Genomic DNA, 576,716 nt, shown 5'->3' on the forward strand with positions numbered 1-576,716 from the left:
GTATATACACCATGTGCATGTCTTATGCCTAGAAAGGTCAGAAGAGGGCATTGGATCCCCTGGAGTTGTGAGTCACTACACAAGTCCTGGCAACCAAACCCAGGTCTCCTGCAAGACAAGAGCTCTTAACTACAGAGCCATTTCTCCTGTTAGAATTTTGACTAGTTTTATTGTGAACTGTGATTTGATATTATCTGCAACCTGTATTCTACAACCTCTTCCACAAGACTAATGGGATGACAGAGGAATGGCCTGTGAAGGCAGTTTGGCCTCCCTCCCCAATCCTAGAACACACTATTTACTAGGAATACTTTCAGTACCTGGAGATGCAGGCCTCCAGTTTTACAAATAGTTCTTCACTTAGTTACATATGATAATAAAATTTTCATTAAGCATTTAAAAGTAGTAGTTACCAATTACAGTGCAGCTGTTTGGAACATGGTAATCTCCTGTAAGACATGCCCAACATAATGATACCTTGTGGTTAAGTTGAGGACTGAGAAGTGATCTTTCTCTTAAAGACAATCAGGTGGTTCAGGGTTCCACTCCCACACATTTCCTATACTCTGCTCTGCTTCCTTGCAGTGGGGTTACCTTGCAAGAGAAGCCGGGCCTCTTAGCCTTTGTCAAGTGTTATTCCTTTTGGTGGTTTGAAACGTTTTGCCATTGGAGGTGGTGTTGTGATCCTAGCACTACTGAGAAGAATGCAGAGAGAACATTGACTACAACAAGACTTGGTTACAAAACAACTAAAAAGTTCTCCAGAATAGTTGTAAATTGTGTAGGATTAAATGCTAATGATGGTTTTGTTTTCAAAATAGTTTTATGTCTAGATGACTTTGTTATCATTTTTGAGGGATGGTTTTCACAGTGATAATCTCCTGAACTCAAGTTTTCCTTCTACCTAAAGTTCCTCAGGTTGGGATTGCAGACACACCCCTGTTCCTTGCTTGCATTAGTTTAAAAAAAAAATGGCTTATTTAAAGGTTACAAATGCAATGACTTTTAGTATAGTTAGTTTTGTCACAATCACTATAATTTAATTTAGAAAAATGTCATTATCTATGGCTATACTTTTAGTAAATGTAAATGAAATATGAATCATGCCTGTGTCTGTGCTATATCATCTGTGGCAGGTTGGGGTGACCCCAGTCTTTCTGTGGACAGTCTGGAACAGAGTTTTGATCAGTAAGATCTGCAACATTATTTGTGATAATGGGCTATTCATTTGTAGATTCCATGCACTTTTTAAACAATAAAATAAACCTATTCAAATAAATCACTTGTTAGAGTTCAAAAGTATTATTTTATTGACACTGTAGGTGTGGAAAACTAGAATACAAAACAAAATAAGGATTAATATTAGAGTGTAAGCATGTTAATCACTGGTTAATGTATATAATTCTAATACCTTTTTTGCTAAATAATATGTAATTAAAACAGAACAGGTAACTAGAGGTCACTGTAGGTGCTTTATGGATGTGCAGACTCATCTGTTCTAAGTTGTTCTTCTAGAGTTGTGTATATTATGTGTGGAGGTGCATGCCTGTAACCTAGCTCTGGGAAGGTGGAGAATCAGGAATAAAATGTTGTCTTCAACCACATAACAAGTTTGAGGTCAGCCTGGGCTACATGAAACTGTCTCTAAAAACTCCAACCGAACCCCAAACACATCAGAATTTTCTCAATTATAGTTTACGTTTTCTAACAATTTATGAATTTTGCTAGGCCTACCTAATGCCCCGAGTACTGCATTAAGCAGGCAGAAGCATGGCAGTATTGCAGGCCAGGCCTTCTGCAGCACTGCACAGGCATCCAGTCCCTAATTCCTCTGTCACTAGCAGGTCCTCTCCAGACTTTGCCCTTTCTCTTACCCAGTGACTCTCACATGTCTGTTTTCCAGTTCCAGTTGGATGGAGACCCAACTCGTTAGCAGCTCTGTTTATCAGGCTGTTCTTTTCTACAGAACCACACTGTGATTTTTAGAGAGGTTCCATATTATATATAATTACAGGCCAGAAACCACTGCCAGTCATGCACCTGGGATGCCATGTCCACAGAACTACAGTGTATTAGCCCCAGCCAGGATGGAGCTGCTTCAGCTTTGTCATACTGGGACTTGCTGTCAAGGATGGCCATCGCCCAGGATGACAAAGGGCAGTACAAACAGAGGCATCCCTGTGCTGTGCTGATGTTGTTTTCCTAGGAGAAAATGTACTTGTCTGGATCTTTTAGAAGTGTGGCAGCTTGAGTGTTAATGGAACAGCAGAAAGGAAGAGGGTGAGAGGCTTACAAACCAGTTTGGAAGTATTTTGGTTGGGTTTTCTAATACAAGAAACATATTCAATGTTGTCTATAAATACTGTCTACTTGCCATTCCCAATGCAGTCCTTTTCCCTCTAATACTTAAAAGGAATTTTCAAACAGCAAAGTTGAAAGAACTCTATAGACCTGAGACCCATATTCTCCTGTGATCTTTTTCTTTTACTGTGCTATTACTTGTATTTGATTACATATTAGCTCTTAAATAGCCTTTGCCTATCACTCATTAAGACTCCTCTTGATACCAGATGGTCTTGAACTCTTCACCCTCCCACTCCAGCCTCCTGAATAGCCAGGACTATATATGTGCATCAGCAAACTCAGTCTCCGTCATTTTTAATGCAGTACCAGATATATTTTAAAGCTAGGTCTATCACAGTTCTAGCTTCAATTTCAGTTGCAGCTCTCAGAACTTATGACTGTGGTGGCCTCCTCTCCTTTCTTGCTTTTTTTCTTTCTTTCTTCTCCCCACCCCCCAGACAGGGTTTCTCTTTGTAGCCCTGGCTGTCCTGGAACCCATTCTGTAGACCAGGCTGGCCTCAAACGCAGAAATCTGCATGCCTCTGCCTCCCAAGTGCTGGGATTAAAGGCGTGCTCCACCACCGCCTGGCTCCTCTCCTTTTCTTGACGGTGCTCCCTCTCTCAGCCTTGAAGCTTTGAACATTAGACTCTGTATTAGGGTCTTCTTTTCCACCTGAATACTTACAAATGAGTCTGCTAAGAACTCTATTCTATTCTATTCTATTCTATTCTATTCTCAGTCACCAACAGAACAAAGTTGGAATAGTGATATAAAAATTAATCAATAAAGGGTATGTGTGTTTCTGTGTATATAAGTGCATGTACAAGTGTGCACATCATGCATGTATATGTGCACATGAGTGTAGGCCTGAGGACAATTTGGGCTGTTGTTCTTTAGATGCCATCCATCTTTTGGTTAGGTACAAGGTTTCTCATTGGCACAGAACTTGCCAAGCATGCAAGGTTGCTGGCCAGTGAGAACTCGGGTTCCACTCATCTCCATCGTCCCTGTGCTAGTGTTACAAGCAGGGGCTGTTGTATCCAACTTAAGATTTAAGTTCTAGGGATTGAACTCAGGACCTCCTATATCCACTGAACTATCTCCCCAGGCCCAGTGAAATTAGTTTTAAGTAAAAATAGTTCAGTCACCAACTAGTCACTAAGATTTTAACTCTTCTAGTTGAGGTACAAAGATATGAAACTGGGGGGAAAGAGGAAGGGAGAAAGAAAGGCAATCTAGTCACAGATACCCCAGTATGAATCAAACTATCCATTCCCCTCTTGTTCAGGCTCATATTTAGGTTTCTGTAACCGACACAAACTTACATAGAATCTGCTGAAATAGATCTCTGGAAACCTCCTGGATGTCAAACAGGAGAATTGTTTCCAAATAGCACGTTTCTGCTTCTCTTTTCACATTTCTTTAGCACAGGTGTTTCTGTGTGCTGGACAGGCTACTAAGCTGCTGGGGAAGGGCTGCCTGGCATTGTTCCATGACTCCTGCATCACAATGTGCTGACAGAGCTCTGAAGTAGGAAGGGCATTGGGCAGGAGCAGCTGGAAGACCAAACAGCTCCTGCGATGGCTGCTGCCAGCATTCCTGAGAAGCCCAGACAGGGCAGCTGGGGCTTCTGAGCCTCTATGAAGTAATGGAGCTGCTGCCGCTTCTTCTTCTTCTTCTTCTTCTTCTTCTTCTTCTTCTTCTTCTTCTTCTTCTTCTTCTTCTTCTTCTTCTTCTTCTTCTTCTTCTTCTTCTTCTTCTTCTTCTTCTTCTTCTTCTTCTTCTTCTTCTTCTTCTTCTTCTTCTTCTTCTTCTTCTTCTTCTTCTTCTTCTTCTTCTTCTTCTTCTTCTTCTTCTTCTTCTTCTTCTTCCTTCTTCTTCTTCTTCCTTCTTCTTCTTCTTCTTCCTTCTTCTTCTTCTTCTTCTTCTTCCTTCTTCTTCTTCCTTCTTCTTCTTCTTCTTCTTCTTCTTCTTCTTCTTCTTCTTCTTCTTCTTCTTCTTCTTCTTCCTCCTCCTCCTCCTCCTCCTCCTCCTCCTCCTCCTCCTCCTCCTCCTCCTCCTCCTTCTTCTTCTTCTTCTTCTTCTTCCTTCTTCTTCTTCTTCTTCTTCTTCTTCTTCTTCTTCTTCTTCTTCTTCTTCTTCTTCTTCTTCTTCTTCTTCTTCTTCTTCTTCTTCTTCTTCTTCTTCTTCTTCGTGAAAAGCTATTCTCATGATGGTGTGGCTGAAAGATATAATAAAAATTGAAAATACATTTATCATTAAGTTGTTAATGTATCATTCAGCTGCCCTATAACCTGGTTTTTAGAGACTTCCAAAGCATTTTGAGCCATTTGAAGAAAAAACTTCAAGTTGTACATGGTGGCATTACATCTGTAATTCCAGTACTTATGAGGCAGAGGCAGGAGGATTTCAATGAGTTTGAAACAAGCCTAGGATACACAGTAAGTTTGAGGTCAGCTTGTAAGATCCTATGTAAAAACAAAAACAAAACAAAACAAAACAAAACAAAACAAAACAAAAGCAAACAACTGCTTCCCATCCCCACCAAAGCAAAACCAGGAAACAAAACAAAAAACTCTAAAGCTTCGAACAAAGGTAACATTCCTACAGGCCAACAGTATTTAGAAACAGGATCAGGTGTCTGGCCTGATTCTTTTACCTTTGTATCTTCATCTGCTGTATTCAGGACACATGGTAAGTGGGCATTCAGTAAGCTGCTTAATGATTGAATAACAAACATATGCCATCCCCGTCTGTGCCCTCTGTGTTTCAGAGACTCTGTGCATCCATCATATGTTAGCGGTTTGCTCATGTGCTGGAGATACACCCCCGTGTCAGTACTTTCTTGCTGCAAGTGGGATTAAAGACACAAAGGGATGCTGGCTGAACATATGGGCTAAAAGGGGCTGCTACCTTGGTGAATTCACTTAACTCAGGTCCCTAAGTTCTAGATTTAAGAGCTTGGTTTGGCCAGGGTCCAAAGAGTATTTCAGCTCCTCAGAATAAGTACTAAGTGTCTGATCCTATGATGAAAACCTGTAACTGGTTTTGGAGTCCAGGCGTGGATGTGTTGGCAATACATAGGAAAGGCAGGATACCTATACAGAAGCAGAGCTTGGGGGTCATACTTAGCTAGAATGTGTGCCCAGGCTCTGGGAGCAGGGATTACATGTAACTGGCAGTTTTCAGGAAAAAAAGAGACTTTGTATAGGCCCAAGCGTGTGCCTTGGATGCTCTGTTGCATTGTTTTGAGTGCCATTTTCATATGGATAGATTTATCTTTTTAATAGGATCTTGCTATGGACTTTAGGTTGGCCTTAAACTTTCAGCAATGTGTTGCTTTGGCCTCCAGAGTGCTGGGATTACAGGAATGACTACCATGACTGGCTCTGATGGACACTTTCTCATCTATTCATAGCTCTAGCATGCTATCCATCCCTCACACAGCATGTTTATTTCATATCACTACTTACCCATGATCCTGTTTGGGAAACATTTTTGTATAAATCTGATTTCCTCATTGTTGATGGCATTAATTCTGAAGCAGCTGGGTAAAATCCCTTGGTATTACTTTCATATTTTTGACATTACTGATATACAGTTAAAATATATCAAGAGAGAAATATAAATTAACGACATAATTTGAATATTTACCTTTAGATTTGCCACTAACATGCACAAAACATATTTTATGACTTGTTTTAAGCTTGGATTTGAAGTACCTGGTCAAAGATGCATGACCTGTTGGTTCTCTGCTTTTGCCTTAATATGACAGGCTTCTGCAGAAGTCCTCTCAACTGTTGTAAACTTGGAGCAGTAAAATTTCTTCCTGTGTTGACCCTGCCTTCTTGGGGAAGCTGTTTACAAAGTCAGTTCTGTTGGTCAGTTTGGCGTTGAGCACCTGCTGCTGAAAGCCCAAACCAGACTAGGCTAACAAGCTGAGCAGAATCTGTCCGAAGAGAACTTGTCATCAAAAGCGGCCTGTGAACAGACTGACTCAATGTGACACAGCCGTCAGAGGGCGTGGGAAGGACTCTGGGAACATTGTTGAGGGCCACTTTGTCCTATGTGAGGCTTTCGGGATGTTCCCTTGGAAGATGTAATGCCCAAGCTAAAAGCTTGCTTGTTTCAGTTTGCTTTCTCTGTTCTGTCTCTCTCTCATGTTGTAGGAGAGCAGACCCAGGGTCTTGTGTATGGCGGACAACTGCTCTACCACTGAGCCACACTTTTAAATCCCTCTGAGAAATATTGAAGATCAATTACAGGATCTGAGGGAGCAACTGCTTGCTTGGGGGAAGTGTTGTGGAGAGCTGCAAAGGCTCTAACTTGATTCTGGGATCATCAGCTGTAGAGGTTTTCCAGATTTACAATCTGGTTTGGTCCCTCCAATAGCAATGAGAAGGAAAGATTTGAGGAGAGCAGTTCTGCAGGCTGAGACCAATGAAGGGGTGGAGGGAAAGAAAAGGAGGGGGTTAATTTGGGAACTTTGAGTAGAGTCAGAATTTGGTGACTCAATGCGTGGGAGCTGAGAAAGATGCAAGATGACAAAAGTTTTGGCTCTGCATACTGGGTTCATGTTGGTGCCCTTAACCAGGGAACAAAATATGAGTAGAGGAACAGGTGTGCTCGAGAGAGCACACTGTTTACAGGAACCTTTTTTTAGTATGACGCCTTGCATTCAGTTGGTGTTTACTGACTTCTTTCTTAAACCGTCAGGATCTTCAGGTGCTCTTGGTAATCCATGCTGTAGGCTGGAGATGAACTGAGTACTAAACCCAGAAGTCTTCACACTGGTGGCAGTCAGCTCCAGGTGGTGTTGGTCCATATTTCAGAATACATCCTCATCCCTCTTGCACTGAGGGCTTCCTTCCTGAAGTTCCAGTCCCTTTGACCTTTCTGGTCTGAAATCCCTCCCTTTTCACTTCTCACTTCGGGATTATTTTGATTTTTCAGAAATCAGCTCAAATGTCACCTGTTCTAGGTGAATGAGGTGCTGTCTCTCCAAATCTTCCATGGTGACTGCCCTGCGGTGTGCTGGAGCTCTCTGAGAAGTGCATTGCTTTCTCCATCCTGCAGGCTTTGTTGGACCCCACAATAGGTTGCATTAGACTAGAGGGAACTTGGCAATGAGTAGGAGAGAGAAGGACTTGTGTTCCTTCTGTTGCCTTGTTTCTGTCAGTGTCACCTTGACAACGACAACAGCCTGCACTCTTTTTTATATTTCGTTTTATTCTAACTCCTTGCACTGTCCAAACCTGCAGCTTTGCTGGATTCTCTCCCTGGATATTGAGCCCCGTTCCAAAGAGTCTGAGTTGCTAGATCAGATCACTCTAAATTTCTCTTGAGCTCTCCCCAGTCCTAGTGTTGTACTTGTTTCCTCTCATTGTGACTTCTGGTATCTTCTCTTTTGTGCTTTCACCGACATCTTGCTTTTCTCTCTATTACTGTCTCCCTGTGGGATTACCAACTGTGATTTCTGCCTCTCATAAAATCTTTGTGTCTTGACTGTACTTGAGAACCTGACTTATTCATTCTTTTAATGAACCACGCATTGACTATAATATACATGCATATATACATATACATACTTATATGCATACATATATACATACATATATTCCCTTTCTCATACTTTGTCACTTGTTACAAGGAAGGCCTTATTAATTCTCATATCCTTGGTGCCTACTGTGGAGCCTAGCATCTTGTATGAAGTTAGTTAATGTTTCTTAATGAACTGGATTATTGTAAAAGACTAAATACATGAGATAGGTATTGTGTATACACTTGTGATACAGTCATCAGAGGGTGTGTGAAGGACTCTGGGAACATTGTTGCAATCTGAGCCTAGTGCTCAGAAGCAGAATCAGGAGAATTACTGCAAACCTGGGGTTAGCCTGGTTTAATATCAAGTTCCCACCCAGCCAAGGCTACATAGAAAAATTGGTTTTTTTAAATAGACAAAACAAAGACAAAGGAAAACAAAGAAAAAAAGGCCAGAATTGAGCAAGTTTTCCATCTTTAACTTTCATGCTAATTTATGGGTGGACTCTGTAGAATGTAATTCTCTCAAGAGTGTCAAGCACAATACTTACTGATAAGCAAGTCAGAATACAATATACTATTTAGTTCTAGAACAATCATAAGTAGAATACCAGGGCACAGCCTGCTTTGATTCTGTATAGTCATGCACTACTTTCTATAACTGAGGGGGAGATGCTTACCTTGGTAGAGTTTCTTGAAGATCACAACTGGTAATAGTTAGAGCTGCAAAGCTTTGTTTGTTAGCCAAGAATTTTAAGAATGTAAGTCATCCAAAGCATCTACTCCCAACATCACTTAATGACATTCGCTTGGAAATGCCCTGTTTATGTTCTATGTCCCACTGTGTGATATGGTTCACAATACAACAGCATAGAGCTCTGGTTAACTTCTGTACAGCAATACAAATCTGAAAGTAGGATTAAGCCTTTTATTTAAATTTACATTACTAAGACCAAAAAGTTGAATATAGTATGTATGCTTAATTTTTAGTTTTGGTGATTTAATTTGAGTAGATTAAATGGCACTGATCAATAGATTAAAAAGATTACAGTAGAACTATTTCACCAATTCATAACTTTTAAAGTTCCCTGTAGCCATTTCGTACCTACCCCATTTTCTGTTTCTGAAAGAAAAATGTCTTTCCTTTTCCAGGTTTATTGGGCTCCTGGGGTCATTCTTTCAGACCTTCTTTCATTGTCTTCCTCATATAGAAATCTGTTAACTTTTTGTGCCCACAGCTGCTGTTTCTCCTTACTCAACACCTGCTTCCACACCATCAGTTTGAAGTAGCATGTTTTCTCACACACAGCTTCACACCAAAGCATTTATATTCCATTTGTAATTTTTAATGAGTTTCATTGTCACTACTGAAATTCTACTCTTATAGTTCATAAATGACTGCCTAATTAACATTCTTTTTTTATTTCATTCATATTCTTGGGACTTCATTCTTATTTCTTTTGTGTCTGGCAGTTGGTTCCCTTTCCTTGATACTGAGCTCCTGTCCCTGTCTTCTACAAGTATTTTTCATTCCAGTCTTCCTCCAATACCCTGAGGCCCTGTCTGCTTGGCTTATTGTTAATTCACCCTCTTGGGTGAATTATATGAATGAGCTCCTGAGTAGTCCATCTCCAGCCAGGACCTTTGTGAACTTCTAACCAGAACTTTTAAATACTCCTCTACAAAATGAAACTTTTCTGATTTTTCTCATTAGTTGTCTAACATTTTTCTGACTAAAGACTTGGGTTCATTTCTTAGCTCTCCAGAGCTTGTATTATTTATGAATTCTTCCTATTGTTCTCTCCAGCAGTGAGCTCGCCTGGCCCTCTTCCTAATCAGCCACTCTAGCCAGCACAACCTCATTTTTCTCCCAACTGGTGCCTTCTACCTCATTCTAGTTTAACTGAATCTTCTTGATGCTTCCAAATATTGGTCCTAAATGTGCAGTTCTGCTCATACATCCTCGATCAAGAATCTCTTAACAGTTTTTGTCTCTAGAATAAATTCAGATGTTTTCACTTGCTATTCAAGAACTTTATAGTCTGAGTCTTAAAGATGTTATCCCCACCCCCACCCCTGTGAGGTCTCATACCAACCTGCTTCCATAATTCAGTGGACTCTGGGGCCATGGCTGCAAGTTTGAACCTTGTAGTTTTTTTGTGCTAGCTATGTGACTATGAACACATTTCTACCCTGGTTTATTTATCTGTAGTAGGAACCACAGGGGTGTTGTGAGAGTAAATAGTAAGTGCTTATGGGCTGTTTCACTATACATATTTACTAATGCTATATATGTGGACCTCCATATGCCATAAATTCTACTGACTGCAGGCTATGAGTAAGCTCTGGGACTCTTTAACTCTTTAGGTATGATGGCATTTGACACAGCAGACTCTCTCATGCATTATGAAATATACAGATACACTCAGTTGCGTGGAGGAGACAGCCAGCACAACCTGCATCCAGAGATGATCGGGGCCATAGAGCTACATACCCAAATACAACTTCAAGAGAGTGGGTCTTGGCCACCATCTTTGCTCCTGTGACTGTGTAACAGATTGGTAGGCAGGGATCACCAGAGTAGAGGATTGATTGGGACACACTCCACTAGGACTCTACCTGCACCCAGGATCTCAGCAGCACCACAGCAATTTGTGCCAGGGGAAAGCAGATCACCCAGGGTTGCTGAGATAGGCAACTGCTGTGTGCTGCAGGCACACAGAAGGGGCAAGCACCAGCCAGTGTCAGCAGGACCAACTAACACCAGAGATAAACAGATGGCAAATTGTAGGAATGTTGCTAACAGTAATTAAAGCAATATGGCACCATCTGAAATTCTCCCACAACAGCAAGTCCTGGATACCCCAACACACCAGGAAAGCAAGATTTGGATTTAAAATCACAGGTCATGTTGCTGATGAGGGCTTCATGGAGGGCTTCAAAAAGGACATAACTCCTTTAAAGAAATACAGGAGAACACAAGTAAACAGGGAGAAGCCCTTGAAGAACTAAGGGGAAACACAACAAAACAGGTGAAGGAATTAAACAAAGCCATCCAGGATCTAAAGAAGGAGGTAGAAACAATAATGAGATCACAAAGAAAAACAACTTGACATAGAAAACCTAGGAAAAAAGTTAGGAGTCATGGATCCAAGCATCAACAACAGAATACGAGAGATAGAAGAGAGAATCTCAGATGCAGAAGATACCATAGAAAGCATTGATACAACAGTCAAAGAAAATGCAAAATGCAAAAAGCTCCTGACCCAAAACATCCAAGAAATCCAGGACAAAATGAGAAGACCAAACCTAAGGATTATAGGTATAGAAGAGAGTCAAGATTTCCAACTTAAAGGGCCAGTAAATAAATGTCTTCAACAAAATTATAGAAGAAAACTTCCCTAACCTAAAGAGATGCCTGTGAACATACAAGAAGCCTACAGAACTCCTAATAGATTTGACCAGAAAAGAAATTCCTCCAGTCATATAATAATTAAAACACCAAATGTACTAAACAAAGTAAGAATACTAAAAGCAGTAAAGGAAAAAGGTCAAGTAACATATAAAGGTAGACCTATCAGAATTACACCAGACCTCTCACCAGAAACTATGAAAGCCAGAAAAGCCTGGGCTGATGTCATGCAGACCCTAAGGGAACACAAATGTCAACCCAGACTGCTATATCCAGCAAATCTCTCAATTACCATAGATGGAGAAACCAAGGTACTTCATGACAAAAACAAATTTGCACAGTATCTTTCCACAAATCCAGCCCTTCAAAGGATAATGAATGGAAAACATCAACAAAAGGAGGGAAACTACACCCTAGAAAAAGCAAGAAATTCATCTTCTTTCAACAAACCCAAAAGAAGATAACCACACAAACATAAAAATTACATAAAAAATAGCAAGAAGCAACAATCACTATTCCTTAATATCTCTTACCATCAATGGACTCAATTCCCCCAATAAAAAAGACATAGACTAACAGATTGGATATGTAGACAAGACCCAACATTTTGCTGCATACAGGAAACACATCTCAGTGTCAGAGACAAACACTACCTCAGAGTAAAAGGCTGGAAAACAGTTTTCCAAGCAAATGGTCTTAGGAAACAAGCTGCAGTAGCCATTCTAATATCCAATAAAATAGACTTTCACCCAAAAGTCATCAAAAAAGACACAGAAGGACACTTTATTCTCATCAAAGAAAAAATCTACCAGGAAGAACTCTCAATTTTGAACATCTATGCCCCAAATACAAGGGAACCCTCATTCGTAAAGGAAACTTTACTAAAGCTTAAAGCACATATCACACCCCACACAATAACTGTGGGTGACTTTAACATCCCACTCTCCTCAATAGACAGATCAGGGAAACACAAACTAAACAGAGACACAGTGAAACTAACAGAAGTTTTGGTCCAAATGGATTTAATAGATATCTATAGAACAATACATCCTAAATCAAAAGAATATACCTTCTTCTCAGCACCCCATGGTACCTTCTCCAAAATTGACCATATAATTGGCCACAAAACAGACCGTAACAGATATAAGAAGATTGAACTAATTCCATGCCTCCTATCAGATCACTATGGAGTAAGGGTGGACTTCAATAGCAACAAAAATAACAGAAAGCCCACATACACATGGAGGCTGAACAATACTCTACTCAATGACACCTTGGTCAAGGAAGAAATAAGGAAAGAAATCAAAACCTTTTTCGAATTTAATGAAAATGAAGGCACAACATACCCAAATTTATGGGACATGATGAAAGCAGTGCTAAGAGGAAAACTCATAGCTCTGAGTGCCTACAAAAAGAAGCTGGAGACAGCATACACTAGCAGCTTAACAGCACACCTGAAAGCTTTAGAACAGAAAGAAGTTAATATACCCAAGAGGAATAGAAGGCAGGAAACCATCAGACTCAGGGCAGAAATCAACCAAGTTGAAACAAAAAGAACTATACAAAGAATCAACAAAACCAGGAGCTGGTTCTTTGAGAAAATCAACAAGATAGATAAACCTTTAGCCAGACTAACCAGAGGGCACAAAGACAGTATCCAAATTAACAAAATCAGATATGAAAAGGGAGAAATAACAACAGAAACTGAGGAAATAAAAAAAAAAAATCATATCCTACTACAAAAGCCTATACTCAACACAACTGGAAAATATGGACAATTTCCTAGACAGATACTGACTACCAAAATTTAATCAAGATCAGATAGACCATCTAAATGGTCCCATAATTCCTAAAGAAATAGAAGATCCAACAAAAAACGAGAACCTTATACCAATTTCTCTTATGAATATCAATACAAATATACTAAATAAAATTCTTGCCAACCGAATCCAAGAACACATCAAAACTATCATTCACCAGGGATGCAGGGATAATTCAATATACGGAAATCCGTCGAAGTAATCCACTACATAAACAAACTCAAAGAAAAAACCAAATGGTCATTTCAATAGATGCTGAAAAAGCATTTGACAAAATTCTGCATCTTTTCATGTTAAGGATCTTGGAAAGAACAGCAATTCAAGGCCCATACCTAAACATAATAAAAGCTATATACAGCAAACCAGCAGCCAACATCAAACTAAATAGAGAGAAACTTGGAGCAATCCCACTAAAATCAGGGACTAGACAAGGTTGCCCCCCTCTCCATGTCTTTTCAATATAGTTCTTGAAGCCTTAGCTAGAGCAATTAGACAATATAAGGAGGTCAAAGGGATACATATTGGAAAGGAAGAAGTCAAATTATCACTATTTGCAGATGATATGATAGTATATTTAAGCAACCCAAAAAACTCCACCAGAGAACTCCTACAGCTGATAAACAACTTCAGCAAAGTGGCTGGATATAAAATTAATTCAAGAAAATCAGTAGCCTTCTTATACTCAAAGGATAAACAGGCTGAGAAAGAAATTAGGGAAATGACACCCTTCACAATAGCCACAAACAATATAAAGTATTTTGGTGTGACTCTAACCAAACAAGTGAAAGATCTATATGACAGGAACTTCAAGTCTTTGAAGAAAGAAATTCAAGAAGACCTCAGAAGATGTAAAAATCTTCCATGCTCTTGGACTGGGATGATTAATATAGTTAAAACGGCCATCTTGCCAAAAGCAATATACAGATTCAATGCAATCCCCATCAAAATCCCAACTCAAATTGGGAAAAGATCTTCATCAATCCTACATCAGATAGAGGGCTAATATCCAATATATATAAAGAACTCAAGAAGTTAGACTCCAGAAAACCAAACAACCCTATTAAAAAATGGGGTACAGAGTTAAACAAAGAATTCTCACCTGAAGAACTTCGGATGGCAGAGAAACACCTTAAAAAATGCTCAACTTCATTAGACATTAGGGAAATGCAAATCAAAACAACCCTGAGATTTCACCTTACACCAGTCAGAATGGCTAAGATTAAAAATTCAAGAGACAGCAGGTGTTGGCGAGGATGTGGAGAAAGAGGAACACTCCTCCACTGCTGGTGGGGTTGCAAATTGGTACAACCACTCTGGAAAGCAGTCTGGCAGTTCCTCTGAAAACTGGGCACCTCACTTCCAGAAGATCCTGCTATACCACTCCTGGGCATATACCCAAAAGATTCCCCAGCATGTAATAAGGATACATGTTCCACTATGTTCATAGCAGCCCTATTTATAATTGCCAGAAGTTGGAAAGAACCCAGGTATCCCTCAACAGAAGAGTGGATGCAAAAAATGTGGTATATATACACAATGGAGTGCTATTCAGCCATTAGAAACAATGAATTCATGAAATTCTTAGGCAAATGGATGGAGCTGGAGAATATCATACTAAGTGAGGTAACCCAGACTCAAAAGATGAATCATGGTATGCACTCACTAATAAGTGGATATTAACCTAGAAAACTAGAATACCCAAAACATAATCCACACATCAAATGAGGTACAAGAAGAACGGAGGAGTGGCCCCTTGTTCTGAAAAGACTCAGTGAAGCAGTATAGAGCAAAATCAGAACAGGGAAGTGGGAAGGGTTGGGTGGGAAAACAAGGGGAGGGAAGGGGACTGATGGGACTTTCGGGGAGTGGGGGTCCAGAAAAGGGGAAATCATTTGAAATGTAAATAAATATATCAATAAATTAAAAAAAAATCCCAACTCAATTCTTCATAGAGTTAGAAAGAGCAATTCTCAAATTCATCTGGAATAACAAAAAACCCAGGATAGCTAAAACTATTCTCAACAGTAAAAGAACGTCCAGGGGAATCAGTATCCCGAACCTCAAGCAGTACTACAGAGTAGTAGTGTTAAAAACTGCAGTGACAGGCAGGTAGATCAATGGAATAGAATTGAAGATCTAGAAATGAACCCACACACCTATGGTCACTTGATCTTTGACAAAGGAGCTACAACCTTCAAGTGGAAAAAAGATAGCCTTCTCAACAAATGGTGCTGGGTCAACTGGAGGTCAGCATACAGAAGAATGCAAATTGGTCCATTCTTATCTCCTTGTATTAAGCTCAAGTCCAAGTGGATCAAGGTCCTCCACATAAAACCAGACACACTGAAACTAATAGAAAAGAAACTTGGGAAGACCCTTGAGGACCTGGGCACAGAGGAAAATTTCCTGAACAAAACACCAATAGCTTATGCTCTAAGATCAAGAATTGACAAATGGGACCTCATAAAATTAGCGAGTTTCTGTAAGGCAAAGGACATTGTCTTAAGAATAAAACTGCAGCCAACAAATTGGGAAAAGATCTTTACCAACCCTACATCTGTCAGAGGGCTTATATCCAAGATATACAAAGAACTCAAGAAGGCCAACTCCAGAGAGCCAAATAACCCCATATAAAATGGGGTACAGAACTAAACAAAGAAATTTCACCTGAGGAATATTGAATGGCTGAGAAGCACCTAAAGAAATATTCAACATCCTTAGTCATCAAGGAACTAACTGCAAATCAAAACAACCCTGATATTTCACCTCACACTAGTCAGAATGGCTAAGATCAAAAAGTCAAGAGAAAACAAGTGCTGGCAAGGATGTGGAGAAAGAGGTACACTCCTCCACTGTTGGTGAGGTTGCAAGCTGGTATAACCACTCTGGAAATCAGTCTGGTGGTTCCTCAGAAAATTGGGCAAGATACTACCGGAGGACCCTGCTATACCACTCCTGGGCATATACTCAGGGGATTCCCAGCATGTAATAAGGATATATGCTCCACTATGTTCATCACAGACCTATTTATAATAGCCAGAAGCTGGAAAGAACCCATATGTCCCTCAGTGGAGGAATGGATACAGAAAATGTGGTATATATACAGAATGGAGTACTATTCAGCCATTAAAAAATAAATTCATGAAATTCTTAGACAAATGGATGGAACTGGAGAATATCATCCTAAGTGAGGTAACCCAATCACAAAAGAACACTCATGGTATGCACTCATTGATAAGTGGATATTAGCCTAGAAGCTTGGAATACCCACGACACAATTCACATATCAAATAAAGCCAAAGAAGAAGGAAGGAGGGGCCCCTGGTCCTGGAAAGGCTCAGTGCAGCAGTGTAGGGGAATACCAGGGCAGGGAAGTGGGAAGGGTTTGATTGGGGAATAGGGGGAGGGAAGAGGGCTTATGGGACTTTTGGGGAGGGGGAGATCCAGGAAAGGGGAAATCATTTGAAATGTAAATAAAGAATATATCGAATTAAAAAAAAAAGAAATATACAAATATAGTTCCTCGCACAGTTTTTGTTTTATCCTTGATGGAGTACAGCTACAGCTGCTTCATTTTGTTTCTGCGAGTAGTGGTAGTATGGCATATTTTGTACCCACACACATGGTAGGTGCTTATTTCTTAAGTGACCATAAAGAACTATGTGTTTTCATCAGATCTATTAACTATCTTTTCTTCACCTGTAACTACAGAATAACAATAGAACATTTAACTTTAACTCTGAAAATAGCAAATATCATTAAAAGCACAAGGCTTTCCTTGCCTTTGATACTGTGATGCGTTCCTTGTTTTTTAGTCTGATTTACTAAGCACACTCTACAGAACACAATGTCTTTCTATTAACATTATTTGAAAATTATCTCTAAGTTTTTATTAAAAAGAGATATCTCAAAGTGTACTTTCAAAGGGCAGTACAAAACCTCCACATTTCTATTTTTTTTCAAACAGTATTTAATAAAGTCCTAATGCCAGCTGTGGTGGCCCACGTATTCAATCTCATCATGTGGGTGTTAGAGGCAGGTAAATCCTGTTCCAGGGCAACCAGGGAGAATCTGCCTGATGAAACCAAGCCAAACCAAATCCCTAAAATTCCAGGCACTCATCTGACATTTTCTGATTCATAACTTATTTTTCCCTTTACTTCAAAGAACTATACATATCCAAAGTTGATACCTAAGAGAATATTTTTCTTAAACAATAAATCATCTTTCCTCTAGTTATGCTTACTGTTTATCCAGCCTCACCAGTAAAATGAGAAGATGGGCAGTTCTCTTACTAACAGACTCCAGTACTATTTTTTTTCTAAACACCTACGATACAATGTTGTATCAGACCATAATTTCAATCTCTCTTACTGTGAAACCTTGTTAGGGTATTCTCTTATCTAGGCAGAGTTCTGTCAGAATGGAGCAACAATCTTCTCTTTCTAAATAACAAGGCCGCACAATACATTTTTAAATAATGATCAAGGATTTTTTTTATTCATTAAGTTTCATTATCATTACAGAAAATGTTATGGTACAGAGTTGTTTAACATTTTGTTTTTGCTCTTGATTTCCACATGAATGCTGGTAACACTAATATCTGTACAAGATCAGTCTTTGATTTTATTTTTGTTCTGTACAATTTTAAATGTGTTGGTTAAAAAGGCTGTCAGCACTTAAGGAAGCATTTTCCCCAGTTTGTTTGTTCAAATAAAAGGTATCCAGTTACTGCCTGCAAATACTGTGCCATGAGACTGCTAGGCTGAGACCTTCCCTGGGTGCTCAGCAGGGAAGGTTCTTGCGGCAGGATGGGGCCTCCGCGCAGTCTCCTCTTTTGGCATGGTGCACATAAACACGAGATACATGATAAAGAACAAGCAAAAGCTGTCTGTAAAGCAGTTATGAAGCATACTAAGAAGGGAAATCCAAGTGTTGCCTACACTAGTATAAAGAAGCAGACAGCCTTGATTAAGAGCATAAGTAGTTGTATTTAAAGATGAGAAAAACACAAGTTCTGCAGGCACCTACCGCTGTCTACTAAAAGCTATCGCTATCAGACCTAGCATTGAACACACAAAGCAATTTGCAAGAAAGGAAATTTTTGCTTTGATATAATCAGAATAGAGTTGTCTGTTGAGATTTATTCTTAGGTGTTTTTTTTTTCTTTAAAAGGTATTTAAATTCATTTGAAATATAGTTCAAGATGTTGACTATACAGATCAACTTTTATCCAGATCAGAAAAACTAGCTGTGCCGTTGCATATTACAGGATACAGTCAATGTATGTGGACATGCATCAAAACTTTCTCCTGCTGGTCACCATCATAGCCGTCCAATGACCATGACATCTACCACCTCGCCTTTGTGCAGTTCCACGTACTGCTCTGTCTTTGGAGGTAGCATCAGTAATCCATTGGCACTGCGCATGCTCATCAGACGGCTGCTCATCTGATTACCTGGAATGAAAGACTCTCATTACTGCAGCACAGGCATCAGGAAGCAGACATGAGAGGCCAGCAAATGGAAGTGCAGAGCTCCAAGATGGAGGGAGAGAGATGATCAGTCTTTTCAGTACCTTTCCAGGTGAAATTCATGTCCTACATCCTTCACCTTCTCATCAAAACCCTAAAAACAAATGCTATATATTTTAAAAGAATAAGGTTTTATGGCATCATAAAATGCCATAGAAATTCTCACTTCAGGGGGGAATTTACATTTATATAAAAATAAAACCTTTTTATAAACTTAAGGATAGCAATTATATCAGCTACCATTTAGGTGCCGGACAAAGTACAATCACTTTATAAACTCTCTTATTTAACTTTTACTGGATGCAAAAGGTCTGAGGCCCGCTGGCCAGCTTGCATGCAGAACTCTGGGATGGCAAGGCTCATGTCACTGTTGGTTGATGTTTGTAGTTTATACAGAAGCTTCTATCAAAAGGTAACAGTTTTTGTGGAGTTGAATCAAAATGAGCAAATAGGACTAGAAAAGTTGGGGACAATGGTTTAATATGCTCTTTTTCAGAGCTAGAACTCTGAAATATCAACACAGGTTTCTGTGTCCTTAAGATCTACCAGCACCTCGTAGAGTCCAAAAAGATTATATTATAAATTCTGCTTTCTCTTCACATTTCAGGACAATGCATACTGTGCCCTCCTTTCCTACCCACCATCATGTTCAAAGGGCTGCTTGAATGAATAGATCAAAATCTAATTTTATTTTTATATTTCAAATGTTTATCTAGAAAATATGGTTCAGTAAAATAAGTCAACATTGTTTAAGAATAATTTATTTCACCAAATCCTTTAAAAAGAGAAATAATAATTCATTTTGTTATCACCAAGGAAAAGACATGACTGCCATAGCTGGAACTGTGGTTCATTTTTGAGAACGGGTGCATGGGGATCCTGGTGGGTGTGCAGGTGTGCATGACTGACCTGTACTCTGGGCCCAGGGCAATGGTTCTTGGTGATGCCAAGTCAGTATACACCGGTGGTATTCTGGGCGAGGGTCCAGTTTTACATCACACGATAACTACAGCATGAAGAGGGAAAGAGATTTGAATTGGTCCCCTGATCATTTCTCAGAAGTACAGAAAACAGAGTGAGCATAGATAATGTCCTTGTCATTCTACTATCTCTGTCATTTCCATCTTTTTTCCCATCTTATTTTTAATACAGGAAGTTCAGGTACTGGTTGCTATGGTAAAAAAAGAAAGAATGTTAAGAAGCCAGTGTTTATAATGGAGGAAAAGACAGATGAAAAAAGTCTCTTGTTATGTCTTGTAAGGACCCTGACCTATGAAACAGGAAATTGAAGCAATATCTTAACACTGAAAGGAGGTAGCTCTAACAAGCACATTCAATGTCCATCCACGCAGCAATATTCATTGCAGATTTAATGTGTACTGGGCATTATTCACCTCTCCATCTACAGAACTACTTTCAATAGTCTTTTTTATATTGTTTATATTTTCTTTGCTGGAAGCATAGCTTCCAAGTGCTCCTAAATTATTTCGTACTTCTCTCTTAATTTCTTTGTGTGTGTGTGTATGTGTGTGTATGTTCTCCAGTACTAAATTTCAGTAGCCACATACATGGCTGTTATATAGCCAGTTTTAAGGAGGAGATGGTGGATGTTAAAATGAGAAATAAACATAAGGATTCCACAGAGGTCTGCAGTGTTGGATAAGTCATGGGGCTCTTTGAACATGGTGGATTTCCCCCCTGCTTCCTCAGTTTAGCAAGTGTGACTATAATGAATTCTCCATTACTGGGTTGGTTGTATAAATCTAACTGTTCGAACTTTGACTTTTTATCAGATCATAATTTTCATTCATGGCTGGCCTTCCTCCCCTCCCTCTTACTTCATCTCAGTTTCTTATTTTGGTAAACATTCCAGGTAATATCTCTTTGTGATTACTCAAAAAAAGGTCTTTCTGAGGGAGGGGTGATTGACACAGGACACTATGTCCAGTTAGTTGAATTTAAGTGATATTTAGGGAAACAAGATGGTCTTATCTTCTTTCATCCACAAATGTCCAGTAATAAAAGTATCAATGTTATTTACTGTTGATGGCCCAGATTTTCAAAAACATTTTTAATTTCTGTGTATGTGTTCATTTGCACATGCATGTGCCACAGCATACATGTATGTGTGTGTGTGTGTGTGGGGGGGGTGGTCAAATGACAACTTTCAGGAAGTCATGTGGGTCCCAGGGATTGAACTCAGGTTGTCAGGCTTAGCAGCAAGGGCCTTTACCTCCAAGCTATCTTTCCAGCTGTCTTACATATTTTTATACTATGTATCCTGAGTAATATTTTATTATTTTTTCTTCTGTGTTTTATATTCCCTTTGTTCAGCTAATCATAGAATTGTGTCACTTTAAAAGTTACCTTAAAGTTATTGAGAATTAATACCTTGGTTCTGTAGTATATGATGTCAATAAATTCACTCACAAGTACTACAGACCATGTATAATTATCTGGGTAGAAGTTAGACATGCAGTGCTGGTAGAGGAAGGTTCTCTAACCTCCAAGAGTCTCCCTGCAGTCCTTTGCTCCTGTTGACCAGTACTGTTTGAGTATGTCTCCATTTTCCTCTTGAAGTGCCAGATTTCTTTTTAGTCCTTTGACTACCCTTTCTGAATTTTTTGAACAGCAATTGCATAAAAGCAGGCAGACCAACTTCTGTCCTCTATGAACTTCCCTGGGGGAAATGATCTTTCACCTCTTACTCCGCACAGGTCTAATGAGTGGAGCCAGCTAATTTCTGTTCACTGGTTTGTTCCCACTAGAAGTTTGAAGCTTTGCTCTCTGGATTCATTTAAGTATTTTTTTTTTTTTTTTTTTTGGTTTTTCAAGACAGGGTCTCTGTGTAGCCCTGGCTATCCTGGAACTCACTGTGTAGACCCCAGGCTGGCCTTGAACTCAGAAATCTGCCTGCCTCTGCTTCCCAAGTGCTATGATTAAAGGCATGTGCCACCACTGCCCAGCTCTTTTAAGTACTTTTAAACTTTAAAACATTTTATTTATTTTTATGTTTATGTGTGTTTTGCCTGTGTATGTCAGTATGCCATGTGTATACCCTGCCTGAGGATAAGGTCAGAAGAGGGTATCAGACTCCTTGGGACAGAGTTATAGACAGTTGTGAGCTGCTGTGTAGGTGCTGGGAATCAAACCTAGGTCCTCTGGAAGAACAACCAGTACTTTTGACTTCTGAGATATTGGAGGAAAATAAAAGTGAATTTCCCTGTCTATTTTCCACCACAAAGGAGAGAATATTAATACATTTATGATAAAAAAACAACTCTAAAATCCTAGGCATTTATTTTTGGCAGTTAGAAATTGTTTTCAGGCTTCAGTTTTGGTTCGTGGTCATTAGGAAACATTACCCTGGCTTTGATGATAGTTGGCCGAGGATCCAAGATACCCTGCATCTTTCTCAGTGCAGGTACAACAAAGAGGTTGCAGGTGACCACAGCTGATACGGGATTTCCTGAAAGTCAACCAAGTAGTTATTTATATTACACCACATAAAAATTTGTCAGATGATTATATCTGCCAATACATTCAGGCATGACAGAAGTGACTGACCGTTAAGTCTACTTCTTCTGAGTCACTCTGAGTCCAACAGAATGACAGAGAAGACTAGCTGGATGGTACACACCTTGAATCCCAAAACTCAGAGGCAGAGGCAGGGAATCTCTTGAACTCAAGGCCAGCCTGGTCTACATGGTGACACCCTGTCTCAAAAACCAAACCACAACAAACAAGACAGACTAGAGATCTAGTTAACCAAATCACATGCTACAGAGGAGATGAACTGAACCTCTTGGTCATCCATGGAAATACAGAAAGATCTATACTCAGCTTTTAATACCATTTCTGCTTTCCTGAGTGCCTAGAAGCATTGTACTAGAAGCCATTGCCAACCTTGTGTGTGTGTGTGTGTGTGTGTGTGTGTGTGTGTGTGTGTGTCTATAAAGGGAGTGTGTGTCTATAAAGGGAGGGAGAGATGCTAGGCACTAAGACAATGTCTCGCTGTGTAACCCAGGCTAGTCTCATATCATCATCTCCCTGCCTCAGCCACCTGAGTGCTAGAATTACAGAGAGGCACTGGCACACCTTATAATATGTGATCTGGTATTTGAATGCATGACAGTTCTTCTTGTTGTGAGATTCATTAGATTTCCCACTTAAATTTAATTATCATCTGACGGTAAGGACTGCCCTGGAAGAATATTCTGGTTAACTAGTATCAGTCCATCTTACAGGTGAAGAACTAGCCTCAGAGAAGCTAAGTGATTTGCCAATTAGTGAGGCCATTCAGATTATAAGTCAAGTGGTGCTGATTAGAGGCTGGCTATCTGAGAACCCCAAATTTGGGGGGTTATTTTTCTAGAAAAAGGAGAAAGTAATTTTGATGATTCTTACCTGGTAGTGCAAAAATAATTTTTCTTACACCATCAATATCCAAAGTTGCAAATGTTGTTGGCAAGCTAGAAATAAAAAAGAGTGTTCTTATTTGTGATTGCTAAGTAACAGAGGAGGTGACTTGAGGACTCTAGATTTCTTGTTGAGTGATTCACTTACCATATAAAATGCTCTTCTGTAGACTTGTCTTTAAACCTCCTTACTTGTAAATCAACCGCTTTAGTAACATCTGCTTTCAAGTATCCAAACTTCCTAATTTTCTGTATCTTATTTTTTTTTTGTCAGTGCCACAGGCACTGACATAATTCCAATGTTTCCAAAAGTCCCCTATCCCTTTACTCAGTGTTATTTATAGTATTTTGTTGGAGATTTAAAACTCTCCTCTTACTATCAGAATACTACCTGATAAGTCATTTAGAAATGTCTTTGTTCAAGATAGATATCTCTGATCTTAATTATTTTAAAAAAGATTTATTTTTATTTTATGTGTATGAGTATTTTACTGCATGTATGCACCACGTACATACATGCAGTGACTGAGGAGGTCAGAAGCATGCATTAGATCCTCTGGAATTTAAGTTATGGATGGCTGTGAGGGACTGTGTGGGTACTAGCAACTGAACCGAAGTCCCCTGCAAGAACAGCCAGTGCTTTTATTTACAGAAGCATCTCTCCAGCCCCTTATCTTTTAAAATCAACACTCAGCATTATCCATAAAAAACCTCTTCCACTTATCAAAGATGTTTCTGAACTAGATAAATAAAATTCTATGCCTAGAACAAAGTTAAAGCAACCTTTCTCAAGATTCTGACATGAACTTCCATGCGAAATTTGAGAGGGCTGTGTGGTATGGGTAGGTAGTTGAGAACAGTCATTGTTTTCCTATTGTTACATAGAATTTGGCTGTAAAATTTATATATGAATCAAACCTTCATGATGCACACTTCTCAGGGAACAATAAAGCTTCCCAAGAGGCAAAAATTAATTATTTTATGCACTAAATTATGATTTTATTTTGAAGGGCCATTTTTGCATGTTGACGTTAAATTTTTTTTTTTTTACTTATTTACTGTGGGAGTGTGTGTGTTACAACTCATGTATGGAAGTCAGAGAACCACTTGTGGGAGTCTATTCTCCCATATGGGGGGTCAAACCTAGGTTATTAGTCTTGACAGAAAGTACCTTTCCCTGCTGACCCATATAACTGCTTCATGGGTTGATTTTTAAAAACAGATCTTTCAGCCCGGCAGTTGGTGGCGGCACATGCTTTTACTCCCAGCAGTCTGGAGGCATAGGCAGGCCTACCTCTGAGTTTAAGGCAAACAAAGCAAGTTCCAGGACAGCCAAGGCTTCACAGAGAAAAGCCTGTCTTAAAAGACCAAAACTAAACAACCAACAAAACCAGACCATTTACTCATTACTGATAAAGCAACAGTAGCATTTTGGATGACTTTTAGCTACATTATTCTGTTCAGTGATACAGGTTCTAATCATAAAGTCCCTGGGTTGCTTTATAAAGTGTAACTTCAAGTTGCTATCTATATCTATATAGCTGTGCTTCTGTTCTTCCATATGTGCAGTAATATCATCAATAATGATAGTATTAATTATTATTATTTAAGAGTAACATTCATGTATTGCAATCATTATTTCATTTAAATTTCACAGCAGTAGCAAAAGATGAAATTTGCCATAGTATATTGTAGATGAGAAAACTGAAACTCAGAGATATGAAAAAGTTAGTTCAATCTCACTTAGCTACTAAGATTTTGTAAAAATAAAGATTTTTCAACCAAAGTCATTTTAACTTTAAGGTTCGTGTTAGGTAAAGTCAGCATAGTATAGTCTATAATAGAGTTAGAAATTGGACCTTTTATTTTAAGTCCCTGATGCTTTGCTGTGTAGTAGAACAAGATTAGATTATGTGTAGGCAATTTAGCAATGATTATTACTGTTTGACAAAAAATAATATCCCAGATTAATTCTTGAGAACAGCTACATTGCTATGGCAGATCTGTATAATGCTTTGCTAAGTATCTTTTCCTTATATTTTTAAGATCTCTCTCTCTCTCTCTCTCTCTCTCTCTCTCCCTTCCTCCCTCCCTCCCTCCTTCCTTCCCTCTTCCCTCTTTTCTGTTTCTGCTTCCTACCCATGTTTGACATGGTACTGGGACCCCAATTCAGAGTGCCATGCTTTTACTGCAAGCACTTTACTGACTGAGTCATCTCCATTTGCTTGAGTATCTTTTTCTTCAAAAATCAAAGACAATTATATTTCCACAATTGTATGTAGGAAGGGCAAAGCTAACTTATTTGATTTTCTGTTTCTTTTTGTTCCACCAGTGAGTAGAACAAATAACCTACAAGCTCTTATGTTTAGTTAAGTATGATATTCCAGCCAGTTAAGGGAAGACCACTTCTAAGCTACTCTGGTGTGGCAAATTAGTTCATGGATAATTGTATTTAAAGTCAATATCAAGTATAAGGGCACTTTAAATTCTCTTTTAAACACGAAAGAGGTAATTACTCCAAAGGTATTCACTCAAAAAAGATCTATTTACAACAGAACATTTTATACTCAGGCATTACTATTGTAAATATCTTGTTGCTAGAAGTGTGTTAGGTCTGGAAAGCCATTTTCTTAGAATTCAACACGTACTGCTTATTCTGAAATCAGAATTAACAGCATTTATACATCGATTATGGTCCCAAAGTGAAAGGATTTTAGGGGAGAAAAAGAAACATGTGTAACTGAAGAAACATCTGTAACTCCCTAAGCTGAGCATTGGAAACTAGGAGCTGAGGATGCAAGTGTCCCCACCACAAGCTGTGCTTAATTCTCCACAGCTGAAAACAAGCAACCTCTGCTTCCTTCCTCACAACCAAATCTCCCTTCGAGAGGAGTGAGAAATACAGTGACATGCTTTGGGGATGTCTTCTGTGCTCTGATCAAATCGCCTCTGTTCAAAAGCACTGGGGAAATGCTCAGTATACAATATTAGCATATGAGAGGCCATTAGTTATTTTGTGTTGTGATGTGGAAGTCAGAGGACTCTGAAGTACTCAGGGTCTTTCTCTTCCCTTCCACCTTATGGGTTCTGGAGGCTGAACTCTGGTCATCAGGCTTGTTTACTTCCAAAGCCATCTCAATGCCCCAAAAGGTTTTTCTTTCTTTTCATTTTAATTTTTAATATACTTTTTGGATTTTCATAACAGGGTTTCTCTGTGTAGTACTGGCTGTCTTGGAAATCTGTCAGTATACCAGGCTGACCTAGAATTTGGAAATCCATCTGCTTCTGCCACCTATGTGTTGGGAGCAAAGGTGTGTGCCATCATCACCTGACCCAAAGTGTTATTGTTAATAGAATGACCCAGATCCCATAGTTTCAAAAACAAAAGTTTTCCTGTGATAGACATATTGGGGGACATTCATAACCATGTACAGATATATACTGCCAAGGATCTTATGAAATTGAGAATAGGGTTAATTGTGTTTTTTAAAGATTTATTTTATTTTATATATGAGTGTTTTGCTTGCATACATGTCTGTGCACCATGTGCATGCCTTGTGTTTGCAGAGGCCAGAAGAGTGTTGGATTCTCCTGGAAACAGAGTTGCAGATCATTGTGAACACCATGTAGGTAGTGGAAACTGAGTGCAGGTCCTCTGCAAGAGCAGCTTGTGCTGTTAATGGCTGAGCCATTCTTCTAGGTCCTTTATGGATAATGTTAGCTTTGTACTAAATAAGGCTAAATTATGATAAAGCCTAATCCTTGACCTAGAACTGAAGCCCAGTGCTAACAAACCTTGATGACTTTAGGAGTACAGGCTGGTATTTGTCTTACAACAATGCTAAGCTCCCATGCCACTCTTTCTCACAGTTCATATGAGCCCCTATCAGAGCATAACCCTAAAGCAGGGTTACTGTTTTCTGTGTCATGTGCTAAAACACTCTCCTACACAATGAGGTATGACTAGGTGCCCAATGAATGCCAGGATCTAAGATGGTACCTTTACTGCCTGAAGACCATGTGTGTTTTATTAATACTGCTATTGGGAATTTTTGAGGATTTACCATCATAGGACCTTCTCCCACCAGTTCTTTCTAGTTTTAGGAAATGTGAAAATCTTCCTGTATGGTTATTTCACTTTCTCATTGGATAGAATGGGAAGCAATGTTAAACACCATTATTAAGTATTTATGTGAAGAAAAAAAGTAATTGAGTGTGAATATCAGTTTTTACAGGTAACAACAGAGAAACAAGTTCAATACATCCCAAAGAAAAAATCATTCTATCTACTAGACATGTCACAGTGATCTATTTTCTCCAACAAGTCAATGACAAAAATAAACAAAACAAAACAAAACAACACACAAAGATAACCACCACCACTACCACTTCAGGACCCCAAATCTAATAACAAAAGGTTCAGGGAGAAATAAACATTTAATAGAGATTGAATTACTAAGAACAACAAATGGACTTTACTTTAATCACAAATTAGAATAATTATAAAACAAAAAGCATTCTTTCTCTTGACATTTTGGGTATTAGATAACACAAAACATTTTTTATTTTCTTAGAAAAGACAATATTATTGTATTTATGAAAGACAATGTTCTTGTTCTTATGACCTTTCAAAATGACACGATGTCTAAAAGTAGCTTTAAAACATTCTAGCCACCTTTCCCCAAAAATGAGGTTGGGAATTGATGAAGCAAATATAAACATATGCTGGTTGTTACTGGCTTCAGTAATGGACAAGTGGTTGGGCTCAGTGTTTTCTACTTCCCTATATATTTGAGAATTTTCATGCTAAACTATTTTAAGAAAGAATGAAGGGATGGGGAGAAAGAGAGGGAAGGCACTAAACATGGTAATTATAAAGGAAACAATGTTCGAAAATTTCTTTGCTTTGTTTCTACCAAAGTCATTGATTCATAAGATGAAATCTTATTTCAAACTGGAACTGCACACATGAAAAGGATTCTAGTACTAAAATATTTTCTTTATTAAAATAAGAAACCCATAATAAAAAGTGTAAAACAAAGAATTGAAGACTTGATTAGTTAAAGCAATCCAAATAACCTAATATAGTAGATAAAAGTATTTTCATACCCTGGCTTCATAAAAACTCTGCCAAAATGGATCTGAGCATGAAGATCAATGTCCAGCACCTGCTTGAGATAGTCCTGCAAATATTAAAACAGTCTTTAGAATTTTAAACATATTAGTATCAGACTTTTAACTTACTGATGACAATAAAATCGATTTATGATCAAAAAGAACATCTTTGCTATTTTAATGAAGTTGACGTGCTAATCTCAGCTATTTGCCCCTCACTCTCTTACTCATTTACTAATTATTTTGGGGTGCTTTGTGTATGTGGAGTATCAGTGGAGGATCAAGGGGATCTAACCCAAAAAAAGAGCTTTTCTAGAAAGCACTTTGAGTGTCAGAAGCAGTGCCATAATACCTGTAATCCCAGCACTTAAGAGGAGGACAGGAGAACCACAAGTTCTAGATAGTAACACTTTTTCTCTTTTCTTTCTTTCTTTTTTTAAACACGTTTTCTTAATAAAATATAAAGAAAATTTTAGTCTAGTAAAGGAAGCCCAGATAATAACTAGAATAACAATAGCAATGTTTTCATTTGATGAGTTTTTGTCTCTGAGATAAAATTTTATGACCAAGAAAGGCCATTAATAAAGAAGTCTTTAAATGTTATGGTTGGCGTGGTACAGTTACAAAAGTGGTACAAATGTTCCAGGGTAACAAATCGCTCTCTGATTGAAAAGATTTAAGCCATTTCTTACATGAGGAAACACATTCCTGCTACTGTAAATCTGGCCAACAACCCCATTGTTGGGGGCCTTATAGGCCCCAGGATGAACCTATTATTACCATTCTGTTAAATGAACACTATATTAAACTATCCTCTAACTTCATATTCCCTATAGAATAGTGCCATATCAGGCCTCATTAAAGGAATCTCTTTGTTCAGTGAACAGCGGTTAACACAGAAACTAAAAACTGGTCCAAGTGCAGAGAAGATGTGTAAATGGAATGCTCACCAACAAATGGACTATCCGTATACACCCCTTTCCTCAGGCTCAGGGACCATTGCAGAAGTAGCAGTACAAAGGCTTTAAGAGCCAGAGTCAGGAAGGACAGAAGTGATGTTGTGCCTTCTGCCCATGTCAAGACAGACACACTCATGAATTCAGTCAACATTTTATTACAGAATGGATTGGATTTATGAGCCTGCCCCTAACTGAAGAACTATGGACAACTGATGGTTTCTGGGGGAGGTTGTGTCAGCCTCTTGTAGGTTGACCACACTCCAGCAATGCCCTCATCCCCGCAGGAGTGCAGTCCTTTATTTCCTCCTTTCTTTTTTCCTTAAGGGTGTGGCAGTTTTGTTTTGTTTTGTTTTTTTAAAGCTAGAGTTTCTCTGTGTAGCCCTAGCTATCCTAGATTTTGTTGTATAGACCAGGCTGGCCTCGTATTCAGATATCTGCCTGCCTGCTTATAGAGTGCTGGGATAAAAGGCATGTGTGACCAGACCACCCAGCTACAATTCATTTTCTAATACTTGAGCATACTTTGATTTTTAGAACAAAGCTTAATTTTTATTAAATGTCATATCCAAGAGTCCTGTACTAGTAATCTCCTACAATCCTTTGTCTCTGCAGTCAGTCTTTATACCCGCGTGGTAAACATGTGACTACACTAGGCTTCTCTCTCCTTTACCTTCAGTTTTCAAAGGATATAGATATAAGTTTCTAGATATAAGTTCCATATTGACAGTAAAGTTTTTGAACTTTGAAAGTGCTATTTTATTGTTTTTCTGGGTTCTCTCATTTAAGTTTAAATGATTTCTGTTAGGTTTGTCTTTTCTTTTGAAGTGGAGAGCTTTGGTGAGATTGGTCATTGTTATGGATTTTCAGTACTGTGGCCAGGATTACCCAGGTATGGTTTCTTTGTAGCTCCTGGAAATCTCTGGCTTGTTGTCTTTTACTAGTTTTGAAAATTCTTTTTCCGGGCAGTGGTGGCACATGCCTTTAATCCCAGTACTTGGGAGGCAGAGGCAGGTGGATCTCTGAGTTCGAAGCCAGCCTGGTCTACAGAGTGAGTTCCAGGACAGCCAGGGCTACACAGAGAAACCCTGTCTCAAAAAAAAAAAAAAAAAAAAAAAGAAAAAGAAAAAAAATTCTTTGTCAGTGCTTTTTTTTTTTTTTTTAATTTTTTTTATTTTTGTTTTTCTGCTAGTTAACTTTCTAGTTAATTTAGTGTTTAATTAACTTAATTTTTATGTAAGATATAACACTAAACCTTAACTATAGGTATATTTTATTTTATTAGATATTTGCTTTATTTACATTTCAAATGGTATCCCCTTTCATCGTTACCCCTCCGAAAACCCCCATCCCATCCCCCCCTTGCCCTGCTTACCAATCCCCCACCCCCATTCCTAACTTGGCATTCCCCTACACTGAGGCATTGAACCTTCACAGGACCAATGGCCTCTCCTTTCATTGATGTCTGAAAAGGCCATCCTCTGCTGCATATGTGTCTGGAGCCATGGGTCCCTCCATGTATACTCTTTGGTTGGTGGTTTAGTCCCTGGGAGCTCTGGGGGTACTGGTTGGTACATGTTAGTGTTCCTTCTATGGTGCTGCAAACCTCTTCACCAACTTGGTCCTTTCTCTAGCTCCTCTATTGGGGACCCTATGCTCAGCCTATTGGTTGGCTGTGAGCCATGGGTATTTTGATCCACTTTCCAATAATAATCAAAGTATCCACACTTTGGTCTTCCTTCTTCTTGAGCTTCACTTGGTTTGTGAGTTATATCTTGGGTATTCTGAGCATTTGAGGTAATCAGCACTCACTTATCAGTGAGTACATATTATTTGTGTTCTTTTGGGATTGGGTTACCTTACTCAGGATAATATTTTCTAGTTCCATCCATTTGCCTAAGAATTTTGTGAATTCATTACCTTTAATAGCTCAGTAGTACTCCATTGTGTAAATGCACCACATTTTTTTGTATACATTCCTCTGTTGAAGGACACCTGGGTTCTTTTCAGCTTGCGGCCTATTATACATAAGGCTGCTATGAACATAGTGGAACATGTTCCCCTTATTACATGTTGGAGCACCTTCTCTTTGATATGTGTCCAGAAGTGGTATAGCTGGGTCCTCAGGTAGTACTATGTCTAATTTTCTGAGGAATCGCCAAACTGATTTTCAGAGTAGTATTACCAGCTTGCAATCCCACCAGCAATGGCGGAGTGTGTTCCTCTTTCTTTACATCCTCTCTAGCATCTGCTGTCCCCTGAGTTTTTTTATCTTAGCCATTCAGACTGGTGTGAGGTAGAATCTCAGGGTTGTTTTGATTTGCATTTCCCTGATGATTAAGGATGTTGAACATTTCTTTCGGTGCTTCTCAGCCATTCGATATTTCTCAGGTGAAAATTCTTTGTTTAGCTCTGTACCCCATTTTTAATAGGGTTATTTGGTTCTCTGGAGTCTAAGTTCTTGAGTTCTTTGTATATATTGGATATGAGCCCTCTATCTGATGTAGGATTGGTAAAGATCTTTTCCAATTGGTTGCCGTTTTTTCCTATTGACAGTGTCATTTGCCTTATAGCTTTACAATTTTATGGGGTGAATTATTGATCTTAGAGCATAAGCTATTGGTGTTCTGTTCAGGAAATTTTCACCTGTGCCCATGTGCTCAAGGCTCTTCCCCCACTTTCTCTTCTATTAGATTCACTGTATCTGGTTTTATGTGGAGGTCCTTGATCTACTTGGACTTTAGCTTTGTACAGGGAGATAAGAATGGATCAATTTACATCCTTCTACATGTTGACTGCCAGTTGAACCAGCACTATTTGTTGAAAATGATGTCTTTTTTCCACTGGGTGGTTTTAGCTCCTTTGTCAAAGGAGCTAAAGTGACCATAGGTGTGTGGGTTCGTTTCTGGGTCTTCAATTCTATTTTGCTGATCTACCTGCCTGTCATTGTACCAATACCATGCAGTTTTTATCACAATTGCTCTGTAGTATAGCTTGAGGTCAGGGTTGGCATTTGTGTTCTCTTAGGGTCTGTATGATATCTGCCCAGGATCTTCTGACTTTCATAGTCTCTGGTGAAAAGTCTTGTGTAATTCTGAGAGGTATGCCTTTATAGGTTACTTGACCTTTTCCCCTTTCTGTTTTTAATATTCTTTTTTTGTTTAGTGCATTTGGTGTTTTGATTATTATGTGACAGGAGGAATTTCTTTTCTGGTCCAATCTATTTGGAGTTCTGTAGGCTTCTTGTATGTTCACGGGCATCTTCTTTCTTTAGGTTAGGGAAGTTTTCTTCTATAATTTTGTTGAAGACATTTACTGGCTCTTTAGGCTGGAAATCTTCCCTCTCTTCTATATCTATAATCCTTAGGTTTGATCTTCTCATTGTGTCCAGCATTTCCTGGATGTTTTTGTTAGGAGCTTTTGGCATTTTGCATTTTATTTGACTGTTGTGTCAATGTTTTCTATGGTATCTTCTGTACCTCCCTCTTCTATCTCTTGTATTCTGTTGTTAATGCTTGCATCTGTGACTCCTGTCTTCTTTCCTAGGTTTTCTATCTCCAGAGTTGTTTCCCTTTGTGATTTCTTTATTGTTTCTACTTCCCTTTTTAGATCCTGGATGTTTTTGTTGAATTCCTTCACCTGTTTGTTTGTGCTTTCCTGTACTTCTTTAAGGGAGTTATGTCCTTCTTAAAGTCCTCTATCAGCATTATGAGCTGTGATTTTAAATCCAAATCTTGCTTTTCTGGTGTGTTGGGGTATCCAGGACTTGCTGTTGTGGGAGAACTGGGTTCAGATGGTGCCATGTCGCCTTGCTTTCTGTTAGTAACATTCTTGCATTTACTTTTTGCCATGAGTTTATCTCTGGTGTTAGCTGGTCCTGCTGTCTCTGGCTGTAGCTTGTCTGTCATGTGGCACGCAACCCTGTCTCAGCACCACTAGGAGAGCAGCTCTCCCCTGGCACAGTGGGCTGTGGCTCAGCCCAACTCCTAGGTGCATATGGAACCTAGAAGGATCCTGTCCCAGCTGCTCTACCACTCCTGTGTTCCTTGCGCTGCTGTCCGTACCGACCTTGCAGTCTCTGGAGAGAAAATAGTGGTCTCACCTCCAAACCTGGGATTTGAAGCACTCCCTGGAGACCAGTTCTCCTCTGGCAGAAATGGTGCACAGATGGAGATGGAGCAGCCCAGCTCCTGGGTACAAATGGAGCCCAGTAGGACACTGTCCCAGCTGCTCTGCCACTCCTGTATTTCCTGCGCTCCTGGTCATACCCGCCTTGCATAGTCACCAGAGAGAAAATGCTCCTAACTATAGTTTTGAGTGAACAAATTTTTAATAATGTAATTTGTTTACTTTTATATGCTATGGAGAGCTCAAAATTTGAGAAGTGACTTTCATTTGCCTTTTTTTTTTTTCATAAAAACCATGCCTAAACAAAGCCTTAAGAAAATTTCAGTTAACTCAATCTTAATGAACTTACTTGTGGATTGTGTGAGTGTGTGTGTGTGTGTGTGTGTGTGTGTGTGTGTAGTGGGCATAGGTATGGATACTAGAGGGTGTCTTTAGATATCTGCCTCAATTGCTCTCTACCATTTAAGGGAGTTATAGAGGGGAAGAGGAGAGGAGAGGAGGAGAGGGGAGGGGAAAAGGGAGGGAAGGGGAGAGGAGGGGAAGGGGAGCGGAGTGGAGGGAGAAGAGAGGGTAGAAAGCACATGGGTATGAGTGTGTGATCATGCTAAGGAGCACGTGTATAGGTTAGAAGACAACTTGTGGGAATTGATTCTATCCTTCCACTGAGTGTGTTCTGAGACCCACACTGGGTCAGTAGGCTTCAAAGCAAGCATTTTCACATGTGGCACCACTTCACTGATGCATTTCCACCTCAGTTTTTAAGTGAGGTTATCACTGAACCTAGAGCTCACTGATGTGGGAGCCTATCTTCCTGTCTCCACGTCTATAGTTACAATGCATGCTGCTGCACTTGTATTTGAGTTTCAGAGATCTGAATTCAGGTCCTTATGCCTGTGTTACAAGTACTTTATTGGCTGAGCCCCTCCCCATCCACTGCATCTTTGATATTAATTAATGTTTTCCTACAACATCAAAATTATTTTCACATAATTTTCCAGTTGGATTCTGGATTAAAGAAGCCTGACAAAGAACAAAGATCCCTTACTTAGGACTGAGTGAAACCTGTCCCAAACTTGTTATTTATAAGCATTGTGAAAAAAGACTTATTTATATTTATTTATACTTTATGTGTATCAGTGTCTTCCCTGCATGCATACTTGTGCCTGTGAAGGCCAGAAGAGGGCATGAGAGCCTTAACTACAGTTAGGGATGTTGGTTACCACGTAGGAGCTATGAGCCAAACCTGGGTCCTCTAGAAGAATAGCCAGTACTCTAACACACAGAGATTCCACTCTAGCCCTTGCGTTCATTTTCAGTTTTTGCTGTTGTTGTTGTTGGTGGTGGTGGTGGTTTGAAAAATTAGGGACATTTTAGCCTTTTAAAATTCAGGCTTAAATTTAAGAGAAAGAAAATGTTAGAATTCTTTTACATTTAAAATGATCTCCAAAGTTCTAGAGGGCCTCTAGAAGACCATAGGTTGGTTTTTGCATTTTATAAGAAGAGACAGTGGAAACAGTTAGACTTGTCCATATGCTACTCTTTTAAAAGTTTCATGGGAAGAGCTGCCACGCCCAAGAAGAGACGCTCACTCGGCCCTAGACTAGAGTCCTACAATTAACTGGTATTAATACACATATCAGAACCTGTGACTGTTAAGCCTTACATCAATTTGATTGGTCTGGTGAATGCCTAGATTAGTCAAGCACACCTCTGAAAGGATTCACTAAGTGAGAAAATCATGCTTTGACATTGAATACTATCAGGAAAGAATAAATGGGAAAAGGGTGAAGACTCTATCACATCTAGGCCCCTCTCTGCTTCCTGGCCACCCTGATGTGAGAGCTGTTCTGTTCCATAAGGACCTTTGCTATGATGGACTGAAACCTCTGAAAACAATAGCTATAATAAAGCCTTACTCTCTTACATCGTTTATATCACATATTTTATGATAAAAAGTGATTAACACTGTTTGATTTACATGAACTCTCTATCTAGAGACTTGATATATAAAACTTTTGTAATTTTACTACCAGAGGAAACATTCACCAAGACTTTGCAGTCTAGTCTCAGGGTCACAGATTTCCTGCTTCACCTTAACAAACCTAGGATCAGAAGTGTATGCCATCATTCCTGGCTGGTCAAACTTATGAAGTCATCTCCCCAAAAGAAATTTCACACAGTTCTGACAACTTGCCAGACCACCTGGCAGGAGAGCTTAGAACTAAATTAATAATGGGCCAGTGATGGGTGGGGCCATACCTTGACCAGGACTGTTTAGTTATACATATATCTTGAATTGTGTTTAAACTTGAACTTCGTGTTAGGATCCTGAAGATAGACTTGCATTTAGGAGGTCACTGAACCTATTTACTATTCCCAGTATGACCAAGTTTTATGTAAATTTCCTTTTTCTGCTTTTTATCATTGCTTGTTTAAACTAGCCTACTGAAGAAAGTGACTGAACCTTGATTGTAACGGGTTGCCAGAGCCCAGGTTCTGACCCTAGTAATTCCAGTAAATCTTTAGGAGATAAGGACATTGATCAAGTCCTGAGGTCCTGGGAATAGTTTGAGATATCCTTATCTTAAAATATCTTGCGTGGCGAATTAAAGTTCTAGTGTAAGAATATTGAAACAGAAATAGTAGAATAAAGAAAATCGGTATGCTTAATTATATTGGCTTTGTTTTCTTCTAAATAAAACTCTAAGATAGATGATATCTTTGTTAGCACTAGTAGATTAGATTCAGAAATATTCATCTTTGCTGACAACATTTTCATCATAACTGCCATGCTTGTGTGCCCATAGGTTTTGCCTCTGTAGAGGTGTAAGGAAGGCAAACATTGGGTTTTCTCAGCAGCATTATACCACAATTGGCTCCTTAGAAACTAAGATAAATTCTGTATAAAACAACCCCTGAAAATACATTTAAACAGTCCTGAATTTAGGGTATGCTCTTGTGATATTAAGAGCAACTTGATAATGAAAACATGTTGCAAATCATTTCTTATTGCGTTCCCACAGTATAGATCCCAAATGTAGTTTTTGGATTTCATGAGATGTCTGTGTTATATGCTTTATCTGGTGATAAAGGCTTGTGAGAGACTTCGAGGAAAGACTTACACAGCTAATTATGTGTAGCAAGAATGCCTATCCACACTATTAACACTTTCCTTTAAGCTATAATTTGAAATAATATTCTTAGGCTGAGATTCTTTTCTTTTATGGGTTTTAGTAGCTAAAATTCTGTTCTCAAAAAGGAGTCTGAAATCAAAGTTGTGAATGAAAATGCAGTTTATTTTCTGTTCAGGTTATTGAATTTGTTCTCTGGACCGGGGTCAGGTTGTAAGTTTAGACCATTTTATAACTATAGGGAGCAGGCTCAAAGATTATATATACAATTATATATTATACATAGCTCCTAGAAAATATTAATTTGAAAACCAAACATGGTAGCACATCTGTATCTCACTCTAGAGCTGGAAGCAGAAGGACCAGAAGTTCAAGATTATTAGCTTTATAGCAAGCACAAGGGTAGCCTGGGCTACAGGAAACCTTGACTCAAAAAATAGAAGAAAATATGAATTTATTAAAACTGTTATGATAATATCTTAATCTTAAATTTTAAGTCATTATTATGAGATATGAGAAAATTTAGAAATAGGTAAAACATTTCTAAAATATTTTTGAGACAAACCATAAATTTTATTATAGCAAGAAATATTTTACTTTAATAATATTTTCAATGGGTATAATAATCAAAAGCTAACATTTCATTAAGACATACAAACTTAGTGATACTACAATGGTTAAGCTGAGATTTATATAAGATTAAGATATACTATATAAAATAGTCATATAAAGTCATACATATGTATATTTTTTATTGCAATTATCCATCATTATGAATATTGCTTAAAGAAGGCCAAAGAAACCTCTTCCTGGTTCTTCTTGTTGGGAGCATAGGCTGAAGAATATGGTGAGTGAGATGACCTCTGTGAGGTCATGTTCAAATGGATGAAAGGTAGATCTTTATCTTGGGCATAAATATAATATATAAAGTCACAATGTAAAAGTAAGTGAAAAACATGTCTCCAGGTATGTAGTAAGCCACCCTTTGTTCATCTCTATTACAAGATGGCGTTGGCCACATGCAGCTCCCTGGTAGTAAATCACTTGAGTACATGCACAGTGTGCTGTATTCCTTATCACACTTACATGCTAATGAAGAACTCACTTAGTTCACCAATGAGGAAACGACTGGCTATCTCCCTTGGTAGACAGGGCTGAGTAGGCTATATAAGGTCAGGCTGGCAGAGAGCCCGGGGCCGCCAAAAGAAGAAATAAGCTTAATTCAAGGTTTCCCAAATAAACCACAGAAGGAAGAAACTCCCTGGTGTTGCGTCCTCTTTGCTGGCGAGGGTGGACGTGACACAGGTATGAGCAAAGGCACTCTATAGTTTGTGAGATTTTCCCAGATGCTCCTGATATAAACCTCTTGATTAATTCCATGGCATCTTTTTTTTTTTTTTTTTTTTTTTTTTTTTTTTTTTTTTTAGAAAGATAAGCCTTCATGCCTTTAGCTTTGTGGGATTCTGATAATGAATATGAGATGCCTACCTAGTATTATTGTTAATGGTCAGTGTTAACGGTCAACTTGACACAGCCTAGAATTACCTGAAAAGGCAGTCTCAATAACTTATCTTTCTCAGGTTGGTCTGTGGGTAGGTATTTCTGTGAGGGACGGTCTTAATTATTAAATGACTAGGAGAGCCCAACCAAAAGGCGGCACTATTCTCTTGATAGGTGGTCCTGGGCTAGACAAGGAAGCTAGCTCAGCACGAACCTGCAATCTAGCCAGCAAGCAGCATTCCTTAATATTTCTGCTTCAAGTTCTTGCTTGAGTTTCTGTAAACAGTTTCCATATCTGTGTTGCTTTGGGTCAGAGTGTTTTATTGTAGAAGCAGAAATCAAATCAAAACACTACCAAACCACAATAGGCGATCAAAGATAAAATCATAAAGTGACTAAGTTCCATGAGCCTATTTTTCCATACCTTTTCCCCCATGGATACTCCTCCTGACGTGATGATGACATCAGCACGGCTGATACCCTCATTCAAGGCATTGAGTAAGTCATCTGGGCTGGAATAATAAAGACAAATATGATAACATAGAAAGAAATGGTACTAACTGAAAACTACTTTATAAATTTATTCGTTTATATTACTGTGAGCATAATAATGTATTCTGTGTGAAGTGGGAACCAAATGGGCTTCTACAATTAGAGTGTAAGTATTAACATGGAAAAAGAACTTATTTTCAATTTTTTAAGTAGTAGCTACGGGTACTTTCACAGGGCTTTTTGTTCAAACAGTGCAGTAGAGGAGACAGTGGGGTACTGTAGGATGTCTGAAGTATTTTGGTTTGCCCACAAATATCCTATGTACTCAAAGTCACACGTCCTGGAATTCCTGGGCATACAAGTATAGTTAGTCACCCTATGCATTGACAGGATCACATAAGACTTTTTAGATAAGGTCAGGTGTGATGGTTCATGCCCATTATATCGGCGGTCATGAAACCAAAGCAGGATGTTCATTGTTAAGTTTGAAGCCAGATTGGGCTGCATAGTGAAATACTGTCTCAAAAAACAAACCCAAACAACAAATGAACAAAGAATCTTTAAAGCAAGTGACTTGGAGCCTTGAAAAATAGACTAGACTTTGATGGAAAGGAGTGGGAAAGGTCTTTATAAACAAAAGGAATTGTACTGGCGAGAGCCTGGAAGAGCAACTAAGTTTATGGTGTTACCAGATCAGATTGGACTATGGCCTGGCTAGAGTGAAGGGCCCAGCAGAAATGGTTAGGTAGGATAAGAAGATTTTGGAGGTTCCCTCAAGCTTGAAAACATGGAGTCTATTAAAGAGGAAGTAGAAGGGGGAAACCCCAGTGACTATGAAGAGCCAACAGGAGCTTATTGGGAAAAGAAGGAAGGTTGTATGAGTTATTGTGTAAGAGTAAAGGGACAAGATGAATACTGGGGATTGAGGATAAGCATATTCCTTTTAGCAAAGAAGGCAAGTAAGTGCACCAGGTCCCTCCATGGTGTGCATCTGAAGTCTGGGGAGAAGAGGTACTTTACATCCATCTCACACTGCATAGTTCCCCTTTTCTGAGAAACATCTTGTTTGGAAGTAGTGTTGACTTTCTGTTTGTCCTTCATGGACATCTAACACAGACATTTGAGAAGAGGGCAAGCCTGGCTTCTCATTTTCTAGTTTTGGCTTAGTCCCTCTATAGCATAGATCCTGTTCTTTCTCTTGAGTTCGATGAGGTAACCCTATAACCTCCCCAGAATTCCTCCTGTGCTTAAGGTCACTTGAGTAAAAAGTTTTTGACTATAAACATATCTTTTATAGTGACTGAATGTGTTTCCCAAATCTCCCATGTCCATGAAGCTGGATATCCAGTCATTTTACTTAACTACTTGATAAGGGAGTTGGAGGGAACACTATTGAGGCCAGATCGACTAATACTGCCTGAGCTTAAATCCTGGTGCTGCTACTTGCTCAATGTTAAACCTTAGACAAGTTCCTAAACCTCTTTTGCCTCAGTTTTTCATCTGTAAAGTAAGGATAATAGAATTGTTACCACATTGAATGATACAATGTATAAAACAATAGGAATAGTAACCACAACATCTGTGTTTCCCAGAAGGTTAGCTGTCATTTATCCAATAGTCTGGCAAAGTACAGTTTTCTTTAAAGTTCGGAGATGGTCTGAGGTTGAGATTTAAATAAATTTATAGAGTATATATGAAAAGTCCAAATAGCAAGGCAGGTCATTTTCCTGCTTGCATTTCTGGGGTTGTTTGGATCTCAGAAGCAATCTCTCAAGGAGAATCTATGAAAATAAAACGTTGGAAAGTACTTTGTGGGAGGTTCTGCCTACCAATATAGGAATATTTGTAGGTCTTCAGTTAGATGTGCTCGTATGTTCACTGAAGGAATAACCCATAGTAAAAACCAAACCAAACCAAAAGTGAATTTTAAAGTTAAACTGGTTAGGTAAATATGGAAGAAAGGTTGTACTGAACTAAGTATTTTAAACAGAACTTAATCAGTCATTTTCATTTTGATTTAAGGAAAGGTACAGCAAATTATTTTGTTAAGTGTTAGAAATAACACCCCAATGTAGGTTGTAGTTCAAATGAATATTGACAAAACAATTTTGTGCTCATACAAGGAAACAGTTAATTTACCAATATTATGCCATTTATACATGCTGGATGCACAGGATTTTGAAAAGTGTTTTGAAACAAAGCATCAATGACACACATATGATCATGGGGCCAATATATTTACAGGTGTACAATCTTGGATAACTGATTACAAAAGAGTATACTTGCCAGTGGTTTTTCCTTATTCCTTTCATATTATTCAGGAAATATTTTTTCTATTTTTTTTAAAAAAATAAAACCAGACAAATGAACAAAACAATACAAATAACAATAAAAGAAAAAGGAAAAAAAAACCTGTATGATCACTTAATCACCAATGGGCCAATGAAAAATTAGTTTGCAGAAGTAAATTACAAGAAATTTTGTTCTAAATTCTTTCTGTAATTCATCTTGTTTTAAAGAAAATGCTCCTCCACCTTGTGGCTAATAGATTAGTAAAGTGATTGCTTCTCAATTTGAAAACGTCATCTTGTCTAGTATCATAGCTAGGCCCACCATATGGGTCCTGTCCTTCTCCACCTTTCTGTTTCCCATCTCTTAATACTTGTGTAGTACACTTCTGGTGACCTAAGATGATGGTGACAACTAGAGGACTCACAATTTCATTTATGTTTCATGTTAGGCTGGATGGATATTATGCCAGTTTTATAGGAAAAGAAAGAGATATTCAGGGAGTGAGGTAGTGTTAAAGTAAGACAGAAGAGGAAGTGGCAGCATTGTCTTGAAGTACAGTTTCTACAAACTCATAAAGTGTTTGTTCCACCCCAGCCCAAGGAGAAATAGTTGTATGGGTTTTACTTAGATGAACATAAAAGGAAGATTCTTATGAGATTGGATTCTCATGTAAAAGCATAAAAGACAGAGTATGGAGTAGACATAGGTAAAGGTTTGCCTGGAATGACTATCACTTTCATGGATAGATATTTTAGTATAGCAATGGGAAATGAACCAATATGACTCTGAATCGTAAAATCTGATAGAAAGTAATATTTTGATAAGACATAACTATGGACTTGTTTAAAAGTCATGAATTTACTTTCCTTTTAGGATTAATTTTAAATAATAAAACATTTTTAAATTAAAATTTAATATTTACCTTCAAAGTTCTTTCACCAGACTACTTAACAATTTGTTTTGTGATGGTGATGTGATGGCCAGAGGTTCTTATATTGCTGAGAACAGTTTTCACAATCCTGGGTTTTTTGTTATTCCAGATAAATTTGGAAATTGTTCTTTCTAACTCTATGAAGAATTGAGTGGGAAATTTGATGGGGATTGCAAAAAAAATAAATAAAAAAAAATTGAATCTGTAGATTGCTTTAGGCAAGATGGCCATTTTTACTATATTAACCCTGCCAATCCATGAGCATGGAAAATCTTTCTATTTTCTGAGATCTTCAATTTCTTTCTTCAGAGACTTGAAGTTCTTGTCATACAGATCTTTCACTTGCTTGGTTAGAGTCACACCAAGGTATTTAATATTATTTGTACTATTGTGAAGGGTGTCGTTTCCCTAATTTCTTTCTCAGCCTCTTTATACTTTGAGTATAGGAAGGCTAATGATTTGTTTTGAGTTAATTTTATATCCAACCACTTTGTTGAAGTTGTTTATCAGGTTCAGGAGTTCTCTGGTGGAGTTTTTGGGGTCATGTAAGTATACTATTATATCTTCTGCAAATAGTGAAATTTTGACTTCTTCCTTTCCAATTTGTATCCCTTTGACCTCCTTTTATTGGCTAATTGCTCTTGCTAGGACTTCAAGTACTATATTGAACAGGTAGAGAGAAGAGTAGACAGCCTTGTCTAGTTCCTGATTTCAGTGGGATTGCTTCAAATTTCTCTCCATTTAGTTTGATGTTGGCTACTGGTTGCTGTATATTGCTTTTACTATGTTTAGGTACAGACCTTGAATTCCTATCTTTCCAAGATTTTTATCATGAAGGGGTGTTAGATTTTGTCAAATGCTTTCTCAGCATCTAATGAAATGATCATGTGGTTCTTTTCTTTGAGTTTGTTTATGTAGTGGATAGCATTGATGGATTTCCATTTATTGAACCATCCCTGCATCCCTTGGATGAAGCCTACTTGATCATGGTGGATGACTGTTTGATGTGTTCTTGGATTCGGTTGGTGAGAATGAAGGAAACTGGTCTTAAGTTCTCTTTTTTTGTTGGATCTTTGTGTTCATTCTGTTTATATTTTGTGGAATAGTTTGAAAAGTATTGGTATTAGGTCTTCTTTGAGGGTCTGATAGAATTCTGCACTAATCCCATCTTGTCCTCGGCTTTTTTTTTCTTTTTCTTTTTTTAGAGACTGTTAATGACTGCTTCTATTTCTTTAGGGGTTATGGGATTGTTTAGATCATTTATCTGATTCTGATTTAACTTTGGTATTTGGTATCTGTCTAGAAAATTGTCCATTTCATTCAGATTTCCAGTTTTGTTGAGTATAGGCTTTTCTAGTAGGATCTGATAATTTTTTGAATTTTCTAAGTTTCTGTTGTTATATCTCCCTTATCATTTCTGATTTTGTTAATTTGGATACTGTCCCTGTGCCCTCTGGTTAGTTTGGCTAAGGGTTTATCTATCCTGTTGATTTTTCTCAAAGAACCATTTCTTGGTTTTGTTGATTCTTTGTATAGTTCTTTCTGTTTCTACCTGGTTGACTTCAAGCTATACTACAGAGTAATTGTGATAAAAACTGCATGGTATTGGTACAGTGACAGGAAGGTCAGTGAAGATCAATGAAATAGAATTGAAGACCCAGAAATGAACCCACACAGCTATGGTCACTTCATCTTTGACAAAGCAGCTAAAACCATCCAGTGGAAAAAAAGATATCAATTTCAACAAATGGTGCTGGTTCAACTGGCATTTAACATGTAGAAGGATGCAAATTGATCCATTCTTCTCCCTGTACAAAGCTGAAGTCCAAGTAGATCAAGGACCTCCACATAAAACCAGATACACTGAATCTAATAGAAGAGAAGGTGGGGAAAAGTCTCAAACACATGGGCACAGGGGAAAAGTTCCTGAACAGAATACCAATGGCTTATGCTCTAAGATCAAGAATCAACAAATGGGACCTCATAAATTTGCAAAGCAAAGGACACCCTCAGTAGGAAAAAATGGCAGCCAACAGATTGGGGAAAGATCTTTATCAATCCTACATCTTGTAGGTATTCTGTCTAAGCTTCACCCCACACTTACCTGGCAACAGTCCCATAGACCTGGCCCATTATAAAAGGGGCTACTTTCCCCTCCCCCCCCTCTCTCTCTCTCTCTCTCTCTCTCTCTCTCTCTCTCTTTCTTATCACACTCTCACCTCTCTGCCCCTTGGGCTCTCCTCCCCTTCCCCCTCTCTCCACATCATGGCCAGCCTCCACTTCTCTACTCTCTTCTCTCTTCCTGCCCCACCCCCCTCTGCCTCTCTAACTCCCATCATCTGCCGTGAATAAACTCTATTCTATACCATGTCTGTGTGAGTGTGGTCCCTCAGGGGAAAGAGGTGCCTGGGCATGGGTCCACCTAAGCACTCCCTTCCCCCACACTGCCATGCCACACTCCCTAAACCCCCATTCTCTCTTTTTAAGCCCCCTTCACATCTGATAGAGGGCTAATATCCAATATATACAAAGAACTCAAGAAGTTAGACTCCAGAGAACCAAATAACCTTATTTAAAAATGGGGAACAGAGCTAAACAGAGAATTCTTAACTGAGGAATACGGAATGGTGTTCCCTCCCCCAGCATTTGAGGTGGGTTTTTGAATCTCAACCCAAAGTTCCTGGCCCTTTGTTCTTATTAGAACAATACAGCTTCCTGTTTTTACCTGGGCACCAAGGCCAGCCAGCACCTGGAGAGCTGAAATCTGCTGAGCTGCCAGACTTGCAATTTCCTTGCAGCAGGCAGTTTCTTGCCAGACTTGCAGCAGGCCACCTGCTGACGGTGGAGTCAACACCTGCTGAGCCAATGTCAAGAGATTCTCCCCATAGCCCATATATAGTGTCAAACTGTCATATAAAGATCACATCTCGGGGTTGGAGAGATGGCTCAGCAGTTAAGAGCACTGAGTGTTCTTCCGAAGGTCCTGAGTTCAAATCCCAACAACCACATGGTGGCTCACAAACATCTGTACTGCTATAGTGTACTCATATATATATAATAAATAAATAAAGCTTTAAAAAAAAGTTGTGTAAAAGATCACATCTCCAACAGCTATAATGTCCTGATATCACTTCTTTTTTGCCTCCTTCCCAATTGATGATGGGATTGCTAGCTGGTACAATCACTCTGGAAATCAGTCTGGGGGTTCCTCAGAAAACTGAACATAGCACTACCTGAAGTCCCAGCTATGCCACTTCTCAGCATATACCCAGAAGATGCTCCAACATGCAGTAAGGACACATGCTCCACTATGTTCATAGCAGCCTTATTTATAATAGCCAAAAGCTAGAAACAACCCAGGTGTCCCTCGACAGAGGAATGGATACAGAAAATGTGGTACATTTACACAATGGAGTACTACTTAGCCATTAAAAGCAATGACTTCATGAAATTCAAAGGCAAAGGATGGAACATGAGAATATCATCCTGAGTGAGGTGACTTAGTCACAAAGGAACAAACACACTATGTACTCACTGATAAGTGGCTATTAGCCCAAAAGTTCAGAATACCCAAGATTCAATTCATGGACCATATGAGGCCTAAGAAGAAGGAAGACCAAAATGAGGATGCTTCAGTGCTTTTTAGGAGGGTGAACAAAATACTCACAGGAAGAAATATGGAGACAACGTGTGGAGTAGACACTAAAGGAAAGGCCATCCAGACACTGCCCCAGCTGACAGTCACCAAACCCAGAAGTTATTTTGGATGCCGGGAAGTGCTTGCTGATAAAAGCCTGATATGGCTGTCTCCTGAGATGCTCTGCCACATCCTGACAAATACAGAGGACAAAGCTTGCAGCCAACCATTGGACTGAGCACAGGGTCCAGGATGGAGGAGATGGAGAAAGGATTGAAGGAACTGAGGGGGTTTGCAGCCCCATGGAAGGAGCAACAGTGTCAATAGGCCAGACCCTCTGGAGCTCCTGGGGACTGGACCACCAACCATGGAGTACACATGGAGCTACCCATGGCTCTGGCCATATATGTGGCAGAAGATGACCTTGTTGGACATCAGTGGGAGGAGAGACCCTTGGGCCTGAGGGTGTTCAATGCCCCAGTGTAGGGGAATGACAGGGCAGGAGGATAGGAGTGGGTGGGAGGAGGAGCACCCCAATAGAGACAGGGGTAGGTTGGATGGGATAGGAGGTTTCTGAAGGGGAGACCTGGGAAGGAGAAAACATTTAAAATGTAAATAAAGAAAATATCCAATAAAAAAATTTGGGTTTGATTATGTATACCTAACTGGTCTGGTCATTATATAGCTTGGACTGCCCTTGAACACCCAACCACCAGTGTTGAAATTACAGGTATTAACTATGGTATTAACTACCATAATCAACTGATTTAAAAAAAAGCCAACTTATTTATGTATGTATGTATGTATGTATGTATGTATGTATGTTCATGTCTTGTTGGCAGATAATCTTACCTGCTATGCCATCTCACTGCTCCCTGACTTTTTAACTTTACACAAATAAAGTCAGTTTGCTTTTGAAGATCAAGATATTGACTTGAGTAATAAGAGGTAAACAGAATTAAATAATAAACTATAGTAGAAAGAAGACCTCCCGATTTTCTCAGTTTATTAAACAAAAATGAGAGTATATTAACTTTTCAAGAACCAGATAGTAAAACTGAAAAAAATAATTTCTCCTGATATTTCAGACAGAATTCCCTATATATGTCAACTCACAGTTGAGAAATAAAATTAATGACAATAATACGCATGTTTTAAAAGAACAATATATTTCAATTCCTATGAGTTAATTTCAGAATGCTGTTATATAGTCAGGATAGGAGAAGATACTGAGGCTGGCAGACATAGGGAGATATTCAAGGTAATACTGTTTTCATTTTTAAACACTATTTTTCTAAGTGACCATAATATTCATACTGTGAAAGATACATCATTTTTTATAGTTTACCTTCAGGCAAAAGCTGTCAATATGTAGAAATCTTATTTGAATATGACGTGTGATAGGTCTCCTCTTTATATAATGGTAAATAAAAGTATATTAGTAAAAATGAAATAGTGAATTATTTGACTATGAGAACCAGTATCTGCAAGGAAAACAACAAAGGGTACTAGATGGTATAATTTCCAAAATATTAAAGAATAAAGAGAGTGAATAGGATCTGTCTGAAGCCAAGCAACAATAGAGCCCGGAAAAAGCTGTATAAATCGTAATAAAAGTTAAGATGGAAGCAAGAAAAATTCTGTTAATCATTTATGCAAGATTTCTATTAAAGCAAAAGGAATAATAACATTTCAAGCATAGGGCTTTTAATTTAAGTTCAAGTTCTATTTTATTGTTAATTATAAGGAAAATGCCTCAAGAGATCAGAGACTGAAAATAACTGTCACATGTAAATAAGAAAAACTGCAGGCATGGCAACACTAGCATCAAAGTTAGAACAGCGAGAAAGGAGCAGGAGAGACCACAGTTACAGTAAAAGCTGATATAAAGCTGACATCATCTGTAACTAACAAACTTATCTGCCTTATCGAACGTTCTTGTTTTATCCAGGCTCAGGAACTGCCATACTAAATCCTTTCACAAGGCAGGCACTCGGTAAATATGCCAGATTAATCTTGGTTTTAAATCAATCTCTCTAATAGTAGCTTTGGGAATAAACAATTATAATAATATTACAGCAAATAAAGTTTCTGAAAATGGAAGAGAACATACAATTTAATTTTTTTATAATGATAAATGGCACTTTCTTTGAGAGGGAATTAAGTAATGTGAAATAGGATTGTGCATTCACATATCTGAAAGGCCATTATATAGAAGATGGAGGCAGCTTTTAGAAGAAACAGAGATTTAGCTTAGTATTATGGGAATACATCCTGACTGTAATAATAACATAAGAAAAAATGTGCTGTCTCATAAAAAAGATTTTTCTTACTAAAATAATCAAAAGAAAATCATGATGACTACAAAAGATTTTCCTTAACATTCTCCATGAGTGTAAAGCTGGTCTACGTAACATTAGGGTGTGGCAGGGTACACCTTTAATCCCAGCACTTGGGAGGCAGAGGCAGGTGAATCTCTAGAGGACAGCTTGGTCTACAAAGATAGTTCCAGGACAGTCAGGGCTATACAAAGAAAGTCCGTCTCAAAACAAACAAATAACTCCCCCCAAAGCCAGTCCCCCAAAATATGCTGAGCATCTGAGAATATTGAAAATTATACAATGACTATTTTCTCTTGTAATATGAAGCATAGAGGGAGAAGGTGATTTGAATTCTGCAATAAGAAACTATGTTATGGGTCATATTGTTCTTCCTCTCAATTTTTTTGAGAGATACACACATACATTAACACATATTCATTCATTCATTCATTCATTCATTCATTCATTCATTCACACACACACACACACATGAAGACATATGATATAATAAAGAAAATGGATGATTTTCAATTAACCAATGCGTTCTTATCAAATTTTGATAAAATTTAAAATAAGAAATTTTTACTCGTATTTTGAATATACTTGTATGGTTCCTGCTATATGATAAGGTTGAAATGTGTTACTGTAACATATACATATATGTGTGTGTCTTTTTACACTGTATAAAGATGTGTCTCTGTCCTTTCTCCTTTGCCTAAGGCACCTTTCTTGTAGTAGCTTATTGTCACCTACTCTGTGCTCCAGACAGGTCACGTGTGTGCATCCGCCCAAGAGCTATCTGGATTTACGAATTAAACACACACACACATACACATACACATACACACACACACACACACACACACACGCACGCACATGCGCGCATACACGAATACACGCACCAGTTAATTTTAATATGCCTTGACTAGCCTAAAGATTGGGCACTTCTAATCCTTTCCACGGATAGCAAACACTCCTTTCCAATATTCCGGAGTTAACATCTTTAAAATCTCTATTTCATCTCTGCTACCCCAAACCCAATTGGGGAAGTGGCCACTAGGGCCACTTACCAGAATTCTTACATTCTGACATGGCTGGTCCATTCTACACCCCTTTCTTTCTTCTTTTCCTTCTCCTTCTCCTCCTCCTCCTCCTCTTCCTCTTCTCCTTCTCTCTCCTTCTCCTCCTTCTTTCTCCTTCTCCTTCTTTCTCCTTCTCCTTCTTTCTCCTTCTCCTTCTTTCTCCTTCTCCTTCTTTCTCCTTCTCCTCCCTCTCCCTCTCCTCCTCCTTCTTCTTCTTGCTCCTCCTCTTCTTTCTCCCAAGCTCAGGAATCCTAAAATTCTGCCTCTGCCTTTCCTGCTCAGCCATTAGCTGTTGGCATCTTTACTTACCAATTAGAGCCAATTGGGGACAAGATTACTCAGTGTCTTACTCATGTAAGCAGTTTTGGGGACCAAAATTAGCATTATAACATAAGCGGCATTAGGCCAAACCCACTTCACCTTTCTGATTGATTTATTGGCCGCCAAATGGACAATAGCTAGTAGGAGATTCTGGGAAAGAATCGGGATCAAAGGATTTGCTGCGTGCCAGAACTGAGGAGATGTGGCAACACACACGGCAGAACATAGATTAGTACAGACAGCTTAATTTTAAGAGCTAGTTGGGAACAAGCCTAAGTTAAGGTCTGAAGCATTCATAATTAATAAAATGTCTCCATATCATTACTTGGGTAGCTGGCAGGTCAAGACAGTCTGGTGATGTGTGGTGTGTGTGTATGTATGTGTGTGTGTGCACGCATGTTGAGTGTGGAGACCTTAAGTTGATGCACAGTGTCTCCCTCCATCACTCTCACTCTTTTTTTTTTTTTTTTTGGTTTTTGGATTTGGTTTTTTCGAGACAGAGTTTCTCTGTGTAGCCCTGCTGTCCTGGAACTCACTCTGTAGACCAGGCTGGCCTCGAACTCAGAGATCCGCCTGCCTCTGCCTCCCAGAGTGCTGGGATTACAGGCGTGTGCCACCACCGCCCGGCACTCTCACTCTTTATATGGAGGCAGGGTCTCTCAGTTAAACCCAGACTTCACGGATTGCCTAGTCCAGGTAGTTAACTTGCCCTGCAAATAGCCTGTTGGGATTACAAGTGGTCCGTCCCATGCCTTTTTAGCTGGTTTCTGGAGCTAGGACTTCCAGTCCTTATATTTGTTTGGTAAGTACTTCAACCCTTGAGACATTGCCTCTGCTTTCTTTCACTTTCTGAACATTAGAATAATTCATATATTTGACTTAAATAGACAGAAAAAAGGAAGTTTTTTCCTTTAACCTATAGCCATGACATTCATTTTCAGTTTCAGAGATGATATCAATACTGTTCTTTTAAAGTTCTAAATGTTTTGCTTAAAAAAAAAAAAGCACAAAAATCCATCTTTCCTTGACTTAGTTCCATCTTTAAGATAAGTGCTAATTATGATCATAATTTTCCTTTCTCACCCTACATTATTTGCTATAATATCAGTGTAATCATTTAATCCCAAAGTTATGATGGGCATAGGTGGGAAAAGGTGCAAGAGAACTATATCTCAAAATACATCTACCAGAGAATGTGACTTTCTGAAAACTAGTCATTTTCTTGTGAAGGGAGAATATATGGTTGAGAGTATATGCCCTGGTTTTTTTTTTTTTTTTCCTGGCTAACCAACAGAGAGTACATGATTCATTAAAATGCCTTTGCTTCTGAAAAGTCATCTTTGCTACAAATGATTATAATTCTAGTAGCAAAAAAATTATTTTTGCTTCATTATGAAGTCTGCTGAAAAATTCAAGACCAAGACAAAATCTTTAGCCAAGTTTATAGTTTATAAAATTCAAAGTGCTCAGATTGAGAAAGGGGTTCCCCTGGGGGAGAGGAAGGGAGGTTAATATAGAACAAAGTGGGATGAGTAAAGGTGACTAACAGTATACAAGAGATCTAATAGGGGAAATGGGGAAAATGGAAGGAAGAGTAAAATAAAAATAAGGATGTCTGAAAAAGCCATAAGGAACCATACTATTAACTATTTACTAAAAAACACATAATAATAATAATAACAATAATAATAATAATAAGTGCAATTGTATATAAATATACATATACAGATTTTTTTTTTTTTTTGATTTAGGTTTTTTTCGAGACAGGGTTTCTGTTTAGCCCTGGCTGTCCTGGAACTCACTTTGTAGACCAGGCTGGCCTCAAACTCAGAAATCTGCCTGCCTCTGCCTCCCAGAGTGCTGGGATTACAGGCGTGTGCCACCACCGCCCGGCTACATATATAGCTTTAATGAGTTTTTTCTCACCTGGGCTGATGATGTTTTCTCCAAGAGACACAGACCATCTATTAAAAATGCTAATACCAGACATGACAAGCTCTCTTTTGAGTTGTTGGTCGGGGTTGTCTAAAAGACTTACAAAACATATAGCCTATTGCTATTACCTTTTGCTCCCTCAAGAGGTGGAAGCAACTCTCCAGACTTATTTCTGAAGAGACCAGGCACTTTAGAAACAGGGCTCAGAGACCCCTGATGGGAACTGATTTCAATGTTCCTTTTCTGATGACTAACTTTCCTGGTATCCGAGACGTTATGTAATGTTACAAAGGACGGAGGTAGCCAACAGTCCTAACTAGCTATGATGCCTATGAACCACATCAATGACCAGCATGGCATGGTAATCCTAAGGGTGTAGTAGTGGCACACATACCTTGACTGTAACCAAAAGCTCTCTAATTGGACTTAAAACCTAGTCAACAAGAGGCAAACTATCCCGAGTATTAGAAACCTAGCTGATCCCAAAGAGCTTAGGTTCCAGCCCTGAGGCCTCTGGCAGGAGCCTTCATATCTCTGCTTCGGGATCCAGAACACCTGGGCTAAAACACCATATTTCCAGGCCCTATAAGGGGCCAGAGGGACACTTGGGAGGCTGGCTGGGAGGAGTCAGTGTGTTCTGGTGAGTCCAGCAGGCCCTGGCGACGGGAGCCTCCAGGTGTCTGCTTCGGGATATGAACAGCCTGGGCCACAGTACTAGGTCTCCAGGAAGTGCAAGAGGCCTGGTGTGCACCCAGAGGCAGACTTGGAGGACACAGCTTGCTCCAGTGGGTCTGGCCCCACAGAGCTTAGGTTCCAGCCCTGAGGCCTCTGGCGGGAGCCTTCAGATCTCTGCTTCAGGATCCAGAACAGCCTGGGCTACAACACCACATCTCCAGGTCTTGCAAGAGGCCAGAGGGGTACCTGGGAGGCCAGCTGGGAGGACTCAGTGTGCTCTGGTGAGTTCAACAGGCCCCGGGCGGGAGCCTTTAGGTGTCTGCTTTGGGATATGAACAGCCTGGGCCACAGCACTCGGTCTCCAGGAAGTGCAAGAGGCCTGGTGTGTACCTGGAGGCAGACTGGGAGGACACAGCTTGCTCCAGTGGGTCAGGCCCCACAGAGCTTAGGTTCTAGTCCTGAGGCCTCTGGTGGGAGCCTTCAGATCTCCACTTCGGGATCCAGAACAACCTGGGCTACAACACCACATCTCCAGGCCCTGCAAGAGGTCAGAGGGGCACCCGGGAGACCGGCTGGGAGGAGTCAGTGTGCTCTGGTGAGTCCAGCAGGCCCCGGGCAGGAGCCTTCAGGTGTCTGCTTCGGGATCTGAACAGCCTGGGCCACAGAACCCGGTCTCCAGGCAGTGCAGGAGGACAGCTGCGCACCAGAGGCCAGCTGGGAAGAGGCAGCTTGCACTGGTGAGTCCAGCATTGACAACAAGACCAACTAACACCAGTGAGAACTAGATGGCAAAAGGCAAACGCAGGAACGTCACTAACAGAAATCAAGGCAATATGGCAGCATCTGAACCCAATTCTCCTTTAACAGCATGTCCTGGATACCCTATCACACCAGAAAAACAAGATTTGGATTTAAAATCACTGGTCATGATGATGGTACAGGAACACATGAAGGACATACTTAAAGAAATTCAGGAGAAAATGGATCAAAAGTTAGAAGCCTTTACAAGGGAAACACAAAAATCATTGAAAGAAATTCAGGAGAATACAAAAGCCAATAAGGAGGAAATGCAAAAATCACTTAAAGAAATACAGGAGAACTTTGGTCACCAGGCTGAGGTCATGAAAGAGGAAACACAAAAATCTCTTAAAGAATTACAGGAAAACACAAACAAGCAAGTGAAGGAGCTAAGCAAAACCATCCAGGATCTAAAATCAGAAGTAGAAACAACTAAGAAAACTCAAAGGCAGACAAACCTTGGGAAGAAATCAGGGGACACAGATGCAAATATCAACAACAGAATACAAGAGATAGAAGAAAGAATCTCAGATGCTGAAGATACCATAGAAACCATGGACTCAACAGTTAAAGAAAATGCAAAATGCAAAAAGCTTGTAACCCAAAACATCCAGGAAATCTAGGACACAATGAGAAGACCAAACCTAAGGATTATAGGCATAGATGAGAGTGAAGATTTACAACTTAAAGGGCCAGCAAATATCTTCAATAAAATTATGGAAGAAAACTTCCCTAACCTAAAGAGAGAGATGCCCATGAATATACAAGAAGCCTACAGAATTCCAAACAGACTGGGCCAGAACAGAAATACTTCCCATCACATAATAATCAAAACCCCAAATGTACTAAACAAAGAAAGAATATTAAAGGCAGTAAGAGAAAAAGGGCAAGTAACATATAAAGGAAGACTTATCAGAATCATAGCAGACTTCTCACCTGAGACTATGAAAGCTAGGAGATCCTGGTCAGATCTCATGCAGACTCTAAGAGAACACAAATGCCAGCCAAAACTACTATACCCAGCAAAACTCTCAATCACCATAGATGGAGAAACTGAGATATTCCATGACAAAACCAAGTTTACCCAATATCTATCCACAAACCTAGCCCTACAAAGGATAATAGGAAAACACCAATACAAGGAGGGAAACTTCACTCTGGAAAAAGCAAGATAGTAACCTTCTTTCATCAAACCCAAAAGAAGATAACCAATCAAATTTAAAAAATAACATCAAAAATGACAGGAAGTAATAATGACTATTCATTAATATCTCTTAACATCAATGGACTCAATGCCCCCAATAAAAAGACATAGACTAACCGACTGGATATGTAAACAGAACCCTACATTTTGCTGCATACAGGAAAAACACCTCAGGGTCAAAGACAAACACTACCTTAGAGTAAAAGGCTGGAAGACAATTTTACAAGCAAATGGTCTCAGGAAACAAGCTGGAGTAGCCATTCTAATATCAGATAAAATTGACTTTCAACCCAAAGTCATCAAAAGAGACTCTGAGGGACACTTCTTGCTGATCAAAGGAAAAATACAACAAGAAGAACTCTCAATCCTGAACATCTATGCTCCAAATGCAAGGGCACCCTCATTCGTAAAAGAAACTTTATTAAAACTCAAAGCACACATTGCACCTAACACAATAATTGTGGGTGACTTCAACACTGCACTTTCCTCAATGGACCGATCAGGAAAACAGAAACTAAACAGGGACACAATGAAACTAATTGAAGCTTTGGACCAATTAGATTTAACAGATATATATAGAACATTCTATCCTAAAACAAAAGAATATACCTTTTTCTCAGCACCTCATGGCACCTTCTCCAAAATCGACCATATAATTGGTCACAAGACAGACCTCAACAAATATAAGAAGATCGACTAATCCCATGCCTCCTATCAGATCACTATGGAGTAAAAGTGGTCTTCAATAACAACAAAAACAACAGAAAACTCACATATATGTGGCAATATTCTATTCAATGATACCTTGGTCAAGGAAGAAATAAAGAAAGAAATTAAAGACTTTTTAGAACTTAATGAAAATGAAGACACAACATACCCACATCTATGGGACACAATGAAAGCTGTGTTAAGAGGAAAACTCATAGCCCTGAGTGCCTTCAAAAAGAAAATGGAGAGAGCATACACTAACAGCTTAATGACATACCTGAAAGCCCTGGAACAAAAAGAAGCTATTTCACCCAGGAGGAATAGAAGACAGGAAATCATCAAACTCAGGGCCGAAATCATTCAAGTAGAAACAAAGAGAACCATACAAAAAAATCAACAAAACCAGGAGCTGGTTCTTTGAGAAAATCAACAAGATAGATAAACCCTTAGCCAGACTAACCAAAGGGCACAGAGACAGTATCCAGATAACAAACTTAGAAATGAAAAGGGAGATATAACAACAGAAACTGAAGAAATTCAAAAAATCATTAGATCCTACTATAAAAGCCTATACTCAACACAACTGGAGAATCTGGAGGAAATGGATAGTTTCCTAGACAGATATCTGACACCAAAACTAAATCAGGATCAAATAGATCATCTAAACAGTCCCATAAGACCTGAAGAAATGAAAAGGGTCATAGAAAGTCTCCCAACCAAAAAAAGTACGGGACCAGATGGCTTCAGTGCAGAATTCTATCAGACCTCCATAGAAGACCTAACACCAATACTCTTCAAACTATTCCCCAAAATAGAAACAGAAGGAACTCTATCCAACTCGTTCTATGAAGCCACAATTATGCTGATACCAAAACCACACAAAGATCCCACAAAGAAAGAGAACTTCAGGCCAATTTCCCTTATGAATATTGATGCAAAAATACTTAATAAAGTTCTTGCCAACCAAATCCAAGAACACATCAAAACGATCATCCACCATGATCAAGTAGGCTTCATCCCAGGGATGCAGGAATGGTTCAATATAAGGAAATCCATCAATGCTATCCACTACATAAACAAACTGAAAGGAAAAAAACTATATGATCATCTCATTAGATGCAGAAAAAGCATTTGACAAAATTCAGCATCCTTTCATGCTAAAAGTCTTGGAAAGAACAGGAATTCAAGGCCCATACCTAAACATCGTTAAAGCAATATACAGCAAACCGGTAGCCAACATCAATCTAAACGGAGAGAAACTTGAAGCAATCCCACTAAAATCGGGGACTAGACAAGGCTGTCCTCTCTCTCCATATCTTTTCAATATAGTACTTGAAGTTCTAGCTAGAGCAATTAGACAACATAAGGAGGTCAAGGGGATACAAATTGGAAAGGAAGAAGTCAAATTATCACTATTTGCAGATGACATGATAGTCTACTTAAGTGACCGAAAAACCTCCACCAGAGAACTCCTACAGCTGATAAACAACTTCAGCAAAGTGGCTGGTTATAAAATCAACTCAAGCAAATCAGTTGCCTTCCTATACTCAAAGGATAAGCAGGCTGAGAAAGATGTTAGGGAAATTACACCCTTCACAATAGCCACAAACAATATAAAGTATCTTGTGATTCTAACCAAACAAGTGAAAGATCTATATGACAAGAACTTCAGGTCTCTGAAGAAGGAAATCAAAGAAGACCTCAGAAAATGTAAAAATCTGCCATGCTCGTGGATCAGCAGGATTAATATAGTTAAAATGGTCATCTTGCCAAAAGCAATCTACAGATTCAATGCAATCCCCATCAAAATCCCAACTCAGTTCTTCACAGAGTTAGGAAAAGCAATTCTCAAATTCATCTGGAATAACAAAAAACCCAGGATAGCTAAAACTATTCTCAACAACAAAAGAAATTCTAGGGGAATCAGTATCCCTGACTTCAAGCAATACTACAGAGCAATAGTGTTAAAAACTGCATGGTATTGGCACAGTGACAGACAAGTGGACCAATGGAATAGAATTCAAGATCCAGAAATGAACCTACACACCTATGGTCACTTGATCTTCGACAAAGGAGCCAAAAACATCCAGTGGAAAAAAGATAGCCTTTTCAACAAATGTTGCTGGTTCAATTGGAGGTCAGCATGCAGAAGAATGCAAATTGATCCATTCTTATCTCCTTGTACTAAGGTCAACTCCAAGTGGGTCAAAGACCTCCATGTAAAACCAGACCCACTGAAACTAATAGAAAAGAAACTGGGGAAGACCCTAGAGGACATGGGCACGGGGGGAAAAGTTCCTGAACAGATCACCAATAGCTTATGCTCTAAGATCAAGAATTGACAAATGGGACCTCATAAAATTACAAAGTTTCTGTAAGGCAAAGGACACTGTTAAAAGGACAAAATGGCAACCAACAAATTGGGAAAGGATATTCACCAACCCTACATCTGATAGAGGGCTAATATCCAATATATACAAAGAACTCAAGAAGTTAGACCCCAGGGAACCAAATAACCCTATTAAAATGGGGTACAGATCTAAACAAAGAATTTTCACCTGAAGAAATTCAGATGGCCGAGAAGCACCTTAAGAAGTGCTCAACATCATTAGTCATTAGGGAAATGCAAATTAAAACAACCCTGAGATTTCACCTTACACCAGTCAGAATGGCTAAGGTCAAAAACTCAGGATACAGCAGGTGTTGGCGAGGATGTGGAGAAAGAGGAATACTCCACCACTGCTGGTGGGGCTGTCAGATGGTACAACCACTTTCGAAATCAGTCTGGCGGTTCCTCAGAAAACTGGACATGATACTTCCGGAGGACCCTGCTATACCTCTCCTGGGCATATACCCAAAGGATTCCCTGGCATGCAATAAAGACACATGCTCCATTATGTTCATAGCAGCCTTATTTATAATAGCCAGAAGCTGGAAAGAACCCAGATGTCCCTCAAAGGAGGAATGGATACAGAAAATGTGGTATATTTACACAATGGAATACTACTCAGCAATTAGAAGCAAAGAATTCACAAAATTTTTAGGCAAATGGTTTGATCTGGAAAATATCATTCTGAGTGACTCAACCCAGTCACAAAAGAATACACATGGAATGCAATCTCTGATAAGTGGATATTAATTAGCCCAGAAGCTCTGAATACCCAAGGCACAAATAGCATAACAAATGACTCCCATGAAGAAGTATGGAGAGGGTCCTGATCCTGGAAAGGATTGATCTAGCATTGGAGGGGAATATAAGGACAGAGAAAAAAAGGAGGGAGGTGATTGGAGAATGGATGGAGAGAAGAAGGTTTATGGGACATATGGGGGGATCTGGGAAAGGGGAAATCACTTGGAATGTAAACAAAGAATATAGGAAATAAAAATAGTAAAAAAAGAAAATAAAGAAAATATTCAAAAAAAAAAAAAGAAACCTAGCTGATTAGAACCTATTGTTTTGCTTTTTCCCAGTGCAGGGTTTCTCTGTGCAGCCTTGGCTGTCCTGGAACTCACTCTGTAGACCAGACTGGCCTCAAACTCAGAAATCTGCCTGCCACTGCCTCCCAAGTGCTGGGATTAAAGGCGTGTGCCACCTCTGCCTGGCTTTAAAATTGTTAATTTACTAAACCATCATAATCCCTAAAAACAATTTACAAATACTTGTCCTTCTACCTACAAATAAATCTAGTCTTTCTTTACCCCTCATCAAGGAAACTTCTCTTTGCAGCAGAGACCATTACAGAAAACCAAAACCAATCAAAAGGCAAGAGTTGTGTAGCCCAGTCCCAAAGGATACATCTACATAATAATCTCACATTTAAGGCTCAAGGGACTTTATGGAAGGGGATGGGCAAGGCGGTAAGAGCCAGAACATAAGGGAGTCTGCTGTGAGACTGTGTCTCAGAGTAATATTAGAAGCTGTACCCATCAAGTCTCTTAGCAACGTGACTGCTCAGACTTGAGCTGAATTAGGATGACAGCCAAGAACACGCCAAAGCGAATGGGGAGAAGTTCACAAGGCCTAGGCCCTACACCAGGAACTGTAGGCAACTGCGTAAAGCTGGGAGTGGAGAGGCACCCTTCTCTATGCACCTAGCAGTGAGCCTTGAGGACATACAGACAAGTAACATTATACACACCGAGCAGGTTATAGTTAGCAATATGTATTTACATTTATGCATGCAATAACAGTTAATGAAAAAAGGCCATGAATTTGAAGGAGAACAGAGCAGAGATAGATTGGAGGGTTTGGAGGGTAATTGTAATCTCAGCTTTCTCCTCTGAAATGTCAAAGTGCTCAGAAAGCAAATACATTTTATTTAAAGTACTTAATATAAAAACAGATGAACAACATTTTTGTTTTGTTTTGTTTTATGATGAATGAAAATGGAAGATTGTGGGATTAAAGAATAAATGCAGTAAATAAATACCCAAACAACAAAAGCAGCTTGGGGGCATTTACTAATTTCTTCAAAGAGCAAGGATAACTAAAAGCATTTTCTGGACACTAGTTCATATACAGCATAACACATGTGCTATACATGGCTGTTATTTCCTCCTACTTCAGTTCCATGAGGTATTTTGGCACTACGCAATTTTTAACAAAAGAGGAAAACAAGGCCAAGTTATGAAGCCAATAAGCTAGTGCAGAAAACATTTGAAAAAATTAAGAAAATACTAGGTGTGGTGGTGCATGCCTGTAATCTCAGCAGTTTGGAGATAGCTGGGTGATCACTGTGAGTTTGAGGCTAGCCTAGTCAACATAGGGAGATGCAGCCCAGCCACAGCTACATAGTAAGACCTTGTCAAAAGAAAATTAAGAAAAATGAATAAAACAGTGATATTATTGACTGAAGTTAAAATATATTGATTAAAATGAGTATATGTATATACACATGTATGTATATGAAATATATGAGTGCAACATAATAACTGGAACTGGGTTGAGGGTCTTTAGTAAAGTTTGTGAGGTTAGTATAGTGTCAGGTCCAAAAGAAGAGGACCAATGGCTTCCTGTGGTGCCTATTAGCATACCAAAGCTCATGCTGGCCTCCAGGGCCTCAGCTTCTCACACACCAGGGTTCCTGCTGCCTCCTGGCTCTTCTTACCCTGCTACTAACCTAAACATCTCCACCATCAGCATCCTGTCTGCCAGCTTCTCATTCCCACATAACTCTGCCATTTCAGCCATTTGTTCTTTGCTGTTTGTCTGTCTTCTTTTGTTCCTCCTCTTGCTCTCCATCTCCTTCTCTTCTCTCGGCCTTGTCCTATCTGCTGGCCATGTTTAATTTACTACTTTCCCTTCCTCATCTGGACCCTTCTTCCAGATGCTCCTGGCCGTACTTGCCCTCATATCTGCAATAAAAACCTTCCTGTCAACCAGACCTTGGAGCTGTCATGTTCTCACTTTATACAGATAGGAAATTTCTACCAGAATAGTATTATTTACAGATAACTCCTCGAAGAAACAAAATATCAAGGCTTAAGGATTCAAAAAGGTGACTTTAATAGCCACTAAAGAAGTCTCCCCCCCCCCCCAAAAAAAAAGAATGAGAGGACTAGCTGGTGGTGGTGGTGCACACCTTTAATCCCAGCACTTGGGAGGCAGAGGCAGGTGCCAGCCTGGTCTACAGAGTGAGTTCCAGGACAGCCAGGACTACACAGAGAACCCTGTCTCGAAAAACCAAAAAAAAAAAAAAAAAAAAAAAAAAAAAAAAAAAAAAAACCCAAAAAAAGAATAAAAAAATGAGAAGACTATCTTTTAATTAAATGCATGTTCATTAAAGTATGAAGAATTATTTGTTAATGAAAAAATAGTTTTTCAATAAATGATAAACATTCTGTTGATCAAAATTTAAAACTATACTTTTAGCAGAAAAGAGTTCACTTCATAAGAAGTAGGCAGTTTATAAATAACCAATTAAGTGAAATCTAAACTCCTAGTTGATTAAAAAACATCCCACTTTAAGAACATTAGGGAAGCTCTAAGAAGTTAAATCTGTTTAGATCACAAATTGGAAGCTGTAAGGCACTGGGCTTTGCCCAAGCAATCAATGTCCTATTAAATGTATCTTGATAATTTTTGCGAAATGTGCCAGTTTTATAAGAACCCAATTTGCTATCTCAGTACTTGTTAATCTTCCACTTCGTGCTTTAATGTGAAGAGGCAGCTTTACAAATTGGCAGCTGTAAGGCTGAAATCCAAATACAGTCCAAGACAAAGCCAAGTAACTCAGCAGGATTTGAGTGGGGCTGGCTTCTAAGAAACCTTCTTTTCTAGAAGGGGGAACATTTTACTTAATTATAGGAAGGAATTCAAATCTTGAAATGTTACAGGGTCCAAGTCAGTACTTGAGAAGCTATGCTACTGAGTTGTGTCTTAAGCTGAGGTACAAACAGTATAATAGTTAAAAAACAGTTTTTGGAATGAAATAAAGTTCAATTAATACTGAATTTTCTTTTTAAAATTAAAAGTGATTTTATTTTATGTATCTGAGTGTTTTGCTTGTGTGTATGTATGTGCACTGTGTGCACACATGGAGCCTGAGAATGTCAGGAGAGAGCTTTGGGCTCCCTGGGATTGGAGTTATAATCATACAGAAACCACACTTAGGGCTTTTCAGATGACAAGAATATATGGATCACTCTCTACCCTTATCTGTCAGAGCTTAGTATGGTTCTGTGCTTGAAAACATTCTTGAGCTGTTTCTCATTGAGTTTCTCCCATGACTACTTGTTTCCTTGCAGAGTTTCTCACAGAGGCTTCTGTCTAACAATATTTGCTTTCATTAGAAAAGGGAATACATAGCAAAAAGAATGAACAGGCAACCTACACAGAATATCAATAGCTGTACAGTGATGTACCTTGTTTCCCTTGCTAAATTCCCAGTACAGATTTTCATTAGAAAAGCAGTAAATTCTTTCCTCCTACATTCCACCTCTTAAGTTCTAAACCATTCATCTGAGCTTCTTTTATATAGCACTCTAAGACTGAAAAAGTCTATATTAACACCACGCAAACAACCCTGCTCTCAGTTTTATATAAGGTATTGCTACCAAATAAAAGGACATATACTAGAAAGTGGCACATTTTTCTGAATTGCCTAATATACTGCTTTTATAGTTTGCTGTTCATTATACTTTCAAAGTATGGCTTTGAGGTTAAATTTAAAATCAATATTATAACATCATCAGGAAATGTCTATCACAAAGTAATTAAGAACTTTACATCAGTGTTAGATCATAGACCCCTCTACCCACCCCAGTCTCCCCTACTCCCTCAGCTCTCTCTGGGGCAGAGAGTTGATAAAGTATGTTGTGCGCTCTTGCAGTCTCCCACCTTGCAGCTGGAAATACCCTTGAATTATAACTTTACTTTCAGCACCTTGTGACTTCTGGCATGTAGGCTAGGTTACCATGAGGTGGAACTGTATCCTCCCACCCTGAAAATTCCCTTCATTCCTGAATCTGGAAGGAATGAAAGGTCTGTGTCCTTCGAGGGCCTTGATGTTATCTCTTCTAATTGCTCTCTAGTTTTAGGGCCTCATCACTCAAGAGTTTGTAAGTCTCTTAACAAAGGACAATTCAATTCAGTCCTTTTCCACAACCCCCCCTTTTTTTTTCAATTGAATAGATTCTTCATTTACATTTCAAATGTTATACCCTTTCTTGGTTTCTCCCCTCCAGGAATAGCCCCAACCCATCCTCTCACCTCCTGCCTCCAAGAATAGGCTCCTCCACCCAACCCACTCATGACCCCCACTCAATTTCCCCACACTGGGGCCTCTATCAAGCCTTCACAGGACCAAGGACGTCTCCTCCCACTGATGCCCGACAAGGCATTCTTCTGCCACTCTTTTGGCTGGAACCATGTGTACCCCTTGGTTGATGGCTTAGTCCCTGGGAGCCCTGGGGCTTCTGGTTGACCGACATCTTTTTTCTTCCCATGGGGCTGCAAACCCCACAGCTTCTCTAGTCTGCCTTCCAACTCCTCCATTGTGAACCCCACGCTCAGTCCAATGGTTGGCTGCTAGTATTTGTCTCTGTATCTGTAAGGCTCTGGCAGGGCCCCTCCAAAAGACAATCATAACAGGTTCCTTTTGGTATGCACTTCTTGTCATCCACAGTAGTTTTGGGGTTTGGTGACTGTTTATAGGATGATTCCCCGGGTAATACGACTGTGGCCTTTCCTTCAGTTTCTGCTCCGTACTTTGTCTTCATAGTTGTTCCGGTGAATATTTTGTTCCCTTTCTCTGAGGAACCAAAGTACCCCCACGTTGGTCTTCCTTCTCATTGAGCTTCCTATGGTCTGTGATTTGTAACATGTTTATTTTTGAGCTTTTGGGCTAATATCCACTTATCAGTGAGTGCATACCATTTGTGTTCTTTTGTGATTGGGTTACCTCACTCAAGATGACACTTTCTAGTTCCATCCATTTGCCTAAGAATTTCATGAATTCATTGTTTTTAATAGCCGAATAGTACTCCATTGCATATATATACCACAATTTCTGTATCCATTACTCAGTTGAAGGACATCTGGGTTATTTTCAGCCTCTGTCTATTATAAATAAGGCTGCTATGAACATAGTAGAACATGTGTCCTTATTAAATGCTGGAGTATCTTCTGGGTATATGCCCAGGAGTGGTATAGGTGTATCCTCAGGTAGTACTATGTCCAATTTTCTGAGGAACAGCCAAATTGACTTCCAGAGTGGTTTTACCAGCTTGCAATCCCACCAGCAATGGAGGAGTGTTCCTTTCTCCACATCCTCTCCAGCATCTGCTATCCCCTGAGTTTTTTATCTTAGCCAATCTGACTGGTGTGAGGTGGAATCTCAGGGTTATTTTGATTTACATTTCCCTGATAACTAAGGATGCTGAACATTTCTTTAGGTGCTTCAGAGCCATTCAAATTTCCTCAGTTGAAAATTCCCTGTTTAGGTCTGTACCCCATTTTTTAATAGGGTTATTTGACACTCTGGAGTCTAACCTCTTAAGTTCTTTGTATACATTGGATATTAGCCCTCCATTAGATGTAGGATTGGTAAAGATCTTTTCCCAATCTGGTTGCCGTTTTTCCCTATTTACAGTGTCCTTTGCTTTACAGAAGCTTTGCAATTTTGTGAGGTCTCATTTGTCAATTCTTGTTCTTAGAGCATAAGCCACTGGTGTTCTATTCAGGAAAATATTCCCTGTGCCCATGTGTTCAAGATTCTTCCTCACTTTCTCCTCTATAAGCTTCAGTGTATTTTATGTGGAGGTTCTTGATCTATTTGGACTTGAGCTTTGTACAAGGAGATAAGAATAGGTCATTTGCATTTTTCTGCATGCTGACCTCCAGTTGATCCAGCACCATTTGTTAAAAATGCTGTCTTTTTTTCCACTCGATGTTTTCAGTTCCTTTGTCAAATATCAGGTGACAGTAGGAATGTGGGTTGATATCTGGGTCTTCAATTCTATTCCATTGATCTTCCTGCCTGTCACTGTACCAATACCATACAGTTTTTATCACTATTGCTCTGTAGTAGAGCTTGAGGTCAGGGATGGTGATTCCCCCAGTAGATCTTTTTTTTTTGGAGAATAGTTTTCCCTATCCTGGGTTTTTTGTTATTCCAAATGAGTTTGCAGATTGCTCTTTCTACCTCTATGAAGAATTGATTTGGAATTTTGATGGAGATTGCACTGCATCTGTAGATTGCTTTTGGCAATATGGCCATTTTTACTACATTAATCCTTCCAATCTATGAGCATTACAGATCCTTCTGAGATCCTCTATTTCTTTCTTTCTTCAGAGGCTTGAAGTTCTTGTCATACAGTTCTTTCACTTGTTTGATTAGAGTCACACCAAAGTATGTAATATTATTTGTGACTATTGTGAAGGGTGTCATTTCCCTAATTTCTTTCTCAGCTTGTTTATCCTTTGAGTAGAGGAAGGCTACTGATTTGTTTGAGTTAATTTTTTTATCCAGCCACTTTGTTGAAGTTGTTTATCAGCTGTAGGAGTTCTCTGGTAGACTTCTTGGGGTCAGTTAAGTATACGAGCATATCATCTGCAAACAGTGATACTTTGACTTCTTCCCTTCCAATTTGCATACCTTTGACATCCTTTTGTTGTCAAAAAATATATTCACTATATCTATATTGAATAGATAGGGAGAGAGTGGGCAGCCTTGTATGGTTCCCAATTTTAGTGGGATTGCTTCAAGTTTCTCTCCATTTAGTTTGATGTTAGCTACCACTTTACAGTATATTGCTTTCACTATGTTTAGGTATGGGCCTTGAATTCCTGATCTTTCCAAGACTTTTAACATGAAAGGATGTTGAATTATGTCAAATGCCTTTTCAGCATCTAATGAAATGACCATGTGGTTTTTTTTTTCCTTTGAGTTAGTTTATGTGGTGGATTACACTGATAGAATTCTGTATATTGAACCATTCCTGCATCTCTGGGATGAAGCCTACTTGATCATGGTGAATATTGTTTTGCTGCATTCTAGGATTTGTTTGGCCAGAATTTTATTGAGAATTTTTGCATCAATGTTCATAAAGGAAATTGGTCTGAAGTTCTTTTTCCTTGTTTGGTCTTTGGTTTACTTATGTGCATTATTGTGACTTCATAGAATGAATTGGGTAGTTTCCCTTGAGTTTCTGTTTTGTGGAATAGTTTGAAGAGCATCAGTATTAGCTCTTCTTTGAAGATCTGATAGAATTCCCCACTAAACCCATGGGCTTTTTTTATTTTTTATTTTTTATTTATTTATTTATTTATTTTTGGGGAGACTATTAACAACTGCTTCTATTTCCTCAGGACTTATGGAACTATTTAGATAGTTAATCTGGTCCTGTTTTAAAGTTGGCACCTGGTATGTATATAGAATTTATCCATTTCGTCCAGATTTTCCAATTTTGTTGAGTATAAGCTCTTATAGTATGATCTGATGATTTTTTTGCATTTCCACAGTTTCTTTTGTTATGTCTCCCTATTCATTTCTGATTTTATTAATTTGGGTAGTACCTCTGAGCCCTCTGGTTAGTCTGGCTAAGGGTTTCTCTATCTTGTTGATTTTCTCCAAGTACCAGCTCCTGGCTTTGTTGATTCTTTGTATGGTTCTTTTTGTTTCTATTTGGTTGATTTTGGCCCTGAGTTTGATTTTTTCCGGCCATCTACTCCTCTTGGGTTTATTTGCTTCCTTTTGTTCTAGAGCTTTCAGGTGTGTTGTCAAACTGCTAGTGTAAGTTCTCTCAAATTTCTTTTTGGAGGCACATAGAGGTATGAGTTTTCCTCTTAGCACTACTTTCATTGTGTCCCATAAGTTTTGGTATGATGTGTCCTCATTTTCATTAAATTCTAAAAAGTCTTTAATTTCTTTCTTTATTTCTTCCTTGACCAAGATATCATTGAGTAGAACATTGTTCAATGTCCATGCGGATGTGTGTTTTCTGTTGTTTTTGTTTGAACTCAAGACCATCCTTAGGCCATGGTGATCTGATAGGGTGCATGGAATTATTTCAAAATTCCTGTATCAGTTGAGGCCTGTTTTGTGCCCAATTATATGGCCAGTTTTGGAGAAGGTACCATGAGGTGCTGAGAAGAAGGTATATTTTTTTGCTTGATGATGGAATGTTTTATAAATATCTGTTAGATCCATTTGGTCCATAACTTTAATTTCACTGTGTCTCTGCTTAGTTTCTCTTTCCATGATTTGTCCATTGTTGAGAGTGGGGTATTGAAGTCTCCCGATATAACTGTGTGGGGTTCAATGTGTGCTTTGAGCTTTAGTAAAGTTTCTTTTATGAATGTGGGTGACCTTGCATTTGGAGCATAGATGTTCAGAATTGAGAGTTCATCTTGGTAGATTTTTCCTTTGATAAGTATTAAGTGTCCTGCCTTATCTTTTTTTGACAACTTTTGGTTGAAAGTTAATATTATCCAATATAAGTATGGCCACTCCGGCTAGTTTCTTGGGATCATTTGCTTGGAAAATTGTTTTCCAACCTTTGACTCTGAGGTAATGAGTGTCTTTGTCACTGAGGTAGGTTTCTTCTATGCAGCAAAATGTTGGGTTCTGTTTACATTTTCAGTTTGTTACTCTATGTCTTTTTATTGGGGAATTGAGACCATATATGTTAAGAGATATTAAGGAAAGGTGATTGTTGCTTCCTATTATTTTCATTGTTAAAGGTGGAATTTTGTTTGTGTGGCTATCTTCTATTGGGCTAGTTGAAAGAAGATTACTTTATTGTTTTTTCTAGGGTGTAGTTTCCCATCTCATGTTGGTGTTTTCCACCAATTATCCTTTGAAGTGCTGGGCACAAACCCACTTTTTAAAGTTAATCTATTCATAAACCAACACAAGAGTACTTTAAAGGTGCTTTGGTGGTTATAGTAAGATAATGTCAATAATATAGTTTACCAAGTACCTAAGTACCTTAAAAAAAAAAAAGGAAAGATTCTTCTCAAACTAAACCAAACAAAACCAAAAACAAAACAAACAAACAAAAAAACCAAACCAAACCTGGCTGCCATGGCCAAGGCCCTTGAAAATTATTAGTTTACCTGTGCTATATAACATGCATGTACACACATTGCATACCCCATGAAAAATCAAAACAAACCAACATGGAAAGTACAGAATGGAAGTAAGAATACATAGAGTTATGGGTCAGAACAGTGCAATTTAGGGCTAGGATATATAACAATATGAATAATAAGTAAAAAGCTCCCTTACTTTTACATGTTGTGAAGGGTTCATAAATGCACTTGAAGGCAGGGCCAACACCATGGTTTGGTGGGAACTAAGATTTTTTCTGCTGAGTTCGTTTCTTGCTTATTTTATCCTGTGATTTTAAAACTCTTAAATCCATCCTATCTCTTTTCAGAAGTTTGTATATGTATGTTCTTTAAAGTTGTATCTATGCCAATATTGATTTTAGGTACTTAAAATTTATATTAAAAGACAGATTACTGATTAGGTCCAAATTCAAAGAACTGGATTATGTTTCCCCTGCTGTGAAGCTCTTCCCACTTTCTTTCTAGGAGATAGGTCTCTGATACTAGGTAACTTGGATAGTGGTCATCAGCCATGGGCTTCTTTAAACAGCCAGGTGAACATAAGAGTAAAAATTTTTTAAAAGGAATGAAGTTTAAAGACACATCAAGCAATCTCAGGAAATAAGAACTTTAAAATGTTCTGAGGTCAGAGCTTCTTCAAAAGCACTCATCTTAAAGTCAATGCATAATGAGCTTTCTCTGGTGGCAAGGAAGATGAGGGAGATACAGGTGACAGATGCATGGCATCCATTCCTCCAGCGGATCTTGTTTTATCTTTACTAGGAGGATGTTTAGTTATTACTACAAGCAGTGACACTTGTAGAGAACAGAGATCTGCCCCTAATGGAAAGGGCTAAGTAGCAGTGTTGCTGAGCAGTGGGATGCTCAGAAAACAGACTTTTTTTTTTAATGATGAGATATACCATTAGAAACTGAGAGAAACATTTGGAGAATTTACTAAAGATCTAAACTGACTCGGTAGTTAGGGAGCAATGTGCTCTTAAATATGAACACATATAGTTAATGCACCTCTTTTGCACTTAAATAGGTGAAGCTGGAAGAAATTTGGGTTGTGCAAAGAATTCAAAATAAAGCCCATGGAAAACAACTGTGCTTAAATGTCAAAGAACCAGGTAATACTAGTTTTGATAGCTTTTCTTAGGCTTCTTTCCTGTTTTTCCATTGTCTTTCTTGAAATAGAAGTGTGAGCGGCAATGGCATCATCACCCTTATTCACCAGCATAAACTCAATTTCATTGACTTATAAAAAATCCTCAATTTAACACACCACAGCAAAGTGAAATATTTCTCACTTTGTAATACCAATTTTAAGAAGTATTTATTACTAATATTATCTATGCACCTCTATAATCCTTAGGCTTCTGAAGAATGTGACCAATGAAAACCACGTTTTTCAGTCTGTCTCTTTAGCACCAACTCCACCTACTCTAGTAATCTAAACATTCATATTTCAGAATAATGACTTTTTATTTATTTTTTTAAAGATTTATTTATTTATTATATGTAAGTACACTGTAGCTGTCTTAAGACACTGCAGAAGAGGGAGTCAGATCTTATTTCAGATGGTTGTGAGCCACCATGTGGTTGCTGGGATTTGAACTCAGGATCTTCAGACGAGCAGTTAGTGCTCTTACCCGCTGAGCCATCTCACCAGCCCGAATAATGACTTTTTAAAACAAAATGCTATACTTACTTGTCTCCTACAATTCCCAGGTTGATTGTTGGGTAACCATGCTCCTGAATTGTTGCTAGAAGTGTTGATCGATTGCTGTCCCGAATCTTTCCTGGTAAGAGGTCATCTTCAGGATTTAGCAGCTACAATGTGAAAAAAACAAAGAAACCACTAATTATTTTCTTAGGTAATGTTGCTTTTCTATTATAATAGAAGAAATTAGATGTGAATTAGTTTAGTATCTGGTTATCTATGGCAGCATCTGGCATGTAGAGTTATGCTCAAAGGTTCTTTGAATAAATATTGTAAGTAAAGGAGAAGAGTAGCTGAACAGTGGGCCAGATTTCACACTAGCTTTGGCTATAATTTAGCAACAGTGTCAAGGAGAAACTGGGCTTTCCTAGAAAGAAATGATTATAAAACTCTATTTGGTCTGGAATACTATCTTAAAATACTGTTTATGCATGTGAGTATTCTGCCTGTAGGAATGCCTGTGCTTGTGTTCCTGGTGCCCACAGAAGCCAGAGGATAGCACGGAACTCCCTGGATCCGGACTTAACAGATGTTTGTGAGCTGCTGTGTGGGTTCTGGGAGTCAAACCTTGGTCCACAGAAAGGGCAGCCAGCACTCTTTACTGAGCCATTTCTCTAGCTCTCTTTTAATTTATCTGACAATGAGAATATCTGATATTTTCAAGTTTGAAGAGAAAAAACATTTGCTTTTTTTCTTTCAAGCTTTCTTGTCTGTTTTCTGAAGAAGAGTTAATAGTATTAAAGGAAAACTTCTTTGAAAGAAACATATTTTGTGTTTGAGACACAAACTTAAACAATGGATACAGACATATTCTATTGTCTGTCTGTCTCCATCCCCATCCACAATTCTATTTCGCCGAGTTAATATTTACCAGTGGTGTAAAAAAACAGAAGAGAACTTTGTTAGGATGTGTTAATAGTATAGTTTCAGTATAGTAGGAACAACTTTGGATTCAGACTACATACAAATTACCTAAACTCTTAGCCTTAATGTTTGCATTTCTAAAATGACTTTACAGCTACCCTGTAAAGTACTTGTCAGAATTTAAGTAACAGTTTATGTAAATAAACATGACATATTACTGATTATATATCATTAATATCAATATATTTCCAATATTATTATACTATACATTACTACATAGTTTTATTAATAATACTAATGTTATACATGTTATTAATGATTCAACAAATGTGATTATCTTTTCTCATGATCAGAGAATCTAATTTCCCTTTGGTTTTCATATTGTCATTCATAGGGGCTAGTTTGCACCATACTTGTTTTTTTTTTTTTTTAATTTATTTATTTATTATATGTGAGTACACTGTAGCTGTCTTCAGACACCCCAGAAGATGGAGTCAGATCTCATTATGGATGGTTGTGACCCACCATGTGGTTGCTAGGATTTGAACTCAGGACCTTCGGAGGAGCAGTTGGCACTCTTAACCGCTGAGCCATCTTTCCAGCCCCCTACACCATACTTGTTTAAAGTGCGAGCATAGACTTTTTTAAAAAATATTTCTAAGTCACAGTGTTTCTTTAATTTTATTTTTTTTAAAGATTTATTTATTATTATATGTAAGTACACTGTAGCTGTATTCAGACACCCAATAAAAGGGCATCAGATCTCATTATAGATGGTTGTAAGCCACCATGTGGTTGCTGGGATTTGAACTCAGGGCCTTCAGAAGAGCAGTCATTTCTCTTACCACTGAGCCATCTCTCCAGTCCGAGCATAGACTCTTATGACTGCAAAATACTTAACCCACTACACACACACTTAAGAATAAGTTATATTTTGAGGGCCAGTAAGATGGCTGTCAGCAGGCTGAAGAGAAATTTTAATCCAGTAACATGGATGCTCTGGTAAGGGATCACATCCAAAGCTATAATCCAGCCAGAGTACAGACACACCATGGATTATAGAATGATCTGGCTGGAATGCAGACAAGCCATTAGTACACACCTATAATTACTAATAAGAAAGGTAAGGTTAGTTTGTAGAAGGAAACAGCAATGTTTAAAAGTGACATCTAATTGAGGGGCAGACATAATGACGAATCAGAGAGGATCTGACAGAATGAATAAGAAGTAAGACATGACCAACTTACATGAGAACTGCAGAGAAAGCGAGGGTACTTAAACGCAGTAAGAGAGATAAGATTGTAGTGGTGGTGTGTGTGTATGGCAGTTTTACCAGGACAGTTTTACAGACAGATTAAACATAGGTGAAGACAAAACTAACCAGAGAATGAGAAGGAACCAGAAGATTAGAACATATTGCCAAAGTTAGAATGAGATCAGGCAGAGCAATTCTGTTGGAATCCAAGAAAAGCCAGACTGAATCAGTCTGATTGGAAGATTAGATTGTATGGAGGCTAGAAGATTCCATGCTTAGGCCTAGGGATAGTCAGAGCAGAGAAAGAAATGCTTTGGGCTCACTCAGCCTAAGCCATGTATTCACACAGCTTGGGTGTGGCTCTCTTCTCATCATTTCATCTGAGGAAATAAACGCAACATTTACAGAGGGGAAAGGTACTTGTCCAAAGTCTGACAGCCTGAGCTTGGTCCGTGAAACTCATGTATGGGCAGAGGAAGAGAAATGATTACACAAATTACAAAAGTACACAAAGGTGTACTTTTACCTTCACAAATACACATACATAGCATGAATGAACCTCAACCTCTCTGATAATAATAAAGTGAGAGAAAGAGAGAGACAGAGAGAAAGAGAGAGATAGACCCAGAGAGAGACAGACCCAGAGAGAAAATAAAGTAAAATATATATATATAAATTAAAAATATATATATATTTAAGTTTCAGAAATATTTTATTTTTAAGGTGTTAAGAATCAAACTCAGGGCCCCATGTACTATAGTACTGAACTTTGACCTCAGACCCAAAATACTACTTAGAAGTAGACTGAGAAGGAGGCAGAAGGCAAGCCTACTGTCTTAGAAACTTTGTTAATACATGGAATACCCAGGGCAATAACCACAGCCTCCCCTTTAATCTTCTTTCTGATTCATTATAGATGTTATGTATCCAGAGTTTTGGCTTCATGTTAAGAAGTAGTGGCTTTGAAACTATTTCCTTATAAGGAGATTAGAAAACAACTCTCTGCTATGTTGTGTCACCTGGAAGTTTTCCCTTAAACACCAATTTACCTTTATCATAGCTATAGGATACTGTAACCCACTTTTACACTTAGTCACTCGTGGTGACTGGAAAATTGCTATTGTGGTGCTGATATAACTTTTCTGATTTAACTAGCAAAAGTATTGGACTCATAATTCTATAAAGGCGATGGACTGCCTTTATAGAAAGAAAATTGTGTGTTTATATTATTATTCTTATTATTGGTATTATAGGGTTTATTTTATTTTTGCCTCTCTGTTATGTTTTTGTAAATAGTTACAGAAATAGGAGAATAGTTAGAAATAATTGGAAAACCAGTACATTGTAAAACTGAAATAATAGCTGGTTAAAAAAAGGGGGGTGGATATGTAGCAGAGGATGGCATTGTCAGGCATCAGTGAGAGGACAGGCCCTTGGTCCTGTGAAAGTTCGATGCCCCAGTGTAGGGGAATGCCAGGGCATGGAGGCAGGAGTGGGTGCGTGGGTGGGGGAACACCCTCATAGAAGCAGGGGGAGGGGTATGGGATAAGACGTTTGTGGAGGAGAAACAGGGAAAGGGGATAACATTTGAAATGTAAAGAAATAAAATATTCAATTAAAAAAAACCCCAAACAACAGAAAAGAAAGTTAGGTGATTCCCATTACCATTTAGTGTTCTAGTCTTTTTCTCTTCCCCATTTACATTTACAAATAGATGAAATGAAGAAGACAGAATGAGGGAAAAGAGGGGTGGATTTAAAATTCGTTATTTTCAAAGAAGCATACAGAATTAAATGGAAGGCTAAATATATGAGAATAAACCCACAATTTTCCTCTTTAAAACTTAATTCTATTTTCTGTTATATTTCTAGCTATATCAGGAATGGTGCTTAAAATGCATTACAATTAAAATAGAAAGGAAGGAAAAAATACAACCAACCATACATAAATACATATGAGAGAATCCCCACGGCCATATTCTCTGCCGGCTGGGGCAGAAGAGCTTCACTAGATAGCTTCACTATCACCATGAATCTTAGATCTCTGGGGGGGGGGGTGTGCAAACCACCAGGGGTCTGCCTGCGCTCAGGAACTGAGCTCATAGGCGGTTGGTCTGCCAGACCTCCAGGCGTGGGGCCTGTGTCCTGCCTGGAGACCAGCACAGGGAGAGAATCCCCACGGCCATATTCACTGCCTGCTGGAGCAGAAGAGCTTCACTAGGTACTGTATCACCCTGAGTTTTAGATCTCTGGGGGTGCAAACCGCCAGGGATCTGCCTGCACTCAGGAACTGAGCACATAGGTGGTTCATCTGCCAGACCTCCGGGCATGGGGACTGTGTCCTTCCTGGAGACCAGCAGAGGGAGAGAATTCCTGCAGCCATATTCTGTAAGGCAAAGGACACTGTCAAAAGGACAAAACGGCAACCAACGAATTGAGAAAAGGTCTTCACCAACCCTAAATCTGACAGAGGGCTAATATCTAATATATACAGAGAACTCAAGAAGGTAGAACCTAGAGAACCAAATAACCCCATTAAAAAGTGGGGTACGAACTAAACAAAGATTTTTCACATGAAGAACTTCGGAGGGCTGAGAAACACCTTAAGAAATGTTCGACATCATTAATCATTAGGGAATGCAAATCAAAACAACCCTGAAGGGCTGGTGAAATGGCTCAGCCGGTAAGAGTACTGACTGCTCTTCCAAAGGTCCTGAGTTCAAATCCCAGCAACCACTGGGATTTGGGTTATGGTGGCTCATAACCATCTGTAATGAGATCTGATGCCCTCTTCTGGTGTGTCTGAAGATAGCTACAGTGTACTTATATACAATAAATAAATCTTTAAAAAAAAAAAAAACAACCCTGAGATTTCACCTCACACCAGTCAGAATGGCTAAGGTCAAAAACTCAGGAGACAGCAGGTGCTGGCAAGGATGTGGAGAAAGAGGAACACTTCTCCACTGCTGGTGGGATTGTAAGATGGTGCAACCACTTTGGAAATCAGTCTGGTGGCTCCTCAGAAAACTGGGCATGGCACTTCCTGAGGACCCTGCTATACCACTCCTGGGCATATACCTAGAGGATTCCCCCCATGTAATAAGGACACATGCTCTACTATGTTCATAGCAGCCCTATTTGTAGTAGCCAGAAGCTGGAAACAACCCAGGTGTCCCTCAACAGAGGAATGGATACAAAAAAATGTGGTATATTTACACAATGGAGTACTATTCAGCCATTAGAAACAATGAATTCATGAAATTCATAGACAAATGGATGGAGCTGGAGAACATCATACTAAGTGAGGTAACCCAGTCTCAAAAGATCAGTCATGGTATGCACTCACTGATAAGTGGATAATAACCTAGAAGCTTGGGATACCCAAGAAATAATCCACATATTAAATGATGCCCAAAAAGAACAGAGGAGTGGCCCCTGGTTCTGGAAAGACTCAATGCAACAGTATAGGGGAATACCAGAACAGGGAAGTGGGAAGGAGTTGATGGAGGAACAGGGGGAGGGAAGAGGGCTTATGGGACTTGCGGGGTGTGGGGACCCAGAAAATGGGAAATCATTTGAAATGTAAATAAAGAATACATAGAATAAACAAACAAACAAACAAACAAACAAAAAATACATATATATATATCTCACTACCTCCAAAGTTTGTTGCTTTCCTATCTACCATTTAAATTCATTTTTCTTTTCTTTCTTTCTTTTTTGGTATTGTCAATGGTACTAACTTCTTAGCTTTTCAATATTCAAGTTTTGGACATTAATTTTTCCTTAGTGATCTATTCTTTTTCTAAGGCCTCAATGATTAACCCCCTCCTTCCCTCCCCCCCCTCCTCCTCCTCCTCCTCCTCCTCCTCCTCCTCCTCCTCCTCCTCCTCCTCCTCCTCCTCCTCCTCCTCCTCTTCCTCCTCCTCCTTCTTCTTCTTCTTCTTCTTCTTCTTCTTTCTCTCTCTCTCTCTCTCTCTCTCCCTCCCTCCCTCCCTCCCCCCTCCTTCTCATTCTCTCTCTCTGAGGCAGGATCTCACTGTATAGCCTATCTGGGAACTCAGTAAATGGATCAGGCTGTTCTCAAATTATGGAGACCCCTCTGTCTCTCAAGTGCCCAAATTAAAGATGTGTATCACCACCCCTGGCTCTATTCTACTTTATTTCTGCATTTTCTTTTACTCTGTTACCAACATCTCCACAGCAACATCCCAAGTCTCCAGTTCTAGGCATTCAGTGTGTTATATCTGAGTTCTGTAAAGTCTTACAAGTTGGTTCCCTGCCAAACAACTTCTTTCCTTCTGAGGAATAAAGTAGAAATATGAACTCGCAATACCAAACTACGTGTAACTCTATATAAAACTACTATACCAAACTACATGTGTAACTCAAACTATCAGAAGCAATATTGATTTGCAATAGAAACTTATTTAGATCTCTGTATTATGACACAGATCATGAACAAATTTATTTAATTGTAGCTCCAAGTAGACAACAAAGGTGCTAATGATTGTTCCAGAAAGTCACCTGCTTGATAAAGTTTCACCAGTCTCTTTTTGGACTGTCCTCACTAAATCTCCTTGAGAATCACCCAATAACAAACTCCAGTCCTCAAAATTAGGTATACACACTGTTGTAGCTCACTCCCTTTAAGGTACTACTGAGATTTTGTAATCTGGTAGAGAAATATGTCATCTCAGAATATGCCCTTTGGTATAAAGATGATTGTTGATATTAAGGTAGCAGAGAAGCCTAAGAGCTTCTCAACAAGAGCAAGTCTAAGAGCTCTGAGGCCAGGTATGGTGTGCAGACCTGTGTTCCAGTGCTTGTGAGCAGGAGGCAGGACAATTAGGAGCTCAAGGTCATCTTTAGTCACTTAGAAGTCAGCTACAGGAGACATTTTTTCTTTCTTTTTTTTTTTAAAGTTTCTTTTTTTCTATATTATTTGTTTACATTCCAAAAGCTTTCCCCTTTCCCAGCCCCCCCCCCCATATGACCCATAAGTCCTCTTCTCTCCATCCATTCTCCTATCTTTCCCCCTCCCTTTTCTCTGTGCTGGTACTCCTCTACAATGCTGGATCAAGCCTTTCCAGGATTAGGGCCCTCTTCTTCCTTCTTCATGGGAATCATTTGATATGCTAATTGTATGTTCAGTATTCAGAGCTTCAGGGCTAATTAGTATCCACTTATCAATGATTGCATTTCATGTGTATTCTTTTGTGATTGCGTTACCTCGCTTAGGATGATATTTTCCAGTTCTATCCATTTGCCTAAAAAAATTCATGAATTCATTGTTTTTAATTGCTGAATAGTATTCCATTGTGTATATATATATACCACATTTTCTGTATCTATTCCTCCTGGGGACATCTGGGTTCTTTCCAGCTTCTGGCTATTATAAATAAGGCTGATATGAACATAGTAGAGCATGTGTCCTTATTGCATGCTGGGGAATCCTCAGGGTATATGCCCAGGAGAGGTATAGCAGGGTCCTCCAGAAGTGTCATGTCCAGTTTTCTTAGGGACTGCCAGACTGATTTCCATAGTGGTTGTACTATCTTACAATCCCACCAGCAGTGAAGGAGTGTTCCTCTTTCTCCACATCTTTGGCAACACCTGCTGTCTCCTGAGTTTTTAACCTTAGCCATTCTGACTGGTGTGAGGTGAAATCTCAGGGTTGTTTTGATTTGCATTTCCCTAATGACTAATGATGTTGAACACTTCTTAAGGTGCCTCTCGGCCATCTGAATTTCTTCAGGTGAAAATTCTTTGTTTAGATCGGTACCCCATTTTTAATAGGGTTATTTGGTTCCCTGGGGTCTAACTTCTTGAGTTCTTTGTATATATTGGATATTAGCTGTCTATCGGATGTAGGGTTGGTGAAGATCTTTTCCCAATTTGTTGGTTGCCGTTTTGTCCTTTTGACAGTGTCCTTTGCCTTACAGAAACTTTGTAATTTTATGAGATCCCATTTGTCAATTCTTTTTTTTTTCTTAAGAATATATTTTGTACTTAAGAACTGAGAAGCACCACTAAAGATTTCATTTGAAGACTCATACAATTAATATAGCATCATTAAAAAGACAAGAAACATTTCTTTTTTTAGCTCATGGTTCATACAAAATCTGTTGGGCTGTATTTGGATCGCAGACTTCATTCTTCAGGTTCCTTATGTGGCAAACAAAGATAACCATAGCATTAATTTGGTAGCACTGCTGGGAAAATCACACACAAAGATAAAAAGCACAGACCAGCTCATGGAATCTCTCAAAGATGATGGCATGGGTTGCCCATTATTTATGCTTAACTTTTTGATACAGGGTGAAACTCTAGACACTCTAGTACATTGTAATATTTTGCTCAAATGTGGACTGGCAGAACCAATGCAAACATATGACATTAGATGGCTTTAAAAAACATAAACAACAGAAAACAAGATATTAATGAGGTTGGTCCAAGAGAGGCTCCCCATTGCTTTGAGAAATCTATACCCCAAGACCAACAATACATTGAGTGGTTAGTGAGGAGTTGGATGGGAAAGATATTTCAGGATAAAATGCTTTCCTCTGTCACCTCTCTTAGCTACAGTATACCAGGGCTTTGAGTCCTCTGTGGCAGATCAGGGGGATGTGCAGCATAATGTTAATTTCAAAGATCTTCTGGTATTTTAATGTGAATATTCTTATTTTTTGTGACTCTCCATAGTTCAAAGGGCTAATTAATTAGTGATAATTATTTAATCACATAATACTCATGAAAGAACAGAGACACAAAAAGACTAAGATCACATAGCCAGTGAGTGTCAAATGTGTGATTCAACTCTATGCTGGGCTAACTTCAATAATCCAAACCCAGGCTTTTCCATGAGCATCAAGGAGTGTGGGGAGAAGTGTGCTCTAAGCAACAGTCATCTCTGGATGTTTGACATATAGCCTGTAACTACAGTTCTTTAATCAGAGAGGGGCAGAATAGACCTGCAGTAGATCATACAGAAGTTCTTGGGAATCTCTCTACATGGAAGGTAGTATCATGGGTAATATCAGAGCAGTCATTCTCAAGCTTCCTGATGTTGTGACCCTTTAATGTAGTTCCTATGTTGTGGTAGCTCCCAACCATAAATATTTTAGTTGTGACTTCATAACTGTAATTTTGCTATTGTCATGACGCATAATGTAAATGTCTAATATGAGGGATATCTGCATTTGTCAATTCTTGATCTTAGAGCATAAGCTATTGGTGTTCTGTTCAGGAACTTTTCCCCTGTGCCCATGTCCTCAAGGGTTTTCCCCAGTTTCTTTTCTATTAGTTTCAGTGTGTCTGGTTTATGTGGAGGTCCTTGATCCACTTGGAGTTGAGCTTAGTACAAGGAGATAAGAATGGATCAATTCACATTCTTCTGCATGCTGACCTCCAGTTGAACCAGCACCATTTGTTGAAAAGGCTATCTTTTTTCCACTGGATGTTTTTGGCTCCTTTGTCGAAGATCAAGTGACCATAGGTGTGTGCATTCATTTCTGGGTCTTCAATTCTATTCCATTGGTCCACTTGCCTGTCCCTGTGCCAATACCATGCAGTTTTTAACACTATTGCTCTGTAGTATTGCTTGAGGTCTGGGATACTAATTCCCCCAGAAGTTCTTTTACTGTTGAGAATAGTTTTAGCTATCTTGGGTTTTTTGTTATTCCAGATAAATTTGAGAATTGCTTTTTCTAACTTTGTGAAGAACTGATTTGGGATTTTGATGGGTATTGCACTGAATCTGTATATTGCTTTTGTATATTAATCCTGCCAATCCATGTTTCAACACCTCACAAAACCATATAAATCAATAAATGCAATAAGTTAAAGGAAAGGATTTAGGCAAGAAGTATTGTCACTAAGGTTCTCTTTTTAGTTATACTGCACTTCACTGAATTTTGCCTTTTTGTTCAGGGGATATAGTGGTCTGAATGCTAAATGTCCCCTTGTAGCCTCATATACATTTGGACACAGTTGGTAGAGTTGTTTGGGACACTACGCAGCCTTTTTAGAGGTTTAGCATGCTGGAGGAAGTAAACCACGTGGGCCAGCTTGGAGGTTTTTTAGCCATACTTCACTTCCTATTTTCTTTCTCTGTTTCCTGGGTGTTGATGATTATGTGATGAATCAGCTTCTTGTTCCTAGGGATTGTTGCCAAGCTTTTCCTGTCATTATACACTCTAGCCCTCTAGAAATGTATGCTAAAACAAATCCTCAAATTGCATTTGCTAATGGTATTTTATCACAGCAAAAGAAAAGTAACTAATACAGATTTCTCTGTTAACAAGTTCACTCATTTTGATTATGATATTTTTGGTCGAACTCCCCAAATTAGTTATTTTTGTCATAAAATAAGGACCTTAGGACATGTTGTTTATTGGATTGGATATGTGCTGTTTTTTCCCTTGGTGAAGAGCTGCTAGAGTTTCCGTTTTATGCTAATAAGCATCTGATATACCAACTGACCACATTTATATTATTCTAAGATATTTTTATTAGTCTATAGACCATTTATTTTATTTGAGAAACTGACTGGAGAGAATTCTTTACTCATTCTAGGTTGTTAAATTTTAGGGTTCAATGTTGAGAGTTCAATTTTTATGTTTAGTTAATGAATTTATGTATTTATCATATAATCAACTACAATTGCTGTTAACTCTAGCTTGTTTGGTCATGTATTTATTTCTAAAAGACATTCTTTCATCAAGGACAAGTGCAGTACTTGAAGTACTTTTAACATGACTATAACATTCACTCAAAAATACTTTTAGAACAAAAGGGTAATATAATTTTAGATATTCAATGATTAGCTTTTTATTATTATGCAAGACTTCAAAAGGAAGTCTGCAGAGAAAAGTAAAAGTTCTTTTGCTAAATCCTTATGAAGAGAATCGGTCTTAATTTTTCTAAATGGAAAATCCACTTAGTTATCATAAGAGACCTCCCACTACTTCTGTTCTTCAGAGTCTTAATGAGTTCATCACATACCCAAGACTTGCTTTCTTGTACATTGAAATGGCATTGCCTGCATCTAAGACTTTTGTGTAAAGCTAAGTTCATAACTTTTTGTAGTGGTAACTATTTTCATCTCCCTTGTATGCAGCAGCTCTTTTATATACCTTAACTTTTCTTTCTCTGTTTTCTAGAAAATTTAATAGTTGCACAAACTAATTTGATAATATATGTACACCCTATAATACCCACACCAACTAGATTAACACACACACACACACACACACACACACACACACACACACATATACAGAGTCAGATTATAAGGTGAATGTTTTTCTTCAAATATCTTTTACTTATTGATCTGGGAAAAATATAAGGTTATTCTAACTCCCTTGGCTACTTGGTTATAAAGTAAGACAAGAGGAACATTTACCACTTTTAAGCATAAAACATTGGTTTAGGGCCTGGGGAATAGTTAGAAGGTTAAATGCTGGAGTTTGGATCCCTAGAACCCATGTCAAACAACAAATGAGAAGAAGAGGAGGAAGAGGAAAAGGAGGAGGAGGAGAAGGAGGAGGAAGAAGAAACAAGTGTGGTTCCCCAGCAAAAGCTTGTAATCCCAGTGGTGGTTGAACTCTAGTTTTAATAAGAGACCCTATCTCTTTGGTTTTTTGTTTGTTTGTTGTTTTTTGTTTTTTGTTTTTTTTTTGAGACAGGGTCTTTCTACATAGCTCTGGCTGTCCTGGAACTCACTCTGTAGACCAGGCTGGCATTGAACTCAGATCTGCCTGCCTCTGCCTCCAAAGTGCTGGGATTAAAGGTGTGCGCCACCACTGCTCGGCCTTCCTGTAATTCTTTAAGAGATTTTTGTGTTTCCTCTTTCATGACTTCTGCCTGTTGATCCAAGTTCTCTTGTATTTATTTAAGTGATTTTTGCATTTCCTCTTTATTGGCTTCTATCTGTTGACCCATATTCTCCTGAATTTCTTAAATGATTTTTGTGTTTCCTTTGCGAGGGCTTCTACCTTTGGATTCATTTTCTCCTGCATTTCTTTAAGAGATTCATTTATGTCCTTCTACTATTCCTCTAACAGCATCATGACTAGTGATTTTTAAATCCAAATGTTATTTTTCTGGTGTGTTGGGATATCCAGGACTTGCTGTTGTTGTAGAATTGTGTTTGGATGCTGCCATATTGCCTTGATTTCTGTTAGTAACATTCCTACGTTTACCTTTTGCCATCTGGTTATCTCTGGTGTTAGTTAGTTGGTCCTGTTGTCACTGTCTGGTGCTTGAACCTCCTGTAAACCTGTAAGGCTATTTCTGCTCCTCTGGATGACTGGGTTTCCCCTGGCACAGATTGCTGATAGGCTGGCCTACTCTTGGGTGCCATTGGAGCTCTGGTGTGCCTTGCCCCAAGCAACATTATACGCAGGGTTGTCTCTATGTACCTGGTGTTGCCTGTCCTATTTGGGAGCAAAGATGGAGACAGGGAGCCTCTCCAAGTGCTGATTACTCTGCAGGGCAAACAACCCATGACAGGGCTGACACAAAGATGACTCGCAGAGCCGTCCAAGACTTGGGCACAGGCAGAAGCACAGCGGGCTGTGTCCCAAGTGATGTTAAACTTGGGATATCTCTGTGTACCTGGTGTTGTCTGTCCTGTCTGTCTGGACATATTTTATATTTTATAAAAGACTTATTTACTTTATGTATGTGGGTCCACTGTCAGTATCTTCAGACACACCAGAAGAGGGCATCAGATCCCATTACAGATGGTTATGAACCTCCATGTGGTTTCAGGGAATTGAACTTAGGACCTCTGGTGGATCAGTCAGTGCTTGTAACTGCTGTGCCATCTCTCTAGCCCCCAATTTCATTTTTCAAAAGTCTTTAATAAATTAAAATTAATGCTAATGAATGGTTATTTTCAGGGTAAAGGATTTTTTTTAAAAATAAAAACAAGTCTGGTTTGCCTTTAATAGTATAGTCTGAAAAAGTTGCTAAAAATCTTGGTAGGATTTGATTGTGTAACTGAGCTTGTAAAATATTCATCTGTTTACATTCCCAACATGATCATGGAGCTCCATATTGTAACAACCTAGGCAAGATGGCAGCTAGGAAGGTGCAGGAGTGCTCAGAAAACCCTGATTATCACCCTTTCCATCTAGGCATGACCTGGCATGTAGATCCACTGTGAATAGCATACTACTACCACTAGAGATGCTTCAATTGAGACCCAAACAAACCCTCAAACCAAACTAAATAAAAAAATGAACATCAAACCCCTCCAATGATGAAAATGCTCATAGATTAAACAAGAAGACAGGCTAGCCATAATACCATTTTGGTCACTGATTTCCTGTGATGGATGGGCCCTCATTTCAGCAACAATAAACATAAGTCATATTTCAATGGACTAGGTGCTGTGCTTACAGGTTGTTACCTAGAGCATGCAGCTAACATTCTTTATGTGTATTAAGAGTATAGAAAGGACACTGGCTGTAATATTTCATCATATAAATGAAAAGGAACTATTTCTTAACCTGTAGTTTCTAGTTTTACCCCATCTTCTGTACCTGAATTATGCTGAGGCCAACTTATTATTTCTTTGTTACAGAAATGTGGTCCCATTGTTAAGAACCATAATCTAGCTGGGCAGTGGTGGTGGACACCTCCCAGCACTTGGGAGGCAGAGGCAGGTGGATTTCTGATTTCTGAGTTCAAGGCCAGCCTGGGCTACACAGAGAATTCCAGGACAGCCAAGTCTACACAGAGAAGCCCTGTCTGGACCCTCCCCACACTCAAAAAAAAACCAAAACAACAACAACAACAAAAAAAAAACACCACCACCAACAAAAAAAAAAAAAACCCAACCAACCAACCAAAAACAACCCTCCCCCCAAAAAACCTCAAAAACCCCATAATCTACAATGTCCCATTCATGACACATAAGAGATGTCAGGGTTTTATTTTATAAGGTCTCTTTTTTATTATATTTGTCTATTGATTTACCTCATTCCCTGTTGACATAACGGCAACCACTGGAAACTTATTAACTTCAACTTCGGTGACACCTACAGTTGCAAGGAGACCAATCTCTGAAGGGCCCATATGGGTTCCTTTGGCCAAAACGCACTCCCCTCTTTTAATGTCATGGCCGATGGGTCTGAAAGTCAAGGCAGGATCATTAGCATTATGGCTAAGATTAACATTTTTTTCTATCAGAGGGAAATTTTTATATCAGAGAGAGGAGACAATTTGGGGAAAAAGGTTGGTTCAGAAACAGGTGAGGAGTCAAATAATGAGTTATATCACAACTACAGAAGACAAAATAGAAAAATCTATGATTGCTAAACAGCAATGTTATGTTTGAGGCTACTTTATATTTTTCTTTGTATTGTGTTTTAGGTAAAAGTACTAATTTCAAACTTTCTCTGATACAAGGCAAATATTTATATGAAAATATCGAGCAGCACTAACAGAGGTCCATAGCTGGTTAGCTCTGTGATCAGGAGAATGTTAACAAGATTAGAGTTCATTTCCATGTAGACACCTTAGGTCGATCCAGGTCTGAGGCTCCTCTCTCCTTGGTATATGTACCTTGGCCTGCTGCCATAAAGCTGGGAGAAGTACAGCTTTGTTACAAAGGGAAATTAGTATTGCGCAAATTAGTATTGATGGAATCTGTGTAAACACTTTGTAGTGCAACAAAAATAATTCAAACTATGCATTATATTTATTGTAGAAAAGAAACTCATCTTTATATGTAAGGAACAACAAATTATTACATTATTAAGGTTAGTTTAGAAGGGTATATTATCAGCTACTTGTATAGAGACATAATAATTTCTATTCCAATTTCTCGATAATCTAGGGTTTTGGAACTCAATTTTGGATTGGCTAGAAGAAGAATTAACTTTGAGTATATGTACTTATAATTCTACCTTTTTCTCAAGTTGACTTTGATAATTTTATACATCTTTACTATTTTCATTTTGAAGGCAGGATAGACATGGGACATAAAATCTAGAAACTTCATTTTGATTCTTGTTAAGCTTGAGAAAAGTAGCTAGTTGACATAGCTGTGGGTTTACATTATCCTGAGTTCATGAGCAGGTAGAAACATAAGCGGGCTATACATTCTGAATTTCTGAACTTACCGGATATCTTGGCCTGGCCGGGCTTGCACCAGAATTCGTACTTCAAGTTCTTCAGTACCCTATAATTAGAGCAGGTAATATAATTTCAAATAATATAGTATAATATAATTTCTGATCAATAAGAATGAGCTTCTCTGATACTTTATCATCAGACAGGCCCATATACAAATATATACAAATATAGAGGAGCAGAAAACAATTTGCTAACTGTTTGAAAGAAATAGTGTGAACTTTTAAAGAGAGCTCTTGAAAACTTAGGTTTGGTGCCAATAAATAGTACTTTCTCTAATTTTCATGGTTTAAAAACATATCAATTAAACCATTGAATTGTACCTTGTATACAGAATTCTCAAGGATTATTATATACATGATGTACATATGTACACACACATGTGATAAATAAAGTTCCCTACCAACAGCCTCTTTCAGTTGCGAGGGAGTTCAATATTGTGTCAAAGTTCCCAAATAGCTATAGAAATGTATAGCATGGCTGTAACCTCATAGTAACCATCAATTTTACATTCATAGACTGTGAATAATATTGCAACATTGGAATTGTGCCTTGTTATCTCCTAGTTTGAGGATGTATATGTTCTGGATTTCAATGCTTTATAGGCTTCCCCAATGCTAATAAATCTCTGCTTGGATAGTTTCGAGAGCAGGTAAACTGATCTGCATGCCAGAGGTTGAATTTTATATATATGAGGATGATGATTAAAAAGGAAAATCTTTTTCTGCTCCAAAAAGAAAAATGAAAAGAGGAAAATCTCCAGAACAAGGAAGGAGATTATCTCTTAGAATGGTTGTATTTTACTGTTTATTTAATCAATAAGAATATATGTTATTTTTAACCTGTCCTTCAGAATATGAGATTCCTCAAACTTTACAAACAGTATAAACATTAGTCTATAAAACTGTTGAAAATTGTAGATTTACTAGTTTTATTCCTAATAGTATGCTTTTAAAAAGGAGATTCATTTTATGTATAGGAAAGCTTTGCCTGCATGTATGTATCACATGTGGGCCTGGTGTCCATGAAGCTGAGAAGAAGCTGTTGGATGTCCTGGAAATGGAGTTACAACCTGTGTGCTGGGAATCAAACTTTATGATTGATGCAGGGGGGCCCCAGCTTACTTTGGGCAGTGCCATCCCTGGGCATGTGCAGCAAGCAGGCTAGCAAGCCATGGGAAAGAAGCCAATAAACAGTGTTCCTCTGTGTCTCTGCCTCAGTTCCAGCTTTCAGGATCCTGCCTTGAGTGCCTAAGCTGACACAGAAGGACTGTGACCTCTAAGCTGAAAAACATTTCCTCTGCATGTTGTTTCTACATAGATTTTATCATAGCAATAGAAACATAACCAGGGGAAATCACAGTAGTCTGGTTTTAAAATTTGATATTAGTTTTCTTGACAAAATGGCCTATTTAGATCCCATAATTATCTTTTATTTGAGACAATGAGGAGGGAATTGACACAAATTCAACATTGCCAGGCTTCTATTTGATGGCAGAGCTTTTTCCTGAACTGAAAACCAGTGGTGAAAGGGTCATTTGGTTCAAGAACTTGCCCAAATGTTCTCTGTTAAAGTCCTTTATATTAAACTCTGATTCTAAGAACACCTTCATCACCTTTATCTCAATAGCCTCAATAGCAAGGTAGTCTCAATAGCAAGAAGATATATCAACTGTTAATATCATTGTTTTTATTGTAAAATAATTTCTTTGCCTGTGAAAATTCTCATGTTAAGCATGGTTCAAATTCTACTGTAACAACAGCATAAAAGTTCCTTCAATGTCAAAATAATATTTACGACGTTATTTACTGGAGACCTACATTTTACATTAGCATCTCCCCTAATCCAAGTTAATCTTATAAACATTGTAGAAACTGATTATGACTTCTAATACTGCCACAGGAACCCGGTAGTGACATACATCATCTGATTCCCTGATGAGTTCAGTATCTTCAACTTGCACTACTGCATCAGCACCACAGGGGATTGGAGCACCTGTTGTAACCCGCATCACTTGTCCTGGCATTACTGTCTGAGTTGGCTGGAAGTACAAACATAAAAAACAGCCAGTTACTTAGTTGCTTCAAAGAAAAACCTTCAGGGGATATATCATTTTTAGGAAACAAATAATGAAAAAAATCTTATAGTTTACTCACTTAGAGCCAGTGTAGTAGAAGCTACCCATAAATAACTTCATTCACACTAAAGAGTCTGCAATTTGATTTAAGCTGATTTAATTTGTACTTTAAAGTACTTTCTTGGAGCTTTGTCTTGAAGAACTGCCACTTACATTTGACACTATTGCTTCTCATTCAAATAATATGAATTGTGTTAATATAAAGTGATTTGAAAATCTGTGAGAAAAATTCCAAGTCATAGGAGGTTATGCATGACAAATATGAAAACCCATCATTTTGATAGCTTGCTGCATTTCTGATGTTTGACAAATGTAGTACCTCATTAAGTATTGTTTTTGGTCCAGAAAAGCCATACAAATTATTTATCTTGAAAAATTTCCTAAAACATGGTATTTCACTTACCAGTTAATAAAGGTCTAAAATGTAGACTTAAACTATTTAAAAAGCACCCCAGTATGGATTAAAAAAAAAAAGCATGTATATATAAGATCCATCTGACAGGTCTGAACAGGCCCTCAAGACAATCATCTTTCAGAGGTTATGATTTAGGACAGAATAGAAGCAAGGATGTTTCAAATTACTCCTAAAAGAAAATTTTGAGACAATAGTAAAAAAATGTTTAAAGTATTTTAGCTTCCTTCACTTTATGTATATGAGTATGTATGTATGTATGTATGTATGTATGTATGTATGTATATGGTCTGTCCTGTTGCTACCAAAGGTTAGAAGAGGGCATTTGATGCTCTGGAACTAGAATTATAATTGGTTGCAAGCCTCCCTGTGGTGCAGAAAACTGACTAGCAAGTACTCTTAATTGATGAACCATCTCTCTAGTCCCATGTTATATGCTTCTTAACACACACACACACACACACACACACACACACACACACACACACACACAAGCGCACACATGCACACACACACACACAGACACACACACACGCACACGCGCGCGCACATATGACACATGCATTTATAAACCTTAGACAATGATTAAGGAAAACTATCCCACTACCAGAAGTATAAAGTCCTTTATAGTAAGATCAATAAGTTAGTCAGAATATTCTTTAGCCCAGAAGCCCTGAATACCCAAGGCACAAATTGCGTAACAAATGACTCCCATGAAGAAGTATGGAGAGGGTCCTGATCCTGGAAAGGATTGATCTAGCATTGAAAGGGAATATAAGGACAGAGAAAAAGGAGGTTGGTGATTGGAGAAGGGATGGAGAGAAGAAGGTTTATGGGATATATGGGGAGGGGGGATCCGGGAAGGGGAAATCATTTGGAATGTAAACAAAGAATATAGAAAATAAAAATATTAAAAAAAAAGAAAATCCTTGAAAACTTTTTTTATATTGTTAACACAAAAATACTACAAAGTAGCTAATATTTTTTGAAACCTCTCAATCTACTCTGGGTTAAATATTAAATTAATTACATATTCTAGAATGTAAATTCTACAAAAGCTCAAAATTTGCTCACTTTTGGTTTGCCTCTGCGGATCACATTAATGTTTTGTAACCTCTGCTCTGGCCCAGAAGGCTGAGCTCTATTTTAAGCAGGTTGCCATCACTTGGGCCTCTGGATAAGGTTTAGTCAGTGGAACCAGTCAACAGAAAAGTAGAACTGTCTTTTTGTTCTTGTTACAGTCTGATGGTGGTTAGGGCATCTTCACTAACTGAAGGCTTTTGGAGCTGTCTCACAGCTATGAATCTCTCCAGGTTGAGGTGCATTGTCTCTCTTTTTTTCTTTAGACCTAGAGGTAGTAATGGAATGTCACTTTAGCTAGTTCTTACGTGTTTCACATTCTTTTGTAGTTCCTTTTAACTCCAACCAAACTTTGGAAACAATGCCACATTAATGTTTACCTCTCCTTTTCCATATATATTCTCTATAACCCCAAAGGCTATAAAGTGCCAAAGCATACACTTGGCAGCAACAAATATTTCTAGAACAGACAAATGCATATGCATTATCTCATTATTACAAGAATTTCAGAAAGTATGTATTGCATATTGGTCTATACTTCCAGTGTTCTTCCTATATTTCTCTTACAGCCATTGGAGATAGACAAGTGAGATAGATAAGATCTAGTACAAGTTACATATTCCAGTGATTGACTGACACCATTAGCTTAATAACTAATATACTGTATAATATCTAGTTATTTATGCTGCTTCCTCTGACTCTTTAAGAGAAGAATGGTATCTTAATGTAAGTTATAGACTGGAAGCCGGGCAGTGGTGGCACACGCCTTTAATCCCAGCACTTGGGAGGCAGAGGCAGGCGGATTTCTGAGTTCAAAGCCAGCCTGGTCTACAGAGTGAGATCCAGGACAGCCAGGGCTACACAGAGAAACCCTGTCTCAAAAAAATAAAATAAAATTTAAAAAAAGGTTATAGACCAGAATGTAGTATTTCCCAATCATACAGTATGTTGGACACAGAATGCTGAGTACATTCAACTGAAGTTCAGACAAGTATTTGTTTTGTGGCTTCACTATAAAGATGGATGTTCAGATCTGTCAGAAATATGTGCTAAGTGATCAAATACAGTAAAAAAGAATCAAAGGGAGATTGGGTAAAGTGCTTAATTACAAGTGTGACCTGAGTTTGAATTTCCAGAACTCATGTAAAAGCAAGCACAGTGACATGTGCCTGTCACTCCAGTGCTGTATGTTGGGATGGGAAGTGAACACCAGAGAATTAAGGATCTTGAAGGCTAGCTGTCCTTGCACATATAGCAGTAAGTAACAAAGAGACTCTGTCTCAAAAAAGGTAGATGGTGAGGACTGACATCTGATGTTGTCTTCTGATTTGAATATGTGCCATGGCATCATCTGTGTACCTACATTCAGACACACACATGCACACATGTACACACACAGACACAAAAACACAAATGCACCAAGCCTACCTGTTTCCCCCCTAAATAGTATGTGAAAATAAAATAGTAATAAATATTTTTTTAAAAAGTGTCAATTTTGGTAAACTTTATCTCCATGTCTTCTTTTCTTCTTCAGCTTATCATGCACTTTTATAGCTACTTAAAATAAACAGGGTTACTGTTATCTGTAGAAGGTTGGTTACAACAGTAGTGACTCTAGCTTCCTTATTTAAGCATCTAAGCATTGAGGTGCATATAGTTCTATCCAGAAAGTCAAAATTTATAGGAAGGATCACTCAGTCATAGGGCTGGAAAAAAGACTATGAGGCATGCCTGTGGGTATATAACAATTATTCATTACATATTGATAGGCGAAGGTTTGTTAAGTAATATTTCCCCACTGTTGTTCATAAGGAGACTTTTCTTTTATCCTTTTGATAGTATTCTAACTAATCCTTCTCTATGACTTCCACAATGTGGATACTGGAAACTTATAATTGGACGCCCAAAGTCTGTGAAGCAGAAATCTTCAGTGTCTTTCAGGCTTATGAAGCTCACCTGTTCACCAGCTTGGGATTCCCCAATGATAAAACGATCTCCTGGGCCATCAGCAGCTGTGAGAAGGAATGGAGCCAAGAATAAATCAGCATGGACTTAAAGCAAGAAACAAGAACCTAGTATTGAGACTCTAAGATTTCATTAAAATTATTTTCAGGAAAGTGGAGTGTATTCTGATTTCATAGAGTATACAATGGCTGTTCTATGACTGGCTTGATCTTTGGTATGCAACAGATTCTAAGCATCAGCATTAGTGGATTGATTTGTGCCCTTTCTTGACATCAATGGAAATGGCTTTCATGTAATGCAACGTGCTTTTCTAACATGATGTTTGTTTAGCTTATCCTTTCAAATGACATGACCATATATATAAAAATAATGAATATTATATTCATATATATATTTATGGACATATGAATATCACTCTGCAAACCTAACGTTCTCCAATATTTTTGTAACAGTTTTATTAGCTTATCATTCTCTTATCTATTTAAAGGGAAATTGGAAAATCCATGGACATGAAATAATCCTATTTATGAACTGGAACAGACAAGCTTTATTATATTTTCCACTTAGTATTTTTACAGTGCTGGACCTAGGGCTTGCCATGCCAGGTAAGTGCTCTAATACTGAGTTACACTCAAGTTTCTGGCTACTTACCTTTATTTTTAGGAGTGAAAAGTATTTATTAAAAGTTATTTTTGTCCTAGCATTTCACCGTAGGCCCTGGTGGGGCTGAAACATGCTATGCAGACCAGGCTGGCTTGAATTTGAGACAGCTCTATATCTGTCTTTCACTTAATGGGAGTATAGACATGTCCCACCGTGCAAGGTAAAATGACTCTGAAAAGCTTTTGAGCATTTACGCACATTCCTGTGTGCACATGCAAGCACTTGTGTGGGACAGGGCACATGTGGACGTCAGTGAACAACTGCCTACTCCCTTACTTCAGACAGGGCCTTTGACATTTTCTGGCTGTAGATGGTGGGCTAGCTGGTCCATGAGCTTCTGATTTTCTTCCCATCTCCCTATAGAACCTTTGGGTTAGAGACACCCATGCTTCGTACTTGAGAATTTGAGCTCAGGTCCTCAATATCACTTGGAAAGTACTTTTATCTACTGAGCTTTCTCCCCAGCTCTAAAAGCCACTCATTTTTTAAACTGAAAAAAAAAATCCAGAACTGGGATTAAAAAAACAACCAACCAACCAAACCTTCCTTATTCAGTCCCATCCATTCCTTCTTCAATAACGCAGTAATGACTTGGGGAAAAAAGAAACAAGAATTTCTACAGAATATCATGTTTTTCTTAAATATATTATTTGGGTTTATGATCAATAGTACTGGCAACACAAGGCCAGTTTTATGATCACTACTGTAATTTTCATGTCATTTGAGATAGCAAGGGATTTGAGGCCTATATATGGAGGTGATTACATCTTACATATGAATATTATATTTGCTGGAATAATGACGAACAACTTTTTCCATTTTGAAGAAGATATAGTAAGTAACTTTATATTTTCCTTTCTTCTCCTCTTTTTGTCAGTTTGTTGATGGGGCACCACTTTGAAGTACAAGCTGGTCTTGTAGTTCATCACACAGCCCACATTTCTTGGATTTCCACTGAGTGCTAGGATTACAGACATGCATTATCATGCGTAGTTGTTTTTGTAAGTATAAGGCAGTATTTTTTTTCTAAAGGTTTAAGTGAAATATTGTTTGAGTCACCTTTTTCACAGTTGACTTTTGTTACTTTGATGTAGAAAGGAATAAAATTATCATAGAATCCCTTTTATTACTACATGGTATATCTTAACCTTTATAAATATTATCTGAGTGAATAAATTACTAGAGTTTTGTAATTTTTTTTGAAACCAGAAGTTTTACTGAAATGTTATTTATTTATTTTTCTGGTTTTCTGAGACAGAGTTTCTTTGTGTAGCCCTGGCTGTCCTGGAACTCACTCTGTAGACCAGGTTGGCCTTGAACTCAGAAATCTTCTTGCCTCTGTCTCTCAAAGGCTGGGATTATAGGTGTGAGCTACCACTGCCCTGCTGAAATGCTATTTTTACAATGTCACTTTTACAGGTTCATTAAAAAGCCTTTTAGACAATTTAAAATATAGACAAAAATAATTACTTCACAAATATCAACATTTTACAAATGTTTAAATATAGGATTTAAATATAGAATACATTATTTTTGCAGTATTCTAAAGCAAATTACTTTTTATTGAAAATTAATGAATCAATGATATTTTATAATTCCATACTGAAAAACTGATACCCAAGGACAAAAGGAAAAATCAGTTTTCTCTAATGAAGTCTCACTGGGTAAACCAACTACTGCATGGCAGGCCCTATGCCCAGAGTAGCTGACCAACACATAATAGTCAGTGGCTTATTTTGTGCCCTTTTGTTTCATTTAGTTGGTTTGACATTTTGTGTCTTATTGGTCTTTTGCTTGTTTGTTTTTTGCATTATTTTTTTCTGAAAAAGAGAGAAAAAGAACATAAAGTTGGTTGGATAGAGAGGTGGGTATGACCTAGTAGGAGTTGGAGGAAGGGAAACATGACCAAATATATTGTATGGAAAAATTTAAATTAAAAGAAAGGAACTGTATTTTTAAATAACCCTGAAAGGGTAAGAAATATTTTTAGATTTTTTTATTTGAGTTAATAACCAATAACACAAAAATAATATATTGGATTTTGAAAATTGCTAAGAACATTGATTTTGAATATTCTCATCACAAAAAATAATTATGTGAGACAATAAATATGCTAATTAGATTGATGGAATCATATCATAGTATATCCCTATTTTAAAATATATTGTACATAGAAAAACAAAGGAAAAATTCAAATAGGAGTTAAAAAAACAAGTTAGCTGAAGTCTTATCCTGGGTAATCAGATCAGACTTTAGGCAAGCAACTGTTATTCTTTGCTTTAAGCTTTATACAATTTTTGGCAACTCTGAGGGTAATGAACTCTGAGGGTACTAAGTAGCATCTGGAGTTCCAGAACTCTGATACATAGTTTCTTCCAGAGAAAATTAAAGGTTTCATGCCTGTGTTTCATCAAATCCTTTACTGATATTTAAGTTTAAACCAAGAGAACTGACTAGTACATTTAACCTGAGTAATAGAAATCTGCTCCTTTTTTCCTGGGACCTATAGATGTTTTCAACTAGAAAACATGTGGAAGACGTCCAGATCGAGGCTCTCTGCTTTCTGATATGTGAAAGTGCTAAAAGCATAAGCTACAGTAACAGTAGCTCTTGTTTTGTTGTGCCAGAGAACTCAGGGTCTTGTACATGCTAGGTAGTTTCTCTGAGCCACATTAATAGACAAGAAATGATGTTTTAAATTTGATCTATATGTATATATTTATACTAAGGAATTTTCATAAGACTATATAATACTTTCCTTGCAGAATATTAATCAAGATTGTATTAAAAATACATAAGAACAGATTAGCAGGTTTATCAATGAGTGAAGTAATTTTGACAATTAATTGGAAATGGATATAACAGTATTCAGGAATGTGGATAGAGAAAAAAACGTAGAAAAATAAGAGTATGAGTCTAATGACCCTTAAAAAAACCTGGGCTGGAGAGATGGCTCAGCAGTTAAGAACACTGACTGTTCTTCTGAAGGTCCTGAGTTTAAATCTCAGCAACCACATGGTGGCTCACAACCATCTGTAATGCGAGCTGATGCCCTCTTCTGGTGTGTCTGAAGACAGCTACAGTGTACTTACATATAATAAATGAATAAATTAATTAAAAAACAACATATTTACCCCGAACAGCATAGCCATCTTTTACTGATGCTGGGAATGGGGGTAGGTTGTCTTTTGCATATACATCTTGAGCAAGGACTCGCCCCATTCCATCTGAAAGAAAAGAAAGAACTATGAGTAACAGAGGCAATGGATAAGCAATCATTCATAAATAAGATGGCCCAGTGTCTGTGTCACATATTGTAAATGGACTCAGGTAGACCTTCAGATTTCCATCTGAAGGAATAGTAGACAGAAAGAAGAGAAGCATCCTGGTGTCTAGATCACATATGGTCAATTTTCAGTAATGCTTTACAGCAATTATACAAATATGAATTGCTATACAGTAAGAAAAGATAAGCTTACAAGATATGTCATGAACCCTTTGAGAACAAGTATTATATTCTTCAAAAGAAAAAACAAATCTAATCATTTTCATATTCATTGACCTAGAAATTTCCCATCTATTATTGTATCTTAATATTTTATCTTCATGGAAATCTTTATTTCAGAGTTGTTTGTATTACTAAATATAGAGGGAAACCAAAAAACCAATAATATATTGAAGTAAACAGTGACATCGATCTTATGATGAATATGGGACCAAAGTAACATTCATGGACAGGTGAAAAATTCTTAAAAAGATGTATTTTAAAATATGTAAATGTATTTACACTACCAAGCAAAGGAGAAAGGAGGAAACAGTATAAGGTCTGTGAGTATAAGGTCTGTGAGTCCAATATAATACTTTGTTATCTACATCAGTCAGGTGTAGAACAAAACAGGATAACACTGAGTCAAGTTCTCTAATGCATATAGATGCAAAAAAAAAAAAAAAAAACCTCAATACAAACAATACTTGTAACTGACTCAAGTGCTCTCCTGACCCAAGCTCTCTCCTGTTGGCTAGTAGCAACCTCCTTAATTATCATCCTTCAACTTGCCCTGTGTTCAACAGGGGAAGATTCTCCATGATATTTTGTAACTATGTAGTACAGTGCTTTAAAATAATCCCCAACTTCTACAACATTGATTCATTCACTTTAGAAATAAGGCAAAGACATAGTAATTAATTTTTTTACACTTATTTATTTAGTTTGTGTTACTATGGATATGCATTATAGTGCATGAATGTTTTTGAAAGTCAATGAAACTAGCATTAGTTGGTCCTCTCCTTCTAAGAACCATGTGGGTTCTGAGGATCAAACACAGGTCTTCAGTCTTGGTAGCAAGACCTCTTATCATCTTAGTTGGCTCACTGACCCCCAAAAGATAAGGGATTATGGTACTGTTCCTTCTTAAATATTTTTATTGTCATTTCAACTGTAGTATATTTCTACTGTTTATTTTTTTAATATTTTTATTTTCTATATTCTTTGTTTACATTCCAAATGATTTCCCCTTTCCCGGATCCCCCCTCCCCATATGTCCCATAAACCTTCTTCTCTCCATCCCTTCTCCAATCACCTCCCTCCTTTTTCTCTGTCCTTATATTCCCTTCCCATGCTAGATCAATCCTTTCCAGGATCAGGATCCTCTCCATACTTCTTCATGGGAGTCATTTGTTATGCTAATTGTGTCTTGGGTATTCAGAGCTTCTGGGCTAATTAATATCCACTTATCAGAGATTGCATTCCATGTGTATTCTTTTGTGATTGGGTTACCTCACTTAGGATGATATTTTCCAGATCAAACCATTTGCCTAAAAATTTTGTGAATTCATTGTTTCTAATTGCTGAGTAGTATTCCATTGTGTAAATATACCACATTTTCTGTATCCATTCCTCTTTTGAGGGGCATCTGGGTTCTTTCCAGCTTCTGGCTATTATAAATAAGGCTGCTATGAACATAATGGAGCATGTGTCTTTATTGCATGCCGGGGAATCCTTTGGGTATATGCCCAGGAGAGGTCAGTTGCCTTCCTATACTCAAAGGATAAGCAGGCTGAGAAAGAAGTTAGGGAAACGACACCCTTCAAAATAGCCACAAACAATATAAAGTATCTTGGTGTGACTCTAACCAAACAAGTGAAAGATCTATATGACAAGAACTTCAGGTCTCTGAAGAAGGAAATCAAAGAAGACCTCAGAAAATGGAAAAATCTGCCATGCTCGTGGATTGGCAGGATTAATATAGTTAAAATGGCCATCTTGCCAAAAGCGATCTACAGATTCAATGCAATCCCCATCAAAATCCCAACTCAGTTCTTCACAGAGTAGAAAAAGCAATTCTCAAATTCATCTGGAATAACAAGAAACCCAGGATAGCTAAAACTATTCTCAACAACAAAAGAAATTCTGGGGGAATCAGTATCCCTGACTTCAAGCAATACTACAGAGCAATAGTGTTAAAAACTGCATGGTATTGGCACAGTGACAGACAAGTGGACCAATGGAATAGAATTGAAGATCCAGAAATGAATCCACACACCTATGGTCACTTGATCTTCGACAAAGGAGCCAAAAACATCCAGTGGAAAAAAGATAGCCTTTTCAACAAATGGTACTGGATCAATTGGAGGTCAGCATGCAGAAGAATGCGCATTGATCCATTCTTATCTCCTTATACTAAGCTCAACTCCAAGTGGATCAAGGACCTCCATGTAAAACCAGACCCACTGAAACTAATAGAAAAGAAACTGGAGAAGACCCTTGAGGACATGGGCATAGGGGAAAAGTTCCTGAACAGATCACCAATAGCTTATGCTTTAAGATCAAGAATTGACAAATGGGACCTCATAAAATTTCTGTAAGGCAAAGGACACTGTTAAAAGGACAAAACGGCAACTATCAAATTGGGAAAGGATATTCACCAACCCCACATTTGATAGAGGGCTAATATCCAATATATACAAAGAACTCAAGAAGTTAGACCCCAGGGAACCAAATAACCCTATTAAAAATGGGGTACAGATCTTAACAAAGAATTTTCACCTGAAGAAATTCGGATGGCCGAGAGGCACCTTAAGAAGTGCTCAACATCATTAGTTATTAGGGAAATGCAGATCAAAACAACCCTGAGATTTCACCTTACACCGGTCAGAATGGCTAAGGTAAAAAACTCAGGAGACAGCAGGTGTTGGCGAGGATGTGGAGAAAGAGGAACACTCCTCCACTGCTGGTGGGGCTGTAAGATAGTACAACCACTGTGGAAATCAGTCTGGAGCTTCCTCAGAAAACTGGACATTTCTACTGTTTATATTCTGGAGTTTAACAGTATTAACTTAGATAATTTAACCTTAAGATAGCGAACAAAAAGACTGCTAAATAATCTATAACAAATAAGCCACGCATATTGAAAACTGAATAAAGTACCTAAACAGAATGGAAAAGCTAGTAATATTTAAATGTAGAACTTTTAAAATTATAAATATACTTGATAAAACTTGGGTGTATTAATTAAAATCTTACTAACTTCATTTATACCTTTTTTCTTCTGAGATAAGGTGTTCCTCTGCTGCCAAGGTAGTCACGACTTGAAGTCACAACTCCTTGCCTTAGCCTCCTAAGTGTGGGATTTCAGCATCATATCTAGCAACACTTGTTTTTTTTTTTTTAAAATTAATAATGTATTTTATCAGAATTGCTTAAATGAGATTTATAATATATTTTACTTATATGTGTATATGTGTGTATATGTGAATATTATAGCAAAATTACAGTTGTGAGATAAAGATATCTGTAAACACATATGGAGAGCTGCCTGGTGATATGCAAATTTTTTTTGAAAAGAAGGCTCTTTTATTGAAAAAGGAAGTAAAAATATTTTATGATAAAACTGTGGGACTTTCGGGGAATGGGGGGTCTAGAAAAGGGGAAATCATTTGAAATGTAAATAAAAAATTTATCGAATAAAAAAAGGAAAAAAGGGGAAAAAACAAAAAAATCAAATCAGAACTCAAAGTAAACAATAAAGTAAGTCACTTGAAAAAAAATTGAAGGCTTACGTGGAAAATATTTCTGATAAAATAGAAGAGATATATAGAAAAATGACAATTTTCATGGACAATTAAAGAGTAAAGTGATAAACTAAATTAATTGCTAAATTAATTGAAAATGAAATAGAAACATTTTATGATTGAATTGAGGATTTATGTGGAAAATATTTCTGATAAAATTGTAGAAAAATGTAGAAAAACATGTTAAAATTGAAGATTATCATGGAAATTATATAGATAAAATAGTATGCATAAAAATAATTCTAAGTTGATTTAAAATGGAATTATAAACATTTTCAGGCAAAATTTAAGATTTATATGGAAAATATTTCTGATATATTTCAAGAAATATATAGACAAACACGTTAACATTGACTATTTCATGGAAAATTATACAGATAAAATGGTATATATAAAAAACCTTTCTGAATTAATTGAAGGTGGAATTAAAAACATCTTGTCATAAAATCAGAGATTTACATGGAAAACATTTCTGATCAAAGAAATATGTAGAAAAACTTGTTAAAATTGAAGATTATCATGAAAACTAATGCAGATAAAATGGTAGACATAAAAAATTACTAAATTAATTGAAAGAGGATTTACAAACATTTTTTTTTAATGTCGAGGAAAGGATTTATTTCACCTTATGACTCTATCCTAGAGGGAAGCCAATGCAGGAACCTGGAGACAGAAACTGAAGCAGAGACCACATACAAACATTTCCTGATAACATTGAAGATTTACATGAAAAATATTTCTGTTAGTTTGTCTTTTTATTGTGGAATTGAGTCCATTGATATTAAGACATATTAAGGAATAGTGATTGTTGTTTCCTATTATTTTTTTTTATTTTATTTTTATGTTTGTGTGGGCATCTTCTTTAGGGTTTGTTGGAAGAAGATTACTTTCTTGCTTTTTCTAGGGTGTAGTTTCCCTCCTTGTGTTGGTGTTTTCCATCTATTATCCTTTGTAGGGCAGGATTTATAGATAGATATTGCGTAAATTTGGTTTTATTATAGAATATCTTAGTTTCTCCATCTATGGTGATTAAGAGTTTTCCTGGGTATAGTAGCCTGGGATGGCATTTGTTCTCTTAGGGTCTATATGAGATCTGGCTAGGATCTTCTAGCTTTCATTGTCTTTGGTGAGAAGTCCGGTGTAATTCTCATAGGTCTGCCTCTATAAGTTACTTGCCCTTTTTCCCTTACTGCTTTTAATATTCTTTCTTTGTTTAGTGTATTTGGTGTTTTGATTATTTATGTGCCAGGAGGACTTTCTGGTCTGGTCCAGTCCGTTTGGAGTTCTGAAGGCTTCTTGTATGTTCATGGGCATCCCTTTCTTTAGGTTAGGGAAGTTTTCTTCTATAATTTTATTGAAGATATTTTCTGGCCCTTTAAGTTGGGAATCTTCACTCTCTTCTATACCTATACTCCTTGGTTTGATCTTCTCATTGTGTCCTGGATTTCATTTTGCATTTTCTATGACTGTTGAGTCCATGGTTTCTATGGTATCTTCAGCATCTTAGATTCTTTCTTCTATCTCTTGTAGTCTGTTGTTAATGCTTGCATCTATGACTCCTGAATTCTTTCCAAGGTTTTCTATCTCCTGAGATGTCTCACTTTGTGATTTCTTTATGGTTTCTACTTTCACTTTTAGATCCTGGATGGTTTTGTTCAGTTCCTTCACTTGATTGTTTGTGTTTTCCTGTAATTCTTTAAGGGATTTTTGTGTTGCCTCTTTAAGGGCTTCTGCCTATTGACCCATGTTCTCCTGTATTTCTTTAAGGGATTTTTGTGTTTCCTCTTTAAGGGCTTTTACCTGTTGACTGATGTTCTCCTGTATTTCTTTAAGGGAGTTAAGTCCTTCTTGAAGCCCTCTATCAGCATCATGAGATACGATTTTAAATCCACCTCTTGATTTCCTGGTGTGTTGGGGTATCTGGGACTTGTTGTGGTGGGAGAACTGGGTTCTTATGTTGCCAAGTAGACCTGGTTTCTGTTGGTAGGGTTCTTGTGTTTGCCTTTCGACATCTGGTTATCTCTGGTACTAGTTGGGCTTGCTGTCTGGCTGGAGCTTGTCCCTCTTGTGGACCTCTTGTGTCTGTACTCTTGGGAGACCAACTCTCTTCTGCCCCAGTCTGTGCACAGAAGACTGTGGAGTGTCCTGGCTCCCTGGTGCAAATGGTGGCAGGAAGACTTCTGTCCCAGCTGCTCCACTGATTGTATGCCCTGTGGTTGCACTCCTAGCTGTTCCCCTCCAGAGAGAAGGTAGAGTTCTCACATCTGCACTCAGAAGTGAAAGCGCTGGTAGGAGATCACTCTCTCCTGGTGGGCTGTGCACAGAAGGCTGTGGAGTTGCCTGGTTCCCTGGTACAAATGGCGGTGGGAAGACTGTGATAAGCATTTTTGGGAGGTTAAGAACATCACAGTTATTTTCAGGTAAGATTATATACATTTACAGATCACAGACATACAGACAGTAGCACCTTTTGTATTCAGTTTTATCTTTTATAGTGAGTTGTTCACCACTGACAGTTACTTAAAACATTAAATGAAAATTCCAGAAATGACTCAAAAGCTTAAAAACTGTATGCAGTTCTGAGTCCATTGATGACATTTTATATAGACTCACTCTGTCTTGCCTATGACATGAACTAGTTTTTTTCTTCTCAATATTCACAGTGCTATGTTCCTAATAGAGGAATGGAGAAAGAAGACTAAAGATAATGATGTATTAGGATAAAGAAACTGCAGAACACAGTAAGCTATAGACATTTTAGAGTTGTAATGTGGTTATCGGTAAGAGTGTAAGTATACCTATGGGGAATGGTTTCAGTTGGCCATATGTGTAGAAAAAAAAAAGAAAAAGTTACAGAAAAGACCAGAAAAACCACTATACAAGGAGTTATTTGTAAGTAAACAGCATTGTTCTAAGTAAAAACAACATACTGGAAAGAGACTTATATATATATATATATTTCTGCTCCAGTGTGCAGGGTGCTTTGGGAGAAGGAAGCTTCAGTTATCATCTTTAGGGTCAATGTAGCCTTGGAGTTCTGACTTCTGAGATTATAATTGTCAGTTCAGAATCTAGTTATACTTCTGTGGTCCAAGGGGTTACCAGACCTGTGCTTCTGACCTGATCTGATGTTTGTTATCCTGTTCCAACCAGGTTCATAGAATTGAAGGGATGACTGAGGCTTGTACTTCATTTGGTTGCCTTGGTGCTTAGAGTATAGCTCTAGCCTTGGTCTTGATAGTACATAGCCAAGATGAGATTACTCCAGTGATTCTGCTTGACTATCAACACCAACTTTTACTAATCCTCACTGCTGAGAGTCATGCAGATATACATCTAAAGAATAAAATATCCCAACAGGACAGAAAAGGAAGTGAAAATGAAAAGACAAATACACTCCAATGGATGTGTAAAACAATAAACACAAAGAATATGACACAGCCACCACTCATGGCCCATCCCCAGCGAACCAGTTCTCTCTTAAGAGTACCCAAAAGTACCCATGTAGCTACAAAGCCTGGGACAGGATTCAAAGTTTTACTTTTTAAAAGAATTAATGGTCATACAGAAGATTCAAACAAGGTAAGGCATGGATTAAGGAAATCTATCCAAAACCTTGACAAAACACTATCCAAAGTGAATGTATAGGTAAAATTCAGCAACCCCTCAAAACTCATATGGAAAAGGACTACAAACAAATAGAAAACACAAACAAGCAAGTTTAGCTACACCTATAGTGATAAAGTAGACTTTAAACCAAAACTAACTAGAAGAGATAAAAAAGGAGCCCCTAATTTCATAAAACAGACATTGCATGGTAAAAAACAAATAAAACAAAATAAATAAAAAACCCACCCACATAGGTTCTAACCCAATAATAGCTGGGGTTTTGAACTCTCTAGTCTGATGTTTAGAAAGGTCTTCCAAACTACCACAATGAGACTTTAGAGCTAAATGATATTATGAATCATCTAGACTTGAAATAACAAAATATTCCAATCATCAGACAAAGAATACACGGTTTTCTCAAAAGCACTGGGAATCTTCTCTAAAATCAGTCATATAATAGAGGACAAATCAAGTTTCAACATCATCATTATCATATGGGATAAAATTTGAAATCAATAATAATAGAAACTATAGAAAATACAAACATTCTTGGAGACTAATAAATATCTGAACGAGGTCATCCAAGATATTAAACAGGAAAATCCTGGAGAAACATGATAATGAAATCAAGACCTGTCAGATTTGTAAAGAAGGCAAAATGGCCAGGGTATGAGGAAAATAACCAAAATGCATCTTATACACAAGTGAAATTGAAAAAACAAAATTAATTGATAAGGTCCCTGTTTGAAAATAGGAATTCGATGTAGGGAGTTTTAAAAACACAATTTCTACTTGAACAGATGACTCTCATGAAAATGGAATTGGAATTGGAGTGGAGGTGGTATGAAACTGCAAGGAACTTCGAACCCAAAAAGTTAATAATGACCCAAATAAAAAAAAGTGGCAGTGGGGGTGAAGATCAGGAATGCATTCAAGAGGCTGTAGAAGAAAGAGTATTGCTAAAAAGGTAGGAAAATTAAGTTCATATCTGTTATGAAAATGTATTAGAAGGAAATATGTAATGAATATAGTGTTAGAATTTGTAGTTTAATTAAGGTTTAGGCACTGACAAGATAACAAACATCACTTACTGATGGCACTTGAACTAGTAACCTACATAAAGTCATAGGAAATGAATATACAAACTATGAAAAAGGGGCCAATAATGCTCATAAATGAACTGACAAAAGACAAGGTTACAAAAGAGGCAGGCATCTAAGAAGAGTAACTCTTCTGACCTCACTCTGTTTGCCCTATATAATAAGGCTGTTCTATTTCTAGACATCTTTCTTGACACATGACTTACTTAGTACCAGTCGTAGTAGATGTTTAGTCAATTTTGTTGAAAAACCTGAATTAGACCTTCATATAGGTTATAAACATCTAACTAAAATGTCTAGGTCTAATTATATGCTTTGGGGTATTAAAAATGACTGTGTTGGATCCAGCTCAAAGGCTGAATGTTAACTTGGTTATTATTTTTCATCATCATTTCTGGAAATACTTGACAAAAGCTAACCACTCATGCAGAGTTTATTAATTGGGATTGATCTGCTCTGAGGAAGAGAGGAGAACAAATCAGGGAAGGCAGTTTTCTCCTGGTAGAAAATAAAACAGTTATTTTTAAAATATTTCTTGAAATTTCTGTGTGAATGTGACTTGGAACGCAGAATTTGATTTCTCTAAGAAACCAATGGTAAGTGAAAGGCCATTGAAATTACAGGGACCACTCTTCCTTTCTTCTTGTTCCTCATTTGATGTGTAGATTATGTTCTGGAAAGACTCAGTGAAGCAGTATTCGGCAAAACCAGAACGGGGAAGTGGGAAGGGGTGGATGGGAGGACAGGGGGAGAGAAGGGGGCTTACGGGACTTTCGGGGAGTGGGGGGCTAGAAAAGGGGAAATCATTTGAAATATAAATAAAAAATATATCGAATAAAAAAAAGAAAAAAAAAGAAATTACAGGGAACTAGGACTGGTTAGTTAATTTTTGTTATGAATGTATTAAAATTTTTAACAACCTGTTAAAATTTGTATTTCCAATACAATTTTTATTTCCCAAATATATCTTGGTTTGCATTACTATCAATAAGTAACTGAATGGTCTATATTTAATAGTAAATATTTTCAATATTGTCTTCTGAAATAATTTTTGACAATTTCCTTATTCTATTGAGTTTCCTAACTTTTATTTCATTTAGCAGAGAGTAAAATAAAAACAACAGAAAATGTTAAAACTAAAAGAATGTGAGTCAAAGATGTAGGATAAGTGGAAGCTGTTTAAAACTATTATTGTCGAAGCAGGGCCCGGACAAAGGAGTTTTAGAATATGGCACCTACTATTTCACTAATTTCAGGTCTTTTAACATCATTTGTTATGCCAGCTACCATTATTAAAAATATTTTAATGTTGGACCAGGAGAACCATTATGTAACAAAAAGAATGTAAGTCTTGATACCTTACTTTTATTCCTTTTCTGCTTTTGAGCCTGAGTTTACTTGTAGAAAAATTAGTGTTGTATACCTATTTTCTAATGTTCCTTGCAGTATAAACACACAAGTTTTAAGATTCTATAAATAAAACTCTTTACTCAAACATGTATTTCTTTGTGTGTGAATATATGTGTCTGGAATATATGTGTGTGAATGTGCATGTTATCTGGAAGCAAGAGGATAGCCTTGGGTGGTATTCCTCAGAAGTTATTCACCTTGTTTTTTTGAGACAGGATCATTCATGAGGCCCTGAAGTTCACCAAAAAGGGTAATCTGGATGGCCACTGAGTCTCAGGGATCTGAGCCTCTCCATCTTCCCAAAACTGGGTTCACAAGCTTGTTCAACACACCTAGCTTTTTATGTGAACGTTGAGAATTACATTCATATCCTCATGCTTGCACAGTCATCATTTTACTGATGGAACTATTACCCCAAACCTAAAATTATTACTTTGTGATGTTCTTGTCTTTATCAAAATCACTAAGAACCATATTTCATCTGGAATTATCAAGTAGAGAGAATATCGGAGAAGTGTATGGATGTATCTCCTGTCAATTAAAAAAAAAAAAACCATGGCTTTTAGGAATCTCCAGCATGTAACAAGGACACAGTCTCCACTATGTTCATAGAAGCCTTATTTATAATAGCCAGAAGCTGGAAAGAACCCAGATGTCCCTCAATGGAGGAATGGATACAGAAAATGTGGTATATATACACAATGGACTCAGCTATTAAAAACAATGAATTCATGAAATTCTTAGACAAATGGATGGAATTTGAAAATACCATCCTGAGTGAGGTAACCCAATCACAAAAGAACACAAATGGTATGCACTCACAGATAAGTGGATATTAGCCCAGAAGCTTGGAATACCTAAGACACAATTTATCATATCAAATGATGCCCAAGAAGAAGGAAGAACAAATTATGGATACTCTGGTCCTTCTTAGAGGGGGGAACAAAATTCCCACAGAAGGAGATACAAGGACAAAGTGTGGAGCAGAGTCTGAGGGAAGGACCATCCAGAGACTGCCCCACCTGGGGATCCAACCCAGATGTTATTATTGATGCCCACAAGTACTTGCTGACTGGAGCCAGATATAGCTGTCACCTGGGAGGCTCTGCTAGTACATAACAAATACATAGGCGGGGGGTGGGGGGGCACACATAGCCAGTCATTGAACTAAGCACAGGGTCCCCAATGGGGGAGCTAGAGAAAGGATCCAAGGAGCTGAAGGGGTTTGCAGTGCCATAGGAGGAGCAACTATATGAGCCACCCAGTACTCTCAGAGCTCCCAGGGACAAAACCAATCAACCAAAGAGTACACATGGAGTTGCCCATGGCTCCAGACACATATGCAGCAGAGGATGGCCTTGATGGACATCAAAGAGAGGAAAAGGCTCAATGCAGCAGTGTGGGGGGATGCTGGGACTGGGAAGGGTAGTGGGAGAGGGTTGATTGGGGAACAGGGGGAGGGGAGATGGGTTATGAGACTTTCAGGGGTAGGGAACCAGGAAAGAAGACAGCATTTGAAATGTAAATGAAGAATATATCTAATAAAAAACGTTTTAAAAAAAAAGGAAAGGGTAAAATAGAAGGTGGGCTATCTGGAAGGCAGAAAGAATTCTGCGATAGAGCCAGGCATAGGATTTACCCAGGCAGATGTGACAAGAAGGATGCATGGTATCTGTGCACAGATAACCAGCCATATGACAGAATGTAGGTTAAAATAAAAGGGTTATTTTAAGTTATGATCTAGTAATAAGAAGAGCCTATCTATATGGCCAAGGTATTTGTACATATATTTTATATCTGAGTGTTATTTCTGGGACCATGGATGGGGCTGGGAGGAAGAACCAGAACCAAATTTCTACAAAGTACAAATTTTTGGGAGGTGGGGTTTGATCACAAGTGAAGTGCTCAGAAGCTTAGTCTGCTGGAAAACAATGTCAAAATATAATTTTTCAGGCTATTAGAAATGGAAATTGATTAAACACTTACTACAGTGTTAATGTTTAACACTCCCCAAAGGCCCAAGTGGCACTGTGAGAAGTAGTGGACTTTCTAGAGAGATTTTGCAGGATACTTCTGGCATTGTGGAGGGCATGCCCATAAGGGAATTGGGCAACTTTGGTCTCTTCCTTTTCTTCTTACATTTTGTTTCCTGGCTTAAGAGGTAAGTTGTTTGTTCTGTCAGTGACTCTTGCCATGATGTGATACCTCATTAGAGACTCAAAGTTCCAGGATCATGAATTAGAATTTCTTAAGGATAACTGGCATAATGATGCATGCCTTTTAACCCAACATTCAGGAGGCAGAGGCAGGTGGATCTCCATGAGTTTAAGTTCAGCATGGATTACAAAGTTCAGCCAGGGATACACAATGAGACACTATTTCAAAAAAACAAAAACAAAAACAAAAAACAAACAAACAAACAAACCACCATTACCACCTCTCCCAAACCCCCACCAATAACAACGATAACAAAAAACAAAAACAAAAAAGGCCAAACAGGCATTTTTTTTCTAAATTAATTATGTCAGGTATTTTTTGTTACATTGACTGAAAGTTGATTAAGGCAATAACATTTCCACTATCTTTTCATAAACTATTCTGAATGCCCTACCCTACTGGACTAGGAGTAAAAAACCAGGATGGTATGTAAAACAGAAAATAGATCAGAGTAATTACTAAATGATCCAAGAATAAAGTACGTTATTTTTAGCTATAGATGCTTCTTAGCAAATGCTATATCCCAATAAATCACTGTTAAGTTGAAAATATTAATTAAAAATGCATTTAAATGGACTATGGTGGCATATGCCTGTAATCTTAGTACCTGGGAGACTATTGCAGGAGAATTGCATATTGAAAGCCAGCCTAGGCTACACAGCAATATCTTACCAAAAAGGCGAGAAACATTTGATATCTAATCTATTCTATATCATAGCTCAATTATTTGATACATGATTACCCTGGGTATGTGACAAAAGCAAACTGCAAGCTTGCTTTTGAACCCAGGATTATAAGACAATATCACATCACACATTACTAGTCCCAAATCATAAAAACAGACAATGTCCACAAAAAACATAATTTTCTAGACACGTGCTACTTTTAGACCTTTAAACAGCTGAAGTTAATCAGAAACTGAATGCATTTCCTAAAAAACCATTTGTAACAATGGTTACAAGACATGGTTACAAGTTATTTTTAACTCCTAACACAGAAGTTATCCAATGGACTCAGAATTACCTTACTTTTCTTATTTAGTGCTTACAGCACCATCTTTATGGTATAGACCTGGTATTTTGGATAAAAAGCACAGACGGCCCTTCCATATTTTATGAAGTGAAAAAAATTTAGTATTTTATACTGATTATTAAGTAAATCCTAGTTTAATAGAATATAGAAAGACGAAAGAAGATTCTGATGTTGATAATGGAGAGTCAGCACTGCCCTTTAGGAACTGGGGCATTCATGCTGCCCGAGTCACTCAGAAGACAAAGACCAAGACAAATATGAAAGTACCTCGGTAATTGATGATTTCTGTACCAAGCACCGGAGTCATCTCCAGAACTGTAATGAAGGCTTTGTCCATAGACGTCAGAGGAAAAGGAGACATGCGATGTCTTCTAGCCACCTTGGTGATATCTACAGCACTGTGACCTAAACAGAAGACAGTTAACTGAGAATAAGGCACTCAAACACCAATTAATAAGGAAGAATGACTTTAAATACCTAAACTTTCAATTTCTGGGTCCTGACGAGCCACTATTTCTCCTGTAGCTGACACATGCTTGTAGAGGATTAAATAAAATTAGAAATGTTATATATAGCATGTACCAAAATTATAAAATTTAATGATACTGGTAGATCATTGAGTGTTTACTATGAGTCAAGTAATCTTATAGTAAGGTGCTAATACCATTTTTTGCAGGTGAAGAAAGAAGCTTAGATGGGATTTATATTTTTGCCTAAGTCATACAGCTAGTGACAGAAGAGCCAGGATATAAACCTAAGTAGTTTTGGCTTTAGGTTAATATTTTCAGACATTAATGAACTAGTTGGTAAAATGAATTCATTTAAGATTTACTGGAATCATTCTTTTTCCTGTAAAAAGTCATGGAAGATTATATGTGCTATCTACTTTGGCATTAATGTTACACATACAGAAAACTATTTATAACTCTGATATCAACTTCTACCCTCCACTTTATATTTGTGTGTTATCTAAGAGCTAGTAGATTACATATTTTTCCAGGCTAGTAATCATCTAATACTTACTTGAATATGTAACAGACAAGTCAAACCTAAAATTTTCAAAACTAAGCTCTTAAAATTTCTAACCTCCTTTATCACCCACTGGATGTTTCATTATCTTCAAAGTTTCAATTGAATGAAAATTCTTTTTTTTTAAACCAGTTTTATACCTGGGCAAAACATTCTTGAGACATTCTTGAGTCTTCTCTTTCTGTTAAAACTATACCCAAACTAACTTTAAAATATAGCTAGAGTATAATCATTACTTCCATGGTGACTATAACAGCTGGAACATCATTTGGGTTTTGGTACCTGGTTTCATTCTACCCTTGTTCCATTGTTGTTTGTTTACCACATGGTTATGTAATCCTCCCCCCCCCCCCCCCCCCCCCCGCCGCCGAGACAGGGTTTCTCTGTGCAGCTCTGGCTGTCATGGAACTCACTCTGTAGACCAGGTTGGCCTCGAACTCAGAAATCCACCTGCCTCTGCCTCCCAAGTGCTGGGATTAGAGGCGTGTGCCACCACTGCCTGGCTTATGTAATCCTTTCTAAGATGCGACATATGCTTATAACTTTCAAAGACTTGGAATTTCACATTATAATATTGGCTAGTGCCTATGAAGCCAATAAACCATCACTCTCATTCTTTATATTTCTTTTTTTCTTAAAGATTTATTTATTTTATGTATATGAGTATACGATTGCTCTCTTCAGACACACCAGAAGAGGGCTTCAGATCCCATTACAGATGGTTGTAAGCCACTATGTGGTTGCTGGGATTTGAACTCAGGACCTCTGAAAGAGTAGTCAGTGCTCTTAACCACTGAGCCATCTCTCCAGTCCACTCCCATTATTCTTGTCTTCTAACATTTTTGTGTTCACTGTGCTCCAGCCATACTAGTTTCTTTCTTTTCATGAATTGTGTCAAGCGTCCCTCACCTTAGGGCTTGTGTGTTTGCTGTTTTTCCTTGAACCATTTTCCTTCAAATATTATACTGCTACCTAGCCCATATTTCTTTTAGTGTTTTGCTTGCATCACCTCATCAGAAGGTTTTATGAATACTCTCTGTATAATAATACATGTTATCATTTTATTCCATTTCCCTACTTTACTACACATATAATACATTGACATTTGTAGCCATATATCTATAGTACATAAAAGTAAATATTTGTTGATGTAAAAAATTGAATCATTTGATAATGGAAGCATTTCTTTCTGTGTGTGCAAGTTTATTCAGGTAGATGAATGTGCATGCTTTTATGTATGGAGAATCTTAGGTGTTATTCCTTAGGATGCATCTACCTGGTATTTTTTGTTTTGTTTTGTATTATTTTTTCTTTTGAGGAAGTCTTTCATTAGCCTGAGAATCACTGAGTAAGCCAGAGCTGGCTGATTAGCAAGCTCCAGGGATTGGCCTGTCCCCATTTCTCCAGCACTGGGATTACAAAGGCACTACTGGGACCAGCTTTTTTTTTTTTTATACATGGGTTCCTGGCATGAAACTTGTCTTTACATTTGCAAGAAGTAAATTTATGAAGTAAACCATCTCCCTAGTCCCAAAGGCAGATTACTTGATTGTTACATCTTCATGTATGAATAACTTAGCTTTACCATTGGAACCCCCAAATCTTTGTGGAATGAAGAATAATGAGAAAAGAGAAATTACAAGCACTACTGGTCTTCTAATTGGACACACATTCCCCTTTTTTTCTTAGCCAGTTTTTGGCTGGGAGAGGTCTTTGATGTAATGCTGACAGCAAGATGGAAGAAATCTCTGGGAGAAGATATTTTATTACAACTACTAAGATTAAAAGAAATCTTTCCAAAAGAAGCTTTTATCCTGTCTTCTATCTGGAACATATTAGGTTACGTGGAGGTATTGTGTTCATTTTTTAACCATGAGGATGTAAAGAGTGAGACCCTTTTGACATCCTCAAATATTTAAAGTGGTTGAATAAACAAGACTGGAATAATGGCAATATCAGTGGGCATATTAACCTGGAAGTGGAATTTGATAGGAGTTATACTCCTAGACAGAAACCCAGGCAACTAATGACTGATGGAAGAATAACTAACCTCTGCCAAGGATAAGTTCCCTTAGTGGTTACTCCATACAAAGGGTTCTACCTTGCAACCAAAACCAAATATGAACTCAGCAGGCTGTATTTATATATCTATGCACTTATACTTTCACTTTTAACTAGGGAATTTACTTACAACTGGCATGATGGGTCAGGTTTATGCTCATCTGTTTGTACTATAGGAATAGAAACATGGGCCTAGTGAATGGTACCACCCACACTGGGCTGAGTTCTCAAATGTCAATTAATAAGCAAGAAAATCTCTTAAAGACATACCCACAGGCCAATACAATTCTCAATTTAGGCTCTATTATCATATGTTTTCTATGTTGTATCAAGTTGACAGAGTCAACTAAGAAATAGAAAACACAATTTTCTATAAGCAAACTGTATTTTATGGTTCCAAATGAATTCTGATAGCTATCTTACAAATGAATATTAATGGTCTGAAAAAAATTCCGGAGAAGCTATGTTGAATTAACTCAAACTACAAAACAAGTCAGACATAAACATATTTGAATATTGATGTAAAAATACTCAATACAATTCTTGCTAACTGAATCCAAGAATATATTAAAAATGATCATTCACCACAATTAAGTACATATCAAATTGGAGAGGAAGAAGTCAATTATCACTATTTGCAGATGATCTGATAGTATACTTCAGCAACCCAAAAAACTCCACCAGAGAACTCCTACAGCTGATAAACAACTTTAGCAAAGTGGCTGGATATAAAATTAACTCAAGCAAATCAGTAGCCTTCCTATACTCAAAAGATAAACATGCTGAGAAAGAAATTAAGGAAATGACACCCTTCACAATAGCCACAAACAATATAAAGTATCTTGGTGTGACTCTAACCAAACAAGTAAAAGATCTATATGACAGGAACTTCAAGTCTTTGAAGAAAGAAATCCAAGAAGACATCAGAAGATGTAAAAATCTTCCATGCTCTTGGACTGGGAGGATCAAAATAGTAAAAATGGCCATCTTGAGCTAGGATTGGCGGTGGTGGCGGCAGCAGCAACAGCAGCAGTGGCTGGTCCAGAGGAAGGGCCATCAGCAGTGGAACCAAGCTGACAGGGTCCAGGCAGATCCTGTGCCCACGACTACTGGCCATCACTGGCCAGCCAGGCTGCAAGCAGCGGCCGATTTACAGCACCTTTCACCACGCAGAAGCCACATCAGAACTCTGCCTCCTGCCAGTCAGTTACAAGAGACTGGCCTCCATCTTGGTTCTCCGACGCCAGAGAGATCAGACAGACTGAGGTACGCAAATACAACCCGAGACCAACATCGACCGGGTCTAAGCCCGACGGGCGTTGGCCTGCACCCAGGCCCTGGGCTGCCACCAGTGTGCAAACCCAGCCAGGAGGTTGTTTGCATGCTTGCGCATGTGTGTGTGTGTGCGTGCTTGCGCGCGCGCAGCCGCCATTTTGCCTACGGGAAGCCAGAGAGTCCTAGCAGGCAAAACTGGAACAGGCTAGCCCGAGGCGGACATAGCAGGGGTCTCAGACAGTCAGGCCCGGGACTGCCCCCAGGCCCTGGGCTGCTCAGTGGGCCATCTGTGTGCCGACCAGGCCAGGAGGTTGTTAGCCCAGCAGACTCTCCCAGCACTCTCAGGGAGCGCGCGCACGCTGCCATCCTGGCCACCTGACAGACCCAATTAACACTCACAGCTGAGGGGAACTTTGCTTGGACATTGGCCTGCCAGGTTTTTGCCTAGACTCAGGGCCTGAGCAGCGAGGCTAGGCTTGTGCGCACCAACCCGGTTGGGAGTTCCGCTGGCCATCAGAGTGATCAGCACCCAGAAAAGGTCCCTGCAGCATACACCCCTCAGCACTCCCTGAAGGAGCAAACAGGCACCATCTGGTTCACAGACACAATCTGGGGCAAAACACACTAGGGCTGCAATGGTACCCAAGAGGAGGACAGCAAATCAGCAATCTGCAACAGGGGAAACCCTGCCATCCAGTGTTGCAGAAATAGCCCTAGAGCCTCTCAGGAGGCTGAAACACCAGCCAGAGACAAGACCAACTAGCTCCAGAGAACGAGATGGCAAAGGGCAAACGCAGGAACGCTACTAGCAGAAATCTAGGCAATATGGCAGCATCTGAACCAAACTCTCCAACATCAGCAAGTCCTGGTTATGCCAACACACCAAAGAAACAAGATATGGATTTAAAATCACTGTTCATGATGCTGCTAGAAGAACACAAAAAGGACATAAATGAATCTCTTAAAGAAATGCAGGGGAACATGAATAAGCTAGAAACCCGTATAATGGAAACACAAAAATCTCTTAAAGAAATGTAGGAGAATAAGGCCCAAGAGATAGAAGCCAATAAAGAAGAAAGGCAAAAAAAAAAAAACCTTAAAGAAATGCAGGAGAACTTGCATCAACAGGCAGAAGTCATGAAAGAGGAAACACAAAAATCTCTTAAAGAATTACAGGAAAACACAAACAAAGAAATGATGGAACTGAGCAAAACCATCCTGGATCTAAAAACAGAAGTAGAAACAACTAAGAAATCACAAAGGGAGACAACCTTGGAGATAGAAAACCTTGAGAAGAAATCAGGGGCCATAGATGCAAATATAAACAACAGAATACAAGAGATGGAAGAAAGAATCTCAGATGCTGAAGATACCATAGAAACCATTGACTCAACTGTCAAAGAAAATGCAAAATGCAAAAAGCTTGTATCCCAGAACATCCAGGAAATCCAGGATACAATGAGAAGACCAAACCTAAGGATTATAGGTATAGATGAGAGTGAAGATTTACAACTGAAAGTGCCAGCAAATTATCTTCAACAAAATTATGGAAGAAAACTTCCCCAACTTAAAGAGAGAGATGCCTATGAATATACAAGAAGCCAACAGAACTCCAAACAGACTGGATCTGAGCAGAACTACCTCCCGTCACATAATAATCAAAACCCCAAATGCACTAAACAAAGAAAGAATATTAAAGGCAGTAAGAGAAAATGGCCAAGTAACATATAAAGGAAAACCTATCAGAATCACACCAGACTTCTCACCAGAGACCATGAAAGCTAGAAGATATCATGCAGACTCTAAGAGAACACAAATGTCAGCCAAGACTACTATACCCAGAAAAACTCTCATTCACCATAGATGGAGAAACCAAGATATTCCATGACAAAACCAAATTTACACAGTATCTTTCCACAAACCCAGCTCTGCAAAGAATAATAGGAGAAAAACTCCAATACAAGGAGGGAAAATACACCCAGGAAAAAGCAAGATAGTTACCTTCCTTCATAAAACCCAAAAGAAGATAACCACTCAAATATAAAAAGAACATCAAAAATGACAGGAAGTAATAATCACTATTCCTTAATATCTCTTAACATCAATGGACTCAATTCCCCAATAAAAAGACATAGACTAACAGACTGGATAAGGAAACAGGACCCTACAATTTGCTGCATATAGGAGACGCATCTCAGTGTCAAAGATAAAAACTACCTTAGAGTAAAAGGCTGGAAGACAATCTTACAAGCCAATGGTCACAGAACTTTAAATTCTGAACATCTATGTGCCAAATGCAAGGGCACCCTCATTCGTAAAAGAAACTTTACTAAAGCTCAAAGCATACACTGCACCTAACACAATAATTGTGGGGGACTTCAACACTCCACTCTCCTCAATGGACCGATCAGGAAAACAGAAACTAAACAGGGACACAGTAGAACTAATTGAAACTTTGGACCAATTGGATTTGACTGATATTTATAGAACATTTCACCCTAAAGCAAAAGAATATATCTTTTTCTCAGCACCTCATGGTACCTTCTCCAAAATCAACCATATAATTGGACACAAGGCAGACCTCAACAAATATAAGAAGATGAAACTAATCCCATGCCTCCTATCAGATCACTATGGTGTAAGAGTGGTTTTCAATAGCAACAAAAACAACAGAAAGCCCACATACACTTGGAGGCTGAATAATACTCTACTCAATGACACCTTGGCCAAAGAAGAAATAAAGAAAGAAATCAGAGACTTTTTAGAATTTAATGAAAATGAAGGCACAACATACCCAAATCTTTGAGTTTTGAGAGGAAAACTCATAGCCCTGAGTGCCTCCAAAAAGAAAATGGAGAGAGCATACACTAGCAGCTTAACGACACACCTGAAAGTCCTGGAACAAAAAGAAGCCAATTCACCCAGGAGGAGTAGAAGACAGGAAATCATCAAACTCAGGGCTGAAATCAATCAATTGGAAACAAAGAATCAACGAATCCAGGAGCTGGTTCTTTGAGAAAATCAACAAGATAGATAAAGGGGGTTATAACAACAGAAACTGAGGAAATCCAAAAAATCATCAGATCCTACTACAAGAGCCTATACTCAACACAACTGCAGAATCTGGAGGAAATGGACAATTTCCTTGACAGATACCAAATACCAAAATTAAATCAGGACCAAATAGATCATCTAAACAGTCCCATAACCCCTAAAGAAATAGAAGGAGTCATAGAAAGTCTTCCAACAAAAAAAAAAAAAGCACAGGACCAGATGGCTTCAGTGCAGAATTCTATCAGACCTTCAAAGAAGACCTAACACCAATACTCTTCAAACTATTCCACAAAATAGAAACAGAAGGAACACTACCCAATTCCTTCTATGAAGCCACAATTACACTGATACCAAAACCACACAAAGATCCAACAAAGAAAGAGAATTTCAGACCAATTTCCCTTATGAACACCAATGCAAAAATACTCAATAAAATTCTTGCCAACCGAATCCAAGAACACATCAAAACGATCATCCACCATGATCAAGTAGGCTTTATCCCAGGGATGCAGGGTTGGTTCAATATACGGAAATCCATCAATGCAATCCACTACATAAACAAACTCAAAGAAGAAAACCACATGGTCATTTCATTGGATGCTGAAAAAGCATTTGACAAAATTCAGCATCCTTTCATGCTTAAAGTCTTGGAAAGAACAGGAATTCAAGGCCCATACCTAAACATAGTAAAAGCAATATACAGCAAACCGGTGGCCAGAATCAAACTAAATGGAGAGAAACTTGAAGCAATCTCATTAAAATCAGGGACTAGGCAGGGCTGCCCCCTTTCTCCTTATCTTTTCAATATTGTACTTGAGGTACTAGCTCGGGCAATTCGACGACAACATAAGGAGATCAAAGGGATACAAATTGGAAAGGAAGAAGTCAAACTATCATTATTTGCAGATGACATGATAGTCTACCTAAGTGACCCAAAAAACTCCACTAGAGAACTCCTACAGCGATAAACAACTTCAGCAAAGTGGCAGGTTATAAAATCAACTCAAGCAAATCAGTGGCCTTCCTATACTCAAAGGATAAGCAGGCTGAGAAAGAAATTAGGGAAATGACCCCCTTCACAATAGCCACAAACAGTATAAAGTACCTTGGGGTGACTCTTACCAAACATGTGAAAGATCTGTATGACAAGAACTTCAAGACTCTGAAGAAGGAAATTGAAGAAGACCTCAAAAAATGGGAAAACCTCCCATGCTCATGGATCGGCAGGATCAATATAGTTAAAATGGCCATTCTGCCAAAAGCAATATACAGATTCAATGCAATACCCATCAAAATCCCAACTCAATTCTTCACAGAGTTAGAAAGAGCAATTCTCAAATTCATCTGGAATAACAAAAAACCCAGGATAGCTAAAACTATTCTCAATAGTAAAAGAACTTCCAGGGGGATCAGTATCCCAGACCTCAAGCAGTACTACAGATTAGTAGTGTTAAAAACTGCCTGGTATTGGTACAGTGATAGGCAGGTAGATCAATGGAATACAATTGAAGACCCAGAAATGAACCCACACAATTATGGTCACTTGATCTTTGACAAAGGAGCTAAACCATCCAGTGGAAAAAGGATAGCCTTTTCAACAAATGGTGGTAGTTCAAGTGGAGGTCAGCATGCAGAAGAATGCAAATTGATCCATTCTTATCTTCTTGTACTAAGTTCAAGTCCAAGTGGATCAAGGACCTCCACATAAAACCAGACACACTGAAACTAATAGCAACGAAATTGGGGAAGACCCTTGAGCACATGGGCACAGGGGAAAATTTCCTGAACAGAACACCAATAGTTTATGTTCTAAGATCAAGAATTGACAGATGGGACCTCATAAAATTACAAAGTTTCTGTAAGGCAAAGGATACTGTCAAAAGGACAAAATGTCAACCAACAAATTGGGAAAAGATTTTTACCAACCCTACATCCTACAACCCTACAATCCTACAGCCCAAGACCTTCAAGGGCTAATATCCAATATATACAAAGAACTCAAGAAGGTAGACTCCAGAGAGCCAGATAATCCTTTTAAAAATGGGGTATAGAGATAAAGAATTTTCACCTGAGGAATATTGAATGGCTGAGAAGTACCTAAAGAAACGTTCAAAATCCTTAATCAGGGAACTAACTGCAAATCAAAACAACCATGACATTTCACCTCACACCAGTCAGCATGGCTAAGATCAAAAACTCAGGAGAAAACAGGTGCTGACGAGGATGTGGAGAAAGAGGAACACTCTTCCACCGCTCGTAGGGTTGCAAGTTGGTACAACCACTTGCAACTGGAAATAAGTCAGGCGATTCCAGAAAAGTGGGTATGATACTACCGGAGGACCCCATTATACCACTCCTGGGCACAAACCCAGAGGATTTCCCAGAATGTAATAAGGACACATGTTCCATTATGTTCATAGCAGCCCTATTTATAATAGCCAGAAGATGGAAAGAACCCAGATGTCCCTCAATGGAGGAATGGATACAGAAAGTATGCTATATTTACACTATGGAATACTACTCAGCTATTAAAAACAATGAATTCATGAAATTCTTAGGCACGTGGGTTCAACTGGAGAATGTCATCCTGAGTGAAGTAACCCAATCGCAAAAAACCACGCATGGTATGCATTCACTGATAAGTGGTTATTAGCCTAGAAGCTCGGAATACCCAAGAAACAATTCACATATCAAATGTTGCCCAAGAAGAAGGAAGGAATGGCCCCTGGTCCAGGAAAGGCTCAGTGCAACAGTGTAGGGGAATACCAGGACAGGGAAGCAGGAAGGGGTTGATTGGGGAACAGGGGGAGGGAAGAAAGCTTATGGGACTTTCAGGTAGGGGGGATCCAAGAAACGAGAAATCATTTGAAATGTAAATAAAGAACATATCAAATAAAATAAAATACATTTTATTTAATATGAAGAGCTACTTGAAACAATCCCTCTAAAATCAGGGACAAGACAAGGATGCCCATTCTCCCCATATCTATTCAATATAATATTCAAAGATCTAGCTACAGCAATAAGACAACAAAAGGAGATCATGGGGATACAAACTGGCAAAGTCAAGGAATCACTATTTGCAGATGATATAATAGTATAGAGAAGCAACTGCAAAAATTCTACCAGAGAATTCCTATAGCTTCAGCAAAGTGGCTGGATATAAAATTAACTCAAACAAATCAGTAGCCTTCTTTTATACAAATGATAAACAGGTCGAGAAAGAAATTAGGGAAACAATTCCCTTCACAATAGTCACAAATAATATAAATACTTTTGTGTAACTCTAACCAAACAAATGAAAGGCCTGTATGACAAGACCTTCAAGTCTCCTAAGACAGAATTGAATAATACCTCAGAAATTGGAGAGATTGCCCAAGCTCATGGATTTGTAGGATTATTAACATAGTAAAAATGGCCATTCTACCAAAAGCAATCTACAGATTCAATGTAATTCCCATCAAAATTCCAACACAATTCCTCACTGACAAGGAAAGAGCAATCCTCAATTTCATATGGAAAAACAATAAACTCAGGATAGTGAAAACAAGTCTTAACAATAAAAGAATTTCTGGAGGAATCACCATTCCTCATCTCATGTTGTACTACAGAGAAACAGTGCTCAAAAGTTCATGGTATCGATACAGAGACACAGGTCAATAGAACTGAAGACCTAGAAATAAACCTATACACTTATGGACAGTTGAATCTTTGACAAAGAAGCCAAAAACTATACACTAGAGAAAAGAAAGCATCTTCACTAAATGGTGCTGGTCTAACTGGCAGTCTGTATGTAGAAAAATGAAAATAGCTCCATATTTGTTATCTTAGACAAAGCTCAAGTCCAAGTGGATTAAAGATCTCAACATAAAATCAGATACACTGAATCTAATAGAAAAGAAATTGGGAAAGAGCCTCAAACTCACTGGCAAGGGGGACAGATTTCGTAAACAGAATGCCAAAAGCTCAACCTCTAAGATCAAGAATTGACAAACTGCACCTCATGAAGCTAAAAGGCTTCTTTAAGGGAAAGCACATAGTAGGACAAATCATCAACCTATAGACTGGGAAAAAAAATTCACTAACCACACATCCAATAGAGCACTAATTTCCAAAACCAAGAAGCTAAACTCTAAAATACCAAACAACCCAATAAAAAATGGTAGGTATAGTGCTAAACCTAAAATTCACAACAGAAGAAATTTACATGGCTGAGACACACATAAATGTTATAAGTCTTTAGTGATCAAGAAAATGCAAGTCAAGACGATCATGATATTCTATTACACATTAATCAGAATGGCTAAGATCAAAAAACTCAGGTGACAGTGTATGTGGTCGAGGATGTGGAGAAAGAGGAACACCCCTCCATTGCTGGTGGGATTACAAACTGGTACAACCACTCTAGAAATCAATCTGGAAGTTCCTCAGCAAATTGGAAATAGATCTGCCTGAAGACCCAGCAATACCATTCTTTGGCACATACCCAAAAGATGGCCCACCATACCACATACCACAGACACATATTCTACAGTGTTCATAGTAACCTTATTTGTATTAGCCAGAAGGTAGAAACAACACAGATGTCTCACAACAGAAGAATAGATACAGAAAATATGGTTCATTTACACAATGGAATACTATTCAACTATAAGAAAGAGGACATCATGAGTTTTGCAGGTACATGAATGGAACTCAAAAAATATCATTCTCAGTGAGGTAACTCAGACCCAAAGACATGCATGGTATGTACTCACCAATAAATGGATAGTAGACAAAAACGTATAGAATACCTAGCATACAATTCACTGAAGTCAAGAAGGTTAACAAGTAGAAGGGCCCAAGTGAGGATGCTTAAATCCCACTAGGGAGGGAGAAGAAAATAATCAAGTGAGGCAGAGCAAGGGTGGGACTTGGGTAGGAGAGGGGGAGAGAGGGTGGGGAAAAGGGAAAATGCTTAGGTATGGGAGTGGCTGGGGGTCCAGCAGAATGAATAGAAATATGTAACCTCAGGGTTTGGGAGGTGGGATGAACCCTCTAGAAAGCACCAGAGACTTGAGAGGTAAGAGACTCTCAGAACTCAAAGGGAGGAACCTTAGAAGAAATGCCCAACAGTGGTGAGAAGGAACTCAGAGTCCACCTCCAGTAGCAAGACAGGGTATGAAGTGGAGGAATAGGGTTGCCATCCCACAGTCAAAAACTCTGACCCAGAATTGTTCCTGTCTAAAATAACTGCAGGGACAAAAATAGAGAAGAGACTGAGGAAAAGGTGGTCCAGTGACGGCCCAACTTGGGATCCATCTCAAGGGGAGGATCCTAGGCCTTACACTAATACTGATGCTACGGTGTGTGCTTACAGACAGGAACCTAGCATGGCTGTCCTCTAAGAGGGCCAACAAGCAGCTGACAGACAGATGGAGATACTTATACCCAACCAATGGACTGAATTAAGGTAAGGCTGGAAGAAGCTGAGGAGAAGGGTAACCCCATAGGAAGACCAGGAGTCTCAACTAATCTGGACCCATGAGGTTTCTCAGACACTGAGCCACCAACCAGGCAGCATAAATGATCTGAAATGAGGCCCCAACACATATACAGCAGAGGACTGCCTGGTCTGGCCTCAGTAGGAGAAAATGCGTGCCCTGGAGAGTGGGGAGTGGCAGTGGGCATCCTTTTAGAGATAGGGTGGTGGAACCATGTGAGGGGATATTGGGAGGGGAGACAGGGCTGGACTGTAAAAAAGTAAATGTAATAATAAAAACATTACAAATAAATGAAGAAAGGCAGCTTTCAAATTATAGAACTTACTATAGTAGCAACAAATGTCCAGATTCTTCTTGATTAAATTAAAACCTCAAAAGGAAGTTCTATTATTCATAACAATTAATAGGAGTTTCCTAAACTACTTACAGTACAAATCAGTACTTTTAGGTATACTGACACTCTCAAGGAGGAGTCTTGGTCTGTCCTTGTTTATACCCCAGCTTTTAGCATTGCATAGTGTTTGTATTTCTCTTTACAGGCTCTTTTTGAATAGCAGATAGATAGATAACCTAGAACAAGTTTTCTAGGAAATGTAATGAACACAGATTATAGTAACATGCACATTCAATTTAAGCTGTTACAGTGTTGAGTATGTTGAATGTCCTTCTCTGAAGTGGTTCAGAGGTGGCAAGCATTTAATCTTCCAAACAAACCTTTCTAACCAAGGGAAGTTAGTTCCAAATTCCTAGGGAAACACAATGGCAGAATTCATACACTTAGTATTACAAGTCGGTTTTTAAAAACTGTACTTATAATTTCTTATGTTGTCTTAATATTCATGGTTTTACAGGTTTTTTCCTTGTATATTCAAGGTCATGTATCTCACAGCATTTCTAACATAACTTGGAAGGCTCAGATGAAAAGACTGCTTACTGTCTAGGGTTGAATAACAAAAACAAAAACAAAAAGCAAAACAAAACACTGCTGTGAGGTCTGTGCCAGCTTTGCAACTTACACCATAATTCATCATCACTCATAGGATACAATTTCATAGTATATAAAATTCTTCCCTTCTTCCTTTTCAGCATCCTTCTCATTGCTGATAAAATTGGCAATACTGTGGATATGTAAACACATAGTATCCTTTCATATTTTCTTGTTTAGTATGTAATGTTCTTTCTGCCCAGAATAATTTTTCTCTTATTTTTTTTTGTTTCCCTGGGAAATTACTATTCTTCCTTCATAATTTTTTTATTTTTCAATAAAAAATTTAAATAGTGATGAGAACATAGAAAAAGATTCTTAGAGCAAGCCTGAAAGGCTATTTTTGGCTAAATGTGGTATAGCTTTATAGCAAAAAAGACTTATTTAATAAAAAGAAATTAAGAATTAATAAACAGATAGTAATATAAATAATGATTTTTAACATTCTTCCTTATAACATAATTTCAACTTATTAAAAATATAATTAGAAAAGTCTACAATGGCAGTCTTCATGCTAATAACTGATTCAGGCAAAAATCGTCAATGGATACTAAAAGCAGAAGGGAAAAGCTTCAAGCAAGACAAGATACTTATAAAGGATAAAATATATTACCATCAGGTACTTATTAAATACAAAGATAAAAAGTTATTTCTTAGTGAAAAACCTATTTCTGAGTGAAAAACATACTGTCTACCATTTCTGCAGAGTGATCCACAGTAGTATCACTAAAAATGGGACAAATTTACACCATGGCATCACTGACACAATATATTGAAAAGGTCACAACATCATATTTCTGACAAATTGCATAGCAATTAAATCACTGTAAAATATCAGAATACTTAAATTTATATAATTTAGTGATTATATAAAATGAGCCATTATATAAAATTACTGACCTATGCTCTTCATAAATATTGAGACCATGAAAGCAAAGAAAAACATGAGTAATTATTCTAGATTAAAAGAGTCTAAGGGGATATTATTGTTAAACATAATGTATGAATCTGGGTTGAATCAAAGATCAGAACAAAAGAATTATTCTTTTACACATTTGCTACAAAGGACATTATTAGAAGAACTGGAAAAATTTAATAGGAATCAGATTACATAATAGTATTATGGTACTGTTAATTTCTTGATTTTCATAACTGTACTGATGTTATGCAAGAGAATGTCTTATTTCTTCCCATCAACCTCATTTTACACCTACTTTAAATCTACTGAAGCAGGGATAAAGAGGTATCATGTCTGTATTTTCTTTTTTCTTTTTTTTTTTGTTGGACATATTTTTTTTATTCGATATATTTTTTATTTACATTTCAAATGATTTCCCCTTTTCTAGCCCCCCACTCCCCGAAAGTCCCATAAGCCCCCTTCTCTCCCCCTGTCCTCCCACCCACCCCTTCCCACTTCCCCGTTCTGGTCTTGCCCTATACTTCTTCACTGAGTCTTTCTATAACAAGGGGCCACTCCTCCTTTCTTCTTGTACCTCATTTGATGTATGGATTATGTTTGGGGTATTCCAGTTTTCTAGGTTAATATCCACTTATTAGTGAGTGCATACCATGAGTCACCTTTTGAGTCTGGGTTACCTCACTTGGTATGATGTTTTCTAGCTCCATCCATTTGCCTAAGAATTTCATGAATTCATTGTTTCTAATGGCTGAATAGTACTCCATTGTGTATATATACCACATTTTTTGCATCCACTCTTCTGTTGAGGGATACCTGGGTTCTTTCCAGCATCTGGCAATTATAAATAGGGCTGCTATGAACATAGTAGAGCATGTATCCTTATTACATGGTGGGGAATCCTCTGGGTATATGCCCAGGAGTGGTATAGCAGGATCTTCTGGAAGTGAGGTGCCCAGTTTTCGGAGGAACCGCCAATGTCTGTATTTACTTTCCAAGCAATTTAGTAAAGTATGTGCACATTAATATGCAGATAAATATGGCAACATTTAATTGTGGCAAAATATTAGTATCTGGGAAATCTGGATAAAAAGCATCCAGAAATTCTTCATGATATTCTTGTAACATTTTCTTGAGTACTGCATCTGTTATAAAGCTAAACATGTTTACACATTTTCCCTGCACTTAGGTATTAAATAACATTTTCATAGGATTTTCTTTGCATATTGCATTAAGTACATCTACATTTTATATGTCTCTTTTCCTAACTATATTTTAGGTTTCCAAGGGAGAAAGTATCTTAAAATCAAGGACCAAAGATGTTCTGAACATATCATGGTCTAGAATATATCAAATGACAAAAAAGAAAAAAAATGGCTATAGAACATTGTAGGGGAGTACCAGGACAGAGAAAAGTGAGGGGGGTGATTGGAGAATGGGTGGAGAGAAGAGGGCTTATGAGACATACGGGGAGGGGGGAACCAAGAAAGGGGAAAGCATTTGGAATGTAAACAAAGAATATAGAAAAAAAATGGCTATAGAAGCTGAAAAGATGGCTCAGTGGTTAAGAGCACTGACTGCTTTTCCAGAGGTCCTGAGTTCAATTCCCAGCAACCACCTGGTGGCTCACAACCATCAGTAATGGGATCTGATGCCCTCTTTTGGTGTGACTGAAAAGAGTGACTGTGTACTCACATACATAAAATAAGTAAATAAATCTTTTTAAAACAGTTGGCTATATAAGTAAAGAGTATATATAACTTCAAACATTATTGTGGTCAATAAATTTAGTGTTCTTTTTATTTGAATTATAAAAATTTTGATTTTTAAAAGCCAGTTGCACTGGGTGTGATGTTATAGATATGATTCTAGGCCAGCCTGGGCAACACACTGTAACTGTCTTAAAAACAAACAAACAACAACAAAACAAAACACCAAAAAACTGACACACATTTGTCAGTAGGCTCAAAAGTAGGTTTCTCCTATTTTTATATCTTCTTACCTCAACTATTATACTATATATGACATTTTAATGTATTGCTTATTGATACATATATTTTAATAGTTTTATATTATGCATTTATGTTTAGATTTTTATCAAAGTAAACATACTTAAAAAACTTTTTGTGTATGAGTGTTTTGCCAGCTTCCATGTCTGTCTGTGTACCATGTGTGTACTTTGTACCTGAAGTAGCCAGAAGAGGATATCAGATCTTTTAGAACTAGAGTTAGATGGTTTTGAGCTGCTATATGTGTGCTGAGAATTGATTCTGGGTCCTCTGGAAAAGCAGCTAGTGCTCTTAACCATGCAGCCATCTCTACAGTTCCCAAATTAAAAGTGCTTTTTAACTCTATCATTAAAATATCACACTATTTGATATTAGCCAATATATTGACCAGTACCCAGTCAGATTTCTATTTTGTATGCATTCATGCTGCAGGCTAGTGTCATGCCATTTCAGCATCAAGTACTTTACTTAGTCTTCCTTATAAGTAAGATCTAGTGTTGTGACTTCCTTCAGCTTGGCTTGTGATTATCTTAGAAAATTCTCATTTCTCTTTCATGTTTGAAGGATAGTTTTACTGGATGTAATAATGTAGTATTCTTTGCTGAAAGAGTTTTTTTTTTTTAAATCACTTTGGAAATAATAGCTGAACAAATTCTGGTCTATAAAGATCTCCTAATATAACTAATGAGATTCTTATTGGAGCTCCTTTGAATGTGATAATCATTTTTTATTGTTTCTTTTGGGGTTTTGTGTAGCTGGTGACAGTTTGAAAGTAGCATGTCCTGATATGTACCCCTTTGAATTTATCCTAGCTGTAGCTTGGAGTTTAATGTTTTTTTTAAAAAAGATCTATTTATTTATTTTATACAAGGGTGCACGTAATCACTTTCTTCAGACGCACTGGAAGAGGGAACCAGATACCACTGCAGATGGTTGTGAGCTACGATGTGGTTGCTGGGAATTGACCTCAGGACCTCTGGAAAAGTAATGAGTGCTCTTAACTGCTGAACCAACTTTTCAGCCTGAGTTTAATGTATATGAATGTACATTTCTTTCTTATGCTTGGGATGTTTTTATTAATATTTTTTCAAACTAATTTCAGCTTTCTTTTCCCTCCTTTTCTTTGGCATATTTGTTTCTATATTTTCCTTTCTTCTTTTTCCTCCTCTCTTTTTTCCACACCTACATATTTTGATTGATAATATACTATAAAGTTCTTTGAACTTTTTCACTTTTTAACTCCAGAATTTCAAATAGCCTATATTTTTTGTGTTTATGAATTCATTTGCTTGATCAAATCTGCTGCTGAGTCTCCAGAAGAAAATTCAGTTCAGTTACTATATTCTTTTGTTCTAAAACTTGCTTTTATACAGTTCAAATCTCTATTGATATTCTAATTTTTGTTCAAAATTTGTTTTGTTCTAAATTTTGTTTTACAATTTCAAATCATTATCTTTCTCTTTGAGATCACCAAGATTTCAAAACATAATTATTTTGGACTCTCTGTCTCATAATCAAATTCGTAGTTGGTTTCTGATTTATTTTGTTCTTGACATGTTTCCATATTGTTTGTTACTCCTTTGACCGTCCTTTCCTCCCCTATCTTGAGTTATAAGCCTTTGAGAAAAAAAAGTCACTGTTTAGTCTGGTTATGTATGGGAGAACTATCCTTTTCCAATCAACCTGGCCAGGGATTCTGAGGAGGTAGGCTTCTAAAACCATTTTTGGGGGCATGTGACTTTTCTAGGCCATTGCATGTAATTTTCCAATTAAGTAGGTTTTTTTAAATTTATAATTTATTGCTTTCTCTGATGTTTACCTACAACCCTGCGAGTTGTTTGATGCTGCAATGAGGTGCAGGTTCTCTCTAGTGTCCTTCAGGCACCCAAAGCTCTCCAGCTGTCAGTAGGGCAGTCAGGTAACACAGAAAGCATGCTCAATTTTTCTGTTCTGAGAAAGAAGCCAAGATTTATGAAGAGATCTTCCTGATTGTCATAAGAGGTGATGGATGTTGTGTATGGCACACTATGCTTTACAGTGCCACGCTGATCTTCCTCCAATTGCTCGTTTACCATACTCCCAGCTACCAAAGTCATGCTGGTTTTAGTGCAATGAGACAGAAAGCAGTTCTTTGGGCATCTGTCTGAAATGGGGAACACTGAACGCATGTTCAATTCTTCTCAGTAAGGAGAAGCCATGAGTCTGGTATTCTCTTCGGAACATGCTGAGCTGTAATGGCTTGAGAGGAAAGCACGACAAGCCAAATGGACCAACTCTTATTCGTTTCAATGTGGCTGTGTTCATCTTTGTTTTTTTTCTTCATCTTTGTATTTAAATGGGGTAATACATTTTCTTAACCTGTTTTCAGGAGTTTTCATAAAGATATTATAGTTTGCATAATGCTGTTTAGATGGTGAGGCAGCATATATGACCTGGTCTGAGGCCCCTGACACATATATAGCAGAGGACTGCTGGATCTGGCCTCAAGTCTCCCCAGGGAGTGGGGAGGTCTGGTGTGGGGGACATCGTCTTGGAGACAAGGGGGAGGAGGAAGGGGATGAGGAACTGTGGGAGGAGGGACTGGAAGTGGGGCAACGGTGGACTGTAAAAAAAAATTAAAAAAAAGATGGTGTTTCTGCTGGAAGGATGAGGATGGGATTTCCTATTCTACAACTTAGTAACAATGTCTTTTTTTCTGTAACAGCTACAACGCTGAAAATAAAGAGAGTAAAAAGACAGACTTAAAGCAATGAGAGATTCTTTTTTTTCATAAAAATAAAAATGGTAATTAAGAAAACAAGAAGTATGATCAAATTTAAATTAAAGACAACTATTGCTTAGAGTGCTAATGTTTGGTTTCACAAATAAGTAAAATACATTTGTGAACTTGGTAAATAAAGTATATAAGGCTATATTTAAACATTCACTAAATAAAGTTGATTTATTTTGGAGATGAGCTGAGAAAGTTTAGGGCAATTCTTGAACAGTGCCTCAATAAATGCCAGGGAATGGTTGTTCACTGAGCATTTGGTGGGCAGAGGTAGGCTTAACTCTGAGTTTGAAGCCAGCCTGGGGGAAGGGGAGAGAGAGAGAGAGAGAGAGAGAGAGAGAGAGAGAGAGGATAAAAAGTAAATAAAAGTAAAAGCTATAGCTGTCTCTAGAGAAGCTCTGCTGGAGCATGACAAATACAGATGTGGATGCTGGTAGCAAACCATTGGACTGAGCACATGGTCTCCAATGGAGGAGTTAGGGAAAGGACTGAAGGAGCCAAAAGGGTTGCATGGTTCCAGCTGCAAATGTAGCAGAGAATGGCTTATCTGGCATCAACTGGAGGAGAGGTAAAGACTCAATGCCCCAGTGTAGGGGAATGCCAGGGCAGGAAGGTGGGAATGGGTGGAAAATCAAAAGTTTTGTATGTCTGGTGACCAAATCAAGATGGAGTGCTAGAGGTAAAGATAACTAGAAGCCTGTTTATGAATAATTTCAAGTTTAGTTTTTCCTGCAAAATAGTAAAGTCACTAAGGGAGGACAGCAGGTATCTGTACTATAAAAAATGGTGTCTGTGCAAAGAGGAATTAAAAAAACATAAAGATTTTTTGTTTGGACAATTAGGTCGATAAACATAATAGGGGCTTGCTTAGGCCTAGCCTAGACCTTGTTATGTACCACAGGATAGCCTTGAACTCACAAGTTTCCTTTTTTAACTATCTCAAGTGCTGAAATTACAAGTGTCCACCACTATGATCAGCCCTGGATATTCTTGCAATATTCTCTAAGCAATATAGTATAGCATCTATTTACATAGACTTTGTGTAGCATTATGGATATGGAATCTAGAGATGATAAAGTATGTAGAAGGATGTGTAAAATTTACACAAAATACTATTTTATATATGTTACTTGAGCATCCACAAATTTAGTATCTGTAGAGTTCTTGAACCACTTCCCTGTATATTGAGGGGATGACTACTCTAAAAGAGTGGTTCTCACCCTGTGGGTCTTAATGCTTTTGAGGGTTGAATGACCCCTTTGTACTTGCATATCAGAGATCTGGCATATCAGGTATTTATATGATGATATATAACAGTAGCAAAATTACAGTTATAAGAAGCAATGAAAATCATTTTAGGGTTAGGGGGTGGCCACCACAACCTGAAGAACTGCATTGAAAGGTCACAGCATTAGAAAGGTTGAGAACTACTGCCCTAAAACTATTCTTTTCATAATTCTAGGAAAATTTTTACTTTTTAAAATTTATATTTAATATGTATGAGTTCTTTGCCTCCATATAAGTTTATTTACCATGTACTTGTCTAGTGCCTGCAGAGGTCAGAAGACAGAATCTGAAGACCTCTTAGCCACAATATGAATGCTGGAATTTAACCCAGATTCTCTCTGTAAAAGCACAAATGCTCTGAGCTAATTCTCTAGGTCTCTAGTAATTTTTTTCATGAATATTTATCTCAACTATATCCCACTGAATTCAGTTTTATTATCTAATGTACATTTCTAATAAAATAGTAATGTCTTTACATAAACATTTCCCTAACTTAAAATTATTTAAAAATTAAAAGCATATTATGGTTTGGTGGCAAAATCCTTGAATCCTGGCAATTATGGGCCAAGGCCAGATTGGGCTACACAGTGAGATCCTCTTAAAACAATCATATTATAAAGGAGAGACATGTTTATCTTGATAGCTGGCAGTGCAATTTGGCAAAACAATAGACCCTTTAGGAGGAAGTGAATGGTGAGTTCTACAGTTCCTTATGTGATTCTAAGCTCTCCCAAGTGAAGCAGTAATCTGAGTTCACTAAAAAGAGAGTCAGTTAGGAGTTTACCTAGCTAAAAAACTCAAAGCTTGTACTTATTTTGTTGACACTTTTACATTTGTTTTACTTTACATTTTGTTTAAGAATCACAAACAGGAATTTTCATCAATTAGCACAGAACTTTGTATCTAGTTGAATGAAGGATGATGCCTTTTCATTGAATTTGGTGGAAGATAAATTACAGTCTAAGGATATTTTAGCTTCAGTAATTCATATTGGCATTTCAATAACTTTGTTATTACAGAAAATTCTTAAGAAGATAAAAGTTGTAAATGATTTTATTATTTCATAAACTTTGTGGAAGAGTCATTAAAGAAAAATACCAGTAATGTCTTCAACTTCCCACAACAGAGCACTCAGCTCGTCACTTATGAACATAAATTGTTCTAGGAAGACCCAATGGTTCATTTAATAACCCACAGCCAAACAGTCGAGCAAGAAGGAAAATATAGAAAGGAAAATACAGAAAGGATTACTGTGGTAGTTTGCATAGCTGAGACATCCTAGAGGACTAGTAACAAAGACAAGTGATAGTTATGGGTATCAGTCACACAGTGGGTGTGATGTTTTCCAGTGACTTGCTCTGTAGACGATCCTGGCAAGTTTCGTCAACAATCACTGCTGCTATGGTGAACCAGAGAGAAGAGCTGCTTCTTCAAGGAGATGTTTGTTGTGCTAACTCAGGTGTGTAAAATCCCTCCTTTCCAATCCCATGCATACTCTGCTCTGAAGGTTTTTCTTGAGCACCAGTGCCTAGGGCAGTAGAACCACTGCTGCAGAATAAATACAGATGTTCAAGAACTCTATAGATCTGTGTGTGCCTATGTTGTATTCCACAACTCCTGGGCGGCCCCCAAGGCACTGGTATTCCCTAGAACATTACCAATATTTCTACTGTGAGCACATATACACTGGGCACTGGTGCTTGCTCTAGCCTGTACTCAAAAACTCAGGTCTTTCTACACGCTCCAGAGCTGGGCTTTAAAGTTACTTCGTGGCCACTGTGGATCAGACATTGTGGCTCTACTACTAGGAACATTCTCATGACCCTGTCGTGGCAATAAGAAGGAATACCCCCAGTCCATCTTCTATGTGCCATCCTCTATGGGAGAAAATAGGTCAGGATGGTTCAGTAGTCTTTATCATCAATCAATTACTCCAAAAACTTTCCCCATTGCTGTAGACATCCACAGCTTGGCTGGGAGCACTCATGGAATCTTTGCTGATGCTGACCTCAGCTGATGATGCAAAAGGTCTTACTGGAGTTGAAGTTGCCATTCTTCATGCAGCTTGCAACCTCTTACCCACCACAGATGGGGGTCTTTTCTTTCTAAAGCCAGTCTGTAAAGTCTAAAACATGGCTATTCTTTATGTCCATGATAAAATAAACAAAAATCAAAGAAAAATTACTACTAAATAACACATTAATATTCTAGTAATCAATTTCCAAAATTGGAAACATGTGAGTAACACAGAGACAATGAAATCAGAAAAACAATGCATAAGCAAAATGACAAGCACAATAAAAAAATGAAAATCACAGGGAAAAAAAACTAAGCTTGCCTGGTACACTCTTGTGATCACAGCACTTGGACGGTTGAGGAGGGTGAGGGTGGATCTCTTAAGATTGAGACCAACGTGGTGTATAGAGTGAACTAGTTTGTCACAAAGATACAAAATCAAGCAGATTTCTGAGTTCAAGGTCAGCTTGAGACGGAGCCTATTTATACGATCTCAAGAGCCGTATCCCAACCAGCTAGCTTATTGTCTATGTTTGCAAAGACAGGCCAATCTCTGAATTCATTTGCTATGTTAAAAAATGTTCTTGCATCTATTCTAATAAGCAAGGTGCTAAGGTAATAAAATACTGATTTCTGGGATAATCAAAAGGGAACCTGGGGTAATGAATGAATTGAATGAACCTGAGGTTTGGAGTGCAAGAGCTGAGCTTTCAAGACTTCTGTCTGGAGAGTCATCTTGGGCACAACACAGAGCTGTCTGCTTGTATTCTAACACTGACTTTGAGTCATTTTTTTCTGCTGCTCCCAAACATCCCTTCCTCAGGAACCCTTTCCAACCTGAGGTTGTTTCTTGGCACTGATGTTCTTTTGAGAACATCATGCTTGTCATTACCATATTCCTCATTTATCTGGTTTGGTATGAGTAGATAACGGGAGACCCTCACAGCCTACAGCCTGGTGTGATTAGTTCCTGGATGATAGCTCACTTTGTTGGGCAAGTCTCCTGCAAATCATCATGAATAATAACATTCTTGAGATAATGCTGCTTAGATGAACTGTTGATTTTAAGTAGTTTTAGGAAGTTAGTAATTTTGGGAAGTTAAGATAGTTGATAGAAAGTTTAAAGTTAAATTCAAGAATAGAGTGTGTCCTTTCTTCATAGAATAGTAAAAGCTGTAAAAGATAGAGAAAGGAATACAGTAAGCACTCATGCATTTCATGAACTGAATTGTAGTAGCAAGAAAAGTAGGCTTGGGACAAGTTAATGACCAAAGAAAATATTCATTCTAGCTTGGGACTGGATTCCTCGATCTTGTGATCTAGGGATATGATAATGGGCTTTTGGTATGCACCATGAAAAGAAAAGTCATGAATAAAGAGTAAATAATTCTATTATGACTATAAGAGCAGAAAATAGATGATTAGCCAGTTTAACTGATCAAGACTACAAAAAAAGATATAAAATAGATGATGATGTTTCTTGGTAAATACAAACTGTCATCAGCTAAATATAGGAGAAACTTGCTACTGTAGACTGGCTTGCTTAAACTGTTAATCAATGAAAAAAGAATTATTAATTTGTACCTTGAACTTGTGGAAAGAAAGATAGATGGAAAATGTTTAGTTAGGTATTAGTTTCAAAAGAGGAATACATACTTAATAATCTTGTAGTTTCCTTTTGTGTAACAATTTTAACCTGTTTTTGAAAAATGTTTTGTGGTGATTTTTTTTTAAGAATATGTAATTTGTGGCTATAAGGTAATATTATTCTTACATGGAAAACTGTAAGGATAAGGTAGTACAAAGAGGATAAGAAAAAAAATAGAGTTGTTTGGAGCCTGCTTTGCTTCAACCACTGTGTGTGTGTGTGTGTGTGTGTGTGTGTGTGTGTGTGTGATATTTTTCCCCTTTCTTTTTTCTTATCAGTGGTTGCCATAGGCAGCAGCCCTGGTCAGTTGTTAAGGTAATCGATCCCCACCAGCCCTACTAGTACTGACCCCTGATGGCTGTTATTAGCACCGACCTCAATCACCTACTCCACACTCTCCCTTCTTTTACCCTGTGGTGTCCAAGCTGTCCTTTGACACTGCATATCTATTATACATTAAATAAAAACATGTCAATGAAAATAAGATGTAGTTTTTAATCACTTTTTATGTCTTGGTAGTGGTGCTGGGCTCAAACCAGGACTGAATACTTTGCTACAGAGCTACATCTTCAACACTCAAAAATAATCTCTGAACTTTAAAGCAGGTCATTAGAAAATATTAAATTTTCTACCTTAACACACTTAAGCTGTTATTTCCAAATCCATGTTAGTGTAGGAAAAGTAATGAGTCAGAACTCCATCTCAGAGAGAAAAATACACCCTGATACCCTGTTGTTCTCTATGTGATGACCTCCTGTTGGACCCTAACTAAGGGAATTAAGTAGAGAAACTGTTGGAGCGAATTCCTTAAATTTGAGGAGAAAATCATACTCGATCATGTAACATAGGTTTGGTGTTTTTTCTCCCAAGGAAAGAATGTTAAGCATGTTTGTGTGATCAAAAGCGAATGACTCAGGATTAAGAAATGAGATTTTAGCCGGGCCGGTGGTGGCACACACCTTTAATCCCAGCACTTGGGATGCAGAGGCAGGCAGATTTCTGAGTTTGAGGCCAGCCTGGTCTACAGAGTGAGTTCCAGGACAGCCAGGGCTACACAGAGAAACCCTGTCTCAAAACAAAACAAAACAAAACAAAACAAAACAAACAAACAAACAAAAACAACAAAAGAACCCCCCCCCCAAAAAAAGAAATGAAACTTTATTTGCCACCTATGTGCTCTGGCCTGCTATAAATCATGAAATGTAAAAATGCCTGAGCTGTATAGTGAAACTTATGTTAAGATCAAACAGAAGATAGAGTAGATTTAATTTTGTTCAGATGGCATAATTACCCATAGCAATAGGTGAATTTATACCTCCACTGTTAAAACTCCTCAGCTTTTACTCTTCACTAGTAATGAAATAATACTCAAATTCACATGGGAATGGCAAGGGCCTCAATAGGCAATATGTATTTAATGTATTAAAATACTTATTAAATGTGTTTATGTTTACATTATAATATATTTTAGGTAATATATCATAATTTAAACAAATACATTTATATTACAACACATTTATATAACAAATGTGTTTTAAAAAACTATAGATAAGTAATTCAGTTGGTAAAGCACTTGTGCTAAAATATGAGCTAAATTTGATTATTCAGAATCTATAGAAAAAGTTAGGCCTGGTGATTCCTGGAGGAATACCAGAGACTCCTATTTTTGGTCTCCTCATTAGCATACATATATTTAAACTGGCTCCCACAAGCATATATGTACCTGCACATCCATCAACATTCAAGTGCCTATATACATCAACAAATTTAAAGACTCCCACTTTTTAATTCTGTAACATATTACAAAGTAACAGAATATAACTAGTGTAGTATTAGTATAAGGATAGGTATGCCAGTTACTGGTTACATGCTAAAAATAAATATCATTTACACATCATCATTATTTTAAAATAGCCCTAAATTGGAAACATTAAATGTCTATCAGTTGTCCAATAGTAAAGTAAAATATTATAACACTGAATATATGTGCATTTATGTAATTAGCTATACTACTGATGAATGTTAAATGAAAATAAGTAAAATCTTAAGGTAGAAGGAAAAAAAAACCCCATGTTTTCATCCTAGCACCAAATTTTTATATATGTGTATTATTGTCTGAGCATGAGTGTGTAGAACACAGGAAAGCAGGGAAAGGCCCATGACAGAATAAGTCTTTTGGAGGTTAGTACAGTAGAACACACAGTTGATATAAAAGTGAACTGGAGAATACTATGGAAGGAAATGCTTAAGTGGGGATTGGGGCATGGAGATGGGGGGAGAGGAGTAGGTGTAGGGAGGGTCAGCCATAACTAATAATGTACAATAACACTATGAAGAGATCTGGTATTTTGTAAGCTAACTAAAGAACAATAATAACAAAAAACAAAACAATAAAACCAACCCTCCAAACAACCAACAAAAATGAGTTAAAAAAAAAAAAGTATTCTATGTGGGTGTCTACTGCTCACAAAAGCCATAGGTTACTAAATCAAAATCCCAGTGAGAGGCTTGGACTATTAACAGTCTTAATGAGTTGTTGGTCAAGGAAGACTTCAAGGCCTACAAAACAACGTAGGCTATTGCCACTGTTCTTGATTGCTCTCTAGAACTGGATGGTAAGTATCAATTGTTGAAGACACAAGATTTAGTTATAGGACATGGAGAAATCAGGCTAGAATTGAGCTGCAAGTTTTGTCTCTGCTTACTGTCTTTCATAGTGCCTGAAAGACAGGCTACCTGGTAGAGAAAAGTGATCAACGGTCTTACTCAGTAGTTCATACTACTATTATGTGTGTTAATGTGGAAGGCAAAACATAGCCACTTGTGCTACAGTGGAATGTCTGTTAAGAAGGCAGTCAAAGTTACTGATTAGAGATGAAGCCTGCTCCATAGGTGAAGATGCATGCCTCGTACTGTAAACCTGGTTAAAAGCCTATGCCTTTGAGGTCATAGGTTTTAGGGAGTAAACAACTACTTTTGTGAAGTGGGTATGTTGTGTCTATAAAATTGCCTTCTAAACATTCAGGTTTTCCCCCAAAGATTAGTGTTGCTGTCAGCTTTAATCAGAGAGGCTTCCTTTCATAGAAGGTGGCAGTTACTGCAGAGATACGAGCTGGTCAAAGTGTCAAGACTGTTGAATGCTCAGACCTAAATGGAATGCTCTCAAAAGTTGAAGAAAACATTTGGAATACATGCTGTAAAGATTATAAAAACTGGAAGAATGTGTAGAGTACAGTAGTACACTATCTTCAGGGCATGATATAGCAATTGTACTCATGAACCCACAACAGTTATGATTATTTATACAAGAATTGTATAAGATTGGCCTTGTCAACATGTGGCAATGGAGGGCTTACAAAACTCTATGCTACTAAGAAGATCTATGAGCAGTAATGGTTGCTCAGGAGGAAGAGTCACTTAGTAGTAGTGTCACTTTAGTAGTGTAGCCACTGCTAAGTTGCCCATACTTCTGTAAATAACCTCTAATCCATACACTTATTAAAAACTAATTAATTTAATGGCTAATGCACCCCACAAAAGACATAAACATAGAAGTGAGATTAGTTGGAAGAGGAAAGGGATCAGTAGGAGTGAGAGAGGACAAGAGAGGGTAATGGGGGTGAATATAACTAAGATATATATACAAGTGAAGTTATTATAATGAAATATATTATTACAGACAATATATGACAATAAAACAAGAATCCAGACAGAAAACACCATGAACATAATTTCAAATATATAAAATATTCAGAACGGAGATTGAAATTCCTACAGATATGGTGGCTTCTTGGAGCTGATGACAGAACAATAAAAAGAAACTGCTTAAAGAATATTAGTTATCCTTTTGGGTAATGAAATCATTTTTAAGTTAGAAAGCAATGTCTGTTGAATAATTTTGTAAGTTCATAAAATATTGCCGAGGTATTTAAGAAAATAATTTTATAGTATGTGAATTTTATACTGAAAATAAAAGATCTGATTTTACTGCCTTTTTTAGAGTCAGCTTTTACTAATCAGGTTATGATCGCACATACTTGTAATCTAAGCATTTGGGAGGCTGAGGCACAAGGATCACCTAGGCTAGACGGATTACTTGGTGAGTGACATCTTGTCTCAAAAAAAAAAAATAAATAAAAGGAAAGGACATGGTTACTGGCTGTGTGTAAATTTGCACAGCCAAAAGAGATTCATTTGAAACAGTATTAAGAACCTGTTTCTTGGAATAGGATAGGACATTTTAATTTTGACCTCAGACAAATTTAGATGTAGAAAAAGAGACAGAGACAGACAGACAGACAGGCAGGCAGGCAGGCAGAGGGAGAGGGAGAGGGAGAGAGAAAGGGGCGGAGGGAGGGAGGGAGAGGGGTAGGTCAACAGATAAAGAGAATAAGAATGAATTAACTTTTACATTTTAGACTTCGATTAAGTTTATCCTCATTGTGTTGGTTTGGCTTTTGTTACCATAAGCCTTAATTACTTCATGGCTACTCAAGCTGAGTGATAATTAAAGACAGTATCAAAAGAAGCTAATACACTGAAAACAAACCAGAACCATACCTACAACTTTCCCCCTATTCCCCATAAGCAAAAACCAAATTAATTTGGTTTAATATGTTTAAACCAAATCTTAAACACACTGTCTTTATTCCTGGAGATTCCTGTATGATTTTCCAGAAAACCAGCTCTTCGATCAATCTGACTTGTGTTCAGGTTTTTAATTTTGCTTACATGAAAACCTTATTCTATAGAGAAGAATGACATAACTCAAAAAAGGAAGAAAACCCACTTTTATATGAACAGTATTTGCCTTGTTATGTTCATAATACTAAAGCCATGAAATCATCATCTCAAGTATTTCTTAAGACTGGCTCCGGAAACCAAGGTTTTTCAGTCAGGTTTCTTCTTAGACTGGTGTTCTTTGAAAAAACTTTGCCCTATATTATTTTTCAACCTACGATTCTTCCCCCAGACAAGATTTTACAATAAGGTTCAAGATGGTCTCAAACTTAAGGTCTTCCTTCCTTAGCCATTTGAAAACTTGAATTAGAGACAGATGCCACAATATACTATTTTAACTTCTTGTTATTATTTTGTATGGTTACTGAAAGAAAGGCAACATGAAAAAGCTCTTCAAATACTACCACACTAAAGGAGCAGCAGTCTGATGGCCCAGCATTAGACTAGCTGATGACTTATGTCCATAAGTAACACTGGATATACTGCTGGAAAGAAAAGACTTTTTTTTTTTTTAAATACACATGCTGCAACTGAAATCTGTATATCTTGCAATTCAAATAGCAAAGTTTTACCAAGAAAAATTGAGAATTACATTGCTCATATATGAAAGTTTTTGATATGAATAAATTTGCTTAAGAGATTCCTTAGAACAAAAAGAAAATGAAATTCCAAAAATCTAATTTGTTGGTAGTTTTCTTTTTTAATTACTCTGAAGAATTATCTCAAATAAATTTATATTACTGAATGTTACACTCTAGTTGTTTACTGTGATAAACAGTACTTATATTCCTTACCCGCCCTTGATCAGGATCTGAAGGATTCAATGTTTCCTAGTGATTCAACTCTACCTCCATATGTGGATAACTTTTTGTTGTGGGTTAAAGATAGGATAACTCTAAGACTCAGTCTCTATATTTATTGTTTTTCTTCTCTTTTTTACTTTAGTGTTTGTATGGTTTGTGCATGATGCACATACATTCATTTATATATACACACACACATGTAATACCATAAGAGAACTTTAGGTATCTTTTCTTCTATTGTTCCTTGAACTATTCTTTTTTTTTATTGATATATTTTTTATTTACATTTCAAATGATTTCCCCTTTTCTGGGTCCCCACTCCCTGCAAGTCCCATAAGCCCTCTTCCCTCCCCCTGTTCCTCCATCTACCCCTTCCCGCTTTCCTGTTCTGGAATTCCCCTATACTCTTGCACTGAGTCTTTCCAGAACCAGGGGCCACTCCTCCATTCTTTTTGGACATCATTTAATATGTGGATTATGTCTTGGGTACTCAAAGTTTCTAGGCTAATATCCACTCATCAGTGAGTGCATACCATGATTGATCTTTTGAGACTGGGTTACCTCACTTAGTATGATGTCCTTGAACTATTCTTTTAAGACAGGGCCTATTCACCAAACTAGAAGCTCCTTGTTTTGTCTAGGGTGACTAGCCAGCTACCACCTTGGATCTACTTGTCTCTGCCCAGCCCCATTTTTTTTTAAAGTGTGCTGAACAGTCAAACTCAGGTTCTCATGCATGTGCAGCAAGTATCTCTATAAACTAACTCACTGTCTCGAAGATCTCTACTGTATTCATAGTTTCTGTAAAATTGTTATAAAATGTCTAACAGAAGCAACCTGAAGGAAACAAAGATACATGCTAGTTCACAGTTTAAGAGACTCTAGAACTCAGAGGAAGGGCCCTTAGATGAAATGCCCAATAGTAGGGAGAGGAAACTCAAGAGTCCACCTCTAGTAGAAAGACAGAGCATCAAGTAGAGGTCTAAGGTTCCCATCCCACAATAAAAAACCTCTGACCCAGACTTGTTCCAGTCTTAAAGAACTGCAGGGAGAAACATGGAGAAGAGACTGAGGGAAAGGAGGTCCAGTGACCGGCCCACTTTGGGATCTATCTCAAGGAGAGGCTCTAAGGCCTTGATACTATTACTGATACTTTGGTGTGCTAACAGACAGGAGCCTAATATGACTGTCCTCTAAGAGGGCCAACAAGTAGCTGACAGACAGAGATACTTACACCCAAAGATTGGTCTGAAGTCATGGACCCCCTGTGGTTGAATTAGACTGGAAGAAGCTGAGGAGGGAGACCCCACAGGAAGATCAGCAGTCTCAACTAATCTGGACCCCTGAGATCTCTCAGACAATGAGCAACCAAGCAGGCAGCATACAGGAGCTGGTGTGAGGCCCCTGACACATATACAGCAAAGGACTGCCTAGTCTGGCCTCAGTGGGAGGATGTGCCTAACCCTTGAGAGACTTGAGGCCCAAGGGAGTGGGAAAGCCTGGCCAGGGTGGAAGGCAACCTCTTGGAGATGGGGGTGGGGGAGGAGGACCTATGGGAGAGTGGACCAGAAGGGGGGCAAAGACTGGACTGTAAAAATATAAAACAACAACAAAAAAGAAACTATAGTCTATCCTGGTAGAAAAGGCATGGTAGCTGGGGAGCCATCACAGCAATGGGAACTTGCAGCATAATTTGGTATATCATGGTGGATCAGGAGACAGAGTGAGTTAGGGACAGAAGCAGGCTTAGCTATAACCCACAGTGATCAACTTCTTCAGCTAGGTTCTATTTCTTAAACATTTCACAGTCTGTCCAAGTCAAACTATCAGTTGAGAACTAAGTATTCAAATTTATCAGTCAATTGGGGCGAGATTTCAGACTCTAACTAAAATAGTTTCCAAAAAGAAGTTATGATTTTGTTGTAAGTAAAATCTATTACCTATTATGATTATTTATTATTCATTTATATATTTATTTATTATCTTCTCTCATACAATACATCCAGACTGCAGTTTTCCCTCCCTCTACTCCTATCAGCCTCATCTCCCAGATCCTCTCATCCTGTTTTCCTTCAGAAAATAGCAGGAAAGGAAATCTTGAACTACTAACAGATCTTAAAAAGTTTTAAAGCTTTTTTCATGGTAAGAACTAAGAGATAATTAGGATGAGTAGTTATTGCAGGCAGTAGGGCCAGAGATTTTGAAATAGCTGTATTCCTACATAACCTAGACAGTTCTTGGATGAGAGAGTAAGACAGTGCAACAGTTCCTCAATCTTGTTTTCTTGTTGAGTCCATTTCAGGTTTAATTAGAATTTGAATACCTTTATAGAGAATCTTTTTTTTTTGGGGGGGGATTTTTTTTCTTCAAGACAGGGTTTCTCTGCATAGCCCTGGCTGTCCTGGAACTCACTCTGTAGACCAGACTGGTCTCAAACTCAGAAATCCGACTACCTCTGCCTCCCAGAGTGCTGGGATTACAGGCGTGCGCCACCACTGCCCGGCTCTTTATAGAGAATCTTATGAAAAATTATCTAACTCTGTTCTAGGAACCTAAGGACAAGATGTCTTAGCTAACTTATCTTACCTTTTGTTCAACTGTCTGTCTGTATGGAACTCCCTCCAGCTAACTAACCTTAGCTTCTGTTAAAAATGCTAACTTCAAACTGCTTACTTCTGTAAATCCCCCCTTTGCAGCTACTTAGGGAGATGCCAGGAGAATGTTTTTGCCTTTAAAAACCTCATCTTCTGGACACTTGGACACACACTTACTTCTCTAAACACTTGGGTGTGGTTCCAGATGGCTGAAATAAAGACTTAATTGACTATAAACTATGTCTGAGTGATAGTAAACTAACTCTGGTGGCTGTAACATCTGTAAATTAAATCTCTTTCCTAATTACCAAACACAACTTGTGTGCTATCTGTAACATTTGTAAGTTAAATCTTTTTTTCTGTTTACCAAACATAACCATAGCTATGAATTAAAATTAACTCTTCAATAACTTTCTACTCTGAGTCCATTTAAGTATCACAAATTATACCCCTAAAATATGATGCTATGTCAGAGGCAAAATGTATCCAGATTGCAAAAGTTACTGAGTGCACTATATTTCATCAGTTAGATCAGCCATTTAATTAAATAAATGTATTGACATTACACTTTGGGATTAGTTCATGATCTTGGAATGCTTTAGAAATAAGGTTTTGAATTTTATATATATGCAAAAACCATCATCCAATTAAGAGCAATTTAATGCTCTGCTGCTCCTAAATGAAGTGGACATTATTACAAAAGGTACCAAACAGAAGATGGTATTAAGGAGGCTATAGTAAACACCAGATAGGTAGCACTCACTAAAATTACAATATCCAAATAGATTCAATATTAGGTTTAAGAACAGTTCAAACCAGTTGTCACAGAATGCTACTGATTTACTAGAAATGGAAAAGATATACCAGGAGAACCGTGGATATGATTTGTATTGTTGGCTATTTAGTTGCACTGAACAACATCAAATGAATGTTGCAAAACTTGTGGATGCCAACAAGTGCTTGCTAATAGGAGCCTGATATCGCTGTCTCCTGGGAGGTACCTGACAAATACAGAGGTGGGTGTTCTCAGCCAACCATTGGACTGAGCACAAGGTCCACAATGGTGGAGCTAGAGAAAGGACCTAAGGAGCTGAAGGAGCATGCAGCCCCAAAGGAAGAATATGAACCAATCAGTACCCCAGAGTTCCCAGGGACTAAACTACCAACCTAAGAGTACACATGGAGGGACCCATGGCTCCAACTGCATATGTATCAGAGGATGACCTTGTTGGACATCAAAGGGAGGAGAGGCTCTTGGTCCTGAGAAGGCTTGATGCCCAAGCAGAGGGGAATATTAGGACAGGAAAGTGGGAGTGGGTAGGTTGGTGAGCAGGGGGATGGGGGAATGGGATAGGGTGTTTTTGGAGGGGAAACCAGGAAAGGGGACATTTGAAATGTAAATAAAGAAAATACCCAAATAAAAAAAAAACTTTTGCTAAGATTTATTCATCACTATTGCTTTGATTTGAATGTCTGTGTATCTTCTACAATCCACATTAAAATTTAAGTACCAATGTAACAGTAATAACAAGGTGGGTATTTTGGAAGGTAAATAGGCCACTGGGTGATCAAACTCAATATATACGGAATTAGTGCTAAGTGTGTGAAGTGAGTTCTGCTACATGAGGTTACAGTGAAAGCAGTGTTCATAATGACATAAGGGAAGAGACTAGGTACCCAATAGACAACAAATCTGCTCGCAACTTGATCTTGGAATTTTCCATTTCCAAAAATGCAATAAGTAAATTATCCCTTTTTGTAATTTATACAGTGTATGGTTGTTGGATTTTTAGGAAGAGAGGTGGAAGGAGGTCACTTTAGAGAGAGGGTCTGAGGCATATTCTCTATCAAGAGTTTTATTGACACTTATGACAGATAAGACAGCATAAGTGGGATGGGATTCCCACGTAAGAGAGGCTTCAGTCTTGTCAGACAGAGTTGAATGTCTATTTTTAGTGATTTCTAGGGACGAGAGGAGGTCCCATACTATGAGACAGCAGGCTTAAGTAGTCTGTTTATGTGCTTCTACTTATGTTATATGTGAGTGGGGTAGAGGGTGACCAGAGGAGGGGGATTTAGTCCTTTGTGACAGGAGGGTCACACCAGGTAGCTTGTTAGCCCACTCAGTAATACATGGAACAGAGAGTGAGACTATAATGTATGTCTGTGTTCTAATAGGTATGTGACTAGAGCAGAACAAATGGATTAAGAATGCTGCTGTGTCAGCTTTTGTTAAGCTTCACATAAGCTAGAGTCATCTGAGGAAATTGAAAAATGCCATCAAATTGGGTTGTAAGCAAATCTATGGAAGAATTTTCTTGATTTACAATTGATGAAGGGTATACAAGAAGGATTAGTTATCCTACTAAGGGAAACTCAGAGGTGCCATAGAATCCTAATAAAAGGTAGATGTTTTATACACAATGGCAGGTTATATATACAAGGAAAAAGAAGTAAAAGGAATAGAGGTCGTGTTTAGTATTGAATGAGTAACTATTAATAGTTTCTATATGTCTATAATATGACACTACATGGAAAATAAGATTAGGGAGATAAGTACTGTCTAAATAAGGAATGGGAATATTGTAGTTAACTTCAGAGAAACAGGCAACCATGATGGCTCATGGGTAAAGGCCTGATCCTTGGTCTGACATAATAGAACTTCTGTGAATTGTCTTTTGGCATTCATACCTGTGCCATGGGCATTTATGTTGATATACAGACATGAATTTCTCTCTCTCTCTCTCTCTCTCTCTCTCTCACACACACACCATAATGAAAAAAATGAGCCTAGAGAAAGAAGAGGTGAGGTCATGGGTATTGCTAGGAGTTAATTAGAATGGTATTAAGATAAAAGAACATAAACTTACAGAAATCACAAATTGATAAAGTTATGATGTTGGTTGGGCTCCATATGGACCTAAAGATCCCCAAAGCCCATCCATAAAATTATTCCATTCAAAGGAAGAGTGGCCCCTTGTTCTGGAAAGACTCAGTGAAGCAGTATTCGGCAAAACCAGAACGGGGAAGTGGGAAGGGGTGGGTGGGGGGACAGGGGGAGAGAAGGGGGCTTATGGGACTTTCGGGGAGTGGGGGGCTAGAAAAGGGGAAATCATTTGAAATGTATATAAAAAATATATCGAATAAAAAAATTATTTGACAAATACTAAATAAAAAAAAATTCCATTCAAAGATCACTAAAGAATACTTGGGATACTATGTCTATCCAAACTGATTATCAAGTGACACAAAAGTCTATGGTAAATAATGAAATAAAGTTCAAGGGAATTTGTCCTCAAAAAGTGACTTTTTTGTTTCTAATCATAATTATTACCAGTGACCTAAAATTTCAGAACTAAAAATCTGTAGAAATTATGCACTTTTCATTGTAAAATGTAATTTATCTATCTTGCTTTATTTTAGTGAACAGTTAATTATTATGCCTGACCCATAGGTTTTTCAAAGTTAGGTCTTAGGGTAAACAGATTAATAATGGAGAGATAGAAAATGTTTACACACACACACACACACACACACACACACCCTAATTTATTTGAAGTTCTCAAATATGTTCCACTCACCCCACCTTTTCAAATTTTATATCCTAGGTTGATTTTTAACTTTTAAATTTTCTACTTCAGTTTTTGTAGTACTATCATTAACAGTGAGCAATTATGGCTTTGTGTATGTGAAGTGGTCTATGTATGTGTGGTAGTGTGTACATCCACTGTATACAAAGAGGCCAGTGATAGTTTGGGGTGTTTTGCTTTAACACTCTCACTACTACTTTTCTTGAGACAAATTCTCTCTGCGAACCTAGTGCATGTCATCACTCCCTGACCCCTCTTGGCTAGCCTGGCTCACTCTTCTCTTTTCATTAACATGGCTGTTGAATATCTGAACTCAGTCTTCAGGATCACACAGCAAGTCCTCTTACCCACTGAGGTGTCTTTTTAGCCCCCAAGTACACTTGGATTGCTAACTAATACTATTACATTCTACTGGAATAGAAACCATCTCATTTGCTGTGACTCCCATTGGCGTGGGTGTCTAGTAGACCTGTTTCCTTCTGCTCTCCCTGGACATCTACTGAAAACCATTAAGAAGACTGGATGATATCATTAAATTATTAAGAGACAAAAAAGAAAATACAAGTACCATCCATTCAGCATTGTTTTCAGGATGACCCCAAAGCTTTAATGGTGAATCTTTCAGTAGAATTTCACTTTAAGCATAGTAAAAACAAAACCCATTAGTTTCTTTCTTTTCTTTTTCTTTGATTTGTTTTTCTTTGGTTTTTCTCTGTGTTGCCTTGACTGTCCTGGAACTCACTCTTTAGACAAGGCTGGTCTGGAGCTCTCACAGAAATCCACCTAATTCTGCCTCCTGAGTGTTGGGATTAAAGATGACTGCTACCCACCACCTGGTCTCATAGTTTTATTTTTATAAAACAAAACTGAATATATAATTCTACCTTTGTTGTAATCCAACCAAAAGAAAGTAGTAAAGATTTTTCATTTCTGGACCAGGGAACAATGTTCTGTAACATTTTGTATGTGAAGATAAAAATCTTTTAAATTCATATTTACAAAAGTATTTTTTTATTCAATGTATTTTTTATTTACATTTCAAAATGATTTCTGCCCCCCCCCCCCACTTCTCGAAAGTCACATAAGCCCCCTTCCCTCCCCCTGTTCTCCCATCCACCCCTTCCCACTTCCTTGTTCTGGTTTTGCCCTATACTGCTACACTGAGTCTTTCCAGAACCAGGGGCCACTCCTCGTTCTTCTTGTACCTCATTTGATGTGTGGATTATGTTTTGGGTATTCCAGTTTTCTAGGCTAATATCCACTTATTAGTGAGTGCATACCATGATTCATCTTTTGAGACTGGGTTACCTCACTTAGTATGATGTTCTCCAGCTCCATCTGTTTGCCTAAGAATTTTATGAATTCATTGTTTCTAATGGCTGAATAGTACTCCATTGTGTATGTACTCCATTGTGTGAGGGATACCTGGGTTCTTTCCAGGTTCTGGCTATTATAAATAGGGCTGCTATGAACATAGTGGAGCACGTATCCTTATTACATGCTGGGGAATCCTCTGGGTATATGCCCAGGAGTGGTATAGCCGGATCTTCCGGAAGTGACGTGCCCAGTTTTCTGAGGAACCACCAGACTGATTTCCAGAGTGGTTGTACCAATTTGCAACCCCACCAACAGTGGAGGAGTGTTCCTCTTTCTCCACATCCTCACCAACACCTGCTGTCTCCTGAATTTTTAATCTTAGCCATTCTGACTGGTGTAAGGTGAAATCTCAAGGTTTTGATTTGCATTTCCCTAATGACTAATGACGTTGAGCATTTTTAAGATGTTTCTCAGCCATTTGAAGTTCTTCTGGTGAAAATTCTTTGTTTAGCTCTGTTCAAGCCTTTTTGAGACTTGGTCTTATGATATAGCACAGACTGGCAAAAAACTTAGGTTAGCAAAAAACTCAAGTGCTTTATTCTCAGTTGCTAGGACTACAACCATGCATGTTCAGTTTGCTTTTTTGTTTCTTAGTCTCTGTCTTCTGCTTTCATGGATTTATATTAGAATTATTTTCATGTAGTCTGCTTTTCAGTTATTTTTGTAAATAAGACTATAAAAAGGGGCAGGCTCCTCACCTTAGTGTCACAGAGGCACTCATATCTATCTTAATGTGAATGCATCAAATTTCATTCAGCTTTCAAAAAATTAGATTCAGGGAAACATTTATATTGTTATTAAGAAAAAATCAGATGGGGAACATTATAAAATACATATTCTTTATATAAAATTTCATCATTGCTTATCTTCATATTTTCATTAAAATGCCACTCTTTAGCTCTATATTCAGTTGAGCCACAATTTATAAATTTTGGAAGCCTACCTGAAATCATGACTACTTACTGGCTCTTAAAATGTTCTCCTTGCTGCTGCACCTGGACTGGACCTGCAGAAAGAGCACAAACTCAGTAATTTAGGGCTTATAACACGGACAGCCAGATAAGTACGCTTAATGGGCAAGCTCCTGAGGTCTAGGAGAAAAGGTTTTTATTTATCTTGGCTATCACAACATGTTAGTAAAAGTCCATTACAGTTTCCAGATATATTTTATTCATTTTTATTTATAAAAGATTGAGTTCCAGAAAAATATTTCAGGTACAATATTATAAACTGGACAAAGATAAGACCCAAACCAATTTATGTGAATTTGAGATCAGCCCAGGTGGCCCTCCATATCTGTGGGTTTCATAGCTGCAGATTCAACACACTGTAGATTAGAAAAGAAAAAAGGAGAAGGAGGAAGAGAGGAAGAAAACCAATAACACAAAACATCAGTACTACTGTCTGTATCTGTTCTATACATGTGATCTATTTCCCTTGTCCTTTTTCCTTATGGAATACAATATAACAATCATTTACACAGCATTCATATTGCATTAAATTATAAAGTAGAGATAAGGGTTGCAGATGTGGCTCAACGGTAGAGCACTTGCATACTAAACTAGAGACTATGATATAAAGTATATGAGTGGATGTACTGAGTTTGTAAGTAATAGATGACACTTTATTTACATGAGATTTGAATATTTGGGATTTGGATACCTAAGCAGGACTTGAAATGAAATGAAGTTGGTATGGATACTGAAGGATGACTATAAAATGGAATAAATTCAATACTACATATTCAGTTATGAATATCTATATTCACACGGTACTCTGCATATGTCTTGACTAGAATAACAACAAAATCTAAGTAAAGTTAAAATCAAATACTCTTTTGTAGTGATTTTTATTAAATATATATTAACAAGGGATATAGAAAAAATGTTATTTGTAACATTTACCTTTGATGGTCACTAACTTTCATAGTAAATGTTCTTATAAATGTTCTTATAAATTAACAATATTGGTTATGAAAGGTGTTTCTATTGGAAATGAGTTAAATTTAACTCATTAACCATTTTTAGGTGTATATATATATATATAGTTTGCCAATTAGGGTCCCTTTATGCTCTGATTGAAAAATTTAAAGTGGAACATTTTTGAAGTTCACCAAATAGCTGTATCCAATGGCCATGCTGAATGGTAACTTATAATTTTAGATATAACCTTATTCAGGGTCCACACCTCTTCCTCCCACTCCACAGCAGCTTGCCCCAGATGGATATATAGACAACAAAGAACTTTCTATAGCTTAACACAGTTTAATAATATATGAAAAAGGGCATGAAATCAATGTTGTAACTTAGGGCAGGTTATGGCTGTCCTTCCCGAAAACACTAAACAATTAATGAATGCTTAAAGAAAGGATAATAAAAATGCCATGAGCAAACACGGGAAAACAAAAGCCAAAGCAAATAAATCTAAACACACACGCATACTACACACACACACACACACACACACGTGCACACACACAGCAAAACAAGCAATTAGTTACAAAGATTAGCTGTTCTCTTTTGGCCCACATTGCTTTAGTAGTTTTAGGTCTATAGTAAAAACCCATCCAGAATAAAAATTGTTATATTGTTTTACTTATAAGACTTAATGGAGAACAATTGTGGACCTAATGAGAAAGAAATTAGTGACTTAAAGAGAATAAGACACAGAAGAAAACATGATAAAAGAAAGAAAAATCAGAGAGAGAGACTGAAGAAGTAAATATGGAGGTTAAAAAAAAAGAAAGCATGGGCTTACTGAAGGGGACAGTGTATTCATGAGAACGTTCTACTATTTTGACTTGAAAATTCATATCAAACAGGTAAGTGTAACCAATGAACTTTCTGCAAAATAAATGAGCAATTTGCATACCATGAAATGAAAACAAGTGTATCTCTACCTCTACAGTCTTAACGGGGAAAGAAACACACAACAACAGAGAAATTAATAGACAAGCTTAAACTACATTTGAAAAAGTGAATCAAAGAACATAAGAGAACGCTAAAAGCATGGGAAGAAAATCTGGGAGAAAGAGGGAAAAGAAAGAGGAAAATGTTGAAAGACAAAAAACAGCCCATAGAAGTCAAATGGAAGTCAAAAAAGTCTTCAACAAGATGTGAAACAAGATGTGAAGGAGCCAAGCCCATCGCGCAAAGCAATGTTTGCGAGTGGAAAGTAGCTCCTTTGGTCAGTAATAGTTACTCTTAAGTCGTAGCCTCTATTCCTCCAGAGTTCATCTTTAAGCCCTTCCAATCTAGAGTGGAGCTAGTGTATGGATAGAAACAAGAAATTTACAATGAACAGTGCAGTTCAGATGAGTACTTCAAATTGTCTCAAAATATTCTAACAAATTTACCTAATATCTATTATATACATTTAGTAATGCATATAATGGAAATGTTAGTAAAGAACTCCCTGGTATTTTGTAAACAAGACCAAGCAAATGAAAACATCCCTTCTGCTTTCCTAAAAGGCTTAAAGATTAATACCTCCCCACAACTGTTTATAATACAGATAAAGAAACCCACATTTTTTTTTAATACCTCAGTTTGGAATCACATATTTCAAACAGCTTTAGAGGAGAGATTTGGAGAATTAAAAAATTCAGTTTTCTGAAATAGGAGCCTTTATCAAAGTGTACAGATTGCCAAAAGTATTGCAAATACTGTTTCCCATTTATGTTACATTGGCTGTTGAACCAGATTTGAGAGAAATTATTTTTAAAACTAGTGATTATAAGACTTTCTTTACTTAGTGCTTTTAAATATATCTAAAAAAGTCAAGATTAAGTAATTTTCAAAACTTTATTGATAATGTATGTACTGAATTATTCTGTGCTACATAATGTCATATTTATAGTGTTCATTCATTTATTTTTATAAAATCTCAATATAAAGGTTTTAACATAACATAATATCATGGAATTTACTTTTAAAGGATAAGTTAAAAGTATTAAGTTTTATTTCATTTTATTTTGTTACTTGTTTTAAGCAGTGAGAAAAAGGGGAACATGAAAAATTAAATAATCTGAGATTATTAGATTACATTAAATTTTTAATGGAAGAAAATGAGAAGTTCAATTAAGGGTATACTATTAGAATCCCCATTACACTATTCTGTTGGGCATATTATTTGTTGCAGTTAATAACTGACTGATTTTATAGCACAGATGATTCTACTCCCACAGGAATCAGAATGAAAACAGTGCAATAACAGTGCACTCTACTGGAGTCAATGGAGAAAATAAAAAAGAAAGGAGACCACTGAAAACACAGATATTCACTTACTAATTAAGATTACTCGAGACATCAAATAATTTACTTAGACACGTGTTTTCAATAAAATAGGATTTTTGCTTAAGATCACACAGCTTATTAAGAAATCTTAAGACACAGAAACAAAGGAAGGACAACACATAATAAATGGTAAGGAACAAAAATAAAAATGTCTTAAAAAACTGAGAAAATTTTTACAAGCAGCCACAATCTTTAGAGACAGATAAATTACTTACCTTATGCTTAGGTCATAATAAGAATAGCACAGTGTTTAAAGTCATCTCTTCATTATAGGAGGTACAATTGAAAGCCATAGGTTATAATAACTGTGAATTGCTACACAGAAATGAAGATTCTTCCAGCCCAACATGAAAAGCTAACTCATTTGGGAGAAAATTTTAACTTATGTTTAATGTAACATGAACAACTGAAGGTGTAAATGTTAAAACATATAATAACATACAAATCTCACACCAAAAAGGAAGAAACAGAGAGCTCAATCACTACGGACACAGAGGTTAAGAATGATTATAATTTGTGATACATAAGGGAAGGCACATCACTCTAATGGTGAAAGATGCATGCATAATGTATAACCATTCATTTATGTCCCCAGCCCCCAGCCCACTCATACATACATACAAAAAAAAAAAAAAAAGGTCCACTAACAATACAGGGAAAGAATGTAGTGCCAAGCTGTCATGAGAAAAGCAGGACACACGGAAGCACAGCAGTGGTCATGTGATTGGAGAGGTGTTCTTCCCTTAAACCATCCCATCACCATGCTCATTTTAAAGAAGCCAGGAAAAGATTCCCTTTCAATGCTGCAATAGCTACGAGCCCCCAGCTTGAAGCTAGAGTGTGGAATTTTGATCACCGTTCCCTGTGATGTCAGGGGCTCTCCAATGGAAGCCAGATGTATACAACTAGCTAGTATAAATAAATGCAAATAACAAACATTTCTTTCCTTTTGCATTTTGCAGAAGGGGGACTCAAACAAATTAAACCAAGCCCATGCCAAGGATAGGCTCATAACAATATCAGGATACATAATAAGGATCATATTTAATGGTAGGTCAGAACCCATCTAATCTTACAAAAAAACTACTTCTATTCTGCTGCTTGCTGGGCTCATTCATGTTTTTTCTCCTAGAAATGCTAGAATACATGGTTCAGATGGAAAAAATTCTGAGCGATTCATCAGGTGGGGTCAAAATGAAGAAGAAAATAAATTATTTCCTCTGATGAAATCAAGAAAATCATTTAAAATTTTAGTATGATTTGCTTAATTATATAATCTGAGAAGTTATCTGGTTTGGGAAGATACAATTTAATTTTTTAAATATTCTTTAAAAACAAAAAAGCTTATCTATTTAGAAGCTAAATTTCCTATAAATTTAACTCTCAATAAATATTACTTAAAAATTGGCTGTTCTTGTTAGTAGTAGGGTCAGATCAATTTATAAGAAAAAGAAAACAATCCCTCTTTGCTTTTCTATTATTAATGTCATTACTCAACTTCATCTGGTTTCTTCCTTTTGTATGACATGAATTTTGATTCATGATGACATCTGAATTTAGTTGGCAGTTTTGTGACTATTCAGAGATCATATTGCTATAACATTTTTTTATTTAATTCTTAACAGGCCAGAATAGCTTGACTTTTCCTGCTTTAGCATTTTAGGTGGTGGGTTCTCCCATAACCTTAGTTTTCTTATAGGAAATATAAAGGTTTTGGTAGGGCCTAAGGAAATAAAGAATATTTCACTAATTTGAAGTTTTAAAGAGGGAAATGACTATGAATAGTTATAATGGTAGTAGATTCACTGGCAGTGTGACATACTCTATAACTATACACCCTTTGCCATTAGTTTCCTCACTAGCTCAGAATGGAAGCAAGTTTTTACTTTTGACCCCTTCTTTCAAAGGGGAAAACAAAGCAAAACAAGTAAAACTTCCAACAAACAATACTGTTTTAATATTTTCCATAGCGTTGGCCAGAAGGTTTTAGAAGGACCATGTCCACACTTAAGGTTGGAGGCCATCTATTCAGACCATTAACAACCAGAACTAGTTCTAGGTTTTTTTTTTTTTTTTTTTTTTTTTTTTTTTTTTTGACTTCTAGGCTTTTTCACTTTGATCAAGCTTCTGGTCCAAACTCTTTATCCTTTAAGATCCAGATTAGACTATATCAGATAGGAAAAACAATTTCTAAATTCTTTAATCACAGATAATATTTTCTTCCTTTAAATTGTTAATAATGCTAAGATATAATTTATCTACCAGCAATTACCAAATTCAGCAATTTAAAATACAGTTGATGATTTTTCCATTTTTATTAGATATATTCTTTATTTACATTTCAAATGTTGTCCCCTTTCCTGGTTCCCCTCCACCCCCGCAAACCCTCCAGCCCATCCTCCTACCCTCTGCTCACCAATCCACCCACTCTCGCTTTCCTGTCCTGGCATTCCCCTACATTTATATGACTGTACTGTCATTACCATAATCTAGACTTAGGTTTTCCTAAAATCTTGAAGTATCTTCTGAATCTTTTCCATAGGACTTAACATAGTTCTTCATATTGAATTTATTGATAGTATAGTTAAAGAGACTAAACTATTGAAGGGGCATGATCATGACTAATTTTAAAAAATATTTTCCACAATGTTAAATACAGTGCTTTATATACAAAGGAAAAAGTTGCAAAATTTGAATGTTTCGTTCACAGCAATTATTGTTCTTTTTAAACTCAGCAGACCAGAATTTTATTTTTGCTAGCATAAGATAATCATTGTCATATCTGAAGTAGGTAAAACTATTTTACCTGTTTATAAGACACTTTTGCTTTTTTTTTGCCCAGACAGAATAGCTCTGATATGCAAAAAAAAAAAAAATAGATTCTGGGTATGCTGCAAAATGGTCTCAAGAATTTAGAAAACTCATTACTATTGAGGTTAATCAAATAATGACATGTATCAGCAGAACAATAAAAGTTCTCTATATTGGGATGTCAGTCAGATTAAAGTAGATTTCTTAGTTTCTAGGAGAGTAGGATGCTCTATTATATCAAATGGTCAGGCCACTAGAAGAACAGAAATGTTAATTCTGACATGTTATGGTTGTTTTACATTCTGATTATTAAACTCTTGAGTAATGTCTCTCTCAACATATGAACTTCTTTGAGGAGCATTTATTCATAAATATAACCTTTACGAATATATGGAAATAAGTCTCATTTGTAAAGTGACTTAGATTGTGTGCTTTTTTAGCTTATCCAAAAACAAAAGGAAAGTTTTGGTTGAAACAGCATCAAGCTAACAATTTTATTGTAGAGTCCTAAGTCCTATTTCCCTTCTTAGTTACATAAACATGAAGTATTGATTAAAAATGTGTTTTTCTCCATGGTTGTATTCACTTATTACTTTATTGGAATAAATCAGGGCACAAGGTTTTGGGTTAATGGAGCCTAATGATTATTTGCGTTTAACTAGATTTATGGAACTATAACATATACTCAACTAAAGAACACTAAGAGTTTTGGTTTACTCAGGACATGGGAGGCAGCAGAATAAAGGAAAAAATTATTTAAAGTTTAGTGATGTCCTTTTCCTGGCTCTTTGACACTGGATGAGACATTTATCATATGGAGAGTTTAATTTCCTCATACACAAAATGAGGAAAATTAACAAGAGTCATGTATCTAAATATAAAAAGAAAATTTAAAAGAGCAGTACAAATCAGTAACTATGCTGATACAGATTCATAGTTTCTAGGTTGTATGTAGACAGAATCTGAAGCATCGGAATAAAAAAATTTCTAATAAATCATGTCAGGGCCCAAGCGACAACAGACTATATGATTTTTTTAAAAATTAAAGATCATAAAAAGGTTGAAAGTTTCAGATTAGTTGTGCAACCTAGTTTTGTATTAGACATCTTTAGTAAGCTTATCTCTTCTCTATGGGACTTAATTATTTATAAAATTAAGATGCTTCTGTGGGTTTTTAGTGAAGTCAATGTAATTCTTAAAGAACTCTAAAATATCTTAAAAGCCAGTAACCAAAGAGTTACTGTTTCCTTCCATTCTGAGCTTAGGCAACAAACCACAAAATATCAGTATAAAACCTTACTTCATGTTGTGGTATCTTAAAATATCATTTATGGTCAACATAATTTCATGTGATGGCAGTTACTAAACCTGGTTGTACAATTTTTTTATTTAATGATTTTTAAAAGGCATTATTATATTACACTTGCTTTAGATTTCCATTTGTTGGGTCTTCTTTGCTATTTTAAATACATTTTTCTGCAACTATCTCTGTATACTTTAACAAAAGTACCAAGAGAGATCATATCAGAAGGAAAGCAAAAAGCCTGTGCTAGAATAAATAATTTTTAAACTTATTTGTAGGATTTTATGGTTCTAAGAAATTTTTCCTATCTTCATTGTCTTTAAAGATTCTTGGGAAAATATTCATGTGGATATGTATGTTTATAGATATGTACAATGTGTGATGAGCGCCTTAGAGTGCAGTTACAGTTGGTTGTGAGCCATCAGAAGTAGGGGCTGCACACCAAATTTAGGTCCTCTCGATGATGAGCACCAGTGCTCTTAACCTCTGAGCTAACTTTCCAGTCCCCATTCTTTGTCTTTGTCAGATACCATATAAAGAGTACTTAAAAATTAGATGTACACACATACACATACACACACGCACACGCGTGCGCGCGCGCGCGCGCACACACACACACACACACACACACACACACACAATTAGTAATTGAACTATCCAGTTGCCCTTTTAACATTTCTAACAAGAAAATAAAAAGAAAATGGTTAACTTAAGAAGTTATCAAAAAACCCTCAAAACTAAAAAATATCTATGTATTTTTATTCCTAGTTAAATTGATGAATTAAATAGTACATTCATTTAACACTATCATATTTAAATTATTTACTCATAGGTGAACTTACACACAAACGCAAATGCACAAATTCACATGGATCCAAACTATGTTTTTGAAGTCTAAATCATTTGTTTATTACAGATGAAGAGTAACAATACTATCTATCAGCAATGTGCAACCTAAGTTGCTGTTGGACCAAGGATAATTTTTATATGTAAAATGTTTATAAATATTTTCAAGGGACCATCTGTAAGTTTCCCAATATAGTAAGAATTTTTTATGGTCTTAAATCCCATTGAATATGCTTACGTCCTGGGTTTGAATGAATTGTTTTTCAGTATCAACTTCTCAATGAAGTTGGACATGCTGCAGGCCACACAGATGGTGAAGTGAATTATAATTATTATTGAAAGCAGAAACTTACTTGTTTCCTTATAAATAATCGATGAATTTTTTATTTCTTATTAAAAAGAATACTCTAGTATTATAGCACAGATAGAACACCCTTAAAAAGAAAAGCTGAATAAGAGAATGTACGCAACTTAAGGAAATATGGACTTGATTAATGGTGAATACTTCCTTAAGTCATGTACTTTTTCTCATTTAATTGTCTTTCCTAGACACAGCTATATTCTAAGCTCAGTCATCTCAGTGACTTACAGAAATTTTAAATCTCAGATGGGTCTCTCTTGCTATCAACATTTTGATTAAGTATTCTGAAAATTTACTACATTTGAATCTTGCTGTATTTGCACACATTTGCCATAGTGTATATACAGAGGTCAGCAAAAAACCTCAGGGGTTGGTCTCTGTCTTCCATCTTGTTTGAGTCATAGTCTCTTGTTGTTTGCTGCTCTATGTGCCAGGCTAGTTAACTTGTTTGCACCTGGAGATTTTTCTATCACTGCATTCCATCTTGCTGTAAGAGTTCTGAAATTAGATACTTGTGCTACACTGTCTGGCTTTATACAGTTTCTGGGGATATTTTTTTCAGCTTCTCATGGTTATCCTGCAAGCATTTATCTATCTCTTTATCTCCTGAGATTTACACTTACAGTTTTAAGTTTGATCATAGGATGGAAAAAAATACTACCTAATTATCTCATGTATTATGGCACCAAATGGAAAATTTTGACTAGTAAGGATTTCTGAGTATTTATGGCATTGTACACTCTTATCAGGTTGATAAGTATTTTGTAAAGTAACTTGTTTTCATTCTAGTGATTAAAAGGAGGTATTACTCTTTGTCTGAGGTTACATGATAAACATAGTAAAAGAACTCAACCCTCTTGACTTCAAATCTCAATTATCTGTATACTAGTAATTGATCATTTCTTCAAATTATTAAAGGGAATCATTGCATTTCTAATCAGACCATCTTGGAATTCCTTAAAATATTTATTTTTAATTTACTTATTTATTGTATGTGTGTGTGTGCATGTGTGTGTGTGCTATGCACATGCTTATGGAGGTCAAAGTTCTCCTTTTCCGTCATGTAGGTTGTGAGGATTAAACTCAAGTCAGAAAGTACTTTAAGTCTTTAAGCTAATGAGCTCTCTTGTAGTCCTTTTTGGTTTTGGATATTTATCTTAGCAACGAGAACTACAGAAAACAGGACTTTGTTATAGAGGAATAAAAAACCCCCCACTATAAATCAGTTTAAGGAATAGTACTATCAGGCCAAACTGGTTGGATTTAAATTTTGGCTTTATCAATTATACAATTAACACTGGATAAGTCACAATTTCTAGGTTCTTCATATATAAAATGATTATAGTAATAGTAATATATATTCATACTCATAGTATTCTTATGAAAATGAATCAATATATATAAAACTCTTACTTAGAAAAGTTTTTTCAGAGTGAATACTAAGTGAGAGTTAGGGATAATTGTATTGTTACCAGTTCCTGTTTGGATGCTATTCTGGATGTATAATTAAAAATGTAGATTAATACTTTTGTGATTTTGACAGCTCTTGAAAAACCAAATAAGGTTAATTTAAGTACATATATTTGAATAAGAAGTATTAAGAATTCCTAATTTTAAGAAATGGATCTTGGGCTGAATAGATGGCTCAGCAGTTAAGAGCACCGACTGCTCTTCCAAAGGTCCTGAGTTTAAATCCCAGCAACCACATGGTGGCTCACAACCATCCATAACAAGATCTGACACTCTCTTCTGGAGAGTCTGAAGACAGCTACAGTGTACTTACATGTAATAAATAAATAAATCTTAAAAAAAAAAGAAATGGATCTCAAGAACAGATATAATCAGTAAGGCTTCAGCTATTGAATTTTAAGATACTTTGTTTCTGTTTAGATTTGATATACTTATTTTTCATTTTCAAATGCACTGTCATATTATTTATTCATACATAAAATGAAACTAATATACTATTAAAGCACATGGCTAAATTGCTTACCTTTTTAAAGTACTGACTGTTAATGTTAGTAGAAAAACTGGCTTTTATTCTTCAAAATGCTTAACTAGCATTAGCAGGTACATGGAAAATGTAAAAACACACACTGTCTGTACTGTATTGTATAGTAGCAATCACTTAGAAAATGTCCATTGTCATCTAGAGCTAAAACCCAATCTTCCTGAAGTCTGGAACAAGAAATGAGTGCTTCATTCTGCATTGCTAATCAAAACTTCTATCATCATATAACACAAATGAAATAAAAAAAAACTGTTGTTCAAATTGCACCTCTACTGTATAGAGAAAACTGTCTAATGTCAATTTTTCAAAAAAGGATAAACTCATAACTCATAGACATAAAATAAATATGTACCTAGGATTTTTATCTAAAGCATTAATGTAAGAACTAATAAGATTTTCAATCTTGTTCAAAAAAGAATTACACATACATAGCCATGTAATTGCATAATGGGACACACATAGAGACACCATCAGGAATTTTAGAACTAAATTTAAAGACAGTTTAACTATAAAGCAAAATTCAATGGCAGTACTTATAGATACAATTTACATTTCTGTAAGTTAGTATCTCTTAGAGTAAATGTCCACTAACAGTGCTGTGTAACAGCTGAGAAAAGAAAAGAAGTATCATAGATGGTGGTCTAGATAGGACCCACACATTCTTGGCTGTCTGCTTTTGAACTCTTTCACAATCTTATCTGATAGTTTTAAGGCTTGGGAACACAGTTAATAATGAATTCTAGTTTGAGAAACTGTGTCTGTATACCATTCTTTTCTAAGACATTATGCAGTTTCTTATATAGTTACTTGAAATGGTCTACATTTTTAATTTTTGGCAATATTAAAACTGTTTATAATATTTGGAAATGAAATCAATTTATAAAATCTTAAAATGCAACTTTAAAAACTTAGTATATAATACTATTTGTCTGTGTGATGCTGAGGACTGAATTTTGTGACTTGATAATGGTAAAGAGTCAGTCTACCACTGAATTACATTCCCTAGTCCCATAACACAATTATTTTTAAAATTATTTCTTTTATTTTTGAAATTATAATATAATTTGAAATACATATAACTTCCCCTTCATTGTATTTTCATCATGGCTGCTTATTTTATTATTTGTTGTTAAATACATGTATGCATGTATATTTGTATATACACAATCACACACACTCATTAGTCCATGACACTGTCAGTCTGTACAATATAACTTGTATGTATGTTTGCAAGGGGTGAACATTTGGTTTTGGAGAACCAACTGGTGAGCTCTTCCTAGGGAAAAACTTTCTCCCATCTACATCATTCCTTTTGTAGTTTTCTATTCAAGCTTTTTAAAGATTCATTTTGAATAATTAATATCAGCTTGTCAAGATTCAGTCAAGAGAAAGGCATAAGAAAATGAGAATAATATTTGCTATGGAAAACAGAAATATAATGTTTGGCATATCCCAGACATACTTTTGGGGTGAAGCTTCATTTTAGACATCCTATGTTAGGAAAAAAAGCCCCACATAATCATGAGTAAGAAAAGGGACATTCCTTTTTCTATAGTATTGCTAAATATAGGTTTATATTAATTTTATTTGTTTCTGCACAATTCCATTCATTATCATGCAAAATTGGCATTTACTCTTTCTACACTGCTGGTTTTACTCTAAAGCTTGTGAGAATTTGCATTTTTGGGATAAGCAAAACTAGATTATTATAGATATGAGTGAATTTACTCTGCACATGTGCGGTGGGTCCAAAGAAATATGCTCGTGTGATCTGCTAAAAATCTAAATTATAACTCCTAAAGCAGTAGTTCACATGCATATAATAAATTCATTTATTGAACAATATTTTGTGACTGAATTAAAACATGACTAAGACCAATAAAGACCTGTTACATTGGAACTTATATCCTAATAAATGTAGACAGATAAGAACACTTTAGAAAGTATGTAAATTAGATAATTTTAGATAGTAATAAGTGTTACAAAGAAAACAAAACTCAACAATGGTATAAGAAAGTAGGGTATACCTGTTACTGGCTTGAATAAGAATTGTCCCATAGGTTCATAGATTTGCATGCTTGGTCACCTTGTAGTGACCTTATTGGAGTGTGTTTCTGTGGGTAGTGTTTTAGGAGACCAAGCAAGGCCCAAAGTCTCTCTCTTTTCCTGCTGCCTGCCAGTCTAGAGGTAGAATTCTCAGGTCCTCTATGGCACTATGTCTTTTACCTTTCTGCTTATGAGGTTGATAGTGGACTGCCTCTAGAACTATAAGACTGCCTCAATTAAAGGCGTTCCTTTATAAGAGGTGCTATGAACATGGAGTCTCTGTCTCTACAGCAGTAGACTACTGAGTAAGACAGTGGACAAGGATGACTTCTCTGAGAAAGCATTAGTTCAGACACGAGGCAGTCAGATGAGTATCTGTGTAGCAGAACTTCCAAGGCAGAGAGAACTGCTATTGTCACACAAAGAATAGGGAATTTCTTTAGTTATCGTCTCATGAGATTATTTTAAAAGCTAAACAAATTAATTGAGGTAAAATGGTTGGTATTACATCCAACATTTTGTAATGGACAAATATGCATTGCTCTGATGATAACTGGAATAATGATAATGGTAACTATAATCTAGTATACCAACTACTAAAGTTGAGGCATCAGAACTGTATTTCTCAATTCATTTTAGCACAGAACTGTGTACAACCTTTTCCAAGCTAAATAAGTTGTTAGTTAGAAGAGCCAAAAATTGGTAACAGAAACAGACCCAAGTGTTAAAGAGTTAATAGTTCCAGCAACATGAGATTGAAAGGTTGTTTTTTTTTTGAAAATATTTACTATTTCATGAGGATCAAAGAAGAAATCCTGTTAAGGTTGTAAGAGCTGAGGTTTAGGTCAGTTGTAGATTCTAGCATCCAAGAGGTTCTGATTTTTTTACCCCAGAATCTAAGAAATGTAGATGATTAGCATATGAATAGTTTATCATGTAGCTGAAATATTTCATTAAAATAGGAACAGAAACTGGAAAGGGTTGCTGAAAAGACATTTTAATAGACTGCCACTATTAACAGACCTTATACTTGTTTTAAACTTAGACTTGGTACAATCTAAATATCTTTATATAGTCTTTAAGAAAAAAACATAATGCTAATGTTTTAAACTCATAGCTATAAAGACCTCTGTTAAATGGTAGCCATAACTGAATAAATAATCTCAGATTATTTTAGGTTATCCTTGTACCTTAAACTTTTGAAACAGATTTAAACTGATATGTTGGTGAGGCTTTGAAAACTTATTAAGCTTAATCAAAGATACTGAAATGACTATAAGCTCTACTCTTTTAATATTTTTTGTTTGCGTCATCAAGATTGGAGGAACTGATTTCTTTATATTGGAGTTATATGGTTTAAGCACTATACTGACCTTGGTTTTCTTTAAAATGTTTTTGGTAAAAAATAAGAAAAGCTTGGTACCTCATAGTCTAGGGAAAAGAACACTACAGGAATATAAAGATTAGTCCTACAATTTCAAACTATTTTCTTGCTTCCCATGTTTTTTAAAATAAAATATGAAAGGACAAAGACAAATGTAAGATAGTTTTTCTCTCTACCTGGAAAAAAATTTGCTTTATTTTCAGGTAACAAAGATGTACATATGAAATATGATGAATGCTAACTAGAACTCTAAAGGATGCTAAGCACTGACTATAAAAATATTCCTAATAAATGTTTGAAATGTTGAGGGCAATTATGAGGATTAATAACTGCTTTGGAACTGTCATGGGTATAAAAATATATGTTTAATGCATTTTAAGTTGGATAATTTTGCTGTCAAACATTATGATAATAATGGTACTAAAATCAGCCTTAATTTAATTGAAATGACTTTAGGCAAATATGTTAGACAGCACACAAATGATAATTGTCTCAATAGTTCCTTAAAGAACTACTTGCAGGTCTCACTAGTCATCTCCTTTTCTTTGTCCTACTCTTCAGGCTGAATATATTCTTTGAGGGATGCCTAGTCTTCACAAACAAGTAGCACTAGGGATAAACTTGGAAGCATCCAATTTTAGATTGGTTGTATTGCCTTCATTTTTTGAAAATTTCCTTTTTGTCAAACACTATACTCATAATATGAAGCTCAATACTCAGTTACAGATAACTTAGTATTAGTAAATTAGTAATTAGTATTAGGTACATGCTATTCCTACAGCATTTTTCTTTTGGTTCATGTGTACATATAGGCATCTTCAGAGAGCCATGCTCTAGTCTATGTTCTACTTCTCAGCAAGAATTCCTAAGTACAGTAGCTCAAAAAGAATTGTGCTTAAGTATTGTAAGTAGCAAGATGTCAAAGAGAGAAAACACTAGCAAGCTGGATTTTATAACATCTTGGTAATAAATTCTAAATGCACAATTGCATGGATAAAGATCAGAAATAGTCATTTCTTATCCCGAGGAAGACAGCAAAAGAATGAGGAAAATGATTAATATTATTGAAAACAATGGCTATAAATATATTCATATGATTCGAGTTCATACAGAGTTTTGTGGAGTTTCAATGTGTAACTATTAAGGTCTAAAATTTCACCTTGGTTAGTAGTTACTGTTTCTGTTTTTTAACTGCAAATGTGATTTGGAACAAGAGATGTAGTCAAGTACTGAAGCAACAAAAGGAGCAATAGCTACAGCTGGTTTCTTTTCTTCAATGTTTCCACCCTCTAGCTATTCTTTTTTTTCTTTTCACAATGCTTCTCTCCTGTGGTTTTTTTAATCTTCTTTTCCCCTTGAAAATAAGGTGTGCTGGTATGACACCTGATGCCAGCATTCTCAGTGCTCTCTCTCCAAGTTTATATATATATATATATATATACACACATATATATATTATATATGAAATATCTTTGCAAGAATAATTCAAATCAAGCATTTTATTTATTATAATAATTTCATATAACTCTTAATATCCTAAATAAACTTTTTTGCTTTCACTAATGATTGTTACTGCAGTTTAAAAGATAAATTCATAAATGATACTCTAAAGAATGGATAAGATTTCAATTTATTGACCAATTCATAGTTACTTAATTTATACACACCACTGAAAAATAATTTGAGTCTGGATTACCAATTATCTAGGCCAAGAATTAAGTACAATAAAAAAAAAGCATATCCACAAATTACTCTGTCACCATATGCATGTAAGTTAGAGATTTCAAAATTAGTATTTCGAACATCATAATAGATTTCACATGTTTATTTCTACTTAGTTTGTTCTAATGATAGATTACCACGTAGAAAAACCTCTTATTTTTTCTAATATTCATTATTAAAGTAAAAATAAAAAATGAAAATCAAGTAGAGAGTAGCAAATCTTGAATAATGGGTATATTACACTTAGAAATAGTAAGCTATAATGAAACTTTTCTTTACCACTTCTGTTACTTAACAAATGCTTAGTATCCTTTGCAATTGTAGCTATCACCTCAGTGTGGATTCATCTTAAATACATACAGTCTTACTATTTCTTTCTTTTTTTCTATATTCTTTGTTTACATTCCAAATGATTTCCCCTTTCCCACTTCCCCCTCCCCATATGTCCCATAAGTGATTGGAGAATGGGTGGAGAGAAGAAGGCATATGGGACATATGGGGAGGGGGGAAGTGGGAAAGGGGAAATCATTTGGAATGTAAACAAAGAACATAGAAAAAAAAAGAAAGAAATAGTAAGACTGTATGTATTTAAGATGAATCCACACTGAGGTGATAGCTACAATTGCAAAGGATACTAAGCATTTGTTAAGTAACAGAAGTGGTGAAGAAAAGTTTCATTATAGCTAAAATGGACCCCACAGGATTCAAAATATGTACTTAGAATCAAATGTGTTGACTTTACAAAAAAACAAGTTCATTTTCAAAAAATGTTTCCTATGCATATATAATTCTAACCTATGATGCTCACTGAACTCCTCCCCATTTACTTATGGAACTCTTATGCATTAAACAATTAATAATAATTAAGCAAAATTGAAGAAATAAAGGATATTAAGCTATGTTCTGAAGAGCAGTAGCATGGTTCGCTTTTATTTTTTCTTTTCGAAGTAGTATATAATAGGAAAATCAATTAAATAAGCCTTATTTACAACTTTTGAAAAGTAGATACTACCTCTAATAGAGAAACACGTTTCCTAAAGAAGTATTGTGGTGTTTTAAGAGTTATATAATAGGCTGAAAACTTTAATCTGTATTCAGCAAATGCTATTTTGGGGGTTGAATAATATCTTGAAAAATTTTAAAATAGTCTTCAAAACTAATTTATGAACACAAGGCCCCCAAATGTTGATATTTTCCCCTGCAGATATTAAAGTACATGTATTTTATTTTTAATTATGTGTATCAGTGTGTGTGTGTGTGTGTGTGTGTGTGTGTGTGTGTGAGTATGCTAGTGCAGGTGCCTAGAGGCCAGAGGTATTAGATGCTCTGGAACTGAAGTTACTGGTGCTTGTGAGTTGCCTAATATGGGTGCTGGGACCCAAACTCAGATCTTCTGGAAGTGCAGCAAGCATTACTAACTACTAAGCCATCTCTCTAGGCCCAAGTTTTAATTTTTCTTTTTTTTTAAATCTCAAACTCAAAATAGCTTTAATTTTTAGTGTAATATTACATGAGAATGCAGCCTTATATAAATATGAATTTTTAAAAATGACAATAATCAGAATATTTGCAAGTAGCATTCCAAACTTAGTTTTTATACCATTTTCTTATATATTTTACAGGACACTGAAGGAAACATAATTAATATATACTTATGATTTATTGGCAAATTTATTAGTAAGTGTCATAATCAATTTCAGGTTTAACATTCACTTATAACATCAAAATTAATTACTTTTCAGCCTAAAACATGTTTTTTGTTAGAGTTCAAAAAATAATACACAAAAAATTGACACCTTGCTATGTAAAGTACTTGTAATTAAGTGGAACTAGAATAGTTTAGAATCAAGGTTCTTCTAATCATTTCCTATTTTACATCCCTGAGTGTGGGGTGGAGTTTTGAATCTGAGTTCCAAACCAGACTGAAGGAAGGTTTTCCAAAATATGTAAGAATTTTGGGTTGCCCTCCTAAAATCTCAGTAGTTAAGGAGAAAACTCATAGGAAGGAAGAAAGACTAAAAGTTCTCCAGCTACTTATACCATCTGAAGATTAACATTACAAGATACTTCATAAAAAACAACCTTTTGGGGCTAGAGATATAGTAGTTAAGAGTACTGGTTGCTCTTCCAAAAGACCTGAGTTCAATTACCAGCACCCACATGGTAATTCCCAACTATCTGTAACTCCAGTTCTAGGGAATCAGTTACTTTCACACCCAAACAAACAGGAAGAACACCAATGTATGTGAAATAAAAATAAATCATTTAAAAAAAAACCCAATAAAACAACCTTTACTATTATTGTGTAGTTTTTCTTCTCCCCTTTCCAAACAGTGGTATTCTAGAAGAGACTCTTAAGTCTCTAGCCCCACAGTATTTAGTTTTAATCACATCAAAAAAGTGTATCCTTCAAATTTTATTATGGTTTATAGAAATATTATTTTACACTGTGTGAAACAATAGTAATAACTATTATTCCTTTTTCTGTTTTTTGTTTTTGTTTTTTGTTTGTTTTTTCCGAGACAGGGTTTCTCTGTGTAGCTCTGGCTGTTCTGGAACTCACTCTGTAGACCAGGCCAGCCTCGAACTCAGAAATCCACCTGCCTCTGCCTCCCAAGTGCTGAGATTGAAGGTGTGCGCCACCACGGCCCAGCAATAACTATTATTCCTGCAGAGAAGTTAACACAATAGACCTAGTAAAGACTGTGGTTGCAAGTCTAATGCTAGGATTCAAATTTAGCTCCAAGTTCTGCATGTATGTAAACTTCCAAACTTAGTTCTGCATGTATGCATGTGAGTGCTGGAGGTAGATGTGGTATCTTTCTCAATCCTTCTCTCACTGAACCCAGAGCTAACTGATTTTGCTAGGCTGGTTGGCAAAAGATACTCCTGTCTGTGCTTGCACTATGGTGACAGTCATGTATGCAACAGAGCCTGGCTTTACATAGACTAGGGATACAAACTCATTATGCTCGTGAGGCAAGCATTTTACTTGCTAAGCTCTTGCTCCAGCCCCAATTATAACTTTTAAAAAAATAGTTTTTAGATAATGTAGGGATATTAGACATTCCTTGAAGCAAAACTTTCCAATGATATCACTTCATGGGCTCTTCAAAATTATAAGCAACCATACAAGAGAAACTTGAAGATTGTGGTTAAGCTGCCAGTGTTCCATTGGCTGCAGTTTTCAGTTTTTTCACAAGCTCACGATTCTAACTCACTTGCATCTGTAATTAAGAAAAAATTAAGCAGGTGGAGATTGTTGCAGGGTTTGTGAAGGATTGATGAGGATTTGGAACTTGTGGGGTCATTATGGCCTGGCTTGCCTACTCTACCTGCCATCCCAGGAAATGCATATAGAATTATTATGGATTTGGAGGATTATTTTTATATTGTATCTTTGCATCCTGGTGACTGTGGGAGGTTTGTATTTAGTAAGCTTGCCTGAATTTTTAAGAGCCCAAGATTATAAATTTAAAGAATGCTGCTCCACTGAGCTTTGATGCTGCAGATAATGCTGATAAAATTATTTGTGACCTGAGGTCAGTATTCCCATCTTGGTCAAGCTTCAAGGATGGCATATATGGCTTGATCATGGTAGACATCCTTGTCCTGGAAATAATTTTATTCCTGCCCATTGTGATAAAACTTGCCTTTAACAACTTCAGTATGTTGGTGGCCTAAGTACATGGCTTGAAACTAAAAATGGATCCCTGTACAGAGTTGTAATATTCAACAGCAAACCATGGACAGGTAAGATTCTGCACAGAGCCTTACCAACTTAAGACAGAATAGCATTGCTTGATGCTATTCCATGATGGGTAAGGAAGGCATTCTTGTCAGAATGACCTAAGACAGGCTCAGTCTTGTTATGAAATCAAAATGGGGGAGATGTGCAGAGATTTTTGGGGCCACTTGCTCCTAGACACTTGGCAGGAATTTGACATCAGGCCAGAACAAAAGAAGTAAGCTCAAGGTGGGAATCTGACTTTAGAGCAGCATTCATGAAATAGGCCCAGATTAAGAACATTTACATTTGTGTTGTACAGCATTCCTTTTGTCTTGGGTTACCCTGACTAGCCCCCCAGAAAGGTGTTTACTGGATTTTGTTTATTGTCTTGCTTGTTCCTTGACACAGAACTGATCTTATCATTTTGCAAGTACTTAAAGTGCTATAAAAGCAGACTGGAATAAAATAAACTTGCTTCAGCCTTTGGGGCGGGGGCAGTTTTAAAATCAAGGATGATTTATTTTTCAGCAAGTTTACTTCAAAACTATGAGAAGAATTATTAACCACTGAAGCATGAAGATCTTTATAATATCCTAAATACCTAATTAAAATAGATTTTTTCCACAAAAAATAAATGTGAAGGTTTTTTTTTCTTAAAGATTTATTTTATTTATATGAGTACACTGTAGCTGTCTTCAGACAAACAAGAAGAGGGAATCAGATCTCATTACAGATGGTTGTGAGCCACCATGTGGTTGCTGGGAATGGAAATCAGGACCTTTGCAAGAGCAGTTAGTGCTCTTACCCTCTAAGTCATTTCTCCAGCCCAGTTGTAAAGTTTTAAAATCCTGAAATAAAAATATGCCTTCTCTCACATTCTGAAATCTTAAATACAGTGTAAGCTTAGGGTATTTTGACCTTAGCTCAGAAATAGTCAATACAGATAATTCCCAAAGGAAAAAAAAAGGATATGACTTAAAACAACATAGGCTGCTAAGAAAAGACCTACTTAATTTTTTTTTCTGTCTTCACAATTCTGTTAGAGAATTAAGCCCTAAAAGCACTTCCATTCATTGCTTGAAATTATTTAAAAGGTTTCTTTACAAATCTTGAGTGAACCATCTTTCCAGGTGTAAGAAAACATACACAAAAATTTCTTCTGCGTTGTATGGTTTAGATGAAAAACCATTAATGATATAATTTAATTGTGAAATGGTTCCCACCTCAGACTCAAGTATTCAGACACTTGGTCCCCAGCTGGGAAGTTGTGGATCCTTCAAAAGGCTGGGCTTAACTGGAGGCAATGAATTGGACTGGGTCTTCAGACTTATAGGGAGGCTCTTCTTCAGGTCTGGTTTCTGCTTTGTGAGCAATCCAGACATTAGCTAACTGTTGCTACAGCTGCAGACTGTTCCCACAGTCACCCTTACCCTATTAAGATATATTATATCCCCTCAAATGGTCAGCTTACATAAATCATTCTTTATTGAAGTTATTTTAGCCAGGAGAAAAGTAACTAATTCACCTAGGTTAGAGGGAAATGCTGTGAAAGTTAGGAAAAAACGTGATTATGGAATGGTCATCATTTTACTTACAGAAGTAAAATCTAGGTTATTCATTTTAGTATACCCAAAATGCATACTTTGTGTAAAATAAACAAACAGAAGTATATTACTACATATTAAGTTACTTTAGTGGATTCTAAAAATAATGGTATTAGAAGTAATAGTAACCTCATACTGTTTATAAATCTATGGGTAATGATCAAAAGAAAATATGACCATGATCTACTTAAAATTCAGCATATTTAAAATTATATGATTACAGAAGTTGTACAAATGTGCATTGACAGTACTCCTTTATAGAAAACATAGTGAGTTGAGTAAGAAAAGAAATGAAGGCAAAATGTTGATCTGTGGATAAAAGGAAATATTACACAACACAATGATGGGCATTTCACTGAGGAGTAAAAATTTCTTGTAAATTTTTAAATTATTGCAAAGAGCAAATTAAAACAAGGAAGTAAAAATGTATATATTAGTTAATCTTCCTTTTCCGTTAAACCGATTGCCAGCCAGTGCATGTTTCTATAAGGAGAGAAGATGAGTTCTATAATATTGGAGATTCTCTACACAGAATATACAAGGTCAGTAAAGAATTATGGTTAAAAATAAACAATTGATCATATGGCATTATTTCAGGTTCCCCCCAAAACGAGGATGCTACCTATCTAGATTAGCATATGCTAGCAGGAATTAAAAATGAATGTAAGTCTTAGGGACATTTGACACTAACAGCTAATAGGGTATTGGACACTATTTCAACTCATGATATAGACATTGTCTGTTTATTAAGTGCTTATTGTATGCTGGATGAAGAAAGGGAGCAAACTAAATGAAGTCAATGACTTTACTTAACCAAGTTTTATAACTTGTTAATGGGGTTTACAGCATTACAAATAAGTCAGGGAATAAGCCACATTTATTTAAAGTATATTTACTGAATATCTACTGATTTTCCTTAAATAATCTAAAATTTAAAAATAGGTATAATGTAAATCAACTTGCTCTTGATCTCGCAGTTCAAAACACACTAAAGAAAGTTCAGTGAATACACACTTCATGTGCTGTAATAAAATTTTATTACATTATAATTTAGTTGGGTAATATAAATTGGCATCAGTTGGTTGAATAATCAGGTACAATTGATTGATTATATTTAAAGATTTATTTATTTATTTATTTATTTATTTATTTATTTATTTATTTATTTATTTATTATATGTAAGTACACTATAGCTGTCTTCAGACAGAAAAGGGCATCAGATCTCATTAAGGATGGTTGTGAGCCACCATGTGGTTGCTGGGATTTGAACTCAGGATCTTCTGAAGAGCAGTCAGTGCTCTTAACTGCTTAACCGCTGAGCCATCTCTTTAGCTCTTCATTGATGTTAGTAAACCTAGTAACTGGTAATTTTCTTTACATGCAGTAATATATTTTGATCATATGCATCCTCCATTACCTTCTTTACTCTCCCCTCTCTTCCTCTTCTCACCTCCCTTCCTCCTCTCACTAATCACTGTCTTCTTCCCAGTTTCTCCCCCCAACTTCCCTTTTTAATTTATTTTATATGTATTGGTGTTTAGCCTGCTTGTGTCTGTGTAAAGGTGTCAGATTCCCTGCAACTGGAGTTACAGACAGTTGTGAGCTGCCATGTGGGTGCTGGGAATTCAACCTTGAACCTCTGGAAGAGTAGCCAGTGCACTTAATCACTGAGCCATCTCTCCAGTTACCCCCCACCCCCTGCTGCCAACTGGGAAATTAGGTGTGGTTGAAGATAAATTCAGTCTATGAGCAGGAGTGATTAAAAAGAGAGGTTGATCATATCGGCACAGGGCAATCTCTACAGAACATTGATGCTATGGAATGATTTTAAGTCATGGAATGGTATAGCTACATCAACATTTAATATGTTAACTACAGTGAACAAGGTGAAGATGAATTATTTGTAGAATAGACAACCATAAGGAAACTAACCTAGAGACTATACCTACTTAAGAAGAAATATAAACACATCTCTGAAGGTAGTTCTAAAGAGTGAGGTACAGGTTCAGGAGACTAAAATAAGGCAAAATCCACTGGATTTTGTTTAGTCATATGGGATGGAAGATAACTCTCAAGTTTCCACTCTGAATTATTGTGTAGCGTCACATAGTGTTAGAGTGGACACATGTGAAGAGAGTTTAGGAGATTAAGATGATTACCAGCAGGTACAAAATAAGAAAAAAATTGCAGAAGAAAAAGTAATATAGGGTAAGACTCTAAGCACAAATGTAATTCCCTTGAGTGGATGGCAAACAAGTCCTTAGATGAGCTTTCTAGAAGACAGATATGAGCTACAAAGTGGAGGACAGCATGTCTGGCAGAAGTAATACAAACTACACAAAAAAGCCAAGAAGAAAAAAAAGACAAAGAAGGTTTGCTTTTATTGGAGAAAAAACAGAGAGTAAATGTACTGGTTCACCCAGGGAAGACAAGATTCTTCTGAGACATCTAGTAATAAAACCGATAGTCCAATATCCTGTTCAAATGGAGAAGAGTTGGTACAAGAAAATATGAGAAAAATAAATTACACAAAGCATGGGTTTGAAAAGAGGAACAGAGACATTTATCTCTGATAGTATCAATCTCCGTTATAGGTAAAAATAGCTTCACCCTTCCTTAGAAGTTTCCAGTTTCTATGCTTACTAACATCTATGAATTACATCTTCCTTTTTCTTCAATACCAAATTGTATTACCGAAGTAAATTATAGACCCTTAAAATCCTGTCCATAAGAAGAGAGAATGCTGCAGAATTATCTGGAAGATAACTGGTATGCTTTGTAGCTGTTCTGGTCAAAGAACTGAGGGTAACTGAAGAAGTGCTACAGAAGATTAGCCGTGATGAGAAAAAAGGGGCACACCAAAGGAAACTATTTGCTTTGATAACCCAAGCCTACTATGATTAAAGCTTAAGCATCTATTTTAGAGAAGGGAAAGAAACTGCTTACTTAATACCTATTTGGTCTCAGGTACTATAGTAGAATTTACATGAATTAAACTTCTCTCTGAAGCACAGGTGAAAATCTTCATACTGACAGAAAAGGTCATTGTTGATGCATATCTTATTTCTCAAATATTCTTAGTGCCTCTTTTATGACATGTTGAATATACTACTTGTCTCACCAAAGTCATGAAGTGAAAGTAAATCCAGTTAAAAATACTGTTTGCATCAGAAGTGAGAATTAAAAAGAGGTAATTGAAAAAAATGATAGTATTTACAACACAGTAAATGTCAAAAATAAGTAAAGGTGAAAAGTAAGGAAGAGTGAAGGACACTTGGAAGATTCCTGTGCTAGAGAATATTAGAAACATGACCTCTGATAGAGAAAAGTGCTTCAGAATTTAGAGTTTGACATATATGTTTTTGACATCATAAAAGTATATTTAAATAGCAGCTGGAAATGTAAATATAAATGTAGGCGGGTCATAACATTTTGTTGCATATTAAATTGTACAATATCATTGAGCTATAACTATCCTTGTCTCAAATTTAATGCTGCATTTATAAATTCTCTAGATCATTGAAACTTGAACATCACCAAACTTGTATTTTTGTGAAGTTGGATATACAATTAAGTATTTTATGGACTCTATTAATTCCTGATTTTTCTACAAGCGAGAAGATATATTTCTTTCTCTTCCCTGTCAGCTACAAACAGCTTGTCTATTTATTAGCTTTAAGACATTTAGTATAAAACTTTCTGGGTATCTATGCATTCATATTTTTATCTTTAGATTTCTTATGACCATTTTTACTGATCACCTCTTGTATTTTAAATGATCATAGTACATGAGAGAGTACACAAGCAAACATTCCGCAGTGTTAACTAAAACACTACATTTAGACATTCTTATTAGAGGATTTGAAAATATACTACAAAGTACATGATAGAAATACTTATCATCCTGTTTGAATACCCATTATGTCTTTTCAATTTTTTTTCAAGAATGTTTTAGACTTAACAAAAGCAATCTATTTCCGCATTATATTTATGTTTATTCATTACTTGAGGTACATACTTTCTTATTTTGATAGACCAATTCAAATATATTAATTTACATCCAAAAATTCAAAAAGGACATATGATCTCTTTTAAGTATTTATGTTCAGAATAATAGGAAAAAAACCCCACAAGTTACTTTTAAAGTTGTTGAAAGATTAGAGACTTCCTCCATGCTATTTGATAATACAATATTAATGTTTAAAGACATAGGACTTTTACTTATATTATGTTTGAGAATAAGAATTAAAATGATAAAAATTAAATGTGAGGCAATACAGAATTTTTTTTTCTTTTTTTCTTTCTATAGACCAGGCTGGCAATGAATTCAGAAATCCGCCTGCCTCTGCCTCCAAGTACTGGGATTAAAGGCAAGCACCACCACTGCCCAGCTTCAGAAGAAACTTTTTTGTGTTTTTTTTTTTGTTTGTTTGTTTGTTTGTTTTTGAGACAGGGTTTCTCTGTGTAGCCCTGGCTGTCCTAGACTAGGATGGCTTTGAACTCAGAAATCTGCCTGCCTCTGCCTCCCCAAGTGCTGGGATTAAAGGCATGTGCCACCACTGCCCAGCCAGAAGAAACTTTTTTAGCACCAGTGAAACAGTTTTCAAAAGATACTATTTAACAGATCTTGTCACATTATCTCCACTTTCATTACTACTGGATAAAAATGGCATAAAAATAGGAATACATAGGAATCATAGAGCAGAATACCACAGACAACTACACTAAAACACATGGGTGAACAAAAGTCAATGATGAGTTTTATTCTAAAATACATTATTATTTCTCTCTCTCTCTCTCTCTCTCTCTCTCTCTCTCTCTCTCTCTCTCTCTCTCTCTGTGTGTGTGTCTGTGTACTATCATCATGTACATAGGGGGTGCACACTTGGCAGTCGAAGGATGACTAGGTCCCGCCTCTTTGAATCTTTCAAATCAAACTCAGTTCATAAGGCTTGAACTGCAAGTTCCCCCCCCCCCCCCAAATACTGCCATCTCACCAGACCCAATTAAAAAGATTTTCTATGTGAAATTCTTATGGAGTAGAAAAACTGTGGGCTGTCACTATGAAGCATATAATCTTACATTATAGCTATAGCTAACTTTACCTTAGAGATATTTTGGTTCTGTGGTGTTTGGTTCTTTAAATTTTTCTACAGGAAATGCTATAGTATTTAAAGTAGAATTGTCTTTTTCACCTACTAGAATTTACTCTTTGTAATTTAACTGAAATTTGTTTGCAAAAGCTTTCAAATGTTATTCAGTCAAAATTTATTTAGATCATGTCTTAGAAGTCAATATGTTGTAGAAGCCAAAGGACAACTCTCATGTTAGGGTTTAGTAGCTAAACATTATCATTAAAAAGACATATTAATGAATTCCAGTCTGTATACTCAACAAGAAAGAAATAACTTCAATGTTTCCAACAAAATCAATCAGCTCTACTATGGCTAAATATGGATCATTAAAAGAGCGCTTTAAAGGGTTCAATTTGAATTATAAAAGTAAAATAAGTTGAATATTTATGTTTGTTTTATTTTTGAGATATTGCATGTTAAATTGTGATGCAATCATACTGTATTTCTACTATATTTTAATATTTTTGAGACAGGGGATTACTATGTAGTGCAGGCTGTCTTAGGATTTAGAAGGTAGACTAGGTTATCCTTGAACTCACAAAGATTCACCTTCTTCTGCCTCCTGAATGCTGGCATTTAAGGCATACACATTTCTTAAATAGATCAGAATGAACACAATTTCTACCAGGAGATAGTGTTTTTGGTTTTTGTTTATAATAAGGAATTTCCAAAACAATATTTAAAAAAATGTGATCATGTATGTGAGCATGAGGAGAGAGGGAGAGGGAGAGGGTAAGGAAGGAGAGGGAGAGCAGGAGAGGGAGCGAGGGCTGGAGCTCCAGGTGGTCTAAACGGCCTGACATGGGAGCAGTAATCAAACTTGGGTCCTCTGAAGGAGCAGCAACTTCTCCTAAATGCTTTTAAATGTGGATGCCTCTCTCCAGCTCTGAAGCAATCTTTAACCAACATCAAAACCAATGATTAACATTTTGAGTATCAGAAATTTGAAAGTGAGTTCTTCCTTTTTGGATATATACTTTGCATATTTACTTCAAACAAAAGAGCCAAATTTGTTAGAGCAGCTTCAGCCACATGAGGTTATAGATTATCTTGCTCTTGTACAATTCATGGATAGGCTCATTTGAGCAACATTTACTATTTTAATCTTGTGAATGGCATAGAAGAAAGTGATATACAATTGGTAAAATTAACACGCATATTAAGAGTTAGAAGGGAGGTAAAGTGAACATGATCTTGTCACAGGGGAAAGTTTATATTGAGTGGGGGAAGGTCTGGCTACTTATGCTGTTCTGCCATAAAGTAAACACTACAGTTTCCAGTAGTCCTAAAAGAGGCTTCCGTTTAAAAACTGATACATGAGATAGTATTCCTAGACCATCTCCAGTGGAGGGATGGGGATACTACCAATCCACCTATAAAACTTTTGACCCCAAATTTTTCCTGTTTAAAAGAAATGCAGGGACAAAAATGGAGCAGAGACTTAAGGAATGGATGACCAGTGACCAGCCCAACTTGGGATCTATCCCATTTGAGGGCACCAATCCCTGACACTATTACTGATGTTATATTGTACTTACAGACAGGAGCCTAGCATGGATTGTCCTCTGAGAGATTCTACCAGCAGCTAACTGAATCAGATGCAGGTTCTCATAACCAACCATTGGACAGGGTCAGGGACCCCTATGGAAAAGCTAGAGGAAGGATTGAAGGAACTGAAGGGGATAATGACCCCATAGTAAAAACCAACTATGTCAACTAACCTGGATCCCTGAGCGCTCCCAGAAAGAGTCACCAACCAAAGAGCATACCAGGGCTGGTCCAAGGCCCCCAGCAATTATGTAACAGGGCTGCCTTGTCTGGCTTCAGTGAGAGAGGATGAGCCTACTTCTGTAGAGACATGATACCCTAGGATGAGAGGATGCTGGTTTGGGGCTTTCAGACGTGAAGGGGAGGGGGAATAAGAGAAGAATTCATGAAGGAGGCGGGGAAGGGGGCAACATTTGGGATGTAAATGAATAAAATGATTAATAATCATAATAAAAGGATGATGAAAAAGTCTAATTAAGGTTTATAAAACAGCTACCAGTTTTAGATTAAAGAAAACAATATAGAAGATACTTTCTGTGCAGGTGATTGTCATGAATATCAAATTTATATTTGTTCTTCTTTTAGTAGTCTGAATACAAATACCATCTACAAAAGACACAGAAGGATGACAGAGAAGACTAGAGAAAAATCACAAATGACCCATGAGAAACATGCTTTATGACAATTAAGGAGAGCCTGCATGTCACAATGAAAGGAAAATAAACCCAGATGGAGTTAAGTTCCTGTAAGAGCTGAATGCCATGGAGCAAATGCATTGCACAAGTTCCAAATGCCAGTTCCACATGCACACCAGAGAGTCCTCCTGCACACACGGTGTCACAGAGAACGTATACCCTGATGGACGCTGTAGGCTGTAATTGGAGATGATGCCAATGGCAGCCTTCTTAAACACTCTGAAGAGAAATGGAGAAGTGCCTAGATGAAGTGGCAGAAAGAAATGTGTTATATATTTGTTACATAGGGAATCATATGCCTTTGGTATTAAAGAAAAGGCCTATAGAAATGTAATGATAGGATGATATATACCCATGTTTTCAAAAAGTTATATTATAGTTAATTTATCTTTTATTAATCATTTCCAAGACGATTTTTCAAGAAGGAAGTATTTTTTTCATCTTCATGGAAATATTCAAGATGCCCAATAAGAATGTCATTTTCAAGATAACTTTGTTGGCCTAAATCTACCATACTTACCGATGTGAATGTTTACTTATGAGAAGTATTTTATACATCTTGACTAATACTCCCTCAGCTTTTGGTGAAACCTCAGTTATGATGATGAGAGTGGCACACACATGGCTGGAATGTGCCTATACTAAAGCTGTCGCCATGATGTTTCAACCATTATTTGCTCATTAAAACACCAACATGATTGCTGTATTGTAGTATGTTTTTAATATAAAAAATTTGAAGAAATGATTTCTTTGCTGACAAAAAAATTCTTTATGCAAAGTCAGGCATAAAAGAAAAAAACTATTGACAATTTTAAGTTAGAAAATAAAAATTACACAGGATGACTACACTTTACTGATCCAATACATTCAACATTGTTAGGATATGAATTTAGTTAAATTATATCTTTTGAAACTTTCTAAAATTTGAAATCTAAAAATGCTAATTTGTTTTTTTCTGCACAAACTACCTCAATACTGGTTTACAAATTGTATAAAAATGTCATGCTGTAAAAAACCCAGTATGTTAAAATCATATGTAAATAATTTTTTCTTTAGAAATATATACTTTTTTCTTTACATCTGCCACACCCTGGTTCTGCTTTGGAAAGAAGATATGCCATTACTCAATCAGAGCATATCAATAATATTTTGGACAAGTACTTTATAAAAATGTGAAAATCCTGTATGCTGTTGTTTAACAATAGTAAAGGAAAATGAAACTTCAAGAAGAGAACATAGGTATAATTTTATAATATATATTTTATTAAAGAACATGATTCTCATACCTAGTATAATCTATTTGAAAAGAATTTTAAGAAAATACAAGTACCAAGGAAACCTAACTGATCCCTCACATCCCCCTGGGTTTCTCTGTGAAATCTTTATTGTCCTGGAATTCATTCTGTAAACAAGGTTGGAATTGAAGTTAAAAGACCCACTTGCCTCTGCCTCCTAAGTCCTGGAATTAAAGCCACCACTGCCTGGCTAAGTAACCTGATTTTCCAGAAGGGAACAGATCTTTCAGTTAAAATACGCATAAGTGAAATATTTAGTTTTTCCTCAGTTTTTCCCCGTTTAATAGTCATTTCTGGATATTTTCAGAAGTGTTTGGATAATGGGAAGGGATATTGACTAATTTAATTCAAATCTTCAGTACCAGTAATAGACACATATATGTTCAAAGTAGAATCTTCTTTAAAAAATAGAACCTTAAATTACCTGACTCAGAGAAATTACTGAAGAATAAGGTAACAGTAATAATCAAGTTGGCTATTAGGGTTTTAGCTATTTCAGTGTGTATAAAGACTACTGGAAGTCAAATTATTCTGACAATAGTGCAGTATAGAAATTTCCCCCAAACACTGGTGACTTTCCCATCTGATACCCTCATCCCTTTCGGCCAAGGGCAAAGTGCAAGGCAAATTAAATTAAGGCCAAACCAAAAAAAAAAAAAAAAAAAAAAAAAAAAAAAAAAAAAGAAAGAAAGAAAAGGTGAGTGCGAGCATGTTATTGACCATGTAAAAAGACACGTGCAAAATATACCTCAGATACACTATAGGTAGATGAGCACGACGGAAGCCGAGCCTGGTTTTGCAGTGGAGAAAAGAAAACACTGTTAAAGAGGAAATGATAAACTAGTAAGGGTCTCAGGTTTACACGGCTGTATCATGAATAAATTTGCTATATAAATGATAGAACAGCTCTATGAGTGGACATATCTCAAGACTCAAGTTATTTAAAGAAGAAATGCATAATTAAAAAAAACCAAAGATATCTCAAACTAACTCACTAATTTGTTAAAACTATTTACAATTATAGAGAGGATATACCTACTCAGACAAGTTATGATATAAACTTGCTGAGAAGGTGCTAATTTAAGAGCAAATGCAAAATACCACACAATTTTTCCTATGGTGTCACGCCGATCTCCATTGGCTTGCGTATCTACTATACATCTTTATATTTCTCTGTAAGAGTAATATAAATGTAAATTTAAATGTATAAATATAAATTAAATGTAAAGAGGAAAGTCAGTTTAAGTAATCTGATACACTTTCTTACTCATTTTTTAGTATTAACAATCCCCTGGTATATTAATATATATGTTAACAACACCATAAAAATATGTTTTCTCCACAATTACTTTTAGTCCTTGTTTATATTCATTAATTCCTCCTGTGTGTGTGTGTATGTGTGTGTGTGTGTGTTTCCTTCCCTCCATCCCTTGTATTTTGGATGGAGTCTGGCTATCTGGTTCAGACTGGACTAGAAATGACTATGCTCGCAATAGCGTGCAGTCTTTCTGCTTCAGCCATGTTAGGATGTCAGGTGTATGCCACCACATACACCTCAATGACTTTTAAAAAATAGTTATTTTATTACTGTTTTTTAAAATAGCTATTTTATACTTAAAAGTGAGTTTAAACTTCATGATTTCCCTGGTCAAGACCTGTCCTTGGCTGTCACTGAGCTCAAGTGATTCTCTTGCTTCAGCTCCTGAGCACAGTACAATCACACCAGGTTGACTTTTATGACTTTGAATGTGATACCAACATGTTAAATATTGTGGCTTTTTCCTATATTGATTTTCAATATCCCATAGGAGCTGAAACAGTTACCAATGCATTTCCTATTCATAAGCTCTGGGTAAGGTTTTAGAATGCATAGTTAAGTGCAGGGAACTGAAAGGATGTTGAGGCAGACAAATCAGAAACAACCTTATCAGATTAGGTATTCGTGTATTTGTAACACCTACAGCAGCAGAAAACAGTAATTCTCATGAAGCATTTATTGAATTAATCATAAACTGATTTCCTGAACCCTTTAAGTTTACTGTTTTACAGATTTGGTGTAATGTTATCAGTCAACTTATGCTTTGAGGTAGTTTCTAAAATATGCTTAACTTTGTACATTAAACATGTTTTATATGTACATGAAACATGTTTTCTATATTGTGCATCAAATTTTCTTTAGCAAAATGACAGTTCTAAGAAAATCTTCGATTGCATACTCATTCTATTTAAGACAGTTTGAGAATCTTGTCTCCTTCTTACACAGTTCCTATTTGCTATTACAAAAGAACTAATTTATTAAGCAGAGGTATCATTTGTATCTTATTTTTGATTTTAAGCCAAATTCAAGAAGCAAGCAATTCCATGTTGAGAATTAAACACCTTACGGTTATGATAATTCTATCTCAAATGTTTTACGTATATTATTTGGATGTTTTTGTCTTTTGATTTGAAGCATAGGATAAATTAGAACTTTCCTATTTAGTACAAATGAAATCTAAGGATTTAGTTTTTAACATCAAGAGAATTTTAATATTGTGAAAATTAGTAAAAATAGCCTATTTTGAATAGTATTCCTTAGACTGAATTACTGTTATTATTAAAAAGTGGTCATATTCATGACAGATCATCTACCACATGACTCAGATTTTATATAATTACTATAAACAAGTGGTAAACAAATCCAAATTATTAATGTAAGTGTCAGATTATCAAACAGAAGAGACAGGCATCTCAGACACTGTTTTATTGAAGAGGCTGACACTGATATGTGCCCACAGAAAGTACTTCAATATAAACAAATTGTCTAAGTAGTACAGTCTACTCATTGTTTACTTATCTAAGCAGTAATGCTCCATCATTAATATGTCTCTGGTCAATATTAGTCAATGGATCCAATGTAAAAATATTTTATATTACTGCAAATTACATATTAAAGTATGATGTATATCAAGTTACCTATTTCATTTTATTTAAATTTCCATTGAAAGACGTGAGATTTAAGGTAAGTATATATAGTTAATTCAACAGAATGTAAAAGGTGATAATATCATCTTTCCTCAGATATAATCAAGCAACAAACATAAAAATATAATATACAAAACTCTTTAAAGATATTTTTAAAAAGTTTAGGAGAACAACAAATTTTAGTGTTACATTCCAAATCCTTATAATGTTCACTTCTAGCAGAAATTTATAATCAATACTCTGTATGACAGTACCCATATATGAAGGATTAACAATAATTCAGTGGGTTTATGTGTGTGTATCTGTGGGTATGTTGGACATATATGAGGACAGTAATTAAATAATGTAATTAAGTATAAAAATATGATATATTATAGCAGGTTACACTCTTTTCTAAACATTTTTATTTAAATACAGACTCTCTCTCTCACACACACACAGACACTCAGACACACACACACACACACACACACACACACACACACACACACACCCTCATGTATGGGTATGTGTGCATGAGTATGGGTATCCATGAAGGCTAGAGGCATCTGATTCCAAGGAAATGGAGTCAAAGATAAATTTGAGAAACCCAGTATGGTTTCTGAAAACTGAATATGGGTCTGTGAGAACAATACTTTTAACCTCTAGCCCTCTCTTATCTTTTAGGTTTTGTTACATTTTTTAAAATTTTGTAAAAATTTTTAAAATTTTACATTTGTAAAAAAAATTTTACAAACTTTTAATGTGTTTCCATGCACAATGACCTGAAACACTCTTTGAACAATAATCATCTCTCTATTTCTCAACTCTAAAGTAAAAGTATATTATAACATCCTATGTCTATGCAATCAATACACGAACCAGTTATAAGAAGACTCAGGTCTTCTGAGCCACCTAGTCACTGCTTCAATCATTTAAAGTTCTGTTGTAGCTTAAACACAATTGACAATCATAGTCAAATGAATAAACATTTCAATAAATACTTATTTTAGAACATATTTACTCATAGAATTTCACAGGAAATGTAAGTCAATTCCCTCCATTTGAAAATAAAAAAAAATCTTAGTGTGTGGTCCTATAAAAAAGTAGGATTTAACCCACAGGATGTAGTTTTCTAGGCTATGATTCATAGAACTCACCTTAAATGAATGTGTTATGTACAAAATCTCCCAATTATAATAGACACTAGCATAAAAAATATAGTAAAGTAATTCAGAGGTAAGGCTGGAATGAAAATACCACAGTTAAAAACATAAAAAGTCCAGTAATCCAATTAATTACTCACATTGGTTTATTTAATACCAATTCTACTTTAGAATGAAAGAAATTAAATTCTTAAGTAGCCAAAGATAACTAAATAAAAAGCTTAATTTTTTATAGTTTAATACTGATTTAAAATATATCCACCAAAAAGAAGTTTCATTTTGGTGAAATTCTTGTGCCTTGACTGATTTATTTTTACACTTTAAATGCCATTTCTTTACTTACATTAGCATGACAACCAACTATTGCTAATTATTATATTCCTTTTGTTTTTATCACCTTTATCTTAGTTCATATTTCAGTAATCTTTTATGAGTTATATTCTCTGTTACTGTCCTCTAAAACTTTTAAAAATGAACAAATCTAGTTTTATAGTTGAACATTAACTTATCATGTTCCTATACAGAGTATATATTAAGCAAAGATACATAATTCCAAATAATGAATATTTATATTCTTTCCTTGTTTTTCATATTTCATAGCTATGTATATATTATTTTTTGAATATCTTTATATTCAAATTCTCTTTGTACTAATTGGTCCTCAACAAAGTAAGTTCCTTCTAGCTTGAATTATATCATTGACACAGAGCATAGATTTTGATTATGTTACCCTGCTTTCCTACTTGTAAAAGTGTCTGTACTAGCCTTCAGTCCTGAACATTACATAGTCATCTAGGTTCACACATTTGATGAAATGGAAGATTAATATGTTTTGTTTTTTGCTCATTATTATAAATAACTTATAATTCTAAGTGTGTATAGTATATTTTGAAATGATTTAAGTATGAAAGTATTGGTTATATATTATTAACAATAGTCGTACTATTACAATTGCTAAAAACGCATTTTAGTGTTTATAATGTTCTTGCTTTGCTAAATATAGTGACAATACATTTTATTTTTTCTATGGAACAGCAAATAAAATGAAAGATGAAGAATAGACATTCACCTAAGAAATAAATAAAATTTAGTATCATTCACAAAATTCCAGGGTTCATTCAGGGATCTACCCTTTGTGTAAAATAGTATATTGTATTTGTTGCCATAATTAGAGCAGCAATGATTTAATTCTATCTCTAACCTACAGTTCTGAAATAACACCTTTTCTACTACCAAGTAAATATATAATTGGAAATAAAGATCTTTAATCTTTTACCTTACCTAAATATTCTTCAGTGTTTCAATTAGTTAAACTATATTTTTATGAACATTTGTAATAAAGTTTCACAAAATGGAATGTTCTTTGTTTGCCAGTTTACTTCAGTTTAGGACTAAAATCTGTTAACTTTGTCTGATTTTTTTTGTTTAAGCAATGATTTTTTATATGCATAACATATTTTATGATGTATACAGACAATAGGAATTAAAGGACATTTGCCTAAAATTTTATCTACATGTTTTATCCATTAAATTTACTAACCAAAGATATTATTTTAAAAATAGATTTTAGGAGCCTAATGACTTATTCATTATGTAACTAGGGTAGTTCAGAAGATATTTTTCAAATAATATACTCCATATTTAAGAAAATTGGCAATTAGTACACTGCTTTTTTTTAGCTGAGATGAAGTAAAAAAGTGAAGATAGTGAGATTTCTCATTATGTAGAAGTGTAGTAGTTGAAAAATAAAAAGTGACAAGTGAATGAGCTAAAACAACTAGTAAAGTACCAATTTTTAACTTATTTAAACTCATTTAATGTTAACTTATTTACTGTTAAATAACAATAAATGTAAGGTTAAAAAAAGTAACATGCTTTTGACCAAAAATACCCGACAAAACAATGCATAAAAGGTGGGCTATATTTAGGCATAGTTCCTGGTTTTACAGTTCCTTGTGGTGGGGCAAGCAGGGAGCAGGTGCTTAATCTTATTCTTAATACTAACTCCTTAGCATGTAGACCTTCCTTAGCAAATTTAAACTTGGTAGTGTTAGTTTTGTTGAAGGAAAAATGTTTGTCATGATTAATCTGGAAAGAATATGACCCTAAATGTATTATTCACTAATATATATGAGTATATTTCTTTTTTTTTCTGTATTCTTTGTTTACATTCCAAATGATTTCCTCTTTCCGAGTTCCCCCCTTCCCATAAGTCCCATAAGCCCTCTTCTCTCTGCCTGTTCCCCAATCAACCCCCTCCCACTTCTCTGTCTTGGTAATCCCTTACATTGCTACATCAAGCCTTTCCAGAACCAGGGCCCTCTCCTTCCTTCTTCTTGGGAATGATTTGATATGTGAAATGTGTCTTGGGCATTCAGAGCTTCTGGGCTAATATCCATTTATCCGTGATTGCATTCCATGTGTGTGTTTTGTGAATGGGTTACCTTGCTTATGTAGTGATATTCAGTTTAATTTAGTCATAAAATTCATACTGAACTTTTTATATCAATGACAGTATCATGGACTCCAGGAATTGATGTAGAAGATTCATATAATTATAATAATACACAGAGAAAGAGAGTGTCAAAGAGACACTGTATTATCTCTGTTTAGCTTTTAAAAGTTAACAACTGATATTAAACATTCTTTACTTCAAAAATGAGAAATGTAATAGTATACATATAATGTAGAATATGATAAAAATAAGGTGAGATATAAGATAATTAAGTTTTACTCTATTTTCATGTCAAAATTAATATAGGAGTATGAATTAAATCAAAGGCAGGAATCTTAGGAAAAATAAATCCAGGAGAGTCCTAGAAACATTTACAGAAGCCATAGGATGGGAGGTCAGGATTAAGCATAAATTATTAAGTACAATAATTTAATTTTATTGTCATATTTTATTTATTTTAGAAATGATTATTTTTTTAAAAATGCATTTAAAGAGAAGGATAAGTATTTTAAGACTTTAATTATTTGTTACAAAAATGTTGTTGCTAGTGACTGGCTATATGATGCATGTGTAATATTGAGTGTGTCTTTCAAAAGATATCTTGCACATATGAGCCCTTGTTGCAGCATTTACAAGAAGCTACATTAAAGCATTTGTGGTAAAGCTGATTATTGCTTAATTTCTTTCGAATCAAAACATGTCATAATTACTGCAAAGTTATTAAGTTTAAAGAAGTCTATTAACTCTGCACATGTATATCTACTGTTCATATTATTCATGACAGTCAAAAATTCACAATTTTCTTGGAAAACTAAATTGAATCACCTTGTCTCTACTCCTCAGATACAGACCTTATTTTCTAATTTTCTGACACATTCAGAAATAGGCAACATAAATAGTCAAGTGGATAAATGCTAAATAAATATCACATGAAAAAGCCTTTTGAAAAGTATATCATTATTTATGTACTGATTTTGAAAAGCTCTTATTTGGGTCATAATGTTATTAAATCAACCATAACATTAATTCTGTGGCTTGCAGGTCTTTTATACTTCAAATTTAATCTTTATTCTATAAACTTGAGCATGAAGCCAGAGCTAAAAAGGAAAGAAAGAGGTAAGAGAGGAAGAAGAAAAGCTGGAGATGAGAGGACAAACCAGGCCGATATTGAATACCTGTTAGCAGAAAATTTTAGTGGGGAAACATCAACAAGTGAGATCTTACATTTACTGGGAGAGCATAACCTTCCACAGTAACTCTAGGTGATTCTGAGCTACTCCAGCTTTTGATGGTGCTACAAGAAAATGTCAGTACCTGAATCAAAACAGAAACTTGTTTTCTTTTCAGTTTTCCTTTTAAAAATAAGGTCAAAGCATTATACATTCCTCACTGCTTTTGTTTTTCTTTAACACAAGAATATACCATTTTCTATAAACTTGTGACTAGAAAGTCAACATTTTATTTAGTTCTAACACAATCTTTTTCTACTAAAAATAGTTAAGTAAACATTACAACTATTTTTATAATCTCCCAGAAATTCTTCTAAAATTTTATACTTGAAAATATACATAGTACAAACATATTTAAAGACCAGAAAATTTGCCGTTTCCCCTAAGTACAGTATTCAATCTATGGCTGCGTCCATATTGAAATAAATTGACTGAACTATAATATAGCTTTAATCTTAACTATGTAGTGAAAGCTATAAACATGTAAACATATAAACAGTATAACTTTAAGTTCTATATATCTCAAAACTGAACTTCTGTTACACACAGATTCATTCATACATGAAAATTATTTCATCAGGGACCACAGTTATAGATGCCATTTTTAAGTTTAGTTCACAATCTTAAAATTTTATTTTGTATTGTACTTTTTTAGCTGAATCAGTGTCCTAATCAATGGGATACACAAGAGACTTACTATCTCCTTCAGAAAGAGGTAAAGCATGATTCCCTGAGGAATGCTATCGATGCATCACTACTCTTTACTGAGTGAACAGTGCTAAGTATCCTATTTTTGAACTCAGCACACAGTCACATTTCCCATTCTTTACATAGGCAACTTTACACATAAGAGCTATGTACTATGAGGCAATGTTCAGGAACAGAAAGGATGGCTTTTCCCAATAAAGAACACAGACATACAAACACAAGTTCATCAATGTGCATTCATGTTTGCACATACTCACCAACAACAAAAAACTTAGAAGGCAGAAGAATCAAGGGCAGGAAAGAGTATAGTAATTTGCCTTTTATATACTATTAAATGAAAGTAAATTATAACTATGGAAAATTTTGAAATGACAAAGTTAATTAGGCTTTAATATAGTTAATGAATCTTATGACATCCTAGTGCACCAAATTACCTGGCATTTTTGCTAATTTACTAGTTACTACTTCTGTTGAGGCTGTTTGGGATTGAGATATAAAAATAATGGTTACCTTTAATTTTTTACCTACTTTTACAGTTAACAATTTTCTAACTTGCATTTATGATGGCATTATTAAAAGTAGACAGTGATTACTTGTGGGAAAAATTTTTAAAATTTTATTGTGATTAAATAAATAACCAAGTAATTAAATGAATAAAGTGCCCAATATATAGAGTAAGAGGCATTTACCCATTACCAAATAGGATCATCAAATCAGAAACCTTAAATGTGTATTAGAAAATTGTATATAAAGTGGTCTAATATTTATTGTTGGGGTCTAATGTTACATTAACTTATAAAAGTTAAAAAGAGCAAAGGTATTAAGCCTGCTTTAATACTTAAAACTGTATATGGGTCAATTATATTGGTATCATAAAGCAATTCTATTCTTAACATGATATAGAGTCAATATGTTATTAACTCACAATAATTTCTATTTTAGAATGAATTAAGTTGGTAATGACACTAAAATAAAATATAGTATTTTTTTATAAAGTAGGTTAAAACTGGGGGGTGACATTCTAAAAATATATAGGTTTTCTGTTTAAGAGGAATCATAATACATAATCAGTGACATCAGTCAGAGGAACGGTTTACTCTAGAGCCCCAAATTGCAGGCACATGAAATGAGGCAGTTGCCCTTTCTTGGTTGTGGTGCCTTTCAAAGCTAGTTATTTGGCAGCTTGCCTTCAGCTGGTTGCTCTATGTGTAGCTGAAAACAAAACAAAACAACAAAAAATATGACCCAACAGCCAATAAAAATATCAAAATAAAAAATGGGATGGTGAAAAATGGAAAAAGCCCCATTCCTCCCTCCACCCTCCAAAAAGGAAGAAGTGTAGGCTATAGACAAAATCTTGCCAAAAAAAATGTTAGAAACATATTTACTTTGAGGGATCCAACTCTACTAGCAACTCCTTTGCTTTCATCCGGCCGTCTAATTTGCTACAATGAGGGAAGATGGGTAAAAAAGACAGAATAAAGAAAAAGTGAACTTAAATTTTTTCTACACATTAGTAAGCAGTACATGCAATACATCAATTGACTTAAGCTCCTCCTCATAAGACCAAGAAGTTATTGACCCCAGATGCTATGACATGCTCGGCAAACAGATCCCTAGAGTTCAGTTTCTGGTACGGCACTATTCCTGAGAGGAGGAAATTGGCACTTACTTTTGGTTATCTTGGGGACTTCTGATGAAGCAGTATCTGGAGTAGTGTTACATTTGCATTTAGCTTACAAAAAACAAAGAATTACAAATATACCTATGCATGTTTTTTCTCTTTCAGTGTTTAAATGTCTATTCTACTGTAATATCAGAAAACATCAATGGTATGACAAGAAACATGAGTGTGCTCTAAGTGGAAAGATCAGTCCCAAGAAGCATTCTTCTTACTGGTGACAGTGAGGCTCCTTTGCTTGCCAACCCAAGCACAGAGCTGGCTCAGCTGTCACTGTGAGTTCAAATTAAACAATCATGCTGCCAACCAGAAAATTTTAATGCCAGACCAGTGTTAGATATATTCATTCCTTCAAAGACTTTTCTTATTTCATCGGAAATTTTCTCTCTGAAAACACAGGGGAAGTAAAGCTGGTGTGGTGGTATGCACTTACAATCTTAATTCTAAGTAAGTTGGGGTAAGCAGGATAGTCTCAAATTCAAGGCCAGACTGTCATACATGCATGCTCAGTGCTCCCTCCCTCCCTCCCTCCCTCCCTCTCCCTTTCCCCCCCTCTTTCTCTCCCTTCCCCTCCTTTTCCCCCTCCCTCCCATGACCCCCCCACCACTCATTTGCTATTTTACAATTTCTTGGTTCACACCATTATGAATTAAAGAAAGTACACAAAATTCAATACACAGAATCTTGATTAAGTGGAGTATTTGTAAGCAAGATCCAAAAAAGGTGATTTTACCCTTACTCTTGTACTTCACTTAGAGGAAGTTTGAATTCTAATGAGCATGGGGCAAGTTAACTGTTTATTTCATCCTTGTGTTGATAGCACAACTATCTGCAAAATGATAAATCCTAGGTGTTAATCTCCTTAGGAAAAGAATATAACTGATGTATATTACACATTTTATTTTCTGGAAGCAGAGTACAGAGTACTGTTAGGATGCCCAGTAACAGTACACATGGGTTATTGGGGAATATTGAGGAAATGGTATTCCTATTTTGTAAAAAACAAAACAAAGAAAGAACTCCCCCCCCCAAAAAGAAAAACAAACCACAAGCCTCTTTAAACATAAGAATTACACCAGCATTTGAAATAAATAGTTTTTACAAATTTTTCATCATTAGCTGTTTTGGCAGAAGGATAAAGAATCAATTCTCACTTTTCTTAGTGAAATAGAATTGCCACATTTCAAAATAACTGAGGAGAAGAACCCCAGTGGAAAAAGAATTCCATCAGTTCCCAACATTTAGTCATTCTCTTCTTCACATTCTTTTATCTCAAAAAACTCTTACTCCGAAGCCCGTTTTTCACTTTAAATGGAGAATCACAGAACCTAGATTATAAAGATATTCCTAGTACTTTCCTATAGGACATTTGGGGAGGGGGGAACGAGGAAAGGGGAAACCATTTGAAATGTAAATAAAGAATATATCTAATAATAAAAGAATGTAGAACATAATGACTCATATTGTCTCTAAAAACATTTAGAAGTTGGAGATTAGCCCTCTGTTGGATGTAGGGTTGGTGAAGATCTTTTCCCAATTTGTTGGTTGCCTATTTGTCCTTTTGATGGTGACCTTTGCCTTACAGAAACTTTGTAATTTTATGAGGTCCCATTTGTCAATTCTTGATCTTAGAGCATAAACTATTGATGTCCTGTTCAGGAAATTTTTCCCTGTGCCCATGTCCTCAAGGGTCTTCCCCAGTATCTTTTCTAGTACTTTCAGTGTGTCTGGTTTTATGTGGAGGTCCTTGATCCACTTGGAGTTGAACTTAGTACAAGGAGATAAGAATGAATCAATTCACATTCTTCTGCATGCTGACCTCTAGTTGAACCAGCACTCCTGGGCATATACAAAGAGGATTCGCCAGCATGTAATAAGGATACATGCTCCACTATGTTCATAGCAGCCCTATTTATAATAGCCAGAAGCTGGAAAGAACCCAGGTGTCCCTCAAGGGAGGAATGGATACAAAAACTGTGGTATATATACACAATGGAGTACTATTCAGCCATTAGAAACAATGAATTCATGAAATTCTTAGACAAATGGATGGAGCTGGAGAACATCATACTAAGTGAGGTAACCCAGTCTCAAAAGATCAGTCATGGCATGCACTCACTGATAAGTGGATATTGCCAAGAAACTTGGAATAATCCAAGACATAATCCACACATCAAATGATGTCTAAGGAGAATGGAGGAGTAGCCTTTGGTTCTGGAAAGGCTCAGTGCAGCAGTATAGGGCAATACCAGAACAGGGAAGTGGGAAGGGGTGGATGGGGGGAGAGGGGGAAGGAAGAGGGCTTATGGGACTTTCTGGGAGTGGGGTGCCAGAAAAGGGGAAATCATTTGAAATGTAAATAAAAAATATATCGAATAAAAAAAAAAGAAGTTGGAGAAACTACAATTTTCTGTAGTACCCTCTGTCTAATTTTTTTTTTTTTTTTGAGACAGGGTTTCTCTGTGTAGCCCTGGCTGTCCTGGAACTCTGTAGACCAGACTAGCCTAAAACTCAGAAATCCACTTGCCTCTGCCTCCCAAGTGCTGGAATTAAAGGCATGTGCCACCACTGCCTGGTCTTCTGTCTAAATCTTAACATCCTATTAGGGTGGCAGCATGAACTGTCCTCTTCAAGGTTAAAGCAGCTCTTGATTTCTGCTGATTGTTTAGGTTATAGTCCTTTATCAGGTCTGGAAATATACAGGGCTGAAAATAGGGTGCTTGGGAAAGGATTGCTGTGCACATATAAATATATATGCCTATATATTTTTCTATTTATTATTTGATTATTTATTTGTTTATGACAGAATCTTGCTGTGTAGACCAGTATGGACTGGAACTTGCTGTATATACCCTAATCTGGTTTTCAATTTGCAAATCCTCCTGCCTCAAACCCTTAAATACTATGATTATAGGTATGTTACATGATTCCTGGCTTCACCTAAAAAATTTTACATTTTATTGTATTTATAGATCAATGTTTTTTCTAAATTATTTCCATTACAAATTCCAGTGTAAGTACCGAAATTTAACATTGCACATGCCCAGTCTCATCTGATATTGGATGCTAAGTAGGGTTGGACCTGGTTAATATTTGGATATGGGGAATGTAGACAAAGTACAGAGATGATATATATTTTTTCTTTATTTTTGAGATTATAATATAATTATATCATTTTTCTCTTCCCTTGAAGCACTCCTACATATCCTTCCTTGCTCTGCTTCAAAATTATGATCCTTTCATTAATAAATGGAGATTTTATAAAGGAAATTGTTAGTGTTTGAAATCAATTTTATGAATGTAGTCTTTGAAGTTATTATAGAAAAAAGCCTTTACAGAATAAACACAGTTCTCAAATACAGAAGTACTTGCAATTTAAGGTTCATGTGAATATTTTTGTGAGACTACACAAACAGATAATAGTATCTTGCGATAGAAAAAATTCAGAAAGAATAGGAAAAAGTAAAATTGGTAGACTGTATGTTTAGGTATGTTAGTGTGTTCATAGGTGTATGCAAAGGCCATAGGATAATCACAGAAGAAGTTCCTCAGTACCATAAAAATTTTAAGACAGCTGTTTCATTGCCCTAGAAATCACCAAGTCGAGTGTTCTGACCCCCCTGCAAGGCCAAAAGATGTGCATGTCATCACCACCCCAGGATTGTGACTTCAAGTATATACAACAAAGCCTTGGTTTTTTCTTTATTGACACTTGATTTCTGGGGATCAAACTCAGATGTTCAGGCTTTCAAGACAAATGCTTTTCTGAGTGCCTGCCTCTTCTACATGAAATCAATAGACTGAAAACTCAATGTTCTAATTATTTCTAATAAAATTTTTATAGTGAATGGTAAGAGACTAGTAAGAAAGAAATGTGTTAGTTTGAATATTTATTTTTTAATGAGGAATTAAAATCAACAGGAATTGGAATTAAAATTAAACCAACAGGAATTGGTTTACTTTTGATCATAATATTAAGAGTCTCATCTACTTTTATTCTACATTTCTATAAAGCTAATTCTTCTTGAGAGAGGTTAAGCTATACTTTGCACTATGTTTATAAAGGTTGACTGACCATTATTCAATGTGCTTTAGAGCAGAAATACTTAAATATTTGGAGATCTTTAGGTTATTGAATATCTGCATAGACTAATTGGTTAAGCGTCTATATAGACTATTGATTTAATATTTCCAGCTTGAAATGAAAAATGCTCTGAAATATGACACTTATGAAATGTCAATCACATAAAATATTTCTGATTTTTTAGTATTTTAGATTTCTGGGTTTTGAATTATAGATGTTCAATCTGACCTCTCTCATAATTTCCTTTGTAAACTTCCATAAAAGAGATGATGTGCAAAACACACACACACACACACACACACACACACACACACACACACGCACACACAAACAACTTTTGGGTTCTCTCTTTCTCAATCAGAGACTCTTTTTTTTTGCTGTACACACTGTCCAGACACATCACATCTCATGTCACTGCTATTACAATGTCCTGACAACAATTTAAAACAGCAGTGAACGTGATGGCAATATGTGTGTTGCTTTAAGTTTTAGACAATATGTAAGGATATGCTTTTGTTCATTTGTCCTTACTACATGAATTAGTTTTTGAAAGGCTTTTTGATTTTCAGTCACTTTTCTTTTTTAATATATGAGTGCAAGGGCTCTAAAAAATGATTAAACAGATTTGATGCAAAGTTTTACATCCAAATCAGCTGCATTATCACTGCTTATAATGTAGTGTTTAATGCATAATGTACACTAAAATGTTCATTTTAAGATTTCTCAGTAAATTTCTCAATTATTCTGTGCCTTTTCTTCAGTTAAAATAGAACGAATAGTTGATTATTCTGAAATGTGGACCACAAAATATCTAATTTTAGGAAAGCAATCACTTTATAATATGAAGTTCTAAGAATGGTGTCATTGAGATATACTATATTAAAATACTGATGAGAACTTATATTGAATCATATTAAATAGCAATATTAATTCTGAACAGGCCATTTCTTTTTTTTTTTTTTTTTTTTGATATAATTTATTTACATTTCAAATGATTTCCCCTTTTCTAGCCCCCCCCCCACTCCCCGAAAGTCCCGTAAGCCCCCTTCTCTTCCCCTGTCCTCCCTCCCACCCCTTCCCAGTTCCCCGTTCTGGTTTTGCCAAATACTGTTTCACTGAGTCTTTCCAGAACCAGGGACCACTCCTGCTTTCTTCTTGTATCTCATTTGATGTGTGGATTATGTTTTGGGTATTCCAGTTTTCTAGGTTAATAACCACTTATTAGTGAGTGCATACCATGATTCACCTTTTGAGTCTGGGTTACCTCACTTAGTATGATGTTCTCTAGCTCCATCCATTTGCCTAAGAATTTCATGAATTTATTGTTTCTAATGGCTGAATAGTACTCCATTGTGTAGATATACCACATTTTTTGTATCCACTCTTCTGAACAGGCCATTTCTAATCCTGAATTTTCTGACGGGCCTCTGTCACAATGCCTAGTTTTAGAAAATATTGTTGTTGTTTTTTTTTAAACTAGGTTTATATATCAAAGAAATGTTTTTAAAAAACATGTGGGAGGCAAAGATATTTTCTGAAACTAAAATCAAGCATTTGTAGTTTTACTATTTCTTTTATTTCTATAATTCATTTCCCTACCTTCAAATTTGCACACAATTCTGGGGGGTACCAAGAGAATTCAAAATTCCATTCAACAGATACAACCTTGACCAAAATAAAACAGTTAAGTAAAATAAACATTTTAATTGATAACTTTTAATTTTATGTATTAGTATAGAGTATACAAGAGTTTAAATATATAAACCTAAGTTTCACTGTATTAATTGGTGATAAGAAGAACTAAGAGTATTAACAGTTTTTAGCTGGTATCATAATTAGGCCAAAGTAGTATGACTGGTACACTAGGAGGGACAGCAGAGGCTATTTAAAGCTTCATGTTTAGATATAGACATTTAACTCTATTCATTCTCAGAAAGTTTTAAAGTTGCACGCTAGAACTTATTTTCAATAGCTGGTTCCTCAGTGCAATAATTTTTTTCAATGTTATTTTTTTCAAATAACTTTGAGTTCATAAATTTAAATGTTCCCAATGAGTTAGATAACTGCAAATGCTCAATGGCTTTTGATATTTAATTAAATTGAATTCATACAGATATAATGAACTATTCAATGTACTCATGTAAATTATGGAAATTGTGTCTAAAAGTTCTGCATATACTTTCAACAAACCTAGAATTTACCTAAGTCCTAAATTTGATTAAGAGAAATCTACAAAACAATTTTTAGGAGACTACCACAAACAATTTTTATGTAATTGGAAAATTAAAAACAAAATACCTAGAGAATTTTTACCTGGTAAAAAACTATGTTACATATATTAATTAGAATATGAATAATCAAAATTATATAAAAGATATGTCATAGACTGTCTCAATCAGACAAAATTGCAACCAACAAATTGGGAAAAGATCTTCACCAACCCTACACCCGACAGAGGGCTAATATCCAATATATACAAAGAACTCAAGAAGGTAGACTCCAGAGAGCCAAATAACCCTATTAAAAATGGGGTACAGAGCTAAACAAAGAATTTTCATCTGAAGAACTTTGAATGGCTGAGAAGCACCTTAGGAAATGTTCAGCATCATTAGTCATTAGGGAAATGTAAATCAAAACAACCCTGAGATTTCACCTCACACCAGTCAGAATGGCTAAGATTAAAAACTCAGGAGATGGTGGAAGGAGAGAAGCCCCGTGGCCATACTCCCTGCCTGCAGGGACACAAAAGGATCACTAGGTATTGTATCACCCTGAGCTTTAGATTTCTGGTGGTGCAAACCGCCAGGGATCTGCCTGCACTCAGGAACTGAGCATGTAGGCAGCTTTTGTCTGCCAGCCCGCCAGGCTCAGGGCCTGTATCCTGCCCAGGGAGCTGTGGAAGGAGAGAAGCCCCGTAGCCATATTCGCTGCCTGCTGGGACACAAAAGGATCACTAGGTACTGTATCACCCTGAGCTTTAGATTTCTGGTGGTGCAAACCACCAGGGGTCTGCCTGCACTCAGGAACTGAGCACATAGGCAGTTCATCTGCAAGCCAGTCCATCACAGGACCTGTGTCCTATGTGAGAATCAACAGAGGGAGTGAACCCCACCACAACTTCTTCCCTCCATAATAGAGCAGACAGAGAACATCTGGATGATCTTGACAACCTAAGTATAGCATTGCTTGAGGCAAGACTGAGAAGGGCTCTAAAGGGACAAAAGAGGAAGACAGCATATCAGTAATCTGTGCCAGAAGAAACCCAGTCATCCAGTGTTGCAGAAATAATCTTAAAGATCCACAGTAGGTTGAAGCACCAGCCAGTGACAATAAGACCATCTAACTCCTGGGAGAACCAGATGGCTAAAGGCAAACGTAGGAACATTACTAACAGAAACCAAGGCATTATGGCAGCATCTGAACCCAATTCTCCAACAATAGCAAGTCCTGGATACCCCAACACACCAGAAAAACAAGATTTGGATTTAAAATCACTGGTCATGATGCTAGTACAGGAACACATGAAGGACATACTTAAAGAAATTCAGAAGAAAATGGATCAAAAATTAGAAGCCCTTACAAGGGAAACACAAAAATCATTGAAAGAAATTCAGGAGAATACAAAAGCCAATAAGGAGGAAATGCAAAAATCACTTAAAGAAATATAGGAGAACCTTGATCAACAAGCAGAAGTCATGAAAGAGGAAACACAAAAATCGCTTAAAGAATTAGAGGAAAACACAAACAAGGAAATGATGGAACTGAGCAAAAATTTCCAGGATCTAAAACCAGAAGTAGAAACAACTAAGAAAGCACAAAGGGAGACAACTTTGGAGATAGAAAAGCTTGGGAAGAAATCAGGGACCATAGACATAAATATCAACAACAGAATACAAGAGATAGGAGAAAGAATCTCAGATGCTGAAGATATCATAGAAACCATGGACTCAACAGTTAAAGAAAATGCAAAATACAAAAAGCTTGTAACCCAAAATATCCAGGAAATCCAGGACACAATGAGAAAGCCAAATCTAAGGATTATAGGTATTGATGAGAATGAAGATTTACAACTTAAAGGGCCAGCAAATATCTTCAACAAAATTATGGAAGAAAACTTCCCTAACCTAAAGAGAGAGATGCCCATGAATATACAAGAAGCCTACAGAACTCCAAACAGACTGGACCAGAACAGAAATACCTCCTGTCATATAATAATCAAAACCCCAAATGTACTAAAAAAAGAAAGAATACTTAGGGAAGTAAGAGAAAAAGGGCAAGTAAAATATAAAGGAAGACCTATCAGAATTACACCAGATTTCTCACCAGAGACCATGAAAGCTAGAAGATCCTGGGCGGAGCTCATGCAGACTCTAAGAGAACACAAATGCCAGCAGAGACAACTATACAGAGCGAACTCTCAATTACTATAGATGGAGAAACCAAGATATTCCATGACAAAACCAAATTTACACAATATCTTTCTACAAACCCAGACCTACAAAGGATAATAGGGGAAAACACCATTACAACGAGGGAAACTATACCCTGGAAAGAGCAGGATATTAAGCTTCTTTCATCAAACCCAAAGAAGATAACCACACACATATAAAATTAAAATCAAAAAATGTTAGGAAGCAATAACCACTACTCCTTGATATCTCTTAACATCAATGGACTCAATTCCCCAATAAAAAGACATAGACTAACAGATTGGTTATGTAAACAGGACCCTACATTTTGCTGCATACAGGAAACACACCTCAAGGTCAAAGACAAAAACTACCTTAGAGTAAAAGGCTGGAAGACAATTCTACAAGCAAATGGTCCCAGGAAACAAGCCGGAGTTGCCATTCTAATTTCAGATAAAATTGACTTTCAACCTAATGTCATCAAAAGAGACATGGAAGGTCACTACTTGCTGGTCAAAGGAAAAATCCAACAAGAAGAACTCTCAATTCTGAACATCTATGCCCCAAATTCAAGGGCGCCCTCATTCATAAAAGAAACTTTACTAAAGCTCAAAGTACACATTGCACCTAACACAATAATTGTGGGTGACTTCAACACTCCACTTTCACCAATGGACGGATCAGGAAAACAGAAACTAAACAGGGAGACAATGAAACTAATTGAAGCTTTGAACCAATTGGAGTTAACAGATATATATAGAACTTTTTATCCCAAAGCAAAAGAATATACCTTTTTCTCAGCACCTCATGGTACCTTCTCCAAAATAGATCATATAGTTGGTCACAAGACAGACCTCAACAAATATAAGAAGACTGAAATAATCCCATGCCTCCTATCAGATCACTATGGAGTAAAAGTGGTCTTTAGTAACAGTAAAAACAATAGAAAGCCCACATACACATGGAAACTGAACAATACTCTTCTCAATGATACCTTGGTCAAGGAAGAAATAAAGAAAGAAATCAAAGATTTCTTAGAATTTAACAAAAATGAAGGCACAACATACACAAATCTATGGGACACAATTAAAGCAGTGCTAAGAGGAAAACTCATAGCTTTGAGTGCCTCCAAAAAGAAATTCGAGAGACCTTACACTAGAAGATTAATGGAACAACTGAAAACCCTGGAACAAGAAGAAGCTAATTCACCCAGGAGGAGAAGAAGACAGGAAATCATCAAACTCAGGGCTGAAATCAATCAAGTAGTAGAAACCAAGAGAACCATACAAAGAATCAACAAGACCAAAAGCTGGTTCTTTGAAAAAATCAACAAGATAGATAAACCCTTAGCCAGACTAACCAAAGGGCACAAAGAAAGTATCCAAATTAACAAAATTAGAAATGAAAACAGAGATAATACAACAGAAACCGAGGAAATTCAAAAAATCATCAGATCCTACTACAAAAACCTGTACTCAACACAACTGGAGAATCTGGAGGAAATGGACATTTTCTTAGATACCAATTACCAAAATTAAACGAGGATCAAATAGACCATCTAAACAGACCCATAACCCCTAAAGAAATAGAAGGGGTCATAGATAGGCTTCCAACCAAAAAAAGCACAGGACCAGATGGTTTCAGTGCAGAATTCTATCAGACATTCAAAGAAGACTTAACACCAATACTCTTCAAACTTTTCCACCAAATAGAAACAGAAGGAACACTACCCAACTCCTTCTTCGAAGCCACTATTACGCTGATACCAAAGCCACACAAAGATCCAACTAAGAAAGAGAATTTCAGGCCAATTTCCCTTATGAATATCGATGCAAAAATACTAAATAAAATTCTTGCCCACCGAATCCAAGAACACATCAAAACGATCATCCACCATGATCAAGTAGGCTTCATCCCAGGGATGCAGGGATGGTTCAATATAAGGAAATCCATAAATGCTATCCACTACATAAACAAACTCAAAGCAAAAAACCACATGATCATTTCATTAGATGCTGAAAAAGCTTTTGACAAAATTCAGCATCCTTTAATGCTTAAAGTCTTGGAAAGGACAGGAATTCAAGGCCCATGTCTAAACATAGTAAAAGCAATATACAGCAAACTGGTAGCCAACATCAAACTAAATGGAGAGAAACTTGAAGCAATCCCACTAAAATCAGGGACTAGACAAGGCTGCCCCCTCTCTCCATATCTTTTCAATATAGTTCTTGAAGTCCTAGCTAGAGCAATTAGACAACAGAAGGAAGTCAAGGGGATACAAATTGGAAAGGAAGAACTCAAACTATCATTATTTGCAGATGATATGATCGTATACTTAAGTGACCCTAAAAACTCTACTAGAGAACTACAGCTGATAACTACAGCAAAGTGACTGGCTACAAAATCAACGCAAGCAAACCAGTAGCCTTTATATATTCAAAGGATAAGCAGACTGAGAAAGAAATTAGGGAAATGACCCCCTTCACAATAGCTACAAACAGCATAAAGTATCTTGGGGTGACTCTAACCAAACAAGTGAAAGACCTATATGACAAGAACTTCAGATCTCTGAAGAAGGAAATCGAAGAAGGTCTCAGAAAATGGAAAAACCTTCCATGCTCATGGATTGGCAGGATTAATATAGTTAAAATGGCCATCTTGCCAAAGGCAATCTACAGATTCAATGCTATTCCCATAAAAATCCCAACCCAGTTCTTCATAGAGCTAGAAAGAGCAATTCTCAAATTCATATGAAATAACAAAAAACCCAGGATAGCTAAAACTATTCTCAACAGTAAAAGAACTTCAGGGGGATTCAATATCCCAGACTTTAAACTCTACTACAGAGCAATAGTGATAAAAACTGCATGGTATTGGTACAATATCAGGCAAGCGGATCAATGGAATAGGATTGAAGACCCAGAAATGAACCAACACACCTATGGTCACTTGGTCTTGACAAAGGAGCTGAAAGCATCCAGTGGAAAAAAGATAGTCTTTTCAACAAATGTTGCTGGTTCAATTGGAGGTCAGCATGCAGAAGAATGTGCATCAATCCATTCTTATCTCCTTGTACCAAGCTCAACTTCAAATGGATCAAGGACCTCCACATAAAACCTGACACACTGAAACTAATAGAAAAGAAACTGGGGAAGACCCTTGAGGACATGGGCACAGGGGAAAAGTTCCTGAATAGAACACTAATAGCTTACGCTCTAAGATCAAGAATTGACAAATGAAACTACAAAGTTTCTGTAAGGGGCAAAGGACACCGTCAAAAGGACAAAACATCAACCAACAGACTGTGAAAGGATCTTCACCAACCCTAAATCTGACAGAGGGCTAATACCCCATTAAAAAGTGGGGTACAGAGCTAAACAAAGAATTTTCACATGAAGAACTTCGGAGAGCTGAGAAACACCTTAAGAAATGTTCAACATCATTAATCATTAGGGAAATGCAAATCAAAACAACCCTGAGATTTCACCTCACACCAGTCAGAATGGCTAAGGTCAAAAACTCAGGAGATAGCAGGTGTTGGCGAGGATGTGGAGAAAGAGGAACACTCCTCCACTGCTGGTGGGATTGCAAGATGGTGCAACCACTTTGGAAATCAGTCTGGCGGTTCCTCAGAAAACTGGGCATGTCACTTCCTGAGGACCCTGTTATACCACTACTGGGCATATATCCAGAGGATTCTTCAGCATGCAATAAGGACACATGCTCTACTATGTTCATAGCAGCCCTATTTGTAGTAGCCAGAAGCTGGAACGAACCTAGGTGTCCTTCAATGGAGGAATGGATACAAAAAATGTGGTATATTTACACAATGGAGTACTATTCAGCCATTAGAAACAATGAATTCATGAAATTCTTAGACAAATGGATGGAGCTGGAGAACATCATACTAAGTGAGGTAACACAGTCTCAAAAGATCAATTATGGTATGCACTCACTGATAAGTGGATATCAGCCTAGAAACTTTGAATACCCAGGACATAATCCACAAATTAAATGATGTCCAAAAAGAATGGAGGAGTGGCCCCTGGTTCTGGAAAGACTCATTGCAAGAGTATATGGGAATTCCAGAACAGGGAAGTGGGAAGGGATAGAGGGAAGAATAGGGGGACGGAAGAGGGCTTATGGGACTTGCGGGGAGTGGGGACCCAGAAAAGGGGAAATCATTTGCAATGTAAATAAAAATAAATTAAAAAAAAAACAACTCAGGAGACAGCAGGTGTTGGTGAGGATGTGGAGAAAGAGGACCACTCTTCCACTGCTGGTAGGAATGCAAGTTGGTACAGCCACTCTGGAAATCAGTCTGGCGGTTCCTCAGAAAACTGGGCATGATACATCTGGAGGACCCTGCTATACCACTCCTGGTGTATACCCATAGGAATCCCAGGCATGCAATAAGGACATATGCTCCACTATGTTCATAGCAGACTTATTTATAATGGACAGAAGCTGGAAAGAACCTAGATGTCCCTCAATGGAGGAATGGATACAGAAAATGTGTATATTTACACAATGGAATACTACTCAGCAATTAAAAACAATGAATAAAAATTTCAATATGAACTTTATGACTAAATTAAGCTGAATATCACTGTATAAGTGAGGTAACCCATTCACAAAAACACACATGGAATGCAGTCACTGATAAGTGGATATTAGCCTAGAAGCTCTGAATACCCAAGACACAATTCACATATCAATCATTCCCAAGAAGAAGGAAGAAGAGGGCCCTGGTCCTTGAAAGGCTTGATGCAGCATTGTAGGGGATTACCAAGACAGAGAAGTAGGAGGGGGTTGGTTGGAGAAAGGGTGGGGGGAAGAGGGCTTATGGGACTTATGGGGAGGGGGGAACTGGGAAAGGGAAAATCATTTGGAATGTAAACAAAGAATATAGAAAATAAAACAAAAAATAAATAAACTATGACATTTTATATACCTAGTAATATGAACATTTTTGTCATGACAGTTTGATTGAGGTAACCCAATCACAAAAGAATACACATGGAATGCAACCACTGATAAGGGGATATTAATTAGCCCAGAAGCTCTGAATACACAAGACACAATTAGCATATCAAATGATTCCCTTGAAGAAGGATGGACAGGGCACTGGTCCTGGAAAGGCTTGATCCAGAACTGCAGGGGAGTACCAGGACAGAGAAATGAGAGGGGGGTTATTGGGTAATGGGTGGAGAGAAGAGGGCTTATGGGACATATAGGGAGGGGGAAATGAGAAAGGGGAAAGCATTTGGAATATAAACAAAGAATATAGAAAAAAAATCCTCAGGAGAGAGTCAGAAGAAAAAAAAAGATATGGAAAGGGTTGGGCAGCCTTGTCTAGTCCCTGAATTTAGTAGGATTGCTTAAAGTTTCTCTCCATTTAGTTTGATGTTGGCTACCAGTTTGCTGTAATTTGCTTTTACTATGTTTAGGATGGGCCTTGAATTCCTGTTCTTTCCAAGACCTTTAACGTGAAAGGATTCTGAATCTTGTCAAATGATTTTTCAGCATCTAATAAAATGAGCATATGGTTTTTTTTCTTTGAGTTTGTTATGTAGTGGATTGCATTGATGGATTTCCGTATACTGAACTATCCCTGCATCAAAGGGATGAAGCCTACTTGATCAGGGTGAATGATCATTTTGATGTGTTCTTGGTTCAATTGGAGAGAATTTTATTGAGTAATTTTGCATCGATATTCATAAGGGATACTGGCCTGTAGTTTTCCTTCTTTGTTGGATCTTTGTGTGGCTTTGGTATCAGTGTAATTGTGGCTTTGTAGAATGAGTTGGGTAGTGTTCCTTCTATTTCTATTTTTTGGAATAATTTGAAGAGTATTGGTGTTAAGTCTTCTTTGAAAGTCTGATAGAATTCTGCGCTAAAACCATCTAGTCCTGTGCTTTTTTTGGTTGGAAGACTTTCTACGACCCCTTCTATTTCTTTAGGGTTTATAGGACTATTTAGATGATCTATTTGATCCTGATTCAATTTTGGTATTTGGTATCTGTTTAAGAAATTGTCCATTTCCTCCAGATTTTGTAGTTGTGTTGAGTATAGACTTTTGTAGTAGGATCTGATGATTTTTTTGCATTTCCTCAGTTTCTGTTGTTATATCTCCCTTTTCCTTTCTAATTTTGTTAATTTGGATACTGTCTCTGTGCCTTTTGGTTAGTCTGGCTAAGGGTTTATCTATCTTGTTGATTTTCTCAAAGAACCAGCTCCTGGTTTTGTTGATTCTTTGTATGGTTCTCTGTGTTTCTACTTGATTGATTTCAGCCCTGAGTTTGATGATTTCCTGTCTTCTACTCCTCCTGGGTGAATTAGCTTCTTTCTGTTCCAGGGCTTTCAGGTGTGCTGTTTAGCTGGTAGTGTATGCTCTCTCCAGTTTCTTTTTGGAGGCACTGGGGGCTATGAGTTTTCCTCTTAGTACTGCTTTCATTGTGTCTCATAGATTTGGGTATGTTGTGCCTTCATTTTCATTAAATTCTAAAAAGTCTTTTATTTCTTTCTTCATTTCTTCTTTGGCCAAGGTATTATTGAGTAGAGTATCGTTCAGCCTCCATGTGTATGTGGGCTTTCTCTTGTTTTTGTTGCTATTGAAGACCACTCCTATTCCATAGTGATGTGACAGGAGGCATGGGATTATTTCAATCTTCTTATATTTGTTGAGGTCTGAATTTTGACCAATTATATTGTCCATTTTGGAGAAGGTACCATGAGGTGCTGGGAGAAAGGTATATTCTTTTGCTTTAGGATGAAATGTTCTTTATATATCTGTTAAATCCAATTGGTCCAAAGCTTCATTTAGTTTCACTGTGTCCCTGTTTAGTTTCTGTTTTCCTGATTTGTCCATTGAAGATAGTGGAGTGTTGAAGTCACCCACAATTATTATGTTCGGTGCAATGTGTGCTTTGAGGTTTAGTAAAGTTTCTTTTATGAATGAGGGTGCCCTTGCATTTGGAGCATAGATGTTCAGAATGGAGAGTTCTTCTTGGTGGGTTTTTCTCTTGAACATTAAGAAGTGTCATTCCGTGTTTCTTTTGATGACATTAGGATGAAAGTCAATTTTATCTGATATTAGAATGGCTACTCTGGCTTGTTTCCTAAGACCATTTGCATGTAGAATTGTTTTCCAGCCTTTTACTCTGAGGTAGTGCTTGTCTTTGACACTAAGGTGTGCTACCTGTAAGCAGCAAAATGTAGGGTCCTGTTTACTTATCCAGTCTGTTAGTCTATGTCTTTTTATTGGGGAATTGAATCCATTGATGTTAAGAGATAGGTGGATTAAGGAATAGTGATGATTTCTTCCTGTTATTTGTGATGTTACTTTTTATATTTGAGTGGTTATCTTCTTTTGGGTTTGATGAAAGAAGGCTATTATCTTGCTTTTTCCAGGGTGTAGTTTCCCTCCTTGTATTGGTGTTTTCCACCTATTGTCCTTTGTAGGGCTGGGTTTGTGGAAAGATATTGTGTAAATTTGGTTTTATCATGGAATATTTTGGTTTCTCCATCTATGGTGATTGAGAGTTTTGCTGGGTATAGCATCTTGGCTGGCATTTGTGTTCTCTTAGAGTCTGTATGAAATCTGCCCAGGATCTTCTAGCTTTCCTGGTCTCTGGTGCAAAGTCTGGTGTCATTCTGATAGGTCTTCCTTTATATGTTACTTGGTCTTTTTCTCTTACTGCTCTTAATATTCTTTCTTTGTTTAGTACATTTGGGGTTTTGATTATTATGTGTCAGGAGGTATTTCTGTTCTGGTCCAGTCTGTTTGGAGTTCTGGAGGCTTCTTGTACATTCATGGGCAACTCTCTCTTTAGGTTAGGGAAGTTTTCTTCCATAATTTTGTTGACGATATTTGCTGGCCCTTTAAGTCATAAATCTTCACCCTCTTCTATACCTATAATCCTTAAATTTGGTTTTCTCATTGTGTCCTGGATTTCCTGGATGTTTTGGGTTACAAGCTTTTTGCTTTTTGCATTTTCTTTGACTGTTGCGTCAGTGATTTCTATGGTATCTTCGGCATCTGAGATTCTTTCTTCTATCTCTTGTATTCTGTTGTTATTTGCATCTGACTCCTGATTTCTTCCCAAGGTTTTCTATCTCCAAAGTTGTCTCCCTTTGTGCTTTCTTAGTTGTTTCTACTTCTGTTTTTAGATCCTGGATGGTTTTGCTCAGTTCCTTCACTTGTTTGTTTGTGTTTTCCTATATTTCTTTAAGAGATTGTTGTGTTCACTCTTTCATGACTTCTGCCTGTTGACTCAATTTCTCCTTCATTTCCTTAAGTGATTTTTGTGTTTCCTCTTTATTGGCTTCTATCTGTTGGCCTATATTCTCCTGAATTTCTCTAAGTGAATTTTGTGTTTCCATTTTAAGGGCTTCTAACTTATTCATGTTCCCCTGTATTTCTCTTTCTTTTCTTTTCTTTTTCTTTTTCTTTCTTTCTTTTTTTTTTTTTTTAATTTGATTCTTTCGAGACAGGGTTTCTCTGTATAGCCCTGGCTGTCCTGGTCACTCTGTAGGCCAGGATGACCTCGAACTCAAAAATCTGCCTGCCTCTGCCTCCCAGAGTGCTGGGATTACAGGGGTGCGCCACCACCACCCGGCACCCCTATATTTCTTTAAGAGATTTATTTATGTCCTTTTTGTGTTCCTGTAACAGCACCATAACCAGTGATTTTAAATCCAAATCTTGTTTTTCTTGTGTGTTGGGGTATCTAGGACTTGCTGTTGTTGGAGAATTGGGTTCAGATACTGCCATATTGCCTTGATTTCTATTAGTAACGTTCCTACATTTGCCTTTTGCCATCTGGTTATCTCTGGTGTTAGTTGGTCCTGCTGTCACTGGCTGGTGATCGAACTTCCTGTGGGCCTGTAATGCTATTTCTGCACCCCTGGATGACTGGGTTTCCCCTGGCACAGACTGCTGATGTGCTGCCCTTTTCTTGGGTGCGGTTGGAGCCCTAGCGTGTCTTGTCCCAAGCAATGTTATAGTTGTGTTGTGTCTGTGTACCTGGTGTTGCCTGTCTGGTCCGCCTGGTAGTGAAGATGGAGGATGCCGTGAGGACCCCCTCCAAGCGCTGATCACTCTGCAGGGCAAACGGCTCAGGACAGGGCTTGCTGCCAGATTTCAAATGCTCTGCTGATGGTGGTTCTTAAATGCCCCGCTTCTACCAAGTAACCTGCTCCTGTCTGTTCTCGAGAGAGTATCAGGAAGTAGGATCTTCCCCATGTCAGATGCGGCACAGGTCTACCACATCTGATGGAAAGGGGCAGTGGTGATTAACCTGCTCCTGCTGGTTTTCTACAGAGTATCAGGAAGTGGGATCTTCCCTGTGTCAGATGTGGCACAGGTCTCTGGCTGAGCTGGCTTCTTGGTCACAGGAGCTAAGATGGTGGTGACCTCAGACAGCAGGGCTCCCTTTAACAGCGGGACTCCCTGCAGGTTAGATGCTCCCCCACAGGATATGTGCCCAGGCAGCAGTAGAACTGCCTAGCTCCCTTGTGCGGAAGGAACCCAGGAATGTCATAGTTTATTAATACAGTTAACATATTTCAAACACTGTGCTAAAAATTTTATAATGAGGTTTAAAATTCATTCTTAAAACAATCTATGGTGCTAATATCATAACATTCATTTTATACATTATAAAGTTTACAGAGATTAAGTAATTCCTGAAGTTTCTATATACATGAGTGGCAGAGACCTGTGCTAGAGGCTAGTTTGTGTTCTCTGGAGAAAAAAAAAATATCTAGTACTAAGATAGGAGCAAACGTGCTATGAAGTCCAGATTTCATCCATCAAAGGCTCCAGGGTATAAAAAGTACAATCTCCTTTCAATATCTTTAATTTCATGACATGTAAGAATTGATATTGGTCAGTTGTCAGGTATGTCACATTCCAGAACTTGTGTGATTAATACATGTACATTAAAAGATATTTGAATTCACAGGAAGAAAACAAAATGACATATAGCTAAATTTGAAGTCTCTCTCTCTCTCTCTCTCTCTCTCTCTCTGTGTGTGTGTGTGTGTGTGTGTGTGTGTGTGTGTGTGTATGTCTGTCTGTCTATCTGAAACAAAGTTTCACTTTATAGCTTTAGTTGGACTGGATCTTTCTATCTATATCAGAGTGACCTGGAACTCAGAGATCTGACTGCCTTAGCCTGTGAATTCTGGGCTCAAAGGCACTTCCATCAACAATACTTTTCTTATAAGGAAATTTTATAAAAATTATTTTTTGAATTTCATTTATTTTGTAAAGTAAATGTGTATATCATTTCTTTATTACGTTCTTGTTTGTGTACAGAGACAGTCTTACCATATAGGCCAGTAACTAGGTTGCTGTACCTGGATTATATATTTCAGGTTGGTCTCAAGCTCAGAGTACTCTTGTTTTGTCTTCTAAATACTAGGATTTTAGATGAGGGCCACCAAAACTGACATACATCTTCATAGTTAAAAAAAAAAAGTGACAATGAAATCTATCTATGAATCTATGTATCTATCTATGTATCTATCTAGCAATCCACCTATTTACCTACTTATTTAATATATCTTCCTAGGTGTCAAATCTGATTGGACTTCCTATCCAATCAGATCCAAGGGTGGTAAGTTAGTCACTATGGAGTAGTCCCTGAGGGCTCAGGTTTTTGGCTTAAGTTCTTTATTTTTAGATCCACCATGCTGTAGATGCTTGCTACTATGAATGGCTTCCCCACTGCCATGCCTTCTCAGTCTCGATGGAATGTAACTCTTTATACTGTGAGTCAGAATAAATCTTTTGACATTTAAATGGTTTCTGTCAGGTATTTGGTACTCAGGGTGGAAGGTCACTGCTGTGATAAAATTGGCCATGTTGTTTATATAATATTGGAAATTTGGTAGGAGGTAGCATGGAAGGGGTTGTAATTGTGGGCTAGAGAGCTCTTAAATGCTATAAGCAAACTTAATGGGCTATTCTGGTGTGAATAAGGAAGACCAGAATGCTGACAGAAATATGTACAGTGAAAATCAGTCTCATGGAGTCTCAGTGGGAAACGATGACTCTATGGGAAATTGTGCTAGAGGCCATTTAATCTGGTATTATAACAGGAAAGGTACTGCTTCTTTAAAACCCCATCCATTAAGAGATCCAGGATGTAAACTCCTTTAAAAAAATAATTTCAGAGGACATTCCTTTGAGAATGGGATCACATGGAAAAATGTTTTCTCAAGTTCAGCTATGCAGGTGCTCTGAGGCCACTGCTCCTGTTTTGTTTTTGATCAGAGGCAGCTGGGTAATATAATTTTTGTATTTTCAGCAGAACTTGACATTGTTTATACAGTATTGGTTTTACAGAGATAAAGAATGTTTAAGGGTTATGGTTTCCCAGAATGCTGTTTCCCAGAATGCTGTATTGGTCAGTTGTCAGGTATGTCACATTCCAAACTCAGGCTGGTAAGACATGTGTAATACAGCTGAAATATCTGTAAAGTGGCCCTGAAACACTATTGCATAGAAGGGAGGAATGTGAAGCCTAAGGCAGTGGAAGTCCTTTGTTTCCAGAGATTCTGGAAACTGTCAGGTATTTTGTCATAGTGAAAAGAAAACAAATGCAGCAGTAATAGCCAGACACAGAAGTATACATCATATAATTAAAGCATCTAGGGGACTAAGGAAGGAGGTCTTCAAGTTTGAGGCCTGCTAGGAATGCTAGGAAGATCTTGTCCACAATAAAACAAAGCTCAAAACAATTTAAAAAATACTCCTGACAGCTGATCTTGGAGCAGTACTCAGTATAACTGATATTTAGCTTTAGTGATAAATGTAGTTCTTTGAACATTAAATAATTATAAGAAAATGGAGGGTACTATGAAACTGACAATAACAATCACCAAAAAGGATATTTTATCATTATATATTAAGCATAGGTGATGCTGAGATGAAGAAATAAATATATCAAAATATGCCTTATTTTACTAATGGCATATTGTCTAACACGTTAGAAAGAAAATAAAATCTTTCAAATCTCAAAATTCTTTTTTGCTATCAAGAGAGTCAATAGCAAAAATAAACCAAAACACATAACAACAACAAACTTGACAAAAATAAAACAAAACAAAAAGAAACTGCCTATGCCTATATAGAGATGTAAAAGCTACAAAGTAAGGAAGTCAAAAAGAAACTGGCTACAAATATACATAGAGAGTAGCCTGGAGAGATGGTTCAGTGCTTAGGAGCACTTGTTACTTTTCCAGAGGACCAGGGCTTGGTTCCCAGCACCAATGTGGTAGCTCCTAAATCTCTATGACTCCAATCCCAAGGAATCTGATATGTTCTTCTGACCCCCTTGTGTACTAGAAAAAAGTTGTGGTGCAAACATCCATGTAGGCAAAACACGCACACATATAAATTAAAAATAAATCTTAAAATATCTATAGAAATTAGGTATTTGATAAGAATTATCAGAATAGTCTGGAGGACTGAAAGAATGTCAGATGAACACAGATATGCATCTTTGGTTCTAATAATATTATGATTTATTTTAGGAATTAATGCAATTTTGTATTTTTTATTTGAAGTTTCTCAAGTTCTTCTCTTCCCATTCCTACTTCCCTCCTCTCATTCTGCTCTTTTCTATTTGTAGTAATAGGGAGGGAACCTAGGCCCTGTGCTTGTTAGCTGAGTGTCCAATTACAGAGCTGTATACTTCTGAGGCATGAAATCATCCAAGATTTAAATTTTATTTATAGTAGCCAAAAGCTGGAAAGAACCCAGATCTTTTTCAACAGAGGAATGGGTACAGAAAATGTGGTATATTTACACAATGGAATTCTACTCAGTTATTAAAAGCAATGCCTTCATGAAATTCTTAGGTGAATGGATGGAACTAGAAATCACAATCACAAAAGAACTCACATGGTATGCACTCACTGATAAGTGGATATTAGCCCAGAAGCTCAAAATACCCAAGATACATTTCACAGACCACATGAAGCTCAAGAAGAAGGAAGACCAAAGTGTGGGTAGTTCAATCCTTCTTAGAAGGAGATCAAAATACCCATGGGAGGAGATACAGAGACAAAGTATGGAGCAGAGACTGAAGGAAAGGCCATTTAGAGACTATTGGTCTGTCTCATATACAGTTACCAAACCCAGACACTATTATGGATGCCAATAAGTGCTTGCTGACAGGAGCCTGATATAGCTGTCTCTTGAGAGGATCTGTCAGTGCCTAACAAATACAGAAGTGGATTCTCACAGCCAACCAATGACTGAGCACTGGGTCCCGAATGGAGGAACTAGAGAAAGGACCCAAGGAGCTGAAGCAGTATGTAGCTCTATAGGAGGAACAACAATGTGAACCAACCAATACCCGCAGAGCTCCCAGGGAGTAATCCACCAACCAGAGAGTACATATGGAGGGGCCCATGGTTCCAGCCGCATAGGTATCAGAGGAAGGCCTTGCTGGACATCAATGAGAGGAGAAGCTCTTCCTGTGAAGGCTTGATGCCCAGTGTAGAATGCCAGGACAGGGAAGTAGGACTGAGTTGGCTGGTGAGCAGGGGGAAGAGGGGTGGATTAGGGCATTTTCAGAGGGGAAATGAGGAAAGGGTATAACATTTGAAATGTAAATAAAGAAAATATCTAAAAAAAAGGATATAAAATAAAAAAATAAAGATCTCAAAAGAAAAAAACAATATAAAAGTAAGTGCTGTTCGAAAATTATTATTTTGGGCCTTCTATCTTTAAAAGTCTTTATGAAATATGCTTTCATTTCGAATCAGAGAGAAAAAACTGTTATTTGTCCAAAAACCAGTCTGAAATTTAGAGTCAGGATGAATTATACAGAAAAAAGTACGTATAGTCATTTAAAAATATTAGATTTCTTTGGCTCAGAATACCACTATAATATTGTCTCTATGAAAAATATGGAAGAAATAACATTCATCATACATCATTTTAGCATAGAATATTTTATAGAAACATACCAGTTTAGATTATACCATTGATCCCTCAATGGAGGAATGGATATAGAAAATGTGGTATATTTACACAATGGAATACTACTCAGCAATTAAAAACAATGAATTCATGAAATTCTTAGGCAAATGGTTGGATCTGGAAAATATCATCCTAAGTGAGGTAAATCAATCACAAAAGAACACACATGAAATACAGTCACTGATAAGTGGATATTAGCTCAGAAACTCTGAATACCCAAGACACAATTCACCTATCAAATGACCCCCAAGAAGGAAGGAGATGTCCCTGATCCTGAAAAGGCTTGTTTCAGCGTTGTAGGGCAGTACCAGGACAGAGAAGTAGGAGGGGGTTGATAGGAGAATGGGCGGAGGAAAGAGGGCTTAGGGAACTTATGGGGAGGGGGGAAACTGGGAAAGGGAAAATCATTTGGAATGTAAACAAAGAACATAGAAAATAAAAAATTGTAAAAAAAAAAGATTATAACATTGATAAGACTTGTATAGATCCATGGAAGGTTCCTGAAATCCTTTTAGTAGTTTACAAGGCCAATTATACTAAAATGTTATTTGCCTTCCCCTTTACACTGACATTTTCATTGATACCACAAAAGTAATGGTGGCTTAACAGTATAAGCTGAGGAAATGAATCCAAATTGGATAGTCATTGAATATTATTTACTGATATGCACACTTTAAAAAAAAAGCTAGTATCACTTAAGATTTTCCTCAATGAAACAGTTAATATTAATTTAACAAGTTAATACTTTATTCTTGATTCTAATAAAGTGGGTAGTATGAATTACATACTTTTGTTATATATCAAAAGATGTTAATGTCTCAAAAACAAAAACAAATCAAGAAACAAAACAAAAACTCAACTAGCTAATTTTTACAGAGAACATAATTCTTACATTAAAAAAAATCAAGGAACAATTGAGAAAGTAAAATTATTCAGTTATGAACTTAATAATTTTTGCAAATGAATAATATTATCTAAAGAGAGCTGAAACTTTTGTTGATAGCTGAAACTTTTGCTGATTCCCCCATTTTTGTGCCAAATACTTGCTCCTAAGCAGAAATCAGAACATTAGAAAATGTATTTTTGTAACCATAAGCTAGAGACCCTAAAATGCTTCTAAGAGTTTTAGGATTAGCTGAGTAGTCATTTTAACAATGATGATTTCTTGATAATGGTGAATTCTATCAACATGGGAAATAATATATACCCAAATATCCAAATGACAAATACACATGTTCCTAAATTATTCAAAGAAAAAAAGATTCTTTCAAATTATGAGGCATGCAAATGTATGAGAGTATAGAATAGTAGGAAACAGGGTTTTAGATTTTACATTTCAAGAAACCTTAAAAAATTATATATATAGTAAATTTTCTGTTTTTTATTATATATGAAATCATACAGTACTATGTATCTGTATATTACATAACTATAGGATATATAGTAGAAAAAATTCTGTTAAATTTTTCAAGTTTTCGTTGACTTTTGTTTTATTAGAATTTCTTTTAGAAACTTCTAATATCACATATCAGCAACCAGAGAAAGGCTTGCAATTGAGCGAGTCCCTCTGGATACATGCTATGTTTGCTTAACTTGCTGTTTGTGTGGGACTCCTAACAAAAGGAGTGGGGGGTGTCTCTGACCCTTTTACCCCCTCATAGAATTCTTGTCTTCCTTCTGAGTTGAGTCATCTAGCCTTGATATGCTTAGTGTTAGTGCATTTTTAATGCTGTGTTCTGTTGATATCACTGGGAAGCCTGCTTTTTTCTAATGGGAATGTGGATATTGGGGAGAGTGGAGGTGTGTATATGAGGAGAACTGGGAGAAGGGAGGGAGAGGAGGCTGTAGTTGAGATGTATTGTATGAGAGAAGAGTTAAAAAGAAAGAAAAATATTCTTTGAAAAATTCAATAATGCATACAATGTATTCAGATCAAATCCACCCTCATTCTTCTTTTCTAACTTCTAGGATTCAGCAATCACATTTCTTTCTCAACTTAATTTCCTTACTTTATACTTATTCAGTTTTTGTTTTTCAGTTTTTAAAATTTAAAAATATTTATTTGACACGGGGGAAAGAACTGAAGAAACCAGACAGACCAAGGACACCACAAGAAGACCTGCACAGTCAACTAACTTGGGCATGGGGACTCACAGAGATTGAACCACCAACCAAAGAACATTCATAGGCTAGATAGGCCACCTACACAGATGTAGCAGAAGTGCAGCTTATTTTATAAGTGGGTCTGCTAACAAGTAATGTGGGGGATTGTATCTGACTCCATTGCCTGCCTTTGAACCAAACTTTATCTGGTTTGAGTGGGAGAGGATGCACTTAGTTCTGCTGTGACTTGATGTACCAGACTGAGTTGGTATACAACTCCCCTTCTCTAAGGAATAGGGGATGGGGGGAATCATAGAGGGAGTGTGAGGATGGGACTGGGAAGAGAGAAGGGGGCTGTGATCAGTCTAATGTAAATGAATAAATTAATGAGGAAAAATAAAATAGAATACACAAAAATTTCATTAAGTAAAATTTCCACACTTTAAACAAAACCATAAATTTCTTGTGTGTTACTAAAAAATCTACCATTATAAGATACACTAATATTGAACTTATTTTTCTAACCATATTGCTGTGTGAGCTAGATTGGTTTTTCATATTCTTCAATTAAATTAATTTACTGTAAGAATTCAAGTCTTCTATTAAGTCAGCAATCAATAGTAATTTAAAAAAACGTAAACAATGCCAAACTTTTCATCATGTATTGGTTGTGGAAAAATTTTTTCATTAAAATGAGTTTTGCCTTAACACATAAAAGCTTATTTCAATTTAAAAGTCATTAAGCAAAAAGTATATAAAAAGGTCTCTTTTAATTTCTAGTACAGTAAATATTGTTAGACAAAACCTACATTAGCAGAGTTTATTATTTTCACTAATTTGTAAGAATAGTTTGAGGTCAGGTTAGAGAACTGCTGCATTAGAGCAGACATGTGAGAATATTCTGTTTAATAACTTGACATTGACCAAGGTGAAGTTCCTCTCCCAGCCTATGAGTGAGAATTCTAAGCTAGCCACAATCCTGCTCCACCTAGGATTAGAACTAAGGAGAAGCCCATTGTTTTCCAAAGACCTGAAGTTTCCTGGGAGGCACCAGTCACCTGCAGAGCAAGTGAGCTTGTTCCTGCAAGGTCTCCAGCCTTTGGGGGAAGGGTTCCCACCCCCAACCAACCCCTGCCCACATATCTGGAGACCTTCATTAAACTTTGAGCCTTGAGCAGGAAACCTTGTCTTGGCTCCATGTTTCTTTCTCCACTCCCTTTCTATCCCAGCTTTCCTTCCATGGAACCTGGTAATCCTTTCTACATGGCTGCGGGCAGCTAAAAAAGTGGGTAGAAAACTATGCACCTAAAAACTTTTGGTTGCTCTTTGGAGCAACCATTAACTTAGTGGTTTCCAGTCTTTATGTTGTTTATTATTTCTACATGTAGACCCCCAAACTTCCATGTCATTAATGGTTAGATAAGTATTAATATATTAAGGTTGAAATATTTCAGAAAAAAGCAAATAAAACTGATCTTTCAAATAACTTTCTGATTTGTTTAGGCTCTTAAAAATAATACAAAATAATTATTCAGCATGAATCAATCTTAATGTAAACTAACATGACAGCAAGCAAATAAACTTTTGATTTATTTTTGTTAGATCTTATTTTGTTTGATCTTAATTTTTTTAGTTGACTAGCTATATCACAATCAAAAAATAGTGACTATATAAAAGAATAAAATAACCACTATCAGCAAAAAATTTCACAGTGAATATATGGCATTGGATAAAAACTTTAATTTCCATAGGATAACAAATATCTCTCACACTTATATATAGAAGGCCCTGAGTAATATAAATTATATTTTGGTATTTTTGTAGGGTATATATGTATGTGGTACATATTCCATGTGTGTGTGCGTGTGTGTGTGTGTGTGTGTGTATGTAGGTGCATGTGTAAATATTTTAAGTGTATAGAGCCCAGAGGTTGATGTCAGATGTCTTAGATCGATTTTTACCTTATATACAGATAGGCACATTTGAACTCATTGGTCACTGATTGAGCTAGTCTATCCTGACAGACTACTCTAGAGATGCCCTGTGTCTGTTTCCTCTATGCTAGGATTACAGGTGGGCTAACATACCCTTTGGGTTTTTATGGATGCTAGGAATCAAAACTTTGGTCCTAATGATTAAAAGAAAAGCACTTTACATGCTCCCTAGTTTGAGCAAGATTATTTTGCTCAAAACAAACAAATAAAAAAAACCCTAAAAGAAGTTTATATCTGCATGCTGTTTGAATGCAAGATTAGACACTACTATATTAACAGAACATGGCTTTCATGAAAATATTTCAATTATATTCTTTTAAACAATTACACAAATTTTATTCAATTATATATCAAAAGTGTTAACAATTTCTTTCTAAGCATATCAAAATAATTTTCTGGTAACTTTAGGTACAGATTCTATTTCCTCTGCCTATCTGCTTTCTTATTTTATAACACAAGGGAACATGGTGGCTACAATTTACATTACCTTGTAAAAAGGTTAAAATTCAGATGCTTGGAAAAGATAACAAAATCAGTCCTTAAAATATTCTCTATTTTAACAATATTTAAAAATAATTATGAGTACATTAAAATTTTAGATTTTGCTCTTCCTTTAGTCTTGTCATTTTTTATTTTAAGCCCTTTCTTCTTTTTCTTTTTCTTTCTTTTTTTTTTCTATAGGTTTTGCTGGTTGTCATAACTGAAAATGATCACTGAGCTAAGTTGTAAACTATGTCAGTCCCACTTGGGAGGGAGAAGAGAGCAATCACAAGTGGGGAGGGAGGGAGGGACCTGGGAAGGAAAGTGTACAGGGGGTTGGGGGTAGAGGGGAACCTGATCTGGTATTGAGTGAGGGCCAATATTGAAGCCCTAGGGCCAGGAGAAATAATGGAAACAGGCAACCTCAGGAGGTCGGAGGTTGGGGGTGACTCTCCAGAATGCACCAGAGACCTGGGAGGTGAGAGACTCTCAGGACTCAAAGGGAGGGACCTTAGATGAAATGCCCAACAGTAGGGAGAGGGAAAATGTAGAGCCCACCTCCAGCAGGAAGACAGAGCATCAAGTGAGGGAGGGGTTGCTATCCCTCAGTAAAAACTCTGACCTATATTTGTTCCTATCTGAAAGAACTACAGGGATGGAAATGGAGAGGAGCCTGAGGAAAAGAAGGTTCAGAGACAGGCCCAAAGTGAGCTCCAGCTCAAGGGGAGGTCCAAAGGCTAAACACTATTATTGAGGCTATGGGGGTAGTGCTTACTATTAAATAGGGACCTAGCATGACCACACTCCAGAAGACCCAATAAGCAGTTGAAAGAGCTAGATGCAGATATTTGCACCTAACCAGTGGACAGAGCTGTTGACCCATGTGGTTGAATTAGGGAAAGGCTGAAAGAAGCTGAGGAGGAGGGTGACCCTGTAGGAGAACTAGCAGTTTCAATTAACCTGAACTTCCAAGATCTTTCAAACACTGGACCACCAACCAGGCATACACCAGCTGATATGAGGTGTATGGAGTCCTATACAATAGAGGACTGCAGGGTCTGGGTTCAGTCAGAGAAGATGCACCTAATTCTCAAGAAATTGGAGGCCCTAGGGAGTTTAGAGGTCTGGTTGGGTGGGGATTGGGGGGTGAGAACATCCTCATGGAGACAGAGGGGTGGGGAGGAGTATGGGATGTGGAAAAGTCAGAAGGTAGATGACAGGGTGGGTGGGTGGGATAAAATCTGGAGTGAAAATAAATAAATAAATAAATAAATAAGACCAAAAAACCCCATGTTAATTAAAAAGAGTAAGTTACAGACTTAGTTTTTTATCAACACCTTCTTGTAAGACTATCATCAACATGGACCATAGGTACTCTATACACTGTATACATTTTAGGATCGACTTACCATTTTATTTCTTTGACTTATGCACTATTTTAATCATGGGCAATAAAAACCAAAAGGCCCACATTTATTCTTAGGAATTTCTATACTTCCACAAAGCAAAAGGAGTGGCATTCATTCCGGTAAGAATTCATTATAAGAAACTATTTTCCTGATGAAAATAAAATACTAAATAATTCCAACAAATAAAAATTGCTAAAGGAAATTTCATTCTATGAACATTGTTACCTTTTAATATTTGACTGTCATCATTAGACTGAGAAGAACAAACAACTACAACAAAACCAACACTATATTTTACAGAGAATTTCTTCTTTTTATAGATGGCAGAATCCTAAAGAATCAAAACAAAAGCAAAGATAAAATATGCAATAGATATACACACATGCACACACATAATAATGTTAAATGTTTGATACTGTCATTACCTAGTGAAATCACTGTTCATTTGTACATGATCAGAAAGATTTTCATCTTAGATATTATTCAGTATTAAAACTTAAAGAAACAACTAAAACACATGGAAAAAAATCATTAGATTTGATTCATCGCCTCTTTTATTTATTTTATTTCAGATGGTCTAGCTATGTAGCCCAGATTTGTCTTAAAGTAAAAACCCTCATACCTCTTTAGTTAGGATCACAGAAGTGTGCTACCATGGCTTTTTATTTTGTGTTTATCCAGTGCTGGGGGTGACCTTAAATCCTTGAAAATGTTTTTCAAATTTTCTATTATTGAGTTACATCTTAAATCTTTCATTTAAGTTTTCACAAACAATTACTTGAATACATTTGAAAATAATTCTCCAAATATTCTGCACTCCTGTTGAGGAATTATAACATTTAATTATATTTTATTATAATTTGTAGTAGCATGTTTTGTTTTCAATAAATACTGTGTACTGGCTCATTACTTCTTACAGCTAGGCAAAGATAGTCTCAAATAGACGCAAGACTCAGAAATATTACGCATCTTGCCTAACATAGTGAGGTTTTTAAGTAGAGAAGCAAGTATTGGAATTCATATCTTCTATTATTGGGCCAAGAGCTCTTTCTAAAACTGATCATTCAAGACTGTATGGTATTTCAGAAGCAAAGAAAACTGAATTGCACATATATTTCCATACATGAAACACTTTATGCTTAATTTGAAACATAGAAAGTGATTCTATAGGGCTAATATATAATGAATTATAAATATTATAACCAAAATGCAGTAATTTTAGGAATGGCAAGTTTAATATGCACTTTCAAATGTGCATAGGACAGTACTCCTTGCATACTTCACAAATACCTCAGACTGAACACTTTAAAATCAAAATGTAACATCTTTCCTTAGAAAACCTTGAAAAATTAGTTATTCTTCATATCCTAATACAGTCAATACTTAATCATTCTTTTTCATTTTCCTTTCTGCTCTAAATTTTTATGATGCAGAATTTAGATAATACTTCCTTCAGATCACAGTTAAGTGGTAACATCTATGTATGGTCTGGAAATACACTTCCAGGGGAAATAGGATGGGTTAGGGAATCCATGGTTAAAAAAAAAAATCAACATATTTGAAATCAGATGCTGATCACTAAATTAAAGAAAACTCAGATAATGAAAACATTTACAGAAAAAATTATAAGTAAGTAACAAGTCATCTTTATTGATGAGTATGACTTTAAAATGACTACTCAGGCAAAAATTAACTTTTGGCTTTCTTCATTCTTCATGTCCCTGTTGAAATATTAGTCTTTAAGGATATTTTATAATGTTTACACTTTTTAAATATTAACTTTTAAAATAGTTTATTATATTAGTATTTTAACCCCATATTTAAATATTATTTCAAAAATTAAACAAGAACAAAATTTTATTTTTTGGTTTCTCTCCTTACTTCTTTCCTTCCCCTGCTTTCCTTCTTGTTCCTGGAACTTACTATATAGCTCAAACTGCCTCATATCTTGAGTGCTAAAATTACAAGCAAAATATTAGGCTTAGCTAATAATTATAACTTTCAGGCATATATTCTTGTACTAGTAAAATTTTACAAAATAATATCTTTTTTAGATGGAAAAATAGTGCTTTATTTGAATTTATGACCAGTTTGTACATGTAAATATCAACTAATAACAATATCAAAAGAAGCTACTTGTTCAATTAAAATCTTTAAGCACAATAATTTTATAAATGTTAAAACTTTCATTTTGGAATTTTGCTTTGGAGAAATTTGAAGTGATTTTTAAAATTATATATGTTAGGCTCTTTGTAATGTAAAATGTAAAAAGAAAGTCTGTTTTGAGAGTTAAGAACAATTTCATGTAACAATATTTAGCCTAAACTATTTTCCGAATATATTTGTAATAGAGCATATTTATAAAAAGGAGAATTATACTATATCTTTAGTAGTTTTCTTTTTTCTTTTTAGCTGCTAGGTCTTAATATATGGTAGATAAAAACATCTTATTGTGAAACTAAATTTAAGTTTTAGATATTTTGTGGACTTTATAAACATAATTTCATTTAGTTTAAAATGTGACTGGAACCCAAGTAGCACTAATATTTTATGATAGAATGTTTTCATAGTTTGTCTTTTTTGAAAATTTATAACATCAATTTTTAAATGACAAATTTATTACTTATATTGAGACCTGACTAAATACAATATCAAAATATAGCAGCAGTATTATCATGAAGATTTTCCTGAATATTCCATTATCATATAATGGAAAACAAACTAAATTATAACATCAAAATTTTTAAGATAATTTTTAGTGAAATGGAATTATAACTCACAAAACTATAGAAAATTTGCAATTGAGCTAGACAGCTATACTTGCTTTTAAATCTGATGATGGAGAAAAAGGTCAATTTGAAAATACCATGTTATTAGAATAAATTTACTACATAACTTGATAACAAGCTCAATGTCTCATTAAATAAGAAATAAACCTTTTGATAACAATATTGGTCCCCTCATAAAGGGAACTTGAAAGAACATGTGAGTGATTCATCTATAGAGGAGACATTCAAGAAAGTAGGTATAATAGTATGAAAGCTTACTCATTACTTCACCATACACACAAAACATGAGGCTGTAAACAGTATCTAATCTTTCCTCCACCACAATTCAGAAACAGAGTATGAAAACTGAAAACTAAGAAATGGACTCCCACCCTTTCCCAAAGGTTGGCATTAAAACTTTCTTTCTAACAAATTTAGTTTTGTTTCCAAATAATAGGCAGCATCATTCCAAGTTGATTCTGTTTGAAAAAAATTTTTTGGAATGAAACTAGAACAGGTAGGTATCCTAGCCTGGAGTTTACAAAAAAAAAAAAAAAAAATCTCCTATTAGTAACTTGTCAATTGCTATCTTGCTGATTACCGGCCCCAAATACATTTATTCTCAGAGTAATTTATTTTTTTACAATTAAATTGATAAGTTTCCTAAAAACAACAAGTCTACTTGAAAGAACAGAAGTTATAGAAAGTGCTATCTTTACCTGTGATATAGGAGCAGGCATACTATACAAAATGTCTACTGTTCTAATAAGATAATCTATGACAACGGGTAGTATGTATTCATTCATTTTTACCAGGATTTTGCATGCAATCCAACCTTGACAAGCAGGGGAAACATTTTTTAGTTTACTCAGAATTCATAATAGAGAAAAATAAGACTCAAGTAGCTATACTTACTTTTGGTGTTGGACAAGAAGCTGTAGAGAGGCGAGATGTAGCCTGAGCACGTGGTGATTCTGAAGGAGTAGTGCTAAGGGAGGCTGTGTCTCGTGGGAGCACCTGAACACCACGAGAAATGATGGAGTCTGGAATCTAAACAAGAATGACTATTGTTTAACACTACAAAAAGGCCAAGAACAATCCGTACTCGCATCTTTTTGGTTTTTGATTTCTTTTTTGCATTCTTTATTGCTGAGCTCTCTTTTAATTGGTGTCACTTATTATATACAAGCAGATATAATATTTGATTTACACAATTTTACATTTATTATTTTTCTGGCAAATAAAATGTGAAACAACTTAGTGAGAAGTAGTTCACAAACATGGTTAAGAGGAAATAATATGCTACACAATAACTAGCTTTGCCATTTAATAGTCTGAATTCTTGAGCAAGATATTCCTAGATATTTATTATCTCATTTCCCAGCATTTCATTCTCTCTGCTTCTAACCGACCTTTATGGACATCATCAACTAGCTATTTGGTACTCTTGGGTTTCCAGTTGGGTTTCAGATGTCAAGGCCTGGCATGAGACCATGGATTAGAAGAGAATGGCTTTTGCACTTATTTTTCTTGCTTCATATCTAACAGTGCAGAGGTTAGATGTGCCTCCCACCTACAGACCATGGTTCTGCTCATGGATATATAGCTCTTTCTTCATGTGTCAACAGACTTCCTAGGATTCTCAGGACCCCTTTGCCACAGTTCAACTAGGAGTAGTAGGGTTTGTGCTTACTCATTCCACAGGAACGCACATTGCCTTTCTGCTTTCTCTAAATTCAGTCCTAATATATTTGCCTTTATTAAAAATCAGTTACTTAAGTGTGCAGTCTTACATCTGCTATGTCACTAAAGAATATCATTTCTGCCATATTCTTTATATGAAAAATGAGGATAATTATAGCATCTGGTTTCTTGGATTATTTTAGTGGTTAAGTAAGATAATATTCATAAATTATTTAGCAGTTTAAAATATTAAATATTTAATAAGTGTTGGCTATTAGGTTATATCTATGGTGAAGGCTGATATGACTGAATACCACTATTCCAAAAATATAAACAAAATAAGAAATAATTTATATAATTTTAAATATAAATATTTATATTATCAAATTTATTACTTTATATTTATGAATAACAGTTATCTTGTGCTTGATTGGATACACTGCCAGTCTAAGAATGTGAACTTGAGGATGCAAATACCTAGAAAAATCTACCTGGGATCTTGAGAAGTTACACTAGGCTGTGGATCAGGCAGACAATTTTCACTTTCCTTTCAGCCCTCCATTAAGGTATGTCTCCTCTCACCTCAGCCCGATAGCAGCTGGCTTTCAGGTATCCTTCCTCTCACCACACCTCCATTCTCTCGGAACCCCTGCCTCTCAGAAGGGATTCAGCTTAGCTGCATCTTTCCTATGGACCCTCTTAATTCTCTCTTCTAGGCCATCCCTATTACTCGTGTCAGCTACTGACATGTAGAGAAACATATGTCTCAGGGACATATGGTGGCAACACTTGGCTGGGACTAAGGTAGAAAATCCTCACTATTCTTCTTGTCTTCCATTATAATGCCTCTATCAAAATCTCTCCATATTTATCCTGCAGAAGGTTGCTTGCAAATGCCCTTCCTCCTATATCAATACCATTAACTAGAAACTCCAACTCTTGGTAAAGATTCAGCATTTACCTAGTAATTTCATCCCTGTCTGTACAGATGATATATCCTTTGTACTGAAACCTGCTTACAGGAGCATCTACTTTCACTCTACCTCCAACACCCTGTAGATCTGGCCACTTGGTGTGGACAGAGTCTCTTTAGCTCTTTCCCAAAGTCCCTCTCAGCATTTTCTCCTAGCACATTTCTATTACTCTCTGCCAGACACCAAGGGCACATGTGTAAGATCCTGAGAGAGCAACAGTAACCAAACAGAACAACCATACAACAAAAACAAGAGCAGATATCAGTATCTAGAAACACCTCAACCATCATAATCCAGATACCTAGACACCAGTACAAAATTGCACTGAATAGAAAGAAAATATACTTGTCAGAAACTAATAACCCTACTACTGTAGGCACAGAGTTATCATATGTCTGAATCATAAGACAAGGATTTCAAATCAGCAAATATGAAAATGGTTAAGGACCTTAAAGAAGAAATGAACAAAACGTTCAAAAAGTCTGTGAAAATACAAAGAAACAGTGGAATAAAATAACAAAAACAGTTTAAGAAGGGAGAAATAAAATCACTAATGAAAACCTAAACTGCAAATAGGATATGAACAATTTAGGAAGACAAACAAAAGCCTCAGAGGTATATCTGGTCAACAGAATCTAAGACACAGAAGAGAGACTCTCAGCCAGAAGAAAAGGTAAAAAAAATAAATATGTCAGTCAAAAAAAAATGTTAAAAAAAATTGGGGCTGGAGAGATGGCTCAGTGGTTAAGAGCACTAATCACTCTTCAAAAGGTCCTGAGTTCAAATCCCAGCAACCACATGGTGGCTCGCAACCATCCATAATGAGAGCTGATGCCCTCTTCTGGACTCAGCTACAGTGTACTTACATATAATAAATAAGTTGCAATGTAAATAAAAATAAATAAATAAATAAATAAATAAATAAGTCTCCAAAAAATTTCTTTTAAAAAGAATCCAGGTACAAAACATTCATGAAATCTGGGACACTATAATAACACCAAATCTAAGAATAAAAGAAACAGAGATAAGAAATCCAAGCTAAAGGCTTAGAAAATATTTTCAACCAAAATTATAGAAGAAAAATTTCATAACCTAAAGAAGGAGGTGCTTATCAAGGTAAAAAATGCACACAGAACACCAAATAAATAGGACCAGAAAAGGAATTCCCCATGGCACATACTAATGCTAATGCTAACACTAATAAGAAGTAAATAACAAAAAAAATTAAAAGCTGCAAGGGGAAAAAAATCAAGAAACTCAAAAGCAGTCCCGATAGAATAGCATTTCATTTCTTTTTTAAAAAAAAATTGAATATATTCTTTATTTACATTTCAAATGTTATTTCCTTTCCCAGTTTCCCCCTTCTAGAAAACACCTATCCTATCTTATCCTCCCTCCCCCTGCTTCTATGAGGATGTTCCTCTACACAACCTACTCCCATCCTACCCTTCCTCAATTTCCCTATGCTGAGGCATCTATCGAGCCTTCATAGGACCAAGGACCTCTCTTCCCATTGATGCCTGACAAGGCATTCATCTAATACAAATGGAGCTGGAGTCATGTGTACCCCTTGTTTAATGGCTTAGTCCCTGTGAGCTCTGGGGGGTGGGGGGGGGTCTGGTTGGTTGCTATTTTGTTCTTCCTATGAGGTTGCAAAATCCTTCAGCTCTTTTCGTCCTTTCTCTAATTCCTATATTGGGGACCCCATGTTCAGTCCAATAGCATCAGCCTCTGTATTTGTAAGACTCTGGCAGGGCCTCTTGGGAGACTATGGCTGCCATGAACATAGTGGAGCTTATGTCCTTATTACATGTTGAAGCATCTTCTGGGTATATGCCCAGGAGTGGTATAGCTGGGTTCTCAGATAGTACTATGTCTAATTTTCTGAGGAACCACCAAACTGATTTAACAAATGGTGGTAAATCAACTGGCAGTCAGCATGTAGAAAAATGCACATTGACCTATTCCTATCTCCTTGTAACAAGTTCAAGTCTAAGTGGGCCCAAGGACCTCTACATAAAACCAGATACACTGAAGCTTAAGAGGAGAAAATGGGGAAGAGCCTTGAACACATGGGCACAGGGGAAAATGTCCTGAATAGAACACCAATGGCTTATGCTCTAAGAACTGACAAATTGGAGCTCATAAAATTGCAAAGCTTCTGTAAGGCAAACACTGTTAATAGGACAAAACCAACAGATTGGGAAAAGATCTTTACCAATCTGACATCCTAGAGGGCTAATATCCAATGGACAAAAAGAACCCAAGAATTTAAACTTCAGCAGCCAGCTAGGAAGAGGCAACCTGCACAGGTTGAGTCCAGCCCTGCAGAGCAGAGGATTCAGTCTGGAGGCCTCTAGCAAGAGTCTTCCGGTCTCAGGAGGCCTCTGGATCGGGAACAGCCTCAGCCACAGCTCGCCATCTCCAAGCAGAACAGGAAGCCAGCTATACACCCAGCAGCCAGCGAGGAAGAGGCAGCCTGCACAGGTGAGTCTGGCCCTGCAGAGCAGGGGATCCAGTCCAGAGGCCTCTGGCAAGAGCCTTCCGGTCTCCACCTCTGGATTGGGAACACCCTCGGCCACAGTGCACCATTTCCAAGCAGTGCAGGAAGCCAGCTATACACTCAGCATCCAGTGAGGGGGGAGACAGCCAGTATAGCCTTCATCCAGAGCTGATCAGGGCCACAGAGGTACATACCCAAATACAATTACAAGAGAGTGGGTCTCAGCTGCTATCTTTGCTTCTGTAACTGTGCAACAGATTGGTAGGCAGGTTTCACCAGAATAGAGGATCACTTGGGACACATCACACCAGAACTTCACCTGCACCCAGGAATTCTGCAGCACCACGGCAATTTGTGCCAGGAGAAAGTAGCTTACCCAGGGTTGCTGAGATAAGCCTACAGGCACACACACAGGAGGGGCAAGTTCCAGCCAGTGACAGCAGGCCCAACTAACACCAGAGATAACCAGATGGCATAAGGCAATTGTGGGAATGTTGCTAACAGAAATCAAGGCAATATGGCACCATCTGGATCCAATTCTCCCACAACAGCAAGTTCTGGATACCCTAACACACCAGGAAAGCAAGTTTTGGACTTAAAATCAGGTCATGATGCTGATGGAGAGTATTGTGGAGGGCTTCAAAAAGGGCATAAATAACTCCCTTAAAGAAATACAAGAGAATACAAGTAAACAGCGAGAAACCCTTGAAGAACTAAGGGAAAACACAACCAAACAGGTGAAGGAATTAAACAAAGCCATCCAGGATCTAAAGAAGGAGGTAGAAACAATAACGAAATCACAAAGGGATACAACTCGGGACATAGAAAACCTAGGAAAGAGGACAGGAGTCATGGATCCAAGCATCAACAACAGAATACAAGAGATGGAAGAGAGATTCTCAGATGCAGGAGATACCATAGAAAGCATTGACACAATAGTCAAAGAAAATGAAAAATGCAAAAAGCTTTTGACCCAAAATATCCAGGAAATCCAGGACAAAATGAGAAGACCAACCTAAGGATTATAGGCATAGAAGAGAGTGAAGATTTCCAACTTAAAGGACCAGTAAATGTCTTCAACAAAATTATAGAAGAAAACTTCCCTAACCTCAAGAAAGAGATGCCCATGAACATACAAGAAGCCTACAGAACTCCAAATAGATTTGACCAGAAAAGAAATTCATCCCGCCACATAATAATTAAAACACCAAATGTACTCAACAAAGAAAGAATATTAAACGCAGTAAGGGAAAAAGGTCAAGTAACATATAAAGATAGACCTATCAGAATTACACTGGATTTCTCACCAGAGACTATGAAAGCCAGAAGAGCCTGGGCAGACATCATACAGACCCTAAGGAAACACAAATGCCAACCCAAAGTGCCATATCCAGCAAATCTCTCAATTACATTAAATGGAGAAACAAAGGTTTTTCATGACAAAAACAAATTTACACAGTATCTTTCCACAAATCCAGCCATTCAAAGGATAATGAATGGAAAACACCAACAAAGGAAAGGATACTACACATAAACAGCAAGAAAGTAATCTTCTTTCCACAAACCCAAAGAACTCAAGAAGGTAGATTCCAGAGAGCCAAATAGCCCCCTTAAAAATGGGGTACAGAGCTAAAGAAAGAATTTTCACCTGAGGAATATCGAATGGCTTACCTAAAGAAATGTTCAACATCCTTAGTCATCAGGGCAATGCAATCAAAACAACCCTGAGATTTCACTTCACACCAGTCAGAATGGCTAAGATCAAAACCTCAGGAGAAAACAGGTGCTGGCGAGGATGTGGAAAAAGAGGAACATTCCTCCACTGCTGGTGGGGTTGCAAGCTGGGACTACCACTCTGTAAGTCAGTATGGCGATTCCTCAGAAACTGGGAATGATACTTCCAGAGGACCCCACTATACCACTCCTTAGCATATACCCAGAGGATTTCCCAGCATGTAATAAGGATACATGCTCCACTATGTTCATAGAAGCCTTATTTATAATAGTCAGAAGCTGGAAAGAACCCAGATGTCCCTCAACCGAGGAATGGATACAGAAAATGTGGTATCCATACACAATGGAGTACTATGTTTCAGCCATTAGAAACAATGAATTCATGCAATTCTTAGACAAATGGATGGAATTGGAGAACATCATCCTAAGTGAGGTAACCCAGTCTCAAAAGAACACTCATGGTATACACTCACTAATAAACGGATATTAGCCTAGAATCTTGGAAGACCCAAGAAACAATACACATATCAAATGATGCCCAAGAAGAAGGAAGGAGTGGCCCCTGGTCCTGGAAAGGCTCAGTGCAGTGGTATAGGGCAATACCTGCTTATTGTCAAAAAATGTTTTTGAAACTATTTGAGTGCCTATGACTCATATCTGTTGAAAAGTTTAGGTATGGCAGGGAACATGTGGCTAACTGACCCACAGCCGAGTCATTTTTAATCAACCAATGGATTTTTAACAGAGGAAAAAAAATAACAAAGCAGGAATCAAGAAATGTTGTTCATTGTTAATCCTCAACATCAATGTTCTCAATTTCACAACAAAAAGCCACATACTGGTATATTAGATGCAAAAAAGGATTTTTTCTTATGCTAAGGTATGTTAAGAAACATACCTTAACATGAAGGACAAACATCACCCCAGGTAAAAGAATGGAAACAGCATCTTCAACAAATTTTGTTAGTCAACTGGGAAGGCTGCATGTAGAAGAATGCAAATAGATCTATATTTCACTCTGAATAAAAGTCAATTATAATTCACTCTGAACAAAAGTCAACTCTTAAGGAGATGAAGGGCTTCAACATAAGACCAGATACACTGAATCTGATAGAACAGAAAGTGGAGACTATCCTTGAATTCAGTGGCATAGGAAAAGACCTTCTAAACCCATAGGGGCTAAGATCAACAATTAATGAATTGGGCCTCATTAAACTGAAAAACTTCTCCACTGTAAGAGATACAATCATTCAGATAAAGCAGTAGGGTACAGAGTGGGAAAATATCTTTACTGATCCATGTCCAAAAGAGGGCCAATATTTGGTAGTATTAAGGGGCAAATGACCCTATAGGAAGACCAGGAATCTCAACTTAACCAGACCCCAGGAAGTTCCCAGAAACCAGGAGCATACAGCACACATGAGCTAGTCTGTGGCCCATGGCACATATAGAGCAGAGGTCTGCCTGGTCTCCTTAGTAGGAGAAGATGTATTTAAACCTCAAGAGACTTGAGGCTTCAGGGAAGGGGGAGGTAGGTTGGAGGAAGGGAGTACCCTTTCAGAGGTAAGGGGGAGGAGGAATGGGATAAGGAACCGTGGAAGCGCAGGTGGGGCAATGACTAGAATGTAAATAAATAATAAAAATTAATAAAATAAAATACACTAAAACTAAAAACAAGCAAAAATCTGAACATCAAGAAAACAAATGACCCAATTAAAAATGGGGACCAGGTTAAACAGAGTTTTCTCAAAAGAGGAAATACAAATGGCTGAAAGTTTCTTAAAGAAATGTTCCATTTCTTTAGTCATCAGGAAAATGAAAATCAAACTACTTTAAGATTGCTTCTTATACCAGCCAGAATGTCCAAGATCAATAAAACAAATGACAGCTTTTTCTGGAAAGGAAGTGAAGTAAGAGGGAAATTCATCCTTTGATGGTGGGAGTGCATCAGTATACAGCCAGTATGTAAATCAGTGTGACAAGGTTCATCAAGAAGCTAGGAATAGGAAATCAGTCTGGCGGTTCCTCCGAAAACTGGGCACCTTACTTCCAGAAGATCCTGCTATACCACTCCTGGGCATATACCCAGAAGACTCCCCACCATGTAATAAGGATACATGTTCTACTACGTTCATAGCAGCCCTATTTGTAATTGCCAGATGCTGGAAAGAACCCAGGTATCCCTCAACAGAAGAGTGGATGCAAAAAATGTGGTATATCTACACAATGGAGTACTATTCAGCCATTAGAAACAATGAATTCATGAAATTCTTAGGCAAATGGATGGAGCTAGAGAATATCATACTAAGTGAGGTAACCCAGACTCAAAAGGTGAATCATGGTATGCACTCACTAATAAGTGGATATTAACCTAGAAAACTGGAATACCCAAAACATAATCTACACATCAAATGAGGTACAAGAAGAAAGGAGGAGTGGCCCCTGGTTCTGGAAAGACTCAGTGAAACAGTATTCAGCAAAACCAGAACGGGGAAGTGGGAAGGGGTGGGTGGGAGGACAGGGGAAGAGAAGGGGGCTTGCGGGACTTTTGGGGAGTGGGGGGGCTAGAAAAGGGGAAATCATTTGAAATGTAAATAAATGATATCGAATAATAATAATAATAAAAAAAAAAGCTAGGAATAGATTTGCCTCAAGCTCCATCACTGCCACTCTTCGGCATACACAAAGGATTCTATAATATACTACTGAGAACCATGTTCATTGCTGCTCTATTCATAACAGTCAAAGTCTGGAAAAAGATAGTACATCTGTTAATAGATAAAGAAAATATGGTTCATCTACACAATGGAATATCACTCAATTATTAAAATAATGAAATCATGAACAGGTAAAGGGAGGGAACTAGAAAAAAAAACAACAAAACCTCTTGAGTGATGTAACCCACAACTCAAATTCAGTGAAATAACTCACACTCAAAAAGACAAATAGAGTATGTATTTATTTATATGTGAATGTTAGCTCTTAAGTCTTCGATAAGTAGACTACATTCCATATCACAGAAATTTGGTATAGAGTAAGGGACTAGAAGAGAGGCTTGGATCTCACTAAGAAGGAGAAATAGAATAGTTATGAATGGAGGAGAGCGGGGACTAGAATGTGAAGATAAAATGGGGAGGAAAAGGAAAGAGGGGTTCTGAAGGAGGCAATATAGGAAGGATCAATCAAAACTCAGGGCTATTTGAGTTTTTTATGTATGAAAATCCAATACAGTTGAAACTTCCTAAAATATATACATATATGAAGGTGACCTAAATGGAATTGCTAAATAATAGGTAACATGGTACCTCAACTGGAAATTTGTCATTATCAAATGACGCCACCATTTCCAGGAATGGGTTATAGCTAATACAGTTATTAGCCAGGGGGGCCCAATGAGCCAGGTTATTGACAAAGTTATTGGTTGTTCTCCACAAACTAATGGTAAGACCCTATTGCTTAAGACAATACCTACAAGACTCATTTAACATGGAAAAGTAGAATTTGTGCCTACCTATAGCCTTCATCCAACACCAACTAGTGTTCATGGTCCTGGAAATCACTCTGCACACTACCAAAGGAGAAAGGTAAATACTAAGCCAGCTATAAACTCTTCCATCTATAAAGTGAACCTGCCTGTAAGATGTACTAGTGCATTCCATTGTGAAAATGTACCACATTTTTGGTATCCATTCCTCTGTTGAGGGACATCTGGGTTCTTTCCAGATTCTGGCTATTATAAACAAGGCTGCTATGAACATAGTGGAATATGTGTCCTTATTACATGCTGGAGAATCCTCTGGATATATGCCCAGGAGTGGTATAAAGGAGTCCTCTGGTAGTATCATTCCCAGTTTTCTGAGGAACTGCCAAACTAATTTCCAGAATGGTTGTATCAGCTTGCAATCCCACCAGCAGTGGAGGAGTGTTCCTCTTTCTCCACATCCTCACTAGCACCTGCTGACTCCTGAGTTTTTGATCTTAGTTATTCTGACTGGTGTGAGGTGAAATCTCAGGGTTGTTTTTAATAGCTGAGTAGACGTATTTATACAATGGAATACTACTCAGCTATTAAAAACAATGAATTCATGAAATTCTTAGGCAAATGGATGGAACTAGAAAAATATCATCCTGAGTGAGTTAACCCAATCACAAAAGAACACACATCATATGTACTCACTGATAAGTGGATATTAGCCCAAAAGCTTGGAATATCCAAGATACAATCCACAGACCATATGAAGCTCAAGAAGAAGGAAGACCAAAGTATGGATACTCTCGTCCTTTTTCGAAGGGGGAACAACATACCCACAGGAGGAGATACAAAGTGTGCAGCAGAGACCGAGGGAAAGACCATCCAGTGACAGCTCCACCTAGGGATCCATCCCACATACAGTTATCAAACCCAGACACTATCATGGATGCCAACAAGTGCTTGATGATAGGAGCCTGATATAGCTGTCACCTGGGAGGCTCTGCCAGTGCATGACAAATTCAGAAGGGGACACTTTCAGCCAACCATTGAAATGAGCACAGGGTCCCCAATGGAAGAGCTAGAGAAAGGACCCAAGAAGCTGCAGTGCCATAGGAGGAACAACAATTTGAACCACCTAGCATCCCCAGAGCTCCCAGGGACTAAACCACCAACCAAAGAGTACACATGGAGGGACCTATGGCTCCAGCTGCATATGCAGCAGAGGATGGCCTTGCTGGACATCAAAGGGAGAAGTTCTTGGTCCTGAGAAGGCTAGATTCCTCATTATAGGGGAATGCCATGATAGGGAAGAGGGAGTGGGTGGATTGGTGAAAAGGGGGAGGGGGAATAGGTTAGGGGGGTTTGGGGGGTGCAAACCCAGTGTGGAACTTGCCCTGAAAGGGGACAACATTTGAAATGTAAATAAAGAATATATCTAATAAAAAAAAGATGCACTAGTGCAATATTGCCACAAAGCTTATAGAATCAACCAATCAATATCTTACTGGATTTAATGCCTATCCCATGAGAAAATCCATTTTCATTGCTCTAGAGGCCAAGAACCCAAGCATATAGGCTAGGCACCTAGGGGAAAACCAAATATGACAATTCTACAAAAGGAACATAGCAATAAAATGACTCCCAATGACATCTGTTATATCCATAGGCCAGTGCCTCTCAGACATTATTAGAGAAGCCCCCTCCTGAAGTAGATGGGAACTGGTCAGGTAACTACAACTAGAAACTAGGTAGAGGGGCCTTGGAATACTTAGTCCCAACTGGGATGTCTCCATCAAAGACATCCTCTAAAGGCATAGGGAACCCTGTAGAACAGGAAGAAGGCTGTAGAGACAGACAATAGAGGACAAAGAAACAAGACCTTCTGAACACAGCAGGACCAAGGCACAATGAACTCACAGGTCTTAGCCTGGAAGGACCCAGCACTGACAGGGAAGAGGACACAGCCCACATCCCTAACTTAAACCATCTCTAATTGATATTGACTCACAAATTAGTCTTCTCCAAGAGAATCTAACTAGTCATACAAGCTACCTTTAAGGCCAGGCCCCATGCCCAGAAGTACTTGGCCAACACAAAGTAAACTCCAGGGTATATTTGGAGGTTCTTTAACACAGTGTCAGGCCCCCAGCCTGCCCTTACAGATCCTCTGCATATACATCAACTTTCCTGGTTTTGTGTTTTTATGGGATTTAAAACTATCTGTAACTGTATGTACTTCTTGAACTTTTTGTTTTTGTTGCTCCTTTTTTTTTCATTTCATCATTTTGTCCTATTCTGGTTTGTTTGTTTTCATTTTATCTAATTTTATTATATTATTGTTTTTGTTGCCTGTTTGTATACTAATGAGAAAGGAAAAAAACCCAGAAAAACATGCTTTGCCTAACTCATTTTCAATTTCTAGCCAAGTTTCCAACACAAACTATTCTGTAATCCACATTCCTCTATCTAAATTATATGGAAATATCCCCGCATAACACTAGTTTCCTTGACGGCCTTTTCATGCATCTATTCTCTGTTCTGATGTATGTATTTACTTTTGTGTACATGAAACATAAGATACATGAGTAGAACATGAAGACATCATTAGTGCTCTGAACTTCTCAACAAGATTTAATTTTTGTTAATGAGAAGAAATTTCCTCTTATATATCCCAAGGGGATATCCATTTCTGTCTGAAAAATCTTGTTTTATCTGTCCTTATAGATTTGATTGTCAAACCTATCAGTTTTTTTTCAATATATAACAAGTTGTCATATTTGGATTAAATGCAGAAGAGTAGGTTCTATTTCTTTTTTGTTCATCTCCTATTTCCTATTCCTTTTACTCTATACTCTCAAATCAGGTTTCTGACCCAAGTATGAACCTTCAGAGAATCCTACTTGAAATACTCTAGACAGTTAAAAAAAAATCTTATCTTAATGAGATCTATAAATTACTGTATATTAAAGAAATTTTCTTTTTTGGTTATAGACAACAGTATAGTCACCTTTATTTCAATTCATTTTTAAGAAAAAGTAACTGATCTAGTTTAAAAGGAGTTGAAGGAAGGGTAAAACCAATGTGCTTACAACCTGATAGCTGTCTGTCTGTCTCTTTTTATTTTATTTATTTATTTATTTATTTATTTATTTATTTATTTATTTATTTATTTTTATGAGAGGGTTTTTCTGTAAAGCCCTAGCTGTCCTGGAATTCACTTTGTAGACCAGGCTGGCCTTGAACTCAGAAATCCACCTGGCTCCCAAGTGCTGGGATTAAAGCCATGCACCACCAACTGATGTTTTTCTATCTTCCATATTTTAGACTTTCTTTTTTAAACTTTATTTTATTATGGCAGCACTTGTTTCCATAGTCCTAAGATGGTACTTCTTGGGATGTGCATTTCTAAATTACATATTCATAATGAAACAGAATTTGTTTTAAACAAAATCAAAAGTTGAGAACCACTAGCTCTAATTGGTTTGAATTATGTGTTACCTGAAATAATCACTGTGGGTAGATAAAATTGAGACGGTGATTATATTAAGCTAACCTACTCAAACTATATGATGGGAATGTATGTTGAACAGTATTAGAAAATGGGAATGGGAAATACCTGTTGGGCAGGCAGCAGGAAAGTTTGGCAGTAAGTAGTAATCAGATCACTGGCTAACTGATTAAGAGTCACTATATTCACTGATCAAGTGTCTTTATTTGATGAGAAAAAGAACAAAATTACCAAAGAAAGTAAAGTAGTAATGAAGGCAACTCTTACTAGGTTTCAAATACTTTATACCCTGGAACAATCTATTTCTATTGTATTAAGAGGCACCAAGAATATTAAAGCCTTTCCTATTGACCATTACCTCACTCTTTCCTATGAAGGCAAGGTATAATGACTAAGAGCATTAGATGCCTTGATAAATGACTCAACATTTAGCATAGGAATATTAAGTCTAACTAAAAAATCTGTTAAAATGATTAATACTGCTACAAATTATAAATAAATATTAAATCCCAGCCAATAAGAAAGTTCCTGGGTCCTATCATGATGACAACCACTTGCAGCATTTTGGAGCTATTTTCAAATTAGTTCCTCTAGAAAATTAGGTCATAATACTTTACATCTATCATATGTGATAATTATCATCTTTTATATGTACTTCAAATGGTAGCAATTTTGTAAATCTTTGGGAAAACTGAAGATAAACATTATTCAACCACTCAAGAGATTGTATTTTACTATCTTTCAAGCATTTAATTTTGCATACATGTTTGTATCTGTTTGTAGATACGTGCACATGAGTTCAAATGCCCACAGAAGGCTTGGATCCCCCTTGAACTGGAGTTTAAGGTTGTTGTGAACCATCTAACACTGGTGCTGGGAATCAAACTCAGGTTCTCCAGAAGGGTAGCATATACCCTTAACTACTGATTCATTTCTATAGTCCTCAAATAATGTTGAGGATCTGATTATTAGAACATGCTAACCTATAATACTGGTTATAAATGTAAAATCTTAGAATGACTTCATTTCAAAAACTCAGAATGTTTTCTATAATGATTACAATTGTAAGATGTATATATAAAAAGAAACTGTTCCAATTAGTTAAGACACGGCTTAACTAATTTATGAATATTTCACTACCAGTTGTTAACACAGTTTAAACTTGCTATGTGTCTTCTGACTAACTCAACTTTATTTTCAACCAGATAAACCCTGTGGAATGTAAATATTCAATTATACATTTGATAGTGCTATTTTCTAAATGACTGCTTGTGCTAAGTTGTTGGTTTGGTCCCAAAGTTATATATACTATAATTTCTACATATATAAAGCCAAATTTCAGCAATAGTGTCAGGGTTTGGTGCCTGTGTATGGGATGGATCCCAAGTTGGGCCAGTCACTGGCTGGCCTTTCTTTCAGTCTCTGCTTAATTTTGCATTTCCTTTAGACAGGAACAATTCTGGGTCAAAATTTGAAGATAGGTAGGTAGCCTTGACACTATTTCTGATGCCATGTTGTGCTTGCTTTCTGAGAGGCTCCACCAGCAGCTGAGTGAGACCAGTGCAGATACTTATAGCCAGCTGTTGGAGTGAGATCCAGGACCCCTATGAAAGAGTTAGGGGAAGTACTGAAGGAGCTAAAGGAATTATAACCCCATAAGGAGGAACAACAGTATCAACTAACCAGGACCCCTCAGAACTCCCAAAGACCAAGTCACCAACCAAAGAGCATACATGGGCTGGTCCATGGCCTGGCAGATGGATAGCATAGGACTGCCTTGTCTGGCCTCAGTGGGAGGGGATATATCTAATCCTTTAGAAACTTGATACCCTAGGGAAGGGGAGGGAGGATGCTAGAGGCAGGGAGGTAGGGTTGGGTGGGTAGGTGGGGGAGCACTCTCAGAAGCAAAGGGGAGAGAGGATGGGTAGGTGGGGGAGCACTCTCAGAAGCAAAGGGGAGAGAGGATGGGGTGAAGAACGTTGGAAGGGGGGGACAGGAAAGGGGCAACATGTGGAATGTAAATAAATGAAACAGTTAAAAAAAGAGACCTATCAAGAACCTACAGGAAAAAAATTTAATAATAAAAAAGAAATAAAGATAGAGTAAAAAAAAAAAAATAAAGCCAAGGTTCACTTGGTACGTTGGTTTTTTTTTATTTCATATGTTAATAGATGGAAATAGTTTTTTTGTTTTGCTTTTATCCATGGCCTAAATTATTACTGTTAAATGATTTATATTTAGTAAGTTTAATTTTAAATCTTTGTGTTTCATCAGTAGAAAGTAATATGGATCTTTAGATGCCTGTTTCTAAATATTAATGGTCATGGAATTTGCAGACTGACCTGTTAGTAGTTGCAATGAGAATGCAGTTAAGGAAAACAAGATGAAATGCAAAGTTCATGAAAAAAAATAAAGCCATTACAAATTAAATATTAGCTTGATCAAGCTTTTTAGATGTTAAGACACAATGTAATCCATCTAAATTAAGCTAGGCAATTTATTTAAAGGTATTAAAATTATTAAAACAAACAAACATTAAAAAAACCCAAAGACCCCAAACCTGACTTCTAGAGCAATGAATTTCTTGAAAACCAAATGGTGAAAAGTCATCACTACATAGTACAGAGTTTTACTGAGCTGAGAGAAAGCCAAGCATAAAGGATGCCTTATGATCACTGAGTCTGAAGATCTCTCACAATAAAATAACTCATCCCCCACATGTTACAGCCCACCTCCAAATAAAGAAATATGATATATACTTCCAAAATCATTATTCAAAATGCACTGTCTTACCCGATTATCTGCACTGCCTGTTGCATGATGGGAATAACTGATGAGACCAGGGATAGGTTGACCATGATTTGCCATGAAAACAGCAGGACTGGTGTAGAATGGATGCTTCTAATGTATAACACATAACAATTATGAATACAATGAAAGTAGAACATGAAATTATATAAGCAAAATGACTAAAGAAAAAGTAAAAACAAATGGAACAATGAAGTGCCAAATATTTAAAAGTCAAAGTGACAAAATCAGCTTTGATTTTATATGTTGTATTTTCCTTTACAACCAAAATTAATGGTCTTTTTTACCCATAAGGATAAAAAAGAAAGAACATATAATGATTTAAAAATGAATGTATTTTATTAAATTGGTTCTACTACAAAATTCAACTTCAATACTTAATGATATGATTAAGATTTAGTAGATTATTGAATGATCTACAGACAGAATTAATCTACAGTGTTCAATGAAAGGACTAATGATTACCTAATGGATATGAAAAGGATTTAGATGTGATTCTTTTTTTTTTTTTTTTTTTTTTTGTGGTTTTCTGAGACAGGGTTTTTCTGTATAGCCCTGGCTGTCCTGGAACTCACTCTGTAGACCAGGTTGGCCTTGAACTCAGAAATCCACCTGCCTCTGCCACCTGAGTGCTCAGATTAAAGGCGTGTGCCACCACTGCCCGGCTAGATACGATTCTAATCTGTTTACTTTTCAATAAGGAATTCAGAACAAATCCATAAAAATTTTTTTTATAGATTTGAAAACTGATATCAGTAGCATTTACTAATTTAGCTATAAAGTAGTATCAAGGAATTATATAATGCTGAAAAGATGATTTGATTAAATATTTTTAGGCTTTGAATTTATCAAAGTTCTTACAACTCAATAAATCCTGGTTATTGCTGTGAATTAGTATTGAAAAACTGTATTTTCCTAAGTGCTAGCAAAATAGTAACAAAGTAATGACTTTCTTACATTGTTCATTTAATAAAGGAACAAGTAAACTTTTTAAAAATTAAAAGAGATTTTTCTTTGTTCAGAGCCAAAATATTTTTATGATCTATCTAATTTCATATAGCAATTAAATTTTCAACCTGTAAAATATCTACCAGGAAAAGATTATTATTGCTATAAATGATATGCTACTTTTTAAAGATATGAAAACAAAGCAGCTGGATTTCTCTAGGTATAAACATAATATAAATTATGTTCTGAGACATTAAGATGACCAAATACACTCAAATAGTTCCTGGTAATATATTTATTTCAAAATCTGTCTAAAGAAAATTTGTAAACTGGTGTAACTTTAACATTTAAATTACATCATTAAATTAACATTAAATGTATTTATTTCTTCTCTATAACACTAGGATAATATATGTTTGTTAATATTTGAGTAAATATTTAGTTGAGGAAAATTCAAAAGCTGCTTAAAAGACCTGATTTTGAAATGTTTTGTGCAAGGTAATCTTCATGCCTTGGCCTTTATGGGTTTGCCATACCTTCATACCAGGTAAAACTTTTTAAATTACTCTTTTGAACTAACTTCAAGAGTCATTTAAGGTCTTTTACTTTTGTTTTCTATTTCTTTAAAAATCTGTGGACTTTTGATGTTCTAAATACACAATCATCATATAGTTAATAAAAACAGCAACTTTAAAGAGTTCTTAAATGTCACGTTGTTTATCACTGTAGCAACTTCATTAGGCTATGACATATCATTAGTGCCTCAGAGCTCAAACTAACTCGAGTGCTTACAAAGAATCTGTACCAGGATAGAAAAAGTGATAGACTAATGGATCTTCCAGTTCCAGTTTTAGGATGCTTTCAAGAAGTGCTAATTTATGGAAGGATGAGATGGAAAGAAGGATGATATCAGTAATGTAGGCATGGGTGCTTCAGAATGCTATCTTTCTCAGCAGACTTACCTTTGCAGCAAGAGCCGCTGCAGTTATATGTGATGAAGAACTATCTTCTGTTGAAGCTACACCACTGTCTTTCTTTTCTTCTTCCTCTTCTTCACACTGAACTCCTTTGTCTTCTGTCTGTTTATGTGGGCTAGTTGTAGGAGGTGGAGAAAGAGGAGGTGGTGGAGAAGGTAAATCTTCAAGTTCATCATGCACCTCCTTTACTTTTACAATGGCATCACGTAAAAGGTCAATGGCATGAGGTAGAGCTGGCAGTATGAACTGAAAGCATTCCTGCCCAGAGACCAAAATAAATAAATAAATAAATAAATAAAAAGGAAGAAAAAAGGAAAAAAAGAAAGAATAAAAAGGAAAAAAGTTAGGCTTGTAAACAAATATATAAAATGCTGACAGTCAAACTGATTCTTTTTTAGGAGAGTGTTTCTCTGTATAGCCCTGGCTGTCCTGGAACTCTCTGTAGATCAGATTGGCCTTGAACTCAGAGATCTACCTGCCTCTGCCTCCTGAGTAGTAGGATTAAAGGCATTTGTCGCCACCACCACCACCACCAGCTGTCATATTGGTTCCTATTTTTGGATTTGTATTTCTTCCTATATTTTGGACTTGTATTTCTATACACCTCAAGAATGAGTTATATCTGAAACATCTTTTTAATGTGAAATGTGAAGCAATCATAGCATATAGTATTTCCTATATGTTAGAGGTTCTGGTACTTAGATGAATACACACTATGCTTTCAATGTATAATTTTGATATACTTTTGAATTTATTTGTGCTTTATATAGAAAGAATTAGAAAGGTATGAGAGTTCTCTAATGTTTTGCTAGAATTAAACTTAGATCTAACAAACCTTATTAAAGAAAATGTGGTACATCTACACAATGGAATACTATTAAAAACAAGGACATCATGAATTTTGCAGGCAAATGGATGGAACTTGAGAATAACATCCTAGGTGAGGTAACCCAGTCCCAAAAGGATATGCATGCATATTATAAGTGGATATTAGCCGTAAGTACAAGTACTATGTTATACTCCGCAGACCCAAAGAAATGAAACAAGAAGGAAGGCCCAAGTGAGAATGCCAGAATCTCACTAAAAGAGAGAAAAAAATAGTCCTAGAAGAGGGAATAAAATAGCCATAAGAGGCAGAAGGGATGGAACTGGGACGGAAGATGGGGAGGGAAAGAGGCAGGGTTCAGGATCAGGTGTGGGGAAGGACAGGAGAGATGTCTAGATGGCCATGAAAATGAATGGAATTCTGCAACGGACGGGGGTGAAGAGGTGGGGGGCATTTCCAGGACAAGACAAAGACATGGCTTAAAAGAGCCAATGGGGTGACTTTAGCTGTGCTTCACTATAATGGGAATGTAGAACCTGAAGAGGCTACCAACCCCAGTGGAGCAATAGTCGCCAACCCACCAAATTTATCCTGTCTATAAGAAATAAAGGAACAAGAGATAGATCTGAGACTGAGGGAATGACCAAACAATACCTGGCCCAACTTGAGGTCCACTAAATGGGCAAACACCAATTCCTGGCACTATTAATGATACTCTGTTATGCTTGCAGACAGGAACATGTTGTCCTCTGGGAGGCTGCCGCAGACAGATACATCACCACAGTCAAACAGTGGATGAAGCTTGGGGACTTTTATGGAAGAACAGGTGGAAATATTGTAGCTCAAAAGGGATAGAAACTACACAGAAAGACCAATAGAATAAACTAACCTGAACCCTTGGTGCTCTCAGAGTCAGAACTATAAACCAAAGGCTCCAGATGCCTATGTAACAGAAGATGGCCTTATCAGGCATCAATGGGAGGAGAGTCTCCTGGGAAGACTCCGATGCCTCAGTGTAGGGGAATGCCATGGCAGGGAGGCAGGCGTGGGTGGGAGCTGGGCTGCCTTGTCTGGCCTCAGTGGGAGAGGGAGTGACTGGCCTTGCAGAGACCACAAGAGCCAATGTTGGCGAATCTCCAGGAGGTGCCAACCCACTCATTGGAGAAGGAGAGGGGATAAAGGGAAAGGACTGTGAAAGGGGGTGATTTGGAGGGGGCAGTGAACAGGATGTAAAGGAAGGAAAAAATTAAAGTCAATTTAAAACAAGAAAAAATCACTTTTCTTTGTTTAGACTGAAATTTTATTAGAATAAAGTATAAAGACTAGTACAGCTACCATATAACACTATGCAATCAGTAAAAATAGAAACAAAGTTGTATAGAGTTGTAAATAGAAAACAATATAATCTTTTCTTCATGTGCCATTATTACCTATAATGCATCCCCAAAAGACAAAGAATTGTAACCAGAATATAGAGCTTATTGTATCTGGGAAATAGATGGAATTCTTTCTCTTTCACATTAAAGCAAAAGCTTAATAAAGTCTAAAAGGTACATAAATATCTTAAAAAATTTAGAGGCAATAATGTCTTAACTTGAAGGATGCCTAATCTTTTGACCCTCTGCTCAGTTGCTTACCATTTAAACAATATATAATAGCCTGGCAGTGGTGGTGCACATCTTTAATCCTAGTACTCAGGAGGCAGAGATAGGCAGATCTCTCAGGCCAGCCTGGTCTACAGAACTAGTTCTAGTACAGCCAAGGCTATACAAAGAAATCCTGTCTTTAAAAAAAAAGCCCAAAAAAACCAAAAAACAAGCAAACAAAAACCAGAAAACCAACCAATAAAACAAACAAAAAACAGTATATTGTATAGAATATCATCCTGATGAAGCAGAGGTTTGATATTTTCCTTTAGCTTCTAGGAGGTTATCTCTAGACATCAGAATGTCATGTCTGATGAAGTATTTTTATTTCCTGGGATATTTGACTATCATATACCCTGAAAACTATTGATACCAAAGGCTCAGATTGGCATTCCTCACCAGCAATGATCGGCATGTATATTGCAACTGTGTCTAGAACAGGATGGTAACATGTGCTAAGTTCCAAATGAGAAAAGACAATGCAAACACTTGATAGGTACATCTTATGTTCTGCCCTATGAGCTTTCCCTTCATAATTTTAATATACATTACATCCCTGTATACACAATAATTATAACACCTTTCAGTGAGTTCTGTGAATCCTTGTGAATTAGTACGTGGTTTTAGGAATCACTTGAAGTTTAAGAATTCATTAGTAAGGCTCATCTTTTGGAATGTTCCAACTTTGCAGCTGGCTGAAGAAAATGAAAAAAAAAAAAACATCTTTGAAGCATAAGATCTTCCAAGGGCCTGTGATTTGTCAGCACAACCTATACCTCTATGTTGTATCTCATCTAAACTTGTATATTTACTTTTCTAACTCCTCGGAAATGTTCAATGGTATGACTACATATTCAGGGAAAAAGCTATGGAAACTAATATACTGGAGACATGGATGCACGGGACAATTGAAATCATTCTGGGAATTCAAAGGTGTGCATTAACGTAAAATATGTCTATGTTTTAGACATCCAAAGAACTCTCTCCTAGGATTAGAAATTGGCTGTGATCACATCCACTCTGGATGATTAAATGGCTACATGGGTTAAGTGAATACGTGCTACTTACAGGAAAGCAAGATAGGCTGAGTTAAGATATATTCCTTTTACACCCTCTGAGGCATAAAATGTCATCAATAACAGTTCTGTATGTCAACAAATAAGCCAGAAACCATAGAACACTAATATTCTGAAGGGGAAAAGATCTACATACATTAAGACTGATGTTGGTAACTCCTGAGGATAAAAATAAGTTTTAGCATTTCATCCTAGGAATAAAAACTTGGATAAATACTTCAAGCTTTTGTCATTGTCATCACAGGGGAAAATTATGAAGGGCTCTTATATGCCTTTATGAGTATCTCATCACACTCAATATAGGAAGGCAGATGAATAAGAAACATTCTTACTAGTTGGATTTTTTTCACTTTTGCAGGAAGGACAAAGACACTCATGACTATTTCTTTTTTAACCTGACACAATGGGCACATCACAGTGGATACCAGAATAGGAGACAATTTCTAAGCAAGAAGATGTTAAATATATCTTTAATTTGGGGGTGGGGTTTGCTTTAAACCCTTACTGTATCTGAACAAGCTAGACTTGACAGTAGATGCTACAATATTGTCAAATTGGAGAGAAAGTATACTAGCTCTTTATCTGTGTAACCCTACCATACGAATAGGAGCTCATTGGGTGGGAGGTGCTATCAGGCATATCTAATCTGTGCCATGCACACCCCATTGTGAATAGTTACATACGGAGCTAAAGAAAAAACTTCCTTAAAACTTTACTATTTTTTCAAATGACTGTGTGGTTCTTTAATGTGAATTTTCTAGATGACAGTGTCGTACTGCAATATAAAATGTTAGACCAATGGCACTAATTGTCAAAGATGTAAAATTTGGATGGTTATAAATGAAAGGAGGAATGGAGCCAAAAGTGGAAGAATTAAAGAAAAATTAGGTAATGAGAATTTTATATTGAATTAAAATAGGCTCAAAACAAGATAGGTAATGTTTAATATTATAAGAAAAACACTTAAAATGGTAAAGCCACATATTGCTGAACCAATATTTGGAAACAGACAAGCCTAGAAAGCTAAACAATATAAATCTAGAAGTCATTCTGGTCATTTGATATAATGATGCATCAGCTAACTATTACTGTGAAGAGAACTCCTGTAGAGGAATTTTAATCCACCAACAAGGCTGATCTGATCACATACAAAGGCCTTCTAGGCCTATGTGATCCAGTTGGAATGCAGAAACACACTTAGCATACACTTTTAATCCCTCTGCCTGGAATTCTTTAGCACATACCTTTAATCTCAAACAACAATGTCTAATTGAGGGGCAGACAAAGTGACAAATCAGAGAATGGTTTAACAAAATGGTCAGAGATAGCATTGTATGTACTCACTAATAAGTGGATATTAGCCAAAAAAGTACAAAATACCCAGGCTCTAAGATCAAGAATTGTCAAATGGGACCTCATAAAATTACAAAGTTTCTATAAGGCAAAGGACACTTAAAAAGGACAAATTGGCAAACAACAAATTGGGAAAAGATCTTCACCAACCCTACATCTGACAGAGGGATAATATTCAATATATACAAAGAACTCAAGAAGTTAGACCCCAGAAAACCAAATAACCCTATTAAAAATGGGGTACAGAATTTTCACTGGACACAACCTACAAAACTCAAGAATGTTAACAAGCTGAAGGACCCAAGTGAGGATGCCTAAAACCCACTAGGGAGGGGGAAGAAAGCAGTCACGTTGGGGGTGGGTAGGGATGGAGGAACCTGGATGGGGAGAGTACAGGGAGGGGAAGGAGGGAACAGGACTAAAGCCCCGAGGGCCAGTAGAAAAAATGGAAATAGGCAACCTTGGGAGATGGGAGGTGGAGGGACCCTCAAGAATGTACCAGAGACCTGGGAGGTGAGAGACTCTCAGGACTCAAAGGGAGGGACCTTGGATGAAGTATTTTACAATGGGAAGGGGAACTTGAAGAGTCCACCTGCAGTGGGGGAACAGGACATTAAGTGGAGGGATGGGGTTGCCATCCCACAGTCAAAAGCTCTGATCCAGCATTGTTCCTGTCTGAAGGAACTGCAGGGACAAAAATGGAGAAGAGCATGAAAGAAAGGAGGTCTAGTGACAGACCCAAATTGGGACCCAACTCAAGGGAGGCCCTGTCACTGATGCTATGATGTGCTTGTAGACATGAGCCTAGCATGGCTGCCCTCTGAGAGACCAAACAAGCAGCCAAAAGAGTCAGATGCAGATACTAGTGTCCAATCAATGTATGGAAGATGGGGACCCCTGTAGTTGAATTAGGGAAAAGATGGAAGTTAAGGAGACATTAGAGGAAGACCAGCAGTCTCAACTGACCTGGATCCCAAGATCTCTCAGACACTGAACCACCAACCATACACCAGCTGGTATGAGGCCCCTGACACATATATAGCAGAGGACTGTCTGTTCTGGCCTCAGTGAGAGAAGATACACCTAACCTCCCAAAGACTTGAAGCCCCAAGGAGTAGGGAGGCCTGTGGGTGGGGGTGGGACATCCTCTTGGAGATGGGGGGTGAGGGGAGGAGGTTTGGCATGGGGAGCAGTCAGGGAGGGGGCAGACCAGAAGGGAGATGAAATCTGGACTGTAAAAAAAGGATTAAAGATTTTTTTTTTTTTTTTAAATAACAGCAAGAGACAGCTCAGTGCAGTCAGTTCAGTTAAGTGGAGTTGAGTTTGGTGAGCCAACAGAGTCAGTGTAGCGGTACAGTGCAATGGAGTTGAATGTAGTTGAGTGCAGGTCAACAGAGGCAGTTGAAGCCAAAGAATAAGAAGGAACCAGAAGATTTAGAACAAATTGCCAGAGACTGAGACTAAGCAGAGCAATTCAGTGAGAAGATGAGAGAAGCCAGATAGAATCAGTCAGCTTGGAGAGGAGTTTGAGTGAGAACAGCTGAGTTGAACTAGCCAGCAAGAGCTTAGAAATGACTAGAAAGGATTAGTTTATTTAGCAGTAAGCCTCCCAGATGACAATTACATCTGGCAAATAAATGTTACTTTTACAAACTTCAGTAATTCACTATTATTCTGACTTTATTTAATCCAATCTTTGGAGTTTATTTGTTCATTTCTACTATTTGTACATCTAGATATGCTATAATGGCATTGCTATTAAAATAGCAGTACTGATATTGTTGGCCAAATATATATAGAAAGTAAATTAGAGATTCCTTAAATCACAGAAATCACAGAAAATGATTGACCAACAAAGAACTGGAAATTGTTTCAGGCAATTTCTGATAAACAGCACTGCATGAATGTCACATAGTACAAACAACAAGAGATAAAGGTGATAAATGAATAACTTCCAAGTAAAATATGAAACTGTACATGATGTCTTTAAAGGGTAGATTACATGTTTCTCTAAATCTAACCATATTTCATGTTTCTGCTTGGAAATCAGGCATATTCTCCTTAATAATATTGCTGTGTTAAGGGATATAAATGTTAGATTAAATATAATTCTTTGAGTAATGTTAATTGTTTGGTAAAAGTCCTTACCTAAAGACCATACCATACCATGCATATGTAGTGCAGGATTAGTTATTACTCAGAAAGAGTCTAGCCTTGCCTTTAGCTACTAGAAGGGAGACTTCTAGTATACTAGACTATCTGAGAGTGTTCTTGTTTGCCAGAGTACTTGGGCAACCAGATTGGCTAACAATGTGAATTACAATGCAGGTTTGGCATTGCTTTGCTTCTGAAAGATATTGGAGACTAAAGAGATAAAGACTAAAATTCAGCCATGTACAGCGATGTGGACATAAGTTAAAAAGAAAAAAACAAATACAGAAACAAATACAACAAACATAATAGCTCAAATTAGACTCTCTGATTGGCAATATTCTAGTGTATTGTCACAATAGAGTATTATGGAGATAAACAAATTCATGAATACACAGGAAGAAAAAAAAGGAAGCTCTGCATCTGGTATGTTTACATGGACCCCCAATCTACTTTTGGTTCATTTTAATATATATTCTTTCCTTTTATAAACCATAACTGTATGTATATAATGTGTTAGTAAGTCCTATGATTATTTCTAATGATTTTTCCTAATTCTATGAATTATGAAATTTGAGGGTGCTGTTTGGGAATATCTTGAATTTGTGATTAGTGTCAGCAGTGAGCAGCTTTGTGGCATATTCAACTTTTTGGTTGTTTACTCTCACTATTGGTTATAAGTCCATTCATAAAAAGTCATTTATTAATGCCCATCTATTTAGTGTAAAGAATGCTTACCTGAGATCCTTTCTTGCTACCAGGTAGGTTAATTATCAGAGTTTTCCCCCTTATTCCACACACTGGTCTGAAAAGAAGGAGAAAGAAGACTGAATAATGAATTACAACAAATATTTAACAAAGGTCAAACATACTGTAAATATATGAGGGAAACTATTATGGGTATAAATAATAAGTGATTAGAAATTGTTATACAAACTGGACATTCTTACTGATGTTTTTATAATAGTGGTTAGAACAATGAATTTTAAAAAAGGATTGAACATGAAATGAGAATAAAGCACATATTTTAATATAATCTGACCTTTGTACAACAGCCTTTTTGTTTAATTTTAGATTTTATAAGTTGTAAGAACTCAAGGACACCTTTCATTAATATGTCTAATGTAGTAATATTGATGTTCAAAGGCAAAGGACACCATCAAAAGGACAAAATGGCAACCAAGAAGTTGGGAAAAGATCTTCACCAACTCTACATCTGACAGAGGACTAATATCTAATATATACAAAGAACTCGAGAAGTTAAGAGTCCAGAGCACCAAATAACCTGACTAAAAAAAAATGGGGTACAGAGGTAAACAAAGAATTTCCACCTGAAAAATTTCGAATGGCTGAGAAGCACCTTAAGAAATGCTCAACATCATTAGTCATTAGGGAAATGCAAATCAAAACAACCCTGAGATTTCACCCCACACCAGTCAGTATGGCTAAGATTAAAAACTCAGAAGACAGCAGGATTGCCAGGACAGAGAAGTGCGAGGGAGTTGATTGGGGAATGGGTGGAGGGAAGAAGACTTATGGGACTTATGAGGATGGGGGAACTGGGAAAGGGAAAATCATTTGAAATGTAAACAAAGAATATAGAAAATAAAAAAAATAAAACAAAAGTCTAAATTATTTTGTCCTGAATTTCCTGGATATTTTGGGTCAGGAGCTTTTTTGGATTTTTCATTTTCTTTCACTGTTGTATCAATGCTTTCTATGGTATCTTCTGCATCTGAGATTTTCTCTTCTATCTCTTGTATTATGTTGTTGATGCTTGGATCCATGATTCCTGTCTTCTTTCCTAGGTTTTCTATGTCCCGAGATATAGAACTGGAGAATGTCATCCTGAGTGAGGTGACCCAATCACAAAAGAACCCACATGGTATGCATTCATTGATAAGCAGATATTAGCCCAGAAGCTTGGAATATCCAGGAAACAGTTCACATATCAAATGATGTCCAAGAAGAAGGAAGTAGAGGTTCCTGGTCCTAGAAAAGCTCAGTGTAACAGTGTAGGGCAATACCAGGATAGGAAAGTGGGAAGGGGCTGATTGGGGAGCAGGGGGAGGGAAGAGGGCTTATGGGATTTTCAGGGAGGGGGGATCCTGGAAAGGGGAAATCATTTGAAATGTAAATAAAGAATATATCGAATAAAAAAAAACCCAAAAGTCTAAATTAGAAAGCATTCAAAAATTAGGTTTTGATTTGCACTTTCAGTTCTCAATGAATTTAGAAAGTACACAGAACTGTGTTTTATAGAAAGGTCTTTGAGGATAGGGGGACAGAAGAGGGCTTAGGGGACTTATGGGGAGTGGGGACCCAGAAAAGGGGAAATCATTTGCAATGTAAATAAAAAATATATCAATATTTGGTAAGAGTCACCCCAAGATACTTTATACTGTTTGAGGCTATTGTGAAGTGGGTCATTTCCCTAATTTCTTTCTCAGCCTGCTTATCCTTTGAGTATAGGAAGGCCACTGATTTGCTTGAGTTGATTTTATAACCTGCCACTTTGCTGAAGTTGTTTATCAGCTGTAGGAGCTCTCTAGTGGAGTTCTTTGGGTCACTTAGGTAGACGATCATGTCGTCTGCAAATAATGATAGTTTGATTTCTTCCTTTCCAATTTGTATCCCTTTGACCTCCTTGTGTTGTCGAATTGTCCGAGCTAGTACCTCAAGTACAATATTGAAAAGATAAGGAGAAAGGGGGCAGCCTTGTCTGGTCCCTGATTTCAGTGGGATTGCTTCAAGTTTCTCTCCATTTAGTTTGATGCTGGCTACCGGTTTGCTGTATATTGCTTTTACTATGTTTAGGTATGGGCCTTGAATTCCTGTTCTCTCCAAGACTTTAAGCATGAAGGGATGCTGAATTTTGTCAAATGCTTTTTCAGCATCCAATGAAATGACCATGTGGTTTTGTTCTTTGAGTTTGTTTATGTAGTGGATTGTATTGATGGATTTCCGTATATTGAACCAACCCTGCATTCCCGGGATAAAGCCTACTTGATCATGGTGGATGATCGTTTTGATGTGTTCTTGGATTCGGTTGGCAAGAATTTTATTGAGTATTTTTGCATCGATGTTCATAAGGGAAATTGGTCTGAAGTTCTCTTTCTTTGTTGGATCTTTTTGTGGCTTTGGTATCAGCGTAATTGTGGCTTCGTAGAAGGAATTGGGTAGTGTTCCTTCTGTTTCTATTTTGTGGAATAGTTTGAAGAGTATTGGTGTTAACTCTTCTTTGAAGGTATAGTAGAATTCTGCACTGAAGCCATCTGGTCCTGTGAAAGATCTGTATGACAAGAACTTCAAGACTCTGAAGAAGGAAATGGAAGAAGACCTCAAAAAATGGGAAAACCTCCCATGCTCATGGATCGGTAGAATCAATATAGTTAAAATGGCCATTCTGCCTAAAGCACTATACAGATTCAATGCAATACCCATCAAAATCCCAACTCAATTCTTCACAGAGTTAGAAAGAGCAATTATCAAATTCATCTGGAACAACAAAAAACCCAGGATAGCTAAAACTATTCTCAGCAACAAAAGAAAATCTGGGGGAATCAGTATCCCTGACCTCAAGCAATACTACAGAGCAATAGTGTTAAAAACTGCATGGTATTGGTACAGTGACAGACAGGAAGATCAATGGAACAGGATTGAAGATCCAGAAATGAACCCACACACCTATGGCCACTTGATCCTCGACAAAGAGGCTGAAAACATCCAATGGAAAAAAGATAGCCTTTTCAACAAATGGTGCTGGTTCAACTGGAGGTCAGCATGCAGAAGAATGCGAATTGATCCATCCTTGTCTCCTTGTACTAAGCTCAAATCCAAATGGATCAAGGACCTCCACATAAAGCCAGACACTCTGAAGCTAATAGAAAAGAAACTGGGGAAGACCTTTGAGGACATCGGTACAGGGAGAAAGTTTCTGAACAGAACACCAATAGCGTATGCTCTAAGAGCAAGAATTGACAAATGGGACCTCATAAAATTACAAAGTTTCTGTAAGGCAAAGGACACCATCAAGAGGACAAATCGGCAACCAACAAATTGGGAAAAGATCTTCACCAATCCTACATCAGATAGAGGGCTAATATCCAATATATATAAAGAACTCAAGAAGTTAGACTCCAGAAAACCAAACAACCCTATTAAAAAATGGGGTACAGAGTTAAACAAAGAATTCTCACCTGAAGAACTTCGGATGGCGGAGAAGCATCTTAAAAAATGCTCAACTTCATTAGTCATTAGGGAAATGCAAATCAAAACAACCCTAAGATTTCATCTTACACCAGTCAGAATGGCTAAGATTAAAAATTCAGGAGACAGCAGGTGTTGGAGAGGGTGTGGAGAAAGAGGAACATTCCTCCACTGCTGGTGGGGTTGCAAATTGGTACAACCACTCTGGAAATCAGTCTGGCGGTTCCTCCGAAAACTGGGCACCTCACTTCCAGAAGATCCTGCTATACCACTCCTGGGCATATACCCAGAAGACTCCCCACCATGTAATAAGGATACATGTTCTACTATGTTCATAGCAGCCCTATTTATAATTGCCAGATGCTGGAAAGAACCCAGGTATCCCTCAACAGAAGAGTGGATGCAAAAAATGTGGTATATCTACACAATGGAGTACTATTCAGCCATTAGAAACAATGAATTCATGAAATTTTTAGGCAAATGGATGGAGCTAGAGAATATCATACTAAGTGAGGTAACCCAGACTCAAAAGGTGAATCATGGTATGCACTCACTAATAAGTGGATATTAACCTAGAAAACTGGAATACCCAAAACATAATCCACACATCAAATGAGGTACAAGAAGAAAGGAGGAGTGGCCCCTGGTTCTGGACAGACTCAGTGAAACAGTATTCAGCAAAACCAGAACGGGGAAGTGGGAAGGGGTGGATGGGAGGACAGGGGAAGAGAAGGGGGCTTGCGGGACTTTCGGGGAGTGGGGGGGCTAGAAAAGGGGAAATTATTTGAAATGTAAATAAATTATATCGAATAAAAAAATATATCAATAAAAAAACCAAAAAAAGGTCTTTTCAATTTCTTTAAAAAAATGTTTTACTTTTGAGATGATTTAATTATAATACTTATACTTTCCCTTTCTTCCCTTGAACCATTCCTCATGCCCCCTCTCTAGTTTCCTTCAAATTCATGGTCTTTTGCTTTCTCGGCTCCTCCTGCACCATGTCTGTCTGGATGTTGCCTTGATGATAATGGAGTGAACCACGAACCTGTAAGCCAGCCCCAATTAAATGTTGCCTTGGTTATGGTGTCTGTTCACAGCAATAAAACCCTAACTAAGACAGAAGTTGGTACCAGGAATGGGGTATTGCTGTGGTAGGCCTGACCATGCTTTTGTTTGGAAGAATATGGATATTGGAAATCAGTAGAATGCTTTAAATGTGGCTTAATGTGCTATTCTAGTTAGGAATATGGAAGACTTTGTTGTTTATCTAAAGGCTTCTAGAAGACTGGCTCCCATGTGGTTAGGGTGAGAGTCTTATTGCCCCCACCTACAGTGACACACTCATTTCAACAAGACCACACCTACTCCAACAAGGCCACACATCCTAATAGAAACACTATAGGCCAAACATATTCCAACCACTATGTTCCATTTCCTTAACATGTTTAACTCCTTGAACATAGGATTGAGCTCCATCCACTTCACTTCCTGGTGATCCTTTATTACTTGAACCATACATTTTATATTTTTTCTTTCTCAGATTACTTTTTTTTCTTTACAATGCTCTTCATAAGACTAAGGCAAGCACCGCACACCACATATATTGAAGAGAACTGCCTGGTCTAGCCTCAATGGGAGACATGCCCAATCCTCTAGAGACTTGAGGCTCCAGGGAAGGGGTATGCCTGGTGATGGGTGAGGGGGGAAACACCCTCTCAGAGGAAAGTGGGAGGAGAAATGAAAATGAGAAACTGTGGTAGGGGGTTGCAGTGGCTGGAATGTAAATAAATACATTCTTTTTTTTTTTTTCTTCTAAGATTAAAGCAGAGAACAAAGTCTCTGTTGGACTTCTTTTTTGAGATTTACTTTGTCAATGTAATTAATATAAGTCTCTTTAGCCTTAGGTAGACTCTTCAGGCAAGGGCAAAAAGCAGCCACATTTTTCACCAAACTACCACACAGTCTTGGGTCACATACTGAAATTATTTTCCACTGAAACCACTTGGGCCAGGTCTGCACAACTTCAATCCAGAAATGGAGGGCCCACTTGTGCTCCAGATATTGGGGATGTCTTTTGATCTGAATCTTGAGTGGTCATGAAAATCTTAGGCCCAGGTATGATGGTACAATTCTTTATTTCCAGCATATAGGAGACAGAGCCAAGGAGATCTTTCAGTTCAGCGTCAATTTATAGAGCAAGTTTCAGTACAGTCAAGTTCAGGCAATGAGGGAGCTGGAAAACAGAAAGCTGGTAATAGAATAAAAGGGGCCATATTCTAGCCCCAGCAAGCAGATTTAGACAGTTTTGCCATGTGGCTCTGTGTTTAGAGTCAAGAATAGAAAGAACTACTGTGACAATTGAGGCTGGATATCTGGAGCTAAGAAATCAGTGGTGATTAAGAAGAGACCAGCATTAAAGGTGAAATCTTCTGGAAAATATTTTTCTGAGAGCATAAAGAGGCTGTGTTCCAGAGATAGCCAAGGTTGTACCTCATGCTGCAGCTGGACTTGGTAATGTGTTAAGAATCACCCAGGTGTACTGGTTTTGAAGGTCTGACGGGATAATGAAGAGCATCTGAGGCTTGGCACTGTGAGAGGCAATGAAGTTGCAGTTAATGGCCCAGGACTGAATGTCTCATACAAAGAAGTTGAGGTTTGGCACCCTGAAGAGTCTATTGGTGGAGCCTCCTTACAGCAGAAGACTCCAGTGTATTGGAAATGCCAATATCATGGGATGACCACCAAGAATAGCAACAGCAGTGGGGTGGAGTCCACCAGAACCTAGAGTACTACAGAGGGCAGAGCTGGAAAAGTGATGCAAGCCCTTTGGAGACGTTCAGAAGATCATGTGTGGATCATTGGAACAAGAAGCTGTTATGCTGAGATGGTTGCCCAAGATGTTAAAGATGACAGAGCTGTGGGATACTTGCAGACGAAAGCCAATAACAGAGTGGAACCAGGCCAGGAGAAAAAGTTTGTTGTAGTTAACAAAGATGAAAAAGGAGTTGGAGATCTGAAGACTGCTTTAACATCAGGCATGTAGATGCAGAGTTCAAAGTGTGCCCAGCTGGTTTCTTGTCTTGCTTTGGGGATAAGAGTTAAGTAATTATATGAACCTCAGAAGAGACTTTGAACTTTTAACACTGTTGAGATTGCTATAGACAATGGGCACTTTGGAAGTTGGACTAAACATATTTTTTTTATTATGCTATGGCCAGGTATGGTTCCTACAGGCTCATGTGTTTGAACAAGCCTGTGGGGGCCAGAGAGTAAAATGTGGTGGTTTGAATATGGTTGGCTCATGGAGTGACACTATTTGGAGGTGTGGCTATGTTGGAGGAAGTGTGTCACTGTGGGGATGGGCAATGAGATCCTCCATCTAACCATGTGGGTGCCAATCTTCTACCTGTCTTTAGGTAAGATGTAGAACTCTCATATCCTCCTGCACCGTCTGCCTGCCTTGATGTTACCATGTTCCTGCCTTGATGACAATGGATTGAACTTCTGAGCCAGTCTCAATTAAGTGGTGTCTTATAAGAGTTGCCTTGGTTGTGGTGTCTGTTTATGGCAGTAAAACCCTAATTAAGACACTAATGAAAGTAAACCCAAGTACTGCTGGGATTATTGAAATCCCACCTTGAAGCCCAACTCCAGGGTTTTGTGCTTGCAGGGCAAAAATACCTTCCCTTAAGTTATATTACAATTCTCAGATATGAGATTTATACTCTTTTAAACTACATAATATAAACAAAAGAGTATAAAATGTAGTAATAATATTGGTTAGTGGGAAATAATTTCTTTTAGAAATATTTTTTCATATGTATGTGAGTATGGTATACATGCCTATGTACTGGTGCCTTTTTATGAGTGTAGGTACATATGTGTACAGGTATATACGGATGCCCTAAGTATATAATTTGGTCACTTCCTTGTTTTCCATTGTATTTTTCTGCTGACAGTTTCATAAGCTACACGCTTTTAATAAACATACATGGATACCATTAAATATATATTTATCTATACATACCACTTCCAAAGATATACATTTGCGTTTATGAATGTGTTTTTGTGTGTGTGTGTGTGTGTGTGTATTTGCGCTCATGCGTGCGTGTGTGCATGTACACAGGATTCTAGCATGAAGTGTATTGCTTTTGAAATCTGATCTGATCAATAGGTGTTATATAGCATTGTTTTCTGAGTCACAATCCTCATCAGATCAGCTGTGACTACTTGTAAGAGACTCTCAGGATTGGACGCCTGTTGGCTGTTTTGATGTTCTCTAAGAGGAGTGGCTAGGGGAGGTCATTACATCTTTATCTGATCACAGTCACTGTCCTTACCTCTTAGCTAATTGTATATAATTCTGACCCAAGCATATTGGCTTTGGGGTCATGGTAGGTGCTAGAGTATATAGAATGTGTAAGGTTGGATGAAAGAAGGACTTCAATTATGCAGCTATTGGGAGGTTATTATCCACTGATTCTAAGACTTTTTTTTTTTTTTTACTAAATTTATGTATGTGTATTCATAAAGTATGTTTTATATTTTTCAATGTTTATACAAAGCCATTGGTTTGTAAGAGGTAGAAAAGTTAGTTGTAACAGGACTTTTATTTATAATAAAAGAATATTAGTAACATGTTAAGTACATCTGGACTACCGAATAAAGAAAAGAAAATTCTAATTGTTGTTTGCTCAGAACTACTGCATTGTATGGAATTTTATCATTTGCCTTTGTGGGACTTTGCTGTGTGATGGTTTCCTAGTAACATCAGAAGTTACATTCAGTCTCAATAATATGAGCACCCAAATGTTAACTGAAAATAGATGAAAGCAATGAACATGCCAAACTGCAAGGGGAAAAGGCCACAAGTCCTTAGCACTACAGAAGAACTACGAGTAAGGTGGGAGTGGGAAAGGTGGCTCTCCACAGAAAAGAGCACACCAACTGCTTGTCCAGGGCTAAATGGTCAATACTGTAAACATATATACAAGCAACATAAGGACCCATATGTTATATTGGTAACACACACACACACACACACACACTCATGCAAAAATAATTGATGGAAAGAATTTTAATGAATTTAAAGTAAAGCTGGGTAGGAGCACATGGGAGAACTTGAAAGAAAAGGGAAGGGAGATATGTTGAAAATAAGACATAATTTCAGCCAGGCAATAATGACATGTGCCTTTAATCCCAGAACTGGGGAGGCAGAGGCAGGTGACTCTCCGAGTGTTAAATAGCAGTCTGGTCTACATAGCAAGGTCTAAGGAAGCCAAAACTACACAAAAACTATCTTTAATAAACTGCCTTACTAAATCACATGAGATACCCATAGGTTTGTCCAGATATTTAATTACTGTGGTGATTCAGGATAGTAAGTCATTTGGTGAGCATCTTTGTATCTTTTAAGTCCATTTGATCTTCATTTTTTGTGTGTGTTAGTACTTTATGAAGTTGTAATATCTGTTTTAGACAGGATTATTGGTCTATATTTTTCTTTCTAAAAGTCTTGACAAGATTTTCTTAGCTCATAATGTGAATTGGAAAAGAGCTCATTTAAGAATATTTTTTTAAGTTGAACATGACACTAGAATTGAACTTAAGCTTTCTTAATTAAATTTCATTTCTAATTAAGTTGAAATAAAAATGGTGTACAAGTTTCCTATATATTTTCACTAGTTTTCTCTACATTTAATTTTCATATCAGAATCTTACATTTATAGCATGGACAACAAATGTCATAGTTTATTTACATTTTCTTGAAGAATGAATTAAGAATAAGACAGAATTTCAGGCCTTAAAGATAAAATAGCATATCTAGGTAAAAGGAACATGAAAAATATAAAAAGACACAGAAAAGGAATCCATAGAACATGTGATATGATAGGACCCTACGAAAAACAAAACTAAACAACCTTTGACTTACAAGCATAGAGGAGAAGAATACCATTTCAATGGCATTGACCAGACATGCAACAAGGTCATAGAAGAAAATTTCCCCAAACTAATAAAAAGACACATGCATACAAACACAAGACATACTCAGAGTACAAAAAGACCAGAAAAGAAAATCTCTATGGTATATCATAGGTAAAACATAAAGAATACATAACAAAGAAATGTACAGAAAGCTAAAAACAACAATTACAACAACAACAACAACAACAAAAACCTAGTCACATATAAAGGACAACCCAGTAGAATAAAAACTGATTACTCAATGCGAACTTTGATAGCTAGAAGAACCAAGAGCAATGAGTTTCAAGTTCTAAACCACAATGACAAGATCAACTGGACTCAACAAACATTCATGGATTATTCTATTGAAGCACTAAAGAATAGGCATTTTATTCAGTAGCACATGGAATCTTTTCTAAAATAAATGATATCATAGGACAAAAAACAGATCTTTACATCCTATCTGACCGCAATACAATAAAACAAAATTAATAGCAAAAAACCTTTTTAGTAAATATGCAACCTCATGGTTATTACATAACTTATTAGTACATGATAAATAGGTCAAAGAAGCAATCGTGAAATAAAAACTAGGAACAAAATGAAAATATCACACACACACACACACACACACACACATGAATAAATAAGTAGCTTAATGATGCACCTCAAAAAGTTGGAACAAACAAAATCCAGTTGATGGTAAGAAATAGCAAAAATCAGAGCAGAAATCAATGAAACAACAATAACAACAACAACAACAACAAATCTAAGATCTGGTTCTTTGAGAAGTTCAACAAGATTGATATAGTCTTGGTTCCAATAACCAAAAGAAAGAAAAAGGGACCACAAATTAATAAAATAAGAAATAAACATTTAAACATGACAATGTATATCAAGGAATTCATAATATTGTAAAGGAATATGCAGTTTTCCATTAAGAAGGGAAACCTAAATGAAATGGATAATTTTCAGGCACACTATAGAAATTAAAAGAAGTTAATATCCAAAATTGATGTATAACAAATGAAAGTACTGCAATAAAAAGGTTTTGAGATAAAGAAAATTCTAGTACCGGAGTCACAGAAGAATTCTACCAACATTCAAAGTTTTACAGCCAGTCATTCTTAAACTATTCAACAAACAAACAAACAAACAAACAAACACAGAAGGAGTACTCACAAACTCCTTCTACAAAGCTAGTATCACTCTAATAACCAAATTAGTGTAATAGAAACAAAAAAAGACTACAGGGCAATAAACACATACTCAAAAATATTCAATATAGGCCCAACAAGCAGCTGAAAAAGTCACTTGCAGATACTTACACCCAACCAATGGACAGAAGCTGGCGATCCCTGTGATTGAATTAGGGAAAAGATGGAAGAAGCTGAGAAGGAGGGTGACCCTAGAATAAGACCAGCAGTCTCAACTGACCTGCACCCCCGAGATCTCTCAGACATTGGACCAGAAAAGAAAATTCTCTTGTCACATAATAATCAAAACATCAAACACACAGAAAAAAAGAAAGAATGTTAGAAGCTGCAAGGGAAAAGGGCCAAGTAACATACAAAGGTAGACCTATCAGAATTACACTAGAATTCTCAACAGAGACTATAAAAGACAGAAGAGCCTGGTCAGAGGTCATGCAGACTCTAAGAGAACACAAATGCTAGTCCAGGCTACTAAACCCAGCAAAACTCTTAGTCAACATAGATGGAGAAACCAAAATATTCCAGGACAAAACCAAATTCAAACAGTATCTATCTACCAATCCAGCCCTATAACACAAGGAAGGTACCTGCACCAAAGAAAGGACAAGATATTAAACATCTCACAACAAAGCCAAAAGGAGAGACCCACAAGCACATAAAGCCAACTAGAAAACCAAACACACCAGCAACAAACAATCATCTCTCTTTAATATTTCTCAATATTAATGGACTCAACTCACTTATTAAAAGACATAAGATAACAGACTAGATAAGCAAACAAGATCCAGCATGTTCCTGCATAAAAGAAACACACCAAAAAAAAAAAAAAAAAAAAAAAGAAACACACCTCAATAACAAAGACAGATACTATCTCAGTGTAAAAGTATGGAAAAAGGTCTTCCAAGCAAATGGTTCCAGGAAACATGCAGGAGTTGCCATCCTAATATCCAATAAAATAGACTTTCAACTAAGAGTTCACAAGTGTGACGAAAAAGGACATGTCATAATCATCAAGGGGAAAATCCACCAAGATGAACTCTGAAATCTAAACATCCATGCCCCAAATCCAAGAGCACCCACATTCATAAAGAAACTTTACTAAAGCTAAAACCACACACTGCACCAACCACAATAATAGTGGGACACTTCAACACCCCACTCTCATCACTGGACAGGTCATTGAAACAGTAACTAAACAGAGACACAGTGAAACTTAGAGAGGTTATGAACCAAATGGATTTAACAGACATCTACAGAACATTTCACCCTAAAACAAAAGAATACACCTCTTTCTCAGTACCTCATGGTACCTTCTCCAAAATCGACCATATAATTGGTCACAAAACAACCCTCAACCAATATAAGAAGATTGAAATAATCCCATGCATGCTGTCAGATCACCACAGCATAAGGCTGATCTTCAAGAATAGCAAAAACTACAAAAAGCACACAAACACATGGAAACTGAACAACTCTTTAATCAATGATAACTTAATCAGGGAAGAAATAAAGAAAGAGATTAAAGACTTCCCAGGATATAATGAAAATATAGACACATCATACCCAAACTTATGGAACATAAAGAAAGTGCTAAGAGAAAAGTTCATAGCATTTAGTACCCAGGTAAAGAAAATGGAGAGATCGTACACAAACTTAATAGCACACCTGAGAGCTCTAGAACAAAAAGAAACAAACTCACCCAAGAGGAGTAGAAGGCAGGAAATAGCCAAACTCAGAGTGGAAATCAACCAAATAGAAACAAAGCAAACAATACAAAGAATCAATAGCTACAAACAATATAAAGTATCTTGGTGTAACTCTAACCAAATGAGTGAAAGATCTGTATGACAAGAATTTCAAGTCTCTGAAGAAAGAAATCGAAGAAGACCTCAGAAGATGGAAAAATCTTTCATGCTTGTGGGTTGGCAGGATTAATATAGTAAAAATGGCCATCTTGCTAAAAGCAATATACAGATTCAATGAAATCCCCATCAAAATCCCAGCTCAATTTTTTATAGAGTTAGAAAGAGCAATTCTCAAATTCATCTGGAATAACAAAAACCCAGGATAGCTAAAACTATTCACAACAGTAAAAGAACTTCTGGGGGTATCAGTATCCAGGACCTCAAGCAGAGCAGTAGTGTTAAAAACTGCATGGTATTGTTACAGTGACAGGCAGGTAGATCAATGGAATAGAACTGAAGACCCAGAAATGAACCCACATACCTATGGTCACTTGATCTTTGACAAAGGAGCTACAACCATTCAGTGGAAAAAAGAAAGCCTTTTCAACAAATGGTGCTGGCTCAACTGGAGGTCAGCATGCAGAAGAATGCAAATCGATCCTTTTTTTTTTTTTTTTTGGTTTTTTGGATTTGGTTTTGAGACAGGGTTTCTCTGTAGAGCCCTGCAAATCGATCCATTTTTTTTTGTTTGTTTGTTTTTTTAGATTTGGTTTTTTTGAGACACAGTTTCTCTGTATAGCCCTGGCTGTCCTGGAACTCACTCTGTAGACCAGGCTGGCATCGAACTTAGAAATCCACCTGCCTCTGCCTCCCAAGTGCTAGGATTGCAGGCAGGCGCCACCACCGCCAGGCTGAATCGATCCATTCTTATCTGCTTATACTAAGCTCAAGTCCAAATGGATCAAGAACCTCCACATAAAACCAGACACTCTGAAAGTAATAGAAAAGAAACTAGGGAAGAGCCTTGTAAACAAGGGCACAGGGGAAATTTTTCTGAACAGAAGATCAATATCTTATGCTCTAAGATCAAGAACTGACAAATGGGACCTCATAAATTACAAATTTTCTGTAAGGCAAAGGACACTGTCAATAGGACAAAATTTCATCCAACAAATTGGGAAAAGATCTTTATCAACCCTACATCTGACAGAGTGTTAATATCCAATATATACAAAGAACTCAAGAAGTTAGACTCCAGAGAACCAAATACCCTGATTAAAAATGGGGTACAGAACTAAACAAAGAATTTTCATGTGAGGAATATGGAATGGCTGAGAAACACCTAAAGAAATGTTCAACATCCTTAGTTATCAGGGAAATGCAAATCAAAACAACCCTGAGATTTCACCCCACACCAGTCAGAATGGCTAAGATCAAAACTCAGGAGACAGCAGGTGCTGGCAAGGATGTAGAGAAAGAGCAACACTCCTCCACTGCTGGTGGGATTGCAAGCTGGTACAACCACTCTGGAAATAAGTCTGGCGGTTCCTCAGAAAACTGGGCATGATACTACGGGAGGATCACTCCTGGGTATATATCGAGAGGATTCCCCAGCATGTAATAAGGACACATGCTCCACTATGTTCACAGCAGCATTATTTACAATAGCCTGAAGCTGGAAAGAATCCAGATGTCCCTCAATGGAGGAATGGATACAGAAAAAGTGATATATATACACAATGGAATACTACTCAGCAATTAAAAACAATGAATTCATGAAATTCTTAGGCAAATGGGTGGAACTGGAGGATATCATTCTAAGTGAGGTGACTCAATCACAAAAGAACACTCATGGTATGCAGTCACTGATAAGTGATTATTAGCTCAGAAGCTCTGAATACCCAAGACACAATTCACAATTCAAATGATGTCCAAGAAGAAGGAACATGAGGCCCATGGTCCTGGAAAGGCTTGATGCAGCATTGTAGGGGAATGTCAGGACAGGGAAGCAGGAGGGGGTTGATTGGGCAGTAGGGGGTTGGCAAGAGGGCTTATGGGACTTTCAGGGAGGGGGGAACCACAAAAGGGGAAGTCATTTGAAATGTAAATAAAGAATATATCAAATAAAAAAAGGAGGGAACTTTTAGAGTCTCCTAGCAGACAAGGCATTAAATGAGGGAGAGGGGACCATTTCACAGTCACAACTCTGACCCATAACTGTACGTCTCTGAAAGAATTTCAGGGATGGAAATGGAGAGGAGCCTGAGGAAAAGAAGGTCCAGCGACAGACCCAAAGTGGGATCCAGCTCAAGGGAGGTCCCAAGGCCTGACACTCTTACTGAGGCTATGGCATGCTCACAAAAAGGGACTGAGCATGACTGCACTCCACAAGACACAACAAGCAGCTGAAAGAGTCAAATGCAGACATTTGCACCAACCAATGGACAGCAGCAGCTGACTCCTGTTATTGGATTAGGAGAGGCTGAAAGAAGCTAAGGAGAAGGACAGTCCTGTAGGAAGACCAGCAGTCTCATTTAATCAGGACCCCTGAGATCTCTCAAGCATTGGACCATCAAACAAGCAACATACAGCTGTTGCTAATATGAGGCCCCCAACATACACACAATAGAGATTTGCCGGGTCTGTGTTCATTCAGAGATGATGCACCTAACCCTCAAGGGAGGGTTCAGGAGGCCTCAGGGAGCTTAGAGGTTAGGTGGGGTGAGGGGTGGGGAAATCCTGGTGGAGACAGGGGAGTGGGAGGGGGAGTACAGGATGTGGAGCAGTCAGAGGGCAGACAGGGATTGCGGGGGAACAAAATATGGAGTGTAAAAAATTAGTTAATTAATTAATAAAAAAAGAAATACCCTTTTCTTTCATGGAGGTTAAGTGGAAACGAGGGTCCCTGGATATTGGAGTGTTTAGAAAAACTTCTAGAGCACAGAGTGCTGGAGAAAGTAGGATGCTTAATAATATGTATGAACTAGCCAAAATTCCTGGATCAACCGTGAACTGTGAATATATATACAAATATTCACATTATATATAAAGCTTGAAAAAGATTATGAGAGACTTATAAAAACATAAGTATGACATACATTCATACACAATTACCATTGCTCAAGTATTGTGCTAATTTATAAAGACTTCTGGACAGAACATGATAGCATAAGTCTTGGATATTTTCATGTCATGGTTATTAGAAGGCAAGATATAAAAGAAAGGGTTGTTTTGAACTTGTGATTCCAGAGGAACACCAGTCTGTCATCATCATTGCAGTGAAACATGGCAGCCGGCAGGCATGGCAGATGGAGCAAGAAGCTGAGCGCTCACTTGTAAAACCACAAGTGAGAAGCCTAGAGAGCAAACTGGAAATGCTGTGCATCTTTAATCTCATAGTTTACCCACAATCCTATACTTCTCCAATAAGGCCACATCTTCTAAACTTCCCTCAAAAGTGCCAAATGGAAATCCAGTACTCAAGTGCCAAAGAATATGGATGACAAGTAGTTCAAAGCACCACAGTACAATAAATGTGTTTTGAATCAATTCTCAAATACACTTGCTGTTAAAACTAACAAACAGGCGGCGGCGGCGGAGGCGGCGGCGGCGGCGGCGGCGGCGGCGGCGGCGGCGGCGGCGGCAGCAGTGGCTGCTCCAGCTGAAGGGCCATCAGCAGTGGAACCAAGGCGTCACAGGGACCAGTTAGGCCCTGCGCCCACGACCACTGACCTTCGCTGACCAGCCGGGCAGCAAGCAGCTGCAGTTGTGCGGCGCCTTTCCTGCACGGAGGCCACTTCAGAACTCGGCCTCCCACCAGTCAGGAGAGGTGCATCCATCTTGGTTCCGTACTCCAGGGATCGGACAGACTGAGGTACACAAACATAATCCGAGGCCAACACCGCAGTGGTCTGAGCCCGACGGGCGTTGGCCTGCACCCAGGCCCTGGGCGGGTCGGGGGGCCATCGGGGTGCCAACCCAGCCAGGAGGTTTTTTGCCCAGGCCTGCGAGCGCGCCGCCGCCATTTTGCCTGCAGGACGACAGAGAGCTCAGGCGGGCAGACCTGTAACAGGCATAGCCTAAGGCTAACAAAGCGGGGGTCCAGGCCCCAAAAGGCACAGGACTGACCCCAAGAACTGGGCGGCTTGGTGGGCCATCTGTGAGTCAACCCGCCCAGGTGATTGTTAGCAAAGCAGACTCTCCCGGTGCTTTCAGGGAACGCGGGTGCGCACGCCCGCCATCCTAGTCACCTGGCGGACCCAATTAACAGTCATAGCCCTAGGGGAACTTTGCTCGGACCTTGGCCTCCCAGGCTTTTGCCTGGACTCAGGGACTGGGCGGCCAGGCTAACCTTGTGTGCGACAGCCCGGTTGGCGGATCGGCTGCCCAGCGGAGTGAGCGGAACACAGGGGAGGTCACAGTAGCATACACCGTCGGCACTCCCTGGGGGTGCACACAGGCTCCATCTGGTCCACAGACACAATCTGGGGCAAGGCCTCAGGCAGAAGCCCTTAGCTCTACTCTCTCAGCTTCCGGATCCAGATCAGTCTGGGCGGCAGCATTACATCTCCAAGTCCTGCAAGTGGCTAGTTGGGCTTCCAGGCGGCCAGCTGGGAGAAGTCAGTGTGCTCCAGTGAATCCAGCAGGCCCCAGCAGGAGCCTTCGGGTGCCTGCTTTGGGATCGGAACAGCCTGGGCAGCAGCACACTGTCTACAAGCAGTGCAGGAGGAAGGCTGTGCACCAGAGGCCAACTGGGAAGGGGCAGCTTGCACTGGTGAGTCCAGCACTGACAAGATAAACTAACACCAGTGAGAACTAGATGGCAAAAGGCAAACGCAGGAACGTCACTAACAGAAATCAAGGCAATATGGCAACATCTGAACCCAATTCTCCTCTACCAACATGTCCTGGATACCCCATCACACCAGTAAAACAAGATTTGGATTTAAAATCACTGGTCATGATGCTGGTACAGGAACACATGAAGGACATACATAAAGAAATTCAGGAGAAAATGGATCAAAAGTTAGAAGCCCTTGCAAGGGAAACACAAAAATCATTGAAAGAAATCCAGGAGAATACAAAAGCCAACAAGGAGGAAATGCAAAAAACACTTAAAGAAATACAGGAGAACTTTGGTCAACAGGCTGAGGTCATGAAAGACGATACACAAAAATCTCTTAAAGAAATACAGGAGAACTTTGGTCAACAGGCTGAGGTCATGAAAGACGAAACACAAAAATCTCTTAAAGAATTCCAGGAAAACACAAACATGCAAGTGAAGGAGCTAAGCAAAACCATCCAGGATCTAAAATCAGAAGTAGAAACAACTAAGAAAACTCAAAGGGAGACAACTTTGGAGATAGAAAGCCTTGGGAAGAAATCAGGGGACAGAGATGCAAATATCAACAACAGAATACAAGAGATAGAAGAAAGAATCTCAGATGCTGAAGATTCCATAGAAACCATGGACTCAACAGTTAAAGAAAATGCAAAATGCAAAAAGCTTGTAACCCAAAATATCCAGGAAATCCAGGACACAATGAGAAGACCAAACCTAAGGATTATAGGCATAGATGAGAGTGAAGATTTACAACTTAAAGGGCCAGCAAATATCTTCAATAAAATTATGGAAGAAAACTTAAGAGAGAGATGCCCATGAATATACAAGAAGCCTACAGAACTCCAAACAGACTGGACCAGAACAGAAATACTTCCCGTCACATAATAATCAAAACACCAAATGTTCTAAACAAAGAAAGAATACTAAAGGCAGTAAGAGAAAAAGGCCAAGTAACATATAAAGGAAGACCTATCAGAATCACAGCAGACTTTTCACCTGAGACTATGAAGGCTAGAAGGTCCTGGGCAGATCTCATGCAGACTCTAAGAGAACACAAATGCCAACCAAAACTACTATATCCAGCAAAACTCTCAATCACCATAGATGGTGAAACTAAGATATTTCATGACAAAACCAAGTTTACCCAATATCTATCCACAAACCCGGCCCTAAAAAGGATAATAGGAGGACAACACCAATACAAGGAGGGAAACTTCACCCTGGAAAAAGCAAGATAGTAACCTTTCATCAAACCCAAAAGAAGTTAAGCATTCAAATTTAAAAAATAACGTCAAAAATGATAGGAAGTAACAATCACTATTCCTTAATATCTCTTAACATCAATGGACTTAATGCCCCAATAAAAAGACACAGACTAACTGAATGGATACATAAACAGGACCCTACATTTTGCTGCTTACAGGAAACACACCTCAGGGTCAAAGACAAACACTACCTTAGAGTAAAAGGCTGGAAGACAATTTTACAAGCAAATGGTCTCAGGAAACAAGCTGGAGTAGCCATTTTAATATCAGATAAAATTGACTTTCAACCCAAAGTCATCAAAAGAGACCCTGAGGGACACTTCTTGCTGGTCAAAGGAAAAATACAAAAAGAAGAACTGTCAATCCTGAACATCTATGCCCCAAATGCAAGGGCACCCTCTTTCATAAAAGAAACTTTATTAAAACTAAAAGCACACATTGCACCTAACACAATAATTGTGGGTGACTTCAACACTGCACTTTCCTCAATGGACCGATCAGGAAAACAGAAACTAAACAGGGACACAATGAAACTAATTGAAGCTTTGGACCAATTAGATTTAACAGATATATATAGAACATTCTATCCTAAAACAAAAGAATATACCTTTTCCTCAGCACCTCATGGTACCTTCTCCAAAATCGACCATATAATTGGTCACAAGACAGACCTCAACAAATATAAGAAGATCGAACTAATCCCATGCCTCCTATCTGATCACTATGGAGTAAAAGTGGTCTTCAATAGCAACAGAAACAACAGAAAGCCCACATACACGTGGAAACTGAACAATACTCTACTCAATGATACCTTGGTCAAGGAAGAAATAAAGAAAGAAATTAAAGACTTTTTAGAACACAATGAAAATGAAAACACAACATACCCAAATCTATGGGACACAATGAAAGCAGTGCTAAGAGGAAAACTCATAGCCCTGAGTGCCTCCAAAAAGAAAATGGAGAGAGCATACATTACCAGCTTAAAGACACACCTGAAAGCCCTAGAACAAAAAGAAGCTATTTCGCCCAGGAGGAGTAGAAGGCAGGAAATCATCAAACTCAGGGCCGAAATCAATCAAGTAGAAACAAAGAGAACCATACAAAAAATCAACAATACCAGGAGCTGGTTCTTTGAGAAAATCAACAAGATAGATAAACCCTTAGCCAGAATGACCAAAGGGCACAGAGAAAGTATCCAAATTAACAAACTTAGAAATGAAAAGGGAGATATAACAATGGAAACTGAGGAAATCCAAAAAATCATCAGATCCTACTACAAGAGCCTATACTCAACACAACTGGAGAATCTGGAGGAAATGGACAATTCCCTTGACAGATACCAAATACCAAAATTAAATCAGGACCAACTAGACCATCTAAACAGTCCCATAATGCCTAAAGAAATAGAAGGAGTCATAGAAAGTCTTCCAACCAAAAAAAGCACAGGACCAGATGGCTTCAGTGCAGAATTCTACCAGACCTTCAAAGAAGAGTTAACACCAATACTCTTCAAACTATTCCACAAAATAGAAACAGAAGGAACACTACCCAATTCCTTCTACGAAGCCACAATTACGCTGATACCAAAGCCACACAAAGATCCAACAAAGAAAGAGAACTTCAGACCAATTTCCCTTATGAACATCGATGCAAAAATACTCAATAAAATTCTTGCCAACCGAATCCAAGAACACATCAAAACGATCATCCACCATGATCAAGTAGGCTTTATCCCGGGAATGCAGGGTTGGTTCAATATACGGAAATCCATCAATACAATCCACTACATAAACAAACTCAAAGAACAAAACCACATGGTCATTTCATTGGATGCTGAAAAAGCATTTGACAAAATTCAGCATCCCTTCATGCTTAAAGTCTTGGAGAGAACAGGAATTCAAGGCCCATACCTAAACATAGTAAAAGCAATATACAGCAAACCGGTAGCCAGCATCAAACTAAATGGAGAGAAACTTGAAGCAATCCCACTGAAATCAGGGACCAGACAAGGCTGCCCCCTTTCTCCTTATCTTTTCAATATTGTACTTGAGGTACTAGCTCGGGCAATTCGACAACATAAGGAGGTCAAAGGGATACAAATTGGAAAGGAAGAAGTCAAACTATCATTATTTGCAGACGACATGATCGTCTACCTAAGTGACCCAAAGAACTCCACTAGAGAGCTCCTACAGCTGATAAACAACTTCAGCAAAGTGGCAGGTTATAAAATCAACTCAAGCAAATCAGTGGCCTTCCTATACTCAAAGGATAAGCAGGCTGAGAAAGAAATTAGGGAAATGACCCCCTTCACAATAGCCACAAACAGTATAAAGTATCTTGGGGTGACTCTTACCAAACATGTGAAAGATCTGTATGACAAGAACTTCAAGACTCTGAAGAAGGAAATGGAAGAAGACCTCAAAAAATGGGAAAACCTCCCATGCTCATGGATCGGTAGAATCAATATAGTTAAAATGGGCATTTTGCCTAAAGCAATATACAGATTCAATGCAATACCCATCAAAATCCCAACTCAATTCTTCACAGAGTTAGAAAGAGCAATTATCAAATTCATCTGGAACAACAAAAAACCCAGGATAGCTAAAACTATTCTCAGCAACAAAAGGAAATCTGGGGGAATCAGTATCCCTGACCTCAAGCAATACTACAGAGCAATAGTGTTAAAAACTGCATGGTATTGGTACAGTGATAGGCAGGAGGATCAATGGAACAGGATTGAAGATCCAGAAATGAACCCACACACCTATGGCCACTTGATCCTCGACAAAGAGGCTGAAAACATCCAATGGAAAAAAGATAGCCTTTTCAACAAATGGTGCTGGTTCAACTGGAGGTCAGCATGCAGAAGAATGCGAATTGATCCATCCTTGTCTCCTTGTAGTAAGCTCAAATCCAAATGGATCAAGGACCTCCACATAAAGCCAGACACTCTGAAGCTAATAGAAAAGAAACTGGGGAAGACCCTTGAGGACATCGGTACAGGGAGAAAGTTTCTGAACAGAACACCAATAGCGTATGCTCTAAGAGCAAGAATTGACAAATGGGACCTCATAAAATTACAAAGTTTCTGTAAGGCAAAGGACACCATCAAGAGGACAAATCGGCAACCAACAAATTGGGAAAAGATCTTCACCAATCCTACATCAGATAGAGGGCTAATATCCAATATATATAAAGAAATCAAGAAGTTAGACTCCAGAAAACCAAATAACCCTATTAAAAAATGGGGTACAGAGTTAAACAAAGAATTCTCACCTGAAGAACTTCGGATGGCGGAGAAGCATCTTAAAAAATGCTCAACTTCATTAGTCATTAGGGAAATGCAAATCAAAACAACCCTAAGATTTCATCTTACACCAGTCAGAATGGCTAAGATTAAAAATTCAGGAGACAGCAGGTGTTGGAGAGGGTGTGGAGAAAGAGGAACACTCCTCCACTGCTGGTGGGGTTGCAAATTGGTACAACCACTCTGGAAAGCAGTCTGGCGGTTCCTCCAAAAACTGGGCACCTCACTTCCAGAAGATCCTGCTATACCACTCCTGGGCATATACCCAGAAGACTCCCCACCATGTAATAAGGATACATGTTCTACTATGTTCATAGCAGCCCTATTTATAATTGCCAGATGCTGGAAAGAACCCAGGTATCCCTCAACAGAAGAGTGGATGCAAAAAATGTGGTATATCTACACAATGGAGTACTATTCAGCCATTAGAAACAACGAATTCATGAAATTCTTAGGCAAATGGATAGAGCTAGAGAATATCATCCTCAGTGAGGTAACCCAGACTCAAAAGGTGAATCATGGTATGCACTCACTAATAAGTGGATATTAACCTAGAAAACTGGAATACCCAAAACATAATCCACACATCAAATGAGGTACAAGAAGAAAGGAGGAGTGGCCCCTGGTTCTGGAAAGACTCAGTGAAACAGTATTCAGCAAAACCAGAACGGGGAAGTGGGAAGGGGTGGGTGGGAGGACAGGGGAAGAGAAGGGGGCTTACGGGACTTTCGGGGAGTGGGGGGCTAGAAAAGGGGAAATCATTTGAAATGTAAATAAATTATATCGAATAAAAAAATTAAAAAAAAAAAAGCTACTGAAACTCACGGAATTATATACTTGAAAAAAAAATGCTCAACTTCATTAGTCATTAGGGAAATGCAAATCAAAACAACCCTAAGATTTCATCTTACACCAGTCAGAATGGCTAAGATTAAAAATTCAGGAGACAGCAGGTGTTGGAGAGGGTGTGGAGAAAGAGGAACACTCCTCCACTGCTGGTGGGGTTGCAAATTGGTACAACCACTCTGGAAATCAGTCTGGCGGTTCCTCCGAAAACTGGGCACCTTACTTCCAGAAGATCCTGCTATACCACTCCTGGGCATATACCCAGAAGACTCCCCACCATGTAATAAGGATACATGTTCTACTATGTTCATAGCAGCCCTATTTGTAATTGCCAGATGCTGGAAAGAACCCAGGTATCCCTCAACAGAAGAGTGGATGCAAAAAATGTGGTATATCTACACAATGGAGTACTATTCAGCCATTAGAAACAATGAATTCATGAAATTCTTAGGCAAATGGATGGAGCTAGAGAATATCATACTAAGTGAGGTAACCCAGACTCAAAAGGTGAATCATGGTATGCACTCACTAATAAGTGGATATTAACCTAGAAAACTGGAATACCCAAAACATAATCCACACATCAAATGAGGTACAAGAAGAAAGGAGGAGTGGCCCCTGGTTCTGGAAAGACTCAGTGAAACAGTATTCAGCAAAACCAGAACGGGGAAGTGGGAAGGGATGGGTGGGAGGACAGGGGAAGAGAAGGGGGCTTGCGGGACTTTCGGGGAGTGGGGGGGCTAGAAAAGGGGAAATCATTTGAAATGTAAATAAATTATATCGAATAATAAAAACAAAACAAAACAAAAAAAACAAAAAAAACAAATCTTTAAAAACAAAACAAAACAAAACAAAACTAACAAACATTATCCAGAGATTTAAACTGGGATAAATATTTTATTAGAATACTAAATTTGAAAAGTCAAGAATACTTCCAAAATTAGTCAGCATTCAAAGAACCAGAAAAATATGTTCATTTGTTTTTATGGGGGAAAATCCACTGGCACCAATCATAAGGTAAGCCATTTGTGGGAACTGTCAAAAAATAATTTTTACATGGCTAATACAAGCATCCTCAAATGACACAATAAAATAGTAAAATAAATATAATCAAGAAAAGGATACCATGAATATATCTAAATGGAATCTTTAGAATTGAAAGAAAAAATTATATAAAGTGGAAATAAAATTTCAGCTTTAGAACTGAAAGTTTATTTGAGCAATTATGGGTTAAAATTTTTGAGACGGGTGGGTGGTCCCATTCCTCAACCAGGAGCCTTGCCTGACATTTGGATATGGTCTCTACAGGTTTTCTGTCCTCTTTGTTGATTATTTCAGCTAATGTCATCCCTGTTCGGTCTTGGGAGCCTCTTGGTTTCCTGGCATCTGGGACTTTCTGTTGGCTACCCCTGTTCTCTATCCCCCATTGCCACACACCTCTGTTCAATTTCCTGACCCTCTGTACATCTCCCTCGTTTCCTCCCACACCTGGTTTTGCCACTGCCTTTGACAACATCACTGAAAAAGTTCAAAGTTAGAATGGAACTGAGAGAGGGATGACATTAGTTAATATAAAATTATGTCATAGAAATATCGTGAGATAACATATCAAAAGTAAATCCCAAAGAATCTAGGGATATTCATTATTAACAAATTAGATTTTCATGTCAGGAGTCACACTAGGGATGAGACTGAAACTTGTACAGGTAAACCAACCCCAAAACTAATGGCTAACAGATTTCCAAATCTGTCAGGCATAAGTTTTAAGGTTTAAGAGTCTCAGTGAACCCAAAAGGGCACAGCACCACAATGTGGAAATTAATAATGAAGAAAAAAAAAAAAAGAAAGATCCTCAAAGTAGCCAGAGAAAAGTAACCATTACATGTAATGGACAACAATTTAATTGCGTAATACTTCTTGTGAATTATGGAGTCAGAAGATCATGGAAGAAAGTTATTTGTTTTGTTTGTTTATATATAATGAAGGAAGAGAAAAATCCAACACAGAATTCTACATGCAATAAAAGTATATTTCTTCAGTACAAAGATGAGATGAGGAGATATGTCTGGAGGCACAGGTTAAGAAAAAACTTTTGCCAGATTTTCTGTAAGTTAGAACTCAAATAATGGCAACAGACCAGCATATAAGACTAGGAATCAGCTTTTGTTCTAATCACTGCACACGTTAAATCATTCGATGAGAAGCTCCTGGTGTTGCTAATGCCATCATTTTCCAGATGAAGAGGCTAGCAAGGACCATTGTAGAATGCTCTGAATACTACTATGTGCCATCTACCAAACCATTTGTAGAAAACAACACACAAGTAACTGTGATCAGAATAAGCATTTGGAAGAGTTATGGCTGACAATGTATTTTATCTATGTATCACTCTCTATAGAAGAAACTGTAAGGTAAAGCCCTCAATGTATCACTTTCTATAGAAAGAGAGACCTTTAAAAGAGAGGTAAAAGACTAATGTTTTGTGCCCATAACAACAAACCTTTTGTAAGGTTTCTTTCTTTTCTCTTTCTCTTTTCTTCCTTTTTTTGTCTTCTTTCTTTTCTTTCTATTTCTTCCTTTCTTTCTTTCCTTCTTTTTTCTTCCTTCCTTCTATTTTCTTCCTTCCACTTTTCTTCCATCCCCCTTCCTCCTTCCCTTCCTTTTCTTTTCTTTAAATTATTATTTATTTTAGTTTAATACTTATTACTTTTCTGGTAATGTTTTGGGAGCTGAATACATAAAAATGCATAAGATAAAGCTCTGATACTAATGGATTTTCTGCAAACTAGGCACCATGAACATTTAGACTGTTATAAAACAGCATGTCATGTGCTGCAGCAGAAGTATGGTCAAAAGCCAAAGTGATAAAAATCAGATGCTGCAGAAAGCCCTCAACGCTGTAATCATGGCTGTTGTTGAAACATTTTTAAGAAGGCATGGAAAAGCAAAGACAAAAACAAAATGACAACCATAACAAAAAAAAAACAACACTCCACAAAAAATAATAACAACAACAAAACAACATTCAGCAAATAATCCCAGTTTCCTTATTCCATATTTAATGGAACCTACTATATCTATCCAATATCTGTAAAAAAGATTTTACTTAACTCAACTATGAACGGAAAGGCTTACCACAATAGAATATTACTCATTTGCTAAGAACGATGAAATTATGAAATTTGAAGGCAAATAGAGCTGGAAACATTCATTCTACACGGGAAAACTCAGACCCAAGAAGACAAATGTCACATTTTTTTTTCTCATTTGTGAATATCAGGTTTGATCCATAGATATGTATCTTTCATTTGGAATACCCATAGAGGTCAGGAAATTAGAAAGGGTCCATGGTAAGAGGTCTTCAATAGAGGGGAGATAGAATGCTGTAGTATAAAAGGTTAAAGGAAATTACCATCCAGTGGAAAAAAAAGATAGCCTTTTCAACCAATTGTGCTGGCTCAACTGGAGGCCAGCATGCAGAAGAATGTGAATTGATCCATTCTTGTACTAAGCTCAACTCCAAGTGGATCAAGGACCTTCACATAAAACCAGACATACTGAAACTAATAGAAAAGAAACTGGGGAAGGCCCTTGAGGACATGGGCACAGGGGAAATGTTCCTGAACAGAACACCAATAGTTTATGCTCTAAGACCAAGAATTGACAAATGGGACCTCATAAAATTACAAAGTTTCTGTAAGGCAAAGGACACTGTCAATCGGACAAATTTGCAACCAACAAATTGGGAAAAGATCTTCACCAATCCTACATCCAACGGAGGGCTAATATCCAATATATACAAAGAACTTGAGAAATTAGACTCCAGAGAACCAAATAACCCTATTAAAAAATGGGGTACAGAGCTAAACAAAGAATTTTCACCTGAAGAACTTTGAATAGCTGAGAAGCACCTTAAGAAATGTTCAACATCATTAGTCATTAGGGAAATGCAAATCAAAACAACCCTGAGAGTTCACCTCACATCAATCAGAATGGCTAAGATTAAAAACTCAGGAGACAGCAGGTGCTGGCAAGGATGTGGAGAAAGATGAACAGTCCTCCACTGCTGGTGGGATTGCAAGTTGGTACAACCACTCTGGAAATAAGTCTGGTGGTTCCTCAGAAAACTGGGCATGACACTTCCGTAGGAAATTAGAAACTAGGAAGGAATAAGTTGAATTAGAATAAAGATGAGCTGGGTAGATGAGGGAAACTGATATATGGATGCCTACTACCCTATTATGGGGCAACAGTTCACCAAACAGACAAAAGAGACTAACATAAAAATTCATGTCCCAGTAATGGGCAATTCTTTTTTAAGAGTTGTTGACCAATGAGGTCCCAAAGACTTCCAAGCATCATAGACCATTGCCAGTGCTGCTGAGTGTTGCTGGTTACTTCCATCACTTGCTGTGGAAAATACAGATGCTTGAGTCACAGAACATGATGACAGATCTAGAAGCTTCAATCCTACTAAATAGCTTTCCTTTCTTTTTTTAATGGATAAATACCATTGTATTTTTATTTTCTTATCCTGTTAGAAACATTTTTTTTCCAATCTGAGAAAAAAGAGACTTTTCAAGTTTTACAATATTTGGCACGATTGTTTCAGACTAGAATCCTGGGGTAGGAATTGGATCAGCAGTTTAAAGAACATGGCATTTTAAGGCTCCTTATATGAAATTTCCAATTACTTTCCAAAGAAATTGTACCAGCAAATGTCTTATCAGTAGAGTTTCTAAACAGGTCAACCTCATATCTCTACCCTAAACTGTAACTTAGTTTTCCCTTGGTGACAAGGTAAATGAAGAACATTTAAAGATGCATACTACTTTTGGTTTAGAATAAGCTCGAAAGGAGTTAGTGGATGGTTAGGCGATGGGAGACATGGTTTTGCATCTTGCATCTATCATGTATGAGGTACTGGGATCTTGACCTGTCCTATCTCTCCTCTCCTAGCTGCAGGTAAATAAACACCTTTGCTTTTCCATGGGCCTATCATGATGGTCTTGCTTGTGTAGGCCCCAAAGCAATGGGGCCAAATGGCCATGGATAACTGAAACCAGGAACTGAACTAATTCTTTCTGCTAAGAAAGTTGTTTGTCTTGAGCACTAAATAGCTTTCATAGTGCTAGCTAGCTGGTACTATAAAAGCTAAAAGAGGAGAAAAGTAAGCATCAATATTTTTGAGCTGAGAACCCAATTATCTCGAATAATGCCTGGCCTGGCAAGACAGCCCACTTGTGCAATAGTGGCATCAATATCATGGAAGCAACTACCCATTTTGTTTGGTTTTAAGGCCAGATCCCCAAGACAAAATTCTATCTACCATCATTATTGAGACAAGAACCTATGCCTAGATTAATAATGGATGCTAAGTAAGAAACTAGTTATCATTTGTTAAGTAGGCGTTGTATTAAATGAACTCCCAATGATATTATACCCATAAATTAAGATATCTCTCAACTTCATCAGAGAATGTCTTTTTGAAGAAAATGATCAATGTAGACATCCATGTCGGCCAATAAGCATAGAGTAAGAGACAGAAGAATGTTAACATGCTCAGAAATCATTGATATAGACAGAATGAAGAGAATGTATAAGCAGCAGTGGATAGATACAAGGAAATGGTATCTTCTGGAAACAGCAGGGCATACCCTCATATGAACTCAGGTAGTATGACAACATGTATAAGATCAGTGCAAATCCAAACCAAACCAAATCTAAGTGTGGAGAGGTTAGTTGGACATGAAATTCCACACGTAGATGAAAAGCTACTGGCAAATCTTAGCTGCTGAGAGAGGGATATTTGCTTTTCTATAACGTAGCCTATGGTAAGTCTACTATGCTCCAGTGGCAGGCCACACACATAAGAGAGTTTGTATAATATACATTGACTTTGATGAGGGTGAAAAAAAGAACACAATGTTGGGTGGGAAGGGAAGGATCATGGATATGGGAAGAGTTGGTAGAGGGGAGAATATGATCAAAGCATGTATAAAATTCTTAAAAAGCTAATTTTATAAATATATAATATCTCATACTTAATTTCATCTATATTTATTAAATGTAGCATTATAATGCTATATATACATATGACAGTAAAGAGAATATAATAACAGATGATTCACAGGTATAACTCTAATGACTGCCCCTCATGAAATATATCCAAGTAAGAGGAAAACCAGTTTGAATAACATATAAATATGTACCTTAGCTTTTATAGTCATATTTCACACAGAATATAAGTGGCTATGCTGATTATAGGGTTATAAATTTACAAGGCTGTATATGTTTGGCTACTATAAGATTAAATGTTTATTATTCAAAGATCATTAAAAGACCCTGACTAAATGAAGTTTTACATTTACTGATGTACACTATGCTCGTTTATAGGACTATAATCTAAGATTTACTAAAATACTAAGAAACCATCAGATAAAGTATAATGCTATCAGCTATGCCAATAAAGCAGTATTAAAGATACTAATTAAATATAATAATATATTGATTTAATAGAGCAATTTAAATATACTAAATTACCCAGAGGCCATCAATATGAATTGAGTTCTTTTTATGACTGTACATAAATATGCCTCCTTGTAAATTCAAAGTTCCTAACATATGAGATAAGTGATTTTAATAAATTTTGCTGGTTCATTACATTAAATTGCACCAGGTCACAGTTAATAAATATCAATTGGTGATTATAAATAATCACAACAAGGATAATTTTACATTTTAATGAATTCGTCTTTTGAACCAATGACATTCAGCAATGATAAAACAGTACCTAACAGTTTAGCAAAAGTAAAAATAAAACCAAAAAGGAAAAAAGAAGGATCTGCTCTAGATCTAGCTATAGAGACCAAGACTCATAACTCTGGATAAAATGGAATGAACCTACTAAGTCTTGTGTCTAAAGTGTTTTAGATATACTCTTCTAGGGTATATACTGATCTGTAGTCAGGAGGTTCACTTTCTTTGCAATTTGTGGATGGCTTTCTTACCTAGAGAGCATGCCCAGAGGTGTAACATTAAGTGATCCCATCAGCATTGCCAGGGCCATCCCTGGCGCTTCCCGTTCTATTACTTCTTTTGTGGCCTGTAATTAAAGATTAAATAGCACACTGAATGAAATAGCCAAAAAAGAAGAAAGGCAGAGTAGTAAATTTCACTTTAAGATAAACCATATTTTTGGAGTTCCTCAAACATTTAGATTTTTATAGTCAGTCAGCTTAGTTTTTCAGGATCACTGAATATTGGCTATTGACTAGGAAAATGCAAGGAATGTTACAAGTCCCATCTTATTCTTTTCTTCACAGTTTCAAAATATTTGAGAGAAAAAAACCCATCTTTTATGGTAACCTGAAGTCCAAACCAGGAAGCTTCAGATTGCTGTGGCAGTTTGCAAGATCTCAGATGTGTAAGAAGACTGGGCACTAGTGTTGGTTGTTCTTAGAGTTTTTATTTGTTTTTAGTTTTGTGGTGTTGAGGATGGAACCTAACATCCTGTGCACACTAGGCAAGAACTCCAGTATTAGCTGTGGCAATATGCCACATCCACATTTTCCCTTTATTGAAATAAAAATTACTTCTAAAATATATTCCTATTAGTTCAATGATTTTATAACATGGTTAAAGAGATAAAAATATTACTAACTTCCCCATAAACTACCTGGAAAAAATTACAATTTCAATACAAATTGGCTACTGGGTTAAAAAAATAAAGTGATAGGATTTACTATACTAAGAGTTTATGATATGATATGGGTAAAGTGAAGGGTACTTAAACCAGGACTAAGTTAGTGAAGAAGACAGAAATATTATATTTTCCAACAGTAGCAATATAAGCATACGTTGGAAATATTCCAGGTTTGGTTTCAGACAACCACTGTTAAGTCAATAAAACAATAAAGCACATCATATGAACTTTTTGGTTTCTGAGTGCATATAAAAAATTATGATTATATTGCCCTTTAGCATATCATATCATTATATCTAAAAAGTTACAATAATGAAAAATAGTGTTGCCAAAGTATGTTAATCATTATCTGAATCTTCAGCCAGTTATAACAACACTTCAAGTGGAGGCCTTGATTTTATTGGCTGTAGTCTGATCAATAGACATAAAAATAATTAATGAATAAGTGTAGACTATAGAAAGAATTACCAAATGCAACACAGAGACATGAGGTAACATATATTGGGAAAATGGCATTATTATTCTTGCTCTGCACAGGGTTGCCTCAACCTTTAATTTTCAAGACACTGGTATTTATAAAGGCCATACACTAGAATTATAGACTGTGATGAATGATTATATAGTACATTTAATGGTACAGATAAACTTTAGGCTAAAATTAGGAACAAAACACGTGACTTAATCCATTTCTAGTAATCTATTTCTACAAATGAAGGCACTTACAATAACTGAAAATGACTAAGAATTAAAACATGCAAGATCGAGTATTCCAGTATGCAGAAAACAAGCAAAATATAAACAATGGCAGAATGAAGACAAGTTGTGACTGCAACTGTTTAGCAGAAGTGAGCTACAGATCTAAGTAAGGTTACATATGTGGCTAACAGTTTTCTCTGAGGAAATACTTGACCAAACAGTTAAAGCAAATCAAGTATGTATTAGATACTAACTGATAGTGCAATTTTAGAACATAAATAAATGGGTAATTTGTTCCTAACATGAATATAAAATATGGGATTCCCATAACTGACAAACATCCTGGTCCACTGCACCAAGAATAGCATAATATTTAATAATAGCAACTGCTTCTTAATGAACTCTTTTGTAATGAGGGGACACCACAGGCAGTAGAAAACAAAAACTTAACTTCAAAGTTTTAAAATGAATTATTATTTAAGTTTAAAGCTGAAAAATGATGAGCTGTCCACCTCATTTTTTCATTGTCTGAAACCAACCTATTCAATAGAAATTTGAGGTCTTATGATATGAGACATTATTTCTGTTATACAGTACTCTGTTGAAGTTTACAACTTCCAGGAAACTAACAATATAAAGTCCTAAAAAACAAACAAACAAACAAACAAACAAACAAACAAAAAAAAACAAGCAAAGGGAAGTTGAGCCTAATATGAAATGACCTCTTTAGCAGAATTAGTACTTCATTGCCCACTCTAAAAAGTCATCATATAAGCACCACTTAACTTTTAATGGGTTTGAATACAGTTTATCTCCCAAAGATTCATATGTTAGTAGCTTGGCTCTTGGTGTGACAATTTTAAAAGTTAGTACAAGATTGATGTGGTATCACTCGCAAAGTCAGTTCTTTTTTTAATTTTATTTTTTTCTCTTTTAAATTGGATATTTTATTTATTTACATTTCAAGTATTATCCCCTTTTGAGATATTCCCCCAAGAAACCCCTTATCCCATCCCCCTTCCTCCTGCTTTTATGAGGGTGTACCCCCAAACCACTCACCCATCCACCCATTCCTGCCTCCTGCCCTTGAATTCCTCTACACTGGGCATGGAGCCTTCACGGGATTAAGGGACTCTTCTCCCACTGATGCCCAACAAGGCCATCTTCTACTACATATATGGCTAGAGCCATGAGTTCCTCCAAGTGTACTCCTTGGTTGCTGGTTTAGACCCTGGAAGCTCTGGTTGGTTGATATTGTTGTTCTTCCTATGGGGTTGCAAATCCCTTCAGCTCCTTCAGTCCTTTCTCTAACTCCTCAATTGAAGACTCCATGCTCAGTGCAATAGCTGGCTATGAGCATCTGCCTCTGGATATGGGAGTCTCTGGCAGAGCCTCTCAGGAGACAGTCATATTAGGCTTCTGTTAGAACGCAATTCTTAGCATCCACACTAGTGTCTGTGTTTGTTGATTGTATATGGGTTGGATCCCCAAATGGGGCAGCCTCTGGATGGCCGTGAAGTCAGTTCTTAAGGGAACAAATTATATAAAAAGTAAGCCTAACCTCTGAATCAGTTTGGCTTATTGTTTTGTCATATGATCTTCTGCATATAGCCATTTTCCTTTCTGCCTCTCTGCTATGTTGTGATGAATCTAAGGGGGCCTTGGTGGAGGTCAACATATGGAATCTTTCTACTTTAGACTTACAATTTCCACAACTATGAGGTAAATAAACTTTTTCTTTGAAAGTATTCAATCTCCAGTATTTTATTATAGTGGAAAAAATACTGAGATACACATACAGATTATATACTCCAAGAAGAATGGCATATTTTAAGGACAAGTAGAAAAATACCAACAGGGTATGTTTAATCTAAAATAGAGAGACCAAGGAACAATACTTTTCCACTTTAGAAACACTACTTGGTATTCCTGTTAGGTAGTATTCAAAGGATGTGATAATCTAGTAATGAATTAAATAAACTGAGCATGTAAGCTGTGACTCGGAGTTAACAAATAATGTGGACATTGCATGGAAGAGATAACGTTTACTAATTTTTTAAGATTCTCTAAAATATATCATGGGTTTTCCTAGAACACTAGATTTCAGTTTTCAGAGAATTATTTTATTAGTAACCACTTTTGTGCAAATCTTTCAGTGAAATTTCTATTTATATGACAGAATATCTAAGTTTTGTTCATATTATATTGATTTTCTTTAGGAGGTTCTGCAGAAGAAATTTTTGATCTTATCTAAGATTGGATCGTCCTCTGCATTACTACATTTGCTTTTAAATCATGATGGTATGAATCATGAGTTTGTGGGAGGCTGGGAGCAGATCATCAAATTCATATAGATCAAGACACAATAATGTGTTTACAATAGGGCATTTTTAAATACATCACAGACATGAATGTTTTTAGATATGTAATTAATGCATTTTTCTATACATGCTATAATCTATTTTGAGTTATTTTCTTATTTTGAAATGGCTGGTATGGTCAAAACCTCATTATATGTGAAGATGATGCTACTCCACAGTTACTTTCCAAGAGAAGAGGACTTGGATCTGTTGCATCACATGGCATAATAGGTAATGTGGTATATCCTCAATAAATATTAGTGGAACACAAAAATAAATAAATACACTTACCTAGATCTAAAATTTGGCTTTACTGCCCATTTGTTTTGTGAGTTAAATGAAAATAACCTTTCTGAGCTTCAATATATTCAAGAATAAAACAACTACATCTTTTAAGATGACAATGAAGAGATAAAGCAATCTAATATATAATGTATATTCAAGAAAAGTAGTTGTTTTATGTTTCTTTTTTTCCATTTCAACTTACAACCTTATAGTTTAGATTGTATCAAACAGTGATAATAGGAAAACATATGCACTTATAATCAATAGTTGAGAAGCTCCGGGCAGTGGTGGTACATGCCTTTAATCCCAGCACTTGGGAGGCAGAGTCAGGCAGATTTCTGAGTTCAAGGCCAGCCTGGTCTACAGAGTGAGTTCCAGGACAGCCAGGGCTACACAGAGAAACCCTGTCTCGAAAAAAACAAACAGAAAAAGTTGAGAAGCAGAGTTGAAATAATACAGAATTTACAATATTTTAACTGTGAAAGCATTGGCTAGTGAAGGAAAAGAACAATACTTAAATTCTTTCACCTTTAGAGAGCAAAGGCCAATTAAATTAAGGAATGTATTGGAAAGACAGGAAAGAGGTCAAGATCTGAGTGCAAATATCTACAGCCATATGAAAAGTACAACAAAGCATAAAGCAAGAGTAAATCCTATCTCAGAATAAAACAAGACAAAATACATTAAGACACTAGAAAATCCAAACAGAAGAGAGGTTTCTTATAATCTCTGCCACTTTCAGTCACATGTGATAGTAGAATAAAGACAAGAACCACCTGCACCCATGAATGTGTTTACATACACCATTATCAGTGCTAAAAAGACACTAAGAGTTTGAGATAACCTTATATAATTGTTTTATGGAACTATTTCAGATTTTTTATAATTATGAGCTCTTAATTAATCAATTACTTTCTTGAAAACGTATAGTAGGAATTAGTGTTGCTGTTTTAGGTTATGGTTTAGGAACTAGTCAGTTGCAAAGTAATGATATTTAGGTAACACCTACTTCCTTTGTTTAAGTATTTAAGTTTAACTTACAAATAGTCTATTTTTTTTTTCTTGACAAGGTTTTGCTAGGTAGCTTGGGCTAGCTTGGAACACACGATGTGGTCCAAGCAACCCTTAAGGTTCAGTCCTTTGCCTCAGCTGAGTTGCAGGTATGTAGCACCATGTTCAGCCTTTAAATATATTCTTAACAATGAAATCTTAACTGCCCATAAAAAAAAAAAACACTGACATTTCTTTTACTGTTTATGTGTTTGTGGTATAGGGGTGAGCATACATGCCTTCCCTAATTTTTATACTTTGAAGATAATATTGATGCCCAAAATACCCTTCAAAGGCTGCTAATTTTTAAAAGCTAAAAAATTGTACTATAAACAATGGAGAGTTCTTGATGAAATTCATGCTTACTCTTGAACTTCATTGGGAAATATCATGACCTCAAATTTCTATTGAATAGGTTGGTTTCAGACAATGAAAAGTGAGGTAGACAGCTCATCATTTTTTAGCTATAAACTTAAATAATAACAATTCATTTTAAAACTCTGAAGTTTTGATGCAATGGATTTTATTAATAATATTATATTGTACACCTAACTTTGTTAGCAGAGTAGTTTTCAAATCTACAAAGATAATTCTGTGATATAATGGTTTTGTTTTTTGTTTTGCTTTGATTTTGCTATAATCCATCCATTTATTTGCTCACTTATCCACATCTCTGTAAAAATCACATAAGCAGTAGTGTTGCCTAAACCAGACCTGAGCAAAGGATGACATCAATGGATATGCTAACAAGCTCTCAAGGTCTCAATCCTGGACAAAGAAGTAAAGGGAATGAGGAGAGTTGGATAAATGGTCTTCCCCAGAAACAAGTCCTCAACTGGTAAAACAGCTTCAAATAACTGTGAGATCATACACATATAGATAACATAGTATTTACTGAGCAAGTTGAATTATTTATTTCTTGATATCTATAAATATAAAATTAATATATATAGAGATGTAGAGACAGACAGAGAGAACAACAAAGAAAAAGAAGCTACAAGTTTGATTAAGAGTCAGGGATGGGTAGGTGGTACATGAGAGGGTTTGAAGGGGGGAAAGGGAGTGAAGAAAATGATGTAATTATTGTTTCAAAAAGTTACTATGAATATTACATATTCTATTATTTAGTCTTATAAATAATTAACAGAAAAAATGTTGAAAAAGAAGAAAGACAGTGGAGCGGGGGAACTTTAGAGTCTATGTACAGTGGAAGTCAGGGCATCAAGTGGAGGGATGGGGTTGCCATCCCACAGTCAAAAGTTCTGACCCAGAATTGTTCCTGCCTGAAGGAACTGCAGGGACAAAAAATGAAGAAGATCATGAAAGAAAGGAGGTCTGGTGACAGGTCCAAATTGGGATCTAGCTCAAGGGGAGGCCTCCGGGACCTAAGACTGTTACTGATGCTGTGGTATCCTTGCAGACAGATGCCTGGGCATGGCAGGCCTCTGAGAGGCCCAACAAGCAGCTTCAAGAGTCAGACACAGATACTAGCATCCAACCAATGGATGGAAACAGGCCTGTGGGTGAATTGAGGAAAAGCTGGAAGAAGCTGAGGAAGAGGGCGACCCCATGGGAAGACCAGCAGTCTCAAGTGACCTGGACCCCCAAGATCTCTCAGAAGCTGAGCCACCAACCAGATAGCATACACTAGCTGGTAAGAGAACCCTGACACATAAACAGCAGAGGACTGTCTGGTATGGCCTCAGTGAGAGTAGATGAACCTACCCTTGAGACATTTGAGGCCCCAGGGAGTGGGTAGGTCTGGTGGGGTTGGGGAGGGGGCACATTCTCTTGGAGACAGCGGGGAGGAAGTATGGGCTGGGGAGACCAGAGGGCAGACCAGGGGAGGAATGAAGACTGGACTGTAAAAATTTATTAAATAATAATAATGATGATAATAAAAAAGGACTGTGGAGAGCTATTGAACAAGGACAGCACTTTATGTTATATATTTCTGGTTACTGTATGTACATGAACCCTGCCCCCACCCCAACACCCCACACAAGAAAATGGAAAAAAAGCTAGTATAAAAGGAGATGAATGATGCCATCCCAATATACACAACCCTGAGAGCTGGCATCAAAGTTGTATGCAAATATATTATATCACTGAAACCTCAACAGCATGAGTGCCTAAACAATAACCATGTGATGACATCAAGGAAATGGCAGTGTGGTCTGGGAAACATTTCACAAGGCCCCCACCCTAGGTGAAGACCTACAGGCAATCAATTTTTTCTGAGAAAGAAAGAATTGAATTCATCCAGGTATGAGTCCCTGATAGATCATGAAATCTCTAGTGCTCAGCACTAAATGCATGAACAAAAAAACCTGTTGTTTATTTAAAGAAAATATTCCTATGCATGATTACGCTACTGGTCACTTTTTCGTGAGAGAGTACCTATTTAATTTGTGATAGTATTTTCCTATAGTGTGACAATTCACTAAGCAGTTCTCTACTAGATTTCATGAATACTGTTAAATAAAATAGTATTTAGCTTGGGTATAAAAAGAAATCAGAAGTTTTTACTTATGGCGACTCAGTTTAAATACGTGGGCACTCTCTATTTAAATAGTTATCATTCTTGTTTCATACAATACAAGAGACATGATTTATTAATTTTCTTTGACAAAGTAAATAATGAGACATACTAATAATTGTGACTATGTCAAAGAAAGTATACCAATAGAAAAATTGAAAAGGTAATTCATGTCTTTTGCCTCAAATTTTGTTTTATCCTATTAATCTACTGTTATATGTTTTAACAGAAAAAGGCTCCATATTCTTTGTAGATAGAGGAAGGATCTTTGCCTACAAAATACCTTTAACACAAAGCTTATACACATTTGTATTAACCCATGAACCTAGATCACATAGAGGTTGATGTTACAAATAGTAATCAAAGGAATTGTGAAAAACAAAAAGTTCTGTCAAAAGCATGTAAAATTGAAAGTATAAATACATTGGGTTTTGTTTAAGAAAATGACTGAAAAAATTTAACATGCCAATAAAAATCTATAAAGTTTAATAAAGATTTATCCAGAACTAGAAGTTTGGAGAGAGTAATTATTAGAAACAGTTGTGAGCATCGCCTCCCCTACCGCCCCCCTCCCCCCCAAACCAAAAGGCAGATTAGGAAAAATTTTTGTAGAAAGGAACAACATTCCCTGAAGTGCAGTTCTAATCTGGATGGAAAACAGTAATTAATTTCTTGTACTTCCTTCAGCAAATACATATGTGCCCATGATTATTTGTGATAAACAGTTCCATCTGGTAAGTCAAGCAAGTTTTATCAATTCTTAAATTGCTATAGTTATGTACTAAAAATATGCCTGCCTGCCACCTTCCTTTCTTTCCTTTCTCTTCCTTCCTTCCTTCTTTCTTGGGGGGAATGGAGTCAGGATGATATTCAGTAGAACAACATAAAGAGGAAACAGTCCACTCAGCTCAAATCAATCAGTGGTCTGCTGTGCATATTAAAAAGGCCCAAAGTGGATCCATCACAAGGGGAAGCCACAAGGCCTGACTATTATTGAGGCTCACATAAAGGGACCTACCATTACTGCCGTCCTAAAGACCCAACAAGCTGTTGAAAGAGTCACAGTCAGATATTTGCACCCAACCAATGGACAGAAGCTGCTGATCCCTGTAGATGAAATGGGGAAAACCTGGAAGAAGCTGAGTAGAAGGACAACCCTGTAAGAGCACCAGTAGTCTCAACCTGGACCCCTGAGGTCTCTCAGATACTGGAACACCAACTAGGCAGCTTACACCACCTAATATGAGGCCCCCAACACATATATAGCAGAGGACTACCTGATCTGGGGTTAGTCAGAGAAGATGCACCTAACTCTCAAGAGACTGGAGGCCCCAGGGAGTTTAGAGGTTTGGTAAAATGAGTGGGAATGGGGACAGGGGTGTGGGGAGGAAGAATGGAATGTGAAACAGTTGGAAGCCACGTGGAACAGGAGGGGAATAAAATCTGATGTTAAAAAAATAAAAAAAATTAAAAAAAATAAAAATGTGTATTCATTAAAAAACACATAAGGGCTGGTAAGATGGCTCAGCGGATAAAGATGTCTGCTATAAAGTCTGACAACCCAAGTTTGATCTCTGGGAACTACAGGTTAGAAGGAGAGAACTGAATCTTGATATTTATTCTTTAACTCATATCTATATACATACATGTGCACAAGCGCACAAATCTGTCCCCTGCATGTGTAAATGTAATAATTAAAAAAATATCCAACTCAAATTAGAAGAAACAAAATCTTTTCCCATTTATCTGGTTGGATCAGAAATATCTTAACAAGGCATCTAAACTATTAAAATGTGAAGATAAAACTACAAAAAATATTTTGTTAAAAAATTTAGTGTTGAAAATGCTGTCTTTTTTCTACTGGATGATTTTTGCTCCTTTGTCAAAGATCAAGTGACTATAGGTGTGTGGGTTAATTTCTGGGTCTTCAATTCTATTCCAGTGATCTTCCTGTCTGTCTCTGTACCAATACCATACAGTTTTTATCACTATTGCTCTGTAATACAGCTTGAGGTCTAGGATGGTGATTCCTCCAGAAGTTCTTTTATTGTTAAGAGTAGTTTTCTCAATCTTGGGTTGTTATTCCAAATGAATTTGCAAATTGCTCTTTTTAACTTTATGAAGAACTGAGTTGGAATTTTGATGGGGATTGCATTGAATCTATAGATTGCTTTTGGCAAGATGGCCATTTTTACTACATTAATCCTGCCAATCCATGAGCATGGGAAATCTTGATATCTTTTAAGATCTTCTATTTCTTTCTTCAGAGAGTTGTAATACAAATCTTTCACTTAAGTGGTTAGAGTCACACCAAGGTATTTTATATTTATTGGTAACTATTGTGAAGGGTGTCGTTTCCCTAATTTCTTTCTCAGTCTGTTTATACTTTGAGTATAGGAAGGCTACCGATTTATTTGAGTTAATTTTGTAGCTAGCCACTTTGCTGAAGTTGTTTATCAGGTTTAGGAGGTCTCTGGTGGAATTTTTGGGGGTCACTTAAATATACTATCACATCATCTGCAAATAGTGATATTTTGACTTCTTCCTTTCCGATTTGTATCCCTTTGACCTCCTTTTGTTGTCTAATTGCTCTGGCTAAGACTTTGAGTACTATATTCAATAGGTAGGGAGAGAGTGGGCAGCCTTGTCTGGTCCCTGTCCAGTCATCTCATTTTGAAAAGTACTCATGTATACACATTTTGCTATAGAAAAAGTACAAGCTCTATTTTAATTCACTTGCTAAATGATTTTAAGCTTTGTAATTTGTATTTTTAAGTGACTATCAAATAGATTATCTTGAAGACTGGATTTTTAAATGCTAGAAAAGCATACAGAATTATTTCAAGGTCTAGATAGATGATCAAATACAATTTATATTAACTGTATGCTAATATTTACACTGAAATTTCTATGTGAAAATTGAGAGTTCAGGAAAATTATTTGTTAAAATAATGTTTGCAAAAGGTGGTTATCTATGCTTAATGTCCTAATTATAAGTAACTTCTAGGTATTTATATATATCTATATATCTATCTATATGTATATATCATTATTTCTAAATTACTGAAGTTCAGTAATTTTCTATCTACAAACTTTTTAGCAGTGACTACTTCAAGGCATAAGAAAAACTGAAACTAACTTAAGTATGTCAGCCATATTCAAAATGGTACCTACAATGTACAAATAACTTTTTAGAAAAAACAGCATTTTGCTAATCTTATATCTTATATTCTAGGTGTGTTTCTTAGTCTAACCACAGTTATATGAGCATGGATGTCAAAAAATGGAGTTTTTAATAAATCTTAATGAATCTTTTATTTTTAAAAAATGAATCTTAATGGATGATTTACATTTATGTTTCAAAATGATACAGATAAACATAATCCTGATCAAGTCAAGATTATTTTCAACTAGTGCTCTCCAACTAAGTTATTTCAGTTATAGAATTGTTTATGGAAAGGAAATTTCTTCATCACCTCTTATGGTTACAATAAAAGACAGGTCCAATGAAAACAGAGACAAAAACCAAACATCAAAAATCTCCAGGTGGCTGAAAGTAAGGCATAAAGCTGAACAGACACAAGGAAACTTTCATTATATTATTGATACACAATTCACTAATAAGACCCATAATTTTGTGTATGTGTTAGTGCATTTGTGTGCAAATGGGTATGTTTGTGTATGTGGGGTCAGAAGAAAAATTTGGCTGTTGTTTTTCAGACTCTGTTCACCTTTTTTATTTGTTTAAAGATATGTTCTGTAACTGTTAGGCTCTCAGACAGTGTATATGTCCAGAAATGAAATTCTGGGCTCAGCTCAAGCTGGACTAAAGGATTTTTGATGGTCAGATAAAAGTCATCATTACTCAGGAACTACCAGCCAAAAGGAGTCATTTGCCCTGACTCTGACAGAAGAAACACAAGGCTCTTCATTGACATGTTCCTGTAGTTACATTGCCCAACCCATTCCAGCCTCTCTTGAGCATCCTTTCCCTTCCCACACACATGCCATAGCTCTTCCAATATGTTGAGCTCTAGGGTGTTCAGATCACTCCTTTCTTTAAAATAGTAATGCTTCCACTCTGCCCCAGATACTCCCTGATCTCTTGCAGACACAGTACTGACCATTTCTACTCTGCTTCTTTTTCTCTTGGCTCTGAACTCTTCCAGATGCCTCTGGTTGATCTGTCTTTCTCTCTGTCTCTGTCTCCCCCTCCCTCCCTCCCTCTTACCCTCAGTTTCCTTGTCAATCCCTCCCTCCACCCACAATAAAACACTTTCCACTCCTGCTAATCATGGAATGGCCATTTCAGAGGTTTCATTACCGCAACCCTAGTTTACATCCACTGGCCAAAGTTAGCAAGTAAGTAGGCTAGGCTATCTGGATAGTATGTCCCAGAGATCTGCTTTCCACGGACTCTTCAGCATTGGAATTAAAGCACATGTGACTGTGGGCACAGGGCTGTTTTTGCTTTTTTTTCTTCATGGGTTTGGGGGTTGAACTCAGGTTTTTATGTTTATAAAGCAAGTACTTTATCAACAACTATCTCTCTTGCCCTATAAAATATGCAACTTAACCTAATAATTAGTAAAACTATAAAGCAATAATGAGAATGAAATCTCACAAAGTGAAATCATATAAATTTGGAGATATTCTATGAGGACAGTTTTCTAAGACATTAGTATACTTCAAATTTTTGAGTAAGTAATTTTTAATTGCTTTTTTTTTTTTTAAAGTTGATTTTGTTGGGGGCCGGTGAGGTTGGAGAGGATATGTCATTATAACATACATATGAGAAGTCAGGGAATATCTTGTGAGAGTCTCCAAATGTTGGAACAATTTACAGTTAAATAACACTTAATACCCAATACCCAATACCAAAAAATATGTAATATATGTCACTGTGTCCTTGAATGAAAAAATAAATAAATAAAAGAAGGGCATGACCGCTCCTAAGGGGACAGAATCAGAGACATTTGGGGAGGGAGGGTCCTAAGTGAACATGCCCCGCAAACTGAGTCTTTGAGGCCATTTGAGTAGAGGAGATACCAGGAGCAGGGTTAGGGGAAATAATGAAGGGGAAAGGGGAAAGAGAAACGGGAGATGGGGAGGAAAGGAGAGAAGAGAGAGGGGAAGGGAGAGGAGCAAGAGAATCTGGAATGGCAGCCAAGGCGCTAAGAGGCCAAAAAGGATCACATCACCAAAATGGCTGGGCTATGGATCAGAGACATTGGAAAAGGGCAGACCATTTCAGGAAGGTATGACAGGCAGAAGGACCTTGTAACACACATGGACAGGGAGAGACTGACTGGCCAGAGACCATGTTAACATGTTAACAGTTACCTTACATAATCTTTTATTCCTTGTTTGAGACCTAACACTCTTATATATTGACACTAAAAAAGAAATAGAGAAATTTAACAGACTTGCTCATGAAAGAGGCATTTCCTATAGATGGTCACCATTTTACTTTGTAGCTAACAGTTTTGAGAAGCAGGATAGCTAAATGCCTTGTAATTTTCTCATAAAATGTATTAATTTTGACTAGTAGGCAATAGAGGACGAAAAAAAAAAAGCACAGGTAAAGTTTTTTTTTTTTTAAGTTTCTTATGATCTTTATAAGAAAACTGCTACTTATAAGTATTTACACATGCAATACTGCACCAACCAGAGACTTGATTCCTGAGCATTTGAAGAATCAGGTCTCAGGAGTTGGATCTAGAAGTAGCATGTTATGAAGAAAATCTCCTAATTTCTTTATAAGTATAAAATATTACAATGTAACAAAAAAGCATTCAAGAGAGGGGAGGGGAGAGCCACACTCATTGTGTACAACTTGTAAGCTCACCAAACTCCAATGGACAGTTCCAAACCCAAATGGCTCGGTCACACAAATGGCTCTGGCTAAACGTAGTGGGTCACAAAGCAAACCAAAGACAAGAATGTTGGACAGAGATCTGGAAAGATGAGATACGTTTATAGGGGAGGGAGGGAGATAAGGAGGGTGGTCAAAGTATGAGAATGCATTATATACTCTGAAATTGTGAGAGCAAAGTTAATTAAAAAACAGCATTCTAAGATAAAATAAACTTTGGTCTTACCTCACATTTGCAAATAACCAGATACCTAAATAGTAAATTTGTGAAGGTATCAATTTAAAACTGTTAAATAGCTGCTAAATATAAATACAGTAGTTTTGTGGAGATTTCTCAATTTGAGGAAACTTAATATATTTTGAAACTTATTATTCCAGCTGGGAGGTGGTGGCACAAGTCTTTAACACCAACACCCAGGAGGCAGAAGCACATGGATCTCTGAATTTGAAGTCAGTCTACTCTACAAAGTAAGTTCCAGGACCACTAGGTCTACACATAGAAATCATGTTTCAAAAAACAAAGCCAAACATAAAAACCAACTAAATATATGAAAATAAACAAAACCAAAATAAGTGTTCTATTTATTTATTTGTGTGTGAATGTATGTGTAGGGCACAAATTCCACAGTATCCATGTGGAGTTGAAAAAATGACTTTTGGGAGGTAGTTCTTTCCTTCCATTGTGTTAGTTTCTAAGATCCTGGCTCTCAGACTTGGTGGCAAGTGTTTTCATTTGTGGAGGTAGTCTGTTGTCCTGATTTACTGTCTTTTAACCATTTCTTTATTACCAACCTGATGTTTTATGCCACAGCTAGGTTTTCATAGCACTACTAAAATATACAATAATAGGGGGGAAGGAACTGAAATGTTAGAGGGAGTAGGATTGTTGTACTAAGGCCTGCTATTATTGAAAGTTATATACCCGAGAATAAGGAATAAAACCTGTACAAATGTTGACAGGAGGAAGGCTGCATTGTAGTCACATTATTTGCAAGAACCTGAATGAATGTAAGTACTACTTGGTAGAGAAATGAATAGAAAAATGATAGAAAAAGTGACTTTTTGTTAGAGGATAGTTATTCACAAAGAATTTCCCAATTTTAAAAAAATTTAGAGGTGTTTTGTTATTAAATATGAAAAGATTTGGCATTTCATAAGGATGAGATATTGGCATACATTGACAGTCTCACAAAGGAAACACACAACTGCATTTTTAGTTTCTTTGAAATTAAAATAGAAGTTTAAAGATCACAAGAAAACAGTATATTTAGTACAAAAAATTCAAAAGGAAACTTTGATATCTCCATACCTATATTATTACAATATAAACATTAGTAGGGTGGCAGGACAGATTGCTCAGTGGTTAAGAGCACTCACTGCTCTTCTAGAGGTCCTGAGTTCAGTTCCCCGCAGCTTAATGGCAGCTCACAACCATCTGTAATGGGATCTGATCCCCTCTTCTAGTATGTCTGAAGAGAGCAACAGTGTATTCACATGAAATAAAGAAATCTTTTACAAAAATTAGTAGGAAAATCTGGAATATGAGGAGAAAAACAGTTTGGTAAATGTTACCCTATTGAAATTTTAAAAGAACCAGGACTCAAGTTTGAGCTTATCACTATACAGAGGAAAAATGGATTCCAAGTTCAGATGACTAGTTTATCAAATACACAATGAAAGCTAATAAATATATCTGAACTTTTTCACATCAGGAATGCAAATAAGTTTTAACTGACAAGAGAAACTCTTGAACAGTGTCATTACTAACTGGAACAAGAGGATTGTGAAATATAATGTTCACAATTATATTTATATACAACCTGCTGAACATTTTTTATTCTATCCAGCTATTTCACTTTAAATTATGACAACTTATTTTATTATTATTATTATAAGTATATATTTGCTTTATTTACATTTCAAATGGTATCCCCTTTCCGTGTTACACCTCTAAAACCCACCTGAATGATGTTTCAATCAGACATCAATGAGAATATGACAACTTATAACCACCTATGAAATTTCAATGTTATGGAATTTAGTAGGCAGTAATATTTAAGATATTTCCAATGTGTCCTTATTTGCAGATGATATAATATACATAAGTGACCTTTTCAGAAAAATGGCAGAATACAAAATTAATAACCTGGACATTTAATGTTTTTTAAAGAATTATTTATTTTATGTATTTGAGTATGTGGTCACTGTTTTCAGACAAACTAGAAGAGGGCAACAGATCCTATTATAGATGGTTATGAACCACCATGTGTTTGCTGGGAATTGAACTCAGGACATCTGGAAGAGCAGTCAGTGATCTTAACCACTGAGCCATCTCTCGAGTCCCCGAGGTTTAATTTTTTTGACTTTATAGGTCCTTTGAGTAGATATTATGGCTCCCGATTTGAACTGATACATCTCTGTGTTCATATGGCTTTCTACTTTTTCTCTGGCTCTTGTTCTTGGTTGTTCTGGTCTATTTAGAGCTGTTTGTTTTTATTTTATATTATGTTACGTTATTTTATTATTATTTATCAGATACCGTTTGTTTCCTAAAGGGATGCAGAAAGGGATCATAGAAACTGCAAGAAATTGTAGAAAGGAAACAATAATCTATTGAAATCTATTGAATCTACTGAAAAACTATTTTTAATAACAGAAAACTTTAAATTAAAGAAACTTCAAATAAAATGCAAATTATTGTCACCATCTGAGGGCTGGAAAGAGGTTTAAATAAAGAGGTCATTCTTCTGAAATGTATGTATGCATAGTAAACAAATGTACATGCACTTGTATATATGGGTAGGCTTCTTCTATGTGCCTCTATGGAACGCAGAAGACAACTTCAGATATCTTCTATCACTGTTTAATTTTAGAGACAAGGTCTCTTACTGAACCTGGAGCACTCCCTTTAGGCTGGGTTGGCTAGCCAACAAGTAATGTGAACAACATGTTTGTGGATCCTCAGAACTCAGGCTATAATAAAACAGTAGTTATCACATACACTTTAATTTAGGTGTTGGTAACTCAAATTTATGTTTTTTACCCAGTGAGCCATCTTCTCAGCTCAGAAGGGATTCTTCTCACTTAATTAGTGAGGCCTAGAGAAGTGAAGTGATTACTTCATATGCAAACATTCTAACTTTGAAATTTTCTCTCCAAGAATTAGAATTAGAAGAAAAAAATCACAATATGGTCAATGATACTAAAAATGCATTTTATTATTGTTGAATTTTATTGTTCTCCTGGATTCCAATGTGTTTTCTGTGTTAGTTTCATACAGAGACTCAGTTGATAAAGAATAGACAGAGTAAATAAAATTCACCCCAACAAAGGTTGAAATGTGAGTAAGACACAATTTCATGCAAAGTATTTTTATCCTTTTACCTATAATCATTTTAAATATTCCATTTCAAAACTCTTGAAGAAAAAGACTTACTCTAACTTTATTCCTTTAAGTCTTGGCACTGGGGTATAGAATTAGATTTAGTAGCAACAGAATAAGCACACATATGAACTCACAGAGCCTGAGGCAGTATGACCCCTACCTTCATGGGGTCCTAGAGCTAAAGGCTCAGTGGAAACAAACTACTCTTAAGGGTAGGCTACATGCCCAGCAGTAGATAAGCAAGAGAAAACAAACTCAACCAGATCACTGGAGGCTCCTTGCTTCATTATGTCATGTCAGGATTTTTTCCTTTTTCTTTTTTCTTTCTTTTAATTCACAGACATGCGTGCATACATAAACACACACATAAGGATATACTCCCTACCCCCAGATCCTCTGTATATATACTATATTTAGTGTTTTAATGGGACTTTTAAGTGTATAAAGGTCTCTGCAGCTGTCTGTTTCTTGTGTCTTTTCTTGGGTCTTTTCCTTTCAATTTTGTCTTATTGCAATGTGTTAGTTTTATTCTGTTGTATTGTCATTCTCCCTTAAAAGCATATTTGTTTTCTAAAAGACAAAAAGGGAGTAGGATCCAGATGGAAGAGGAGGTGGGGAAAAAAGTGAGAGGAATAGACGGACGGAAAACTATAATCAGGATATATTATGTGTAAAAAAATGATTATCAATAAAAGAGAAAAAAGAATTAAATTTAGATCACAGTGTAACACACATACACAAAGTGTTATACGCCACAGACAAAGAATCTGTTTTAGGAAAGTCTTTGTAAGTACATTTGGTGTACAGGATGAAAAACCATTAAATTACAGTTCTAACTCTTATACAGTTTAGATCCTAAATATAACTGTGCTTGCTCATTTTAGTCACCTTTTTGAAACCTTGCCTTTCAAATACCTCTCTTCTCTTCAATGTATACTATATACCATTCTGTTGTTTAAAACAAGCAAACAATCCACCTGAAACTTTAGTTATTTTTGCTGTATCTAAAGCACTCAAGACCTGTGTAACATTCTGTTTTTTTTTGTTGTTATTACCATTTTTCTTTTTCTATTGGATATTTTGTTTATTCACATTTCAAATGTTATCCCCTTTCCCGGTTTCAAGACAGGGTTCTCTGTGTAGTTCTAGCTGTTATGGAACTTGATTTATAGACTAGGTTGGCATTTGACTCACAGAGATTCACCAGTGTCTGCCTCTCAAGTGCTGGGATTAAAGACATGTGCCACCACCCCCGAATCTCCTAAATCTTAGAACTTGGTCTTTTATAGCTTGTCCAAAAGATTATTATTTTTCTTTTAATACTACAGTATCTTGGACTTACTGACTTTTCATGCATTTTAAACAGTATTCGTGAACTCTTTGCTATTAATTTATTCCTATAGACGAACAGGGAAAACGAAACAATACAAAACACTTGTATACCAAAATTCACAACAGCACTGTTGCTAATAGCCAGAAGGCAGAAAGAATCAAGTGTTTTACACAACAGCTGAAGGGAGAAACTGCGGCATAGACACATAATTGAAAAGAGGAATGGACGCCTGACACATGCTACAGCATTTGCTTAGGAACATTATGTTAGGTAAAACAAGACAGAAGGCAAAAAAAGTGTTCTGATTTAGATAAAGTACGTACAATAGGCAAATTGATAAAACAGAAAATAAAGTTTGCCAAGGATGAGGGATAGAATATTAGAAAAAAAAAATATATACACACACACACACACACACATATGTATATATGTATGTATGTGTGTATATATATATATATACACACACATACATATATACATATATGTATTTGTATACTAGATGATTCTGGAATAAATGGTGATGATGACTATATAAATGTATAAATGTATATATACTTCTGTGGTAAATTTTAAGCAATATAGTTTTCTTGCTTTTCTGAAATAGGATCTCATTGTATCTCTCTTGCCCTAACCTGGCCCTTAGACTGGCTTGGCTTCAAACTCACATATATTTACCTGCCTCTGCTTCCCAAAAGACTGGCATAATATATACATACATACATACATATCTCTACATATATGTGTGTGTATTACATATATGTGTATGTATGTATTTATGTATATATATACATACACATATATTCATACTTTATTAAGACAGAAATCCTAAAGGTATCCTGTCAATACTTTCCCCTGTAGTCTCTAATGTTGTCACTTTCTTTTCAAGGTTTTTCCTTATCTCATTTGCTTTAGATAAAATTGAATAAAATTTAATATGGATATTTATAATTTTTACATTTCAAGCATAATGGTGTAGCAAATATAAAAGAAATTTAAAATTTACACACACACATGTGCATGTACTTATAAACATCCCTCTTTACATCTCTTTTAGACGTACAAACTACAAAATTCTTCTCTGCTTCTCATGTTTGACTTTTCATGTCAAGATAAGATTACAAAATATACATTATAAAATATTTTCAGAGGCCAAACACTCTGTAACAAAGAAAATGTAAATTTTAAAACTCTACCCTCCCACAAGAAAAGAAGTTATAAAGGAGGGAAAGATGAATATGTCGAAAAATCTACAATAGTATAACTGATGCTATTAAGTTAAGGGGAGGGAGAAATTATATTCTTCAAGGGAAAAACTGAACAGAGTTGAAACTATTCTAATCAGTACTACTAAGAAATACAAAATAATTAAATATTGTCCAAGGTAATTTTTTTCTTACTTAAAAGGATAAAGTTAAGCAAAGGGTTTTGACGAAACCTTTGAAAATTATGTAAAATAAATTCACAAACAAATTTATAACATGGAACAATATTGAAAGATCCTACACATAAGAAAACAATGTGTATAACATATGATGCTGAAAGATAACTGAGGCAAGAATGATTCATGTTTTAAAAATATCCTCAAAAAGGAGAAGAATGGGGACTTGTATTACAAGCAAAAATAACAGGTGGTAGTTGAGTTTTGAGTCAGTTTAGGAGTAAACTGACTTGGCTGTTAAGTAACAAAATCATTTTCTATTTCTAAGATATATTTGGACAATTCCTAGGCAAATTTTCCTTGGAAGTAACATCTGATCAGTGTTAAAGACAACAGGGAACAATGTTACTGATTAATTAGATGCAGAGAAATACAAAGGAAGGCAGTAGGAGCAAAGCAGCAAGTCACAAATTCACTGGGGATGAATGCCATGTCTCAAACAAAATAAGGGTACAGCCAATGGAAGCAAATAGGAAGATGAGGCAATAGTCAGGCAACCTTGTCAGCAGTCCAGTCCAGAGAGACAAGGCATTTAGAAAAGAAGTACTAAATAATCTGTACCTACTTACACTATTGCAAGCATACTAGACAAGGTGAAAACAGGCAGGCAGATGATGGTGAACTTAGTAGGCCACAGTATAGGGGAATGGTAGGGGAGCAAAATACACAATGCTGGGAGTCTAAATGCTGAAATAGCAGATGATATGGAAGTACCAGGGCATTTGCTGATGGGTAAAGCACCAGTGAGTGAAGAACACAAATTGTTCAGCAGATCAAAATAGGTAAAATGTGGAGAAAATCCAAAGGCAATAAAACAGGAAGACAGGACAGTAAAGAAGCAATGGCAGATCATCAGAAGCAGCCGAATAAGGTAATGACAAGCTGTCAGCAGGGGAACAAAACACCATTCAGGAAAAGATGAGACTGGAGCAAAAAGTCCCTGAACTGGGTGTCTTTGTCTAAGAAATAATTCGTAAACTGCACATGAGAATTCACAAGAAATAGCACACAAATGGAAACAGCAGATGAGTCTAAATTCTATTGCCCAGGGATACAGAATTACCCTAGGACATAGATACGTAACAATCCACAAGGAAATTAAATAAATGGGAAAAATGGGTCAAAGCAGTTTTTGTTTTATGATGGGAAAATAAACCAAAACACTAAAAAGTATTAATCTGAAAATGATTGGCTGGGATTGAAGTCTTCGCTTACCCCTTTCTGGAGCCCACAAAATGGGAATGTTGGGAATTTCTGCAGCAGAAAAACAGAAGAGAAAAGGGATTTCTGATTCCCAGTTTGAGGAAAGCAGGTCAAATTTAGGGCTCTATGAACTGGTTCAGGGAAAGAAGAACCAGCCTGAACCTTCTCTTCCTCAGAATCAAACCACTTCTGAGGTCTGAGAAAGGTTAAGAGAGCCCTCGCCCATCACTCCCCACAACCTCCCCTTTCACACTTACCTCCAGTGCAAACAGTTTCCAGCAAGGAGGTACTTAGGAAAATTCACATCAAGGTAAAATTTGAGGATGGCCAACTAATGGTATTTTCTGTGCAGGTCAAGGTTCTGATTCAGTGAGATTCCTTCCATTCTTTATGAGTGAGCAGTGGGGATAATTTCTAAATACTCTCTACATCTTTAAAATTAGATTAGGAGAACCCATCAGGGGCAGTAACACCAATAAGTACACATTAATTCTAGCTAACACCTAGGTGATCTCATCAACTGTCCTGGATTTTAAGTTATATCCATTATTCAAAAATTCTTCAGGCACTTGCTTCGAGCTCCACAGCAATTCATATTTCTGTCACTGAAGTAAAATCCCAAATTTAATTCCCGGTATTTTCCTATCCTTCCACATTCTTCATTTCACTAAATGGCAATACATTTCTCAAACCATTAAAGCCAAATCCTGCCTCTTTTACTTGGCCTCTCTCATTCTCTCTTTTCATCTGTTACTTCTTTCAAAATATATCAGATGGCTATGCATGATGACCTTTAATTTTAGCACTTGAGAGGCTAAGGCAGAAGAATCCTGTGTTTATGGATAGCCAAGGCTTTCGCCTGTCTCCTCTCCTCCCCAATCGATAGATTTCCATCCTTCTTCTTTTGATCTAAATCACTCTTAATTTTTCACCTATAGTTTTTAAATTGCCTTCCAACTGGTTTCCTGTTAAAACATAAGCCAGTTACCCTACACCTCTATACTATTACACTAAAAGGAGCAGAATAATTTTACATGATTCATTCCTCTTTTTTTCTTTAGGTCATTCATTGTTTAAATGTTAGTTTCCTTAATGGATGGCCCTGTTTTAACTGCAATGATTTTTCCTGCCTAGACTATCAATCATCATCCTTCCTGGGTTTATTTTTATCTACAGAAGGTATCTCTAACTTTATATACTTCTTATTTTCTTAAGTTTGTACTTCATCTTTAAATCTCTCGGTGAGAAAATTTAATAAGTTTATTGTAATTTTTCACAGAGAACTTTAACAAACTTTAAATTACATTTATTATGCTGTATTGTGTGTTGGGGAGAGAGTGTATGCACATGTACACCTAAACAGCAGGCTTCTTGCTGGAGTCTGCTCTCTATTTCCATGTAGTTTGTTTAAACAAAAGCTCTCAGGAGTGACAGCATGAGCCTTTTTCCTTGGAGACATCTCAGTGGCACAACACAGAGACTTCTATTTCTGTATCCTCAACATCATGAAAAGTACATGAATATATAATATATATTACATACTCAAGTTGAGGTAGCATACATTTCTTGAGAGAATTCATTTTCTTAATCTCAAGTTTCAGAGTATACCAAAAGCTCACACAGATTTTGAGCTTGTAGATTAGTAGATGAGGATACTAATACCAAATAGGATAGGAGAGTTTTAATATTAGGTTAAGTTAGCCTAGAAGCTGTACCCTGCCTATTGTCTGTTTTATCATCTTATAAGGAATCTGGGACTCATATTTACATTTCAAAATAATTGAAAACAAACCAAAAGAACATTTCAGGTCAAGTAAAAATTGTATGTGGAAATACAACTTTAGGGTTTACAATAATTTTATAAAGCATAGTCAGCATCAATCACAAACCTCTTTTGATGATCTGTTCTCATACAATTTATTCTCTGTGCTAACTTGGGTATATCAAAGCTCCTTTTATGACCTAAGTATTCCTTTTCAATAGTCTCTGGGAATGCTAGCCTTGTGGCGACAAAATCTTAAAATAGTTTTTATCATATAAAATGTTTCTTTCTCCTCTAATTATGATGATAACTTTTCTTGCTATAGTAGTTTGGACTAGGATCTGTCTTCTTACAGAGTTTGTAGAATTAGTTCTGATGGTTCTGCCTTTATGTAATTTGGCTTTATTCTGTTGCAGCTTGGAATATTCTTTCTTTTTTTTCCTGTATATTTAGTAGTTTGACTATTATGTGACATGAACTTTCTTTTCTGGTCTGGTCTATTTGTTCTTCTGCATGCCTCTTGTACCTGGATGATTATCTTTTTCTTTAGATTTGGAGATTTTTCAATCATTTATAATACCTATATCTGCTTTTGTAGTACAGGGATACCAGGACTGGGTAATTATAATGGAAGCTATATAGTTTCTGAAAATGATTTGCTATCTATACTTAAAAATGCATTTAATAACGAGTATTCTAAAATATTTTATATTTATAAAGCGGTGTAAGGGTAACAACATAATCTGAGTATGCTACAACAAACTGTTAATACTATCAGTTGTGCAGCTCCAGAAGGAGTATATGTTTATACTGAACTTGCTTTTGAATAATATATAAAAGCAGTCACTCATTCTTCTCAGAAATATTTATTTCTAACAGTGATATTCATCTTCCCCAAAGTGTCCCACTTCAGGATATACAGTAACAGTAAGCCTTGAAAATGTAAAAGGAGTAAGAGAAAAAAGTAAATAGGACCTATAAACAATTTCACACTTAAGTGTCATAATTATCCAAACTCCTAACTGTAGTATTTACAATAATGCATATGATGTAATCTCTTTTAAACTTCACCAGAAGAGTTATCATTAAATAGTTCCATTATATAAGGCCTTCCTATGAAATGGAGTCCTAAATTATAAAAGGCAAGAGACAAAGTAATAAGGACACATTTTAATAATATTTAAAAAGTAATAATAGTTCTGTGCATTTTACAATTTTTGGAACATATTTCACCATAGTTCATGCCAAATTATTATTTTACCTTTTGGAAAACTCTTTTTAGAATCGCTTTTTAATAAATAGTGGCCCATCTTTTTCTTCCAAAAGATTCATCCTGAGAATTATAACATACACGAATATTAAGTTATTTGCTACAAACTGATGGGAAGGAGTGCATGATATAGGGGGTAGACAATAAATTTGTCACAGTGTATTCCATTACTATAGTTTCTTCATTCTTTGAAGATTACTTTATGTAAATTAGACTTCCTAGAATCTTTAACTGTTTCTTTATTTTTGTGTTTACACTTAGTCACTCTTTCCCGATGAAGTTAAATAGATAATGGTAAACTTTCAAAAAGTTTATTGCTTTCTTCTAAGCATCATTTGAAGGAACTTATATCCCTTTTAACAATTCTTAGCTCTGTGCCATTAATAATAATTGACAGAAAATCTCACCATATTAGGTATTTCTTTTTCATTTTTATAAGTATTTTATTTTTAGTTATGTATATGTATGTGAGTCTATGCACATGAGTAGAAGTACCTAAAATGGCCAGAGGTACCTCAACATCCTGGATTGGAGTTACAGGCAGTTGTGAATTATCCAATAAAGAAAGAAAACAAGATTTTAACCCCTGAGCCATTTCTCCAGCCCTCTTTACACTTAATAGGAACATGCATTTTGTCATGTTCTATTATAAAGAAATACCTCTGACACAATTATTAGAACCATCCCTAATAATTTTGTTTCTGATCCAACTAATTAATTCCTATCAAGTCTTTATCATGGAATAATACAAAGTCACAAATAGGATGTCCCTTCATAAAAGTGATACTATTTTATGTTCATAGAAATATATGTGTGTATCCTTTTCTTGAAATTATACTTTTTTTGTGTGTAAGAAGCAATATTATATTTTATAGATAGATATATAATAGGTTAATTTACAGCATTGATTCTTGTTTGTTATGAAAAGAATATTCTCAAATCTTTATAACAATGACTATATCTCTAGGTAAATTTGTATTTAATGTTAATATGAATAAAATGTTTATTGGTATTTTGTTTTTGATTGTTTTAGCATGTATCTTGTAAGACTAATGTTTACTGCTATTCTATCCTCTAACCATTTAGAACAGTAGATGTGCAAGTGCCAACTGAAAAGCAATTCCATCTAATTGCATTCTCTAATAAATTCAAGATAAAATTCATATTTAGCAGGTTCACTTTGCTCCCTTTCCTCTTTTACAACTACGCTGTTGGCACTTTAGTGCCTATCATGCTTAGTTTTTGTTCTTTTATTTTTTGTTTTCTCTTTACAGGGAAATCTTTTCAGTATTTAATCAACCTGTATCCACTTACAGCTTAAGCTCAAGCTCTATGGACAGCACAGATATATTAAAACAAAAGAAGAAAGGAGGAGTGGCTCCTTGTTCTGGAAAGACTCAGTGAAGCAGTATTCGGCAAAACCAGAACAGGGAAGTGGGAAGGGGTGGGTGGGAGGACAGGGGAAGAGAAAGGGGCTTATGGGACTTTCAGGGAGTGGGGGGCTAGAAAAGGGGAAATCATCTGAAATGTAAATAAAAAATTATATCGAATAAAAAAAAATTAACAAACTTAAAAAAAAAGAAACAATGAATTCACAAAATTTTTAGGCAAATGGTTTGATCTGGAAAATATCATCCTAAGTGAGGTAACCCAATCACAAAAGAATACACATGGAATGAAATTTCTGATAAGTGGATATTAATTAGCCCAGAAGTTCTGAATACCGAAGGCACAAATCACATAACAAATAACTCCCATGAAGAAGTATGGAGAGGGTCCTGATCCTGGAAAGGATTGATCTAGCGTTGAAGGGGAATATAAGAACAGAGAAAAGGAGGGAGGTGATTGGAGAATGGGTGGAGAGAAGAAGGTTTATGGGTCATATGGGGAGGCAGGATCCGGGAAACGGGAAATCATTTGGAATGTAAACAAAGAATATAGAAAATAAAAATATTAAAATAAAAAAATAAAAAAAAGAACAGCTGCAGTGTCTCAGATACCTGGGAGGCTGAAGCAGGAAGACTGATTGACCTCAAGAATCTTAAGCCAGCATGGACAACACAGCTAGGCAAGGACTGCTTTTGAGCGCTAGTTGTAGTTTGGATATGTTTTCTTCTCCTAGGAGTCCATACATTAGAACTTTCATTAGTGGGGTGATTCTTAGTAATTATACAAACCTTTTAAAAAGTAGAACCTAATGGGAGGCTCTTAGACTATGGATGTATGTAACTGCCCTCAAAGGAAGCTTTAAAATCTCCTGTACACTCTTTTGAGTTCTCCCAAGGTGTACTGTTTTATAAAGCTACATTGAGTGGTGCCTGATAATATGAACTCTTAATATCACTTAATTCATGTTATGATTTTATCCATTATTAGATTCTAATTAGAGGCCAAATCAATAAGACTACATGATCTTGTACTTTCACAGCCTTCTACACAGTGAGCTAAATATTCATTTAATAAGTGACCCAATCTTGGATATTTTTTATATTAACAATAAATGTATAAAAATGGCTTATTTATACTAGCTCAGATAATATAATTAGTGTATAAGTTAATCTTGAATATTTTTATGTTCATGTTGAACATATAAAACTAAGTACAGAGAGATATTTTGCATAAGCTGTATAAATACACATACTAGTAAAAAGTGGCTCTAAGACTTAAACCTAGAAATAAAACAGAAAAATCTGTTTTGTCCATACTGCTTTATAAATAGCTACATAGGCAACATTGCAATTGTAGTTAGAACTCCAATTAGAAAGCAAGAATACCTAATTTTGTATGATATCTCTTCCCTATAAAGGCATATGAAAGCTTAGAATACATTTTCATATAGAATAGGTAATATTAAAACATGAATTTTTAAGAAAATTGAAGACATCATTTTATTTGTGGACTATTTACATATTAAGTATTTGGGATTGACTCATTTTCAAAATTCTGATACAAGGCATTTTATATTTCTGTTTTAAATTATATATATATACATATATATATATATATATACATACATACACACTGAATTTAATAGAAGAGAGTGGGAATGAACCTCAAAATCATTTTTTGAAAATTTTTATAACTGTATATTTTAAAAATATTCACTTCTACCTTGTCCTCTTAACTCCTATCAGATCCACTCCTACCCCTACCCCTTGCATCTCTGCAAATTTTTATGCCTCTTTCTTTGTTAAATTCAATAACCTAGCAAATCCAGTTTGTGCTACCTATACTTCTAGGTATTTCCTATTCACTGAATTATCATAGCCAACCTACCAATGTCTACACCCTTAGAAAAATTAGTTCCCCTTTACCAGAAGTTATCAACTGTCCATATTTCCTCAGTTAAGGGTTGGGGCTTATTAACTCCTCTCTAACCCCTCTTCATACTATTATACTATTAATAGGCTTGACCTTATACTGGTCTTGTGAAGAGAACCTAACTTGCTAGGAATTCATGGGTACAGTATTCCTGATATTTTTCAGAAGACATTGTTTAGAAGCAATGCATTTTTCCATCTTTCATGTGGCTAAGTTTACTAGAGCCTTACAATTTGATGGTTTTAAATGAGAACAAGGCAAAGTCCCCTACTTATTCACACATCTAAGTGATTGTATACCTTTAAAGGTATAGAATTAAAGATAAATTTTATACCTTTATTTTTTTCTACAGGGCTTATCTTACAATTGGGCCTTTTTTTTTTGATGTATAAGCTGAAGAAAAGGGGATCAATTCTTAGTAAGTTTGTGGCTGGTGGAAAAGATGAATAAAAAGATAATATAAAAAGTAAAAAGTGTTGGGCAAAGAAAATGTAGCATTCCTCCACCTCCAAAATTAATTTCCTCTTATGCACAGTCAAGTGTAAAACAAGGGCCAGAGGCCAATTTATTTTAAAATGTTTGGGCTTTCAATCAAATAGAATTTTCTAGCAATGAACTTGGAGGTGGAAGAAATACTAGTTGAGATGTTTAAGCAAAAGGTGGGTAATGATAAAATGAACATGTTCAGCCTTTGAAATTGAAGGCCCTTAGTTTCTTCAAACTCTTAACTATGATTTCCTCATAGTTACAAATAGTAATTTTATATAAAATAATAGATATACAAGACAGAGAAAAATCAATATTTATTGATTGTCTTGATTCTGAGAAGCACTAATTGAAGTTTACAAACAAATCAGTAAAATTGTACTGTGGTACTTCTGAGCAGCTTAAATTTTGTACACAAATAATTGTAAGGATAGTTACTAGGCTGGAGATTAAACAAGGACTTCTCTTTCTTTGCCTTTTTCTGTCCCTCTGTCCCTCCCTCCTGCCCCACTTCCATGTTTTAAAACTCATGCCTAGGTCTTCATTCATGCTGGGCAAGAATGTTACTTCGGAGTTATGATCATAGATGTGTGTCCTTTCCTTTGAAAAATAAAGATATAACGTTTGTCTCCAAAATGAAAAATTAGTCTTGTTTGTTGATACATACCTGAAAATTGAGAATTTCGAAAAGAATCATATGTGTGTATGTGTGTCTATTTGAGCAAGGGTGGGTACATGGAGTGCAATGTCTGGTATCCAAGCCTACAGCTCTCCACCTAACTTTACAAGACAGGCTGCCCACTGAAGCTGGACATTGTTGATTCAGGAAGACGATTTAGATGGCCAGCACGCACTAGAGAGTCTACTATTGTGTCTGCCCAGCACTAGTGTTATCAGTGTGTGTCCAACTCTTAAGGAGACACTGAACTTAGGTCATCATGCTTTATGAAGTCAGTACTTCATCAGGCTCCAAGGTACATTTTAAGTTTTGATGGTGTAATGTCTTCTTTGGTGACTGCATTTAAGATTTGCCATTTCTAAGAAATCTCTCAAGTATGACAATTACTTTTTCTTTTTTCTACACTGTGCCACTATAAAGATTCTAAAATACAAAAACTATAAACCAAGTTTATCTGTTTTTGTACAACATGTCTCCTTCTCTATGCAGGAAGATTTAAATTTATATTCCTATGAACATTCCTCCTAAATTTTACTTCTTCTTTCCTCCTATCACTACTACTTTCCTCTCTCCACATTTGAAACGAATTCCTTCTCTGACATTTTAAAATAGAAACTATTCAACTGTCTTGTTTTTTTTTTTTTTTTTTTTTTTTTAAAAAAAGAGCTTTTGGCTTGAATGGCAGCATATTTCTGGTATTCAGTTTACATTGTTATGATTTTTCATGTAACCATATACTTTATCAGTACAAACAGCTAAGTACTAAGCTCAGCAATATTCAAGATTCTTCATAACCAAGTGTTAAATTTAATAAAGTCAGGGACTGAAGTTGTTAGTCATGTGGAAGCTCATATATGTGTGTGTATGTGTGTGTGTATACACATACATATATATATATTTCTGTTCTGAAATAGATATTGTTTTTCAATGAGCAATATAAAATTAATTAGAAACTAACAATAAAGAGGAGTATTACTCTTTATGTAGATAATATCAAAGCACCGTTCGGCATGCACTACTCATGTATCTTCATCTATTATTCTCCACCTTATTTTCTCAGATAGCTCTCATGGCACTGAACAGTTATGTTAGACTGGCTGGCCAGTGAGGCCCAGCAATTGACCTGTTGAGACCACTGTCCATCCCTATGCTGGGTTAGAGGCAATGCTGCTGCATCTTTTCCATTATCACTAGGGATCTGAACTCAAGTCCTCATGTTCATACAGCAAGTAAATCACTCATTGAGCTATTTCCCTAGCCCAGGGCTTGTGTTTCTATGTAACTACCAATGTTACATTTAATTTAGATGTAAGCTATTGCTAAAATGCTATCTTTTCATATACCTGAGACATTTCAAACCAAGATTGAGAAACTTAAATTAATAGTGGAAATTAATAAGTCCTAAGACAAATTACATGGAGCTATAATAAATAAATTGCTCCTCAATCAGGTTATCAGAAGCTAGTTAATCAGGTACACAAGTAATTCTCACATGACAATGATTGGTCTTGTTTTTCTGTTTCATGTCTTAAAACAATTGTGGGAAAATAGCAACTGACTTCCTTATTTTGTAGATATTCTCAGTAAAGTCTATTATTGACCATTTTCATTATTTGAATTGCTATAAACAACAACTTTGAGCAAGATACAGTAATGAAGTCACTACATGGGGAAATTTAGGTTTAAACAACCTAATTTTCCTTAACTTTTACATAACAGTGTTCAAATGCGGATACGTCTGACAACAGTATCAAAGCTTTTCCCTATATTATATTGTTTCTTCACAATATTGAGTCAACATTACTGTATGGAAACACAGTTTCCATCCAGCATGAGGATTATAGGATGGGTCCTATACATGATCTCAAATGCAGCTACCAAATCTGAACACAGAGATGTTCAGGCCGGTTTAAAATATTTCAAGTATAAAGATTCTGAGTATTTTGCTTCATAGGTGATTCCACATTGTCACAGGACTCTAGTTACAAGAAGAGATTTGAGATCTTTAAAAAACTATGCATGATGGCTACTTTTCATTACCAGCAATAAGAAAACTATAGAAGAATATTTATAGCATCTATATATTTTAATTGTGTGACTGTGTATAAATGTATGAGGGGGTTCATGGGTCATAACATATTTTCCACTTAAATACAGAATGTACCAGTTCTTGATACATGTAGTGAGATAATTAATGTGTTCTATAGAAAACTTATATTTAGTTAAAAATAAATGAATAATTCAAATGATTTATGTTAGAAGTAAAATTTGATGAGACAAATGAATAACACATTAGTTTTCATATGCCTATGTCACAATGTAAGAGAGTATTTATGTTTTTAAAATGATGGGTGTTTTTAGGTGAATTTATTAAATGTAAACACTTAGTTTCACTAGAATATAAAACTGAGAATCATTAAAAGATAATTAATAACTGAAATCCAATTTGTCTTCTTTACAATAACTCACAGTATTTTTGCTTCCCAAGAATTATGAGAAAAAGGTTAATGTTTGGATAACATAATACCTGATTTACAGTATCCACTATTAAAATTCTGATAAACATGAACTTCAACAAGTTGAGAAAAAATAAAATCTTATGTAATAAATGGCACTAATTTTCTTTTATTTTCAAAGTGTATTATTTCATGGAAAAGATTCCTAACTAAGTTGAACTATTTGTAGAAAAGGTAAGATAATAATCTCTTCCAAAGAAATCAAAAGTGTTCTAATAATCCTGTTAGTCAAAAGAATACATTAAAAAAAAAAGGATACATTCAGCCATGTTCAAACGTAAAATCTATTCTTAGCTCAAATACTATGTTAACAAAAAAGGTGCAGGCTGGGTTTTGCCTATAGCTACTCAAAATTATACTTTCCTGAATTTTAGCTACTCGTTGTTTCTTATGATTACTTCTTAATGACCACTGTTAGCAAGAGACTTTCTTAAAAAGTACTAAAACTTTAAGAGTAAGTTTTTATATAATGAATAAGAAATCTGTTTCATCAAGTTTAAATTTTCAAAATCTTATTACTGAGAATGATAGACATGCTTTTGTTTATAGATGATCTATCAGGGCAATAGGATAATATACACACTTCAAGAAGGCAGAATATACTTTCTTTGTAACTTTTAAAATGATCTAGAAAGTAAATATAAAAGATTCAGGTAACTAAATAGTATTGGTGAAAGTCAGAATAAAAAATTAAAACTGAGTATGATGCCTTACATCATTTAGTAGGCACCAGGCCGGCAAGTTTATATAAGAGATATAATAGCAAAATTTCACTCAGTCTTTATAGAATATACAGTTCAGCTATATGAACTACTCAACTCATTTACTATAATCATTATGTTCCAAATATATATATATAGTAGATAACGAAACTTAAATTTCAGATAACATGTTTAATTTTTTCCAGTTATGTAAAAATGTAAAGCCTTCCACACCTAACAGAATATGTAAAGACATGGGGGTAAATTTGGCCTATGCTAGCTGCTTGGTTCCTGTGACAAAGCATCAGTTTTTTTTTTTTTTTTAATATTCTGATATATGCCTTACTCATATTTTAAATCTGGAACACAGCATGTAATTGTATACATAAAGAATATTCAAAATACACAGCTTTAAACGTTCAATAAAACTAGGTATAATTTATACTTGAATTTGATTATGATCAAAGTGTGGAATCCTTAATTCTAGTTTAGATGTACCTTCTGAAAGTTCTGAAGTTTGATTTTTTTTCACCTTGGTAATTTAACCAGCTTAATATTTTAAAACATACTAAAAATATTATCAAATATTACATAATAATATACTTTTTGTAAGCTTTCAGTCTGACCTAGAACTGAACATCTATAATTAAGCTATTTGTTTTTAAGATTCTTTTTGGACACACAATTAAGTAATAAGTGATCATAAAGAGCTAATACATAGTAGTGATTTCTTATATTCATAAAATTTGTAATTCTTAGACTTTTACAGTACAAATTACCCAATTGCAGATCAAAGAAATGTAATACATCTGAAAATATAAAAATTTCATGTTAAAATAAAGTTAAAATATTAAAGATTGTGATTATGCAATCGTATGTAAGCTTTGATAGCACCCTAAACTTAAAAATGAAAGCAGGAGGCATGTAACTATTACATGAGCCATATTCTATAATATAGGGATGAAAAATAGAAACAAATCCATAGTTTAGGGAAAATCAATGTTGAAAGCCTTAAAGCTGTGACACAAAACAACTTTATGGAATTTGTGACTTTATCTTCTTTTTCAAAACAGAATTATGAACTAATCGAAGCTGATTAAAATTCATTTTACTTATTTTTTTTAATAATTCACACAAAGTGGCAATAAGTTTGGCTTGTTCATTTTATCATTTACATTCTTAATGTATTTTCCCTGATAATACAATCATGACCAATATTTGTCCCTTGTATTTGTAGGTCACAGGAATTCACAATTAGTGATTGTAAAATAGTAGTCCTATGACAATGGAGCTGTGCATTATTTTGTAGTTGTTAAATTAGTAATTGTTTGAGTTAAGTTCTAACACTATTTTAATCATTTTGTCACAGTGGTTGTATATTTATAAAAATGTGTCTAGCGAAACTCTAATCTGTTGGGTAAATATACAAGAGAATTTACAAAACAATTTACCAAAAATAGTTATACAGTTTAAGTCTAGAATTAAATTTTTAATTTATATTTTAAGTAGCATAGAAATTATAACTACTTAAGGGTATATAGAAAATTATAATTGTTTTGGAGGCCCACATCTTCCTTTAAAGTTTTTTTTTTTTTAATGAAAACCTTTACAGTTAAACAGCTTGTCATAGATATTCATATCCTATCTTCTCTTATATGGAAAATATAAACTGATATAAACATTAAAGAGCAAGTTATAAATAAACAGATAAATCACTGCTTTAAAAAACAGATACTGAACACATAAACTGAACATTTATATAGATTGTAAGTTTAATGCTTTACCAGGTACTTACTATATGCATACAAAATTAAAAACACACTTTTATGGTTTTTAAGTAGCTAACACTTAGGAAGAAAATGATGCTCAATTTCTGATGTATGAAACATAGTGAGAATCTTATCAATAAATAGTACCAAAAGTAGGAAATAAAAATCTTGTGATAGCATGAATTTCAGAATTATATGTATATAAAGATGGAAAGGATATTGAAGATTTCATGGATAGATCCTGAACTAGTTAGTTATAAAACTAAATTTGTTTGTTAGGTAGTTACTTTAAACAGAACCTCCCCATCAACTTGGGAGCACATAAAAGAAAATGTTTAACCATTTTAAGTACACTCATGAAATGTTAGTAGTGGTTTTTACAGATCCACAGCTTCTTACGTTTTAATTATGCATAATTATATGAAAGTGAGAGAGAAAGATTTTCAAAGAGGAGGAGATTTAAAGCAAAGGGGATGAGCAGATCATAGAAAACAATTGAGTGCTTGTGACAGAACTGCAAGACTACTTGAGGCAGAAGGGTTGGGGGCAGACAGTAGACCAGAGAATGAAATCAAAGAGGATTAATCAAAACAATGTATCATGAAAATGCCATAATAGAACCTCTTAGTTTGTATATTAATTTTTAAAACAACTGAATGAAGCTGGTGAAGCGATGGTTTAGTGTTCAGTCCTAGCACCCACATCACCTATCTCACAATTGCTTGTTATTCCAGATCCAGGAGATCTGACTGATACCCCCTTATGAATTCTGTGAGCATTTACATTAATTAAGTTCCTATATACCCCTACATATCTATACACATAGGTAATGAAAATAAATCTTTAAAAATAAATGTACACAGAACACTGGGAAATAGATAATTCGATTCCCCTCATTTTAAGGAAATTAAATAAAGTGGTTAAATGACTACACGATTTTATAACACAAATATAGTCCCTGATTCTCCATGCAGAATTCCCCAAATTCCCCAACCCCCTTGAATAGTAGTACCTTTTGCAATCCATTACAAGTCTCAAACTCACAAGAATATCTACATAATTTCAGGATAGTGCTGGTCATTGGAAACACCGAGTTATTCGAATGTTGAAACTTTTCAGTCTCAGTCACAGATAGGGTGGTTTCTATAAAGGTCATTGAGCATTGAGGGTTCCATTGCTCAGGGATTGGTGAATGCATTTGGGTACTGTAATTGTACTGCCTTTGAACAAAGCATGGGCTTTCTATCAGTAGTCCCTCCTACATCGTTTCCATAAAGCTACTTCTGAGTTGTATAATAACATACAATAAAAGTGTTGTATGCCATTCTAGCTAATTGTATTTTGGAAAGAGGGGGTATGTGACACTACAGACTTTGTAGAAAAGCAGGACAAAGTGTCAATAATCTGGGGAATTCAAGATTTATTGATGGCATCAGACATGGGGACAGTCTTGTGGTACACTGCCTTAAACTTGGACAATCTGAACAACTCCAGGTCAGAATCTAATTTAAATGAGATGAAAGGCAACTAATGCATAAAGAACTAGAGAACTAATTAGTGTGAGGAAAAAAATCCACACATGTATCATTGATATAAAAGAATGTAGCCCACCTTGTTGGTCAACAAAAGAGAAATAACTGAAAAATAATGAGATTATAGTAAACAAGATACTTGGTAATATAAATTTAATTGTTTCATTACAATTAAAAATAACATTATTTGGTTACGAATGAATTCTATGGCAACTTTTTCTCTTTTGTGATGTAAAAATAAATTCTAATGTAAACATATCAAGCCATCACACAAAAATAGATTCATTATATAATCTCAAAATCACTTAAAAATATCCATACTCTAAAAATAAATACTTTCATATACGTAGTTTCTTTACAAATAAACAAGCAATAACAACAAACATAAAATATAGCCACACCTTTGAAAAGACAGTTTCCCTGTCAATTGTATTCTTTGTGGTTAGTCTCATATAAAAATGGTAAAATGACCTCCTCAAGTTAGGAGACAAATTGTAATAAGTTGCATACAGATGATTTTTTGACTTATACGGTTTTAGTTACCACTATCTCAAAAAAAAAAAAACCCCTTTTGAATGCTTTAGGAGAAAATATGTTTTATTTATAATTTCTATTATAATAATATAAAAAAAGAATGATACTAAAATATAATAGTCAATAAAAAATTTAAGTTTTTACAAATGTATATTTTCAAAACATTGACAGTACTTCTAAGAATTTAGGAGTATAGTTTATTGGTCAGAAACACTTATGCCATATAATGATTTCCCTTAAAATCAAATTGTACACATCTACTACAATATTAGGAAGGGAACAAACAGTACTTTTGCAGGCATTTTTATGGACCTTAATACCAAAATTAAAAACATACAAAGACAACAATTATTTAGTAAATGAAGAGAAAAAGAACCTTAGCAATAAGAAAATAGTAGATAGAATAGTATACTGGTTTGGAAATAGAAGTACATAGTTAATACCATGCTGAAATTGAACCAGAAACATAACATAATGGGATTTGCGGGGAGGAGGGAATCAAGGGAAGGGGGAAATCATTTGAAATGTAAATAAAGAATATATTGAATTAAAAAAAAGGAAGCTAGTTTAAGTTTAGGTCAAATAAGTTTCCCCTACTCTGCAGCAACGCCTGACATGTTTGTGTTCATGTTTTGGTTTTTGCCTAATTTTTTTGCCTGTGTAGATGATATACCAGTGCCATGAAGCACAGAAATCTTTTAGGCTGTTTAGATTATCAAATTGTGAATTTAAATATTGTTCACATTTAAAATATGGAAAATATGGTGCATTTTCATCAACTTAGAGTAAATTTTGTATAAATGTATAGTAGTTACTTATTTTACTTTGAGACAAATTATAAAAATATTTGAAGAGTGAAATAAGATCCAAATTCGAACTACAGGAAAGCACATCACACCTGTGCCATTCTAACTGCCAAAAATTTGTAATAACCTCCTGATGTTTAGTTATCATCAAGCAAATGAAAAATTAATTTCTAGAACAGTTCAAATTCCCTCATGTTCAATAATTTCAAAGGCAAATTCAAATAAAGAAATACTTTTCAAAAAAATTTCTATAGCCAAATGTTTGGATTATCATAGCCACAGGGAATATTTTCGTCTATAAAACTCAAAAATAATATAATAGTAATAGGAATTGGAAATAACATAACCAGACAATTCTTTGAATATGAGAAGGGCATTCCATCTCACCTCTGGAGTGACATCTCGTGGTGCAAACCCTGTTCCTCCAGTTGTTAATATCAAATTAAGTTCCTTTTCATCACACCAATCTATAAGTGTTTCCTAAAAGAAAACAAATGTGCAGAAGAAGTTACTTGTTTGCCAGAAATGTAGGTAATAATTTCATAGACAGCACAGAAACAAGATTCTTTCAATACTTTAATTCACACTAAATTGTAATACAATACAATTTGTGATATATATCTTGTTGGTTAATGAAAATGATAAGCTAGACAGTAGTTGCGCACACCTTTAATCCCAGCATTTGGGAGGCAGAGGCAGGTGGATTTCTGAGTTCGAGGCCAGCCTGGTCTACAAAGTGAGTTTCAGGACAGCCAGGGCTACACAGAGAAACCCTGTCTCGAAAACAAACAAACAAACAAAAAACAACAAACAAACAAACAAAAGATAAAATTTTCAAATTGATGAAAGTTCCTTAAAAAAGAAATACTGCAGTTTATTATTTCTATGTTATATGCTTATATGGCATATTTAAAGCTCATTTCAACATTAGAAAATATTTCCAAGTTTAAAAAAGTTAACTGCTATATGCTGATTATACAATCTTACTATTTAATAACAAAATTAATCCTAGCACTAAACATTCACACTTTAATTAAACATGAAAAAAAATCTAACACTTTCTATTATGGAGTGCAAAGGAGGAAAATGCTCAGAGACTCATGAACTAGAAGGAAAAAAAGAATTCAAACTAAACCTGCTGGAATGACAATTATGTTCCTCTATAATTTGCCCATTAATGAATAAATATTTTATATCAAATATGAAGCATGAAAATTTTTATGAATTTTAATAAAGTGGAGTTTAAATAATACTATGGTATCACTTGTAGCCTACAGCCTGCCTTAGGATAAATAGTGAATAGGTTAAAAAAATGCAGAATTATCACCATCTCTGACCTTGAATTGTTCTATAGAGCTGTAATAGTGAAAACAGCATGGTACTATAATACATGAAAACAGCAGAAAAACAGACATATTGGGCAACGGGATTAAGTTAAAGGCCCAGACACAAACCCATAAGCCTATGGACAACTTATTTTAGATAAAGAAGACAGAAATGCACACTGGAAAAAAAGACAGTATTTTCAACAAACGGTCCTGGTCAAATTGGACTGCTGCCTGTAGAAGAATGCAAATAAATCTATATTCTTCACCCTGTACAAAATTCAAATCCAAATGGATCAAAATCTTCAATATAAAAAAAGATACACTGAACATGATAGAAGAGAAATTGGGAAACAACCTTGAATTCAATTCCATATGAAGAGATTTTCAGAACAGAATATAGAGCATGCATTAAGATCAACCATTAATAAATGGGACATAATGAAATTGAGAAGCTTCTGCAAGTTAAAGGACAGCATCATTTAAACAAAGAAGCATCTTACAGAAAGGAAAAAAAAATTGAACAACTAAACATCGAATACAGGAATAAGACCAATAAAGTAAATGGCACCTCATGCTGTCATGGTGGAGTAAGGGAAACACTCATTCACTGCTGGTGACAAACACTACCTTAGAATAAAAGGTTGGAAGACAATTTTACAAGCAAATAGTCTCAGGAAACAAGCTGGAGTAGCCGCTCTAATATCAGATAAAATTGACTTTCAACCTAAAGTAATCAAAAATTTCAACTGAGGGAAAAGGACTGAAGCTCTGATGGCCAGCAGAAAGAATTGAAACAGGCAACCTTCGGAGGTTGGAGGTTGGGGGGCCCCTCCAGAATGCACCAGGGACCTAGGAAGTGAGAGACCCTCAGGACTCAAAGTGAGGGACCTTAGATAAAATTCCTAACATTAGGGAGAGGTCACTTACAGAGCCCACCTCCAGCAGAAAGATACGACATCAAATGAGAGAGCAGGTTGCCATCTCACAGTAAAAACTCTGACCCATATTTGTTCCTGTCTGAAAGAAACTACAGGGATGGAAATGCAGAGAAGCCCGAGGAAAAGAAAGTCCAGCAACAGGCCCAAAGTGAGATCCAGCCCAAGGGAAGGTCCCGAGGCCTGACACTATTACTGAGGCTATGGAGGCTCACAAAAAGGGACCTATCACGACTGCCCTCCAGAAGACCGAACAAGCAGCTGAAAGAGTCAGAATGCAGATATTTGCACCCAACCAATGGACAGAAGCTGCTGACCCGAGGCTGAATTAGGGAAAGGCTGGAAGAAGCTGAGGAGGGCAACCTTGTAGGAGAACTAGCAGTCTCAATTAATTTGGACCCCCTGAGATATCTCAAACACTGGACCACCAAACAGGTAGCATACACTAGCCGATATGAGGCCTCCAATACATATGCAACAGGGGACTGCCGGGTCTGGGTTCAGTCAGAGAAGATGCATCTAAACCTCAAGAGACTGGAGGCCCCAGGCAGTTTAGAGGTCAGGTGGGGTGGGGGATTTGGGGAGTGTGGGAATGAGAGGATCAAGAAGGACAGGGAAAAGAGATTGAGGGAGGAAATACTGGGATGTTGCAGAGTATTTGATCAAACTGTGAACCTGAAAATTTTGAACTGAAAAAAAATTTCTGTGGTATGGGTGTCTGTGGTATGGGTCAAACCCTAGCACATCAATTTTACCCAATAGCTTTCTGTAAACAAGAGCTAAATAAAGTCAACAATATGTCAACAAGTTGAAAGGGAATGAACATAAGAAATAGGAGGAAAGAAAAAAGTGGGCCTTTGAGTTGAAGAATATTTAAGAAAGTGCAAATGAGGAGGAGCTTTTTCCCTTTGGTATGTTGGTGGAGTAGAAAGTCAGCTAGTTGGGTGCTAGCTCTGAGCTAGCAGGTTTCATCACAGTGTCTGGCTCCTGAGTCTTCATTTGGTAAATCAAATCTTTGAAATTAAACAAAACAAAACACAGGGAGAGACAGCTAAAGTTAAAGGCATTTGAGTGGAAGTATGGAAACCAAAGTAGTAAAAGCTTTCTAAATTACATACAAATGTGAAGACAATTTAACGAAAATGGTTAAATAATGGGGGAGATAGAGCCCCGTCATGGACATCTCATCATGAAATGATGCTTTCAGAATTAGAAATGGCTTACGTCTAAGTTGTTAGCTAAATGTAATCCAGTGGGAAGCCCCAAACAACTAGGTTGTTGTCAAGGCTGTATGTTGCTCTCTACAGAATGACAGTAGGTCCCATTGTTGAAGACAACACCTATACAACTCACTGATCATGCAGAAGTCAAGTTTGTGTCTTTCCTAAAGCCTTTACTCCTGACTAGTAATCATGGTATCTGAAGATAATGCTGCATAGTATCAGAACAAAAATGTGCTAGTGCAGTAGTGTCACAAAAGTCTCGGGAGTAATCAACTAATTAATATCTGATTGTATTTAAGACCCAATCCATGAAGTGAAATTCATCCCTTACACTAATCAGGTGGCCAAGACCCTGATACCAGATAGGCCAGAGAGCTAGAGGAAAACTAAATACTACTATTCCGTTAAAGAACATAGCAATAAAATGACTCTGAATGACAATTTGCTATACTCATAAGTTAGACAATTCTTCCTGCAGTAGATGGGAACAAATAACAGAGAAAGATCCACACAAGCAAAAAATTGCAGAGTGAGAGACCTCAGAAACTCAGTCCTAAATGAAATGTCTCCATCAAATCTCTTTCCTCAGAGCATAGGGAACCCTGTGAAAGAAGATATAGAAAGAATGTAAGATCCACAGGGGACTGAAGATATCAATGGAACTAGACTTTCTAAACACAGAAGAACAGATGCACATAGGAACTCAGAGGCTGCAACAGCAAGTACATGGCCTCCGGGAATCTAACTTGATAGGATTCTAGAGAAATGGATACATACCCCCATACCTAACACAAAAGCTATATACTTATGATGTAGAGAGCTTTGGGGCTGATTCTAGAAACTTGACAGGAATTTGACATTGGGACAAGGAAGTAGGCTTCAGGCATGGAAGTAAACTCAGGCAGGAATCTGACTTTGGGCCAGAACAAAGAAGTAGACTTCAGGCAAGAATTTGAGTTTGAGCTAGGACAGGGAAATAGGCTCATATAGCTTGGTCATGTAAATAAGTTTCTAGAAACTATGATCCTGGGACTTTTGTTTATTGTCCTGCTTGTTCCTTAACCTAGAACCGATTTTATTATCTGCATGTAATTAAAATGGTATAAAAGCAGACTGGGAAAAAATAAACCCATTTCAGTCGCAGAACTGGCTGGGGTCATGCTGCAGTGCTGTTTAATTGTCTTTTTCTTTTTAACCTTCGCTCTGCCCATGGAAAACCCATTGACTAACTGATCTGGCTTAATCATTTTAATAAACATTGCAAATGAAAATTTCATTTTCAGGGGCTTCCGGGGGGCCAGCGGGGAGAAGTTGGTGTGCTCCAGTGAATCCAGCGGGCCCCAGCAGGAGCCTTCGGGTGCCTGCTTTGGGAGCTGAACTGACAGGGCCACAGCAGAAGTGCAGGAAACCCGGTGTGCACCCAGAGGCAGTCTGGGAGCTCACAGCACTGCTTGCTCCTGCAGCCCAGAGCTTAGGTCCCAGTCCTGAGGCCTCTAGCTGGAGCCCTCAGCTCAACTCTCTCCACTTCCTGATCCAGATCAGCCTGGGCGGCAACACCCAGGTCCTCTCCAGGTCCTGCAAGAGGCAGGAGGGTCTTCTGGGCGGCCAGCTGGGAGAAGTCTGTGTGCTCCGGTGAATCCAGCAGGCACCAGCGGGAGCCTTCAGGTGCCTGCTTCAGGATCTGAACAGCCTGGGCAACAGCACCCTGTCTCCAGGCAGTGCAGGAGGTAAGCTGTGCACCAGAAGCCACCTAGGAAGGGGCAGCTTGCACTGGTGAGTCCAGCACTGACAAGACCAACTAACACCAGTGAGAACTAGATGGCAAAAGGCAAACGCAGGAACATCACTAACAGAAATCAAGGCAATATGGCAACATCTGAACCCAATTCTCCTCTACCAGCATGTCCTGGATACCCCATCATACCAGTAAAACAAGATTTGGATTTAAAATCACTGGTCATGATGCTGGTACAGGAACACATGAAGGACATACTTAAAGAAATTCAGGAGAAAATGGATCAAAAGTTAGAAGCCCTTGCAAGGGAAACACAAAAATCATTGAAAGAAATCCAGGAGAATACAAAAGCCAATAATGAGGAAACGCAAAAAACACTTAAAGAAATACAGGAGAACTTTGGTCAACAGGCTGAGGTCATGAAAGAGGAAACACAAAAATCTCTTAAAGAATTACAGGAAAGCACAAACAAGCAAGTGAAGGAGCTAAGCAAAACCATCCAGGATCTAAAATCAGAAGTAGAAACAACTAAGAAAACTCAAAGGGAGACAACTTTGGAGATAGAAAGCCTTGGGAAGAAATCAGGGGACAGAGATGCAAATATCAACAACAGAATACAAGAGATAGAAGAAAGAATCTCAGATGCTGAAGATTCCATAGAAACCATGGACTCAACAGTTAAAGAAAATGCAAAATACAAAAAGCTTGTAACCCAAAACATCCAGGAAATCCAGGACACAATGAGAAGACCAAACCTAAGGATTATAGGCATAGATGAGAGTGAAGATTTACAACTTAAAGGGCCAGCAAACATCTTCAATAAAATTATGGAAGAAAACTTCCCTAACCTAAAGAGAGAGATGCCCATGAATATACAAGAAGCCTACAGAACTCCAAACAGACTGGACCAGAACAGAAATACTTCCCGTCACATAATAATCAAAACACCAAATGTTCTAAACAAAGAAAGAATACTAAAGGCAGTAAGAGAAAAAGGCCAAGTAACATATAAAGGAAGACCTATCAGAATCACAGCAGACTTTTCACCTGAGACTATGAAGGCTAGAAGGTCCTGGGCAGATCTCATGCAGACTCTAAGAGAACACAAATGCCAACCAAAACTACTATATCCAGCAAAACTCTCAATCACCATAGATGGTGAAACTAAGATATTTCATGACAAAACCAAGTTTACCCAATATCTATCCACAAACCCGGCCCTAAAAAGGATAATAGGAGGACAACACCAATACAAGGAGGGAAACTTCACCCTGGAAAAAGCAAGATAGTAACCTTTCATCAAACCCAAAAGAAGTTAAGCATTCAAATTAAAAAAATAACGTCAAAAATGATAGGAAGTTACAATCACTATTCCTTAATATCTCTTAACATCAATGGACTTAATGCCCCAATAAAAAGACACAGACTAACTGAATGGATACGTAAACAGGACCCTACATTTTGCTGTTTACAGGAAACACACCTCAGGGTCAAAGACAAACACTACCTTAGAGTAAAAGGCTGGAAGACAATTTTACAAGCAAATGGTCTCAGGAAACAAGCTGGAGTAGCCATTTTAATATCAGATAAAATTGACTTTCAACCCAAAGTCATCAAAAGAGACTCTGAGGGACACTTCTTGCTGGTCGAAGGAAAAATACAACAAGAAGAACTCTCAATCCTGAACATCTATGCTCCAAATGCAAGGGCACCCTCTTTCGTAAAAGAAACTTTATTGAAACTCAAAGCACTCATTGCACCTAACACAATAATTGTGGGTGACTTCAACACTGCACTTTCCTCAATGGACCGATCAGGAAAACAGAAACTAAACAGGGACACAATGAAACTAATTGAAGCTTTGGACCAATTATATTTAACAGATATATATAGAACATTCTATCCTAAAGCAAAAGAATATACCTTTTTCTCAGCACCTCATGGTACCTTCTCCAAAATCGACCATATACTTGGTCACAAGACAGACCTCAACAAATATAAGAAGATAGAACTAATCCCATGCCTCCTATCAGATCACTATTGAGTAAAAGTGGTCTTCAATAGCAACAAAAACAACAGAAAACCCACATACACGTACAAAAATGAACAATATTCTACTCAATGATACCTTGGTCAAGGAAGAAATAAGGAAAGAAATTAAAGACTTTTTAGAACACAATGAAAATGAAGACACAACATACCCAAATCTATGGGACACAATGAAAGCAGTGCTAAGGTGAAAACTCATAGCCCTGAGTGCTTCCAAAAAGAAAATGGAGAGAGCATACATTACCAGCTTAATGACACCCCTGAAAGCGCTGGAACAAAAAGAAGCTATTTCACCCAGGAGGAGTAGAAGGCAGGAAATCATCAAACTCAGGGCCAACATCAATCAAGTAGAAACAAAGAGAACCATACAAAGAATCAAGAAAACCAGGAGCTGGTTCTTTGAGAAAATCAACAAGATAGATAAACCCTTAGCCAGACTGACCAAAGGGCACAGAGAAAGTATCCAAATTAACGAACTTAGAAATGAAAAGGGAGATATGACAACGGAAACTGAGGAAATCCAAAAAATCATCAGATCCTACTACAAGAGCCTGTACTCAACACAACTGGAGAATCTGGAGGAAATAGACAATTTCCTTGACAGATACCAAATACCAAAATTAAATCAGGACCAACTAGACCATCTAAACAGTCCCATAATGCCTAAAGAAATAGAAGGAGTCATAGAAAGTCTTCCAACCAAAAAAAGCACAGGACCAGATGGTTTCAGTGCAGAATTCTATCATACCTTCAAAGAAGACTTAACACAAATACTCTTCAAACTATTCTACAAAATAGAAACAGAAGGAACACTACCCAATTCCTTCTACCAAGCCACAATTACGCTGATACCAAAACCACACAAAGATCCAACAAAGAAAGAGAACTTCAGACCAATTTCCCTTATGAACATAGATGCAAAAATACTCAACAAAATTATTGCCAACCGAATCCAAGAACACATCAAAACGATCATCCACCATGATCAAGTAGGCTTTATCCCGGGAATGCAGGGTTGGTTCAATATACGGAAATCCATCAATGCAATCCACTACATAAACAAACTCAAAGAACAAAACCACATGGTCATTTCATTGGATGCTGAAAAAGCATTTGACAAAATTCAGCATCCTTTCATGCTTAAAGTCTTGGAGAGAACAGGAATTCAAGGCCCATACCTAAACATAGTAAAAGCAATATACAGCAAACTGGTGGCCAGCATCAAACTAAATGGAGAGAAACTTGAAGCAATCCCACTGAAATCAGGGACCAGACAAGGCTGCCCCCTTTCTCCTTATCTTTTCAATATTGTACTTGAGGTACTAGCTCGGCCAATTTGACAACATAAGGAGGTCAAAGGGATACAAATAGGAAAGGAAGAAGTCAAACTATCATTATTTGCAGACGACATGATAGTCTACCCAAAAAACTCCACTAGAGAGCTCCTACAGCTGATAAACAACTTCAGCAAAGTGGCAGGTTATAAAATCAACTCAAGCAAATCAGTGGCCTTCCTATACTCAAAGGATAAGCAGGCTGAGAAAGAAATTAGGGAAATGACCCCCTTCACAATAGTCACAAACAGTATAAAGTATCTTGGGGTGACTCTTACCAAACATGTGAAAGATCTGTATGACAAGAACTTCAAGACTCTGAAGAAGGAAATGGAAGAAGACCTCAAAAAATGGGAAAACCTCCCATGCTCATGGATCGGTAGAATCAATATAGTTAAAATGGCCATTTTGCCAAAAGCAATATACAGATTCAATACAATACCCATCAAAATCCCAACTCAATTCTTCACAGAGTTAGAAAGAGCTATTATCAAATTCATCTGGAACAACAAAAAACCCAGGATAGCTAAAACTATTCTCAGCAACAAAAGAAAGTCTGGAGGAATCAGTATCCCTGACCTCAAGCAATACTACAGAGCAATAGTGTTAAAAACTGCATGGTATTGGTACAGTGACAGGCAGGAGGATCACTGGAACAGGATTGAAGATCCAGAAATGAACCCACACACCTATGGCCACTTGATCCTCGACAAAGAGGCTGAAAACATCCAATGGAAAAAAGATAGCCTTTTCAACAAATGATGCTGGTCAGCATGCAGAAGAATGCGAATTGATCCATCCTTGTCTCCTTGTACTAAGCTCAAATCCAAATGGATCAAGGACCTCCACATAAAGCCAGACACTCTGAAGCTAATAGAAAAGAAACTGGGGAAGACCCTTGAGGACATCGGTACAGGGAGAAAGTTTCTGAACAGAACACCAATAGCATATGCTCTAAGATCAAGAATTGACAAATGGGATCTCATAAAATTACAAAGTTTCTGTAAGGCAAAGGACACCATCAAGAGGACAAATCAGCAACCAACAAATTGGGAAAAGATCTTCACCAATCCTACATCAGATAGAGGGCTAATATCCAATATATATAAAGAACTCAAGAAGTTAGACTCCAGAAAACCAAACAACCCTATTAAAATATGGGGTACAGAGTTAAACAAAGAATTCTCACCCGAAGAACTTCGGATGGCGGAGAAGCATCTTAAAAAATACTCAACTTCATTAGTCATTAGGGAAATGCAAATCAAAACAACCCTGAGATTTCACCTTACACCAGTCAGAATGGCTAAGATTAAAAATTCAGGAGACAGCAGGTGTTGGAGAGGGTGTGGAGAAAGAGGAACACTCCTCCACTGCTGGTGGGGTTGCAAATTGGTACAACCACTCTGGAAAGCAATCTGGCGGTTCCTCCGAAAACTGGGCACCTCACTTCCAGAAGATCCTGCTATACCACTCCTGGGCATATACCCAGAGGATTCCCCACCATGTAATAAGGATACATGCTCTACTATGTTCATAGCAGCCCTATTTATAATTACCAGATGCTGGAAAGAACCCAGGTATCCCTCAACAGAAGAGTGGATGCAAAAAATGTGGTATATCTACACAATGGAGTATTATTCAGCCATTAGAAACAATGAATTCATGAAATTCTTAGGCAAATGGATGGAGCTAGAGAACATCATACTAAGTGAGGTAACCCAGACTCAAAAGGTGAATCATGGTATGCACTCACTAATAAGTGGTTATTAACCTAGAAAACTGGAATACCCAAAACATAATCCACACATCAAATGAGGTACAAGAAGAAAGGAGGAGTGGCCCCTGGTTCTGGAAAGACTCAGTGAAACAGCATTCAGCAAAACCAGAATGGGGAAGTGGGAAGGGGTGGGTGGGAGGACAGGGGAAGAGAAGGGGGCTTACGGGACTTTCGGGGAGTGGGGGGCTAGAAAAGGGGAAATCATTTGAAATGTAAATAAATTATATCGAATAAAAAAATTTTAAAAAATGCTATTGGCAATATTAAATGCTGATTAAATAAGTTTTAACAGTGATATAGTGTCAGATACAAAAAAATCATTCATTTGGTATAACAATCATATTTATATCACTTAGAGCTCTATGTTTTAAGGAACATCTTGATATAACTCATAATTCTAAAACAAATAAAACAAAATAAAAACCTTACAAAAAGTAAGATCCTTTAGAAGAAAGTGTCAGATTTTCTGTAAATTATGTAAATACAAATATATTGCTTCTAGTATGCATCTGCTCTATGCTATGTCCTTAGCTCACATAATGTTACTGCCCCATAGAATTTTTCAAGTTGTGCCAGGAGCCATGAAGGAGAAATTAAAATCTAGCAGGTGATCTTCCTGAAATTGTTCCAGCATGTACTGTTAAAGTTAATGAAGGAATTGCTTCTCTAGGAAATGCAGTGAAAATTTTCATTTTAGGAAAGATTTCTACTATTAATATGCTTTTCCTGTTATTATTAAATATCTACAACAATCTCTAGGTATTAGCCCACCCCTTTAAGCAGATCTCTGAAGAACTATAAAGATATATACTGTCTTGCAGTGATGCTGTACAGTCAAATAGAAGATTTCTTAATTCTTAATGATGATCTTATAAGATTTCCTAAAATTATATTAGTAATTAAACTCTTTTATAATAGGACTGCTGTACAGAACTTAACAAAGAATTTTCAACTGAGGAATATCAAATGTCTGAGAAATACCTAAAGAAAAATGTTCAACATCCTTAGTCATCAGAGAAATGCAGATCAAAACAACCCTGAGATTTCACCTCACAACAGTCAGAATAGCTAAGATCAAAAACTCAGGAAACAGCAGGTGCTGGCAAGGATGTGGAGAAAGAGGAACACTCCTCCAATGCTGGTGGGATTGCAAGCTGGTACAACCATTCTGGAAATCAGTTTGGCGGCTCCTCAGAAAACTGGGCATAATACTACTGGAGGACCCTGCTATACCACTCCTGGGCATATAACCAGAGGATTCTCCAACATGTAATAAGGACATTGCAGTGTTATTTATAATAGCCAGAAGCTTAAAAGAACCCAGATGTCCCTCAACAGAGGAATGGATACAGAAAATGTGGTACATTTACACAATGGAATACTACTTAGCTATTAAAAACAATGAATTTATGAAATTCTTAAGCAAATGGATGGAACTAGAAAATATCCTGAGTGAGGTAACCCAATCACAAAAGAACACACATGGTATGCACTCACTGATAAGTGGATATTAGCCCAGAAGCTTGGAATAACCAAGATACAATTCACAGACCAGATGAAATTTAAGAAGATGGAAGAACAGAAGTATGGACACTCTGGTCCTTCTTAGAAGGGGAAACAAAATACCCATCGGAGGAGATACAGAGACAAATTGTGGAGTAGAGACCGAGGGAAAGACCATCCAGAGACTGCCCCTCCTACAGATCCATCCCACATACAGTTACAAAACCCAAACCCTCTTGTGGATGCCAACAAGTGCTTGCTGACAGGAGTCTGATATAGCTGTCAGTTGGGAGGCTCTGTCAAATATAGAGGCGGACACTCTCAGCCAACCATTGAACTGAACACAGGGTCTCCAATGAAGGAGCTAGAGAAAGGACCCAAGGAGCTCTAAGGGTTTGCAGCACCATAGGAGGAACAACAATTTGAACCACGCAGTACCCCCAGAGTTCCCAGGGACTAAACCATCAACCAAGGAGTACACATAGATGGACCGAAGGCTCTAGATGCACATGCAGCAGAGGATGGCCCTTTTGGACATCAAAGGGGGGAGAGGACCTTGGTCCTGAGAAGGCTGGATGCCTTAGTACAGGTAAGCGGGAGTGGATGGATTGGAGTTGGGGAGGGGGGTGGGTTAGGGGATTTTCGGTGGGGAAACCAAAAAAGGGGACAAAGTAAATAAAGAATATATCTAATAAAAAGACATTAATAATAATAATAATAATAATAATAATAGGACTGCTATTATGTCCTTTGTGATGTCAATAAATGCATTGAGAACTCTGCCAGTCTTCAAGTGCCATGAGATGATTGCTTCTGAGATAGTAATAAGACATGTACAACTCAAAGCACATCACAAGAGGTTTTAAAATAATTAACCAAAGGTCACAAAAAGGGAACTAAAAATTTACTATAGGTGCAAGGACATAATTGCTTATCACTGACTACTACTACTAATTATCAGGTTTCCTTATTGAAACAGTGAATTCAAATTTCAATTATTTGGTAAATTGCTTTTAGACAAAGGCAACTTATAGTTACAAGAATCAATAACAATGTAAAGACAGGAATTATTGTATTGCTCTTTTTAAAAAATAATGTTAATTCTTGATTCATTGAAACATTGATTTTAATTGAAAGTGATATTTATATTTTAAAAAGAACAAGGAAATATCAACTACAAGACTAATATTATTTATTACTGGTAAAGATTTACAGGGGGCTATCACCAAAGTCTACATGTGGAATATGCTCTTCTACCTGGGCTGCCTTGTCTAGCCTCAGTGGAAGAAGAAGCAACTAGCCTCACAGTTACTTGGAATGCCAGGATGGAGGGATACCCAAAGGGCTTCCACCTGCTTAGAGGAGATAAGGAGGGAAGGGGCAAGGATTGTGGGGAGATGACTGAGAGGGGGGCAGTGAATGGGATGTAAAAAAAATAAATTAAATTAAAAAAATAAAAAGATAATCCATTATGTATATTGATGCTTATACATAATATTAATTTATATTTTCAACAAATCACATAGGGTTTCTTTTACATCCAATTAAATTTTTCCCAGAACAGTATTGTAAACAGTATATACAATTTCATGATGCTTCTGTAATATGCATGTATTTTTACCTTGAGTATTCAGGAGATTAATGTTTGATTCAATATTTAAGAAGTAACCATTTTTTCCCACAGCTTGCAACTAAAATGTAAAGCCTTTGTAGCAATGAAAATTTCATACTATACCTTGATTTCTTCTATTTCATCTGGCACTATCTTGTATGCTGAAATAGTCCCACCCAACCTGAAATTAGGAGAAGAAAATATTCTTAAAACCTGCAATAGGGTAAAAGCATAGGAATGATATACAGCATTAGCATTAGAATGCCACCAGAAATCTCCAAAGACCCACATCATAGCCCTGGGGAAAACATTTTTATTTCATTTTTCATTTATTAGTTTAGAAAAAAACAGGAAACAAATGACTTCCAAAAGAGGAAGCTTTACATTGGATTTTCATTCTGAATTAAATTTCATTAATTGATGGTTTTAATAATGCTAAAGCTGCTATGTTTATTGCTGGACACTATCACAACATATATCAAGAACCAAGAATAAACCTGTTTTTATTTGTTTAATTAATAAACTCAATTTCTTGGAATAGTTTAAGGTTTCCAAAAATTGTAACATATCCTGCTCTAAGCCCCATTTCCTAGTTTTCCCGATACTTATTATCTTATATTCATGTAGTACAACTACCACAAATAATGAACCAATATTGATTTTGATATATAATTTTTAAATGGAGTATTAGAGATGTGTCCAGCATTATCAAAGGAAAAGAGAAAAAACCCTGAAAATTACACATACTTTGAGCCCTAATATCTAAGTTTAAATTATTTCAAAATAGAAAGTTTTAAAGACATTATCATTATAAAATTAGATTTTTAACAAGTTTTTAAAGAATTCTTAACAGTTAAGCAGTTAATTTAAATCAACACAAGAAATAATCATTATATAAAAGGAATAGATTCCAAAAACAATTCCAAATTGTTATTAAAATGATTTAAAGCTGCTATGGGAAAAATGGTTGATAATGGAACACAACAACAAAGCCGTATTGTTTATAGAAAATTCACTTTTCTCATGTTTAATGTTAACAGTACCTTAGATACTTGAATCTGCTCCTAGAAAGATGTGGGAAGATAACTCTCCAATTAAGTATTTATATAACTTCAAACCAAAGGGAATGTATTTGACCATTAAGAAGGTGAGTAAACCAGATATGACATGCCTTTTGCAGTCTTGAACATTCACAACAGCTATGAATTTCTGCATAAGATTGGCCCCTGCAATAATCTGTCATGGAGGAGAAAGGTGCTCAGAAGGCCCTATTCCTTCCTTAGTAGCTACTGACTACTATTAGCTGCTGTAGAAAAGGTGTAATTTTCTTTAATAATATAGCTTATGGAAGAAGGGACTTGACAGAGTAATGGAGGGGGATAACACATAACATTGTATAAATGAATGAAATTGCCAAGAAAGGAAAATTATTTCTAAAGAAAACAGAAAAAAGGCATGTTAAGCAATATATATGTTTAAATGGTCCCACTGGAATTAAAACCCAATAGACAATATAGGCATGGGGCCACAATCCCAGTACTCAGAAAACAGAGGCAGGTGGATCTCTGAGTTTGAGGCCAGCCTGGTGTATATAGTTTCAGGACCACAAGGGCTCCATAAAGAAATCCCATTTTAAAAAAAGGAAAACAAACAAACAATAAAAAGAAACCTGTAAAACAATAACTCTTATGCATATGTATAGCATACTAATAAAGTGATAACTGTAGTAATAACTGTAATATCAAGTTGTTAAAAACAACTTTTAACAAAAATCGAAAGGAGAATGAAAACAAATGTGTAAATGTTAGAGGAAAATATTCAGTAAACAGAAGCAATCCAGAAAACCGAAGGGAAACAACAAAGTAATAAACAACTTCTTTGTGTGTGTGTGTGTGGGGGGAGGTGTTGAAATATTTGAGAATAAACTATTTCAAACTTTAACAAAAAATAATTATTTACACCTTTGAAATAATTTCTGGAAATGAAATTTTAATTTTCATGGCATCATTAAACACAGATGCATTTTAAATACCCATAGTTTTAGCATGTTATCAGTATCATTTTCCCTAGCAGGGCTTAGGTCATGAAATGACTTATTCCAAACTGCATTATAAAAGTGTTCGTCTTTTGATGAAGAAAGAATCAACTCTGGAATCAGCATATAGAAATATTTTACATTGTCAGTATTAATAGTTTCAAGACTACAAGTAGCACTGAAATCTTAAGGGAAGTACACTTGACTCCAGTTTTTGGATTTTGTAATATTCCATATATATCACTTAGAGATAGGACCTAATCCTAAACAAAATAATCATTGGTATTTAAAAAAAAGTACATTTGTTTATTTGGGGGGGGCATATCACCATGGGCATGTAGATATCAAAGGACAACTTGCTGTGTCAGTTCTATCAGGTTCCAGGATGAAATTCAGGTTCTTAGGCTTGGTGGCAATACCTTTACCTATTGAGTCATGCCATTGGCCCTATGTTTTACACAGACCTTGGACACACAACCTTCAGGCAGATTTTTTTTTGGGGGGGGGGCAGATCTTTAGTTTGCCTTCAAGAAGTCATGTGGAACTTTTCCACTTAAGGCATCATGCTGATGTGGAAAAGGTTTCCTATGTTATAGCATATTAGGTTTCAGGATTTCATGTTATAGCTACTATGAGGAAAAAGAAAAAGAGAGAAAGAGGGAGAAAGGGAGGGGAGAGAGGGAGAGAAAGAGAAGGAGAGAGAAGGAGAGAGGGAGAGAAAGAGAAGGAGAGAGAAGGAGAGAGGGAGAGAGAACACAAAGGTCAGGGTACTTGAATATTAGGAAAAAGTATATAAAGTGGACTGAAAGGAACCAGTAAGGTGGGAATAATTTTAAACCTCATTATAGATTTGTACCTCAGCAACTAGAACACTGATGTAAGCTGATAACAAGAGGTCCAGCTTGGATTGTAGTACCCAGGCCAGTTGGTGCCACAAAGACCCTTCCTCAGAAAACTAACAACAGCAACAACAAAAAACAACAAAACAAAATAAAAAATAATTCTAGAAGATGTCTAGGGACCTAATAACTTTTAGGCAAAGTTTAAAGTTTAAAGAAAGGCACAGAGATCAAGGACAGAAGTAATCAAATATTTTAACAGGGATAAGTCGGAGAAGAACAGTTTTGGTAGAGAAGCAAGGTTTGATATAGTACTCTTCTATATCTCACTGTCCTTCAAACATACCTGGTTTTTACACAATGAACTATTGCTATGTATATGTTAGTAATGAAAGCAAATAAATTAATAGATAATGGTATAAATTCTTAATTTTACAGTTGCACATTACTAGGACAGAATATCACATAAAACAGGCTTTCTTCTTTTTCTTATTGGTTATTTTATTTATTTACATTTCAAATGTTATCTCCCTTCCCAGTTTCCCTCCATAAGTCCCCATGCCTTCCTCCTTCCCACTTGACTCTATGAGGGTGCTTCCCCACCCACCCATTTCTGCCTCAGCGGCCTAGCGTTACCCTATCCTGGGTCATCAATCCTCTACAGGACCAAGGACCAGACGAGGTAATCAAACAGGCTCTCTTTTAATGAACACATCCTAACTTTCCAGGGACTACAGTCACATCAAATCACAGCTGTTCCAATTTACCCTGAGTAACCACCAAGGTTAGTTCTTGCTGCATGACTTCCAAACAAATCATAAGCAGAAGGACCCATTAAAGTTATACTTAGATTTTTATAAGCAGGGCCTAGAATGCACCTGCCAGGTATATTCTAGCCTAAAATAAGTTATTTTATGCTAACTAGTAAATAATTTCTCTTTATGCAAATTGTGTGGATCCGACTGATGATGCTGATACCTAGTACCAACTTTCTCTAAGTATCCAATAAACTGCACTTTGTATGATCCTAGATCTCCTTAATAAAAGGGCCACGTATACAATATTAACTCAACTGATCTGTATATATAGTATACTTGTTAAGATAATTCTTTTAAGCCAGAATGATACTCAATGAATGAGAAATTTTCACTTTTAATTACGTTTTTTTGGGTACAAATATGTGATGGTGCTTGGTGGTTTGCAACTTCAAACTATTTAATCTGAAGAAGCAGGATGAATAAGAACAAAGTATAATAAGATGAACATCATTATCAAGCCCAATGTATTGTATGCTAACTTTAAAGTATAATTACTGCTAAGTACAAATAATGCTTAAAAAATCTAAAATGAATACCTATCTCCATTTGCTGGAGAGTCTACTAAGTACAAACCCTCTGTTGCTACTTCCCATAAACCCTGTCTGCCTCCCTTCTAGCTCAACCATTTCTTTTCTTTTTTTCTTTTTTTTAAATTTTCTATATTCTTTGTTTACATTCCAAATGATTTCCCCTTTCCCAGTCCCCCCCTCCCCATATGTCCCATAAGCCTTCTTCTATCTACCCATTCTCCAATCACCTCCCTCCTTTTTCTCTGTCCTGTTACTCCCCTACAAAGCTGGATCAAGCCTTTCCCTGATCAGGGCCCTCTCCTTACTTCTTCATGGGAGTCATTTGTTATGCTAATTGTGTCTTGGGTATTCAGAGCTTCTGGGCTAATTAATATCCATTTATCAGAGATTGCATTCCATGTGTATTCTTTTGTGGTTGGGTTACCTCATTTAGGATGATATTTTCCAGTTCCAACCATTTGCCTAAAAATTTCATGAATTCATTGTTTTTAATTGCTGAGTAGCATTCCATTGTGTAAATATACCACATTTTCTGTATCCATTCCTCCACTGAGGGACATCTGGGTTCTTTCCAGCTTCTGGATATTATAAATAAGGCTGCTATGAACATAGTGGAGCATGTGTCTTTATTGCATGCCAGGGAATCCTCTGGGTATATAACAGGGTCCTCTGGAAGTGTCATGTCCAGTTTTCTGAGGAACTGCCAGACTGATTTCTAGAGTGGTTGTACCAGTTTGCAATCCCACCAGCAATGGAGGAGTGTTCTTCCTTCTCCACATCCTTGCCAGCACCTGCTGTCTCCTGAGTTTTTAATCTTAGCCATTCTGACTGTTGTGAGGTGAAATCTCGGGGTTGTTTTGATTTGCATTTCCCTAATGACTAATGATGTTGAGCATTTCTTAAGGTGCTTCTCAGCCATCCGAATTCCTTCAGGTGAAAATTCTTTGTTTAGCTCTGTACCCCATTTTTAATGGGATTATTTGGTTCTCTGGGGTCTAACTTCTTGAGTTCTTTGTATACTTATAGAGTAAGTAAATGGGCAGAGAAGAAGATCTCAGAAGGAAAACAGAGTATGTCCTAATCGAAAGCCATGGGGAAGATTGGCATGGGAAGATTACATGGGGAAGGGGATGGGTGAGATGGGAAAGTGAGGGAATATTGGGAGAGTACCAAACTAAAGCCTTCCCCACTAGTGACTGACTAGCACTGCAAGTACTGGAAGGTACTCTGCATGCCACCAATTGAGAAATTAACTACCAACCCAGCTATGAATCCTATAATATAAAAAAAAAGGAAAGGTCATGGATTAGAATTAGTATGGAGATGAGGAGAACCTGGGGAAATTGGGAGAGGGGAAACTGTGATCAGAATATATTGCACAAAAATTTTCAATAAAAAGTATTAAAACCCCCCAAATCTAGTAATATGAACACTTTTAAAAGGTTTGTAGAACTGAAAAAATATTTCAAAATCATATACACATTGTTTGAATGAACTCTTTCAAAATTACTAAGTTAAATAATACCAACTCACATCTCCTCAAATCTAGAGATCAACAGACTGAAAATATACAAGTGTTATAAAATTTTTCCAAGTTTCGCATTCATCTTCTTTTAAAATATACACAAAGAGTCCACAAGATTTATAGATCTTCTTTTAAAAACATCTGATAGTTTGGTCAACTACCAAAAGCAAAGCAGATAAAGTCCTAGCTAGGGGTTGGGACAGGCTCTACCTGTGTAGCATAGGTAAAACCTGACTTGTGATCCCTGTGATCCTTGCTCTCCCTCCCTCACAGCTGATATGCCATCATACCTATAGTGATTGGAGATAATGATTTTAAATGATAAATACATTCTAGTAATAGAGCTCTTTAAAGTATAAAGAATTAACATATTAATTATTTTATAAATAAAAGCATTTTCTTTATTTCCACTTAGAGTAGGACTTCAGTATTTGAATGAACTCATTTTATGCAGACAGCATAATTTGTGTCAGAAGGTTTAAAACTCTTGTTCTTAAATGAACTTAATGCAATGCTTCACAAACGAGAATCAGTATCATTCTATTTCTGCACAAAGACACATGCTGTTCAAGAGTCAGAAATGCTAAGATTTTCAAGTATTTCCACTTTTCAGAATTCAGTCTAAAGTTCTATGGTTACTTAACTGAACATATGGCTCAGAAGGATAAATATTTGTAGTTTAGCATTTTAAATAAAAACTATGTCCTATAGTCTTAGTTCATGGGGATGGGGAGAGTCTTCTGTGACAACAGACTGTTCTTATGTAACTATTTGGGGAACAGAAGTCTTTTAATTTAAGAAAAAGATATGATTGAATTAACAGTCCTTTACTTTCAAATTTAAATTGGGTTACTATTTTGGGATAATGTTAAAAATGAATTTTTATAATCTAACAATTGTTTTCCTATCACCACTACTGACTTAGGATTTGTTTCTGTCTTTAATAATCACCCTTATGTTTTAGGACAATTTTACCATTTTAAATGTTTCCTAGAATACTACTAGTTAGTTGGAAGTGGTCTGAGCAGCCAGAGTTCAATTCTACTTTAGGTAAGTAACAGCCAATAGACAGGCAACTTCTGTGAGAGTTTGTGTTGTCATTTGAAAAACTCCAGAATCACCAGGAGATGGGCCAAGAGACATACCTGAGAGACTATCTTGAATATGTTCATATGTTAATTAATGTTTGAAAACCCATCTTACTGAATGTGGGAGCTCTGGGGGTACTGGTTGGTTCATATTGTTGTTCCTCCTATAGGGCTGCATGCTTCTTCAGCTCCATGGGTCCTTCCTCTAGCTCCTCCATTGGGGACCTTGTGCTCAGTCCAATGGTTGGCTGAGAGCACCCACCTCTGTATTTGTCAGGTACTGGCAGAGCCTCTCAGGAGACAGCTATATCAGGCTCCTGTCAGCAAGTGCTTTTTGGCATCCACATTAATGTCTGGGTTTGGTGACAGTATATGGGATGGATCCCCAGGTGGGGTAGTCTCTGGATGGCCTTTCCTTCAGTGTATGTATCATCTCCTCCCATGGGTATTTGTTCCCCCTTCTAAGGAGGACCAAAGTATCCACACTTTGGTCTTCCTTCTTGACCTTCACAGGTTCTGTAAATTGTATTTTAGATATTCCAAATGTCTGTGCTAATATCCACTTATCAGTAAGCGCATACCGTGTATATTCTTTTGTAATTGGGTTACCTCATTCAGGATGGTATTTCCAAGTTCCACCCATTTGCCTAATAATTTCATGAAATCACTGCAATAGTTGAGTAGTATTCCATTGTGAAAATGTGTCATATTTTGTATCCATTCCTCTGTTGAGGGACATCTGGGTTCTTTCCAGCTTCTGGCTATTATAAATAGGGCTGCTATGAACATAGTAGAGCATGTGTTCTTATAACATCCTGGAGAATCCTCTGATTATATGCCTAGGAGTTACAGCAGGGTCCTCTGGTAGTATTATGCCCAGTCTTCTGAAGGATCACCAAACTGATTTCCAGAGTAGTTGTACCAGTTTGCAACCCCACCAGCAATGGAGGAGTGTTCCTCTTTCTCCACATCTTCGACAGCACCTACTGTTACTTGATCTTAGCCATTCTGACTGTTCTAAGGTGGAATCTCAGGGTTGTTTTGATTTGTATTTCTCTGATGATTAAGATGTTGAATATTTCTTTATGTGCTTCTCAGCCATTCTATATTCCTCACATGAAATTTTTTTGTTTAGCTCTGTGCCCCATTTTCAATAGGAATATTTGGTTGTCTGGAATCTAACTTCTTGAGTTCTTTCTATATATTGGATATTGGCCCTTTATCAGATATAGGGTTGATAAAGATCTTTTCCCAATTTGTTGGTTGTCGTTTTGTTCTACTGACAGTGTCCTTTGCCTTACAGAAACTTTGTAATTTTATGAGGTCCCATTTGTCAATTCTTGATCTTAGAGCATAAGCTATTGGTATTCTGTACAGGAAATTTCCCCCTGTGCCCATGTGCTCAAAGCTCTCTTCCACACTTTCTTTTCTATTAGTTTCATTGTGCCTGGTTTTATGTGGTGGTCCTTGATCCACTTGGACATGACCTTTGTACAAGGAGATAAGAATGAAAGATCTCTATGACAAGAACTTCAGGTCTCTGAAGAAGGAAATCTAAGAAGACCTCAGAAAATGGAAATATCTTCCATGCTCGTGGATTGGCAGGACTAACATGGTAAAAATGGCCATCTTGCCAAAAGCAATCGACACATTCAATGCAACCCCCATCAAAATCCCAACTCAGTTCTTCATAGAATTAGAAAGAGAAATTCTCAAATTCATCTGGAACAACAAAAACCAAGGATAGCTAAAACTATTCTCAACAGTAAAAGAACTTCTGGGGGAATCAGTATCTCGGACCTCAAGCAATACTACAGAGCGATAGTGTTAAAAACTGCATGGTATTGGTACAGTGATAGGCAGGTTGATCAATGGAATAGGATTGAAGACCCAGAAATGAACCCACACACCTGTGGTCACTTGATCTTTGACAAAGGAACTGAAACCATCCAGTGGAAAAATGATAGCCTTTTCAACAAATGGTGTTGGCTCAACTGGAGGTCAGCATGCAGAAGAATACAAATTGATCCATTATTATCTCCTTGTACTAAGCTCAACTCCAAGTGTATCAAGGAACTCCATATAAAACCAGACACACGGAAACTAAAAGAAACTGGGGAAGACCCTTGAAGACATGGGCACAGGGGAAAAGTTCCTAAAAAGAACACCAATAGCTTATGCTCTAAGATCAAGAATTGGCAAATAGAACCTCATAAAATTACAAAGTTTCTGTAAGGCAAAGGACACTGTCAATCAGACAAATGTCAACTAACAAATTGGAAAAGATCTTCACCAACTCTACATCCCACAGAGGGCTAATATCCAATATATACAAAGAACGCAAGAACTTATACTCTAGAGAGCCAAGTAACCCTATTAAAATGGGGTACAGAGCTAAACAAAGAATTTTCAACTGAATAACTTCAGATGGCTGAGAAGCACTTTAAGAAAGGTTCATTAGTCATTAGGCAAATGCAAATCAAAACAACCCTGAGAGTTCACCTCATACCAGTCAGAATGGCTAAGATTAAAAACTCAGGAGACAGCAGGTGTTGTCAAGGATGCAGAGAAAGAGGAACACTCCTCCACTGCTGGTGGGATTGAAAGTTGGTACAACCACTCTGGAAATTAGTCTGGTGGTTCCTCAGAAAACTGGGTATGACACTTCCGGAGGACCCTGCTATACCTCTCCTGGGCATATACCCAGAGGATTCACCGGCATGTAATAAGAACACATGCTCCACTATGTTCATAGCAACCTTATTTATAAAAGCCAGAAGCTGGAAAGAACCCAGATATACCTCAATAGAGGAATCGACACAGAAAATGTGGTATATTTACATAATGGAATACTACTCAGCAATTAAAAACGAATTCATGAAATTCTTAGGCAAGTGGTTGGATCTGGAAAATCCTAAGTGAGGTAACCCAATCACAAAAGAACATACATGGAATGCAATCACTGATAAGTGGATATTAGCTCAGAATCTCTGAATACCCAAGACGTAATTCCCATATCAAATCATTCCCAAGAAGAAGGAAGGAGAAAGCCCTGGTACTGGAAAGGCTTGATGCAGCACTGTAGGCAATTACCAGGACAGAGAAGTGCTAGGAGGTTGACTGGAGATAGGGCAGAGGGAAGAGAGCTTATGGGACTTATGGGGAGAGGGGAACCTGGAAAGGAAAAATCATTTGGAATGTAAACAAAGCATATAGAAAACAAAAAAGAGAATGGATCTATTTGCATTCTTCTGCATGCTAACTGCCAGTGGAAACAGCACCATTTGTTGAAAAGGCTATCTTTTTCCTACTGTATGGTTTTGGCTCCTTTGTCAAAGATCAAATGACCACAGATGTGTGGGTTCATTTCTGGGTCTTTAATTCTATTCCATTGATCTACCTGTCTGTAACTGAACCAATACCATGCAGTTTTTATCACTATTGCTATGTAGCTTGAGGTCCAGGAAACTGATTCCCCTAGAAATTCCTTTATTTTTGAGAATAGTTTTTAGCTATCCTGTTTGTTTGTTTGTTTGTTTTCTTTTTTGGAATTCCAGAAGAATTTGAGAACTGTTCTTTCTAACTCTATGAAGAATTGAGTTGGAATTTTAATGGGGATTGCATTGAATCTGTAGATGCTGGCAAGGAAGTAGAGAAAGAGGAACATTCCTCCATTGTTGGCGGGATTGCAAGCTGCGATAACCACTGAAGACATGAGTCTGTTGATTCCTCAGAAAATTGGACAAAGCACTACCTGAGGACCCAGATATACTACTACTAGGTATATACCCAAAAGATGTACCAACATATAACAAGGACACATTCAACACTATGTTCATAACAGCCTTATTTATAATAGCCAGAAGATAAAAAGAACCCAGATGTCCCTCAACACAGGAATGGATACCAAAAATGTGATACATTTATACAATGGAATACTACTCCTCAGCTATTAAAAACAATGACTTCATGAAATTCTTAGGCAAATGGATGGAACTAGAAAGTATCCTGAGTAAGGTTACTCAATCATAAAAGAACACACATAGTATTCACTCACTTACAAGTGGATATTAGCCCAGAAGCTTGGAATACCCAAGATAAAGTTCACAGACCATATGAAGCTCAAGAAGGAAGACCAAAGTGTGGATGCTTCAGTCCTTTTTAGAAGAGGGAAGAAAACACTCTCAGGAGGAAATATGGAGACAAAGTCTGGAGCAGAGACTGAACAAAGGCCATCCAGAGACTGTCCCACCTGGGGATCCATCCCAAATACAGATACCAAACGCAGACACTATTGCTAATGCCAAGAAGTACTTGCTGACAGGAGCCTGATATGTCTTAATCCTGAGAGGCTCTGCCAGAGTCTAACAAATACAGAGGCGGATGGTGGCAGTCAACCATTGGCCTGAGCACAAAGTCTCCCTTGGAGGAGCCAGAGAAATCACTGAAGGAGCTGAAGAGGCTTGCAACCCATAGGAAGAACAACAATGTCATCCAACCAGAAACACCACCACTACTAGAGCTCCCAGGGACTAAACCACCAACCACAGAGTACACATAGAGGGACCCATGCCTCCAGCAGCATATGTAGCAGAGGATGGCCTTGTTGAGCATCAATAAAAGGAGAAGCCCTTGGTCCTGTGAAGGCTAGATGCCCCAGTGTGGGGGAATGCCAGGACAGGGAGGTAAGTGCAGGGAGAGGGCGGATGAGATAGGGGGTCTTTGGAGGGAAAACCGGGAAAGGGGATAACATTTGAAATGTAAATAAATAAAATATCCAATAAAATATATAATTAAAAGAGAAAAAGTTAACTAAAAATTTTTTTAAAAAATGTAGTAAAGGGCAGAAATAAAATCTGAACAAGGCTTTATGACTATTTATAGAAATAAAAAATAAACCATTTTACAAAAGAAAAAAAAAGCAACCACCAAATAGCCTACAGCTAATCACAACTGCTACAACAAGGGAATCAACACCCTCTTCTGATCTCCATGAACAGCATGCATACACATGGCACATACATGTACAATGCAAACACTCATGCAAATCAAACCTAATTTAAAAAGGTTTTAAAAAAATGTAAAATGACCAAGAGCAAGTTATAGAAGATTTTACTGTGGCTTACAGTTCCAGAAAGAATGGGGCCCATAATGACATGAGAACCACACGGCATCAGTGGGTGGCCAGAGCAGGAATTTGACTTATTATATTTTATCACACAGGAAGTCAGAAAAGCAAATTAGAAATAGAGTATGCTCTCAAAGCTCTCCAGCAGTAGCATACTTCTTATGACAAGGCTCCAAAGATTCCTCAAAGATACCTAACAACTGGGCACTAAGAGTTTAAGTTCATGAGGCTAATGGGGCTATTTAAACCACCACCATGCCATTTGTGCATGCATGTACACATGCATGTGTATGTGTTCTCAGACATTTATGATTTCTGTATAGTAAAAATATTTTAAAATCTCTTTGTAGCTTTCAAAACACATAGTGCATTAGTATTATCTATAGTTACAGTGCTGAAAAAAGTTATCTTTCTTCATTGGTCCTCTCTGTTACATTCGAAATGACTGTTTCAGAGTCTTCTAGCTAAAGATATAGTTTAATCACTGTGCTTTTATTATTAGATCATTTTAACTTGTATAATTATTTATATCAATGCAAACATTTATAAGTTCCCATAATCTGTTTCTACTCATTAACATCTTTTCCAGTTTGAAGAGCATCCTTCGGCATTTTTGTGAAACAGGTGTGACAATACAGTTTACCAGCCTTTGTCTGAGGATATCTTTGTATCTTATTGTCTAGATAGGTTTCATAGCTACAGCATTTTTGGCTGCACATTTTTGTTCTGTATATTTTTGTTTAATTCCTCATGCCACTCTTTGTTTGGCCTTCAAGGTTTGTTTTTTAATTTATTTTATTTATATGAGTGCACATAGTTGTTTACAGACACACCAGAAAAGTGCATCAGACACCTTTACTGATGGTTGAGAGCCACCATGTGGTTGCCGGGAATTGAACTCAGGACCTTTGGAAGAGCAATCAGTTCTCTTTAACCACTAAGCCCCAAGGTTTCGGCTGAGAAGTTTACAGTGAGGAAAACTGAGACATCCTTAGTGTTTCTTTTCTCTGGCAGCCTTAGGATTTTCTCTTTCATATTTACAACCTTAAGTATGTCTTGAAGTAGCAGTTAAATCTGCCATATAACATTTGACCTTTCTGTACCTCTAAGTTTCAATGCTTTTCTAGACTATGTAAATTTAATTCTATTATTTCTTTTAATAAACTTTCTAGTCCTTTGGTATTTTTATATCCCTGAACTCCTTACTCTCTAAACAAAGTTCCCACAAACTTTCTCTTTTCCTCCTTATCCTTTTTCTTCCAATTACACATTTTCCAAAAGCCTGCTCTGAACTCACTAACTGATGATTATTTCTATGTTTTTACTTTCAGATTGAGAACATGTGTTTAATTACAAAACTCTGTTTGCAGATCTCTATTATCTTATATACTAGCTCAATGACTGAGCGCATGGCTAAGTACTAAGACATTCCTGTTTTCCTCAAGCACATTCAGTTTCCTTGAGGTAGAAGTCTTCTTTTTTTTAATTATTAGATATTTTATGTATTTACATTTTAAATGTTATCCCTTTTCCCAGTTTCCCCTCTGAAAACCCCCTATCCCATCCTCTCTCCCCCTGCTTCTATGAAGGTACACCCCCTCTCACCCACCAACTTCCACCTCACTGATCTGGCATTCCCTTACACTGGGGAACTGAGTCTTCACAGGACCAAGGGCCTCTCCTCTTATTGATGCCAGGCAAGGCTATCCTCTGCCACCCATGAGGCTGCGGCCATGGGTACCTTCATGTGTTGGAGACACTATTGTGGATTCCAAGAAGTGCTTGCTGACAGGACCCTGTTATAGCTGTCTCCTGAGAGGCTGTGCCAGAGACTGACAAATACAGAGGTGGATGCTCGCAGCCAACCATTGGATGGAGCACAGGGTCTCCAATGGAGGACTTAGAGAAAGGACTGAAGGAACTGAAGGGTTTTGCAACAACATAGGAAGAACAGTATCAACCAACCAGAGTTAGATGCCTTTAATCAAATCTGAGAATACTCCCACAATGATTATTTCTTGACATTGTCAGCACCTTATTTTCGCTGGGAAGTAAGGAAATGATGTCCTGAAAATTGCTGATGTTTTTCAGATTGAATACTAAATACTGGTGGTTCATTCTTCTTATTCCAGTTTTGCTGGTGCCTTTTTGACCAAAAAATTCTAAGCAGGTTGTTTATTTCCCCTGAGTTTATAATTACAGCTGTTATTCAGAATTAGATGAAGCTCAGTTCTAGAATTTTGAAGCATCTACTTTTGGCATTCTGTCACTATCTAGGGACTAGAGTGTTAATTCAGTCCTCAGTTTATCCAAAATATAATGTTAGTGTGTTTTTTTCAGAAAGACTGGGAGTATATAAATATATTAATCTATGTTTACAAACTTTTTTCTGTTGCCAGCAATGGTTAATCACTGTGGGATTCTACCCAGCTTGAGACAAAGTCACCATGGATGGGCCAACCCAGGCTCCTATATCACATTTGTGGTTACCCAATAGACTAATTTTGTCATACTCTGAACCCACATCCTTTGAAGACTAGGAGAATACTGGTTAGGACCAACACTGATGTGAGTTGCCTCCACTGATACACACAGGCCTAACCAAAGAAAGCAGCTGCATGTAGAGCTATCTGAATTAAAATATGCTCTATCGGGATTGCACACAACCCAGAGTTATGCCAGTGGATGGAATTGCAATCATGCTTGGCAATCTATCCAGTAGTTTCACTAGTCCAGCTAATTTAAAGAGCAATGTTTTGTGCATGTGCCTTGATCATTCTACCAGGGAATGGGCTTTTGTATCACACTATGCTTGCCAAGATTGTAGTTCAGTTAGGATATGGTAGGGTTGGTAAAGGCAGTTAATTTGGCCATCTGGGCTTATGCTCAGCTGGCTTGCATCCCAGAGACACAGGCGCCGACACACACTTTAGAAGAGAGTAAGTGTAATCCAGATCTATACTAGGGTATAAATAATGCAGACAGAAATCCTACTCTTTCCCAGGGCATATACCAAAGCCCTATATCAGCTTTTGTAGTCTGATCACTGGTAAATGAAATCTTTCTCTACATTCCATTTCTCAAATTTAGAGAAAGGGTAAAGACTATAACCAGCCACTTGCTTAAACTTAGATCAAGTAACTTAGTCCACAAGTATTTGTCTGCCAATAGCAGAGATCATGGGCCTTTGCTAAATAGCAGGTTTTAATATGACAAGAATGGATGGAGAGAAGAGGATTTATGGGACATATTGGGGGGGGGGGACTGGGAAAGGGGAAAGCTTTTGGAATATAAACAAAGAATACAGAAAATTAAAAAAAAAAAGAATAATGGAGTAATCAAGTACATGTACTTGATTTTCTCTCGCTCCACCAAGCATAAGACTTTTTTCCTTGTTGGACTATTTAAATGTTGGGGGAGGGGGAAGCAACACAGGTAACTCTTTTCTTCATGTCTTCTTCAGATTGTTATAGTAACAGCAAGCACTATGGTCTCTCAGCTGACTGTCTTAGTTCTTGTACACATTGTTAAATGTATAAAAAGCAGTGTAACTTTTCCTATCTGTAAAGAGATGATTACAGGAGAGCTTACTAAACTCCTTTCTTATTTCACGTTGCTATTTCACTAATTATTTTGTCATCTTATATGATTTATGCTAAAACATATTATGCAACTTCCGTAGTATGTTTCTTGATCAAAGGTAAACCTAGTTACCAAAAAATTTAAGCATCACTAATATTTTTTGGTTGAGTGAGTGCTAAAAAAATGTAATGAAAAATTAGTTACTCTCAGGAATGAGGAAGAGGAAAATGAAAATATCCTTTTAAAAGCCCAATTAAAATTTTAGGGATTGTAGCTTTAACATATAATGGCACCACCTATGATATATAATGGTAGACTGTATCATTATAATATACAAACTGCAGACAAATAAACATCTAATTTGTAAAAAATGAAACTGAGAAAATCTTACATTTAAAGGTATTACTTATTAATACAGCTGTGGTTAGCTTTTTAGAATTAAAAAAAACTGTGAGTAGCAAATTGAAAACTCAGGAATGCTTAATGTTGTTGCTAGAAAAACATTAATATTAAATGAAATCTGTCTTCAGTAAAACAAAAATATAAAAGACAAAAACTCTTCTATTTCATATAATAAAGACTTGAAAGATACTTTAAATTGAGATTTCCTACAAGATTCATTAAAACTGTTAAGTGCATTTTAACCTTTATGAAAAGAGGGTGTGAGAACGCCCATTTTTACAGGGAATCACTGCTCCAGAAGCCACTGTTTACCCTCTGCTGACTGACATTTTTAAGAAATTCAATTCTCCTTAGCAACCTGTCTTAATACCAGCAGAAAAGCACAGTATATATTTAGAGATGACTGCTTCCCAGAAAGCAATCTAGTCTTTCCTTCATATTTAATGTCATGATCCAAGGGACCAAAACATCATTTAATCAGTGACGCTACAGTGAGATGACAAGTATACTCAGGGGAATAAGGCAGTGTTCTAGAAATACCAAAAGAACAAACTAACTGCAGGGTAGTTGGCGCTCGGAGGAACTCCCCACCACCATCTTCACTCCCGCTTGGACAGGACAAGTGGCCCCAGGTACTGAGATATCCCGAGTTTAAGATCTCTGGGGACACAGACCCCGGGGCTGCACCCTGCGCCCAGGACCTGGGTAGATCAGCGGTTCGTCTGTGTGCCAGTCAGGCGTGGGTCCTGTGCCCTGCGGGGTAGTCGGCACTTGGAGGGCATCGCTGCTGCCATCTTCGCTCCCTGACGGAGCAGATAAACAGCAAACAGCACCAGGTTCACAGAGACAACCCGAATATAACATTGCTTGGGGCAGGACACAAGAGGGCTCCAACTACACCCAAGAGGAGGGCAGCAAATTAGCAATCTGTGTCAGGGGAAACCCAGTCATCCAGTGGTGCGGAAATAACCTTACAGGCTCACAGGAGGTTCAAGCACCAGCCAGTGACAACAGGACCAACCAATGCCAGAGATAATCAGATGGCAAAAGGCAAAGGTAGGAACGTTACTAACAAAAATCAAGGCAATACGGCAGCATCTGAACCCAATACTTTAACAACAGCAAGTCCTGGACATCCCAACACACCAGAAAAACAAGATTTGGATTTAAAATCACTGGTCATGATGCTGTTAAAGGAACACAAGAAGGACATAAATAAATCTCTTAAAGAAATACAGGAGAAAATGGATGAAAAGTTAGAAGCCCTTACAAGGGAAATACAAAAATCATTTAAAGAAATTCAGGAGAATATGGATCAAAAGATAGAAGGAAATGCAAAAATCACTTAAAGAAATACAGGAGAACTTGGGTCAACAGGCAGAAGTCATGAAAGAGGAAACACAAAAAGCTCTTAAAGAATTACAGGAAAAAACTAACAATCAAGTGAAGGAATTGAGCAAAAACATCCAGGATCTAAAAACAGAAGTAGAAACAACTAAGAAATCGCAAAGGGAGAAAACTTTGGAGATAGAAAACCTTGGGAAGAAATCAGGGGCCATAGACGCAAATATCAACAACAGTACTAGAGATAGAAGAAAGAAGCTGAGATGCTGAAGATACCATAGAAACCATGGACTCAACAGTGAAGGAAAATGCAAAATTCAAAAAGCTTGTAACCCAAAACATCCAGGAAATCCAGGACAAAATGAGAAGACCAAACCTAAGAATTATAGGTAAAGATGAGAAACTTAAAGGGCCAGCAATTATCTTCAACAAAATTATGGAAGAAAACTTCCCTAACCTAAAGAGAGAGATGCCCATGAATATACAAGAAGCCTACAGAACTCCAAACAGACTGGACCAGAACAGAAATACCTCCTGTCACATAATAATCAAAACCCCAAATGTGCTAAACAAAGAAATATTAAAGGCACTAAGAGGAAAAAGGCCAAGTAACATATAAAGGAAGACCTATCAGAATTAAACCAGACTTCTCACAAGAGACCATGAAAGCTAAAAGATGTTGGGCAGATCTCATGCAGACTCTAAGTGAACACAAATGCCAGCCAAAACTACTATATCCAGCAAAACTCTCAATCACCATAGATGGAGAAACCAAGATATTCCATGACGAAACCAAATTTACACAACATCTTTCCACAAACCCAGCCCTACAAAGGATAATAGGGGGAAAACACCAATACAAGGAGGGAAACTACAACATGGAAAAAGCAAGATAGTAACCTTCTTTCATCAAACCCAAAAGAAGATAACCAATCAAATATAAAAAATAACATCAAAAATGACAGGAAGTAATAATCACTATTCCTTATTATCTCTTAACATCAATGGACTCAATTCCCCCCCCCCCCCAAAGACATAAACTAAAAGGCTGGATAAGGAAATAGGACCCTACATTGTGCTGCATACAAGAGACACACTGCAGTGTCAAAGACAAACACTACCTTAGAGTAAAAGTCTGGAAGACAATATTACAAGCATATGGTCTCACAAGCCAGAGTTGCCACTCTAATATCAGATAAAATTGACTTTCAACCTAAAGTCATCAAAAGAGATACAGAAGGTCACATCTTGCTGGTCAAAGGAAAAGTCCACCAAGAAGAACTCTCAATTCTGAACATCTATGTTCCAAATGCATGGGCACCCTCATTCATAAAAGAAACTTTACTAAAGCTCAGAGCACACATTGCACCTAACACAATAATTGTGAGTGACTTCAACACTCCATTCTCCTGAATGGACCGATCAGGAAAACAGAAACTAAACAGGGACACAGTGAAACTAATTGAAGCTTTGGACCAATTGGATTTTATATGTATGTATGTATGTATGTATGTATGTATGTATGTATGTGTGTGTGCATATATATATATATATATATTGTGTATATATATATATATATATATATATATATATATATATATATATACATTTCTTCCTAAAGCAAAAGAATATACCTTTTTCTCAGCACCTCATGGCACCTTCTCCAAAACTGATCATATAATTGGTCACAAGACAGACCTCAACAAATATAAGATCAAACTAATCCCATGCCTCCTATCAGATCACAATGGAGTAAAAGTGGTCTTCAGTAGCAACAAAAACAACAGGAAGCCCACATACACATGGAAACTGAACGGTACTCTACTCAATGATACCAAGGGGTCAATGAAGAAATAAAGAAAGTAATCAAAGACTTTTTAGAATTTAATTAAAATGAAGGCACAACATTCCCATATCTATGGGACACAATGAAAGCAGTGCTAAGAGGAAAACTCGTAGCACTGAATTGAGTGCCTCCAAAAGGAAACAGGAGAGAACATACACTAGCAGCTTAACAGAACACCTGAAATCCCTGGAACAAAAAGAAGCTAATTCACCCAAGAGGAGTAGAAGACAGGAAATCATCAAACTCAGGGCTGAAATCAATCAAGTAAAAATTAAGAGAACCATACAAAGAATCAACAAAACCAGGAGCTGGTTCATTCAGAAAACCAATAAGATAGGTAAACCCTTAGACAGACTAACCAATGGGCACAGAGACAGTATCCAATTTAACGAAATTAGAAATGAAAAGGGAGATATAGCAACAGAAACTGAGAAAATTCAAAAAAATCATCAGATCCTACTACAATAGCCTATACTCAACACAACTGCAAAATCTGGAGGAAATGGGCAATTTCCTAGAGAGATACCAAACACCAAAATTAAATCAGGATCAAATAGATCATCTAAACAGTCCCATAACCCCTAAAGAAATAAAGGGGGTCATAGAAAGTCTCCCAACCAAAAAACAAAACAAAACAAAACAAACAAACAAACAAACAAAAAAAAAAAACATGGGGCCAGATGGCTTTAGTGCAAAATTCTATCAGATCTTCAAAGACCTAACACCAATACTTTTCAAACTATTCTACAAAATAGAAACAGAAGAAACACTACCCAACTCCTACGAAGCCACAATTATGGTGATACCAAATCCACACAAAGATCCAACAAAGAAAGAGAACTTCAGGCCAATTTCCCTTATGAATATCGATGTAAAAATACTCAATAAAATTCTCGCCAACCAAATCCAAGAACACATCAAAACGATCATCCACCATGATCAAGTAGGCTTCATCCCAGTGATGCAGGGATGGATCAGTATACAGAAATCCATCAATGCAATCCACTGCCTGAACAAAAGCAAAGAAAAAAACCCACATGATCATTTCATTAGATGCTGAAAAAGCATTTGACAAAATTCAGCATCCTTTCATGCTAAAAGTCTTAGAAAGAACAGGAATTCAAGACCCATACATAAATACAGTTAAAGCAATATACAGCAAACCAGTAGCAACATCAAACTAAATGGAGAGAACCTTGAAGCAATCCCACTAAAATCAGGGACTAGACAAGGCTGCTCTCTCTCTCCATATCTTTTCAATATAATACTTGAAGTTCTAGTTAGAGCAATTAGACAACATAAGGATGTCAAAGGGATACAACTTGGAAAGGAAGAAGTCAAACTATCACTATTTACAGATGATATGAGAGTCTACTTAAGTGACCCAAAAAAAAACCCCACCAGAGAACTCCTACAGCTGATAAACAACTTCAGCAAAGTAGCTGGTTATTAAATCAACTCAAGTAAATCAGTAGCCTTCCTATACTCAAAGCATAAGCAGGCTGAGGAAGAACTGAGGGAAATGATGCCTTCACAATAGCCACAAACAATATAAAGTATCTTGTTGTAAATCTAACTAAACAAAAGAAAGATCTGTATGATAAGAACTTCAGGTCTCTGAAGAAGGAAATCGAAGAAGACCTCAGAAAATGGAAAAATCTTCCATGCTCGTGGATTGGCAGGAATAATATAGTTAAAATGGCAATCTTGCCAAAAGCAATCTACAGATTCAACGCAATCCCCATCAAAATCCCAACTCAGTTCTTCACAGAGTTTGAAAGAGCAATTCTCATATTCATCTAGAATAACAAAAAACCCAGGATAGCTAAAACTATTCTCATCCTAAGTGAGGTAACCCATTCACAAAAGAATACACATGGAATGCAATCTCTGATAAGTGGATATTAATTAGCCCAGAAGCTCTAAATACCCAAGGCACAAATCGCATAACAAATGACTCCCATGAAGAAGTATGGAGAGGGTCCTGGTCCTGGAAAGGATTGATCTAGTGTTAGAGGGGAATATAAGGACAGAGAAAAAGGAGGGAGGTGATTGGAGAATGGGTGGAGAGAAGAAGGTTTATGGGACATACGAGGAGAGGGGATCTGGGAAAGGGGAAACCATTTGGAATGTAAAGAAAGAATATAGAAAATATAAATATTAAAAAAAATTCTCAACAGTAAAAGAACTTCTGGGGAAATCAGTATCCCAGACCTCAAGCAATACTACAGAGTAATAGTGTTAAAAACTGAATGGAATTGGTACAGTGGCAGGCAAGTGGATGAATGGAATAGGATTGAAGACCCAGAAATGAATACACACACCTATGGTCACTTGCTCTTCGACAAAGGAGTTGAAAACATCCAGTGGAAAAAAGATGGCCTTTTCAACAAATGGTGCTGGTTCAATTGGAGGTCAGCATGCATAAGAATGCAAATTGATTCATTCTTATCTCCTTGTACTAAGCTCAACTTACATCCATATATCCAGAGGATATCCATATATTCAGAGGATTCCCCAGCATGCAAGAAGGACACATGCTCCATTATGTTCATAGCAGCCTTTTTTATAATAGCCAGAAGCTGGAAGGAACCCAGATGTCCCTCAATAGAGGAATGGATACAGAAAATGTGGTATATTTACACAATGGAATACTATTCAGTAATTAAAAACAATGAATTCATGAATTTTTTAGGCAAATGGTTGGAACTGGAAAATATCATCCTTAGGTAGGTAACCCAATAACAAAAGAATACACATGGAATGCAATCATTGAAAAGTGGGTATTAATTAGTCCAGAAGCTCTGAATACTCAAGACATAATTAGCATATCAAATGATTCCCAAGAAGAAGGAAGAAGAGGGCCCTGGTCCTGGAAAGGCTTGATCCAGCATTGTACCAGGACAGAGAAATGGGAGGGGGTGATTGGGGATTGGGTGGAGAGAAGAGGGCTTATGGGACATATGGGGAGGGGGGAAGAGGGAAAGGGGAAAGCATTTGGAATATAAACAAGGAATATAGAAAATAAATAAATTTTAAAAATAGATGTATATATGCAAGGTTCAAAAAAGAAAAATACATTATTTAAAAATAAAAAGTCTGGGGGAACCGCCAGACTGATTTCCAGAGTGGTTGTACCAATTTGCAACCCCACCAGCAGTGGAGGAGTGTTCCTCTTTCTCCACACCCTCTCCAACACCTGCTGTCTCCTGAATTTTTTTTTTTTTATTATTCGATATAATTTATTTACATTTCAAATGATTTCCCCTTTTCTAGCCCCCCCACTCCCCGAAAGTCCCGCAAGCCCCCTTCTCTTCCCCTGTCCTCCCACCCACCCCTTCCCACTTCCCCGTTCTGGTTTTGCTGAATACTGTTTCACTGAGTCTTTCCAGAACCAGGGGCCACTCCTCCTTTCTTCTTGTACCTCATTTGATGTGTGGATTATGTTTTGGGTATTCCAGTTTTCTAGGTTAATATCCACTTATTAGTGAGTGCATACCATGATTCACCTTTTGAGTCTGGGTTACCTCACTTAGTATGATATTCTCTAGCTCCATCCATTTGCCTAAGAATTTCATGAATTCATTGTTTCTAATGGCTGAATAGTACTCCATTGTGTAGATATACCACATTTTTTGCATCCACTCTTCTGTTGAGGGATACCTGGGTTCTTTCCAGCATCTGGCAATTACAAATAGGGCTGCTATGAACATAGTAGAACATGTATCCTTATTACATGGTGGGGAGTCTTCTGGGTATATGCCCAGGAGTGGTATAGCAGGATCTTCTGGAAGTAAGGTGCCCAGTTTTCGGAGGAACCGCCAGACTGATTTCCAGAGTGGTTGTACCAATTTGCAACCCCACCAGCAGTGGAGGAGTGTTCCTCTTTCTCCACACCCTCTCCAACACCTGCTGTCTCCTGAATTTTTAATCTTAGCCATTCTGACTGGTGTAAGATGAAATCTTAGGGTTGTTTTGATTTGCATTTCCCTAATGACTAATGAAGTTGAGCATTTTTTAAGATGCTTCTCCGCCATCCGAAGTTCTTCAGGTGAGAATTCTTTGTTTAACTCTGTACCCCATTTTTTAATAGGGTTGTTTGGTTTTCTGGAGTCTAACTTCTTGAGTTCTTTATATATATTGGATATTAGCCCTCTATCTGATGTAGGATTGGTGAAGATCTTTTCCCAATTTGTTGGTTGCCGATTTGTCCTCTTGATGGTGTCCTTTGCCTTACAGAAACTTTGTAATTTTATGAGGTCCCATTTGTCAATTCTTGCTCTTAGAGCATACGCTATTGGTGTTCTGTTCAGAAACTTTCTCCCTGTACCGATGTCCTCAAGGGTCTTCCCCAGTTTTTTTTCTATTAGCTTCAGAGTGTCTGGCTTTATGTGGAGGTCCTTGATCCATTTGGATTTGAGCTTAGTACAAGGAGACAAGGATGGATCAATTCGCATTCTTCTGCATGCTGACCTCCAGTTGAACCAGCACCATTTGTTGAAAAGGCTATCTTTTTTCCATTGGATGTTTTCAGCCTCTTTGTCGAGGATCAAGTGGCCATAGGTGTGTGGGTTCATTTCTGGATCTTCAATCCTGTTCCATTGATCCTCCTGTCTGTCACTGTACCAATACCATGCAGTTTTTAACACTATTGCTCTGTAGTATTGCTTGAGGTCAGGGATACTGATTCCCCCAGATTTCCTTTTGTTGCTGAGAATAGTTTTAGCTATCCTGGGTTTTTTGTTGTTCCAGATGAATTTGATAATTGCTCTTTCTAGCTCTGTGAAGAATTGAGTTGGGATTTTGATGGGTATTGCATTGAATCTGTATAGTGCTTTAGGCAAAATGGCCATTTTAACTATATTGATTCTGCCGATCCATGAGCATGGGAGGTTTTCCCATTTTTTGAGGTCTTCTTCCATTTCCTTCTTCAGAGTCTTGAAGTTCTTGTCATACAGATCTTTCACATGTTTGGTAAGAGTCACCCCAAGATACTTTATACTGTTTGTGGCTATTGTGAAGGGGGTCATTTCCCTAATTTCTTTCTCAGCCTGCTTATCCTTTGAGTATAGGAAGGCCACTGATTTGCTTGAGTTGACTTTATAACCTGCCACTTTGCTGAAGTTGTTTATCAGCTGTAGGAGCTCTCTAGTGGAGTTCTTTGGGTCACTTAGGTAGACGATCATGTCGTCTGCAAATAATGATAGTTTGACTTCTTCCTTTCCAATTTGTATCCCTTTGACCTCCTTATGTTGTCGAATTGCCCGAGCTAGTACCTCAAGTACAATATTGAAAAGATAAGGAGAAAGGGGGCAGCCTTGTCTGGTCCCTGATTTCAGTGGGATTGCTTCAAGTTTCTCTCCATTTAGTTTGATGCTGGCTACCGGTTTGCTGTATATTTTTAATCTCAGCCATTCTGACTGGTGTAAGGTGAAATCTCAGGGTTGTTTTGATTTGCATTTACCTAATGACTAATGAAGTTGAGCATTTTTTAAGATGCTTCTCCGCCATCCGAAGTTCTTCAGGTGAGAATTCCCTGTTTAACTCTGTACCCCATTTTTTAATAGGGTTGTTTGGTTTTCTGGAGTCTAACTTCTTGAGTTCTTTATATATATTGGATATTAGCCCTCTATCTGATGTAGGATTGGTGAAGATCTTTTCCCAGTTTGTTGGTTGCCGATTGGTCCTTTTGATGGTGTCCTTTGCCTTACAGAAACTTTGTAATTTTATGAGGTCCCATTTGTCAATTCTTGATCTTAGAGCATACGCTATTGGTGTTCTGTTCAGAAATTTTCTCTTTGTACCGATGTCCTCAAGGGTCTTCCCCAGTTTCTTTTCTATTAGCTTCAGAGTGTCTGGCTTTATGTGGAGGTCCTTGATCCATTTAGATTTGAGCTTAGTACAAGGCAATAAAGATGGATCAATTCGCATTCTTCTGCATGCTGACCTCCAGTTGAACCAGCACCATTTGTTGAAAAGGCTATCTTTTTTCCATTGGATGTTTCCCCACCATGTAATAAGGATACATGTTCTACTATGTTCATAGCAGCCCTATTTATAATTGCCAGATGCTGGAAAGAACCCAGGTATCCCTCAACAGAAGAGTGGATGCAAAAAATGTGGTATATCTACACAATCTTGTAGATTTACTCAGCCATTAGAAACAATGAATTCATGAAATTCTTAGGCAAATGGATGGAGCTAGAAAACATCATACTAAGTGAGGTAACCCAGACTCAAAAGGTGACTCATGGTATGCACTCACTAATAAGTGGATATTAACCTAGAAAACTGGAATACCCCAAACATAATCCATACATCAAATGAGGTACAAGAAGAAAGGAGGAGTGGCCCCTTGTTCTAGAAAGACTCAGTGAAGAAGTATAGGGCAAAACCAGAACGGGGAAGTGGGAAGGGGTGGGTGGGAGAACAGGCGGAGAAAAGGGGGCTTATGGGACTTTCGGGGAGTGGGGGGCTACAAAAGGGGAAATCATTTGAAATGTAAATAAAAAATATATCGAATAAAAAAAAAGACAAAAAAATAAATAAATAAAAAGTCACAAAAAATAAATATGTATGTGGAAGATATCAAAAAAAAAGAAATATTTCCCATGTAGATCTTCAAGTTTATCAGAAAATGTTTATAATTCCACTTTCAGTTAACTTAGGAATACTTTTATACTTACCATTATTATATCTATATGAAATTTTCCATGATAATGTTCAATTCTAACATGTTTTTCTACATTTTTCTACAATTTTATCAAATATTTTCCATGTAAATCTTTAATTCTATCATAAAATGTTTCTATCCCATATTTCAATTAATTTAGCAATGTTTTACATGTCTACCACTTTACTCTTTAATTTTCCATGAAAATTGTCAATTTTAATGTTTTCATCTGAAATATTTTCTATGTAAATCTTTAATTTTAACATAAAGTATTTTTATTTCCCTTTACTTCCCTGTTCAATGAATTTTTAAAAAAAATTAAAAAAGAAAACAAACTAACCACCAAAATTAGTAAAACTTATGAATATATAAGCAAACACCATTTTTCATGTTTAAGAAATATATATATACATATATATATATACACACACACATATACACACACAAGTACTTTGTCTAATTTTTGTTCTACATAAACTTAACATTATAATTCATTCATAATATATAAAATCAATATATATATTTTATATATATATATATATATATATATATATATATATATATATATATATATATATATATATATAAAATCAGTATGCTGTTTCCTCCACTGGTACTTCAGATACATGGTACACAGATATATATGCAGGCAAAAATGTATAATAAATACATAAATTTCTGAAGATGTATGAAAGAAGTTCAAAACAAAATGAGATAACTTTTTTGTCCCAAGCATAGCATACAGTTAAAACAGTTCTGAAAGTAAAGAAAATTAAGCTGTATAAAGAATCCAACGGTGTATAGTTTAAATAAAAGTATTTATATATCACAGACATTTTTTCAGAAGAAACAGCTTAATGTTTGTAACTTAAAACACCATGTGGAGCAGATGTCATAAGAACACAAATGCCAAAAACCCAGGCTAGTATACCCAGCAAAAATCTCAATTACTGTAGATAGAGAAACCAAGATATTGAAGACAAAAATAAATTTACACAATATCTTTCCACAAATCCAGCCCTACCAAAAATAATAGATAGAAAACACCAACATAAGGAGGGAAACTACACACTAGAAAAAGCAAAAAAGAAAGTTTCTTTCAACAAACACAAAAGAAGATAACTACGCAAACATAATTCCACCTCTAACAACAAAAACAACAGGAAGCAACAATCACTTTTCTTATGTCTCTTAACATCAATGGACTCATCAATGGATCCAATAGAAAGGCATAGACAAACAGACTGGATAGGTAAACAGGACCCAACATTTTGATGCATACAGGAAACATACCTCACTGGCAAAGATAGGCATTAACTCAGAGTAAAAGGATGGAAAAAAATTATTTCCAAGCAAAGAGTCCCAAGAAACAAGCTGGATTTGCCATTCTAATATCAAATGAAATTGGCTTTCAACCAAAATTTATCAAAACAGGTAATGAAGGACTCTTCATACTCCTCAAAAGAAAATCTATAGAACATTTCATCCTAAAACAAAAGAATATACCTTCTTCTCAGCATTTCATGGTGCCTTCTTCAAAATTGACCATATGATCAGTCACAAAACAGGCTTCAACAGATACAAGAACATTGAAATAATCCCATGCATCCTAACAGATCACCATGGACTAAGGCTGGTCTTAAAAAGCAACAAAAAGAATAAAAAGCCCACATATACATGGAAGCTGAACAACACTCTATTCAATGATAACTTGATCAAGGAAGAAATAAAGAATAAAATTAAAGACTTTTGAGAATTTACTGAAAATGAAGTTACAACATACCCAAAATTATGGGTCACAATGAAAGAAGTGCTAAGAGGAAACTCATAACTTAGTGTGCCTCCAAAAAGAAACTGGAAAGAGCATACACTAGCAGTTTAACAGCCCACCTGAAAGCTCTAGAACAAAAAGAAGCAAATATACTCAAGAGGAGTAGAAGGCAGGAAATCATCAAACTCAGGGCTGAAATCAACCAAGTAAAAACAAAAGGAACTATATAAAGAATCAACCAAACTGGGAGCTGGTTCTTTGAGAAAATAAACAAGCTAGATAAACCCTTAGGCAGACTAACCAGAGGGCACAGAGACAGTATCCAAATGAGTAAAATCAGAAATGAAAAGGGAAACATAACAACAGACCCAAGGAAATGCAAAAAAAAAAAAAAAAAAAAAATCATCAGATCCTAATACAATAGCCTATACTCAACACAACTGGAAAATCTGGATGAAATGGACAATTTTCCAGACAGATACAGGTACCAAAGTTAACTCAGGATCAGATAATCCATCTAAATAGTCCCATAACCCCTAAAGAAATAAAAGGAGACATTAATAGTCCCCCAACCAAAAAGAAGTCCAGGACCAGATGGATTTAGTGCAGAGTTATATCAGACCTTCAAAGAAGACCTAATACCAATACTCTTCAAACTACTCCACAAAATAGAAACTGAAAAAACACTACCAAATTCGTTCTATGAAGCTACAGTTGCTCTGATATCAAAACCACACAAAGACTCAACAAAGAAAGAGAACTTCAGACCAATTTCCCTTATGAATATCGATGTAAAATTACTCAGTAAAATTCTCGCAAAACCAAATCCAAGAAAATATTGACACAATCATTCACCACAATCAAGTAGGCTTCAGCCCAGGGATGCAGGGATGGTTCAATATATGGAAATCCATCAGTGCAATCCACTATATAAACAAACTGAAAGGGGAAAAAAAACCCATTATCATTACATTAGATGCTGAGAAAACATTTGGCAAAATTCAACACCCCATCATGATAAAAGTCTTGGAAAGGTCAGAAATTCAAGGCCTATACCTAAATGTAATAAATGCAATATATAGAAAACCAAAAGACAATATCAAACTAAATGGAGAGAAACTTGAAGCAATACCACTAAAATCAGGGACTAGACAAGGCTGCCCACTCACTCCCTACCTATTCAATACAATACTCAAGTCCTAGCCAGAGAAATTAGACATCAAAAGGAGCAGAAAGGGATACAAATTGGAAAGGAAGGAGTCAAAATATCACTATTTGCAGATGATATGATAGCATACTTAAGTGACCCCAAAAATTCCACTAGAGAACTCTTAAAATTGATAAACAACTTTAGCAAAATGGCTGGATATAAAATTAACTGATAGAAAATCAGTGGCCTACCTCTACTAAAAGAATAAACAGGCGAAGAAAGAAATTAGGGAAACAATATCCTTCACAATAGTCACAAATAATATGAAATATCTTGGTGTAACTCTAATTAAGCAAGTGAAATATCTATATGACAAGAACTTCAAGTCTCTGAAGAAAGAAATCGAAGAAGATCTCAGAAGATGGAAAGATCTAGCATGCTTGTGTATTAGCAGTAGTAACACAGTAAAAATGGCCATCTTGCAGAAAGCACCTACAGATTCAATGAAATCCCCATCAAAATTCCAACTCAATTCTTCATAGAGTTAGAAAGAGAAATTTGCAAATTTATCTGGAATTAAAAACAAAAACCTCAAGATAGCAAAAACTATTCTCAACAATAAACAAACTTCTAACAGAATCACCATTGAGGAACTTAATATTGATTTTTAAAAAGTGCATGGTATTGGTACAGTGACAGGCAGGTAGATCAATGTAATAGAATTGAAGACCCAGAAATGAACCCACACACCTATGGTCACTTGATCTTTGTTTGACAAAGGAGCTAAAACCATCCAGTGGGAAAAAAGACAGCATTTTCAACAAATGGTGATGGCTCAAGTGGCAGCTAGCATGTAGAATAATGCAAATTGATCCATAATTATCTCCTTGTTCAAAGCTCAAGTCCAAGTGGATCAAGGACTTCCACATAAAACCAGATAAACTGAGACTAAAAGAAAAGAAAGGAAGGAAGAGCCTTGAGAACATGGGCACAGGGGAAAATGTCCAGAACAGAATACCAATAGCTTATGCTCTAAGATCAAGAATTGACAAATAGGACCTCATGAAATTGCAAAACTTCTATAAGGCAAAGGACATTGTCTACAGGATAAACCAGCAACTAAAAGATTAGGAAAAGATCTTAACCAATCCTACGTGCAATAGAGGGCCAATATCTAATATATACAAAGAACTCAAGAACTTAAGACTCCAGGGAACCAAATAACCCTATTAAAAATGGGGTACAGGGCTAAACAAAGAATTCTCAACTGAGAAATACCGGATAGATGAGAAACACCTAAAGAAATGTTCAGCATTCTCAATCATCAGGGAAATGCAAATCAAAACAACCCTGAGATTCCACCTGACACCAGTCTGAATGGTTAAGATAAAAAACTCAGGGAAGAGCAGATGCTGGAGAGGATGTGGAGAAAGAGGAACACTCCTCCATTGCTGATGGGATTGCAAGATGGTACAACCACTCTGGAAATCAGTTTGGCAGTTCCTCAGAAAATTGAACATAGTACTACCTGATGATTCAGCTATAGCACTTGGGCAAATACCCAGAAGATTCTCCAACATGTAATAAGGACACATGCTCCACTATGTTCATAGCAGCATTATTTATAATACCCAGAAGCTAAAAAGAACCCAGATGTCCCTCGACAGAGAAATGGATACAGAGAATGTGGTACATTTACACAATGGAATACTACTTAGCTATTAAAAACAATGACTTCATGAGATTTGTAGGCAAATGGATGGAACTAGAAAGTATCATCCTGAGTGAGGTAACCCAGTCACAAAAGAACACACATGGTATTCACTCACTTACAAGTGGATATTATCAGAAGCTTGGAATACCCAAGATACAATTCACAGACCACATGAAGCTCAAGAAGGAAGACCAAAGTGTGGATACCTCTGTCCTTCTTAGAAGGGGGAAGAAAACACTCACAGGAGGAAATATGGAGACAAAGTGTGGAGCAGAGGCTGAACAAAGGCCATCCAGAGACTGTCCCACTTGGGGATCCATCCCAAATACAGATACCAAACCCAGACACTATTGCTGATACCAAGAAGTACTTGCTGACAGGAGCCTGATACGTCTTTCTCCTGAGAGGCTCTGACAGAGTCTGACAAATATAGAGGCAAATGCTGTCAGCCAACCATTGGACTGAGCACTGGGTCCTCAATGGAGAAGTTAGAGAAAAGACTAAAAGAGCTGAAGGGGTTTGCAACCCATAGGAAGAACAACATCGACCAACCAGTACCACCAGAGCTCCCAGGGACTAAACCACCAACCAAAGAATACACCAAAGAATGGAGGCCCCTTGGCTCCAGTTATATATGTAGCAGAGAATGGCCTTATCTGGCATCAGTGGGAGGAGAGGCCCTTGTTCCTGTGACGACTCAATACCCCAGTGTAGGGGAATGTTAGGGTGGGGAGGTGGGTGTAGTTGGGATGGTGGTTTCTGGAAGCAGGGAGAGGAAGGATGGGATGGGGGTTTCTGGAAGGGAAACCAGGAAAAGCGATAACATTTGAAATGTCAATAAATAAAATATCCAATTAAGGAAAAAAAACAATGTGTGTTACTTTACTGAAAGAGGGAAAAAGTTAAATTATTCCCCAGGTAGTATAATTTCTTAAATAACTGAAAATAACATACATGTAGATATGTTATTGATAGAAACATAATATCAAACTAAAAAGGCCTTATCACATAACAGAAATGGACAAATCATGCATAAAGCAGAGCATATAATATTAAATTTTTCATCAGAAATAGAAATCAAGCTATTAAAATGGTTATTTATTTAGAAATTTTGTATGCATATACATTGGTAATTTAAACAATTACATTAATCAGCTAAATAAGTGTCAAATCCTACTTGGTTTTACTTTTAACACCTACAAAATAGAGATATACAAAAATTGCCCAGAGAAAAAGACACTATCAGATATCACCCCATCTCGATATTACAAGTCTAACTTTGCTCCCATTAATGCAAATTAGAAACAAGACAAAATAGTCCTGCCAGATTTGGGATGCTCTCATATTTCTTTTCTGTTATGGCATCCCTTCTGGACTATGTTCAAACAAATTCATCCAGTTCACTGCAGTTCTGTAATTTGTTATGTAAAATTGTGGATACATTATATATGTTTTGTTAATTTCAGGATACTGTCATGTTAAATCTATAGTATGAAATAATCTTTTGGGGTCTGCTTTTTTGAAATTCTTCTTAGATAAACATAAAATTCAAAAAGTAATGAAATTAAGAGATAATTACCTTATACTAAAATATATGCTTAAAGGGAATGCTATTGATCTGAGAAAAAAAGCAACAAATAACAATTTAAAGAACAGGAAGGAACACAGTGGGTTGGAATCCATGTCATTTATGAGGCAGAGGCAGGAAGATTGTGACTTGGAGGCAGGCTTAGGCTAAAAGCTACAAAACTCCAAACTTTCTATGGTACACAGTTTTCTATTATGGAACATTAAATGTGGTCTAATCCATTTAAGTATATATAGATTTTACAAATATTCAAGAATTTTTAAGTATAGTTGTCATAAATGAGATATTCAAGAAACTTAAAATTGATTTAAGCAAATTTATACTCACCTCCCCAAACAAATCAATTAATAAGCAATTCCTTTGACAACTATCTACTCCCACATTGCTGTCACCAGTTTTGAGTGTTTTGAAAGTCAATCTTTCAGCATGGCACCATCTTTGCTTATGTTTTATAATGTTTTTCATATAAATATAAATAAATATAAATTTATATGAAATATATGTGTATGTTGCATTAGATTTCACTAAATGTAATAAATTATCAGAAAAAGTTGAAAATTAGCTGTGAAAACTATTTTTTAGATAAATCAAAAATAAAGTTTAAATTATATTTGGTGATAAAAACCAAATACTTACAAAGAAGGATCTTGGACAAGATCTTTTAAATTTATCCCACTGCGGTCTTCTGCAAGATTCCTGAAGCAGCTATCACTCACTAAACAAGAAAAGAGGAAAGAAAAATTAATTTTTGATTATGTTTCACTATAGTTAGTTTTAGCTAAATGTAATTTTAAATAAAATGTATCCTTTGTATTTCTTTCCTAAACATCAGCATCATTTTTTTGCATGTTAATTTGAGGACAAATATGTTAATAACCAACAACATCTCAATAAAGCCAACATTTCAATGACAACTACCTAATTAAAACACCATAACCTTATATAAATGTAAGATATAAAAGAATTAAAATGCTGGCGTGGATGTAGATAAAGAGGAACACTCCTCCACTGCTGGTAGGGTTGCAAGCTGGTACAACCACTCTTGAAATCAGTTCCTCAGAAACTGGGCATAATACTACCAGAGGACCCTGTTAGACCACTCCTGGGCATATACCCAGAGGATGATTCCCCAGCATGTAATAAGGACACATACTCCACTATGTTCATAGCAGCCCTATTTATAATAACCAGAAGCTGGAAAGAACTCAGATGTTCCTCAACAGAGGAATAGATACAGAAAATGTGGTGTATTTACACAATGGAATACTACTCAGCTATTAAAAACAACGAATTCATGAAATTCTAAGGCAAATGGAACTGGAAAATATCATCCTAAGTGAGGTAACCCAGTTACAAAAGAACACACACAGTATGCACTCACTGATAAGTAGATATTAGTCCAAAAGCTTAGAATATCCAAGACACAATTTACATATCAAATGATGCCCAAGAAGAAGGAAGAACAAAGTATGGATACTCTGGTCCTTTTTAGAAGGGAGAACAAAATATCCACAGAAGGTGATACAGAGACAAAGTGTGGAGCAGAGACTGAGGGAAAGACCATCCAGAGATTACATCCCCTAGTGATCCATCCCATATACAGTTACAAAACCCAGACACTATTATCAATGCCCACAAGTACCTGCTGACTGGAGCAGGATATAGCTGTCACCTGGGAGGCTCTGCTAATACATGACAAATACAGAGGGGGACACTCTCAGCCAGCCATTGAACTGAGCACAGGGTCCCCAATGGGGGAGCTTGAGAAAGGACCCAAGGAGCTGAAAGGGTTTGCAGTGCCATAGGAGGAAAAATGTTATGAGCCACCCAGTACTCCCAGAGCTCCCAGGGACAAAAACATCAACCAGATAGTACACATGGTGTTACCCACGGCTCCAGATGCATAGGCAGCAGAGGATGACCTTGTTGGACATCAAAGGGAGGAGAGGCCCCTGGTCCTGGAAAGGCTCCATGCAGCAGTGTAGGGGAATATCAGGTCAGGGAAGCATTAGGGGGTTGATTGGGACACAAGGGGAGGGGAGATGGCTTATGGGACTTTTAGGGGCAGGGGTGGAACCAGGAAAGAGGAAATTATTTAAAATGTAAATAAAGAATATGTCTAACAAAAATAAATAAATAAATAAATAAATAAATAGATAAATAAATAAATAAATGTGGATTTTCTGTTCTTCTGTCTAGAAGAGTAATTTGCTGATACCCAGTGGCCAGTCCCTGAGAAAGAGAGCTAACAATGAGTAGTAAGAACGCTATGGAGACTAGGGGAGGTGCCACGGGGTATTTATGAATCAAAAAGGATAACTTTACAATGAAGAAATTAGATAAATAACATCTTAAAGAAATAAACAGATTTTAAATCAAGTATGTGCCATTATGCCCAGTTAATTATTTTTTATATACCCAGTGTGGTAAGATGATATTTCATTTATATTTCCATGTGGTTTATGCTACTGAGCATTTTCCATTAATTTGTTGGTACTTCTATTTCTCCTTTTGAGAAATGTCTATTCATATTATTTGTGCGCCTTACTGTCCATCTTATGGGTAGAGTGAGTGGGGAAAGCACATATCACATATGACTTGGTCAGAGAGTAATTTGCCAGAATGCATTCTCTTTCTCCACTATGTAGGTTTTGGAAATCAAACTCAGGTCACTAACATGGTGGCAAGCATCTTTATGCACTGAGACATTTCACCAGCCCTATTTAATCACTGTTAAATAGGTTATCACAGGGAGTTGTCATTGTAATGTTAAGTACCTTTTATTATTCTAAATACCTCTAGATAATTAAAAATGATTAATATGAGACAACAAAATGGGTGAATTATATAGACATTTATACACATTTAAAATCTTTGTGTATGTGCATCTGTGTGGTATATGCATATGTGCTTCTGTGTATGTGCATATGTGTACAGATAGATAGATAGATAGATAGATAGATAGATAGATAGATAGATAGATAGATAGATAGATAGATAGGCTAGTCTTTGCATTTAGAGGCCAGAGGTTAATATCTGTGTATTCTTTTAATACTCTCAGGTTTACCTATTTTTTATTCTGGTTTCTTTTATATTTTTTGAAACAAACTTTCTCTGTGTAGCTCTGCCTGTCCTAGGACCAGGAACTCAGAGATCCACCTGCCTCTGCTCCCAAGTGCTAGGATTAAAGATATGCTAGACTAGTGGACAAGCACTTTTCTCTGCCTCCAAGGAGCTGAAATTACAGGCACAAGTAACCATGTCTTGCTCTTTGAATGGGTGCCCGGGGATACAAATGCAGAATCTCACTCATGTGTGTAAAGTACTATACCAACTGTCTTGGGGTTTCTACTGCTGTGACAAAACGCCACAAGAGTAACTAACTTGGAGAGAAAAGTTTGCTTCAGCTTTTGTTTCCACAGCATAGTCCATCACAGAGAAATAAGGGCATAAGCCTAGAGGCAAGAACTAATGAGGCCATGAACCTACTTACTGGCTTGTAGAGGAATTTTAATTCAGCAACATGAATACTCTGACAAGGGATTACATCCACAAACCTTCTAGCACTGTGTGATCCAGAGAAACTGACACACCTTTTATCCTTCTGGCTGGAATATAGACATACCTTTAGCATATACCTTTAATGCCAAACAATAAAGTTACTCTGTAGATGGAAGGAGCCATCTTTGAAAGTGACATCTAATTGAGGGGCGACAAAGTGATGAATCAGAAATATTTGACAGATTGAGATATACATATGTGCCCATACACATCAGAAAAATCACAGGAAAGAGAGGCAACTATGAGAGCAGTGAGTTCAACTAATTCAGCACAGATCAGCAGAGGCAGTTGGAGCCAGAGAATAAGAAGCCAAAAGATTAGAACAAATTGTCAGGGTTAGTTTGAGGCCAAGCAGAATAATTCAGTTAGAAGTTGAAAGAAGCCAGATTGAAACAGTCAGCTTGGGGAGGAGTATGAGCCAGAACAGCTAAGTTGAATCAGCAAGCTAGAGTTCAGAAAGAACAAGAAAACGTGAGCCTATTCAGCAGAAAGCCTCCAAATGACAATTACATCAGATGAATATAAGTTACTTTTATAAAGGCTTGCTCTCCAAGGCTTGCTCAGCCTGCTTTCTTAAAACAACCAGGACCACCAGTCCAGGTAAGGCAATACCCACAGTGAACTTGCCCCTGCACATAAGTCATTAATCAAAAAAAAAAAAAAAAAAAAAGACCATAGGCATGCCCACAGACCAATCTGGTAGGGGTATCATTTTTTAAATTAGGTTCCTTCTTCCCAAATTACTCTAGCTTGTGTAAATTTGGTATTAAACTAGCCAAAACATCAGTTGTGCCATTATCTCAGAACATGTATTATTAACCCATAAAAAAGGATTTCTAGTTTAATTTTGAATGTGTTGGGCATCTCTGGAGTTGGGAAAATTTTTCTTAATATTATGTAGGTTGTCTTTTACTCCATTAATTGTATGCTTAGGAAGAAGTGTTTTGTTGTTGTTGTTGTTATTTTGGTTTGGTTTGTTTTATTTTTGAGCCTGATATTACATCTACCAATTTTTGCTTTTGTTTCTTGTACTCTGAAGGACCTATGCAGGAAATCACTCACCAGTACAAATATCTTAAAGTATTTCCCTGGTTTTTACCTGAAATTCCAGCATTTTGTCTTAAATGCACACTTTAAGTCTACTTTGCTAGATTTCTGTACAAGTGAAAGCTAGTAATTAAGTTTCAATCTCCTGCATTTGGCTATCCAGTTTCCCTAGCAAGATTCACAGAAAGCATACATTCTCTAATGTATGTCTTTAGAAAATTTGTCCATCATCTGTTAAGTGTACAGGCATTTCTGAGATCTCTTAGTCAACATTCCATATAAAATTAAAAGGACATAATCTTCATCTAAAACAAAAAGTTCTTTGAATGTCAGTTAATTTACACATTGCTTTGCTATCAACATTCTGGTCTCCCATTTTTCTGATGGGTCATCTATGCATCTTACCAGCTACTGATGGATGTATCATAAATTCCACAAACATGATTAGAAATTTGTTTTGTTAGCTTTTGTTTATAAAAAAATTTCTTTTATACATTTAAAAACATTCTTATTTTGTGATATTCATTTGATTCTAACAAATTCCTGAAACATTGACAATTATTACAAAAATCCAACTTTCATATCTAGTTTTAATTCAAAGGCTGCTTTGTGGACAATTAGTATAGCTTCAGGAACTTTCATTTACATCTTTGCATGGTACATTTTCTTCAATGGTCCCTTAGTCTTTATGTTTAAGATATGTCTCTTGAATGAAGCATAAGATTGGACTGTTTTGTTTGGTTTTATACAGTCTGACACACTCACTAATAAGTGGATATTAACCTAGAAAACTGGAATACCCAAAACATAATCCACACATCAAATGAGGTACAAGAAGAAAGGAGGAGTGGCCCCTGATTCTGGAAAGACTCAGTGAAACAGTATTCGACAAAACCAGAACGGGGAAGTGGGAAGGGGTGGGTGGGAGGACAGGGGAAGAGAAGGGGGCTTATGGGACTTTCGGGGAGTGGGGGGGCTAGAAAAGGGAAATCATTTGAAATGTAAATAAATTATATCGAATAAAAAAAAAGAAGTTAGGCCCCAGAGAACCAAATAACCCTATTAAAAATGGGGTACAGAGCTAAACAAAGAATTTTCACCTGAAGAACTTAGGATGGCTGAGAAGCACCTTAAAAAATGTTCATCATTAATCATTAGGGAAATGCAAATCAAAACAACCCTGAGAATTTCACCTCACACCAGTCAGAATGGCTAAGGTTAAAAACTCAGGAGACAGCAGGTCTTGTCGAGGATGTGGAGAAAGAGAAACTGCTGGTGGGATTGCAAAATGGTACGACCTCTTTGGAAATCAGTCTGGCGGTTCCTCAGAAAACTGGACATGACACTTCCGGAGGACACTGCTATACCTCTCCTAGGCATATACCCAGAGGATTCCCCAGTATATATACGGACACGTGTTCCACTATGTTCATAGCAGCCTTATTTATAATAGCCAGAAGCTGGAAAGAACACAGATGTCCCTCAATGGAGGAATGGATACAGAAAATGTGGTATATTTACACAATGGAATACTACTCAGCAATTAGAAACAATGAATTCATGAAATTCTTAGGCAAATGGTTGGAACTGGAAAATACCATCCTAAGTGAGGTAACCCAATAACAAAAGAATACACATGGAATTCAATCACTGATAAGTGGATATTAATTAGCCCAGAAGCTCTGAATTTTCAAGACACAATTAACATGTCAAATGACACCCAAGAAGAGGGAAAGAGAGGGCCCTGGTTCTGAAAAGAGTTGATCCAGCATTGTAGGGGACTTCCAGGACAGGGAAATGGGAGGGGGTGATTGGGAAATGGGCAGAGGGAAGAGGGCTTATGAGACTGATGGGGAGGGGGAAACTGGGAAAGGGGAAAGCATTCAAAATGTAAACAAAGAATATAGAAAATAAAAATAAATAAATAAAAATATATTTAAAAGTAAATATCATTTTAGATTCATTTATACTATGACTTAATAAAATACTATTATAAATGCTTTTCCCTATCTTGTGCAACAAATGACTGTCATGCATTCACATCAATTCAGGAATCAGCACAACAATATATGATCCATTCTAGCACCATAGAGAACTGTTTCTCAGTCTCTGGGTCACTAACACTTTGGGGATAGAAGGACCCTTTCACAGGAATTACATAACTCCATTGAAAAACACAGATATTTACACTGCAATTCATAACAGTAGGAAAACTACACGTATGAAGTAGCAATAAAAATGACCTTATAGATGGTTTTGCTACAATATGAGGAACTGTATTAAAAGGATGCAGCATTGGGAAATTTGAGAATATTTCAGTGTTTCATATCCTTTATTATTAATGCCTTACTGAGTAACTCTATACTTTTGATCTTTCTCCATAGATGGAGAAAATAGGGTATTTCATGACCAAAACAAATTTACACAGTATCTTTCCACAAATCCAATGGATAATCAACTGATAATAGATGCAACTTCAACGGATAATAAATGGAAAACACAAACAAAAGGAGGGAAACTACACACTAGAAAAAGCAAGAAATTAATCTGCTATCAACAAACCCAAAAGAAGATAACCATACAAACATAAAAATTACATCAAAAATAGCAGGAAGCAACAATCATTATTCCTTAATATCTCTTAACATTAATGAACTCAATTCCCCAATAAAAAGACCTAGACTAACAGACTGGATATGTAAACAAGACCCAACATTTTGCTGCATACAGAGAATGCATCTCAATGTCAAAGACAAACACTACCTTAGAGTAAAAGGCTGGAAAACAGTTTTCCAAGCAAATGGTTCCAGGAAACAAGCTGGAGTAGCCATTCTAATATCCAATAAAGTAGACTTTCAACCAAAAGTCGTCAAAAAAGACACAGAAGGACATTTTATACTCATCAAAGGAAAAATATACCAGGAAGAACTCTCAATTCAGAACATCTATGCTCCAAATACAAGGGCACCCTCATTGGTAAAGGAAAATTTACTAAAACTTAAAGCACACATCACACTCCACACAATAATTGTGGGTGACTTCAACATACCACTCTCCTCAATGGACAGATCAGGGAAACACAATCTAAACAGAGACACAGTAAAACTAACACAAGTTTTGGACCAAATGAATTAAATAGATATGTATAGAACATTTCATCCTTAATCAAATGAATATACCTTTTTCTTAGCACTTCATGGTACCTTCTCCAAAACTGACCATATAATTGGTCACAAAACAAACCTCAACAGATATAAGAAGATCAAACTAATTCCATGCCTCCTATAAGATCACTATGGTGTAAGGGTGGTCTTCAATAGCAACAAAAACAACAGAAAGACCACATACACATAGAAATCAAAGACTTTCTAAAATGTAAAGAAAATGAAGGCACAACATACCGAAATTTATGGGACACAAGGAAAGCAGTGCTAAGAGGAAAACTCAGCTTTGAGTGCCTACAAAAAGAAGCTGGAGAGAGCATACACTACCAGCTTAACAGTACACCTGAAAGCTTTAGGACAGAAAGAAGTTAATACACCCAGAGTGGTAGAAGGCAGGAAAACATCAAACTCAACCAAGGACTGAAATCAGCCAAGTTGAAACAAACAAACAAACAAACAAACAAAAAACTATACAAAAGAATCAAAAAAATCAGGAGCTGATTCTTTTTTTTTATTCGATATATTTTTTATTTACATTTCAAATGATTTTCCCTTTTCAGGCCCCCCATTCCCCGAAAGTCACATAAGCCCCCTTCCCTCCCCCTGTTCTCCCATCCACCCCTTCCCACTTCCCTGTTCTGGTTTTGCCCTATACTGCTACACTGAGTCTTTCCAGAACAAGGGACCACTCCTCCGTTCTTCTTGTACCTCATTTGATGTGTGGATTATGTTTTGGGTATTCCAATTATCTAGGCTAATATCCACTTTTTAGTGAATGCATAGCATGATTGATCTTTTGAGAATGGGTTATCACATTTAGTATGATATTCTCCAACTCCATCCATTTGTCTAAAAATTTCATGAATTCATTGTTTCTAATAGCTGAATAGTACTCTGTTGTGTATATATACCACATTTTTTGCATCCATTCTTCCGTTGAGGGATATCTAAGATCAAGAATTGACAAATGGGATCTCATAAAATTACAAAGTTTCTGTAAGGCAAAGGAGCTGATTCTTTGAGCAAATCAACAAGAACCTTTAGCCACACTAACCAGAGGGCACAGAGACAGTATCCAAATTAACAAAATCAGAAATGAAAAGGGAAAAGTAACAACAGAAACTGAGGAAAATAAAAAAAAATATCATATCCTACTACAAAAGCCTATACTCAACACAACTGGAAAATATGGATGAAATGGACAATTTCCTAGACAGATACCAACTACCAATGCTTAATCAGGATCCGATAGACCATCTAAATGGTCCCATAACCCCTAAAGAAATAGAGGTGGTGACTGACATTCTCCCAACCAAAAAAAGCAAAGGACCAGATGGTTTTAGTGCAGAATTCTATCAGACCTTCAAAGAAGACCTAACACTAATACTCTTCAAACAATCCCACAAAATAGAAACAGGGGGAACCCTACCCAACTCATTCTATGGAGCCACAATTTTGCGGATACTAAAACCACACAAAGATCCAACAAAGAAAGAGATCTTTAGGCCAATTTCCCTTATGAATATTGATGCAAAAATACTTAATAAAATTCTTGCCAACCAAATCCAAGAACAATCAAAACAATCATTCACCATGATCAAGTAGGCTTCATCCCTGGGATGCAGGGATGGTTCAATATATGTAAATCCATCAATATAATCCACTACATAAACAAAATCAAAGAAAAAACAGGTGATCTTTTCATTAGATGCCGAAAAAGCATTTGATAAAATTCAGCATCCTTTCATGTTAAAGTTCTTGGAAAGAACAGAAATTCAAGGCTCATACCTAAACATAATAAAAGCAATATATAGCAAACCAGTAGCCCACATCAAAGGAAATGGAGAGAAACATGAAGCAATCATACTAAAATCATGGACCAGACAAGGCTGCCCTTTCTCTCCATAATTATTCAATATAGTGTTTAAAGTTCTAGCTAGAGTAGTTAGACAACAAAAAGAGGTCAAAGGGATACAAATTAGAAAGAAAGAAGTCAAATTATCACTATTTGCAGATGATATGACAATATACTTAAGTGACTCAAAAAAAAATCCATCACAGAACTCCTACAGCTGATAAACAACTTCAGCAAAATGGCTGGATATAAAATTACCTCAAGCAAATCAGTAGCATTCCTATACTCAAAGGATAAACAGGCTGAGAATGAAATTAGGGAAATGACACTCTTCACAATAGCCATAAACAATATAAAGCACTTGGTGTGACTCTAACCAAACAAGTGAAAGATTTGTATGACAGAAACTTCAAGTCTTTGAAAAAAGAAATCCAAGAAGACCTCAGAAGATGGAAAAATCTTTCATTCTCTTGGATTGGCAGGATTAATATAGTAAAAATGGCCATCTTGCCAAAAGCAATATACAAATTCAATGCAATCCCCATCAAAATCCCAACTCAATTCTTCATAGAGTTAGAAAGAGCAATTCTCAAATTCATCTGGAATAACAAACCCAAAATAGCTAAAAACTAGCCTCAACAGCAAAAGAACTTCTGGGGGAATCAGTATCCCTGACCTCAAGCAGTACTACAGAGCAATAGTGGTAAAAACTGCATGGTATTGGTACAGTGAGTGGCAGGTAAATCATTGGAATAGAATTCAAGACCCAGCAATGAACCCACATACCTATGGTCACTTGGTCTTTGACAAAGGAGCTACAACCATCCAGTGGAAAAAAGATAGCCTTTTCAACAAATGGTGCTGGTTCAACTGGATGTCAGCATGCAGAAGAATGCAAATCAATCCATTCTTATCTCCTTGTACTGAGCTCAAGTCCAAATGGGATCAAGGACCTCCACATAAAACCAGACACACTGAAACTAATAGAAAAGAAACTGGGGAAGACCCTTGAGCACATGGGCACAAGGGAAAGAACACCAATAGCTTATGCTCTAAGATCAAGAATTGACAAATGGGACCTCATAAAATTACAAAGTTTCTGTAAGGCAAAGGACACTGTCAAAAGGACAAAATGGCCACCAAGAAATTGGGAAAAGATTTTTACCAACACTGTATCTGACAGAGGGCTAATATCCAAGATATACAAAGTACTCAAGAAGGTAGACTCCAGAGAGCCAAATAACCTATTAAGAATGGGGTATAGAGCTAAACAAAGAATTTTCACCTGAGGAATATCAAAGGGCTGAGAAACACCTAAAGAAATGTTCAACATCCTTAGTTATCAGGGAAATGCAAATCAAAACAACCCTGAGATTTCACCTCACATCAGTCAGAATGGCTAAGATCAAAACCTCAGGAGAAAACAGGTGCTGGTGAGGATGTGAAGAAAGAGGAACACTCCTCCACTGCTGGTGGGGATACAAGCTGGTACAACTACTCTGGAAATCAATCTGGAGGTTCCTCAGAAAACTGGGCATAATACTACCAGAGGACCCAGCTATACCACTCCTGGGCATATACCCAGAGGATTCCCCAGCATATAATAACAATACATGCTCCACTATGCTAATAGCAGCCCTATTTATAATAATCAGAAGCTGGAAAGTACCCAGATGTCCCTCAATGGAGGAATGGATACAGAAAATGTCATATATTTACACTATGGAATACTACTCAGCTATTAAAAATAATGAATTCGTGAAATTCTTAGGCAAGTGGGTGGAACTGGAGAATGTCATCCTGAGTGAGGTGACCCAATCACAAAAGAACACACATGGTATGTACTTACTTATAAGTGGATACTAGCTCAGAAGCTTGTAATACCTAAGTAATAATTCACATATCAAATGACGCCCAAGAAGAAGGAAGGAGAGGTCCCTGGTCCTAGAAAGGTTCAGTGCAGCAGTGTAGGAGAATACCAGGACAGGGAAGTAGGAAGGGGTTGATTGGGAAACATGGGGAGAGAAAAGGGCTCATGGGACTTTCGGGGAGGGGGGATCCTGGAAAGGGGAAATCATTTGATAAGTTAATAAATAATATATAAAAATAATTTTAAAAAGAACATAGGAATCAGAAAGCAAAGAGAGGGTGTGAAGAGATGGGGGCAGGGGTGTGACTGAATTTGTCCACTTTCTCTTGTGCTGGAGACTGAAGGCAGGGGCACATCTGTACTCCACCAGCTAGGCTTTTTCTTCAGCACCTTCGGAACTTACACTTCTCATGTCACCAAGCATGAGCAGATTCTTTTTGTTTTATGATGGGTCTACACTGAGCATGCACACATCATCTTAATTATCCACCTTTTTTTAATTTATCTACTTATTTATAAACTCTAAAAACTCCATGGACCCAATGAAAAATATAGAAAGAAACATAACCCAAAAGAATATTCAAGTCTTCTTAGAATATCTTACATAAAAAATGCATCAGCTGTCATTCATTTCTTCTCTACTACATTTCTAGGTATCATCATTTTTCCCCTAGCATCAAAAATTCCTACAAGAAGTATCCTTCCTTTGGAAGCATACTATACTTTCTTCTAATCACCATCAATTTTTAACTCTCTTGATATGTTAAAAAATAAACTAAAATTTCACAGTTAATATTCAAGAAGAAACCAACATGGATAAATAATGTTAATTTTCTTAGAAATTGATTGTACCACTTAGAAAGGAAAGCAGAAAAATATTTCAAATTACTTTAAAACAGGATATATGAAGGTAGATATAATTATCCTGCAAAGATAGTTGAATCAAATGGCAAGGCTTGTGATATGCTACTTGTTTTACTGTGTGTGTTGATAACTGGTAGCAAGACACTAGATCCCAACTGTGTGCTCTCTCTGCATCACTCTTCTGTTACCATATCAACAACAGACTTCAAACTTTGCTTCAGGAGAAAATAACATCTTTTACAGCAAAGGTAGATAATCATGAAAACATTTAATTTTTTATTTGGTTGTTCAGCACAAGATAAACTTAACCAAATGAGCTTTTCATTAGAAAGAGGTAGATCAAAAGGCAATACAGCCTTATTTATAATAGTCAGAAGCGGGAAAGAACCCAGATGTCCCTCAATCGAGGAATGAATACAGAAAATGTGGTATATTTCACACAATGGAATACTACTCAGCAATTAAAAACAATGAATTCATGAGATTTTTAGGCAAATGGTTGCAACTGGAAAATATTATTCTAAGGGAGGTAACCCAATCACAAAAGAATACACATGGAATACAATCACTGATAAGTGGATATTAATTAGCTCAGAAGCTCTGAATACTCAAGACACAATTAGCATATCAAATGATTCCCATGAAGAAGGAAGGAGAGGGCCCTGATCACGGAAAGACTTGATCCAGCATTGTAGGGGAGTACAGAGAAAAGGGAGGGGGTGATTGAAGAATGGGTGGAGAGAAGAGGGCTTATGGGACATATGGGAAGGGGGGAACAGGGAAAGGGGAAAGCATTTGGAATGTAAACAAAGAATTTAAAAAAAAGATAAAGTACAAAAGTATAACAAATAAGAATGGGAAAGAAAACACCAACTTTGGAATAAAGGACAATATGTTGAATGATGTTCTGATTTCATTTCTGTTGATGTGATAAAATATGCTGACAAAAAGCAATTTAGGGAGAAGAGATTTATTTTAGTTTATACTTCCAAGGTACAGTCTATCTTAGCAATGAAGTCAGAGTGGGGCTACCTAAAAGTAGCTAGTCACACTCACATCCACAATCAGGGATAAAGAAAGACTGAATGCATATATTCACTGATTTTCTTGTGCTCAGCTCAGTTTTTCTGTTCTTTTAGAGTCCAATACCCCTTGGTGGAATGGTGCCACCAATGGTAGGCTGGATCATCTTACATCAATTAACTTAATATAATCCACCATTGACATGATTATAAGCCAAACAAATATAGGCAACCTAGAAAATCCCTCATGTCACTCATTTCCCAAGAGATTCTAGGTTATGTTAAGTTGACAATTAAAGTGAACTGATAAAGGCAAGTGTTTATATTTTATTTACTTTGTTCAGTGGTAGTTTCCCCTGGATATTCATTAGAATAATACTTTTTAAGTGAAATTCATATATTGGTACTCCTTATTCCTACAAAAAAGATTCTATGTAAAACACATAATAGTTATTTCAATATTTAAAAGTGGGTATTTTTAATAAGACATGACTTTAGTAGTCAAAATTTAAAATCTAAGTGGAACTATACTATTTTCCTAATTTGTGAGATTCCAATTGTTTGTTACCATCACTGTACATTCCTAATCTTCCAAAACAATATCTCAGATATAAAAGTCAAATTTAATTACAATATTATTACAAATGAATTACAAAATCAAATTGAGTTATCTAGCACTAGGCCTACATATGAACACCACAAATTTTGAAATTTAGCCTTGGGTTAGGACCCAAAAAAAAACCAAAACCAAAATCAAAAACAAAATAAATTAACAAAAAACCCAGATAAGTAAATAAACTGCTTTTATCTTCATTAACTACCTGTAACTAACCAAAAAAAAAATATTACAGAGTATTATTATAGACATTATTTTTAAAAACTCAGCAGAATCATTACATCCAATTAATACACATTTTCTGACTGTGTTTCTTTAAAAATAACAGATTCACAATACTGGTTACAATTTTCTAACAATTTGCCTCAAAAGTATATATTATTAGCACTCCTATTGAATTTTTGTTCTTCAATGAATATTTTTATTTTAATAATAATTATGAAAATAGTAGCTTGATTACTAGCTTGATTATAATTAATTTCATCAGAAAGCAAATCCTAAGCATCAACATGATTGGCTCAGAACTTCTCAGAAATCTTATACCTTCATAGCTTATAGCCATGTACCAGGTCTGTAAAACTGCTATTCTCATTTAACTATTATGTGTAACTCAAACTAAAGGAGAACATAACATACTGAAATACTTAGTAATGTTGTCTAAGGTGGTAGTTGGCAAACATTTTTTCTGAAAAGAACATAGTGTATATTCTCTCATTCCTGCCAACCTGATACTTTTTTAAAATACTTTTTACTTGAAACAGAATTATATTACGTCCCCATCTACCCTATACAAAAAACACTCATTTAATACCTCCGTGCTTCAACACTCTTCCTTCAAAACTTCGTGCTTCTCTCCTACTCTCAAGTTGATAGCCTGCTTTTCTTTGAATATTATTGTCATATACATAGAAACATATGCACATAAAGTATATAAATACACACTGATGCTGTTTTTATTGTGTGTATACAAATACATACACACACAACACACACACACACACACACACACACTTTTTTTCAGGACTGACCTTTTTGGAATTTTTTTAAAGTAAAAAATATCTTTTCTAAGCTCAAAAGGATAAAATCAAGCTTCAGACAGATTGGCACAAAAGCTGTCAGCCAATTCCTGGTCAAGAAGTACAGCTTCTAATTCAGCAAATTGTGCTGATCAGCCTTAACCAGCTGGTCCTTCAAATTTGTCCTGGGATCTAGTAGATGGCTGCCACCCAGTGGACACCATCAGTTTTTCACTTATTTGAACCATTCATGAAATAAGCTCAAACACTTAATGATGAACTTTGCATATTACACAGAATGTTCCAGGGTTTTATTTACAAATTTAAATGAATAAGAAACTTATTAAAATCCATCAGTTAAATTAGATTTTTCCTCACACTAAAACATTACTTAAACTACTTCACATGTATATATTAGCAATAACAGTAACAGCAATAGAATGGCTTTACCCCAGGCACCAAATCCAGCAGGCATTTCCTGGGAACCCACAGGCAACCTCAGCTAGAGAAACAGGCAGACAACTTTAGATCTTCACCTCTCCCTCCATTCCTCTAAGTTCTATACCCAAGTCTCATACCAGCTTTGTGGCAGGCCACCTGCTTGCTGCAGCCTCTCCAAATGCTCTGTCCTTATTCTCAGGGGATTAAGTAGATCCTGCTGGGACACACTGCTTTCTTTTCTCTTGTGAACCCACTCAGCCTCACTCCTCCTAGCCCATCCCCATTACTCAGTGTTAACTCCCAATACCTACAAACATTTTTCCTGGAATCCCAGTGACCACACCATATAATGATCCTAGAAAAAAAAAATCCTACTAGGTAACATACAGTCATCACACTCTCCTAAGAACAAGAAAGGAAAATAAAGCAAGGCACAAACACACACCCAACAAAGATATCAGCACCTAGACTTATATCACAAACTCAGATACCTAGATGCTAAAATAAAAACACAATCAAAAACAGTCAGGACAATATGTCTCCCTCCACTAGAGCCCAGCAATTCTATCACACCAGGCCCTGAATATTACAACATAGCTGAAGCACAAGAAAGATCTTAAATTTGCCTTAAAGTGGGAATGAATAAATCTCTTAAAGAAATTCATTAAAACATAAATAAACAGTGAAAGAAAATGAATAAAACAGTACAAGACAAGACTGTGGAAGTATAATCAATAAAACCCAGAGGGAAATCTAAAAATAAAAAGTTTAGGAATTCAAGCAGGAACCTCAGAGGTAAGCCTCACCAACAATATAAAAGATGGAAGAGAAACTCTCAGGTATTGAGGAAATGATAGAAAATATGGATACCTTGGCCAAAGAAAATATTAAATTTAAAAATAAACCAGAAATCTGAGATACTATGAAAAAACAAAATCTAAGAATAATAGGAATAGAGGAAGGTGAAGAAACCCAGCTCAAAGGCACAGAAAAGTATTTTCAACAAAATCATAGAAAATATTTTCTCTAACCTAAAGAAAGAGATGCCTACTAAAGTACAAGAAACATGTACAACACCAAATAGACTGGACCAAAAAAGAAAGTCCACTTGGCACAAACTAAACAAACAACTAAATATACAGAACATAGAAATCATAATAAAAGAAATATTAAAAATCACAAGAAAAATATACCAAGTAACATGGAGGCAGACCTATTGGAATAGCTTATGACTTCTCAATGGAGACTATAAACACCATATGGGACTGAATAGATGTTATATAGACTTGAAGAGATCACAGATGCCAGCCCTGACGTGGAAATTTTTGGTTTCTTTGGAGACTCAGGTGTACCATATGATGTTTTTTAGGAAACTGTCTTATGAGGGGATGTTTTTGCCGAAGCAGACACATGGGAGGATGTTTTGCTAAGAACAGACATGTGCTGTTTTTTCTGGAAGCAGCCTGGAAAAGGTCACATGATGCTTTGCTAGAGTGGACAATTGAGAAACACCTGATATGTTTAAGCATAACCCAACAGACAGTGAATGCTGCTGTATTGTTTTGGTTTGCCTTGACATTCTTTTCTGGTCACTGTTGGACTGATGCTGATCTTCACTGATGATACTTTGTGGTATTAGTGTTTGTCAAGAAACAAAAAAGACACCAAAGAACTTCTGGTGGTGTTCTGGCAGCTTCTTGATGCTTCCATAGACTCTGGTTGATAGGCAGAGTCTTGAGGTTTCTTCTGGATCAAGCTACTGTTGCTAATTCTTATGAAAAGAACTGCTGATATTTTGATGAAGATTAGATTTGCTCCAAAGAATTATTCCCTCCTTTGCCTTTCCTATTAACCTCCCCTTTTAACGACCTCTGATGGATGGGCTAAAAGGGAGGTTAAAACATTTAAAAACTCATTTTAAAAATACAAACTTACACAGCCCGTTCTAATATACCCAGCAAAATGATCAACACTCATAATTGGAAATAATAAGATATTACATGATAACCTAAATTTAAGTAATAATCTATCTACAAATTCAGCCCTACAGAAGGTGACAGGAGGTAAACTTCAACCTAAAAAAGGTTAATTACACCCAAGAAAACACAAAGAATAAATTATTACACACACACACACACATACACACACCACTACCACCATCAACAACAAAATAACAGAAATTAACAAACATTGTTTATTGATATCCACCAAAAGAACATTGAAATTCTTAATGTGTATGAACCAAACACAAAAGAACAAAAATTTATAAAATAAACACTACTACAACTTAAATCAACTATTGACCCTTACACACTGGTAATGGGGGACTTTAATACCTCACTGTCACATAAACAGGTCACTGAGATGAAAATTAAACAGGGATATTATCTAATAGCTATGTACAGATCATTTCACCATAATATAAAAGAATATAGCTTCTCAGCACCTCATGGAACTCTCTGCAAAACTGTCTACATACTAGAATACAAAGCAAGTCTCAACAAATACAAGACAATTGAAAGAACATGCTGTTTCCTATCAGATCACCATAAATTTTACCTGGATATTAATAACAACAGAAAGCTTATACAATCTGAAAAATTCACTACTGAATCAAAAACAGGTCAAGATACAAATTAAGAATGGTACTAAAGATTTTCTAGAATTGAATAAAAACGAATACACAACATATCAAAACTTATAGGATAAAATGAAGTTGGTTCCAAGGGGCAAGTTCTTAGCCCTAAGTACCTGCCACATTTAAAAAAGAAGAGAAAAGAAAAGAAAAGAAATCTCATATTTGTAACTTAACAGCATGCCTCAGAACTCTAGCAGTGATTCTTAATCTGTGGATTGTGACAACTTTCCAATCCTTCATATAAGCTATTTCCATTGTAATTCATAAGGACAGCAAAATTAGTTATCAAGTAGCAAGAAAATAATTTTAATTTGGGGGTCACTAAAATATGAGGATTTTATTAATGGGTCACAGCATTAGGAAGCATGAGACTCACTGTTCTAGAATAAAAAAAGGGAACTCACACTCAAAAGGCATAGATGACAAAAATAATCAAACTCAGGGAAGAAATTAATAAAATAGAAACAAAAACAAAAAATATAAAGAATCAATAAAAGAGGTGGTTGTTTGAGAAAATCAATTAAAGATTAACAAACTCTTATCCAAATTAATTAAAAGGGAGAAAGAATACCTAAATGAACAAAATTAGAAATAAAAAGGAAACCATAACAATAGACAGCAAGAAAATCCAAAAGATCATAAGGATATACTTTATAAAAACATGCACTCCACTAAATTGGAAAACCTAAAAGAAAAGGAAAATTTTCTCAACACATATGACTTAGCAAAGTTAAAGCAAGACCAGATAAGCAATTTAAATATACCTATAACCTCTAATGAAAAAGAAGCAGAAAGTAATCAAGTCCCCCAACCAAATATGCCCAAGTCCATATGGTTTTAGCTCAGAATTCTACCATACTTTCAAAAAAGAGTTAATGCCAATACTACTCAAATTATCCCACAAAATAAAAATAGAAAAGAATTGTTCATTTCATTTTATAAGGCCACAGTAACCCCGATTGCCAAACCATATAGAGACTCAACAAAGAAAGAGAATTACAGATCAACTTCCCTTACAAAAAAGATGCAAAAACTCAATAAAATATTTGCAAACAAAGATCATCTACCATGACCAAGTAGGCTTCATCCTAAAGATACTAGGATATTTCAGCATACATAAATCAATAAATGAAATCCAACATTTAAACAAACCAAAAAACTTGATCATCTTAGTAGATGCAGAAAAGACCTTTGACAAAAATTCAAAAATCCACCCTTTCATGATAACATTTCAGAATAGGTTAGAGATAGAAGGGATATACCTTGATATAATAAAGACAATTTGCAGCAAACCCATAGCCAACATCAACTTGCATGGAAAGAACTTCAAACATTAAAAATCAGGAACAAAAAAAGGTCATTTACTCTGTCCATTACTATTTAATATAATACTTGAAGTTTTAGCTAGAGCTGAAGGAGATCAACTGAATCCAAATAGAAATGGAAGAAATCAAAGTATCTTTATTTGCAGATGATAAAATTCCAACAAGAAATTCCTCCTCCTGATAAAAACTTTCAGCAATGTAGCTGGATGCAAAAGCATCACCTTGCAACCTTTATTACCAGAACTTTGGAGGCAGGTGAATCTCTTGAGTTCCAGATCAGCCTGGTCTATATAGAGATACAAGACAGCCAGAGATACACTAAGAAACTGTGTCTTGAAAAAACACAAAAATTTCGTTCCATAATTCAAGCAGAAACCACCAGTTCTACCAGAGGCCACATTATTTCTGCCAGAGGCCACATTGGTTCTTAGAACCCCAGAAACCCAGAGGTCACGAGGGCTGTCAAAAACCCCAGCAGAGGCAGCTCTGATGGACTGAAGAATCTCAGACCACTCTGGCTAGAAGACCAGAGAGGAGACAGATACCAAGAGGAAAAAACACCCTTGCAACAAAGACAAACTCAGAAATTGACACCTAAATCTATAATTACAGCAAGCCCAGATGCCTAGATAGAAACATAAGAACACAATCAACAAAATCTAGGGAACTGTCACCACCAAGGCCAGCAGCTGTCCTAGAACAGCTGGTTCTGTAGCTGAAGGACAAGAAAACAACTTTAAAAACAACTTTATGAAGATGATAGTGGTCCTTAAAGAGGAAATTAATGAATTCCTTAAAGAAATTCAGGAAAGCGCAAATAAACAATTAGTAGAAATGAATCAATCCTTTAAAGCCAATACAGGAGAGAGACAGGGTGAAAGAAATTAATAAATTTGTTAAAGAAATTAGAAATAAAAGTAATAAAGAAAACAGAAACTGAGGGAATCCTGGAGATGGAAAAATCTAGGTAAATGAACAAGAAATGCAGATACATCATCAGCATAGTACAAGAGTTGAAACAATCTCAGGCATGAAAGCTTTGATAGAATAAACTGATACATCAATCGAACAAAAGGTTAAAAGTCTAAAAAATTCCTGACCCAAAATCTCTCTAGCCCCCAGAAAATATTTTTAATAAAATGACAAAAGAAAAATTTCCTAACCTTAGGAAGAATATACCTATAAAGGTACAAGAAACTTACAGACATAAAATAAGACTTGAGCAAAAAAGAAAGTTTCACCTGCCCCATAATAACCAAAAACACTAAACATATAGAACAAAGAATATTAAAAGCTGCAAAGGAAAAAGGCCCTGTAACACATATAGGGAGATAAAATTAACTCAGTAGCTTTCCTATATACAAATGAAAAATGGAATGAGAATCAAATCAGAGAAACACCTTTCACAATAGCCTCAAATAATATAAACTACCTTGGGGTAACTAACAAAGCAAGTGAAGGATATGTAAGACAAACAAAAGAGAACACAAGGCAAAACAACAAAAAAAGCATTAACACACTTTAGAAAGAAATTGAAGATAGCAGAAGATAGATCTGCTATGCTCATGGATCACATAAAATAGAAAAACTGGACATCCTACCAAGAGCAATCTCAAGATCCTAAAGATTCAATGTAATCCCCATCGCAGCACAATTATTCACATCTTGAAAAGTCAATTTTCAGTTTCATATGAACACACACACACACACACACACACACAAAGTTAAAACAAAACAAAAAATCCTAAATAATAAAAGAACTGCTGGAGGTATCACCATTCCCAATCTCAAGTTGTAATATAAAACTATAGCAATAAAAAAAACATGGTATTGGCACAAAAACAGATATATTGATCAATGGAATCTAACTGAAGACCCAAACATAAATCCACATAACTATAAACACCTCATTTTTTTCATTTTAATTAAAAAAAGCCAGAAACATTCACTGGAAAAAAAGATCTTCCACAAATGGTGCTAGTCAAACAAGACAAATGCATGCCAAAGAATCCAAACAGATCCATATTTATCACCCTGCACAAAATACAACTACAAATGGATCAAAGACCTTAACATAAAATCAGATAAAATGAAATTAATGCAAGAGGAAGTACAGAACAATCTTGAAGTCACTGGCCCGGTGAAGACTTTCCAAACAGAACTCAGTTGGCACAAGCATTAAAAAAATAGGACCTCAGTTTGGTCTTCCTTCTTCTTGAGTTTCTTGTGGTCTGTGAGTTGTATCTTGTTTATTCTGAGCTTTTGAGCTAATATCCACTTATCAGTGAGTGCATAATGTGTGTTCTTTTGTGATTGGGTTACCTCACTCGGGAAAACACTTTCTAGTTCCATCCATTTGGAATCTCATGAATTTATTGTTTTTAATAGCCGAGTAGTACTCCACTGTGTAAATACATCGATCTGTATCCATTCCTCTGTTGAAGGACATTTGGGTTGTTTCCAGGTTCTGGCTATTATAAATAAGGCTGCTATGAACACAGTGGAGCATGTGTCCTTGTTACATGTTATATGTCTGGGTATATGCTCAGGAGTGGTATAGCTAGGTCCTCAGGTAGTATTATGTCTAATTTTCTGAGGAACCACCAAACTGATTTCCAGGGTGGTTGTACGAGCTTGCAATCCCACCATCAATGGAGGACTGTTCTCTTTCTCCACATCCTCACCAGCATCTGCTGTCTCCTGAGTTTTTCATTCTGACTGAGTTAGCCATTCTGACTGGTGTGAGGTAGAATTTCAGTGTTGTTTTGATTTGCATTTCCCTCGTGATTAAGGATGTTGAACATTTCTTTAGGTGTTTCTCAGCCATCCATTTTTCCTCGGTTGAGAATTCTTTGTTTAGCTCTGTACCCCATTTATAACAGGGTTATTTATTTCTCTGGAGTCTAACTTCTTGAGTTCTATGTACATATTGGATATTAGCCCTCTACTGGATGTAGGATTGGTAAAGATCTTTTCCCAAGCTGGTAAAAGGATATTAACCCAAAAGCTCGGAATACCCAAGATACAATTCATGTACAATTGAGCTTGATACATGAAGCTCAAGAAGAAGAAGAAGACAAAAGTGTGGATACTTTGGTCCTTCTTAGAAGGGGGATCAAAATACCCATGGCTCACAGCCAACCAATGGACTGAGCATAGAGTCCGCAATGGAGGAGCTAGAGATAGGATCCAAGGAGCTGAAGAGGTTTGCACCCATAGTAGGAACACTAATATGTACCAACCAGTACCCTCAGAGCTCCCAGGGACTAAACCACCAACCAAAGAGTACACATGGAGGGACCCATGGCTCCAGCTACATATGTAGCAGAGGATGGCCTTTTCAGACATCAATGAGAGGAGAGGCCTTTGGTCCTGAGAAGGCTAGATGCCCCAGTGTAGGGGAATTCCAGGTCAGGGGGTTTTTGGAAAGGAAAAGAGGAAAGGGGATAACATTTGAAATGTAAATAAAGCAAATATCTAATTTTAAAAAAGAAGGTCCATATGGAAAAAAATAAAAATGTTACCCCACAGAAAACACAATAGACAAGATGGAATTATTCTATAAATTCAAGTGTAGGAATGTTGAGTGTCCAAGTTTACTTTCTGTTGCTGCAACAAAACACTAGTCCAAAAACAATTTTGCAATCCCACTAAAATCAGGGACTAGACAAGGCTGCCCCCTCTCTCCATATCTTTTCAATATAGTTCTTGAAGTCGTAGCTAGAGCAATTAGACAACATAAGGAGGTCAAAGGGATACAAATTGGAAAGGAAGAAGTCAAAGTATCACTATTTGCAGACGATATGATAGTATACTTAAGTGACCCCAAAAATTCTACTAGAGAACTCCTACAGCTGATAAACAACTTCAGCAAAGTGGCTGGCTACAAAATCAACACAAGCAAATCAGTAGCCTTTATATACTCAAAGGATAAGCAGACTGAGAAAGAAATTATGGAAATGACACCCTTCACAATAGCCACAAACAGCATAAAGTATCTTGGTGTGACTCTAACCAAACAAGTGAAAGACCTATATGACAAGAACTTCAGATCTCTGAAGAAGGAAATCGAAGATCTCAGAAAATGGAAAAATCTTCCATGCTCGTGGATTGGCAGGATTAATATAGTTAAAATGGCCATCTTGCCAAAGGCAATCTACAGATTCAATGTTATCCCCATAAAAATCCCAACCCAGTTCTTCATAGAGCTAGAAAGAGCAATTCTCAAATTCATATGGAATAACAAAAAAACCCAGGATAGCTAAAACTATTCTCAACAGTAAAAGAACTTCAGGGGGATTCAGTATCCCAGACCTCAGACTTTACTACAGAGCAATAGTGATAAAAACTGCATGGTATTGGTACAATGTCAGGCAAGCGGATCAATGGAATAGGATTGAAGACCCAGAAATGAACCAACACACCTATGGTCACTTGATCTTCGACCAATGAGCTGAAAGCATCCAGTGGAAAAAAGATAGTCTTTTCAACAAATGGTGCTGGTTCAATTGGAGGTCAGCATGCAGAAGAATGCGAATCGATCCATTCTTATCTCCTTGTACCAAGCTCAACTCCAAATGGATCAAGGACCTCCACATAAAACCTGACACACTGAAACTAATAGAAAAGAAACTGGGGAAGACCCTTGAGGACATGGGCACAGGGGAAAAGTTCCTGAATAGAACACCAATAGCTTACGCTCTAAGATCAAGAATTGACAAATGGGACCTCATAAAACTACAAAGTTTCTGTAAGGCAAAGGATACTGTCAAAAGGACAAAACGTCAACCAATAGATTGGGAAAGGATCTTCACCAACCCTAAATCTGACAGAGGGCTAATATCTAATATATACAAAGAACTCAAGAAGGTAGAAGGCAGAGAACCAATTAACCCCATTAAAAACTGGGGTATGGAGCTAAACAAAGAATTTTCACATGAAGAACTTCGGAGGGCTGAGAAACACCTTAAGAAATGTTCAACATCATTAATCATTAGGGCAATGCTAAGGTCAAAAACTCAGGACACAGCAGGTGTTGGCGAGGATGTGGAGAAAGAGGAACACTCCTCCACTGCTGGTGGGATTGCAAGATGGTACAACCACTTTGGAAATCAGTCTGGCAGTTCCTCAGAAAACTGGGTTTATTTGGGGGACTTGTTTGGGTAGGAATTTTTAGTGAAAACAATGAAAAGAAAATACTTTCCTAAATGTGCTCTACTGGTATCAACAACAACAAAAAACAACAACAACAACAACAAAAAACCCCAAATTTATGTAATTAAGACTAAATTCTTTCCATATTTTTTCTAATATTTGGAGTGTGTGTGCATATATAATAAAAACAGAAAGGGGATCATAAGCAGAAAAAGAAATATCTGAACACTATAGAAAATAGAGAGGATAATGGAACATATGCATTAAGAAAAGAGAAGTGGATCTAGTAAAAGGATAAAGAAAACTAGCTAGAGAATGGGATTTGGGGAAGGCAATGGGGGAGTACAAATAAGAACAATGTAAAATGATTCATATGTATGAAGATGCCATGATGAAACTCATTCTTTTGTAAGTTAATACTCCCCTCAAAAAAGGGTCAATATCCTCTTAATAAATGCTGGCAAATCAACTTCTTTTGTATTAAAATTACTTAAATAAATTTTCCTACCCCAGGCTTTCTCTCTAAAATGAAATCCAACTATTTAAATAATTCATAATTTGAAATAGCATTATCAATCTTATTGTTCTTGAGTTATTTTAATCTTTAAAGGGCATGAAGTACTACTTTTCCTTTTTCTCAAATCAGTTTCTCTGCCTTTAATACCCTTACACTTTTCTTCTGATTAGCACTTGGATATTCATGAAATAACTGAAACTTAAAGAACAATCCATAGCAGTGCTTTTCCCAAATTATTTCCAGTAATTTCATAATGATATTGTTGTATGACACTAAAATCCACCGATTAAATGTCTAGAACCAGGCTATCAAACCACATAGTAAAGTCACTGGAAATCCAACATATCCTAGTAAAATGTTCCCTATACATTGCACTCAAGCTCCATGGATGTGTGTCGTGAGGACTAATCTAATAAATCTGCACAGGAAGCCTAAAATCTTGTAATGTTCTATGTTATAATTGGTCTTTCTTCAAGTAACTAAAATACTACTAAATTATGGCAAGTTTTATCAATGTCTTGATGACAGTTCTATGTCTATACTAAGAGAATATGAGTAATATATGCAACTCTTTTGCCAGAATTGGAAAAAAAAAATCCTGCTGTTTTTAGATATCTTTTGCTTTTTCAGTCATTTTCAGAATCCTAAATAAAGGAAAAGAAAGATCGTAAAAGAAACTTTATTAAAACTCAAAGCACACATTGCACCTAACACAATAATTGTGGGTGACTTCAACACTGCACTTTCCTCAATGGACCGATCAGGAAAACAGAAACTAAACAGGGACACAATGAAACTAATTGAAGCTTTGGACCAATTAGATTGGTCCAAAATATAACAGATATATATAGAACATTCTATCCTAAAACAAAAGAATATACCTTTTTCTCAGCACCTCATGGCACCTTCTCCAAAATCGACCATATAATTGGTCACAAGACAGACCTCAACAAATATAAGAAGATCGAACTAATCCCATGCCTCCTATCTGATCACTATGGAGTAAAAGTGGTCTTCAATAGCAACAGAAACAACAGAAAACCCACATACACGTGGAAACTGAACAATACTCTACTCAATGATACCTTGGTCAAGGAAGAAATAAAGAAAGAAATTAAAGACTTTTTAGAACACAATGAAAATGAAAACACAACATACCCAAATCTATGGGACACAATGAAAGCAGTGCTAAGAGGAAAACTCATAGCCCTGAGTGCCTCCAAAAAGAAAATGGAGAGAGCATACATTACCAGCTTAATAACACACCTGAAAGCCCTAGAACAAAAAGAAGCTATTTCGCCCAGGAGGAGTAGAAGGCAGGAAATCATCAAACTCAGGGCCGAAATCAATCAAGTAGAAACAAAGAGAACCATACAAAAAAATCAACAAAACCAGGAGCTGGTTCTTTGAGAAAATCAACAAGATAGATAAACCCTTGGCCAGACTGACCAAAGGGCACAGAGAAAGTATCCAAATTAACAAACTTAGAAATGAAAAGGGAGCTATAGAATTCATGAAATTCTTAGGCAAATGGATGGAGCTAGAGAATATCATACTAAGTGAGGTAACCCAGACTCAAAAGGTGAATCATGGTATGCACTCACTAATAAGTGGATATTAACCTAGAAAACTGGAATACCCAAAACATAATCCACACATCAAATGAGGTACAAGAAGAAAGGAGGAGTGGCCCCTGGTTCTGGAAAGACTCAGTGAAACAGTATTCAGCAAAACCAGAACGGGGAAGTGGGAAGGGGTGGGTGGGAGGACAGGGGAAGGGAAGGGGGCTTACGGGACTTTCGGGGAGTGGGGGGGCTAGAAAAGGGGAAATCATTTGAAATGTAAATAAATTATATCGAATTAAAAAAAAATTAAGGTGCCACTCCTCCATTCTTCTTGTACCTCATTTGATGTATGGATTATGTTTGGGGTATTCCAGTTTTCCAGGTTAATATCCACTTATTAGTGAGTGCATACCATGATTCATCTTTTGAGTCTGGGTTACCTCACTTAGTATGATGTTCTCCAGCTCCATCCATTTGCCTAAGAATTTCATGAATTCATTGTTTCTAATGGCTGAATAGTACTCCATTGTGTAGATATACCACATTTTTTGCATCCACTCTTCTGTTGAGGGATACCTGGGTTCTTTCCAGCTTCTGGCAATTATAAATAGGGCTGCTATGAACATAGTGGAACATGTATCCTTATTACATGCTGGGGAATCGTTTGGGTATATGCCCAGGAGTGGTATAGCAGGATCTTCTGGAAGTGAGGTGCCCAGTTTTCTGAGGAACCGCCAGACTGATTTCCAGAGTGGTTGTACCAATTTGCAACCCCACCAGCAGTGGAGGAGTGTTCCTCTTTCTCCACATCCTCGCCAACACCTGCTGTTTCCTGAATTTTTAATCTTAGCCATTGTGACTGGTATAAGGTGAAATCTCAGGGTTGTTTTGATTTGCATTTCCCTAATGACTAATGAAGTTGAGCATTTTTTAAGGTGTTTCTCTGCCATCCGAAGTTCTTCAGGTGAGAATTCTTTGTTTAACTCTGTACCCCATTTTTTAATAGGGTTGTTTGGATTTCTGGAGTCTAACTTCTTGAGTTCTTTATATATATATTGGATATTAGCCCTCTATCTGATGTAGGATTGGTGAAGATCTTTTCCCAATTTGTTGGTTGCTGATTTGTCCTTTTGATGGTGTCCTTTGCCGTACAGAAACTTTGTAATTTTATGAGGTCCCATTTGTCAATTCTTGCTCTGCGCCTGAGTGTTTCACTGCGGGGGGGGGGGGGGAGGTGGGCAGAAAGTGTCTCAAAGTACCACTGACTAAGGGTTGGGGGTCTTTCAGAAGCAATAAAGAAAACACAAATGGAAGCAACCTGGGAGATGGAAAACATAGGAAACAGAACAGAAACTACAGCAGCACCAACACAATACAAAAGATGGAAGAGAGGATCTTGGACATTGAAGATACCATAGAAGAAACTGATGCATGCACCAGTCAAAGAAAACATCAAATGTAAAAAGTGAAAAAAAAAAAAAGACTCAAAACATCCCAGAATTTGGGATACAAAGAAAAGACCAAACCTAAAAATAACATGTATAAATGTGAGTGAAGATTCCCAGTTCAAAGGGCCAGAAAACATCTTCAACAAAATCCTAGAAGGAAACTTCCCTGCTATAACATACGAGAAACTTACAAAACGCCAAATAGATTAGACCAGAAAAGAAAATCTTTCTACCACATAATAACAAAAATGCTAAAATATTCAGAACAAAGAAAGAACATTAAAATCTGCAAAGGAAAAAGGACAAGTAACATGTAAAGGTAGATCCATCAGAATTATGCCTGACTTCTCAACAGACACTCTAAGAGTCAGAAGATCCTAGGCAGATCTCATACAGACCCTAAGACAACACAAATGCCAGCCCAGAGTACTATACCCAACAAAACTTTCAATCACCACAGATGGAGAAAATGCATTCATATATGTGCACCATGTATATATAACAAGCAAACAAAAAAAACAGAAAAGTTAAACTGTCTATATAGATGACAAGATCCTATATATTAAACACTCAATCAAAGACTATTAGAACTAATTGACAATTTCAGTACAATTGCAAGGTATGAGAAATCAATGGACAAATATCAGCAGATTTTTATATGTTAAGAATAATGTCAAGCATGCCATCCCCAAGCAGTGCAGGAAGCCAGCTATACACCCAGCAGCTAGCGAGGAAGAGGCAGCCTGCACAGTTGAGTCCGGTCCTGCAGAGTGGAGGATCCAGTCCGGAGGCCTCTGGCAAGAGCCTTCTAGTCTCCCCCTCTGGATCGGGAATACCCTTGGCCACAACACACCATCTCCAAGCAGTGCAGGAATCCAGCTATACACCCAGCAGCCAGTGAGGGGGAGACAACCAGCACAGCCTGTATCCAGAGCTTATCAGGGCCACAGAGGTACAGTGTATACCCAAATACAACTACAAGAAAGTGGGTCTCCACTGCCATCTTTGCTTCTGTGACTGTGCAACAGATTGGAAGGCAGGTTTCACCAGAATAAGATCACTTGGGACACACCACACCAGGACTCCACCTGCACCCAGGAACTCTGCAGCACCACAGCAATTTGTGCCAGGAGAAAGCAGTTCACCCAGGGTTGCTGAGATAGGCCTACAGGCACACACACAGGAAGAGCAAGCTCCAGCCAGTGACAGCAGGCCCAACTAACACCATAGATAGATGGCAAAAGGCAAACATGGGAACGTTGCTAACAGAAATCAAGGCAATATGGCACCGTCTGAACACAATTCTCCCACAACAGCAAGTCCTGGATACCCCAACACACCAGGAAAGCCAGATTTGGATTTAAAATCACAGGTCATGATGCTGATGGAGGGCATCATGGAGGGCTTCAAGAAGGATATAAATAACTCCCTTAAAGAAATAAAAGAGAACACAAGTAAACAGCAAGAAGCCCTTGAAGAACTAAGGGGAAAAACACAACAAAAGAGGTGAAGGAATTAAACAAAGCCATGCAGGATATAAAGAAGGAGGTAGAAGCAATAACGAAATCACAAAGGGAGACAACTTGGAACATAGAAAACCTAGGAAAGAAGTCAGGAGTCATGGATTCAAGCATCAGCAACAAAATACAAGAGATAGAAGAAAGAATCTCAGATGCAAAAGATACCATAGAAAGCACTGAAACAATAGTCAAAGAAAAAGAAAAATGCAAAAAGCTCCTAACCCAAAATATCCAGGAAATCCAGGACACAATGAGAAGACCAAACCTAAGGATTATAGGCATAGAAGTGAGTGAAGATTTCCAACTTAAAGGGCCAGTAAATGTCTTCAACAAAATTATAGAAGAAAACTTCCCTAACCTAAAGAAAGAGATGCCCATGAACATACAAGAAGCCTACAGAACTCCAAATAGATTTAACCAGAAAAAAAATTCATCCTGTCATATAATAATTAAAACACCAAATGTCCTAAACAAAGAAAGAATATTAAAAGCAGTAAGGGGAAAAGGTCATGTAACATATAAAAGCAGACCTAACAGAATTACACCGGATTTCTCACCAGAGACTATGAAAGCCAGAAGAGCCTAAGTGGCAGTCATGCAGGCCCTAAGGGAACACAAATGCCAACCCAAACTGCTATATCCAGCAAATCTCTCAATTACCATAAATGGAGAAACAAAGGTTTTTCATGACAAAAACAAATATACACAGTATCTTTTCACAAATCTAGCTCTTCAAAGGATAATGAATGGAAAACACCAACAAAGGGAGGAAAACTACACACAAGAAAAACCAATAAAGTAATCTCCTTTCAACAAACCCAAAAGAAGATAACCACACAAACATAAAAATTACATCAAATACAACAGGAAGCAACTATCACTATTCCTTAATATTTCTTAACATCAATAGACTCAATTCCCCAATAAAAAGACAGACTAACAGACTGGATTCGTAAACAAGATCCAACACTTTGCTGCATACAGGAAACGCATCTCAGTGTCAAAGACAAACACTACCTAAGTGTAAAAGGCTGAAAAACTGTTCTCCAAGCAAATGGTCCCAGGAAACAAGCTGGAGTAGCCATTCTAATATCAGATAAAATAGACTTTCAACCAAAAGTCATTAAAAAAGATACAGAAGGCCACTTTATACTCATCAAAGGAAAAATCTGCCAGGGAGAACTCTCAATTTTGAATAGGGCACCTGGATTTGTAAGGGAAACCTTACTAAAGCTTAAAGCACACATCACACTGCACATAATAATTGTGGGGGACTTAAACACCCCACTCTCTTCAATGGACAGATCAGGGAAACACAAACTAAACAGAGTCACAGTGAAACTAACAGAAGTTTTGGACCAAATGGACTTAATAGATATCTATAGAACATTTCATCCTAAATCAAAAGAATATACCTTCTTCTCAGCACTTCATGGTATGTTCTCCAAAACTGACCATATAATTAGTCACAAAACAGACCTCAACAGATATAAGACGATCGAACTAAATCCATGCTTCCTATCAAATCACTATGGAATAAGAGTGGTCTTCAATAGCAACAAAAACAACAAAAAGCTCACATACACATGGAAGCTGAGCAATTCTCTACTCAATGATACCTTGGTCAAGGAAGAAATATGGAAAGAAATAAAAGACTTGCTAAAATTTAATGAAAATGAAGGCACAACATACCCATATTTATGGGACACAATGAAAGCAGTGCTAAGAGGAAAACTCATAGCTCTGAGTGCCTATAAAAAGAAGCTGGAGAGAGCATACACTAGCAGTTTAATAGAACACCTGAAAGCTTTAGAACAAAAAGAACTTCAGGCCAATTTCCCTTATAAACATCAATGCAAAAATATTAAATAAAATTCTTGCCAACCAAATCCAAGAACACATCAAAACAATCATTCACCATGATCAAGTAGGCTTCATCCCAGGGATGCAGGGATGGTTCAATATATGGAAATTCATCAATGTAATCCACTACATAAACAAAATCAAAGAAAAAAGCCACATGGTCATTTCATTAGATGCTGAAAAAGCATTTGACAAAATTCAGCATCCTTTTATGTTAAAGGTCTTGGAACGAACAGGAATTCAAGGCCCATACCGAAACATAATAAAAGCAATATACAGCAAACCAGTAGCCAACATCAAACTAAATGGAGAGAAACTTGAAGCAATCCCACTAAAATCAGGGACCAGACAAAGCTGCCCCCTCTCTTCATATTTATTCAATATAGTATTTGAAGTTCTAGCCAGAGCAATTAGACAACACAAGGAGGTAAAGGGATATAAATTGGGAAGGAAGAAGTCAAACTATGAATATTTGCAAATGATATAGTAGTATACTTAAGTGACCCAAAAACTCCACCAGAGAACTCCTACAGCTGATAAACAACTTCAGCAAAGTGGCTGGATATAAAATTAACTCAAGAAAATCAGTAGCATTCCTATACTCAAAGGATAAACAGGATGAGAGAGAAATTAGGGAAATGACACCCTTCACAGTAGCCACAAACAATATAAAGTATCTTGGTGTGACTCAAACCAAACCAGTGAAAGATCTGTATGACAGGAACTTCAAGTCTTTGAAGAAAGAAATCGAAGACTTCAGAAGATGGAATAATCTTCCATGCTCTTAGATTGGGAGGATTAATATAGTAAAAATGGCCATCTTGCCAAAAGCAATATACAGATTCAATGCAATCCCCATCAAAATCCCAACTCAATTCTCCATAGAGTTAGAAAGAGCAATTCTCAAATTCATCTGGAATAACAAAAAACCCAAGATAGCTAAAACTGTTCTCAACAGTAAAAGAACTTCTAAGGGAATCAGTATCCCTGACCTCAAGCAGTACTACAGAGCAATTGTGTTAAAAACTGCATGGTATTAGTAATTCAGGATCAGCTGCATGAAGAAAAGTTGGACAACATCTTGGCTGCTCCACTTTAGGCTCAACAGTCTGAAGACCTCCGAGGAGATCTAGTGCAGCCAGGGCAACAGAGCAGCAGTTCCCTGGCCCTGTGAAGAGCCCCCAGTTAGAAGGCCCCACGAGTGGTCTGCTACAGCCAGGGCTGCAGGCCTACCAGGAGACCTGAAGCAACCCAGAGACAAAAGAGACAGACTCCAGACAGTCACCTAGACCTACAAACACCAAGGATATCCAGATGGGGAAAGGCAATTGCAAGACCATAGGCAACAGAAGCCAATATATGTGGGCAGAACCCATTTATCCCACAACAGTGGGCTCTGAATACAACAACACACCTGAAAATCAGGAAGCTGTCCTAAAATCCTATCTCATAAAAATATAGAGTCCTTTGAGTAGGATATCAATAACTCAATGAAAGAAATACAGGAAAACACAGGTAAACAGGTGAAAGAATTAAATAAAGTGATCCAAAACCTAAACGTGGAAGTAGAAACAATAAAGAAGGCACAAATGGAGGACCACCTAGAAATGGAAAACCTACCAAAGAGGTCAGGAACTACAGATGCAAGTATCACCAACAGAATACAAGAGATAGAAGAGAGAATCTCAGGTGTAGACAATATCTTAGAAAAGATTGACACAACTGTCAAAATTCAAAACATAAAAAAAAAAACCTCCTAACCAAAAGCATTCAAGAAATTTAGGACACAATAACAAGACCAAATCTATGAATAATGGGAATAGAGAACAGCTCAAAGGACCTGAAAATGTCTTCAACAAAAATCATAGAAGAAAACTTCCCCAACCTAAAAAAAAAGAGATGGCCATAAAGGTACAAGAAGCCAATAGAACACCAAATAAATGGGACCAGAAAATAAAATCTCTTGTCACATAATAATCAAGACAGTAAAAGCACACACACACACATGCACATACACACACACACAAAGAAGAATGTTAGAAGCTGCAAGGGAAAAGGGCCAAGTAACATACAAAGGTAGACCTATCAGAATTACAACAGAATTCTCAACAGAGACTATGAAAGACAGAAGAGCCTGGCCAGAGGTCATGTAGACTCTAAGAGAACACAAATGCCAGCCCAGGCTACTAAACCCAGCAAAACTCTCAATCAACATAGATGGAGAAACCAAAATATTCCAGGACAAAACCAAATTCAAACAGTGTCTCTCTACCAATCCAGCCCTATAGAGGATCCTAGAAGGAAAACTCCAACACAAAGAAGGTACCTGCACCAAAGAAATGACAAGATATTAAACATCACAACAAAGCCAAAAGGAGAACCAGAAGTACATAAAGCCAACTACAAAAACAAACATAACAGGAACCAACGTTCGTGTCTCCTTAATATCTCTGAATATTAATGGACTCAATGAATATGCTAATAGACTGGATAAGCAAACAAGATCCAGCATCTTCCTGCAAAAAAGAAACACACCTCAATAACGAAGACAGACACTATCTCAGAGTAAAAGGATGGGAAAAGGTCTTCCAAGCAAATGGTCCCAGGAAAATAGGCAGGAGTTGCCATCCTAATATCCAATAAAATAGCCTTTCAAATAAGAGTTCACAAGTGTGATAAAGAAGAACAGTTCATATTCATCAAGGGGAAAATCCACCAAGATGAACTCTGAAATCTAAACATCTATGTCCCAAATGCAAGAGCACCCACATTCATAAAAGAAACTTTTACTAAAGCTAAAAACACACATTGAACCCCATACAGTAAAAGTGGGACACTTCAACACCTCACTCTCACCAATGGACAGGTCATTGAAACAGTAACTAAACAGAGACACAGTGAAACTAAGAGATATTATGAACCAAATGGATTTTAACAGATATCTATAGAACATTTCACCCTAAAACAAAAGAATATACCTCCTTCTCAGCACCTCATGGTACTTTCTGCAAAATCAACCATATAACTGGTCACAAAACAACCCTCAACCAATATAAGAAGATTGAAATAATCTCATGCATGCTGTCAGATCACCATGGCCTAAGGCTGGTCTTCAAGAACAGCACAAACCACAGAAATCACACAAACACATGAAAACTGAACAACTCTTTAGTCAATGATAACTTGATCAGGGAAGAAATAAGAGATTAAAGACTTCCTGGAATTTAACGAAAATGTTGACACATCGTACCCAAACTTATGGAACATAATGAAAGCAGTGCTAAGAGAAGAGTTTATAGCACTTAGTGCCCAGGTAAAGAAACTGGAGAGATCTTAGACTAACAATAGCACACCTGAGAGCTCTAGAACAAAAAGAAGCAAATTCACCCAAGAGGAGTAGAAGGCAGGAAATAGCCAAAGACAGGCTGAAATCAACCAAACAGAAACAATGTAAATAATACAAAGAATCAACAAAACCAGAAGCTGGTTCTTTGAGAGAATCAACAAGATAGATAAATCCATAGCCAAACTAAATAAAGGGCTGAGAAGCAGTATCCAAATTAACAAAATCAAAAATGAAAAGGGAGACATAACAACAGAAATGGAGGAAATTAAAAAAAATCATCAGACCCTACTATAAAAGTCTATACTCAACAAAACTGTAAAATCTAGATGAAATGTATGGTTTTCTAGACAGATACCACATACCAAAGTTAAATCATGAAGACGTATTGAAAAAATCATTAAAAACCTCCCAACCAAAAACAGAAAAAAAGAAAAAGCTCAGGGCTAGATGGATTTAGTGCAGAATTCTACCAGACCTTCAAAGAAGACCTGATACCAATTTTTCTCAAACTATTCCATAAAACAGAAAGAGAAGGAACACTACCTAACTCGTTCTATGAAGCCACAATTACTCTGATAACCTAAACCACACAGGAACTTTAGACCAATCTCGCTTATGAATATCAATGCAAAAATACTCAAAAAAATTCTTGCGATCCGAATCCAAGAACACATCAAAACCATTATTCACCAAGATCAAGTAGGCTTCATCCCAAGAATGCAAGGTTGGTTCAATATACATAAAATCCATTAACATAATCCACTATATAAACAAACTCAAAGAAAAAAAAATCACACGATCATCTCCTTAGGTGGAGAAAAAGCATTTGACAAAATACAACACCCCTTCATAGTAAAGGTATTAGAGAGATCAGGAATTCAAGTCCCACACCTAAGCATAATAAAAGCAATTCACCACAAAGCAATAGTCAATATCAAATTAAATGGAGACATACTTGAAGTAATCCCACTAAAATCGTGGATGACCACTCTCCCCATATCTATTTTATATAGTATTCAAAGTGCTAGCTAGAAGAATAAGACAAGAAAAAAATTATCAAGGGGACACAAGTTGGCAAACAAGAAATAAAGGTATTACTATTTGCAGATTATATGATAGTATACATAAGCAACCCCAAAAATTCTACCAGAGAACTTCTTCAGCTGATAAGCAACTTTAGCAAAGAGGATGGATATAAAATTAACTAAAATAAATCAGTAGCCTTCACTTATACAAATGATAATCAGGTTGAGAAAGAAATTAGGGAAACGACTTCCTTCACAATAGCCACAAATAATATAAAATATCTTGGGATAACTCTAAACAAACAAGTGAAAGAAGTGTATGACAATAACTTCAAGTCTTTTGAGAAAGAAATCAAAGAAGATCTCAGAAAATGGAGAGATCTTCCATGCTCATGGATTGGCAGAATTAATATAGTAAAAATGGTCATCTACCAAAGGCAATCTATAGATTCAATGCAATTCCCATCAAAATCCCAATACAATTCTTCAAAGACATGGAAAGAACAATTCAGTCTGACTTGGGAGGGAGAACAAAGCAATCCCAAATGGGGAGAGAGGGACCTGGGAAGGGAAGTTGGGGGGGATAGTGGGAGTAAGAGGGGAACATGATCTGGTACTGGGTGAGGGAAAAGGACTGAGGGCAAGCAGAAAGAATGGAAACAGACAATTTCGAAAGGTAGGAGGTTGGGGGGGACCCTCCAGAATGTACCAGAGACCTGGGAGGTGAGAGACTCCCAGGAATCAAAGGGAGGGATCTTAGATGACATGCCTTACAGTGGGGAGAGGGAATTTGTAGAATCTACCTCCAGCAGAAAGTGAGGGGTAGGGGTTGCCATCCCACAGTCAAAATGATGGACTCTCTGAAAGAATTACAGGGATGGAAATGGAGAGGAGCCTGAGGAAAAGAAGGTCCAGTGACAGACCCAAAGGATCCAGCTCAAGGGGAGGAGAAGGGCAATCCTAAAGGAGGACCAGGAGTCTTATTTAATCGGGACCCCCGAAATCTCTCAAACACTGAACCACCAACCAGACAACACACAGTTGTTGTTGACATGAGGCCCCTAATACACATACAGTAGAGGACTGCTTGGTATGTATTCATTCAGAGATGATGCATCTAACTCTCAAGAGACAGGAGGCCCCAGGGAGTTTAGAGGTCAGGTGGGGTGAGGGGTGGGGACTTCCACGTGGAGACAAGGTGGGGAGAAGGTACGGGAGGTGGAACAATCATAGGGTGGACAGGGGGAAGGAAGAATAAAATATGGAGTGTAAAAAAATAATTAATTAATTAATAAGAAAAAAGAAAAACGAAAGAATAATGTCTGCAAAACAAGCCCAATTATAATAATTATGTAAAATAAGTAAAACACTCAAGCATATGTTAACCACAAAGATGACACATTAATATAATAAATTTATAAAAACAAATGTTCGAAGACAGAAATAAAAACATATAACATGAAGTGTATTACTTAAAATTGTTAAAATTGTCAAACTACTCAATGATTCATACAAAGAATGAACAATCACAAAATTTATATGGAACTCTATGATTTACTTGGCTTATACTTCTGAAGTAGACACCATGAAGGAATGATACTTCCTGGCTTGGCCTTCATGGCTTGTTCAGCAACTTTATACATACATAGACACATACATTATACATATATACATGCATACATGTATACATATACACACACATACATATATCAGGACTACCTCCCTAAGTGTGGCACCAGCAACATACAGATCATTAATCAAAAAAAAAAAAAAATGCTGACAGGACTGCCAATCTGGTGAAGGCATTTCTCGGTTGAGAGGTCCCCTCTTTCCAAATAACTATAACTCATGTAAAGTTGATGAAACACTAGCCAGCCTGGGACCAAACAAGATCCAAATAGCCTAAGTAATCTTAAATAAATGCTGGAAGAATCATATCACTTGAAATAAAAACATATTAAATATCTATAGTAATGGAAACAACAAAGTACTGACATAAAAACAGAAACACAGACCAATGAAATATAACAGCCAAAAATAAATTCACACATTTATAAACAACTGAATTTCAACTAAATTGTCAAGAATGCTCAATAAAAAAAAAGGGCAATGTGCTTGAAAATGCTTTTGAAAAAGGTTTATTTGTGAAGAAAATGAAACATCTTATTTCATATACAAAACCAATTAAAATAATTTAAAACTTAAATATAAGGCAGAAAATGACAAGATCTCAAATCATAATCAATAGAATAGGAATTAACCTATAGAATGAGAGAAAAATCTTTGAATAAACAGACAAGAGATAAGCATTTAGTCCAAAGTAAATAAAGTACTCAAACAACTGAAGAGCAATAAAACAAAAACCTGATTTTGAAATTGAACAACAACAACAAAAACTTGTGGAAACAATTCTTAAAAGCAGATATTCACGGACTGGAAAGATGGATCAGCAGTTGGGAATGCTTGCTGCAAAATCCTGAGGATCAGAGTTAAGATCCTAGCGTGCACTGAACAAGCTGGGCATGCTGCACACATCTATATATCCAGCTATCAGGAGTTGGAGACTGGAGAATTGCTAGAGCTTGTTAGTTTACAGCTTTGCTGAGAAAATGTAGGCCCCAGGTTTAGGGAGAGATTCTGCCTCAAAGGAATATACAAAGAACACTCAATTCCTCTTCTGATGCCTGCATGTATGTTAAGGTACACATACACATACACTCACACTCTCTTTCACACACACACACACACACACACACACACACACACATCTTTACAAATTAGAGGAAGAGTCAAAACAAGAAGGGAAATCCAACTGACCAATAGGTTCATGAAAAAAAGTTCAAAACCATGCTTTGACAATTATTTTTGTATTTATTTTTTTAAAGTACAATGGGGTTGGGATAGTTCTTAGGTAAAAACATCTACTGCACAAACATAAGAAGCTGTGTTTACAGTTAGCACCCACGTACAAATCTGCACCCACACTGGTAAATACCAATGTGGAAAATAGAGGCAGAGTAATCTCTATGGCTTACTAGATGTCAGCCTAGGTAAGTGTGTGTGTGGGGGGGGGGGGGCGCTAGGGAGAAAGAGAGGAGGACAGATGACATTCTCTAGTGTCTGTGTATGAATAGGTGCCTGCATCTGCATACATAAATCCACATGCACCACCCATGTAAAATGCAATCATACACACATATGAAAATAAGATTAAAATTGAAATGGTGTATGTATTAGATCTGTTAAAATAGGAAACATTGATGTTAGACTGATTGTGATAAAAAAGACAGAAAATAATAAAACCATAAAAACTTGTAAAGTGGGGATGGAAAGATGGCTCAGTGGTTAAGAGCATGAGCTACGTTTCCAGAGTTTCTGAATTTAATTCTCAGGTACCACATGGTGACTTATAACCAGCTGTAATGGGATTTGATGCCCTCTTCTGGTATGTCTGAAGACAGCTGCAATGTAGTCATATACATAAAATAAATAATTCTTTGAAAACAAACTTGTAAAGAAACAGGAACCATTTCACACTGCTAGTGAGAATGTAATTAGCATAACTACTAGTAAAAACACTATGTACTTTTCTTAAAATTTAAAAATAGAAATACAATGTGATCCAGAAATCCTACTTCTAAGTATATATAGCCAATGTGTACAAAATCAATATGTTTAAGATAACTTTCACACCCATGTTCACTTTTAGGACATTCAATTACCACATAAACTGGACAATGAAATTTGGTATGTGTCTACAATAGAGTACTATTTTGTTGCAAGATATTTGGTCATGCCACAAGTGCCCCAACACCAGGCCCAAATAGGACCCTCCTGGAGCCCACAGGACCCAGGAACTGCAGAGCAGCCAGGTACAGGATATTTCATGTTTCCATCTGCTTCTCAGAGTTGACCTTGTACCAAAGTTATGCACATCCCCATCCCACCAGAAAAGACCTTGTCTCCCAGGAGTACTAACACAACTATGACCACAGGCTCACAGGAGGGACAAGCTCCAGACAGAAAAGGCAAGACCAGCTAACATCAAAAATAACCAGATGTCAAGAGGCAAGTACAAGAATAGAAGCAAAAGAAACCAAGGCTACTTGGCATCATCAGAACCCAGTTCTCCCATCATAGCAAGCCCTGGATACCCTCACAGGACCTGAAAAGCAAGATTCTGATTTAAAATCACATCTCATGATGCTGATAGAGGATGTTATGAAGGCCATAAATAACTCCCTTAAATAAATGCAGAAAAACACAGGAAAACAAGTAGAAACCCTTAAAGATGAAACACATGAGTCCCTTAAAAAAATATAGGAAAACCCAAACAAGCAGATGAGGGAATTGAACAAAATAATCTAGGATCTAAAAATGGAAATAGAGACAATAAAGAAATCACAAAGGGAGACAACCCTGGAGATAGAAAACCTAGGAAAGAGATCAGGAGTAAGAGATGCAAGTATCACCAACAGAATACAAGAGATAGAAAAGAGAATCTCAGGTGAACAAAATACCATAGAAAACATTGACACAACAGTCAAGGAAAACATAAAATGCAAAAAACTTCTAAGCCAAAACATCCAGGAAATCCCAGACACAATAAAAAAACCAAACCTAAAAATAATAGGCATAAAAAAGATGAAGATTCACTACTCAAAGAGCCAGTAAAAACCTTCAACAAAAATATAGAAGACTACCCAAACCTAAAGAGAGAAACCATAAACATACAAGAAGCCTACAAAATCCCAAATAGATTGGACCAAAAAAGAAATTAGACCCGTCACATAATAATCAAAACAACAAATGCAGAAAACAAAGAAAGAATATTAAAAGCAGTAAAAGGAAAAGGTCAAGTAACATATAAAGGCAGACCTATCAGAATTACACCAGACTTCTAACCAGAGACCATGAAAAGTAGAAGATCATAGGCAGATCTCATACAGACCCTAAGAGAACACAAATGCCAGCCCAGACTACTATACCCAGCAAAACTCTCAATTACCAGGGATGGAGAAACCAAAATATTTCATGATAAAAACAAATTTATACAACATCTTTCCACAAACCCAGCCCTATAAAGGATAATAGGTGGAAAACGCCAATACAAGGAGGGAAACTACACCCTAGAAAAAGTGAGATAGTAATCTTCCAACAAACCCAAAAGAAACTAACCGCGCAAACATAAAAATAACATAAAAAATAACAGGAAGCAACAATAACTATTCCTTAATATCTCTTAATATGAATAGACTCAATTCTCCAATAAAAAGACATAGACTAACAGAAATATTTTCATGTAAATCTTCAATTTTATCACAAAATGTTTGTAATTCCTTTCAATTAATTTAGTAATGCTTTTTGTCTACCATTTTATCTGTATTATTTACCATGATAATCTTCAATTTTAACATTTTTCTATATTTCTTCAATTTTATAAGAAATATTTTCCATGTAAATCTTCAACTATATCAGAAAATGTTTATAATTCTACTTTTAATCAACTTAGAAATATTTTTATGCCTAACATTTTATCTGTTTAATTTTCCATGAAAACTGTCAATTTTAACATGTTTTCTATATATTTCTTTAATTTTATCAGAGGTATTTTCCATGTAAATCTTCAATTTTGTCAGATGTTTATAATTCCACTTTCAATCAACTTAGAAATATTTTTGCCATTTTATCTGTATAATTTTACATGATAATCTTCAATTTTAACATGTTTTTCTATATATTTCCTCAATTTTATCAAAATATTTTCCATGTAAATCTTCAATTTTATCAGAAAATGTTTATAATTCCACTTTCAATCAACTTAGAAATATTTTTATGCCTACCATTTTATCTGTGTAATTTTCCATGATAATCTTCAATTTTAACATATTATTCTATATTTTGCTACAATTTTATCAGAAATATTTACCATGTAAATCTTCAATTCTATCATAAAATGTTTCTACTTCCTTTTTCAATTAATTTAGCAAAGTTTTTTATGTCTACCATTTTACTCTTTAATTTTCCATGAAAATTGTCAATTTTAACATGTTTTTCTATGTATTCCTTCAATTTTCTCAGTAATATTTTCCATGTAAATCTTCAATTTTATCATAAAATGTTTTTCTTCCCTTTTCAATAAAAAAAGAAAATGAGAGAGAGAGAGAGAGAGAGAGAGAGAGAGAGAGAGAGAGAGAGAGAGAGAGAGAGAGAACGAACGAACTTCTGGGGGAATCACCATCCCAGATCTCAAGCTCTACTACAGAATAATAGTGATAAAAAGACCCAGTATTGGTACAAAGACAGAAAGGTAGATCAATGGAATAGAACTGAATACCCAGAAATGGGTCACCTATGTGACACCTATGATTACTTGATCTATGACTTGATCTTTGACAAAGAAACTAAAACCATCTAATGGGGCCAAGACAGCGTTTTCAACAAATGGTACTGGCTTAAATGGTGTTTAGCATGTAGAAGAATGCAAATTGACCCATTCTTATCTTGTTGTACAAAGCTCAAGTCTAAGAGAATCAAAGATCTTCACATACTTCCAGATACACAGCATCTATTAGAAGAGAAATTGGCAAAGAGCTTTGAACACATCAGCATAGGGGAAAATTTTCTGAACAGAACACCAATGGCCCAGATCTATGATCAACAATAGACAAAAGGGATCTTATAAAGTTGAAAACCTTCCTTCAGGAAACGGACACTTCAATAGGACAAAATAGCAGCCTAAAGATTGGGAAAAGATCTTTACCAGCTGCATGCCCAATAGAAGGCTAATATCCAATATTTTCAAAGAACTCAGGAAGTCAGACTACAGAGAAGGAAAAAAACCCTATTTAAAAATGGGGTACAGAGCTAAATGAAGAATTCTCAACCGAGGAATCTCAAATAGAAGGGAAGCATCTAAAGAAATGTTCAATATCCTAAGTCACCAGGGAAATGCAAATCAAAACAAACCTGAAATAGAATCTCACTCCAGTCAGAATAGCTAAGATCAAAAATTCAGGGGACAACAGATGCTGGTGAGGATGTGGAGAAAGAGGAACACTCCTCCATTGCTGGTGGAATCGCAAGCTGGTGAAACCACTCTGGAAATCAGTCTGGCAGTTCCTCAGAAAATTGGACATAGTACTACCTGAGGACCCAGCTATACCACTCCTGTGCATATACCCAAAAGATGCTTCACCATAACATAAGGAAACATGCTCCACTATGTTTATAGCAACCTTATTTATAATAACAAGAAGCTGGAAAGAATCCAGATGTCCCTTAACAGAGGAATGGATACAGAAAATGTGGTACATTTGGACAATGGAGTACTACTCAGCTATTAAAAACAATGACTTCAGAGACCTGCGCCACATCTGGCACGGAGAGGACACCACTTCCTGATACTCTCTAGAGGACCAACAGGAGCAGGGTATTAGTTCGTCTATCCCCTTCTGCCCCCTTCTACCCCTCATTCCCCCCCACCCGCCCCCGTCACTGCCCATTGCTGACGGTTGTAGGAGACCTGCACCAACCACATCTGGCACAGAGAGGACACCACTTCCTGATACTCTCTAGAGAACAGACAGGAGCAGGGTATTAGAGAAACTACCAGAGCAGGGCATTTGAGAATTGGCAGGAGAAGGGCATTCAACCCTTGCCAAGTCTGCCACAGGGGAGACCCCACTGCCTGATAATTTTCTGGAGAATCAGCTATTTGCAGGGCATTGGACAGAAAGAGAATTCCAGTACAGAAACAAAGGCTTGCAGGATAGAGAAGATAGTGTCAGCAAGACCAGCTAACACCAGAGATAATGAGATAGCCAAAAGCAAATGCAAGATCATTACCAACAGAAACAAAGGCAACATGGCACCATCAGAACCCAGCTCTCCCACAAGAGCAAATCCTGCATACTCCATCATATCAGAAAAGCAAGAGCCAGATTTAAAATCACATCTCATATCGCTGATGGAGGACTGCAAGAAGGACATAAATAACTTCATTTAAAGAAATACAAAAAGAAAAAAAAGAAAAAAAGAAAAAAGAAAAAGAAAAAAAAAAAGAAATACAAGAAAACATGGGTCAACAGGTAGAAGCACAAAAATCCCTTAAACAAAGACAAGAAAATATGGATCAAAAGGTAGAAGCCCTTAAAGAAGAAACACAAAAATCTCTTAAAGAAATACAGGAGAATATGGGTCAACAGGTTGAAGCCCTTAAAGGAGCAACACAAAAATCCCATAGGGAATTATGGGAGAACAGGGGTCAACATGCAGAAACCCTTAAAGAGGAATCACAAAAATCCCTAAAAGAAACACAGGAGAACATGGATCAGCAGGTAGAAGCTCTTAAAGAGGAAACACAAAAATTCCTTAAAGAATTTCAGGAGAAAACAAACAAACAAGTGAAGGAACTGAATGAAACTATCCAGGATCTAAACCTGGAAATAGAATCAACAAAGACCTCACAAAGTGAGACATCTCTGAAAATAGAAAACCTTGGAAAGAATTTAGGAGTCATAGATGCAAGCATCAACAACAGAATACAAGAGATAGAAGAAAGAATCTCGGATGCTGAAGATTCCATAGAAATCATTGACTCAACAGTCAAAGAAAATGCAAAATGCAAAAAGCTTGTAACCCAAAATATCCAGGAACTCCAGGACACAATGAGAAGACCAAACCTAAGGATTATAGGAATAGAAGAAAGCAAGGATTTACATCTTAAAGGGCCAGTAAATATCTTCAACAAAATTATAGAAAAAAACTTCCCTAACCTAAAGAAAGATGCCCATGAACATACAGGAAGCCTACAGAACTCCAAACAGATTGGACCAGAGCAGAAACTCCTCCTGTCACATAATAATCAAAACACCAAATGCACTAAACAAAGAAAGAATATTAAAAGCAGTGAGAGAAAAACGTCAAGTAACATATAAAAGAAGACCTATCAGAATTACACCAAACTTCTCACCAGAGACTATGAAAGCCAGAAGAGCCTGGGCAGATATCATACAGACCCTAAGAGAACATAAATGCCAGCCCAGAGTACTATACCCAGCAAAACTTTCAATTACCATCAATTACCATAGATGGTGAAAACAAGACATTCTATGACAAAAGTAAATTAACAGAGTATCGTTCCACAAATCCATCTCTGCAAAGGATAATGGGTAGAAAATACCAACACAAGACAGCAAACAACACTGCAGAAAAATCAATAAGGTAATCTTTTATCAAACCCAATAGAAGATACACAACCAGAATGTCACCTTTAACTAAGAAGATAACAGTGAGTAACAATCACTTTTCCTTAATATCTCTTAATATCAATGGTCTCAATTCCCCTATAAAAAGACATAGACTAACGGGCTGGATACGTGAACAAGACCCAACTTTTTGCTGCATATAAGAAACCCACCTCAGTGACAAAGAGGCACTTTTTCCAGGCAATTTTCCAAGCAAATGGTCCCAAGAAACAAGCTGGAGTGGCCATTCTTATATGGGATAAAACTGACTTTCAACCAAAAGTTGTCAAAAAAGATAAGGAGGTACACGTCATACTGGTCAAAGGAAAAGTCTACCAAGATGAACTCTCAATTCTGAACATCTATGCTCCGAGCGCAAGGGTACCCACATTCATAAAAGAAACTTTACTAAAGCTCAAAGCACACATTGTACCCCACACAATAATAGTGGGAGACTTCAACACCCCACTCTCAAAAATGGACAAGTCATGGAACCAGAAACTAAAAAGAGATACGGTGAAACTAATTGAAATTATGGACCAACTGGATCTAACAGATATTTATAGAAGATTCCACCCTAAAGCAAAAGAATATACCTTCTTCTCAGCACCTCATGGTACCTTCTCCAAAATTGACCATATAATTGGTCACAAAATGGGCCTCAACAGATACAGAAATATTGAAATTATTCCATGTATCTTATCAGATCACCATGGCCTAAGACTGGTCTTAAGCTCCAACAAAAGCAATGGAAAACGCACATACACATGGACTTTGAACAATGCTCTTCTCAATGTTAGCTGGGTCAAGAAAGAAATAAACAAAGAAAATAAAGACTTTTTAGAATTCAATGAAAATGAAGACACATCATCTCAAAATTTATGGGACACAATGAAAGCAGTGCTAAGAGGAACACTCAAAGCTCTGTGTGCCTCCAAAAAGAGAATGGAGAGAGCTTACACTAACAGTTTGACAGTGCACTTGAAGGCTCTAGAACAAAAGGAAGCAAATAGCCCCAAGAGGAGTAGACAGCAAGAAATAATCAAACTTAGAGCCGATATGAACCAAGCAGAAACAAAAAGAGCTATACAAAGAATCAACAAAACAAGGAGCTGGTTCTTTGAAAAAAATCAACAAGACAGATAAACCCTTAGCCAGACTAACCAGGGGGCATGGAGACAGTATCCAAATTAATAAAATCAGAAATGAAAAGGGAGACATAACAACAGAAACTGTGGAAATTCAAAAAATCATCAGATCCAACTATAAGAGTAGTCAACAAAGTTTGAAAACCTAGATGAAATGCATAACTTTCTAGATACATACCAGGTGCCAATGTTAAAACAGGATCAGATAAACCATCTAAATAGTCCCATAAGCCTTGAGGAAATAAAAGCAGTCATTAATAGTCTCCCTTCAAAAAAAAAGCCCAGGACCAGATGGGTTTAGCAGGAAATTCTATCAGATCTTCAAAGAAGAGTTAATACCAATACTCTTCAAACTTTTCTATGAAATATTAACTCAAGGAACACTATCCAACTCATTCTATGAAGCCACAATCACACTTATACCTAAACCAAACAAAGACCAAAAAAGGAAGGAGAACTTCAGACCAATCTCCCTCATGAACATTGATGCAAAAATACTGAACAAAATCCTGGCCAAACGAATCCAAGAATGTATCAGAACTATAATTCACTATAATCAAGTAGGCTTCATCCCAGGGATGCAGGGATGGTTCAATATACAGAAATCTGTCAATGTAATTCACTACATAAACAAGCTAAAGAAAAAAAAAAACACATGGTGATTTCATTAGATGCTGAAAAGGCTTTTGACAAAATCCAGCGTCCTTTCATGATAAAAGTCTTGGAGAGATCAGGAATCCAAGGCCCATATTTAACATAGTGAAAGCAATATACTGCAAACTGGTAGCCAATATCAAACTAAATGGAGAAAAATTTGAGGCAATCCCACTAAAATCAGGGACTAGACAAGACTGCTCACTCTCCCTACCTATTCAATATAGTACTTGAAGTCCTAGCCAGAGCAATCAGGCAGAAAAAAGAGGTCAAAGGTATACAAATTGGAAAGGAAGAAGTCAAAATATCACTATTTGCAGATGATATGATAGTATACTTAAGCGACCCCAAGACTTCCACCAGAGAACTCCTAAAGCTGATAAACAACTTCAGCAAAGTAGCTGGATATAAAATTAACTCAAGCAAATCAGTAGCCTTCCTCTACTCAAAGGATAAACAAGATGAGAAAGAAATTAGGGAAATAACACCCTTCACAATAGTCCCAAATAATATTTCATACCTAGGTGTGACCGTGACAAAGAAGTGAAGGGTCTATATGACAAGAACTTTAAGCCTCTGAAGAAAGAAATCGAAGAAAGTCTCAGAAGATGGAAAGATCTCCCATGTTCATGGATTGGCAGGATGAATATAGTAAAAATGGCCATTTTGCCGAAAGCAATCTACAGATTCAATGCAATCCCCATCAAAATTCCAAATCAATTCTTCATAGATCTAGAAATAGCAATTCTCAAATTCATCTGGAATAACCAAAAAACCCAGGATAGCAAAAACTATTCTACACAACAAAAGATATTCTAGGGGAATCACCATCCCTGATCTCAAGCTCTACTACAGAGTGATAGTGATAAAAACTGTTTGGTATTGGTATGCAGACTGGCAGGAATATCAATGGAATAGAATTGAAGACCCAGAAAAGAACCCACACATGTACGGTCACTTGATATTTGACAAAGGAGCTAAAAAAAAATCCAGTGGGGGAAAAAACAGCATTTTTAACAAATGGTGCTGGATCAACTGGAGGTCTGCATGCAGAAAAATGCAAATCGACCCATTCTTATTTCCTTGTACAAAGCTCAAGTCCAAGTGGATCAAAGATCTACACATAAAATCAGACACACTGAAGCTTATAGAGGAGAAAGTGGGGACAAACCTTGAACACATGGGCACAGAGGAAAAGTTTCTGAACAGAACACCAATGGCTTATGCTCTAAGAACAAGTATCAACAAATGGGACCTCTTAAAACTACAAAGCTTCTGTAAGGCAAAGGACATAGTCAATAGAACAAAACAGCAACCAACAAATTGGGAAAAGATCTTTACTAACCCAACATTGGATAGAGGGCTAATATCCAATGTATACAAAGAACTCAAGAAGTTAGTCTCCAGAGAATCAAATAACCCTATTAAAAAATGGGGTACAGAGCTAAACAGGGAATTCTCAACTGAGGAAACTCAAATGGCTCTAAAGCACCTAAAGAAATGTTCAGCATCCTTAGCTATCAGGGAAATGCAAATCAAAACAACACTGAGATTCCACCTTACACCAGTCAGAATGGCTAAGATGAAAAATTCAGGGGACAGCAGATGCTAGAGAGGATGTGGGGAAAGAGGAACACTTCTCCATTGTTGGTGGGATTGCAAGCTGGTAAAACCATTCTGGAAATCAGTTTGGCGATTCCTCAGAAAATTAGACATAGTACTACCTGTGGACCCAGCTATACCACTCCTGGGCATATACCCAGAAGGTGTTCATACATGTAATAAGGACACATGGTCCACTATGTTCATAGCTGCCTTATTTATAATAGCCATAAGCTGGAAAGAACCCAGATGTCCCTCAACAGAGGAATGGATACAGAAACTGTGGTATATATACACAATGGAGTACTATTCAGCTATTAAAAACAATGAATTCATGAAATTCTTAGGCAAATGGATGGAACTAGAGCATGTTATCCTGAGCGAGGTAACCCAGTCACAAAAGAGCACACATGGTATGCACTCACTAATAAGCGGATGCTAGTCCAAAAGCTCAAAATAAACAAGTTACAATTCACCCAGCACAGGAAGCTCAAGAAGGAAGACTTAAGTAAAGATGCTATGGTTCCTCTGAGAAAGGGAACAAAGTACTCACAGGAGCAACAAGGGAGGCCATGTGTGGAGCAGAGTCTGAAGTAAAGGCCACCCAGCGACTGCCCTACCTGGGGATTCATCCTATAAACAGTCACCAAACCCCAACACTACGACAAGAAGCGTGTACCAAAAAGGAGCATGCCATGGCTGTCTCCAGAGGGGACCTGCCAGAGCCTTACAAATACAGAGGCAGAAACTAACAACCAACTATTGGACTGGGCTTGGGGTCCCCAACGGAGGATCTGGAGGATGGTCATGAGGAGCTGAAGGGGTTTATAGCCCCGTGGGAAGAACAATGACTTCGGACACCCAGACACCCCAAGACTCCCAGGGACTAAGCCATCAACCAAGGGATACACATGGTTCCAGCCAAAAATGAGGCAGAGGAATGCCTTGTTGGGCATCAGTGGGAGGAGTGGTCTTTGGTCAGGTAAAGGCTCAATAGAGGCCCAAACAAAAGGAAATGGAAGGGGGTGGTGGGGAGGTGGGACTGTGTCAGGTAGAGGGGCATATACATGGAGGCAGGGGGTGGGAGGAGGGATAGGGAATCTTTGGGGAGGGGGGCTTTTGAGAGGGGGGAAATTGGGAAACGTTTTCCCATTGGCAATGTAAATGAAGAAGATACTCAATAAAATAAAAATAAAAACAATGACTTCACGAAATTTGCAGGCAAATAGATGGAACTAGAAAATATCATTCTGAGTGAGGTAACACAATCACAAAAGAACACACATGGTATGTATTCACTGATAAATGTATATTAGGAAAAAAGCTTAGAATACCTACAATACATCTTGGATACACATGAAGCTCAAGTAGAAGGAAGACCAAAGTGTGGATGCTTCAGTCCTACTTAGAAGGGGGAACAAAATAATAACATGAGGTAGAGGGTGGGAGGGAATTGGAAGGAAGGGAGCAGGGGGAAAGGAAAAAAAGGGGACAGGATCTGGTGTGAAGGAGATGGGGAGATATACCGAGGGTCAGGAAATTGAACAGAGGTGTGTAGCAATGGGGGATGTGGAATAGGGGGGATAGCCAACAGAAAGGCCCAGGTGCCAGGAAAGCAAAAGGCTCTCAGTACCCAACAGGAATGACATTAGCTGAAATACCCAACAAAGGGGTGAGAGAACCTGTAGAGACCATATCCCTTTGTTTAGGATGGGGCCACCCACCCTTCTCAAAAATTTTAACCCAAAATTTCCTGTCTAAAGGAAATACAGGGACAAAGAGTGGCAGAGACTACAGGAAAGGCTATCCAGAGACTGCCCCACCTGGGGATCCATCCCATATGTAGCCACCAAACCCAGAAACCCAGTTGATGTCAAGAACTACTTGCTGACCGGAGTCTGATATAGCTGTCTCCTGAGAGGCTCTGCCAGAGCCTGACCAATACAGATGCGAATGCTTGCAGCCAACCATCAGACTGAGCATGGGGATCCCAATGGAGGAGTTAGGGGAAGGACTGAAGGAGCTGAAGGGGTTTGAAACACTACAGAATAACAATATCAACCAACCAACCCCCCACCCCGGAACTCCTAGGGACTAAACCACCAACCAAAGAATACACATGGAGGGACCCATGGCTCCAGCTGCACATATAGCTGAGGATGGCTTTATCTGGCATTAATGGGAGAGGAGGCCCTTGGTCCTGTTAAAGCCACAGTGTAGGGTAATGCTGGAGAGGTGAGGCAGGAGTGGGTAGCTGGGTAGGTGAGCCCCCTCATAGAAGCAGGGAACAAGAGATGAGATAGGGAGTTTGCAGAGGGGAAACCAGGCATGGGGATAACATTTGAAATGTAAATAAATAAAAGAAATAAAAAATTAAAAAAGAAGATATTTGGTCTCACTGTAAACCCTAAAATTGTGTTGTTTACTGAAAAAAAAAATGCTTCTAGTTGTGGTATGGCTCAGCCCTAGCACACACCTTTATCCAAGAGCTTTCTTCTTAAATATTGTAATTAGGACTGAATAAAGTTGATCATAGGTCAAGAGCAAGCAACCAGTTGACAGGGGATGGGCATAGGATTATTAAGAAAAAAATTGGACAGTTATAGGGGATCAGGAGGATGGATAGAGAGATGTACAGGGTTAAAAGTAAAGGACATTCAGTTTGATAAGTTTTTGAGACTTTGAAAAGGAGAGCTTCCTTCTAGGACATCGGGTATGGAGGAAGGTCAGTTGGATGCTTTCTCTGCCTCTCTGAACTGGCAGGTTTTCATCCCAGCATCTGGATCCTGAGTCTTAGATTTTGTTGAAAACAACAGTATTCAGCCTTTTATAAAAAAAAATAAATAAAAGGAAATCCTTTTTAATGGTAACATGGATAAATTATAGGACAATGAGACCTATGAAATAAGTCAAGCAGAGAGAAAAACACATTGTATATGTGTGTATATACATATATATGTACACGTGTGTGTGTATACACACACATATAAAGAGATTGATTGATAGACAGACAAACAGACAGATATATAGAAGAATACTACTTCCCTAGCCTAGCACAAAAAAAGATGATGACCAAAAAATCTCAAACCTCTATTAGAAAGAAAAAATAAAGGCTAGAGAGATGGCTCAGCAGTTAAGAGCACTGACTGCTCTTCCGAAGGTCCTGAGTTCAAATCCCAGCAACCACATGGTGGCTCACAACCATATGCAATGAGATCTGACGCCCTCTTTTGGTGTGTCTGAAGACAGCTACAGTGTACTTACATATAATAAATAAATAAATCTTTTTTAAAAAAAGAAAGAAAAATAAACTTGTGATATTATTTATCATGTTGATTGGAGTTAATAGCTATATACTATATATTCAAAATTTTCTAAAAATAAGTTTTCGTAGCAATCAATACATGTTCATTAGCTCAATAGTTAGTTTATAATGCATCTATATTTCAAAACATCATTTGTATACTATCAATAACTTTTATATTTTCAACTTCCAAATAAACCTTTATAAAAAGTATGAGAATATACAAAGATGAAGGCAGACTGTTAAATGGTAACAGTTATTGGACAGAGAAAAACACTATCTACAACATTTCAATTTATTGCCACATTCATAGCAACATTTTTCTCTATCAATTGTATATAACCAGCTGGGCAGTGGTAGCACACACCTTTAATCCCAGCACTTGGGAGGCAGAGACAGGAGGATTTCTGAGTTTGAGGTCAGTCTGATCTACAAAGTGAGTTCCAGGACAGCCAAGGCTACACAGAGAAACCCTGACTCGAAAAAAAAACAAACTACAACCAAAAAAAAAAAAAAAAAAACAAACCAAAAAAACATTGTATATAACCAATGCCATGGAACACCAAAAGGTTTATTGGTGCATGGAATAACAGATCTAGTTTATTTCTTGATAAAACAACTTTTCATATTGGTAAAGATTTTTTTCCCTTATTGAAAGATTTTTTTTCATATACTATATTCTAATTTCAATCCCCCATTTATAAAAGTATTTATATAATCAGAGTAATAAATTTTTAAACTAAAAGCACTAAAATAAATTCAATACTATTTCATGTACTCAACATGATTTGAATTTTGCTATAGTATATATTTCATTTATATTTTATTCAGCGAGTTTTTAATATTTTAATAACGTATTTATTTTTATTTTATGTGCATTAGTGTTTTGCCTATATTTATGTCCGTATGATGGTGTCAGGTCTTTGGAGTTACAGACAGTTGTGAGCTGCCATGTAAATGCTGAGAACTGAACCCAGGCCCTCTGGAAGAGCAGGCAGTGAGTGCTCTTAAATGCTGAGCCGTATCTCTAGTGCACCTTTCTGTTTGTTTGTTTGCTTTATTTTGGCTTTTTAAAAAATATTTTTACACTTTGTTATACTACTATTAGTGTTACTATAAGTATTGTATTTTATATGTCTGACTGTTTTGCATACATATTTGTATATTTGTCTATCTGCATACCATATTTGTGTCTGGTGCCTGAGGAAGCCAGAAGGGGGCACTGGATCCCAGTGTTCAGAATTGAATCCAGGTCCTCTGTAAGACTAGTAAGAACTCTTAACTGCTAAGCCATCTTTCCATCTCCAGAAATATAAAACTGAATATAAAATGAATATAAAAATTCATTTCTGTGTGTACTTAAAAGTATATTTTTGTGTGCCCTAGTATATGGACGAATTTTACATATACACATTATTTTTAAGACATCAGAAGAAGGTGTAGGATCCTCTAAAAGTGGAGTTACAGGTAGAAGTGAGTTACCCTATGGGTATTGGGACCTAACTGGGGTTCTCTGCAAAATCAGGAAAAGCTCTTAACCTCTGAGCCATCTTTCCAGCCCTAAATTCCTTTTTAAAGGCAAATTTAAAATGTCTGTAGATTTACTATGCTTTAAAGTATTAATGATAGAATATCAGCACAATTTTAACTATCTATTTTACTATCTCGCTGAGTTGAAAAGGCAAGAACTCAATTCATTATTCAGAATTTCTTGACCCAGGAAACAGAAGCTATGGTTCAAGAAGAGAGAACATAAAAGTAGGAAAACATTGAATGATAATAGATGGAGTGGTGTATACTATAAGTAGTGCAAGCAAGCTTTTGATAGAATTCAATCTGTTTAATATACTAGAAAGAGAATATATTTAAAGCTCAAATTCAATTGCTATTTCCAAGCAAAGAAATTTTTAGGATCAAAACACCTGCTTACTCACATTGCTTCATTTCTTTTGAAATCAAATAAAAAGCAATTACATTTAAATATAAGTAATAAAAATAACTGAATAAACATACTTCTTTCTATCCCTAAAAATAATATGTAGTATATAATGCTAGTGATTCAGTAGATGGCACTGTTCCCATTAAATCAATATAGATTGGATAATCTGACTTGAAATGCTGTAAGAGGAAACAGGGCACATAGGAAAAAACAAAAAACATTAATGTGCTTTTAACTGAAAATATAAAACAATATTCCAAATATACTGGTACTCTATCTAAATCTAACAAATCTTAAATATTAATAATTCTGTTACAGGACATTTATTTTCTTACTAGCATAACTTCACTGAAAATAAATCCTATAAAATTTTTTGGAAATATTGTCTATAATATCTCAAAGAAAGGAAAAAGTAGTTATAATCCTATAATTAAATATAAAATAATAATATTCCCTGTTTAACAGTGATTTATTGAAAACAGGAAAGTTTTAGAGAAACTTTTTTTAAAACAGTAACAAGATACTTTAATTTTTAAGTGTTATTTATTTAATAGCAGTCATCATGTATGTGTGTGCATGTGTGCATGTGTGCACGCATGTGTGTGTGTGTGTAGAGACAGACAGACAGACATGCTGTGTGGGCATGGCCACATGTGCCCTGAAACATGAAAGGAGTTCAAAAAGCAACTCTATAGTGTTTCTATCTTTATGTGTTCTTTCTATCTTTATGTGTTCCAGGGTGCCAGGTTCCTAGGGGAAGCTGCTGAAATATCCAACTAGGCCTCACACTCATTTTTGAATATATAATATAAAGACTTTCTTCCTAAACATCACCTCTTTTTACTCACTGGCAGAACTACCTAACTATTTTTCCTTTTAAAAATAGATATTTTTCCCTAACATAATATATTCTCTCCCTCTATTTCTCCTAGGTTTTCCCCACCTCCCTCTCATCAGGATCTACACACCTTTTCCGTCTCATTAGAAAACAAACATGTTTCTAAAGGATAATAATAAAATATAACTAGATAAAACAGAAACTAACACATTGGAATTGAACAAAACCAACATAGGAAAACACAAGAAAAGGCACAAGGCCATGACTCACTCATTTGCACACTCAAAAATCCCATAAAATACTACACTGGAAGTCATAATTCATATGCAAACAACCTAGAGTGTTATATTATATATAATAAAATTATATAATATAAAATAAAATTACAAACGTGTGTATATATATGTGTGTGTGTGTGAGTGTGTGTGTATGTGTGTGTATGTGTGTGTGTGTGTGTGTGTGTGTGTGTGTGTACTTTTTAAAAGGGGAAAGTCCTGACACATTATTATGTGAAAGGAACATCCAAAGTTGTCACTGAGTTTGTTTTCTATTGGTCATATATGCTGGGCATGCAGCCTACCCTTCTTCCTATCATCTGACCATCCTAACTTGAGTTCCCTAGAGGCAATAGATTTTATATTTTTTTCTTTATTCCATAACACATTTTATAGATTCTACCATACATGTGTATACTTAATAGTGCCTCAAAAATAGCTACTTAGCAATGGTACAAGCTAAAGTCAATCACTAACCACAGCAAAGTATATGCAAAAGCTGCTTACTAAGTGGGGTTGACACACCATTAAACCAAAGCAACAAAATACTGATAAAATCTATAACCCAGATTGAAATTTAACTTGCCAACTTTATATTCATGCTTTTAAGTTAGAAGATTATTATATTTATTAGGAAAGTAATTAATATAATTTAAATTGGGTTATAAGGCCATAAACAGTGTAAGCAATTATTTCATGCATTCAGTCAAAATATTTACTGAGAACTTACAATGTACTACACGACTTCATGGTTATAAATTAAAAAAAAAAAAAAAGTTATGGTGTCTTAAGGAAACCAAGGCATTCCTACATCTAGCAGCTCATATGCCCCCAGTTTTTTGTTTTTGTTTTTTTTTTTTTCAGAAGTTCAGGCAGACGGTCAGGACACTTTAAAATTTTGGTTAAAAGTGACTTGGTTTTAAATAGCCTTATTTATTCATCTTGACATTAGTATTCTAGCACTGACATTTGAGAGAAGTAACTTCTCTCAATGCTACACTATCATCCCAAATCCCTTAGACTTCTAATATGACTGAAAGGGTATCAACTCAAGGCTCTAAGGTGGCTTTAGAGCAATGGTTCTCAACTTTCCTAATGTGGTGACCCTTTAATACAGCTCCTCATGTTATTTTTGTTGCAACTTTATAACTGTGATTTTTGCTACTGTTATAAATTGTAATGTAAATACCTGATATACAGAATATCTGTAAATGGACTGTTCATTCTCAAAGGAGTCAGATTGAGAACTACTCTTCTAGTCTCAATTTATTCTAAGCCTGTATAGTCAAGATTCCAGAATTGAGGTTTGCATTCACATTTGCTTGTTTTCTTACCAATCCTGTATCTGAGAATTCTAGAAACCTGTTACATGGCAGAATTCTGCTACAAGATGATAATTATATTTTTGTGATAACTAACATTAAATTATCTAATATGTTCTGTTCATATATTTGGAGCTAGTTCTATCTAAAATTCAGTTTCAACAAGACTATTTTAAAAACAACCTAGCTTATAGCATCATTCAGCTACCCTCACACATTCAGTTTAACTGTCAAAACCTACTATAATAAGAATTTTGGTTTCCTTTAAAACCCAGTTATATGGTTATGTTTTTGCTTTAATCCCAGGTGTAAGATAATGGGTCTGCTTCAGAATATCCACCAGAGCCTCTAACTATGATTATCTAGTGTTTTAGGAGGAGCCATGACTTTTACCAACTAGAGGGTAGTTTACATTTTGGACTCTGGAAAGGTTATAAATGGAAGAGCCCGGAGAGATCCTGTGGCAGCTGCAATTCCCCATGTCCCTTCTGCTGATCCTTACTACTGTGTTTGCTATTGCTGAATTACTGGCTGGGGATATTTTGACAATGAAGATTGGGCTGGGCCAGAGAACTGGAAGTCCCAAGTCAGTAGGAAGTACTCTAAAGAGATCTATGCCCCTCTTCCCTTCTAACATTCTTTATCTCCTACCTAATGTTGGGGAGTTGAAAGGGGGAAACAAGGTTTGGAAGGATGGTAGATATATAAGAACCCAATGAAGTAGTCCAAAAATTGTGACTACAGTCTATACCTATATTTAAAAACTGATAATATAACAACAAAAATGATCTTTAAACAATTACCAAACCTGTGTATTCCAAAGTATATACTTAAAAAGAAGCTAGAAGCCCTCAATTTAATAACTGACAACCACCAATCACTTCATTGTATGTCCTAAATTGTAATATCCTCTGATTCATTATGAAAAATATTTAGAAGTCTAGAAACACTTTTACAGTTTTTAAGATTCATTGTATCTTCAGTTCAGAAAACAATGAAGGAAAAAAACCTGATTACCTCCTATTGGGAAAATAGATTAAAGAACAAATGAAAATGATAACAGTCACTCCAAGGAGGTCAGGCTACAGGATTAAAAGACTCACAGTAAGTTAACATGATATGCAAAGAATATAATACAGACAAAGAAAAAGGAAGTGACTCAGAAGAAAAACACTTTCCCAAATGTTTTCTATGCTCCAAAGACACAGCCAATATGTAGCCAATAAGTAGGGATTTTTTTAGTTTATCTTGTTTTGATTTGTATTGTTTTTCGTATTTTCACTCTTTCATAAAACAGTGGCTTTACCTTTCAAGTCACTGTGGACACTTTTTATTAAATTTTAAACTGAGGATCTGTGCCTCTTATATGATGACTGATTTGATTTAAAAGAAGTATCTGTTCAATGAAAGCTGTTAAATACTTGAAATGGGCTATGAATTGGTAGAGCATTTCTATAAAAACTTTTGAAGTGGGCTATTAGCTACTCAAATGTCAAAGCTATGTTACAATTCTTTAAAGCAAGAGATGAACTAACTAAAGTCTTAGTGATGTGTAATGTAAAAGCAGGAAGGTAGAGAAGTGAAACCATCACAATGAAAGAGTCTCACAGGTACAATTATTATCAACCCTAATGAAAACAAAAACACTTAAAAAAATAAAACAAAAACACTTGAAGAAACTTTGGATAAACTGATGATATAACAAAAATAAAAGTTCTTTTTAAGTATGAATAAGCATACATCTTTATCCCTTTTTATTTGTTTTATTTTTAACATTCACACTTACTGCTTAAATAAAAAGTGGCAATATTCTACTGTATAGTTTACCACAATGTAGTTATAAGACATATAATGATAATTGGACTTTTTTTATTTTCTATATTCTTTGTTTACATTTCAAATGATTTTCCCTTTCCCGGTTCCCCCCTCCCCATAAGTTCCATAAGCCCTCTTCACTCCGCCCATTCCCCAAACAACCCCCTCCCACTTCTCTGTCCTGGTAATCCCCTACAATGCTACATCAAGCCTTTCCAGGACCAAGGCCCTCTCCTTCCATCTTCTTGGGAATGATTTGATATGTGAGTTGGGTCTTGGGTATTCAGAGCTTCTGGGCTAATATCCACTTATCAGTGACTGCATCCCATGTGTGTTCATTTGTGAATGAGTTACCTTACTTAGGATGATATTTTCCAGTTCCAACCATTTGCCTAAGAATTTCATGAATTCATTGTTTTTAATTGCTGAGTAGTATTCCATAGTGTAAATAAATAAGCCACATTTTCTGTATCCATTCCTCCATTGAGGGACATCTGGGTTCTTTCCAGCTTCTGCCTATTATAAATAAAGCTGCTATGAACATAGTGGAACATGTGTCCTTATTGCGTGCCAGGGAAATCCTCTGAGTATATGCCCAGGAGTGGTATAGCAGGGTCCTCTAGAAGTGTCATGCCCAGTTTTCTGAGGAACCGCCAGACTGATTTCCAGAGTGGTTGTACCAACTTGCAATCCCACCAGCAGTGGAGGACTGTTCCTCTTTCTCCACATCCTTGCCAACACCTGCTGTCTCCTGAGTTGTTGATCTTAGCCATTCTGACTGGTGTGAGGTGAAATCTCAAGAGTTGATTTGCTTTTCCCTAATGACTAATGATGTTGAACATTTCTTAAGGTGCTTCTCAGCCATTCGAAGCTTCAGGTGAAAATTCTTTGTTTAGCTCTGTACTCCAATTTTTAATAGAGTTATTTTGCTCTCTGGAGTCTAACTTCTTGAGTTCTTTGTATATATTGAATATTAGCCCTCTGTCGAATGCAGGTTTGGTGAAGAGCTTTTCCCAATTTGTTAGTTGCCAGTTTTACAGTTGCCAGATTAACAGTGTCCTTTGACTTACAGAAACTGTAATTTTATGAGGTCCCATTTGTCAATTCTTGATCTTAGAGCATAAGCTAATGGTATGTTCTGTTCAGGAAATTTTCCCCTGTGCCCATGTGCTCAATGTACTTCCCCAGTTTCTTTTCTATTAATTTCAGGACTCAGTTCTTCATGGAGTTAGAAAGAGCAATTCTCAAATGCATCTGGAATAACAACAACAACAACAAAAAAAAAATCGCTTCTCAGCCTTTTGGCTAAGATCAAGTGTAGAATAACAAAAACAAACAAACAAAAAACAAAACAAAACAAAAAACGACAACAACAAAAAAACAGGATAGCTAAAACTAGTCTCAACAGTAAAATAACTTCTGGATGAATCAGTATCCCCAACCTCAAGCAGTACTACAGAGCAATAGTGGTAAAAACTGTATGGTATTGGTACAGTGGCAGGCAGGTAGATCAATGGAATCGAATTGAAGACCCAGAAATGAACCCACACACCTATGGTCACTTAATCTTCGACAAAGGAACTAAAACCATCCAGTGGAAAAAAGATAGCCTTTTCAATAAATGGTGCTGGTTCAATTGGACATCAGCATGCAGAAGAATGCAAATCAATCCATTCTTATCTCCTTGTATTAAGCTCAACTCCAAATGGATCAAGGACCCCCACATAAAACCAGACACATTGGACATTTTTTTAAATTTAGAAAATCTCTTTTATAAAATAACTGTTGAAAGCTTAGATGTAGACTACTATTTGGATAAAATTATCTGAGCCCACTTACATAAATATGACAGAAAGGGAGAAAGAGTGCAATTGACTAAATGCAATCTAAGATAGGGGTCCCAGTCCTAGTGAGAAACAGCAGAGGCTGGGATGGAGGCTGAAGTTCTCAAACTCCTGTGCACCCAGACACCTCTGGGAACTGTGAGGAGCTGAGAACGGGACTCCACAAGCCTGCAAAAGGGGTGAGGGAGGGCTGGAAAAGGGACCCTCTATGTGAGACTTAGGCCTACAGCACAGTTCTGTACAACAAAGACCTCCACACCTCCTAACTCCCTATTCCCCCAGCAATCCTTGATGAAGGAGACAGTCCTTGCTTGTCCAAACAGTTTTATTCCTGGCAGATGAGGATGCATTCTTACTCAGGGCGAACCAGATATTAAATACCTTTTGCGGAAAGGGATGCCTAGGAAAAACTAGGATAAACACTTGGGGCCTATCTAGATACCTCATTAGCATGGAGAACTCTAGGTTCTATGCTACAAGACTGGTTGTCATTATCCTCTAAGTCGGGTGTCATGGTCACATGCTCCAGGACAGGAACCTGGTCAGGAGCTGGTTCAAACTCCTGCCATTCTTATTTATGAGATTTACCAAGGTTCTGAACTTGCCAATACCTTATCAGTTCTTCTATCTGGTGGCATTGTTCTTCTATCTGTGGCCACCTCCCCACATCTTGTCACTGACAAATGTACCTACTTTCATAAATAAGATAAAGTTATCAAAATATCACAATTTCTGCTACAGAAAAATTAATATGAAAAAATCAGTCCATGCCTTGCTGCATATCTATGGATGCATAGATACAAATTAGAAGAAGAACACTACTCTTTTTCTAATCTACAATTATTATCTAATGGCTAATTTTGAGTGCAAACACATTTTATAGCAATTGATTTGTTTTATCTTCAAATGAATATATTTTAACAATAGTCACATTTTTCATTCTACTGGAACAAAAAGGAGTACAAACAATTCTTCTGATAGTCTTTGTGTCCTAGTGTACTAAAAATTTCTTGTGATAAAAAGAATCAAATACATCATATCTAATCCAGAGACAGATTATTTCTGTTTCTCGAAAACTGGTGTTCCCTAAAATAAATGTTTCACATTGGTCCATAGAACAGAAGAGCTAAAGTTCAAAAGCTAACAGTAGTTAAAACAAATGTGGAATAAAATTATTAATTATCTAGGTTTTGAAAGGTGAATTTCTGGTTAATTGATTTGGTATTTTCATTTTATATTGAAGAAATAAGAATTAAAAAAAAATAACTCAAAGTGTAAGCTTCTGTTCTACTTCCCTAATCCATCATTAGTCTGTATCATTTTCTATTTATCTTAATTACATATTAAAATATTTACCCATTCCCACGGTCATCTATACAACTCTTTACAATATCCTATTCCAGACCTCTGCACAGTGTTTCAAAGTCACCAGTCATGTGTATGTATATGTGTTCATATTTGTGTATGGTGTATATGTATGTATGGGGGAGGGCTGCATATGGAGGCCTGAGGCAAGTGGATCTTTGTTGAGTTCAAGGCCAGACTCATCTACATAGCTAGTTCTAGAGTAGCTAAGGCTACATAATAAGACCCTGACTTAAGAACCTGTGTGTGTGTGTGTGTGTTCAGTTTAACAACATAAAGACCATACAAAATTTGCTTACTAGATAGAGAAAAATAAAATAGCAAAACTATGATAGAATAGCTTGTACTTAATAGGCCCTCTTATCATATACAATAAATATGGGAAACTACAAAATAGTTTTGTTTTTTTTTTTTTCCTGATAGTGACCAGAAGACAGCCTGGGGCTACAAGCCCATAGGAAAAGAAAAACCACATGCTTGTCTATGTCTTCCTACCTGAAGGCAATATTCCATACTACTCCACAGGGAGAAAGAGTCCAAACACAACATAGCAGCCTCAAGGAAGTATAGATTCCACTTAGGAAAGTGGAAGCAGGTGGAATTTACAGAACAGATCGCCAAAAGGAAGACAGTCTTATAAAGGAAAGCATTTTAGAATCTGCAAGGCATAAGATTTTGGTGAATTCTGAGCTGCACATAGACAAGTTATAACTTTTAAGTTCAGCATGCCTTTAAATTAATATTTCATAAATCATAAACTGTTACATGACATAGAAGTTCTAGCCAACCAGAGCAGAAGCAAACACTGAAAAATATAATAAAATGAGGTTCTAGAAAAGCTGCATGTGTAAAGATCCAGTCAGTCAAATGTCTTCTTCACCGGTTCCCTACTTTTGTTGTGTGAGGGTAGGAGTGGGGATTCACATGTGTGCTAAGCACACATAGATAGGTGCACATGCACCTAATGATGCTGTTTATATACTGTGGGCCTTGATCTATTTCTACCTTATATATCTGAACCTGGAGTTCACCATTTTTAGCTAGGCTGGCTAGCCAACTTGCTCCAGGGATTCTTTGTTTCTGCCTCCTGTGAGCTACCATTGTGAGTGGGCCTCCACCTGCTTTTATGTAGGTGCTAGAGAGCCAAATTCCTTGTTTGCATAGCAAGCACTTTAATTGCTAAACCATATACCCAGCTCTTCCACCTTTCTCTTGACACTGGGTCTCTTACTAAACCTGAAGTTCACCAATTCAGCTACAAAGACTAGCCACTACACCTCAGGGATCCTCTTTTCTCTACCTCCCCAGCACTGGGATTAAAGGCACATACTAGTTTGGGGGTTAGTTTGGGTTTTTTGTTTGTTTGTTTGGTTGGTTGGTTGGTTGGTTTTGGTTTTGATTTATTTTTACGTGGGAGCTAGAAATCAAACTCTGGTCCTCATGTTTGCATTGTAATTACCACAAGATTATTATAGTTTTAAAGAGAGAAATAAAAATAATAGAAACAAGAAAAAACTAACAAATACAGAATATATATTATTACCTTTAAAATGAAAGCATTTTTAAGGTAAATGACTTCTTTTTAAAGACTGAATACATAAAGATCTGATAAAAAGCAATACTCCCACTAGTATGACAAGAACATTGTAAAATTCTAATTAATTACTTTTTCTGAGCCAAACAGAGAATTCAAGACAAGCAATGAACATGAACAATAGAGAATAGCAAGCACCTATACTAAAAAACAAAATTAGAGTTTTTCCTAACCTAGGGATAGATGCATCTAAATTGTGCATCTGATAGATACACAAAAAGAAAGTTGTGTATTTTTACCTCTTTCTTCTGGAACCCTACTGGAAATACAATAAATATAGGGAAAAATTCAGTGAATCTCTCATTGTTAACTAAAAGAGAACAACAGAACCCAGGACTGAAGAGGTAACTAGGACCATCTAGTCTTTCTACCTTTATCAAACATAAGTCTTACTTACAAATCATGTGTAAGAGTACTGGTATAGTTCCATTTAAACTATATGATACAATCTTTTCATACCCATCTAGTGAACATGAATCTCTGAAATCATGACCCAAAATAAAACTTTCCCCTTTTAGACTAATTTAGTATGTCACAGCATTGTAACAGAAAGTTAACATACTACCTCAAAACATAAAAGTACATATTTTACTATGGCTAGAATAAGTTAATTCATTGATTTTATGTTGCAGTACAGTCAACACAAGGATTGTTAACAAGATTCCATTTAATTTAAACTATATAAAAAGTACATTTTTATGTAGTCAAATTCTACCTAATGATGTTTTATCCTGCTATGGAGCACATATATAATAGTGGTCTTATAAGATTACAATGGAGCCAAAAACCTTTCTATTGACTATTGCCATTATAGTTGCTGTAAATTACCAATGTGGTAATTTGTAATAATAATATGAATGAATAAGCCTCTGATACTGCCAATCATATAAAAGTATCTCATATATAATTATATACAGTACCATAATACCTGATTTTAAAATACTTTATCAATTTGTATATATCTTATACTATTTAATTTTAGCAATACTCATTTTAGCTATACTTTTAAGTTTACAATAAAATAGTTTCTTACTGTTTGCACGTTACACCAGGAAAAGCCTCATATTTCTCATATTTACCTCTTCTTGGAAAGCATCAAAAATGCATGTCAGTGATTGGCTGTACTATCTAAGTTTCTATAGTATGCACTTAGAATTTATCTCTGCCATTAAATGATGTATGACTATGCAGAAAGGGTAAATTAAATAATAACTTTGAGCTAAAGGAAGAAAAACAAAGCATCATAAAATGCTTGTCACTGAGTTTTAGAAGTGAATAGGGTTTCACAGACAAACAAGAAATTCAATTCTACTATTTATAAAGTGAAGAAATTAAAGTCACTAGAAAATTTCCCAAGGTAATACAGCTAAGCAATGGCAGAACTGGGGCTGAAACCCACATTTTCAATTAAAACATACAATAATCAAATTTATGAGCATGTTAATTTTTTTTAAAGTTTAGAAGCAAAAACAAAATAAGAGCTAAGTTTTATTTTCACATATATCTTTGTCCTTTCAACTTAGATCTCTCACAACAAAATTAATGTTCAAAGGCATTCTCAGACAATAATAAATTCACATTAGATTTCCATACCCTAATAGCAGTAATTCCTTGGCAACTTTGAACATTATACACTCTTTAAGCAGCATGTACTAGTAATCATTTTACCATAATCACAATCATCTGAATACAGACACAAACTATTTTCACAAAACAAAAGCAGTTTTTAAACAGTTTCTAAAAGTTTAAAAGACATATTTCATAAGCTTAACAACCATATGTCCATTCATATACAACGCACATCAGAAAGGCTCACAAGCAACTATCAACTTAGAAAATCACACTATGCAAACAATGCAGTCAAAATTGATAGTAGGAAAGTATATTCACATATGTAAACATATACACACTCAAATATACATTCACACATACTATCTGCTATGGTTTGGATTTATAATGTCTCACAAATCATACAGAATTAACTGTTTTACAGAATTATCCCAGTGGGTCTAAGTGATATACTCATTCAAGAATATCTGATTACCATGTAGAACAAATAGCTAAAGTTACTTAATTTGCCAAGGACAAACATAGCATCAAATCTCATTAGTTATTTTCTGCTAAACAGTGTCTTTAAATATGACTAGAACACCTAAATTAAGCAACACAACAAGAAATGATGGGATCAAAATATGCATCTTCCATCAGTTTAGCAGATTTATTTTGCTAAGATATCAAATTTATTGATGCCCTGAGTCCAGGGATTATATTACACACCTGTCATCCAGAAATTCGGAATGCTAAGACAGAAAGATCACAAATAGAAGACCAGCCTAGGCTACAGGGTAATAACTTATCAAAGAAGGATTCTGATCCCACAACTGTGCCATGTGTCACAATTAGTTATGCATTCCAATATGAATGGAAAAATAAATAAGTATACAACTCTTAGTCATAGAATGACAGCACAAAATATATACACAACATATTAACAATAAAATTAACCAAATAAATTTCATTATGAAAGACTGAATTTTTTGAACAGATATAATGGTTGGTATATTACACACCCCTTTCTTGTGATCATAATTCTTTTCTAAACAAATAAAAACCTGACACACACACCTATCTCTTTTATCCTTTGCATTTTTATGGGTTACTTGCTCAATATAGAAATAAGACATATTTTAACTATCAATATACCAAGAAATAGTGATTTATAATAATTAAACTGGTGAAAGTCCTCATTTACAACCACATTAGCATTTGAAAGCACTCTATGGAGAAAACTGATGTTCCTGTTGCCAGTGGATAGCAATTGCAAATGACTTCTTGGTTAGGGGTGGGACCCTTGGTCTACTTCCCCTTCACAGTGCAAGAACCTCATGGGCTTGAGCCTGAGTCCCTATGCGTTCATATTTGCATCAACTGTTATGTGTGAAAAGTTTCCTCAGAGTCATTCATCGCCTCTGGCTATTAAAGTATTCCTGCCTCCTCTTCTACCTGTATTGTTCCCTGAGCAGTGAGGGGACGGTTTTATAAAGACATCCCATTTAGAAATCCAGGCTCTGATTCTCTGCATATTGTCCATTTGTAGGTCTCTAAATTACTTTCCATCTCTGATGTGATCTAAGCATAACACTGATCTATTAATTGGTATAAAAGTATGTCAATAGGAGTCAAGTTTTCCCCTAGGCCAAAGACCTATTGGTCTCAGGTTGTTGACCACTTTAGCAGACACTAGAACATAGGGTTTGTACCTGGGTAATAATTATGATTACCTTTCTCCTCCAGTAGCATGCAGAATACCATTCAGCAAGCTGTCTTTCAGTAGTACCTTTCATGAATACTAGAAAGTATGGATTAAATATCTAGTTAGGCACCAGCTTGACTTCTCTGTGTTCAATGAAATAGAAATGTTGTCTTTAGCAACAGGATCTTAATATCAAGTTGTGAAGAGCAGCCAATGGTAAGCTGGCTATTTTATACGCCATTGGGCACCAGCAGAAGACTCTAGAAGAGACGTTACTGTACTGTATTCCCTTTGGTTAAAGACAGATAACATACAACTGTCTTTGATTATTCTTTAATAGTTTGCAATCTAAAGTCTTACCATTAGAATAATAAGGGTAGTAACTACAGCTTAACTATACCTTAAAAGGTGTAACAAACAAATACATGTTTGTCTCCCAGATCTATCCATTGTTTCAAAGAAAATCACTTATGAATTTGTAAGACGTTTCCTGAAAAGGGCAGTCTGACAGATTAGAGCTGAATGTGATGAGTTGGAAAGTAGTAGTGCAGACTGATAGCCAAAATTATCTTTGGTTATCTTTCATCTATGTAATACCCAATTTCCTCCCTGAGAGATCTGATCTCCCAGGAATGCTGATACACAGGTTTGCAGGAAGAGCAAGCCACAGTCAGAGACAGAAAGACCAGCTAACACCAGAGATAACCATATGTCAAGAGGCAACAGCAAGAACATAAGCAACAGAAACCGAGTTCTCCCACCACAGAGATCCCTGGATAACTCCCAACACACCAGAAAAGCAAGACTATGATTTAAAAATCACATCTCATGATGATTATAGAGGACTTTAAGGGCATAAATAACTCCCTTAAAGAAATACAGGAGAACACAGGTAAACAGCTAGAAGCCCTTAAAGAAGAAACACAAAAATCCCTTAAATAATTGCAGGAAAACACAACCAAACAGGTGAAGGAATTTAACAAAACCATCCAGGATCTAAAAAGTAGAAATAGAAACAATAAAGAAATCACAAAGGGAGATAACCCTAGAAATAGAAAACCTAGGAAAGGGACCAGGAGTCATAGATGCAAGTATCACCAACAGAATACAAGAGATAAAAGAGAGAATCTCAAGTGCAGAAGGTACCATAGAAAACATTGACACAACAGTCAACGAAAATGCAAAATGCAAAAAAGTCCTAACCAAAAACATCCAGGAAATCCAGGACACAATGAGAAGACCAAACCTAAGGATAATAGGTATAGAAGAGAGTGAAGATTCCCAACTTAAAGGACCAGTAAAAGAGAAGACCAAACCTAAGGATAATAGGTAAAGAAGAGAGCAAAGATTCTCAATTTAAAGGGCCAGTAAGTATCTTCAACAAAATTACAGAAGGAAACTTCCTTAACCTAATGAAAGAGATGCCCATAAACATACACAAGGCCTACGTAACTCTAAAGAGATTAGACCAGAAAAGAAATTCCTTCCGTCACATAATAATCAAAACACCAAATGCACAAAACAAAGAGATAATATTTAAAGTAGTAAGAAGCCAGGCAGAGGTGGTGAACACCTTTAATCCCAGTACTTGGGAGACAGAGACAGGCAGATTTCTGAGTTCCAGGCCAGCGTGGTCTGCAGAGTGAGTTCCAGGCAGCCAGAGCTATACAGAAAAAACCTGTGTTGAAGGAGAGAGAGGAAAAAAGAGGAAGAGAGAGAGAGAGAGAGAGAGAGAGAGAGAGAGAGAGAGAGAGAGAGAGAGAGAGAGAAAGCAGTAAGGGGAAAAAAGGTCAAATAATATATAAAGGCAGACCTATCAGAATTACACCAGACTTCTCACCAGAGACTGAAAGCTAAAAGATCCTGGACATATGTTATATATACCCTAAGAGAACACAAAAGACAGCTCAGACTACTATACCCAACAAAACCCTCAATTACCATAGATGGAGAAACGAAGATGACAAAAACATATTTACACAATATCTTTCCACAAATTCAGTCCTACAAAGGATAATAGATGGAAAATGCCAACACAAGGAGGGAAACTACACCCTAGAAAAAGCAAGAAAGAAATTTTCTTTCAATAAATCCAAAAGAAGATAGCCACACAAACATAAACATAACACCAAAAATAACAGGAAGCAACAATCACTATTCCTTAATATCTCTTAACATCAATGCACTCAATTCCCCAATAAAAAAGACATAGACTAATAGACTGGATACGTAAACAGGACCCAGCATTTTGCTGCATACAGGAAACACACCTCAGTGTCAAAGGACAGACATCACCTCAGAGTAAAAAGCTGGAAAACAATTTTCAAAGCAAATGGTCCCAAAAAACAAGCTGGAGTAGCCATTCTAATATCAAATAAAATCAAGTTTCAACCAAAAGTTATCAAAAAGGATAAGGAAAGACACTTCATACTCATCAAAGGAAAAAATCTCCCAAGATGAACTCTCAATTCTGAACATCTATACTCCAAATGCAAGGCCACCCACCTTCATTAAAAAAAAAACAAAAACAAAAAAACAAAACAAAAAAAAATCTCTACTAAAGCTAAAAGCACACATTGCACCTCACATAATAATAGTGGGAGACTTCAACACCCCACTCTCACCAATGGACAGATCACAAAAACAGAAACTAAACAGAGACACAGTAAAACGAACAGAGTTATGGGCCAAATGGATTTAACAGCTATCTATAGAACATTTCATCCTAAAACAAAAGAATATACCTTTTTCTCAGTACCTCATGGTACCTTCTCCAAAATTGACTATATAATTGGTCACAAAACAGGCCTCAACAGATACAAGAAGACTGAAATAATTCCATGCTTCCTATCAGATCATCACAGACTAAGGCAAAAAAACAAAACAACAAAAACAGAAAGCCCACATGCACATGGAAGCTGAGCAATGCCTTACTCAATGATAACTTGGTCAAGGAAGAAATAAAGAAATTAAAGACTTTTTAGAATTTAATGAAAATGAAGGCACAACATACGTAAACTTATGGGACACAATGAAAGTAGTGCTAAGAGGAAAACTAACCTCTGAGTGCCTCCAAAAAGAAACTGGAGAGAGCATACACTAGCAGCTTAACAGCACACCTGAAAGCTCTAGAACAAAAGGAAGCAAATAAACCCAAGAGAAATAGACAACAGGAAATAAACTCAGGACTGAAATCAACCAAGTAGAAAGGAAAAGAACTACACAAAGAATCAACAAAACCAGGAGCTGGTTCAGTGAGATAATCAACAAGATAGATAAACCCTTAGCCAGAGTAACTAGAGGGCACAGAGACAGTATCCAATTTAACAAAATCAGAAATGAAAAGAGAGATATAACAACAGAAACTGAGGAAAATAAAAATATCATAAGATCCTACTACAAAAGCCTGTACTCAACAAAACTGGAAAAATCTCGATGAAATGGACAATTGTCTAGACAGATACCAAATACCTAAATTAAATCAGGATCAGATAAACCATTAAAACAATACCATAACACCGAAAGAAATAGAAGCAGACATTAAAAGTCTCCCAATAAAAGAAATTCAGGACAAGATGGATTTAGTGCAGAATTCTATCAGACCTTCAAAGAAGACATAATACCAATACTCTTCAAACTATTCCACAAAATAGAAACAGAAGGAACACTACCCAATTCATTCTACAAAGCCGCAGTTACGCTGAGTATCCTCCCTTGGAGATGGAAAGGTTTCTATCTAATCAAGAACTTGTCACAATTTCCTTACATAGAAGACTTCATAAGAGATCTTTTTTTCTACTTTTATCATGTTTAATGTTCCAAATAGATTTTAAAAACTGGTTGAGTACATATTACTTTCAGGTTCAGAAGATATCATGTATATTTAAGAGGTATTTAACTATTATAAATTACTTTTGTGAGTTAAAAATGTCAATACTGAGTTGTATATTTTAAAATAAATTTTATAAAAAAGGAAGAAGGAAAGAGAGGACAAAAATCTGAGGAAAAATACCTCAGAGGAGGACAAAGTGAAGTGATGAAAACTATCTGAGTGCTCTAGACACACACATACAGAGAGAGAAGAGAGAGAGAGAGAGAGAGAGAGAGAGAGAGAGAGAGAGAGAGAGAGAGAGACATACAGAGGCACATACAGACACATAAAAACCAACACACCAAAAGTCACAGTGATATCCATTAATTTGTACAATTAAGTACAATAAAAAAAGAAGAATGTATCTAAAAGAATCCGAAATCACTCCATGCTTGGTAATGATTTTCTTAGCATTTTAATCTGTTCTAAAGGGGACTTTAAATGATTTTGTATAAGAATAATGTCATTATTAACAGTTATTTACTAAAAAGTCATTCTATTAAGACCTTAATTTCTCCATATCAACCCAAATCTGGGTAACTCTGATGTGTACCTCTTACTACCAACACTTAGGAGTTTCTGAGAACATTCATCTGGGATCAGTCTAGTCACCAATGTGTACTATACCATCTGTGCTAGGGTAAATAGCCTTGCTCCTGGTCACTAGATCAGTTATTTCATTGGCATAAGATACATACTAGACTCTCTCGTTGCCTAAATATTAATTTTATTCAACATCACCATCCCCTAGGAACTAAGCTGGTGCCAAAGAGTGCACAGCATTGGAGTATCTCATAGAATTGTGAAATGAGTTGTTCTGCCAGCAGCAACTTGTAGATATAGCAAGTCCAGCACTTGGTCAGTGACATACGTCTTCAGCAGCTTTCTCATCATTAAGACATCATTAAGGCATCAGTAAAGAAAGTCCCTCAGCAAATCTTGACTCACATGACATTTTAACTGGCTGCCATTCTTTATGATTACTATTTCTCTCACAGTCATGTGAATATACAGACATATCATGAAAGAAAATTTAATTTGGTAAGAAAAATTTCATGAGAATTGGTATTAAAAAATGTGAGATTTATTCTGATTTAATAAACCCTAATACTGTGACTCGAGAAAAAAACAAAAGAAAAGAAAAGAAAGACCTTTAAACTCTTAGTGATCTAAAGCAGATAATACTAAAACAATCTATGCAACAAGTTGGAATGGTTAATTTTCATTGTTAGCTTGATTGGATTTATAATCATCATGAAAACAGGTGTGAATGTGTGTGAGTGTGTATGTGTGTGTGCGTGTGCGTGCATGTCTGTCTGCCTGTCTGTCTGTCTGTCTGTCTGTCTGTGTTTGTGTGTGTATGTGAGAGGGTATTTCCAAGAGATTTGGCTAAAGAGGAAAAGCTTAATCCAGCATATGAGCTATAACATCCCATGGGAAAAAGTAAGTTGAGTACCATTAGTCGTTTGTCTTTCTCTCCTTCCCAACTGTAGATACAGTGTAAGCAGCCACCTCAGACTCCTGACGCCATGACTTCCCTGCCATGATGCACTATTGTAGCCTTTAACTTTACATCAAAAATAAACCTTTTTTCTTCAAGCTGCTTTGGTCAGGTATTTTGTCATAGCAATGAGACAGGTAACTAATATACAAACCTTACTACCTAGCCCTTATTTTTATGGATTTCCATTATACTTTCCTCCCCCAAATTTGTTCCACATCCCAAGATAAACAGCTTAGTTGTATGAAATACTAACAACATTTTAAGAGAATGAAAATGAGTCATCAGGCTCATTCCCAAAGTTTATCCAAATGTTGTAAATCTGTAATTCTTGGCTATATAATAGCACGAAAATAAAACACAGGCAAAATACAATTATTTACTGAACTTGTAGTCAATGAAAGACTATATCGATCCATAATTATATATGTTGTACTGGTGTTTCTACAGAACCTAGCTTTAATCTTATTACTCTATCCAATCTCTGCCCTAGATTGCACATTAACTGTGAGACTTTAGTTTTCAGATTTAAAAATCCAGATATTTTGAGAAATTAAAAAGGCCCCAAATGCAGACAAGTACTGAAATATTTTAAGGTATATTAAGTGATATTAACTTATAAACAAGTTACAAGGAAATAAGATTTTTTTCTGATATTAAGAGATGGAACTCAGTCAGAGCAAGAACATTCCAGAGGTCACCAGGTTCAGCACTGTTGGTGTGGATGCTGATTTTTGCTAGGACAGTCCCTCCTGTTCCTCAGCGGCAGCACTTGCCCAGCCGCCCCTCCGCAGCTTCCAACCAGGTTTCCAAAGTCTCTTCCTCCCAGTACCAGGTGTTGTATCTTTATTTGATGAAAACGAGCTGTGGTGCAGCCATTGGTACATGTACTGTGGAAACATAGTATACAAGCAAGAAGCTTACAGTTTTAGTGGCGAAATTTTTTTATGTCAGATACCAAGAACTCTTGCAGTTGTTTATGTCATCCCTTCTTCTCCAGACAGAAGATACTAAAAAGTTGAAATCGAACATCTGTTCTTCTTATTGATAATGTAACTAATAAGCCAAGACGTCTATCAATATCAACCGAAGTGTTAGACAAGTTCTATTGCTACAAGATAGCCCATTTCATTGCTAAAGTTGAGGGCAAAGGGAATGGAATCAATACAGTTATAGTCAATGTAGTTGACGTTGGAAAGGCTCTTAATAGACCTCCAATGTATCTCACCAAATATTTTGGTTGTGAGCTGGGAGTATGATATTAAGAATGGCAGTTACATTGTCAATGGATCTCATGAGGCAAATAAGCTGCAAGACATGTTGGGTAGATTCATTAAAAAAAAAAAAAAATGTTCTTCTATCCTAAGTGTAAGAATCCTGAAACAGACCTGCATGGCAATCCTAAGAAACAAACCATAGGTAATTCTTGTAAAGCCTGTGGGTACCAACGCATGCTTGACACACAAATCATAAACTCTGTACATTCATTCCAAAAACCCACCTGAGAATAGTGACATTTGTACAGGAAAGAAAGAAAAGGAAAAGAAAAATAGGTCAAGGACAAGGAAAATGGCTCTGTATCTACCAGTGAGACACCATCACCTCCACCACCAAATGAAATTAGTCCTCCACATGCTGTGAAAGAAGAGAAAGATAATGATAAAGGTGGGGGGAGGATACAACTGAGGAAGCTCAAAGGCACAGAATGGATGAAATCAGTGACCATGCAAAGGGTCTGACACTTAGCCATGATTTGGAAAGAACTGTAAAAGAGTATATTAATATCCTGTTTGATTTTGTCAAGAAAAAAAAGGAGAGGGCATTACTGATTCATGTAATTATGGCTGAGGCAGAAAGACTTGATGATCTTCTTGTGTTGATAGAAGTTCTCTTCGATAAGAAGAGAGCAAATCAAGAAATGCAGGGGCATTTTCTAAGATTTTGTCATACCAAACAGGCTCAGCAGTACCTTCTTCATGGTTTGGAATGTGTGGTAGCAAGGCATCAAGCTCAGCTGATCTCCAAGATTCCACATATCTTGAAGGACATGTATGATGCAGACCTTTTAGAAGAGGTCATTATCAGCTGATCAGCTTAGAAAAGGCCTCTAAGAAATACGTCTCAAAAGAACTTGCCAAAGAGATCTGTGTCAAAGCAGAGCCATTTATTAAATAGTTGAAGGAAGTAGAGGAAGAATCTTCTCGTGGTGAGGAACACGAAGATGAAAATATTAAGGTGGTATATTCAAAAACTGACAGTGTACCAAAAGTTGAAACTGTATAGCCTGACGACAAGGATGATGACATTGATAGTAAAGCCTATAGGGTTAGTGGGGTCCTGCGTCTCCTCCACCACAGGGCTTGGCCTCTCCAGGGGAAGTTTTGACTGTGCTTACCTCACACCAGGTGGATGTCAGGCTATGGGAAAGCCACAGGACACAGTTCCTGGGGTGGGGGAGCACAGTCTGATGCACTGGACAGCTGGAGCTGGCTCAGGGGTCCCTGGGCCTGCAGGGAGATTGATGCTATCTGGTTCTCGGGACACCCTGGAAGGTCGCTGGTTGGATCTAGCCTGAGGCCGAGAGGGAAAGATGGGAGAGGTCTGACTGGTCCCTTGGGGAGAGTCTTTGACTTGGCCGAGGGGGGTTTGGGCGGATTTGGACTGCCTTGGCTGGGGGTGCAGAGAGGCCTTCTTTCTATATGGCTCCCCACAGCGGATCCCAAATAAAAAGAGGCAGTCCATGATTTGAAGACATTGCCGGGAGATGGGGAGATGGCTCAGCCGTTAAGAGCACTGACTGCTCTTCCAAAGGTCCTGAGTTCAAATCCCAGCAACCACATGGTGGCTTAAAACCATCCATACCGAGATCTGACTCCCTATTCTGGAGTATATTACAGCTACAGTGTTCTTACATATAATAAACAAATCTTAAATAAAAAAAAGACATTTATTGTCAGGGCTAAAAGTGGATAAGTGAAACTGTACCCTCACTTCTGTACCTTTGCTGGTCTTCACTGATCTTCACTTGTTGCTTCTTGCCACTTCTGTGGACTCAAACCAATTTAGGAGAGTCTCTTCTAAATTGAGCTACTGCTACTGATTCCTGATGAGTGTTTGCAGATTAGACTGGACTGCCATTACAGATTCATGTTAGATGTTTGGACTAGACTGCTGATATATTGACAACGATGATTGGAATTGCCCCAAATAACTACTTCTAAGCAAGTCCACATCCCCCCTGTCCTAGTAGGCTAAAGGGGAGACTAAAGCATTTAAGAACCCTTATTATAGTAGGTTTTGAAAAATCTTAGCCTACAACACTATTTGAAAAAGAGTGGCTAAAAGTTCTCATATATAAAGAAAAACACTGACTTTTAAGGTTAGCCAACTCTAAGCAAAATGAACATAAAGGTAACCACATGTGAATACGTCTCAGTGACGAGAATAGGATATAGAAATTGCATATAGATTAGAGTTTAAAGGCCACCAAAGGAAAGTAGTTAGTGTATTTCTTGGCTAAAGTTAGAGACACCAGAAATGTTTGAGGGCTCTAATCTCTGATCTGGTTTCTAAATGACTTTACCTCTTCAGAGCCAGAAAACATGCTGGGTGCAGGGCATGAGGATGAGGGTGGGGTTCAGGGAAGGTTGTCATGTCAGAGCAGCATTAAGAGCCCATTATTGAGGAGAGGTGCATCCATCTTGGTTTCGGACTCCAGGGATCGGACAGACTGAGGTACACAAACATAATCCGAGGCCAACACCGCGGTGGTCTGAGCCCGACGGGCGTTGGCCTGCACCCAGGCCCTGGGCTGGTCGGGGGCCATCGGGGTGCCAACCCAGCCAGGAGGTTTTTTGCCCAGGCCTGCATGCGCGCCGCCATTTTGCCTGCAGGACGACAGAGAGCTCTGGCGGGCAGACCTGTAACAGGCATACCCTGAGGCTAACAAAGCGGGGGTCTAGGCCCCAAAAGGCACAGGACTGACCCCAAGAACTGGGCGGCTTGGTGGGCCATCTGTGAGTCAACCCGCCCAGGAGGTTGTTAGCACAACAGACTCTCCCGGCGCTTTCAGGGAGCGCGGACCCACACGCCCGCCATCCTGGTCACCTAGCGGACCCAATTAACAGTCATAGCCCTAGGGGAACTTGGCTCGGACCTTGGCCTCCCAGGCTTTTGCCTGGACTCAGGGCCTGGGCGGCCAGGCTAACCTTGTGTGCGCCAGCCTGGTTGGGGGATCGGCTACCCAGCGGAATGAGCGGAACACAGGGGAGGTCACAGCAGCATACACCCTCGGCACTCCCTGGGGGTGCACAGGGGCTCCATCTGGTCCACAGACACAATCTGGGGCAAGGCCTCAGGCAGAAGCCCTCAGGTCAACTCTCTCCACTTCCGGATCGAGATCAGCCTGGGCGGCCGCACCACATCTCCAGGTCCTGCAAGAGGCTAGCTGGGCTTCCGGGCGGCCAGCTGGGAGAAGTCAGTGTGCTCCAGTGAATCCAGCGGGCCCCAGCGGGAGCCTTCGGGTGCCTGCTTTGGGATCTGAACAGCCTGGGCAGCAGCACCCTGTCTACAAGCAGTGCAGGAGGTAAGCTGTGCACCAGAGGCCAACTGGGAAGGGGCAGCTTGAACTGGTGAGTCCAACACTGACAAGACAAACTAACACCAGTGAGAACTAGATGGCAAAAGGCAAACGCAGGAACGTCACTAACAGAAATCAAGGCAATATGGCAACATCTGAACCCAATTCTCCTCTACCAACATGTCCTGGATACCCCATCACACCAGTAAAACAAGATTTGGATTTAAAATCACTGGTGATGATGCTGGTACAGGAACACATGAAGGACATACTTAAAGAAATTCAGGAGAAAATGGATCAAAAGTTAGAAGCCCTTGCAAGGGAAACACAAAAATCATTGAAAGAAATCCAGGAGAATACAAAAGCCAACAAGGAGGAAATGCAAAAAACACTTAAAGAAATACAGGAGAACTTTGGTCAACAGGCTGAGGTCATGAAAGACGAAACACAAAAATCTCTTAAAGAAATACAGGAGAACTTTGGTCAACAGGCTGAGGTCATGAAAGAGGAAACACAAAAATCTCTTAAAGAATTACAGGAAAGCACAAACAAGCAAGTGAAGGAGCTAAGCAAAACCATCCAGGATCTAAAATCAGAAGTAGAAACAACTAAGAAAACTCAAAGGGAGACAACTTTGGAGATAGAAAGCCTTGGGAAGAAATCAGGGGACAGAGATGCAAATATCAACAACAGAATACAAGAGATAGAAGAAAGAATCTCAGATGCTGAAGATTCCATAGAAACCATGGACTCAACAGTTAAAGAAAATGCAAAATGCAAGAAGCTTGTAACCCAAAATATCCAGGAAATCCAGGACACAATGAGAAGACCAAACCTAAGGATTATAGGCATAGATGAGAGTGAAGATTTACAACTTAAAGGGCCAGCAAATATCTTCAATAAAATTATGGAAGAAAACTTCCCTAACCTAAAGAGAGAGATGCCCATGAATATACAAGAAGCCTACAGAACTCCAAACAGACTGGACCAGAACAGAAATACTTCCCGTCACATAATAATCAAAACACCAAATGTTCTAAACAAAGAAAGAATACTAAAGGCAGTAAGAGAAAAAGGCCAAGTAACATATAAAGGAAGACCTATCAGAATCACAGCAGACTTTTCACCTGAGACTATGAAGGCTAGAAGGTCCTGGGCAGATCTCATGCAGACTCTAAGAGAACACAAATGCCAACCAAAACTACTATATCCAGCAAAACTCTCAATCACCATAGATGGAGAAACTAAGATATTTCATGACAAAACCAAGTTTACCCAATATCTATCCACAAACCCAGCCCTAAAAAGGATAATAGGAGGACAACACCAATACAAGGAGGGAAACTTCACCCTGGAAAAAGCAAGATAGTAACCTTTCATCAAACCCAAAAGAAGTTAAGCAATCAAATTTAAAAAATAACGTCAAAAATGATAGGAAGTAACAATCACTATTCCTTAATATCTCTTAATATCCATGGACTTAATGCCCCAATAAAAAGACACAGACTAACTGACTGGATACGTAAACAGGACCCTACATTTTGCTGCTTACAGGAAACACACCTCAGGGTCAAAGACAAACACTACCTTAGAGTAAAAGGCTGGAAGACAATTTTACAAGCAAATGGTCTCAGGAAACAAGCTGGAGTAGCTATTTTAATATCAGATAAAATTGACTTTCAACCCAAAGTCATCAAAAGAGACCCTGAGGGACAATTCTTGCTGGTCAAAGGAAAAATACAAAAAGAAGAACTCTCAATCCTGAACATCTATGCCCCAAATGCAAAGGCACCCTCTTTCGTAAAAGAAACTTTATTAAAACTAAAAGCACACATTGCACCTAACACAATAATTGTGGGTGACTTCAACACTGCACTTTCCTCAATGGACCGATCAGGAAAACAGAAACTAAACAGGGACACAATGAAACTAATTGAAGCTTTGGACCAATTAGATTTAAAAGATATATATAGAACATTCTATCCTAAAAAAACAGAATATACCTTTTTCTCAGCACCTCATGGTACCTTCTCCAAAATCGACCATATAATTGGTCACAAGACAGACCTCAACAAATATAAGAAGATAGAACTAATCCCATGCCTCCTATCTGATCACTATGGAGTAAAAGTGGTCTTCAATAGCAACAGAAACAACAGAAAACCCACATACACGTGGAAACTGAACAATACTCTACTCAATGGTACCTTGGTCAAGGAAGAAATAAAGAAAGAAATTAAAGACTTTTTAGAACACAATGAAAATGAAAACACAACATACCCAAATCTATGGGACACAATGAAAGCAGTGCTAAGAGGAAAACTCATAGCCCTGAGTGCCTCCAAAAAGAAACTGGAGAGAGCATACATTACCAGCTTAATGACACACCTGAAAGCCCTAGAACAAAAAGAAGCTATTTCACCCAGGAGGAGTAGAAGGCAGGAAATCATCAAACTCGGGGCCGAAATCAATCAAGTAGAAACAAAGAGAACCATACAAAAAAATCAACAAAACCAGGAGCTGGTTCTTTGAGAAAATCAACAAGATAGATAAACCCTTAGCCAGACTGACCAAAGGGCACAGAGAAAGTATCCAAATTAACAAACTTAGAAATGAAAAGGGAGATATAACAACGGAAACTGATGAAATCCAAAAAATCATCAGATCCTACTACAAGAGCCTGTACTCAACACAACTGGAGAATCTGGAGGAAATGGACAATTTCCTTGACTGATACCAAATACCAAAATTAAATCAGGACCAACTAGACCATCTAAACAGTCCCATAATGCCTAAAGAAATAGAAGGAGTCATAGAAAGTCTTCCAACCAAAAAAAGCACAGGACCAGATGGCTTCAGTGCAGAATTCTACCAGATCTTCAAAGAAGAGTTAACACCAATACTCTTCAAACTATTCCACAAAATAGAAACAGAAGGAACACTACCCAATTCCTTCTATGAAGCCACAATTACGCTGATACCAAAGCCACAAAAAGATCCAACAAAGAAAGAGAACTTCAGACCAATTTCCCTTATGAACATCGATGCAAAAATACTCAATAAAATTCTTGCCAACCGAATCCAAGAACACATCAAAACGATCATCCACCATGATCAAGTAGGCTTTATCCCGGGAATGCAGGGTTGGTTCAATATACGGAAATCCATCAATACAATCCACTACATAAACAAACTCAAAGAACAAAACCACATGGTCATTTCATTGGATGCTGAAAAAGCATTTGACAAAATTCAGCATCCTTTCATGCTTAAAGTCTTGGAGAGAACAGGAATTCAAGGCTCATACCTAAACATAGTAAAAGCAATATACAGCAAACCGGTAGCCAGCATCAAACTAAATGGAGAGAAACTTGAAGCAATCCCACTGAAATCAGGGACCAGACAAGGCTGCCCCCTTTCTCCTTATCTTTTCAATATTGTACTTGAGGTACTAGCTCGGGCAATTCGACAACATAAGGTCAAAGGGATACAAATTGGAAAAGAAGAAGTCAAACTATCATTATTTGCAGACGACATGATCGTCTACCTAAGTGACCCAAAGAACTCCACTAGAGAGCTCCTACAGCTGATAAACAACTTCAGCAAAGTGGCAGGTTATAAAATCAACTCAAGCAAATCAGTGGCCTTCCTATACTCAAAGGATAAGCAGGCTGAGAAAGAAATTAGAGAAATGACCCCCTTCACAATAGCCACAAACAGTATAAAGTATCTTGGGGTGACTCTTACCAAACATGTGAAAGATCTGTATGACAAGAACTTCAAGACTCTGAAGAAGGAAATGGAAGAAGACCTCAAAAAATGGGAAAACCTCCCATGCTCATGGATCGGTAGAATCAATATAGTTAAAATGGCCATTTTGCCTAAAGCAATATACAGATTCAATGCAATACCCATCAAAATCCCAACTCAATTCTTCACAGAGTTAGAAAGAGCAATTATCAAATTCATCTGGAACAACAAAAAACCCAGGATAGCTAAAACTATTCTCAGCAACAAAAGAAAATCTGGGGGAATCAGTATCCCTGACCTCAAGCAATACTACAGAGCAATAGAGTTAAAAACTGCATGGTATTGGTACAGTGACAGGCAGGAGGATCAATGGAACAGGATTGAAGATCCAGAAATGAACCCACACATCTATGGCCACTTGATCCTCGACAAAGAGGCTGAAAACATCCAATGGAAAAAAGATAGCCTTTTCAACAAATGGTGCTGGTTCAACTGGAGGTCAGCATGCAGAAGAATGAGAATTGATCCATCCTTGTCTCCTTGTACTAAGCTCAAATCCAAATGGATCAAGGACCTCCACATAAAGCCAGACACTCTGAAGCTAATAGAAAAGAAACTGGGGAAGACCCTTGAGGACATCGGTACAGGGAGAAAGTTTCTGAACAGAACACCAATAGCGTATGCTCTAAGAGCAAGAATTGACAAATGGGACCTCATAAAATTACAAAGTTTCTGTAAGGCAAAGGACACCATCAAGAGGACAAATCGGCAACCAACAAATTGGGAAAAGATCTTCACCAATCCTACATCAGATAGAGGGCTAATATCCAATATATATAAAGAACTCAAGAAGTTAGACTCCAGAAAACCAAACAACCCTATTAAAAAATGGGGTACAGAGTTAAACAAAGAATTCTCACCTGAAGAACTTCGGATGGCGGAGAAGCATCTTAAAAAATGCTCAACTTCATTAGTCATTAGGGAAATGCAAATCAAAACAACCCTAAGATTTCATCTTACACCAGTCAGAATGGCTAAGATTAAAAATTCAGGAGACAGCAGGTGTTGGAGAGGGTGTGGAGAAAGAGGAACACTCCTCCACTGCTGGTGGGGTTGCAAATTGGTACAACCACTCTGGAAATCAGTCTGGCGGTTCCTCCGAAAACTGGGCACCTCACTTCCAGAAGATCATGCTATACCACTCCTGGGCATATACCCAGAAGACTCCCCATCATGTAATAAGGATACATGCTCTACTATGTTCATAGCAGCCCTATTTATAATGGCCAGATGCTGGAAAGAACCCAGGTATCCCTCAACAGAAGAGTGGATGCAAAAAATGTGGTATATCTACACAATGGAGTACTATTCAGCCATTAGAAACAATGAATTCATGAAATTCTTAGGCAAATGGATGGAGCTAGAGAATATCATACTAAGTGAGGTAACCCAGACTCAAAAGATGAATCATGGTATGCACTCACTAATAAGTGGATATTAACCTAGAAAACTGGAATACCCAAAACATAATCCACACATCAAATGAGGTACAAGAAGAAAGGAGGAGTGGCCCCTGGTTCTGGAAAGACTCAGTGAAACAGTATTCGGCAAAACCAGAACGGGGAAGTGGGAAGGGGTGGGTGGGAGGACAGGGGAAGAGAAGGGGGCTTACGGGACTTTCGGGGAGTGGGGGGGCTAGAAAAGGGAAATCATTTGAAATGTAAATAAATTATATCGAGTAAAAAAATTAAAAAAAAAAAAGAGTTCTTAGAGTTCTTCTCCAAGCTCAAAGTCATCAACGGGGAAATAAAAGTTTTTTAAAGGAAAAAAAAAAAAAGAAAAAAAAAAGAGCCTATTATTGAAAAATTACTTTTGGTCAAGAGATATAATCTCTGGCCTGGGTAATGGCCTAACATTCCAGTTAGTTCAGGCCAAAGAACCACCCAGGAAGGGAGGCTCACCTTAATCTATGCTAAAAAGATAAGCAGAGTTTCTTTTCCTTCAATAAAATACTGTGCTTTTCCTTCCAGAATCTGCCTGCCCCCATATCCAGCACAATTTCTAAAATCCTCCATGGGGTTTGTCTAACCAAACCAGAAAATCAGAAGGGCATAACTTTCCCACTCCCTCTGTCCCTTTTGAGATAGGTCTCACTAAGTAACTTTGACTGGTCTTGAAGTCACTACCTAGACCAGGATGGACTGGAGCTCATAGAGATCTACCTGCATGTTTCCCAAGTACTTTTTTTTTGATACTTTGGGCTTTCTTACACATTCTCAAAAGCCTTTTTCATGCCATATATCTGCCATGTGTCTAACTTCCATGATAGATTAAAGAGCATTATTATTTCTTTCATTCCCTCCTGCCTAAAACTGCTGGGATAATAAACTTATCTACCCTGAGAAATTTTGTTTGAAACTCTTATTAAAATTATCCTCAAGCTTCTATTTGAAACCATTCTTGAATTCTTTTACTAGTGAGACTACGAACTCCAAGGAGACACCAATTTCTCTAGTATCTATAGTCAAAACTAATAAATTCCAAAAATGAAGATATTAGTAGTGGTCAAATAACAGTATGACATAGTGACAGAGCAGAAGAGATACATCAAGTGCAAAAAAGCCAAAATAGAACAGTGTCTTTAAAGTGCTACGGCAAGACTCAATTTAGAATTCTACATGTAGAAATAACAGTCTTTAAAAGCTGGAATAAAAACATTAAAACAAAGAGAAATACAAACATTTTCAGCAAAACCGAAGCTGACAGAATAGCCCTAGCATAAAATTGAAATGCAGACCAGTGGACAGAAATGAGAAGAAATAATCCACATACTTATAGACAACTGGTTATCACCAAAGGCACCACCAACAAACACAGAGGAAAAGGACCAATTATCAATACCAAGGATACTGGAACATCATGCTCAGAAGAATGAAAGTTAACCTCCTATCTCATAAGACATACAAAAAAACAAAAAAACAAAAACAAGCAAACAAACAAATGGGTCAGAAGAGAAAGGCATTTGTAGCTAAGCCTGACCACCTGAGTTCAATGACTGGACCCACATGAGAGAAGAGAACTAACTCCTACAAATTGTCCTTTGACCCCAACATGTACAAGTATAGGACAGATGTGTCCCCTCCCCCAACAAATACACAAAATAAATATGAACACTGTATATTTTCACATATACAGTGAAAAATATACAGTGAAAGCTTAAAAAGTTGATCTCTTAAAAGCAGAAGAAAGAATATCATTTGCCAGAGACAGGGTAGAGTAAGAAGGATGTTAAGTGGACTATTAATATGAGTGAACCTAGATAGGAAGAATAATCTCTGATAGTCTAAAGCACATTAAGGTAACTCTGACTAATAATGTTGAATTGTACATTTCAAACATCTGTAACAGAAGATTTTGAATATTCCCAATCAAAAAAAAATTATAAAATGTTTGAGTAAAAGGTGTGCAAATTATTCTGACCTGATCATGACACACTGTATAAATTTAACAATGTGCCCCATAAATATGTACAATTCATATGAGTCATCTAATCTTTTAAACAATTAAAAAGCAGAATGCATGCCTATTGATCAGTACTACTTAAACAAACAAACAAAAGCACCTAGAGCATGCCCCTAACAACCCATGAAAACACTTTATCAAATGACTATAGGAAGAAATAAACAGCATCAAAAATGGTAAGTAGATTGGTGAATGACATAACTTTCTCGTCCTCTTAAATATCAGATGTTTAAAACAAAAATATAACAATACTATAAGGTGGGATATATAACATACATATAAAAAACAAAGACCACAAAGAAGGAAACATTTTTGAAAAATGGATAAAATCACCAAAGAAGTAAATAACATGGAGCTCTGTCATTCTAAGTCTTAAAAATTTGAAATTACAAACAGAATGTAGGATAGGCCAGGTAAAAATAAGATGAAGACAAAGTGATATACAAAGTTTCAGGTGTGAAATGTGAGGATAACTTACAGATAAAATTAAATGTTATTGTCCTCCCCATGGAGGTGGCTATGTGGAATGAAATAAATTAAATTGTTTTCCATACATTCTATGGGAGATAAACAGATATGAAGAATAAAAGACATGTCTAAAACTGCCTTCAAATTTTCTAGACTCTAGTAGATATAGCAGTAGCCCATTAGTTTCAGGGAGCAAAGCTCTGCTCTATTTGGATCCTGCAGAAGTATTTAGAGGAGTGATTCTCAATCAGTAAGTTGTGACCCCTTTTGGGTCAAGCATCTCCTCACAGGGGAACAATAGCCCTTTGCTGGTGCCACCTAAGACAAACACAGATATTTACATTATGATTCGTAACAGTATATAAGTTACAGCTATGTAACAACAAAAATAATACTATAGGGTCAGCACAACATGAAGGACTGTATTACAGGGTCACAGTATTAGAAAAGTGAGAACCACTGACTTAGAGGATCATCAACAGAACAGAGAGTGTGGACTAGAATCTGAGTATCTGAAGGGCAACAACTCCATCTCAAGATTAGAAAACTAGCCATTAATGTAATAAGTGTAGGAAAGATTATCTAAAAATGATACCTAGAATAGCATAGGATAAGGACTAGGGGCAAAAGTACAATAAGATAAATATTTAAGATAATACAGAAGAGGGAAAACAGTTTTAAAAATTGGTAGCGATAAAAAAATAGAAATACACAATAATAATTTGGTGGGTTTTTTTTGTTTTTTATTATAGTCTTTATTTACATTTCAAATGATTTCCCCTTTCCTGGTCCCCACCCCCTGAAAGTCCCATAAGCCCTCTTCCCTCCCCCTATTCCCAAATCCACCCCTTCCCACTTCCCTGTCCTGGTATTCTCCTACACTGCTGCATGGAGCCTTTCCAGGACCAGGGGCCTCTCCTCCCTTTGATATCCAACAAGGCCATCCTCTGCTGCCTATGCATCTGGAACCATGAGTAACACCATGTGTACTATTTGGTTGATGTTTTTGTCCCTGGGAGCTCTGGAAGTACTGGGTGGCTCATATAGTTATTCCTCCTATGGTGCTGCAAACCCCTTCAGCTCCTTGGGTCCTTTCTCGAGCTCCCCCATTGGGGATCCTATGCTCAGTTCAATGGCTGGCTCAGAGTGTCCCCCTCTGTATCTGTCATGTACTAGCAGAGCCTCCCAGGTGACAGCTATATTCTGCTCCAGTCAGCAAGTACTTGTGGCCATTGATAATAGTGTCTGGGTTTTATAACTGTATATGGGATGAATCACTAGGTGGAGTAGTCTCTGGATGGTCTTTCCCTAAGACTCTGCTCTACACTTTGTCTCTGTATCTCCTTTTGTGGGTATTTTGTTCCCTCTTCTAAGAAGGACCAGAGTATCCATACTTTGTTCCTCCTTCTTCTTGGGCATCGTTTGATATGTGAATTATGTCTTAGGTATTCCAAATGTCTGGGCTAATATCCACTTATAAGTGACTGCATTCCATGTGTGTCCTTCTGTGATTGGGTTACCTCACTTAGGATGATATTTTCCAGATCCAACCATTTGCTTAAGAATTTCATGAATTCATTGTTTTTAATAGCTGAGTAGTATTCTATTGTGTAAAAATACATTTTCTGTATCCATTCTTCCATTGAAGGACATCTGGGTTCTTTCCAGTTTCTGGCTATTATAAACAGGGCTGCTATGAACATAGTGGAGCATGTGTCCTTATTACATGCTGGGGAATCCTCTGGATATATGCTCAGGAGGGGTATAACAGGGTCCTCCGTTAGTATCATGCCCAGGTTTCTGAGGAAACACCAGACTGATTTCCAGAGTAGTTGTATCAGCTTGAAACCCCACCAGCAGTGGAGGAATGTTCCTCTTTATTCACATCCTCTCCAGTACCTGCAGTCTCCTGAGTTCTTGATCTTAGCCATTCTGACTGGTGTGAAGTGAAATCTCAGGGTTGTTTTGATTTGCATTTCCCTGATGACTAAGGATGTTGAACATTTCTTAAGGTGCTTCTCAGCCATTCAATATTCCTCAGGTGAAAATTCTTTGTTTAGCACTGTACCCCACTTTTTAATAGGGTCATTTGGCTTAACAAATGATGCTGGTTCAACTAAAGGATAGCATTCAGAAGAATGTAAATAGATCCATTCTTATATCCTTGTACTAAGCTCAAGACCAAGTGGATCAAGGACCTCCACATAAAACCAGACACACTGAAACTAACAGAAAAGAAAGTGGGGGAAGAGCCTTGAGCACATGGGCACAGGGGAAAATTTCTTGAATAGAACACCAATAGCTTATGGTCAAAGATCAAGGATTAACAAATGGGACCTCATAAAATTACAAAGTTTCTGTAAGGCAAAGAACACTGTCAATCGGACAAAATGGCAACCAACCAATTGGGAAAAGATCTTTACTAACCCTACAGGGCTAATATCCAATATAATTTGTTAAGTTGACAAATATTTTGCTTAGAGCTAAACTCTAAGGAGGAAATCAGTAATTTGGTTTGATACACATTAAATGTATTAATTAGTTAGACAATAAATGCCTACATACACTCTGTACAGATTTACATGCTTATACCCGTATAACTTCAAGGGGAAACCTACATCAATATTTAATTTAACAGTTGTTATTACATAGTTATTAAGAGTCGTGATGAAGGGAGTAAATGTGCATTGAGAACAAGGACCAAAGATGAATACTCAACTTGTAAAAGACTAGGAAGGAAAAAAGACAATTGACAAGGGAGGCAAAATGTTAAATTGTTATGTTCTAGGAACCAAATGAAAAAGCTGTTGGAAGAAGGGATGGGAAGGAAATGAAGGGAAGCAAACATTATTGCTAAAATAAGAGAGATTATTAATATTGAGAAATCCATGTGGGGTTTAGCAATATGAAAGTCACTGGTGACATTATCAAGGGTATTTTCATTGAGAAAACAAAAGTTTAATTGTACTGAATTTGAGGGAAAATAGGAATTAAGCACTTGGGGGCTAAGAATATAGCATTCTTTCAAGGAGTTTGCTACAACTGAGGAGCGAATAAACATTCTCTGGTAAGGAAAGTAGGATAAAATAAATGATGTTGAAGGTAGAAATAACAATGTGTCTGCTTACAGCAAAGAAACTATTGAGGTCACGTTCTTAAATAGGCATAAGGAGAGAGAATCAAACAGATAAATACATGGGAAAGTAGAAAATAAGACAAGCTATATAAAGATAAGGATGCTGGTAGGTGGGTAGATTTGATAAAAGGAGCTGATGCAAATTTGGTTTTGGATTAATGGTCTCAGTAAGGTAGGGAACGAAATCATCAGCCGAGCAAAAGATCGGGGATGAGATATTAAAGGATGAGAAAAAAAATACCACCTAAGAAAATAGAAGATCTAGGAAAATATGACAGTATTAAAGATTCACCTGATACTGGGACCATGAATTTATGCAAAACTAATCAGCATGATTTTGGCATTTTTCTCTACACACAGAGCTACATAGGTATTCTGAGTTGAAAAAAAAGACTAGTTAAAAAACAATTGTTTTTCCAAATGAGTATGATCTATAAGAAGCCAGGCAGAGGTAGCACAAGACTTTAATCCCAGCACTTGGGAAGCAGAGGCAGGTGGAGCTCTGAGCTCAAGGCCAGCCTAGTCTACAGAGTGAGTTCCAGGATAAACAAGGCTACACAGAAAAACCCTGTCCTAGGGCAGAGGGTTGGAAGGTAAGAGAGGGGGTGGGAGGGAGAGGCAGGGTATAAGAAGAGTAACAGAAGAAAACACAGGATATATGTAAGAGAGTTGAGAGTGCATTTCACAGATAAAGAAGCACCATAAAATTTAAGTTGAATATAAGAGAAAGTGATGATTGAAGAGACTGGGGAACAATGAAAAGATGGTAGAATCAATATTAATTATCCCAACTTCAAAACAAAACTTACATGGTAGAGATGGCTAAATAGATAAGACACTTGTCATCGAAGCATAAGGGCCAGAATTCTAATCTTCTGCACCCACATAAAAGCTGGGCAAGTGTGGTGGTCTGCTTGTAATCATAACTAACACTGAAGATGTGGCAAAACTGGCTAAGTAAGCTAGCTAAATATATAGAGAACTTGGTTCAGCAAAAGATTCTGTCTCTGTAAATAAAGTAGAGAGTAATAGAGGAAGATAACCAAAGTGAATTTTTGGCCTCTATGCTCACCAGACACACATGAACATAAGCACCTGTGCATATGTATCCTCACACACATATATAACACACACACACACACACACACACATGTACCTCATTCAAGCCATTCTGTTATGGTAACATCTCCAACATTACCAGCCTGCCTTGTAAATTTGATTTTCATTGGTGTGCCAATTTCCAGACTCTCATGATAGGTCTTGCCCTCTTCCAATATGTACAGAATAATGCATATTTCATCCTACAGATGAGGCTACCTTTTAAAACTCTGATCCAAAAGTAACTTCTTTTTTATTATATTTTTTATTGTCTATATTCTTTATTTACATTCCAAATGATTTCCTCTTTCCCAGTTCCCCCTTCCCCATATGTCCCATAAACCTTCTTCTCTCCACCCATTCTCCAATCACCTCTCTCCTTTTTCTCTGTCCTGGTACTCCCCTCCAATGCTAGATCAAGCCTTTCCAGGATCAGGACCCTCTCCTTACTTCTTCATGGGAGTCATTTGTTATGCTAATTGTGCCTTGGGTATTCAGAACTTCTGGACTAATTAATATCCACTTATCAGAGATTGTATTCCATGTGTATTCTTTTGTGATTGGGTTACCTCACTTAGGATATTTTCCAGATCAAACCATTTGCCTAAAAATTTCGTGAATTCATTGTTTCTAATTTCTGAGTAGTATTGCATTGTGTAAATATACCACATTTTCTGTATCCATTCCTCCACTGAGGGACATCTGGGTTCTTTCCGGTTTCTGGATATTATAAATAAGGCTGCTATGAACATAATGGAGCATGTGTCTTTATTGCATGCCAGGGAATCCTTTGGGTATATGCCCAGGAGAGGTATAGCAGGGTCCTCTGGAAGTGTCACGTCCAGTTTTCTGAGGAACCACCAGACTGATTTCCAAAGTGGTTGTACCATCTTACAACCCCACCAGCAGAAAGAGGTGTTCCTCTTTCTCCACATCCTCGCCAACACCTGCTGTCTCCTGAGTTTTTAACCTTAGCCATTCTGACTGCTGTGAGGTGAAATCTCAGGGTTGTTTTGATTTGCATTTCCCTAATGACTAATGATGTTGAGCATTTCTTAAGGTGCTTCTCGGCCATCCGAATTTCTTCAGGAGAAAATTCTTTATTTAGATCTGTACCCCATTTTTAATAGGGTTATTTGGTTCCCTGGGGTCTAACTTCTTGAGTTCTTTGTATATAGTGGATATTAGCCCTCTATCAGATGTAGGGTTGGTGAAGATTTTTTTCCCAATTTGTTGGTTGCCTTTTTGTCCTTTTGACAGTGTCCTTTGCCTAACAGAAACTTTGTAATTTTATGAGGTCCCATTTGTCAATTGTTGATCTTAGAGCATAAACTATTGGAGTTCTGTTCAGGAACTTTTCCCCTGTGTCCATGTCCTCAAGGGTTTTCCCCAGTTTCCAAAAGTAACTTCTAAACAGAAAAAGATTCCTGCACATTATTGTTAACTGATCCCTCTTATTGGGCATTTTCATCCTAGCAGTAAGTCTGGTTAACCCATTTTAATTGGCAACCATTAAAAAATATATTAAGTAAAAATAATTGAGCTGATAAATTTTATTATAATGTGTAAATATTCAATCTACTTTCATTCAAAACGATAATCATTTCCAACAGTTCTCATGTTAACACAGAATATTTCTGTAGAAGTAAACATCTTTGCCCTATTAACTTTGGCCCCAGCTTCTGATTTGCTTTGGCCAATAACGTAAAAACAAATATCCAAGCAGAAGTTTTAAAAGCCACTGTGTATATTTGCCAATTTTCTTCTTTTCCTCCTCTGTTACAAGAACAGCATGGCCCAAATAGTTGTTCCCCAGCCTGGATCTCAGAATTAGAAGATATGTGGAGCAATAGAAGAGTCAATGCCAAGTTTCAGCTAGCATGTAGCAAGAGGAGAATAAGCTATTGTTGCAAGCTGCTGAAATATTGAGGTCATTTGTTATACAGCAAAACTAGGCAAAAGTTAATACAATGTGTATTACCTCATAATCAGGAAGATAGATTGCACTGCTTTAATCTTTAAGGATAGCAATTACAAACACTTTGACAGCAACGAGGGGGAAACGAGCTGCTGTCCCATTTTTAAGACATCAGAATATTTATGAAATAAAATTCAATAGATGAACTAAGATGTGGGAGATAAGAGCCTTTTTATAGATAACAACAACCCACCATTTTCTAGGAGAATTAGAAGATGCTAGGATAGACTGAGTATTAAGGTTGGCTGGGGAAGATGGACTCTACTGGTGAAAACAGAAAGCAATGGAGCAGCTTTTTAGTGCAGGAGTCCAAATGTAAGTCTAAGTAATGTTGGAGGGCATAAGACTAAGCTAGCAGAGAGAAAGACACAGCAAAGAGATATCACCCTTAGCTCCTAGTGCTAGAAGAAAAAAAATTGCTACAGAAAGAAGACTCAGTCTTAGACAGGTGGCTTGTAAACATTTTCCTGAATATAAGACAATTCGAACAAGAGATCAAAAGGCTCATCTCAAAACTTTCAAAGTGTAGAAATGAAACTCTCACTATCTCTCTCCATGTAAAGAAGAAATCTGGCAGCTTTTCAATTAAAAAACAAACACAAAACTGGCAGAGACAATGAAGACAACCAGGTATAAACTAAAGTTGACTTAAACTGCAATCCAATGATCCTAATAAAATGCAACACAATTACTAAGTATTCTGAAGGGGCAATGTTTCACTCACCCACCTGGCCAAACAGTTGAAAAGGTGGTAAAAATATCATCGGCACAATCAAATAGCTCAACTATAAATATTTAGTATAAAATTTAAACTAACATATTTGAAAAAAAAAAAAAGTATGACCTAAAATCAGACCAAAGGCAGAAAACAGAGTAAAGTCAGAAATGTAATAGAATTTGGGGCACGGGTTTAAATTAGCAAATAATAACATGTCAATAAAATAAAATCTATGAAAGGATGGAGCTAGTAAAAGGGGGGGAACTAATTTCAAATGAATTAGACTTCCAAGAGCTGAAAATTAAAAATGTAAAAACTAAGCTTTAGCAAATATGATGGCTCACACCTGTAACTGCAGAACTTGGGAGGCTAAAGAAGATCAGAAGTTCAAGGTCTGTCTGGGCTACAAGATAAGTTAGATGCAGTCCTGGGCTACATGAAGACCTGCACTGATGAATATTAAATTTTTGATACATTTATAATAAGCTAGCAAAACATAAGACAAAATTAGTATGTCTAAAGGACATAAAGTACTCAACTGAATAACAAATAGAAAAGAACAGAAAGTAAAAGAGGCATGTGATATACAGTTAAACATCTAACATTATTGAATAGAGAAAATGAAATAAAAGTAAAATTTAAAGATATAAAAAACTCAAAACTTATGGAAAACATCAAGTTACCAAATATCTAAAGAAGATGATATATCCAAAAAAAATCAGCCTTAAGCACCACATAGTCACCCTACTACAAACTCAAAACAAAACAGAACAGAATTCTTAGAAGCAGCCAAAATTTATATACTTTTTTTAAAAGATCAAAAATAAATCTAATAGCTAATCTTTCAAAAGAAACTATGGCAGTGAGAAGTAAGAATTAAATATTTGAAGTGCTGACAATTAAAATTTCTAACCCATAATTCTACACCAGGCCTTTCCTTCAAAAAAATGTTTTTCAAACACACATACAAACTGAGAATATTTGCCTCTAGCACACTAACATTCCCAGAAAAAGAAATTAATTTTATAAGGCTAAAACTAAAGCCCAGCTGATGGAAAATATTTTTTTAAATGTGGGAAGAACATTATGATGGGCATATATGGATAACATAAAAAAGTATTGATGAAAAAAAAAGTATTGATGTTTTTGTCAAAACCTTTACAATTTATATCCATATTACTTCTGGAATTACAAGAGATCCACTTACATATCCTAAATTATTATGTTTTTATTTTTAAAAGAGTGGGCCTGGAGAAATGGCTCATTGGTTAAGAGTGCTTCTTAATCTTACAGAGTATAAAAGTTTACTTTCTAGCATCCACGTCAGACAGCTAACAACCACCTGTAACTCCATCTCTATACCCTCTTCTAGCCTCCATGGGCTTCTAAATGCACACACAGAAATATACAAATGGCAGAAAGTAATAAATGAAGGTTTCATATTGCTCAGAAAATAGTCAAGTGTTCATTTAAGATACACTAACAAATCAAGAGTGTTCATTCAAATATATAGAATTCCTAAATATTATACTTACAGAAGAATGTGAACTGAAAAACCAATGTAGAAAATAAATCTTAAAAAAACTTAAGAATTAGAAAAATAAGCAGGAAAGAAGAAAAATGTTTTAAAAGGACAAATGAAATAAAAATAAACAGTGAGTTAATAGGTTTATACCTAGTTATATCAGTAATTATATTAAATGTAAACAGATAAACATTACAAGCAAAACAAAGATTTTTAAAACTACACAATATGAGTAAGACCCAACTATATATTTCTAGAAAATATATCTTAAATACTAAAACAGATCGGCTGAAATAAAAGGAAGAAAAGAATTCAACATGGAAATACTAATGAAAATATACATTTTGTATTAATAGGAAGAGACTTCAAAACAAAAAGAGATTTCAAAACTAAAAATAAAGGTTATTTCATAATGGCAAAAAGGTAATTTCAATCACAAGTTACAATAATCCTGTTTATATACACCTAGTAAAAACTTCAAAATACATAGAATTTGGGGCTGGAAAGATAGCTCAGTGGTTAAGAATATCAGCTGCTCTTCCAGAGGTCCTGACTTCAATTCCCAACAACCACATGGTGGCTCACAACCATCTGTAATGAGATATGATGTCATCTTTCTGGTGTGTCTGAAGACAGCGACAGTGTACTCACATACAAAAAATAATAAATCTTTTTTAAAGTACATAAAATTTTAAGGAAAAATATCTAAATCTACAATCATAGATAATTTTAATAAATCAATCATTTAATGATTTGAGCAACATGATTAAACAAATCAACCTTATTGACAAAGACCACTAATATCAACAAATGCAGAATCAATGGTATTTTTATACACACATGAAATGCATCAATTTTAAAAAACAGTAAAAATGAGATTAAAAAAGGTTTTCCAATTTTATCTTGAGGGCCAACAAATCTCAGTTCCAAAATCTGGTAGATTAAAAAAAAAAATTACAAGTAAGGAGAACTACAGACCTATATTTCTCACAACATATATAAAACCTAAGCAACATGTCAACAAATTTAACTCAAAGTCTTTCTTGGGAGTATAAAATTGGTTTAGCATTGAAAATCAATCAGTGTAATTCACCACATTATGATTTAAGAACAAAAACCATGTAGCTCACCACACTAGAAGCAGGAAAATCATTTGATTGGACTTGGTTCTCCTGCAACAAGAGACTAGCTCCACACCAGAGCATATGTTAACTTTTGCAAGACCCTCAGTTTGATCCCCAATACACACACACTCTCTCTCTCTCTCTCTCTCTCTCTCTCTCTCTCTCTCTCTCTCACACACACACACACACACACACACACACACACACACACAGCATGCACACAGCACACATACACAGCACACATACACAGCACACACACATGCACAACAGGGGGAGGGGGGAGGGAGGGACAGAGGGAGGGAAGGGGAGAGAAAAAGGGAGAGGGAGAGGGATAGGGAGAGGGAGAGGGAGAATAGGCACAAACATTAGATAAACCAACAAAACAGAATATCTACTCTAGAAGGAACAGACAGATTTATATCTAGGTGTGCTATATAACCCAGGGAGGAAAGAAGCATTTTGTTTATTTAAAATAAGAAAATGGTGCTAGATCAACTAATGTCCATATTAAAAAAAAAAAAAATGCCTGGGGGCTGGAGAAATGGCAAAGGGGGAAAAGGGGTGGGGAGGAAGAAAAGGAAAAAGGAAAGAAAAAAGAACTGATCTACTCTTGTGCTACCTAATCTACTTACAAGACCAACATTATTCCTTCCACAAAAACAATCAGGATTCAATCCTCTCACACCAGGATGCAACATTTAAAAGTTCCATAACTTTTCAAAATGTTTCCACTAGTGATCAAATTTACAGCATGTTAACTTTTGGGTATATATACCCAAATATAACGAGATATGTAACATTAATTACTCACTTTAATTTCATCTTAGTTCCTTTACCTATTAGATCTGAGTTAGTATATATAACATTCTTAAAGTACTTTCTTAGTCCAAAACTCTCTTTAAAATAAACTTTTTAATTAAAACTTGAACTCTCAAATTTCAAACATATAGTCACCTAAGGCTTAACTGTAGCAAAACTGCATTACCTCTTAATTCTAATTTGAGAAAGTTAAAATCACATAACTACCTGCTGCTGTTTATCCCTAGTTCCTGAAATCTATATTTAAGTTCATCTACTTTAGCCTAGACACACTGGTGCCACCCATTCAGCAGTCAAGAAATCTGACAACTAGATTATTTTTTCCTTTCTTTTCTAAGGATGAGTTATTCATTCTTCCAGGCCTTGCTCAAACATTACCTTCTTTAAAATGTCATCCCTCCTACAGTCATTCAGTCAAACTTAATTGTTCCTTCCTCTGCACCCACAGCATGTTGCTTGTACTCCTGTTATAGCTCTTATTTCATTCTGTATTTACAATACTTGCTTTCATGTAAGTCCTTTCCAAAAGAAGAATGTATTCAGCCAGCTAGATCAGCCAAAACAACCTTAGAAATCATGGGCAATCGCATACTAATATCACTTTCCTATCTGAATGTATGTTAATAGTAGTAAAGTGAGATACTAGACAGTGACAATGGACCCTAACTCAATACAGGAATAGTGTAAATGAATGTTCAAGATAATAAACCAAATGCAGTCCAGACAACCAAATAAAAAAGCAAACTAAGTCTGTAATGAAGAAATTACTCATTAAATTATGATTACTTTATGTTAATAAATGCATGACTAGAGAGGATACAAGTGGACTGTTTAGGGGCTACACATTCAGTCAACATCTTGTTACTAACGTATTCAGCAATTTGTCTCTGTGCTTGGTACACTAGAACTTTACATTGACTGACCTAGGAGAATCAGAATTTTTCCTCAAAAGCTTTAGAAGCACACAAAATAAAGCCAGTCCTCTGAATAGTTCAAATGATAAGGCATAAGTAATTAAACAAGTGTTAATGGCACTATTCTTTCTAATGTGAAATAGACAGACCTATGGTGATAGAAAATGAAGTTTACAGCATAAAGCAAAGATGAACCTTCAACCCTAAGCCCAATAGTTCTAGGATCTCATGTTCTATTTGCATTTTGTTAAAAAAAGAAACCTAATAAATTTTAAATAAATGTTCTCTTTTACTAAAGCTAGTATATTCGAATTGTTACCTGCAACAAAAGCAACCATGTAGAGACTTAATCAGATGCCATCATTAGTCATGTGCCCTAGGTATTCACATACCTTTACAATTTCTTCCTACACTGACTATGAAATGACTTTATGTCTATTTTAACCAACATAAATAATGGAAGTAAAGCTGTGTCAATTTCAGGCCTTCTTGGAAACCAGTCATCATACCATGAGACTAATGAATCAATAGCCATGTAGAAGCTCATATGAAGGAGAGCCAAGTGTGGCTGGTATCTACAGCTACATCAGAACACTAACCAGTAGCACCTGAAGTAAAAGTACAAGTTAATTAACAGAAATATAAGAGCTATTACATTAAAATTCTAAATAACAAAGTTTTGTGGAATTCTGAAATGTAAATTATAAGTAATATAGATGTTCAATTCTCCTAATATATATTATATCTTAGAGAGGGGAATGGAAAACTATAGCCATTAAGCTAATGCTGGTCAGACATTTGTGGGGTTTTGTTTTCTTTTTTTTTTTTTAAAGTGAATATAGTCTTCATTTACACTTCAAATGGTAAAACCTTTCTGGGTTCCCCCCTCCCTGAAAACCCCCAACCCCTCCTCCCACCCTACACCACCCCCACCTCCAAGTATATGCCTCTCCACCCGACCCACTCCCACCTTCCCCACCCCTCTATTTCCCTTTGTTGGGGCATCTATTGAGCCTTCACCTGATCAAGGACCACTCCTCCCACTGATGTACCTAACCCTCGAGACTTGAGGCCCCAGGGAGTGAGGAGGCCTGACGGGGTTGGGGGTACATCTTCTTGGAGACAGAGGGGAGGAGGAATGGGATGAGAAACTGTGGGAGAGAGGGTGGACTGGGAGCGGGCAACAACTGAATTGTTAAAAAATAATAATAAATAAGGGGGGTTGGCATAGGAATGATCAGAACATATTATATACACATATGATATTGTAAATGAATGCATGCACTTAATAAAAGAGAAAAATAACTTGGAAAAATAAATACATATACATTTTGATTCAGAAAAAAAAAATACCAACATAGCCAGGACATACTTATAATCTTAGGATTAGGGGAAGCAGAGACAAAAAGAGCCCTTGGTGCTCTGTCCAGCCAGTCAAGCCTACTTGTTGCAAAGAAAAAGTGAATGGCACTCGAAGAACATCTGAGGTTGCTCCCTGACCTCCACACACAAGTATGAGTGCATGTATGTATATGCATGCATACACACACACACGCACACAATCTACACCAACCACATAATTATAACTAATTATTAACTAGTTGGATTATTTGCTAACAAATGCAACTAAAGTCAGAGTAATATATTACTTGTGGTCAGGAAAATAACAGAATGATAAAACTGGGTATGTCAATATTTACTGCTTAAGTTTCTATTATATAAGTGGGAAATCTCCATTATTCATCTATGAATCTATCATGTATTATACATGACACACTTTCAAGTGGCAATAAGAATCAGAAAGTAGTGAATGATTTATGATGATGCATAATTGACAATTTTTAGATTAATACATCACAAATCTATTTGCAAAAGAAAACTGGAAAATCAAAAACCCATATTAACCTCTGTTAATGATTAAAAACTTTTCTACAAAAATACACTCTAAATTTTATTCTTTTGCAACCGATATAATATGAATACATCTATTATCTTTTATGTACATTATTTTTCTTATGATCAGTCAATTTTATTCAATTACTAAAATTAAATCATTAAAAATTCTTCTATAAATTCTTGTGTGTGGTGGTTTAAATAGGTATGGCTCCCACAGATTCATGCATTGAATGCTTGGTCCATAGGGAATGGCCTATTAGGAGGTGTGGCTGTTTGGGAGGAAGTATATCACTGTGGGGGCAGACTTTGAGGTCTTACATGTGCATGCTAAGCCCAGTGTATGAGACAGTTTCCTGCTGCTGCCTGAAGATAAAGATGTAGAACTCTCAGCTCCTTCTCCAGCACCATGTCTGCCTACATGCTGCCATGTTTCCCACAATGATAACTAACTAAACTGCTGAAACTATAAGCCAGTCCCAATTAAATGTTCTTCTTTATAGAAGTTACTATGTTCTTGGTGTCTCTTTACAGCAATAAAACCCTAAGACAATGTGACTCTGGTAAAGCTACCTACTTAATATTTCTCTACCAAGGATATGATACACAACTGGGACCAGTGAAGGTCCTCAACTCTGGTAATGATAGACCCAAAAAATGAACATACACAAGTGAAGGACTCAGTACTGCATGTAAAAATATCACGAGAAAGAAAACTTTCCTGTAGACTCTCTAGTTAGGAAAATGAAAAGTTGAAACTGCCCATTACTATAACTTCTTAAACTGCACCACTCTTCCCAATTTTGAATGTAAACTAACCTGTAACATAGTCAAAAACAGAACATTAAATAGAGTATACATGATTACAGTAATTCCAGATCACTTGATTTGAGTTCTTAAAGTCAGTACCTCCTCTATGCTCTGTGGTCATTTAAACCATGTTTCCCTTTATACCAAATCTAACTTTGAAGTTCAATATCTTATATTAGCAATAAAACAATGTTCTAACCTATCTATAAAACAAAACAGATACCTTAAAATACATACTAAAAAGCTAATACTCAATAAAGGTGAGACTATTAATTAGTATGGTCTGTTTAGAAGACAAGTTGGTAATTTCCATAGAAATTTTAAAATTATTACATTTTTAACCTAAGAAATTCTACCTTATAGAAATTCTATATTACAAAAAACTGAAATCATGCTACAATAAATGTATAATAGTATCATCTACAATATTTATCATAGTGAAAGATTATAGAAAAAACCTCAATGATCACCAGTTAGGTAGTGATTAAATAAAGTAAATAAAGTATAACTTATTAAGCAATACCACAGAGTCATTAAAAAGAAAGCTGCATATGAACATCTTTAAAGATCTACATGAAATCATTTGTACAGACCAAGAGGGAATATTAAGCACTCACATTCTAGTAACAGACTATGGTTCAACTTGGAATTTGGTTTTTTACCATAGTAATTTGCATAAGTCAGTTTATTCACTCTCAGTTACACTTGCTTCAGTTGCAAAATGGTGATAGTACTGATTAATAAAGCTCTGTAACAGCTCTAGAAAGTATCTTGTATTTGTCAAGTTCCCATTGAAATTAACTGTACTGATTAATAAAGCTCTGTAACAGCTCTAAAAGTATCTTGTATTTGTTAAGTTCCCTCTGAAATGAACTACTATTATCTTCACTAATAGGAAAATATGGCCCAAACATGCTACAAAAAAGGAGGAAAGGAAGAGACAGAGTAAGCATTGCCAATCCATATGTTTCTCAAGGTCAAAAGATATAAATAGGCTAATTGAAAAATTAAAAAAAATCTGGAGAACATAGTCTCTATCTCAAGTAGAGAGTCGACCTAAAAACTCTTATCATGTGGGGGAAAATGAATTTTATGAAAATACGTAAGCTTTGAGTTTTGGAAACTAATGCTTTCTCTAAAATAATGTATTATATAAGTCTAATAAAACATGTAGGTGTTAATTATAGCCAACTGTCCATTGATACATAAACTTTCATGTATTATATTGATTGAATTTATATAAATTCAAATACATAAAGAATGGACAAAAAGCTAAATTTAAAGTGGCAACACTAGATAGACTGGGAGGAATAAGGTGGGGATATTCAATTTCATACTTTATCATGCTATTATTACACATTTATAACATAAAGATACTTTTATAGGGGGCTGAAGAGACAGCTCAGTATTTAAGAGCACTGACTGCAATTCTAGAGGACCTGAGTAAAATTCCCAGCACCCACATGGCAGCTCACAACTATCTATAACTCCAAGTCCAGAGAATCTGACACCCTCACACAAACATACATGTAGGCCAAACACTAAATATACATAAAAATAAAAGAATAAATTATTTTTAAAATGATATTGCGATAGGTTGTTTTAAACTAAGAAAATGAAAAAAATGAGCTTTCCTACTTGCAATTTAATTTATTCAAGAATAACTTGTACAATGTGGGTATTAATTTTACAAACACACAATTTTTAAAGTTTACATTAAAACAAAATGTTCCGAACTAATTTTTAAATACATAAAGAAGGGGCTCGTACCATTGAAATGTTTCATCTTTTTTATATTTAAAAAATAGTATTTTTGGTATTCAAGTTATTTCCAAGATATTCAATTATTCTTACCCAAATAAGAGTCTAAAGATTATGTAAATTACATTTTCTTAATGTTTAAAAAACAGAAAATAGTTAAGTTTTAAGGTTTAATTTCTAAGTACTCAAATTGAATTTATTTTCTTAGCAATTTTTTTGTTTTTCTTAACATTTCAGTATCAGGCAAGACAACTAGTCATGGTCCTAAAATTGTCAAATACAAAGAAAACCACTTACTTTGGTGATATTTTATCTTCTAATTCTCTAAATTGAAAGATAACTTTTTAAGGCCCTCACTTCAAGTCTAATTTCATATATAATTCTTTGCAAAGACTTTTTTAATACTTTCCAAGGATATAATGGGTTAGGGTCTAAGAAGGGATTATCATATATATAAAATCATAACTGAAGCTAATATGTTACAGATTCAGGTATTGAAGGCTATACTAACAAATCTTCAAAATAGATTAAAAACAAAATTGTTAAGAACATAGTCACACCTATGCTTGAATCTTGATACTGCCACTAGTATAATCCTAAACAAGTTACATAACCTCTCTACTCTTCAGAACGTATGAAAGGAATAAGACAGTACCTTTTAAAAGTTGTATAGATTAAATAACATTTCCAAAGCACTTAATATAAATAGAACATATAAATGCCCTATAAATGTCTTTTAAACTTCATTCAGCAAAAAGTCATGCTTAGTGTCTTATCTTAGCAGAAAAGGTATATAAACTTAAAATTTTTTATCAAAACTTGCTAAATGTGAAAAAAGACCAAGCTCTAGAGTTACACTTAAGTCATCCACATAAAAGGTACAATACAGCAACACCGTATTCCCTACAATGCAGTGTAAATAAACCATGAATGTTCTCAAGCTAGGGTTGGAATATAAAGTCCAAGGGCAAAAGACAATTTTTTTATTTACTACCATATTACTTAACAGAGGGACTAATGTTTCAGAAATTCATAAGTATATCATTTCATTTGTTTCTCATACTAATCCTACACAGTAAGCATAATTACATATGTTTAAACCCAAGGACACAAAGTTTAAAGAATAACTGGATCAAAGGTCTTTTGTAAGTAACAGAGGAAGCATAACTTTGACAAATGTCCATGTTGTTGTTATTGCTATTAAGAGAATGGACCTACAATATAACAAAATTTCGTATTTTTACCTATAGTTTCAGATTGTCAAGGTATTTTTAAAGAAATATTTTTTATTTATATGTATGTGCTTGTGTATATCATGTGTCTGAAGGTGTCTACAGAGATTAGAAGAAGGCATCAAATACCCAGAACTGAGGTTACATACTATTGTACACAACCTGGTGTGGGTACAGGGAACCAAACCCAGGTCCTCTGGATAAGCAGCAATAACCCTTAACTTCTGAGTCATCTCTTCAGCCCCATCAAATGTTCACTTTTTATGAAGACATCAAATTCCATTAATCTAAAATAATTATGCAAAGTATGATCAACAACTAAAGCGCTATCTGAAAATTTGATATAATATAAAACACAGCATTATATCATTACAGGGAATATGGAACTTTTAATTAAAAAAAATACTCAACTCCATCTATCTGAACTGTCAGTCCAATAATAACAGCTAAGTACTGGTTTATATAAATGTTGCTAGGTGGCTGCTTTCTAAGGTAGTATATACATTTCACAGTACCTCTTTTTAATTTAATTACCTTGTGTGTAATTATTTCATTTGTAAGTATAAAACAAGAAAAGAAGCAAGAAACCCAACCATCCACATGAAGAGTTTTAAAACTTAGTTTTAATAATATAAGATGTATACATATGAAACTGCTAGAAAACCACACAAAAACAACATAAAAAGAAAAGGGATTAGAATCTAGCTATTTTCACATGTATTATCTTTGCTCTTAAAAGTTGCCAGTGTAATTCTGGAAAAGCAAACAAATTCAGAGAAGTTAAATAACTTCCCAAATAAAAGGTATGTATTAGTGAGAGTTGTCATAAAACACAATGACCAAGAAAACTAAGGAAGCATTTAACTGGGCTTATATGGTTTCAGGGGGTTACAGTCCACAATAGGACAAAGAAGGCATGGCAGCTGCAACTCCTGAGAGGCAAATGGAGGGAGGGAACTGGGTGGGAGAGAAGATGGGTAGGGGAATAAGGGGAGAGATAGGAGAGAGGGTCGGGAAAATGAATGGAAATTGGGGTTGGGGTGGTAGCATCTCTAAGGCATGCTGGAGAAGTGGGATTGGGAAGGCCCCAAGGAGTCTTGGGGGGTGGTGACTTCAGCTGAGACTTCTAGCATGGGGGATATGGAACCTGAAGTGGGTACTTCTTGTGGCCAGGCAGGACTCCCAGAGGAGAGATAAGAACACCAACCCACCTATAAAACTTTTGACCCAAAATGTGCCCTGCCTACAAGATGTGCAGGAACAAAGATGGAGCAGAGACTGGGGGAATTCCCAACCAATGACTGCCCCAAAGTGAGACCCATCCCATGGGCAAGAACTAATCCCTAACACTATTAATGATACTGTAATGCTTACAGACAGGAGCCTAACATAAGTCCTCTGAGATGCTCCACCTAGCAGCTGACTGAAACAAAGAGACCCACAGCTAAACATTGGATGGAACTCAGGGAATTTTATGGAAGAGTTAGGGGAAGGGCTGAGGGACCTGAAGGGGTAAGGGATTTCACAAGAAGACCAACAGAGTCAACTAACCTGGTCCTTTGGGGGCTCCCAGAGAATGAACCACCAACCAAAGAGCATACAGGAGCTGGACCTAGTGCTCCTCACCCCCCACCATCCCACACATATATAGTAGATGTGCAGCTCAGTTTTGATGCTGGCCTCCCAACAACTGGAAGAGGGGGTTGTCCCTAAATCTGTTGCCTGCCCATAGATCCCATTTCTGTAACTAAGCCAGCTTGTCTGGACTCAGTGGGAAAGGATATGCCTAGACCAGTAGAGACTTGATGTGTCAGGGTGGGATGATACCCAGGGATGACACCCTCCTGTCAGAGGAGAAAGGGAGGGGGTGGGAAGAGGAGCTGTGTGAGGACAGACCTGGAAGGAGGTGGGCAGTGATTAGGCTGTAAAGTGAATAAATAAATTCATTCTTATGCATGTTACTACACATACACACACACACACACACACACACACACGCACGCACTCACATATATATATGTATGCATATATGTATGTATGTGTGTGTGTGTGTGTGTGTGTGTGTGTGTGTGTGTGTGTAGACAGACAGACAGACAGACAGACAGACAGATAAGGATCTTCAAGCATTTTACAATACCATGCTCTTTAAATTTTTATCAAAGTATCCTAATACCAGAAAAAGAGTTTAAAATCTCAGAATAGGAAGGAGCTGGAAAAGATGGCTCAGCAGTAAAAGCACTTGCAGTTCTTTCGGAGGATCCAGGGTTCAGTTCTCAGCACCCATATCAGACAACTGCCTATAACTTCAGCTCCAATGGGTCCAAAGCCCACTTCTGACCTCCCTAAGCACCTAAATATACAAAGTACACACACAGAAGACAAGGAGGCATGCACATACACATATACACAAATTAAAATATCTTTTAAAAATAGATTGGGAATCAAAAAAAACGTGTTCTTTTTAAATTTCTTTGACGTTTCTGATTTTTTTTAAAGCACACATATACTCCACACTCTATGCCTGATTGACTTATGTTTATTTTAATGGTAATTTAATTTACAAATGATCAAGTATAACTGACACTGCAAAAATATTGTTTGTCACCACAGCTGACTCTTTAAGAGATTATCCCTTGATACAATGCCATCGACCCCAAAACTATGGTAATACATTTTTACATCTCCTTTTCTAACTTCTTTTCAAATAGCAATTTTCCTGAGTATAATAGATTTAATTCTTCTCTTTCCGTACATATAAACTGTGAAAGTTATTTGAGTTAAGTTATGAAATTTTCAAAAAGTTCTATTTAATCAGTTAAATACAAATAAGCTTATTAATTCATTAAACAACCTGGAAAGAATCCCTGTTTCACAATATTAAAATTTACTTTTTGAGATCACTCAAAAAAATTGCTTTAATTGGTATACATTTCACCAGATAAAGTAATATTTTTTTTCGTAATTTTTTTTCTCAGCCCAGGTCCAAAGGAAGAAAACTTTGTGGACTGTACTGCTTTCTTTTTCTAAGATTTCTTTTTTTAACACCTCAAATTCCAAATATACTTCATTGTTCTTCAATCCTATTTACAGAAGCAAAGCATATATTTTATCGACTTAACTGACTTCCAAAAAAGTACCCTGTTCAACTTATTCAGCAATCTATCACTAGCAAGAATAAAAATAGACTCTTATTCATCACTTCTTCCCAAGTAGCATACTGTTGATTCTCTTTTACATTCTCTGAAGTCATGTAGTCAAATTTTAACTTATTTTCACTTTGTATATGTCATGTTTTACCACATGCATGCTCGGTGCTCAAGGAAGACAGAGTTTCAGACAGGGTGAGCTTTCATTTGATTGCTGGGAACCAAAGCCAGTTCCTCCAACAAGAGTAGTAGCCAGGTTTCTTAACCAATCAGCTATTTCGCCAGCCCTCTCATGTGTTTTTAATATAGTTGAAGCTTGCTATATATCAACTAATAACGTATAGTCTTTGGCAATTAATGTTAGTATTAAGTTGATTAGAATTTAAATTGGAAGCTGGGATGAGGCTTAATTGATAGAATGCTTTCCTATCACAAACAAAGCCCTGGTTTAATCATAGTACTTCATAAAGTTGGGCATAGTAACACACGCCTATAATCCCATCACTGGGAAGGTGGAAGCAAGAGGACCAGAAGTTCATATTTATCCTTGGTTAGGTGGTGGAAGGCCAACAGCTTTTTTTAAATATTGAATAAATCACTCATTTTCTCTATATATTGCTTATATCTATGAATTTATGAAACAACATAGTTGAGAAGTAGACTTCTTTTTAACTCTAACTCTACTCCCAAAAAAGGTAAAATTGCCATAACATACAATTCCTTATACAGAATTTAGGTTTTATTTTCAATGGTGACTTGCCTACCTAATGACATTATTCTTATAATAAAGTTGTATTTATATATCATTAGCAACCAAAGGGCTTTCAGGAAAAAAAAAATACAACTGGGAGTGCAGCTCAGTGGTAGTGCTTGCCTAGATAGCAAAAATCCCCTGACTTCAATCTACAGAACAGAAAGAAAGAGATCAGGAGGGAGAGAAGAAGGGAGGGAGGGAGAAAAAGAGGAAAAAAGGAAAGGAAGAAAGGAGAGAAGGGGGGAGGGAGGGATGGGAGTGGATATTATTGTATGACTTTGAAAATAAAACTGTTTAGATAACCCTAGAGTTAAAGAGTATCATCTCCTTAGCTGAAAACTTAAGTGTTTTGTTGGATATTCTAAACAACTATTTCTGAATGACTGAAATATTAAATGTTCATATAACTGTAATATCTTTATGTTCTAGCTTTTATTTAATTTCTACTGCTACTCTTATATTTGTTCAAACATCTCTTAGTAATTTTGAATCTACAATTTAATATAGTATATAATTATTAGAGGAAAAAAGTTTTATCCTAGCCATGTATGGTGGTACACATCTATAATTATAACACTCCAGTGCAAAAGCAAGAGATCCCAAGTTCAAGACCAACCTAAGTCATATAGAAAGGTTCCATCATAAAAACTTCAAATTTAAAAAAAAAGGACATTCGTTCACAAAAAAAAAAAAAGCATTCATCTTTTTCTAACATGTACTAACTATGAACCATCATCTTTTTTTAAGTACCTTGGTACCAAACATTACCAGTGTTACCTACTAAGATACAGAATCCACACTGGAACATGATCTCCACTACTGCATGCATTCATTATTTCCCTGGCAATATTACTATAGAGGTTTTTAAGTAGGAGAAGTATGTACTGCCATGATAAACAGCTTCTTTCAAAATAGGAAAAAGGGAGTAAAATATGACACACCCAAAATATATTGTCTGCTATGTAATTGCTAAGACTGACTCCTAGGATAAATACTACTAAAGTTGTTAAAAAAGATTCTACATCTGCCCTCCATCTCTAGTTTTATGGTAGCAGGTATTTGTTTACCTGTCTTACATTAATCATTATCAAATTATCACTGGTCTGCTATAAATAGCAACATAATTAGAGAACATTAGAAAAGGAAACATTAAAAAAAGAAAAGGAAACATTACCAAAACACTAGACTTGGGTCACAAAAAACTATGTAATTTCATTTCCTACAGATCTACACCAAATAATGACAAGTAATATATTAATCTTAGACATATTCTTATCTTCAACATAAAGTGTTTCAATGCAGGGCTAGAGAGGGCTTTGGTGGGAAAAGCTGCTTCTGAGAAGCCTGGTAACCTGAATTTGATCACTAAGATTCATATGGTAGAAACATAGAACTGGCTTTTGAAAGTTCTGATCTCCACACATGCTCCATTACACATGCCCACATATACTGTATATACATTCTTATTTTCCTGATAAAGAAGCAGTATTACTAAGAGCATTACTTTATCACAAGCTGAGTTTTAAATCCTAAATGATTCAAGATAGTCAGGCCAAAAAAAAAAAGCCATTGCTAAACATTTCCCTTTCTTTTAAAAAAAAAGTTAATCCATATAACAAGCTGCAACAGACTTACTACATTTACATTTGTTAAATTCATAACTGAAATGACTATCAGAAAAACGCTGAGGGAATGGAGGGTTTCGGAGACCAAATACTATCTTTCGACTGGCAACAACATCATAAAGTCAATTAAGACCTTTAGAAGTCACACTACAGTATTATTCAGACGCACTGTAAAGTGTTTACAGGGGTAGATCACATTCCACATTTCCCACTACTTCTGTAAAACAGATTTAGACAAAACACTTAAAATTGCTATTGTGAAAAATGATAGGAGACTTTTTTCCCACACTCCAGTCTTGAAATTGAGATACTTCCTTAACCTCAGTCTGACCAGAGCTGAGGCTGTGAACATTGACCATCATGTCCAGCACCAGGGCATTTTCTTAAATCACCCCTTCTACCTTTAAGAAGGCCATAAACTGCCAGGGCCATGGTGGCACACACCTTTGATTCCAGCACTCTGGAGGCAGAAACAGGCTGGTCTCGGAGTTCAAGGCCAACCTAGTATACAGATAGAATTCCAGGGCAGTCAGGGCTACACAGGGAAGCCATGTCTTGGGGGAAAAAGCAATAACAAACAAACAAACAAAAAAGAAAATAGAAAGTCATAAACTAGCTGGATATGAAAACACACCCATAATCCAGTACTTGAGGTAGGGAGTGAGATGGCAGGACAAAGAGTTCAAAGCTAGTTTGGACTGCACATTGTCTTGTCTAAAGAAAAGAAAGAGCAAGAACCAGAAATTAAAGCTTGAAAGAATCACAGTCTCAAGTGTAGCCTTTTAATTTACTATACAATTCAGGAAAAAAAAAATCATTTAAAGTAAAACTGTTCTAAAATCCCAGAACTTGAATGACATAGCTTCACTTTCGGAGGATTGTTGTTTCCACTGTTCAAGTTCACATGGAGTGTCAATTCATTGAATTAAGCTGTTTGTAATAAAATCAAATATTCACAGATTGGAAGTTAGTGTTATTTCTTCTGATTTTTCTCCATGCTTTTAGGTTCTATCATTGTAAGCAATATTGCAGTAACTCAAGAAAAATCCCTAGAGTTACTGATTTCAAATATCCATTTCATCATTAAACTCTATTGTCCTGTTACCATTTCATCTAAATCTGCAGCTTCTTTTCATTCTTCAGCTACACCACCAGTTTGGCTGGCCTTAGACTTGTCCTCCCTGACTGCTGTACTTCATTCTCATGAGACAGCGACTCTAAACTGTCTTTAACTCCACTGCCAACCTTATCTTCTCTCCCTCTCCTTACATTATGCCACCTACCTTTGCACCTGGGCTTTTCAAGGCCTTTATGCTGCATTTTTATTCTGCTCAAGAGCCTCAACTTCAGTCACATATTTATTTATAAGGTTGCTGCTACTGACTTTCAACTCCCCTTAAACTGCCAGTTTCTTCTTGACCGTATTAAATGTACTAAATTTTTCCTTCAGGTAATCACATTTTCTGATAAATCAATTTGAACACAGAATCTCTGCCCAAAATTCACAGGCAATATATTTAGACAACTTTTATACAGTAATGATGCTTTTTACAACTGATCACTAATCAGTATTATCCTTATCAGAGCATAGATAAGGGCTGTATCTTTTGACCCATTCTGTGAAATACCTATGTACTGTCTGTCACTTGACCAAAATAAGATAACTAACTAGGCAAAACTACAGGGTAAGAGTCAACAGAGCATGCTCTTTAAAAGCAAAACCATTCAGTTTAAATTTTAAACGCCTGCCTAGGGCCTTTCAATTTCTACAGACAGCTGCCATATTTTTGTTTCTATAAAACTTCACTTTCACTTGTCTATTAATTTTCAAAAAACATGTCCAAAAATAAAAGTTAATGGTTAGTAAAGGGCATGCACACTTAGATCACACTGTCAGATTCTTTTAAAATCAACAAGATCCAATCTAAGAATTTTAAGCTACAACCGAGTTTTCCTACAAGGAAACGGTTGCAGCAGGAAAAGACGCAAGCCACCTGCATATTCTGATGGGGGGGGGGGGGTGTCCTTCCCTGCAACTGATTTGGATTAGTTTCTTTACTCCAGAGGCTTTGATTCAGAAAAATTCAATAAGTTGCTATTAACATCTGCAAATATGCACCATGGAAAGGAAACCCAGTTACTGAAAATGGGGAACAAGAGCAAGGATATCCTCTTTAGTCAGCAGCTAAATTAAACACTGTAGTCAGTATCTACTGGCAGAATCAAAGATTTGTTTCTACTTTATAATGAAAGCAAGTTTCATTCAATTTCGTTCCTTCCCGGGCATCATCTCAACCTGTCAGAATACTACATAAAAAAATATTTAAATGAAGTAGGGAAGACAGTAGGATTCCCTTCTACATAGCTTCTTTTTCTGAAACCACATCACTAAGTCTTGGATTTCCTTTACTCCACAATAAGCCTCAGACTCCAAATATAATTCTTTAACCCCCGCTTCTCCAATTACACTTGAACCATGCCAACTACAGAACCTCAGCTGAAAGCCCACAAATAGGCTTGCTATTCATCTTGGAAGTCATGCCCTGCAGCAACTGCCTATCTCCAAACTCAGGGATATCACCCAAATACAACGCAATGGAATCAGACATGCAGAGCACACACGACTTCAGCGAGGGAGGGAAATGCGACCCGGGAAAAGTGCGCTCCTCACCAGCCTCAGGACCATCCAGGGTGTGAGTATGGGGGAGGGGATCCCCGAAGGGAGGGGGAGAAAAGAACCCGACTGAGGGAATCCTTCCTTCTCAAGGAAAAAGAAAAAGAAAAAGAAAAGAAAAAAGGGCTGGCTCTCCCGGCCACGGGAAGCAGCCGGTGCAGGCTGAGGAGAAGAGGCAGACAGAGGGAGGGCCCTCTGCTTGGAAAGGCAAAGGCAGAAGGATGGCACTTTCCGGGGTCCCGACTAGAGCCTTTCACCAGGCTCCCGGGGGAGCTGAGGAGTGTCCCGTGGTCTGCGGAGGGGACACCCGGCCCGCGAAGGGGCAGCAGAGGCGGGGCAGAGTTCGCCTGCTGAACCCCGAGTGCTGTCGGGCAGGTGCCGCGGGGCCGCCGGGTGGGGGGAAGGGGAGAAAAGGGGGTGGAGATGGGATTCCCCCCTCTCGGAAGAGCTTTAGTGGAGGAGGCGCCTGGCCAACCCCGAGCGGCGTGCTTCAGACTGCGGAGCCGGGATCCCGCTGCCCGCACCGGCAGCGCGGAGCCCCGCAGCGCCCGCCGCACCGGCCCCTCGGTCCCCGGGGGCCAGAGACTTTGGCTGCTAGGGTTCTGGGGCTCGAAACCCCACCGGGCCTGCCCCAGCCCCCCGGGAGCACACGGGAACACCCGAGTCCCCAGCAGCTCTCGGCGGTTGTAAAATACACCCCCTGGTCCCCATCCTCAGCCTGCCCTCTCCCCGAGGCCGCAGAGAAGCACCACCGCGGGCGAGAAACCTCCGGCAAGTCGAGGACAGTGGCCGTGGCGCCCCCCGGACCTCCTCTCCCCAGGTTACCTGTGAGGACTCCGACACGGATTTGATGGTCGTGGTTTGTGAGGATCATTCCCTCGGTCGCCATGTTTCCCAGCGCAGTCACCGCACTGACAGGAGCCGGGAGAAGCCGGAGCCCGGAGCGCGCCGGCCGGGAGCGCGCTTGCCTTGGAGAGCGCGAGAGCGAGGGCGCCCGGGGAGCGCGAGGCGAGCGGGAAGGAGGGGGCCGAGCGCCTGGTGGCCTGCGTGGGGGAGAGGCCGCGCCAGGAGCGCGCGGGTCCGCGGAGGGGGCGGAGTCGGGCCGCGCGACCCCGAGTCCGGCCGGGAGGAAGCGATCCCGGGGTGGGAGTAGCGGCGGCCTCACGGAGGACAGAGCGCGGAGGCTGCGGGGCAAGGCCGGCGAGACCCAGAGGCTCAGCGGAGTGAGACCCAAGACGCCTGGATGGCAAGAGACTGAGGGGGAAAGGGAGCACACGCTCTGGAGGTTGCGTGGGCGGACTCGGGGACAGGGGCGGAGCTACACCCCGAGGCGTGCAACTCGTGGAGAGTGAGGGGAGGAGTGCGAGCAAGGCTGCAGAGTGCCGGGAGCGGGAAGGAGCCGGCCCAGCCTAGAGTGGGACGGAGGGACGTTCCTGGGCGCGCGAGTAGCGCGGGATTGGCTGGGCGGACGCGGTGCGGGTACGCGCGAGGCACGAACGCAGCCTCAGCGGGCCCCAGACAGAAGCAATCCCCCGCCGAGCCGGCAGCCTCCTCAGTTATCCGCCGCCTCGGGCCGGCTCTGCCCGCGGTGGAGCCACTCTGGACCTGGTGCAGCAGCGAGGTGGGCTCCGCTCCTCTGAAGGCTCGGGAGAACCTAGAGGTGGCTTAGGAAGCTGCATGGGTGGCAGAACGGTGGCCACTATTGACAAGAGTCGCCTCCCGGGCAGAGACAGGTTACTCTGTGCTGCCCCAGCTGTGACCCGCAGTCAACTCTCCCTGACGGCATTTCGGTCTGACTTCGCTTTCGCCCCACTCAGCCTACCACCGATGTCGCAGATGAAGCTTAGGTGTCTGCAGCCGGGCACGTGGAGTGGAGATAGCTGGCTTCTCTCTTTGTCGTCCCCTAGTTGTGGCCCTAAGCTTCCTAGCCAGGACCTATGCTTCTTGGTGAAATGTATAAGGACAAGTGTCATACACTTTCAACCACAATCAGTTGCTGTGACATTTTAAGTTTCATTTCAGTGTTTCAGGAATATGGAATTACTATGAAAATGTGATCATTTAGCTCCATGTCTTTTTCATAAGGTGTTATTAACCACCTCTATCATTGTGTAGGTTTGCTAAATATCCTTTTCTGTCTCTGTAAATTTTTTTTAAGTGTGTGTATGTGTTTTCTCATTTGTTCACCATAGTAAAACCTAAAAGCAAAACAAAAAAAGTATCAAAACTGTTTAATAATCTGCTCTTAGTCTAAAATCTGTTATATGATTGTATGGGGTTTGTATTGTTCCAGTTAGGACATCCTATTCACTAAAGATTCACACATTGTGTCCTTAATTAAGAAGACAAAAGAAAAGATAGATGGAACTGAGAAAGGATAAAATAGTTCATTTTTGAAGGTATGTATAGATAGTATTTCTGACAGTGGATTAAAATTTAAGCCAGATCATGAACTCAACCTCCCATAATTACTACCAAAGATCCGGGTGGCAAAAGAAATCCTAACTGGTTCCAAAAGAGGGAGATTACTGAGAAAGTTTGCCCAAATGTTATCACTTATAACAAACTAAAGATGAGATAAAATTGTTGATTACATCATAAGCTTTCAAGCCTATTCTATTCTATGTAGTACATGTAAAATCTATATGATTGGAAAAGTTTCTTAGTATTTAGAACTTTTAAACCTGCCCACTAACAGGTTCCTTCAAACTTTAAAGAAGGTTAATAGATTAAATGGGCATGCCCTCCAACTTAGAATATTTTTTATAATTTTTATAATCTTTAACATAAAAATAACTAGCACTTTCACCAATCAACAGAACAAAGGACTTTCTGCATCTATAATAGTAATGGTGAACTTCATTTTCTTTTCTGTACTGTGACATGAACTCGGGGCCTCACACACAGTAAGCAAGCATTCTACCAGCAAACTGAGTCTCTAATTCATTAAGTTGCAGTTGTCTAGGGGGAATATGAAAGAAGTCTTAAGATTACATGAATTATTATATTTTAATAAATATTAGTAAGATTACTGAAAAATAATGAAATTACTAGACAATTGTAGATGCTTGTCTTCCAATTATTTTGTTCAATACATATATTCCTCTCCCAAATTCCATAAGTTATAACAATTAAAATTTATACAAAAAATACTTTACTGTCCCCGGTTCCCACAATTTTCCTTTCTGTGATTTCCATCTCCATATTATCTATGGTCCAAAAATATTAAATATAAAATTCAAGTTAGAAAGTATATATGATCATATTTCATTGTATACATGTATGGTATTCTGAAGGATAAAGAATATTTAAAAAACAAAGTTTCTCAAGGTAAATCATTCAAAAGTTTTGAATGCACACCATTCTTAGTGCAATACAATCACATGTAATTCCATTTGGACCTGCCTGTACTGTGAATCATTCCCCTGTTCAGTCCACCTAAGCAGCCCTCCCTTAGTCACAGAACGTTATCTTGGTCATCAGAGCATCAAGTGCTTAGTGGTAGCAATTCAGCTATGCCAAGAGAAGCTGTAAAATTTGCCCAACAGTGAAAAGGTAAAAGCTCTCTGGTGTTACTAATGTGTACAGTGAGAACTAATAAGAAAAACCTATATAAGATTTGATACTGTAAAATTTCTAGTATACATTGGGAGTCTTGGACTCATAGTGGAATTGCCACATTATAGTATATGGCACTATTACACTATAGAAACATCTCAAAATCATTCTAAAATCTAGTATCAAGAAAATTTTTCTGGGTGGTAGAAGTAGCAGTTTCAAACATTAGCAATTCATCTTAGGAAACTCAGAACCAGGAAAAAGTTGAGTGAGTTTGTGAGGCATTGGAGTTGGCCAGGAGTTTATTGTGTTTATATGGATTTAATGATTAAAAATAAGAGTTTACCATCTACAACAACATAAAAGGTAAACAGTTTCATTATGAAGGTGAAATATGTTTATCAGAAGAAATCAAATTTAAGGGTTTTTTTTCCTAGAAGTAATGTATTTACACTTTACTAACTTCTGCTTTTCCTTTCATTTATCAGAATTTCAATATAAGGAAATATCTTACTGGGCTTTACCGGGGCAAGGAAATACTCAGCGCTAGACACTTTCAGAATGGGTTATACCACTAAGGCTTAGTTCAGTGTTTTTCTGACTGGCTAATGGCCAGAACTAAAACTGGCTCCATTAAGAATGTGTTTGAGTGCCCTTCCAAATATATTTAATACCACCAGATAGTATAGTTTCCAGTGGATAAAATGGTGGACATTGTATGTATTTTACTACAATTAAAAAGTTGGATAGAAAGCGAAGCTTTGATTTTAGCCAATATTTTCCTCAAAGAAAGCTTAATCATCATCAAGATTAACTTCAGATTGCATCACTATCTTAGGCTCATCATAACTAAGTCCCATAAACTCTGGGCTAAAACTATCTCATTTATATCTCATACCTCTGAGGCTGGAAATCCAAAATCAACTTGGCAGTAAAACTACATATCCTCTGAAAACTCTAAGAACAGTTCTCTAGCAGTCAGGTCCACTCTTATTCCTAAACCCCTAAATTAGCTGCTTCTTTTCTTGCAGAAACAAAATTACAGACAAAAGCAAAGTATTACAGAGTAATTTATTTGGTCTTCTTAGGTGGTAGCTGTTCATCATGGGGAGGAAGTAATAGTATTAGGAGCTTGTGGCAGCAGTGTTGCATCTCCAGGAAACAGGGCGATGATGGTGGTACTCAGCTAGCTGTCTCCTTTTTCAGTCCAGGACCCCAACCCAGGGAATGATACTACCAAGTTACAGTGGGACTCATCCTCAGTTCTAAAACAGAGAACTCTTCAGAAAACTTCCTCGGGGCTTTGTCTGCATGGTGATTCCGGATCTTATCAACCTGACAATCAAGTTTGATCATCACACCCTGAGTTTTCTCTACTTTTTCCTGAGGGTCCCAATATATACCACCACCCAGGTATTCTCTCATTGATAGAGAGTAGATAAGTTCCCAGATCTGTGCTGAAAATTTACAAATGTAGAAAATCATAACATATATATAGTTTCTTCTTTGATATAAAGGAAACCTGGGACCTGGGATGACAACAAAAAAGGTTCTGAATTGTAAAGAAAGTATCAAATTTTTTTTACTAGAAAAAAAAATCTGTAGAATGATATACTTTTAAAAAGAAGGAATTACTGCTAGATAAGAGAAGAAGTTTTATTAAAAACTGATAGTAAGTTATTAGATGTTGATTTTATTAATAATATATAATTGTGTAATGATAAAGTTAGAGTAATTAGCATGTCTGTCACTTCAAACATTTACCATTTCTTTGTGATAAGAGCATTCTAAATCTACTTTTACAAGTATTTTTAAATACACATTAGTGTTATAGTCACTGTGATGTGCAATTAGATGACAAACCTTTTTCTTCTTATCCAGTTATAATTTTGTATCTGTTTATTCCACTCTCCTCATCTCCTCCATGTTTCTTCACCATTCTGTGGTAACCATCGGTCTTACTAACATGAGAACACTTTCAGATTCTATATATGAATGAGATCATGTGGAATTTGTCTTTCTGTGTCTAACATTTCATTTACATAGGACTTTTCTGGTCCATCATATTAACTTAGATGCAGGATTTCCTTTTTGTGACTAAATATTTTATTGCACATGCATTTCACATCTTCATCCATCCGTCTTTGGACACCTAGCTTGATTCTGTCTTAGCTATTTTGACTAATTATGGAATAAACATGGAAGTACAGATTTCCCATCAATATACTAATTTTATGTCCTCTTTTTTTTAATGTTTTTGGTTTTGTTGAGGTTTTTAACATTTGTTCTCCCTTTGCCCCACTTCGTATATGCATATATACATATCTCTCTGTCGAGAGGAAGGGTAATGGGAAGACAACTTGTAGGGACTTGTCTTCTTCACTTTACGAATTCCAAGGATAAAATGCAAGTCCTCAGTCTTGGCAGCAAGCACTCTAACCTGCTGAGCCATCTCAACAGTGGCAATCTTTCTGTTCTGAGGAACCCCATAGTACGTCGAGTTTACATTCCTACTCATACATGCTCAGCTCCCTTCATATATCCACCAGATCTTATGTCTGTCTGTTTGGGTGAGATACATTTTATCCTGATTTTAATTTTCATTTCTCTGCTTTATATATCTGTTGCCCATTTCTGTGTCTTCTTTTGTATATCTATCAAGTCATTTGTCATGGTTCTAACTGGATTACTTGGTTTTGCTGTTGAATTTCTTAACATCGTCTGGACACTTAATCTCTTGTCAGATGTACACTCTTCACATATTTCTCCCACTCTGTAGTTTCTTCTTCCCTCTGGTGTTTGGCTTTTTAGTTTGATGCCATCCTATTTGTCTTTTTACATTTTTGTTTTATTGCCTGGCCTTTTGAGGTACTATCCAAGAGTCCTTGCCTAATATACTATTGCAAACTGTTTTCTCTATCGTTTTTTTTCCTATTTAGTTATTGCATAGTTCAGGCCTAATACTTTTTTAATGAATTTTTTCAAATGCATAGTTTCATTTGTCTGTATTACTTTTTTATTATAGTGTGTGTGTGCATGCGTGCGTGCGCGCGCACACACATGTATGCCACAATGTGTGTGTGTGGAGATTAGAGGACAATATCAGGAATTGAGTTTTATTCTTTCTCCTTTCACTGTATGGGTCCCAGGGATCAAACTCAGGTCCTGAGGCTTGGTAGCAGACACTTATACCCACTGTGCCATCACCAGCCTGCTCCCCCACACACATCTTCTGAAGCGACATATATCCTCAACCATGTCAGAAGTGAGATGGCTTCAGTCTTGTTGAAACTTGATATGCCAGGTCTGATTGATATCCATGGGAGGTCTGCTCTTTTCTGAAGAAATGGAGGAGTGGTGGATTGGGAAGTGGGACAGACTGAGAGGGGAGGAGGGAAGGGAAACCAGTGAAGTGGCTGTGGATGGATAAATTGACTTTTGGGCTCTCTGTTCTGTTCTGCTAGTCTATGTGGCTATTTTTATGTCAGTATCATGCTGTTTTGGTTACTATAGATTTGTAGTATTTTGAAGTCATAGTGTGATACCTTCAACTTTATTCTTTTTGGGTTTTGGTGATTTGGGGTCGTTTAGGACTCCAGATTTTAGGTTTTTACTTTTTCTATTAATGTGAAGAATAAATATCATTGATGCTTTGATAGCAGTTGCATTTAATCTTTAGATCTCTTTGGGTAATGCAGATATTTAACAATATTATAATTTTTCCAACCAAATCAATGTTTTATAATCATCAGTGAAAATCTTCATCTTTTTGTTACATTTATTCCTGAGCACTTTTTTTTCTTTTTTTAAGTTGATATATTTTTATTTACATTTCAAATGATTTCCCCTTTTCTGGCCCCCCACTCCCCGAAAGTCCCATAAGCCCCCTTCCCTCCCCCTGTTCTCCCACCCACCCCTTCCCACTTCCCTGTTCTGGTTTTGCCCTACACTGCTACACTGAGTCTTTCCAGAACAAGGGGCCACTCCTCCTTTCTTCTTGTACCTCATTTGATGTATGGATTATGTTTTGGGTATTCCAGTTTTCTAGGTTAATATCCACTTATTAGTGAGTGCATACCATGATTGATCTTTTGAGACTGGGTTACCTCACTTGGTATGATGTTCTCCAGCTCCATCCATTTGCCTAAGAATTTCATGAATTCATTGTTTCTAATGGCTGAATAGTAAGTACTCCATTGTGTATATATACCACACTTTTTGCATCCATTCTTCTGTTGAGGGATACCTGGGTTCTTTCCAGCTTCTGGCTATTATAAATAGGGCTGCTGTGAACATAGTGGAGCATGTATCCTTATTACATGCTGGGGAATCCTCTGGGTATATGCCCAGGAGTGGTATAGCAGGATCTTCTGGAAGTGATGTGCCCAGTTTTCTGAGGAACCACCAGACTGATTTCCAGAGTGGTTGTACCAATTTGCAACCCCACCAGCAGTGGAGGAGTGTTCTCCTGAGTACTTTTGTAGCTATTTATAAATGTTATTGTTTTATTTTTAACATTTTAAATTTTTTATTTGTTCTTATTTTTTTATTGGATATATTCTTTATTTACATTTCAAATGTTATCCTCTTTCCCAGTATCTCCCCCTCCTGGAAAGCCCCTATCTTATCCTCCGTCCCCCTGCTTCTATGAGGGTGTTCCTCCACCCACCCCACTTCCACCTCCCTGCCCTCGATTCTCCTACACTGGGGCATCTATTGAGCCCTCATAGGATCAAAGGCCTCTCCTCCCAGTCCTCTGCTACATATGCAGCTGGAGCCATGTGTACCCCTTGGTTGATGTCTTAGTGCCTGGGAGCTCTGGGGGATCTGGTTGGTTGATATTGTTTTTCCTGTGAGTTTGCAAACCTCTTCATTTCCTTCGGTCCTTTCACTAACTCCTCCATTGGGGACCCTGATCTCAGTCCAACTGTTGGCTGTGAGCATCTGCCTCTGTATCTGTAGGGCTCTGGCAGGGCCTCTCAGGAGATAGCCATATCAAGCTCCCATCAGCAAGCACTTCTTGTCAACCACAAGTGTCAGGGTTTGGTGACTATATATGGGATGAATCCCCGTATTTATATGTATGTGGGGCCTATTTGTCTATATGTGTACCATATTGTACAGTGCCCTCATAGGCCAAAAGATTCCCCTGGAACTGCAATTTCATGTAATTGTGAATTTTCTGGAAACCAAAACTGTGAATCTCCTCAAGAATAGCAAATACTCTTAACTATAGAGCCATCTTTTCAGCCCCAGGATTGTTTTCTTAAGTTCCTTTTCAGAAAGTTCATTTTTAGTATTTACAAACATTATATTGCAGACTTTCAAATGGATAGTGGTGAAAAGATATCAAAGATAAAAGTTTTTGCCTAGCATAAGCAAATATCTATGTTTGAGCACGAACACTAGAAAAGTAAATAAAACTATTAAAAAGAATAAATAAACTGATTTTATATGTTGTTTTATATCCGGTGACTTCACTAAATTAGTGGTGAGAGATTTGGGGGACTGTTTCTTCAGAGATTTCCGTGTATAAAATCATACTATTTGCTAACAGGGAAAGCTGGACTAATGGCTCTCCTGTTTGAATATTCTTTTCGTTTTTTTTCTCTTGATTAATTGCCCAGCTAGAACTTTCAGTGTCATGGTGAATAGATATAATGGAAAAGAGCATCCAGATCTTATTCCAGATCCTAAAAAGGCTTTAAATTTTTGTCTTCATTTAGTGTTGTTCCTGGTGGATTTTTACTCTTGACTCTATTATCTTAAAATATATGTCTTCTAGAGATGTTATATCTTTTAGAATTTTATATGAAGGTATGTTGGACTTCATCATCTTATTTTCCTACCTCTAATTTTTGTCTTGTCTTACTATAATGTATATTAATGTTTTATATAAATTAAACTACCCTGTATCCCTGAGATTAGTATCACTTGGTACAAGTATATTTTTCATGTGTCATGGCATTCAGTTTGCTACTGATGAAAATTTCTGAAAATATTTTCATCCAGGATCTTGACCTGTATGTACAGTGTTTGTCTTGCTGTTGGTATGCCTTTGTTAGGCTTTGGTATTAGTGGAATACTGGTCTCACAGATTCAATTGTATGATATTCAGTTTTCTTGAATACTTTCAGAAGCAGTCGTCATTTTTAAATCACTGTAGAATTCATCCATGTAGCCATCAAGTCCTAAAACTACTTTTTTTCAAGATGTTTCATCTATCAAACTAGTTTTTTTTTTTTTTTTTTGGCTCAGACTTTTTTTCTCAATAGTTAATTTTGTCATTTGATACATAAATGAAATTTATTTTTTTACTGATTTTGAATTATTTTCTAGTTCCTTCATTACTTGCTTGAATAATTGTAATCTTTTTTGTTTTCTGATATAGACATTTATTGGTGTAAACTTCCTTTGGGGCTGTTTTTGTTATATACCATAGATTTGGATAAAGTATTTCTATTTTCATTCATTCTGAAATGATTTTAGCCTCTCTTAATTTTTCCCCTTGACTCACAGGTTATTCAGAAATGCATTGTTTAGTTTCCATGTATCTGTGGTTTCTGAAGTTTCTCCTATTGTTTTCTATATGTCAGAAAAAATATTTGGAATTATTCTGGTATCTAAAATATGTTAAGGTTTTCTTGTAGGCTAACATATGATCTAATTAGAAGATGTACACTGAGGAAAAAACATATATGCACCAAACCTGTAGGGTAGACTGTTTTAAACATCTCATAGATCCATTTGGTTTAGAGTATATTTTAAAACCAAAGTTTATTTTCTGTCTGAATGAATGTTGAAATCTGTTTACTGGATTGTAATGTCTCTTCTTTAGATGTAGTAACAGTTGCTTCATATATGGATGTATTTCTATTTTAGTTGAATACATGCCCTCCATTGCATTGATTCTTTGGATATTATATAATCATTATGATATTTTACTTGAAGCCTGTTATATCTCATATAAATATACTATCCATGCTCTGTTTTCATTTATATTTTCATGGAGTATTTTGTTTCTTCACTTTCAGTGTGTTATTTTTATAAAGTCAGTTTTTTGTAAGCAAAATATTATTAGAACCTGTGTTTGTATCCATTCATTTGGCAATTTTATAGCTTTAAATTTTTATGTAATATTATTACATGTGTGAATATACAGGAATATGGGGGTTATACATACAACATGACTGTGGAGGTCAGAGGACAGCTAATAGGAGTTCTTTATCATGGGATCAAACTCAGTCCCAGTCAGGCTTGTCCTCAAGAGCTTTTACCCTCTGAGCCATCTCACTGGACCTCTTTAACTTTTAATTGGAGAATTTATTTGATTACATTCAAAATTGTTATTGACATATGAATATTACTACTTGCTGTGTTATAATTACTATAGGTCCTTTAATCATTTTATTATTTACTGTTGTTGTTTGATAGTTTTCTATAGTAATAAGCTTTTATTTTTCTCTCTCAATTTTCTATATTCTGTAATTTTTCCTTTGTAGCTACTTTACCAGTTAAACCTTTTGACATTGTGGTAAGATGTCATTTTAAAATGTCTTAGGCTGCATTCATATTTATCCTAGGATTCATATATCCTAGGGAGTGCAAGTTGGACACCATACATAAAACTCATTTTTAAAATGTCATAATTGCTGGTAGAAAGATGGCTCAATGGCTAAGAATACTTAATTCTTTTTTGGGAAGGGTGTTTGGTTCTATACTTGGGCTATCTGGCTTCTGGTTCCTGGACCTCCAGGCAGTGTCAGTGGCCTAGGTCTCAAATTGGACCAGTCATTGGCTGGCCACTCCCACAAGTCCTACACCACCTTTACCCCACCACATCTTGTAGGCAAGACAAACTGTAAGTCAAAGGCTTTGTGGTTGGGTTGGTGACCCAATCCCACTAAAAGCCTTTCCTGATTATAGAAGAGTACTTATTATTGCAGATGATTTGGATTTAATTCCCTGCACCCACATAGCTGCTCACAACTGTGAATAACTGCTGTTTTAGGGGATCCAGTGACCTCTTCTGTGACCTACATATGGTGCACACATACACATGGTGCACAGACATATATGCACAAAATACCCATACACATTAAACAAAACCCTTAAATAGTTGGGCAGCTAGGCATGGTGGTAAACACCCTTGATCTCAGCCCTCAGGAGTCTACATTATGAGCTTAGGACACCGGGGGTATAGTTGGGAGCCTGAAGGGATGGCTATGGTAATGAACACCTCTTGCTCATCAAAGGACCCAGTTTGAGTTTCCAGAATCTACATGGTGACTCTGTAATTCCAGTCTCAGGGAATCCAACTCCCTCTTCTGGCCTCTGTGGACACCAGGCACATACATGGTTACACAAGTGCTCTCAACCACTAAGTCATCTCTCCAGCCCCTTCTTAACTTTTTAAAATAACACTCAGAAATATCTATTTAAAAAAACAAAACAACCCCCCCCCCCACTTATCACTGATATACTTGTTCTTGCAAAGGATCAGATTCAGTTCCCAGTGTCCACATGGTGGTTCATAATTCTCTGTAACTCCAGTCTCAGAGGGTCTAATGTCCTTCATCTAATCTTCTCATGTACCAGGCACATACATGATACACATACACACAGGCTGCCAAACAGTTATATGCATAAATTGTTTAAAAAGACAACCTAGGTGCCACACCTAGGTATTTATAATTTTATGGCCTTTATTTAGATCTATATACTGTTTCTTAATGACTTTATAGATATAATTACCACTGATAACTTTCACTTTTTAACTCCATACTAGGTATTTCAAAGGTTATATTCTACTCTCAGAGTAATATGTTACTGTGAATTTGATTGTGAGTTTATATACATTAGTGAAATTTATACTTTCAAATGTGTTTATGTTAATAAAGTATTTCTATTTCTTGTTGAAGCCCCTTAAATTTTTTTTAAATGCTAGGCCAGTAGCTTAGCCTTTGCTTGTTTGAGAATATATTCATTAAAAATAAAAAAATTGAAAGATGACTTTTCAGGGCATAATATTCTTGACTGGCTTTATTTTTTTCTTTTCTGTTCTCTTATAGCCTGCAAGCTATATCTGGTGGGGTGGGGGCTGGGGAGTGAGAACATCCTTGTGGAGACAGGGGGCAGGGAGGAGGTATAGCTTGTAGAACAGTTGGAAGGTGGATCAAGAGGGAAATATAATCTGGAGTTGGAAGGTGGATCAAGAGGGAAATATAATCTGGAGTTTTAAAAATAAAGGTGTAAGTGTGAAACAAAACAAAAAAGAATATAGATGACCTACCTCCCCCATGACCTGGGAATCTCTCAGCTATTTATTAAACGTCTTCTGTGCCTATGTCTTTTTCTCCCTGTGGAATTTCCATAACATAAAGATTTGATTGCTTAATTAGATCCTATAGGCTTTATTTACTGTTTTATCATCCATTGTTTTTGGATTATTTCAAAAGACATTAGAAATTAACATTTAGAAATTTTGATTTTGTTTGCTAGTCATCATCCCAGTTAAATGTATATTAAATTCATTAATTGAGTTCTTCAGTTCTAATGTTTCTACTTGGTTTTGTTATTTAGGTAAGAATTGTTTTTCTGATTTTATTAACCTATCTGTTTATATTCTCTTGTATCCCTCAGAGTTTTCATATGGTCATTATTTTTAATTTGCTCTAAGGCAATTCATAAATTTTTCATTTCTTTGGAATCATTTAGTGGATAACTATTATGCTTTTGGGGTGGTGTCATGTTTCCTTGCTTTCCGATTTTCTAGTGCCCATGTTATTATATACCTAGTAGTATACTCACCTCTTCCAGTTTTATAGAGTGGTTCTCATAGGCAAAGACATATATCTGTAGATAAGTTTTAAGATGACAGTTGCTAGAGTGTACTGGCTTTGAAGTGTGTACAGTAGGGAATCTCTGCAGCTCTTTTGCAGCTATCTTCAATTTTAGGTGTTTGAGAAATGCTATAGTTGCCTAGGCTGTGGGAATTTGTCATATTGGTCTGCTAGCTCTGGGTGAGGTTTCCCTGGAAGTAGTGAACCCATTAGGTGTGTGTGGCCAATCTAGATTCAGTTCCCCTGCTGCCGAGGACTACCAAGAACTTAGTTTCTTTTGGACACAGTACAATGCGAGCCAGTGGTAGAGCACTGGACATAGGTTTCAACAGGTCATGGTTGGTGGAATGCCTCCTAAATGGCTTGTTTTCAGGCATAGGAATATATATTATTAGCTCCTCTGTGGGAATGGTATCTTGCCATGTGTGAAGTTTAATTTGGTATAATGGAAGGAAAACAGTTGCTACTAATCAGTAAACTATACGAGACTGATGATGCATCCAGTGTCAGATTGGTAGAGGGTGAGGAGCAAAAGTGATGGTGACATCAGTAGAAAATAGCATAGATTCCTCCTTGGGTAATGTCTAAGCTCCAGGCTCCTGACTAAATGGGGCCTAGGACCTGTCAGAACTGCAAGAATCTCCATCAGTAAAGACTGTGTCAAGATCTGTATGACAAGAACTTCAAGACTCTGAAGAAGGAAATGGAAGAAGACCTCAAAAAATGGGAAAACCTCCCATGCTCATGGATCGGTAGAATCAATATAGTTAAAATGGCCATTTTGCCAAAAGCAATATACAGATTCAATGCAATACCCATCAAAATCCCAACTCAATTCTTCACAGAGTTAGAAAGAGCAATTATCAAATTCATCTGGAACAACAAAAAACCCAGGATAGCTAAAACTATTCTCAGCAACAAAAGAAAATCTGGGGGAATCAGTATCCCTGACCTCAAGCAATACTACAGAGCAATAGTGTTAAAAACTGCATGGTATTGGTACAGTGACAGGCAGGAGGATCAATGGAACAGGATTGAAGATTCAGAAATGAACCCACACACCTATGGCCACTTGATCCTCGACAAAGAGGCTGAAAACATCCAATGGAAAAAAGATAGCCTTTTCAACAAATGGTGCTGGTTCAACTGGAGGTCAGCATGCAGAAGAATGCGAATTGATTCATCCTTGTCTCCTTGTACTAAGCTCAAATCCAAATGGATCAAGGACCTCCACATAAAGCCAGACACTCTGAAGCTAATAGAAAAGAAACTGGGGAAGACCCTTGAGGACATCGGTACAGGGAGAAAGTTTCTGAACAGAACACCAATAGCGTATGCTCTAAGAGCAAGAATTGACAAATGGGACCTCATAAGGATACAGAGTTTCTGTAAGGCAAAGGACACCATCAAGAGGACAGATCGGCAACCAACAAATTGGGAAAAGATCTTCACCAATCCTACATCAGATAGAGGGCTAATATCCAATATATATAAAGAACTCAAGAAGTTAGACTCCAGAAAACCGAACAACCCTATTAAAAAATGGGGTACAGAGTTAAACAAAGAATTCTCACCTGAAGAACTTCGGATGGCAGAGAAGCATCTTAAAAAATGCTCAACTTCATTAGTCATTAGGGAAATGCAAATCAAAACAACCCTGAGATTTCATCTTACACCAGTCAGAATGGCTAAGATTAAAAATTCAGGAGACAGCAGGTGTTGGAGAGGGTGTGGAGAAAGAGGAACACTCCTCCACTGCTGGTGGGGTTGCAAATTGGTACAACCACTCTGGAAATCAGTCTGGCGGTTCCTCCGAAAACTGGGCACCTCACTTCCAGAAGATCCTGCTATACCACTCCTGGGCATATACCCAGAGGATTCCCCACCATGTAATAAGGATACATGCTCTACTGTGTTCATAGCAGCCCTATTTATAATTGCCAGATGCTGGAAAGAACCCAGGTATCCCTCAACAGAAGAGTGGATGCAAAAAATGTGGTATATCTACACAATGGAGTACTATTCAGCCATTAGAAACAATGAATTCATGAAATTCTTAGGCAAATGGATGGAGCTAGAGAACATCATACTAAGTGAGGTAACCCAGACTCAAAAGGTGAATCATGGTATGCACTCACTAATAAGTGGTTATTAACCTAGAAAACTGGAATACCCAAAACATAATCCACACCTCAAATGAGATACAAGAAGAAAGGAGGAGTGGTCCCTGGTTCTGGAAAGACTCAGTGAAACAGTATTCGGCAAAACCAGAACGGGGAACTGGGAAGGGGTGGGAGGGAGGACAGGGGAAGAGAAGGGGGCTTACGGGACTTTCGGGGAGTGGGGGGGGGGGGGCTAGAAAAGGGGAAATCATTTGAAATGTAAATAAATTATATCGAATAAAAAAAATTAAAAAAAAAAAAAAGACTGTGTCTGTGGTGGTAATAGAGTGCCACTCTGGGCTTCTACCTCTTGTTTGTGTCAGAAGTATCTCTTTATTCTGAGTTGATCTCGGCTGATAGAACAACACAGCAGAGAAAGGACATTTCATTCTTTTCTGTAGAGTCATCCTTAGCTTCTGTCCCACTACATACCTACCACTTCCCTGCTAGACTCCAGTACCCTCCCTCATATATTTGATCCCCCCAAAATAGTTGTTTATGTTTTGGTCCTTTTAGTGGGGAGCACAGGCATTCATAACCTGCAGTTAGCCATCTTGTTGGTGTCCCAATTGTTATTTCTAATTGGTTTCTTAAGAGGTCTGTCTATTATGCTTTCGCTTATTGAGGATTCAACCCTATCTATAAGTCAAAAAGCACAATTCCAAGTGTGAAAACTTTCACAGATTATGTTCAAGCTAACTTTCTTCAAATCAAAAGCATCATGTTTTCCTTAAATCATTCATTGGTTTCCTAACGAAGAACTTGGCTTAAAATCTAATTTTAGAGAAAAAAATATTTCTCTATAATATAAAAGTCATGCCCCCAAAGTGGATCAGTGCTTAAGAGCACTGGGTCTCTTCCAGAGGACACAGGTTAAATTTCAGCACCCACACCACAGCTCACAAACATCTATAATTCCAGTTCCAAGAGATCTGATGCACTCTTCTGGCCCTTGCCTGTGCACAGATATGCATGTGGTACATAAGACATGCATGTAGGCAGAACACACATACATATTAAAATAATGTAATTGAGTGAAGAATGGTGTGGGAAAAATGTGGAAGAAATCTTATTTTCTACCAAATAACTGGTAACTGGAGGAAATACAGTTTATAAAGCATTTATTTTGATTTTTTCATCTTAAAACAAACCTTAAGAAAAAGTTATAAAAATTAGGGAACATAGGTGAATTTGTAAAAGAAGGTATTTCAGCTGTCCTAAAATTTTTCATTTTACCAAGTATGATGTCTAATCTTACTGTCAATTTATTGGATGAAGAAATACGTATCTGGGAGATCTGTACAACATACCTCTGGGTGAGTACCAGAATGTGAGTTATTTACTAAGGCAGGAAAGGCCCACCATGAATAAGGCCTATACCATCTCAGTCTCATAGACAGAGGCCCAGCTAGAACAAAATGGTCAAAGGAGGAAAGCAGCTAGCACAGTCATTCTGCTTCCTGGCCTTCATAGGTGAGGAGCTCTTGTCCCCACTCCCACCTTCCCACAAAAGAACCATCAAGTGATAATATTTGTATCTACCTGCATATTTCCTGATGTAGAATTCATTGGTTGTAGGGTAAGTCTAACTTTGTTTTCCTTCCATTCCCTACTCTTTGATAACTACCAAACATATGAAGCAATAGGGACTTTGAACTGGAAGCAGTTCAGGCTCCTCCTAAGGTGCCAGAGAGACTGTTAGATGTTTGCCTGGATCTAACAGATTACAGAAGTCTCTACCTTTGAAATGAGCCGTGAAATGAGCTGTTGTCCAAAGTGGCTTTAATTTGCTTAATACTGAAGGTAAGCTCAATGCCTAGCTATGAGAACATAAATTTTAAAATGTTATACACTATCACCTTCTGTCTGATGATTGTAGTTCTGTACTAAAGGTAGCATTGGCCTTGCTACATTCAGGAAAGCCGGGTAAACATTGCTAGTCACTTCATGGTCATTGCAGAAGGCAATTTGGGGGATGAAATGTCAGCAAATATCTTCTGAAAAGTTAGGAAGTCAAGACCCTACAAATGAGATGTTACATGAATAATATCCCCCAAAAGATGGTTTATAAATGCATTGCTTATAAGACAGGGTTTTCCTCAGCCTTCCTTGACATTTGCTTAAAAATAATCTTTGGGGGATGAAGAGATGACTCAGTTAACAGTCCTTTACCCATATCAGGTAGCTTTCAACCACCTGTAATTCCATATCCAGGTATCCAACACCTTAGCCTCTGGGGGGGTATACATGTGGCATACACACACGCACGCACGCACGCATGTACGCACGCTTTTAAAAGTTTTTTTTAAAGTACAGTCAAGTATATTAGGTGTTTTATTATCAGAGAAACATACTATAATGTGAATACTAATAAATGATATTTCAAACAAATACTCCCATGCTCACCAATTCAATTCACCATAATTTGAATAAGAGTTAAAAATTCCTTGAGTATAGGCATACTCTAACTCAATAGGAAGATATATCTGTGGTTTTTTTTGTTTTTGTTTTTGTTTTTATGTTTTGCTTTTCTTTTGCAGGGGTATATCCGTGGCTGGCCTCAAATTCACTGTGTAGCCAAGGGATGACTTTAAACTTCTGATCCTCCTGTCTCTCCTTCCTGAGTGCTAGAATTATAGTTGTATATGTTGTGTAATTTAAACTGATAATTGAGTTTATCATTTAATTTCTTAAGAGTTTTAGTAGCTGCTCATCTTTTGGCTAAGTTAACCAAATAAATTTATTTGTTCCCATAAACCTGAGGACCATGTCCTTCATTTATCAGAGTTTGACACCATTTGGTAAATAGCCAGTCAATCTAGCAGATGACTTTATATTGTCATCAGTGAAAGTCAGAAGCTGATGTGAAATCTTTTTTTATGATGTATTGAAGAAACTGAAAATTTTTTTAGAGCATTTGAAGGAAGATGATAAGTCTGAGTGATATTTGTAATATCAAACTTTGGAGATAATTAGGCAGGATCTCAATATGTAGCCAAGGTTAACTTTGAATGCATGACCTCCTTGCTTCCTGTCTCCTGAGTAGTTCTGGGTTTGCAGTATGTACCACCACATCCAGCACAACAGGACTCATTTCTAAAGAAAAGTAAAATTTCTGCTAGCAAGCAAACCAGATTATTTCATACTTTAATTAACAAAAAAGCGTAAGCATTCATAGACTAATCTCAATTGATTATAGTGGTAAAAATGTTAATCCACACTCAAAGGGTACTCTTTTAATACAGTGTTAAAAAGTCTAGGCTCTCAGGATGGATAGATAGTTCAAGGAAGTCAGCAGGAAGTAGATTTCATATTATTGTAATCTGTCTCATGGCTCTGTCCAATGTAATTGGTTTCAAAAAATCTCAGGTCTGCCAGAGTCTCTCAGGGTCTAAGTAAAGAGGTAGTTTTCTTGAAACAGAATATGGATTATATACTCAGCTAACTCAGTTGGAAGAACATGAAACTAATCATCTAAGGGCTTTGGAGACTCTTGTTTTTATAGTCAGAAGGAAAAGATGAGTTAGGATGGACTGTGAGCTGGCCATAAAAATGCCTGTACTCTGGTAACCAGCACTGGCTTGAATTAACAATAGGTCTTTAGACACTTTTCAAGGTATCTGAAGTTCAGTTTCTTATTTTGTAAAGTGAAGGAATTTTGTACTTAAATTGCTAATATTCTGTGAACTCGTAAACCTTTTCCAGATGAAAAGTACATTTCAAAAAATCTTCCAGGGTTTAGTGAGGTAGCTTGGCACCTCTCCCAAGCCTGACAACTGGAGTTTGGTCCCCAGGACACATATCATGGAAAGAGAGCACTAGAACTGACCTCCATGGCGTACCACACATATAAAATTGTTTTTAGGAAATTTTACCTTTCTCCTATCTGCATTCAGTCTCCTTTACTCCAGTAATTGTTTCCTTTACTGTGCAGAAGCTTAATTTAATTAAATTCTACTTTTCAATTCTTGCTATTTTGTCCTGGATTATTGAAATCCTGTTCTAGAAGCCATTGACTGTTTCTGTATCTTAAGGTAGTTATGATTTCTTCAGGCATGTCAATCTTTCATCTTCCATTAAGGGCTTTGATCCATTTGAAATTGATTTTTATACAGAGAATGTATGGAAAGAGGTCATTTCAGCCTTCTTCATGTGGATATCTAGTCTTCATAGCCCCATTTGTTGAGGAGATATCTTCTAATATATGTTTTGGGTACCTTTGTCAAGAATCAGGTGGATGTAGATATTTGGATGTATTTCTGAGTCCTCTGATATTGTATTGGTTTGTGTGACTGTTCCTGTGATGATACAATATTGGTTTGTTACTGTGGCTTCCTAATCAGATCTCGTGTTACTTCCAGCACTGCTCCTTCTGCTTAGAAATGCTTTGGCCATTCAGAGTCTTTTGTGCTTCCACTTGAATTTTATGTTTCCTCTTTTTCTAGCTTTGTGAAGATTTTTGCTGGAATTTTGATACTGTTTGATAAAATGTCAATATTCAGAACATATTAAGAAGTCAAAGGGTTAAACACTAAAATGTAAATTTAAAAGTATTTTCAATAAAAGAAAAACCAATAATTAAATCAGTATATGATCAAGTGAATTTAAGTATTAGTAGCCAGTAAATACATGGGAGAAAAACATCTCAATTCCTTAACTGTAAGGAAATCAGATTAAAACCACACTAAGATTCCATCTGAGCCCAGTAAGAATGACTGTTAAGAAAACAAACAACAAATGTTGAAGAATATAGGGGGGAGGAGACAGAACAACTTATATATTGTTGGTAGAGAAGAAAACGCATCAGCCACTATGGAAATCAATATGGAAATTACTCAAAAATATTAAACATAAGGTCAAGCAAAATGGCTCAGCAAGTATATTCAATTGTCATGTGTTTGACCAGAGTTCCATCCCTGGAACCCACATAAAGGTGCAGAGGCCTCAGTTCCTTAAAGTTTTCCTTTGACCTTTGCACATATACCATGACACATACCCACCACCCATCCACCTACCCACCCCCCCACACATATCATCCATACACATAAAAAGATAACTTTTTAAAAACTAACAATAAGACTACTACCTGATCTTGTTAGTGTATGCAAAGGGCCCAGAATTAGCATACAGAAATACCTGCACATGATCATCTATTGCAACACTGCTTATAAAAGCTAAACTATAGAATCAGCCTAGGGTCCTATTGATGGAAAAATGTGTAAAAGAAATGTGTATATATGTGCAGTTTTATTGTGCCATAAAAATTAAATTATGTCATTTGTGGGAAAATGGATATAAAATGGATAGAGATAGATTGCTTTGAAATGAAATAAGCTAGCCAATGGAGGACATGGATTCAAGGTTGTCAAAGTTAATATGGTCCAGGGACTTTATATAGGTGTGTGAAGATGTCACGATGAAACCCATCACTTCATGCACCACCAACCAAGGAGTACACATGGAGGGAGCAATGGCTCCAGCCATAGATGTAGCAGAAGATGGCCTTGTTGGGTATCAATGGGAGAAGAGGCCCTTGACCCTGTGACAGCTTGATGCACCAGTGTAGGGGAATGTGAGGGCAGGGAGATGGGAGTGGGTAGGTGGGTGGGGGTATACCCTCATAAAAGCAGGAGGAAGGGGGATAGGATAGGGGGCTCTGGGGGGAAATTGGGAAAGGGAATAACATTTGAAATGTAAATAAATAAAATATCCAATAAAAAAAAAAAAGAAAAATGGGAGCCAGGCACTTTAGTGCCTTTAATCCTAGTACCCAGAAGGCTGAGGCACATGGATCTCTGTGAGTTCAAGGACACCCTGGTGGTGAGTTCCAGGAAAGCCAGTGCTGCATAATGATGTTTTTCTCAAAAAACCACCAACAAAAAAACACACTCTACATCCTCAGAATGTTCATGTCCCACAGCAAGACGGGAAGTAGACACAGAATTGCCCAGAAGCTCTCAGACCAATTAGCCTGGTCTCTGCACTAGTAATGAATAACACATCCTGTCTCAAACAGGATGGAAGGTTGACCTCTGACCTCTACGTATACACCACAGCACATGCACACACGTACACAGAGATTAAAAACAAAACAGGCAATTGTCAAGAAGAAAAGGAGAAAAGAATCTTCTGGCTTTGTACCTAGAACTCATGACCGATCGGGGAAACTGGAAATAATTCCGTAGAACTTACTATAGGACTGTGAGGGAAAGGAAAACAGTGAACACTGAGACTGGGGAGCTAGGCAGGAGGCAGATCAATCATTGTCTGTGAAGGAATTTGGACTTCATAATAAAAGTGATGGAGAGTGACGTAATCTCATTTCTCTTAAGAAATAGCTCGTATGGTACTGTGAAAGATGGATTAGAGAGCCTGGAAGCAGGAATGCCAATTAATAGATTGTGGTAACTCGGGCAGGAAAGGAGGCCTAAACTAAAAACAGTAATGCTAGTGAGTATAAGGTACTCGGGGATTAGACAGCAAGGAAACAACCCACAAAGCAATGCCATGTGAACTAGAAAGTGCCCCCCAGGGCTAGGGTTTCCTGTGTTTTTCACTTAATGCTTACCTGCCAGCAATGATCAGCCCAGAAGTAAATACTTCAGAGGTAGAAAAATGTCTTTCTGTGAATTTAACTATAAACAATGTGATCTGGAATCCAGTCATTCCACCCAAAATTTACCAACATAATTAGTGGCTATTTACAATACCTATACTGAAGCCACAACATGCTTAGGACCAAAATGTGCGCCATCTCTCCCCCAGTTTGGTGGTAGCATGGAAGAACAGAACTAAAATAAAGGTTTGAGAGATTTTAGTGAACACAAAGGCTGTACCTAGTCTTCAAATCTGTCCAAAGCAAATGTAGTGAAAGCCTTCTAATCCTTCAGAGCTTCGTCTGGCATTGACTTCAGAGAAGAGAGCCTCTGCCCTACATCACCATACTGACTTTCTCTAGTTCCTCCTTGCTGTTCTGTGTAGTTCTTTGATCCTGGGATTCTTTTTAAAAATAGAAGGAGAAGAACAAGAAGAGAGGGCAAAGTTAAAACAGGTGTTTGCAAATCTAAACAATCATAAATTAGAAAGTGTAGTAAATGTGTTAGAGGGCTGGGGTTGTTGCTTACAACAGAGCTCTTGGCTGCCATGCACAAGGCGATGGGCTGGATTCTCAGCATGGCCAAAGCAGACTGAGAAATGTATAAACAAATGTGCAAAAATTTATACCCATTACCTATGCCCTTTAAAATTGGAGTGGTTTTGTTGTTTTGAAAGTTATTCTCTCACCATATCAAGTTCATTTCTTTTGGTTGTTGCTCTCTCCATAGTTGTAGTACCCATTTTACCTGAAGGAAAACATTTGGAAAGTGAGGTCTATTAACATTCATCTTGGCATTATTTAATTGTATAACTGTAAGACTAATAATAGCATTGATAGGAAGTTTCAAATTGTTGTTTTAGAAAATTAGGGGAAAATTTAAATTTGTAGTGGTAGACCGTTTTTTCTATTGAAAGCTTTTGTTCTGTAGTGGAAAAATTCATTTCAGAATTACATATAAATAAAAACATTTTAAACATTTTGAGAGCCTGCAGAAATGAATCTCGAACATTTGAAAGAAGTGGGGTGATAAACCAACTCCAAATAGGTACACTATGCAAGCATATATTCCACAATGTGTTCACATGGTAAAAAATGCCCAAAGTATAAAGGTGGGGGGGCTCAGCAAGTTAAAGAAGAGGCAGGATGAATAATATAGAGGCTGTCAAACAGGAGGCAAGAAAGAGACAATCGTAGGGTGTTTCATGGCAAGCATGTCTAGGTTAGGTCTAAACTAAAGGAATCCTGTTAAATTGGAATTTTAGTACACAGTAGTAACTTTTAGTTCATGTTCCATGTAAAATTTGAAAAAAAACAATAATTATTCATTGCTTAGCTGAAATTCATATGTCTTATAAAAACTGAAAACCCCACAAAGACATCCTCCTCTCTCCTGGTGTGAACAGGTAGAATCATTGTCACCCATTAAAACTGTCTTAGTGAGGATGCAATTGCTTTTTAAATTTTTTACTGAACTCTGTTTAGGGAAAAAAAACCTAACTTTATTCTTCCTGCCTGAACTTCTGTAAGATTTTATGAAAAACAAAAACAACAACAACAAAAAAATGACAAATTAGTTTCACCATCTGTTAATATCACAAATACCACTTTAATGTTTAAAGGGCTCAGGTTGCCTCAAGGCTTATAGACTATTTAAGAGCAATACTTTGTTGAAAGATCAAGATTTGAGCTAGTTGTGGTTTCTGTCTCTGCACCCCAGAATTTTAGCCACCAGGAGGAGAAATTAAAGAAGGGAAGGAACGGTGAGAGGTGAGAGGACTAACTTGCTTTCAGAACAGAGGATTGGTGAGTAAACAGGTTCCCAGGCATATTTACTTCCCACTTCCCCGAGCTTCAGTGTCAATTATAAATGTAGCGCAAATAAATCCAGCCTTCAGGTTCTTCTAAGGAGAACCTTCTGTATCTTCTCAGCTCAAAGAAATGCTAAGAGCCTTGGATATGGGGGAGGGGTGGTCAAAATCAAGTATCGTATCACAGTTACGTAGTACTGAAGATTATTACTGAAGACAACTCATCTGAATTTTAGATTGCTTAGTGCTCTCTGTAATAGGTGATTAATGAAGGTCACAAACTGCAGTCTTACGTAGTCTGACATAAGCAAGGAGGGCTGACACAAACCCTGAGCCAAATTATACGTAAACCCTTTCACATGTGCCATAGCTCTGTGGGGTGGGGGAAGTAAAGACTTATCCCGGAGTGTAAACAGTAGAAAGGCCCTCTCTTGGATATCATGTGCCTGGAGCACAGACTGGTGCTGGAGGTGCTGACTCCCAAGCCTCAGGGAACTCCCCACGTAGGGACTGCTTGAACTGTAATAAGTCTTTATTATTTGTCAACAAAAGAGAAGGCACTGTTAACTCGGCCAGATAGCACACTGTGCAGGGGACAAAGGATTTTTGGCCATGCTTGGAGGAAAATTTCCTTCTATTTGGAAATATCTGAAATGGAAAGACTGTATTTGCCTGATTTGCGAAATAGGTGTGCCCAAGATCACATGCCACTTTCCTCTAAGCCAAGTTTAAGCAATTCAGTTCTTTTGAAAACTAGAGGAACCAGAACACCATCCAAAAGGGCTATTGAGTACTCAACCTTCAAATGGTGCTTGTGTAATAGCCCAACCCACTTTTACTCCCCTGCCCTAATTGCCTAATTTATTTGTAGTAAAGAGAAAACATGTTAGAATTATGGAGGAAGTAGGCAGTTGCTTTCGTTTTTTTGTTTCTTTGTTTAGAACGGGGTGAACAAGTTCAGGGAGGGGAATAATAATAGTTGAGGGTTGCACAATAGAACACCATGTTTACCGTTTAATCAAGGCTGCGAGTAATACATCTGGATGCCATATAGCATGCCACAAAACATCAAAAGGTTGTTTTCTTCATTTTTCATTTGGCTTATAAATGTGGCACATTTTGTCCTAGGGATAAATAGAAAGCCAGTCTCCTACAGCATTTCACATTTCCTGAATTACCATTTGTTATGGTCTTGGCTTAATGTGGTTGGTGCCACCTACCGGACTAAATACATAATTACAGGCCTCCCAACCCATTGGTAAATATTCTGAAATCAGCCTTATTTAAGATTGGATTCCCATCATAATTTTTAGGGCTGGAAGAGACATAAGAAATCAAACTTTAATACTACCATTGTGTCATTCAGTCCAGAACCTGAGCTTTAACTGTGGATACAGAAGCCTGGTTTTCTGAGTTTGTTTCTTGTTGTGTTTTGCAGATCTTACAGAGGAAGGGTTATACAAAGCAAGAGGTTGTTAAAGTGCCCTGTTACCTGTGGTGTCTGTAAATATTAGATACAGAAAAAATTGAAATCAAATAACTTTCCTGTGTTGTATAGGGGTTACAGCACATGTATCTGACTTTAGAGTCCACCATGAAGGGAAATCAGAGCAGGAGTTCAAGGCAGGAACTTGGAGTTGGGAATTAAAGCCGAAACCATGGAAGAAAATTGTTTCCTGGCTTGCTCAGCCCACTTTCTTTTATAACCCAAGACTATTGGCCCAGGGGTAGTACTGTCCACAGAGGACTGGGCCCTCCCAAATCAACCATTAATCAAGAAAATGCCCCTAAAAGATTTGTCTACAGGCCAATCTGAGGGGAACACTTTTCTCACTTGAGACTTCCTTCTCCCAGATAACTCTATATATCAAATTGACAAAAAACTACCAACACACCAATGATAAGAACTAGCATGTATTTTTTAAATAATAATAAAAAACTAGAGTTTATAAATAAGTCAACATAACAAAATCTGTGACTGTTGGATTTCAGATGCATGTGGGCTCAAATAAACCAAAAGACTTTGAGTATATGTGAGCATATATGCAACCAGTAAAACACGGGATTGGTGCATCTCTTCTGCCCATGGCTGTGGTAATGTAGAGTAGCTGAGCACTATAGAAACCTATCACTTTGTTTGCTAGGAGTGAAGAAGAAGGGAACGAAAGTGTGGACCTGTGGGCTGCTGCAGTTCAGACTGATTCAGTGTTGTCTCTGTGTAGGGGAGTCTCCTGAGACACTCAGATGGAATGGCATCACTAATGAGCGGCTGAGTCAAATCTGGAATTTAAAGAACTCTTTCGTTACTCTATGCATCCCTTGACATGATCTTTGGCTAATCTTCAATGGCATAAAAACAGAGCTTTCTGTTTTTCTCGTACTGCACCTTTGTCTCTTAATTTTTGTATATTAATGACTTACTGCATCCAGGTTCTTTCTTTCCAACTTCTTGCTGTCCAATTCTTCTCAAAATATAGGTGGGAAGAAAATATGGGCGGAATTCTGCCTGAGTATGTGTAGACAATCCTGCTTTTCTCAATTTTCCTAATTTTATCTATTAACAAAGGTTGAGTGCTATATGCCTGGACCAAGTTATTCTAAGTTGCTCCATCTTATTAAATACTTTTTATAATAATGACCTGTTCAGGAATTCAAGGCCCATACCTAAACATAGTAAAAGCAATATACAGCAAACCGGTAGCCAGCATCAAACTAAATGGAGAGAAACTTGAAGCAATCCCACTGAAATCAGGGACCAGACAAGGCTGCCCCCTTTCTCCTTATCTTTTCAATATTGTACTTGAGGTACTAGCTCGGGCAATTCGACAACATAAGGAGGTCAAAGGGATACAAATTGGAAAGGAAGAAGTCAAACTATCATTATTTGCAGACGACATGATCGTCTACCTAAGTGACCCAAAGAACTCCACTAGAGAGCTCCTACAGCTGATAAACAACTTCAGCAAAGTGGCAGGTTATAAAATCAACTCAAGCAAATCAGTGGCCTTCCTATACTCAAAGGATAAGCAGGCTGAGAAAGAAATTAGGGAAATGACCCCCTTCACAATAGCCACAAACAGTATAAAGTATCTTGGGGTGACTCTTACCAAACATGTGAAAGATCTGTATGACAAGAACTTCAAGACTCTGAAGAAGGAAATGGAAGAAGACCTCAAAAAATGGGAAAACCTCCCATGCTCATGGATCGGTAGAATCAATATAGTTAAAATGGCCATTTTGCCTAAAGCACTATACAGATTCAATGCAATACCCATCAAAATCCCAACTCAATTCTTCACAGAGTTAGAAAGAGCAATTATCAAATTCATCTGGAACAACAAAAAACCCAGGATAGCTAAAACTATTCTCAGCAACAAAAGGAAATCTGGGGGAATCAGTATCCCTGACCTCAAGCAATACTACAGAGCAATAGTGTTAAAAACTGCATGGTATTGGTACAGTGACAGGCAGGAGGATCAATGGAACAGGATTGAAGATCCAGAAATGAACCCACACACCTATGGCCACTTGATCCTCGACAAAGAGGCTGAAAACATCCAATGGAAAAAAGATAGCCTTTTCAACAAATGGTGCTGGTTCAACTGGAGGTCAGCATGCAGAAGAATGCGAATTGATCCATCCTTGTCTCCTTGTACTAAGCTCAAATCCAAATGGATCAAGGACCTCCACATAAAGCCAGACACTCTGAAGCTAATAGAAAAAAAACTGGGGAAGACCCTTGAGGACATCGGTACAGGGAGAAAGTTTCTGAACAGAACACCAATAGCGTATGCTCTAAGAGCAAGAATTGACAAATGGGACCTCATAAAATTACAAAGTTTCTGTAAGGCAAAGGACACCATCAAGAGGACAAATCGGCAACCAACAAATTGGGAAAAGATCTTCACCAATCCTACATCAGATAGAGGGCTAATATCCAATATATATAAAGAACTCAAGAAGTTAGACTCCAGAAAACCAAACAACCCTATTAAAAAATGGGGTACAGAGTTAAACAAAGAATTCTCACCTGAAGAACTTCGGATGGCGGAGAAGCATCTTAAAAAATGCTCAACTTCATTAGTCATTAGGGAAATGCAAATCAAAACAACCCTAAGATTTCATCTTACACCAGTCAGAGTGGCTAAGATTAAAAATTCAGGAGACAGCAGGTGTTGGAGAGGGTGTGGAGAAAGAGGAACACTCCTCCACTGCTGGTGGGGTTGCAAATTGGTACAACCACTCTGGAAATCAGTCTGGCGGTTCCTCCGAAAACTGGGCACCTTACTTCCAGAAGATCCTGCTATACCACTCCTGGGCATATACCCAGAAGACTCCCCACCATGTAATAAGGATACATGCTCTACTATGTTCATAGCAGCCCTATTTGTAATTGCCAGATGCTGGAAAGAACCCAGGTATCCCTCAACAGAAGAGTGGATGCAAAAAATGTGGTATATCTACACAATGGAGTACTATTCAGCCATTAGAAACAATGAATTCATGAAATTCTTAGGCAAATGGATGGAGCTAGAGAATATCATACTAAGTGAGGTAACCCAGACTCAAAAGGTGAATCATGGTATGCACTCACTAATAAGTGGATATTAACCTAGAAAACTGGAATACCCAAAACATAATCCACACATCAAATGAGGTACAAGAAGAAAGGAGGAGTGGTCCCTGGTTCTGGAAAGACTCAGTGAAACAGTATTCAGCAAAACCAGAACGGGGAAGTGGGAAGGGGTGGGTGGGAGGACAGGGGAAGAGAAGGGGGCTTGCGGGACTTTCGGGGAGTGGGGGGGCTAGAAAAGAGGAAATCATTTGAAATGTAAATAAATTATATCGAATAATAAAAAAAAATAATGACCTGTTCAAGGAACAGATAAGAAACAGTCTGGGGAATTTAGATATTCTGGAAATATTGAAGAAATTGACTATGGTTATTCCATAGTAAAGCCCTGTCCCATTCTGAAGGCCTGGGGGAGAAATCACTCCTAGGTCTCAGTAACATGAACATTGATATTTGTCCTAATGAAATAGTTTGTCACTTTGTGAACCCTGACAATCCAGAGTTCCTGGTGAATTCCAGAAACACATTTATAGCCTACCTCCACTAAATAGCACTTCTATCATACATTATGTTTTTGACCAACTTATTTTCCTTTTTTTTTTTTTTTTTTTTTGGCTTGCTCATCTATATTTGGTCATAGGAGTTGTGTGTAATGTTTATAAGACATTCAAGCTCTTTATGGACTAAGACTGAGAAGAAATTACATACATAGTTACTGCGACATTGCCATTCTTGGATTAGAATTTCTACAGCATGTCCCTTTTTAAAATATAGACTTCAGATTAATAGATTCTTACCTTTACCTTTTATGAAATACTGTAATTCTATGATATCATAAAATCTTTGATATGGGGAAATCAAGGACATTTCCAGAAAAATATCTGAATTAGTGAACTCAGAGCCCTCACCAACTGTCTATCTCCTATACCTTCAGCTCTGAAACAGTCTATTCCAATGTGACTTATGAGATCAATTCTATTTCTTAGGATAGGGGTAAAGTGGAAAAGAAACTATTTTTTTTGAATGTCAAATATTATTATCCACATAGTCTAAGGATATGGTATATTATCTTTACAAAGGAATACTTAATTTCTTCCACAAAGATTCTTTATCTTAGTTCAACAGCTTTTAAATACCACTATTAATAAGAATAGAGAAAATTTTATTTATACCACATTTAACTTAAATTGTATGCCAGAAACTGATGCTCACTGTTAAGTAATAAGACCTTCAGTGTTAACAAACAAAACAAAAGCTCAAACTATGCACCTATGATACTTTACCCACCTTGAGGCCTCAGAAGATTCAAAGCTTCTTGCTTTGGCTCAAAATTGCGTTGTAGGTACAGTGATAATTTTAAGTCATTGGTCTTCTGGTAGTTCCTCAAGGCTTCAGTTTTCAGCTCAATCACTTTGTCATGAAAGCCATTCTGAAAGAGGACATTTTCCAACACCGATAACACTGATTTTTCTAAGTGTACTATTGCCTAGGTTTCTTTATATAGATGTTAAAATAAAGCCCTTGGGTTTTGTCTTTTAGAATTAAGAAGATGGAATTTTTTGTTTTCCCATAATTTCAAGTAGTACAAAATCAAAAGCATGGGAAGAGGTGGTTATTCAAAACTATACAAAAATATTGAATATTGAATATTCAAAAATATTCAAAGCAAATCCAGAAATAAGTGCCTTCAGCTCTCTCACATAATTCTTTTGTTCTCTTAACAAACAACGAGGATGGGAGGATTGGCCTTAACAATATGAAGTTAAAAGCCTTTTCATTGTATGAACAAATATATCCCATGACCAGCCTTGGAAAGCTTAGTACCTGAAGGACGTTGGGTTGTTCCTCATATTTGACCCATTTAATTTTCCTCTGTTGCTTTTCCTGGTGGAAGAAAGACCTTCTGGGTGACAAAGTAAATTGAGATAAAAATCAGTTTTTTCAATAGCCTGAAACAACCTTATACAAAATTATAGTATGGGTTCACTGTTAGGTTGGTTTTTATTTCTCAGTCTTAATTGACCTTCCCATATAATGCATTTTCTAGAAGCTAAGAGTTGAATGAACACTTCATTTTCTGTGAATGAATTGTTTGGGGAAGATGAGGTGGATAAATTAACAAGTGCTTAATATGTATGGGACTGTCATTGTTGGTATGGGTTTTCTCATTTTAGGATAACTAATATGATTTTGTAGGAACCTGTAATGCAAGTCTAATATAAATATAATATCCCACATTATTTATAAAATTTGCATCAGTTTAGGAGCATACAACATGTTAAACAGATTAATGATTTATATATCAGTTCCAAAAGCCACTACTGCTCAGAATGATTGTCTACCTTCCTTAAGTCTCCCACTTTGTCGACATCTGATGTCTCTGGCTCGCTCCTGGTCTTCCAAAGTGATAAGGGGGATTTCTGAGCCTGATAGGAAAGATAAGAAATGAAGGAATACATTAAGTCCAGATAGAAAAATACAGTGTTTAAGCAGACCAGAAATCAAATATATCTCCAAAGACTAGATCCCTAAATAAGCCTTGATTATTGAAGGGCCATGGCATGAACTTCTCTAAGTCCACTCACATTTTCGTCTTGCATGTCGGCTTTGGACTTTGTTGGTAATTCTTTCTGTTGATGGAGGAGCTCATCTGACTCAAATGTCTGTGGAGACACATTTTGGCAAAGATTTAAATCAGTGGTAATTATGAAGTCAAGGCCTTTGGTTCCTGCCAGTCAGCAACTTCTCAGGGCTCAAAATAGAAATTGCACACCTACCACAGGGGATTCAAAATGGTTCCTTAATGTTCCTTATAATAATGACTATTAAGTGGATCCATATAATATGCAACTGATGGTTAAGTGTCTCACCTCATTACTTACTCGCACTACTACATTACAGTCCTTCATGTTTAATCTTCACAAGCCTGGGAATTATTCTTATCATTGATGATGTTGAGATTTGGAAAGGTTAAACCACTTGATTACAGTAATACAGCTACAGAAGTACAGAGAACTAGAGATAAAACCAGATCTTTTGGACTCCAAAGCCTGTGTTGTTAGCCATTGTGAATATTACTCTTCTCCATTTCTTCTTGTATAAAGGTTAAGTAGGAATCATCACACATAGAGACCAAAAGTGAGTTAAAAAATCAATGTAATTAAATGTATAAGCTGATATCGAACAATATCATGACTGGGGTTAAATAAAAGAAAGCCAGTCACAGTAGGGTGAGTTGTAAACGGTTTTTATCAGATGACTGAAACACGTTTAATGTTTTTAAAAATATCACTGTTGTGCAAATAGAGCATCTCTGGAAGCATGACATAAAAAATCAGTGTGAGAGGCCAGAGGATGAGAATTTCTTTTTAGTGTGTAGGACAATACTTTTAAGATCCTTAGAGGCACACCTTGTCCATAGCATCTCCATTTCCTTCCCAACCATCTTGTTTTTCTTTTCTAATTAGAAGAGGAAGAGCCAAACAATCAGATGTGTTTGTCTGACTATTAAGGTTAGAAAAAAAAAACAACTGTTTAATGGTAGAAAAGGGATTCACAGACACAGTAAACCACAAAGGAGGCAGTAAGTAGGCTTTGCGTAGGCCTTGCATTTCATACAGAAACTAAAATATGATTTTGATGATGATGGTGGTGGTGATGGTGGTTAAAGAGTTATTTCAAACAGTAACTTTTTATGGTGTTTATGAGATGTATCAGTAGTAATACTTAACTTCTAAGATGTTCTCATACAATAAGTCTTGAGCTTAGATCGTTAGTTTTTTTTTAAAAGATCTTTTCATTTATTTTATGTATACTAGTACATCATTGCTCTCTTCAGACACAGTAGAAGAGGGCATCAGATCCCATTACAGATGATTGTGAGCATGGTATGCTCACATAGTATGCACTCACTGATAAATGAATATTAGCCCAGAAGCTTGGAATACCCAAGACACATTTCACAGATCAAATGATGCCCAAGAAGAGAGAAGAACAAAGTATGGATACTCTTGTCCTTTGTATAAAAGGGGAACAAAATAACCACAGAAGGAGACACAGAGACAAAGGGTAGAGCAGAGCTTAATAGGTGTTTTTAATCCTTTAGAAATGACAAGAGTTAATATTCTTATATTCATCAACTACTAAATTAAACCTTTTTTTAAAGTCAAAAAGTAAAATCCAGGACAGCAAAGGCTACACAGAGAAACTCTGTCTTGAAAAACAAAAGCAAACAAAAAAAATTGGAATCTTGCTAAGTAGTCCCTGCTCTTTCCATCAGCCAACCTGGTTTCCTTAGCATCACCTTGGATTTCACAGATCCAGGAAGAGATCAAAGAGATACAAGTTTGAAGCATCAAAGACCAGAGATGAGTATTTTCGTATATGAAAGCAGTAAAAAGCAATTCTCAAATTCATCTGGAATAACAAAAAACCCAGGATAGCTAAAACTATTCTCAACAGTAAAAGAACTTCCAGGGGAATCAGTATCCCGGACCTCAAGCAGTACTGCAGAGCAATAGTGTTAAAAACTGCATGGTAGATGCTGGAAAGAACCCAGGTATCCCTCAACAGAAGAGTGGATGCAAAAAATGTGGTATATCTACACAATGGAGTACTATTCAGCCATTAGAAACAATGAATTCATGAAATTCTTAGGCAAATGGATGGAGCTAGAGAACATCATATTAAGTGAGGTAACCCAGACTCAAAAGGTGAATCATGGTATGCACTCACTAATAAGTGGTTATTAACCTAGAAAACTGGAATACCCAAAACATAATCCACACATCAAATGAGGTACAAGAAGAAAGGAGGAGTGGCCCCTTGTTCTGGAAAGACTCAGTGAAGCAGTATAGGGCAAAACCAGAACGGGGAAGTGGGAAGGGGTGGGTGGGAGGACAGGGGGAGAGAAGGGAGCTTACGGGACTTTCGGGGAGTGGGAGGCTAGAAAAGGGGAAATCATTTGAAATGTAAATAAAAAAATTATATCGAATAAAAAATAAATAAAAAAAAGAAATAAAACAAAATCAATATCTATACCAAAGCAGATTGGCAAGCAGAAAATTAAAAAAAATCAAATCAATTAATAAATAAAGTCATCAATTATGCATTCTGATGCTTAAATAAGTAATTATAAAAAAAAAACTGCATGGCATTGGTACAGTGACAGGCAGGTAGATCAATGAAATAGGATTGAACCCATACACCTATGGTCACTTGATCTTTGACAAAGGAGCTGAAAACATCCAGTGGAAAAAAAGATAGCCTTTTCAACAACAAATGTTGCTGGCTCAACTGGAGATCAGCACGAAGAAGAATGTGGAATTGATCCATTCTTATCTCCTTGTACTAAGCTCAACTCCAGGTGGATCAAAGACCTCCACATAAAACCAGACACACTGAAACTAATAGAAAAGGAACTGGGGAAGACACTTGAGGACATGGGCACAGGGGGAAAGTTCCTGAATAGAACACCAATAGCTTATGCTCTAAGATCAAGAATTGACAAATGGGACCTCATAAAACTATAAAGTTTCTGTAAGGCAAAGGACACTGTCAAGCGGACAAAATGGCAACTAACAAATTGGGAAAGATCTTCATTAACCCTACATCTGACAGGGCTAATATCCAATATATATAAAGAACTCAAGAAGTTAGACACCAGAGAGCCAAATAACGCTATTAAAAATTGGGATACAGAGCTAAACAAAAAACTTCGAATGGCTGAGAAGCACCTTAAAAAATGTTCAACATCTTTAGTCATTAGGGAAATGCAAATCAAAACAATCCTGAGATTTCACCTCTCACCAGTCAGAATGGCTAAGATCAACAACTCAGGAGACAGCAGGTGTTGGCAAGGATGTGGAGAAAGAGGAACACTCCTCCACTGCTGGTGGGATTGCAAACTGGTACAACCACTCCGGAAATCAATCTGGCAGTTCCTCAGAAAACTGGGCACGACACTTCTGGAGGACCCTGCTATATTACTCCTGGGCATATACCCAGAGGATTCCCCGGCATGCAATAAGGACACATGCTCCACTATGTTCATAGCAGCCCTATTTATAATAGGCAGAAGCTGGAAAGAACCCATATGTCCCTCAGTGGAGGAATGGATACAGAGAATGTGGTATATTTACACAATGGAATACTACTCAGCAATTAAAAACAATGAATTTATGAAATTCTTAGGCAAATGGTTGGATCTGGAAAATATCATTCTAAGTGAGGTAACACAATCACAAAAGAACACACATGGAATGCAGTCACTGATCAGACTCAGTCATTAGCTCAGAAACTCTGAATACCCAAGACACAATTCACACATCAAATGACTCCCAAGAAGGAAGGAGAGGTCCCTGATACTGAAAAGGCTTGTTCCAGCATTGTAGGGGAGTACAAGGACAGAGAAGTAGGAGGGGGTTGATAGGAGAATGGACAGAGGGGAGAGGGCTTAGGGAACTTATGGGGAGGGGGGAAACCGGGAAATGAAAAATCATTTAGAATGTAAACAAAGAATATAGAAAATAAAAAATTATAATAAAAAAGAAAAGAAAACAGTGGTTCAAGAAGTTATGCCCTAGCCGGGCAGTGGTGGCACACAACTGTGATCCCAGCACTCTGGGAGGCAGAGGCAGGTGGATTTCTGAGTTCGAGGCCAGCCTGGTCTACAGAGTGAGTTCCAGGACAGCAGGGCTATACAGAGAAACCCTGTCTCAAAAAAACTAAATCCAAAAAAAATAAAAATAAAAATAAAAATAAGTTATGCCCTTAGTATCTACTAACAATATCTCACCAGGTTTTGTTTCATCTCCTCTGCTTCTGTAATGAACTCCATGATTGAAGATTCATCGCATCCCCTCCCTGCCATGATCTGCCTCATGATCTGCAGACTAGAAAAGAGAGAAATAATTATGTATATATTTAAAAGGTAAAATTAATATCTGCAATCAGCCAAGAAGTATTCTTTCATGGAGGTTCAATGGAGGCTGAAAACTCAGGAATTAGAGAGATCCTGAACACTGAAAGTATCCCTGGGATGATTCCATTCCTAATTGACATTAGTTGAAGGTATAAGCTCAGTAATGCATCCTGTGCTCTTTAATATTCAAACCTTAGGTCTCTAACAGCCAGTGAAAGTGCATTCCACCCTCTGAAAAGAATGTTTTAGTGTATCACTTGAGGGAAGGAGTGTTTCTGCCTCTGTATAGAAGAAATTGAAATTTTTGACATCTTTCAAATTAATTCCAGAATTATTCCCATCACACATCTGTCTGCTTCCTTCTACCCCTGTGAATATCCATATAAGAATTAGTATCAAGTCTGACTGTGAGAAGGATACTATTTAAAGGCAATCATTAATTTGTGTTTGTGCTATTATCCCTTTTTCCTCCCTGTATCTGAGTAGAGTGCAGATCTAACATGCTCTCTTGCTCCAAGAGAAGTCTACATTGCTGGTTTACAAACAGATGATATTTGACTACTTCTTGCTGAGTTTTATTCTCCCCAAATCTGAGTTTCTTAAGTGCTTACTGTAAGGGTATAGAAAGAAGACAGATCAACTGAAGTGATATTTCCTGTGATTAAAAAGGAAGCAGAGTCTTGAAAGTTGCTAAGAACAACTTTGTAGCAAAGATTTAAATTCTCATCTCCCTAACCCAAAGAGCTCCTAGGCTCAGAAAGAAACCATCACTTTTCTGCTGAATATAGGAAGAGCAAGTGTTTACCTTAAAGTAATTCTACCAACATAAATAAGCAAAAGTATCAGTGATCAGTATAATAATGATGGGGCTATGCTATTAGAGGCCTTCACCTGCTCCATGGATGGGCACCATGGGCAGAGTAACTGTAGCTTCATAGCTAAGGACCAAGTCATACTTATTCAAAAACAAAATGAAGGGTTCCTATTTGTCTTGATTTTATAGTGTGAAATTCTTTACATTCTAATGGAGCTGATTGTCTAAATTTATAAATAAAATAAACCGATGATACTTAGTACTAGGCCTATGGTAGTTGCATTCTACAGATGTTCTATCTCAAAGACACTGAAGAGGGACCCTTACCTCTTTTGTTTTTCCTCCAAGTTAGCCATTACCTTCTGCAATAAGAGATTGCTCTTATCTCCCAGAGGTTTCAGCATCTCTAGAAGCTCCTGCTTCCTTAACTTTAAGTCCTCGTTCAATTCTTTCAAGTAGTTGTCATATATTTTAGAATTTCTGTGAGAACAGATACAATAATATCTCTGTAGCTTGGGTAAATAAACAGCCATTTCTCCTCCCAGGCAGCTGCCATTTGGCTTCCCCTACCAAAGACTCACTTTTTTGAGGACAAGCCAGTTTCTGAAGAGTTTGTGCCACTTGTCATCTTGAAGGGAAACTCCTAACAATAAAGAGGTCTTCTTGAAAATATGTGCCTTCTTTCCCCATTCAGTTAAGACAGCATTTTTGAGTTGTTCTTGAAGCTCCTATTGCATTGGACTGATTTTAGCTACAGCTCGAGGTCACAATGGCTCCAAGACCACAAAGTCAGAAGATACTTTTAAGTAGCATCAGTAGCTACTTGATGACTGAAAATACTTAACTACAATATTAATTCTTGTTTTAGGTTTAGCCAAAACCCCATAGCTTTCTTCTGAAACCTTTGAATGAATAGGATAGAGTCACCAAGGCAAGAGTGCTTACATTATAAAATTGCTCTTAGACTAAAAAAATGGTGATTTATCCAAAAGAACTCATCAACACTATGGCAACAGACCTTTGTGAGTGATAAAAGGATACAAAGATAACAGCACCCGTTTCTGGAGTCTTGGGAAAGGAAAACACCTCTAACCAACATTTTAAAATGGACACAGGTTAAACTGGCAAACTCTATGATGTAATGGATCAGTGGGTGAACCATAGTCATTTTCCCCAAATCTTTGAATCTCCATCTGCCATCTGGGTGTGGTGAGTCACACCTATAATCCTAGTGCTAGGGAGGCAGAGGCAAAAAAAGGATTGAAAGTTCATGGCAGCCTTGGGCTATGTAGCAAGACTGTCTTTCCAAACTAACCCAGCCAATACAAAACAAAACTTTGATATAATATCAAAGGGAAAGAGTATTTGAGCATATAAGGAGAAGGTACAGTCTGGAAAGATCTGCACTGTCAGGTGTCTTCCCAGTCAGGTTCTTTTCTGGAAGGCTATATACTTCCTAAGCTCACTTCCACACATCAGTTCTGATTCTGTTACTCTACCTGCATTAGAACTACACACCTTCTGGACACTTAAGATCAACTGTAGTTGAGACTCCTAGCAGTGGGGGATGTGGATCCTGAAGTGGTTACTTCCTGTAGCCAAGCAGAACTCCCAGTAGAGGGAGATAAGACAGCAACCTACCCACAAAACTTTTGACCCAAAGTGTCTCCTGTCTACAAGATGTGCAGGGGAAAAGACAAAGCAGAGACTGAGGGAATGCCCAACAAATGATTGCCCCCAAATTGAGACCTATCCCATAGGCAAGAACCAATCCTAACATTATTGATACTCTTTTATGCTTGCAGACAGGAACCTAGCATAACTGTCCTCTGAGTGGCTCCACCCATCATATAGAGACTCATATCCAAACATTTGATGGAGCTTGAGGAGTCTTACAGAAGAGTTGGAAGAAGGATTGAGGGATCTGAAGAGGATACACAGGAAGACCAGTAGTCAACTAACCTGGGTTGTTGGAGGCTATCAGAGACTGAATCACCAATGAAAGAGTGAGCTCGTGCTGGACCCCGGCCCCCTGCACATATGTAGCAGATGAGCAGCTTGATCTTCATGTGAGCCCCCCCAACAACTGGAGGAGGGGCGGTCCCTGAGCCTGCTGCCTGCCTGCTTGTGGATCCCCTACCACTAAATGGACAGACTGCCTTGTCTGGCCTCAGTGGGAAAGGATGTGTGCATAATCCCCCAGTGACTTGATGGTGGGGAGGAGGAAGGAGAGTCATTAGTGGGGGTGATACCTAGAGGAGGCTTCCCCTTCTCTTTAAGAAGGGGAAGCTGGAATTGGGCAGGAGGACTTATGTGAAGGGTTACTGGAAGGAGAGAAAGGCCTGATAGTGAGTTGTAAAGTGTAGAGAGCCTTATTGAAGTGCCATGCCACCTGGCAGGAACTTGACATCAAGCAATGTGAAGTTCCTCTCCCAGCCTTTGAGCGGGAACTCCTGTGTCAGCCATAATCCCCTCCACCTAGGGTGGAGTGCTCAGATCAAGATGAAGCCTATTGTTCTTCCAGGACCTGCAGTTTCCCAAGAAACACTAGCCACCTGTGGAGCAGCTGAACTGGTTCTGCTGAGAAGCTTCCAGCCTTTCGGGAAGGGTTTTCCCCTGCCTATATATTTAGAGTTCATTAAACTTTGAGAGCTTGAATAGCAGGTGTAATCTTGGTCTCCAGCTCTTTTTGCCGCCTTCCCATACATCCTCAGTTTCGCTTCCGGGTAACTGCAGGCAGTTACAGTAAAGTAAACAAATAATAATAATAAAAAAGATTGCCTTTCTTACCTATGCCATTTAAGAAGTAGATAGTCCAAGAAATTATATATTTTTAAGTGTGCCCTTAAAAAGTTTTATGTGATATCACAGATAAAAATTAAGGCATTCTGTTTCAAATACTGCCCAACCTTTTTTTTTTTTTTTTTTTTTTTTTTTGAGGTGTTTTCTCCAAAGTAATTTCAATCCTTTATCTTTGGGGAAATTTGGAAGGCAAACCTTAGTGCTGAAACAAAAAAGTACAATCTTATCTGTTGGAACTTGGTTTGAGTATCAGCTTCACTGTGAGCAGTGGGCTGTCTGTGAGCAAGTTTTAAAATTCTCTGAGCCTGATGAGGTTTCTACTTTTATAAAAGAATGAAATAGTGACCTGAGAAGCTTGTTGTGAGCATGAAATATGTAACGTGCGTGGCTCATATCAGGTGTTCACCTCTAGTGAGATTTTACTTGGTTTAGGTTTGTTTAATTCCCCAATTAAGTGGCCAGATTTTTTTAAAGCTGTTATCTGTGGAGCTTAATCATAAGAGCCTTTCATTTTCAAGATCTCTTCCAAAAGCTCCGAACCTTTTTCTGAATTTAAAATCAGTTTTGAAAATAGAGACTTCTCCCAAATTATGTATGACAAGAGTCTCACAAAATATGAATCTGCCCTGGGTTAGATAGAATACAAACCCAAGTATCCTCTACATCAAAGCTCCTTTTCAGACAATCTTTACAAATACTATTTGTAAAGTTTTCATATGTCACTTGAAGGTTGTATGTGACAGAAATGTTAAATTAGAAAAACCACAGCATGTTAGTAATAATTCATATTGGTTGCCCTAGGACTGTCCACAAAAAATTTTAAATTGAATGAAGGGAAGTCAAATTCTCACTGTTAAAAGGAGGTAGTGGATGGACCAGTTATTACTGATAGCATCTTAGACTACATATGTGTCAGGTGGTAGCAAATAGTAAAGGACAAAAATGGCATTGCTCACTGAAGTATAGCCTATTTAAATTTCATGTTGTGACATTTGGCAGGCAGAACTATGATAGAATATTAAAACGTTTAATGGGCAGGCAGCATCCCAACTCACCTTCTTCTCTGCCCTTGCTTGTGAATGATTCCAAGAAAAAGAACACATGCTATTCTGAGGTAGTCTTTGCTACAACCAATCAGCTGTGTTTACTTCCTAACATTCTAATGTCCATTTCTTTAACTTGGAATATGAATTCCAAGGAATATATTCACCTTATAACAATGTATGTGGATATTATAGTGAAAAGCATTTAACAAAACAATTCTTTGAATCAGAAGCCAAGACTGAGTGAGAGGGGCTAGTTGATGTTCTGTATTAGCATGTAGTGTAGGAAGAAGAAAGGGTAAAGTTTTAGATGATCATTAAAAGTGGAGGAACTCAAAGTAGAAAGTAGGTCATTTGTTGATTGTCAGTATTTGGTGGGAAACCCCTAGAAGAGTGAGGTCAAGAGTTTTAGAACTGCACTTGAGCAGTAGGAAAAGAAAGCCAACTAGCCAGTCAAAAACATCACTGTGTAGTGCTAAAAGTCAAGGTGGATTTAGAAGCTGGGGATCTGTCAAGCTATTAATCAGCAGATATACAGTTTTGCCCATCAGTAACTGGCAAACCGGAAACTACAGTTGAAAAAAACAGGTGATTGGTGGATTCAGGGCCAGAACCTGGCAGAATCAATAAGCAGAAATTCAAGGAAGAAGGTTCTGAGAATGTTGGTGAGTGTTCATCAAAAGGTCTGCCTAAGTCTTCAGGATATTCAGGATAAAAAAATGAGAAGGGGTTGTGAAGTGGAAATTTATAATTTCTTTGGAAAATTGGTTGTGTTAATGTTTTGCTGGGGCACACAGATGAAAGGATGTCTTGCTAAAGTAGACATGTGGAAAATATGTGATGAAGGAGTATAAATATAACCCCAAAGACAGTGGGAACTGGAGCATTGGTTTGGTTTGCTCCATGCTATTCTTCGCTAAGGACATGTATTGGTTCGCCTTACGTAGCATTGTTGAGCTCTGCTTGTGGTAATGCTACCACTGAGAGAAACTCTCCAAACAATTGCTAGTGAGGTTCCTGCAGGTTGCCACTTCAGAGGCCTCAGGCTGGTTCTCAAGCCTTGCATTTTCTTCAGGATTGAACTCTACAGCTGCTGTCTCATTTATGGTGTCTGCCTGCTGAGACGGCTTGATTGCAACTGTTGATTCATATTTAGTGTTTGCTACGGGACTGAACTGCTGACAAAGATTAATGAGATCACTCAGAAATAACTATTGCTAAAAGGTCAATTTGTCCCATATCCTAATAACTTTTCTCTTCCACTACCTCTAGTAGTGGAAAAAAGGAGAGGCTGAACATTTATTAAAATAAGCTGAAAGAAAGCCTCCAGGGCAGGCTGAGAGAGAACAAACAAGAAGTTGAGATTGAGGAGTGTGGAGAAGAACAGCGTCAAAGGATGTACATCTTATGAAATGACTTGGGGAACTTATATCATCAGTTGAATAGTCATAGTAGTGATCATAATGTCTTCTGCAGGAACTTTGTATCTTTTGCTTCCTTTCACTGCATAATCACTGAAATTCATGTGGTACCTCAAAATAGGTCTTACAACAGGTTATTCACAATGACTTCATCCACCATTATAGCCTTTGGTTTTAGTGTCTGTTAAGAAAAGGCGTGACTGCTCTATAATTAGAGAACTCCAAACCATTTCAGTGTTAGTTTTGCCAGCGGAAAGTCAAATTAGTCTAATTAAGTCAGGTCTCCAAAAGTAGAGGCAATTATTTTCATATTAATGTGAAAGATTAGAGGAAAAGGAAGAGAGAGAGGAAGAGTGGGAGGAAATTATATTTCTGTGTTGTTTGTTATAATCATTTTGTTGGCTTCTTCCCTTTAGCTCTTTTTTTAAAATAATTTATTGCTTATTTGCTTTTTTGTTTTGTTTTGTTTTGTTTTGAGACAGGATCTGACCACATAGCCTTGGGTGGCCTGGAACTTAATAAGTAGACTAGAATGACCTTGAACTCACAGAGATCCAACTATCACTGCCTCCCAAGGACTAGAATTAAATGCACCACCACACCCACCCCTTATTCTTGTTTTTAATTGTATCTGCATGTGTGGGTATGTGCACATGAGTGTGGTGCCTGCAGAAACCAGAGGAGGGCATTGGATCCCTTGAAGCTAGAGTTCCGGGTGGCCGTTAACTGCCTGACCTGGGTGTTAGAGACTGATCTTGGGTTCTCTGCAAGAGCCACATGCACTCTTAAGCATCAAGCTAGGTCTTCAGTGCCTCTGTCCCCTTGCTTCGCTGTTTATAATGTTCCAACCTAATCTGTACCTACGTTTAGAAAGAACCCAAGTACTCGAGACAGCTGAGATATAATTCTATTATTCCTGATAGTTGGGGCTAAGAAGACTGCAGGACCATTAGTTGTTTTATTGTCTCCAGATTCTTGGTATAATGGTCTTCAAACAAGTGTATAAACTTCCACAAAGACTGTTCAAGAAAAGTATAAGCAAAGGATGGAAAATGGCTCAACATGAAGACCTGAGTTCAAATACTATAACTCATTCAAACATGACCATGTGTATGCCTGTAACCCCAACACTGTACAATATGGAGATATGAGGGTTGATGATGCTTGCTGGTTTCCAGACAACTCCAGTTTATTGATAAATCCTGTCTCAAGGGAATAAGGCAAAGAGTAATAGAACAGACACCTTCAGTCCTCTAGTGCATAAATGGGTGCCCAGCCCTCCACCTTCCTACACACACACACACACACACCACATACACACACACATGTGCATGCACATGCAGGCACACACCACAGAAAGAAAGAAATACAAAGAAGAAAAGGATATATTCTAGAGAATCTTTTTTCTGGATCCTCAAATCCACAAGAATTCTCCACTACATGGATGTGCCTGGGAGCACTTCTTAGTCTCATTCCCACCTTCCCCTCCAAATGCATTTTGCTCACATACAGAAAGAATGGGGTGCATTGCAACCATCTTGAATCTTACTTCAGTGACTTTCTTTCAAGGTGTGTAATAGTCTTAAATTGCAATTCAAAATGTTTATGTTGGGGCTAAGACGACTGAAGGACCATTAGTGACCAGGAAGTCTAATACTCCAGTTCTTTACTTTCAGCAAAATGAAGGAATATCTAATGGGATTACAAGCTTGCGGTTTTTCAGTTAAATTTTGATAATGAATTACTATTCGCATTTTGGCTTATAACTCAGGAATTTCAAACATCTGAAAGACACTGCTATAACAAACATCTTCCATCCCAGTCTACTTACTTATACAAACAAGTTTCCCCAGTGAGGGTTACATGTAATACAAACAATATGAATGGAATTGATTCTGAAAGCCTGTCTTATTCAAGCAGTAAGTACAAACGCATGGACAAACTAAGGAGAAAATGATATGATATTAATAGAAATATTTTTAAAATTGTCTTATTTAGAAACTGCCTTTGAAATGGTTAAGACCAGGGCTGGAGAGATGGCTCAGAGGTTAAGAGCACTGATTGCTCTTCCTAGAGGTCCTGAGTTCAATTCCCAGTAGCCACATGGTGGCTCACAACCATCTGTAATGAGACCTGATGCCCTGTTCTGGTGTGTATGAAGACAGCTACAGTGTAGTTTATTTTACTTATCATAAAAAAATTAAATCTTTTTTTTAAAGAAATGGTTAAAACTTTTGTCCTGAATGTTCTATGTCAGAAACATTGGCAAATAGATTTGTGTCTCTCTACAATGTCAAATTTTACTGAGTAATAATAAAGTCTCAAACTACTTCTGTTTCCTTAGCTGTAGTTTGCCAAGTAGTCTCAATTTCCCTTGGTTGTTAGTCAAGGAAAACACAGGTTTTTTTTATTCCAATTTTAACTATGTCACCCCTCAGATCATACATTACATGTTGTCCAGCCAATGTACTTCTCTCTATGTGGAGATGTAAGCTAAAAGACGATTCCTCTTAGACCCTTAGGACACACACTACTGGACCCTGAGGCTGCCACAGCATTCAAGAAGTTCCAGAGAGGAGGCCCCACTGAAAAGAGAGGCAGGTTGTTACAGATGAAAAGAGACTCCTTGTAGGTGGCTAAATAAATTAACAAACCCAGTTAGAGGCCTGGTCCCTGGGCCAGAGCTGAGCAGCTTCAGGATCCAGTAGAGTGTGACATAAGGGTCTAAGAGGGAAACCATGGCGACTGTAGGATCACTGTACAAAGCTGGATCTAGACAGATAAATGGGCAAGTAGGCTGTATCAGCTGTGGGGACTGAACCAAAGCCTCTGGAATAGTTGTGAGTCCTCTGCCTGCGGGTCCCTTGATGTACACATCACATTAGGTTGTTGGGGACTATCAGCCTCTTTACAGGTCCAGGTAAGTGTATACCCTTTCCTCAGTCTGATATGTTTGATATTAAAAATGGAGTAAGATGCTGCTTGTAACATGGGAGTTACTCGGGGCAAGCCTGAAAAAACACTGTTGAGAGTATTTTAGAGCAGGAAACAGTCTAATTGTAACAATTTTTGACTGTTGAAGAATAGTCTATTATTTAGGTATTGTCAGAGATGAGCATATATGATTCATTAAATATGAATTATTATAAGAAAGATTTGTTTGTGAGTTTGAGACCACCCTGGTCTAAATAATTCTAGGCCAACCAGAACAACCAGTAGTATGACCCTGTCTCAAAAATCAAAACAAAACAAAACAAAAAAAGAAAGAAGTCTATTTGAAAATATTATAACATTCCAGAAATTGTATTTTTTACCTATTTAAAATTACAGTGCATAATGTTTAACTTTTATTTTGTTATGAATGTGTGGTTAGGAGACTATGAGAACAAGTTTGTGGAATCAGTCAGAGAACAAGTTTGTGGAATCAGTTCTCATCCACTTTATGTGGATTCCAGGCGTTAATCTCACGTTGTCAGACTTTCGTAGCAAAAGCCTTTAAGTGTAGAGCCATCTTGCCAGCCCTAAATTCGAAAACATTTTAGATGTCAACTTAAAGACATGTGAAATGGTATCTACTTTTTCAAAAGTTTCCTGTAGTACATAAGCAAACCATCTTAGAGGCCACAGCTTCAGGGTAGACGTTCTTTGTCTCTGATGGGATTTAAGAATACCCTGCGGGAACCTGTGAAAGCTACAGACTTTCAGGCTCAGGCCCCAGAGGTTCTCACTGGAGCCTGGGTGGCTTTAACAAGCATTCCCTTGTGATCCTGGCAAGAATTCTGTGGATCTGTCTTTAGGAAAAACTGTCTCACGTTCTCTTCTTCAACCACAATGAATCAGCAGAAAAGCTTAACATTGGTAAGGTTTTGTTTTGTCTCTGGGCCATCTGTAGAAAAGCTGCTTCTGCACTCTGCACTGTGTGGCACTCTTCACTTAGACACCCTGAGTTCTGCTGCAGAGGAGGAAGCAATCCCAGCATTTGCAAAGAAATTGCTCAGGACACAATTCCATGTTGAACATTCTCTCGCTGCCCTCCACTTAAAGGTACCCTGGTATTTCAGGGCCTCAGTCAGGTAAAGGGAAGTAAGAGACTAAAAGCATTCAGAGGTGATAGATGTTAGATGCCCAGACTTCAGCTCCATCAAGGACCTGTGCAATAATAGTAAATAGCAAATGGGATCTCTCAAGATGGAGTGATTCAACAGACAGTGAGAGTTTATAAGTACACAGAATTTACCTGAAAGAGGAGCTAGAAGGTTCTCAATAAGATGGTAACATTGAAAGTGCCAGTATTTCTCCAAATACACTTTAAATCTTTTAAGAATCCTTGACAACAATCTTGGTAAAGAATAAAGGCTAGAAATCAACTCAAGAACCATTTGTTTGTCCTACAGTTTTTATTGTTGATTCGTTGACAGTTTCATCCTTGTGTATAATGTGTTCTGATTGCTCTCTCCCCCACATCTTACATTTTTCGACTCCAATTATATAGATTTGTCTAGCCTTAAGTTTATACAGAAAAATGAGACAAAAAAATGTTCTTAGGATTTTCCAGGTTTAAATCCTTTAGATCCTGCAAAGGATGCAAGTCTCCTGTTAATATGAAAAGGAGGCTCTTCATAGGCAATAAGGCACTGTCCTTACAGTGAAACATCTACACAGCTATATACCACATGCTGTCAGACACCTTAAATATTCAAAGCTGAGTGGGATATAAAGTTGTACCTTGGGGATTATGTGGGATTAGAAGGATGCAGCAGCCTTGTACACAGTGAGGTATGAGGCTGCGACTTCAGCTCCACCAAAAACGTAGACTTAGTCCTGTCAATTCTTAATCATTTTCAAGAGAAGATCAAGACCTAGATGTTTTGTGTGACCTACTGACTTTTAAGGGTTTCGTGAACCAGCTGTTTACTTGTGGGTTACATTTGACCCGCAGCCTGCATATTTGGGAAAGTCAATTCAACATCACGTTTTTTTTTGTTTTTTGTTTTTTTTTTCTATTCCAAGATTTTTTTTTTTTTTGCATTGAAGTAGTTCTCAAAAGAAGCATTTGCATGCAAATAATTAAACTGTGTTTTTACTTAAAATATATGAAATCGAACCTTCTTAACTTGATGGATTCAGCTTCAGTGTGTCCAGTGAATGGCAGGTAACACCTTCAAAAACCAAAATCCAACCCAAAGTAACATGTATTTTTAATACGTGTATTATTCACCTTTTCACTATTGTGACCAAAATTTATGCCAGAACAAGTTAAGAGAGGGAACTGTTATTTTGGGTCTTGATTTCACAGAGATTTCAGCACATGCTGAAAAGGGAGGGTATTGCAGAGTGGCTCACCTCAGAGATGGAAACACGTGGCAATGGCTGTTCACATGGCGGCAGACAGAAGGCCCAGAAAGCCGGTTACTGCTGCCCTGCTTCTTACCGCAGACCCTACCTACCCTTGAAAAGCTCCACAGATCTCAAAATAGTGCCTAAGCTGAGGACTAAGGACCACAAGCCTACAGAGGACATTTCAGATTCAAAACATAATAATATCCATTGTCAGGCACGGTAGGGAGACTGCAGAGTAATGCATTTATGCATTTAATGCAGGCATGCATTAAGCAGATAAAATGGAGCGTTTGCCAAGGTTTAGAGATATATAATAGGTCTCAAATTCAACAGTCTAGTTTTGTTACATGAATGAAATGAAAAGTAGGTTCAGAAGTTGAAACAGCAAATGCTTCTCTAAATCTGCTTCATCTATGGCTTTTGATCACATGCCACATCAATGGGAATGGTCGGCTTAGACTTTTCCCATTACAGCTTAACCTAAAATCAGTCATAGCTATCTATGATTTTTTTTTAAAAAGTACATAATTGCCGGGCGGTGGTGGTGCACACCTTTAATCCCAGCACTTGGGAGGCAGACAGAGGCAGGTGGATTTCTGAGTTCGACAGTAACCTGGTCTACAGAGTGAGTTCCAGGACAGCCAGGGCTACACAGAGAAACCCTCTCGAAAAGAACCAAAAAAAAAAAAGTACATAATTATATGTCTCTATATTTCTTTAATGTCAAATGCTAAAAGAAAAATGACATTTGTCAAAGTTAGACTTTATCTAACTATGTATATCAGCATTTCCTGAACCTTTTCATTTGCATTTTCAAATAAATAATTAAGGCACTATAAATAATAATTAGGAACATACGTAGAAGCAGTATCAGAGCAGAGATTTTATGTTTTTAATGACTTTATAGTTCTGATGACAAATCTTCTAGGTTTATACACCGTTCTACACACATACAAACACACACACCCACACACACACACACACACACACCAATTATTCAGTATTGTTTAAAACACTAAGTCAATTTAGTTTAAATACGTTATAGCAAACTCTGAATATTATAAAATGAACTATCAAAACATTAATGAATTACAGAACATTTTAAGTAAATGAGATTTTATTACTTAGGTGCATGTATTATAAAATTAATCTATAAAGCAGTGTTTGCTAATAAATAAACTAAAGCACATAACATAGTAACATATCACAATAATAAAAGGTGTGAATTAGACTAGTAACTCTAAATTTTGTAATTCATTACTATTTATTCCTGTGGCCAAATAGACATAAAGCTTGATTTAAGAGGTTTGCATTAAATAAATAAAATTTCTTTGGAAATTAAGGCATAGATAACTATTTAAAAACATGACTGCCCAGGGGCTGGAAAGATGGCTCAGTGGTTAGGAGCATTTGTTGGTCTCACATGGTGGCTTTAGTTGTCTATAGTTTCAGTTCCAAGGGACCTAATGTCTTCTTCTGACTACCACAGGCACTAGACACGTATGTGCTGCACATACATTTATGCAAATAACACACACATACATAAAGGAAAATAATAAAATTTTAAAAATATGTGTCTGCCCTAATAAGACAGGATTTAAAAAGGTTTAGTATGTTAATAGCTATGCTAAGACATTGAACCCTTTCTTCAGCATGAGATCCTAAAAGATGAATGTATTCTTTTCTCTTGTTCACGGAACAGATTCCATGGTTATTAAATCAAATTGGAGTTGAGAGTTGAAAGCATCAGCGTTTTTTTCAGTTGAGAACTTTCCATATGTCATGTAGAGCAGTCGCTAATGGACAGCTCTGCTACTTCATTTTCTTATGTCTAGTCCTAGAGTGAGACGTGCAGCTTGTCTGAGCTGGATGTAACAGCTCAGGTTCTCTTTCGCAGCGATAGAGGTCTAAGGATATACATGTGATTTTGTGCTGGCTAATGAGACACGAAGAGAAGACTGTTGATGTTCCTGGGCAAGAGTTTTTCTCTCTGAAAAAAAAAAGATGAAGGAAAAAAAAAGAAATTAAAGAGAACATTTATTTTCTTTCCTACTTTGGGTACTGTCCTAAAAGGACAAAAAGTGTGGAGCTACTGTAGCCATAATGTCATAGAAAGCAAAAGAATCAAAAAAGAAAACAAAACAAAAAACCCCAAAATACTGATCAAAAACCTTGAGATGAAGGAACTTTGAGATCCTAAAACAACCTTTGAACTACTAAGTGTAGGCTTCTTGTGACATCATTAGATGCTATAGCTTAATCAATGGCTACTTGAATTTCTCTTTACTTGTCGGTATAAATGTATTCTGCCCACAACAACATATAACTCCATGGCCAGCATTGTGCCAGAGATAGTGAAGGGTCAGCTCAGGAATTGGAAAATTCCACCAGACCCCTCCAGAAGGGAGGGGCTAAATCACATTCCTCAGACTACAGGGAGGTCCCTGCAGCTAGGGGAAGCCCAGAGTTATTCTGAGACCATCAGCCACCTACCTCCTTCCCTAACAACCAATCAATTTAAAAGTAACATTGTTCTTCCTATCACATTGTGCCTAATGGTGGCTGCCCTGAGGACTGTATAAAGACCCACAGGTTGGGCTGTGCGTGGTCGTTCTCTTCCCATGTACAGGGCGACCCCAGCATGCTGGATTAAATAAAATTCCTCGATTTCCATCTTTACATTGTTCATTTAGGGGTCTCCAGTAAGTTAAGGCTTGACAGAGTCTTACAATAGTGCATACTGATTTGTGAAATAATCACCTCCCCTGCCCCACACAATTCCATATCCAGTGACTTTAAGTTGGTAACTTTATATATGACGGGAGTTCTTATGCTGTGGAGCTGGACCATAAGTACAAATTGGTGTTTCGTTTTATTTCCTCAGAGAGCAGGTTGTTATTCACTTATCAGCATCACATTGCTGCCGGGTGGTGGTGGCTCACGCCTTTAATCCCAGCACTTGGGAGGCAGAGGCAGGCGGATTTCTGAGTTCGAGGCCAGCCTGGTCTACAGAGTGAGTTCCAGGATAGCCAGGGCTACACAGAGAAACCCTAACCTTACTCCTGTGGAAAATAAAACAAAACTTTGATATCTAGCACTAGTTTTAAAATTACAACTATTAGGGGCTGGAGAGATGGCTCAATGTTAAGGACACTGGTTGATCTTTCAATGGCTGTGGGTGAAGTCTCTAGCACCCATATAGTAGCTTACAAATGTCTGAAACTCCAGTTCTAGGAATCCAGTACTGTCTTCTGACCTCAGAGAACACTGCATTCTCATGGCTAATTATTTTGTGACTACACACTGTGAATGGGTGTACATATGCTAGTGTACACATATGGAGCTCAGAGGACAATTTGTAGGAATCTCTCCTTTCTACTACAGGAATCCTGGAAATGAAATTCAGATCATTGGGCTTGACAGCTGATGTCCATGCCTGCTGAGCCATCTCACCAGTCTCCTATCATCTTTTAAAGTGATTTTTAGAATTTTAATTATTTTGAAAACTACATACATAACTATTCTATATTTACAAATAAAAATGGATAATGAATATCTTAAGTTACTGTATTTTAGAAATAAAAGAAACTAGAAATTTAAGGAAAGCAAAAATAAAGTCTCGAATTATTTTAAAACTAACCCAATATTATGTATAACTAATTAATAGCAGAGTCAAGTTTACAATTTGACTTTTATTTCAAAACATATTTTGTGGTGGATTAGAATCCAAGGCTTCACATATGTTAGGCAAGCAACCTATACTTAACTGTTCAACTAGCCAGTACAATTTGATTCTTTATTCCCACTTTAGCTAGTTTACCAGTATACTATTGAGCCACTATATAATTTATATAACTGTGATAATCATAATTCTTTACTTGCTATATCTAGCTTCAAATTAAAATAGTAAAATGAGGATGCATGATTTTCTATAAATGTATCAGCTTAGTTTTTATAATGCATATAATCTATGTTTAATTAGATATTCCAAAATTTGGCCTATTCAGCAAAGATGCAGCCCTTGAAGAAGGCTGACATAAGGAAAGCGTGAACATAAGATTACAAGCTGCCAACAACCTTTAATCATTATTATTCGCAGTAAGTCCTGATGAGTAACCGGATGATCAGAATGAGCTTCGACTGCCCAAGTGCAACAAGGATCCTGTCACAGAGGCCACGAGCTGCCCACAGTCCCTCTCCAACAGCTGAAGAACTGTCAGCCCAAGTCTGAGATCTTCTACTCGAGTGAAAATCGTCAGACAATCCTGAAAGATAGAAACTGCACTTAGAGTTGAAATTAATGCTTAAAAAAATAGCGGCTGAACTTGTGGGGCAATATAAAGCAGACAAGTTTGAAAAAGTTGGCCACATCTGCCAGCAAAGATCATATATTGAAAGTACTCAAAATCTGTGGAAACTTCCCCATGCTGGTGAGAGTGGAAACTGGGACATTTCTGGAAAGTAATTAGGTGATAGTCTATATTTGATAGTCTAAAATCAAAACCTTAGGGGTTGCAAAATTTTGTTATATTAATTGTGGGAGATTACATATAAAAGAATTTTGCTATATTTATTTTTATTTGCAAATTGAACTGTCTTCTCAAATAGAAATAAATATAGCAAAAATTTAAATGCATATGGGCTGGGGGAACTGTTCAGTAGGGAAGAGGACTTGCTGCAGAAGAATGAGGATCTGAGTTCAAATCTATAGCACATACATAAAAAGGGTATGGCTACACACACACACACACACACACACACACACACACACACATACACACACATGCAGAGGCACACATGTACACACACACACACATGCATGTGTGCACACATATGTATGCACCACACAAATACAACCCACACAGACCCATTAAAAAGATACATATTTTACATTTTTATTTATTTTGCATGTATGTTTGTTTGTGGTATGTGTTCATGTAGGTGTCTACCCTGGTACATTCAGAGGCATTCGGGTGTGGCAGCCAGAGGTGGATGTCAGATTTCTCCTCAATTGCTCTCCACTGTAATTTTTGAGACAGGTCTCTCCTTAAATCCTGAGCTAAGTGTTTATAGACCTACTGACCAGAGAGCTCCAGGGATCTGCTTGCCTCTGCCTTCCAGTGCAGTGGTTGTAGGCATGCACTACAGTTGGCTTTGTATGTAAGTAATAAGACACAGACTCAGGTCCTCTTGCTTGCATGTCCGGCATTTTACTAATTGACTCGTATTACCAGCCCCCTTAGTATTTATCTCAGAAATTGTAATTTTTGTGACTACATTTACAAAAGTTTGATAGATGCAAAGGTTAATGAAGATTAGGTATATATTTGTGAAAATTGGAAATGATCTAAATGTCTAAGAATCGGTGCATAAACAATTAATTGTTATGTATCCATGCAATGACATTTAATGGAGCATAAATTAACATTTTAGGGATGTTTAAGAAAAAAAGAAGATACTAAGAATGTGATGTCAAGTATGTTTAGAAGTCTGGAAAATGAACTAAAGTTAAGATTTTTCTTTTTTTAAAAAATGTCATTTTTCCATTTTTTAATGAAATTCTTGTTTCTCTAACAAGCACCTATAAACCTTTAAAATAAAAACTTTGCTTTTATAAAATCATATTAATTTTATAAATAGCAAATATAATGAGTATGAGTATGCTTTTCAAAAAAGCTACTAAAGGGAGCCTCATGGTTGCTCGGTGAGCATTTATGGCTTATATAATGGCAGAATGGGCCAAAAGCTCACTATTGTGAAATTGTTTAAAATGAAGTATCCTAAAATCAAAAAGAAAAAGTATAGTATAAAAGAAAAATGTGCAAACACATATTTATAAAAATAATATAAAGTTGAAAACAAATTTCAAGTCAAGTCACTTGGGAAAATTCCAACAACCAAGTGAGAGGACTGAGGCAGGCTGAGTCCCTGACAGGCTTTAAACTGGCGGTTCAGGAGACTAGGCCTAGATCTGTTTCCCAGAACTGGGCACATCAGTTACTGGAAAACCCCACAGGTCTCAGGCAGCCAAGCAGAAACTGCCTGCTGTCATAAACTTTCCACCACCTAGCCTGAGGCAAGGGCAATGGGTTAGCAACAGTTTCCAGGCTTCCCTTCCAACCGTTGAGTTAGGAATTGAGAAGGGGCTAGAGAGATGGCTCAGCCATTAAGAGTGCTTGCACACAATCACAAAGATGGAATTTGGATCCTACCCTTCTCAGAACAAGAAGAGCATCCTACAAAATATAACTACAGCTCCAAGAGATCTGATGCCCTCTTCTGGCCTCCGTGTGGCACACAAATTTGCATGCACACGTGCATGCATGCACACATGCACGAACACATGTAAATAAATCTTTTTAAGAAATAGAAGTGAAAAGGAGCATTTCGGGAGTAGCTGCTGTTGCAGAGACAGTGATGAGAGAAAGACTAAAACGTTAGTGTTCTGCACTCAGAGTGCTTTCTTTAGAGTTGTTATCAAGAATCCAAAAGAATAAAGAGTGAATCGAGTACTAGTCATCATTTTGTGACTCCCCAGTTGTGTGTCTTTGAATATGAAAATGGACTGAGACAAAGCACGACCCCCAAACTTAATACCTTGGTCATCCCAGATACGTAGTAATGTACCTTTATAAACTGAACAACGTTTTCATGTGACCTTAAAAGCCACTGGTCTAGACTAGTGGTTGTCAAAGCTTTTCCCTTTCTCCAGTGTACCTGGGACAGACGGCATTCTCATCTCATGTGACATATACCCATAGTATATGCAGTGGTGAGATATTTCTAACTCTTTTCAAGTTAAGAAATTAATACTAGTGAATGTAGTGTTATAAGGAAACCTTCACTGTACTTTGATCTACTCTTGAAAATAGTTCATTCCCTTCCCATGTGGTATTATTTTAGGCAGGAAAGGCAGCTGAGGAGCCAGAAACCCAGTGTGGTCAGGGTATGGCCTGGTACTATAATTTTCTCAAGATCAAATTACAATTTGCAAGAAGGTTATATTTGCATTGAAAATGAGCTCTTTGGCTTTGAAATCACAGTCAGAATAAAGAACAATGCTTGGCAATATTTTTTCATGTATCAATAAATGAATTCAGCACTTACTCTAGGCAAGTGACCATTCTGGCTCTGGGTCTCTAGCAGAATGGAAAGAAGATCTACCAGATTGATCTCTGTGCTCTGGAAGAGGTCAAGGGTGAAGCCCTTGTCTAGCATAGGTGAGTCCTTAGGAGTCAACTTGATCTCTGCAAAAACAAAACAAACAAACAAAAAAACCAAATAAAAAAGCAGAAATAAAACATCTCAAGGAAACAATAACAGCAAAAGCTGGTCCCTATTTCTTTCCAGTGGGTGGGGACAAGTATCTGTCAAGAGCAAAACTGAAGTACTATTGACTGATTTGTTCCCTCACTTCATTTATTTATTTGCCCAAGTGTACTGAAAACACCTAATATGTCCCAAGAATTCTAAATTTCTTCACATAAATTATTTCCTTTAATTTATTGCTGAGTAAAAGTATATTCTGATTGTGGTTTTTCTTTTCTTTTACAAATCCACAAATAGCATAATTCAGTATAATAGTCAAAAGTTAGGAAGCAATCAAAATACCAAGTATAGGAAACTTAATACATTAATTATAAGAACTCATTAAAATGATAAATTAAGTAGCTAGTGTAAGGACTTCTGTGTGATGATATGAAATATTATGAAAGAGAAAGTGTTGTGGAGTCTTTTTAAAAAAACTCATACACTTTATTACAAACAAACAAAAACCCTAGCAAACAAGGCATGGTAATGCATGCCTGTGATCCTAACACACAGGAGGCAGAGGTAAACAGATCTCTCTGTGAGTCAGGGTCAGCTTGGTCTACATAAGACCTCAGTCAGTCTTTCAGACTTTCATTCAGACTGAAAGTCAGTTTGAAGACAAGGATACTCAGAATCTATCTCAAAAAGCAGCAGCAACAACAACAAAAACCACAAACTAAGACAAATCTATGCAAATAAATAAAAATGTTACCTGACAAAAATAACTAGATTCAAAGCCCATACAACTCAAAGAACGTCTATACAATTAAAATAGGCATGAGGGCTTCACATTAAATTTTATAGTTCCAGCATCAAATATATTTTATGCATATATCTACCACCAAATCAAAATCAATTTGATTCAGAATTATAACTAGAAAAACAATTAGTTTCATTTCATCTTTGATAACTCCATGTCCATTACCTGCATTCCCTCCTTCCTCATGGCCTGTTCTTAGCCCTTCCTGTTTCCTTTTCTTCATGATGCACTCTGTCCACATGTACATTTATTTACATGTATATGCATATTATTAGCTAAGTGTGTGTGTATGTGTATGTATACACTGAATTTTTATTATCCATCTGTCTGGTGAGGGACAACTAGATTGATTCCAATTCTCTACATTGAGTAAAGCAGCAACAAACATGGGGTACAACTATGTCTATAGTAGGGTATACATTCTATATGTATATGCTCAAGGACTATATAAATATAACATTTCTGTACAGCAAAGAATACAACCAACAGAGATAACAGACAGCCTTCAAAGTGGAAGAAAATCTTTACCAGCCACATTTCACAGATATCCAGAATTTACAATAAAATGCAGAAATTAAATACCAAAGAAATAAAACTGCCAGTCAACAAATGGGTTAGTTTTTAAAAGAAAAATATAAATGGCCAATAACTATTTTAAAAGATGTTCAATATCCCCAACCATCAATGAAATGCAAATTAAAACTACTTTGAGATTCTACCCCACCCTAGTTAAAATGATATCATCAATAAATCTGACAACAAATATTGGAGAGGATGTGGAGAGAAAGGAGCTCTTATTCACTGTTGGTGGGAGTAGATATTAAAACAGCCATTGTGTAAGTCAGTTTAGAGATCTCTCAAAAATTAAAACCAGAAGTGAAAGATCTGTATGACAAGAACTTCAAGTCTCTGAAGAAAAAAATTGAAAATCTCAGAAGATGGAAAGATCTCCCATGCTCATGGACTGGCAGGGTTAATATAGTAAAAAATGGCCATCCTACCTAAAGCAGTCTACAGATTCAATGCAATTCCAAATTTATCTGGAATAACAAAAACTCAGGATAGCGAAAACTATTCTCAACAATAAAAGAACTTCTGGCGGAATCAGCATCCTTGACCTCAAGCTACAGAACAATAGTGATAAAAACTGCATGATATTGGTACAGTGACAGGTAGATCAATGGAATAGAATTGAAGACTCAGAAAGCAGCCCTCATACCTATCCTCACTTGATCTTTGACAAAGGAACTAAAACCATCCAGTGGAAAAGACAGGATTTTCAACAAATGGTGATGGGTCAACTGGCAGTCAACATGTAGAAGGATGCAAATTGATCCATTCTTATATCCCTGTACAAAGCTCAAGTCCAAGTGGATCAAGGATCTCCACATAAAACCAGTTACACTGAATCTAATAGAAGAGACAGTGGGATGAACCTGGAGCACATGGGCACAGGGGAAAATTTCCTGAATAGAATACCAATAGCTTATGCTCTACGATCAAGAATTGATAAATGGGATCTCATAAAATTACAAAGCTTCTGTAAGACAAAGGACACTGTCAATAGGACAAAATGTCAACCAACAGATTGGGAAAAGATCTTTACCAATCCTACATGCAATAGAGGGCTAATATCCAACATATACAAAGAGCTCAAGAAGTTAGACTCCAGAGAAGGAAATAACCCTATTAAAAAATGGGGTACAGAACTAAACAAAGAATTCTCAACTGAGGAATACCAGATGGCTGAGAAACATCTAAAGAAATGTTCAGCATCCTTAATCATCAGGGAAATGCAAATCAAAACAACCCTGAGATTCCACCTCACTTCAGTCAGAATGGCCAAGATCAAAAACTCAAGTGACAGCAATTGCTGGAGATGATATGGAGGAAAAGGAACACTCCTCCATTGCTGGTGGGATTGCAAGCTGGTAAAACCACTCTGGAAATCAGTTTGGCAGTTCCTCAGAAAATTGGACCCGAGGACCCAGCTATACCTCTCCTGGACATATACCCAGAAGATGTTCCAACATGTACTAAGGACACATGTTCATAGCAGCCTTATTTATAATGGCCAGAACTTGGAAAGAACCCAGATGTCCCTCAACAGAGGAATGGATACAGAAAAATATGGTACATTTACACAATGGAGTACTATTCTGCTATTAAAAACAATGACTTCATGAAATTCTTAGGCAAATGGATGTAACTGGAAAATATCCTGAGTGAGGTAACCTAATCACAAAAGAACATACATAGTATGCACTCACAGATAAGTGTATATTAGCCCCAAAGCTCAAAATACCCAAGATACAACTCACAGACCACATGAAGCTTAAGAAGAAGGAAGACCAAAGTGTGGATACTTTGATTCTTATTGGAAAGTGGACCAAAATACCCATGGCTTACAGCCAACCAATAGAATGAGCATAGGGTCCCCAATGGAGCAGCTAGAGAAAGGACCCAAGGAGCTGAAGAGGCTTGCAGACCTGCAGGAGGAGCCCTAACATGTACAAACCAGAACCCCCAAAGCTCTCAGGGACTAATCCATCAACCAAAGAGTACACATGGAGGGACCCATGGCTCCAGCTACATATTTAGCAGAAGATGGCCATTTCAGACATCAGAGAGAGGAAAGGCCATTGGTTCTGTGAAGGCTTGATTCCCCAGAATAGGGGAATGCAAGTCGGGAAATTGGTTGGAGGGGGGATGGGATAGGGGGTTTTTGGAGGGTAATGCAGAAAGGGGATACCATTTGAAATGTAAATAAAGCAAATATAATAATAATAATAATAATAATAATAATAATAATAATAATAATAAAATGCCAAAAAAACTAAAACCAGAACTACCATATGACCCGAAGAAAGTGTTGTTTTTCGAAGGGCAACATTTAAAACAAAGTTTAACATTAGAATGTTTTTACACATTTGTATTTGAAAAGTGTACCAAGAGCTATATAAGTGATTCAACAGTGATCACATCAGGATTTCAGAACTGGTGGTTTAGGATGGGGAGGAATACATACTTCTCTGTACACAGCCATCCTCTGGCAAACCAAAATGTTAACCACATATATTAAGAATTAAAATTCTTTATTAATATTTTTTGGTCCAGTTTCACCTTTTAGGAGCTTGATTGAGATATGATTGCTTTGCTCAAATACAAGAGAATTTAGCTTCTGAGTTCTCAATTTAAGAACAAAGGTAGGGAAACATTATGTTTTAAAAAAAGAACTCATTTATTTAGTTTTATGCTTATAGGTAAGTGCAGAGATTGGGGAGGAAGGGTGGGTGAGACTGGAGTCAGTGCTGAGGAGCCCAAGGTGAAGGAGAAGGTTTAGGAAAGGTGTTACTGTCTCTTCTCTTTGCCCGCTTACTGCAGTTACTATCTGTTCAAAGCTTGAGCGACTGTTGGACGATATTAGAGGTGAGAGTGCGAGGCAGGTCATCTGAGTGAAGTAAAAGCAGTCACTGGGGTTTATAATAGGGCTTGATCCTCCAGGCTGGACACAGCAGCAGGAGAAAGAGTGGCCTGGAATATCAATTACTCAGTCCTTCTCACCACCGGCTGGAAGCCACACCCCCAAGTCTGCTGATTTGGAAAGTCCTTATTTTTGCAAGGGCTGAATTCCTTTGCTTGCTATTTGTCAGCATTCTGCTGACAAGTATTGTTCCTTCTTTGTCCTAAGATCCCCTCCCTTTTTTCCTTCCTAATCTATTCTTAAAAAACAAAACCAAACAAAACCCCCCAAACCAGCTCAGTAGCTCAACTATTTAAAAGCCTCTCTTCATCTCATTTGTCATTTATTAATGGGGTTATTTTCTCTCCAGTGTTTCCTATGCCCCAGACACATTAGAGGAAACTTTAGATCCCTGGGGCTGTTATTACATCACTAGTTCTTTTTCTATGGGCTTAAAAATAAATCAGACTCAAACTTTAGTAATTCTATATATCACCACCCCCACTCCTTCTTACTTAAGTATTTTTTTCCCTACCAAATGTACTGCTCTGAAAGATTCCTAACAAGTCCAGCCAAATGTGTATTTGTTTTGAGGAAATTATTAAATGAGTTATAATTCTCACCGATTGCTTCTTGGTTATTTGAGCACAATCTGCTCTTTTGTCAAGCTAACGATTCCTTATATGTGAGAGCATCAGAGTACACAAAAGAACAGCTTGTTTGGCAGGCATCTCATACTTTTCTCTAATTTTGATGTGCTATTGGTTTCTTACCTTTTAAAAATAGGCTTATTTGGACCTTTTTTTTTTTTTTAATAAATCCTCACTTCTAAATGTTCCTGCTGCTCAATTCTAAGGGCCATTGTAATGTTCTCTCTTTGCTTCTCAGCATTCACTTGGTCCCATTGAATAGCAGACTGAAGAAAAAGAAGAAAAAACCCTTTGCTATCAGGATAGTAGAAAGCACACAGGGCACAGAGTCAGAAGCCCCTTGTTAAGCTCTCTGCCCCACATTTTATTTTATTATTATTACCCTTTCCTCTTTTTTTTTATTCAAGCTTTTCCCATCCTTTCTTTCCCACCTAGAATCAATCATCCCCTCTCTTCCCTTATCTAATATTGAGAAAATGGATAAGAAATTTTGCAGAACACCATGAATGCCGGTGAAAAGGGCATTATGGAAATATCCAGTATGATTATGCTGGAATTTTGCCATTATTCTGTATGCAAAAAGATGCAGTTTAGAAGAACAGCAGCTCCTCTCACCTTAGAGTCCAAAGATGGTCTGTCAGGAAGTACTTGGAGTATTACATAGTAGGTTCACAGAAGAGGGCTAAGCCACTAGATCCATGCCTTTTGTGTGATTACAGGCAATAGAAGAAAGTGATGGTAGGATGTCTGCCACGACTTATTTTACTGTGATGAAGGAAAAGACTACAGAAAAGTGAGTCCTGCCTGTAGTCCAAATGGTCTAAATAATTAAATGTTAGAGGAAGAAAAATGGCATAGGGATGTATAATGCACATGAAATTACCTAAATCTTGACACTGTGTATGTAAGATATAAGGATACAAGCTGACTCCAGAGTCACCAGGAAGTATAAAGTAACAGTAGGCATTTTTATATATTTAATGGGGTCAGCATCCCATCTTGAGCAATTTAGAAGCACAGACGCGCCTAGTCTCAAAATATCTCTTTCTGTGCCATAATGTAAAATATCCATCATGAGACCACTCCCTTGAACTCTATTTGCAACCAACTATTCTACTATTCCACCTGCAGAAAACCATAAGCTCCTGCACAAATATTGTTTGTCTTCAATGGAACTGACAACTGGTTAGAAAGTTTTATTATCAAACCTTTGTAGAAAAGATGACTTGGGCAAGATGTGGAAGAATGTGTAGGGGCCACACATCTCGAGAACCCTGTACAGTTAACGTAGGTACGTGAAGCAAACTAGGTACACTTCAATAAGTGTTCAGTTGCTATTGTTTCTGAGTCATAGCCACTTCTTCCCCTATCACAAACCCAATAGCACAGCACAATAAAAAAAAAATACTAAATGCTCTGTAGAAATCTTTAACCATTGTTGTGAGACCCTTGGCTTAGATAGATGAATAGTGAGCTAACACGGATTGAAAGAATCAGAGGGAAAAGGTGACTTGCATGCTACTTAAGAGAACCCTATTGCTATTTATTGATTACCTCAGAGATTGGTAGTATTTCAGAAAGGGTTTAAGAAGATAGAAACTGGCCAAGCAAGATCCAGTAGTCTGGAGCAAGCAGAGGTTATCTTGATGGTGTAAGAGTTAAAAAAAAACATTGCCTATAAATAATTTCACTATTTATGCTAACATACTCTTTAAAATGCGGGTGTCAATCAGAAAAAAAATTTAAAACAGATCACCTTGTATAACCTAGCTGAGATTAACCCCAAAAGGGAATAGAACATTATATGGGGGAAAGGAAAGGGGAAAAGTTTAGAACATGAGGCTTGGGTGGAAGTCAAACTCGGAGGTGGGTGTGAGTGCTCTGGCAGACTGAAGGCAAAGGATGAAGCCGCAGGTAGAGGGGGCGAGTACTGCAGGAGAGGGAGGAGACAAGCTTTGCCTACTGTGCAGTTTTGCCTAGGGCAGCTAATTGCTTGTGCCCAGAAAATTGCCTCTGGAAGCCTTGGGCAATATGCAGTAGGTTTTCCCTGAAGCCTACTTTATCAGGTTAAGTTGAAATTTGGTGGGAGAATAGAAGGAAAGGGGGGCTGAAAGAACTCCTGAGCTGAAGAAAAAAGAAAAGGGCGGGAGGGATGAGGGGAATGGGAGGAGAAACCTGAAAGGTCACTAGCTATCTCAGCAACACATCTCTAATGATGAGAGATTTTGAACTCACAGAGGAATCTGAGGTCTTGTTATTTTATTTATTTATTTATTTCAATTTGAAGCGATTTTTAAATTACCTCACACTACTCACCAATCTCCAAATAAAACTTTCTAAGGCTTTCCCCCTCCCCCAGCAGATTAAATAGCCTGACCAAGATATAGAGCTAGGGAGGGATAAAGACGGAATAAGAATTAATGTCTGTTCACCAGATTCTGTTTCAGCAATGTGTTAGGTAAGAGGAGAGATATCAGTGCAAGATGGTGAAACAGGGAGTGGGGGTGGGCCATTAAAGAGGGAGATGAGAGGGGGTGTCGCCAGGACTTTTTCCCCTTAGGATTGACTCTGGTGTAAAAAGTATAAGTAAAGTAAGGGAAGGCTTCTAACATTAATTGAATCTCTGTTAATGTGTCCATACCTCATATACTATGTTTACTGTTATTATATCGATTTTATAGCAACTATAAGGCAGTTGCCTAGCATGCTCAATACCCTGGATTCAATCTCCTAGACCCTAACTACGGACCATGTTATCTCCATCATAAACAAATCCTGAGATTAAAAAACTTGCTTAATGTTGCTAAGGTGGTAAATTAGGACTTTAATCCAGGAGTTCCTAATGAGGCTGCACTGCTTCTTTTCTAAAGGTATTGATTAAATGTCTACTATATGCAGGGTGCTATGCTAGGTCCTTTACGGATATTAAAAAGGAGCTGATTAGTGATATAAATAAGGAAGCCTTAATTATCTTGTTCTTGGAGTATATAATGTAAAGAATGAACTGTTCTTAATTAATTAACTGGCCAACTTAGCTTTCTGTTTAATGTCCCAATATGATAAAGAAGAAAGTGGGATCAGCTACAACCACATAAATTGAAAGATAGTCTCTGTGTCCATAAAATCTTTTTTTAAAAATTAAGTGACATGTCACACATGGCTAAGACTAATTTACTAATCTTTTATGGCTTTGTGTGGCCTGTAGTGCATGGCTCTAAAACTCTCCTAATTTTTTGTTTTGTTTTGTTTTGTTTTGTTTTCGAGACAGGGTTTCTCTGTATAGCCCTGGCTGTCATGGAACTCACTCTGTAGACCAGGCTGGCCTCGAACTCAGAAATCTGCCTGCCTCTGCCTCCCAAGTGCTGAGATTAAAACCATGCTCCACCACTGCCCGGCTCTGTCCTAACTTTTGTATGTGTTTAGGAAAAAATAAAACAAGAACCTAGTATTAAGAATATTTTCTTTAGCCAGGCAGTGGTGGCGCATGCCTGTAATCCAAGCACTCTGGGAGGCAGAGGCAGGTGAATTTCTTAGTACCAGGCCAGCCTGGTCTACAGAGTGAGTTCCAGGCCAGCCATGGCTACACAGAGAAACCCTGTCTCGAAAAAACCAAATCCAAAAAAAAAAAAAAAAAAAAAGCAAAAACAAATAGACAAACAAAAAGAATATTTTCTTTAAAAAAAATATAAAATATATGCAAGAAAAACATACAAGCACATTTATCCTATTATTATATAAAAGTCTATCTTTATTAAGTGGTAGGCAACTAAGAGCCAAGCAAGATACATATGTTGCTGGATGGATAAATGACTAGCAATCAATTTATTAGCTTATCCTAATCTTTGATGTGTATATACTGGTCCATGATCTTTAGCCTTTGTTGTGTATATTTTTGTTGCAGATCAAAATGTAATTATGGTTAAGAACAGTGATGCTTTTTTGGCACTATTTTGATTGCCCACTGTAATTTAGATGTGGATTGTACTTCATGAGCTCATGCTGGTATTTCATTGCCACATTATAATGTATTTCAGGATCAAACATGCCTGGAACCTGCTGCATGCTCCAGCTGTCAGTTTCTTAAAGGACATGCTGATCTGGATTTGGCTTTCTATGTTTTAAAGTTTTGAGGCACCTGTAGACAGTACCAAAAATCTACAATACAAAGTGCACATGGGCTTAATATTTTCCTTACATGTTCGATAATAAATACACAACCAGAGTGGTTAAAGAAGGAAGCTCTATGTCTACTTTGCTACATTAATATGTAGGTCACATAAAGAAGACTATAAACTTACAAGTTAAAAATGATAGTTTGAGTATCATAATCATACACAAAATAATAAATAATATTTTATCAGTTCAGGAAAAACAAATAACAAGAAGTTAAATGTTTCCTAAAAAAATCTTAAAAAAAAAAGCAACATACTAATGAGTGTATTTACATTGAACTAAGTAAAAATTCAGGACACAATTTCATTTTGTTCACTGGCATCTTCTCAGCAATTGATATAATATATGATTCTATGATGTGTAGTCAAGAAATATTTTTGAGAGCGGCGGCAGCGGTGGCAGCAGTGCAGCAGTGGCTGGTCCAGCTAAAGGGCCATCAGCAGTGGAACCAAGGTGACACAGGGTCCAGTTAAGCCCTGCACCCACGGTCACTGACCTTCGCTGGCCAGCCGGGCTGCAAGCAGTGGCGGATTTACAGTGCCTTTCACCACACAGAAGCCACATCAGAACTCAGCCTCCCGCCAGTCAGGAGAGACTCACCTCCATCTTGCTCCATCTTGCTCCATCTTGGTTTCGGACTCCAGAGAGATCGGACAGACTGAGGTACACAAACATAACCCGAGGCCAACATCGTGGGGGTCTAAGCCCGACGGGCGTTGGCCTGCATCCAGGCCCTGGGCTGTTTGGGGTGGGGGGGGGAGGCATCAGGGTGCCAACCCAGCCAGGAGGTTTTTTTTGCCCGGGCCAGTGCGCAAGCGTGCAGCCATTTTGCCTACAGGACGCCAGAGAGCTCTAGCAGGCAAAGCCAGTAGCAGGCACAGCCTGAGGCTAACAGAGCGGGGGTCTAGGCCCCAACAGGACCTGGACTGACCCCAAAAACTGGGCGGCTTGGTGGGCCATCTGTGTGTCAACCTGCCCAGGAGGTTGTTAGCCTAGCAGACACTCCCAGCACTTTCTGGGAGCACGAGCGCACACGCCCAACATCCCGGCCACCTGACAGACCCAATTAACAGTCATAGCCCAAGGGGAACTTTGTTCAGACCTTGGCCTCCCAGGCTTTTACCTGGACCCAGGGCCTGAGCAGCCAAGCTAGCCTTGTGTGCACCAACCCGGTTGGGAGATTTGCTGTCCAGCAGAGTGATCTGCACGCGGAAAAGGTCCTGGCAGCAAACACCATCAGCACTCCCTGAAGGTGCAAATGGGCTCCATCTGGTTCACTGACACAATCTGGGGCAAAGCACACTAGAGCTGCAAGGGCACCCAAGAGGAGGACAGCACATCAGCAATCAGCTACAGGGGAAACCCAGCCATATAGTGTTGCAGTAATAGCCCCAGAGCCCCACAGGAGGCCCAAACACCAGCCAGGGACAAGACCAACTAACTCCAGAGAACAAGATGGCAAAGGGCAAACGCAGGAAGGCTACTAACAGAAATCTAGGCAATATGGCAGCATCTGAACCAAACTCTCCAACATCAGCAAGTCCTGGTTATGCCAACACACCAGAGAAACAAGATTTGGATTTAAAAATCTCTAATCATGATGCTGCTAGAAGAACACAAAAAGGACATAAATGAATCTCTTAAAGAAATACAGGGGAACATGAATAAGCTAGAAACCCGTATAATGGAAACACAAAAATCACTTAAAGAAATGCAGGAGAATAAGGCTCAAGAGATAGAAGCCAATAAAGAAGAAAGACACACACACACACACACAAAAAAAAAAAAACCAAAAAAACAAAAAACAAAACCTTAAAGAAGTGCAGGAGAACTTGAGTCAAGAGGCAGAAGTCATGAAAGAGGAAACACAAAAATCTCTTAAAGAATTACAGGAAAACACAAACAAACAAATGATGGAACTGAGCAAAACCATCCTGGATCTAAAAACAGAAGTAGAAACAACTAAGAAATCACAAAGGGAGACAACTTTGGAGCTAGAAAACCTAGAGAAGAAATCAGGGGCCATAGATGCAAATATAAATAACAGAATACAAGAGATGGAAGAAAGAATTTCAGATGCCGAAGATACCATAGAAACCATTGATTCAACAGTCAAAGAAAATGCAAAATGCAAAAAACTTGTATCCCAGAACATCCAGGAAATCCAGGATACAATGAGAAGACCAAACCTAAGGATTATAGGTATAGATCAGAGTGAAGATTTACAACTGAAAGGGCCAGCAAATATCTTCAACAAAATTATGGAAGAAAACTTTCCCAACTTAAAGAGAGAGATGCCTATGAATATACAAGAAGCCTACAGAACTCCAAACAGACTGGATCTGAGCAGAAATATCTCTCGCCACATAATAATTAAAACCCCAAATGCACTAAACAAAGAAAGAATATTAAAGGCAGTAAGAGAAAAAGGTCAAGTAACATATAAAGGAAGACCTATCAGAATCACACCAGACTTCTCACCAGAGACCATGAAAGCTAGAAGATCCTGGGCAGATCTCATGCAGACTCTAAGAGAACACAAATGTCAGCCAAGACTACTATACCCAGCAAAACTCTCAATCACAATAGATGGAGAAACCAAGACATTCCATGACAAAACCAAATTTACACAATATCTTTCCACAAACCCAGCTCTACAAAGAATAATAGGAGGAAAACTCCAATACAAGAAGGGAAACTACACCCTGAAAAAAGTAAGATAGTAACCTTCCTTCATCAAACCCAAAAGAAGATAATCACTCAAATATAAAAATAACATCAAAAATGACAGGAAGTAATAATCTCTATTCCTTAATATCTCTTAACATCAATGGACTCAATTCCCCAATAACAGACTGGATAAGGGAACAGGACCCTACATTTTGCTGCATACAGGAAACACACCTAAATGTCAAAGACAAAAACTACCTTAGAGTAAAAGGCTGGAAGACAATTTTACAAGCCAATGGTCTCGGGAAACGAGCTGGAGTAGCCATTCTAATATCAGATAAAATTGACTTTCAACCTAAAGTCATCAAAAGAGACACTGAGGGACACTTCTTGCTGGTCAAAGGAAAAATCCACCAAGACGAACTTTCAATTCTGAACATCTATGCGCCAAATGAAAGGGCACCCTCATTTGTAAAAGAAACTTTACTAAAGCTCAAAGCACACATTGTACCTAACACAATAATTGTGGGGGACTTCAACACTCCACTCTCCTCAATAGACCCATCAGGAAAACAGAAACTAAACAGGGACACAGTAAAACTAATTGAAGCTTTGGACCAATTGGATTTGACTGATATTTATAGAGCATTTCACCCTAAAGCAAAAGAATATATCTTTTTCTCAGCACCTCATGGTACCTTCTCCAAAATCGACCATATAATTGGTCACAAGACAGACCTCAACAAATACAAGAAGATCGAACTAATCCCATGCCTCCTATCAGATCACTATGGTGTAAGAGTGGTTTTCAATAGCAACAAAAACAACAAAAAGCCCACATACACATGGAGGCTGAACAATACTTTACTCAATGACACCTTGGCCAAAGAAGAAATAAAGAAAGAAATCAGAGACTTTTTAGAATTTAATGAAAATGAAGGCACAACATACCCAAATCTTTGGGACACAATGAAAGCAGTGCTAAGAGGAAATTTCATAGCCCTGAGTGCCTCCAAAAAGAAAATGGAGAGAGCATATACGAGCAGCTTAATGACACACCTGAAAGCCCTGGAACAAAAAGAAGCTATTTCACTCAGGAGGAGTAGAAGACAGGAAATCATCAAACTCAGGGCTGAAATCAATCAAGTGGAAACAAAGAGAACCATACAAAGAATCAACGAGTCCAGGAGCTGGTTCTTTGAGAAAATCAACAAGATAGATAAACCCTTAGCCAGACTGACCAAAGGGCACAGAGAAAGTATCCAAATTAACAAATTTAGAAATGAAAAGGGAGATATTACAACAGAAACTGAGGAAATCCAAAAAAAATCATCAGATCCTACTACAAAAGCCTATACTCAACACAACTGGAGAATCTGGAGGAAATGGACAATTTCCTTGACAGATACCAAATACCCAAATTAAATCAGGACCAAATAGATCATCTAAACAGTCCCATAACCCCTAAAGAAATAGAAGGGGGTCATAGAAAGTCTTCCAACCAAAAAAAAGCACAGGACCAGATGATTTCAGTGCAGAATTCTATCGGACCTTCAAAGAAGACCTAACACCAATACTCTTCAAACTATTCCACAAGATAGAAACAGAAGGAACCCTACCCAATTCCTTCTACGAAGCCACCATTACGCTGATACCAAAACCACACAAAGATCCAACAAAGAAAGAAAACTTCAGACCAATCTCCCTTATGAACATTGATGCAAAAATACTCAATAAAATTCTTGCCAACCGAATCCAAGAACACATCAAAATGATCATCCACCATGATCAAGTAGGCTTTATCCCAGGGATGCAGGGTTGGTTCAATATACGGAAATCCATCAATGCAATCCACTATATAAACAAACTCAAAGAAAAAAACCACATGGTCATTTCATTGGATGCTGAAAAAGCATTTGACAAAATTCAGCATCCTTTCATGCTTAAAGTCTTGGAGAGAACAGGAATTCAAGGCCCATACCTAAACATAGTAAAAGCAATATACAGCAAACCTGTAGCCAGCATCAAACTAAATGGAGAGAAACTTGAAGCAATCCCACTAAAATCAGGGACTAGACAGGGCTGCCCACTTTCTCCTTATCTTTTCAATATTGTACTTGAGTTACTAGCTCGGGCAATTAGACAACATAAGGAGGTCAAAGGGATACAAATTGGAAAGGAAGAAGTCAAACTATCATTATTTCCAGATGACATGATAGTCTACCTAAGTGACCCAAAAAACTCCACTAGAGAACTCCTACAGCTGATAAACAACTTCAGCAAAGTGGCAGGTTATAAAATCAACTCAAGCAAATCAGTGGCCTTCCTATACTCAAAGGATAAGCAGGCTGAGAAAGAAATTAGGGAAATGACCCCCTTCACAATAGCCACAAACAGTATAAAGTACCTTGGGGTGACTCTTACCAAACATGTGAAAGATCTATATGACAAGAACTTCAAGACTCTGAAGAAGGAAATGGAAGAAGACCTCAAAAAATGGGAAATCCTCCCATGCTCATGGATTGGCAGGATCAATATAGTTAAAATGGCCATTTTGCCAAAAGCAATATACAGATTCAATGCAATACCCATCAAAATCCCAACTCAATTCTTCACAGAGGTAGAAAGAGCAATTCTCAAATTCATTTGGAATAACAAAAAACCCAGGATAGCTAAAACTATTCTCAGTAACAAAAGAAATTCGGGGGGAATCAGTATCCCTGACCTCAAGCAATACTATAAAGCAATAGTGTTAAAAACTGCATAGTATTGGTACAGTGACAGGCAGGCAGATCAATGAAACAGGATTGAAGATCCAGAAATGAACCCACACACCTATGGCCACTTGATCCTCGACAAAGGGGCTGAAAACATCCAATGGAAAAAAGATAGCCTTTTCAACAAATGGTGCTGGTTCAACTGGAGGTCAGCATGCAGAAGAATGCAAATTGATCCATCCTTGTCTCCTTGTACTAAGCTCAAATACAAATGGATCAAGGACCTCCACATAAAGCCAGACACTCTGAAGCTAATAGAAAAGAAACTGGGGAAGACCCTTGAGGACATCGGTACAGGGAGAAAGTTTCTGAACAGAACACCAATAGCATATGCTCTAAGATCAAGAATTGACAAATGGGACCTCATAAAATTACAAAGTTTCTGTAAGGCAAAGGACACCATCTAAAGGGCAAATCGGCAACCAACAAATTGGGAAAAGATCTTCACTAATCCTATCTCAGATAGAGGGCTAATATCCAATATATATAAAGAACTCAAGAAGTTAGACCCCAGAAAGCCAAATAACCCTATTTAAAAATGGGGTGCAGAGTTAAACAAAGAATTCTCACCTGAAGAACTTCAGAGGGCAGAGAAGCATCTTAAAAAATGCTCAACTTCATTAGTCATTAGGGAAATGCAAATCAAAACAACCCTGAGATTTCACCTTACACCAGTCAGAATGGCTAAGATTAAAAATTCAGGAGACAGCAGGTGTTGGTGAGGATGTGGAGAAAGAGGAACACTCCTCCACTGCTGGGATTGCAAATTGGTACAACCACTCTGGAAATCAGTCTGGCGGTTCCTCCAAAAACTGGGCACCTCTCTTCCAGAAGATCCTGCTATACCACTCCTGGGCATATACCCAAAAGATTCCCCAGCATGTAATAAGGATACATGTTCCACTATGTTCATAGCAGCCCTATTCATAATTGCCAGAAGTTGGAAAGAACCCAGGTATCCCTCAACAGAAGAGTGGATGCAAAAAATGTGGTATATCTACACAATGGAGTACTATTCAGCCATTAGAAGCAATGAATTCATGAAATTCTTAGACAAATGGATGGAGCTGGAGAACATCATACTAAGTGAGGTAACCCAGACTCAAAAGATGAATCATGGTATGCACTCACTAATAAGTGGATATTAACCTAGAAAACTGGAATACCCAAAACATAATCCACACATCAAATGAGTTACAAGAACGGAGGAGTGGCCCCTTGTTCTGGAATGTCTCAGTGAAGCTGTATAGAGCAAAATCAGAACAGGGAAGTGGGAAGGGTTGGGTGGGAAAACAAGGGGAGGGAAGGGGACTGATGGGACTTTTGGGGAGTGGGGGTCCAGAAAAGGGGAAATCATTTGAAATGTAAATAAATATATCAATAAATTAAAAAAAAAGAAATATTTTTGAATGGCGGTACGATTATTTCCACTCTAAGCTTTTTATCTAGTGTCGGTTTGACCTGTTTGCTTCCTGTGGCAAATCACATAGCGTAATCTTAGAACATAAAAAGGATTAAACCAGTGCAAAATAAAACTCTTGGTAAATAGCAGGTGAAAATTAGGCCAGCTGTGCCATGTAGCATATAGAGGTTCTTAAACAATGTAAACATAATTTATAGACTTCTATTTTCTTGGAATGACACATATGATATAGCTAATTTTTCTATGTTAAAAAATGATGACTTTGTAAGGTTTGAACTTAGCTTATAGATTCTTAGCTAGTGCTGACCTCCAGTTTCAAGTGATGGAAACATTGAAACTTGGAGGAAAATGTACGTTAGTGTTCATTAAAAGGGCTCTTCTTTGCTTCTAAATGCCAGAGAATGAAAGTGATCTCAGAAATCAGAACAAATATTATAGCACCTTCATTAAAGCAGGAGAGCTGACACATTTACTACTGGCTTTTATGGTCAATCACAAATCTCCTACCAGAGGCTGTGGAATGACCATCTGAATATATTGTAAGAAAACTTAATGGCCTTAAATATTGATTACCTTAACACACAGCAGTCTCTTCCATTTCTGACATTGAAACAAGCACTCCCAATTACTGTGGTTAAAATGCAATAATAAAATGGATCTATAATTTGTTTAAAATATTTCCAATAATGATAAAAGGCAGGAAAATTAATTGATTACTCACTACTTGAATAATTTTAAACACCTAAATGACTATGATCACTTGAATGATCCAAGAGCAGTATCAGTGACCATGGACAAAGTCCAACACAGAAAATAAGACTCAGCCACTGCAGTCAGTCCCATCTTTAGCTGCTTATGTCACAGACTATTGGAACTTGCGTTAGGCTTCTCCAGAGGAGCAGAGCTGACAGAACGAGTAGAAACGAAGGGGGATTTATTAGATCGGCTCACAGGATATAGTCCAGCTAGTCCAACCATGGCTGATATACATCAGGAAGACCAAGAACCTGTGAGTTTCTCAGGCCATGAGGCTGGATCTCTTGGCCATGAGTCTTACCTGATGCTGTAAGCAGGAGTGGTTTTTGCTTTTTGTTTTTGGAAGTCGTTGGCCTTCAGCCTACATTGGAAGACCAGAGAATCTGGTCCTGGTATAAGTGAAGAGATGTGATAGTGCTGGAAACACACTAGATGAGTTCGCCAGTGAGAGTGAAGTCAGGGGACTGGCCTTCTGGATGATTCCAGATCCAAGATTTAGCCTCCACACCAGCCATTCTTCTCACTAGCTAAACTTCCTTTATTCAGTCTTTTCTTTTTCTTTTTTTTTTTTTTTTTTTTTTTTTTGGTTTTTTTCTAGACAGGGTTTCTGTGTAGCCCTGGCTGTCCGGGAACTCACTTTGTAGACCAGGCTGGCCTTGAACTCAGAAATCTGCCTGCCTCTGCCTGCCAAGTGCTGGGACTAAAGGTGTGTGCCACCACCACCCGGCACCCTTTACTCGGTCTTGACGAGAAGACTGAAATTGAGATTACAGGACAGGAGTCCTGTAATACACCTTCTATTATGGTTATCCCAAGTCGTACTAGAGGGTCAAATGGATGAGGTAGACATAGTCTGTGAATTGTAGAATATTTGATTAGGATTCATAGAAAACCTAATTATTAGCAAAACACAAAAGCTTAGAAAGATATTGCATTTGTAAGAAGCTATTAGGTGTGTCCTATAGAGATGCAGTTTGGGTGTGGCTCTAAAGCCTCCTTAGATAAGAATGCTAAAGAATGGAAAGTTCCTGCCTGTGGTAAGGCAGATTGTTTTGGAGAGGTCTTGTGGTCTTTGCTCTATGACCTGAGGCTCAGTCAGCTGGAAGGCTTTGAGCTACCTCACACAACAAAGGTGAAATGGTTCTGCCTCCATGCTTGGAGCCTACCACAGGACAGAGATGTGACTCAACCTGCCAAGGGGGAAGGGGAGGAGCTAGAGATTTCTCTTTTAGCAATTGGACTTTCAGAGGCTCTTTCTGGGTTTACCTTTTTGACCACCTGACTCTCCTTGATTTGAGCTTTCTTTTGGCTTAGAAGAGCTTCATGGAAAAAACTGACTAAGAGAAAGGGATTTTCTCTAGCCTTGTAGGAACCACAGAGTAGCAGCTAGCAGGACACAAGTGAAGCTGAAGTCTAGGAAAGATCTAAGGAGCCCTCCTGGGTTTGGAGGAGCCCAAGAAAAAGATAGACTAGCTTGGTAGTATGACACTGATATAAAGAGATTTCTAAAGCGCTAGCAATTTAGTTGCAAAATTAGGCTTGCAAATAAGTATTTTGTAAATAGTTAATAAAATAACTTAACTTGACAGAGCTAGCAGGTTTTTTACATCAGCTCCCACCTCTTGTGTCATTTATGGGTATAAATATTAGATTAAATTTAAGTGAGCATATATTATACCTTGTGCTTATATTTACATATACATAGTGGTGGTTTGAATAAGAGTGGCTCTCAATATGGTCATATATTTGAATGCTTAGGGTGTAACTGTTTGAAAGGATTAGGAGGTGTGAACTTGTTGTAGGAAGTATGTCACTAAAGGTGGGCTTTGAGGTTTTAGAACACCAAGCCAGACTCAGTAGCTCTCTGTCTTCTTGCTGCTTGAGGATCTGGTTGTAGAACTCTCAGCTACTTCTCCAGCACTATGTCTGACTGCATGCTGCTATGATCCTTGCCTTAATGACAATGGACTAAACCTCTGAAACTGCAAGCAAGTCCCAATTTATGCTTCCTCTTATGAGTTGCTGTGGTCATGGTATCTCTTCACAGAAGTAGAACATTGACCAAGACATACGTGAAAAAATAGTATCACATGACACATCTTGCTTGGAAACCTAATTAAAAAAAAAACAACTTCTTTTCTCCACATATTTTATAGAACATATTTTTAGAGTTTCTCAAAATTGTGTTATATATGTGATAATCCTCAATTTGGCCAACCATTCTTCTATTGCTGGTCACCAAGACTTTCTTTATTCATTTATTCATGTTTGCTAGTAACATAACCACAGCTAAAGCTGATCAACAATCTGTAATACTTCCTATAGAGTGGAAGTGGCTGCTTGATAATGGGGCTGTTGAGTGATTGGTTGGAAGGAAAACACATGGATCTCAAGAGCAGAGATACTACTGTAATCAGAGGGAGAGAGTAGAAATGTGTGGAGCAGATAAGCCCTGGGTGAATGTGTTTGTTGACCTGGAAATAGCCATATCAAGGACCCCAATGCTTCAGACCAATATGAGTAGCAAAGTCTTTTCCGAGTGGAGTTCAGAGTGACAGCAAAGCCTTGCCCCATCTGCGTGCAATGATGACAGTGTATGTAGTAGCTATTAGTTACAGCTTCCTCTTCTAGAATGATCATAGCCTGAGACTGCTACCCTGCAGAGATCTCCTACTTAGATTAGCTAAACCTGCTTCCTTGTTGAACTATATACTAAAACCCTACCTCTTCAATTAATATGCATAAAATCAACAGAGTGAGGTTCCAGGCTACTGTTGTGTCTCATCAGAGAGTACACAACCCACCCAGTCCCAACTTTTCTTTCTTCATTCTTTCTTCACTCTGGTTGGGATAATCTCCAAAGCTGTGCAAAGCATAAGCAGCAGATGTTCCATCCCGAGACATCTTCTGACCGCAGCCTAGCCTAAGCCGTTTAGAAACATGGACCATAGATATTTTTCTACTTGGTCCTTATGTGATTCTTTCCAACTAAGACCAGGAAGATATAGAGCATTAAAAAAAAATCTGAAAATGGGTAACAATTGCTGCATATTTATACTATGTGTCAGGTAGCAGTCTAAACATTTTCCACATATCACCTCACTTTAATCCAACCATCACTACAAGAAGTAATGGAGATAGGGAAAACTAAACAACATTTCCCACAGGTAGCACACAGAAGAAATCAGGACTCATCGTGCTTTTAACCCCTAATCATTGCTACCTTACATCCAGCACACTGAGCTGTTGAAGCAGACAAGTCAAGAATGTACCAGAACAAAAGCTTATGGAGCACATGGTATCTTTCTAAAACTTCTTATTAATTATCTACCAATGTTACATTTCATTTTGGTGGTAGAAATGGTGGCTATAATTTTAGGAATTTTACTATTTGCCATTACTTATATGCAAGTAATTTTATAAATTGATTGGTATCAATTATAAAATGCTGTGCTACATACATTTGTGTCACTCCGATAAAAACTCGACAGAATGACTTATTTTAGCTCAAAGTTTAGAGGGTTATGCCCAACATCGTTTGATTCTGTTCTTATACTGGAAAGCACGGCATGGGTGTGTGTTAGAGAAGTACTATTCACTTCAGGATAGATACAAAGGAAAAGGGAAAAAGGAGGGAGGGACAGACAAAAAGATAGACTGGCTGACTGGTCAGAGAATGGATGTGCCAGACACAAGATATCACAAAGAACCAGTTATCTACTTCTGGCCAGCTCTCACCTTCTAAAATTCTTCTCCAAATAGTACAGCTATCCAGGTTCAAGTGGTCAACACATGATTACAGGGAATATATTATAATCAAGCCATAACATTCTACTCCTGGCTCCCCCAAATCCCATAATACAAAATGAATTTAGTCCATCTCCCAGTCTCTCCAAAATCTCAATGACCTTCCTCAAAAAAAGTTCAAAGTTTAAGCCTCAAGTTAACTATTAGCTATGGGATATAATAATGAAAAACAAATGACATACTTTCAGTAACAATATTTCAGAGTAAACATACTCATGTCAAGATAGTAGAATGGGAGAAAGGAAGGATCAGATAAGAACAAGACTGACATCCGGAAAGACACATCTAGCAGCTAGGGCATGTGTTGACATGTCTCAATACTTCTGAACTGCTCCATCCCATGGTCTTGCTGTTTGTAGCCCAGGTGGTATCTTTTCAGGGTTGGCTGTGCTACCTTAGGCAGACATTCCTGGTACTGGCATCTCTAGCATTCTGGGCATCCCTTATGACTTAGACTTCACCCTCACCTTCTCTTAAAATCGTGAAGTAGTCTTCACGATCCCCAAGACTCTTGCATCCCTCATGCCTGCCTGCAAAATCAACACTATTTTTCACCAGTGTGAACAGTAGTCAATACTCACCCACCAAAGACTACAGATTTAGTGGTCTCTGAATGCCTGGGTGACTGAACTTGGGGAAACACTTCCTTAGGTAGTACTATGTGTTTAGGACACCCTGGAGCTATCTTTTTGAAGCAGAATCTTTCAAATAAGTTTAAACTTTTATACTCTTAATCTCCCAATGGGTTGGGTCTGGACATTTCCTGAGATGATCTAATGTCAACTGTCATGCCAGTGTATTATGTTTTATTACTGACACTAGATTCTTCAATGGTCTCACCCTCTTTGCCCCTAACTTCCCACTTCTGGACAGTCTTCAGTTTTCAAATCTTTCTGCCCTTTTTAACCTCTTCTCCCCAATTCTCACTGTGAATTTGACTACAAGTAGTCATATGTACTCTGTTGAAGCAACACAACAACAAAATGACTCCTAATGACCTATTCCTCTACTCACAGATTAGAGCACTGCTGTCATTAGAGAAACTTCTTCCTTGCAATAGATAATAATTAACAAAGAGATATACAACTGGACTACCTGCAAATAGTAGGAGAATTTGGAGCATTCGGTCCTAAGTGGGATGTTTTCATCAAACCCTGCCCCTTAAGGTTAAGTTCTTATGCAGAAAAGGAAGCAGATTGCCAGAACCAGAGGTGATAGGTGGTGCCAAGGAAACAACATCTTCCCTACACAAAATGACTGAGGCACGTGAATCCTCAGAGACTAATGGCAAAGACCCAAAAAAATTCATACCAGACAAAATCCTGGCACTTAGAAGGGGAGGTGGACCGAAAGTCCTACTCCTAATCAAAAAGCTGGTTGCAATTGATGCCTTCAGGGAAAGAGGAAATCAGTTTTCTCTAGTGGAATGTTACTAGGTATATCAAACACATTCCAGGGCAGGCCCCACACCCAGAAGTCATTGGCCAACACAAAACATATTCCTTTAGTTTTTGTGTGCTTTATATCAGTGTTCTTTTTTTAAACGTTTTATTGGTTCATTGTGAATTTCACATCATGCACCCTAATCTTTCCCTCCTCTCATACCCTCCCTTCACCCTTGCAACCTCCCCACAACAGATTCAAAAATCTCATTGTGGAAGCTGCAGTGTGTCACCGTATGTCCCACAGTATATACTTTTGTCCATATTTCTTTGCTTGCAAATGTTCATTGTGATGGTTTGTTGGTCTGGTGAAAGGCCTCTGGCTTCTGCTACTCTGTCAATAATGGAACCTCACTGGGACTCCTCTGGGATGTCTTGCTATTGTGTTATATCTTGGAGATCCTGTAGTTTTGGATCTGTAGAATGGGCCCCTTCACATGTTCTAGCAATTCATTGATGGGGTAAATGTTGGGGTGAGGCAGTTCGAAGCCTTGGATCTGCACCTGAGAGATATCTGAACTGATCAGCCAGCTGGCTCTTCCTTAAGGCTGAGTCACCAGCAACCACACTATCAGGGCCTGTGCTGCCAAGTGCTACAGCAGGTGAGGGACAGTTCTCTTGCCTGTTATATGTAGCAAGGGGAGAGGGGTGGGGGGATATTCGCAGCACAGCCAACAAGTGACAAGGCCAGCTCTCCCACACTCATGCCCTAGCCACCAGCATTAACTCTACTTCTGTGCTACCCAGGTGAGGTGCAGGGCCCACTCTCCTGAGTGTTGCAGCTGTTGAGGGGCAGGGATAACTCTCTCGCTTTCATGACAACAGCATCAGGTCTCCTGCCAGCTGCAGGTGATGATGGGCAAAGGGGAAAGAAGTATCTCTTCCTTATCCACACCAGTGCACAGGAGACAAGTGGTAGGGCCAGGTATTTCATACTCGTATCTCCACCTGCCTGAGTACTGTAGCTGGCTAGGAGTGGAGTCAGCTCTCCTGCTTTCATAGCCCCAGGACCAGCTCTCCCATGATGCCCAGGCAAGGGGAAAGACAGTTCTGCACAGCAATCAGACATCAACATGTCCCCAGGCATCAGACCAGAATAGAGATGTCTGTTGGCTTTGGTAGTAACAGACCTCTGCTGCTGCTTGGCCAGGAACTCAGATGTGGCTCCCAGACATGGCTCCTGGTGATAGCACAGACCAGGACCCCACTATGGTCTCTGGTTAGCATCACTGGCTACTCACATCAGGCTGTTGCTCCTTACCCCCAAGTCTCTAGTTCTGTCTCTCTTCACTGTGCTCACATCCTTCTGTTTCTCATTGTCTTGAGTTTCTCCACCACTTACTTGCTCCTCTTAGTGGTGCCTGGGGTCTCTGAGTGTCTGGGGTCCTTTCAGGAGTGGTCTCAGGAGTGCTATGACCTGCTAATGCATGGTGGCTCCAGGCAGGGATCATCTCGAGCAAATCTGACGCCCAGCCCTTGCAGCTCCCCACAGGTTGCCTCAGGCTAGCTCCCTGTCCAGGCCCCATGGCGCCTGTCTGGTGATTAACTCAGACATTCTCCTCATCTGTCCTGCCCAAGTGACTTCATGAAAAGGTTGTCTGTCTCAGGCTTTCCCTCTCCAGGACGCCTCAGTCTCAAGCAGGGCACTTCTGGCCTCCTGCTTACTCCAAATCCTGGAAGCAGTAGGGGCTTGCACAGCCCCTGTCTGGTAGTTGTCTCAGACTCACTTTTTTCAGGGAATAGTAGGCTACTAATCATCCAAATGTTCATAGGTCAGAACCCAGAGGTTCTTCCCTCTCTGCCACCTCCTGGCACCCATGTGACCAAGCAGCCACACTTGCAATGCTCTAGGGGCAGGGTTGTTTCAGTATTTTGTCTTTGTTTTTTTTTATCCCCAATTTTTTTTTCTATTTATTTTTGTTCTGCTTTTGAGAGAGAAAGAACATGAAATTGGGTAGATAACACAATGGAGTACTATTCAGCCATTAGAAACAATGAATTCATGAAATTCTTAGACAAATGGATGGAGCTGGAGAACATCATACTAAGTGAGGTAACCCAGTGTCAAAAGATCAATCATGGTATGCACTCACTGATAAGTGGATATTAGCCTAGAAACTTGGAATACCCAAGACATAATCCACATATTAAATGATGTCCAAGAAGAACAGAGGAGTAGCCCCTGGTTCTGGAAAGACTCAGTGCAGCAGTATAGGAGAATACCAGAACAGAGAAGTGGGAAGGGGTAGATGGGGGAACACGGGGAGGGAAGAGGGCTTATGGGACTTTTGGGGAGTGGGGAGCCAGAAAAGGGGAGATCATTTGAAATGTAAATAAAGAATATATCGAATAAAAAATGCAAACAAAAAAAGGAGGCAGGAAAGGAATATGATAATGATATATTGTATAAAATGTTAATAAAATATAAATTAATCTTTTGAAAGAAAAATGCCATTACCTGAAGTCTTTGCCATCTTTAAATTTACTCTGCCAAATTAATTAGCCCCTTGATTTTAAATCCAGCCTACTGAAAGTTTAAGGTCACGGGCAAAGTACAAATTCTTTGCTAGAGCATAATATAATGAATTATAGTCCAGTTCCAACCAGAACTTAACTATATGCACTTCTTTTCAGCCTCTTGTTATAGGCGTGTCTGCCACAGTTATTCGGCTTACAGCATTCTTGCATTTCTGTAGCCTGCATTTTCAAGTGTTTCTAAATTCCTCCACAACTGGTTCCAAACGCTTGGATATTCAAATCATAACCATATAGTCAGGGTTAGTCACAACAGTGAACTTACTTCTCTGACACCAATTTTCTACATTAGTTGAATATATTATCTCTGTCACCAAAATATCTTATATAGTAAATAAGAGGAAGATATATTTTGGCTTATGATTTTAGAGATTTCAGCCCGTAATCCTGTCTCTGTTGATTCTGGGCCAATGGTGAGTCAGGTTATTATAGCATTGGGGGCACATGGCAGATACTGTTCACCTAATGGCAGACAGGAATCAAAGATGGGGGTGGATGCAGGATTGGGGGAGCTGACAAGATACCATCAAGGATCCACACCTAGTGATCTTTCTTTCAGCAAACATCCTGTTTCCATGGTCTCCCAAAATAGTGCAAACAGCTCAGAATGAAGCAGTCAAGACATAAGCTTATGGTAGACATTTGATATTCAAACTTCTTAATGGAGACATTGACAAATTATCATTGTATAACTGCATTATGTCTTAATTACCCTGGAAGTTAATCAAGGATGCATAGACACAATAGGGAAGATTTTGGTAACTGTACATTCTAGGGAAAATGTTGGGCAGGTTGTTTTGTGGATTTTTTTGTTTCAGAGATATATCTGCTTCTGCTTACTTGAGTGCTGGGATTAAAAGCATGGATCACACCGTCTGTCAGTGGACATGTTTTAATTTTTAACACTGCTTATCAAAGCTTTCAGTAGAACCCAGAGAATCAAATAACCCCATTAAAAAGTGGGGTACCGAGCTAAACAAAGAATTTTCACATGAAGAACTTTGGAGGGCTGAGAAACTCCTTAAGAAATGTTCAACATCATTAATCATTAGGGAAATGCAAATCAAAACAACCCTGAGATTTCACCTCACACCAGTCAGAATGGCTAAGGTCAAAAACTCAGGAGACAGCAGGTACTGGCAAGGATGTGGAGAAAGAGGAACACTCCTCCACTGCTAGTGGGATTGTAAGATGGTACAACCACTTTGGAAATCAGTCTGGAAGTTCCTAAGAAAACTGGGCATGACACTTCCAGAGGACCCTGCTATACCACTCCTGGGCATACACCCCGAGGATTCCCCAGCATGCAATAAGGACACATGCTCCACTATGTTCATAGCAGCCCTGTTTGTAGTAGCCTGAAGCTGGAAAGAACCCAGGTGTCCCTCAACGGAAGAATGGATACAAAAAAATGTGGTATATTTACACAATGGAGTACTATTCAGCCATTAGAAACAATGAATTCATGAAATTCTTAGACAAATGGATGGAGCTGGAGAACATCATACTAAGTGAGGTAACCCAGTCTCAAAAGATCAATCATGGTATGCACTCACTGATAAGTGGATATTAACCTAGAAACTTTGAATACCCAAGACATAATCCACATATTAAATGAGGTCCAAAAAGAATGGAGGAGTCTTCTGGAAAGACTCAGTGCAACAGTATTGGGGAATACCAGAACAGGGAAGTGGGAAGGAGTAGATGGAGGAACAGGGGGAAGGAAGAGGGCTTATGGGATTTGCGGGAAATGGGGACCCAGAAAGGGGAAATCATTTGAAATGTAAATAAAGAATACATCGAATAAAAAAAATTACCTAGCAGTATCCAAGTAAACATATTCTTCAAAATACATGCACTTTAAAAACTTTTCTTTTTTAAGTGGATATACATGACATTGAAAACATTTATAAAATTTATAAAATGGCCCATTTCATTGGATGTGGCTAGACCTGTGCCACATCTGGCACTTCCTGATACTTGCTAGAGATCTGGCAGGAGCAGATTATCTGGTAAGAATCACTCTGCACCCCCCAGAGGCCCAGAGCCACTCTGGGACTCATTACCCAGCAACCCCCCAGAACACCACTCCTCTTCCTTCCCCAATACCCTTCCCTCTTCCGCCACCACTGCCCGGTTCTGTCAGATGTGGTAGACCTGTGCCACATCTGGCATGAGGAAGATCCCACTTCCTGATACTCACTAGAGAACTGGTAGGAGCAGATTATCTGGGAGGAGCCTACTTCCTGATACTCCCTAGAGAATGGGCAGGAGCAGGTCATTGAGAACTGACACCAGTAACTCATTTAAACTGGTAAAAGCAGGGCATTCAAGAACCAGCATCAGCAGAGAACTGGTAGCAGCAGAACATTGAGAAATAGCAGCCAGCAGGGCATTCGACCCTTGCCAAGTCTGCCACAGGAGAGACCCCATCACCTGATACTTCTTAGAGAACCAGCTGTTTGCAGGACATTGGAGAGAAAGGGAAACCGAGGAGTGCAGAAACACAAGCCTGCAGGACAGAGAGATAGAGACAGCAAGACCAACTAACACCAGAGATAAGAAGAGGCCAAAGGCAAATCAGAAAAGCAAGAGCTAGATTTAAAATCACATCATATTGCTGACTGAGGACTTCAAGAAGGACATAAATAACTCTCTTAAAGAAGTACAGGAGAATGTGGGTCAACAGGTAGAAACACAAAAATCCCTTAAAGAAAGACAAGAGAATATGGATCAAAAGGTGGAAGCCCTTAAAGAGGTAATACAAAAGTCCCATAGGGAATTATGGAGAACATGGGTCAACATGCAGAAGCCCTTAAGGAGGAATCACAAAAATCCCTGAAAGAACACAGGAGAACATGATCAACATGTAGAAGCCCTTAAAGAGGAATCACAAAAATTCCTTAAAGAATTTCAGGAAAAAACAAACAAACAAGTGAAGGAAATGAACAAAATTGTCTAGCATCTAAACCTGGAAATAGAATCAACAAAGAAATTGCAAAGTGAGGCATCTCTGAAGATAGGAAACCTTGGAAAGAATTCCGGAGTCATAGATGCAAACATCAAAAACAGAATACAAGAGATAGAAGAAAGAATCTCAGATGCTGAAGTTTCCATAGAAAACATTGACTCAACAGTCAAAGAAAATGCAAAATGCAAAAAGTTTGTAACCCAAAACATCCAGGAACTCCAGGACACAATGAGAAGACCAAACCTAAGGATTATAGGTATAGAAGAAAGTGAGGATTTACATCTTAAAGGCCCAGTAAATATCTTCAACAAAATTATAGATGAAAACTTCCCTAACCTAAAGAAAGAGATGCCCATGAACATACAAGAAGCCTACAGAACTCCAAACAGATTGGACCAGAGCAGAAATACCTCCCGTCACATAATAATCAAAACACCAAATGCACTAAACAAAGAAAGAATATTAAAAGCAGTGAGAGAAAAAGGTCAAGTAACATATGAAGGCAGACCTATCAGAATTACACCAGAGTTCTCACCAGAGACAATGAAAGCCAGAAGAGCTTGGGTAGACATCATACAGACCCTAAGAGAATATAAACGTCAGCCCAGACTACTATATCCAGCAAAGCTTTCAATTACCATAGATGGAGAAAACAAGACATTCCACGACAAAAGCAAATTTATACAATATCTTTCCACAAATCCAGCTCTGCAAAGGATAATGGGTGGAAAATACCAACACAAGGCAGCAAACCACACCGTAGAAAAATCAACAAGGTAATCTTTCAGCAAACCCAATAGAAGATAGATACACAACCAGAATTTCACCTTTAACTAAGACGGTAACAGTATGCAATGATCACTATTCCTTAATATCTCTTAATATCAATGGTCTCAATTCCCCTATAAAAAGACATAGACTAATAGACTGGATACGTAAACAGGACCCAACGTTTTGCTGCATACAAGAAAACCACCTCAGTGACAAAGACAGTCACTATTTAAGAGTCAAAGGTTGGAAAACAATTTTCCAAGCAAATGGCCCCACGAAACAAGCTGGAGTGGCCATTCTTTTTTTTTTTTATGTTCTTTTTTTTCTTTATTGATATATTTTTTAATTTACATTTCAAATGATTTCCCCTTTTCTAGGTCCCCTCTTCCCACAAGTCCCATAAGCCCTCTTCCCTCCCCCTGTTCCTCCATCTACCCCTTCCCACTTCCCTGTTCTGGTATTCCTCTATACTGTTGCACTGAGTCTTTCTAGAACCAGGGGCCACTCCTCTATTCTTTTTGGGCATCATTTAATATGTGGATTATGTCTTGGGTATTCAAAGTTTCTAGGCTAATATCCACTTATCAGTGAGTGCATACCATGATTGATCTTTTGAGACTGTGTTACCTCACATAGTATGATGTTCAGCCCTGTCTAGTCCCTGATTTTAGTGGGATTGCTTCAAGTTTCTCTCCATTTAGTTTGATGTTGGCTACTGGTTTGCTGTATATTGCTTTTACTATGTTTAGATATGGGCCTTGAATTCCTGTCCTTTCCAAGACTTTTAGCATGAAAGGATGATGAATTTTGTCAAATGCTTTTTCAGCATCTAATGAAATGATCATGTGGTTTTTTGCTTTGAGTTTGTTTATGTAGTGGATAGCATTTATGGATTTCCTTATATTGAACCATCCCTGCAACCCTGGGATGAAGCCTACTTGATCATGGTGGATGATCATTTTGATGTGTTCTTGGATTCAGTGGGCAAGAATTTTATTGAGTATTTTTGCATCGATATTCATAAGGGAAATTGGCCTGAAATTCTCTTTCTTAAGTTGGATCTTTGTGTGGTTTTGGTATCAGCGTAATAGTGGCTTCATAGAAGGAGTTGGGTAGTGTTTCTTCTGTTTCTATTTGGTGGAATAGTTTGCAGAGTATTGGTGTTAAGTCTTCTTTAAAGGTCTGATAGAATTCTGCACTGAAACCATCTGGTCCTGTGCTTTTTCGGTCAGAAGGCTATCTATGACCCCTTCTATTTCTTTAGGGGTTATGGGTCTGTTTACATGGTCTATTTGATCCTGGTTTAATTTTGGTATCTGTCTAAGAAAATGTCCATTTCCTCCAGATTCTCCAGTTGTGTTGAGTACAGGTTTTTGTAGTAGGATCTGATGATTTTTTGAATTTCCTTGGTTTCTGTTGTAATATCTCCCTTTTCATTTCTAATTTTGTTAATTTGGATACTTTCTCTGTGCCCTTTGTTTAGTCTGGCTAAGGGTTTATCTATATTGTTGATTTTTTCAAAGAACCAGCTTTTGGTTTTGTTGATTCTTTGTATGGTTCTCTTGGTTTCTACTTGATTGATTTCAGCCCTGAGTTTGATGATTTCTTGTCTTCTTCTCCTCCTGGGTGAATTAATTTCTTTTTGTTCCAGGGCGTTCAGTTGTTCCGTTAATCTTCTATAGTTTATGCTCTCTCGAATTTCTGTTTGGAGGCACTCAAAGCTATGAGTTTTCCTCTTAGCACTGCTTTCATTGTGTCCCATAGATTTGTGTATGTTGTGCCTTCATTTTTGTTAAATTCTAAGAAATCTTTGATTTCTTTCTTTATTTCTTCCTTGACCAAGCTATCATTGAGTAGAGTATTGTTCAGTTTCCATGTGTATGTGGGCTTTCTGTTGTTTTTATTGCTATTAAAGACCACTTTTACTCCATAGTGATCTGATAGGAGGCATGGGATTATTTCAATCTTATATTTGTTGAGGTCTGTCTTGTGACCTACTATATGATAGATTTTGGAGAAGGTACCATGAGGTGCTGAGAAAAAGGTATATTATTTTGCTTTGGGATGAAAAGTTCTATATATATATCTGTTAAATCCAATTGGTCCAAAGCTTCAATTAATTTTACTGTCTCCCTGTTTAGTTTCTGTTTTCCTGATCCGTCCATTGGTGAGAGTGGAATGTTGGAGTCACCCACAATTATTGTGTTAGGTGCAATGTGTGCTTTAAGCTTTAGTAAAGTTTCTCTTATAAATGAGGGTGCCCTTGTATTTGGAGCATAGATGTTCAGGATTGAGAGTTCTTCTTGTTGGAATTTTCCTTTGACCAGCAAGAAGTAACCTTCCATGTCTCTTTTGATGATATTAGGTTGAACGTCAATGTTATCTGATATTAGAATGGCAACTCCGGCTTATTTTCTGGGACCATTTGCTTATAGAATTGTTTTCCAGCCTTTTACTTTAAGGTAGTTTTTGTCTTTGACACTGAGGTGTGTTTCCTGTATGCAGCAAAATGTAGGGTCCTGTTTACGTAACCAGCCTGTTAGTCTATGTCTTTTTATTGGGGAACTGAATCCATTGATGTTAAGAGGTATTAAGGAGTAGTGGTTATTGCTTCCTATCATTTTTTATTTTAATTTTATACGTGTGTGGTTATCTTCTTGGGTTTGATGAAAGAAACTTAATATCCTGCTTTTTCCAGGGTATAGTTTCCCTCGTTGTAATGGTGTTTTCCCCCTATTATCCTTTGTAGGGCTGGGTTTGTGGAAAGATATTGTGTAAATTTGATTTTGTCATGGAATATCTTGGTTTCTCCATCTATAGTAATTCAGAGTTTCGCTGGGTATAGTAGTCTCGGCTGGCATTTGTGTTCTCTTAGAGTCTGCATGAGCTCCGCCCAGGATCTTCTAGCTTTCATGTTCTCTGGTGAGAAATCTGGTGTAATTCTGATAGGTCTTCCTTTATATGTTACTTGCCCTTTTTCTCTTACTGCCCTAAGTATTCTTTCTTTGTTTAGTACATTTGGGGTTTTGATTATTATGTGACGGGAGTTATTTCTGTCTTGGTCCAGTCTGTTTGGAGTTCTGTAGGCTTCTTGTATATTCATGGGCATCTCTCTCTTTAGGTTAGGGAAGTTTTCTTCCATAATTTTGTTGAAGATATTTGCTGGCCCTTTACGTTGTAAATCTTCACTCTCATCAATGCCTATAATCCTTAGATTTGGCTTTCTCATTGTGTCCTGGATTTCCTGGATGTTTTGGGTTACAAACTTTTGGCATTTTGCATTTTCTTTAACTGTTGAGTCCATGGTTTCTATGGTATCTTCGGGATCTGAGATTCTTTCTTCTATCTCTTGTATTCTGTTGTTGATATTTGCATCTATGGTCCCTGATTTCTTCCCAAGGTTTTCTATCTTTAAAGTTGTCTCCCTTTGTGCTTTCTTGGTTGTTTCTACTTCTGTTTTTAGATCCTGGAAGTTTTTGCTCAGTTCCGTCATTTGCTTGTTTGTGTTTTCCTCTAATTCTTTAAGAGATTTTTGTGTTTCCTCTTTCATGACTTTTGCCTGTTGATCAAACTTCTCCTTTTTTGTTAAAGTGATTTTTGCATTTCCTTCTTATTGGCTACTAACTTCTGACCCATATTCTCCTGAATTTAAGTGATTTTTGTGTTTCCCTTGTAAGGGCTTCTAGCTTTTGATCATTTTTCTCCTGAATTTCTTTAAGAGATTTATTTATGTCCTTCATGTGTTCCTCTAACAGCATCCTTACCAGTGCTTTTAAATCCAACTCTTGTTTTTCTGGTGTGTTGGGGTATCCAGGACTTGCTATTGTTGGATAATTGGGTTCAGAGGCTGCCATAATGCCTTGGTTTCTGTTAGCAATGTTCCTACACTTGCCTTTAGCCATCTAGTTCTCCCTGGTGTTAAATGGTCTTATTGTCACTGGCTGGTGCTTCAACCTACTGTGGATCTTTAAGGTTATTTCTGCAACACAGAATGACTGGGTTTCCTCTGGAACAGATTACTGATATGCTGCCTTCCTCTTTTGTGTCTTTGGAGCCCTGCCCAGTCTTGCCTCAAGCAATGTTATACTTAGGTTGTCAAGGTGAACCAGGTGTTCTCTGACTGCTCTGTTATGGAGTGAAGATGGTGTGGTGGGGGTCACTCCCTCTGTTGATTCTCACATAGGACACAGGTCCCATGATGGACTGGCTTGCAGATGAACCGCCTATGTGCTCAGTTCCTGAGTGCAGGCAGACCCCTGGAGATTTGCACCTCTAGAGATCTAAAGCTCAGGGTGATCCTTACCTACTGACGCTTTTCTGTCCTGGCAGGGAGTGACTATGGCTGCAGGGAATCTCTTCCTCTGCTGCTCTCTGGGCAGGACACAGGTCCCACGCCCAGTGGGCTGGCGGACAAAGCCTATGTGCTTAGTTCTTTGGCGCAGGCAGACCCCTGGAGGTTTGCACCACCTGAGATCTAAAGCTCAGGGTGATACAGTACCTTGTGACCCTTTTCTGTCCTGGCAGGGAGCAACTATGGCCGAGGGGCTTCTCTCCTTCTGCTGCTCTCTGGGCAGGACACAGGCCCCACGCCCGGCTGGCTGGTGGACAAACTGCCTATCTGCTCTGTTCCTTGGCGCAGGCAGACCCCTGACAGTTTGCACCACCAGAGATCTAAAGCTCAGGGTGATACAGTACCTCATGACTCTTTTCTGTCCTGGCAGGGAGCAAATGGAGTGGCCATTCTTATGTTGGATAAAATTGACTTTCAACCAAAAATTTTCAAAAAAGATGAGGTATACTTCATACTGGTCAAAGGAAAAGTCTGCCAAGATGAACTCTCAATTTGGAACATCTATGCTCCGGACACAAGGACACCCACATTCATAAAAGAAACTTTACTAAAGCTCAAAGCACACATGCACCCCACACAATAATAGTGTGAGACTTCAACACCCCACTCTCAAAAATGGACAAATCATGAAATCAGAAGCTAAACAGAGATACAGTGAAACTAACTGAAGTTATGAACCAAATGAATCTAACAGATATTTATAGAACATTCCACCCTAAAGCAAGAGAATACCCTCTTCTCAGCACCCCATAATACCTTCTTGAAAATTGACGATATTAAATTATTCCATGTATCTTATCAGATCACCACGGTCTGAGACTGGTCTTAAGCTCGAACAAAAGCAATGGAAAACACACATACATGTGGACTTTGAACAATGCTCTTCTCAACGATAGCTTGGTTAAGGAAGAAATAAAGAAAGAAACTAAAGACTTTTTACAATTTAATGAAAATGAAGGCACATCATATCAAAATTTATGGAACCCAATGAAAGCAGTGCTAAGAGGAAAACTCATAGCTCTGAGTGCCTCCAAAAAGAGAATGGAGAGAGCTTACACTAACAGCTGGACAGTGCACTTGAAAGCTCTAGAACAAAAGGAAGCAAATACCCCCAGAGTAGTAGACAGCAAGAAATAATCAAATTTAGGACTGAAATCAACCAAACATAAACAAAAATAACTATTACAAAGAATCAACAAAACAAGGAACTGGTTCTTTGAAAAAATCAACAAGATAGATAAACCCTTAGCCAGACTAACCAGAGGGCACAGAGACAGTATCCAAATTAATAAAATCATAAATGAAAAGGGAGACATAACAACAGAAAGTGTGGAAATTCAAAAAAATCATCAGATCCTACTACATGAGTTTATACTCAACAAGGTTTGAAAACCTGGATGAAATGGACACCTTTCTAGATACATATCAGGGGCCAACACTAAAACAGGTTCAGATAATCCATCTAAATAGTCCCATAAGTCCTGAGGAAATAGAAGCAGTCATTAATATTCTCCCATAAAAAAAGTCCAGGACCAGATGGCTTTAGTGGGGAATTCTATCAGATCTTCAAAGAAGAGTTAATACCAATACTCTTCAAACTTTTCCACGAAATAGAAACTCAAGGAACACTACCCAACTCATTCTATGAAGTCACAGTAATGCTTATACCTAAACCAAACAAAGACCAAACAAGGAAGGAGAACTTCAGACCAATCTCTCCCATGAACATTGATGCAAAAATACTGAACAAAATCCTGGCCAACCAAATCCAAGAGTGCATCAAAACAATAATTCACCACAATCAGGTAGGCTTCATCCCAGGGATGCAGGGATGGTTCAATATACGGAAATCTGTCAAGGTAATCCACTACATAAACAAACTAAAGAAAAAAAACCTCATGGTCATTTCATTAGATGCTGAAAAGGCTTTTGACAAAACCTAGCATCCCTTCATGGATGTGTGTGTTTGTGTGTGTTGTTTTTCAAGACAGGGTTTCTCTGTGTGTAGCCTACCTGGACCTCAAAATGTAACTTTATTTGGAAATAGGATTTTACGCATATAATCTTCTATCTCTTGTATTCTGTTGTTAATGCTTGGATCCATAACTCCTGACTTCTTTCCTAGGTTTTCTATGTCCAGAGTTGTTTCCCTTTGTGATTTTTTTTTATTGTTTCTACATCCATTTTTAGATCCTGGATGGTTTTGTTTAATTCCTTCACCTGTTTGGTTGTGTTTTCCTTTAAGTCTGTAAGGACTTCTACCTGTTTACCTGTGTTCTCCTGTATTTTTTTGAGGGAATTATTTATGTCCTTCTTGAAGCCCTCTATCAACATCATGAGCTGTGATTTTAAATCCAAATCTTGCTTTTCCAGTGTGTTGGGGTATCCAGGATTTGCTGTTGTGGAAGAATTGCGTTTGGATGGTTCCATGTTGCCTTGGTTTCTGTTAGTAACATTCCTACATTTGCCTTTTGCCATCTGGTTATCTCTGGTGTTAGTTGGTCCTTCTGTCTCTGGTTGGTGTTTGTCCCTCCTGGGAGCCTGCAAGCCTGTCTCAGCACCCCTGGGTGACCAGATCTCCCCTGGCAGAGTACTGTGACACTGCCCAGCTACTGGGTGTAAATGGGGACCTAGTGGACCCTGTCCGAGCTGTTCTGGCACTCTGGTGTTTCCTGAGCTCTTGGCTGGATCTGCCTGCTCAGTCCCTATTATTATTATTTTGTATTATTTTGGTTCCCTTTTTTAATTATTCAGAATGTGTGTGTGTGTGTGTGTGTGTGTGTGTGTGTGTCTGTGTGTATGTATTTGTGTGTGTGTGTGTGGTTTTGCAAGGCAGGGTTTCTCTGTGTGTAGCCTACCTGGACCTCAAAATGTAACTTTATTTGGAAATAGGATTTTATGCATATAATCACAATGAGGTATATTAGATTAAGATATATCCTAAATCATGGCAGGCATCCTTATAAAAAAAGAAAGTGATGTTGGGTATGGTGGTACACACCTATAACCCCAGCATTTGGGAGACAGGCAGGAGGATCAGAAGTATCCTCCACTACAGAGTGAGTTTGTAACCAGTCTGGGCTACAATGTGATTCTATCTTAAAACAAAAGGAGACAAATAAACCTCAAAGAACAAAACTGCAATAGAACGTGCACAAAGGGCCTCTGGATAAATGCTTTGCTCAAAATGCAGTGAAGAGTTAAAACATTAAATATCACCCTTGATATAACTGCAGTTTCTGTGATAAGTAAATACCATCATGCAAGAGCTGTCATGTAATTACAGAGAAGAGATACCACCATGGGAGAAAGGAGGAGAGGACACACAAAGGACATGTGAAGGGGGAAACAATGCTGGGAATACAGCAGTCACATGACAAGGAATCACACTCCCAGGAGTGGCCAGCAGTTTGAAGAGACTAGGACCTCAAATCTCCGAGTAAAGCAAACACTGAAGACACTTCATCTTCTGATCCCCAGCTCCCACAACTAAGAAAGACCCAATCACGCCTAAAGCCAGGAATTGTGTGTTTTGTTGCAGTAGCTTTAGGTGGCTGATCTGGCGGCACATGTAACTCCATTTGTCTCCCTTTGTTGTCCACCCCTGCTAGAACATAGTTTGTTTACATTTTAGGCCTCTTTAAAGCCCAGATGGAACAGCTAATGCTGTTCCCTTTACTTGAGTGCCTCATCACTGCATCTTTGCATGAATTCTTGTCATTTAGATCTCAGTGAGTTAAGTGACACAGAGACCTTGGTTCAACCACCTTCCTTCTAAAGCAGGCTTCTAATGTCTATTACATCACCTGTTTTAGTTTAGCCTTACAATGTGATTCTTCTTATTCATTCATGTATTCACTCATGTGTCACTAATTCCTCAACACACACACGTACACACACATAGATATATACACTTCACATATTCATGTATTCACTAGAACTACATTGTATTGTGCAATGCATACTAGCTATATGTTGTTGTTTAAATATACATTTAATCAAATATTTAAATATATATGTTTCTAATCCTAACAGCCATATTTCCAGTGCTGAGTTGCCACCGTAGCTAGTAGCAACCATAATCAATTGTATAAGTATAGAATATTCCCATCACTGAAAGAGATTCATTTTACAGTGGTACTACAGAATATAAGCACAAAATAACTGTATCCTCAGCACCATGAATGTGTCTATGATTTAATAGATGTCAAATAAATATTTTTAAGTGAAGAATGAATAAGCTTTCAAAAGATGGTAGATGTTGATGTGAATGAATTTTGTAATAATAGTCATCACTGCTCCATGAAAGCAAGCATGGTTTCTAGGGAGAGGATTCTCTTACCCTGAATGATAGTTTCTTTGGCTTATAAATAAAAATTTCAGTAGGGACCTACTGTGAAATGTGAGAGACCAGGTAGGGGGTGAGGGTTGAATATTATCTTCTATGCAATGTAGCATTTGCTTTGGATGTCTAGAGAGTCAGTGTTATCAATCTCACATCTTTAGTAATAGTGTCTCTGTGCTTTGATTAATGTGGGCGTAAAATGTGTCTGATGTAGCAGCATGTGTCTGAAACACTTTGAGGCAAAAGAAATAAAAAAGCAATTTTAGTTTAAAAAATAGGCTAAAAAGGAATGAGAGCACTTAATTAGTAAAATGCCCTTTTACTGCAGTAGAGGGGAAAAATCATAGAAATGTATCTTTGCCATACATGCATAACAGAGCCAGTGCATTTAAAAACCATTAAATCTCTGTCCATATGCTCCTTATTCTGGTTTTAAATCATCACTATGAGGTTAAGAGCAAAACTCGTGAGTGCCTGATACTGTACTTCACATATGAAAAGGGAGGGTCTGCTTTCTTTCTTCCATTCCATTTCTGTAATTAATTAATTATTACGTATTTATGGAGGCCAGAGATCAACTCCACTGTCATTCCTCAGGAGTTCACTCATTATGTCAGCCTGGCTGGCCAGTGAGTGGCAGCATCTGCCTCTCTCTCTCTGCCACCTTGGTGCTAGGATCACAAGGGTAAGCTACCCCAAATGGCAAATGGCTTTTTCTTTCTTTCTTTTTACTTTTGAGAGTTTTTATATTATTTCACAATTTTACACACTCACAAGTACACACACACACATGCACACACATATGCTCTCTGATCATATTCTTCTCCATTATCTTTTCCTCCCCCTCCCTTCAAGTCTCTTCTTGCTAAGAAATGTCCCTCCTGTAATCCTGTTTTCTTTGTATGTCCTACTGCATTTAATTAGGTTTGCTTGTATAAGCATAGGTGTGGGGGTCATAAACTTGGTCCAGGACAACTTAATCGTGGCCACTAGGCTGAAGAACACAACTTCCCCTCTTCTAGCTACTATTGACTGCCTAGAGCTTCTTGGTGTGGTGGGAGGAGGTGCTTGGGGCTTCATGAACTTCTCCCTCATCCATGATGGAATGTTGATGGGCCCAGGATGGGTCATGTACAGAGTACTACTGCTGCTGTCAGTTACTGGTGTCAGCAACTAGTGTCATGTTCAGAACCAACACCACACTGCATTTCTTTCTGTTCTCGGGCTCCTCTATTCTTTCTGCAATGTTTCCTCAACCTTGGAAGGGAAGCTATAGATGTCCCACTTAGGACTGGTAGTCAAGAGTCATATATTCTTAGTACTTTGACCAAATGTGAGTCTTTGTATTAATTGTTGCTCACTGCAAAAGAAGCTTCTATGACCCGGAATGAGAGTAGCACTAATCTATGAGTGTAAACATAATTATTTAGAAGGAAGATTGACACCATGCCCATTTAGCAAAACAACAGCAGCAGATTCCCCTCTAGGGCCTGTGACATTTCCCACTATGGACATTTGACCATCTTTACAGTGCCAAAGATGAGTTTCTTCCTCTGTGAAGTGGACCTTAAATCCAGTCGGAATGCAGTTGGCTACCCACAAACAGTTATGCTACTCTTGTGTCCTTGGGGCTATCTTGCCTGGCAGGTCAGTATTATAGGTCACAGAGGTTATAGCTGGGTAAGGGCGTTGATCATTTTCTCCCTCAGAAACATGCATAACATCTTCTAACACCGACAGCTACACCCAAGGAGGAAGTCACTACCTCACTTCCAGCTTAATTTCTCTACAACCTGCAATCAGAATACGTGATATCTTTAGCAATAGGGTCTTATTTTGTGACCCTATTGGGGTCACAATAGTTTGTCAACAATGGTTGCCAAATAGGCAACCAAGAGCAGTGGCAATAGCCCGAATATGGTGGTGGTGGGGGAGCGGTGTCTGTGTCTACCCTCACCAAAATGTCATAGGAAGGTATTCTACATTGGGCACTGGGATTCATACCCAGCTTTTTTATGTTACTGCTGGGGAGCTAAGTCAGGATTTCATATTGTAGGAAGTACTTTACTAAGCTATCTCTGCAACCCCATTCCTCTCTATATATAAAATTCCTGTGTATATTAAAAACTCAAGCAAGGAAGTTCATTGATTAGCTAATAGAGAAATCAATGAAATCAAATTATTATTGGCTACCTAATGGAAATTTATTGCTTCAAGATTACCTTGATTAAAAAGCTAGGGACTAAAAAGTAATCCAAAGATTAGTTCTAAATGGGTGAATTTAAAGAATATTTAATAAGAACTACCCATTTCCTATTATAAAATCATTCACAAAGTATGGTTAGGATACTATGAAAATGCAATAATAATAATTTGGTCTGAAGTGAGTTGTTCCATACACCGTTGCATTACTACAATGTTTCCAAATAAAACTATTTATGGACTTAGTAATATTACTAATATTTCTATATGTGACTGAAATAGAAGAAATACAAGAAGCTAAAGTAGGGATTTTTGCTATAAAAATAGAAAAGAGGTGTATGTGTGTGGGAGTGAATTTTGAAAATCAAGGAAGCAGAACATTGAAAAGATTTAGAAAGTTTGACCTAGACTCTCAATGATCTTTCTTCTCCTCTAACCCTCAATACAGTGGCATACCTCACCCTTGCTGTGTTGTGTTCAGTGGCCAGAAGGCCATTCCTGATTGATAAAGCTACTGGTATATTGGTAAGGCTCCCCCATCCACTGAATTTCTGGTAAGAGATAAGAAACATGAAGGTTATACCACAATGATTCTTGGATCTTAAGATATTGTATTTTGTTCAAAGTGACCCAGGTTAGGTCCACCAGTGTAGGGAAGAAGGGAGTCTGTGGTCATGGGCAAATCTAAATATGAAAGAAATATCCTGGGTGGGAATTCTGTGCAATCCATTTCCAGAAAGTGTGTCTACTCCATTACGGTTAATACGCACGAAAATAATATTTTCTCTGGTTTTCTGTGTTTTTCTCCCTTAACTAGGAGACTGTGAAGAACTTCTTTCTCTCATTTGCATATTGAATGGGGATCTGGTACCAGGGGAGATAGGGTGGGGGCATTCAGAGAGGGGGACATGGAGGAGGAAGGGGAAAAGATAGATGTTTCTACTGTGGATGTTGATGGGAGTCATATTCTAGAGACAGCTGTAAAATTGACACCATGTCTTGATGTGACTCCAGGTTTTAACTCCTGTATTTGACAATATGTCGATCCCTGAGCAGAGCCCACAGCTTTGGAGAGCTGCCTTATCTGCTTTTTTCTTGATATTTTACTTCTCTTTCTCTTCACAGCTTTCTTTAGCAGATGCATAGAGTGGCAAGTTGCTTCAGCAGCTCTCATCTTAATTCTTTCTATCTTTGACCTTGAGCTTGTCCCAGGGAAAGCTGTAAGTACCCACAGGATTCCTGGCACTGTTTCATCTCTGCCAGGCTCTCACTGTGCCTGGAAACCGAAGGAAGGAGACGGATTAATGGGATTACTTGGCTGACTCGGATTTAACTCAACCTTGAACCAAAACACAAGTAGGAAGATGGTGAGGAAATAAAGACTGGGCAAATAAACAATAGCTCTGCTTTTTAAAAAATCCTTTCTTGGACAAACAGGATTAGCAGTTTATATTGAATAACCCATCTGTCACCACAAGTCCAATAAATCAAAGAAGAGATCTAAAAATCTCTAGGCAGTATATTATTCTATAAATGATAATAGTAATTGATAGCTGTGACATGGATGCTGTAGAAATTGGAACCATTACAACAGAAGAATCAATATGCTGATGGTCCAGGGTCTATACCCTGAGATCTTAGTCATTTTGCCATTACTGGAACTACTATCCTTTATCACAATGGCTTCCTACTCAGGGTATCTCAAACTCTCCCTATTTCAAATATTTCCTAACTTCTTACATATTTTCTTCTAGACTGACATTCTGGCAAAGTTGTTACTGGGTGTCTTAGTTAGGGTTTTACTGCTGTGGACAGACACTATGACCAATGCAAATTTTATAAAAGACAGCATTTAATTGGGACTGGCTTATAGGCTCAGAGATTCAGTACATTGTCATCAAGGCAGAAACATGGCAGCATCCAGGCAGACATGGTGCAGAAAGAGCTGAGAGCTCTACATCTTCATCTGAAGGCTGCTAGTCCAGGCAACTAGGGTGAGGATCTTAAGCCCACACCCACAGTGACACGCCTACTCCAACAAGGCCACACCTCCTAATAGGATCACTCCCTGAACCAATCATATACGAACCATCACACCTGCCTTCTCAAGTCCACCACTAACCTCACACCATCTGTCCATTAGGCATCTAGTCCAGGAAAAGCGTCTGCCGTGAATACAGTGCTCACCTGTTATGTTCATTGTCTTCTTTAGGTGCCATCCCTTTACTCCATAAGGTGCTATTGTCTGTTCAGCTTTACTTGCTCCACAATAGCTCCACATCCAGGCCAACTCCTCCACTTAAATAGAGCAGAATTCACATTTTCTCCACCTTAATCTTATTTACTTATTTATTTGCTTTTTTTTTTTTTTTTTTTTTTTTTTTTGGTTTTTTGGATTTGGTTTTTTTAAGACAGGGTTTCTCTGTATAGCCCTGGCTGTCCTGGAACTCACTCGATAGACCAGGCTGGCCTCGAACTCAGAAATCCGCCTGCCTCTGCCTCCCAAAGTGCTGGGATTACAGGCGTGCGCCACCACCGCCCAGCTATTTATTTGCTTTTAAACATAGTAAGTACATTTTTTCTTTAATTGGATATTTTATTTATTTACATTTCAAGTGTTATCCTCTTTCCAGGTTTCCCCTCTGGAAACCTCCTTTACCTTACTCCTCCCCTTGCTTCAATGAGGGTGCTCCCTCACCCACCCACCCACTCCCACCTCCCCACCCTGGCATGCCCCTACACTGGAGCATCCAGCCTTCCAGGATCAAGGGCCTCTCCTCCCATTAAGACTGCAGTCCAACTTTTGATGACATACATTTGCTCACTATTAAATAGTGTACAGAACATATGGAAGTTCCTGACAACCAATAAAGCCTGAGTCTGGTGTATAATAATTACCCAATGAATATTCATCCATTCACCCATCCATTCCTTTTTTTTTTTGAATACTGATTTTTTTTTTTAAAAGAAGGTGGCAGCTAATTGATAAAAGTGTGATCACTTTGTTTTCTCTTCTATTTGCCTCCAGCAGGGCCTGGCACCCTAGAGAGCACTCAGTAGATAATCAATAAGTATTTATTGACTAACTGATTGACTAATGTGTCTTGCATTTGGATTCTAAGTAAAGAAGTCCTTGGAGTTGCTCTCATTTTCCTGAAAATGATTTCAAACTGACCTATAATTCATGGCAGAAAAAAAAATCACTGAATTTTTTTCAGATGGAGAAGATGAAATATAAAGAAAGGATTAAAGTGCTCTCAAGGTCAAGCAGGGATTAGCTACAGACACAAATAGAATTAAAAAACCAAACATCCTGACTGCCAGACCATTGAGCTTCGTCATTGAAGTATCATTTTTTTCCTGACATAGATAGCGTTTTCCACTGCTTGTTAATGTCTGATAGGTCAGTCAGGACATGTTGCTATGTGTCTATGAGTCCACTTTACCCTCTCCTTCCCCCTCTCTCAATTCTGTTCCTTTTATTTCTAAGAGGGTCTTTCTATGTAGCTAGGGCTGGATTTGAACTCTTTATCTTCCTTCCCAAATGACTTTTACACGTAAGGAAAAAAAAAAACCCACAATTATCTATCAAGGTGGTTACTTTTTATTTCCTAATATATTTTGTAAGGTCCAGAGCCATACCATATGTGTCTCTACAGTTTGGGTGTCTAGCATAGTAATAGCCATAAAATGGATACTTCTTGAATGGATGAGTAGCTTCAGATAAAAATGATCTTTTCATTAGACCTGGTTCCTATTGTGATGTTAAGGATCAAACCTAGCATTTACAGATACTAAGCATGTGCTCGGCCACTGAAGTACACCTGGAACTCCAGGGAGAGTACTGATCAACTAACATGCCTATGTCCTTTTTATAGAGTAAGGGGAGTTAAGTGTCTAAACTGCCTGATTTAATTTACAGCAACTTATTCTTTATATTTATTTATCATGTGCATGTGTGTGCATGTGCATGGGTATGCATATGTGTGTGTCTGTGCACATGTTCATGTGTTTGCACACATGTAGTGAGAGAGGGATCTGTCATGGCTTATATGGAAGTCAAAGGATAACTAGTGAAAGTTGGTTTGCTCTTTCCACCACGTGGGCTCTGGGGGTTGAAGTCAGCCTGCTAAGCCTGGTGGCTCTTACCTTCTGAGCAATGTTGCTGGCTCTCAGCAACTCACTCATAATGTCAAGCCATAACTCTTGCCTCGTTACTGTCCCTTAGAGATTAAATAAGAAATTGAAGCCATTATAGCATTATCCTTGGTTTGATTTCTAAACTCTTAAGTTAAACTAGGCTTTAATTTTCATAGTAAGAGCAAAACATATATTTAAGGAAAGAAAATAAGTTCTCCCAACTGAAATAAGAGGCAATTCAAGGAGAAAGGATTATTGGCCCCAAGTTAGTAAAAAAAAAAAAAAACATTTTAAACCTGACTCATTTATGCCTTATGGATTTCATAACTGATGATTAGCTTTCTTAATCAGTTGAACATCCATTTAGGGGACAAATTGATTAGCTCCTTGCATAATTAACAGAACATTAAGTACCATCACTTTGAGTCGAAAAAATTGTTTTGATTAACAGCAAATATGCACAGTTTAACATTAAGACATTAAATGGCATTTCCCTCTATCATTATTAATCTGATTTTTTCTTGCTTCCAGATGTTAAAGGGGATATTTGCATCAATCTTAGTGGCCAATATTTGCAGTTCCCAAAATACTTTTGGGGATGGGGTTGGCACTAAATTTAATATACCTTTTTCCACAGAGAACAAGAACATAATAGAATGTGTGAATAATAATCAACATTATTATGTGACCAAACTCTCAATGTGTGATAATGCTTTACTTAGTTAAATGGTAAAGCAACCCAGTTCTGAAGCATAGAACAACAACAAAAAAAGATTAAATATTAAGTTTTTTCTGAGAAACTTCCAGACTGATTTCCAGAGTGGTTGTACCAATTTGCAACCTCACCAGCAGTGGAGGAGTGTTCCTCTTTCTCCACATCTTCACCAACACCTGCTGTCTCCTGAATTTTTAATTTTAGCCATTCTGACTGGTGTAAGGTGAAATCTCAGGGTTGTTTTGATTTGCATTTCCCTAATGACTAATGAAGTTGAGCATTTTTTCAGATGCTTTTCAGCCATCCAAAGTTCTTCAGGTGAAAATTCTTTGTTTAGCTCTGTACCCCATTTTATCCTGCTATACCACTCCTGGGCATATACCCAGAGGATTCCCCAGCATGTAATAAGGATATGTACTCCACTATGTTCATAGCAACCCTATTTATAATAGTCACAACCTAGAAAGAACCCAGGTATCCCTCAACGGAAGAATGGATGCAAAAAAATGTGGTATATATACACAATAGAGTATTATTCAGCCATTAGAAACAATGAATTCATAAAATTCTTAGACAAATGGATGGAGCTGGAGAACATCATACTAAGTGAGGTAACCCAGTCTCAAAAGATCAATCATGGTATGCACTCACTAATAAGTGGATATTAGCCTAGAAAATTGGAATACCCAAAACATAATCCACACATCAAATGATGTACAAGAAGAATGGAGGAGTGGCCTGGTTCTGGAAAGACTCAGTACAGCAGTATAGGGCAAAACCAGAACAGGGAAGTGGGAAGGAGTGGATGGGAGAACAGGGGGAGGGAAGAGGGTTTATGGGACTTTGGGGGAGTGGAGGGCCAGAAAAGGGGAAATCATTTGAAATGTAAATAAAAAATATATCAAATTAAAAAATAAAATAAATAAAATAAATAAAATAAAGAAATACTTAAAAAATATTAAGCTTTTGCAAATATTTTTTAAGGAGCATTGATAAGGAATTGGAGGAGGATTGACAAGAATATTAAAATGGAGAGAATGGTTGTGAACATTGGGAGCTGTACATCATAAAAAGATTCGTAAGCAGGGAGACATTGCAGAGTTGGAAAATGTGTCAATATAGAGTAGAAGCAAACAAGACATTGGAGAAATGAAAGATGCAAAGGCTCTTTCTGCTGAAGCCAGGTCTAAGGAGATATTCAAATGTGGATGAACAACTGAGGGATCAATCTTACAGTTCATGGGAGTCAAGAACACAGTTTATAGATGTGCAATGTCAGTGGTCCACAGAAAATTGCATCAGACTACACAGATGCATAATTAAACCTAAACACTCAGAGCATTAGGCAGCGCCATCCTGAGCCTGATGGTATTGGATTCTGACTACATCTTGGACACCGAGGACCTAATTAGTCTTTGCAGGAGGATGTGCAGGTGTCTGTCAGTGTGGAGTCTGTGCTGAGCAAGACAGGTTAACGGAGACGTTGGAATATTTATTTGAAATTGATGAGGTCTGAAGCAGCCTTAAAGAACTAACTGCAGAAGTTTAGAATCTTAGAGAATGTGTAAGAATATGGCTTAGGATTATTTGGGAAAGTCTGCACTCTGTGTTCATCTTCTTAATTCTTACTAAATCACTAGGGTCCATAAGGATTCAAAGAGAACTGTTGTGTAGGCTCCAATCAGTTGATGTTGACCTATGGTTTTAAGATGACCATGTCATTGGAATATTATTACATACCACTGTTCACTAAGGGAGGTATGGACGTGACAAAGCAAATAACATCTGCCTGATAGTACAGACTATATGATTCCTCAACCAGGCAAGCAACTTGAGCTTTGCGAGACTCATGGCTCCAACCATCATAGCAGTGCCTGGATGTCAAGTTGAAAATATGGTCCTCTATCTTCTTCAGTGATTCAGATTTAGAAAGTTCTCTCGTGTTTTGATTCCTAATGGCGAGGAAGCTGACAATAGATCCACAAATACAGAAAAGATCCCCTTTTGAAAATAATAAACAGGCCAAGAGTCTCTTGAGAGTAAGTCCAATTATTACTTAACTTTTAAAAAAATTGCTTAACATTTTAAGGAGGAAATGCTTGGCGATAGTGAGCATTGATTAGCTTTGAGTGACTAAATAAATGCAATAATTATGTCATGCGATTATTCCTGACTCTGTCTATCAATAATATTAAAGTATTTCCAAGTTCTTCAGTATTTGCCTAGGAATTCTAGCTGGTTTTGTCTAGCCTGTATACAAAGACCTAAAATTGATTCCCAGTCATGAATGTACATACATAGACACACATGTGGATGAGAGAAGAGGGTAGGGGCAGGGAATCTTACAGTTTTTCTTTTCTCCACTGCCTATCCCCCCTTTGGTTTTTTTTTTTTTTTTTATGTAGCCCTGACTATTTTGGAACTCACACTGTAGACTCAAACTCAGAGATTCGCCTGCTCCTGCCTCCTGAATGCTCTGACTAAAGGCATGTGTCACCATGCCCTGCTTAAAATTTTCCTGATGAACAGAATCTTGTTTTGTAGTTGGGGAATTTGTACATCAGTAATTTAACATTTAAAAATTATTTGTCCAACTCATACTATGCACTAGGGTCTCCTCTGAACGCTGGAGATAAAACAATGACATAGGCAAAGATTCTCCCTCATGGGAGAATCTAAAAATATGCATGCATCATACTTCTAAGTTTGAGACTTTAAATTATTTTCTCAGAATATAATTGCGTCTTACAAGTTCTTTGCAAAAAAAAAAAAAAAACCAGAGTTTGAATTAAGTGAAAAAATTATTTTGGAAACTTCAAAGCTCACTGAGGAGAATAGAGATTGGCTTAAAGCACTAGGGAGTTTTATTTTTGCACATAAATATTTATGTGTGTAAAGGGGTGTGTGGTTAATTATAAGCGATGGGAGGAGAATGACAGATGCTTAGATCCTCTGTCCCCATGGAGAGACAGACCTTGCTTGTCGGAGTGTAGTGGCACATCGTGTGGTCTGCGTACTGAATCACTGATTTAAATATTGCAGCAGCTGGAGTGCAAAGAACATCAGCAAATACTACAGGAGGAGGAGCGCATGCGCCCTGCATGCAAAGTGGGAAGGTACTAGGTTTGCAGCACCACACTGAGCAAAGCTGTGCATGCATCTTTGTATACTTCAGTTTCACAGAATTAGAGAAGAACAACTGGGCAGTCCAGGAAACAGAGGCAGAGAAATGAGTAGGAAGGGTAGGAGGACCTGATTGTCTTAAGTTCTAAATTTCCAGGAGAGGTTTAAGGGAGGAAAGAAGGAGAGAGGGAACTGGGGAGTGGAAAAGAGAGGGGAGAAAGGGGGTGAAAAGCTAGAAAGACAGAGGGAAGAAGAGATGAGGGAGAGAGAAGAGCAGAGAGAGAGAGAGAGAGAGAGAGAGAGAGATGCAGAGAGGGGGAGAGGAAAGAGAGACAGAGAGATTGATTCCTTTATTCTTCTAGCGAAGCCTAGAGAATTCATTTCTGTAATGAAGTCACTAAACTAAACAACTATAGTCCTTATTCCAGTGCTCACAGGGAGAAACCAGACACTAGTTTTCTTTAACTCTCTCATTTTATTGTTTCCATTTTTACTGTGATCAAAAGTTCAAAACCCTTTGCTAAAATTTCCTTAAATAAATATTATCTACAGGACTTTCTTGGTTTACACAGATACTCCCCACCCATGGTTTGTACCATTTTCTCTACATTGTAGTTCAGGATTCTGAGGCACAGAGTTTAAATGATAGCATACAAAGCTCACTGATTTAGTATGCAGCAGAACAAAAAATGAAGTTCAGGTTCACTGGTTGCAAATCTATCTCCCCAGCATGGTGAGTTCTCAGCTACTCCTTCTCTTCTTTGTTGATGTTGTCTCTCTCTTCTCTTTATATTTCTGAAGTCAGAAATGACAGAAAAGCTGGGGGAGTGGGGCTGGGGGTGGAAGGAGAAGCAAATGGCTAATGATGATGGGTGGGATATTTCTACTCACAGACATTGTGTTGAAAAGGAAAAGGAAAAACAGAAAGAGAATCTTTTGAAGAAGCACAAATCCAAACAGTAAATGAACAGACACATCTTGTTCATAGAACAAGAAACCAGTCAAGAAATGCTACCTAGTCTATAATAACCATTTACACTCAAGATTTTCTGTCATCTTGGTGAACAGCTTGGAGAGGCAATATGACTAAAGGTAGCCTCGAAAGTTATGAAGATAACACAAGAATATGCACCTCAATCTCTACCAGGAGACACCTGCAGTGGTCATCAGAAATTATGCCCCAAGGTTCCTTAACATTCTAATTTCTCCTAAGACTGTGTCGCAGTCAACCATCCATGTTGGCATGAGTAGTGCTCATGTGGAAACAGCGGGAACAGCTTACTGGATTCCTTCTGCTTCATGCTTCATAAATGAGATGGTTGGCTGTATCAAAACCAGTCACATTGATGTCAGAGCAAGCATGCACAGCTGGATTTTCAGATTCAAAGGTTTAGAGATTCTGTAATGCTAAAAGTTTGGGAAGAAATTACCATCAGCCTAGAGGATAGAGCCAACTAGAATTGTTGGAGAGTTTTTAATGTTAAGTCGGAGGAGCATTTCTGTGTAATTGTGTTTGGGGCCATAGTAGCCCTTGAATCCTCTCTTTCTCACAGCTGCTAACAGGCCCACTGGTGTTGGTTAGCTAGCTACTATGTGCTGAATCTGGAGACTTTAGCCTTGACATCTTAGATTCCCATCAACATTTGGCTACTACTGTATATCTTTGTTTTCCACTGTCATTTGATGACTGGCTTGGAAACCCGCCCTCCCCACCCCCCACCCCCAATTAAGGATGGGAAATAATTTAGGAAATAAACTTCCAAAAACTTGATTTTTCACTTACAAGTAAGTATAGCGGTATAATTGTGTACTTTGGATAGGAAGCAAGGAAAGTATTATATGTGCTTCTTGTTGTTGGTTGTTGTTGTTTTTGTTTGTCTGTTTGTTTCCTTGGTCATGTTATGGCTGAAATCTAATTGCAGGCATATGGGACAAGGGAATGGATACAAACCTGGCCCCCTAGTAGGGTTTCGAAAATGTCCAAAAGCTTGGAGAATGGGTCTCCGTTATCTTAGCCTACTTGGTCTGTTTAAATATGAATAATTTGATGCATCAAATTTAGCCATAGCTTATAGATATCTCATAGATAATGAGAGCTGGTATTTATATATTACCACTCCACTTGAGAGGTCCTAACACTCCTAGACTCTTGCATGGGATTAGGATTCAAGTTGGTCATCTCTGAATTATAGCCCTCCAAATCCCTCCCATCATTCAGTTCTTTCTCTTTCTTCAGAGTTCAGGCCATGAACCCTTTGCTTTCCAAGTAAGTACCAGGTTATTACCAAATTAAGATTTGCGGCTAAGGCTGTCACAAGTGGCAGGGGTATTCCCTCAGGGTATCTTCTAAAGGCAAGTTCTGAAAAAGAACCAAACAACTGCAATGATTTCCACAGAGGAGGTTGATCATAGGGGCCTGCTTATTCTTCTTGGAAGAGAGATCAGGGGGAAGAAAATGTCCCTTTCCTACCCTCTATTCACCTACAGCAGCAAGAACAAAGTAAAATTAATATCTCAATGAATCATCTGCTACAGTGAAGTAGGTGACTTGTAGGTTATGGAGGTTTGGTGAAGGCATGCGGGATATGCACACTCTATCTGTGATTGAATCAAGTTTGGCGATGGAGGACCAGAGAATGATTGAGCAATGATTTGCAGATGAGTGCTTGATTCAGGAGGATTCGAGCAATACTTTACTGGGATAATAAATGTGACGTTTGGTGTCAGAAGAGTAACACATGGAGGGAGGGAGGGCTCTTCAGACAGGAGCAATAAATAGCATTTCTGTTGCCAAGTGTGCCTGCATATAAGTGTGCATAAAATGCCTAAGCAGTAATCCCTCTGCTGTGCTGCAGGAAGGACTCTGCCACAGCTGCTGCTGTTGCTGCTGCTGCTGCTGCTGCTGCTGCTGCAGTGAAGGGTGAAGGGTGTGCTGTGGATTTTAACCCTCAGGAATTAACCTATGTAAATGACTTCTGGGTAGCAGGGAAGACTTTTTTTTTTTTTTTCCAAAAAGCTCTCAGCCCAGAAGTAGCTCATTTCTTGCCAACATTCTGGGTGATTTATACAAGTGTTCCCACTGAAGAGTGCAGTGAGAGGAAATTTTGCAGCAGAATGTGATTGTGGAACTAGAGGCAAGAGATGGCCCCTGAAATCTTAAGAAGTACACAGAAGCAGAGTGGAAAAGATCAGCTGGATCAAGGCAAAGATTTATGTTTGAGCTATAACAGTGCACTGATGAGACAGAGTGAACAGTTAATACCCCATCTGTGTGGTTCTTATGATTGTCCTTTGCTTAGAAATAGAAAAAAAATATGCTTGTTATACTTGTGACATATTAAAATAACTAGATATTAAATATTAACAGTTTTGTTGAGTGCCTACGGTAGACTGAAGCACATCTACATCTCAGCCTCTGACCCACTGATGTGTTCTTCTCTCCCTGACTCTGGCCTTAGTCATATGACTCACGCTGGGAGAATAGTTACAGTGAGACAGGGAGACTCAAAAGGTGCTTGAGTGGGACAGCTGTTCTGTTGATGCTCTTAGAACCTTCAACACTTTGGTAAGCCCAGGCTACCCAGGAGGTGGCTGAAGGACACACAGTCTACCTGGTTCCCCATCAGAGTAGCTCCACCATGAGCTGAGCCCCAGAAGGAGGATGAGCTGGCTGAACAGTCACTGACCCCAGATGTGTGAGAAAGCAGCACTGAGATTAGTGGAAGAACATTCAGAACAGCCAAAATGTGACCTAACAAATTGCAAGCTGAAAAAAATATGGTTCTCCTGTTATGTTGCTGCCTTTTGGAATATTTTGTTTTGAAGGTCGGTTATTTGTCAATAGATGAAAGATATTAGTTTTTTTTTTTTTTTTACACTGTGGGCTATTTAATGCTTGTAAAAATCCTATACAATATCATAACTCTCATTTTATAGGTAAGAAAGCAGAGTAAAAGAAGGGATGAAAACATGGACCAGGCTCGCACAGCTTGTGTGATGTAGGAATGAGATTGGAGAAGTCTCTTTCTAGCATCCACCCACTTCATCACCTGTGATCAAACACTACCTTAGGTCTTAGTTGGACAATGAGACACTTGACTTCAAATGGGGTTCAATTATTTTAACACATTATTATGCATGATCATTATGTAAGTATGAATTTGCATATGAAAGTATATATTTAGTCTATACAACTTGATAAGTTTAGAGCTGAGTATATATCCGTGAAACCATTACCGCAATCTGTGCCATGAACAAAAGCATCAGAGTCAACCTGTTCCTTCTGCCCTCTTCCTTTGTTGTTTCTATTGTTACTATCACTGTTATTTAGTGCAGAGAAAAATCAACACTACCCTTTTAGCTGAATTTTAATATTCAGTAAAATACTGCTGGGTATAGGCACTGTGCTAGGCCAGAACACTGTGCGAGACCAGAGCACTGTACTAGACTACAGATCTCCAGGATTTGCTCGTCTTATCTACTAAAACTTTCTACCCTTTCACTCATATGTACTCATTTCCTCCTTCCCTTCTCATTCCACTTTTTTCTTAGTTAAGCTTAGCGCTTTTAGATTCTTCATGTAAGTCATATCATAAAGTATTTGTTCTTTAATATGTGGGCTACTCCATTAGTATAGTGTCCTCCAGGTTCATCTGTGCTGTTTCAAGTAGCAAGATTTTCTTTTTAAGGGTAAATAATATTCTATGGTACATACACCATTTTCTTCATGTATGTGTGTGTACACACACACACACACACACACACACACACACACACACACACACAGCAGGTACATGCCTGTGCAGAGGGCAGAAGATAACTTTGGGTGCTGTTACTCAGGTGCTGTCCACCTTTATTTCTGAGACAATGTCTTTACCCAACCTGGAGCATGCCAGGTAGGCTGGGTTGGTTGACTAGTGAGCTCCGAGAATCTGCTTGTCTTAGCTTTTCCAGGGCTAGGGTTACAGGATGCACCACCATGGGTTCTGAAACTTGAACTCAGGTGCTTTAATGCCAGCCATCTCCCCAGTAACCCTCTCATCCACATCGCTTTTGCTGTCTTCAGTTGTCTTAACAATGTCTTGCACTATAAAGAGTCCTTTGGGGAGCATCCAGCCACAGAGAAGTAGCAAGAAGCACATTTACTAACATTTCTCAAACAGCATAAAAATTAAACAACATGGATGAAATGGCAAGCTTGAGGCATCGAACAAGTGACACAGGGCCATGATCCCTGAGACCTGGAAAGCAGATGAGAAACCTATAATTATAAGACAGTCTTCCCTAGGGAGGCAAAATTGAAGGGGTCAGGAATCCAAAATGAGATCAGCTCTGTATTGAGCTGGTGTCTTAGGCCTGTGAACAGACACCATGACCAAAGTAACTCTTATAAGGACATCATTATTTGGGGGCTGGCTTACAAGTTCAGAGGTGCAGTCCATTATCATCAAGGCAGGAGCATGGCAGCATCCAGGCAGGCATGGTGCAGGAGGAGCTGAGAGTTCTACATCTTCATCTGAAGGTCACTAGGAGAAGACTGGCTTCCAGGCGGGTAGGCCAAGGATATTAAAGCCCACACCCACAGTGATACACCTACTCCAACAAGGCCACACCTACTCCAACAAGGCTATACCTAATAGTGCCACTCCCTGGGCCAATCATATGCAAACAGCTGGAAAGATGTAACTGTTTGGGACTTTAGGGAGACCAAGCTTCTTAGAATTTTCAGTGTAAAATAAATATAGGAGTATGAGGGAGAGAGGGAGAGGAGGAAGGGGGTATCTTCAGTTTGCTGCAGAAAGAACTCTTGAATCTATAGTTGGATATTCATCTGATTATCTGCTCATGCAAGTAAAGATATGGAAGAACAACTTGGAAAGATATACCCAGACTGAGTAGGCCCTGCAACAGCTCAAGCAGTAGGGCATCTAAACATTAAAGCCCTAAAGCAAAATGCTCCAAAAGATAAAGACTTGATATGGAGTCAAATTAACCCCGGATTAAAGGTTCCTTGAAATTCATAATAGTAAGCCTTAAAAATGAAACTTGAACTGACTTAACTGACTCCAGGAACTTAACTGTCTCCTGGAACAAAACTTAACAAATATCTAAAGGCATATTACAAAGCTAATACTCCACAACAGAAAAATTTTAATGTTCCACACCCAGCAAAACTGTCAGCCTCCCCCCCCAAAAAAAGTGACCTGTGATCAAGGGAAAAGTCCATAGAAATCCAGAGACAATGGAGCTGATCGAATTATCTGACAAAGACATTAAAGTCTCATTTAGAGGTGCCTGCGAAGTGACAAATGGCAGAGAAATGATGAGGTGAAGGAAGGAGGTGAATGAAAGACCCTGGCTGAGGGGGAGGGGCACTGAAGCAAGAGGATCATGAGGCTAGCTTCGTCTACATAATGAGACGTTGGGTCAACAAATAAATAAATAAAGACCCTAATTGAATTTACCTAATTCCAAGTTTACCAAAAAGGTATCAGAATTTAAAAATCAAGGTAGCAAGTGGATAGATATAAAGCTAGTTACATCAATGTTCCTATTAGATATAAATTATTTAAATGGTGCCACTAAAAAAAAGATCGGCAGACTGAAGAGTCCCAACTTTATTCTTTTTATAAGCATCCCATTTTAACTATAAGGATGGATGAATTAAAATAAAAGCATAGGGACCTGCAAGATGGCTCAGGGGATACCAAGCCTGACCTTAGTTTGATCCCAGAACCCACATGGTGGAGGGAGAGAATGGATGTCAGTAAATTGTCCTCTGACCTTCACATGTGTGTGGCTGCACACACAGACAGAAACATACAGGCAGACACAAATGCAGCTAAAATTTCTAAAAGATAATTGACCATACTTAAAATAAAATTAGAAATTTAAATGAAAAATACTACTACCTTTGGAACACTATCAAAAAAGTATGTAATTTTTATAAATATATTTGGCAAAATAATACTAGATATGTATACTAAAAAGTATAAAATGATCTTTGTGAAAAGCAAAGAAAACCTGAATTAAAGAGAAATAAACCATGACCATGAGTAAGACAAGATCTTTAAGATGTCAAAATCTAAACAGAATCCCGACCTAAATGGAGAGGCTAATTCTACAGTTTGTGTACAAACATGACAGACCAAGCAGAACACTTGCAGACAAGAGCAAAGTCAGAGGCATAGAAGAGCTGATTCTAGCTTACTATAAACAGATAAAGCCATCAATATGGTATGATTTGGGAATAACATAGACGTAGATGAACAGAGTGAAAGTAAAGAGTCTAAAACCAGACCTTTATAACACACAGTCAACCAATCCCTGATGATTTACAAGGCAATTCAGTTAGGAAATGTAGTTGTCCACAAATGTACTATGGAAATCGAAACGCTATATGTGAAAAGAATCCCCCCCTCCCCAGTTACGATATGGTGAACAACCACTCTGTGAACAGACTGCTTTGGGCAGGAAGCTTTACAGAGTGTGGCCTGAAGACGATGCTTCCTGCTGTAGTTCCATTTGGAGGTGCAATTTTCGTGCCTTAAGTTCTGAAATGCCTTATAGTTTGGATGGTTAGATTTGCTAAGAACAGCGTTTACACACTGAGTTCAAGCTGAAGTGTTCCTCTGCTGACACAGCTCATCTCACCCACACATGTCTGCAGTACTTGAAGTAGAGAACTCAGAAGAGAGCTCCAACTATGTTTTGGAAATGCTTGACCTTTGACAAGAAATTGATGCATAGGAAAAGAAGGTAGCTTGAAGGCACAAGAGATCCATTTTATATTTTACCTGATATAGTCTGGATTGCTACTGCCACACTGGCTATAAACTTCAAATACATGAGAAATAATTCTTGGTATGTTTTTATTTTGGTAAAAATACATGAAACATAAAATTGACCGGTTTGTCTTTTTAAGACATGCAATTCAGGGGCATTGTCATGGTTTCACATTCCACGCCCCCAGCCCGCACTGCAGCTCTTGGGTCCCAGCTGTTGGGATGTCTTAGAAGGGTGTGGTCTTGGAATATGAAGCTTAGCTGAAAGACGTAGATAATAGGAATGACCTTTCAAATCTATAGCCTGGCTCTGGTACTGATCCCTTCTCTGCTTCCCGATTGGTCAAGATGTGCATCCCTGTCTGCTCAGGCTCCTGCTGCGATGAGTTGAGCCGCTTAGCCTCCCCCCCCCCCCATGCCTTCCCCACCATGATGGACTGTATCTCCTGGAACCATGACCCTCTTCCCTTATGTTCCTGTCAGGTATTTTCTTACAGTGAGAAGGAAGAAGCTAACGCAGCATTAATTGACATGCACAGAACATGTAGCGTCACCACCATTTCTGAAATGACTTTTCTTATCCCAGAAAGAAATCCCATAACTAGTCAACATGAACTCCCGCTCCCACAACCCCTTTCTGCACGTCCTCAATAGATTCTAGTGTATTTGTCTGAACTTCTTTTAGAGATTTTGGGTCTTATCATACTTGTCGTAGTGTTTTCCAACTTCATCTGCCTTGCATCACGAATCAGCTTTCCTTTCCTTTTTATAATCATATAATATTCCATTGTGTGTATGTAGAGTACTTCATTTATCCACTTATCTTCTGATGGAGACTCGAGTTCACATCATAAGGCGACTTAAGCTGCAGTGAGCATCATATCTAAGTACCTGTTTCAGTCCCTACTGTCCAATCTTTGGGGTATATACCTAATTGTGAGACAATTGGGTAATAGGAATGACAGGGTTATTTTCAACTATAATGGATGGCTATTATAAAAGAATTAAGATACAGAGTCAGAAGCTTGAACAGTAAAATGTTCCTATTAATAACAAGCTGCTTTTCTTCAGTCTCGCTCTGTGCTTCCCATATTGTGTACAACAATACTTAAATACACAGCTGGGTGCATATTGTAACTGAGGGTAGTTGATTTATAGTCTGCCTTATAGGCTCAAAAGTGGGATGGCCACCTTTCTAAATCAGAAAAGAGAAGAAAGAAACTGTAAGTAAGGCTTCAGAGTAGGACAAACACCTCCTGTTTGGCCTATGTATGTCCAGTTTTTGCACTGAAAATCCCACATTCAGGAAACCTCTTGTTCCCAGAGAAACATTTGCAAATGGGTATTGTGTTTTCTATAAGTGCTACATAGATACTTTGAGGAAGGAGAGTGTCCAGAAAGTTGTTTTTTGAAGATAAAGGCATTAATATAATACATAATGACAACAGTTTTATAGTGTGTGTGTGTGTGTGTGTGTCCCGCGCTCGCATGCACATGCATGTTGGCATGTGTGGAGACACCTTGTGGGAGTTGGTTTTCTCCTTCTACATTGTGTGTGTCTGGGGATTGATCTCAGGTCCATAGGCGTGGCAGCAAGCACCTTTGCCTCCTGAGCTATCTCAGTGGCTCTCAGTAGGTTTTTTTTTCTCGCTTCTCCTCTAAGTATATTATAATCAGGCAGTCTTGCTGATTTAATTTTGGCTCTTTTCTCTTCCCCGTCTTTTCCTTTGGGAAGTCAAATGGCTAGAACCCAGATTCAGGAAGAGCTGCAAGGCAGAAATACACTTCAGAAGAACCTCATCAGTTATATGCAGAAGGCTGCCTTAGGCAAGGTACTGCACCAGGCTTTCTGAAGGAAAAGAACTGATGACAGATAAATCTCAGGATTTCCAGATATGATGCAAGATTACCAGTGTTTCCAGGCCACCGTGAGGGAAATAGACAGCTTGTTTATGTCACATACAATGCCAACAGGCTCTGGAGCCTACATATATAACCGGTACTACAATGCACGTAAACTAGGAAAGAACCATTAATACTTTCCCAAACATTTTGATCGAGTTTGTAGGAATGCAAGCTATAAAACCCCTTAAGCTTTGAGAAAACTGATTTATGACCGAAGGTGAGAGTATTTGAACAGATTTTCAGGGAATCATAGGAACATTGTTGGATTAAATCATAGACTATTTAAAAACAGTGACTTGAAGGGAGAGTTTTCCATAAGTTGTCTAATATCTTCAGGGAATAGTATCATTAAGCAAACACTTAAGATGCCAGCCTCATATTACCTCATTTATCTTTTTCTTACCTCTTTAACAAGTGTCATTAGCTGTCAATACAGGCTTAGCCTCAGATAATACTTGAGTGAAATAAGCCAGGTTCTCCACTCAGCAAATGACACAGCAGGAAATCAGCAGAGCAGAGTTTTCCAACGAGACAGAAATTTAAGTTTTTAGAATCCACCCCCCTACACACACACCTCACACACACAAAGCCCCCTAAACTGGTGGAAAGGCAGTAATTGGCTGTTTAGTCTGAAGTATTTTCCAGATTTCTTCCCGTTCCCCCAGCTTTGCACTCCGCTTTAGAGACTCTGATGATAATAGCTAGCCCTTTTCAAGTGCCGATCATAAGCCAGGAACATTATCACTTCGAATGCTCACACATCTCAAGGTAGGTACTTTCAATGCCATTAGCAGGTCAGGGAACTAGCATTCTGACAAGCTATCTCCCTTGCCCAGAATGCTCTGGAAGAGCTTACTAATATCTTAATACAGCTTTGAGATTTTTCTTTAAGCAAAATATTCTGCAGAAATTTAAATATAACCTGGATAAAAATGAAGAGCCTATTATTTAACATTATAAAATAATGCTTACTTTACATATATATTTTTAAAGAGAAGGATTCCTTTAAATTATGTTCTGCTGGGACATTTTGTTTATTGGTTGATTACTTACTTGGTGAAGAGGTTGGGAAAATACTACCAAATGATAGCCAATCAAGACTAGAAATCAAGACAGAATTTATGAAACAGGAAATCACTGAGAAAACACAATTCACTCGAATCCTTTCTTTTCATTAATGTATGCATCTTAGAGGTCGTTTGATTTGGGCTGGGATCCTTCCTAGGTATTTAGGAGATGGATTTTAGAAGTCTTGCCTCGAAAAGAACCCTGTCAGATGGCATTAAAAGAGTCACTGGGCTTAACTGAAAGCTTGCAGACAGGATTCTTATTTAAGAAATGGGCAAACCAGGTAAATAGTTTATCTCAGTGCTGCAACTCGTATTGCTCAAACCTAATCGGAATGCTACCACAGTTATTTTTAGTCTACAGGGACTGCCCTTCTTTTTAATTATTTCTGCTTCAGATATCATATGTAGAATACTTAAGTACTACTCAAGGGGCACACTGATTAGAACCACAGAAAGCGATTTAGCATTATAGAACAAGAGTGGAGCTTAGTGGAGACAGAGTCCACAACAAGCATATTTTGAGTAAACAAAAATTAGCTTTCTTGAAGAGGTCTCTCCAGAATCGGAAAGCAACCAGAAGAGAAAATGGTGTGAAGCAAAATTGAAAAATAAGCCTTTGCTTTAATAGGCTCCTGTGATTAGATGACAAGATATTTGCATGATTAAGCAGGATTCAGCACGGTGGCATTACACTGACTGAGGAAAGCAGTACTTCCTAAGGACTCCATTTGAGATAATATTTCCAGCTTTATCAGCCTCTTCTTTTGCATTGTGGTACTACCTTTCAAACCTAAGCATTTGATTTTGCAATCAGATTATTTCAAAGACATCTCTTTATTACCTTTTCTTCTCTTTTTGTCTTCCAGATTTTACATTTGGATTACTCTGCTTTGACAAGAAATTCTACTTTCTTTCACAACAATAACATGGCGTCCTCCATTTTTAGGCTTGTCCTCCATTTACTAATGAGTATATTAAATGCTCCATATGATGTGCTGTTATTAATCTCCAGATAACCTAATGAGGGAACTGAAGGTTAGAGAGGTTATCCATTCCTTCTCGGCTGCCACAGGGCCAAGGAACTGAGATTATGGGATTCCATTTGGTGGGGGGAGGGAGAGCTCTCCATTAGACTTCAGGCTTTGTTGTTTAGTAACTTGGCAGTAACTACTGAACTCTTTATCTTCTTATATATGACCTTCAATTTCTGATAAGACTTCAAAAATCATTGGAATGTAGGTAGCTGTTCCTACTCTTTCAGTTATTATTTTAAATATCAAAGTTAGATCATGAAAGAGAACTACTCAGAGATTAAATGACTCATGTGAGAATTGAATGCTAGGAGAGCATCAACCTTCTTTGGACTAGGCATTGAAAAGGATACAGAACAAGCCTGATGAGATAATGGCTCTCACATTGAGGTTCCTGGTTCAGTGAGGTTCAGAATTAGAGCTTTTGGTTTTCTTCTTGCCCCACTGTGGTTTTTTTCTCCACCACTAGTCTATGTTCTGGTGGAATGTTCTTAGCCGGTTTGCATAGATCACTGGGATGATCCTTGGAGGGCTGCTGTATATAGCA

At 37.3% G+C, this 576,716-nt stretch overlaps 2 protein-coding genes and 1 pseudogene across 4 annotated transcripts; all 3 read right to left on the reverse strand.

Annotated features, from left to right (window-relative positions):
- Window positions 1-17,598: 17,598 nt before the first annotated feature.
- Gphn (gephyrin) lies at window positions 17,599-464,935 on the reverse strand. Of its 3 annotated transcripts, XM_052185595.1 has the most exons (23): window positions 463,937-464,934; window positions 354,792-354,870; window positions 322,246-322,303; window positions 309,014-309,106; window positions 272,392-272,486; window positions 242,787-242,853; window positions 234,982-235,254; window positions 233,057-233,164; window positions 217,305-217,439; window positions 145,135-145,177; window positions 106,802-106,939; window positions 93,230-93,322; window positions 89,424-89,479; window positions 85,760-85,879; window positions 83,829-83,887; window positions 82,681-82,834; window positions 68,563-68,684; window positions 38,324-38,411; window positions 28,179-28,252; window positions 23,059-23,123; window positions 22,017-22,120; window positions 19,561-19,657; window positions 17,599-18,576 (listed from the first exon to the last, which is right to left on the reverse strand). In XM_052185595.1, exons 1-23 carry the CDS (start codon window positions 463,998-464,000, stop codon window positions 18,443-18,445), a joined length of 2,319 nt encoding a protein of 772 aa, XP_052041555.1. In that variant the 5' UTR covers window positions 464,001-464,934; the 3' UTR covers window positions 17,599-18,442. The 3 variants fall into 3 exon arrangements, with proteins under 3 accessions (XP_052041555.1, XP_052041556.1, XP_052041557.1); XM_052185596.1 differs by lacking the exon at window positions 233,057-233,164 and having other exon boundaries at window positions 463,937-464,935; XM_052185597.1 differs by lacking the exon at window positions 217,305-217,439 and having other exon boundaries at window positions 463,937-464,935.
- Window positions 464,936-485,551: 20,616 nt separating this feature from the next.
- Window positions 485,552-500,016, reverse strand: Ccdc196 (coiled-coil domain containing 196). Its single transcript, XM_052186783.1, has 9 exons — window positions 499,970-500,016; window positions 499,716-499,868; window positions 498,449-498,545; window positions 494,238-494,315; window positions 493,995-494,078; window positions 493,477-493,536; window positions 492,940-493,081; window positions 485,961-486,016; window positions 485,552-485,677 (listed from the first exon to the last, which is right to left on the reverse strand). Exons 1-9 carry the CDS (start codon window positions 500,014-500,016, stop codon window positions 485,552-485,554), a joined length of 843 nt encoding a protein of 280 aa, XP_052042743.1.
- A 40,948-nt stretch (window positions 500,017-540,964) lies between these two features.
- Window positions 540,965-541,084, reverse strand: LOC127688250 (uncharacterized; annotated as a pseudogene).
- Window positions 541,085-576,716: the final 35,632 nt, after the last annotated feature.

Source organism: Apodemus sylvaticus, chromosome 6, assembly GCF_947179515.1.
Source record: "Apodemus sylvaticus chromosome 6, mApoSyl1.1, whole genome shotgun sequence".
Lineage (NCBI taxonomy): Eukaryota > Metazoa > Chordata > Mammalia > Rodentia > Muridae > Apodemus > Apodemus sylvaticus.

What these genes read in the sequence shown, in the direction of transcription:
- Gphn (XM_052185595.1), bottom strand. Translation starts at nt 464,000, where the DNA reads ATGGCGACCGAGGGAATGATCCTCACAAACCACGACCATCAAATCCGT. An exon ending in CACGAGATGTCACTCCAGAG is followed by an intron (nt 272,487 to 309,013) that starts GTGAGATGGAAT and finishes CTTTAATTACAG; the next exon opens with GCCACAAAAGAAGTAATAGA. An exon ending in CCTCTGGGCATGCTCTCTAG is followed by an intron (nt 242,854 to 272,391) that starts GTAAGAAAGCCA and finishes CCTTCTTTTCAG; the next exon opens with ACCAGTGTGTGGAATAAGGG.
- Ccdc196 (XM_052186783.1), bottom strand. Translation starts at nt 500,016, where the DNA reads ATGACAAGTGGCACAAACTCTTCAGAAACTGGCTTGTCCTCAAAAAA. An exon ending in ACTGGCTTGTCCTCAAAAAA is followed by an intron (nt 499,869 to 499,969) that starts GTGAGTCTTTGG and finishes CTGTTCTCACAG; the next exon opens with AAATTCTAAAATATATGACA. An exon ending in AACAACCCAACGTCCTTCAG is followed by an intron (nt 493,082 to 493,476) that starts GTACTAAGCTTT and finishes GTCCTCTTTCAG; the next exon opens with AATGGCTTTCATGACAAAGT.